Source organism: Schistocerca serialis, chromosome 1 (assembly GCF_023864345.2).
Source record: "Schistocerca serialis cubense isolate TAMUIC-IGC-003099 chromosome 1, iqSchSeri2.2, whole genome shotgun sequence".
NCBI lineage: Eukaryota > Metazoa > Arthropoda > Insecta > Orthoptera > Acrididae > Schistocerca > Schistocerca serialis.
Genome location: NC_064638.1, coordinates 71,410,666 through 71,987,381, shown reverse-complemented (window position 1 = coordinate 71,987,381; position 576,716 = coordinate 71,410,666). Strand labels below are relative to the sequence as shown.

At 44.0% G+C, this 576,716-nt stretch overlaps 1 protein-coding gene and 2 pseudogenes across 2 annotated transcripts; 2 read left to right on the top strand and 1 right to left on the bottom strand.

The window, feature by feature from the left end:
- Positions 1-135,797: 135,797 nt before the first annotated feature.
- LOC126461788 (uncharacterized) lies at positions 135,798-561,246 on the top strand. 2 transcript variants are annotated; one of them, XM_050096023.1, is made up of 5 exons: positions 135,798-136,062; positions 331,790-332,012; positions 343,245-343,411; positions 375,791-376,012; positions 556,275-561,246. In XM_050096023.1, the coding sequence occupies exons 1-5, from the start codon at positions 135,815-135,817 to the stop codon at positions 556,465-556,467; spliced, it is 1,053 nt and encodes a 350-aa protein (XP_049951980.1). In that variant the 5' UTR covers positions 135,798-135,814; the 3' UTR covers positions 556,468-561,246. The 2 variants fall into 2 exon arrangements, with proteins under 2 accessions (XP_049951980.1, XP_049951981.1); XM_050096024.1 differs by lacking the exon at positions 375,791-376,012.
- On the top strand, positions 357,527-357,644 carry LOC126425313 (5S ribosomal RNA; annotated as a pseudogene).
- LOC126424881 (5S ribosomal RNA) lies at positions 364,280-364,396 on the bottom strand (annotated as a pseudogene).
- Positions 561,247-576,716: the final 15,470 nt, after the last annotated feature.

Sequence of the window (576,716 nt, the reverse complement as noted above, 5' to 3'; positions counted from 1 at the left end):
GCGTATTGTGACGGGCCAGTTGCTCGCCCACCATTGACCAGACGTTTTCAGTTGGTGAGAGATCTGGAGAATATGCTGACCAGGGCAGCAGTTGAACATTTTCTGTATTCAGAAAGGCCCATACAGGACCTGCAACATGCGGTTGTGTATTATCCTGCTAAAATGTAGGGTTTCGCAGGGATCGAATGAAGGATAGAGCCACGGGTCGTAACACATCTGAAATGTAACGTCCACTGTTCAAAGTGCCGTCAATGCGAACAAGAGGTGACCGAGACACGTAACCAATGGCACCCCATACCATCACGCCGGGTGATACGCCAGTATGGTGATGACGAATACACGCTTCCAATGTGCGTTCACCGCGATGTCGCCAAACACGGATGCGACCATCGTGATGCTGTAAACAGAAGCTGGATTCGTCCGAAAAAATGACGTTTTGCCATTCGTGCACCCAGGTTCGTCAATGAGTACACCATCGCAGGCGCTCCTGTCTGTGATGCAGTGTCAAGGGGAACCGCAGCCATGGTCTCCGAGCTGATAGTCCCTGCTGCTTTAAACGTCGTCGAATTGTTCGTGCAGATGGTTGTTGTCTTGCAAACGTTCCCATCTGTTGAGTCAAGGATCGAGACGTGGCTGCACGATCCGTTACAGTCAAGCGGATAAGATGCCTGTCATCTCGACTGCTAGTGATATGAGGCCGTTGGGATCCAGCACGGCGTTCCTTATTACCCTCCTGAACCCACCGATTCCATATCCTGCTAACAGTCATTGGATCCCCACCAACGCGAGCAGCAATGTCGCGATACGATAAACCGCAATCGCGATAGGCTACAATCCGACCTTTATCAAAGTCGGAAACGTGATGGTACGCATTTCTCCTCCTTACACGAGGGATCACAACACCGTTTCACCAGCCAACGCCGATCAACTGCTGTTTGTGTATGAGAAATCGGTTGGAAACTTTCCTCACGTCACTACGTTGTAGGTGTCGCCACCGGCGCCAATCTTGCGTGAATGCTCTGAGAAGCTAATCATTTGCATATCGCAGCATCTTCTTCCTGTCGGTTAAATTTCGCGTCTGTATCACGTCATCTTCCATTTTCGTGGTGTAGCAATTTTAATGGTCAGTAGTGTATTTCAGACAATGACGATTTCGGCGTTATAGTCATTCTAAAGTGCAAATTGAAATGTGAGAAAACACCCGACCTGCCTAAATGACAGAAGCAAATTATATACCAAAATAACGGCTGGTCGGTTAGCAGAAAATATTGTTCTGTTTACACATACATTTACATAGATAAAACTTTTTCGAAGACTAATGTAAATTTACTTCCATATTTAATATCAATTCAGAGAATGTCTTACAATTAAACTGACATATAGACACTTTCGAGGCGTTGCCGAGTCTATAAGAAAAGCACCAGAAAACTTCAAATGAGGATGTTGTATACCCTCTAAATGATGATTATTTCTAAAATAAATTACCGAATTGAATGGTAAGCTACACAACTCGATGTTAGCTCGTAAAGGCAAGTTGTCACGACTAAATGAATACAGAAATAGCGCATTTTTTGCCAAAGGGATATAACAGTGACGTCCAGTTTCCGTTTCACATGGCACATATGTTTTCTCATGGTGGAGGTGGAACAAACCAGTCTACAACAATTTTATTTGCATTGGACGAAATTACTGAAAATAGTTCAAATGGCTCTGAGCACTATGGGACTCAACTGCTGTGGTCATAAGTCCCCTAGAACTTAGAACTACTTAAACCTAACTAACCTAAGGACATCACACACATCCAAGCCCGAGGCAGGATTCGAACCTGCGACCGTAGCGGTCGTGCGGTTCCAGACCGAAATTACTGAAGCGTGGTCTGTAGTATGAAACTTATTCCAGATATCTCTCCTCCTAAACTGGAACTCATTTACAATTGTGTCATCTGCTTCAATTAATTTACGTGTTACGCACTCCACAGTCTCACAGACACAGCTTCCTCAAAGGCTATCTGATCCCGACAATCGATCATTTTGCCTTGCCAGTGCTACTTCACAACAGCAAGATCGTGTATTCATCTTCCGTACTGGCAGTAAGTCACGAGTAGCATGTTTCACTAAGAGGGAGCGAGTGGACGAGTATGAAGCGACCGTAGCGCCACAGTTGTCGGACTCGTGATCCTCGTGGAACTACAGCGGGAGCGATCGAAGCCCATTAGCAATGTTGTAACAGCGGCGCCTTGATTTGTGAAATATGCAACCCGCAACATTACGCTCATACTCGCTCCGTTTCTGATCTCTAATCTGCACGATTGTTGAGAGTACGCTCACAGGACAAAACATTAGCCGCCCCTCCTGTAAGGAGGACACAGGCCGTTTTGGAGCGCTGTATACAGTGTAGAACTGGCACCATGTGGTCAGGTGATACTGCAGCATTCATGTAAGTCTTGGCAGAGAAATGTGTACATGTTGCAGTCGGTTGTATCGAATCAGTGCAGTAAGATGGTTCGGTCTGAAGACATGACAAAATGGCAGGAAGGAGCTGTCATGTTTGGATGTTACCATTACAGTATCGTCAAAGTTATCCAATTTCATGTTTCATCCACATCGTTTCTGGACAGGAACCACAGATTAGTCTCTTAACCTTGTCAGTGACAGATGGTTTCAAAACCGACAAGAGTTGCTGCTGTCAGTAAATGATACTCCATCTCAACAAGTTTCCCACCCATCACTGCAAAGGTAGCAACAAACAGTGGACACTGGGAGTCGGGTACCTCATAAAAGGCCATTGACCACAGTGGCATATAAAGCTGGACATTTCCAATCGGCCAAACAACACAAAAATAGAGTTGTGTAATGTAGCCTCATGAGTAGCAGTACGCCTCTTTTCATGTGATGCAAGCTGTCGAGTGATCTGACAGATCAATGAGGCGTTGAAGATGCTGTGTTTGGACGATGTAAATTAGGCCAAAGGTGGTTTATAATATTTTGGGGGCGTTTCTTGCATAACATTCAAGTTACCATGAAAAAGAACCAGCACATTTATTGAAACATGTGTGGGAGATTAAGTGGTACACTTTCTTCTACATCTTCACGATGAGTGTGCTGTGGTCGCTCCCATCTTCCAAGATAACAGCCATGTTCACAGGCCTGCACTCAAACGATCCTAGTTTGATCAACACTCGGCCAAGTTATCACTCTTCGACTGGTTCGCATAATGACGCGATTTGATCCCACAGACAATGTCTGGGACTATTAAAGGCAGCTGCTAAAAGTAGCGGTCAATATCCCTGCAATTCGGTAACACTGCGCGATATAATCATCACTGAATAGTTTAAGCAGGATACAGCATATCTGAAGAAACCTGTGGATAAAATTCCTCGCCGACTTAAGGCCATTATTAAAGTTAAGGGCAGTGGTACGTGGTAATACGTAATGTTTCCTGAGACTTAATTATTCTTTGTCTGGTGTGTTTTTCTTGTTATTACTTGATGTTTCACGTTTGAGGGATAAATGTATATTGGACTAACCCAGTAGCTGCGAAAATATACTTCCCTACAACTGGTTCATCTACAACTGATTCATCTGGTGTACAGGACAATAAGGAAGCGTTGCTAAGCAGCAACTGAGGAAAGAATTCCATTCTTATCAACTGCTATTAATACACCACATACCATCCCATGGGACCTTTGTGTGTATGAAATACACTCTAAGTAAAAAAGCAAAAGTCACGAAGGAACTATCCGAATGAGAGAAAAAATTGATGGATGTGATGTACATATACAGATAAACGAATTGTTATATACCGAAGCGCCAAAGAAACTGGTATAGGCATGTGTATTGAAATACAGACATATATAAACAGGCAGAATACGGCGCTGCGGTCAGCATTGCGTATATAAAACAAGTGTCTGGCGCAGCTGTTAGGTTGGTTACTGCTGCTACAATGGCAGGTTACCAAGATTAAAATGTTGGAACGTAGTGTTATAGTCGGCGCACAAGCGGTGAGGCACTGCTTCTCCGAGGTAGCGATGAAGTGGGGATTTTCCCGTACGACCATTTCACAAGTGTACCGTGAATATCAGGAATCCGGTAAAAAATCAAATCTCCGACATCGCTGCAGCCGGAAAAAGATTCTACACGAATGGAATCAACGGCGACTGAGGAGAATCGTTCAACGGGACAGAAGTGCAAACGTTTCGACAATTGCTGCGGATTTCAATGCTGGGCCATCAGCGTGCGAACCATTCAACGCATCCCGGCGGAGGCTGGAGTCCTCCCTAGGGCATGGGTGTATGTGTTTGCCCTTAGGATACTTTAGGTTCAGTAGTGTGTAAGCTTAGGGTTCAAAATGGCTCTGAGCACTATGGGACTTAACTACTGTGGTCATCAGTCCCCTAGAACTTAGAACTACTTAAACCTAACTAACCTAAGGACATCACACACATCCATGCCCGAGGCAGGATTCGAACCTGCGACCGTAGAAGTCGCGCGGTTCCTGACTGCGCGCCTAGAACCGCTCGACCACCGCGGCCGGCTAGGCTTAGGAACTGATGACCTTAGCAGTTAAGTCCCATAAGATTTCACACACACATTTATTTGAAGATTCAACGAAACACCATCAAAACGGGCTTTCGGAGCCGAAGTCCCACTAGTGTACCCTTGTTGACTGCACGATACAATGCTTTACGCCTCGTCTGGGCCCATCAACAGCAACATTAGTCTGTTGATGATTCGAAACATGTTGCCGGGTGGGAAGAGTCTCGTTTCAAATTGTATCTGCGAATGGACCTGTACGGGTAGAGAGACAACCTCATGAATGCATGGACCCTGCATGTTAGCAGAGGACGGTTCAAGCTGGTGGAAGCTCTGTAACGGTGAGGGGCGTGTGCAGTTGGAGTATATGAGACCCCTGATGCGTCTAGATACGACTCTGACAGGTAACACATACGTAAACATCCTGTCTGATCACCCGCATCTGTTCATATCCATTTTGCATTCCGACGGACTTGGGCAATTCCAGCAGGACAATGCGAAATCCCACGAGTTCAGAATTGCTACAGAGTGGCTCCGGAAACACTCTCCTGAGTTTGAATACATCCGCTGGCTTCCAAACTCCCCAGACATGAACATTATTGAACATATCTGAGATTCCTTGCAACGTGCTGTTCAGAAGAGACCTCCACCCCCTCGTACTCTTGCGGATTTATGGATACCCCTGCAGGAGTCATGGCATCAGTTCCCTCCAACACTACTTCAGATATTAGTCGAGTCCATACCACGTCGCGTTGCGGCACTTCTAAGTGCTCGCGGGGGCTGTACACGATATTGGGCAGGTGTAACAGCTTCCTTTTCTCTTCAGTGTAATTTCAGAAAAATTGGATGATTTATTCAAGTGAAAGAACTTCAAAAACTGAGCAAGCCAATGGTGCATTGGCCCACCTCTGGCCGTTACCCAAGTCGTTATTTGGCTTGACATTGTTGGACAGAGTTGCTGGATGGCCTCCTGAGGGATACTGTGACAAATTCTGTCAAGTGGGCGCATTAGATCGTCAAAATTCCGATATGACTGGGAGGCCTTGCCCATAATGTCCAAACGTTACCAACTGGGGAAAGATTGGGCGACCTTCTGACCAAGGTAGGGTTTGACATCTACATCTACATCTACATTTATACTCCGGAAGCCACCCAATGGTGTGTGGCGGCGGGCACTTTACGTGCCACTGTCTTTACTTCCCTTTCCTGCTCCAGTCGCGTATGGTTCGCGGGAAGAACGCCTGCCGGAAAACCTCGGTGCGCGCTCGAATCTCTCTAATTTTACATTCGTGATCCCCTCGGGAGGTATAAGTAGAGGGAAGCAATATATTCGAAACCTGATCCACTAAACATCTCCGTAACGCTATCACGCTTACCAAATAACCCTGTGACGAAACGCGCCGCTCTTCTTTGGATCTTCTCTATTTCCTCTGTCAACCCGACCTGGTACGGGTCCCACACTGATGAGCAATACTCAAGCATAGGTCGAACGAGTGTTTTGTAAGCCACCTGCTTTGTTGATGGACTACATTTTCTAAAGACTCTCCCAATGAATCTCAATCTGGCACCCGCCTTACCAACAATTAATTTTATATGATCATTCCTCTTCAAATCGTTCCGTAGCATACACCCTGATATTTTACAGAAGTAACTGCCACCAGTGTTTGTTCTGCTATCATACAATCATATAATAAAGGATCCTTCTTTCTATGTATTCGCAATACATTACATTTGTCTTTGTTAAGGGTCAGTTGCCACTCCCTGCACCAAGTGCCTATCCGCTGCAGATCTTCCTGCATTTCACTGCAATTTTCTAATGCTGCAACTTCTCTGTATACTACAGCACCATCCGCGAAAAGCCGCATGGAACTTCCGACACTATCTACTTGGTCATTTATATATATTGTGAAAATCAATGGTCCCATAACATTTCCCTGTGGCACGCCAGAGGTTACTTTATCGTCTGTAGACGTCTCTCCATGTGCGAAGACAAGCAGTAGAAACTCTCGCTCTGTGCGGGCGGGCGTTATATTGCTGAAATATAAGCCCAGAATGGCTTGCCATGAAGGGCAACAAAACGGGGCGTAGAATGTCAACGCCGTATCGCTGTGCTGTAAGTGTACCGTTGATGCCAACCAAAGGGGTCCTGCTATGAAAAGAAATTGTACCATAATCACTCCTGGCTGTTGTGTCGCATGGCGAGAGACAGTGAGGTTTGTAGGCCACTGCTGTCCAGGGCGTTTCCCGACAGTTTGCGGCCTGGAATCTCAACTGTCTTCACTGATGAGTCCCGCTTCGAACTGAGCCCCGATGGAGGCGCCCCAGATAGCTGCAGGACAGCAGCCTGACTGTCACCCATCAGATGGCCCGACAATCAGGAGTGATCTTCTGGAATGTCATTTCCTTTCTTAGGAGGCCCCCTTTGGTTGTCATCTGTTACATCCTTAAAGCACAAAGATACATCGATGATATTCTACTCCCAGTTTCATTGCCTCTCATGGCAATCGAGTCTGGGCTACGTTTCAGCAAGATAATGGCTGCCTGCACATGGCGAGAATTTCTACTGCATGTCTTCGGCTTACCAGTCACTACCTTGGCCAGCAAGGACGCTGGGTCTCTCCTCTACTGAGAACGTTTGTAGTGCTTTGAGCAGCGCCCTCAAACCATTTCGGGATTTTGCCGATCTAACATGCCAGCTGGACAGAATTTGGCACTATATCCCTCAGGAGGACATTCAACATCTCTATCCATGAATCCCACGCCTAATAACAAGGGCTAGAGGTAAACCAACGCATCATTGACTTGCTCGATTTTTGAAGTTCTTTCACTTGAATAAAAAATCCAGTTTCTCTGAAATTATAATAATTTCTTTGTCTGTACATGCGTGTCACATCCACCAATTCCCGTCACAGTCGGATAATTCCTTCGTGGTGCGTCGGTTATTTTAATACTATTATTATTAAGTGTATTTTTCTCGTAACTGCCTGTATACTGCATTTTCCTCGTAGATCTACTTATACAGAGGGGTCCAAAAAATGTTTCCACTGTTTAAAAGTCCATAACTAGCAAAGTAACTGACATAGTTGTCTCATCTTTGGTAGTGTAATTGTTTGTAGTTCCGGCAATCGCCACACAAGCGTTGTATTGCGTTGTTTTGTTTTGTCAGATGACAGTCGCCAGACAGTCAGTGTTTTGTTCTTAGTTGCACCTAGTTATTCGAGAAAACATGGCTGGCGCAAGGCTTATATTCGATGAAGGGAAGTCAGTTTTGAAGTGGTATTATAAGTACGAAAACATTAATGAGGTTCTACGGCAATGGCGAAATGAGTATAAAACAGAGCCACCGACACGCTTAACGATTCGTCGCATTCGAGACAAATTTGAAGCCGAAGGCTGTGTTAAAGATGTACTGTGGTGTCACAGCCAGACACCACACTTGCTAGGTGGTAGCTTAAATCGGCCGCGGTCCATTTAGTACATGTCGGACCCGCGTGTCGCCACTGTGTGATCGCAGACCGAGCGCCACCACAAGGCAGGTCTCGAGATACGGAATAGCACTCGCCCCAGTTGTACGACGACTTTGCTAGCGACTACACTGACGAAGCCTTTCTCTCATTTGCCGAGAGACAGTTAGAATAGCCTTCAGCTAAGTCCATGGCTACGACCTAGCAAGGCGCCATTAGCCTTACATAGTTTGATAGTTATCGTATGAACTGTCTCATCAAGAATGCTGTATTCACATGAAGGAATAAAAGTTAAGTATTCGAGGAGCTGCATACTTTTCTTATTAGCATTCACTACTTATCCTGTTCCAGAATTCACGCCCGTCTGCGTTAGATAGCGTGCATTTCGGCCTCCTCTATCTACAAGGTGTTGGCACATTTGCCAACACATCATGTACACAAACAACGATCTGGACGACCTGTAACAGTAACAAGTCCAGCTAACTCCCGTCGTGTGTTACAGCAATTCACTCGCTCACCACGGAAGTCTGTGAGACAGTGTGCCCGTGAGACTGGAGTGAGTCGCTCAAGTGTTCGGCGAATTTTTAAGACAGCAGAATGGAACTGCTACATCCCACGACTGCTACACGCAATGAACGAGGACGACCTAGATCGTAGAATGGAGTACTGCGTGTGGTTTACTAACATGGTGCGCAACGATGAAGAGTTTGCAGAGATGATTGTGTGGTCTGATGAGGCACAGTTGAAACTCAGTGGTAAAGTAAATCGCCAAAATTGCATCTACTGGCCAGCCGAAAATTCGAACGTCCATCTAGACAAAGCCGTGAATTTGCCAGGAGTAAATGTGTGCTGTGGGTTGTCTTACCGGGGCTTGATTGGGACATTCTTCTTTCACGGCACAGTTACCGGTGAGGTGTACCTTCAGAAGCTTCAGACATCCATTTTACCTGCCATCCGAGACATATGGAGACGAAAGAGTTTACCTTCAACAAGATGGTGCCCCAACCCACTACCAAAATCGTGTTAGGGCGTATCTCGACGAAAACGTACCAGGAAGATGGATAGGCCGTAGAGGTGCTGTGGAGTATCCACCACGTTCCCCAGACCTAACTCCTCTGGACTTTTACCTGTGGGGAACACTAAAGGACGTCGTTTATCGACAGAAGCCACGCATATTGGATGAACTTCGAGAATCCATCGTACATTCATGTGCAAATATCCAACTGAACACGTTGCAGTCAGTAGTTCGTGCTGCAGTTCGGCGACATCGTTTGTGTGTGGATGTTAATGGTGACCATTTCAAATACCTACGGTGATATCTTTAAGTTGGACTTTAAGCTACACTTTCACCAAAAATGAGACAACTCAGTTAATTATTCTGCAAGTTATGGACTTTTAAACAATGGATACATTTTTTGGACCCCTCTGTATTTGTAAAATGAAGAGCATGTTGCTAAACAGACCACTACTTTCTGGCTTCCTGTCTCCAGAACACATGACAGCTGATCGCCACAGGAATGTATCGCAAAAAGAATAATACTTGCTACCAACTTCGTTTGCGATGCACATGTGATGCCATTTAATGGTGCAAGATGAGGTCTCGGACAATCTAAGTGCCAGTACCAGCTTTAGGCGAGGCATTACCTTAGCACACACCACTGTGTAGCTCTTACGTAAATGAATTTAACTTTGCTAATGCAAGCATTATAGTCGAAGATGTTCGTCATTCGCATTTCGAAATAAGCAAGTCACGTTGTGAACTTTGGAAGTCCAGAAGTAACGGGCGACTGCCTTACAGGTCCAAGGCTGAAGTGTCCCTGGTTCACCATAGCAGTTATTGCGAAGAAACTGCGCCATCATCCTTCATATCCAATCTTCTCAGACAGCTCAGTCATGGTCCTTTGATAACTACCTCTCAGTAGATATAAGAGACTGTGCCTACAGTACTTTTTGTTATTGGTTTAATACCATTATTACATTCTACAAATACTTGTAGATGAGTCTTCATTAGATGTTGTAGTAGGATGAAAAAAGCCGTTCGACGTCATTGTCTTAATGTTGTAGGCAACAATAAAACACAAGCATAATGACACACTGGTTTCGTAAGTCATAAAGAACTTGGAAAACACAAAGCATCTATCTTATCATTCGTTGGTTCCCCATTACGTTTTTATCCCAGTCTAATATTTGGAAACTACATGAAATCTTTTCTTTTTCAGGTGTTACGGTAACAGGGACAATATATAAGGAGCGAAATGTAATCTCAAACTTTTCATAGACTGCAGACCGCTGGATGTGTGAAGGACTTGAAAGGGAAGTGCTAACTAAGCAACGTCGAGCAGTAAACGAAAGCAAGGAAAAAGTAGGTAAGGGAGTTAAAGATCACGGGAAAGAACTTCAAGGTTTGCCAATATCATTGTATTTCTGTCAGAGGCGACCTTTAAGATCAGTTCAACGAAATCGATAGTGTCCTGGAAAAAAGATTATAAGACGAACTTCAATCAAAGAAAACAAATGTTATGGAATGCAAACGAATTAAACCAAGTGATGCAATACTGACCCTACGACGTATCTTAGAAGATAAGAAAGGCAAACCTACGTTTCTAGCAAAAGCTTTTGACAATGTTGACTGGAATACTCTCTTTCAAATTCTGAAGGTGGCAGGGGTAAAATACAGGGAGGCTATTTATAATTTGTACAGAAACCAGATGGCAGTTATAAAAGTCGAGGGACATGAAAGGCAAGAAGTGGTTAGGAAGGGAGTGAGACAGAGTTGTAGCCTATCCCCGATGTTATTCAATCTGTATATTAAGCAAGCAGTAAAGGAAACAAAAGAAAAATTCATAGTAGGAATTAAAGTCCATGGAGAAGAAACAAAAACTTTGAGTTCGCCGATGACATTGTAATTCTGTCAGACCTGGAAGATTTAACACGATATAATAAGTTGTCTCTTCCTCTATGAATAGATGATGAATGCAGCTAGCCGCTAACTTTGTGTAATGTCTTGTCTGTATAGACGTGTATCTGTTGTCTTTAAGACCCTTTCACCTTCACACATAAATCTATACACTAATGTAAGGGCCTCCAGTGTCTTGGCTGATCCGTGATAAGACAGGCGAAAAGTTATACTAATGGAGGATTATTAATATTATCTCTATTTTCATTCGCTCTCTCTCTTTCTCTCCTTCATCTATGTACAGTTTTTATTATAATATTTCATTACGTGAAATCAGCCAAATAGGATCTTTGTTGGAGTCCTTCGTCTTGGTAATCAGCGGCTGGCTTGCTGTAAGAGATCTTTACATTTATTATTACTGTTAAACACTGTATTCAGTTGGGAGAATCAATCGTATGGACAATTTGTTCCTGTTACGAAAGATTGCGAATTCCAGATGTGTACGAAGCCTTTTTGGACGATTTAACACAGACTCAGTGGTTGCAGGCTCTCTTCGACACCGCTGAAACTTCCCCACTAATTACAGGGCCAACGTGATCATCAAATGGTTCAGAAAAACTCATTCGTTCATTCACTCCGGAACAGAAAGTCACAAACCTTATCTATGAAGGAAATTGTGTATTAAATCCATCTCCATTACATGTCCAGATCTACGGTTGATTCCACGTCTTAATTACTTTTCGTTTACACTCTCTTTCTGTTAAAACAAACCGCTAGTGGCACAAAAGTTAATTCGCTCGATTTAGCGAGAAGAAAATCAGAATACGTATCTCTCAGAAACACGTCAATCCCTCAATCCATACTCCAGAAGCTGTCCTAGTTACCACTCTAACAACCACGGAGAATGCATATATGCATCTCTGTTATTTCAAAGAATAAACGCGCTAGAAAATACTTTGGCATCGTCTAGCTGTCGCCGCATATGTTACCAGAAAATCAGATCAGATACTTTTCCAAAGTGAATGAATGTGGATGGTTTGATTGACAATGATTAATTGGTGCGTGGTAGAGGGTATTTTCTGTGGGGACATTACAATGCCCCTCGCAGCGAGCGAAGTTTGTACGCCTAATTTTGATTTACCGAACACACTTCGCGAGCTATCTATTATTGTGGGTAACCCGGAAGTGATAAGTGTCAGTCATCCGACTGAAAAAGGTTAATTATGTTTAAGACAGACGAAGAAAATAAACATTGGAAACAGAAGAAATGAAGAGAAAGGTACCGCGGCTGTATTGCTTTTACGTGCATCAAGGTGTTATGTTTGCTGTGCACAACCAAGGAAGATGATCTTTCATGAGACTGTTATCAGGGTCTACCCATCCTGGATCTTTCTTAAGTAGGGAAACCTTGGAAAACCTCTTAAGCCTAGACCCCCAGCCTACAGTACATAGAAGATAGGAAAGCCTACAGAAGAGAAAAAATAATTTTGAAATTGATCTCTAAAGGAAAGATAGGGATCGATTTATATAACGATTTGGAGAAGAGTGATTTGTGCCTCTAGCAAAAAAATTTACAATAAATAACTCGAGTTTCTTTTTTTACAATCTTGTTCCCAGGACAATAGCTTGCGATGCTGAAACTCCCCCGGATCTTGCATGTCTCCGACGTCCACATTTGTAGTCGGTCTTCTACGCGGCCCACAATGGGAAGAGTAGAAGGGACAGGGATACCAGATTTCACATGCAACATTCATTCCAAAAGAATTAGCAATGACCGAAAGGGAAACTCTTCCTGTAAAAGAACTGGTTAGCTTCCACCGTCCAAGATTCTCCTTTTTGAAAACAAAATCCCTATGGCTTCATGCATCCTTTTTCTTACGATGTACTGCAAGGAATTTAGCCATTGACTTAAAGCTTCCATTTATCCATTGACTAATGCTGTTGCCGAAAACATCATAATAATTACTCTAGTTCGAATTTTCTTTTGGCCTTTGCATCACCACTTGTGCTTGTAAGTCCAAAAATTCTGACACATTTTCTGTCAATAATTTATTGTTCGCAATTTAAAGGATTCATGCAACTTGCAGTAGATTTTGGATTCAAATCATCGAATAATGGAAAGTGTGGTTCAATTTATACAAAGACATAATCCATCATTTCCTTGAAAAGTCATATCATTTATCTCTACTCATAAAAATTTTATCCTAAATACACATATTTCTCCGCTTGATTGCTGTAATGTAAAAGTTATTAGTAGTGAGGAATGTGGATTCTCTTCTTTCATTTATTCTCTGATTCATCCGGCATTCATACATGCACATACATGGAAATGGATTTTCAAACAAAATTCCAAAGTGAACAAGACCCATTAAATAACTACTAATTCTATGAATCTTAGTTTCTTTTGACATTCAACAATAAATCAAGAACTCTTAACGTCTAATTATGACACTTTTTTTTTAAGTTCCCATCAATCAGTTTCCCCTCGCGTTTGATGCGAGTCTCTTACAAAGCATATCTGTGTCGTCTATATCGATTCTAACTCTCGCGCCGGCGTCAATTGTTTTGCGCGGGAAATTATCCTTGCGGCATTAACCGTCACTCATGATTCACTGCCTAAACGCATCAGTTCACACGTTTACACATCTAAGCGTGCACTTGAAATTATATATGAACATTCACTGGGAACCTCTTTTGATTATGCAGCGTCATTTTCGGAAAACATTTCTTTCTTCTTGAAGGTCATTCAGATCCTTTATAAATCTTGATGACATTAGCAATGCTAAAGTTCCATGTTTGCCCAAACACAGGTGAAGCCTATCTCGACTGTCTTCTTTGCAGCACTCGATAGTAATACTCAGTCACTATTTCTACAATCTGTATCACTGCTTAATTATTTCAGTTTAAAGTTTTCTAACACTAAACACACACAGTTTATTGTTATGTTTTTACGAGCGTCCATCTCTGTCACTCGCAACGGGGAGCAGTATGGGCTTGCAGAGGGTTCGATCAAACCCCATTTCAACATGCGATCTATTTCCTTTTGAACTTGAGCCTTTAACCTCCAGGGAACAGGATAGAAACTTCTACAATACGTTTCGTACGGCTTAATGTAGAGATGGCATATGTATCCCTTAATAACTCCTGGCCTTTCATCAAAAACGTTTTCATACGTGAATAATAATTCATTGAGCTGCTTCTTCTGATCTTCGATAATGCAGTCGGATTCATTTAACTTTTCAAACACTAATTGACCGAAATCTTCTTTGACTTGGAACTCATTAATTATGTGCTCTTTAGAATTTTGGGCCGTCCTGATTACTTGCACACTGATCCCACAATTATATTTTCTCGTAAGGCTTTTTTTTCTCAACAACTCCAACTCAATTTCTTGTTTATTAACATTCAACCAAATTTTTCCTGTTTTAAAATCTATTCTGCATCCGTATTGACGTAGGCTGTCGACTCCGATAATGCAATCTGTTGTGTCTAGACAAGACAGCCTAGACACAATGAGAGGAAGCCGAAAGGCACGCGCTTAAACTCACGCAGGCTGGCGTGAGGTCTGAAACAGGATACGTAATGAATGCTATAAAGAAAAGTACGTAGCTTCTGGAATACTTAACTTTAATCCACAATTGTAGAACATCGCTCTTGATGATACATGTTATAACCACAATATATATATATATAGCAAAGGATTATGGCGCCTTGCTAGGTCGTAGCAATTGTAGCTGAAGGCTATGCTAACTATCGTCTCGGCAAATGAGAGCGCAGTTGTCAGTGAACCGTTCCTTGCAAAGTCGGCTGTACAACTGGGGTGAGTGCCAGGACGTCTCTCTAGACCTGCCGTGTGGTCTGCTATCACTGACAGTGGCGACACGCGGGTCCGGCGTATACTAATGGACCGCGGCCGATTTAAAGGCTACCACCTCGCAAGTGTGGTGTCTGGCGGTGACACCACACAATCCACCACCAAATTTTTCACAACAAGGAATGTGCTTAATATTGCTACATTTCCGACTTCCACACCAAGTAGTGACTGCACCTTTACATTAGCCGATCGAGCCCCAACGGCGCCTATTATTCTGCAATTTTGAACTGGAAAAATTGGTACTCGTCTTATATTTCTGATCCTGTTGAATAGTGCCTCCGAAATAACATTTGTGGTTGCAGCTGTGTCTAAAACCGCCACTATAGGTACGGTCTCCATAATGACTTGCACTTCGGCTACTGCCACCTGTTCCTTATCCTCATCTTGTGGTTCTAAGTCCTCGGTCAGTTCATCTGCCAGTAATCGTCCATCATTATACGTTAGCATGGGTACACATATCCTGTTGCCCCTCAACCAATTGTTGACCGCTCCTCCGGGGCACGAGTGGGTCCTTACAAGTTTGTTGGATTTTGATTTGTCTGCTGGTTGACATCATCCGTCGCTTCGGTAATTACCGATTGATTCGTAGATGTCCGTCCCCACTGATGTTGGCTATTTGAATTCATTCCTCCCGGTTGATTCCACTTCCTATTATCGTTATTATTCCAGGCTTGGAGTCTGAAATTTCTTTCGTTCCCCCACACGGGGTTGTATCTTTTCCCGTTCCTGTTGTTCCTTGAATAGTCCCTCGCAAGACCATTGCCGGGATTACTATTGAGATTTTGAGGGGTTTCTCCGTTACTTAACGATCTCTGTTCATTCCTTCTAAGTGTCGATTGATCGCCATTGGTACAACCCATACTTCCACCTTGCCTACCGTTTGGCGGAGGTTCTATCTCCCTATATTGTAATCTGTTATTACGGGCTTTCTGGTTGTTCTCTTCGATAATATCTATATGGTCTAACGTCGTGAGGAACGACTCCAAGTCTTTGTCGTTGCCGTAAATCAATTGATTCCGGATGCTAGTTGGTAGTCTTGCCTTAAGTATGTTTATTATACCTGGCAAGGGCATAGGTCTGTCCCAGTATCTCGTTTTATTTATATATTTTTCGAAATACCTTCTAAGGCTTCCTTTCGAAAGGGAGAAAGGCTCTGGGTAGAGCACCTCCTGCCTTAGGCGTTCCTGTACCCCTTCTGACCAGAACTTTGCTAAAAACGCCTTCTCAAAATCGTGATATGTCGAGCAAACAGAAGTCATGTCCGAGGCCCAGATCGCCCCCGAACCTTGTATATATCCTGTAACAAAACTGATCTTCTGCCACTCCGACCAATTTCTGGGTAGCACTCCTCTGAAACTTCGAATAAAAACAATTGGATGGACCCCCCTTTTGTCAGGGTTAAAAATCTGGAATTGCCTATGCTTTATCATTTTTTCTTCGGCATGGCAAAGGCTTTCGTAATCTCCGGTAGATAAGAATTCACGCGAACAGCCCGCTTGTGGCAATTTAATGTTTGAATTACTTACACAAGTCGGTATTGTGTGCGAATAGGCGGTAACTGGCTCTATAGTCGCTGCCAACTTCTGCTGCTGCCCTGTATTCACTTGTTCTGAGCTTTGTTGTGAAGCGCGCATCGACTCTTCTATCATTTGTTTCAAATGCTCCAAATCAGCACCTAACTGCTGTCGCACCTCCTCAAGTCCTTTCGCAAACAAATTCTCTTCCTGTTTGCCAGATAAATTCTGGAATGCTGCCGTAACATTTTGCTCATTGTTTTCACACAGTAGCCTTTTGTTTTCTAATGTGATTTCGGATAATTTACCCGTTAATTTGGTGGTCTATAACGTCTTGACGCTCTGTCAGATGTTCAACGCTTTCCTTTAGGTTAGTCTGTGTACGTGCCAATTCAGGAAGTTGCACAATTGCACATGCCATGGCGTCTTGCTTTTGTACTAATTGCGAATTCATTTCCACTTGTTCCCGTACAGTATCTATCTTAATAGCCACATACTCCTTCATTTCGACACGTACGCGGTGAGTAGATTCCTCACATTGTGCTTTCACCAATTCTATTTGTGCAGTTGACTTTCGTTCCGTCCCTTCGGCCTGATCTTTGAGTTGCTTGGTCTTCGCCTCTATCCGCTGCTCTAATTCGGGAAAACTGTCTTGTAACTGCTGCCTAATCTCAATCTGGACTAATTTCATTTCTTCTTGAGTTTGAGTGACTGTCACTAACTCTGCTTTAATATCGGTTTTCAGAACTGAGGCCAATTTCGCGTTAATGTCGGTTTTCAGATTTTCTTGCCCTTCAGTAACTGAGGCTAATTTCGTATTCAAATCCTTTTGCTCTTCAGTAACTGAGGCTAATTTCGTATTCAAATCATTTTGCCCTTCAGTAACTGAGGCTAATTTCGCGTTAATATCGGTTTTCAAAGTATTCATGCTCTCGGTTATCATCTGCATCTGTCTCATGATAATTACCAATGGATCTAATCCCAGCTGTGTACTTGCTGTTACACCTCCAGCCGTGTCTACAGGGCATTCTATTGCGCTATCTGTAGCCATCGGTCCTACAACACTTCTTACTACGTCATTATTATCAGTGCTAACAGCTGAAGGCTGTTGCGTGCTGCTTTGCTCTGCTTGACTCATCCTAAACATTGCCCTAGTTAAAACCATATAAATGTTCTACTGTCACCATAGAACTCCCTTCTACTGTCACTATATGTAACTCCGTTCACTCAAAAGTACTTCTGTGTCTACCTTCTTAATGAACATATACAGATAATGCAACTGGGACAGGTCAATTAAAATACATCTAACATGAACACAGTTAATCAATCGTGCTGTCTTTCGGCTTTATTTGTAGATCCAATTATATCACCTGCGAGTCTTTCCTCTCTTTTCCAAGCGTCAGTTAGGTTAGCTCGTCGTAGTTGACATGAAACAGAGAACAAAATTATTTAAGCAAAGTCCAAAAACGTGTCCTGTCAAGGATTGGCCATTTTAACAAGATAATAATAAGTTGTCTCTTCCTCTATGAATAGATGATGAATGCAGCTAGCCGCTAACTTTGTGTAATGTCTTGTCTGTATAGACGTGTATCTGTTGTCTTTAAGACCCTTTCACCTTCACACATAAATCTATACACTAATGTAAGGGCCTCCCGTGTCTTGGCTGATCCGTGATAAGAGAGGCGAAAAGTTATACTAATGGAGGATTATTAATATTATCTCTATTTTCATTCGCTCTCTCTCTTTCTCTCCTTTATCTATGTACAGTTTTTATTATAATATTTCATTACGTGAAATCAGCCAAATAGGATCTTTGATGGAGTCCTTCGTCTTGGTAATCAGCGGCTGGCTTGCTGTAAGAGATCTTTACATTTATTATTACTGTTAAACACTGTATTCAGTCTGGAGAATCAATCGTGTGGACAATTTGTTCCTTTTACGAAAGATTGCGAATTCCAGATGTGTACGAAGCCTTTTTGGACGATTTAACACAGACTCAGTGATTGCAGGCTCTCTTCGACACAGCTGAAACTTCCCCACTAATTACAGGCCAACGTGATCATCAAATGGTTCAGAAAAACTCATTCGTTCATTCACTCCGGAACAGAAAGTCACAAACCTTATTTATGAAGGAAATTGTGTATTAAATCCATCTCCATTACATGTCCAGATCTCCGGTGATTCCACGTCTTAATTATTTTTCGTTTACACTCTCTTTCTATTCAAACAAACCGCTAGTGGCACAAAAGTTAATTCGCTCGATTTTGCGAGAAGAAAATCAGAATATGTATCTCTCAGACACACGTCAATCCCTCAATCCATACTCCAGAAGCTGTGCTAGTTACCACTCTAACAACCACGGAGAATGCATATATGCATCTCTGTTATTTCAAAGAATAAACGCGCTAGAAAATACTTTGGCGTCGTCTAGCTGTCGCCGCATATGTTACCAGAAAATCAGATCAGATACTTTTCCAAAGTGAATGAATGTGGATGGTTTGATTGACAATGATTAATTGGTGCGTGGTAGAGGGTATTTTCTGTGGGGACATTACAAAGAGCAGCTGAACGGAATGGACAGTGTCTTGAAATGAAGATATAAGATGAACATCAACAAAAGCAAAACGAAGATAATGGAATGTACTCGAATTAAAAATCTTGACGCTGCGGGAATTAGATTAGGAAATGAGACGCTTAAAGTAGTAAATGAGTTTTGCTGTTTGGGGAACAAAATAAGTGAAGATGGGCGAAGCAGAGAGGATATAAAATGTAGACTGGCGATGGTAAGGAAAGCGTTTCTGAAGAAAAATTTGTTGACAACGAATATAGGTTTACGTGTCAGGAAGTCGTTTCTGAAAGTATTTGAATGGAGTGCAGCCATGTATGGAAGTGAAACATGGACGATAAATAGTTTGGACAAGTAGAGAATAGAAGCTTTTGAAGTGTGGTCCTACAGAAGAATGCTGAAGATTAGATTGGTAGATCATATAACTAATGAGGAGGTATTGAGTAGAATTGGGGAGAAGAGAAATTTGTGGCACAACTTGGCTAGAAGAAGGGATCGGTTGGTAGGACATGTTCTGAGGCATCAAGGGATCACCAATTTAGCAATGGAGAGCAGCGTGGAGGGTAAAAATCATAGAGGGAGACCAAGAGATGAGTACACTAAGCAGATTCAGAAGGATGTGGGTTGCAGTAGGTACTGGGAGATGAAATGAAATGAAATGTCGTGTGGCTAGGGCCTCCCGGCGGGTAGACCGTCCGCCTGGTGCAGGTCTTTCAAGTTGACGCCACTTCGGCGACCTGCGCGTCAATGGTGATGAAATGATGATGATTAGGACAACACAACACCCAGTCCCTGAGCGAGGAAAATCTCCGACCCAGCCGGGAATCGAACTCGGGACCTGAGGACTGACATTCCGTCACGCTGACCACTCAGCTACCGGGGCCGGACACTGGGAGATGAAGAAGCTTGCACAGGATAGAGTAGCATGGAGAGCTGCATCAAACTAGTCTCTGGACTGAAGACCACAACATTTCTCTACCAGCGGAGAAACCCAGCGTTGCCGAGGTATTTGTTTATAGCTGTGCGTCCACGCCGGTGCTGCAGAGCGTCTGTCCTAGTGCTTAATGTTTATGAAGTATTACTCCTTAACTGGCCGTGCGGTTCTAGGCGCTTCAGTCTAGAACCGCGTGACCGCTACGGTCGCAGGTTCGAATCCTGCCTCGGGCATGGATGTGTGTGATGTCCTTTTAGGTTAGTTAGGTTTAAGTAGTTGTAAGTTCTAGGGGACTGATGACATTAGAAGTTAAGTCCCATAGTGCTCAGAGCCATTTCAACCATTTTACTCCTTAACTACGAGTCCTACAATGATAAAATTTTGCAGGTATGTTGAGATGTGCACGTGAGTACTGCCTGTTGCGGATGGAACTAGTGGCAACGAAGTAATAAATTTAAAAGTCATACACGACGAAGCAGTTTTTCACGGATCTCACGATTTATGACGTCATATCTCCTGAGCTGCGTGTCGTACAGTGACATAAATTTGCATTTACTTTCATTGATATATGTGCATACTGCCCCAAAATATGTCGCGAAAATAGCTAGTACTGCATGAACAGCGCAAATGCAGTAAACAGTTTTCCTTTCATCATTTTGTTGGGGTTAGCGAGAAAAAATTTCGTAAAGGTTTGAAACTATTTTATAGTTTTTTGCAAGTCGCTAAATGCTCTCGCCCTCAAATACTGGATAAAGAACGGCTGGGTATTAATACATCGCGGGCCACATTTCTTCACCTCCACTGCTTTGATAGGCTGGTGGTTCTTACCACCACAGCAACACTTGCCTGACGGTAGGTGTATGTGTGCCAAGTTTAGTTGAAAACGGTCCACTGGTTTAGGAGAAGTTGTGGAACACACACACACACACACACACACACACACACACACACACACACACACAATGACATCCATTTTTATAATATGTATGGTAACACTTCCCAGTGATAAAAAAAGAAAACGACCGGTGTTATGAAATGCAAGTAAGAGGTTCTCAAGAAGCACATCGCCCTGGAACTGTTCTTCTGTCCGCTAGCTTGAGAAGCGGTAACATCTTGGAATATGTTTGGCAACACTGTGAGAATCATTTTACTTCCTGCTATATTCAGTTGATATTTTCTCGTCATTTTGGTTAAATAATCTGATTTATTCTCAGTTAAGGGGCGACAGCCTGTTAGTAAATTTATGTTTCCGAGTCCCGAAAGCTCAATACAAGCAGAAACTATTAACTTATGTTGTCTCTTATATTGCGAATTATCCGTCTTAGAGATGACTAGGAAAATGAGGGAGTGCTGAGTGTCGCAGTTGTTCACTAGCCTAGTGGCAATGTTGTCTCGACTCAGAGTGAAGACTGTGTTAGGTGTCGGTTGTAATACGACTAGATACGAAATTTTTGCATCTGTGACAAAACTGTAGGTCTGAAGGCGAGCAACTTGCAGAATTGCGCAGCTGTTAATTTCTGTATCTGCCAAGATTGTTTGTTTATTAGGGATTATACAAATTTGTTAACTAAATCGTGACAATGAATAATTTGTTAGACGGGTTAATTTATAAATCTGCTCCAACTGTTACATTCCATTACATACATGGTAGTACTTTAATGTTACATCAGTACACCTGTGGGCCGCACGAGACCAAAAGTGCTTTAAATTCGATTCGTGACGGTTTAGGCATACTCGTATTGTGGAAGCTATGATAAAGAAATGAAACAACGAAAATTCCTTGACACAACCACATCTGCTAAACACACTAAGACCCGATGGAACGGCTGCATATCCAAAAGAACGACGATGTTCTTGAATGGCTGTGAGATCTGTACAGTGAAAGCTTGTGACAAATTCCGAACTAATGCCTTCGAGATTTGATGTTAATGGAAGATGTTACGTGTACTATGGACAAAAAGGAGAACCAATGCTTCCATTTAGAAGAACTTAGCCTTACAAGAATTTTATATTCCCATGCCATTCAAAGACAGTTACAGTTCATTGGGCACATTTTGAGAAGAGAAGAGGATGGTTTAGAAAATATCATTTTGCAAAGCAAAATCAAAGACCAAATGGAAGGAATATCAAGTAGATGGTGAGATCAAGTGAAGAAGAGTACATGCCTATCTCTTCACATTATATTGAGAAGAGATGAAGCTCGCTGTGGAAGGAGGCCTCTAAACGAAGATTCATTTACGTAAAAAATGAATGAAGAACTAAGATCATGACACTTAGCAATGAGCAAATCCACTAATGATGACGATGAACTCGTACTTCTGTTTGTTTGAACAGGCTAATGTCCAAAGCTCCTAGACGAATATTCATGGGGTTTTCACAGATAACTTGGACATAACTTGCGGCAATCTAAAGGCTTTATCTCATCAAAACTTTATCTAAAACCGTCGTGTCTGTCTCTTTATCCGTTTTGACGTAGTAATCTCATAAACAACTAGATGAATTTTTGTGGGGCTTTCACGGTAACTTATGTGCATCTTGAGGCAACATACAAGCTTTATTTAATCAAAATCGGATCATTCATCTAGTTTCATTTAAAGTTATACTGTATTTAAAATCGTCTGCTCAGCCTATTAGTTCAGATGTTTAACCATCAATGCGTAGTACACCAAAGAACCAACAGACAGCACTTTTAGTTTCCTAGTACACAGAAGAACCAATGGGTGGCGCCGTCAGTTCTTTTAACTCGGTGACAAATGTATTTTCGGAAGTTTACCCCAATGGTAGAATTAAGCGCCGAAATCTTATGTTTACGAATAAAAACTAACAGCGCATTTACTTGACCAGGATATGCGGATTTACTGGTTTCGCTCAGTGTAATAAAAACTTAATGAAATTGTTTTACTTCCTTCGATAGGTTTTATTTATATTTAACTTCTTGGCTAAGAAAAACGAATGTATTGAGTTTGCTTTGCGACTCGGGTCCCTGCTTTTTACATTCTGATTACGTTTATTTACACATAAAAATGCCTAGAGAACAGCTGAGTCTTTCACCACACACTAGAACGGCTAAACGACTGGCGATTGTGCGTTCTCACGAAACAAATGAAGATCATGAGGCGGGATTTGCTGCGACTCGAGAACATCAGGCCTTAACTCACTCTTTGGATACTACTTTAGAAAGAGAGACGCGAGGTAACTCTGATTGAGAATGTCATGCATTATCTCGCTCCTAAAATCCTTTCACGCACAAAGGCTTAAAGTTAGCTCTCTCCAGCGTAACATCATAGAAACGGGCATTTGGATCAGGAAGTGGAGCAGGCGAGCGTTTTTTTATACCACAAATCCCGCTTATTCCTAACAATTTACGATATCTCTTTAAACGTGTACAACTCCCAGTGAGCTTATGTTATGTCATGACAATAAACAAAGCACAAAGCCAGACGCTGCGTGTTGTGGGTATAAACCTCTGTGACAATTCCTTTTCGTATTGCCACCTCAGCGTCGATTTCTCCCTTGTTAGTGAGACAAACAAGTACTTCGTCCATGTCCCAACGGATACTGTTTTAAACTTCGCGTACAAAGAAGCTTTATAAGTTAAAAATAAATTCCACGCCTACTAAGTCCTGGGTGCAGCTATAGATACACTGAGATGACAAGAGTCATGAGATACCTCCTTTTTCCCGGCGTGGTGCAGCGTATGTTCGTATGTGTGTGAATTCCTAAGGGACCAAACTGCTCAGGTCATCGGTCCCTAGTCTTACACACTACTTAAACTAACTGAAACTAACTTATGCTAAGAACAACACACACACATCCATGCCCGAGGGAGGACTCTAACCTACGGTGGGAGGGGCCACGCAGTCCATGACATGGCCCCTAAAACCGCGCGTCCACTCCGCGCGGCATAGTGCAGTGGCTCGGTATGGTATGGACTTAACAAGTCGTTCGAAGTCTCCCGCACAAACCCTGAGCCGGCCATAAATGGAAAAGTATTGCCGATGCAGGGTTTTGTGCACCAGCTGATCTCTCGATTATGTCGCATAAACGTTCGATGGGAGTCTTATCGGGCGATCTCGGTGGAAAAATCATTCGCTCAAACTGTCCAGAATGTTTCTCAAACCAGTCGCCAAAAATTGTCGCCCCATGCCATGGTGAATTGTCATGCATTAAAATTCCATCGTTGTTTGAGAATATGAAGTCCATAAATGGCTGCAAGTGGTCTTCAAGTAGCCGAACATAACCATTTACAGTCAAAGATCGGTTCAGTTGGAGGAGGACTCGGTCTATCCCATGCAAACACATCCCACACTATTATGGAGCTACCACCACCTTGCACAATGCCTTGTTGACAACCTGGGACCATGACTTCGTGGGGTTTGTGCCACACTCGAACCCTAACATTCGCTATTACCAACTGGAATCGGGACTCATCTGACCAGCCCATAGTTTTAAAGTCGTCTAGAATCCAACCGATATGGTCACGTGCCTAGGAGAGGTGGTCCAAATGGTTCTGAGCACTATGGGACTTAACATCTGATGTCATCAGTCCCCTAGAACTTACAACTACTTGAACCTCACTAATCTAAAGACATCACACACATCCATGTCCGAAGAAGGATTCCAAACTGCGACCGTAGCGGTCGTGAGGTTCCAGACTGAAGCTACTAGAACCACTCGTCCACAGAGGCCGGTAGAGGTGGTCCAGGCGAAGTGGTGCTGTCAGCAATGGTACTCGCGTCGGTCGTCTGCTGCCATAGCCCATTAAAGCCAAATTTCGCCGCACTGTTCTAATGGATACGTTGGTCGTACGTTTCACACTGTTTTCTGCGGTTATTTCACGCAGTGTAACTTGTCTGTTAGCACTGACGACTCTACGCAATCGCCTCTGCTGTCATTCATGTAGCGAAGGCCGTCGGAAACTGCGTTTCCGTGATGAGAGGCAATGTCTGAAATTTGATATTCTCGGACAGGCTTGACACTGTGGATCTCGGGATATGGAAATGCGTAACGATCTTCGGAACGGAATGTCCCAGCCGTCTAGCTGCAGCTACCATTCTCCGTTGAAAGTCTGTAAATCCCCGTCATGAGGCCGTAAACACGTCGGACACCTTTTCACACGAATCACCAATATTCAAGAAACGAAATAGGAGTAACCCATTTAATTACAGACCCATATCACTGACCTCAATTTGCAGTAGGATTCTGGAGAAGATACTGTACTTGAACATCATGAATCATCTTGAAGAAAATGACTTATTGTTACATAACCAACACGGATTCAGAAAATATCGTTCTTGTGCAACACAGCTCTTTATTCCCATGTAAAGTGCGCGTCATTTATGTTGGCGGCCGAGTTTAGGTTCGTTCTGCGCATCTGACGTCAAAAAATACAGTCAGCCAATGAACAGAGAACGACGTTGCCAGATCTCGACTGCAGAGCAGAGTACGGACGAGTGTCTTCAGTTTTAGAAACGTTCAGTCATAAATAAAGTAATAGAACAAAAGCAATGTCTTGATAGCAGACTTCGTTTTTTGAAAGTTTGGAAAAACCATTCTTTATACCAATTGCTTAAATTTCTATTAATTAATTAAACCAAACAAACAATAAGACTCTTAATTCAGGCGATAGCAAGGAAAGGTGTTTGTATCAATTTCACGAACCGCTTTTTCGCAATAAAGAACAGCGGTAATTGTTTATTTCCTATCGTACTTCGACGAAGTGCGAGTAATTCATAGGCATACCAACAGCGTTTCTCAGAATTTTGCGTGACCTGTTAGATTCCTTATGGATAGGCATTGCACGACGAGCTGCCCTAGCGTAACGGTTAAGGTGTTGGTTTAGTAAGTGATAGGTAAAGAGTTCAAACCTTGTGCGATACCAAATATTTTCTTTATTTAAAAACAATATCGAAGTGTCTTACTTCACGAATTTTATTCGTTTGAATGCAATTTTTTGAAATTTCTAGTGCTTTGTCTCTTCATTAACCCTTTCGCTGCTGCAGTCACGCGCTCCCCGCATTCCGCGCTGTGCGCGATTTTGTCATCACTGCACTGCTCGCCTGTGCTGACACATGGTGTTCCCACTGCTTTGACACACTTATCATTCGATTTCACAAAAACTATTTGGCCCAAAAATTAGATTTTTACACATGTTCTTGACTGATACCTTCCCCCCATAAATGACTTAATTTTGTTTCGATGTTCAACCCAGTTATTGTGCAGCATTAAATGTAGTAAACCATTGCACGAAATTTTGAAGAGTTTGCAGAGGTAAAAGTCCATACCGTATACTTTCCGTATGGTCGATTTTAGTTGCCACAATGTTGAGAATGAAGTGTGGACAAGGTACCTAAATTTCATATAAAATTTACTGTATAACAAAATCTCATTTAATTTAAGTACCACATAGGTGTCGTATGTAATATTGAGAAATATTCCGTCTTTCGCGACTGTAATAAAAGTTTTATTTACACCGGCCGCGTTTGGCTTTATTTTAAAGCACTTCAATCAGTCAAAGGAAGTGGGGGGAAGGTATCAGTCAAGAAGATGTGTAAAAATCTAATTTTTGGGCCAAGTAGTTTTTGTGGAATCGAATGATAAGAGTGTCAAAGCAGTCGGAAACACCATGTGTCAGCAGTGCAGTGACAAAATCGCGCACAGCGCGGAATGCGGGGAGCACGTCTCTGTAGCAGCGAAAGGGTTAATGCGGCCGTGGTGGCTTTACTTCATAAACTGCGCGCTCCCCCCTAAGCGTAAGCTTGCGAACTATGCTATACTATGGCGCTGCTTCTTTTGGCGCGTGCGTCGTGTGCAACTGGCAACGCAGCAATCTCCCGCGTCTGGGCGGGCATGCGCGAGCAGCCAAGATAAAAGAATTCAACTTGTCACAGACCCTCTGCTGTTCCTGATTTACATAAATGATCTAGGTGATAATCTGAGCAGCCCCCCTAAGTTTTTTGCAGATGACGCTGTAAAATACCGTCTAGTAAAATCATCAGACGATCAATTCCAATTACAAAATGATCTAGTGAGAATTTCTGTATGGTAAGAAAAGTGGCAATTGGCACTAAATAAAGCGAACTGCGAGGTCATCCACATGGCTACTAAAAGAAATCTGATAAATTTTTGGTATACGATAAATCGCACAGATCTAAGGGCTGTCCATTCGAGTAAATACCTAGGAATTACAATTACGAGCGACTTAAATTGGAAAGACCACATAGATAATATCGTGGGGAAGGCGAAACAATGACTGCGCTTTGTTGGCAGAACACTTCGAAGATGCGACAAACCCACTAAAGAGACAGCCTACATTACACTTGCCCGTGCTCTGTTCGAATATTGCTGCGCGGTATGGGATCCTTACCAGGTAGGATTGACGGAGAACATCGAAAAAGTGCAAAGAAGGGCAGGTCGTTTCGTGTTATCGCGCAATAGGGGTGAGAGTGTCACTGATATGATACGCGATTTGGGGTGGCAGTCACGGAAACAAAGGCGGTTTTCTTTGCGGCGAGATCTATTTACGAAATTTGAATCACCAGCTTTCTCTTCCGAATGCGAAAATATTTTGTTGACACCCACCGACGTAGGGACAAATGGTTCAAATGGCTCTGAGCACTATGGAACTTAACATCTGAGGTCATCAGTCCCCTAGAACTTAGAACTACTTAAACCTAACTAACCTAGGACATCACACACTTCCATGCCCGAGGCAGGATTCGAACCTGCGACCGTAGCAGTCCTGCGGTTCCGGACTGCAGCGCCTAGAACCGCATGACCACCGCGGCCGGCTGTTCCTTTTTCCCACGCACCATTCGAGAGGGGAATGGTACAGAAGTAGTACGAATATGGTTCGATGAACCCTGTGCCAGGCACTTAAGTGTGAATTACAGAGCGATGTAGATCTGAGTGCAAATGACAACTCCGCCAATGCACTGCCCTTTTACACCTTGCGTCGGCGAAGCTACCGTAATCTAAATAGTACTACCGTAATGTGTATATGAGCATGTCTATGACTTTTACAGGTTGTTTCAAAAATGACCGGCATATTTGAAACGGCAATAAAAACTAAACGAGCAGCGATAGAAATACACCGGTTGTTGCAATATGCTTGGGACAACAGTACATTTTCAGGCAGACAAACTTTCGAAATTACAGTAGTTACAATTTTAAACAACAGATGGCGCTGCGGTCTGGGAAACTCTATAGTCCGATATTTTCCACATATCCACCATGCGTAGCAATAATATGGCGTAGTCTCTGAATGAAATTACCCGAAACCTTTGACAACGTGTCTGGCGGAATGGCTTCACATGCAGATGAGATGTACTGCTTCAGCTGTTCAACTGTTTCTGGATTCTGGCGGTACACCTGGTCTTTCAAGTGTCCCCACAGAAAGAAGTCACAGGGGTTCATGTCTAGCGAATAGGGAGGCCAATCCACGCCGCCTCCTGTATGTTTCGGATAGCCCAAAGCAATCACACGATCATCGAAATATTCATTCAGGAAATTAAAGACGTCGGCCGTGCGATGTGGCCGTGCACCATCTTGCATAAACCACGAGGTGTTCGCAGTGTCGTCTAAGGCAGTTTGTACCGCCACAAATTCACGAAGAATGTCCAGATAGCGTGATGCAGTAATCGTTTCGGATCTGAAAAATGGGCCAATGATTCCTTTGGAAGAAATGGCGGCCCAGACCAGTACTTTTTGAGGATGCAGGGACGATGGGACTGCAACATGGGGCTTTTCGGTTCCCCATATGCGCCAGTTCTGTTTATTGACGAAGCCGTCCAGGTAAAAATAAGCTTCATCAGTAAACCAAATGCTGCCCACATGCATATCGCCGTCATCAATCCTGTGCACTATATCGTTAGCGAACGTCTATCGTGCAGCAATGGTAGTGGCGCTGAGGGGTTGCCGCGTTTGAATTTTGTATGGATAGAGGTGTAAACTCTGGCGCATGAGACGATACGTGGACGTTGGCGTCATTTGGACCGCAGCTGCAACACGGCGAACGGAAACCCGAGGCCGCTGTCGGATCACCTGCTGCACTAGCTGCGCGTTGCCCTCTGTGGTTGCCGTACGCGGTCGCCCTACCTTTCCAGCACGTTCATCCGTCACGTTCCCAGTCCGTTGAAATTTTTCAAACAGATCCTTTATTGTATCGCTTGTCGGTCCTTTGGTTACATTAAACCTCCGTTGAAAACTTCGTCTTGTTGCAACAACACTGTGTTCTAGGCAGTGGAATTCCAACACCAGAAAAATCCTCTGTTCTAAGGAATAAACCATGTTGTCTACAGCACACTTGCACGTTGTGAACAGCACACGCTTACAGCAGAAAGACGACATACAGAATGGCGCACCCACAGACTGCGTTGTCTTCTATATCTTTCACATCACTTGCAGCGCCATCTGTTGTTGAAAATTGTAACTACTGTAATTTCGAAAGTTTGTCCGCCTGAAAATGTACTGTTGTCCCAAGCATATTGCAACAAACGGTGTATTTCTATCGCTGCTCGTTTATGTTTTATTGCCGTTTCAAATATACCGGTCATTTTTGAAACACCCTGTATCACCACAGTGTAAATGGCTGTGCTACGATGGGTTAGTTAATGGTACAAACGCTTACAGAATCTGATTTACTTGCCAGCTTCAGAAAGAGGCACGGCGTAGTTATTAAGGTACTGCGCCTCACAAATCTCGACGCGTCCCTTTTATTTCTGGGTTCCTCACGCGCGGAGACTCTGCGGAAGCCAGACGCGCGCCGCAGCGCGTGACCGCGGGCCGCACGTGCCGAGACGGCGTCGCGGCCGCGATACCTGACACACTGCGCGAGGCCGCAAAACGCCCACACCTCCCTCCACCTCACACCTTTCCGCAACTGCAAGCTCCTCTGTCTACCTGCGCTACTCCTCAACTTTTGATATCGTCAAGTCCAAAACATAAAGTTATCCTATGAATTTTATCCATACTGGATGCTGTCGAACTCCGTGACTGTTCCTTTATAGGGTGTAGAAAAACATCCGCTCCAGTCACAATCTTTATGTGAGTACAGATACACAGTACAGATATATTTTCGTCAAATGCTGCCCTCCCACTTACAATTGTCCCACTTGTATCTGTTTAGTCACCAGCAAATAATTTTCTTGTATTTATTCAGTGATCTCCAGCAGTGTAAACATGTACACGAATATACATACACTACTGGCAATTAAAATTGCTACACCAAGCAGAAATGCAGATGATAAACGGGTATTCATTGGACAAATATATTATACTAGAACTGACATGTGATTACATTTTTACGCAATTTGGGTCCATACATCCTGAGAAATCAGTACCCAGAACAACCACCTCTGGCCGGAATAACGGCCTTGATACGCCTGGGCAATGAATCAAACAGAGCTTGGATTGCGTGTACAGGTACAGCTGCCCATGCAGCTTCAACACGATACCACAGTCCATCAAGAGTAGTGACTGGCGTATTGTGACGAGCCAGTTGCTCCATTGACGAGACGTTTTCAATTGGTGAGAGATCTGGAGAATGTGCTGGCGAGGGCAGCAGTCGAATATTTTCTGTACCCAGAAAGGCCAGTACAGGACCCGCAACATGCGGTCGTGCATTATCCTGCTGAAATGTAGGGTTTCTCAGGGATCGAATGAACTTTAGAGCCACGGGTCGTAACACATCTGAAATGTAGCGTCCACTGTTCAAAGTGCCGTCAATGCGAACAAGAGGTGGCCGATACGTGTAACCAATGGCACCCCATACCATCACGCCGGGTGATACATCAGTATGGCGACGACGAATACACGCCTCCAATGTGCGTTCACCGCGATGTCGCCAAACACGGATGTGAACATCATGATGCTGTAAATAGAACCTAGATTCATCCGAAAAAATGACGTTTTGCCATTCGTGCACCCAGGTTCGTCGTTGAGTACACCAACGCAGGTGCTCCTGTCTGTGATGCAGCGTCAACGGTAACCGCAGCCATGATCTCCGAGCTGATAGTCCATGCTGCTGCAAACGTCGTCGAACTGTTCGTGTAGATGGTTGTTGTCTTGCAAACGTTCCCATCTGTCGACTTAGGGATCGAGACGTGGCTGCACGATCCGTTACAGCCATGCGGATAAGATGCCTGTCATCTCGACTGCTAGTGATACGAGGCCGTTGGGATCCAGCACGGCGTTCCGTATTACCCTCCTGAACCCACCGATTCCATATTCTCCAAACAATCATTGGATCTAGAGCAACGCGAGCAGCAATGTCGCGATACGATACACCGCAATCGCGATAGGCTACAATCCGACCTTTATCAAAGTCGGAAACGTGATGGTACGCATTTCTCCTCCTTACACGAGGCATCACAGCAACATTTCACCAGACAACGCCGGTCAACTGCTGTTTCTGAATGAGAAATCGGTTGGAAACTTTCCTCATGTCAGCACGTTGTAGGTGTCGCCACCGGCGCCAACCTTCTGTGAATGCTCTGAAAAGCTAATCATTTGCATATCACAGCATGTTCTTCCTGACGGTTACATTTCGCGTCTGTAGCACGTCATCATCGTGGTGTAGCATTTTTAATGGCCAGTAGTGTATAAAGTCCTGAGGATGGGCGCAAGCCCGAAACCGGTCGTGTGACGAATAAATAACCTTTTATTGTGACTGGTAGCGGGTATTTTTCTACACCCTATAAAGTTAACCAATTAAACCTCGCGCCACAGTACCATAGTACATCCGCTAGTGGGCCCATATAATTCTGCAGCTCATTGATGAAAACGAGTATCGCGCGACAATTCGTTTCCTGCATTTCAAGGGGAACAACTCCGCAACAGTCGTTCCTAAGCTGACTGAAATTTACGACAACAATGCGGCAACATATTTTACAGCAGTCATATAATAACAATAATAATGACTTCGTGCCGACCTCGCGGTCGATCAGTTTGTACTGCGGCGAAATGTAGGAACAAGTGAGGAAATAATGACTCCACGGCTTACCATAGAACTTAGGTTAAGGAAGGACAAACTTACGTTTATACACTACTGGCCATTAAAATTGCTACACCACGAAGATGACGTGCTACAGATGCGAAATTTAACCGACACGAAGAAGATGCTGTGACATGCAAATGATTAGCTTTTCAGAGCATTCACACAACGTTCTGATATGAGGAAAGTTTACGAACGATTTCTCATACACATACAGCAGTTGATCGGCGTTGCCTGGTGAAAAATTGTTGTGATGCCTCGTGTAAGGAGGAGAAACGCGTACTATTACGTTTCCGACTTTGATTTAGGTCGGATTGTAGCCTGTCGCGATTGCGGTTTCTCGTATCGCGACATCGCTGATCGCATTGGTCGAGATCCGATGACTGTTAGCACAATATGGAATCGGTGGGTTCATGAGGGTAATACGGAACGCCGTGCAGGATCCCAACGGCCTCGTATCACTAGCAGTCGAGATGGCAGGCATCTTATCCGCATGGCTGTAACGGTAACCAACAGGCACAGGCAGGGTGACGACTCCAGCGAGCGACTAAATGGTGTAAATTTCGCTAAAGATGACCCCATCGCGGGTTGAAACCGGTTGGCGGCAAAATAAATAATGAGACTGTGACTGTGATTTTGAATAATTGAGATCGTTTATATATCTCAATGAAAAGTAAGTCGGCAGTTTCTCCATGGGGACTTTTCCGAAGTGGTGTAGTGACTAACGTCCTGAATTCGAATTCGATAGGCCCAAGTTCAAGTCTCGGATCGGCCATCCACATATAGATCGTATGTGGTCACTCAGGTGACTCCATGCAAAAGCTGGGACGACTGCTTAGAGGGCCATGGTCGCTTTCTTCACTTCCAGTAGGTAGAATTCCGAGCAAAGCTCCATCTCTGGTAAGCTTAGCCCGGTACGATAGATAAAATTCCAGCCTTCCTTCCTTATTCGTGTACCATGGTATTAAATGAGCGAGAAATCAAGCGAGCCAATTTCATGAGTTTGAAAGGGGTAGATTGAAGCCTCCCAAGAGGCGGAATGGTCCTTTCGGAGAATTGTCAGACAAATTGGACGTGCTGCGTCAGATAAGCAGCGATGATGATATCACTGGTCACGTGAAATTTCTCAAACTCTTAGACGAGCTCCTGAACCACCACGCAACATAGACGCCCGCCAGAAACGTCTTATTGTATGGGCAGCAGAGGCCGTTCTTTCAGCTACTAAAACCCAGATAAGAGGGCTTGTGAAACCACACATGTCAACACGAACTGTTGCGAACCGGTTATTAGCAGTGGGACTACGGGAGCCCGTGTTCCACTCACATCACAAAAAAATGGTTCAAATGGCTCTGAGCACTATGGGACTCAACTGCTGAGGTCATTAGTCCCCTAGAACTTAGAACTAGTTAAACCTAACTAACCTAAGGACATCACAAACATCCATGCCCGAGGCAGGATGCGAACCTGCGACCGTAGCGGTCTTGCGGTTCCAGACTGCAGCGCCTTTAACCGCACGGCCACTTCGGCCGGCTACTCACATCACAGTAACGACGTGTACAGCTCGGCTGGTGCCGTCAGAGGATCATTGCCGACCGGTGTGGCCGAGCGGTTCTAGGCACTTCATTCTGGAACCGCGCGACCGCTATGGTCGCAGGTTCGAATCCTGCATCAGGCATGGATGTGTGTGATGTCCTTAGTTAGGTTTAAGTAGTTCTAAGTTCTAGGGGACTGATGACCTCAGAAGTTAATTCCCATAGTGCTCAGAGCCATTTGAATTTGAACCTGTGCAGTGTCGGAGCGCAGGTGGAGCTGTCCAATCGCTACGAGCTTCGTGGCTCACCGACCCAGAACGTCAGGGTTGAGTGGTGTCTTAAGTACCCAAGCCGCGCCCTTCATGTTGTGTGGTTCGTTTCGGTGGCTCGCTGTTGGGGAGGTTTCCCTGTGAGCAACACAGAGTTTTTGCATTCCTGAAATTTAGCCGCCGTGCGGTGGAATTAACTATATTGGTTCACTACAATTCAAGAGCACCAGCGGAATTTTCTGCCTTGTGGCCGTTAGTGTTCCGGTTACCTGCCCTGGCCACTAACGTAATTTCAGGCAGCGTCGTTTCCTCACCTGTTTTCGCTGTCCAAAACGGTGTGTAGTTTTGACAGTTTAATACATATACCTATTTGATTCTGGGTAATCACGCCCGTAACATTTTGTGTTTCAATTATCATGTACCGATTGGTTGCAAGCAAGTCGTTTGTCGGTCGGTCCGTGGCTTGGTTGGGTCCCGACGGATCAAGTGTAGTTGGACTCACCACCTGTCTCACTTAAGTGAACGAGGGCAGACCGACCCCCTGGAGCCTTCTAAGTCCTGTTACCTTTACTTTCTTTCTCACCGGTGTTTAATTGTCTGTTTATAATCTATCATAGCCAATGAAAAAATTTTTTTGCTTTTACTATGTTTTATGTAAGTAAGTTTGAATTCTGGCAAGTGGATATTTGCTGAAAGGTTATTGCCGTTGTGTTGTCTTTTCTTTTTCCGGTTTCAGCTACTTGATACTTGAGGCTAATGGTTATATTTTTCTTTAATTTTGGAAAATTAATTGTGGGCCTTCAGCCTTGGAACCTTATTCTTAAAATTACATTTTAAGCTTAAACATTGCAGCTTGGAACCTTATTCTTAAAATTACCTTTCACGCTTAAACATTGTGGCCTTCTGCCTTTGAAAGGTTATGGTAATTTATTTTAAAATCTTGAAAATTTTATTGTGGGCCTTCAGGTGTTTGTACTGCATCTTGTTTATGAGGCTTTCAGCCAAGCTGTGATGTATATATATTTTAATTATTTTGTTTGTAATTGTAACTGTGGGTTTTCAGTCACTTGAAATTTACCTTGTTGATTTTTAAGATTTCTTGTTTGGAGGCCTTCTGCCATGAAAGGTTTTGAGTTTGAAACTCGCAGTTGTAAAGGTTCGGCTATGTGCCGCTTTGGTTGTAAATGCGTCATTAAATTACAATAAAGTACAGTTTTAAGGTGAAGCTGACCCCAACCTTATTTGGCCCTTTCCACAATCTTAATCACCTGTTCTGCTCAGCGGGTTTAGCGGGCATCTCAATTATGTTACGCAAAATGTACACTTGACAGCAAAAAAAGTGGGTCACTGCTGAATACAACCAACATAATGTAGCTGTGTTGCAGGTCCTCTAAACAGCAAAACCCCGTGGGTTCAAATGGTTCAAATGGCTCTGAGCACTATGGGACTCAACTGCTGTGGTCATAAGTCCCCTAGAACTTAGAACTACTTAAACCTAACTAACCTAAGGACATCACACACATCCATGCCCGAGGCAGGATTCGAACCTGCGACCGTAGCGGTCGTGCGGTTCCAGACTGTAGCACCTTTAACCGCTCGGCCACTCCGGCCGGCAAACCCCGTGGGGTACAGTCGTTTGACTACACACAATGGGTACCGCAAGAGACTACTAGAGACCAAAGGTCTTTATGGCAGTTAGTCTAAGCGTCAACTAATATCTTCATACAAAACATATTAGAAAACACATTCTTAGCGATGAGACACTCCATAACACTCATAAAGTAACCTTAATTACAAGAAGTGACATTCCAAAAGTTTGGAGAAAACGGATTATTTTAATGCATCCTACAGTAATCCTTAGTCAAAGTCAAATACTTGAGGCTGGCCGCAGTGGTCTCGCGGTTAAGGCGCGACTGCTACGGTCGCAGGTTCGAATCCTGCCTCAGGCATGGATGTGTGTGATGTCCTTAGGTTAGTTAGGTTTAAGTAGTTCTAAGTTCTAGGGGACTGATGACCATAGATGTTAAGTCCCATAGTGCTCAGACCCATTTGAACCATTTGAAATACTTGAGACAATATACAGAGTTACAAAGCTGTACGGCAATTGGAAAAAATATTTCGCTCTCGAAAAGGTTTTCCATCCTCGTGCTGAACGTCGCTCAACGGCGAGTGGCTCTGGAAACTGAATATTGGACGAACCAGTAAAAAAAAAAAAAAAAAAAAAAAAAAAAAAAAAAAAAAAAAAAAAACCACGATTAACGGCAACAAACACTTTACGGAAATCTCAACATTAGCAGCGAATCACAAGTAATATCAATGTTCTCGTAACTCATCAACAGCTACTTGTACACAAATCTGAACTTTAAATGACATGACGAACGTTGTCGTTCTTGACCTGGATTAAAATCCAGCACCTATTGCCATTGCTAACTAAGTTAAGCTTTGTTTGCCCCTTATTGAGACCCGATCACTAGGTATAAAGAGACGTGAAGGATAGACGTTTGCACCAGTATCAGTTATCAATTCAGATCCTGAAAATAAATGACGAAAATGTTTGTACTGAACAGTTACCTTCCTGGGAACTACCCCCAACGACGTTTAACGTGGTGTCATTCACAAGGAACAAGGTATGCTCATGTTTAAAATTGAAATACCATCATGTAAAGCTTGTGACAGGGATGCGAACCCAGCACCTAATCGGATTGTTAACGAAGTACGTAAAATCTGAAATTAAATATCAAATGTTTTCACCAATAGCGAGACGTTGGAACCTTAAATGACGATAGAATTGTTTTTGCCTGACTGGGATTCGAACCCAGCATCTAGCGCCGTCGTTTTCTAGCCAGGAACAGACGATATATAGCTATTGTTGGCTCACCAGTAGCGAGATGTGCCCATGTTTAGCTAGACATCATGCGACGAAAAGTTCTGTGCTGAATGGAATTCAAACCCCGCACACGTGGTCATGAAGACACTTTGATTATAAAATTCTTTTCCTATAATAGCTAGGAGTTGCATGTTTGTACTTTCAATGATGTGATGGAAAATACTCTGCCCACTAGAAGTTGAATCCACAACATATCGTCGTTGGTGATCACAACGAACACAACGTCAAACCCAAATCCGTTTTCGCCAATAGGATGGAGAGAGAATGTTTGAACTTGAAAAGATGTAAGAAAACGTTTGATCTTGTAATGTTGTGATAAAAAGCTCATCATGTGGCTGTGAGTTGAAACGAACACGTTACAGCTGACAACGCACGAAGAGACGTTGAAAATGCAACTACACTCCTGGAAATGGAAAAAAGAACACATTGACACTGGTGTGTCAGACCCACCATACTTGCTCCGGACACTGCGAGAGGGCTGTACAAGCAATGATCACACGCACGGCACAGCGGACACACCAGGAACCGCGGTGTTGGCCGTCGAATGGCGCTAGCTGCGCAGCATTTGTGCACCGCCGCCGTCAGTGTCAGCCAGTTTGCCGTGGCATACGGAGCTCCATCGCAGTCTTTAACACTGGTAGCATGCCGCGACAGCGTGGACGTGAACCGTATGTGCAGTTGACGGACTTTGAGCGAGGGCATATAGTGCGCATGCGGGAGGCCGGGTGGACGTACCGCCGAATTGCTCAACACGTGGGGCGTGAGGTCTCCACAGTACATCGATGTTGTCGCAATTGGTCGGCGGTAGGTGCACGTGCCCGTCGACCTGGGACCGGACCGCAGCGACGCACGGATGCACGCCAAGACCGTAGGATCCTACGCAGTGCTGTAGGGGACCGCACCGCCACTTCCCAGCAAATTAGGGACACTGTTGCTCCTGGGGTATCGGCGAGGACCATTCGCAACCGTCTCCATGAAGCTGGGCTACGGTCCCGCACACCGTTAGGCCGTCTTCCGTTCACGCCCCAACATCGTGCAGCCCGCCTCCAGTGGTGTCGCGACAGGCGTGATTGGAGGGACGAATGGAGACGTGTCGTCTCCAGCGATGAGAGTCGCTTCTGCCTTGGTGCCAATGATGGTCGTATGCGTGTTTGGCGCCGTGCAGGTGAGCGCCACAATCAGGACTGCATACGACCGAGGCACACAGGGCCAACACCCGGCATCATGGTGTGGGGAGCGATCTCCTACACTGGCCGTACACCACTGGTGATCGTCGAGGGGACACTGAATAGTACACGGTACATCCAAACCGTCATCGAACCCATCGTTCTACCATTCCTAGACCGGCAAGGGAACTTGCTGTTCCAACAGGACAATGCACGTCCGCATGTATCCCGTGCCACCCAACGTGCTCTAGAAGGTGTAAGTCAACTACCCTGGCCAGCAAGATCTCCGGATCTGTCCCCCATTGAGCATGTTTGGGACTGGATGAAGCGTCGTCTCACGCGGTCTGCACGTCGAGCACGAACGCTGGCCCAACTGAGGCGCCAGGTGGAAATGGCATGGCAAGCCGTTCCACAGGACTACATCCAGCATCTCTACGATCGTCTCCATGGGAGAATAGCAGCCTGCATTGCTGCGAAAGGTGGATATACACTGTACTAGTGCCGACATTGTGCATGCTCTGTTGCCTGTGTCTATGTGCCTGTGGTTCTGTCAGTGTGATCATGTGATGTATCTGACCCCAGGAATGTGTCAATAAAGTTTCCCCTTCCTGGGACAATGAATTCACGGTGTTCTTATTTCAATTTCCAGGAGTGTATTTTTTACTAGTAGTTCGGAGTGCACGTGCTAGGGCTTGAAATAAGATAGTGAATATTTTGTGCTGATCAGGATTCGAAACCATTAGGTGCCTTTCGAAGAGGCCTAGAAGAGTTTGCAATCTTGGGGAACACAGTGAAATCGAATTCGAATCCCAGTCCAGCACCACAATTTTCAAGGTTTCAGTTTCAAATAAAGTAAAAGCCTTGTGAACTTACATGGCCATTGGTTCATTAAATGAAATACGTTTTCCATTTTACGACGGCTTGCTGGTGACAGAGTCTCTGCCTTCCGGGGTTTCTCCATCTGTCACAGCTCAAACGAATGCCGCTCTGCCCCAGTCGGCAGCGAAAGGATGTTATCTTTACTGCGGATATAGAACTACGGAGCTTACTGGCGTTCTGCAGGGGTGAGAGAGAGTTACTTGTGTGTGTTAAAAATCTACGCCTGACGTGAGATGTGAACCTACACGTTTTACACATCAGTACAAGATTGATCCACCAGACCACAGAACCCCCTGCCAAGCACATAATTATGAATTGCAGAGTATTCATTTAGATGTAGATGCAGATGTCAAGGGACGGGTAACAGGAGGGAGGGAGGGATCTGGGAATGGATAGAAGTGCAGAAGCGCAAAATATAAGCGTGGAATGCTTGCAGAGTATTGCTTACTTAGATGTGTGCCACAGTTCGTTTTATCTTAGGACCGAAAGATAAGAAAGGAATGTTTTCAGAACTAAGAATGAGTTATAGGGAAGGGGAGACCAAAGAATACGGATTCATGGGTGTTGAGAGGAATGATGGAGAGTAAAGACAGCAGCAATTAAAAGAGAAAATGTAGCGTCAATGGAAACCGCTAGATTTGCTTATCAAGTTTTGGGGGAATGCAATAAAAGGGCACTTGCGGCGATAGTGTCAGAGAGAGAGAGAGAGAGTGTGAGAGAGGATAGAGGAGATATTAACAACGAGTAAACATAATATCAAATCGTTTGCGTATTGTGTGGAGGACGGAGGGTGTATGCATGGATAGAGGGGAAGAGAGAGATGTATTTGACATAACAAAAACCACTGTGGCAGAGTCCATCTAAACTGATTAGTTTCTAATTATCTAGACAGGGTATAAATGAAATCAAAATAGAATATTTAACAAACTGTGTATTCAAATGAAACCCACTTGACTTAAAAAGGCAACTCAAAGGAAAATTAACCCATATTGTATCTTTTCTGTTGCCACGCGACCTTCCACTAGCTCCCAATGAGGAACAATGACGAAAAAGAAGACATAACAAAACATGTTAAGGACGCTAATATTTTATCCAGAATCCTTCATTATTTTGTACTTCTATCATGCGTCTTGGCATAGAATGTATAAGCCTGAAGAAGCAACTTCCTCCCAGGCTTCCAGGACGCAGTCCCAAAGAGCGTCCGCAGTAGTTGGTTGGTTTCGTGGCCAGTTGTCTGTTAATGTTCTGGCGACCTCAGCCCACATGTTTCCCATGGGGTTCATATCAGCCGCCCGTGGCGGCCAGTCTATGACGTTGACGCCAATCGTGGAGAGCCGCTGCTAAACAAATGCAAACTTGTGAATGGGAGAATGGTCCTCTTGCAATGTGACGTCTCCTTCTGCGTACAGCATTCGCACTGACGGAAGCATCACATTTTCCAATATGTGGGCATACTGCACGCTTTCCAGAGTTCCTTCTATCCTGTGAAGAATTTCCGCCCCTTCCGCAGAAATCCAACCCCAGCATGTAACAGATAGCCGGCCACTTCTTCTCGTCGTGGTTACATATTCGCGTCCATGTCGAGTTCCATGCGGCCTGTAAACGATTCGTGGACCGTCGTTACTGGTGGAAAACACCTTCTCATCAGTGAAAATGACGTTGTCCCACGACGCCCTCAGATGGAGCTCCGCAAATGCTAGCCGGTATAAAACGTTGTCTTCGCTGGGCTCTTGTTTCACGGCGGATCGTCGTGCATGCAGTCCAGCGTCCCTCAGCCTTCAGCGAATCGTGTCACTGGAGCCAGAGAAGTTGGTCTCCCGCCGCAGGTGCCAGAAAGGGATTTTCTCTGCTCCTAGACACTAGGTCCCTGTCTTTCTGCTGTGTGCTCACTCTCTTCCTGCCTGAGCCAGGAGCTCTGTTGGTGGTGCCTCTTTCAAGGCAGACCCTCCACCATCTCGTTGCAGTGGTATGGACGCCATACCGTCTGCCAGCTTCTCTGATGAAATATCCTCCTTCTTCAATGAGAGCGACGACTCTATCTGGAATAGACCTCTCCCAGTGAGCCATTACGGCAGACAGCCCGATGTGTATTTCTGCTTGCCGCTCTTATACTGATGTCAGGAGAGGAGGTAAACATACACTCCTGGAAATCGAAATAAGAACACCGTGAATTCATTGTCCCAGGAAGAGGAAACTTTATTGACACATTCCTGGTGTCAGATACATCACATGACCACGCTGACAGAACCACAGGCACATAGACACAGGCAACAGAGCATGCACAATGTCGGCACTAGTACAGTGTATATCCACCTTTCGCAGCAATGCAGGCTGCTATTCTCCCATGGAGACGGTCGTAGAGATACTGGATGTAGTCCTGTGGAACAGCTTGCCATGCCATTTGCACCTGGCGCCTCAGTTGGACCAGCGTTCGTGCTCGACGTGCAGACCGCGTGAGACGACGCTTCATCCAGTCCCAAACATGCTCAATGGGGGACAGATCCGGAGATCTTGCTGGCCAGGGTAGTTGACGTACACCTTCTAGAGCACTTTGGGTGGCACGGGATACATGCGGACGTGCATTGTCCTGTTGGAACAGCAAGTTCCCTTGCCAGTCTAGGAATGGTAGAACGATGGGTTCGATGACGGTTTGGATGTACCGTGCACTATTCAGTGTCCCCTCGACGATCACCAGTGGTGTACGTCCAGTGTAGGAGATCGTTCCCCACACCATGATGCCGGGTGTTGGCCCTGTGTGCCTCGGTCGTATGCAGTCCTGATTGTGGCGCTCACCTGCACGGCGCCAAACACGTATACGACCATCATTGGCACCAAGGCAGAAGCGACTCTCATCGCTGAAGACGACACGTCTCCATTCGTCCCTCCATTCACGCCTGTCGCGACACCACTGGAGGCGGGCTGCACGATGTTGGGGCGTGAGCGGAAGACGGCCTAACGGTGTGCGGGACCGTAGCCCAGCTTCATGGAGACGGTTGCGAATGGTCCTCGCCGATACCCCAGGAGCAACAGTGTCCCTAATTTGCTGGGAAGTGGCGGTGCGGTCCCCTACGGCACTGCGTAGGATCCTACGGTCTTGGCGTGCATCCGTGCGTCGCTGCGGTCCGGTCCCAGGTCGACGGGCACGTGCACCTTCCGCCGACCACTGGCGACAACATCGATGTACTGTGGAGACCTCACGCCCCACGTGTTGAGCAATTCGGCGGTACGTCCACCCGGCCTCCCGCATGCCCACTATACGCCCTCGCTCAAAGTCCGTCAACTGCACATACGGTTCACGTCCACGCTGTCGCGGCATGCTACCAGTGTTAAAGACTGCGATGGAGCTCCGTATGCCACGGCAAACTGGCTGACACTGACGGCGGCGGTGCACAAATGCTGCGCAGCTAGCGCCATTCGACGGCCAACACCGCGGTTCCTGGTGTGTCCGATGTGCCGTGCGTGTGATCATTGCTTGTACAGCCCTCTCGCAGTGTCCGGAGCAAGTATGGTGGGTCTGACACACCGGTGTCAATGTGTTCTTTTTTCCATTTCCAGGAGTGTATTTACGTCAAACGGAGCGGCAGAGGCAGAGGATGCGGCGCAGCCGTGCTGGCTCGTCCCGGGCTGTTGGCCCACCAACGCCACCGCCAGCTCGCTCACTTCCGTCTCGCCTCGGCCAGCCTGGCTGGCCCGTAGCTCGCGAGCCGCGGCTAGTACAGACCCGGGCCGCAAGGCCACAATCACCCCTTGAAGGATCAAAAGTTACACCTAACCTATCCAAGTCTGTAGTATAAAATAACGCAGCTACAGTTATTGTGCTATAAAATGTGCAGGCACACGTACAGTTGACGATTCATTCAAATATTTGACGAACAACACGTTCAAAAATACATTCGTTTTAAGCATAGCTACCACAAAATATTTCACCTAGCTAGCAATAGCATGACGCAGGAAACTATTCTTTCTTGTAAGCGCTCTGCATTAGATGTAGCCTTAAGAAAACGTGTATTCAACCACGAGAACTAAGCGGAATGTAAAAGTAAACAGGTTTGGCGGCAGCTTCTCCAAATAATAGTATATACTTATTATGTAATGCACGTTTTGTGCACTTATAACGTGTACTCAGTGTCTCTTAAACAATACGTGCTGCACGATGGAAATTACTTTCTGCTGAGGCACTTCATTTACATCTCAATAATACACGACTACTAGAGAACATTGCTCTTTACGGCAGTCAATCCACTTGTAAATTAACACCATGATATCGTAGATATTAGGTAACACGTTACTAGAGATGTGAAAGGCCTTAAGGTTTGCAACTAAACATGCTACTCCTAGCTACTACTTAATAAGAATTCGATTATTAACGTGTTTCATAACCATGTGTGCGGCGTTCGACTCTCAGTCAGCACAGACGTTTTCGTCGTCTTATTTCTAGTTAAACGTGCGCACATCTCGCTAATGGTGGACGAACATTGGACATTCATCGTCTGTTCCTCGTTAGACAACGACGGTGGTAGGTGCCGGGCTCGAATCCCGGTCAGGCAATACAACTTCAGTCGTCATTTAAGGTTCCAACCTTACTTCTGGTGATAAACTGCGATATCTACATTCTGATTTTACGTACTTATTCAACAATCCGATTAGGTGCTGGGTTCGCATCCTTGTCACCAGCATTGCATGATGACATTTCAATTTTAAACATGTGCATCCTTTGTTCCTTGACAATGCAACAATATACAACGCCTTTCGAAGTTAATTACCAAGAAGGTAACTGTCATGTTAGGGTTCCCGGTTTCGTACAAACATTATCGTCATTTACGTTCAAGTTGAGAATTGACAACTGATACTGGTGCAAACGTCAATATTTGACGTCTCTTTCTGCCTAGTGATCGAGTCCCGATAAGGTACAAAGCTTTGCTTGTTTAGCAATGGCTTTACGTTCTGGGTTTGCATCCGGATCCAGAACGAAGACGTTGGTCATCTCATTTAAAGTACAACTTTGTGTACAAGTAAATGTTGAGGAGTAATGTGAACAGTGATATCACTTGTGATTCGCTGTTAATGTTGGGATTTCCGTAGAGTGCTTGCCGCCGTTAATCACGTTTTCTTTTAACTGCTTAGTATTACGTAAAGTTGATACGAAACCACTCCCCATTGAACGTTGAACGACGTTCAGTATCTTTTGGGTAAATCTTTTAGACAGAAAAGAACTTCTTTCCAATTGCCATACAACGTTATAAATCCATGTACTGTCACAAATATTCAATTGTGCCTAAGGATTACTGAACGATTTATTTGACAAAATTAGTTGTCCCATAACGTTTGAAATGTCACTTATTGTAATTAAGTTTAGTTTAGAAACGTTAAGGACTGTCTGATCTCTTCTGTACTATCGTGGTGTTACTTTACATCTGGACGGACTATCATAAAGTCCGGTGTTCTCTAGTAGTTTCTAGTGGTACCCATTGTGTATCTTACAACTATTGTACTTTTGAGGGTTGCGACTATGTGCAACACAAATATGCTATGTTGGTTGCATACATTCAGGTGCAGCCTACACGTTGGAATTCAGGCGTGACCCACTTGTTTTGCTGTCGAGTGTACATGAGCGTTTCTCACAGGTACATCGGTTTCGGTTAGAAGTAAACAAACATTTTAATACCTCTCTTTGTGCAACGTCGGCACCCATGTTTTATTTTGTTTGTCCTCCATTACTGTCAAAATCATCATGTTAGTTAGAAATTTCTGCTGCCTGTCCGTAAAGTAAACGTGTTGTCTTAGTTAACACGTTGCTTTATTTGATTTTCTCAATGTTGTAAAGCACGTGGGGTCGACGTATGGCATTGCCATATAGCAATCAGAATGACAAACAGGCACAGAGCGGATACTGCAAATAATATGGCACACCGCAGAAGCTACCGGTTCACCTCGTTGGAGCGAGAAGTATGAATCGTTAGCCCAGCAACATGATCTCACTGAGAATGGATCATAAAGCCATTCTGACAGCGCTACACGATGCCAAAAGAACAAGTAGATGTTCCTTAAGAACATCTATCAGCCTGTTGACATGGCAGAAAAGCACCAAGCTGGCGCCCTGAAAGTTGCTGTTGTGACACTGAGTTGTGGCGAAGAACACCGAGGAGCCCAGAAAACGAGGACAAATGCGGTCATCCTAGCCCTGACATACAGCATTGCCTGAGGCAGATAGTAATAAATACCCAGGCTTCCGAGCCCATATGCTATCCAGCTGCAGTGAGCCAGCTACGGTGCCGACACTGTGACACGCTGTCTACCAGTCACCAGACGACTTCTGCCTTCGAGACTACTGCCTGCCTGGTCTACCGAACCTGGCCACTGTAATCTCCTAACAGTTCATCCACTGATGTCAAGTCCTCGGTACTTCTACCTCTGACTTGCTGAGAGCCGAACTGATGGTGTTTGGTGCACAGATAATCTGTCACTGTATCCGTGAAGTCGCTAAAGGCTGCTGCCTCGAGCCAGATATGTGATCGGAAAATTGGCGCCCACAGCTTATTATTGTTGAAAAGTCGTGGCGTAATTTTACACTACCACTAGGTGCAGTGCAGTGCAGTGCAGTGCTGCTAGAGTTTACACAGGCACACCACTTCGATGCCCATTAGAGTGCCAAGTAACAAACAGTCTACGATCTGGTGGTCGATGGCACTATACAAGCTACCGTACACAACATCGCTATATTAGGTGAGCCCTTCTGTGGAGACAGTGGCATACAGATTCTACTAATGTGCACAAGTCACTGCATTCTACTCCTCATGCTGTGTTCGCAGCCTTCCTTACTGCTGCCACGGAGAAGATGATTCAATTGTAACACTTAACTCGAATAAACAAATGTGCACTGCTTAGAGCGTCAATTGGCTTTCACCGCCGTACTCCACTCTTCGCTATTCTGCAACAATAACGGTCTCAGCACAGGCTAAAATGCAATGACCCCGAGATATAAGTGGCCGACAGAATGAAATGCTGGAATTACAACTTCATAATAAACACAGTTTGGAGGAGCATACCACAGATTTGATGAAACGCAGGTTCTGTCAGACGTAATAATAATTAGTTGTTTGGAATGAGATTTTCACTCTGCAGCGGAGTGTGCGCTGATGTGAAACTTCCTGGCAGATTAGACTCGAACTCGGGACCTTTGCTTTTCGCGGGCAAGTGCTCTACTGGTAGAGCAAAGGTCCTGAGTTCGAGTCTCTGTCCGGCACATGGTTTTAATCTGCCAGGAACTTTCCTAATTAGTTTTTTATTGCTGTATTTATTAAATATGTTGCCTTATTATCTAAAACAGGTTGCAGTCTACACAACATCTTTAAAACATTTACAGTACATAACATGATTAATTTTTAATCAATTTACAGTTAAAACACTAAAAACAGAAGGCGTATCATAATAAGGACTTAGAAATTGTAATCGGAAAACAAGACAAATCTGTTGTGGGGTCGGGGGATCGAACCCGGGACTTTAGATGGCAGAGCTGAAGCCAGAACCCACCGCGCCGTATTTTGCAGGAGGCTGAGCAAGTTCAAGAGCGTGAAGGGGCAGTGCAGAGTGATACAGCGGTATTTGGTAACATTTGTTTATTCCGATACATTTACAGCACTAGATGGGTGAAGCGCAGTGTCGGCGTGCTGTCTGCGCGCTGTCCCGCGAGTCCAGCTGGCTTAGCAGACTCCTGGTATGCTGACGCTGCTGTTGCCATCATCAAGGCCGCCCTGCTGGAAGTCGGCCGTGCTCTCCAGGTCGCCGCCCGCCAATGCGTTGCGACTTGGGCCACACTGCTGCCCAAGATTCCGGAGACTGCTTCAGTCCCTGGTCCTCACCGCCCTCTGCCCCGTTTGGCCCACTCTGTCCGACCATGGGACGAAAGTGGGTGTACTGGTCACCCGTGGCCTCGGGCCACTACTGTTTCCAGGACAGGACTGGACTAGAACCCGTGCCCTCCTGTATGCTGTGCTGCAACTTGCCGTTAGTGGTGTTTGCCGGATGGCAACACCCGCCGCTGCCTCTGGTGCTGATGCAGCGGTGCTGCACCTTCCGCAGTGTATGACTCACCTGGACCCCATTACAACAGGTGGGAAGCGAACGTGGCCCGTAGATGCAAGTGGAACCGAGCCCCTACTGGACCCGCTACAGACTGCTGTCATTGCCCTCTTTCAGGCAGAGCGTGCGATCTCCGAGTTCCAGGCTGCCATTCCGTCCCGCTCTTAAGCGAAGACCAGCACAGGTCCATCCTGATGCTCGACTCACCGTGCACACTCTGTCCCAAGCTAAAATTGCCAGTCTACTTATATTGGTTTCTCCCTTGATTCTGACGTAGTGTCAGAGAGAGACAGAAAGTATGGCAGGGATAAACTCCCACAAGTCAGCCACTTACAAATCGCCACTCTTGGCAGAGCCCTGCCTAGTGCCCCGCCTCATCCATCGCAATAACTTAAAGCAACGCTGCAGTTTCCTGCCCCGTTGTTGCTCCCCTCAAAACAAATTGTGCGTGCAGTACCGCCGTAGCAGCTCCGCACCCGCGGGTGCCATGTTTACCATGCCGGGCCTGCTGGCTATCGACTGTTACCACACTCTGCCAGTGGCCCCAGATTTCATCACCCAACCATGCCTTCATTGGATTTTGATAAAATTTCCCTTTCCTTCGACTAGGACTAATACTAGCGCAGCAAATCGGTGTAATACCCAGATGGTTTCTAAGGCAAGCTACGATTCTACACTCCTGGAAATTGAAATAAGAACACCGTGAATTCATTGTCCCAGGAAGGGGAAACTTTATTGACACATTCCTGGGGTCAGATACATCACATGATCGCACTGACAGAACCACAGGCACATAGACACAGGCAACAGAGCATGCACAATGTCGGCACTAGTACAGTGTATATCCACCTTTCGCAGCAATGCAGACTGCTATTCTCCCATGGAGACGATCGTAGAGATGCTGGATGTAGTCCTGTGGAACGGCTTGCCATGCCATTTCCACCTGGCGCCTCAGTTGGACCAGCGTTCGTGCTGGACGTGCAGACCGCGTGAGACGACGCTTCATCCAGTCCCAAACATGCTCAATGGGGGACAGATCCGGAGATCTTGCTGGCCAGGGTAGTTGACTTACACCTTCTAGAGCACGTTGGGTGGCACGGGATACATGGGGACGTGCATTGTCCTGTTGGAACAGCAAGTTCCCTTGCCGGTCTAGGAATGGTAGAACGATGGGTTCGATGACGGTTTGGATGTACCGTGCACTATTCAGTGTCCCCTCGACGATCACCAGTGGTGTACGGCCAGTGTAGGAGATCGCTCCCCACACCATGATGCCGGGTGTTGGCCCTGTGTGCCTCGGTCGTATGCAGTCCTGATTGTGGCGCTCACCTGCACGGCGCCAAACACGCATACGACCATCATTGGCACCAAGGCAGAAGCGACTCTCATCGCTGAAGACGACACGTCTCCATTCGTCCCTCCATTCACGCCTGTCGCGACACCACTGGAGGCGGGCTGCACGATGTTGGGGCGTGAGCGGAAGACGGCCTAACGGTGTGCGGGACCGTAGCCCAGCTTCATGGAGACGGTTGCGAATGGTCCTCGCCGATACCCCAGGAGCAACAGTGTCCCTAATTTGCTGGCAAGTGGCGGTGCGGTCCCCTACGGCGCTGCGTAGGATCCTACGGTCTTGGCGTGCATCCGTGCGTCGCTGCGGTCCGGTCCCAGGTCGACAAGCACGTGCACCTTCCGCCGACCACTGGCGACAACATCGATGTACTGTGGAGACCTCACGCCCCACGTGTTGAGCAATTCGGCGGTACGTCCACCCGGCCTCCCGCATGCCTACTATACGCCCTCGCTCAAAGTCCGTCAACTGCACATACGGTTCACGTCCACGCTGTCGCGGCATGCTACCAGTGTTAAAGACTGCGATGGAGCTCCGTATGGCACGGCAAACTGGCTGACACTGACGGCGGCGGTGCACAAATGCTGCGCAGCTAGCGCCATTCGACGGCCAACACCGCGGTTCCTGGTGTGTCCGCTGTGCCGTGCGTGTGATCATTGCTTGTAGAGCCCTCTCGCAGTGTCCGGAGCAAGTATGGTGGGTCTGACACACCGGTGTCAATGTGTTCTTTTTTCCATTTCCAGGAGTGTAAATACAACATCCTCTAAGCTGCTTACACACTGCTTTACAAAGAAGTGGAGCACCCGGAAGACATGGTTGGATGTCAGTATAACTTCATACACTTCCACTCCATGGGCGGGTATGTAAATGAATACTGTTGAAATCCTCTGTGAAAGAACGGTCACCAGGCAGCGTTACTGTTGTTCGTGGTTAGTGTCGTTACCAGGCTGGAAAGGGTACATTAGAGGTGTGAACAGCGTCGGATGTTGAATGATCACTGTGGAGGACAAGAATATGTCACGTACTCGTGTGAGACAGCGTTATCAGAATCTTACACAGTCTGAAAGGGGCCTCATTGTTGGTCTCAGGTTTGTCGGTTGGTCGAACTTGCAATGACCAGTTCTGTGGGGTATTCAGAAGGAGGATCGTCGTACTGTGCACCGACCGCAGCTTTCCCATCTGCGCCTGCCGTCCGAGAATCAGTGATGAACTCCCTGCGACGTTATGTGTCGTCCTGCCCCACTGGTCGGAGGCTAGCAGCAGCCGGACTGGAGACTTACCGTTCCATGCATAGCTGCTGTTAACACCACTACACATATGGCTGCGTTTGGAGTGCTACCGAGACCTAGGAGCATTACCTGCTGGTCAGTGGCGTCGCATTGTGTACAGCAATGAATGGTAGTTCTGCGCTTTTATTTTCTCAGATGACCATCGTTATCGAGAATGGCGGTTCCATTCTTCCAATGTTTTGGAGCGGCACAGCGACGTTACTCCTGGCGACAAGGGGTGGGGAGCGATTTGGTATGACACTTCTGGTAATGATTGAGGGAACCCCTACAGCAGACGGTGATCACAGAAATCCTGCATCCTCAAGTGTTACTTCTCATGCGACAGTATCATGGCGCCATTCTTCACCCTAAAAATCTCGTCTACTCATGGCATGCATCTCTATGAACATTTTACGTGATTCTGAGGTACTCTGGTGACCCACCAAATCCCCTGACCCGTCCCCGATAGAACACGTGTGGGACCAGCTAGTACGGTAACTTCATCTCATGGCTGGTACCCAGGATGTCAAGGACCAATTACAACAGTTGTGGGCCGTAATGGTTCGAGAGAGAATACAACTGAAACAGTGCATGCACCCAGGTCAGAGCGTGTGCAGCCTCTTACCGTGGGCTCATACTATCAAGATCTTTGTATATGCGAGTCACTTTAGTAATCACTAATGTGTAATGTGCTGCGAATACATAGAAAGACAAATCCTTTATCATTTAGCTACAATATAGCAGGTCAGCAACTGGAAGCAGTTAATTCCATAAATTATCTGGGAGTAGGCATTAGGAGTGATTTAAAATGGAATGACCATATAAAATTAATCGTCGGTAAAGCAGATGCCAGACTGAGATTCATTGGAAGATTCCTAAAGAAATGCAGTCCGAAAACAAAGGAAGTAGGTTACAGTACACTTGTCCGCCCACTGCTTGAATACTGCTCGCCGGTGTGGGATCCGTATCAGATAGGGTTGATAGAAGAATTAGAGAAGATCCAACGGAGAGCAGCGCGCTTAGTTACAGAATCATTTAGTAATCGCGAAAGCGTTACAGAGATGATACATAAACTCCAGTGGAAGACTCTGCAAGAGAGACGCTCAGTAGCTTAGTACGGGCTTTTGTTGAAGTTTCGAGAACATACCTTCGCTTTCCCTCCTACGTATATCTCGCGAAGAGACCATGAGGATAAAATCAGTGAGGTTAGAGCCCACACAGAGGCATACCGACAATCTTTCTTTCCACGAACAATACGAAACTGGAATAGAAGGGAGAACCGACAGAGGTACTCAAAGTACCCGTGAGGTGGCTTGCGGAGTATGGATGTAGATGTAGATGTAGATCGCACACCCTCTCAACCCGGGAAATTTCATTTGATTTCGTTTCCTCTTTCTGTACTTTTTTGTCAGGCAGTGACTTTTCTAAGTAAACGAAACCACTCTAATACATTACAAGCACTACTACATTAAAAACAGTACTGCTTAGCCACTGATCAGTACTTTGATAAATGTTCAGGTGCCATAAGCGTGTGGCTGTTCACATCAACAGTTCGCTTGGAGACAGTCATGACGTTGCGTGTGACACAGGTAAATGTGATTCGTTGAATGTACTCAACTGATTCCTTCGTCACTCACATCGCTTATTCTTACACTGACAGTTACACGGTGTGTGATATGTGCGCTAAGACTGTTTCCGGATTTCCCTGACGCTTATAGAAGTGTTCGTTTTCGATTGAAAAGAAATGACATCTCTTTCAAGGCTCTTGTTCGCAACATTTACGTTTACTCAGTTTTCCTGTATGATCACTGGTGTAATCAGTTTATACAGTGGTCACGGAAATACAATGTTTCCTGGGATACGAACTATTAAGCGCTTGCTTGAACCTTAGTATCGGCGTTATGTTCTGGATAAGTACTGTGCGTAAGGGTCGTGCTCAGTCAACAAGTGAAACACAGAGACAAAACGAAGCTTCATCAGACTTAGTCAAAGTTTACTACAAAGTAGGACATTTTACAGTGGTCTTCCAGGGTCAGAACTGTCATGGAGATGTCAGTTAAATAGCTTATCACAAGGAAGTGTTCTTTAACAAGTGACATTTAACATCTGTACGAATGGGCAGTTATTTCCGGGGAACACAAGGAGTTTCCTTTACGTTGATGGTCTGGCACCAGCCACTTAAGGGAAGTCTTTTGAAGATGTTAAAAAACACCTGACAGACACATTGAGGGAACTGAATTCATATTACTCTAACAATCAACATCGTGCAAACCCAGCTAAAACACAACTGTTTGCGCTTCATCTTAAGCACAATCAGGCACGTCGTAAACTTGACATCACATGGCAAGGGATACAGTTAATAAATACAACCCATCAAAAATGTCTGGGAACCTCTCTGGAAGACATTGCATTGCAAAAACACGAGAATCAAGGCAGAAACCAGAAATAATATCCTTCGAAAAATCACTGGTAGCACGTGGGTATCTCGACTATAAACAATGAGACGTACAGAACTAGCAAAATGTTACCATGCTGCACAATATACAGCTCGCAAACTTGGTGGACAAGGTGCTAAACGAAACTCACTGGTATAGCGGCACCAGATATTCGTCGTGAAATAGCTGCTAACGCGGAGAGAGCAAATCATCAGAAAAAGCATCCGTTACATGGACACGTCGCAGCAGCCCCAAGGTCGAGATCCAGAAGAGTTTCCTCAAGACCACTTCAGTCTTGCAAACAACAGCAGCTACAGCAAGAAAACTATAGTGGATAACTAGACTTGAGAAAAACTCTAACTGGCCTCTCACTTCGAAAACCCTCCCACCTGTTATGAACGGAACTGAATAGTGCGTAGGTCTGTCAGTCGTCTTTGTCCAGGAGTTGGAAGATCCAGCAGTAATCAGCAGGACTGGTATTTACCTGTAGATACCATGAACTGTGGCTGTGGATAACAACAGATCATGGAACACCTACCGGATTGTTAACTATACCTTGCATCATGCACAGAAGACCTTCTGCTTGCTACAACGTGTACTGTTGAAGTTTTAAGATCTCGACAAGGGTAGTGAAGCTTAATAATCCTTTCTTTCATTTGTCTGTAACAGTGCTTACCATGTATTGTATTTGTTTCTTACTCAAATAAATAACAAGCGAACGTGCTTCGACTGTATGAGAAATGGTGTAGCTATCGCCTAACCTGGGTGAGTGGAAAAATTTATAGATCTGTCGACTCTCATCTGACAAGTGTCAGTCACTTTTGCAGGTATCCACCCGCTAGCAACTTAGCTGGTCTTTCTTACAAACTGATGGTGAACATCTGGGCTTTATCTGGCCCTTACCTCTCGAGCCAGTATGAGGTAGCAAGACCACTGGCAGTAAATCTATTGGAATGCACTTATAATCGTAAGCAGTGACCCTTCTGGAATGATCCTAAATGCTCTGGTAAGCCTTATTAACGCACTGCTCCACGTCTTCCACAAGGTGTTCCTACATCGAGCGTAGCAGATCTATTACCCCGACACACTGGCCCCTAAGCAGTTACTGAGCGTAAATACAAGTGATACAAATATTTAAAAAAGCTGATATAATCGACTTTCTTCCATTCGATAATATCACACACGATTATTTTTGCAGTATCTAATCAAGACGAAGTATTCTGAGTCCAATTTATGTAATACAAGTTAACTATGCCACGCATGCTAGAACGTCCTGCTGGGGTCAGTTCAAGGAACTGGGATCACTGACCATAGGTTCCCAACACGTTTATTTCATAATGAAAATAATAGCTCAGATCATGGAATTAATACCAGAAATAAGAATAATCTTCATAAAGACAAAGTCACGTAAGCTGGCCTAGAAAGGCATCCATATGCAACAGCACATGTTTCCAATAACTTGCCAATAGCCTTTTGGGTCTGCTCCTGTAAAGTGAAAGGTTGGCCGAATGAAGGAAGCGAGTAGGAGCAGGTGAGGTAAAATACATCGGTACTGTGTTTCAGATGACAGATGTTTACTATAGGCTCTTGATGGAATGGGGAGGATCTGGAGCGGAGCTCGTAGAGCTCTCCCGCTCCGGCTAGAGTGCGCTGTCGTCGGTGTCTGTCGTAGTGCCAACTCTACAACTTGTATTTACGCCGTGGCATCGTAGCTATCGATACCACATAGCTGTAAAATTTTTAATTACTAATATAGCACAGTTTAAGGATTTAAGGAATTATTACTGACCAACTCTTACTTCACTGCCGAGTATCTTGGTACGACCAATTCATATACGTATTACTCATAATATCAAATAATGTTACTGTTGTATAAAATCTGACTTCTCCACGTCTTCAGTATAGCAAAGCGATCTGTGTCAGTAAATGTCGTAAGCTCTTTTTTTCTGTGATGATGAGTGGCTGTAGTAGCGTAAAAACCGTCTTATGCACTTCAGTGTATTATGAATGAAAACAAAGACTACAGTGGTGTAATACTCCACAGTGTTTATTATTTATTTCACAAACCGATTTTCGGCTGTTACACCATCATTAGGTACAGGGATAAGTACATGGTGCAGTGAATTTTTGTTGGATCAAAGATCTCAAACTAACGCTTCTACAGAGTATCTCCATTTCCAGAAATGAAAAATGTTGATCTCAGATTTAGGAATAAAACAAGAGGGATTATTTCAGTGTTAATGTGATGTAAGACTGTTTAACTGACATAAAATATATGACGGATTAACTAAAGAATTATGTACAAATTACAACAGTTGTTCATAGAAGAAAATAAATTGAACAATAAACTTTACTGCCATGTTGTAATTAATGGTGGTCCTCGAACACCTCTTCATGAAGTTGTTCGGGTGAATCCGCCATCGTTTAACCGCTGTCAGGAACCGTGACGAGATCTTAGGATCTCATGTGTGGTTGTTACGAGGTCCTGTGGGCCCAGATTTCGTGTTGATGAATGATAATTCTCGACCTCATAAAGGATGGGTGATCGACGATTTCTTCCCAGCGGAAGACAATGCTCGCTCCCCATTTGAATCCCACAGAAAATGTCTGGGATGCACTAGGGAGACGGGCTGCACCAAGTCAGCATCAACCAACCACTCTCTAAGACTTGCGGGGGGACCTGCAGGATGAATGGGCGTTATTCTCTCAACCTCGATGACATCATTGAGCATGCCTCATCGCCGTCAGGCCTGTTCTGCTGCCACAGGTGGCCACACTCCGTTCTGAGCACATTATCCGAATGTGTGAGCAAATCTGTTAAGTTCAAAAAACGAATAAGATTTTTGGTCTACCGTTATGTATGTTAAAGTTGTATACGTTCTGTATTCTTCACATTGTTTCTACTTTACTATCAAAAAGTTTTTTTAGGCATTCACAAATGTTCGATATGTGTCCCTTTAGTGATTTGGCAGACATCAAGCCGATAATCAAGTTCCTCCCACACTCAGCGCAGCATGTCCCCATCAATGAGTTCGAAAGCATCGTTGATGCGAGCTCGCAGTTCTGGCACGTTTCCTGGTAGAGGAGGTTTAAACACTGAATCTTTCACATAACCCCACAGAAAGAAATCGCATGGGGTTAAATTGGGAGAGCGTGGAGGCCATGACATGAATTGCTGATCATGATCTCCACCACGACCGATTCATCGGTTTTCCAATCTCCTGTTTAAGAAATGCCGAACATCATGATGGAAGTGCGGTGGAGCACCATCCTGTTGAAAGATGAAGTCGGCGCTGTCGGTCTCCAGTTGTGGCACAGATGCAGCAGGTCTTCGAGAATAAAGCCACTCTGCCGAAGCCTTCTGCATACCATTTGTCCCGATACGACACGTGCAGTGGATGCTGCCAGATCAGAAGCCAGTTGCCGTGCAGTGCTAAGGCGGTATCGTCGTGACCTTACAGACGAATAACAGTCCTCTCTTTCTGATGTCACACGTGGTGGGCCCAACTCTGGGCTTCCGGATGCAGTTTCGGTCTCTATAATCTGTCGCCACACCAGAGAAACAACAGAATGATTCACATTAAGCCACTGGGCCACTCGGTTTGTGACTGCCCAGCTTCCATTCCTCCTGTGGCCCACCGCAGAGCGTGTGGTGGGCGTCTCCTATGCGCCTTATCGCACCGTCTGTGACTGAGTATACAGCGATTGAGGATGCAGGACCACCCGAAAACACTTTCCCCTTTGATAGGTGATCTGACGTCACTGTTGACCGCATGCCATTTTCCGTACAAAACACGATTGTACCGGCATCTGTTGATAGTTTATATAATTGTATTGTGAATCAGACGCAGGACAGGGAAACAGCGGGCCGATGTTCTTGTTACATATGAGTCCCGATTTGGTCTGGTGAGTGATCATTGGCGGATCCGCATCTGGAAAGAACATGGAACACGATTTCGCGACCCGAACATTGTGGAAATAGACTGAGACCAATGAGGATCCCTAGTGGTGTGGGTAGGGATTATGTTGACAACTCGAATTAAAGCTGTGAGGACGGGGCGTGAGTCGTGCACGGGTAGCTCAGTTGGTAGAGCATTTGCCCGCGAAAGGCAAAGGACCCGAGTTCGAGTCTCAGTTTTAATCCGCCAGGAAGTTTCATATCAGCGCACCCTCCGCTGTAGAGTGAAAATTTAAGTCTATGAAAAGTAATCCTAATAGAACTCAGAAAGCTTAGCCAAATGCTTCGTCTGGATTGTACCACACTGGTGTCCAAAATTAGAGCAACAAACCGAAATTTTGCAGGGTTGCATTTATTTTGTCACGAAACAGTATGTACAGTTGTTTTTGTACGTGTGTGCAAAGCATTGTGAAAATATCTCAAATAATAAAGTTATTGTAGAGCTGTGAAAGGACACACTATAAAATCTTATAGCTATTTTGACACATCCGATCCATCGGTTTTCCAATCTCCTGTTTAAGAAATGCCGAACATCATGATGGAAGTGCGGTGGAGCACCATCCTGTTGAAAGATGAAGTCGGCGCTGTCGGTCTCCAGTTGTGGCATGAGCCAATTTTCCAGCACGTCCAGATGCACGTGTGCTGTAACGTTTTTTTCGCGGAAGAAAAAGGGGCCGTCAACTTCAAACCGTGAGATTGCAGAAAACACGTTAACTTTTGGTGAATTGCGAATTTGCTGCATGAATGCGTGAGGATTCTCTACCGCCCAGATTCGCACACTGTGTCTGTTCACTTCACCATTAAGAAAAAATGTTGCTGCATCACTGAAAACAAGTTTCGCACTGAACGCATCCTCTTCCATGAGCTGTTGCAACCGCGCCGAAAATTAAAAGCGTTTGACTTTGTCATCGGGTGTCAGGGCTTGTAGCAATTGTAAACGGTAAGGCTTCTGCTTTAGCCTTTTCCGTAAGATTTTCCAAACCGTCTGCTATGGTACGTTTAGCTCCCTGCTTGCTTTATTCGTCGACTTCCGCGGGCTACGCGTGAAACTTGCCCGCACGCGTTCAACCGTTTCTTCGCTCACTGCAGGCCGACCCGTTGATTTCCCCTTACAGAGGCATCCAGAAGCTTTAAACTGCGCATACCATCGCCGAATGGAGTTAGCAGTTGGTGGATCTTTGTTGAACTTCGTCCTGAAGTGTCGTTGCACTGTTATGACTGACTGATGTGAGTGCATTTCAAGCACGACATACGCTTTCTCGGCTCCTGTCGCCATTTTGTCTCACTGCGCTCTCGAGCGCTCTGGCGGCAGAAACCTGAAAGCAGCTTCAGCCGAACAAAACTTTATGAGTTTTTCTACGTATCTGTAGTGTGTCGTGACCATATGTCAATGAATGGAGCTACAGTGAATTTATGAAATCGCTTCAATCACTTGTAATAGCCCTGTATATACTGCGGGGCGGGAGGACAAAGAAAACGTTGCAGTCGTACTGTAATGCGGAAACGGACCGCTTTATCTGACGTTCAAAAGGATGGTCATTGGCTTTCGAGCCATAGGTGGAACCATTTATGAAACGGCCAAGTCTGTAAACTGTTCACGCGCTGCCGTGGTTAATGTATACCGTTCATGGCGAAACGGCCTATCAGAAATTGGCGCGAGCCAATTGTGGTGCACCACGGCCCATAGATGACAGCCGTGAACGTTGGCTGTGAAGATGTGTACGGGCGAACAGACGTGCAGCTGCTGAGCAACTGACCAGCCAGGTGAACCAAAGGGCCACCAACAGCGTCCCCTCAACGACTGCTCAGCGAACGTTGCTGCAGATGGACCTCCAAGTACGCGCCTGGATCAGGTACTCATACTGACTGTCACTCATCGGCGACGAAGGCTGGAATTTGCACACCAGTACCGCATCTGGACGTCCACTGAGTGGCGACATGTGACCTTTTCAAATGACACATGGCCATTGGCGTATACAGGGTGTTACAAAAAGGTACGGCCAAACTTTCAGGAAACATTCCTCACACACAAATAAAGAAAATATGTTATGTGGACATGTGTCCGGAAATGCTTAATTTCCATGTTAGAGCTCATTTTATTACTTCTCTTCAAATCACATTAATCATGGAATGGAAACACACAGCAACAGAACGTACCAGCGTGACTTCAAACTCTTTGTTACAGGAAATGTTCAAAATGTCCTCCGTTAGCGAGGATACATGCATCCATCCTCCGTCGCATGGAATCCCTGATGTGCTGATGCAGCCCTGGAGAATGGAGTATTGTATCACAGCCGTTCACAATACGAGGACGAAGAGTCTCTACATTTGGTACCGGGGTTGCGTAGACAAGAGCTTTCAAATGCCCCCATAAATGAAAGTCAAGAGGGTTGAGGTAAGGAGAGCGTGGAGGCCATGGAATTGGTCCGCCTCTACCAATCCGTCGGTCACCGAATCTGTTGCTGAGAAGCGTACGAACACTTCGACTGAAATGTGCAGGAGCTCCATCGCGCATGAACAACATGTTGTGTCGTAAAGGCACATGTTCTAGCAGCACAGGTAGAGTATCCCGTATGAAATCATGATAACGTGCTCCATTGAGCGTAGGTGGACCAAACTAAAATGAGCTCTAACATGGAAATTAAGCGTTTCCGGACACATGTCCACATAACATCTTTATTTGTGTGTGACGAATGTTTCCTGAAAGTTTGGCCGTACCTTTTTGTAACACCCCGTATAGAGTAAAATGTCTGGAAGCAAACACCCTGCAACAGTTGTCGGGAGGGCTCGGGCAGGAGGAGGGAACGTTATTATGCGGGAAATGTCTTCGTGGCGGTTGATATCGTCATTCTGGAAGCGACAATGGATCAACACAATTATAGATATCCTTGAGGACCATGTCCACACCTACATGCAGTTTGTTTTTCCTTGACACAATGACATCTACCAGCAGGGAAATGCAACATGTCACACAGCTCGAAGTGTACATGCATGGTTCAAAGAGCATCAGTATGAATTCCACTTGAGTTGTATGAAATCAGTCAGCCCACGCCACTCCACTGTATCATGGGCTATGCCATTTTACTTTATTTCCTCTCAGCAGCGTGCTACGGTACTGTTGCGCCCTGATTTCAATATGTACCAGGACTACAGATATGTACCTATAAACAAGCAGATAATCAGTTTCGCAGCTACATTTTTTCTAGATCAATTTTTGGTTTATGCAAACCGTATTTAGTGTACTGTGAGGATGCAGAGCTGTCAATACAAAAATGGAGCATAACAAGATCAGAACTGTAGATACCTGAGAACCTAGTTCACGAACTAAAAACGAAACTTGAAACGACACAATTTAATAGCTAACTATGGAGTGTTTGGCAGCCTCGACATCGTACCGTATACCCATCGCTACGGTCTTTACAAATATGATTGTGTGTATCTCGATGAAATACTGAGGGTACCAATATACTCTTCTCTTTTGAGTCATTGCATCATTAGTACGATGGATGTAAACCACCCATCGATATCCAATACACATAAAATACACGTCATAACAAGAATTATAGTCATTTTCATGATTTCACATACATTAACTATACCAACTACCTTCTGTCCTAATCTAGACTTCAGGCTATTCAAAAGGCTGTTATGTCACCCATGGGCATACTCAAGGGATAAAGGAGGAAGGAGGCAGCGCGGGGTGGCCGCGCGGTTAGAGGCGCCATGTCACTGACTGCGCGGCCTCTCCCGCCGGATGTTCGAGTCCTCCCTCAGGCATGGGTGTGTGTGTTGTTCTTAGCATAAGTTAGTTTAAGTAGCGTGTAAGCCCAGGGACCAATGACCTCAGCAGGTTGGTCCCTTAGAAATTCACACACATTTGAACATTTGAAAGGAGGGCAAAGAAGGGGTATCTGTCTTCTGGCTCTCCCTAGAAAGGAACGGTCTTCACAATTTTACTTCGAATCCTGCCCTGCCACACAGACAGACGTAATGTATCAGTTCAGTACAGATTTTTGAGAAAGGCTCACCATGCAGTGGATTCTGACAAGTAGCGAGTTGACCTAGAGCCATTTTCTGTTAAATCTTAAAACCACCATCGTGAAATAAATCTATGTTAGCCCCCGCGCCACATATGGTCAACGTAATTGGTTGTCCATTGACATACGACAATACGTTTACTAGTTGAGGTTTCAGGATCTTCTTGAAACAGTTTCTTTTTTATGTGAAAATTGAATTAATTTACATATTTTTCTTTACACAGACTCTTCTAAAATATTCTGACTTCGTATCCACTGTAAAATATGCTGTAGCCTGCTGTTGTAGTTAATCAGACCCACACCAAGCCGTACTGCAGAAGAAAATACAGGGCGTTTCGGCAAGAATTCACCAGCACAAGTGATCCCATTAATGAAAAAAGTGAAAAATAGAGGACAGAACCAGTAATCGAACAGGATACTATGAGAACTATTGTCCCATCCTCGCAGGTTTAGTACTGGTAATATAAGGACAATACATCACAAATTAGGAACTTTCAGACGAACGTGGGGTATCAGTTTCCCTCAGCTGACTCGAATTAATCAGAAAATGGGACGAATCACTTATTTATTTGAAAGTTAAATCACAGTATGATGTGGGTGCCCAAAATTACACATTTTTTCAGCGAAAGTAGGAAGGCATGAGTTTAATTTATGTTTTCCTAATACACAACTATTTCGCAATTCATTAATTTGAACAAACGCACACATATACCTATTCCAAATGTCCACTATGCAGTTTAAGATATTTTAAAGAAAACAAATCTCAAATTTTCATCAGCTTGTTGTCTATCAACACCTTTAACTCACTAAGGAATCCGTCTTACTTGTGACTGTGTAGTTCAAGGTTTCGTCTTACTTGTGGCTGTGTAGTTCAAGGTTTCTGTATACCTTCAGGTTCTGTTATCAATAGTGACCATTCTAGTTATGAATTCCACCGATCTGTGAAAATCTAGTGTTGAAAAGCTTCATAAGGGCGTAGTGTAAACGTAAAGTACGACTGTAACAGTATTCTGCAAGAGACTTAAGGACGTCAACAACATTTACTTGTTACAGAACATCGTTTTGCAGAACATATCTAATTTCTGCGTTTATCACACTATTTTGAGTAATTTTATTATCTCGCCAGCATGACTGGAAGTATGCAAAATGACACGACCTTTCAATATTTTTATGGCGAAAATCAGAAATAAGCAAAATTGATCTCAAATGCGGAAGATTTATATCTGTTTTACAATGCAGGTTCTCGTCAAGGACGTCAACAACATTTACTTGTTACAGAACATCGTTTTGCAGAACATATCTAATTTCTGCGTTTGTCACACTATTCTGAGTTATTTTATTATCTCGCCAGCATGACTGGAAGTATGCAAAATGACGCGACCTTTCAATATTTTTATGGCGAAAATCAGAAATAAGCAAAATTGATCTCAAATGCGGAAGATTTATATCTGTTTTACAATGCAGGTTCTCGTCAATGTGTTTTATTTATTTTTATTTTATTTATTGATTTATTTAACCTGGCAAGATTAGAGCCATCAGGCCCTCTCTTACATCTAACCAGGCATTCTACTTATTTTACATTCATTTGTTTCTGCGCAAGGTAAGGGGCAGTTTGTTCCAGAGGCGGACAGCGTCAACTGAGAAGGTGCTTGCAAAAGTTTTTGTTTTGTGAGTGGGTACAGTTAGGAAAAGAAATTACAGTGACCTCGTGTTTCGATTATGATGGCATGAAATGTGTTTAATCTCTGAAGCAAGGTATATGCGCACCCTAACGATAATAAAATGCTGTTTTACTTTATGGTCTATGTTCTATTGTTATTGCCTAAGTAGCGCTCTGGCTTTTAAGGAGTTGCGTTTTTTCTAATAATTTATTTTCGCAAAACTTCCGTTTATTTTCATCTCTGGTAGATTTAATTGTGACGCTTGTATCCTGAACAAAAGAAATTATTTCCAATTTATATGCTTATATTTAAATAAGAGGTCATCTGCTTATAACAATAGTAATAGTAGTTGACCAATATCGATTCCTGAGGCACGACGACACTCACTTGTGGCCTGTCACTTGACCCCAATGAGAAGATCTATTATTTACATGACTGGTTGCTGCTGTCAGTTAAACGTGATAATGTTAGTACACTCCATCAGTCGCACAGACGATTTTCCTTTTGGTCAAGTGTCCTAAGTTAACTTTAGGGATTTTCTTTTTCTTTATTGTTTTGTTGATACTAAGTACATTTCGGGTATCAAAACTGTGAAACAGAAGGAATCCTTCGATCGCTTTCACTTTAGTGCGGCGGCGCAAAAGAAAAGTGGGGTTTGTTAGCATTCAGACTGCGCTCTCGTGAGGGCTTTTGCTCCGTTTTTGCCGGCGGCGGTGAATTCTTGGAATTCACTGTGCGCCCCGGCAGCGCAGATAGCCATCTGCCTCCCTGGCCGCCGCGCCGCGCCGCGCCGCGCCGCTCGCGTGACCTGGGTCGGCTTTTGTCTGTAGAGCTCTGCTCATTGTCAGACAGTAATAACACACAGCCGGCGCTGCAGCAGCTACTGGTCTGACTTCGGAGTGAGATCCGGAGGCTACTCGAATCTTCTTCTGTCGTGCTGAGCCACACTGCGTTTTGTGTTTGGCTAGGTGACCAGAACAATACTCGAGTAAGAAAACGAGAAAATAATGGTAATGAGCATTCGAAGGCTGTTAAGCTTAAAGTGATCTCTCTCAGAGCGAAATGTATCATGCTTAGCCTACTAATTCGGTATCACTATAGTTTGGAAATGAAATTAAAGGAATAAGTACTGGGTACCAAAGCATCTAGGAGGTGAGGTCTATCCGGAAATTAACCCCTGTTTCCATGAAGTATGGTCAGAATATATATACAGGGTGGTCCATTAATCGTGAGTGGCCAAATATCTCACGAAATAAGCCTCAAACGAAAAAACTACTAAGAACGAAACTTGTCTAGCTTGAAGGGGGAAACCAGATGGCGCTGTGGTTGGTCCGCTAGATGGCGCTACCATAGGTCAAACGGATATCAACTGTGTTTTTTTTAAATAGGAACCCCCCATCTTTCATTACATATTCGTGTAGTACGTAAAGAAATATGAATGGTTTAGTTGGACCATTTTTTTCGCTTTGTGAAAGATGGTTCAAATGGCTCTGAGCACTATGGGACTCAACTGCTGTGGTCATAAGTCCCCTAGAACTTAGAACCACTTAAACCTAACTAACCTAAGGACAGCACACAACACCCAGCCATCACGAGGTAGAGAAAATCCCTGACCCCGCCGGGAATCGAACCCGGGATGTGAAAGATGGCACTGTAATAGTCATAAACATATGGCTTACAATTTTAGACGAACAGTTGGTAACAGGTAGGTTTCTTAAATTAAAATACAGAACGTATGTACGTTTGAACATTTTATTTCGGTTGTTCCAATGTGATACATGTACCTTTCTGAACTTCTGAGAACGCATGCTGTTACAGCGTGATTACCTGTAAATCCCACGTTAATGCAATAAGTGCTCAAAGTGATGTTCGTCAACCTCAATGCATTTGGTAATACGTGTAACGACATTCCTCTCAACAGCCAATAGTTCGCCTTCCGTAATGTTCGCACATGCAATGACAATGAGCTGACGCATGTTGTCAGGCGTTGTCGGTGGATCACGATAGCAAATATCCTTCAACTTTCCCCGCAGAAAGAAATCCGGGGACGTCAGATCCGGTGAACGTGCGGGCCATGGTATGGTGCTTCGACGACCAATCCACCTGTCATGAAATATACTGTTCAATACCGCTTGAACCGCACGCGAGCTATGTGCCGGACATCCATCATGTTCGAAGTACATCGCCATTCTGTCATACAGTGAAACATCTTGTAGTAACACCGGTAGAACATTACGTGGGAAATCAGCATACATTGCACCATTTAGATTGCCATCGATAAAATAGGGGGCCAAATATCCTTCCTCCCCTAATGCCGCACCATTCATTAACCCGCCAAGGTCGCTGATGTTCCACTTGTCGCAGCCATCGTGGATTTTCCGTTTCCTAATAGTGCATATTATGCCGATTTCCGTTACCGCTGTTGGTTAATGACGCTTCATCGCTAAATAGAATGCGTGCAAAAAATCTGTCATCGTCCCGTAATTTCTGTTGTGCCCAGTGGCAGAACCGTACACGACTTTCAAAGTCGTCGCCATGCAATTCCTGGTGCATAGAAATATGGTACGGGTGCAATCGATGTTGATGTAGCATTCTCAACACCGACGTGTGTGAATTTCCCGATTCTCGCGCAATTTGTCTGCTACTGATGTGCGGATTAGCCGCGACAACAGTTAAAACACCTACTTGGGCATCATCATTTGTTGCAGGTCGTGGTTGACGTTTCACATGTGGCTGAACACTTCCTGTTTCCTTAAATAACGTAACTATCGGGCGAACGGTCCGGACACTTGGATGATGTCGTCCAGGATACCGAGCTGCACACACAGCACACGCCCGTTGGGCATTTTGACCACAATAGCCATACATCAATACGATATCGACCTTTTCCGCAATTGGTAAACGGTCCATTTTAACACGGGTAAAGTATCACGAAACAAATACTGTGGGGCACCGCCAGACACCACACTTGCTAGGTGGTAGCCTTTAAATCGGTCGCGGTCCGTTAGTATACGTCGGACCCGCGTGTCGCCACTATCAGTGATTGCAGACCGAGCGCCGCCACACGGCAGGTCTAGAGACACTTCCTAGCACTCTCCCCAGTTGTACAGCCGACTTTGCTAGCGATGGTTCACTGTCTACATACGCTCTCATTTGCAGAGACCACAGTTTAGCATAGCCTTCAGCTACGTCATTTGCTACGACCTAGCAAGGCGCCATATTCAGTTACTATAATCACTTCAAGAACGTATTCTGAACAGATAATATTGTGAATCATGTACCGTCAAGAGCGACGTTCATCATTAATAGATTAAAGTTAAGTGTCAAACTAATTACGTCCGCTTTCTGAGTTCTCATTCCTTGTCATGTTCGAGACCTCACGTCAGTATAGTTCTTCCCTCCGCACGCCAGCCTGCGTGAGTTAAAACGCGTACATTTCGGCCCCCACTCGTAACGCGGTGTTGGCTCTTGTGCTAACACAAAAACACCGTCACACTGGCGAAATGTTACGTACATATTCGTAGTAACATCACAAAGCGAAAAAAGTGGTCCAACTAAAACATTCATATTTCTTTACGTACTACACGAATATGTAATAAAAATGGGGGTTCCTATTTAAAAAAGGCAGTTGATATCCGTTTGACCTATGGTAGCGCCATCTAGCGGGCCAACCATAGCGCCATCTGGTTTCCCCCTTCAAGCTAGATGAGTTTTTTTCTTCGTAGTTTTTTCATTTGATGCTTATTTCGTGAGATATTTGATCCGGTCACTATCAATGGACCACCCTGTATGTAGAAACACGCCTACCAACTTTCCTTTATGTCTCACAGCTGGTTCTTGGAGTCTGCGATTTTTTTCCGCCAGTGTTTGTATGACTACGCCGGCAGTCTGTGCGACGGAGCGCGCGGCTCCTGCCGCATGGCTGGACACACACGCACCCCGCTGCCGGAACAATAGGGAGACCGCGAGAGCTCCAGCCAGCTACTTTTTGCTCCCTCTTTTCTCCGCCGCCGGCGGCCGCGTGAATGCGGCGTATCGCGTAAATCAGGAGGAACTTCTTTAAAGAGCCATTCGTGAGTCATCTGCAAGAACGGACGACCGACGCGAGCAGCGGTGGCTGGGAGCGGGCCAAGTCCGCAGCCTGCTCGCGACGCGTGGCTCCGCACCCCAGCTCAGCGGGGAGCACTTACCGTCTCTCGCTAATACCGCCGCAGGGGCGAGCGCACCAGCGGGCGTCACAGTGCCCCAGCGATACCTCAGGGAAAGGCCTCATCAACAGCAGGTAATGGGCGAACAACAGCGAGGACTACCGGACAGTCAACTTAACAGCTTGTAACACTTCAAAACAGATCCTAATAAACTTTTCGCATAACTGGTGAAAGGGTCCTGGAGCCACCTTTCATTAGTACGGTAGCCCAATTTCAGTAGCATTTCTCTTTCTTTTCCTTGTTTGTCTTTTCTCATAACTCTCATAGTGGTGTGATTGAATGAATGTGGTTGTGTGTCACGCTGCTAGACGGTGGCGTAGTCTGCTGCAGAAAGTCTGCGATAGTGATACAGATTCAGCAGCAATTGTACAGAATAGCCAATTCTCGTAATGGTCAAGTAGGCAAAGAGGTTTGCGCTACTTCGTGGAGGAGGCTGGAGATGAAAAAGGGAGGCAGTCTGCCGCCGGTACGGGAAGCGTCCACAACTCTGTTCCAGCCGAAGAAGGGTGAGTTAGACTGACCGCGTGGCGCGTTGTTACTTGGCGAGGGGAGAACTGTTAGCTTTTGGTCTCGCTTTTCAGCTCTGAAAGATTGCTTTGCCTTGTCGCAGCAAGGAATGCAAAACTTTGGCAGATTTTTCTTTTAGTAAATTTCTATAGCAGACTTTGATCCACCGGAAGAGCACCACACAAAGGTGTCGATAAGACGTGAGCACTCGCTTCTGTATGAATGTCTGTTTGCCTTCAGCTGTGCCTGTATAAGCTTTCATCTTTCTAAATATTTATAGCTTTGCATTCTCGTAAATTTTCCTTGCTTTATGTATCTTTCGTCCGTGGGGCGCCGACCACGTGGTTGAACATTAGAGTTTGTTGGGCTACCGTCATCACTAACTGTCCGGTCTCATGTTTGTTTTAAAGAATGTTAACTGTTCATGATTGTGTGATGTGATATTGTTGCAACTTGGCCACGATATCTAGAAATTGCATCTCCACAAACCACGTGGGCACGCGGGTGTACTGCGAAACGTGTACCGTTTCACGAGTTATTGACATCAGTTATCAGGCAACAGCAGTTGTATGAATGATTCACACCAATGATTTTAGGTGTAGATTATAACGGTGTATGTATCGTTGCTTTTCTTTAATGTTTTAGGAATTAATGTTATCAGGAATTGTGTACATGCCTCACATCCATAACTTGGGAATAAATGATTTTATACACAATTTTCTCTTGCATTCCGAGGTTGCGTTTTTGCACCTAGGCCACTCACCTCGTTTAGAACATCCAACGCGTTTCCTTACGCACAGGTACAGTGATTAGTTTCCCCTTTTATTTTAAAACAAATGCATTAGATTAAGTCTTATTTTCAGGTGTGTTGCTGGGAGCTGATCTTCTGCACTGTGTTCATGCATGTACTATTTTATTTCAGATGGTTGATTCTCGTGGACAGTGCACGGGAAATACTATTAATTACATCGCATCCCCTATGAGCGATATCATGACGTACATATTTTTATGAGTTTTTGTTCTGTTAACAAATTAATTTATTTTCCGACTCGGCCAAACTTTTGATTAGTTGTATGGTTAGAGTCAGTGGCGACCCTAATCTTCTCACGTTAATTTCACAATCAATAAGCATTTCCATTCCCACCCTTAACGTAATAACCCATAGAAACAGGTTAGTTACATATTCTGCAACCATAATCCGTTTTCATATGGCCCGTCACGAATTCCTCTCCTGTGCAAACCACTTCATCTCAGATTAGAACTTGCAAACTATCTATCTATCACTTGCGCCTTTGTCCCACATTGTGCGTGGGTATGGCGTGGTTAAATCGGATTTGGCATGTGAATTTGAAGGGGTGGCCGGATGCCCTTCATGCCACCACCCCGTACCCTCCGGGACGGAATCAGAGTACCCCATCTGTCTGCATCTAGTTTAAATCATGGAAAAGTGTGGACGTGTTTCAAATGTCAGTGAGTCGTGTAACTGAGGCGGGACGTGGGGACCAGCCTGGTATTCACCTAGAGGGATGTGGAAAACCGCTTAAAAACCACATCCAGGCTGGGCGGCACACCGGCCCTCGTCGTTAATCCGGCAGGCAGATTCGATCCGGGGCGGGCGCGCCTACCTGAGTCCAGGAAGCAGCACATTAGCGCCCTCGGCTAACCTGGCGGGTCATTAGCACTTCCAACCTACTTCCTCAATTATTTGCTGGACGTAGCCCAATCTCTGTCTTCCTCTACAGTTTTTTACCCTCTACAGTTCCTTCTAGTACTATGGAAGTATTCTCTGATGTCTCAACAGACGTCCTATCATCCTGTCCCTTCATCTTATCATTGTTTTCCATGTATTCAATTCCTTTCCGATTCTGCGCAGAACCTTATCACTGCAACTAATTTTCAACATTCGTCTGTAGCACCACATCTCAAATACTTCGATTCTCTTCTGTTCAGGTTTTCCCACGGTCCATGTTTCACTACCACACAATGCTGTGATCCAAACGTACATGCTCAGAATTTCTTCCTCACATTAAGCTCAATGTTTGATATTAGTAGTCTTCTCTTGGCCTGTAAAGCCCTTTTTGCCAGTGCTAGTCTGCTTCTTATGTTCTCCTTGCTCCGTCGGTCCTGGGTAATTTTCCTTCCAAGGTAGCAGAATTACTTGACTTCCTTGACTTTGTAATCACCAATTCTCATGTTAAGTTTCTCATTGTTCTCACTTCTGCCACATCTCATTACTCTCTTCGATTTATTCTCAACCCGTGTTCTGTACTCATTCGATTGTTCACTCCATTCAACGCCTCCTGTAACTCTTCATCACTTTCACTGACGATAGCAATGTCATCAGCGAATCTTATCATTCATACTCTTTCACCCTGATTTTAATTCCACTGTTGAACTTTTACTCACGAACTGCTTCCTCGATGCGCAGTAGGAGCGAAACACTACATCCCTGTCTTACACCCTTCTTAATCCGAGCACTTCGTTCTTGATCTTCCACTCTTATTATTCCCTCTTGGCTCTTGTACATGCTGTACATTCCCCGTTTCTCCATATAATTGGCCCTATTTCGCTCAGAATTTCGAACATCTTCCACAATTTGAAATTGTAGAAAGCTTTTTCCAGGTCGACAAATCCTATGAACGTGTCTTAATTTTCCTTTTGTCTTGATTCCATTATCAACCGCAACGTCAGAACTGCCTCTCCGGGGCCCTTACCTTTTCTAAAGCCAAACTGATCGTCATGTAACACATCCATTCTTCTGAGTACTGTTTTTGTCAGCAACGTGGATGCATGAGCTGCTAAGATGATTGTGCGGTAATTCTCGCATCTGTCAGCTCCTGCAGTCTTCCGAATTGTGTGGGTGATATTCTTGCGAAAGTCACATGATATATCGCCAGACTCATACATTCTGCACACCAACGTCAATAGTCGTATTGTTGCCACACCTCCCAGTAATTTTAGAAATTCTGATATGAGGTCATAGGTACGTTTCACTTTTTCATTAATGTTGCCATACAACTAAATATAAAAAAAATAATTGAAACGAACAAATTAAAAAATTTTGTAATTATGATGTAATATAAACGCTGTCCTAGTTAGGGAAGTTTGCTTTTGCATAGAGCCAAAGAACATGTTTGAAGTAAGGAGCATTGTCGCTGGGCGCGTAAGCGCTGAGTCGTGCAGAAGAAGCCGGCGGAAAAAATGTTGCTAGTGACAAGTGATCGAGTGGAGAAGTGGTGCTCGGGAACGCAAGGAATGAACTGCAACAGAGTTAATATATGGCCGTGCATACAAGTATTATGTAGTTGCAAAGCGGCACAGTGCATTCTCATCAAGAGTAATTAATATTGCAGAAGAATACTATGGGCCCAAACTTATATGGAGCGGCGACAAAGATGAGTGTGTCACCATACGTTGTCGGCAAATAACGCCTCACAGCGCGCCAGCAGGAACTCAACAAAGATCCGACCAGCTAGCCAGCTTACTAGTTTTTATGAACTAGATAACATAGTTTTTAGTGCAGTGATTTTCATACAGTAAATGAACGTCATCTCAGTCATTTACCTAGCATAGCAGGGTCCTATTCTATCACAGTTATTGATTCCAAGCATCCCACCAGTGAACGAATAGGAAAAAATATTGAAAGTGATGAGCTTATTTAATTTCGGTGGAGTGTAGTTTATGAAAGTAAGAACTATCCGAAACTGTGATTAAACGGCTGTGAACTTTGTAGCTTGGCTACAAAGTAGTTAAAGAATAATACCAAACGGTAAAACAGTAAACCATTCCTTACATGAAAATTAATAAAATATTACTTCAAAATAATACATGTCACGTTTTTTGTTGCGTTGCACTCTCGCTCACATTTGCAAATTACGTAACAGTGCAGTGTAAAAATACTTATTCTTCGCTAAATTAAGCATTATGAACTTTCCAGAAATAACTTACTATAATAGAAAACAAGTATTTATGAACATATGCCTTTCTAAAATCAGTAACAGTTAGGACTACAATGAATAACAAGAGCTATTCATTATTAGACGAACTGCTTTGCAAACAAATAACTTTTACGAACGTATCTTCAGTGCAAATTATTCTGCTGGTTTCCTGATTAACTTTAACACATGGTGTTAACTGTATTTTTATATCTGAGCTCGATTCAGTGCCTTTGGTTCCGTTCTCGCCTGATTAAAAATCAAAGATTAGTTCGTAATTACAGTTTATGAACAATTAATAACCACACAGTAATTTTTGTTCAGATAGTGAGTTTGCGAACTTTCTTAAGTAATTTTCAATCAAAAATTATAACAGATTCAGTTTATTTATTCCAAATTTCACTAACTATTTCTTATTTTTACTTTTTTGTCAAAATTTCTTTCGATCGTTCTCGTGCATAAATTGTCGCGCGGTAACTATTCGGTTATAACTATATCTGCACTTATCCGGATTTTCATTGTTCTTCGGAATAGATGCCTTTTTCAGACAACAGGGAATATTAGATGTACGTGTCATCAAAGCTTCTGACGAGAACAAGAAACAGAAGAATGAAAAAGAAAATTGTATATCTGTTGCGAGGGACGCTCCGAAAATAAGCTTCGTAACTGCTTTTGAAAGAGAGGATGGTACACCAGGTGACACAGACAAACGCCATGTGAGTTCACACCCGTTGCTGGTTCAACGACCGAAGGGGCGTCAGCAGAACTGGAGTGACGCATGCGCACAGCGCCGGAGAAGAGAGAGTAGCACTAGGCTAGCGTGACCGAGGTTAGTGGAGAACACAGACGGAAGTGTGCTGATAACGTAGTCACCGATGGAAGTGCGTGCTTTCACCCGGTGTGAATGGGGACGCGGTACTAGTGTGCCCGCCATCCATGAACGCCTACAGTCCGCGTATGGTGTAGAGGTCGTGCCTCGACAGATGGTTCATCGCTGGTGTTGTATGTTCAGAGAAGGAAGGCAGAGTGTGGAGGATGAAGGTCGAAGTGGGCGTCCCTCCACATCCATGAATGAAAACAACATTGCTAGAGAACAGGACAAGGTGTTAGCAGACAGACGCATGGCGTTGTCAGGTGTGGCGTAGTCAGAACCATGACATTCTCCTTGCTATGTTGGGTTAACGAAAAGTGTCTCCAAGATGGGTGCCTAAACGAGAGTGTGATGAGCCTATTATTGGCATGGACTAATGGTGGTGGTGGTGGTGGTTAGTGTTTAACGTCCCGTCGACAACGAGGTCATTAGAGACGGAGCCCAAGCTCGGGTTAGGGAAGGATTGGGAAGGAAATCGGCCGTGCCCTTTCAAAGGAACCATCCCGGCATTTGCCTGAAACGATTTAGGGAAATCACGGAAAACCTAAATCAGGATGACCGGAGACCGGATTGAACCGTCGTCCTCCCGAATGGACTAATGAAAACTCGATTCTGTACCATGTGCCTTGAAACAATCCACCTCACTGAACGATGAATGTTAAGTCTGAACATAAATTATTGCACATTAAGTGTCTCAAAGTGCTGTAAACAATATTACTCCGAGCCAGGTTACAAAAACAACACTATAATACTTCATGTGTGCCGGCCGCGGTGGCCGTGCGGTTCTAGGCGCTGCAGTCCGGAACCGCGGGACTGCTACGGTCGCAGGTTCGAACCCTGCCTCGGGCATGGATGTGTGTGATGTCCTTAGGTTAGTTAGGTTTAAGTAGTTCTAAGTTCTAGGGGACTGATGACCTAAGATGTTAAGTCCCATAGTGCTCAGAGCCATTTCAACCATTTTGCCAATACTTTATGTGGTTCAAACGGCTTGCACACAGAGAAAGACGCTTCCTCGCTCACTTCCCACTAGCTACTGCCACCACTCGCCAAAGTGTCTTATTCCAGATGTACCTCCTTAGCTAATCAAAGTACGCGATAACATCCATAATAGATCGCTTGGTACAGAACATCTGCGGAGTCAGTTTGCACCCCAGAATACGCGGGAGCAAGTGTGACTGTGAAAGTCCTCATTGTGACAAGAGCTGTCAAGGCTGTTGAACCATGCAGAATTTCTGACGATTCAACAAGTGAAGCATTTATCCAAAGATATCGATAAGTTCCCAATCGGCCATTCTTAGGCGGAATGGCAATCTGCTACATGGTTACGAGGAGAATATCTCGTTGGATAATGCTTTCCGGCGAAAGAGGAGCATATCATGCCACGTCCCTGAGAAGTCGAAAGGTAGGCTTACCTACAGGCTCATGTGCCGGGGGGATACCAGGCACCGCGAGGTTGACCTGTTCACAGCAGTGTCTGCTAGAAGGCCTTCGCGACGCCTGCAATTCTTATGAAACCGTAGGGGTTCCGGAGAGTCTATAAAGACATTATTTTTGCTTCTAGTAATGTAGTTGTGTATTTTACAAAAAAATGGTTCCAATGGCTCTGAGCACTGTGGGACTTAACTTCTGAGGTCATCAGTCCCCTAGAACTTAGAACTACTTAAGACTAACTGACCTAAGGACATCTCACACACTCATGCCGGAGGCAGGATTCGAACCTGCGACCGTATCAGTCACGTGGTTCCAGACTGTAGCGCCTAGAACCGCTCGGCCACCCTGACCGGCTGTATTTTACAGTTCAAACTAAATTTATTGTTAATCACGAACACCATTAGGGAGAAAGACATTGACTTGTAAGTACAAGAATCTAAAGGTCCTTGAAAGGATTTTTGCGAGAGTTTTAGTTATCAAGTTTACATAATATTATTACTGCAGACTTGTGTAGAAGAAACGTTTATGACCATAGCTGCTTCCCCAGAACCTTAGGACAGTATTGGGTAAAAGCACGGTAGCAATTCCATCTCCATGTCAATAAAATGAAAGGAGCTTCTGAAAGCAAAGCAAGCAGAACTGAGCTTTTTTGTATATAGTTATCCAGATATAATTATCATAGTTATGAGTGTGACTAATTGTAATTCGTTGTTAGCATATACCTACCTGATTTACAGAAATAGCCTGACTTCTTCCAAATCCCTAAAGCCATCCCTTTATGGTCAGAGCTTCAGAATATGAATGGATGAACATAATATCTATTTGCAAAGTATAGTTATGGTCCCAATCTCAGCAAAATTACTGTATGTTCGTGTTGTATGTGCAGTGACACTAATCAAAAGTGTAATATTAGTTTTGGCGTTATCAATTAATATGTTTGCCAGTATCTACAGACGACAGATATTGTACAGGACATTTAAATATTTGTGGAACTGACCACGTACTGTAAGTATGGCCTTGTAATAAGGTACCGTAACATAATTGTTATGCTTTACTTTTACATTAATCTCACCCATCTTTCATAACAGCAAAAATTATCTGTGCTTGAGTAAAGTAACGAAAGGGTATACTTATTGCGCCTATAACTGTGGTCCAGAGTGGAATTGGAATGCTTTTAAGCTTACAGTGACACATCCAATAACGTTTATTCACCTTAAGGATGTATATTTCCGATTGGTAAACGTAATTCTGATTACGCCTAATTCTGCTGTTTACGAAGGAAATTTGCGTTACATTTTGTTGTGGCTGCTTTGTGCAAATGAGTCCTTAACACAAAATATTTTCGGCACATCGCTGCGCTTCTGAAGATATTTTAATGGTATCCAGACGGCAGTTACACTGGGGAACTCACCTGGGAGGAGCAGACAAGGCCATGAGTGGAAGGAAAACGAGTGGGCTGCACGAGCACATCTCTACGAGTATTTGTGAGACAACCAATCAATAGAAGTAAGAGGCCAAGAATGTGTATCGCGCTAAGGGAGGCCGGAAGAGAGGGGAATCAGTTGATACTGGGCTGGTGTGGGCCACACAAGGGCGGACTTGCGAATGTGTAGGCGGCGAGAGAGATCAATGCAGTGGTGCGTACGCTGCACGAAGGCAGAGGCTGGTAGTTCTACCTGGAGTGGAGCAGAAAGACGCCGTGTGCAGAACTCAGGGTACAGTGCTGAGAGGAACTCAGTTACATGTGGGATGAAGATACTCCGTTCGGTAAAGAGCTGAAGAACTCGTAGTTTTCTGTGGCTAGTTTCCAGGAGAACCTATCAGTTACTAAAGATGTGATTGAGATTTACCCACTGCCCGAGCTAAGATAAAATCCCCAAGAATTGTTAGGCATTAATGTAATATTATAAGTTTGAATTTAAACTTAGTAAAAGAGCTTCACTCTTAATTTATGCTGACGTGTGTTTACTAGTAGTTAGTATTGTCTTTCTTTAATGTGTTTCCGGGTATTTTCCGTTGCAGTATTACAATGTGATCTGTACTATTTGTGTGTGCCAGATGTAAATGAACATAACAACTGATTATTTATTTCGATCTACTAATGTTCATTTTCCGAGGTTCTCTGGGAAATAAACAGTAACAAGGGCCTGAGGAGACACATTTAGCGAATTATCCTTGGCTCCTGGGGGTGCTGGGAACCCAGTTAGCTATAGTTATAGGGTTTTGGGAGGGTTAGTATTTAAGATACCCGAAAGTGATCAACTTTATTTAGGAAGCTACATAAAGGAGAGGAACACAGATAGATGCCGCCTTTACAAAAGCTGAAGAGCCTTTTGGAGAAAAGAGAAGGAGGTGTATGAATACGAACGGCTTAGATGTCACGCGAGAACTAAGTAAAAAATGGAAAGCTGAAAACGTGGAACGAATATATGAAAGGGCTATACAAGGAAAATGAACTTGAAGACAATATTATAGAAAAGGAATAGGGAATAGATGAACATGAGATGTTAGATATGATACTGAGAGGTCAATTTGATAGAGCACTCAGAAACCTAGGTCAAAACATGGCCTCTGCAGTAGGTGACATTCCCTCAGATTTACTGAGATCCTTGAAACACACAACTATGAAAAAACTACACCATCTGGTGTGCAAGATATATAATACGGGCGGAATACCACGAGACCAAAAGAAGAATGTAATAATTTCAGTTCCAAAGAATGCAGGCACTGACAGATGTGAATATTTCCGAACCACCAGTTTAATACATCACGGTTGCAAAATACTGACACGAAACATTGACAGAAGAGCACAAAAACTGGTAGGAAGCGACCATCAGAAGAACATTTTGGGTTCCGGAGAAATTGGGGAACGTATTAACCCTACGATATGTTAAGGAAAGGCAAACTACATGTATAGCCTTGTAGATTCATAGAAAGCATTTGACAATGTTGACTGGAAAAATCTCTTTCAGGAAACAGAAGTTATTCACCAACTGTGCAGAAACCAAACAGCAGTTATAAGAGTCGAAGGATGTGAAACAGTACTAGTGGTTGAAAAGGGAATGAGACAGGTTTGTAGCCTATCCCCGATAATCATTCTGACGTTGAGCAAGCAATAAAGGAAAGCAAGAAGAAATTTAGAGCTGTAATTCAAGTTCACAGAGAAGAAACAAAAACTGTAAGGTTTATCTGTGGTATTGTAATTATCTCAGAGAAAACAAGAACTTGGAAGAGCAGTTGAACGAAATGTGTAGTACCTTAAAAAGAAAAGTTATAGAATGAACTTCATCAAAAGTAAGACACGGATAAAGGTGAGCTGTTGAAAGAAATCAGGCGACTCTGAGGGAATTAGATTAGGAATACAGGTGCTAAAAATAGTAGGCGAGTTTTGCTATTTGGACCCGAACATAACTAAGGGTGGTCGATGTGAAGGGACAGACTGGTTATAGCAAAAAAAGAATTTCTGAAAAAGGGAAGTTTGTTAACTTCTAAAATAAATCTGAATGCTAGAAAGTCTTTTCTGAAGGTATAGGTATTTATCTGGAGTGTAGCCTTACTGGAAATGAAAGATGGAGGATATGCAATTCAGATAAGAACCGAATAGAAGATTTTTAAATGTGGTGTTGCAGAAGCATGCTGAAGATTAGATGGGTAGATGGAGTGGCTATAGCAGTCACTGAATAGAACTGGGGAGAAGAGAAATTTGTGGTCCAACTTGAGTAAAAGAAAGGATAGGTTGATAGAACATTACCTGAGGCATCAAGATATAATGATACGGGCAGTGGAGGGAAGTGTGGGAGGTATAAAATATAGATGGAGACCGAAAGATGAGCCGGCCGGAGTGGCCGGGCGGTTCTAAGCGCTACGGTCGCAGGTTCGAATCCTGCCTCGGGCATGGATGTGTGTGATGTCCTTAGGTTAGTTAAGTTTAAGTAGTTCTAAGTTCTAGGGGACTGATGATCTCAGAAGTTAAGTCCCATAGTGCTCAGAGCCATTCTTGAACCGAAAGATGAAAACTGTAAGTAGTTTCAAATGGATACAAGTTGCAGCAGTTATTCGGAGATGGAGAGGCTTGCAAGGGGTACAGTAGCGTGCAGAGCTGAATCAAACCAGTCTTCGGACTGAAGACCACATTAACAGAAACTACTGCTATTCAGTGATGATTGAAATCTGAAGGTAGCGATCTGCAAGGCGTTACTGGAAGTCTCAAAACGTGTTTTCATTACTTGCAGCCTGTTTTTCAGATATACGTTGTCATTCTCTGTCTAAGGAAGGTAATTGTGGGTGAGTTGTTTATCCTCTTAATCCTATTACACTTGATTTGGCATCGCGGGTAGCACATTTCTACTGGTAATTCGCTGTCCGCCTTATGTCCAGTTTCAAGGTAACTGGTTATCACCATCAATTTGCAGGTTTACAAAGAAATAGGTCGGATTCTTTCAAATGGATTCAGTATTCATAGATAAGGTTGTTTCAGCTTCCGCCTTCCTAATAGATATCTTCCCCGCTAGCAATATGGCTAAATCAGTTGTATGATGTCACATCACTTCTGCGCCGCACAGGAAGTAAACACACTTCCAGTGAATCGCCTTATGTGTTTTGCTCTTCTTATCGCAGTTTGCTAAAGCTCGATTCTTCAAGGGCATTTACGTGTTCGCAGAAACTGTTGATAAAACCACTGATGCTGTAGGAATGTTCGTGGAAATACTCTTACGGCTTGTTGGATCTATGAGGTCAGACATCCAAACAGATGGCTTCCTAACAGGGCCGAAATCCCCGGGCTAGCAGGACAAAGTGGATGCGGTTATATCTGTGGAAAGGGGCCAAAATAAGTTACTGTCAGTTGCACTCAACGTATAAAATTTGTTTGTTAGAACACACAATCACACAAGCAAGAATCAAAACTCTCAACGTTTTAACGAAAGACCCCCCTTTGATTTAATTTACGAGTAGATCGACTGAAGGCCACATCGAAAAAAAAAATGGTTCAAATGGCTCTGAGCACTATGGGACTTAACTGCTGTGGTCTTCAGTCCCCTAGAACTTAGAACTACTTAAACCTAACTAACCTAAGGACATCACACACATCCATGCCCGAGGCAGGATTCGAACCTGCGACCGTAGCGGTCACGCGGTTCCAGACTGTAGAGCCTAGAACCGCACGGCCACTCCGGCCGGCCCCACATCAAAAATCCAAGGCCCAAGGCCTAAGCAAGGAATTGAGATACAGGAGTTCTTCTTGAGGTTTCACTTCTTTAGAAAAAAAAAAATTATCTTCAATATAAATAGCTTAAATTTTTCCCATAGAACTCGGCTGAAGGCCACACATTAATCAAGAACAGTGTTATGGCTTAAGGACGAGACAAAGATTTTCAATGTTTAATCTAAATAGGCTGAAAACTAGACTGAAGGCCACATACAAACTAGAAAATATTTCTTATGGCTTAAGGCTTAGAAAAAAAATTTTGAACTTTTGATTTGCAAGGGCTGAAAACTCGGCAAAGGCCACATACCAAATTGAAACAATTTTACAGCTTAAGACCTAGACACAAGGAATTTTCAATTTTAATTTTGAAAGGTCGAAACTCGGCTGATGGCCACATACCAAACAAGAAACAATTTTTTAATTTTTATGGCTTAAGGTCTAAGAAGAACAGCCTTGCAATTTCAATAAGCTAAGACCCGGCTGAAGGCCATACAGATTACTTAAGACTAAAAAGGAAATCACTATGTAAAACACAAGGGGCGGCGCTCAGAATGTTCCAAAGGTCGGCCTGGGGAGGTAACACTAACGCACGTTAAGGTGAGACAGGCAGCCAGACCGACAACCTCTTAATCGGAAGGCAACGCAACCGAAAGCCAGCCGACGAACCAACGAACAAGATCAGTTCTGCTCCATCCGACCAGCAAAACGGCAACAAGTTGTCAATAGCACAACATTCTGGATACTGGTGCCCAATCCAGCCAAGTCAGAATAAACGTCCAAATATGCCAACAACACTCCAGCTGTCGAACTACACACCGTGCTGAAGAGCATCAACACGACGAGGAAAATACACTGTGAAAAACTACGTCAACACCCTGGGCAGGTAACCGGAACGTCAACGGTCACAAGGCAAAAGATACCGTTGGTACACTTCATTAATGAAGGAATGAATTAAATTAAGTTAAACAACACACAGGAAGATGGCTGCAATTCTAGCTGACTTCAATGCACACATGTTGTTGCTTGCGGGAATCTCCCAGAAAGCGACAACCAGGATCGAACGAAGAGATGTGATAGCAGTTGAGGCTTGACAATAGGTTAAGTGAGCTCTCAACTTTAGTGTCCAGGATCGGTGGGCGACGAACTTCGTAACCGTCGCAAGAAGCGGCTCACAACTCCAACCGTGCGTGCACGCCGCCAGCGGCTCTGGCCTGACTACGCACCACGGAGACTTTCTCACTGCTCTGCCCCAACCGACCGACTGTCTCGGTCAAAAGACCAAATACACGTCGGCCTATGAGACGACCGACCGTACGACCAACCAACAGTCGTTCCCGCTCCAATCTCCTTCCGTCAGACAGTGCATGTGTGTCCCCAGCGGTCGGCAAGTACTGTCTGTCACCACCACACTGGCGCTCCGTCCCCGACGCTGCTCCGTGCCTGACTGGACTCCTGGTCCAACTGCACTGCTGGTCTGTCTCCAACTTACTTCCAGACACACGACGATCCGGAAAAATGGCTCTGAGCACTATGGGACTTAACATCTGTGGTCATCAGTCCCCTAGAACTTAGAACTACTTAAACCTAACTAACCTAAGGACATCACACACATCCATGCCCGAGGCAGGATTCGAACCTGCGACCGTAGCAGTCGCACGGTTCCGGACTGCGCGCCTAGAACCGCGAGACCACCGCGGCCGGCGACGATCCGGAAATACTATCGGTCGCTCCAGAGATGGTAACACGAACCTACTATCGATAACGCTGGTGCTGCCACTCATGGACAGCAAAGGTGAGCAAGGATAGTGGCACCAGAAGCCATCAACAGAAAATTTAAGAAAATATTATCGCCGTTTCAGAACTGCAGGAAGGGCAGGTCACAATCGTGAGCCACGCACGGCTCAAGGGCAATATTTGTCACTGGCGATTTCTGGTCACAGATGAAACACCGCCAGGTACCAAATCCTTGCGTAAAAGAATAACTGAGCTGTTCTCTATCGGCCAGTAAACAATTGCGAGTGTACGCACTTGCACATCACATACCAGTCATACGAATGTTCTGCAGTACAGCGGGCTATGTACTCCCTCCTCCTCTTCACGCTTTACATCGAAGAGACAAAAGTCATGGGATAGCAAAACACACACGTTTAGATGACGGTAGTATAGCGTACACAAAGTACAGAAGGGTAGTGCCATCACAGAACTGTCATCTGTACTTAGGTTATTCATGTGAAAAGATTTCCGACATGATTATGCCCGCACTACGGCAATTAACAGACTTTCAACGCGGAATGGTAGTTGGGCTAGAGCAGGGCCGGTCAGAAACTCTGCACGCGTGCGGTGCTCCTGCACATGTGCAACTTCCGGGTCACAGCGTGCACGCCGCAGCCGTCAGCGTTCATGTAGTGCATGTTTCTACCCACAGATGTCGCTTTATTCACTTGCTGCGATACTCTGTACCGGCGCATTCTAGTGCTCTTTCCACAGCTTGCAAGCCAACCATGGGAAGGTATTTCGCGTATCAAACATTTAAAATACTGTCACAGTCTACTCATTGAGACGTCTACTTTTATGTTAACAGTTTAACCCAGTAAGACAAGTGATACAGTTAACAACCGTGGGTTTTTATTAAGGCAGCTTGACTGACGGCACGTAAATACGAGTAATGTTTTTGATCTAGTATTTAAGAAAGAGAGCACTTAGCGACTTCCAACGAACCTTATTCATGATTTCAAATAACATTAAACTAATGCAAGGTTTCCTATAACTAATTCTCGGTGCCCTCAGTTACACCCACATAATTCCTGTCTCACTGACCTCTGAACAGAATGATAACCGCAGACCTCTCGATGATCACCTGTTATTTCAATACCATTATTGCTATATCTTTCATCAGTTACGTCTGAAATCTGCACAATAACCGACAATTCCATGAATGTTACGTTTTATCGACTTCAGCTGAGCGTAGCCCTTCACACATTAAAAAAAAAACTAAATGTAAGTATACATTGGAACAATCGGTTTAATGACCAACTTCCCTGATAATAATGTAACATGGAGCAGAATGCGGCAATAATGGGCAGTTAGTAAACAATAATTTTTAATTATGAAAGGAATAAATCCAAACACGTTTATGATTGGTCATGGGTAATGATAATCGAGTTGATGTGTCTCATCCATTTTCTTAAGGACATTTAATTTTGCTTGCCGTTCTTCACTGTTGAGTACACTACACTCGTCTTTGTGATACGTATTGTACTGTCTTTCAATTGAAGACTTACGGTGGCCACCTATTATTCGGCGGCACAGCAAACACTGTGAGTTTTCACCAACGGCTACAAAAAAGAATTGCAGTTCCCAGTCATTTTTAAACCACTGAGAACATAGATCTCCCGTCCTTTGCTTTTTCACAGTACCTGCCATTTCTCAGCACTTCTCTGTTAAGGTTACGGTTATCGGGGGTAAACGAGACTGGGTATGTTGCGCTCTTGCTTGTACCACATAAACAGGGAAGTGGAGCCGCTGCCGTTCATTTAGGACACATGTCTAATAACAGATGTCGCTGTCGCTCGCTGTCGCACACGTGCGCACGTGTGCAGCACTTCCGCACGTCCGCACACTGCGCAGCGTTTGGCCGGCCCTGGGCTAGAGGATGGGACATTCCATTTTGGAAATCGTTAGGTAATTCATTATTCCGAGATCGATGGTGTCAACAACGTGCCGACAATACCACATTTCAGGCATCACCTCTCACCACAGACAACGCAGTGGCTGACGGCCTTCACTTAACGAATGAGAGCAGCAGCGTTTGCATAGAGTTGTCAGTGCCTACAGACAAGCAACATTGCGTGAAATAACCATAGAGTGATCAGCGCGATGGAATGTCATACCTAACGGCCCGGGTTCGATTCCCGGCTGGGTCGGGGATTTTCTCCGCTTAGGGACTAGGTGTCGTGTTGTCCCCATCGACACGCAAGTCGCCGCAGTGGCGTCAAGTCAAAAGACTTACACCGGGCGAACGGTCTACCCGCCGGAAGGCCCTAGCCACACGGCATTTCCATTTACCATAGAAATCAACGTGGGACGTACGACTAATGTATCCTTTTGGACAGAACGGCGAAATGTTGCATTAATGGTTATAGCAGCTTTGCTAACTGCACGACGTCGCCTGCAGCGCCTCTGCTGGGCTCGTGACCATATCGGTTGGGCTCTAGACAGCTGGAGAACAGTGACCTGGTCAGATGAGTCCTGATTTCAATTGATAAGAGCTGATGTAGGGTTCGATTTGGTTTAGACCCCACGAAGCCATGGATCCAAGCTGTCATTAAGGCACTGTGCAAGGTGGTGGTGGCTCCATAATGGTGTGGGCTCTGTTTAAGTGGAATGGACTAGGTCCTCTGGTCCAAGTCAACCGATCATTGACTGGAACTGATTACGTTCGGCTACTTGGAGACTACCTGTAGCCATTCATGGACGTTATGTTCCCAAACAACGACGTCATGTCACCGGGTCGCAAGCGTTCAGGACTGGTTTGAAGAACATTCTGGACAGCTCGAGCGAATGATTTGGTCACCCAGATCGCCCGGCATGAATCCCATCTAACATTTATGCGACATAATCGAGAGGCCAGTTCGTGCACAAGATCCTGCGCCAGCAGCACGTTCGAAATTACGGACGGCAATAGAGGCAGCAAGGCCTGGTACTTATGCAGGTGAGTTCCAACGCCTTAAAAATGCTCTTAACAAAGTGAAGGAGTTGCCCGACAGAAACTTCTTTGATTCAGTCATAAGCTCCATAAGATTACTCGTAAGGTTTTTAATGTGTTCCGCCGGTTTTTGTATATGTATAAAGTCACTTGTCTGAGCCCTTTCTGTACTAATGTTAAGGCACGTGACTCTTTGTAGAGATTATATAGGGACCTAGTATTTTACTCACGCTTTGAAGTATTTTTGAGAAAATAGAAATATTGCTAATAGTAAGTGAGATTAATGGACACAAACCGCCTGACAAAAAAGGTGAAGCAGCCAAAGGGAGAGGAGGAAACGAAATAAAGCTTGACAGGTTGAGAGGGTATTTTGTGATGTTATTTCAATAATTACAATACCTAGTCAAATTTACATTCAGAGAACTTGGCTGCATGGATCCACTTATCGGTGTGACACTGCTCCATTTATGGCCTAGAGTCACGCACTGATTCCATTGGGCATGATCTCATAAAGCCGTTGTTTCCTCTTCTGACGCAAGCAGACCTGAAAAAGTTGTACCTGATCACTGAAAATGCTGTATACGAACAATGGGACGGAGCTGTCGTCCGACCTGGTCCTACATATTTTCTGTTGGGGACATCTGCTGATATAGACATTTTATAGAGTGAACTTCCGTGTTTCAACGAGCATTGTTCTATTGAAAAATTGTACGACTACGCTGTTGCTTTAGAGGCAACGCATGAGGACGCAGAATGTCCGTGACGTACCTTTATGCTGCCAGAATTCCATCGGTCACCACCGGCCGGGATCTGAAGCTGTACCCAATAGTTCTCCACTCAACGATGCCAGGAAAAACACCGCTGTGCCTTTCCAAAACATTGAAAGACTACGACCTCCTTCCAGGTCACCGCCATATTCGCCAACGATGGTCATCCAAAGCGACTCAGATCCTCGATTCGTCGCCGAACAACGTGTGACTCCATTCAAAACAGCACTCCATGCTCCTCAGTGACACCATCTCTCCAAACGCAACCATTTGTGTTGTGCTGTCAACGGCAGTCTACGCAAGGGACAGTAATTCTCTTGTTCGGATGCTGCTAGTCTCCGGCCAGTGGTGCAAAAATAACGTGAGTCCCTTACTTGCTCCCGGATGCCAGGCGCAAATGTGAAACGCTTACGATGTGATTAGTACAGATTAAGGAGATCCTGCCTTGTGGTGCTCAGAGACGGTCGACCAGAACTTTGATGAAAATGTTGTCCCCTTGCTGTCCAATATCGGGCCTCTGTCACATCCTAATGCCTGACAAATTTGGATATTGCACAGTTCGACCAGACAGCCAAATAGACTCCTACAATGAGGTTCTTTTCAAACGCTGTCAGGTGCTAATAACAGCTGTCCGTTGTGGCCGAGCAGTTCTAGGCGTCTCAGTCCGGAACCGTGCTGCTGCTTCGGTCGCAGGTTCGAATCCTGCCTCGGGTATGGATGTGTGTGATGTCCTTAGGTTAGTTAGGTTTAAGTAGTTCTAAGTCCAGGGGAATCGACCTCAGATGTTAAGTCCCATAGTGCTTAGAGCCATTTGAACCATTTTTTGCTAATAACACTACCTCTCATGGGTATGCGGAATATCTATGTCCTTCATAGCGGTTACTCAACATCGGAAGCGACCACCGTCCTTATAACCCCTACCAGTACTGGTAACAATACTAAACACGAATAAGAGTAATGGACTCTGTTGAGCGTTCTACCTGTCGGAGAGAACTGCATCTCTAATCATTTTCACACCCACCACTTGCGTATATGTGTACTAAGTTACGTTGAAATCTACCCATCTCTTCTAGGTGCCTCACTTTTTTTATCAGGCATTGCATACAACGTGAATGAGTTGTGAAAGCACCACATTTTATGAAAAGGTCTCTGATGCTCTAGAACTAACACAAGATGCAGTTCTCATAACATGCTTCTGTAAATACTCAGCACTATCACCTTCACTTCAAGCATTAGGCCTTTCTTGCTTTGCGTGTTATGGTACCCATCGCTTCCTCGGTCTTCCTTGGATTCTTCCGTTCTCTCTACCGGCTTAAATCTCATGTAGAGAGGTAATCTTTCTCTATTGGTTCTTTCGAGATGTTCATTCCAGTTTCTTCTATTTTCTTGTATGTCGATGAGAATGTTACATCTATTCAGCTCTTCCCTAATTTCCGAATTTCTAAATCTGCCGGCTCTAGTGCGTCCCTTCAATGCTGTCAGAAACCTCACCTCCATTGTTTGTATGCTATTTTCTTGACGTGATTCACTCCCGTAAACAAGCACTGGTACTACCATTGTCTTATAGATACCAAATACCTCTTAAAATACTAACAGTTTACACTGAATTTCCACAAATAGGGCAGACCCGTATATAGTGATCCTCCAGGGTACTGTATTACCCCTGTAATGTCTCGCCAGTCGGTGGTGCTATCTCACGATGGAATTTTATACTATGTCCTGCTTATGTTCCAAGCGTCATTTGAATGTCTGGTGAGGCGATATGTCGTGTTGTTTTGAAGCTAACGGAAGAAATCGATCTTTTGATGATTTGATAGCGACAACTATTATTTATAGTTAGTATTTTGGTTAGCTGCATCTTAAACTTAAGTCATCTCTATGTTTACAGAGTTTAAAACGTGTTAGACATTTTGTAGCCATTTTTGTCTAGCCTGAGATCGTCCGGGACAAGATGGTCCCGCTTTTCTTCAAGAAGACCGCTTTGCCCCAAATATATTCAAACGTACGCCTCGAGTTTTCTCTTATCGATAACTCTTAAATACCTAGAAATCGACATCGCAAGACTTCCCAACAATGCTAGAGCGCAACAGAAATACGGTAGGTTATTAAATCAGTGAGAAGTGGTGAAACGGGCTGCTAGAAAGTAAGTAAAATATTTAATACTTTCAGAATGACATTGATGAGACGAGTCAACAACTTAAATCAAGACTCAACCGAAGACAAAACGAGCTGTTTTCACCAGCGAACAGGAGAAGGATTAAAAAGACGCGATTTTGAAAATGGAAAGAGTGTTCTTTGGTTTTGCGGTTGGAGATGTCAGAAGTCTTGCTTTTCAAGTGGCTAAGAAAAACAAAATTAAACATCCTTTCAACAAAGAATCTGATTGATTCTAAAGATTCAAGGATCGTCACCCAGAACTGATACTAAAATCGTCCGAAGCGACATCTATCGCTAGAACTCAGGTCTTTAACAAGCCTAATATAGATAAATTTTTCACCATATTAAAAACCCTACTGGATAAAAAATAGTTTCGGCCCCAAAGAATCTTTAACGTCGATGAGACTGGTGTAACTACTACCCAAACAAAATTGGGTAATGTCCTCGCGATGCGAGGAAAGAAGCAAGTAGGAACCGTTACAGCTGCGGAAGATGGGGTTCTGTCCACAGCACTCATTTGTATGTCCGCTGGGATATATTTCATCCCACCGGTGATTATTTTCCCTCGCATCCGGATGAAAGCCGAGTTGGCTGGTGGTGTTCCACCAGGAACATTATTTCCTTGTAATTCTTCCGGTATGATGCAATTGAAAACTTTTTCTTCACGGTTTGACCATTTCCTGTGCCAATCTGATCCATCAGACAAGGACCCTGCTCTTCTCATATTGGATGTTCTCATGACACACACGAAGAATCTGGACGTCATCATGCGTGAAAAGGAAAGCAAAGTGACAACAGATACAATTCCGCCTCAGTGCAGCCATAAATTGCAGCCATTGGATGTGTCATTCATGTTTCCACTTAACACATTTTATGTGTTTACTATGAAGAAGTTTCTCCTCAACAATCCTAGACGAGCAGTGGGGCAATACTAAGTGAGAAGACTCTTTGGAGAAGCATATATAAGGCTGGAAATACCTGTAACAGCCGTTAATGGACTTAAAAGTGTGGCATTTGTCCTTTTAACCCTGAGTTTTTGAAGATACAGATTCTGCTGCCTCTTTGCCTACTGACAGACCTCTTATTTCTGAAGATGGATCTATATTTTACAATTCAGAAACACAGCAAAAGAATCGCAACCTAGTTCTTTTTTTTTTTTTTTTTTTTTTTTTTAGGCTACTCCAGAAGATATCAGCCCATCACCAATTTTGTTCGCAGAAGAGGAAAAGGGGCTCAGCTGCCATCCTAACAAGCAGTCCCTTTAAGCAACAGCTGACTGAAGAGAAGAATTTAAAATCAGAAAAACAACAGAAAAACTGAATGAAGAAGAATGTGCACAGCATGATTAATAGAGCGCGGAGGAAACTTGCTGCTTCAGATAAGCAAACGGAGACCAACACCAAGAGGAGGAAAAGCTTCTCTTCGGGAGAGAACCGCATGGCCACTCCGGCCGGCAGGCATAATCCTCTCGTTGTGAACCATCTGTTGATTTCAAATACTTTGTCAGTCGTATTTTCTGTAGGATGATGTGTTCTGTTCTTGACTCCCTCTCGTGCATCATCTGCCACAAAGTACCGTGTTATTCCTGAATAAGAGTCACTTTTGGAATATACAATCCATCCCTCATGCCTTTCCGCCCTTAGACTTTAATTTTATACTTCTTACTGTAAGTATGACAATTCTCACCACATCAGCATCGTTGAATGTGCAACGCCAGCTGCTAACAGAGCAAGCCATATAATCCATATCCATACATATTATAAAAGTGTATGTTTATGTATATATGCATGCTCCACATCTCTTCCTAAACCACGGCATCGATTTCAACCACAGTTGGTTTACATACCACTTACTGTCTGGAAAGAACCCCTGTGTGGTTTAGCAGCACCTATCAGTCAGAGAGCTGGGTGTGGAGTTGAGAAAAGAGAGTAGCTCACGACTCGCAAACAGCCAGACTATATTCTCCTAGAGAACATAGTACACATAATTTCAAAAATTTACGAGATTTTTTTCTTGCTGTTACCCGCACGAAACGTTGAGAGAAAAAGTTTACCGCTTGCTACATTTCTGATGTTTACGCAGTAGATCCGCCGCATCCGGAGATAAACACTGAGATGCGTAAAAAAATGTTGCAGCATGCATGACGTTTCAGTTATAATTCCTTTACTACTAACTGTATTCGCGACAGATTTTGTGGACAGTATTCACATGTATCACTGAATCTGCCTGCAATAATATATCATTGTACGACACGAATTCATGAGATACGACCTCGATCTCCTACACATTGAGCTGCGTGAACACGAAACTACAAAGTGAAATTCGCTAGAGACACAGGTGAAAAATGTATGAAAAGTTGTGTGAAATACGTTAAATATATGCGACTCGTTCGTACGTGGATAAACCTTTATGTGAATTGCTCCTCCTAAACTACAGGACGATTCCAACCAACCTTAGTGTAATCTGGTTTCGCAGGATAGAGCGGATTAGGTTATGGTTGTGGAGGGGCCCATAAACACTTACTGTTAGATGCACAAAACACACAAACTTTTCTTTTCCTAAGAATCACTTAATTACACATTCCCTTACAAGGATCAAATTAAAACAATACGGCTGAAGGCCTAGTTAAAAAAAACTTGCAATACCTTCTGGGCTAAAGGTCCAAAGCACACCAGAAACAAGAACGTCTGAAGGCCTCAACACAAGTTATAAAAATTACTTTAAAGAATACACGTGGCTGAAGGCCTTACTTAAAAAAATATTTCACGTAAATACTCGGCTGAAGGTCACACGCAAGACATTGAACAACTCAGGGCTTAAGGCCTGGATAACAAGAATTTCAGATAGAACAGACTTTCAAATTTTAGTATTTAAACAAATCAACCTTCGAATTTTAATTTAAGTCGGCTGAAGGCCTATTTTTAAAATTTGAACAAACCAAATTAATAGACAGCTGAAGGTTTTGCAGTACATGAGACTAAAATGAAAATCACAATCTGAAACCAACAGAACAGTGGTGCTCAGAAGTACTCCAAGGGTCGGCCTGAGGAGGTAGCTATAATATAAGATGAGGGGAGACAGTCAGCTAAGAGTAAGGTTAAATAATCGGATGGCAACCCGATCCAGGGATGGCTGAAGGACCGACCAACAACCTAATCAATTCCCTTCCGCCCGACCAACGGTATGACAACGGAAAATATTAGCCAAGGATGGAGATACCAGGAGCACTACGACTTCAAATTTGGCGTCTAAAAACAGCCAAAGCATAATAACCACACTTAAGAATAAAATGTGAACAAACAACTAAAAGGCTGCCGAACTACATGCCATACTGGACAGCATCAACACGGCGAGGAAAAACACACTGCCGGTAAACTACACTAACGTCCAGGACAGGTAACTGGGGCGTTAACGGCCACAAGGCAGGAAATACCGCTGGTCCACTTCACTGATAAGAAACAACCAATTTAATAGTTAAATACCATACAGCAAGATGGCTGCAAAATTTCGCCAACTCCAACACACCGTACATTGCTACTAGCCGGAATGGCCCAGGAAGCAACCACCAGCAAAGAACGGAGAGATGTCACAGCAGTTGAGGTTTCATAACAAGTTAACTGATCACTCAACTTCAATGTCCAGGATCAGTGGGCAACGAACTTTGTAGCTCTCGCAGCTAGCACCTCACAATCCATGAATGCCGCCAGCAATCCCGGCCTAACCTCGCGCCGCAGAGACTTCCTCGGTGCTCTGTCCCAACCGACAGACTGCCACACACACCACCACACGGAAAATAGCGGTCACATCGAAGATGGTACAGCAGTCCTAGTATCAAAAATGGCTCCGAGCACTATGGGACTCAACTGCTGTGGTCATAAGTCCCCTAGAACTTAGATCTACTCAAACCTAACTAACCTAAGGACATCACACACATCCATGCCCGAGGCAGGATTCGAACCTGCGACCGTAGCGGTCGTGCGGTTCCAGACTGTAGCGCCTTTAACCGCTCGGCCACTCCGGCCGGCGTCCTAGTATCGGTAAGCGCTGCTGCTGTCACTGATGGAGGCAAGTCAGCAACTCAATGTGGTAGTAACTCAGGGAGAAATAAGACGCTACTCAATTGAGACAAAACGCCAAAGAACAAACGGCATCAACGCGAGCCGTCCACGGCTCATTTGGTATACATATCATTTAAGTTTTGGAAAGAAATATTGTGGGGGTAAGATCCAGTAACCCCTATTGGGATGATAATGTGAAGAGAGAAGGGACGGGAACAAATGGACAGAGAGATGGGGAAGGGGAAATGGAAGAGGAGGAGATGGACAGAGAGAGGAGAGAAAAGGAGATTAAGAGAGAGAGGGGTAGGAGGAAATGAGCTTAAAGGGGGTGAGGAGAAGATAGAGAAGGAGGAGGGTATGGAGAGAGAGGAGAGGAGCAGATGGACAGAGGAGAGTAGCATGCCCTCTCGCACTGAGGCATGCCTGTGTTCGTCGTCTCATGCTATCCACAAGTTCATCAAGGCACTGTTGGTCCAAGTTGTTCCGCTCCTCAACGGCAGTTCGGCGTAGATCCTTCAGAGTGGTTGGCGGGTTCCGTCGTCCATAAACAGCCCTTTTCAATCTATCCCAGGCATGTTCAATAGGGTTCATGTCTGGAGAACATGCTGGCCACATTAGTCGAGCGACGTCGTTATCCTGAAGGAAGTCATTCACAATATGTCCACGATGGGGGTGCGAAGTGTCGTCTACGCAGACGAATACCTCGCCAATATGCTGCAGATATGGGTTGACTATCGGTCGGAGGATGGGATTAACGTGTCGTACAGCTGTTACGGCGCCTTCCATGACCATCAGTACGTCGGCCCCACATAATGCCACCCCAAAACAAACAGACAGAAAGGGCAGCAGCAGGTGGACAGAGACAGGGTCAAGAGGAGAGAGGAGAATACGAGATGGACAAAGAAAGGGGGAAGAGGAGATGGACTCCTGAGAGTGGGAGAAAGAGAAAACGGAGGGGGCGAAGAAGAGAATAGGAGATAATGGGGAGGAGGAGATGGACAGAGTGGAGGGACGTGGAGATGAATTAATAGAAGATTAGAGTAAATACTCACCTGTGCAACACTGGGTACTCAGCTAGTCAGGTAGTAAACGCTAGAAAAAGTAGCCACCAGCACATTATCGTGAGGTGACCAAGCTGCTACTTATCTGTATTTACGAAAGACTACTTCCAGGGTGATGGAAGCCATTTCCTGTTAAATAAATATCGTAGCAATTTCCGCACTAATATCTGTAACGAAGTGATATCTTCCAAGATCTGCAATGGATTGGTACTCTCTCTGTGGTTTTATGGATTCGAACGTAGCATAGTAATGTATCTACGCTGAAAGACTATATAAAGGGCGATGAAAAAGTTTCCGTTCCACGGCCATATAGTCCAGAATCGGTGAGCATTGAAGCAGAGATTCTACTGACGCTCCAAGCAGAAGACACCCATTTGGTAAAACACAATGTTCTGCTACATGGAGAAGTTCATCACTGTGTGCTGACTCCTCGTCCTACAGGAATCGTCGACCCTTCAAGTCCTTGATAGTCGCATGGGGAGAGATCAGTACTATAGGAAGTGTCTCCCACTCGAATTGGCTGGCATCCCAGGTCAACCGGTATCTTGTGTCGAATCGCGACCCGCACACAACTTGTCGCACCATACCACAAAGATGGCTTATGATAGACTGGCTGCCTTATATACATTCTTCATTTTCCGATGGAATTTTCCTAGTTTTTATCCTTCGGTGGCCAAGAAAAGAACGTTGGTCCTATTTGAACTTATTTGCTCATATCATCTCCATAGTTCATGTTTTCGCATGTACCGCACGTAAGTCGGAATGACACGAGTGCCACACTAATTCCTTGTCTATATGGCGGTGCTTATAAACCTGCATTGGAGCCACGCTACGTTCCATATACGCTCTAGCAATGCACTCAAACGGGAAGTCTTTGATCGCCCCTTATTGTTACTGTTGCCAACTTTTCCAGGGGTGGTATTTAAGACGGTTATTGCGGCTTTTGTCTGGCGGCACGGTGATACCTCCAGGCGCACAGTTTGGGACACCAGTCGTGGTGCTAGGAGAAATGATAACGGACGAAAACCGTCTACACATTCGACAGCCGTGTCTACAAATCTGACAGCGTATCCGCAGCCAAATCTATCTGGTTTAAGCTGTCTTGTGGCTATTTTAATTTAACTGATTGGCAGATATTAAAATTGATCCACCTCCACCAATTATGGTCCTTTACCTATGTAACTCAAATATGGGTCCAGATGTCTGATGAAATTTGATACTAATGATCGAATTTGCTGATAAGCTTATCGACTTGTCAGGTAACTAGGCAACAGGCCAGTGGTTACTGTCATTGGAATCGTAGTTACGTAACCTATCTTAATCCGTGATTAGGTACACGATTATTACGAAATTAAACAATCTTTCTTTGTATGGGACAGGACGGCGCAACTTTAGAGGCTTCTCCATGCGCGTTATATATTGCAGAAGTGTCTCACGTTTACAAGCTAATATTGATTTGCAGTTATTATGCAAAAACATCAGAGCTTCATTTGTAGAACTTTGATGCTTGTACCCCGATGAATAACTTTCATCTTTGTTCCACGAACCCCTTATCACTATTCTTTTAGGTGAAAAGAGATTACAAATATAGCTAATGGGACAAAATTAATTCAAGGTGAAAACAATAGGCCCCTCAGTCTGTTTATCGTGAACTGTACGGTACTACGACATAGCTTCAGGGTATCCCAAACGCTACTTTGGCATCTGACGATGCCTCCCCAACAAGAACTACATGTTTCCACTGGTCTGTAGTTCATTCCTTATGCAACTGAAATACTGAAACCTTCTTCAGCTATCTGTAAATTTAGATTGTCCTTCAGCATTACATTTTACAAATTATATTTGCCCATGGCCCCAGTATGCAGACGGTCCTTCGAATTGTTTGCTCTAGTAAAGGGCTTCCAACTGTGTCAGCACAACCGCCGCTGTCCTTCGTGATGAAGGCGTTGGACGCTCAGAACCCTAGGGCAACCTGGGTGGCGTCGTGCTGGACTGGAGTGTTACTGGATGCTCCGCCGCATACGTCGCTAGCAATTGAGTCCAGCCAGCCACGCAACGCGGAGGTGTCCTGTGTGCGTGCAACGTGTGGCCACACTGCATTTGCATACGCATCGTGAAACAAGCATGCGCGGAGTGGTGAGGACGGCTGAAAACATTCTACCCTGTTTTTCCTCTGTGCAAATCAGTATGTCGTCCTTAATGGAACGCTATTATCAAAAATAAAGGTAAAGCGATAAGGATGTATAATGTCTGTAGCTCTATGAGACTGCAGACAACGCATTTGTAAACAGCGATGCCACTGAGATAGAAACTTGTTACGAAATGCAGACAGATTTGCAATGCCAAAATTGGCAGCCAATTCTAACCACAAATAATAACAATAGTAATTAGGTGTGGTTTAACGGCCAGTTCCAATGAGAGGCACCCACATGCCTTGCTCATACTGTGGCATCAAGCAGTCAGGCCTGCAAGATGAGTGGTCTGCCAAGCGAGTGGATTCATTCTTATTTATATAGTAACATGAACTCTAGTACTCACACTTAAGTTACAAGTTATCCTCCTATATGATTAATACGCAACGGAAACACGCATCTGACTATCAATAATTTACAGAACTCTGACTGTACACTACGCACTGGCAATACCACATTTTCTTTTTGTCTTTTATTTAACGGCTTTTGTCAACACGTGGCCACCGCACTGAATATGAATGGCGCACACATTATAAATTCGGGACATTATGACAACACACAATTCGAAGGAATAGTCTACCAATCTTTTTCTTTTCACTATCTTATTTACTCCAATAAATTCTCTAACCTAAACACACAAATTCTACAACCTACAACAATAACACATGAGAAATTCCGCTCAGTGGGCATGGCTTTACAATGGTGAATCTCTATATTATGGTCTCGTAATTATTTTTAACGCTACAGTGCACTTTCTGGATAGGATGGTGGATCTTTTATTATACCTCACACTTCGACTCTCACAATCATCATCACTAAACTTTCCTCCAGACCGAGCGGTACTGAAGGAACAAGCATAACCCACTAATCTTTTGAAACTACCTCGCTACTCTCCCATGCAAACCACACATACCAAAATTACATGACATACACCACACTACAACATGAAATACTACACAAAGAATGGTTACAACATTTTCACTTTCAGCTTTCCCATTTCAATTAATATTTATCCCAGTTTCACACGACACTGCTCACTTTGTAATTCTACTTTCCTACTGTGAACTCTGAAGATATATGCACGTCTTCCTGTGCAATGCAAGCCAAGTGGCGTTGCTGGATAGACGGCCGACTCACCTTGATTCTCTCTCAGAGTTTAAATCTAGCGTCACACGGAATCATATCACACAATTTAACATTAAGAACATCACACACGCGAGTCCTCAACTGATACCATGGACGAGTACTTCTCTTTATCCTTTGTCTCATACACCGATTGAGACTCACACAGTACTCACCACGTGGAAGTACTCGTCTCTAATTTCAAGTCCTGCACACGCCATTTCTTAAATATTTCAACTTATGGTACACACGCTATTTCTTAAATATTTCAACTTATTGTACACACGCTAGTAATTCAGCTTAACTTAAGCACACGGAAGTATTTCAACTTATTGCTACACGTGGTTTCATTGTGACCGTTGGTCACTTCCGAAGATTCCTACAATCCCATTAATATTACCTGCCTGACATTTAATTCTCCCCACAAAAGTTCCTGAAATAGAGAAATTAATATTTCAAACTACTCTTAAATATTCCACATGCATACCATGTCTCCACTCTTTCGTCATTACGGAGCTCAACTAAAACAGGTCTTAACAGCACAAGATCCAGCGGCAGAGTGTTGAAATATGGCCGTTCTCTAGGTCCTCTCGCACCTGTGTCGAGGTGGGGGAAGCACCTTGCTATCGTATTGGTCAGCCACATTTCAGACGCTCAAAGCTCTGGTAAATTTCATCTCTTTGGTCCCACCAAAGGTGGCCAAAGGATCGACTCAAAGATGATCATATATTCACATTCACTATCTGCGGTTAGCAGACGACCATACATTCATTCATTTCACAGATCTCACCAAACTGGATGTAGGGATTTACTTTGTGGGAGTGCACATGTGATCAATTAAATAAATAAATTGTCATTCTTTCCCACACTGGTATCCGGCTTCGCTGTATTAATTGAAATTGAGTTATTTTACAAAAAAAAATGTGTTGTTCTGACAAAAAATAATGAAGTATGTTGTACCTATTTTCAATGTCGGGTGGTACTGTACCCTTTCACCAAGTCTTTCAAGTAGATAGCTCTTCTGTTACTTGGGTGTCCGTAACCTACCCCAGGATCGTACTGGAGAACGGCAACATACAGATGATTGTGAAGCCGGTTCTAGGCGCTTCAGTCCGGAACCGCGCTGCTGCTACGGTCGCACATTTGAATCCTGCCTCGGGCCTGGATGTGTGTGATGTCCTTAGGTTAGTTAGGTTTAGGTAGTTCCAAGTCTAGGAGACTGGTGACCTCAGAAGTTAAGTCCCATAGTGCCTATAGCCATTTGAACCATTTTTTGATGATTCTGAAAGCCAAACCATGTGTGACTCCTGGTGGATCATCACACCATTAAGAGGTGAAGGCTACATTGAAGGTGGAGAGTAATATTCTGTGGTCCGACCAAGCACGTACTTTGCCTCTAGATGATCAGCCCTATTCTAAACACTAATAAATGTAATGTACCAGTACTGCACTTAAACAGCCAGAGAAGCTCCGATATCATTTCGAGATGAACGGTCAGTAGCATCGGTAACAACTATCTAGAATCTATGCGGTTTCTGTCCGAAGTAGCTTAAGGTTCCCCAGTCCGTGGCACCGTTACCAAACTGCATTACCAGAAGTGGTAAAATAAATTCAAACAAGGAAATAAAATTGTTTTGACCTACAATCGTAATTTTACTTTGTCATTTCACAAAATAAAAATGCAACTTCAGAACAAATCTTTTTTTCTACATCTACGTCTACAAAGATACTCTGCAAATCACATTTAAGTGCCTGGCGACTGGTTCATCGAACCATCTTCACAATTCTCTATTATTCCAATCTCGTATAGCGCGCGGAAAGAATGAACGCCTATATCTTTCCGCACGAGCTCTGATGTCGCTTATTTTATCATGGTGATCGTTCTCCCGATGTAGGTCAGTGTCAACAAAATATTTTCGCATTCGGAGGAGAAAGTTGGTGACTGGAATTTCGTGAGAAGATTCCGTCGCAACGAAAACCGCCTTTCTTTTAACGATGTCCAGCCTAAATCCTGTATTATTTCAGTGATACTATCTCTCATATTTCGCGAAAATACATAACGTGCCACCTTTCTTTGAACTTTTTCGATGTACTCCATCAGTCCTATCTGGTAAGGATCCCATACCACGCAGCAATATTCTAAAACGGACGAGCGTACTGTAGCCATCCTCCTTAGTAGGTCTGTTACATTTTCTAAGTGTCCTGCCAATAAAACGCAGTCTTTGGTTAGCCTTCCCCACAACATTTTCTAGGTGTTCCTTCCAATTTAAGTTGTTCGTAATTGTAATTCCTAGGTATTTAGTTGAATTTACAGCCTTTAGATTTGACTCATTTATCGTGTAACTGAAATTTAACGAATTCCTTTTAGCGCTCATGTGGATGACCTCACATTTTTCGTTATTTAGGGTCAACTGCCACTTTTCGCGCCATTCAGATATCTTTTCTAAATCGTTTTGCAATTTATTTTGATCTTCTGATGACTTTATTACTCGATAAACGACAGCGTCATCTGCAAACAACCGAAGACGGTTGTTCATATTGTCTGCCAAATCGTTTATATAGATAAGGAACAGCAAAGGGCCTATAACACTACCTTGTGGAACGCAAGAAATCACTTCTGTTTTACTCGATCACTTTCCGTCAATTACTACGAACTATGACCTGTCTGACAGGAAATCACAGATTCAGTAACATAACTGAGACGATATTCCATAAGTACGCAATTTCACTCCGAGCCGCTTGTATGGTACCGTGTCAAAAGCCTTCGGGAAATCCAGAAATACGGAATCGAACATAAATCCCTTGTCAACAGCAGTCAACAATTCATGCGAATAAAGAGATAGTTGTGTTTCCTGAATCCGTGTTGACTGTGTGTCAATAGACCGTTTTCTTCGAGGTAATTCATAATGTTTGAACACAATAAATGGTCCAAAATCCTGTTGCATATCGACGTTAATGATATGGGAGTGCATAACTTCTACTACCTTTCTTCAATATTGGTGTGACCTGGGCGACTTTCCAGTCTTTGGGTACGGATCTTTCTCCGAGCGAACGGTAGTATATGATTGTTAAGTATGGAGCTAATGCACCAGCATACTCTGAAAGGAGCCTAATTGGTATACAGTCTGCACCGGAAGACTATCTTTTATTAAGTGATTTAAGTTGCTTCACTACTCCGAGGATATTTACTTCTACGTTACTCATGTTGGCAGCTGTTCTCGATTCGAGTTTTGGAATATTTACTGCTTTGGCAGTACTACCTTCGATAATACCTCTATTGCTATCGCGCAGAGAAGGCATTGACTGTGTCTTGCCACTGGTATACTACACATGCAACGAGAATCTCCTTGGATTTACTGCCAGGTTCTGTGACAAAGTTTCTTGGTGGAAACTGTTATAAGCATCTCGCATTGAGGTCCGCGCTAAATTTCGAGCTTCTGCAAAAGATCGCCAATCTTGGGAATTTTGCGTCTGTTTAAATTTGGCATGTTAGTTTCGTTGCTCCTGCAACATTGTTCTGACCCGTTTTGTGTTGGCCGCTGTTCGAACCGGGTGCATGTCGGGAATATGTAATTCAAAGAAGAGATGCCAGATTCGTCACTGCTTCGAGTAGCCAACATGCGGCTGTCACAGAAATGCTCAACAAAACTCCAGTAGGAGATCTTACAAGAGAGACAATATGGAGCACATATTTTTAATGTTATCGTGTGACTTCACCACTACAAACTATACACGCGAGCTGGTGATCGCTATCAATAACACCTAAACATTAAATGGGAAAAAATTTTTTTTGAAAATTTCTGAAGTTTCAAACCACTTTATGACTACCTGGCAGGATCGTCATATCCAAGATGCTACTAAGACGGGTGTAAAACTGAATGTGCACAACGGAAAATAATAAATGCTAGAATGATGATTTGGCGCTGTCTGACTAACCCCTGAAGCAAATCTTAGGATCTCTTAATTCTATAAATTGCAATCTAAACATAAATAAATTATTTAGGCAACTAATTCTACTAAATGTTCCTGCTCATAATTTTCTATTTCAGATTAAAAATCCTTTATATTACAAATTTTAAGTTTTCTAAGTAAAATTATTAATCAATTGCCCAACTCTGCCCCTTATTATGACTGCGCGGACTAATATCAATTACGCGAAATGACTGACATCATCTGCATACCAAACACTAGAAGACACTACTTTCAAAGATGATCTACGTTGGTGTGGAACCTCAGTGGAAATAAACTGACGTGATCACAGCTGTTTAGTTGTATAGCCCTAATAAACCGAAGCAGTTTGCGATATCACCGAATGTACTGCGTCCGGTGCGTCGGCGTGCTGGTTCTCGTACTCGTCTGCGTCGATGGAAGAACTCCAGCCACAAATAAACTCTTCCAAGCACAAGGACGGCAGAAGGTGGTTCTCTAAAAAATGGTTCAAATGGCTCTGGGCACTATGGGACTTAACATCTATGGTCATCAGTCCCCTACAACCTAGAACTGCTTAAACCTAACTAACCTAAGGACATCACAGAACACCCAGTCATCACGAGGCAGAGAAAAGGGCGGTCCTCTGACTAATATACTCTAATACTGTCTTCTCCTCTCTGTGTTCCACAGAAGAGAAACGCGAACTCCCAGCCACAAGGACGGAGTTCAGATAACGTCTCAACGTAAGTATAGGCAGAGGAAATGCTCTCAATTACTGAATGCTGCGTACTCAACGACGACTTCCAACCCGGAGGTGAAGTCCAGAAGCGTATATGTTCGCAACAGTACAGTGCTTAGCTGTTCTAACTGTAAACTCTCCTGAGAGCAAAGACAGCAAGTCCGTCTGTACCAGCAAAGCTCATATTGAGCTACGGTCACACACGGGCGCTCACAACGGAAGACCTCGTCTCTCCACCGCTGGCTTCCCAGCAAGGCTCGGCTCCCCACCATCTTAATTCCAAAAAATAATCATATTCCCAAAACCACGTAATATTCTCCCATTCTACACAGTCTTTTGTCTTTTGTCATCCAGCGCGGAAAGTTTGCGAGGAAAAATCTATACTCGTACAATGGTAGGCTTCTGAGTAAAATTCCTTGGAAATAACCCAGCCTGAGTGGTTTCCAAGGTGCCGCTTCTTCGTTCCTCTCGCCCCCGTTCAAAATTTGCAGAGCTCGGAAGTATTATCCAGTTATACTTCCGGCCCTACTACAATAACGGCCGGCCGTCACCCTACTGTAGGACCAATACCTGTGCGGGTATTCCACAAAGAGCTTGAGTTTTGTCTGCCGTTTCATCTCCACTTTCGTTCAAAATGGCTCTGAGCACTATGGGACTCAACTGCTGTGGTCATAAGTCCCCTAGAACTTAGAACTAATTAAACTTAACTAACCTAAGGACATCACACACATCCATGCCCGAGGCAGGATTCGAACCTGCGACCGTAGCGGTCGTGCGGTTCCAGACTGTAGTGCCTTTGACCGCTCGGCCACTCCGGCCCACCTCTACTTTCGTTCCAACCTTTATAGTATGATAATAAAGGCAGTCCCTCACCTTTCATGCAATAAGCATGGACAGTTATTTACAAGGCGGAAGTGACAATGTCAATCTCCTTTATATATTCATACACTACTGGCCATTAAAATTGCTACACCAAGAAGAAATGCAGATGATAAACGGGTATCCGTTGGACAAATACATTACACTAGAACTGACATGTGATTACATTTTCACGCAATTTGGGTGCATAGAACCTGAGAAATCAGTACCTAGAACAACCACCTCTGGCCGTAATAACGGTCTTGATACGCCTGGGCATTGAGTCAAACAGAGCTTGGATGGCGTGTACAGGTACAGCTGCCCTTGCAGCTTCAACATGGTACCACAGTTCATCAAGAGCAGTGACTGGCGTATTGTGACGAGCCAATTGTTCGGCCACCATTGACCAGACGTTTTCTATTGGTGAGAGATCTGGAGAATGTGCTGGCCAGGGCAGCAGTCGAACATTTTCTGTATCCAGAAAGGCCCGTACAGGACATGCAACATGCAATCGTGCATTATCCCGCTGAAATGTAGGGTTTCGCAGGGATCGAATGAAGGGTAGAGCCACGGGTCTTAACACATCTGAAATGTAACGTCCACTGTTCAAAGTGCCGTCAATGCGAACAAGAGGTGACCGCGACGTATAACCAATGGCACCCCATACCATCACGCCGAGTGATACGCCAGTATGGCGATGACGAATACACGCTTCCAATGTGCGTTCATCACGATGTCGCCAAACACGGATGCGACCATCGTGATGCTGTAAACAGAACCTGGATTCATCCGAAAAAATGACGTTTTCCCATTCGTGCACCCAGGTTCGTCGTTGAGTACACCATAGCAGGCGCTCCTGTCTGAAGGGTAAACGCAGCCATGGTCTCCGAGCTGATAGTCCATGCTGCTGGAAACGTCGTCGAACTGTTCGTGCAGATGGTTGTTGTCTTGCAAACGTCCCCATCTGTTGGCTCATGGATCGAGACGTGGCGCCGGCCGGGATGGCCAAGCGGTTAAAGGCGCTACAATCGGGAACCGCGCTGCCGCTACGGTCGCAGGTTCGAATCCTGCTTCGGGCATGGATGTGTGCGATGTCCTTAGGTTAGTTAGGTTTAAGTAGTTCTCAGTTCTAGGGGACTGATGACCTTAGAAGTTAAGTCCCATAGTGCTCAGAGCCATTTGAACCATTTCGAGACGTGGCTGCACGATCCGTTACAGCCAAGCGGATAAGATGCCTGTCATCTCGACTGCTAGTGATACGAGGCCGTTGGGATCCAGCACGGCGTTCCGTATTACCCTCCTGAACCCACCGATTCCATAAACAGCCTTTGGATCTCGACCACCGCGAGCAGCAATGTCGCGATACGGTAAACCGCAATCGCGATAGGCTACAATCCGACCTTTATCAAAGTCGGAAACGTGATGGTACGCATTTCTCCTCCTTACACGAGGCATCACAACAATGTTTCACCAGGCAACGCCGGTCAACTGCTGTTTGTGTATGAGAAATCGGTTGGAACCTTTCCTCATGTCAGCACGTTGCAGGTGTCGCCACCGGCGCCCACCTTGTGTGAATGCTCTGAAAAGCTAATCATTTGCATATCACAGCATCTTCTTCCTGTCGGTTAAATTTCACGTCTGTAGCACGTCATCTTCGTGGTGTAGCAATTTTAATGGCCAGTAGTGTATATACGATGTACAACCTAATTGTTTTTGTAGATCACGTCAAAGTATGTGGATGGTTTCTTGTAAGGTTCGAAATTAAAGCCACCTTTCAAGAGGTTTGCTGTCAACATTCCAAGATTCCGCACTCATAATCAGTCAGGAAGAATACTGCCTTCTCCAACACACATCTCGCATCATGACCACGACGCTAAAATTATAGAAATTTGTGGCGATATGGAGATGTCCGACTATTTTTCTTCTGCCATGTGTGAATGGAACAGGGGATTGGGAGGAAAGGAGTTACACGAAACATTATGTAGTCTCCGCTTTATTTTAAGGTTCATTCAGATGAAATGTCCAGTTTGTTGTGAGCTTAACAGCTTTTCAATCAAGTTACACCAGATGAGAATTGCTTAGCAGAAAAAATTACACTATATTTCTTCGTCTTTCGGTATATAATGTTTTTTTTTCCATTTTTCTTTCAGCCACAAGAAAAATTGTCGCTTTGCTGTAGTGCTGCTTATGTGTGTGTATGACATCTGCACCTCATCTATGTGCAAAACTGGTGCATCTGGGTGTGAGGCTGAGGCGTGCCAGGGAAGCGTCAGCTACCGTCCGACTGCCTCCGTCAACCTCTCCTCACGGTCTGGACCTGAAGCGTGCGTGTACACAAGGGGGCGTCTACCATAACGTGAAGGTAGACACAGGCGAGCTGATGTGTCGCTGGTCTGTCGCTACAGGCCCAAACGCTGCTTCTGCCGTTATCAAACTATACTTAACGGAATACAATACGAGTCCGAGGACGAGGGGGGCTTGTCACGTAAGCAAAGGGCGATGGTGCAGTGGCTGTCGTCTGAAGGAAAGCGAGATTGAACTGCGGAACACGTAGTCTAAAGACAGAGCAACCTAGGAGAGGGAACTGGAAAGATGTAGTAAGGCGCATCAACAGTAATCAGCATAACTGTATATGAGATCTCTTCTTATAACACTTTGTACTCAGCAAACCATCTTAAAGTGCATGGCAGAGAGTATTTCTGGTGCGACTGTCTTTTCCCCACTATTCTTTTCCATTCACGAAAGGCGCTTCGGAAGAATGATAGTTGCTAAGTTCAATATGATGCCTAATTTCTCTGACTTCCTCGTAGTGGTCATTAAGCGAAATGTATTTGGAGGAATTCATATGTTGCCTGACTCTTCTTGGACGACACGATTTCGAAGTTTCAATAATAAACCTCTCTGAGATGCATAACGCCCCTCTAGTAGCGTCTGTCACTGCAGTTTGTTCATCTTCTCCATGGGGCTCTCGCAATTACTACACGACCTCATCATAAAATGTGGCATTCTTCTTTGGATATTCCCTATATCTTCCGTTAATCCTACTTGGTAAGGGTCCCAGACGCCTGTACAGTACTCAACCACTGGACGAACGAGTGTTCTCTTGTTCAAATGTTTGTGAAATCTTATGGGACTTAAATGCTAAGGTCATCAGTCCCTAAACTTAGACACTATTTAACCTAAATTATCCTAAGGACAAACACACACACTCATGCCCGAGGGAGGACTCGAACCTCCGTCGGGACCAGCCGCACAGTCCATGACTGCAGCGCCTTAGACCGCTCGGCTAGTCCAGCGAATATTCTCTAAGCCACTTCTTTCGTATATGATAAACAAGATGCTACAAAACGATACCGACAAATTTCGAGGGGTTGTAGTGAGTGTCTTGCGGAAGGAACAAATTGAGGATAGGAACCAGTGTCCGGAAACATCATCCATTGACGCTACAGAATGTCGAAGTATGGGCGCTGTCGCCTGCGATTAGGCCGTTCCTTCGGCAGCGAACGTGACTTTGTACGCTGACAAACGGCAAGCGAAACGTCTCGCTATGTTGTTTGTTATTCGATGTTCGCGACTGACAGCCACGATCGCGAGTGGGGAAGATGCTGCTGCGTAGACAAAGCTCGTCTCCTATGAATGCAATGCTCTGGAGCTTTGGTGGATGACGGTTTTGGATGCAAGTTTCCGTCTAGAGTTTATTTTTCTCATACATAGCGAAAAACATTGGAGGTTTTACAGGGTTCCACGAGAAAAATAAACTGCCAATGGAAGCCATGTCCGAAATCGTCATCTACGAGCATTGCCTTCGTAGGAGACGTCTACGCAGCAAGTAGCTTCATCTTCTCCGCTGACGATTATAGCGTCAGTTACGAACACTGAATGGCAAACAACACTGCAAACGTTCCCCCTGCGGTTTGTCAGTGTGAAACGTCCCCTTTGAAAAATTATACATGACTGTGTTTAAACTGACACACAATATTTTTAGCGCAACACAATCTGACTTTCAGAAATCCCTACAAAAGAATGGCCCTGAGTAACATTAACCTATACCTTTCACAAATCACTTACCTTACAAAAATCTTCGTTACTCAAGCTACAGCAATATAGCGAGCGCCACTACTGCCAGCTAAATAAAAGATTCAAACTACCGAAGGCACTAACTACTGATATGCGTAGTTAGCAAATGAAAGATTTTGATTGAGAACAAACAATGTATTTACCTTACTAGTGTTCTAAAGTCATAATATATATAGCAGTTCATGACAACCAGTCTTACAAATTTCAAAACTCCGCCATCTCTCTCCCCACATCCACCACTGCTGGCGGCTCACCTCCAACTGCGCAACGCTACGCGCTGTTCACATCCAGCTGCCCAACACTACAATGGCAGACAACAATGCAAACTAGCCACAGACTGCACACAGCACAGCCAGTGATTTTCATACAGAGCGCTACGTAACGTTGCCAATAAGAAAACATAAACAGCCTACTTACATAGCCCCCATGCTCCCCACAAAAAATTTTACAAATTGTTTTGGGCAGTGGCCAATTACGATTTGATAAAATTTTTCATAATTCCAATAACAAAGATATCAAATGCACACACTTATTGATACAATGTTGGTCATAAGCTAAAATTTTCTCACAGTCCATAAAGACAGTCCTGATCATTCATCACAGTAAAATTGCAGTGTTTTTCTCAAAGTCTGAGCAGTAAAAGAAAATGCACATGGAAGTAGTGGATTTCCATGCAGTGTTGTCCTTCCAACGGAAAGACAGTGCTGACGTTCGACATGCAGACAGGTAATGGGCCACAACAGAGGAAACCCACAGCAGAGTCATTCGACGTTTTGAAGAATATTAGTAGGTAGGTCGTCGCAGAACAGACCCACTGTAGTCCTGGTAGAGATTACGGTATTGATGGGCCACCAGAGATGCAGACCCACTGCAATCCTTGTGGAAATGATGGTATTGGTGGGCCATCAAAGATGTAGACCCACTGTAGTCCTTGTAGAAATAAAGGTATTAGTGGGCCATCAAAGATGCAGACCAACCATAGACGTTGTAGAGATGGCCAACAGCCATCTGTTGCGACTGTGCAGGTGCACAATCACCATCGAAGAGTCTTGCGGAGAATATAGCAAGTCCATAAACCACCACTTGTGCACTCACAAAGTTTTTGGAATTGTCCTTAGAACCAGCAATGCTGTTATCCAGTCCCTTGCTGAATTATTAACACACGTGCAAACACTAACAGTCCCTACTTCTCACATATTGTCCATATACTATGACCAACAGAAACGTGTGCTGTGAAATGTAACTTACAAGTTACTGGTGTCAATTACAATTTTATAACATAAGAATACAATAACACGGTACAAAGTACATAATTAAAAACATAATAATACAGGTAACATTTGTAGTAATAGGGGCTTTACAAAAGAATAGAAATAAACATATACATCAGTGTTACAGGAATTATGACATGAGTGCATACATAATGGATCAGAATAACCTTCGAAACATCAACTTCACACATGAGCATTAAAACAAAACAGAATAAATGTCTAAACATCTTTACAAAGTAAATAACATATTATTAATGCAAATTATATTTGAGGATAACAGTATTCCTCATCATAGTTCATGTAGCTGAGTATTAGAAAAATTCTACAACATAAGTCTTATCAGATAAACATATAAAGACAGGAAGAACATAAATACACAAGGGTACACAAACACATAGTGGGATAAGACAAGGAAAGGACAGGGTTTGTTTTACTGCAGTATTTTGCAAACAAAACTTTCTTTACTTCTCAGAGATCTCCCTTTGTTCTACATTATTTCCAAAAAGTCCTATCTATACCTGCTTTCTGTACTTTTCTCGTATAGCCTCTCAGTGCATTTCTTCAAATTCATCGCAACTCATTCTCTTATAGGCTACCCCCTCTTAAGCTAACTTAAATCTACTGAGCTCAGATGCTAAACTAAGGGACGAGGCAATGCAGCAGCACAAAACAAAAAACACAAACATCAATGACAAAAAATTCAAATTGGCAAAGCAATTGCAATATTACAACTAATATAAGGCACTGTGCAGCAACAAGAAAAATAAATCCGTAGTAAAACTGGCTTAACAGCGTAATACAAAGTCAAATTCAGTAGCACTATGCCTGGCAAACAGCAGCAGCAAATGCAATAACTTATATCTAAACATGACATAGCTCAAGCAGAAAAAATATTACGCTCAAGACAACAATGCAGACAAGGGAAATGTATATTCACATCTTAATGTCTATGTAATTAAAGTGGTGCACCACAACTTATTCTACCATAAAAATTACCAAGTACTTGAAAAGTAAATTATGTATGCAGTTCCTGTGAAGGGAAATGTCTTTGTGCTCCCTCATTTTTTTGGGAAGTGTATTACAAAATTAGTATTTACTGGATCTGTAGACAGAAAATATTTATATTAGTACATCTATAAAATTCTATTTTAACCAATGCTGCAGTGCAGCTAGAAACTAGGTATTAAACAAAATGAGTAAATAAATACATAAAGCAAGCGATATGGCATTTCTCTCAACTAGCAAGACAATAGCCGTGACATGTTTCTCATCGTTTCATTAGGCATTTTATTAAATATCATAAATTAAGAGCTCCACAGTGTAATTATATGTTTTCAAGTTTGAGCGTGTCGTATTTGCGATGCTTTCGACAAAGAAATGTCAATAGCGAGGATAATGGCCTCTTTTTTTTTCTACCTGTGCCCCTGAAAGGCACACACTAATGGCTTTTTCTCAAGGCGGTTGGCACACCTGGCCACTCACAACGCGTTATGTCACGGTCACTTACCTTTCTTACCGAAATATTTACGACAGCAGTTTCTGCTACAGTGACAGTCTCATATAAAAATATTTCACAGATCAAGAACCTGCATTACAAATCTGTAGAAACAAAATCCTATTGATATAACAGAGTCCAAAAACTTTTCGTTGGCATTGTAATACATTCACGCATTTACATACATTTCATAACTCTTAAAGTACGATTCTACGTTTCCAACAACCTTTTTCACAAACCAGAGTCCCTAACCACTACTCATTATTCCTTAGCTTATTCGTCGACACTTCTTCAATATTTCATCATAACAGATACATAGCATACTCAAATAACTCATATAGCATCAGCTTATTTTGATCATAAACATACCGAAACAGCATAATACACATAGTCATCGTAATAATAACATCATAACACCTCAGTCAATTCTCAAAATCGTCGTAGCTTCCTCCAATGATTTCAAAACCTAAAAAAAATTCTCTGCTCATTTCAATAGTGTCATCTACCTCAAACGTACTTTAAAAATCATGATCCCATACCAAATACGTCATTCAAAGCTCTCGTAGTATCACAATGGTTCCGAAAAATATGAAGAGTTCACAAAGTACAGACAAAATACAATTTCATAAGTGTGAAGTTATCCAACTGTGTAATTGCGTAAACATGTGTCACTGATGTAGTAAAAAAATGTTTGTTTCTCTGTTAAATAATCAGATAGCTGTGTAATTCTGTGTTGGAGAAATATGATACCGATGTGTAAAGTTGTATAAGCAAATACCATATTAGCTAGGGCTCCTTGTGTTTGCCACACACATGGTACACAAAGTAAGCGTGTACCCCCCTGAAGATTAATGTAATTATACCCTCAGGTGTTACAGATTACAGTAATGGAATAAAATGTATCACGGAAAACTTTCTTTGTAATTCAAAAACCTTTAAAAATAAATGTTTTAAGTATAAAATTAATGAATCAAATACATGTACTGTAGCGCTAAACTGTGCATCTTGTTGTAAGATAATCTCTGTGGAAGTGTCGTAGTTGTCGTCCTCCGAAAGCTAAGTTCTGCAGAAGTCAATGTACTTACCTCATGATAAACAAAAGTGAAAAGTTTTGCGTATGGATATCTTAGTTATTACGCTTATTGCCATGATGAAGAAAGTACTGTGCTGTAACGTATTGTTGTGCTACGGAAAAGGCAGTCTCATTGTAGCTATACCACAAAAGTTACTACTAAAACATGTTTTACTATCCAGAATAATACAGAAAAACTGTGCAGATATAAAACAGAAACACTGCAAAAGCAACATTGTAAACTGTCACTCATTAGTAGCGTCGTGATAAAATCGTGTAGCTGTCACATAAACTAACCACTATGTCATCTGGTATCTCACTGAAAGTACTTTAAATCCAGAATGTATTTTCAAGTAAACCAAAATGTTGCATTAAAATCTCATTAGCAGTACTAGTATATGTTCTAAGTATGTAAGCCTTATAGTCGTTACATAATCGAGCAACTAACAAGCAACAATGTACAAATAACAACACTATGTCATCTGTTCACTATAGCAATGCATTCGTAATTTCTGTTTAAAAATGTTCCCTAAGTTCTAGACTGGATGGTTAACTTCAAAACATTGTTGCATGTTAACAGTTTCTCAGTGTGACAAATTGTACTAGTAGCGTGAAGTGAAAAATTTTATGACAAAGTCTAAGTTAAAAAGCAGACTATCTCTCAATAAACGGTTTTACATGTGAAATGTGGTGCAATCCTTTACTCTTCATAGTACTCAGAGTTTCAACTTGAACGCAGTTATCATGCGGTATATGTCGGTAAAGAATACTGGAATTTTTCTCAAGGTTAGCGTCTATGTTATTTTTCTCTGAGCCAGCCGGCGTACACGGCTGCCTGTGGTGCGAGTCATTGTCTGTTTCTTTGTTGGTGCACGTCGTTTATTGGGATTAGGAGACCGAACTTCTACAAATTCAACTTCTCGAGAGTGCCCAGCTCTGTTTGAATCCCACCAGTTCTGATGGAATTCAGGTCTGTCGTTTTGTCGGTAGTTTACATAGTTTCTTGTTTGTCGGTCACGTGGTGGAGAATTTCTCCCGGAATCGTAACTGCGCGCTGAACTGTTGCGTCTGAAGTTATTCTGTCTCCCTTGACAATAATTGTTTTTGTTCCCATATTGTCTGTTTCTATGGTAATCTCTGTCATATTCATTACTACGGAAATGCGATCTTTCTCTGTAACTATTACTCTGCCAGTGGTTGTCATATAGGTGGTGTCTGTTTTGTTCGTGATTTGCATTGTAAGAATAGACTTGTCGTGTCCAGTTATTTTTTCTGTCGTCACGGAATTGTGATGGATGCGACCTGTAGTGATTGTTATCCTGTTTTCGCATTCCGCGACTGTCTGTGTCAATTTCTAATTCTCGTAAGAGTCCCTGAAAAGTTTCAATGTCGTCTTTGCAACGTCCTTCCAAAATAATATTTCTTAAATGTTCAGGTAATTTGATTAAGCAAATGCGGATGAGTTCTGAGGGGCTATATGGGTTTGATAGGTACTGATTCTTGTGCAACATGTCTTCAAAATATTTCACAAGACTGGAGAATTCAGATTGTTCGAAATGTTTCATCATTATGATGCTATGTTTTACTCGGTCTTGTGAAGCTTGAGACCAATATGCTGAGAGGAAGGCATGATAAAATTCTCCTTCACTGTGACAATCATGAATGACCAATCACATTCTTTCAGCTGGTTCATTCTCTAAGCAGCCACACATAAATTCTAATCTGTGCTCTAATGACCAGTTGGGAGGAAAACAATGAGAGAATTGATGGAGCCACGCTTGTGGATGAAAGTCGTTGCCAGAATTCTTAAATGTTTTGAATTTACGTGTAGTAATAAACAGCTTATAGTCAAAATCATCATGTCGGCTAGTCGCATATCGGTCATTGTTACGTCGTGTCAGCGGTTCCATCTCAAAATTCGGTGCACCTTGCCAATTTCATTCATAATTTCCGAAATGCCCTGTGTTATTATTTTGTGATTTTTCCGTATTTCTAAGTTCCTCTTCCCGTGTTGGAGCGCGAGTGTCCTCTGAAATATGTAATTCTTGTGTTACTTGTGCCAACTGATCTTGTACTTGCCGGATTTCTCTTTTGTACTGTGCATTGATTTGATTTTGATTTTGTTTGAATTTCATGATTTGTTCACACTCTTCTGTGTCATTAAAGACTACCGGTTTTGTGTCATTCAGATTATCATCTACCTTCATAGATAAATTATTTAGCTGATCTGAAAGTTCAACTACTTTCTCTGATAATGAACTAATTTCCTCCATGTGTCTTTCTACTGTGTCCTTTAAGTTTTCCTGAGTTTTTGCAAGTTGCGTAACCGAATCGGTAGATGCAACTGAGTCAGTTTTAGCTTGCAAGGTCTCATGATTTTCATGAACAATAATTTGCAGTTCTTTTATGGCTGCTTCGTGATTCCATAATGCATTTTCATGTCGCGAAAAAATGGGTTGAAAATGCTCACAAATTTGTGTTTTTACGTCGTTACAGACTTTTTGACATTTCGATTCGATTTTATGTAACTCAGTAGTTAAATCTTCACGTGTTTGTTCAAGCGTGGTGTGAAGATTTTGTTCCATTGCGTCTAACTGTTGCTGTGTTTGTCTCTGGTGTTGTTCCATTGTGTCTAACTTTTGAAGATTTAGTTCCATTGTGTCTAACTTTTGAAGATCTTGTTCCATTATGTCTAACTTTTGAAGCTTTTGCTGTGTTTGTTTCTGATTTTGTTCCATTGTGTCTAACTTATGAAGCTTTTGTCCCATTTGTTGCATTAATTGTAATAACAATGCACTGGTGTCTGAAACATGTTCCTCAGTGCTTTTTGGCAGTGAATTTGCACCAGCAACATTAACATTTTGACAAGCAGAAAATGTGTCTTGACTCAGTTGAGAAAACGGTGAGAACCCAAAACCTGAGTCTACAGTATTTGCAATATTGTGTTCTGTCATTTCCGATTCCTGAGGCGAGCTGTTGCCGACCGATCCATCGATAATGCTTCCCTGTTCACTACCTGTTTCACTGTCTACACCATTATTTGACGCCCGCTCCATTTCCCTATGCACAATTACCAAATCACTACTTTGAATATCTGTTAATTCATTACACAGTGGTGCTGATAAGCTACGCTCGTCATCACTATTATTTCTCAGTTTAGTTTGGAGCCTAGTGTTACGTTTTTCACACGCCATTATTGTCACAATATTTCACACGATAACACAGAAAATAAGAGAACACATTAACATAGCGCTGAAAATAATATCAAGTTAATTGCAAGCTGCGAAATACTTGGTGCAAATTTACATGCATGCCACAACAAAAAGCAACTACAAAGGAGATTCTCTGTACAATTACGTGCTAGCAATAAACAATAGCTACACTAATTACACAAACTACAAGAAAAAAATCAGAAGATTCCAGTGAGGTATCCTGGCAGGGTCGCCATATGAAACATCCCCTTTGAAAAATTATACATGACTGTGTTTAAACTGACACACAATATTTTTAGCGCAACACAATCTGACTTTCAGAAATCCCTACAAAAGAATGGCCCTGAGTAACATTAACCTATACCTTTCACAAATCACTTACCTCACAAAAATCTTCGTTACTCAAGCTACAGCAATATAGCGAGCGCCACTACTGCCAGCTAAATAAAAGATTCAAACTACTGAAGGCACTAACTACTGATATGCGTAGTTAGCAAATGAAAGATTTTGATTGAGAACAAACAATGTATTTACCTTACTAGTGTTCAAAAGTCATAATATATATAGCAGTTCATGACAACCAGTCTTACAAATCTCAAAACTCCGCCATCTCTCTCCCCACATCCACCACTGCTGGCGGCTCACCTCCAACTGCGCAACGCTACGCGCTGTTCACATCCAGCTGCCCAACACTACAATGGCAGACAACAATGCAAACTAGCCACAGACTGCACACAGCACAGCCAGTGATTTTCATACAGAGCGCTACGTAACGTTGCCAATAAGAAAACATAAACAGCCTACTTTCGAAGCCACGTTTGCTGCCAAAGAGATAGCCTAGCGACAGGCGCTGGCACCTGTAACTTCAACGCTCTTTGACGTGGGTTCCTCACCTTGGTTTGTTCCTCAGGGCGCTCTCTACAATATTTGTCGGTATCGTTTTGTAACACCCTGTATACCGTTTTTTAAGATGCTCACAATGAACTCAGCTGGCATTTATATTTCCTACAATTTATTTTATGTGAGCATTCTAGAGAGGGGTAAACTCGTTCATTGTTGGGGACTAGTTCACTAGTGATCGCTCTTTTTTGGGAACCGTTCATTTTTACTCTTTCACCATTCATTTGTGCTTGGTATATGGTTCTTATGAAAAACTGAAAATTAGTAGCATAGAAGTGGCACTTGCCTCCCCCCTGGAGTACAGAGTTTTCATTCATAACAGAATTCTCACACACTTGTAATTTTCGTGAGTCTGCAAAACCGTTCGTTTAGACAACTGTAGCCTTATGTGACTGATCGCAGTCAAATAAAATAAGGTGGCGAACGAAAAACGGGCCCTGAGTACAACTACGCACCATTTGTTGACCGCTACGAGCAGAATAGATAAACACATAATAATTAGGCAGTGAAAAAATAAGAAATAAGTTAATGCAAACAACAACTTCGAAACAATAGATGACGATTGGTGGGCGACAATGAGCAGTCCAGTACTCTGGGCCGATTTTTCGTGCGCCACCCTGTACCACAGAAATAATACTGGAGAAGTTATCGTATTCTCTTTACAAAATGTGACACCACACACCCCATTGTGGAGCGCGGGCTTCATTCGGTGGTAAGTCGGTCTGCCTTCTATAACAATGAACATGCTCTTTTACCTTAGATCAAAAAAAGACGGAAAATGGCCACTGGAGTGTGCCGTGCCGACGTCCTTTGCATATGCAACAAAAAAATCTTGCCTTTTTACAAGTATTTCTTCTGCTATTTATCGAAATAGAGAATCAAGCAGATACACCGCTTTGTTACCTGAACATATGTATGTATTACATGCCACGTAATTTACGTAATTATAAAATACATTTTAATTACCAGTCGTGGACGCTGAATAGAATACGAAAAGAGCCCGAAGTTCAGAGTTCAAAAAAGGTTTGAAACAGATCTAGAATGGGCGTGCGCAGCGTACGAAACGAACAACTCGTTCCTGAACTATGAGCAGTCGGCAGTGGAACTGCGACGAGTGGCCACAAAAAAAAGGACGAGTCCGGCAGAGCGAGACCGAGACAGACGGGGACGGGACCGAGGCTGGAACGAGACCGGCAGACATGCCTTTGCGGGAACGAGACTGACCATTTTCCATTCCCAGGAACTATAAGAAGAAAGCCGCGACCGAAGTGAACCATGAAAGACCGTTCCTTAAAATTCGTTCTTCGCTCATTCCTTTCAACTTGGTGAACCGTTACTTTGGACCCGTTAGTTCACGAACGACCCGTCTCTAGAGCATTCCACTTTAGATCGCTCCGAATGGTTACGAACTCCTCGTCTAGGCTGTGAAGACCCAAGGGATGTCTACCGGCTGCCGTGTCATCGTTTGTCTTGCGCCGTCAGCAGATAAGGTTTAGCATGGTTTGTCGTTAGCTCGGTGCTCTCCCGGCCGTTTTGTAGACTTTACAGACCGTGGATCTACTACTGCTCGGTCAGATAGGTCCCAAATTGGCCTCACGAGTCTGAGTGTACCCTGTTCCAGTCCTTCCACCAATGAAATCTCCCTTCCCGTGTCGGGTATCGGACCTGGGTCATCCGCATAGCAGACATCTATGATGGCCACTCAACTACAAAGGTGGACCCGGATGGTTACGCTTAGATATTTTGCTGTTTCTAGCGATTTGTTCCCAAAAGCACGGTCGAACGGTAGTGCAGCTCATCGCCTATTTCTACAAAGTACGTTATATTTACTTAGGTTCAGAGCCAGATGCCAGTGCCAACACAAATCGTTGACTCACTGCACGCCTTTCTGTTCTTTGCCACAGTCTTCCGGCGTTCCTACCTCCCTATAGACAACAGCATCGTCCGGGAAAAGCCACACGGAACTTCCAACATTATCCACTACATCATTAATACATTAATACAAACTGTGAAAACTTGGGATTCTATAACATATCTGAAATCACCGTTACATCTGTCGATTGTGTTCCTTTATGAGCGACGTGTTGAGTTCCATCTGCAAGGAAATCCTGTATCCTATCACAAATCTGGTCCGATACTTAGTAATCTCGACAGTGCAGAATTGTACTGAACGCCTTTTGGAAGTGAAGCACATGGAGAGTTTGGATAAACAGATGTAAACTCCACAAATACAATACAACACATTGTCATGCGTATACTGGGTATACAAATCGTCGCATACAAACTCAACGGCATTCAAAACAGCTTCCACTTCTCTCAGAATCGATAAATGCTGCTGCTGTACTCTTTTCGAGACAATCTTACACCATTCTCCTTGCAAAATAGTGGCAAGTTCAGGTAACGACGGTGGAGATGAAAAGCAATCAAGGACTCGTGGTTTAGTTTTCAGCTGACGTTTCTTATTGTTTCTAGTGAAAAATTTCAGTAAAATTTTCATTCACTGTTTTAACATCGCTCAATGTTCCAGTGGCCGCTTGAAGTTTTGGTTTTAGCTAATAATTACGTGAAGTTTTGATGGTATTGTTATTAGTTGTGCTGTAGTAGTAGTAATAAAAGTAGTTGCTGTCTTAGTAGAGAGAGACAGTTTCGAGACTGCTATTGTTAGTTCTATAAATAGTTCTACTGGTCTGACTGAACTTTGATAACGTAGACGTATAGTTCTTTTTCAGCAACTGTAAAATTTTACCGTGAGTGAGAAGTGTGGGCTCTGTCGTAGTTTTGTGAGTAGTGGGTTATGGTGTGGGATTTGTTCAAAGTATATTCATTCAGGGGGATGCAGTGGGGAAGTCAGTGGGCATTCTAGCGATATCCTCTACTCGGAATGCAGAATCTGTAGCAGAAACGAGTTGATAGAGGAGCAGGAGCGTTAAGATCTGTGCCCTTCATGTGCAGTTACAACACGCAAAGGAGGAACTAGATAGGTTGAGGAGAGTGGAGGGTGCTGAGGAATTGGAACTGGTAGTTGCAAGAAAGCAGCTAGGAGGAGGAGGTATTCAGACAGTTATACTTTGCGTATATGCAATAGATTTAACCAACTGTCAGAGCTGAGTGGAGAGGAGCCTTTGGTAGCTGCAGGTGTAGGAAACATGCAGCAGTCCTCAGCAGCTGGGAGGCCTAGGTCAGTTGCAAAGTCGTTTCCATGAATTGTCTGAGCGGAGTAAAGTGGGAGGTGACCATCAATATGTGTCACCCAAGTGCATAACCTGACACGAGAAGTGTAACCTGATACACATCTAATCTTATCAGTGACCTTAAGATGAGAAGCTGGTTGTAACCGATCCTGGGCTAGTACTAGCATTGATTACATAGTGCTTATGATTTGTGGCATTATCATATCATTCAACATTTGGGATGCGTGTCCCTCTTCCCCTAGAGCTCGTATGAACCTTGCTGTCCTACTCAGATGCAGATAGGTACAAACGGACTTTGAGTGTATAAAAAGCAACGGACCTCTTGCAAGGTACGAAGAAAATAGTCGGAAAAGCGTAATAGAACACACATGAACCATTTTCGCTTTGCTGCTGGTATTATTTGACTCTGGCGCAGATAAATTTCAACATAGTACGGAGACACTTCATAGAGCACGTTTAAAAATAAATCTGACCATCAGTTGTAAAAAATCCACATTAGCATTTAAAACAGTTGAAGACAACGAGTTTTTGAACGCCAAAAGAAACATACAGGAGAGCAAATATTTTCCGAAACGTTTTCGATTTGATAATCTTCTTCTCAATATTCTTCTCAGCATAATGTCATCTGCCATCTTCTCCATATGTGCTAAACAGCGTATTCTCTGACATTAATAAATTTTGCTATATGTTTGTAATAAGTTTGAGATAATAAATACACTCCTGGAAATTGAAATAAGAACACCGTGAATTCATTGTCCCAGGAAGGGGAAACTTTATTGACACATTCCTGGGGTCAGATACATCACATGATCACACTGACAGAACCACAGGCACATAGACACAGGCAACAGAGCATGCACAATGTCGGCACTAGTACAGTGTATATCCACCTTTCGCAGCAATGCAGGCTGCTGTTCTCCCATGGAGACGATCGTAGAGATGCTGGATGTAGTCCTGTGGAACGGCTTGCCATGCCATTTCCACCTGGCGCCTCAGTTGGACCAGCGTTCGTGCTGGACGTGCAGACCGCGTGAGACGACGCTTCATCCAGTCCCAAACATGCTCAATGGAGGACAGATCCGGAGATCTTGCTGGCCAGGGTAGTTGACTTACACCTTCTAGAGCACGTTGGGTCGCACGGGATACATGCGGACGTGCATTGTCCTGTTGGAACAGCAAGTTCCCTTGCCGGTCTAGGAATGGTAGAACGATGGGTTCGATGACGGTTTGGATGTACCGTGCACTATTCAGTGTCCCCTCGACGATCACCAGTGGTGTACGGCCAGTGTAGGAGATCGCTCCCCACACCATGATGCCGGGTGTTGGCCCTGTGTGCCTCGGTCGTATGCAGTCCTGATTGTGGCGCTCACCTGCACGTCGCCAAACACGCATACGACCATCATTGGCACCAAGGCAGAAGCGACTCTCATCGCTGAAGACGACACGTCTCCATTCGTTCCTCCATTCACGCCTGTCGCGACACCACTGGAGCCAGGCTGCACGATGTTGGGGCGTGAGCGGAAGACGGCCTAACGGTGTGCGGGACCGTAGCCCAGCTTCATGGAGACGGTTGCGAATGGTCCTCGCCGATACCCCAGGAGCAACAGTGTCCCTAATTTGCTGGGAAGTGGCGGTGCGGTCCCCTACGGCACTGCATAGGATCCTGCGGTCTTGGCGTGCATCCGTGCGTCGCTGCGGTCTGGTCCCAGGTCAACGGGCACGTGCACCTTCCGCCGACCACTGGCGACAACATCGATGTACTGTGGAGACCTCACGCCCCACGTGTTGAGCAATTCGGCGGTACGTCCACCCGGCCTCCCGCATGCCCACTATACGCCCTCGCTCAAAGTCCGTCAACTGCACATACGGTTCACGTCCACGCTGTCGCGGCATGCTAGCAGTGTTAAAGACTGCGATGGAGCTCCGTATGCCACGGCAAACTGGCTGACACTGACGGCGGCGGTGCACAAATGCTGCGCAGCTAGCGCCATTCGACGGCCAACAACGCGGTTCCTGATGTGTCCGCTGTGCCGTGCGTGTGATCATTGCTTGTACAGCCCTCTCGCAGTGTCCGGAGCAAGTATGGTGGGTCTGATACACCGGTGTCAATGTGTTCTTTTTTCCATTTCCAGGAGTGTATATGCAACAGTTAGCTATAGCTTCCAGCAATTTCTCTACATAGTTGCCTCTCCGTCTGAGACAGTCGTCGTAGCGTGTATCACTTTACAATATCCTCGTCATAGAAGGCAACCGCCTGCACTTCTCGCCAATTCTCTACGCTGATCTGCAGTTAGTTGTCTGTGCCAAAACGTAGACTTCATAGCCAGCGGTTCATGTAAGCATAGATGAAAATCAGAGAGAGAGAAGTCCAAGCTCTATGGAGGGCGATCAAACACTTCCCCTCGAAAACACTGCAGGGACGTCCTCATGGCCCCTGCAGAGTGTGGCCCATAACTGTCAGGAAGGAGGAAATGCATGACAGTTGTGTTGTGTGGGCTGCATCAAATCAGGCGAAATCCCTCACAGGCACTCATACTTGGCGGGAGACACTGTTTTCTAGGCATCTTTATGTGCTCTCTGAGCGCTCATAACTGAAAAGACGGATGTGACGCGACCAACAGGCGTACTGTAGACACTGTCAAACACACCTATGCAGAGCTTTATCAGATTTTCACTGTGGTTTCCATTTCGCCACCGATCGGACCTTACTTTCGGAATACGCCTCGTAATTACAAAATTGGTCTATTAAGATGAAGTATGGAGCCATTATAATTTGAGAGATAACACCAGTATCGATACATCGGTACGTGTACTTCAGGAGGTTGCAAGCTGTGGAAAACACAAACGCAGATAGTGACAGTGAAAATAGGAGGAGAAAGTGCACGCCACAAGAGAACAGCCATTTCTGATGAACAGACTGAGTTTTTTTTTTTAGTAAACGCTCTCATAGAAGTGTTGTACATTTCTTTCTGGGGAGGCAGTGGGCAGTCTGCACCACACACCAAAACGATTTTTGTATATTAAGATACACACTATCTGATCAAAATCATCCAGATGCCAATTAGTGAGACTGATACAGGGTGTGTCCACCCTTCACCTATATAACATCCTGAACCCTGCAAGGAACATTTTCAGCGAGGTGTCTGAATGTCTGCGCTGTTGTGGCAACCCAGTCTTCCGCAAGACCCGAAACCAGAGACAGTAGGGACACTGGATGCTGGGGTCTGGAGAGAAGTTGACGTTTCAAATCACCCAATGGTGTTCTGTTGGGTTCAGACTGGGATTCTGGGCACACCAGTCCATTTCAAGAATGTTGTACGTTACTATCCACAAATCATTCCTCACACATGCTGCCTTATGGCAGGTTGCATTGGCATGCTGATAAGAAATTATCATCGTTCCCAAACTATTCCTCTATTTTACACAGTACACAACGTGAAATGTGTTCACATCCTTCCACATTTTGTCTTAAGCGCAATAAGGTGGCCACATAGTAATCACAAAAAACACCTTCATACTGTAACACCACTTTCTCCATACTTGACCGTTAGCATTACACATTATGACAGTACACATTCTTCAGGCATTAACCAAATCCAGACCAGTAGATAATAAATGTACGTTCTGGCGCACTAGCTCAATTTTATAAAAAATGGCTCATTAACACTCACATGTTTTATTTGCCATAAAATTTATCTAATAATTCAGAATCTTCATTTATCATCTACTATCCATTTTACCTAATAATAATATAATATAATATAATAATATAATAATAGATATAATAAGCTATAATAAAAAGATCATTCATTTTAGATACATTTCCCATAGGCAAGTGTAATGTAATTAAAGATATTAGAGAATTAAGTATTATTTTAATAAACAATTTTTAAAACAGCATTTTTCACAACTTTTTCTTAGTACAAAAAATTGTCCTATTTTTTACTTTTGTGAAAAATGTGTTTTTAAAATTATATTAAAGAATAAGTATATAAAATTATTTACTTTCTGCTTTAGCAGCCATAAGTTTATTATAAGTTGTTGTTTTACATTGTGAATGTAAGTAAATAAATAATGTATTAGTTAAAACGTACATTTTTTGAAAAAATATTTTTAATATAAAATACAAACTTATTTTTTTGTAAAACTAATAATTTTTTTTTCTATATAAATGGAAACTGTAATCAAGAAACTCAATAATATTAGTGTCTTGAAAGAGATTAAAAAAATAGATGAACTAGAGACAAATGTTTTATATAATGTTACTGACTGTGAATATTTAAATACTAGATATGGAGAAAAAAACTATATTGAGCTTAATAATGATTTTAAAGTTATTTTACCAAATAGATATTACAAATTAATTGATCCTTGGGAACTTCAAATAATTAGAAAAGGGCAAATGAAACTAAAATATAAAGGAATGAAGAAACTTAAAAATAGAAATAGTGAATTTCATAATATAGAATGCACTATGTGAAAATTTTTAAAAATATATATTTTTTAAATGGATAGCACTAAGCAACAGTTAAGACAGTGTAGTGAATGTATGATTAAAAAAGTATTGAAGAATTTTATAAAGGTAAATATCGAACTGTTATGTATGTAAAGAATGTAAGAAAATTAAATTTACTTGTAAATGTGGTAGAACTGTAAATTAGTCTTCCTTCAAAAAACATTTACAAACAACAACTCATAATAATCTTATGGCTGCTAAAGAAGAAAGTAAATAATTTTATATACTTATTCTTTAATATAATTTTAAAAAAAAACACGTTTTTTACAAAAGTCAAAAATAGGACAATTTTTTGCACTAATAAAAAGCTGTAAAAATGCTTTTTTAAAAATTGTTTTTTAAAATAATACTTAATTCTCTAATATATATAATTATGTAACATTTGCCTATGGGGAAAATGATTTTTTTATTGTAGCTATTATTATATTATTATTAGGTAAAATGGATAGTAGATAATAAATGTAGGTTCTGGATTATTAGACCAGTTTTATGGAAAATAAAAAATGTGTTAACGAGCAATTTTTTATTTTTTATAAAACTGAGCTACTGTACCAGAACCTACATTTATTATCTACTCAGACCCTTCCGTCGGATTTCCATAGAGTAAGGTGTGATTCATCACTCCAAATTACTCATTTCCAGTCAGCCACTGTTGATTCGTGTCTCTCTTTACATGACCTCAATCATCGCTTAGCAATGACTACAGAAATGTGTGGCTCAAGAGTACCTGCTCGACCATTGAACCAAATTATTTTAACTCCCTACGCACAGTCATTGTGCTAGCTAGATTACTGGTGGCACTTTAGAGCTCACTAGTGATTCCTTCCGTTAACTGCACGCGGTTTCTTACAGGCACTCTCCACAATACTCGATGGTCCCTGTCCGTCAGTACACGAGGACTGCCTGGACCTGGTTTAGCTATGGTTGCTCCTTCATAATTCTGCTTCACATCACATCATCAACAGGTCACGTGGTCAGATTTGGAAGGGTTGAAATCTCCATGATTGATGTGTTACTCTGGTGACATCCAATGACTAGTAAACGTTCGAAGTCACTGAATCTCCTTGCCGATCCATTCTCGTGTTACCGCTTCTCTATTGACAACGCAATACTCCCCACTTCCTTTCATAATGCCGGGTCTACCTTTCATGACCTCTAGCGGTCAGTTCTGAATTAAACAGAGGTTTCCGGATACTTTTGATCAATAGTGTACGTGTTAAATGTTTTGCATTACAGTTTTTGCCTGATGATGTAATATCTTAGAGTAAGTTAAGCAAATTAACAGAGAACTGTGGCCGGTAGCGATCTATAAAACCAATAATTATAGATTTTAAGATACAGACACAGTCGAATAAAAGCGAACGTGGTTTTAAACTGAGATATAATTTCACTTCTGCTTCGCTAAGGACAGTGCGATATGTGGTGGAGATAACATGTACGACAACTTTTCCTCCCTCCTGTTCTATCCGCAGAAGCTATGCTTGAAGAAAGACTGTCGGCGCCTCTATACATAAACTCGAATTTCTACATTTTTAACGTCCTAGTCGTTTCGGCAAATTTGTGTTATACAAGGAATACACTTTTTTTAAATTGCTATTGAAACTGTTAAGAGTAATGCTCGATACTTAGCGGTTGTGATTGATTCCCGTGACCGAACGCGATCGATAAATAAAATAATATCGCATCTTTCCGCTGTTTAAGCACATAACGTCAACTTCCGCTTCCAACCTCTGCACCAGCCGCCGATCGTCTGAAGGTCTACATCTGCGTCTTCATCTACATGATTATTTTGCAACTCACACGTAAGTGTTTAGAAGAGGGCTCACAAAACCATTTCCAGACTGCTTTCTACTGTTCCACTCTAGAAAAGCACGTGGAAGAAGAATCTTTCCGTGCGCGCTTTGATTTCTGTTATTTTATCACTACCGTCATTTCTCTCTGTGTGCGCGACAGAAAAGAATTTTTGGCATACGGGGAGACAACTGTTGATTTAAATTTCACGAAAAGATCTCGCCGCAAAGCAGAAAGCCTTTGTGTTAATAATTGTTACCACAGTTCGCTTATTATATCCGTAACGCTTTCTCCCTTATTTTGCGATAGCACATAACGAGCTGCCCTTCTTTGACTTTTTTCAGTGTCTTCCGTTAATCCCATTTGGTAAAACTCCGATAACTCGTTGCAGTACTCCAGAGAAGGGCGGACAATCCAAGTGCAGACAGTCTCTTTAGTACATTTGATGCACCTTCTAAGTCTTTTGCCAGTAAAATACATTCTTTAGTTCACCTTCCACACAACATTTTATTTGTGATGGATCCAATTTAACTGTTCACAATTCTAATTCGTAAATATTAAGCTAAATAGACAAGTTGTAAATTTCTGTGGTTTAGCATGTTGCCGAATTTTAGCGTCATTTTTAGTGCTCAAGTAGAGGACATCATACTTTTGCTATTTAGGGTCAATTTCCATTTTTCACACCATCCACATATCCTGTCTAAATCATTTTGTTATTCATTTCGATCTTCTGATGACTTCACTCGGCAGCACTGTTTGCAAAAATCTAAGAAGACTGTTCAAATTGTCTATTAAATCTTTTTTATACACTGAGAACAACGGAGAGCCTATAACACATACTTGGGGAACATGAAACATAACTTCAGTTTCACTTCATGACTTCCATTTATTAGCATGAACTGTAACCTCTCAGCATTTCGTAACAATTTGATAGCAACATTTTCTAGACACCTGTGTCGTCTGCTGACCGGCAGAAGTCCCGAACGTAAGCCGGTAACAATATCTTTAGTAATACACTCCTGGAAATGGAAAAAAGAACACATTGACAACGGTGTGTCAGACCCACCATACTTGCTCCGGACACTGCGAGAGGGCTGTACAAGCAATGATCACACGCACGGCACAGCGGACACACCAGGAACCGCGGTGTTGGCCGTCGAATGGCGCTAGCTGCGCAGCATTTGTGCACCGCCGCCGTCAGTGTCAGCCAGTTTGCCGTGGCATACGGAGCTCCATCGCAGTCTTTAACACTGGTAGCATGCCGTGACAGCGCGGACGTGAACCGTATGTGCAGTTGACGGACTTTGAGCGAGGGCGTATAGTGGGCATGCGGGAGGCCGGGTGGACGTACCGCCGAATTGCTCAACACGTGGGGCGTTAGGCCTCCACAGTACATCGATGTTGTCGCCAGTGGTCGGCGGAAGGTGCACGTGCCCGTCGACCTGGGACCGGACCGCAGCGACGCACGGATGCTCGCCAAGACCGTAGGATCCTACGCAGTGCCGTAGGGGACCGCACCGCCACTTCCCAGCAAATTAGGGACACTGTTGTTCCTGGGGTATCGGCGAGGACCATTCGCAACCGTCTCCATGTAGCTGGGCTACGGTCCCGCACACCGTTAGACAGTCTTCCGCTCACGCCCCAACATCGTGCAGCCCGCCTCCAGTGGTGTCGCGACAGGCGTGAATGGAGGGACGAATGGAGACGTGTCGTCTTCAGCGTCTTCTGCCTTGGTGCCAATGATGGTCGTATGCGTGTTTGGCGCCGTGCAGGTGAGCGCCACAATCAGGACTGCATACGACCGAGGCACACAGGGCCAACACCTGGCATCATGGTGTGGGGAGCGATCTCCTATACTGGCCGTACACCACTGGTGATCGTCGAGGGGACACTGAATAGTGCACGGTACATCCAAACCGTCATCGAACCCATCGTTCTACCATTCCTAGACCGGCAAGGGAACTTGCTGTTCCAACAGGACAATGCACGTCCGCATGTATCCCGTGCGACCCAACGTGCTCTAGAAGGTGTAAGTCAACTACCCTGGCCAGCAAGATCTCCGGATCTGTCCCCCATTGAGCATGTTTGGGACTGGATGAAGCGTCGTCTCACGCGGTCTGCACATCCAGCACGAACGCTGGTCCAACTGAGGCGCCAGGTGGAAATGACATGGCAAGCCGTTCCACAGGACTACATCCAGCATCTCTACGATCGTCTCCATGGGAGAATAGCAGCCTGCATTGCTGCGAAAGGTGGATATACACTGTACTAGTGCCGACATTGTGCATGCTCTGTTGCCTGTGTGTATGTGCCTGTGGTTCTGTCAGTGTGATCATGTGATGTATCTGACCCCAGGAATGTGTCAATAAAGTTTCCCCTTCCTGGGACAATGAATTCACGGTGTTCTTATTTCAATTTCCAGGAGTGTATTTATAAAAGCCTAAAGCTTGTCAGATCTGTTATGCTGCTAGATAAAGATCAGAAAACGTGATTGGGCTGGGAATTTCAAGTACTGAGAGCTGGCTCCCACCGCACACCCGATACACAGTCTGTATACGATTTTTCATTGTTTACCTACATCGATGTTGGGCTTGCCTCAGCGATCTGCTCTCTGAATTCCATTCACGAACATACGCCGCGATCCGCATCACAAGAAAGCGCATCCGACAGAAACAGGCGCTATCTCATCTTCCAGGACCTTTGTTCTCCAGGCGGTGGGCCCAGCAAAGACTGTGCAGCCTCTTCAAATAAAAGTGGCGTGATACAGCAGGGACGTGTTTGGTGGTTTGAAATGTATTTCTGCTACAGAGATCTCTGCAGTGTGCATGACCTTAAGTCAGATCAGGATGACATGCATATTGCTGTAAAATCTTCTCACAATGTTTATGATGGATGATACATCAACGTCCTTTCTTTTCCTGATTTCAATTATTTGTTTTGGGAGTTTAAATTTAGCAACTTTTATTCCCGTTTCACATCCCGACACACACACACACACAACCTGGTGAAAAACATAAACACACACACAGAGTAGTAACAGACGCTTTCATCATTTCCAAAACAGAGACGAACGCATCCCGTAAGAGCAAAACAAAACACACGAAATGGCGATATGATAGTAGTACTTCACAACACAAAAACATGAATGTGTTAAGTGTTAGTGAAAGTGCTGTGTACTAAAATGTAACACGTATATGTGGAAGATCAAGAAGAATGACAAAAAAAAAAACCGTGAGCAACGATAAGAATTAATGCTGATTGTAGTAGGATGAGAACTGTTCATGATCCTAGCAAACAAATAAAATAAAACGAAGCGGTTTCTTCTTAATACGACTTTCATAAGAGTTTCAAAATACGCTGTTAAACAACTTGTATACGGGCAACTGCGGAGAAAAGGACCGAAAAACAAAGAAGACAAGAAATGAAATACAATTTTTTAAACTGTTATTGAAACACAGGATCTATAACTATTCAGAGTAAAGCTCAACGCTAAATGGTTGCTTATTTGCTGTGGCCCAGCGGTTCTAGGCGCTTCAGTTCGGAACCGCGCTGCTGCTACTGTCGCAGGTTCGAATCTTGCCTCGGGCATGGATGTGTGTGATGTCCTTAGGTTAGTTAGGTTTAAGTAGTTCTAAGTACTAGGGGACTGATGACCTCCGATGTCAAGTCCCATAGTGCTTAGAGCCATTTGAACCATTTCGTTGCTTATTTTAACATTATTAGATATTCCTTTACACGCTACGGACATACTACTTCTGAAAGACGAGTGTCATTAAGATCATTAATTGCTCGAGTACACACATATTACCTAATACCAGAAATCCAGAGTGATTTTAGTTTTGCATTTGCGCAAGAAGTGGCGTAAGCTGTTCTTTAGAGTGTTAAAATATATTCTAGCACCCTTGCCAAATAATCAATGTTGATGTTGAAAGACTTGTGTTGTATAAAAAGTAATCACTGCTCCTATAAGCAGTAATAGCTGAGGCCTGAAACCTCCAAGCTACGCAAAAAGTAATGTTCTTATTTACATTTACATCATACTTCCCAAGCCACCTAATGGTGTGTGGCGGAGGATACTTTCGGTACCACTATCTGATCCCTCCAACCCAGTTCCACTCGCGAATAGTGCGTGGGAAGAATGATTGTCGGTAAGCCTCTGCGTTGGCTCTAATTTCTCGAATTTTCTCCTCGTGGTCAATACGCGACATATATGTCGGGGGAAGTAATAGGTTGCCCGACTCCTCCTGAAAAGTTCTGTCCCGAAATTTCAATAGTAAATCTCTCTGTGATGCACAACGGCTCTCTTGTAACGTCTGCCAGTGGAGTGTGTTTAGTATCTCCGTGATGCTCTCTCGCCAGCTAAACGATCCCGTGACGAAACGCGCCGCTCTTCGTTGGATCTTCTCTATCTCCTCTATCAGTCCCACCTGACAGGGATCCCAGATAGATGAACGATACTCACGAATCGGCCGAACAAGCGCCTTATAAGCCACTACTTTCGTGGATGAGTTACATTTCCTTTAGGTTCTTCCGATGAATCTGAGTCTGGTGTCTCCTTTTCCCACTATCTGTTTAATATGGTCAGTCCACTTCAGGTCGCTGTGGATAGTTGCGCCCAGATATTTTACGACAGATGCTGTCTCCAGCTGTTTGTCATCAATAGTGTAGCAGAACAGTAGTGGATTTCTTTTCCTATGCATGCGCAATATGTTACAATTATTTACGTTCAGAGTCAACTGCCAGATTCTGCACCATTCATCGATTCTATGCAGGTCTTTCCGCAAATTCTTACTATCTTCTGCCGTTCCTACTTTGGTACAGACAACTGCATCGTCTGCGAATATCCTTAAAAAGCATCCTACGCTTTCTACTAGATTATTTACATATATTGTGAACAGTAACGGTCCTATCACACTTCCCTGTGGTACTCCGGATATTACCTTTACATCTGTCGATTTAGTTCCGTTAAGAGCGACGTGTTGAGTTCTATCTGCAAGAAGGTCTTCAATCCAATCGCAGGTCTGCTCCGATACTCCGTAAGCTCGTATTTTTTTGATTAAACGGCAATACGGGACGGTGTCAAATGCCTTACTGAAATCAAGGAACACGGCATCAACCTAAGTGCCGTTGTCCAATGCGCTGTGGATCTCATGGAGGAACAGAAGAGTTGAATTTCGTAGGATCTCCGTTTGCGGAATCCATGTTGATTTTTATAGAGAATATGTTCATTTTCCAAGAACGTCATAATTCTTGAGCAAAAAACATGTTCTATAATTCTACACCAGCATGACGTCAACGATGTAGGCCTATAATTGTGTGGATCTGTCTTACGGCCTTTCTTAAAAACGGGAATGGCCTGCGCTTTTTTCCAGTCGTTAGGTACCTTTCGTTGCTCAATCGATCTACGATAAATTACTGCTAGAAGGGGAGCAAGTTCTTTATAGAATCTTACAGGTATCTCATCTGGTCCTGAAGCCTTTCCACTACTAAGCGATTGTAGTTACTTTTCAGTTCCGCGATCGATTATCCCGATATCTGCTATTTCGATGTTCGTACGACGATTGAAAGGAGGGACAGTGTTACAATCTGCCGCGGTAAAACAACTTCGGAAGACCGAATTCAGTATTTCGGCCTTCTCTCTGTTATCTTCCGTTTCGGTGCCGGTGTGGTCGCTGAGAGAATGAATAGATGAATTTCACACACTTACTGATTTTACAAACGACCATAATCTCTTAGGATTTTTACTCAGGTCGGTTGACAACGTCTTACTTTCACAATCATTGAACGCTTCTCTCATTGCTCTCCTTACGCTCATTATCGCTTCGTTCAGCTTTTGTTTGTCAGCTAGGTTTTTACTTCCTTTGAATCGGAGATGAAGTCCTCTTTGTTTACGTAGCGCTTTTCTAACACGACTATTAAACAATGATGGATCTTTCCCATCTCTTAAAACCTTACTTGGAACATATTGGTCTAGGGCATATTGAACGATGCCTTTGAATTTTTTCCATTTGTTCTCAACATCTTCGTCCTCATCACCGAATATTTGATACTGACTGCTGAGATATTGTGGAATTTGTATTCTGTCAACCTTGCCGAGCAAATATACTCCCTTCCTTTCTTAACATTCCTTGTAGGACCCGTCGTCATAGATGCTAAGTTAACTGATTCGATAATTTCAGGTTTGTTTGTTGCCAGGAGGTTGTAATGGTTCTTTATTTACGTGACCATTACGGCACTCCAACCCCAGTTCTCGATACTAGTAATATCGCACTACTTTTCTGCGAAGTAACAGACATATTATTGTGACAATATTCACATTTGGTTTTATTAATGTATAGGTACTCCGATCTATCAATATATTACAGTGATATGGTTCTTGTGTGTACTCATTTCTGTGAGACTGTCATAATCTTTGACTTACTTGTAACAGTTTTGGCGCGAATGCGCACAGAGCAGTCTTTGTTTCACTTTGCAGAAGTTAAGTTGTTATTTCGCTTTGTAAAAGAACATTCAAGACTTGTGTTTGGTTAAAGTGGAAATTAAATATATGAAGACTGATACAAAACTGTTTTCTTGATGATGTGACAATGTATATGTGAATTTACAAGAAGTTTAATAAAAATTTGGATCGTTAATACCAAGTCAAAAATTATTTCTACCATACCATTGTTCTCATCTGGGATTGTTTGATCATTAAGAATTTCCTGAAAACGCATTTGTTAGGTCTTCAAATATTGCTAAAATACAGATCTGGACCTTCTAGAAGTCAAAGCGGAATCACCCTAGAATCAACAATATGAGCCATAACAACTTGGACGAAATCTACGTGGGAATCCATTCAAGATAAGTGGCAAATTAATGACTTTTCTACAGCGGCTTCATTATTTCCGTTCTGACGATGCCATCCACAGTCAATAACTTTGTTGTTGCCCGATAAAGCGAACACATGCTGCGTGAGCAACATTATTAATCTGATTTCTAACCTACTTTGCAAGTGGTGGTATTGTTATAAGGTTACCTTCTCGAGTTGGTTCTCTATCTGCTCAAGGTAATTTTCTGACAAGACATCTGTCTCTGATACCAGTTTTCATGGCAGAACACTCCCAATCTATACCTGACAAGTTGAAGTCACCCCCTATTACAACGGCATGATCAGGAAAATTATTGATGATATTCTGCAAGTTCTGTCTGAAGCACTCTACAACTGCAGATACTGACCCAGGTGGTCTATAAAAGCATCCGATCACCATTTTTGACCGTTTCTTGATTCTCCATTTCACCCAGATTATTTCACATTCGGAATCCGTGGTAACATAGCTGGATTTTACTAAATATTTTTACTGCAATAAACACGCCGCCACCACTGGCTGCTAACCTATCCTTACTATAAAACTTCCAATCTGAACTTAGGACTTCGCTGTCACTGACGTCTGGTTTCAACCAGTTTTCTGTTCCCAATACTATTTGTGTATTATAAGCGATACTAACTATGGGACCTTTCCTTGGATGCTCCTGTAGTTTACTAAAATCATATTAATCTCTTCTATCTCTGATCTGAGAGGACCAAGATTCTCTGAGGTCGCTGTGGCTGATTTAACAGGCAGATAGTCTTTGCTCCCAAGGGAGGAGTTCTCTAACCACCCAGGAAATAATTTGGTAACACTGTATCGTAAAGTTTGATGAAAGTAGTCACACACACAAGTACTTCCTTAACACTGCGTCACTAAGAAGTGGGACTGGATAGCTAAAATTTAAATACTGGCTGAGAAACCTGGATTTACCCGAGCAGTATTTATTCCAGTCATCTATTAGTCCACGCCCTCCTCCCCCTCTCCGTGTCCACCCCCTCTCCCACCCTCTCTGCCTGTCCATCTCCTCATCCCCGCTCCACTCTCTGCCTGTTCACTCCCTGCTCCCCTTTTCTTTGCCCATCGCCCTATTATCATCAACACTCATCCCAGAGGCAGCCTGGTCGTTTTACCCACATAGCAGTAAGTAATGTGTCTACCAAGTTTGGCTGAAATCGATCCAAGGGCTTACGAGAAGACGTTAAACACGCGTGTATTACATATATCGTACACTTATATGTCGGATTCTCTGCTGATCTACACCACACCATTCCAGAGATGATGTTCAATTTATCTGTGCAGTTCAGCAGTGTGGTTTCAGCTTAGGTCCCGAAGCACATTGACAAAATTAAAGGCTCGCTGGAGCGCTCATTATGGCGACCTGGTTGACACATTCCACAAATAAGAGAAGAATTGTGTTTCATACTTTACTGTGGCCAATATAGACACTGTAAGATGGCAAGAACTATGCCCCTTACATGAAGTCATTAAAGATCACCTAACTCACGTTGAGTGAACAGTAGGGCTGAACAAAATGACTGACAAGGCACAATGCATCTTGTAGAGGGTATAGTATGGAAGTATTGGAATAATTAATGTCAGGTGATGGTTTTAAAATAATTCATACGACATGAAAACTTTGTGGAAACCAGTCGATTTACTGGATGCTAGTTTACCCCAGGGAAATATTTAGAGTTGACCGTGGCCAACTGGGGAGCGGCGAAGGGAAGTGACAAAAGGCAGCTTAGGGTGACTCAAGCTCTGAGAAAGCGGTAACGGGGCGCGGCCTCCAGCTGCCTTAAGATGAGTGACAGTGAGTCGGTGGTTGACCCCATGCTGGTGTACTGGGAAACAGATGGAGAACTTGTATGCCTGTTGATAAATGTTCGTCGTCCCGTTTTCAGGGAAACATGCGAGAAAGCCGCGCAAAGCTACAGTGGAGCGGTCAACAGAGGTCAAAATATGCGTGTTCATGACTATAGCAACTTCACACTGAATTCACGGTCCACAGAGTCTGCAGTAAATCAGGTGAAGAGCGACAGAATAAAATACGCTGGCCTCCGATGGGAACGTAGGACTGAGGAATTTGAAGTACTCTCCTGGGAGTCAGAATTCCGGAAAAATCGGTGTCTGTGCAGACGCTAACCTTGATGGGTGGCCTGGGAGGAGCTAAATAACAGAAGTTGAGAGGAAGGGAAATTTTGTGGGAATTTGTTCACGTCCCAGAGCAGGCATTGGTCGGTGCTGGGAAGCGACGCATAATTAACGCGACTTGTGCTGCAATTGGCGTAAATGATTTTGCTGGAGGGGAAACCGAGGCGAAGAGCGGACTGGGAGAAGTCCCCGTAGAAGTCTTCCATTCCCAGCTTGCCTAGAGTGTGGACGTGGCGTTCTTTACTCAGCTTGCCTGAGACAGAGTGAGCATCTCTGCAGTTTAGGACCTATCAAATGGAACGACTGAGCTTGGAGATAGGAAGTTTTGGTTCAGCTATATGCTTAGCAAGATAGCTAGGAGTGAATAGACGAGCGCAGCCTTGCAGCACCACAAGGTCGGCCAACGTCTGCACAGCGACGCCACTCCGCCACGCTGTATTCGGTGATATTGTGCCCTCTCCGCCCACTGATTAATTTTTTGGATCACGTCGGCAAAGTTTCCATCAGGGTTTCATGGGCCGACTGCCTTCCCTATCCATCCCTAATCGGAGCTTGTGCTCTGCATCTAATGCCCTCGATGTCGACGGAGCGTTCAACACTAATATCTTTCTCCTCCTGCAGCAAGATGTTACTGACTTGCTCAGTTTGTCAAACTCTTTCTCTTGAATAAACCATAGAAATTTTCTGAAACTGAAATGATTTATTTTTCTATACATGTACATCAAATCTAGCGATTTTCTTCCCATTTGGATTATTCCTTCGTGGTGTGTCATCCTTTTTTTTTTTCCTTACAGTGTTATTGTGTATATGGTGCTTATTTTCCCTGTGTAGCATCTTTAAATTACTTGGGCAAATTAGAGACAGACAGCCCCTGTTCACCTAAATGTGAGCACAAGGTAGATTTTGAACTGGTTTAATTTAAATGTTCTCTGAAACGTGTGTCGAGCCGTCTACCCTTCTGTCAATTGTACTGAATGCGGCAGTTATCAAAGATAATGCAATAAACCCACATAGCGGTGTAATTCATGCAAGTTGCGTGTTCCTTATGTCTCTATATTGTGACATTACTAGACATGCGCATTAGGGATGGCATTTATCGCTGAAACAATAGTGGTTTTTTTTCACACCAGTTTAACCTGACCGTTACAACTGCTCTAAATGACCGGTTTCTGAAATAATCGATTTTCTGTTTCTCGTTCCTATTATTTCCTGCAATAAACGTAGAAATGTAACAAATATTGAAAAAGTTTGACTTTCTCAGTTTCAAGATACATAGAATCAAAATGTTAAATGAAATGAATAGTCCGTCTACCGTTCGCCACTTTTCTCGAAAAGTGATAACTGGTTGAATAGTATTAATATCACCAGTACTCTCCTATTGATTCTAACTTTTTGAAACTCTGGTCAAAATAAATCATATTGTAGCTGGCCGCTGTGACCGAGCGGATCTAGGCGCTTCAGTCTGGTACCGCGCAACTGCTACGGTTGCAGGTTCGAATCCTGCCTCGGGCATGGATGTGTGTGGTGTCCTTAGGTTAGTTAGGTTTAAGTAGTTCTAAGTTCTAGGGAGGACTGATGACCTCAAATGTTAAGTCCTATAGTGCTCAGAGCCATTTGATTTGAACCAAAAATTATATTGTACTCGGAGATTATACCTGTATTTGGGCATTACGAACAATCAGTGCTAAAGGGTGAAAAATGAGGTTGAAGACCTCTGTTTTTCGTGTTAATTTTTCCGTTTTCGAGGACTGTTTAAGATTAAGGCGTAGTATGCGGACGCAGGTAGCAGATCAGCCACCTTCTGTGTTTATTGTATACCATGAAAGACTTGTTAAGTTTTTACTTTGTTATTGTTACCATAATTTCCTTCCTCTTTTGTATTTCATAGACATCGTAGACAAATCTATGTTTTAAAACAAATGAAGCACTGTATTTCATTATTGCGTCACTTCCTAAAAACACTTCCCGACTGGGGCTGGTACCATTCTGCAATACAACGGATGTCCGATGACGAAGCGTACCTTAAGCCACGACACACGGCAGCAGGGACACTACTGTGTGATCAGAGCTGTACCAATTCTTATGCCTTGTTTGTGTTGCTCGTTTCTGTCGGCATTATTATTAAAACAGCATTATTATTAAAACACACGTATTATTTCAAACCAATGCTAATATATTTCTTTTAAAAAAAAAGTTGATTGAAAAAAAAATTGGCATTCTGCTATGGTTAATTGATATTTTGATTTATTTACCCGGTTACTACAGGGTGACACACGGGAGACGGACGGTTTTGAACTGCGTAGTACTGAGGGCGCGGTGGTGGGAGGTGGTCGTGGTGGGGATAGTTCTGATCCACACAAGACGCCATTTCATTTACTCAGTCACTATGGAGCAGTGGGACTTGCAACGTCGAGTGCTTGTCTATAACAGTTTCGTGAAAAGTGGTGAGTCTGTTATTCCTATGCAGCGATTGTTTCGTGGTCGGTTTAATGTCGGTCGACATCGAGCTGTTCCGAGCCGTAACACAATCCTCAGATGGGTGGAAGACTTCAGACAAACTGGAAACATACTGGTGAAGAAGCATCCTGGCACGGAATGCAGAGTAACGACACCAGAAATGCTGAAAGCGTAAGGCAAGCGGCTGTCAGAAGCCCACGACGGTCAGCTAGACGTCATGCTAGTGAGTTACGAATCAATCGTGAATCGGTTAAACGAATTTTTCATAAAGAATTAAAAGTCCATCCCTACAAAATGCTCATTGTCCAACAACTTAAGGAAACTGATTTTGCTGTACGAGAAGATGGTTCAAATGGCTCTGAGCACTATGGCACTTAACATCAGAGGTCATCAGTCCCCTAGAACTTAGAACTACTTGAACCTAACTAACCTAAGGACATCACACACATCCATGCCCGAGGCAGGATTCGAACCTGCGACCGTAGCGGTCACGCGGTTCCAGACTGTAGCACCTAGAACCGCTCGGCCACCCCAGCTGGCTGTACGAGAAGACTTCGTTTACAGAATACAAGTGATTTTGGGATCGAATGAAAATGAAATGTTATTGATGAGCGATGAAGCCCATTTTCATTTATACAGGGCTGTGAATAAGCAAAACCTACGTTACTGGGCTCCAGAGTACCCACACCTTATCCACCAGCGTCTACACACAGAAAAAGTAACAGTCTGGTGTGCTGTTAGCTCTGTTGGCATTGGTTCAAATGGCTCTGAGCACTATGGGACTTAACTTCTGAGGTCATCAGTCCCCTAGAACTTAGAACTACTTAAACCCAACCAACCTAAGGACATCACACACATCCATGCCCGAGGCAGGATTCGAACCTGCGACCGTATATATATATATATATATATATATATATATATATATATATATATATATATATATATATAAAGAGAACGGGGCCACAGTTACTGTTTATTTGGTTCGTTACATTCGTATGCTTGAAAAATTCTTGAAACCAAAACTAAGAAGACGAATCCCTTTAAAACGCGTTTGGTTTCAGCAGGATGGGGCAACATCGGACACCGCAAACACTTCAGTGACAGTTCTTAGACACATGCTTCCTGGCCGCATTATCTCACGTTTTGGCAATGTTCCTAGGCTTCCCAGATCTCCCGACTTGTCAGTATGTGACTTTTTTATGTGGGGTTACCTTAAGAACTGTGTCTATAACCACAAACCACGAAATTTGGACGAGTTGAAGAACGCAATCATTCAAAAAATTGCTGTCATCCCTGCAGAGATTTTAGTCCGTGTGATGGAGGATTCTGAGAAGAGACTTGAGTCCTGCATTCGAAACGATGGACATCACCCTGACGACATTATTTTTCACAAATAACTTTGTTAGCTAAAATGGCAAATAATGAGCTTTGATTTTGTGTAAATAAACATGCATTAATTTTAAAGTTGGCTGAATATTATTTCATTAAAAACCGCCAATTACTTTGGAGAGCACTACTTATGGCAAACATAAACCTTTCCTTGATTAAAATAATACAATAGATGTATAAAGATAACATTTGCCAAGTGAAAGTTGGTAATAAACTTTCGCAGAAATTTAGAACAAGCAAAGGCCTTTTACAGGGCTGTCCCATGTCACCATCATTATTTAAAATCTATATAGATATTAGCCTTTGAACATGGTCTCGTAAATGTAATAGTATGGGATTATAAATATGAAATAGATTTTACCTACATCATTTATTGTTTGCTGATGATCAAGTAGTCGTAGATGGGGAGGATGCTAACTATATGTGCAATCAACTAGCAGTAGCATACAAAACTTGGGGTTTGAAGATTAATTACCAAAAAACAGAGTACTTGACTAGTGATTCAGATGAGCTATACATTGAAGGAAAGAAAATCAAAAAGATAAACACTTTCTGTTATTTGGGATCCATTTTAAAAATCGAGGGAAAATCAGAGTCAGAAATCAATAAAAGAATTAGTAGCGGACGGAGGGCCATTGGGATGCTTAACTCAGTCTTTTGGAGCAGGAATGTAATGAGCAGAACTAAAAAATTAATATACAAATCGATATTACAGAGTGTGGTTCTGTATGGAACGGAGAACTGGACAATTAACATGAAGCACATTAAAAAGTTACAAGCTCTAGAGATGGACTTCTGGAGAAGATCGGCAAGAAACTCCAGGAAAGAAAAGATAAGGAACACCGAAATAATAAGGAGAATGGAAATAAAAGAAAGAATATGTGTGTTGTGTACATAGTTCTGCGTAGTCAGCGTGTACACAACTTTCCCACTAGAGCGCGTCCCGCTAAGCACAAAAGCGCAGGCGCAGCGCTCGTCCGTCTCCTCACTACGAGATGGCGCTGTCTTAGAGGCGGACCAAATTCTGCTTCCGCCGACCCGCGTATTAATATGTAACGCAGCCAATTAAATTGCTGCTAATGTAGAACCTTTTCTCCTTGCGGATCACACTCGCGCAGTGATACCTGAACGCTCGAGGTATTATAACGAGTGTACAGACATCCGATTAGTCAGTCTGTACCAGTCTATAGTCAAGTTTCAGTCAGCGCCTAATAAGATTATCATATTCCTGTACATAGCCATGAAGATGAATGTATAGACACTTTTGTCAAGTATCAGAGATATGTGAGAATAAGATTAACATACCAAACCAAAGGAACTTCAGATTGTCAATTGTAACAGCATCCAGAATCAAGTTACGTAAGGTCTATGTTTTTTATTATTTTAATAAATGTGTGTGAAAATTGATCAAGTTCTGTTTAACGTTGGTCACCGTCAATCTGCTACTCTAAGCGTGCAAGTGGCATTTCTATCGTCTGACCTAACGGCAGAAGAGAAACACGCCACGATAAGACCACGAGACATATTGCTGACACTCGCCTACTTCGCTAGAGCGACAAGTCAAATAATCTGATGGTGTGTGTACTGAAGGTCTTACAGTACGCACACCACAATATGACTTAATGGATAGGAAGAAATTACAGTGGTACGAGCATGTACGACGAATGGAGAAAACGAGAATACCAAAATTGGTACTGGAGTGGGAACCAGAGGGGAGGAGAAGAAGAGGACGACCTATGACCACCTGGCTCCAGAATGTACAGCACACAATGAGGAGAATGGGCGCAGAGGAAGAGGACACACAAGATCGAAACACCTGGAGGAATATTTTGAAAATATAGTTTAAGAACGTGTATTGTTTGTATTGTAATTTCCAAGTAAATTATTATGTTGGATATAAGCCTCTGTAATGGGGAAAAGCTCAAAATAATAAAAAAAAATTAAAAAACCGCCCGTCTCCCGTGAGTCACCCTGTAGTAAAAAAAAAAAATACTGGTCGGTTTTCTCCTTCCTAATTCGCATAAAGCATATGTCAAATAATCGTAATAGTCGATTAAAAAAATTCTGTTTTTACAGTTTTCAAGGCACGAAAGTGTAGCTGTTAAGAGTTTCCTTGGAAGTCAATGTAAAATACGGGAAAGGTGACGGCTAGCAGCTGCAGGAAGTGCCCTCTGCCGTGCACTGCGGAGTGTGGCTGCAGATGTGGGAGAGCACGCTACTCCCGCGGCGTCCGACTCGGCCGGTGTCCGGCGGCCGACTGAATGGGCGCAGCGGCGGCGTCGGAGCGGCAGGTGGTAGCAGCAGCAGCAGCAGCGGGCAGCGGGCGGCGGCCGCTTATAAGCGCTGGCGGCGCGCGCGGCCGCCCAGTCCCGCCTCCGCCACCGCCGCTGCCGCCTCACGATGCCCGCACACGCGCTCCGCCAGCGACGCTCCGCCGCAGCGACGCTCGCCCTCTGGTTCCTTCCTCTGCTGGCGCTGCTGCCAGCCGGCGCGCGCTCCGCCGACGCCGACGCCAATGCGACGCTCGTCAGGAACTTCGTCGCTACCGACGCGCTCGTCGACGGCGAGCAGGAGCGACGCATCCACTACAACGGCCTCACCGCCAAGGAGACCAGCGTCGTCGGGGCTCCGGACGAAGACGGCACCAGGTGAGTGCCTGGCGAGTCCGCAGTGCCAGTGGAGTTCCAGAAGGTGCCGTACCCGAGTGCTCTGCAAACGAGCGAGTCCGAGGAATCTATTACTGAAGTGATCACTGTGATGCGACACGCCAAAATAAAGAGGAGTTTCCTAGATGGTGTGAGTTTCAGCTCCCAAATGGGTGTATTTTGGATCAGTTCACCCTAGTTGCTCTAGTGGATCTACAAACGCAACTGTTTCTTGAGCGCTACTTTCTACATTTGTGTGAGTACATACCACCTCGCGAAATTGTGACATAAAACGTGAATCTGTGCGTTTACTACCAAACTGATGTAATTTGGATCGATACATCCAAATTATACTACTCCATTTTCAAACAGAATTGCTTCTGAAGTATCACATATTAGGCCTGTGCGAGTATGTATGAACAGGCGAAATTATGTCGTTGAGCTTCCTGTACACTGTGTATTTCATCTCCCAAACGGGTGCATTTTGGATCAGTTCATCCAGGCTGCTGTATCGGATTAACAAACGCAGCTATTTCTTAAGCATTAGTGCCTAGGTTTGCGAGAGTATTTATGTACGCGCTAAATTGTGATATAAAGCGTGCAGTTTACTGGAATTTGTGTACTCAGTCTCCCAAGACGGTGGATTTCGAATCAATGCATTTGGTATACAAACACACTTGCTCCTGAAGTGTCACATATTAGGTCTTCGTGAATATGCATGAACATGTGAAATCATGGCATTAGACGATGAGCTTACTGTCAGTATATATTTCGTCTTTAAAAATGGTTTTTTTTTTTTCGTCAACACATCCACACTGTGGTATTCGATTCAAAAATATAGTTACTTATCAAGCAATGCTTACTAGCCTTTTGAGATTCAGTATGTGAACGTGTGACATGACGGTATTAGACACTCAGTATCACAGATAGCGTATATTTTAACTGTCAATTTCGTACACCATTTTGAACCAGTTCGTCCAGGTTGCGCTATTCGATTTAAAAACAGTTTCTCTTTAAATCTTGCGTATTAGGCTTGTGTGAGCATGTACTTATACGCAAAGTTATGACATTAGACATGACGGTTTCTGGAAAGTGTGCATTTCATCTCCCAACCCTGTGTATTTTGGATCAATACAATAGGCTCTGCTATTCGATTTACAAAGACAGTTGCTTCCGAACCATTACGTATTATGCTTGTGTGAGTACATAAAAAGACGTGAAATTGTAAGGTTAGATATAGAGCTTCTTAGAGGGTACATACCTCAGCTGTCAGTCGGTTTCATTTTGTTCAACCTGTCCTTACTAGGGTATTGTATACACAGAGCCTGCTAAGCATTAACTTGCAGACATGTGTGCTTCAGTCTGTGAATAAGCGAAATTTTGGGATCAAACGTGCCGCTTTCTCGGTAGTCTATATTTCATTTTCCAAAGCATTATATTCCATCCGGGGTGTGCTACAGAATTTACAAATGATTTTATTTTTTCATTACGTTCTTGAATTTGTATGTGAAAAATTCGTGACTATATGCTAATTAAAGAAAATATGTGCTACTAGTGTATAAGCTATAAACTATGCTCCAATCCCAATTACGTCTGTTGTAGTATGAAACCAACAGTGGCCTTCTCGGAGTGATCTCGCAACATTCTAAGTATACTACCGGGGTAAGACACAAGAAATTGCAACCGAGCGCACAACCAAGGATATGAATCAGCTCCTTTCAAATACGAACCCTTTAGCCATCTACCTCGGTGCTGTAGAGGTGTTGAACATGTATAAGGTAACTTATCTTTCATAGTCGATTTATGAGTTCATCAATTTTCCCTGTAGTCCACAATAGTGATCACCCAACCCTCCATCATTGCGATAAGATCAGTCTTCATGTTTACAACCGATATCAGCACGCCCACAATGACCAAAATAACGCTGCTTGACAATTATGTTGAAGTTCTTTGTGCGTTTCTTAGTGTTTACTGATAGTCTACCAATGGCACAGTCAAGAAAAAAAGTGTATACATTTCTGAAGAAAAAATGCTGAACGCATCTAGGAGATGTAGTGCCTCAAGTATCACAATGTACTATCGTCTCATACAGTGTTTCTAGAAGATTCCACCCCTAGGTTAAGACATTAATGACGTACTGCAATAAACCAGTAAGTAGTTGCCCACAGAAGATAGCACACAAATGCTAAAACAGGTCCCAGTGATCAGTGATCGAAAGAATAACGCAGAAGCATTGCAGTTTATTATATCGCGGCCATCGATAAAGACAGAACTCTAGTTCTCAGTGGAAGGAAGGAATCAGGGCTTTATTGAAAGAATCATCTTGCCATTTATCCCACCTCAAAGTGTTTTAGGGGATCATGGAATCTCAATTCAGCACGAGCGGACGGGGATTTGAACTCGCACCTCCTAAATACGAGGTCGGTGTCTCAAACACAGCGCAGATTTCTCGGTAGCTCCCTTCGATTACGAGCGAGCGTTCAGTGTCTCAAGTATTTAGGTACACAGCTCTGTACTTGTAAGCTATGGAATGTATCTGATCTACTGCCCCACCAATCTCCATATTCGAAAACAGGTCACTACATTCAGACAGCGTAAAAATTAAATTGACCCTTGGTACACAGATGGTTACTGCACGAAGTGACGTCCACCTATCACTAGGAAACGCTTTCGTACTTCCTTTTGTGACGCGGGCAGTTCGCTTTGCACTGTGATGTATACAGCTCATAAAGAAGCGAGGTGGCACACTGGTAAGACGATGGGTCATAAACTCTTCTGGCGACCCGTATGAGCGTTACTCTAAATCGCTTAGGGTAAATGTCGGAATGGTTTCTTTGATGGGGAGACGGCTGATGTTCTTCTACATCCTTCTCCAACCCAATTTTGTGTTCTCTGTGATGATCTCATCGTCGACTGGAGATAAAATCTTAAAATTTCTTCGCTCCCCTGACAGGTTGCGGCGTATACTCTCTGGCTAAATTTATTTGCTACTACTCTAGGAGTATTAAGTAGTCACGTGTCAGTAGAGGTGGTGTGAATTTTTACTTTATTTATTGCACACTATAAAAGTAAAGCATTACATATTGTCATCAGTTTACTACATTTTACTATATATAATTCGTAATTTCTGGCTATAGAAACAGTTCTTGGACACTCCTTTATTTACTTCTCACAATCTTTCGAATATATTACCTCGCATAGACGAGACTACACGTATTCTAAAGTATCGCTCTCAAAAAATGCCTAGTATATACGCGTTTAATGCTTTTACCAACAACTTAATATTGACAGAGTAGTGAAACTAAGATTGAACATGATTTTAGATTTCATTAGATACTAGGGTTGTAAGTATTTGGCTAGGTTGAATACATGACGAAAGTATGTCTTTTAATTTTTACTTATAACGTACTCATCAAACAAAACACGTACTAAACATCTGTATGTCACAAACAATGGTACTCTCGAAGCTAACATCGTGTTTTTACCATGTTAATGACACTTGCATAACATGTTATATGTCCTTGATGTTCTGTAGAAACTGAAATTTGTTCAATCTGAGTTTATCTGGTTATGTGTAAGAGAGGGCCTGAAGGCCCTAATCTTGCCAGGTAAAATAAATGCATAAATAAGTAAATAAAATATAGTTCATTTTACGTGACTGAGGTGAACCATACTTTCCAAACATGGACATGAAAGCCGCTTCTTTCTATCATAGATTCCAGTCTTCATTACAGTTCTCTAGCTCGGTGTTTATAGGATCTGTCTATAGGATTATCGTTAGTACAAAATTTTTGAGGCTTTCGTCACCACTTGGTCACCTGTTTCATTTTGGATTTCGTCTCTGGATTTTTCGCCGAAGTTTATTTGACGATATTTGTGCAGTTTCGTCAGTACGAGTGGCCGGCATTGTCGAAGATTCACTCTCTTCGACCACTAGCAATGGATGCTGAATCCTTGATAATGCCGGCCACTCGTATTGGAGAAACGTCACAAGCATAGTTAAACAAACACGCGCCGAAGATGACGAGACGAAAGCCAACAGGCAATATGATTATCGTTAGGTTTTAACTTGCTATCACCAGCGGCGTCATTATAATCGGAATACTAAATGTATTCGATGAGGTACGAACTGACAGTCCCCTTTTGAGCGGTCTATCAACTGATTCAGTAAAACAGTAGAAAAGCTAGCTGGAGATGGCTCACGGGATTCGAATCCCCGTCTTCAGGAATACGCACCGATTGTCTTAACCACGACGCAAGTTCTACAGACCTCGACTTACATGTATCTTTTCTCGTAGCCTAAAACAGCAACAAGGCATACTCTTTCATATCTGGGAACGTTATACCGCCTTATGGTACACAATTGCAACACACCTACTTACACCTACGGAACGAGTGTACCAACTAAAATTATGTGCTAAAGCTCCGTATACTGGCCCTGTCGGTCCATTCGGCACAGTGTCATCTTCTAGCAATGGCGTAATTCGGATGCGGTATGGAAGGGCACGGGTTTATCAGACCGCTCTCCCGGCCGTTATCAACTTCCAATTGCTTGGAGCCGCTACTTCTCGCTCAAGTAGCTTCTAAAATGGCATCGTGAGGGTAAGTGCACCCGTTCCATTCTAGCCTAGGAAAAATATCTGTCAGTAGCGGGAGTCGAAATTGGGTCCTCTGTATTGTAGTCACAAACGCTGACCACTTTTTCTTCCTGTTTCTTGGTCGTTGTTCTTCTAAGGGGAGATCGGTTCTGTGCTAACGTCGCATGACATCGTCTCGAAGCCTAACGTGGAAATTTCACTCAGGTTTCTCACTACAGAGGACGGCCAACAACTTACCGAACACACTGAGCTACCGCGTGAGGAACACCGAATTACGGAGGCGAGCACCAGACTTGCAGTAAAACTGCCTGTGGACTTTGCTTTTCGCATAGTATTCTGTGTTGCCCCATTCATATCACTCCTTATACACAGTTTAAGTGGCCAACCAGTGTCCCCATATCGCTACTTCTACACTCTAATGCAAAGACATGTGTCTCTCTCTCCCCAGATGCTAATAATATCTGAAACTGAGCATTCCACGCGCTGGCACAGGGCCATTATAAAGGACAGAAACGGTTTCACAAATTTGCTGTAGCTATATTATTTGACATATTATTAAAGGGCTTTGACATATCACAAGTAAGCGAAATGTCCCCCGTTACTGATATGAAGTCATTAATCAAGTTCTTTCCACGTTCGTGCAGCATGTTCCTATCAATGTGCTCAAAAGCGCTGCTGATACGAGCTCGCAGTTCTGGCAGGGGGAGCGTAAACACTGAATCTTTCACATAACTCCACACAAAAAAAAAACGGCATGGGGCTAGGTCACGAGAACGTGGAGGCCGTGGCATGAGTTGCTGATCTTCAACCACACAACGATCATCCATCGATTTCTCGATTTCCTGTTTAAGAATTCACGAACATCATGGTGGTAATCGGGCGGAGCACCGTTCTGTTCATAGCTGAAGTCCACACTATCGGTCTCCAGTTGTGGCATGAGCCAGTTTTCCAGCATGTCCAGATACACGTGTCCTGTAATGGTCTTTTCGCAGAGGAAAAAAGGACTTTAAACTGTGAGACTGCAAAAAAAAAAAAAAAAAAAAAAAAAAAAAAAATTGTTCAAATGGCTCTGAGCACTATGGGACTTAACATCTGAGGTCATCAGTCCCCTAGAACTTAGAACTACTTAAACCTACTAAGGACATCACACACATCCATGCCCGAGGCAGGATTCGAACCTGCGACCGTAGCAGTCGCGCGGTTCCGGACTGAAGCGCCTAGAACCGCTCGACCACACTGACCGGCTGTGAGACTGCACAAAACATATTAACTTTCGGTGAATCTCGAATCTGCTGCAAGGCACTTTGACTATTCTTTTTCCCCCAGATTCGCACATCGTGCCGGTTCACTTTGCCATTCACAAAAAAATATTGCTTCTTCACTGATGACGAGTTTCTCACAAAACGTACCCACTTCCATAAATCGCTGCATCTGTGCCGAAAATACGAAGCGTCTGGCTTTGATATCGGAAGTCGAGTCATACAGCAGTTGCAAGCGATAAGGCTCCATTTACAGTCGCTCCCTTAAGATCTTCCAAGTGGTTGGTTGTGGTATGTTCAGCTCTCTACTTGCTCTGTTTCTCGACTTACGTGGGCTATGTGCGAAATTCGCCTTCACCGTTTCTTCACTCACTACACGCCTAACCGTTTATTTCCCCTTGCAGAGACATCCTGAAGCTTTAAACTGCGCATAAGATCGCCCAATGTAGTTCGCCGCTGGTGAATCTCTCTTAACTTCGTTCTGAAGTGTTGTTGCTCTTCTTCAGCAGACTTACGTGAATGCACTTCAAGCGCAACATACGTTCTCGGCGCCTGTTGGCATCTTGCGTAACTGCACACTGCTGCGCTCTCGTGGCAGAAATCTGAAGTGCGGCTGCAACAATACAAAACTTTTTAGTTTTTCTGTATGAGTTTTAAGTTTTGTGACAGTATGTCAACTAATGTAGCTACAGTGCATTTATGAAATCGCTTCAGTTATTTATAATAACCTTATATGTTAATCGAGCATTGATAAGAGGGACGTGCAGTGATACATGACACGAATCTCAGTACTGTAAAAAATCACATGCATGTCAGTTTTGACGGAAGGTAAGTCTGTCATAAGCTACCGTAGAATCTATGATTTTTACAGCTTTCCTTACAACCGATATTAGTTGTTAACTGACATATTATTGATTGTGTTCGACATTGTGCTATAAATGGAGCAGTCGAGTCTTTGAGTTGATCCACGAGGAGTGCTCCGAAGACGCAGTTGTTAGCGCAACGCTCCGCAATGGCAGGGATGAGGTTTCGAGTGTCGTCACGGCTCACAGTTTTAACTCGTCACAATGAACACAGCGCATGCGCTTCACAGAGCGAGGGAATTCATTCTGATTCAGTATTGTCGCTCCCATGAACATGAAAAAAAAAAATGTATGAGATCACGCTATACAAAACAACCCAACTACAGGCGTAATCCCTGTTTTCTTGTACCGGGTGATCAAAAAGTCAGTATAAATTTGAAAACTGAATAAATCACGGAATAATGTAGATAGAGAGGTACAAATTGACACACATTTCTTGGAATGACATGGGGTTTTATTAGAACCAAAAAAGTACAAAAGTTCAAAAAATGTCCGACAGATGGCTTTTCATCTGATCAGAATAGCAATAAGTAGCATGACAAAGTAAAACAAAGCAAAGATGATGTTCTTTACAGGAAATTCTCAATATATCCACCATCATTCCTCAACAATAGCTGTAGTTGAGGAATAATGTTGTGAACAGCACTGTAAAGCATGTCCGGAGTTATGGTGAGGCATTGGCGTCGGATGTTGTCTTTCAGCATCCCTAGAGATGTCGGTCGATCACGATACACTTGCGACTTCAGGTAACCCCAAAGCCAATAATCGCACGGACTGAGGTCTGGGGACCTGGGAGGCCAAGCATGACGAAAGTGGCGGCTGAGCACACGATCATCACCAAACGACGCGCGCAAGAGATGTTTTACGCGTCTAACAATATGGGGTGTTTTTTTTTTGTTCTAATAAAACCCCACGTCATTCCAAGCATGTGTGTTAATTTTTACCTCTCTATCTACATTATTCCGTGATTTATTCAGTTTTCAAATTTATACTGACTTTTTGATCACCCGATATTTTCTGAACTTATTGCTAACATCTTTACTTACTAGCAGAGAAATATGGATGACTGACTGTTGCCATCCTTCAATGTTACATGACGGTGGGCTATCCGTACTACTTTGCGGGCGAGGGATCTGCGTTGAAGTTTTGTTGCCTTATAATTATGTTTCGCAAAAATTTATTTTGGTGACGCGTGTCGTTAAAAGACTGAACCACTATTTCATACTGAACGCGGTATTCACATTCGCCATTATTGCTCAAAATAAAGAAAGGCCCTACGTATTTCCCGACTGGTAACACGCAACAGAAAGACAAACGTTCCGAAATTATAGAAGCACTGCTCTGAGAAAGTGTAGCTCCCGCGTGCCATTCTCAAAAGTGGCTTTCATTTTTCTGGGTTTAAAAAAAAAGAAATATATACCGAAATCCGATGCGGTTTTTTAAAGACGTTCGGCAACACTTCTGTCAATTGCTGACATTCCATTAATCCAGTGTTTCAGAAACGTGTAACCTGTTCATTAAGTAAACTGTATTATAGTTGATGTCTATTTTGGATTATGGGCTGGGGGTGAAATTTCACTCGGTTACGAACGTAAAAATCATCTACAAACAACAGGCAGCCAGATTTGTGCTAGTCCTTCGGAAAGCCACTTAGCGTAATGAGTGTGAACCTCGTGAACTAAATTCAGTTGAACTGTACACATCTATGACTTTTTTTCTGAGAGCTAAGGCGAAGTCATTAAGATGGAGTAGGCTTATTACGTGACTCAGAGGTAAAGGAATAGTCTAGCACTTCTTACTCAGGTTTTTCGTAGTTTCTGTAAACTGATTGGAGCAAACTACACCTCCTCTGTCTTTTCCGCGTTCTCCTCCTACATAGCTAATACCCTGTGCCTAACGACCTCGCTATCCAAGAAACGGGAAAAAGTACTAAAAGATCGTAATTACACAGCTGCTCTCCCCCTCCCCCTCCCTTCCCACCACACACACACACACACACACGCACACACACGCAAAAGCATCTTCGTCTTGAGTTCTGCAGGAGGAACATTATTTTATTTCTTGGAAGGTGCCATGATTTCAGTTAAAGCTCCATCAAATAAGAGAGAATCTTTCTGAAGGATAATTGCTTTCGATAGTCTATAGAATGCGCCGTCCTTTAACGGTGAACACATAAATGACAGTCGTAACGAGTCACAGTAATATAACGTGGATGTGTAGTACAGTAATGAAATACTGGATTCCTATTTAAGACGAGTCAGGTACACTTTTCTACCTCGACCATTTATATTAATCTTTTCCTCCCTTTCCTTGAACCAGTTCATGCTGATCCACGAAGATTCATTCCCTAAATCCTGATCAGTTACGTCCTCAACAAGAAACTCTAATTCTATAACGTACCGTGTTACCCACAGACGTAAAAGCTTTTCACAAAATGGAACGAGCATATACGTGTCATCGTGTTTAACATTACCAGGCGATTAAAAATACAAAGCGCACGCGCAATTAATAGTGGAGGAGACCCGTAGAAGAGACATAATTGTTAGCGCAATTCTGGGAAACTACTGTCCGGCTGATAAGGAAACCGGGGAAATCTTGGAATAAAAGATAAAGGTGAAGTTTTATTTCTCTTGAATACCTCTGTGCTAAATTTAGAGAATCGATATTATTAGAATCGATATTAATGCTGACAGCCTTTGCACCAGTTCTAACGTCACCATCGAAATTCTCACTTAGAGAGCATAAGAATACAGCAACAGAAATCGTTTTCTTTCTCTCTCTCTCTCTTTTTTTTTTTTTTCATCAGACTAGTTTGGTGCGGCCCTCTTGTTTGTGCCACATACACTTCACCTAAGAGTAGCACTTGCACTCAGCGTCTTCAACTCCGATCGCTATTACTCTTACAAAAAATGGTTCAAATGGCTCTGAGCACTATGGGACTTAACATCTGAGGTCATCAGTCCCCTATAACTTAGAACTACGTAAACCTAACTAACCTAAGGACATCACACACATCCATGCCAGAGGCAGGATTCGAACTTGCGACCGCAGCGGTCGCGCGGCTCCAGACTGTAGCGCCTAGAACCGCTCGGCCACTCCGGCCGACTACTCTTACAGTATTTGCCGTCTATAGCTCTCTCTCGAACCATGGAAGTTATTCCCTAAGGTCTTAACCCATACCCCTGTCGCCTTATCCACTCTTCTAATTAGAATTTTGTATGTAGTCCCCTCCTGCAAAGACCCTATCCCTTTCTTAACAGATCACTTAATTTGCACCACCACATTTTTAGCGTTTCGATTGTCATCTTCTCTTATTTTTCCACAGTCCATGACTCACTTCCACGCAGTTCTGTTCTCTAGGTGTACATTCTCAGAAATTCTTTCCTCAAACTAAGCAACTGGAAGCAGCCGACTTCTTTTGGCTAGGAAGGCCCCCTTTTTCTGTGCTAGTCTACTTGTAATGTCTTCCTTGATTCGTCCGTCACGCCTGATTTTGGTTTCAAGGTAGCAGCGATCTTTCTCACTTTTGATACCAATTTTGTCGTTATTCTCACTGCTTTTCATCTTCAGTACTTTTGTCTTTCTTTGGTTTACAATCCGACCATAAACTGTCCATACTATTCAACTAAACTGTTGTACTGTCTGACTGTCATTGTTACTATTAAGGGAAGAGAGAAGTTACCTTCACCATTAACAGCGCATTTACAATATTTCTACAAATTAAAATTGTTTCTCTGTTGGTACATTTTATTGATACAATCATCGGTACTTAAAACAGTTTGCTACAGGGTAGACCTACTATGTCATGAGTATTTTCACGAATTAATAAATATTGGATTGGATATATTTGTTGAATACAGTATAAAGAATGCTGCATTGAGCAAAACAATATTTTCTCTCCCACCTTTACTCTGACATTTTTCGATGCTGTTATACTCGCATTAGAGTATCACTTTTTACTTTCTGTGAAAAATGAATTATACTGGGAAAAGCACAGGGTGGTTATAATTGAACTTTCGCAATTTAAGAAGGCCCCCATGAAAAGTGACTGATCGTAGGACAATGAAACTTTGTGAAAACATTTGTAAGGACATGCTGAACATAAATAACGAATAAACCATTGAAAGAAATGCACTTCAGTTTTCAACTGAGAGGGTTCAAATCTGTTGGTCTTGGTGGTTATGTAGTTTGGAACGCTAAGCCAGTGAACTTTTGCTCCTGGAAGAGGTTGACGGCTAGTTGTGCCACAAATTCTTGAAGAACGTACTACTTCCATGGCTTTATTTATTCGCGTGTCAGAAACATACATAGGTGCACAGTTAACATGTCATATAATCTTTGACCAAAATCTGGCCACTTCCAGTCGCTTGATGGAGATGTTCTGCAATACAGGAGGATGAACATGGTGACACTGAGGCATGTGTTGGACAGTCTGGACTTCTCTACAATCACGCTCGATAACCGCTGTTCTCCAACAGAAATGTTCTCAAAAATTACAGTTAATATTGTTTTCTGTACTGTAGCCCATCTTGCCAAATTAAATCTTGACCTACCCACTCCTGATCTCAGCCTATTCAAAGATTTCCAGGTCACCCATTCCTCGTCATGTCCTGGAGGCAGAGTTTCCGAAACTCTTTTCCAACCAGAGGGAATGAAAGTCTTATCCCTCCAAAGTTGCACCCTGGCATTTCCAGCATTGGTAGTAAGTACCTCTGATGTTCTAAGGAAACACTTCCTCCACTTTAACCGGTGCGAATGGGGTTTATGGTCATACAGGGGATAGGTTTGTTCTTGTTCCACTTACTTTCGTTCCTTATTCGACCGCAGTTTCTCTTGGAATGGGAGGTGGTGTATTCCTGCAAGGTGGTAAATCCATTCGACAGGAGTAGATTTCAAACAACCTGTCACAATTCTGCAGGTGTCGTTCAGAGCTAGGTCTACCAGTTTGGCACGTGATGAATTATTACCAAACAAGAGGAGTGCAATCTGCTGCAGAATAGCTAAGCAAGAGCAGAGGTTCGGATGGTTTCAGGTTTACTGTCCCACTATGATCCGGCCAGTTTTCTTACAGATTATTCCTGGTGAAAACTTCAGCTTGCAATATCTCTTGAGAGTAAGAGATTTTTAAGCAATGCACAAACTGTGCAAGACATCTGAACATTCCGTGGTCCAAAATTGGAAAAGTACTGCAAACAGCTGTGAAATGACATCCATACAAACTTCGCATTACTTCACCAACTTTTTGTCACGTGACTCATATACTCGAGGATACTTCGCCCTTACGCTTCTTGGAGGGTTGAATTTGACGACATGTGGCCTTCTGAAATCGGACCACAAGGACCAAGGACATTCAGCATGAAAGGCACACGTTACTGTGGTCTGCTACGCCAGCATATGATTCCACTCTATGGGAGACAGGTTCTCTGAGCTCAACTGTTTTGATGCACGATGGAGTTCCATTGCACATTACTCGTGAGGTCACTCTGTTACTCCATAACACATTTAGCGAAAACGGAATCGTTGGCCAATAGTTCCAAACTGTATAACTACCAAGATTACCAAATTTGAGCCTTCTGTCAATAGTCAATTCGTTATTTCTCTTCCACAAGTCCTTAAAAATGTTTGCGCAAAGTTTCATTGTCCGACGACCACTCGTTTTTCATGAGGCCCTGTCAGGTAGCGAATGTCCATACCAATTTCATTGCCAACAAAAAATCTTAAGTAAGTACCTTGATTTCCTTTTATCCATGATACTCTGTAGAAAATGTCTGTTAGCTAATCATATCACTGCTCGAAAGCACTTTACTTTCCAAATCGTTCCATTTTCTGTCAAGCCATTATATTCTTCTTCCGCACAGTCTTCCATGTGTCCATGTCACACATACGCTTCAAATTTTTGTTTTTCTTCTTCTTAGCCTTCTTATGAACTGAACTGATATATTCAAACTTCTCATCTCTTAAATAGCTACCTCACCGCAATAAATAACAAAATATCCATCCTAGTATTACATGTATTACTTCAGGACTATGTTTTACGTGTTAACTTCAGATAATTCCAACCAACACTGCTTGTTTATTCAGTTCTTCTGTAATTTCTGATACTTCTTTTACTGTTGTTTGCTCTACCCCTCTACTGAACGTGACTGATGTATAAATCCTATGTATTAAATTACACATTGTTTTCCGCACATAGGAATTTTTACTCTTGTTTCCATCCTGCTATAAGACAACAGTTGAGTCTTTCATCTCCCTCCTGAAATTTATGATGATTAAAATTCTCCGGATACTTATTTCTCAGATTTCATTTTTCTTTGGCAGAACTTTCACATTCGTGCTTGTCTTCTGAAATCTTCTCGTGATAAATTGCCATCAGAAAGCACGACGTTTAACCTTATGTTATGCCTGTCGTTGTAATCAATATTCACACATAGTTAAACATTCCTCTTGAGAAGGAACCCAGTTGCAACAAAAATGGCAGACGAAATAGCTGATACAATAAAACGAAGTAGCCAATAAATTTGCATGTAAAATACATTTTTTTTGTAATTACTCGTTTTTCATGGTAACGAGAGGGTACTGCAGGCCTCTGACACTAAAATATTATTTTTCGAAAGGTTCGAAATGAGAAAACTTTTTGTCGCGCACGCCAAGTAGTTTATCACAGACAGTAAATTCTTCTCCAGTAACTGCATCAGCTACACAAGGCAGACATACGCTAAAAGTTTGGTTGTGCACAACAGTGCTTCGTGTCATAGCGGTGGTTTGCCCACGCTCATCTTTGAAAGGATAATCATTTCCTATTTTCAGCATCTTAACTTTCCCTTTAAAAATTAAGGTAGGACTATATGACCATTTCTCCCCGTCAAACACTTTATTTTCCGCTTTTTTCGTCACTTATGTCCACTGTGCTCCTCTTTCTATCCCACCTCATTTCTTCTCTCGCGTCCATTGCTGCCAGTCCCTACTGTTTCAGCCAAGCTGCCTCTGTTTTATTTTTGTTATTCTACTTCCCAAACACGAATATAAACAGTGTTTTCTCGTTATCAAAAAAATGGCTCTGAGCTCTATGGGACTTAATATCTGAGGTCATCAGTCCCCTAGAACTTAGAACTACTTAAACCTAACTAACCTAAGGACATCACACACATCCATGCCCGAGGCAGGATTCGAGCCTGCGACCGTAGCGGTCGCGCAGTTCCAGACTGAAGCGCCTAGAACTGCTCGGCTACATCGCCCGGCTTTCTCGTTATCACCATTACTGTTTTCACTATTTATGCCACAGCTATTTCAAGTGTTGGATTCCATATTAGACATAGACTTCTTGCAATATTAGTGTCGCAATGAAGGTAATGTAAAATATGAAAAATGCTTTGTTACATGAAAGAGAGAGCCTAATGGCACTAAGCTTTCCGGAATTAATAAATAAACACCATCCAGTTACTAGGAAACCTAAAGTAAAGTAAAATCCATACCACGTTAGGACTGGGCATGTTCCAGATGCACACTCCGTTGCCACGTGTCTTATAACGAACTAGAGATTGAGCTGCAGAGCTTTCGACTACTATTCAGACACTTAAACAGCTACGCCCTTATGACTCGCCTTACATAAATACTAGACCCCACGGTGCAATAGGACATCGACTAACGCTTCACACTTCGCCTAAGGCATTTTTGAACGACAATACTGAAAGGTATTTGTTAGCATGCTGCTTTTCTGGCCGTTAATATGAGCAGTCGAAACCTGAGCCGGTATTTATCCTCCTAACAGATCGTCAGCTATTTTCACGAAGGTAGCTGGAGCTCCCAGCGTAGCCTTCCCACCAAAAATAAATTAGTAGGCCACCGCCACCGGCAATCGAACCGATGTGTTCCGCATGATAGTCTGACACGTCGATCACTACAGACCGAACGCAGAGCCCTTGCCACGCAGTCTCTGAAACTAAATATGGTTGGAAAAGCAAGTATAATAGATCTGTGGACTTTGTACTCGTATATAAATACAGGCTGAAAAGCAGTTTTGTAAAACCACGAATCGTGATTTAGGTATTTGAGCACACCTTCATGCTACAACGAGGCCGTGAGACTGTTACCAAACTCATCTGGCATAAATAAGTTCAAAAAAATTTAAACAGAGAGAAAGAACATATCACACACCGGAAAAAAGTGACACAACTAAAAAACGCACGACTCGAGAAAACGCGACTTAAAAAAATTATTATTATTATTCTGGGTTTACAATGTGAGTACATTTTTCCAGCACCTATTCTAGATTACAGTAAGTCACTAATTATTGTTCTCCACTCTTCTCTATTTGTCCATAAATCTTCAGGAATGTTGTTCTTCCTCATTGCTGACTGAACTCCCTGTATCCATGTATCAGGTGATCGTCCCCTTTTTCTTCTTCCAATTGTTACTCAGTCGATTATGCATTTTGGTAGCCTTTCCTGTTCCATTCGTCTGATGTGTCCATACCATTTAAGTTGTTTGTGCTCGATGAAATCAATAATCGAATTTTTACATTTCATCTTGTTTCTGATTACTTCATTTCTTATTCTTTCTCGTCTTGATATTCTTGCTGAACGTCTCCAGAAATCCATTTCTGTGGCTAATAATTTTGATTTCAGTTGCCATTTTGTTGTCCACACTTCTGAACCATATGTAATAATGCTCCTAACTATTGTTTTAAAAATCCTTATTTTGTTATCAGTTGTTATGAGTTTGTCCCAGAGAATTCCATTCAATAAAGAGATTGTCGTCTTTCCAGAATTTATTCTTGATCTAATTTCTTTGTCCTGTTTCCCATCATTTGTAATTTTTCACACCTAAATATTTATATTCCTCAGTAGCTGTTATTGTTCCCATCCCTTCTTCTAATATTAAGTCTCCATTCACTCCACCAATTACCATGTACTTTGTTTTATTCATGTTAACATTTAGACCTGATTTTTTATATTCTTGAATCAATTTTCTGGTCATATACTCTATGTCCTCATAGTCTTGGGCTGTAATCAGTTGGTCATCTGCAAATTGTAACGAGTATATTGTTCTATCATTTATTGGTATTCCCATAGCGTGACATTTTTTCTTCCAATTCTGTAAAGTTACTTCTGTATATATTTTATACAATGTAGGTGAGATGCTACATCCTTGACGTAATCCTTTTGTGACTTGGAATCCATGTGATAGATATTTACCAATTTTTATTTTTGAAATAGAATTTTTATAGAAATTTTGAATTGCTTTAATTATTCTTGGATTTATTCCTATTGATATTAAAGCTTTCCATAAACTGGATAAAGGCACACTATCATAGGCTTTTTCTATATCTATGAATACTAAATGTATAGGTTGTGCCCGAACCATTTTTTTTTTCAATAATTTGTTGTAGGCAAAAGATATGATCAATTGTTGATCTTCCAGCTCTAAAACCTGCTTGTTCTTCAGCCTCCTTTTCTTTGTATTCTTGTTCTAACAAATATTTAATAATTCTTCCATATAATCTACTGAAGGTATTGGTCACTGTTATTCCCCTATAATTTTTATACTCATCTTTCGCTCCTTTTTTATGTATCACTGAAATATATCCTACTTTCAAATCATTTGGGACATCTTCCCCATTTAAACATCTTTCGAAAAGATTTCTTAACAATTCCATTAATTTCTTTGTTCCTAATTTTAATAATTCTGCAGGAATACCTCCAATGCCTGTAGCCCTTCCATTCTTTAAAGATTTTATTGCAGTTTTTACTGTCTCTATTTCCAAACAGATGTAATTCTCTGCTTGTAGATCTATCATTTCATTATATTCAGGGTTTCCCAAGTATTCTTCCCTGTTTTCTGTTAATAAACTTTTAAAATATTTTTCCCAAGAGTCATGAGTAATATATTTAATATGTGTTGTTTCTTTGGAATTCCTTCTTAAATTTTTTATAGTTTTCCATGCTTCTGTGTTTCTTTTACCACCAATATAGGATTCATTTTTTTGACATGACTGTTCCCAAACTTTGTTTTTTGCTTCTGCAACCTTTTTCCGGATTTTCACTTGTTGTGCATTAAGCTCTATTTTATCTTGAAGATTTCTGGTATTTAACCATTTTAAATATTTTTCTTTCTTTAATTTCACTTCCTTTCTGATTTCTTCATTCCAGTAGTATAATGGATGGTTTGTACGTGTTTCTTCTGTTTCTCCTAAAGCTTCCTTGGTGGCTTCATGTAGTTTTTTTACAATATAATGATATTGATCTTCTGTATTATCAAACTCTGTTTCTACCAGTTTTTCATCTAATCTCTTTTGATATAAAAATATTGTGCTTTCATTCTCAAAACTATTCAAATTATATTTAGGAATTTTGATTTCTGTTTGTATATTTTCTATAGGACAATTTCGATTTTCTTCAGTGCTTTTTCCTCTGAAGGGGAATAAAAATTTGGAATTTACCAAATAATGATCGCTAAGAGTTACCCCTCTATATAGTCTTATGTCATGTATTTTTATCCTCGTTTGCTGTTTAATTATAATATAGTCTATTATTGATTTTTGGTTCAATGTATCTTTATGCCATGTGTATTTATGTATTTCTTTATGTTGATAAAAGCCATTTAATATTTTCAATGAATTTTGTTCACAGATATCAATAAGTCTATTATCATTATCATTTATAACATTTTCTCCAAATGGTCCTATAATTTTATTTCCAATTTTACTTCCAGTTCTACTGTTAAAATCCCCTGCAATAATAATTTCCCTTGTTTTCCCGATATCTTCTATGATTCCATTTAAATTATTATAGAAATCATCCTTTTTACAAATTGGTTCATCTTTGCTTATTCCATATACTCCTATAATAGTAATTTTGTAACCATGAATATCAATATTAATTTTAATCAGATTTTCATCAATAGGTTCCCAGTTTGTGACCATTCTTTTGAATTTGTTTTTCATCAGTATCGATATCCCCCGTTTTGCTCTTTGATTTTTTGGGACATCACTATAGAAATGTGTATATGATCCTATTCTTTCAATACCTCGTCCATTTTTTTTAGGTTCTGGGAGTATAATAATATCTTGATTTCTAGCCTCCATTTCTTTAATCACTTCTCCTACTTTATTTTGTAATCCTTGTATATTCCATACACCAATTAAGACAGTCCGTTTTCTTAACCTTTTTCGTCTCCTATTATATCCGCCCTGCTGTAATCTTATAGGCTTTTTAACCAGTGAGGTTTTTCCAATGAATGGGGAGTTGGCCCATCGCATTAACCCCCAACCTGGAGGACCAGGTAATTTTTGCTCAAGGTTTTCTTCCTTTAGCCTTTGGTAATCCAATACCTAAACTACAAGGCAGTAGTTGCTAGTTTTGGTCCACCCCGGGTATTTTATTTCCCCGGTACCCTCCATATCTGGTGGGCATTCCCCTATCCGCCACCTGGGGAGGCGCCCGATGGGAGACTAGCAACTCCACACGGGCTTAAATTAATCTGTAAAATTTACTTTCAAACAGTATAAGCTCGCTCTTAAATTTCAAGTAAGTGTTGTTGGCAGTAAAATCTATTATATTTCCCGTGCACGTTGAGGTACTTCAGACGTATTTTTCAGTGATATGAACTAAAGATGCCGTGTCTCATCTTGTGTCACTTTTCTTGCCAGTGTGCGATGTACACGTATGAATGATTAGACCATTTGGAGGAGTTTCACGTTCCAGTTAGCAATGTATAGTCATTTGTAACGGTACCAGACATTCAGTAATAAAAAAAAGTTAGCTTGAAAATTTTCCGCGGAGAATAAAGTGTTTCATGATTACGGATGTGCTGAAAGAGCTCCAGCCACATCATTTCGTTCCAGTGCAGCCGTTATTTAATAATTAAATGCTGTGGAAGACCAAATAAATAAATAAAAGAATACCAGAGAATCAGTAACATGTGTTGATTCGGACTAGGTTCTCCTCATGCAAGATGCCAAGTGCGTGCTACAAGGCGAAAACATTTGCGGTCGGCAGCCGTTGTACGGAGAGCGGAAATACCCCGCCTGGTACAACAGGGGGCCTGTTACATCACCTTTATCGCTGAGGCATACAAATGTCTCGACTATCGACACAAGGCACCGTGCTGTCTCTTCCGTATAACTGGAATGACGGAGCAGCTGTGCGCAGCAAGTGGTAAACATGGAAGCAGAGGAGTGCCTCTGGCCACTTTCTCCACAACGATCTTCACATTCCGCTAGGCGACCACATCCATTCGAGCAAAGCTATCGTTATTCTGTACAGTTTAGCTAATTTTTTTCGGGCACGCCTTCCGATCCCGCCTCACACGCAGATGCACACGTCTATAATGTGATAGCTCAGTAACCTGACTGTGAATTACATAATTTGAAACAGTATTACTGTATTTCTTCAAGGCATTTCATATATGTGAATTCCCTTCCTGCTGTTTAACTCTGTAATAATAATAAGAAAACCGGAATTTAGTCCTAATTGTTTTTCGTTGTTTGCACTTCTTCGAATGCCAGTATCCTATGAGATAGTAGTTTTTCGCGGCGATTTGATCGAATAAGATCTTCACAGAGTGCTTTTCCCGTTATATTTGTCAATCTCAATCTCTTGACGACTGGAAGGCAACAGAGAAATCATTTGAATCTTCGAACAAAATCAGCATCGGTACCAACGTTCTTCAATCATACATACTGACACAATCACTGATAGCATATGGAAGTTCCGTGACTGCATGACATCTCCATGGCATGGCATAATTCCGCCAACTAAAGTACCTAACGGCCTACTGAAATATCATCTACTGATGACGACGACAGAGGCAGTAGATTTTGACAAGTCTGACTGGGCAAGAACTCTGTGAAGAATTAATTCCAGTTTTACACTTTATTACTTCAAATGGTTCAAATGGCTCTGAGCACTATGGGACTTAACATCTGAGGTCATCAGTCCCCTAGAACTAAGAACTACTTAAACCTAACTAACCTAATGACATCACACACATCCATGCCCGAAGCAGGATTCGAACCTGCGACCGTAGCGGTCGCGCGGTTCCAGACTGTAGCGCCTAGAACCGCTCGGCCACTCTGGCCGGCCTTTATTACTCCTAAATCAAAATAATAGACGGGAATGGGTCCTTGTTATTGTTTATTCAATCGAACTTCATGTGAAGGTTGATTCCGACCCAGGTGAATTCATTCAACAAGAAGAACATAGTTCCTTAAAAAATCCTCCTTCTGCAGGTGTGGCCGTCTATTTGGAAGATGGAAAAGAACCCACTCGGAGCCGACTTTTATGCACGTGGAAAAGCAGACCTTCATAACACCTTCATTACATCCTTAAGCAAATCATGTTGATAAAACTGGGTGAAATTTGACTTATGAATTATTCACGTGTTATCAAACATAGCGGCAAGAAAAGTACTTAATATACGTTAAAGAGCACATGAATTTCGGAGCTTGTTGTGGTACCACAGTCAGACAAAAACTAAGTAATCATTTTATCCGTAGTCATCGAAATGCATTACGAACTTGAAATTCCTGTTAGCGTATGATTAAACATCAGATTAACATGCATCCTTTCCTATGTTAACTCCTCGTAGATTGTGCAAGTCGGCAGTGTTCGCGGAAGAGAATGATGACTGAAGGCTATCACACAGCTGATGCAGATATCGAGTGTGAACAAATATTTTCCCCATTTAGTAACTGACAAATATGAGTTAATATCTGTACCCTGCTGAAGATACAGTACGAGATCAAAAGTATCCGGACACCCCAAAAAATACGTTTTTCATATTAGCTACATTGTGCCAGGTACTCCATATCAGCGACCACAGTAGTCATTAGACATTGTGAGAGAGCAGAATGGGGCGCTCCGGGGAACTCGCGGATTTCCAACGTGGTCAGGTGATTGGGTGTCACTTGTGTCAGACGTCTGTAGCGAGATTTCCACACTTCTAAACATCCCTAGTTCCACTGTTTCCGATGTGACATTGAAGTGACAAAAGCGTGCAGAGCGACCTCGTCTGTTGACTGACAGAGACCGCCGGCAGTTCTCGAAAAGGTTCGTAATGTGTAATACGCAGACATCTATCCAGATCATCACACAGGAATTCCAAACTGCATCAGGATCCACTGTAAGTACTATGACAGTTAGGCGGGAGGTGATAAAACTTGGGTTTCATGGGGGAGCGGCTGCTCATAAACCACACATCACGCAGGTAAATGCCAAACGACAGCTCGCTTGGTGTAAGGGGTGTAAACATTGAACGATTGAACAATGGAAAAACTTTGTGTGGTGTCACGAATCACGGTACACAATGTGGCGATCCGATGGCAGAGCGTGGGTATGGCGAATGCCCGGTGAACGTCATCTGCCAGCGTGTATAGTACCAACAGTAAAATTCGGAGGTGGTAGTGTTATGGTGTAGTCGTGCTTTTAATGGAGAGGGCTTGCTACCCTTGTTGTTTTACGTGGCACAATCACAGCACAGGCCTACATTGATGTTTTAAGCACCTTCTTACTTCCCAATGTAGAAGAGCAATTCGGGGATGGCGATTGCATCTTTCAACACGATCGAGCACCTGTTCATAATGCACTGCCTGTGGCGCAGTGGTTACACGACAATAACATCCCTGTAATGGACTGGCCTGCACAGAGTCCTGACCTGAATCCTATAGAACACCTTTGGGATTTTATGGAACGTCAACTTCGTGCGAGGACTCAGCGACCGACATCGAGACCTCTACTCACTCAGCATTCCGTGAAGAACGGGCTGTCATTCCCCATAAAACCTTCCAGCACCTGATTGAACGTACGCCAGCGAGTGTGGAAGCTGTCATCAAGGCTACGGTTGGGCCAACAACATATTGAATTCCAGCATTACCGATGGAGGGCGCCACGAACTTTTAAGTCATTTTCAGCCAAGTGTCCGGATACTTTTGAGCACATAGTGTACGTTATGTTTTGTAGGACGATAACACTTTCTGATCTTGATGATGTGTCGCATCATTTCACACACATAACTGTTGTGTCAGATGTACAACGGGTGTCTTTCAGTCTAGGCACCAGAACAGCTCAGAAATTATTTCCCTGTTTTCGCAATCTTTCTTGAGTCGGCGCCGGAAGAAATTTAATTTTATCAAACAGAAGTGAACAAAAGCCACGTGATCTTGTTGCCAGTGTCTGGTTTGCTTCTGCTCTCCATTCTCCTTACTAGTCTGTCCTATGCTAGTGTTTACTCTAATGTAATCTACATTCACTTGAACCTGCTTACTGTATTAAAGGATGTAGTCGCCGTCAACAATTTTTACACCCATTCCAGTCTCCTGCCACACTTCCCTCCACTACCAAATTAATAACGGAAGCCTCATAATGTGTCCTATTAACTTATCTTTTCTTTTACACAAATTTTCCCACAACGCTCTTTTCGCGCAATTCATATCAGTACCTCTTCTTTGGTTTTACTTTACCTTCAACACTTTTATGTAGCCTCACATTTTTTCTTGTTCGTACTGTTTATCAAAAACGTTTTGTTTCCTTGTACGCAACACATCTAATACTAACGAAGAAAGAAGGCAGAGTAGGATTTAACTTCCCGTCGACATCGAGGTCTTCGGAGGCGAAGAACAACTTCGGATTGTGGTAGGGTGGGAAGGAAACTCGCCCATATCCTTCTCAAACAAACCATCCTAGCATTTGCTTTAAGCTATTTAGACTAAGCACGGAAAATCGCAGTCTGGATGCCCGGACAGGGATTAAACCAAGCGTCGTGTCGAATCGAGTCTGGTGTCTTAACATACCCCCACTTCACTCGATGCTGAACAATTAATTTCAGAAATTACTTCTTAACAATTAAATTTACGTTCGGTGTTTACACATCTCATTTTATCTTTACTTGATTTTTTGTTAACTCTACCATAGTGAATATCTGGAACTCGAGAACTGCTGTACTTGCAAGTAGTGTCGGATCCAAGAGTTGACTGCCTGTATGAAAGCAAATTTAAACTTTAAACATCGCAGGAAACAAGTGATCATTGTTCCAAATCAGGTACACAATATCTTTCCCTTCATTTTATTTTATTTGGGCCTGACACCAAACTAAATAAAATTTTGTGTAAGAGCATAACTTCGCAACAATGGCGCAAAATGTAGACAGTAGTGGTTATTAAAACCTAGCTTCACAACGCGACAAGGTACAGATGCATATACAAGCTCATGCTGAAAACTGTTTCCGAACTTTTAATGTGAAAACTCTAACAACTTTTTAAATAAAACAAACGTTACCAACGTTCTACATCTTTATTCGTCACTTGTCCATATTTACTTCTCAACGTAATAATTCTCCCAGCGGGAGATCAAGTTGTTGATATAGTCACTGTAGAATGTTGGACTTTGCTGAGAACCCGCAACACCCCTCCCCCCCCCCTCCCGCTTGAACCGCTGCATCACTGACAGCAAGTCATCGAAGGCGTTGTTTAAGTTCTGGAAAGATGTGAAAATTGCATGGGGCCAAGTCGGTACTGTATGGAGGACGACAGCCGATGACAGTGAACCCAAGACGTCGGATAGTCACAGATGTCCCAGCGGTCAGCGGTCGTGTGTGGTCTGGTATTGTCATGCTGAAGGAGAGGATGCTCCGTATGTGAACGAACTCTTCGAATTCGGAACTCGATTACAATACTCCGTTTCTCACGCACCGACATAGTTACGTTACACACTGTCATGTTAGACGGTACAGCTCGGAGCCTTCTAGCGGCAAATGGCTGCAAACATGTAGACACGAAGAATAAAGATGTAGAATGTTAAGGGAGTATTTACTATCTTTGGGCCGAAAAAAGCATGTTATTTGAGAATTTTTTTCTCGGGATGTATTGAAGATATCAATGTCAAATTTGGTCAAAATATTTATTGATATTTCCTCTACAAACTGGAATTTTTTCGACCGGAGATGTCGAAGAGCAAAGGCGGAAGTGCCGTCGGAACGAAACAAAATTTCGATGTAGACCTCCACGAGCAGTATGTCACAGGTCAGTTCGCTCGTCTGAAATCAAAATTGAGTTGACGTTAGCGAAGTATATAAGATTCTTTAGGAGTTGTACCTCGCTGAAGTTATTTGGACAATAGCAAACAAAATGGCGGCCATTTTAAAAAAATAGGTTTTTATAGATATAGCCAAGTAAAAATATTTATATTTGATGGATTGAAATTAAAGTGGCACAAATCCTAGACAATTTACGTCGGAAACTAAGAATTGTGCCAATCGGTTCAGTATTCGCGTTTGAAGTTTTGACTACATATAAATGAAATATTATGCAACTTACGTTCAATCTGCTATTCCGGGACCATAAACTAGTCCTTCCTTTTCCTCATAGAGGGCGTTCTGCTCGATCTGGGCCACCCTGCGCTGCTCCAGAGCCGCTCGTACGGCCGGTGACGAGAGGTTTTCGGCCGCTTGAATCCGGTGTTCGTCCTAATGCTTGGCGAGCTACGTCGAATAGAATCCCAGGGTGACGTCCATCGTTGTCATGGTCTTTAGAATTGCTGGATACCTTTCGTTGAAGCTGCTCACTGCCAGGAAAGTCGCAATCTCCACAGTCTTCGCACCAGAATGAAAATTTTCGGCGACTAACTTCCAAACACACGCGTTCAAACTTTGGTTTGAATTTTGTGTGTTTCGTCCCAACCACCGGTACAATAACTCGTCCTCCGAAAGAAAAAAAGACTGGTGCGTGAAAAAGGCCGATTTCAGACAGGTGCATTTTTTTGTTCGACCGCGAAAAACAAACATTTCCGTTCCGTGTTCGGAAAAACCGTTTCAGTGGTGGATTCTAAACACTTATGGATCCAAAAATACAATTAAAAAAAATTCGATTTTTTGAACCATAAGATAGTAAACCTCCCCTTAATAGCGTTTGTTTTATTTAAAAATCGTTAGGAGTTTTGGTATAAAAAATTCGGAGGTATTACTGTTCAGCAAGTCGTCATATAACCGCGGATCCAAGTTTGTTTGTTAACAATTGCGTCATCATTATTAAATACTAAATGATCGTCAGTTTACAAGAATCCTTTAACGTAAGCAGTGGATAAAAGACGGCGTTGTTATATAAAAGAACAAAAAAATCGTTTACCATTTTCTATAGTGCGTTCTATAATATTGCAGTTTACAGTATTACAACGTATAATATTACAAAACGTTTTTACAATGATTTCAGCTGCAACATGCATGAATACGTCATTCAAAGATTCAATTGATTCCATACTTCCAGATATCGAGTAGACTTGTCATACCGCTTCTCACAAGCGATTACTAATCAAATTGCGTAACTATGGAGTATCTTCTCAGTTGCGCGGCCGGATTCGTGATTTCCTGTCAGAAATGTCACAGTTAGTAGTAACTGACGGAGGGCGTGGCGTTCCACAAGGAAGTATTAGGGGCTTTTTGCTGTTGCTAATCGCTGATATTTAGCAGACAATCTGATCAGCTATCTTAGATTGTTTGTAGTAAAGTCATCGGAAGATCAAAATTACTAAGACAAAAAATCTTTATTGTAGGAGAAGTGACAACTGTGAGCCGAAATGATGAAAAGTGTGAGGTCATCCACACGTGTAATAAAATGAATCCGTTAAATTTCGGTTACACAATAAATTATACAAATCTGAAGGCTGTCGATTCAACTACATACCTGGGGATTACTAGTACGAACAACACATAGATCATGTTGGGGGGAAGGCGAATCAAAGGCTGCGTTTTATTGGCAGAACACTTAGAAGGCGCAACAAAACCACTAAACAGACTACCCCCACTATGCTTATTCTTGCTTCGCTAGATTATTGCTGTGCGGTATTAGATTATTACCAGACAGGAGTGACGAAGTACGTCTAAAAAGTTCAGGGAACAACTGCTCTTTTGTATTCTCACGAATAGGGGAACACAGTGTCACTGATATGATACCCGAGTTAGGGTGGCAATTACTGAAGTAAAGGCGTTGTTCGTTTCGGCGAGATCTTTCCACGAAATTTCAATCACCAACTTTCTTCCCCTAATGCGAAAAACTTTTGTTGACGCCGACGTACATAGGAAGAAATAGCCATCGTAATAAAACAAGTGAGCCGGCCGAAGTGGCCGTGCGGTTAAAGGCGCTGCAGTCTGGAACCGCAAGACCGCTACGGTCGCAGGTTCGAATCCTGCCTCGGGCATGGATGTTTGTGATGTCCTTAGGTTAGTTAGGTTTAACTAGTTCTAAGTTCTAGGGGACTAATGACCTCAGAAGTTGACTCCCATAGTGTTCAGAGCCATTTTTTTTTAAAACAAGTGAAATCAGAGATCGCACAGAGACATGTAATTGTATGTTTTTCCCGCGCGCCGTTCGAGAATGGAACGGTAGAGAAATAGTGTGGAAGTGGTTCGATGAACCCTCTGCTAGGCACTCAGCTGTGAATTTCGGAATAGCCATGGAGACGCCGTTATATATTACATTGTTTATGGCGTTACACGTTATATGTTAGCCTCACTTTGTATTACCGAGGTGGTAACAGCACCAAAATTAAACGTTTAAGTTTGTGCTGGCAACGGATATCAAATATGGATAAGTAACGAATTAGTTGTTGATTGGCTAAGGAAGTCTGATGTATTAGCTTGTTGGTATGGAATGGATCTCTTCTTAAATAGTTTTAATTTTTATCTAATTGTGGACAGTTTTGTTTCTAACGAACCACGGAGCATTTAATATTATTCGCAATGTCTTATTTTTGACAAACTCGAGTTTGTTCACATGCGTAGACGCACCGCGTCCCCCTATACGGCAGACATACAGAATTACTGGCTGTATTATCGACACGTAAAGTAGAAGACTATTTTCTTATTTAGAGACGACGTTCTGTTTTTTATAAGATATAGGGCAGTCCATGTTTTTTCCTCGTATTCTGAACCTGCACGGAACGGATGAAAACACATGTACTGTACCTCCGTCCGCGTGACAATTACCCGTGAAGTGTGTTACACAATTATGGGGTGCTCCGGAACGGCCTCTTGGGGACAAAAGCCAACACGTGCCAGTTTTATAACAAGCCGGCCAGCCGCGCGGCAGACAGAACGCCCGCACAGTAGCGGGAGCTCTGGCGGACAATCGCGGCCTAAGCGCGCGCCGACGAGTCGCGAAACATCCGCTTCAAAAGCAGCCCTGCCGCCGACGTGTAGTGGACACGGCCGGTGCTCCACGCCAGCAACCGCCGCCTCTGTCTATCTGTGTGTGAGTCTGAGTGTGGGTGTGTCTGTGGCCCCTCTGGGCACACGCCCACGCCTGTCACACGAGACCGCGGCGCGAGAAGGAAACGTCCGGAATCGTCGCAGCGTATAGTGCAGCCGCTAACCGACTATACATCCGACGCAGGCTACCGAACGGATCAGCGATAAGGGTCGGACTTGGGCTATATGAAATACACTACTACCCATTAAAATTGCTACACCACCAAGATGACGTGCTACAGACGCCAGATTTAACGGCAGGAAGAAGATGTTGTGATATGCAAATGATTAGCTTTTCAGAGCATTCACACAAGGTTGGCGCCGGTGGCGACACATACAACGTGCTGACACGAGGTAAGTTTCCAACCGATTTCTCATACACAAACACCAGTTGACCGGCGTTGCCTGGTGAAACGTTGTTCTGATGCCTCGTGAAAGGAGGAGAAATGCGTACCATCCGAATTTGATAAAGGTCGGATTGTAGCCTATCGCGACTGCGGTTTGTCGTATCGGGACATTGCTGCTCGCGTTGGTCGAGATCCAATGACTGTTGGCAGAATATGGAATCGGTGGGTTCAGGAGGGTAATACGGAACGCCGTGCTGGATCCCAACGGCCTCGTATCACTAGCAGTCCAGATGACAGACATCTCATCCGCATGGCTGTAACGAATCGTGCACCCACGTCTCGATCCCTGAGTTAACAGATGTGGACGTCTGCAAGACGACAACCATCTGCACGAACGGTTCGACGACGTTTGCACCAGCATGGACTATCAGCTCGGAGACCATGGCTGCGATTCCCCTTGACGCTGCATCACAGACAGGAGCGCCTGCGATGGTGTACTCAAGGACGAACCTGGGTGCACGAATGGCAAAACGTCATTTTTTCGGATGAATCCAGGTTCTGTTTACAGCATCCTGATGGTCGCATCCGTGTTTGGCGATATCGCGGTGAACGCACATTGGAAGCGTGTATTCGTCACCGCCACACTGGCGTATCACCCGGAGTGATGGTATGGGGTGCCATTGGTTACACGTCTTGGCCACCTCTTGTTCGCATTGACGGCACTTTGAACTGTGGACGTTACATTTCAGATGTGTTCTGACCAGCGGCTCTACCCCTCATTCGATTCCTGCGAAACCCTACATTGCAGCAGGATAATGCACGACCGCATGTTGCAGGTCCTGTACGGGCCTTTCTGGATACAGAAAATGTTCTACTGCTGCCCTGGCCAGCACATTCTCCAGATCTCTCACCAATTGAAAGCGTCTAGTCAATGGTGGCCGAGCAACTGGCTCGTCACAATACGCCAGTCACTACTCTTGATGAACTGTGGTATCGTGTTGAAGCTGCATGGGCAGCTGTACCTGTACACGCCATCCAAGCTCTGTTTGACTCAATGCCCAAGCGTATCAAGGCCGTTATTACGGCCAGAGGTGGTTGTTCTGGGTACTGATTTCTCAGAATCTTTCCACCCAAATTGCGTGAAAATGTAATCACATGTCAGTTCTAGTATAATATGTTTGTCCATTGAATACCCGTTTATCATCTGCATTTCTTCTTGGTGTAGCAATTTTAATGCCCAGTAGTGTAATTGGGCGTCACATCGTAATTAGGACTCACTGCTTTTTTCTATTGTGTGCGCATTTTTTTAGTGTTCATAACACAAGCGGACATTCCAGATGACGAGTCTGTTTTCACTGTGATTTCAAGCCATATTCTTTTACTTTACATTACTTTCTTTTTTACAAGTTGCGTCTGAAAAGCATGTGTGTATTATGAGATAAAAACCAATACAGCAGAAACTGGGTATATGATCGGCAAACGAAGGACACTGGTAAATATTAAGAAACAGCTCAGGTAATTATTAGAGAACTAAGAGCATTTAAATACCTTTCAAGAACGATCACTGAAGACGTGAGATGCCATCAGGAGGTGAGAGCTCGCATTGCTATAGCGAAGGAGCCATTTAGTAGAAAGGGGAGATTATTCCTCGTACGTGGCGAACTAGACAAAAGTCTGTGGAAAATGTTGGCAAGTGTTTTGTTCGGAATGGGTAGAAACGTGAATACTGAGACGAGTAGATAGCTGGGTGAAGGGAACAGAGTGAGTAACGAAACAGCTTTGGAAAGTGTTGGTGAGAAGAGAAGACTGCTGCATATTACACTAGAAAGGAAGAACGGGATGGGACATTCATCAAGATGCTTAGCTAACGGAGAGTTTGGAAGATCCAGCATGTGGGAGAAGATTGAGAGGAAGAAGGAGACACAAGTGAAATTACGCGGTCTAGAAGAGGATGGGACAAGACAGGAGAGCTTGGAGAGTTACCATCTGGAAATCTGCCTATGGGCAGAATCCTGATGCTGATGTCTGAAAAGTCAGTTAATGTTATCAGAAATTAAAAAACAAGAATTACAAACAAAATACCTTTAATGGCCTTCAAAGTATTCACCATTTGCTACATCACATTTATCAAATCAGTTGTAGACCTGCTGGAAACTGTCACCAAACTCATCTTGTGAGCCGGCAGGGGTGGCCGAGCGGCTCTAGGCGCTACAGTCTGGAACCGCTCGACCGCTATGGTCACAGGTTCGAATCCTGCCTCGGGCATGAATGTGTGTGATGTCCTTAGGTTAGTTAGGTTTAAGTAGTTCTGAGTTCTAGAGGACTAATGACCTCAGATGTTAAGTCCCGTAGTGATCAGAGCCATTTGAACCATTTTTTTTCTTCTTGTGAGTCGCTGTAAGCACCGCGTTCATGCGTTGTTCTACACGGAAGTACGAAAGAAACTGGTACACCTACCCAATATCGTGTCGGGCCCCCGCCAACACGGAGAAGTGCCGCAACACGACGTGGAATGGACTCGACTAACGTCTGCAGTAGTGCTGGAGGGAACTGACACCATGAATCCTACAGAGCTGCCCATAAATCCGTAAGAGTACGAGGGGGTGGAGATCTCTTCTGAACAGCACGTTGAGAGACATCCCTGATATGCTCAATAATGTTCATGTCTGGGGAGTGGCCAGCGGAAGTTTTTAAACTCTGAACAGTGTTCCTGGAGCCGCTCTGTAGCAATTCTGGACGTGTGAGATGTCGCATTGTCCTGCGGAAATTGCCCAAGTCCGTCGGAATGCGCAGTGGACATGAATGGGTGCAGTTGATCAGACAGGACGTTTACGTACGTATTACCTATCAGACTCGTATGTGTACGTATCAGCGATCCCATTTCACTGCAACTGCACACGTCCCACGCCATTACAGGGCCTCCACCAGCTTGAACAGACACTGCTGACATCGATGGTTGAACAGTTCATGAGGTTGTGTCCATATCCGTTCACGTCCATCCGCTCTATACAATTTGAAACGAGACTCGTCCGACCCATGAACATGTTTTCAGTCATCAACAGGCTATGGTCAGTGTTGACGGTCCCAGGCGAGTTGTCATCAAGGGAATACGAATGGGCCTTCGGCTCCGAAAGCCCATATCCATGATCTTACGCACGCTGACACTTGTTGATGGCCCAGCATTGAAGTCTACTGCAATTTGCGGAGAGGTTGCACTTCTGTCACTCTGAACGATTCTCTGCAGTCGCCGTTGGTCTCGTTCTTACAGGATCTTTCTCCAGCCGCAGCGATGTCGGAGATTTGATTTTTTACCGGATTCCTGATGTTCACGGTACAGTCATGAAATGGTCGTGCGGGAAAATCCCCGTTTCTTCACTACCCAGGGGACACTGTGTCCCATTGCTCGTGCGTCGACTATAACATCACGTTCAAACTCACTTAAATCTTGATAACCTGCCATTGTAGCAGCAGTAACCGATCTAACAACTGCATCAGACACTTGTTACCTTATGTAGGCGTTGCCGACCGCAGCGCCGTATTCTGCCTGTTTACACATCTCTGTATTTGAATACGCATTCCTATACCAGTTTGTTTGGCGATGGTGATGGTGATGAAACCTGGTGCTACCAACACGTCAGGAGACTATGCGACAGTCAATGGCACGGTGTTCATCGTCTTTCCCGTCTCGCTCTGGTAGAAATTCATGTTTGATGTAGCTCTTGCTGTCTAGAAAGGCGATCAACATAGTCTTAATCTTGAAGCTTGTCAACCAACTATTTTCGGGGGACGGGGAAGTGACAGCACCACGTCCTATCTCCTGTAGTGCTGCAGATTTCCAGCGACGCGCGTCCACGGTGCTTCGAGCGATTCACAGGAAACGTTTGCTGACAGTTTCCAACGACTTTACAACCGATATCAGAACTATAAGGTGTTACAGAAAGCTGTTTCTCGCACACTTAGACAGGTTGGTTGGTTTGTTGGGGGAAGGAGACCAGACAGCGAGGTCATCGGTCTCATCAGATTAGGGAAGGATGGGGAAGGAAGTCGGCCGTGCCCTCTGAAAGGAACCATCCCGGCATTTGCCTGGAGCGATTTAGGGAAATCACGGAAAACCTAAATCAGGATGGCCGGACGCGGGATTGAACCGTCGTCCTCCCGAATGCGAGTCCAGTGTCTAACCACTTCGCCACCTCACTCGGTACTTAGATAGTGTATAAAGCTGTTGATAATATTGCTAGTAGTACGAAGAATTTTGCATGGCCCTTCAGTGTTTTGTGGATGTGTACTGAATTTTACGCTTACTAACGCAGATGCTAGTGGCCATGGTAATGGTTGGGTTACTGTGGCTGTAGTACGTGGTGGTAAAGTAGAGACTGTAGCAGGCCTGGAGGCTTAACAGTCGAGAAATTATCGCTTATCGGACATTTCAGATTTGTGAGGTGTACAACAAAGATAGGAGTACATCTTAGTCCATAATGCCTTTAGTTCTTAGGACTAGGAATCATCGCAAAATAAATAACTCTGTGTCTGTATGATTTACGTTACACACCGCCATCTTACACGCTACGATTGGGAGTCCTCTAGCGGTAGAGGGCTGTAAATATGTAGACATGAAGAATAGTCATGTAGCATGTTAATCAAGTTTGTTTCATTTAAAAAGCGTTAAGAGTTTTCATACAAAATACTCAGACACATTACCATTTAGCAAGACCTGGTAAATATGGTTCAAATGGCTCTGAGCACTATGGGATTTAACATCTGAGGTCATCACTCCCATAGAACTTGGAACTACTTAAACCTAACTAGCCCAAGGACATCAAACACATCCATGCCTGAGGCAGGATCCGAACCTGCGACCTTAGCGGTCCGCGGCTCCAGACTGAAGCACCTAGAACCGCTCGGCCACACCGGCCGGCTCCTGGTAAATACTCAGGCCGATTGCCAAAGTTCCAATATCAAAGTGCAGTAGCGTCACTTATTTCACAACTACGCCGCCACATTTACAGCCCGTGATGTATACTACCTTGTTCATTAGCATTTATCTGCAAACTGCGAAAAATGAAACTGCAGACTTTTTATTTGTTTGTGGAGTATATACCAGGGATAAATATGTAAAAAGAGTTTAAAATCGTTTAAGAGGTGCGGGGAAACAAACCCCAGACTTCGTTTATTCCGAATTCATTCGTGTATTACGCAAACACATATCTTCAAAGGTAACTAACCGACACTTGAACTAGTTCTACTTTTTCTCTGTCAACTTATCAGCTGAGATTCCTTGACTCCTAGCGAAGGACACGGTCAAGGAGTCCATTCTGATTGTAGTGTTAGGCATTGCGAGTTGTTATTCGTTTTATCTCTCAACAATGCACACGTTGTGGAATTTTGTCTTATCAACGGTTATCTCGTATCCGTGCGAAGCGACGACGCTGGCGCCGACTGCATTTCGCTTATCACATTAAACTGCCTGACTCGGTCATGCAGTGGACTTACACAGTTGCGCCACGTAACAACTATTCACCTTTGACTGATAGCCGCCCATCGTGCAACGAAATAAGTGTGCTTCAAACGGCAAAACAAATCTCATGCTGACACGTTTCGGAACTGTTTTTGTAACGAAAACAACCATACACTACTTTCCCTGTTGTTCAGCCTCCCACTGATAAGTCCACGTTATTCCCCGGTCTCGTAACTAGCCTCGAATGTTAATCAAGTTCGGAAAAGCCATAGCAACTCACGAGAGCTACTTCGTCTCCACAGCAATTCTCTTGTTGTATTAAAGTAGTCTTGCTCAAATGACTGGATAGCGTCTGTAGCTTCTACAGGGTTATTACAAATGATTGAAGCGATTTCACAGCTCTACAATAACTTTATTATTTGAGATATTTTCACAATGCTTTGCACACACGTACAAAAACTCAAAAAGTTTTTTTAGGCATTCACAAATGTTCGATATGTGCCCCTTTAGTGATTCGGCAGACATCAAGCCGATAATCAAGTTCCACACTCAGCGCAGCATGTCCCCATCAATGAGTTCGAAAGCATCGTTGATGCGAGCTCGCAGTTCTGGCACGTTTCTTGGTAGAGGAGGTTTAAACACTGAATCTTTCACATAACCCTACAGAAAGAAATCGCACGTGGTTAAGTCGGGAGAGCGTGGAGGCTATGACATGAATTGCTGATCATGATCTCCATCACGACCGATCCATCGGTTTTCCAATCTCCTGTTTAAGAAATGCCGAACATCATGATGGAAGTGCGGTGGAGCACCATCCTGTTGAAATATGAAGTCGGCGCTTTCGGTCTCCAGTTGTGGCATGAGCCAATTTTCCAGCATGTCCGGATACACGTGTCCTGTAACGTTTTTTTCGCAGAAGAAAAAAAGAGGCCGTGAACTTTAAACCGCGAGATTGCACAAAACACGTTAACTTTTGGTGAATTGCAAATTTGCTGCACGAATGCGTGAGGATTCTCTACCGCCCAGATTCGCACATTGTGTCTGTTCACTTCACCATTAAGAAAAAATGTTGCTTCATCACTGAAAACAAGTTTCGCACTGAACGCATCATCTTCCATGAGCTGTTGCAACCGCGCCGAAAATTCAAAGCGTTTGACTTTGTCATCAGGTTTCAGGGCTTGTAGCAATTGTACACGGTAAGGCTTCTGCTTTAGCCTTTTCCGTAAGATTTTCCAAACCGTCGGCTGCGGTACGTTTAGCTCCCTGCTTGCTTCATTTGTCGACTTCCGCGGGCTACGCGTGAAACTTGCCTGCATGCGTTCAACCGTTTCTTCGCTCACTGCAGGCCGACCCGTTGATTTCCTCTTACAGAGGCATCCAGAAGCTTTAAACTGCGCATACCATCGCCGAATGGAGTTAGTAGTTGGTGGATCTTTGTTGAACTTCGTCCTGAAGTGTCGTTGCACTGTTATGACTGACTGATGTGAGTGCATTTCAAGCACGACATACGCTTTCTCGGCTCCTGTCGCCATTTTGTCTCACTGCGCTCTCGAGCGCTCTGGCGGCAGAAACCTGAAGTGCGGCTTCAGCCGAACAAAACTTTATGAGTTTTTCTATGTATCTGTAGTGTGTCGTGACCATATGTCAATGAATGGAGCTACAGTGAATTTATGAAATCGCTTCAATCATTTGTAATAGCCCTGTATAAGGGCTTACACGTCACAGACATAGTATTGTTAACAGAATATTACATCTGAAAACATCGTTCCGTTTAAAGGTAACACAAATACAACATAGTCTGTGCGCATCTGTCAAGAAAAGAGGAGTGTGCAGATCGAAGTGAGAGTAGACTGGACTGATTTCAGTATAATGATGATGGTGATGATGATGATGATAATGATGATGATGGTGACGGTGGCAATGGGCACATTGAATTCCGTATTACAGCAGCACTAATGACAAACGAGATTCCTTTTATAATCTGCTAACTTGGGCTTTGTTAAATGCGTACAACATGAAAAACGGATTTTGATGGCATCAAAAATAAATATGCCTCCCGTTTAATACTAGGAATAGGTAAGAAGAGGTGAGTCCTTTCTTTTGGAGACTCGATAGATTACGAGCAGATGGCCAAGACTTCTTAAAGTAATCAGTTACTAATGTTTTTCCGTCTTGAGCTTACTTCAGCTTAATGAATGAAAATTACATGAGACGCGTTTCTGTTTTATTTATAAAGCATCTTGCGTAGTTTACCGAGCGAGGTGGCGCAGTGGTTAGCACACTGGACTCTCATTCGGGAGGACGACGGTTCAATCCCGTCTCCGGCCATCCTGATTTAGGTTTTCCGTGATTTCCCTAAATCGTTTCAGGCAAATGCCGGGATGGTTCCTTTGAAAGGGCACGGCCGATTTCCATCCCAATCCTTCCCTAACCCGAGCTTGCGCTCCGTCTCTAATGACCCCGTTGTCGACGGAACGTTAAACACTAACCACCACCAGCAGCTTGCGTAGTCATTCTGCAAATTGGATATATGTGTTTGTACATTTTGGTTGTTTTAGATTGAAAACAGCGTTTTGTTTATAAAGTTGGAGGGCAAGTTACTTACGGCATTTCTTTAAATATTCTCCAAACCACTGCTTCTTCCCGCCTTGTTGGCAACGGCTGATGTTGAAAGACTTCACTTCACATATGCCCTTGGCAGTTTTTGCCATTCTGCAACATTTCTTCTGCTGCATCTTGGTAATTACAAAAGTGAAGTGTAAATAACCCAAATGCAGTGCAAGAAATACTACGGAATGGCAAAAACTCCCAAGTGCATATGTGAAAGGAAGTTTTTCATCAGCCGTTGCCAACAAGGAGGGAAGAAGCAGTGGTTCCGAGAATACGCAAAGAAACACCGTAAGTAATTTGCCCTCCAACTTTATAAACAAAACGCTGTTTTTAATCTAAAACAACGAAAATGTACGAATATACGTATCCAGTTTGCAGAATAACAACGGAAGATGCTTTATACATAAAAGCGAAACGCATCTGGTGTAACTCTCTTTAACTAAATTGCACTAAGCTCAAGACGGGAAACCATTAATAATTGATTTATACAGCTGATGCGGAAGATGGCCACGCAAACGGACGTATCTTAAAGTAATGCTTCGGATATACAGTAGAGGATATTTGATCGTTCACAATTAACACCGTAAGACTTCCCAGTAACTTTGATGATACAGCTGGGTAGAGTAAACAAGAACGGATTAAAAAAAAACGTAAAGAAGTTCATAAAACCTATCTTCTATAAAACGAATCGGAACAGCACTTTCTGCAGTCTGGAACCGCAAGACCGCTACGGTCGCAGGTTCGAATCCTGCCTCGGGCATGGATGTTTGTGATGTCCTTAGGTTAGTTAGGTTTAACTAGTTCTAAGTTCTAGGGGACTAATGACCTCAGCAGTTGAGTCCCATAGTGCTCAGAGCCATTTCAACCATTTTGAACAGCACTTTCCTCGTAGTCACATGTCAGGACTCATATTTTGGAGCCAGTATTTTGAAATTCGCTTACTGATTAAGTGTTAATTCTGACGTATAGTAATCTATTAAACGTAATGAGCATTTTCGGTGAAGAATTACTGGCGGAATACCAAAATTTCGTACGGTAAATTGCATAAAGTAAATGCATATAGTACGTGTACCCTCGTTCTCATGGTAAGCACGAAGTTATCAGTCAGCCACAGAGTACATACACGGTCCAGTCACATTGGAGTGATTGCCGCCTATTTTCAACGTCAATATGCAGTAACCACTCACAGACGGCTGGTAGCTACACTAGCGCTGCAGGATATATAAAGCATGTCGGAGGTCGATGCAGAAACAGTGCAGTCGTTGAAACTTTCTGGCAGATTAAAACTGTGTGTCGGACCGAGAATCGAACTCGGGACCTTTGCCTTTCGCGGTCAAGCGCTCTGCTGAGTTTTTTGTTTGGGGCGGACGTCCGATAACACCCGTTCAGGTTCTTCGTTGATTCGTTCACTCAGTTTTTTTTACTACAGGGGGTAGCTAACCCTCTGATCGAACACGCTGAGCTACTATGCCGGCAACCGTGCAACCCAAGCAGGACTCACGACCCATCCTCACAGCTTCAATTCTGTCAGTACCTCGTCTCCTATCTTCCATACGTCACAGAAGTTCTCCTGCGAACGTTGCAGAACTAACACTCCTGGAAGAAAGGATACTAAGGAGACATAGATTAGCCACAGCCTGGGGGATGTTTCCAGAATGAGATTTTCACTCTGCAGCGGAGTGTGCGCTGATATGAAACTTCCTGGCCCATTAAAACTGTATGCCGGACCGAGACTCGAACTCAGGACTCTGCCTTTCACGGGCAATCACTCACCGACTGAGCTACCCAAGCACGACTCACGATCCATCTTCACAGCTTCAATTCTGCCAGTACCTCGTCTCCTACCTTCCAAACTTCACAGGAGCGCTTTTGCGAACCTTGCAGAACTGGCTGTGGCTAAGCCGTGCCTCCGCAATATCCTTTCTTCTAGGAGTGCTGTTTCTGTAAGGTTCGCAGAAGAACTCCTATGATGTTCGGACGGTAGGAGAGGAGGTACTGACAGAACTGAAGCTGTGAAGATGGATCGTGAGTGGTGCTTGGGTAGTTCAATCGGTGAGCGCTTGCCCGCGAAAGGTAGAGGTCCCGAGTTCGAGTCTCTTTACAGCACACTGTTTTCATGTGCCAGGTAGTTTCATACCAGCGCACACTCCACTGCAAAGTGAAAAATCTCATTCTGGAAGTACAGTAGTTGTCGTAATGCCGAAACGAAGTGATTTATCTAACGTCCAAACGGGCGTGATCAGCGGATTTCGGCCAAGGTTGGAAGTATTTCCGAAAGGGCTAAGTTTGTGAACTGTTTGCATACCCCCATGGTTAAAGTATACCGTCCATGACAAAATGGCGCCATCCAAAACCGGCGCCGAGGAACTGTGGCGCACCACGGGCCATAGACGTCAGGGGCGAACAGACGTATAAGTGTTGAGCAAGTGACCGCCCAGAAGAACCAAAGAGCTGCTAACAATGTCTCCTTAACGACCATTCAGTGAACTTTGCTGCGTATGGGCGTCCGCTGCTAGCGCTTGGTTCATGGACCCACGCTGATATTGGTTCAAATGGCTCTGAGCACTATGGGACTTAACTTCTGAGGTCATCAGTCTCCTAGAACTTAGAACTACTTAAACCTACCTAAGGACATCACACACACCCATGCCCGAGGCAGGATTCGAACCTGCGACCGTAGCGGTCGAGCGGTTCCACACTGAAGCGCCTCGAACCGCTCGACCACTCTGGCCGGCTGGACCCACGCTGACTGCTTTTCATCCACGACTAATACTGGAATTTGTAAACCGCCATTGGACGTCCACTGAGTGACGACAGGTGGCCTTTTCAGGCGAATCACGTTTGATGCTCCATCGGCCAGATGGCCGTTGACGTGTACGGAGTGAAACGTCTGGAACCAAGCACTCTGCAACAGTCGTCGGAACGTTCCAGGCAAAAGGAACGAGCGTTATGGTCTGGGGAATGTTTTCGTGGCATTTCCTGGGTGATCTCGTCATACCGAAAGGCACAATTTATCAACACAAGTATGCACCTATCCTTGGGGACCATATGCTGCTTATTTTTCCTCAGCACAGTGGCATCCGCCATTGTGATAATGAAATGTGCCACACAGCTTGCAGCGTCCGTGCGTGGTTCACAAAGTACGTGTATGAGTTTACCGTGCTATGTGCCACCAGAGCACCTGGATTTAGACGCAATCGACAATCTGAGATACCACCTCGATAGGACAGTTCGCATTATAGATACTCAAACGAGGTACCTAACACAGATGGCTGCGGCACTGAAATCAGCATGGCTCCACATCCCTGTCGGTACCTTCCGGACTTCTCTGACTCTCAAAATGGTTCAAATGGCTCTAAGCTCTATGGGACTTAACATCTGAGGTCATCAGTCCCCTAGACTTAGAACTACTTAAACCTAACGACATCACACAAATCCATGCCCGAGGCAGGATTCGAACCTGCGAGCGTAGCAGCAGAGCGGTTCCGGACTGAAGCGCCTAGAACCGCTCGGCCACAGCGGCCGGCTCTCTGACTCTCTTCCTGCACGTCTCACATCGGCGCACGCTGCAAAAGGTGGTTATTCTGGCTTCTGACAGGTTGTCATATTGAAGTGACTGGACAGTGTAATATCTACAACTGATAGTTGGCAATTTGCAGGTATTCTATTGGCAAGTTTGTTTGTCATGACTATTTTCCCTGGGGTTACAAGTACTGTAACAATTCTTCATTATTATTTAATGGTCGCCAATGTAGTGGATGGCCTGACATCCTGTTAATGGACTGGTATGAAAAACTTAAGAACCAAAGAAACTTTCGCATGATGCCAAGTAACATAGCGCTATGACACTTGGGCAAATGTTCTGGTGGAGAATGTCGGAGGCTCCGTAAGATCTTTTGGCGGACGACGCTGTTGTGTATCTGCGAGTCTCATTCAAGAAATAAGACCTCAATATGAAAATGTCCTTTTTAGTTACTTCAAATCCGACTTTTCTTCTGGACGTATGTGAAGTTCCGAACAATTCCGACCTGTGGGGGAGCCGTATTGAACCATCAAAATGGCGTCTACACTATGTACTCGTTACAAGGAACGTGCTGTAATTGAATTCTTATCTGCGAAAAAATAAACCGTGATGAATATACATAAAACGTATGTGTTCATTATATAGTAGTGATATTGGGCGATAAGCATAGAGCGTTAGTGCATCTGGAACTGCAAAAACCAATCGCCCACTTTCGAGACGTCCTGCCACAGACACTGCTTACGATATGGAGAATGGTGCGGATGCGGATGCCAATGGAGAGACGTTTCTGTCACGGATTGTCACAGGTGACGAAACCTGGGTGCATCACTTTAAGCCAAAAACCGAAAGTTAGTCACTTTCAGACACCATCCTCTGCTGGCAAAGATGACGGTCTTTTAGTTTAATTATAGTATCGTTTTCGTATCACAACTCAACAGTCGGCTCGACAGCTTTCGGTGAATACTGGAAGAGCATGTACAATGGCTGATACTATTATATATAAAGGTTGCGCTCAAGATGGGTTCCACGAATCCTCAAGACAGACCACAAGATTCAAAGAGAAGCTACTTCATCCGATATGGCGGAGCAGCTTGAGGCCAATGGAGAGACGTTTCTGTCACGGATTGCCACAGGTGACGAAACTTGGGTGCATCACTTTGAGCTAGAAACCAAAAATTACTCACTTTCAGACACCGTCCTCTGCTGGCAAAGATGACTGTCTTTTAGGTTAATTATGGTATCGTTCTAGTGCATGTTATGCCAAAACCATTAATTCATAGGCATATGTTGAATCCCAATTAAAGAACCTTTTCCAACGAGTTACATCTGACGAAAGTCCAAGAGACATCTCGCACCAATACAACAATGCACCCCCGCAATCAAGTCTCAGAACCGGTGAATACATCGCCAAATTGGAATGGATGTCATTGTTTCATCCATCCTATAACCCGGACATTGCGCCCTCGGATTCTAGCTGTTTGAGCCAGTTAAGGATTCTCTACATGGAACGCACTTCGAAAAAAATGAGAGAGTAATTCATGCAGTAAAAGCATGGATTTTAGCACAGGACAAGAGCTTTCATCATATTATACAATTCTGTTGAAACACCGTAGAACATGTTGGAGATTTTGTAGAAAAAATTCTATCTCTTAACATGTTCTAACTCCTAAAATATTGTGAGAAAAAATGAGGGCTATTATTTATTGAGTGACTCTCGTAAAGCGTGTGTGCAGAGGACTGACAGTTCGCTCAGGGACCTGCAGAAAAACGCGAGACGTAAACAGATGTAAGGTAATTCACATAAATAGACGAAAAGACGCATTACTGTTCGATTCAACTATTGGGGACAGATAATTAGAGACGGAAACAGCTGTAAAAAATCTCATAGTATTTCGTCGGAAGGAATCTGAAATGGAACGACCACATAAAACAAGTTATTAGGAAAAGTAGACCTCAGACTGAGATCGGGTGGAAAAATCCTAATGAAATGTATTCCAGGTTGTTTTAACCGTATTTCAAAAGATGTGATAGACTGTAGAAGTTTACCATAGTGCTGTACTCTGGCACCGTGAGGGACGTACCTCTAGCTAAGTCGTCTAGGAATAGGGAACGAACCAGTATGGCACTTTTTGAGGAGCTGTTCGTGAAGCAGACCGAACTTATTTGGTGAAATCAAGGAGAACGTATACCTGGCTGACAGAATGAAATCTACAGTCTGATAGAAACGAATGTAGATGCTCATTGGACGTTTAATAAATCGTTTTTGATCGGCTGAAAAAGTTGATTCATTGTAGTACACTATTCGGCCACTGTTAATTGGAGGAGTGATTTTACCTGCCTTATGGTTGTTAGAGAGTCAATTTATCTTCATTTGAATACTGTTGCGAATGAAATTAGTGGCAGATCTCTGGCGAAATTCTGCTTGATTTATAACGCGTCAGCAAAGAGACAAGCGATATTGCTATTATCGACGTTCATTAGTATTTTGGAAGAGTTTCCACTAATCCGAGATTAGTTTAGCGCACGGGCAAGATATCAGGTGCCCAAAGAATACTCTTATCAGAAAACGAAAGTAGCTAAATCACAAACAGTTCTCCATGAAGTCAGTGGAAAAATTATGAATACTAAAACGACAATAACAGTTACTAGGGATCTAGTTGAGCTTTAACACAATACAGAGCATTGCGTTAGCGAGAAAGTGACAGAGTAAGAGTATTGGCCTGTTTTGCATATTTTAGCTTCCCAAACGCCTTCGCCGGCCGAAGTGGCCGTGCGGTTAAAGGCGCTGCAGTCTGGAACCGCAAGACCGCTACGGTCGCAGGTTCGAATCCTGCCTCGGGCATGGATGTTTGTGATGTCCTTAGGTTAGTTAGGTTTAACTAGTTCTAAGTTCTAGGGGACTAATGACCTCAGCAGTGGCCAGAGAGGCAGCTTCCTATACCAACATGACAACGGACGGCCAGGACCGTACAAAGAATAGAAACCTCTTTGCTTTTAGAAAGCGTAGCTACCTGTTCTAGTATGCAACTAGAAATACATTTGCTCATTCATCCTCTCACACAGAAGGGAAGGGGGATGACAGTATCTTATCATATACAGTATATAAAAGAAAGCGGATGTAGGTTCTGTATGAGACTGTGTGACATGAATTACATATAAACTGTGTTTTAAAGTGTAGTAGTGTGACAGATCGTTTTTGTGTAGGCGTACAAGTAACACGTTTCACTGCTCAGTCTCCTCCCAGATAGTCAGAAACACCACAGTAAATTTAGAAGAGGAATTTATGCCGTAAATGACAACAGACTTAAGAAATTAACGTGAAAGAAATCCAACAGAGACCTTTCAGGTTCAAATGGCTCTGAGCACTATGGGACTTAAATGCTCAGGTCATCAGTCCTCTAAAACTTAGAACTACTTAAACCTAACTAACCTAAGGACATCACACACATCCATGCCCGAGGCAGGATTCGAACCTGTGCTGTGTGCAGCCTGTGGCTGGTTTGCATTGTTGATATATTCGCTGTTGTAGTGTTGGGCAGCTGGATGTGAACAGCGCGTAGCGTTGCGCAGTTGGAGGTGAGCCGCCAGCAGAGATGCATGTCGCAGAGAGATGGCAGAGTTTTGAGAGCAGATGACCTGGACGTGTCTCCGACAGAAAAATGAAATTTGTAAGACTGGATGTCATGAACTGATATATGTGTTGTGACTTTTGAACTCTATTAAGGCAAATACATTGTCCGTTCTCCATCAAAATCTTTTATTTGCTAACTATGCCTATCAGTAGTGCCTTCAGTAGTTAGAATCTTTTATAGCTGGCAGTATTGGCGCTCGCTGTATTGCAGTAGTTGGAGTAATAAAGATTTTTGTGAGGTAAGTGATTCATGAAACGTGTAGCTTATTGTTATTCACGGCCATTCTTTTGTAGGGATTATTGAAAGTCAGATTGCGTTGCGCTAAAAATATTGTGTGTCAGTTTAGTGATGATCAGAATAAGTAAAGAGAGAAATGTCTGAGTACGTTCAGTTTTGCTCAGCTGTTTGAAAATCAAATAACGTAAGAGGTTTCCCAGCACAGTAATTCATAAATTTTGCTAAGGGCATGTTTCAAGATTAATTGTCAAACTACAACTGGGATTCCGATAGCTGTCTTACTTTTATTACATGATATACACTGAAGCGATAAAGAAACTGGTATAGGCACGCGTATTCAAATACGTAGGTATGTAAACAGACAGAACACGTTCATGCGGTCGGCAACGCATACATAGGACAACAAGTGTCTGGGGCAGTTGTTAGACCGATTACCACTGCTACAATGGCACGTTATCAAGATTTAAGTGAGTTTGAACGCGGTTTTACTGTCGATGCACGGGCGATGGGACACAGCGCCTCCGAGGTAGCGATGAAGTGCGGTTTTCCCGTAGGATCGTTTCACGAGTGTACCGTGAATATCAGGAATCCGGTAAAACATCAATCTCCGACATCGCTGCGGCCGGGAAAAGATCCTGCAAGAACGGCACCAACGGCGACTGAAGAGAATCGTTCAACGTGACAGAAGTGCAACCATCCCGCAAGTTCCTGCAGATTTCAGTGCTGGTGTACGAACCATTCAACGAAACATCATCGATATGGGCTTTCGGAGTCGAAGACCCACTCGTGTACCCTTGAAGACTGCACGACACAAAGTTTTGCCTTGTCTGGGCCCTTCAACACTGATATAGGACTGTTGATGACCAGAAACATGCCTGGTCGGACGGGTCTTGTTTCAAATTGTATCGAGCGGATAAACGTGTACAGGTATGAAGCCAGTCTCATGAATACATGGATCCTGCATGTCTACAGGGGATTTCGAAGCTGTTGGAGGCTCTGTAATGGTGTGGGGCGTGTGCAGTTGCAGTGATATGGAACCACTGATACGTTTAGATATGACTTTGACAGGTGAGACTGCGTAAGCATCATGTCTAAAACCTGCATTCATTAATGTGCATTGTGCATTCCGACGGACTTGGCCAATTCCAGCAGGACAATGCGACACCCCACACATCCAGAATTGCTACAGAGTGGTTCTAAGAGCACTCTTCTGAGTTTAACTCCCCAAATATGAACATTATTGAGCATATCTGAGATGCCTTGCAACGTGCTGTTCAGAAGATACCTCCACGCCCTCATACTCTTACGGATTTACGGACAGCCCTGCAGGATTCATGGTGTCAGTCCCCTCCAGCACCACAGACATTAGTCGAGTCCATGCTTCGTCGTATTGCGGCACTTGTGCGTGTTCGCGTGGGCACGATATCAGGCAGGTGTACTTTTCTTTGGCTCTTCAGCGTTTGTGCGTATGGTATTTTCAGGGGTTACAATCTTTTTAAATTATCATATTCTTATATTTCATTCTTCATTCTTGTATTTTATGCTTAAATTTACTCTTCAGGAAGATTTGCTACATCCCTTAGATGATACCGATCGCAGAAACATTCTAAATATAGAAATTCCGAACAACGTGAGCATCGCCGAAGGCACGTTTGCTACAAGACAGTTCTTCGTAAGAATCTCGCTCGGGAAAGAAAAGTAGTTAACATTGCTGAAGATTTCACGCGTTGGTAATTTAATTGCAGCTCATCCATCACGCAATGTCCGCCCACAGTGGAAGCACCACCAGTCTATTTCCATTCTCCCTCTCACTCTTCTTCTATTTCATTCGCGGATGCTATTCGGGAAGGCGTTTGGCTAAAATGGTTCAAATGGCTCTGAGCACTATGGGACTGAGAAAATGTGAGATTGTAATCTTACGGAACACATAAAATATGGAGCCAAGATTGGGAGACTGCATACAACACTGCATTCATAAAATAATACACGAAGAACGTTGAAACATAAGCAAGAGGAAATTAACCACAACCAACAGATTCAGTTTTCATCCAAAGAAATTACGTTCGTAGCACAATCCTGTCCGTCATGTAATTACCACACACTGGTATACTAAATTCATACCAACTCTCTGTGAAATCTTCCCAAAAAGAATAGCTGAGGCCTACTTTGATGATTACACCACATGCTTCACGTGGTCAACTTGGTTTACACAAAGCGTATAACTCCACAATAATTTTGATAATTAAAACAAATTAGATCGAAAAGCAATTTACAAAAGAAAAACCTCGAACTGGTTACTAACGTCTTACTATTAACCTGATGGGTCAAACAGTTACTGATCAACACGTGGTTCCACTTTACTCACAAAGTAGTGACAAAGCAACTACCGGAAAATAATCTGAACTTCACACGAGAATTACACTGCGCTGCAATTTAAGATAACATTAGATATTTTAGAGCTAAACCTGAAATAAAGGTGATTAAATTTTCAGTTATGCTGAACTTAAGAAATCCATAGTCCTACGGACTTAGCAGACATGCACTTAGCCGGAGATCTTACCACGTCAGACGCTCGCCGCGGACAGACTGCCGTGGTCCCTTCCTGAGGGTGCCTCACAAATACAAACGGAAGTGGCCAGAGGGGCAGCTTCCTATACCAACATGACAACGGACGGCCAGCACCATACTAAGAATAGAAACCTCTTTGCTTTTAGAAAGCGTAGTACCTGTTCCGACGTTGGTCCTACTGTTCTCTAGCAGACAGGCTTGTCTGCTACCCTCAAGTATGCAACTAGAAATACATTTGCTCATTCATCCTCTCACACAGAAGGGAAGGGGGATGACAGTATCTTATCATATACAGTATATAAAAGAAAGCGGATGTAGGTTCTGTATGAGACTGTGTGACATGAATTACATATAAACTGTGTTTTAAAGTGTAGTAGTGTGACAGATCGTTTTTGTTTAGGCGTACAAGTAACACGTTTCACTGCTCAGTCTCCTCCCAGATAGTCAGAAACACCACAGTAAATTTAGAAGAGGAATTTATGCCGTAAATGACAACAGACTTAAGAAATTAACATGAAAGGAATCCAACAGAGACCTTTCAAACCATTTTTTGTACCCCCTCCCCTCCCTCTACCCCCCTTTTGATGAGAAGCAATAGTGCCGTGAACTTCTACGGACATGAGTACTTAAATGCAAGAAATAAGATAAAGTAAAAACAATAATGGGGTTTAGAATACATGACGTTACAGTGAAAGGCCGCAACGCTTGTCCCATCGGTTGGGATGACCCTAGCGCGCGCTAAAAGACGCATAAATTACGTCGAAAAATTTGACGGTCTCTTTCTGAGGACCTGCCCAGTGCCCACGGATAAACCGAAACACGTGTTCCCTTATTTTGTCTCCTTTCGCACTGAGCGGAGTTTTTGGGAAATCGGGTTTTGGCGCTTGCCATGTTCTCCTCGCGAAAACTAGAGTGTGTTCCCTCGCAGGGGTCAAGTTACATGGTGCAAGTTGCAGGCTATGTACCCCGCGTCACACACCGCGCTGTGGCTCGTGCAGCAGAGGTGCGGACGTGAATGGCCGCGGCGGCCGCGCTGCCCCTCAGAGAGGCCGCGGTGTGGGGGCGAGCGCCCCCGCGTGTGTCCCGGCCGCTGTTGCGGTAGGTCCCGCCCCCGGCGCTGCGCCGTGCTGGGCCCGTGTCGCGCGGGTGGCGTGCGTGACGGCGGCCCGTCTCGCCGGCTGCGCCGCACTGCCCGGCCAGCCGGCTCGATGCTAATGCGAGCGCGCCGTTTCGGCAACGCCCCTGCCGCAGCACAAAGAAAACACAACACGGCACACACCGAAGCGCAAGCTTCTGCCCGTCTGACCTGCCGAAATATCGACGGGATAAGAGACCCTGGCGCTTCGCCTCGGCCCTAGCCGCTTCTGTGCACTGCTATCCATAACTCGTTCGCTGCTACACATACACGGGAAGAGGAGCAAATGAGCTTGCATTTGACACGGTGCTCCATTGCAGAGCGTATGGAATACACTACTGGCCATTAAAATTGCTACACCAAGAAGAAACGCAAATGATAAACGGGTATTCATTCGACAAATATATTATACTACAACTGACATGTGATTACATTTTCACGCAATTTGGGTGCACAGATCCTGAGAAATCAGTACCCAGAACAACCACCTCTGGGGGTAATAACGGCCTTGATACGCCTGGGCAGTAAGTCAAACAGAGCTTGGATGGCGTGTACAGGTACAACTGCCCATGCAGCTTCAACACGATACCACAGTTCATCAAGAGTAGTGACTGGCGTATTGTGACGAGCCAGTTCCTCGGCCACATTGACCAGACGTTTTCAATTGGTGAGAGATCTGGAGAATGTGCTGGCCAGGGCAGCAGTCGAACATTTTCTGTCTCCAGAAAGGCCCGTACAGGACCTGCAACATGTGGTCGTGCATTATCCTGCTGAAATGTAGAGTTTCGCAGGGATCGAATGAAGGGTAGAGCCACGGGTCGTAACACATCTGAAATGTAACGTCCACTGTTCAAAGTGCCGTCAATGCGAACAAGAGGTGACCGAGATGAGTAACCAATGGCACCCTCTACCATCACGCCGGGTGCCATGCCAGTATGGCGAAGGCGGATACACGCTTCAAATGTGCGTTCACCGTGATGTCGCCAAACACGGATGCGACCATCATGATGCTGTAAACAGAACCAGGATTCATCCGAAAAAATGACGTTTTGCCATTCGTGCTCCCAGGTTCGTCGTTGAGTACACCATCGCAGCCGCTCCTGTCTGTGATGCAGCGTCAAGGGTAACCGCAGCCATGGTCTCCGAGCTGACAGTCGATGCTGCTGCAAACGTCATCGAACTGTTCGTGTAGATGGTTGTTGTATTTCGAATGTCCCCATCTCTTGACTCAGAGATCGAGACGCGGCTGCACAATCCGTTACAGCCATGCGGATAAGATGTCTGTCATCTCAACTGCTAATGATACGAGGCCGTTGGGATCCAGCACGGCGTTCCGTATTACCCTCCTGAGCCCACCGATTCCATATTCTGCTAACAGTCATTGGATCTCGACCAACGCGTGCAGCAGTGTCGCGATACGATAAACCGCAGTCGCAATAGGCTACAATCCGACCTTTATCAAACTCGGAAACGTGATGGTACGCATTTCTCCTCCTTACACGAGGCATCGCAACAACGTTTCACCAGGCAACGCCGGTCAACTGCTGTTTGTGTATGAGAAATCGGTTGGAAACTTTCCTCATGTCAGCACGTTGTAGGTGTCGCCACCGGCGATAATCTTGTATGAATGCTCTGAAAAGCTAATCATTTGCATATCACAGCATCTTCTGTCTGTCGGTTAAGTTTCGTGCCTGTAGCACATCTTCGTGGTGTAGGAATTTTAATGGCAAGTAGTGTACCATTTGTGGCTTGGGTCTGTTGGGGCTTGAGCCATTTATGTTATCGTGAATTCCAGGCAACGGTTAGTGCAGTGCAATGAGTACAGAACGGCAAGCCGAGGGCCGTGTTCTTGAGTCGCTATGCGGAAAGATTTTTTTATAATTTTTTACGTAACTTACTCTGCAAATAAACCGAAATAATCCTCAATATATTGTATTTCTCAATGTTTTCATAAAATGTGGAAAAGGAAAATTTGACACAGCAGTTTGTCTCTAGGGGGTTGGGTTGGGTTGTTTGGGGGGAAGAGACCAAACAGCGAGGTCATCGGTCTCATCGGATCTGGGAAGGAATTCGGCATTTCCCTAGAGCGATTTTAGGGAAATCAAGGAAAACCTAAATCAGGATGGCCGGACGCGGGATTGAACCGTCGTCCTCCCGAATGCGAGTCCAGTGTGTTAACCACTGCGCCGCCTCGCTCGGTTTGACACAGCAAATAAATTTCTAAGAAACGATTGTAGTTACAGCATCCACGAGGAGTTAGTGAAAGGAAAGGACTGTAAGGGGTACACGGCAAGTTCGAGTAAAAAATTAGATCCTTTTATTATTCTACACCTCATAATTTACACGGTCTGATGTTACAGTCATAGTAAAACAGGGTGTGCAGTAATTTCAAATGGCTCCAAGCACTATGCGACTTAACATCTGAGGTCATCAGTCCCCTAGACTTAGAACTACTTCAACCTAAGTAACCTAAGGACATCACACACATCCATGCCCGAGGCAGGATTCGATCCTGCGACCGTAGCAGCAGCGCGGTTCCGGACTGAAGCGCCTAGAACCGCTCGGCCACACGGGTCGGCAAAGCAGTAATTTACTCGCCATCTTGCACACGTTATAAACGCTGTACTTTTACAATTACTTGGTTCTTTTAAAGTTTATGTAGAAAAACAAACTTCGTTTACATTCATGAAAGGTGCTCTGTCATTGACCATTTCGCAGAAAACCACGCGTAACACTGTTTGAAGGTCAAAATGAAACTAACGGCATACGAAGTGCTGTAGGCTTTAATTCCAGTCCTTTCTTGGAAAGTTATTTCTAGAGTTCTCGTGGGCGTTGTAAGTACAGTCACTTCTTGGAAATTTGTTTGCTGTCTCAAGTTTCCACTCTCATTTCCTTTTCAAGTATTTTATAAAAAATATGAAGAAATACAATATACTCAGCATTTCGGTTTAGTTGCAGTGCAAGTAGCGTAAAAACTGAGACTATAAATTTTTTCCTCGTAGGAACTCGACCCCACGACCCTCGTGTTTACGTTCTGTTCTCTTTCCGCTGCGGAAGGAGGTAGGACAATGAAACTACCATTAGGTAGAACGTAGATTCAAAATGGTTCAAATAGCTCAGAGCACTATGGGACTTAAACATCTGAGAACGTCAGTCCCCTAGACTTAGAACTACTTAAATCTAACCAACCTAAGGACGTCACACACATCCATGCCCGAGGCAGGATTCAAACCTGCGACGGTAGCAGCAGTACGGTTCCGGACTGAAGCGCCTAGAACTGCTCGGTCACAGCGGCCGGCCAGAACGTAGAGTTCAATGGCTTCTCTGCTCTGTAAAGTAGGATACATGGTGATCTGTGGCATATCTGCCGAACGAGCGCAATGCTGGTACACGCACAAGTGTATCGCAGCACATCGTTCATACCGAGCGAGGTGGCGCAGTGGTTAGCACACTGGACTCGCATTCGGGAGGACGACGGTTCAATCCCGTCTCCGGCCACCCTGATTTAGGTTTTCCGTGATTTCCCTAAATCGTTTCAGGCAAATGCCGGGATGGTTCCTTTGAAAGGGCACGGCCGATTTCCTTCCCAATCCTTCCCTAACCCGAGCTTGCGCTCCGTCTCTAATGACCTCGTTGTCGACGGGACGTTAATCACTAACCACCACCACCACACCGTTCACCGTACACTGTTGACCATAGAGCTCCGCAGCAGACCACCCCTACGTGTTCACATGTTGAACCAACGACATCGGTAATTACGACTGCAGTTGGCACGTGACCATCGGAATTCGGCCGTCGAACAATGGAAACGTGTTGGCTCTTTGGGTGAATCACATTTTTGCTACACTAGGTGAATTGTCGTCTCCACAAACGCCGTCATCTGTGTGAACGGAGGCTTGATGCGTGCAGTGCGCGACGGACGCAGTCTGGTGACAGCCGTACTATCGCGGCAAATATCGAAGACACGCTGACATCTGCGAACCATCTGCATTCCTTCTTGCCTGATGTCTTCCCCGACGGCGATGTCATCTTTCTGCAGTATAACTGTCCATGTCTCGGAGCAAGAACCGCGCTATAATGGTTTGAGAGACACTATAGTGAATTCACGTGGATATCTTGGCGGTCAAATTCGTTTGATGTTGTCGTGTCCTGACATAGGTGGGAGAGGGAGAGAAGGGGTTACTGGTTAGTCTTCGCTCCCGAGCGGTACAGAGCAGAAGGCAGAAGGACAATTCACAGGGAAGGCATTTGATTGTTTTCTTCTATCTGAGTCGACACTGGTACAGGCATTTACTAGAAATGCAGGTGGTTAGACTTGGTAGGGAACTCGTTGTGGAGACTCTTGGGACAAACAGGGTTTTGAAATCGTTGTTTATTCCAAACAGGACTAACTAATACAATGGAGACTAGTTCTAGGGTTAGAAAAAGCATGAATAACACTGTTACAACAGAAGCCAGTGCAGAAGTCCCAGGAGTGGATGCTAATCACAATAGCAAACACTAGCAGCATCTTAAGGCAACAACTCAGTTGCAAAACAAAACATACTGAACGTGACACTGTTCACTGAGGCACTCCAAGTGGTAGAGCAGACTTACTCGGAGCTGGACCGAGCCCAGATCGTCTGACTGAGAACTCCGCCAAAATGCGGAATCTAGGGGTTTTAAAGTGTCGCGTGGGAACACTGTTTTTCCCACTTAAAGCCACCCAGACAATCCCGCAGGCCTCTTGCAGGCGCCTGCCAACCACAGTTTAGTTGGGTCCCCTCTACTGCTGCTAAGGCGGGGATGTTAATGGAGTTGCACTAAGTCCGTATGTGGTATCAACATTGTTCACCTGAAAGCTAATGTAACTTCTCTGCCAAATAAGGTTTGCAATATTATTGCTATACGTCATTTAGCCCCGCCCCTCGGGGTCCCCGGAGTAGGGGCTGCTAGGTCAACAGTTTTTTGGCGTTTTTTCCCTCTTTATAACCCTTGTGAGCCTTCTGACGTTGCTGTTCTCAGGGCTGGTATCAAGCTGGATTTACACGCTAATACGTGCCTGTTGGTTACTACGGTGGCAACCTACCGTACCATCTAGGCGACATATCAAGTTACATGTTAATTCCGTGAAGAGTAACTACCGCCCTGGGACCGCATCTGGGGGCGTCTGCATTTTCGCAAGGCTCTCAGCTTTTTACTTCATGTAACAATATCTCTCCTAGTTTCGTCTGCCCTCAGCATCGTCTCTGCTTCCGTACCTCCGACCGCCTGTCCTCCTTTCTCACAGCTTCAAGATAACACTACAGTAGCAAGGAATAATCAATACATTACAATGTAAATCCTGTGGAACCCATGGGTCGCTATCGGGCGCCATCACCACTGAAACCTCCCCTTAGAAAAATTTATGAATTACTCTGCTGATAAACCTCTTACTTTATTTGATTTTCAAACAGCTGAGCAAAACTGAACGTACTCAGACATTTCGCTCTTTACTTATTCTGATCATCACTAAACCGACACAAAATATTTTTAGCGCAACGCAATCTGACTTTCAATAATCCCTACAAAAGAATGGCCCTGACTAACAATAACCAATACCTTTCATCAATCACTTACCTAACAAAAATCTTCGTTACTCGAACTACTGCAATACAGCGAGCGCCAGTACTGCCAGCTAAATAAAGGATTCTAACTACTGAAGGCTCTAACTACTGATAGGCATGGTTAGCAAATGAAAGATTTTGATAGAGAACAAACAATGTATTTACCTTAATAGTGTTCAAAAGTCATAATATATATATCAGTTCATGTCATCCAGTCTTACAAATTTCGTTTTTCTAACGGACACACGTCCAGATCGTCCGCTCTCAAAACTCTGCCATCTCTCTTCCCACATCCACCACTGCTGGCGGCTCACCTCCAACTGCGCAACGCTACGCGCTGTTCACATCTAACTGCCCAACACTACAATAGTAAATTTCCAACAACGCCAACCAGTCACAGACTGCACACAGCACAGCCACTGATTTTCATACAGAGCGCTACATGACGTTACCAACATAAAAACCTAAACATCCTACTTACACCACGTACGCAAATCTAATGGCACGTACCTCTACAAACCTACTAACAAACTGACACATCCTTGATACGCAGAATGAGTCATATATTTCGTTCCAAAGATCGACAAATAAGGTATTAAGCAGGCGAGAATCATATTTGGCCCATCAATGTAGTTCAGAAGATATGACGTCAATATCAGGTGTTTGATCATGAATGGAGGATACAAGATGACTTGGACAGGATTTGTGATTGGTGTAAAGAATGGCAGCTAACTCTAAATATAGATAAATGTAAATTAATGCAGACGAATAGGAAAAAGAATCCCGTAATGGTTGAATACTCCATTAGTATAGCGCTTGACACAGTCACGTCGATTAAATATTTGGGCGTAACATTGTAGAGCGATATGAAGTGGGACAAGCATGTAATGGTAGTTGTGGGGAATGCGAATAGTCGTCTTCAGTTCATTGGTAGAATTTTGGGAAGATCTGGCTCATCTGTAAAGGAGAATGCTTATAAAACACAAATACGACCTATTCTTGAGTGCTGCTCGAGCGTTTCGGTTCCCTACCAGGCTGGATTGAGGGAGGACATAGAAGCAATTCAGAGGCGGGCTGCTAGATTTGTTACTGGTAGGTTTGATCATCAGTGTTACGGAAATGCTTCCGGAACTCGAGTGGGAGTCTCTAGAGGAAAGGAGGCGTTCTTTTCGTGAATCGCTACTGATGAAATTTAGAGGACCAGCATTTGAGGCTGACTGCAGTGCAATTTTACTGCCGCAAACTTATATTTCGCGGAAAGACCACAAACATAAGAGAGATTAGGGCTCGTGCAGAGGCATATAGGCAGTCATTTCTCCCTCGTTCTGTTTGGGAGTGGAACAGGGAGAGAAGATGCTAGTTGTGGTACGAGGTGCCCTCCGCCACGCACCGTATGGTGGATTGCGTAGTATGTATGCAGATGGAGATGTAGAAAGCACCTGGCAGCTTCCAATAAACCTTAAACGTAACTTAAAGGTGTTTTATACATGAGTGGTTCGATTCTTTAAAGAAATTGGGGTTGATGGGGACAGCTCGTAGTCACGTTACGTAGCTGCGAGAAGCGTAACTTAGCGCCGCCTGTGTAGAGTAAGCGCCTTCTTTGAGCGCCGCTGGCAGACACCTGTTTCCCCAGAAGCGGCCGCTGTGTGTCGGCATGAAGCCCGCGCAGCGCGCACGTTGCGCTCGGTTTGCCCACGTGCAGCCGGACTCGCGGTCAGCTTACGTAATGCCCCGAGTCTTCCTACACACAGCCTGGCCCCCTACTACGCTCGCTCACTTCTCTTTCGATGTCGACCAGTGGACAGCTTGCAGACAATGTTCTCCAACTGTATAGATTGTGAATACGTACGTGCATGTGTGCGTTCCAGCATAGGGATGTCAGTTGTCGCTGAAACAATCAGTTTTCGGCCACATTACTTTAACCTGACCATTAAAATTGCTCAAAACAACCAGTTTCTGATATAACCGATCATCAGTTTTTTATTCCTATTATTAATTGTACGCTAATGGCCATTAAAATTGCTACACCAAGAAGAAATGACGATGATAAACGGGTATTCATTGGACAAATATATTACACTAGAACTGACTTCTGATTACATTTTCACGCAATTTGGGTGCATAGATCCTGAGAAATCAGTACCCAGAACAACCACCTCCGGCCGTAATAACGGCCTTGATACGCCTGGCCATTGAGTCAAACAGAGCTTGGATGGCGTGTGCAGGTTCAGCTGTCCCTGCAGCTGCAACACGATACCACAGTTGATCAAAAGTAGAGACTGGCGTATTGTGACGAGCCAGTTGCTCGGCCACCACTGACCAGACGTTTTCAATTGGTGAGAGATCTGGAGAATGTGCTGGCCACGGCAGCAATCGAACATTTTCTGTATCCAGAAAGGCCAGTATAGGACCTGCAACATGCGGTCGTGCATTATCCTGCTGAAACGTAAGGTTTCGCAAGGATCGAATGACGGGTAGAGCCACGGGTCGTAACACACCTGAAACGTAACGTCCACTGTTCAAAGTGCCGTCAATGCGAACAAGAGGTGACCGAGACGTGTAACCAGTGGCACCCAATACCATCACGCCAGGTGATACGCCAGTATGGCGATGACGAATACACGCTTCCAATGTGAGTTCACCGCGATGTCGCCAAACACGGATGCGACCATCATGATGCTGTACACAGAACCTGGATTCATCCGAGAAAATAACGTTTTGCCATTCGTGCACCCAGGTTCGCCGTTGAGTACACCATCGCAGGCACTCCTGTCTGTGATGCAGCGTCAAGGGTAGCCGCAGCCATGGTCTCCAAGATGGTAGTCCATGCTGCTGCAAACGTCGTCGAACTGTTCGTGCAGATGGTTGTTGTCTTGCAAACGTCCCCATCTGTTGACTCAGGGATCGAGACGTGACTGCACGATCCGTTACAGCCATGCGGATAAGATGCCTGTCATCTCGACTGCTAGTGATACGAGATCGTTGGGATCCAGCACGGCGTTCCGTATTACCCTCCTGAACCCAGCGATTCCATATTCTGCTAACAGTCATTGGATCTCGACCAACACGAGCAGCAATGTCGAGATACGATAAACCGCAATCGCGATAGGCTACAATCCGACCTTTATCAAAGTCGGAAACATGATGGTACGCATTTCTCCTCCTTCCACGAGGTATCACAACAACGTTTCACCAGGCAACGCCCGTCAACTGCTGTTTGTGTATAAGAAATCGTTTGGAAACTTTCCTGGTGTCAGCACGTTGTAGGTGTCGACACCGGCGCCAACCTTGTGTGAATGCTCTAGAAAGCTGATCATTTGCATATTATAGCTTCTTCTTCCTGTCGGTTGAATTTCGCGTCTGTAGCATTTCTTCTTCGCGGTGTAGCAATTTTAATGGCCAGTAGTGTAATAAACGTAGATATCGAATAAAGACTGAAAAATTTTTACTCTCTCCGCCTCAAGACACATAGGAACAAAATATTACATTAAATAGGCAAATAAGAGGAAACTTTGTTCGTCCACCTTTCTCTGCTTTTCTCAATAATTAGTAAGTGGTTGAATACTACTAAGAACTCCAGCATTCTCCTGTTGATTCCAATTTTTGGAAACTCTGCTGAAAAATCAGCGATCATATCACTATTTGGGCATTACGAATAGTGACTGGTAAAGGGTGAACACTGAATTTGAAGAACACTGTTTTTCGTGTTAATTTTTTCATTTTTCAAGGGCTACAATCAAATAATGGCTGTTTTTATTGTATACTATGAATAAATTTTGTGGTAACACCGGTTCACGTCAGATCACCGAAGTTAAGCGCTGTGTGACACACTTTGACTAGAAGAAGGGATCGGGTGGTAGGACATGTTCTGAGGCATCAAGGGATCACCAATTTAGTATTGGAGGGCAGCGTGGAGGGTAAAAATCGTAGAGGGAGACCAACAGATGAATATACTAAATAGATTCAGAAAGAAAGTACTGGGAGATGAAGAAGCTTGCACAGGATAGAGTAGCATGGAGAGCTGCATCAAACCAGTCTCTGGACTGAAGACCACAACAACAACATAGAAAGGCAACGAGAAAGTGAAGCGCTACCTCGATGTGGATGTTGTTCGTGACCAATGATAATCAGCGCTGTATAGTTCACTCATGGCAAGTCAGTGATCGCCAGCTGTAAACAGAAACTGTGTCGGCTACTTAATGAAACAGAAGATCTGTTACCTGATGACTGCAGTATGTACAGAAACATAACGTACATAGTAAATGGACGTGTTGCAGGACTAAACGTTGAACAAGGACAAAGGAATCACTTATGGTGTGTGACAACATCACCAGTGAATGTGTTAAAAGAACAATAGGAATCAGCGATTAAGGGATTACTGTCACATTTTTGCCTATTTTCAACCAGAAATACAAATTAAGATCACTTCATGCTACCAAACCCTAAAATCACAGCCGACGCCTTATAATGGGATAGTTACAATTTTAACATTACCCCTACTTCTCATGTGCTACAAAACACACGAAAGGGTCTACCCTTCTAGCGAGCTCGCTATCGGTTACGCCTGCGTCTGCTGTCCAACTGGATCCGTCACATTGTCCCTCGCAGGAAAACGATACAGCGGCCATCTGCAACAGCGTTTGTTCCCCTTTGTTGGTCTACAGCAGCCCACCAGAAATCTACACGTCAGTTCCCCAGAGTGCTTAGATACAGAGAGCTGAGATAAACAGCTGAGAACACTTGCTGGCGTCGCGAGATCACGTGACCCCAGACGTACTGGTCGCTAGCGAGGGGAATGTGCTCGTCCTTGGACTCTGCGCCGACGAGTCTCAATTAGTTACTCTCGGCTTTTGAGTACTGCCTGATCGGCGTAGCTCTCAGTATCGCCACTTCATACTGGAAACAGGAAGATTTTAATCTGGCGTCGTTGCTCGAATTCTGCAAAAATGAGTGAAACCAGCCCTGTGTATAAATAGGTGGAAAGACTAGTTACTGTCTGATTAACGACTGCCGAACGATCACTAGAAGCAGCGATATGTGTTAAATATCCGTATTTAAAGTGGATCCGCCACGTAGAACTAATCGCAAGATAGACACATTCTAGGCTGAAGTTCATTGGAAGAATCGACAGGAAATATCTATCCACGAAACAGATAAATTATAAAACTCTCATTTGGCCAATACTTGAATATTACTCTTTTGTGCCAGAAAGGACTGATAAAGGAAAAGGAGAAGACGCAAACATGAGCAGCGCGTTTCGTCACGTGTTCGTTTAGTCAGTGTGAAAACATCACATGCTCATCCAATTACAGTGGCAGGCGCTACAAAGGACGCGCCGTGAATTACGCTGTAGTTTGCTGTTGAACTCTCGAGCGAAGAGTCGAGTGACACGTTGTTAACTTCTATGTATATCTCGTGAAAAGACCGCGAAGGTATAAAATCAGATAGATTCGAGTTCTCACACAGGCTTGCTACCAGTCGCTCTTCCCGCGTGCCAACTGGAACGGGAGATTGTGGTGGGGAGTGACGGCGATATACAAATTATATTCCACCACACACCATAATGTCATGATGTTTGGTACGTGGGGAGCTTAACTGCACGGGTATCAATGCCCATACAAAGTCACAATTTTTACACAGTCCAAGTTGTACACAGTCTAATCTAGCCAGTGACACGAATGATGATGGTGATGATGAAACTGTGATTACAACAAAAACACCCAGTCTCCGGGCATAGAAAATCCCCAACCCGGCCGGGAATCGAACCCAGGACCCTGTGATCCAGAGGCAGCAACGCTAGCATTTATTTTTTTCATTTTGTACGGTATTGTTCGTTGCGTTCGGTCTGGGCGGACGTCACAAGACATCCGTTCAAGTTGATCGTTGATTCCTTTACTCAGTTTTTTTATTACGGGGGGCGAGCAGCCTTCTGACCGAACACGCTGAGCTACAGTGCCGGCCCCATTAGACCACGAGCTACGGACACAACATAAGGTGCCGTGCGCAGTATGTAGGCTTCTGGAGGGCCAAGACATTATGACCATCTGCTTAACAGCTTGCTTGTCCGTCTTCGGAGCGAAATACATGAGTGACTCTGATTATCAGGGATACGACAGTTTCTTGGTAGGTTTGTGGAGGTATGTGGCATCAGATATCTAGACAAAGGTAATGTAACTTTCTTAAATAATGGGTCGCTGATTTGATAACACGTTGATGGCACCTGAGAGCGACCCATATAGGTTGCATAGGATTTACATCAAGCGAATTTGGTCCCCGAGACATCAACGTGAATTCACTGTAACGCTTCTCAAACCACTTAAGCGCAGTTCTTGCTCGGAGATACGGGCAGTTATACTGCAGACAGCAAGCATGAAGGGATGCAGATGGTTCGCAGCTGTTAGCGTGTCTTCGATTACTACCACAGGTGCGTTGCAAGCGCAGGAGAATGTCTCCTGTATCATAATACTGCTCCCACCAGCCTGTGTCCGTCGCGCGCTGCGTGTTTCCAGCCGCCGTTCACCTCGATGACGGCGTTTATGGGGACTACCATTGCCCTAGCGTAGCAAAAATGTGATTCATCAAAGATCCGGCGTGTTTCCATTGTTCGGCGGTCGAATCCCGACGGTCCCGTGTCCACTCAATCGTAATTGATGATGTCCTTGGGTCAACATGTGAATAGGTAGGGGTGGTCAGCTGTGGATCCATGTTTAACAGTGTACGATGAACGGTGTGCTGCGAAACACTTATGCATGCACCAGCATTGTACTCTTTCAGTAAAGATGTCACAGATCACCATCTATCCTACTTTACAGAGAAGATACGCTTCCGGACCCCACCATCTGTGTAGAACCATTTAGCGCCCTGTGGTAGGTTCACTGTCGTAAATCCAATACAATCATCTTCAATCCATCTGCTTGTTTCTTTCAGTCGTATAACTCCATAAACTAGTCAACTGTTTTTACAACGTCGTCAACTATCTTTACTATTTTCCTTTCAGCATAGTGAATATACATTATTTTTGTTTAATCGTAGTTAATCTTCACTCCTATTGACATAATTTTCCAGATCCTCTATCGCTTCGTAGAGCTCGACTGCATCCAAAGCAAACAAAACAATTTCATCGGCAAATTGAACGTGGTCCAGATAAAAAAAAAGTGTATGTATTCCTGCTTCTTTCCAATTTAATGGTTTATCAAGATATTTTGCGGAAAACAGTTTTGGTGAAGTGGGGTCCCCTTTCCGTACTCCTATCTCACTTCCGAACGTTTTACGTTCTTGATGTACTCGAATGGTAACTGTTGTTGCACACATTCTTCAATAAACTAATGCAGTTAGATTCTGCTCCTCGATTCTCCAGCGCTCCCAGTTTTAATTGTGATAGAATAAAACGATTTCTCTCCTACTATAAAAACCATATAGAGTAGCTGATAATCGTTTCTGTAACTTCGGTCTCAAGGTTTCGGTGGTCCACTGTGACACACCCACTTCTAAAGCCGACTTCTCATTTACTCTGATTAACATCTACAGATTTTTTATGGAGGATTAGTTACAATTTTTGTAAATATCTTGTACATTCCTGACAAAAGACTGGTACGCCTGTAGTTCTTACCACCCTGATCCCTTTCGCAAGGATTACAACGATTACAGTATTGTCCCAATTACCTGATACATCCTCTCCAGCAAAGACTCTGTGAATAACTGTAGAAGATTTGTTTTCACCACCTCTTCCCCTGATTTTATAATCTTCATCTTATCCCATGATTCCCAAGGGTTTTTTGTGCTTTCTCTTGGGCGAATTGCGTTCCCTACTTCTTCTGTTAGGACTTCCGGAACGCATTCCTTCTAAGAGTCTATTATGTGTTTTTTTTTCGCAGGAGAAATACAGAGATTTCTGAAGAAATATTGAAACATTCTTAATATGGTCTCAAGGGTTGTGGTTACAGTGCCATCTGTCATCTTACCAACTATCTATTCTGTTTGGTTTCCTTCATATTTCGGTTCTTCTCGATTATCTCGCTGATAATCGTCGCATTACTTTTGACAAATTCTCATCAATAGTTTAGTTCAGTTAATTCAGTCTGATTTCTGTTATCATTTACCTTTAATTCGGTTCCCTTCTTCATCAACTGATTTTGCTTCGTTTGTTCCTCTTCGCTCATGCAACATCTCTAGCTTTTCTCAGCATTATATATGTTTGGCCAGTGTGAATGAGGATATTAGGCAGTTCTGAGGATGAGATTAGGGATCATCATGGCATTTGTCTAAACGAGAATGAAAAATCGCCACAAACCGATACACAGACTTGTTTGCACAATTCATTGACAGCGCACGCTGTTTTCCCACCAAACATTAACCGCCGACAGTGAAACAGGAATAACGTCCGGACACAAATTTAAAAATAAATAATAATTGCCAAATCAAGAAATACTAGCGAACTCGTGTCCGAGGGACAATCGGTGAGACGAACAAACTCGGGTAGTACACACACTGAATTTTCCTAGGAGTACTAGATGTCCACAGAAGTAGGAAGTGGAATTTTCTGAAATATGGTGCTATCGAAACTGCTATAAATTAAGTGAAATGAGTCAGTACTAACGGGGATATGCTAGGAAGATCTTTAGCAGTAGGAGGAACAAGTTAGCTGGATGTAAACTACGGCATCCATGAAAAATTAACCTGGCACTGGATGGTGCACTGAAGGCAGAGTCTGACAAAGAATAGAATATATTTTTAAAAAAACGTAATCTAGATTATGTTGGGTACGATACTTACACAGAGATGAAAAATCTTATACAGGATAGGAAAGATGGAGGACACCATCACAAAAGAATGATGACTTCAAAAAGTTTTTGTATCAGAAACGTATGCTGAAAGGCGAGTGTGTATGTACCCTTGTTTCGAAAGTCAAAGACCAAGCGAGGTGGCGCATTGATTGGTACGCTGGCCACGCATTCGGGAGGAAGACTGTTCAAACCCGCTTTCGGCATCCAGATTTAGGCTTTCCGTGGTTTCCCTAAATCTCTCCAGGCAAATGTCGTAATTGTTACTTTGAAAGGGCACGTCCGATTTCCTTCCTCATCGCTGACACAATAAGAGCTTGTGCTTCGTCTCTAATGACTTCGCTGTCGACGACAAGTTAAACGCAACATTCCTTTCCTCCTTCCAGTCCTAAAATGAGGGAATAGCTAGGCAACTGTACACTACTGGCCATTAAAATTGCTACACCAAGAAGGAACGCACATGATAAACGGTTATTCATTGGACAAATATATTATACTACAACTGGCATGTGATTACACTTTTACGCAGTTAGGGTGCATAGATCCTGAGAAATCAGTACCCAGAACAACCACCCCTCGCCGTAATAACGGCCTTGATATTCCTGTCCATTGAGTCAAACGGAGCTTGGATGGCGTGTACACGTACAGCTGCCCATGCAGCTTCAACACGATACCACAGTTCATCAAGAGTACTGACTGGCGTATTGTGATGAGCCAGTTGCTCGGCCACCATTGACCAGACGTTTTCAATTTGTGAGAGATCTGGAGAATGTGCTGGCCAGGTCAGCAGTCGAACATTTTCTGTATCCAAAAAGGTCCTGCAACAGGCGGTCGTGCATTATCCTGCTCAGATGTAGAGTTTCGCAGGGATCGAATGAAGGGTAGAGCCACGGGTCGTAACACTTCTTAAATGTAACGTCCACTGTTCAAAGTGCCGTCAATGCGAACATGAGGTGACTGAGACGTGTAACCAGTGGCACCCCATACCATCACGCCGGGTGATACGCCAGTACAGCGATGACGAATACACGCTTCCAATGTGCATTCACCGCGATGTCGCCAAACACGGATGCGACCATCATGATGCTGTACACAGAACCTGGATTCATCCGAAAAAATGACGTTTTGCCATTCGTGCACCGAGCTTCGTCGTTGAGTACTCCATCGGAGGTGCTCCTGTCTGTGATGCAGCGTCAAGGGTAACCGGAACCATGGTCTCCGAGCTGATACTCCATCCTGCTGCAAACGTCGTCGAACTGTTCGTGCAGATGGTTGTTGTCTTGCAAACGTCCCCATCTGTTAACTCAGGGATCGAGACGTGGCTGCACGATCCATTACAGCCATGCGGATAAGATGCCTGTCATCTCGACTGCTAGTGATACGAGGCCGTTGAGATCTAGCACGGCGTTCCGTATTACCCTCCTGAACCCACCGATTCCAGTCGTTGGATCTCCACCAACGCGAGCAGTAATGTCGCGATACTATAAACCGCAATCGCGATAGGCTAAAATCCGACGTTTATCAAAGACGGAAACGTGATGGTACGCCTTTCTCCTCCTTAGACGGGGCATCACAACAACGTTTCACCAGGCAACGCCGGTCAACTGCTGTTTGTGTATGAGAAATCGGTTGGAAACTTTCCTCGTGTCAGCACGTTGTAGGTGTCACTGCCGGCGCCAACCTTGTGTGAATGCTCTGAAAAACTAATCATTTGCATATCACAGCATCTTCTTCCTGCCGGCCGGTGTGGCCGTGCGGTTCTAGACCGCTACGGTCGCAGGTTCGAATACTGCCTCGGGCATGAATGTGTGTGATGTCCTTAGGTTACTTAGGTTTAAGTAGTCCCATAGTGCTGAGAGCCATTTCAACCATCTTCTTCCTGTCGGTTAAATTTCGCGTCTGTAGCACGTCATCTTCGTGGTGTAGCAATTTTAATGGCCAGTAGTGTATACAGAGTGAACCAGATTTCCACTGACACATTTTCAGATGTGGTAGTATTGACCAAAAAAAGGAACAGACTGTCCAGTAAACTTGAGCTGTAAAATACCGTAAGACATACGAGCACTCCCACATCTTCGATACTGTGAAACACATCTCTTATACTGCAAGTTCTTTGCTTTCCATATTTTGGGAAGTGGTACGAGTACTATGGACCAAGACAAGTGAAACGTGTCCAGTAAGCATGGGCTCTAGAATGCATACTGAGGGAAGAGCTATGAGCATTTGTTCAGTAGAAGAGATGTGTTTCACAAAGAGTACTCATACCTCTTAATGGTATCCACTTTAGAGGGCATGTTCACTAGATTTCTTGTTTTGGTACTCGTATGTACTGCCATCTCTTAAAGTTCGCCGGTGGAGTTCCGGTATAGGCTATAGTGTTACAAAAAAAAATGGTCAAATGTGTGTGAAATCTTATGGGACTTAACTGCTAAGGTCATCACTCCCTAACCTTACGCACTACTTGACCTAAATTTCCTAAGGAGAAACACACAAACCCATGACCGAGGGAGGACTCGAACCTCCGCCGGGACCAGCCGGACAGTCCATGACTGCAGCGCCTTAGACCGCTTCTTCTTCTTCTACTTCTTCTTTCTTTGTTTTTTCGATACAGTTCGTTGCGTTTGTTCTGGGCGGACGTCACAAGACATCCGTTCAAGTTGATCTTCGATTCCTTGACTCCGTTTTTTTTATTACACCCGCTCGGCTAATCCCGCACGGCTTATAGTGTTCATTTCCGAGGGTAGGCGGGAGGTGGTTCGCAGCTGCGTGATCGCCACCGTCAGATGAAACGGGAGTCTGGGCCGCAAATAGCGAGCAGTTATGTCACCGAGCGGGCGCGCGTCTATTCCGACCGCCGTGGCCCCACGTAACACCACATCACGCCACGGCGTGGCGCGGCTGACCTTGGTAGCTGCAGGCGGCTGAATATTGCGTCACAGAGGATGCTCACCTGAGGCTGCACCGGGCCAATCGGCGCGCCGCATCAGCTGTTCCGTGGCTGTCCCGCGCCTTCGCGAGGGGCTGGAGTGCAGTCAGTGACGTCGGCGAAACCCCAGACGCCAGACGCCACTCGACAGTTATCTGCAAGCGTATCAGCTTTCGCACTCACCTGACGGAGGCACGCCACGTGTCAAATGCTATCCATTTTCATTCAGCTAATCGTGTAAGTCTTGATTTCTTTCTTTACCGCTCATTAGCCGTAGTATCACGAAGAAACACAAACGCAAGTTTTAGACGAAGGATAAATGGAAAGCACTCTGTCTGGTCGATGAACACATCTGCAGTAATATACAAGACGAGCGAGTGCAGCGCTGATTTCTTTCTCTGAATTTCTAAGTAACTGATCGTTGAGTCAGCCGGCACGGTAGCTCAGCGTGTTCGGTCAGAGGGTTGGCTCCCTCTGTAATAAAAAAACTGAGTTAATCGATCAACAACGAACTTAAACGGATGTCTTACGACCTCCGCCCCGACCAGATGCAACGAAAAAAAAAAAAAAAAAGTCGGGTTACTGTGCACAACGAAAACGTCATATTGAGATCAACAGCTTAGGATTCGCTACGTTACGTTACAATTTGTGGGTCACATTACCATGGAATATTTGCAGTACTAAAAGGGATCTCGAAATTCAATTCAAGACTCAAAGTACAGATATTTATCTGTTCTTCAAAATGGTTCAAATGGCTCTGAGCACTATGCGACTTAACTGCTGAGGTCATCAGTCCCCTAGAACTTAGAACCAATTAAACCTAACTAACCTAAGGACATCACACACATCCATGCCCAAGGCAGGATTCGAACCTGCGACCGTAGCGGTCACTCGGTTCCAGACTGTAGCGCCTAGAACCGCACGGCCACACCAGCCGGCTATCTCTTCTTAATGACTTACCTAATTCACGGCAAAATAACAGAGAATTAAGTTCTCTAAAAGCCCAAATGAAGTTAAGAAGTGACTGTAACCATGTGGGGAGCTACCAAATGGTTCAAATGGCTCTAAGCACTATGGGACTTAACATCTGAGGTCATCAGTCTCCTAGACTTACAACTACCAGGTGATCAAAAAGTCAGTATAAATTTGAAAACTGAATAAATCACGGAATAATGTAGATAGAGAGGTACAAATTGACACACATGCTTGGAATGACATGGGGTTTTATAGAACCAAAAAAATACAAAAGTTCAAAAAATGTCCGACAGATGGCGCTTCATCTGATCAGAATAGCAATAATTAGCATAACAAACTAAAACAAAGCAAAGATGATGTTCTTTACAGGAAATGATCAATATATCCACCATCATTCCTCAACAATAGCTGTTGTTGAGGAATAATGTTGTGAACAGCACTGTAAAGCATGTCCGGAGTTATGGTGAGGCATTGGCGTCGGATGTTGTCATTCAGCATCCCTAGAGATGTCGGTCGTTCACGATACACTTGCGACTTCATGTAACCCCAAAGCCAATAATCACACGGACTGAGGTCTGGGGACCTGGGAGGCCAAGCATGACGAAACTGGCGGCTGAGCACACGATCATCACCAAACGACGCGCGCAAGAGATCTTTCACGCGTCTAGCAATATGGGGTGGTTTTTTTGGGGGAGGGGGGCTTCTAATAAAACCCCATGTCATTCCAAGCATGGGTGTCAATTTTTACCTCTCTATCTACATTATTTATGCTGACTTTTTGATCACCCGGCACTTAAACCCAACTAACCTAAGGACATCACACACATCCATGCCCGAGGCAGGATTCGAACCTACTACCGTAGCAGTAGTGCGAGTCAGGACTGAAGCGCCTAGAACCGCTCGGCCACAGTGGCCGGCGGTACCAAATTATATGGAATCCTGTACGGAGAAAACACAAGATATCATCATCGGGGTAGCTCGGGAATTAAATGTTAACGAGAGCAAACGAGGCTATAAATTATAAACAATTAAGCCAAAAAGTTACGTGACAAAGTAAGTAAGTAGCGAGCTGCTCAGAATATGGATCACACAACGCAACTGAGACATTTTTTCCCCAGAAATCAGCTAGTGTGACCCACCGAGCGGCCAGTAGAGTCATCGCCCAGAATCTTAATTCATAGCCCTCAGGGGATGGCTCAGTTTTGTTGCCAATGTGACGAACGAGAATATCAGATAATTTAGGAATAATCAGAAGAACACAGCAGAAACGTCCGGCTCATGTCATACAAAACGTACGAGAGGCTGGTTCCCTCTCCCCTTGATTGGCCAGCCTTCTCGAACCAAGCGTGGTGGCTGGGACGACTCGTTTGATTAGATACACCGAAATCATGCGGTAAAAGCAACAGACTTTCCCTCACAGCTCCATGGCATTTAGTGCTTTGATGTACTTATAGAAAAGGCAAAAATTTTGTGTTGTATTATTCTTTGCGGACGGCTAAGCTAGCTCAGTATCCTCTGCCCTGAGTGAAGGTAGGCCCCCGATCTGCCAACAATGGAGCAGACTCCAGCCCAACTTTCCAGGGACGCTATTCCTAGCGAGACTCACTGACTGCCTCTTGACGACAAACAGGAACCGAGACTACATTGGGTGCGTGCCTTTCTAGGGAGAAAGAACGCAAACCTTTCCTCCCAGGGTTTGGTTGATTTGGTGGAAAGACCAAACAGAGACGTAATCGGTCTCATCGGATTATGGAAGGATGGGGAAGGAAGTCGGCCGTGCCCTTTCAAAGGAACCATTCCGGCATTTGCTTGAAGCGATTTAGGGAAATCCTGTACGCGGGATTGAACCGTCGTCCTCCCATATGCCAGTCCAGTGTGCTAACCACTGCGCCATCTCGCTGTGTTTTCCTCCCAGGTACTCATGTTCAGTACACTCAACAAAACATTCTCGAAATTGAAACAATATCACATAGCGGTGTGTGACAGTCATGTTTCAATGGACATGAGTGACTTTAAAATTACCAAATATGCAGAAACCAGTCGCAAAATCATGTTTTATTTATTCACTTTTGCAAATCGATTTCAATTGATTAACAGCCATCATCGGTGCTTTCAACCAATATGTGCCCTGAGTAGTAATACTCAGCAGAGTTTAAAAGTGAATAAATAAAACATGATTTTGCGATTGGTTGCTGCATATTTGGTAATTTTATGGTTTACGGTCGCTGCACGACTTGGGACCACATGGAGCCCACCATTCATGAGTGACTTTGTTACACTCTATTACTTCTATACAGTTGCAAATGAGAATTTAAGTCTAAGGTGTCCCCAAACCTTGTGTTCAGTAGATCTTTGAACTGCGTGCTCTGTCAGTTACATGGTGCCCTAAAATTTAATGTGTACTGCAAACAACGCTCCAGTTCTTTATTTTTCACGTCAGCATACCATTGCCACAGTGAAAGAGTACAGGTAAGGGACAGACTATGACTGACTGGGGAACGAGCCTGGAAGCAATGAATTTGGGGCAAAAATAGTCGTGCGATGCTGACCGGCCACTGTGTTATCGTATGCAGTATGGCGTCATGTGACCGCGGTATGGACGTAATGGGGCCATCACCACTCGCCCAGCAATTGTCAGCTTTTCAGATCTCGACCGTACTACTTCTCACTCAAATTGTTACTGAATTGGCCTTACGAGGCAGAACGTCTCTACAAGGAAATGTTCCTGGCAGTATCAGGAATTAATCGTAGGTTCTCAGCTATGGGGCCGGACTATCTGTACATTTACTTCTGATGATATATTACGCCGATAGTGAACAACAACTGAGTCCTTTGATCAATGAAATGCAGCGATTGCTGAATAAAGGCTGTAATATCCACCGTGGAACTGTCCTAGTCCGTCGGAATGCACAATGGACATGAATGGATGCAGGTGATCGGACAGGATGCTTACGTACGTGTCACCTCTCAGAGTCATATCTAGACGTATCAGGGGTCCCACATCACTCCAACTACACATGTCCCACACCATTACAGAGCCTCCATCAGCTTGAACAGTTCTCTGCTGACATGAGGGGTCCATGGATTCATGAGGTTGTCTCCATACCCGTACACGTCCATCCGCTCGGTACAATTTGAAAAGAGACTTATCCGACGAGGCAACCTATTTCCAGTGATCAACAGTCCAATGTCGGTGCTGACGGGCCCAGACGAGGCGTTATGCTTTGTGTCGTGTAGCCACAAGGGTATACGGGTGGTCCTTCGGCTCCGAAAGCCCATATCGATTATGTTTCGTTGAATGGTTCGCACGCTGACAGTTGATAGCCTAGCATTCAAATATGCAGCAATTTGCGGAAGGGTTGCACTTTTATCACGTCGAACGGTTCTCTTCAGTCGTCCTTGGTCCCGTTCTTGCAGGATCTTTTTCCGACCGCAACGATGTCAGAGATTTGATGTTTTACCAGATTTCTAATATTCACGGTACACTCCAGAAATGGTCGTACGGATAAATCACCACTTCATCGCTACCTCGGAGATGCTGTGTCCCATCGCTCGTGAGCCAACTACGTATAACACCACGTTCAAACGTTAAATCTTGATAACCTGCCTTTGTAGCAGCAGTAATCGATCTAACAACTGCGCCAGACATTTGTTTTCTTATATAGGCGTTGCCGATCTCAGCGCTGTATACTGCCAGTTTACATATATCTATATTTCAATATGCTTGCCTATACCAGTTTCTTTGGCACTTCAGTATATATATATGATTTGGTCAGTTTCAAGACATGTCATGCCACAAGAAACAACGCTTTCTGACAAAAAATAGTACATCTGCCAAAGAGAAAGAGGAAACGAAATGAAACTTCAGAAGCTAGGAGCGTATGCAACGTTACTTCATTGATTACACAGCATCGAGTCAAATTTACAAATGACATGGCAGTATGAGTCCAACTGTCAGTAGCGAGTTGCAGCAGCTACGGCCTGGATGCATGCGCTGATTGTGTTGAGAAGTATTTTATAAAGCTGTTGTGTAATTTCATCAGGCAAACTGGTCCTGTTCGTGGTTCTTGCTATCTTTGGTACCGACGCTGAGACGGAGTTGACGCCGGAGCTGTTTCCACAAATGTTCTTTAGGGGACCGGGCACGGGAATGCGACAACATCGCACAGATAGTTCATAAAGACATGGGCCATTTGTAGACGACCATTCTCCTGAGGCAGCATATGAGGGTACAAGGTGTCCGCGACATACCATTATGCCGTCACAGTTCCCCTAATCACTACCACTGATCGTGATGGCGCAACAGTTCAAAAAATGGTTCAAATGGCTCTAAGTACTATGGGACTTAACACCTGAAGTCATCAATCCGCTAGACTTAGAACTACTTAAACCTAACTAACCTAAGGATATCACACACACACACACGCCCGAGGCAGTATTCGAACCTGCGACCGTAGCAGCCGCACGGTACCGGACTGACTTGCCTAGAACCGCTCGGTCACAGCGGCCGGCGCGCAACAGTTACCACACTACTCGCATTCGGAAGGACGACGTCTCAAATCCCACTCCGGCTGTCCACATTTACGTTCTCTGCGATTTCGCTAAATCGCTAAAACAAAATGCCGAGATGTTTCCTCTGAAAGGGCACGGCTGACTTCCTTCCCCACCCTGCCTTAATCCGAGCTTGTGCTTCGTGTCTAATGACCTCGTCGTAGAAAGGACGTTAAACACAAATCTCCGTTTCTTCTAGTCACTACCTAATGTGAACTGAAATCATCCTGATCATCCCCCGCACCACGACGCCAGCGTGAAACTACTCTGCCTCTGCAAAACACTGGAAGAGTCTGGCCCCTCTCCCGGGTCACCGCTATACTCGTCGCTAGTATATGTCCTTGTCTAGAATTAGGTTAAAGTTATCCTGACGGATGTCATAAGGTTAGACAATACAAATGCTACTGTGTGAAAATAGACAACAAAGGTAACTATTATAATTAGACTTGAGATGTGATAGGTTGCTATCTTTGGAATCAATTGCATACTGGAAGAAAGGCTTACACCAGAAACGCAGGTTTTACAAAAATAATAAACTTTTGTGAAACAAGGTAAATAAGAACTTCGTTTAGTTAATAATGAAAGACTAAGCTTCAAATCCCTCCCTGGTCATCCTGTTTTTAATCTTCCCTTGGTATCTCTAGATGGCTAAACTCTAATATTTTACTTGGATGACTTCTTCAGAAAATAAATCTTTCGATTCCTTTATAATCTGCAATTGTAATGGATTCACATTGAAAAGGTGGGGAGGGAGGAGGTATCCATTTTATTTTTTGTGTTGTTTCCTTTAATCTTTCAATGCAGATATCAGGAGAGTTCTTTTGACATGAAGACGGGCGGTTTTCTTCCCCATGTTTGATCAAATCGAGCTCGTACCCAGTGTCCAATAATTTCGTCGTCGACGGAACATTAAAGTTTAATCTGCCTTCCTTTTATACCCACACAGAAATCGCAATGAGTGTACTTCGTTTGACCGAGCGAGGTGGCGCAGTGGTTAGCAAACTGATCTCGCATTCGGGAGGACGACGGTTCATATCCACGTCCTGCCATCCTGATTTAGGTTTACCGTGATTTCTCTAAAATCGCTTCAGGCATATGCCGGGAAGGTTCCTTTGAAAGGACACAACCTACTTCCTTCCCCATCCTTCCCTAATCGGATGGGACCGGTAACCTCGCTGTTTGGTCCCCCCCCCCCCCTCCTCTCCCGCCAATCAATTAACCAGCCAACCTGTACTTCAGTTCGTTTAACTGATTACTGTCCCAGTGGGTAACGTGACACATGCTACAATTTCGTATGCGGCGTAATCACGCACGTTTCCGCGTAGTCACTGTAATACACTGCATACCATCAGTTAGGGAAAAATCAAGAACTTGGAAACACAACGTACAAAACATAGAAACGGAATTCTTTATTGCTTCACCAATATACCACAAAACTACCACACGGTCACCAAGTTCGTTGCAACTCATTTGAATCATCTGTGCCGGCCGCTGTGACCGAGCGGTTCTAGGTGCTTCAGTCCAGAACCGCGGTGCTGCTGCGGTTACAGGTTCGCACCCTGCCTCGGGCATGGATGTGTGTGATGTCCTTAGGTTGGCTGGGTTTAAGTGGTTCTAAGTCTAGGGGACTGATGACCTCAGATGTTAAGTCCCATAGCGCTTAGAACCATTTGAACCATTTGAATCATCTGTTTTAAAGCGGAAGCTTGTCCACTTTGGCTACGTTTTATCACATTTGTTATTTAACTGCCTGATTTATCATTGCGTACATGTTTTGTGGGATTTCTGTAAACCAAAGTGATTACCTCGACAATGGGATAAACAGTGCGGAGAAATACTGTATTCTTATAAAAAGACTGAGATGAGCAAACGGGAGGAGGAGATGGAAGACGGTATAAAACTATTTGATGGTAAAAAATAGTATTTTACGATTGTACCCTGGCGTCAGTGCGTACACATCTACTCTCTTATCGGCATTAGAATGCGTTCCGTCGTGTCTTCCTTTTGATGACGCCTCCTCTAAACATTGCAGTGCCACTGTTACGTCACAGGCACAGATCACAAACAATAGTGTTGGGGTCACACCACCTTCTGCGTTACGTAAAATCTTGTCTGATAACTTAACGCCAATCTCGCTGTAAAACACATATGGTTCGAAAATCAGATACACACAGTCATTTTACTACCCAGATTCTTGCATTTTTGACATCGCAAAACAGTAATAAATGACGGAACTCCACGTTTTTTTGCACAAGATTTGCGATAATGACGAACAGATTACTATGTGCTCATAAATGTAGTCTCTGGTAATCGTGAATCTTGTTTCCCCGTAGTTTTGACAGTCAGAGGCTTTCCTGACGATGACTGTGTTGGGTGCTGTCGAAAGCTCTGACCTTCATCGAAAAGTGAGAGCGCCGAGAATGTTTGGTGCAACGAATCGGCCGAGAAAGACTGCCTGGTTCTTCTGTTACCCTGTCGATTAAGACATCATTCACTATCTCCTCAGTAATTTTTTTCCTTAAACCGACATGTTCCTTTGCTGTTAATATTTGGTGATATTAAAAAGCATACCGATTTATTACACATTGTGTTACTGCAGATCGTACCTCTGCTCTTGCTTGCTTCTGACTGAAGAACCGGCTGACACAGTTGGCTGTAGTGGAACCTACAGCCTAACGCGAAATGCGAGCCACGTTGCAACTGCCCATGTTTCACATACACAAAGCACCGCAAGAGGTGAAACCCGTACCAAGTAGCAAAAAGCGTTTATTTAAACCACTATTGGCAAATTACGATTGAAGAGCCATTTCCAAGAGGACTTGACTGTACAAGACCATAACGTAAGGCACATGAAATCCAAACATGTCACGCAAACAACCGGGTTATCTAATCGTGCTATTTGTCAGTCATGGAACACGTTAGCATGAATATGTGCTTAATGGCCTTCTCGCCGCGTTTGTTTATCACTCTCGAGCTTTCGACGACCTTCTTCGTCGTTATTATCAGGAGATTTTTCGGTAGGCTGTTATGTAGCTACATTTGCTGAATTATGCCAGGGAGACGTTAAGGAGTCATGGAACTTCCATGTGCCACGAGACATTACATAGATGTCTGTGACTGAAGAACGTTGGTAGCGATGCATATTTCAATGGTGGATGACTCACTAATTCCTCTGTTCCACCAGATGCAACATAGTCGCGTATACGAACAGTGATACAATACTATCAAATGTTGCAATAATGACTGTGTGGACGATATGGCCTATTCTGCACCTTATTTTAGATCTATGTGACGATGCTGTGCTGATTATATTTATATGTTTTGACGATGCCATTATGGCTTTATCACTTTAGGACATGGTGTAGAAAATATCTGAGGATGGTCATTACGGACTGAAACCGGTCATCGTCAAAAGAATTGATATTGTGATCAAAGACTGGAATAAAAAACATTTGAATTCCTCTGTTGCCTTTCAGCATCAAGCGCCCGTTTCCCTGCACCGTTAAGGATGTTGCCACTGTCACGGTTAAGGTTGTCGTTCCACATTGTGATTTCAGGGGCTTGTTTGATGGCAGAATCCTTGTAGAGGCACGGGTTAATATTTCAGGTTCGTCAAACATAGCATTATATACAGGGCGAGTCACCTAACATTACCGCTGGATATATTTCGCAAACCACATCAAATACTGACGAACCGATTCCACAGACCGAACGTGAGGAGAGAGGCTAGTGTAATTGGTTAATACAAACCATAAAAAAAATGCACGGAAGTATGTTTTTTAACACAAACCTACGTTTTTTAAATGGAACCCCGTTAGTTTTGTTATCACATCTGAACATATAAACAAATACGTAATCAGTGCCGTTTGTTGCATTGTAAGATGTTAATTACATCCGGAGATATTGCAACCTAAAGTTGACGCTTGAGTACCACTCCTCCGTTGTTCGATCGTGTGTATCAGAGAGCACCGAATTACGTAGGGATCCGAAGGGAACGGCGATGGACCTTAGGTACAGAAGACACTGGAACAGCACATTACGTCCACATGCTAACACCTTTTTATTGGTCTTTTTCACTGACGCAGATGTACATTATCATGAGGGGTGAGGTACACGTACACACGTGGTTTCCGTTTTCAATTACGGAGTGGAATAAAGTATGTCCCGACATGTCAGGCCAATAGATGTTCAATGTGGTGGCCATCATTTGCTGCACACAATTGCAATCTCTGGCGTAATGAATGTCGTACACGCCGCAGTACATCTGCTGTAATGTCGCCGCAGGCTGCCACAATACGTTGTTTCATATCCTCTGGGGTTGTAGGCACATCACGGTACACATTATCCTTTAACGTACCCCACAGAAAGAAGTCCAGAGGTGTAAGATCAGGAGAACGGGCTGGCCAATTTATGCGTCCTCCACGTCCTATGAAACGCCCGACGAACATCCTGTCAAGGGTCAGCCTAGTGTTAATTGCGGAATGTGCAGGTACACTATCATGCTGATACCACATACATCGACGCGTTTCCAGTGGGACATTTTCGAGCAACGTTGGCAGATCATTCTGTAGAAACGCGATGTATGTTGCAGCTGTTTGTTACAACACGCAACTGAACGTCGGAGGTTTCAAGCGTCAACTTTAGGTTGCAATATCTCCGGATGTAATTAACATTTTACAATGCAACAAACGGCACTGATTACGTATTTGTTTATATGTTCAGATGTGCTAACAAAACTAACGTGGTTCCATTTTAAAAAAACTTCCGTACATTTTTGTATGGTTTGTATTAAACAATTACACTAGCCCCTCTCCTCACGTTCGGTCTGTGGAATCGGTTCGTCAGTATTTGATATGGTTTACGAAATGTATCCAGCGGTAACGTTAGGTGGCTCACCCTGTATATAAAGCTGTGTTCGACAACAGCAAATTTGTATGAATCGCAAAAATCGCAATATTTATTGTGTTGTCGAAGGGAGTCGTCGAAAGCTCGAGTCTGATAAATCTGACGCGGCAAGAACTCTACGAAGCAGTTATTCTAGATTGCCGCCACGAGGAACGGCATTCGCAAGTTAGCATGAACCCAACGGAGCCAAGTACAGTTCTTATTCTCAGCCGTCATGGTGAAAGCACGAATGAGTGCATATTCGTGGAATTTATCGACTGTGTGATACAAAAAATGGCTCTGAGTACTATGGGACTTAACATCTGAGGTCATCAGTCCCCTAGAACTTAGAACTACTTAAACCTAACCAACCTAAGGACATCACACACATCCACGCCCGAGGCAGGATTCGAACCTGCGACCGTAGCAGTCGCGCGGTTCCCGAGTGAAGCGCCTAGAACCGCTTGGCCACCGCGGCCGGCTGTGTGATACATTTCGCTATTAGATGCCCTGGTTGTTTACTTATGGTGGTAATGGTTGGTGGTCATATCACATATGGCTTATATTCATGTTCTTGTACAGTGAAGTCCACTTGAAAATGGTTCTACAGTCAAAATAGTGGTTTAAATAACCATCTCTCAGAAAACATAGTATTGGAGGAAATAATGTCATCCTTGAACTAATCTTGAACATTTTTATTTTTTAATGTTTCCATTACCTAACGAAATACTCATAAAGATCTTCTTTGTTGTGCAGGTAAGCGATGGCGCTGAAGCAGGAGGTGTCACTGCAGTTTATTTTTCTGGTGGAGACCTGCAATTACTAGAGAGAGGACAATCAAGCCAGTAGATTACACCTGGATAGCAGACGAATCTCTCAGTTGTGTCGGTAAGCTGATGATCAAATTTTAAAAAAATTGACATGAACGCGACAGATCTCTTACCGTATCACAAAACGTCAGTAGTTATGTGTTGGCTAAATCCGTTCTCAATTCTAAGCAATGGCAGCCTATTGCAAAAGTGAATGTGTCATCTTTTTTAAAACTCTGTAGCATGCAGACACGTTTCTCTCTAATATTCTGTTCGGTGCTGAGGTCAACAGCTATGTTTCTGGAAACTCGATACACGTCATACGAAAACGCTTACTTCAGAACATCAAGTAAGTCCTGTCGTCATGGTGTGATGCAGGATGTAGAAGCGGAGATTTATTGATCTTTTTTTTGCAAGAGAAATTATTTCCAGGATTATTGACCGCAAAAACATACTTCCCAAAATAGGGATGGGTCACCGTACCATAGTAGGTTAAACATTCTGGGTTATTGGTTTGTATATCGTGCACTGTCTTTCTAGAGCCTTGAACTAAATACACATGAGATTTATTTATGGGGCAAACTGGAAGCCAAGCATACAAAATCCAAAAAGGGCTTGGCGTACAGATATTGTACCACTTCTTATTTTCATGCTTACTAAGAAAAAAAGTGGAAACGAATACCGCCTTATGCAAGACATCGTTTTATGTTTTTGTTATTTCTCGGAGATGTTTCAATACTTCATGTGCTGTCTTCGGTGGGAGTGTTGTTTATCTTCTTTGTGAAAAATTATTGTTACGAGTTAGTTTCTTGTGCAACCTAGACACGTAAGCCGCATAATATCCTACACAAAAAGTTAACATGTGCCAATAATTTTTCAGAAATAAAATGAACAAAATCCCACGAAAGATAGTACATAAAATGCCGAAAAAAGTCTGGGTAATAACAAAACTATCAGGCGGTGTCTTGCATGAGGCGACATTCTTCTCCAGTCTTAAGCTACAAATGACGTGTGAAAATCAACAGGACAAACTTTCGGATGGGTCTCTCAAATGAAAACAAAGAAAAACATAATATTAAAATACATCTTGTCTTCGGACTGAAGATCATAACGGCAACTACTATTCAAAAAGGAAGCATTTAAGGACATATGTGAACGTGACTTTTTCACTTGTTTGACTATGATGAAGCCTCCTTCGACGTTTGTCAAAGTATTTGTCATAGACGCTCTATACAGAACATAATAGCGTACGCATTGCACAGATTAAATAACTAAGAACCATGCAAGAAACTTAGTTTCGCTGCGGGAAGCAGTGGGATAAGTCCATTGTTGTTTTGTCTCTCTCCTTTCTTCAAAGTACCTTTTTTTCGAATCAATTGTTCCTCATCTGACGCATCAAATACATTGTACCTCCACCAAAATGACCCATCAGTGCTATCGTTAATCCGTAGCATTAATTCAAATGTTATTCAGAATAGTTTACACTTTCACGAAAAGTTTCTTCCCACTTCCTTTGTCCTCTAAATTATGTTGAAGAGTCTATAATTTCCGCTAGTTCCTAGCGACGTAGGCACTTATATCTGCTTCTACACCGAAATTATTACTCCTCAAGCTACCGTACCGTATGTGGAGGAATGTGCGTCTGAAACTTCTATCATTTCTCCACTTTCTGCTCCATTATGCAATGGTTGCGCGATAGGGACAACTGCTGGCAGTTCTGCACAAGGGCTGTTGATAAGATGTCGATATATCAATGTCCTTTACAAGCAATATCGATATATATCGGCGATGCCTACAATATATCTATTGACTCGTATATCGATATATATTGGCATTATCTAGTGCCGATACTTTTAGTCTATATTATAATTTATTCGAAATTTTAGGTAAATATTTGAAATTGTTCTTCTGAAGTTGTAGTAAAACATAATTTTACTTTCGCTATGTAAAGGAGTCTTACTATTTTTTGAGCTTTCATCACGTCCAGTCTTTCTCCTTGACTTTGGGAAGCAAGTATACATAGCACATGAAAAGTCCGATTGCACAGGAGGATGGCCGGTGTAAATGGAGTAACAAGGTATCCGATGTGCAGAAATAGTGCACCAGCCGCGTTAAAAAAAACCATTTTAACGCAAGTAGTGTGCTATTTTTTCACATTGGCATTCTTCAAAAACAATTGCTGAAATTGATGAACAAAAATTCAAATGAGAAGATTGGTCTTTGCGGTGGGAAGATATGAGTGAGGGAAATGCTGACATAATCGGCACTCGGCGCTGCAACGTTTTAACTTCACCATACAATTTTAACACAATTGAGAGTTCCCTAGCATTTGTAGAAATGAAAAAACAGGGAAGTTGAGATGAAGTGTTCCACACAAATCGGATATGTGACGAAACCGAATGACGAACTCATCGCACATCTTTTATTATGCCACTTACATGCTGTTACCATTGATAGCAAAGTGGTTATCGCCAATCGTGAACGTTCATCGTTTTCGTTTCAATTCTTGCTCTCAGGGGATAAGCAGGCTGCTAGCTTGTTGAGGTACAGAATATCTAATAATAAGTCAATACTTAAATACACAACTGGCCATTAAAATTGCTACACCACGAAGAAATGCAGATGATAAACGGGTATTCATTGGACAAATATATTATACTGGGACTGACATGTGATTACATTTTCACGCAATTTGGGTGCATAGATCCTGAGAAATCAGTACCCAGAACAACCACCTCTGGCCGTAATAACGGCCTTGATACGCCTGGGAATTGAGTCAAACAGAGCTTGGATGGCGTGTACAGGTACAGCTGCCCATGCAGCTTCAACACGATACCACAGTTCATCAGGAGTAGTGACTGGCGTATTGTGACGAGCCAGTTGCTCGGCCACCATTGACCAGACGTTTTCAGTTGGTGAGAGATCTCGAGAATGTGCTGGCCAGGACAGCACTCGAACAATTTCTGTATCCAGAAAGGCCCGTACAGGACCTGCAACATGTGGTCGTGCATTATCCTGCTGAAATGTAGGGTTTCGCAGGGATCGAATGAAGGGTAGAGCCACGGTTCGTAACACATCTGAAACGTAACGTCCACTGTTCAAAGTGCCGTCAATGCGAACAAGAGGTGACCGAGACGTGTAACCAATGGCACTCCATACCATCACGCCGGGTGATACGCCAGTATAGCGATGACGAATACACGCTTCCAATGTGCGTTCACTGCGATGTCGCCAAACACGGATGCGACCATCGTAATGCTGTACACAGAACCTGGATTCATCCGAAAAAATGACGTTTTGCCATTCGTGCACCCAGGTTCGTCGTTGAGTATACCATCGCAGGCGCTCTTGTCTGTGATGCAGCGTCAAGGGTAACCGCAGCTGTGGTCTCCGAGCTGATAGTCCATGCTGCTGCAAACATCGTCGAACTGTTCGTGCAGATAGTTGTTGTCTTGCAAACGTCCCCGTCTGTTGACTCAGGGAACGAGACGTGGATGCACGATCTGTTACAGCCATGCGGGTAAGATGCCTGTCATCTCGATTGCTAGTGATACGAGGCCGTTCGGATCCAGCACGGCGTTCCGAATAAACCGCAATCGCGATAGGCTACAATCCGACCTTTATCAAAGTCGGAAACGTGATGGTACGCATTCTTCCTCCTTACACGAGGCATCACAACTAGGTTTCACCAGGCAACGCCGGTCAACTGCTGTTTGTGTATGAGAAATCGGTTGGAAATTTTCCTCATGTCAGTACGTTGTAGGTGTCGCCACCGGCACCAACCTTGTGTGAATGCTCTGAAAAGCGAATCATTTGCATATCACAGCATCTTCTTCCTGTCTGTTAAATTTTGCGTCTGTAGCACGTCATCTTCGTGGTGTAGCAATTTTAATGGCCAGTAGTGTATACAGCGCTAAAACTGGCAGTATATTTACATTCTGCAACTGACTTTTTTGTCGAAACGTCGATATATTTTAGGCGTTACAATGACAACTTTTTCCGAGATATCGAGGATTGATAAGGATATTTTTCAAATATCGATATATCGGATATATGCGCACAACGCCTTTCTTGGGGACTCCGCTATTACATTACGAAGAACATTTCTCTGACGCTTTCGTAGCTTATTAAACGAGCCCGTGACGCTATGTACTCTCTCGTTTGTATTTTCTCTGTATTTCCTGTATTAATTCCACCTACTGACGTTCCCACGTTGACGATCAACACTGAAAGGTCTGCCGAACGAGATTTTGTTGACTACCTCCTTCGTGGGTGAATTATTTTCCTTTCGATTCTTACAATAAGCCTCAACTTAGCCTTTGTGTCTCTTGCAACTAGTTAAGTGGTCGTTTGCCGGCCGGTGTGGCCGAGCGGTTCTAGGCGCTACAGTCTGGAACCGCGCGACTGCTACGGTCGCGGGTTCGAATCCTGCCTCGGGCATGGGTGTGTCTGATGTCCTTAGGTTAGTTAGGCTTAAGTAGTTCAAAGCTCTAGGGGACTGATGACCTCATAAGTTAAGTCCCATAGTGCTCAGACCCATTTGAACCATTTAAGTGGTCGTTTCACTTCATTCGTTCTAGACGCTCAGCTACTCGTTGGTTGTTACTTCTTCCGATGACTGGTTTCCAATAGGTAATCGAATAATAATGAGTATTTCCTCCTATTTGCGTGCAGTATGTTAAAGCTGTGTATGATGAGAGTAGTTACCAGTCTCTAGAACGAGCGTCGATCAAATCGACCGATAACGCTCTCTATTTTACATCTGTCGATTTCACCCCATTAAAAATTGTATATTGGCTTCTACCTGTTAAGAAGTCAAAGCCGGCCCAATATTTCGCTACGCCACTGCGGAGTTATATCGAATGCCTTTGGAGAAGAAATAAGCTCACAACTAATGGGCAGCTATTCAGTAGAATAACAGGCGAGTCGAAAGAGCATCGCAGCCCCGATGTGTAATAGATACAAAGATAGATAAGATTTGCCGGCCGCAGTGGCCGTGCGGTTAAAGGCGCTACAGTCTGGAACCGCAAGACCGCTACGGGCGCAGGTTCGAATCCTGCCTCGGGCATGGATGTTTGTGGTGTCCTTAGGTTAGTTAGGTTTAACTAGTTCTAAGTTCTAGGGGACTAATAACCTCAGCAGTTGAGTCCCATAGTGCTCAGAACCATTTGAACCATAGATAAGATTTGCCGCAAATATAAAGCAACGGAACAGCGCTAAGCGGACGATTCTAAGCTGAGCATCTTGGCATTAGTGTGTCGCAAGCGTTGTTCTCGAACCACGAGCTTGTCATTCAGCATACAGTCCCCTGCAGACGTCAAGCGATCAGCACAATACGACACGATGGGAAACGGTGACTCCGCGGTTACTAGGCCGCGAGACAATGAACGCAGACGCAGCGGTTTTTCCGTGCACGGCATTTGACTGGGAGATTTGTAGGTGAACAAGAGGACGGGTGTACTTACGAAATGAGACCTGCATTGCGGTTCGTCAAACCTACTGATGAAATGCACCTACCTAATTCATTCACTCAACTTACGCCTAAACGAATTTCGTGAACTATTATTCCTATATGTATCGTAAATTGATTGAACACTGCGTGACGCGCAAGCTATAAGAATAAGGACGCTAAAGCAGCGTTAGTTTTTAGAAGTGGATGTAGACGTAATGTAACGACTTATATTTTTTTTAAATGTTTACATTTTAGTTGAGTTTCCCTGTTATTCCAAATGCTGTAAACTACATTCTAATAGAATGAGATTTTCACTCTGCAGCGGAGTGTGCGCTGATATGAAACTTGCTGGCAGATTAAAACTGTGTGCCGGATCGAGACTCGAACTCGGGAGCTTTGCCTTTCGCGGGCAAGTGCTCTACCAACTGAGCTACCCAAGCACGACTCACGCCCCGTCTTCACAGCTTTACTTCTGCCAGTACCTCGTCTCCTACCTTCCAAACTTAACAGAAGCTCTCCTACGAACCTTGCAGAACTAGTAATCCTGAAAGAAAGGATATTGCGGAGACATGGTTTAGCCACAGCCTGGGGGATGTTTCCCGAATGAGATTTTCACTCTGCAGCGGAATGTGCACTGATATGAAACTTCCTGGCAGATTAAAACTGTGTGCCGGACCGAGACTCGAACTCGGGACCTTTGCCTTTCGCGGGCTCTGAGCACTATGGGACTTAACATCTGAGGTCATCAGTCCCCTATACTTAGAACTATTTAAACCGAACTAACGTAAGAACATCATACACATCCATGCCCGAGGCAGGATTCGAACCTGCGGCCGTAGCAGCAGCGTGGTTCCGGACTGAAGGGCCTAGAACCGCTCGGCCACAACGGCCGGCCCCGATGGTTTGCTTGCTGCTATTCAAGAGGCAGAGACTATAACACGTCTTGCTGGGATGTAAAAATCCCGGCCTGTGAAGCTCTGGAGAAAATTGTATCACTGATTAATTAAATCATTTGCTTGTGTACGATTGACCGCAAACGTAACTGGAACTTTGTTTCTCCTTCCTGCAGTTTTACAGATAAATTAGGGCTTACATGAAAACTGCCTGTCTCCTTGACTGTTTAGCATCTGAACTAGCAACCTATAGGAGGTTTTTCACTAGTGGCGTGTTTGAATTATTTAGGGGTAGAGGGAACTGGGAAGGGTTACATACGAGTTTCTGCAATTGAATTAAAATCAGTATTAAGATATACAGGGAAAAGAACAGGCAGCCGTCAAAACGTGGATAAAGCTATGAATCCACAGATCTGGAATAGTACCGGCAGAGGCAACCTACTGACGAAAAGAACGCATAAATTGTGGCAGTTTCCCTTACCCGCTCTTATGTTCTTCGGGTACAGGTATTCGATGAACTGACTGTTCCGAGGACATATGAGTACTTCGAGATGCAGTCATTGATTCACGGAGAAGCCACACGAAACGGGACTTGAACGTAACTCCACTAACGGCTATGATTTTGCTAACTGTTACTAAACCTTGACTTGTCTCACTGAAAACTGTCTAATCACAAGAAGTCGATGGGCAAAATTCTTAACTATGACAGTATACGAAAAACTCACGGAAGTCGAAGAGCAATCCCACTGCCATTGAGTGAGTAAACTGTCACTCGAGTAGACAGCTCTCAATATTCTATATCAACGATGTTCCTAGTTAAACTTGAGTTCAAATAACGACAGTAAAACCTACTACACTACTGGCCATTAAAATTGCTACACCAAGAAGGGTATTCATTGGACAAATATATTATACTACAACTGACGTGTGATTACATTTTCGCGCAATTTGGGTGCACAGATCCTGAGAAATCAGTACCCAGAACAACGACCTCTGGCCGTAATAACGGCCCTGATACGCCTGGGCGTTGAGTCAAACAGAGCTTCGAAAGCGTGTGCAGGTACAGCTGCCCATGCAGCTTCAACACGATACCACAGTTCATCAAGAGTAGTGACTGGCGTATTGTGACGAGCCAGTTGCTCGGCCACCATTGACCAGACGTTTTCAATTGGTGAGAGATATGGAGAAAGTGCTGGCCAGGGCAGCAGTCGAACATTTTCTGTGTCCAGAAAGGCCCGTACAGGACCAGCAACATGCGGTCGTCATTATCCTGCTGAAAAGTAGGGATCGAGTGAAGGGTACAGCCACGGGTCGTAACACATGTGAAATGTAACGTCCACTGTTCCAAGTGCCGTCAATGCGAACATGAGGTGACCGAGACGTGTAACCAATGGCAACTCATACCATCACGCCGTGTGATACGCCAACATGGCGATGACGAATACACGCTTCCAATGCGCGTTCACCGCGATGTCGACAAACACGGATGCGGCCATTATGATGCTGTAAACAGAACCTGGATTCATTCGAAAAAATGACGTTTTGCCATTCGTGCACCCAGGTTTGTCGTTGAGTACACCATCGCAGGCGCTCCTGTCCGTGATGCAGCGTCAAGGGTAACCGCAGCCATGGTCTCCGAGCTGACAGTCCATGCTGCTGCAAACGTCGTCGAACTGTTCGTGCAGGTGGTTGTTGTCTTGCATACGCCCCCATCTGTTGACTCAGGGATCGAAACGTGGCTGCACCATCCGTTACAGCCATGCGGATACGATGCCTGTCATCTCGACTGCTAGTGATACGAGGCCGCTGGGATCCAGCACGGCGTTCCGTATTACCCTCCTGAACCCACCGATTCCATATTCTGCTAACAGTCATTGGATCTCGACCAACGCGAGCAACAATGTCGCGATTCGATAAATCGCATTCGTGATAGGCTACAATCCAACCTTTATCAAAGTCGGCAACATGATGGTACGCACTTCTCCTCCTTACACGAGGCGTCACAACAATGTTTCACCAGGCAACGCCGGTCAACTGCTGTTTGTGAATGAGAAATCGGTTGGAATCTTTTCTCATGTCAGCACGTTGTAGATGTCGCCACCGGCTCCAATCTTGCGTGAATGCTCTGAAAAGCTAATCATTTGCATATCACTGCATCTTACTCCTGTCGGTTAAATTTCGCGTCTGTAGCACGTCATCTTCGTGGTGTAGCAATTTTAATGGCCAGTAGTGTATTCACTTCCAGTAGAATTCAAAATATTTTCTGGTAAAGAATATCAACACACAACGTAAAATCCTTAACCAGATCTCAGTTTTAATATAGTATTATTTACGTGAATTACATGACCTGTGAGTAGATATCTAATGCCACATACCTCCGCAAACCTACCAACGAACTTTCGGTTCCCTGATAAGCAGAATCAGTGATGTATTTCGCTCCAAAGACGGACAAACAACCTACTTAGCAGGTGAGAATATGTTTTCATTGTACACACATCCATCAAAGATACCCAAACTTAATAGATAATCTGAAGCCTCAACAACTACACATCGCGTGGAGGAACATAGCTCTTCCACATTAGGCGGCTGAACCCACCACCTGAGGTATCTCAGCAACGTACAGCGCCATACGACTTTTTCTTTAGGACACGCAGTGGTGACGAGAGGGGATATTTTCAAGCCAATTTAATTTTTTTTAAATATTATCACAATAACACTTTGTGTGAACATTACAGATGTGTTGTGCAAACACGACAGGTAATAGAATTTCATGCGGCAACGTCCATCAGCTCAAAAATGTGTGTGAAATCTTATGGGACTTACCTGCTAAGTTCATCAGTCCCTAAGTTTACACACTACTTAACCTAAATTATCCTAAGTAGAAACACACACACCCATGCCCGAGGGAGGACTCGAACCTCTGCCGCTTCCAACAGCCACGAAAAATCAAGACACTGCAAGAGTAAGTTGACGCTACCGAAGTACTCTGCATTACGCTCTACAAGAATTAATGAGCAAATAACATACCAGCAGTTGAACGAAAAACTATAGAAGCAACTCATTTTTCATTGTAGTGTTCCATGAGATCATATTTTCTCCTCTTGCTTTTCAGTTTATACTGCGAAACAGTTGCACGATAAGCTCTAGATGACGTGAACCAAGGAATGTGCTGTGTCATGACGTCCTCACTTGTGAAACGTATGAAATGCTTTGAAATGAAATGTCTGGATCTGTGGGGGTGAAATCGAGAAATCAGTAAAGTTGCAACAACATGAAATAAAAACTATGGCATCAGAACCATTTCTCTGTACAACCCAAAATGTCTCCGTATGCCAAACCCACTTTTCAGAGAATGACTATTCTGCCCCGTTATGTCTCACTCGCATCCTAATGTTGCACCACCTGGCATCGATGGAACACTCTAGGACCTTCTTTCACATCTCTGTCTGGTCTGACAACAACTTACGCTTCACTCGTAGGCTTGGTCATTTATTGTAGCTACAGATTTCTACGCATCCTCTGATCTCGCATTTATTTCGGTCATTTCTTGTGGGCGTCGGAGTTAACACAAGCATTACTGTACTGCCAGAGCGGATGGTAATAAATCTCTGATCGTGGAAGCACTTGACAGTATGAGACGAGGATGGAGGATAGTTACTTCATATTCAGAGCGATATTTCCACTATGGGTTGATACATAGCCACCAAACTACAAGAAAAGAGACTTGTTTTATTTGTCGTTTTGATGCCCCCTAATGTATAAGTAGGCGGTGGTCATTCTACCGCTCTTCACTCTTGGCTAAAAGGACTCTAAAACAAACATCACTATTATCAAGTTAAATAAATGATTTAATGTTGTTGACGAGGGGTCTCCTGTTGTCTGAAGACGGTGATGTCGGAGAGTCCTGATGATATTAGATGATACTGAGTTAGATAAAGAAAGACGTTATGATGATAGTCAAAATAATAGTCAAATTTTGGAAGAAATGAGAAGGGCTTCAACAGTTAATGGTAAAAATGTAAGTAATGTTGGTAGTAGCTATGAACTGATACAACCCTGTAATATTCAAGGAACAACCTGTAAGTGACCACTTGTTCGGAAAAGTTAAAACAGAACTAAATGGTGGTAATAGCATGGCAAAAGTAACAGCTATGGTTGGTAATTTAAATACACATATGAATGAACTAATAGGAGAAATGAATTCAAACATAGGTGAAATAAAAGGGAATATTGGCAATATGAAGAAAAAGTTGGGATTGGAAATGAAAATTTAAAAACAAATTACCAAATTGCTGAAATAGAAAGTAATTATAAGAGGTGCTTGAGTGAGGATCATACAGAAACAGATTTCAAATTGGAGGAAGTACCCAATTATTGTAAAGCCAGCAAGGCTAATGTTTTAAATGTAACGATGCGATGGAAGCAGTAAATGCTAATAGCCAGGAAGTTCATGAGGATAGCAAGACGGATAACAATGTGCGATGGAAGAAAATGTTATAGGAAAAGGAAGCAGATAAGTTTAGGGCCTAACTTCACTTCGACAACGATTGAGTGGAAGCTAAGACTGCGACAGAAAATCGACCGTTTGCTTTACAAAGGGAAACATCGCGCCATTTACTTTCAGGGATTTAGGGAATCTACGCAGAATCTTAGGTAGGATGACCGGATGGGGATAAGAGCTATTATCTTCCCTAATGCGAGCCCAGTGTGTTAACCACTGCGCCACCTCGCTCGGTTATGGGAAAGATGCTGGGTGTGTATGAGGGGAAGAACTGAGGGATGGGATGTGATTGTCGGCAGGCGGGTGGCATTGCAGCTGGAAAGTAAACATTGGATTGCAGTCTTCATTTGGTACGATCTAAGGTAGTTAAGCCTGACGTGTTTATTTCGCGGATGATATCGTGGTCTGAGAGGGAGAGGTGATTAAGTTTACGTTGAGAAAAGGTATGGAGTGTATGGAAATGAAGGGAAGGTGGGATTTGTTCATATAGCACACAAGGCTCTTCAAGAATGCGAGGTACAATATAGTGTCTCGACTAGAGTTTAGCCGGCCGCTGTGGCCGACCAGTTCTAGGCACTTCGGTCCGGAACAACGCGGCTGCTACGGTCGCAGATTCGAATCCTGCCCCAGGCGTGGATGTGTGTGATGTCCTTAGGTTAGTTAGGTTTACGTAGTTCTAAGTCTAGGGGACTGATGACCTCAGATGTTAAGTCCCATAATGCTTAGAGCCATTTGAACCATTTTTGAACTCGAGTTTACGAGAAATGTAGGACATCCGAAGGTGTTTTAGGTGCTTGAGGAGGCGGGAGAACTCCGTGAGTTGACACAGGATGTAGACAGAAGAAATTATGGGACACAAGGAATCCTTTACTCAGAAGTAGTTTGGCAAAAACACGGAGACAGATGGCGGAATAAGCGGATTGCTAGCATGTCCTGAGAACGCAAACATGTCTAGAAAAAAGAGCCGCCCAATGAAAACTGTGTACTGCAGAGGCCGGCCGTGTAGGTCGCGGCTCGTAAACGAGTCGGCTGGAGATAATCTGGGAGGCCATCGCTTCCTGGAGAGACAGCGCCTCCGCAGTGCCGCTGGAGCGGTCAACAGCCAGCTGGCGCCAGTAAACACCGCGGCGCTGTTTTGCACGTGCACTCTGCCGTTACAGGCTCCTTCTGATATGTGCGGGTCGCTGGAAAGTTCGGCCGCAGTCCGCGCAGCTCTAGAAACTGTGACCGTGACTGCAACGGCGCCCTAGCGCTTTGATGTTCTACACTGGTTCCGACCCTGACAACCCTGGTATACTGCCGCGTCTCAACCATCCTACTAATACTACGCTTATACACACTCCGTATCCTCTTCCAAGAAGACTTCAACTGACTTCCTACTACAGACAATAAAATCCGTCCCAATATTTCTCCCTCCGTCCTAACTCATCCCTCCCTATCTTATCCCACATCAAGTCTCAGCCCCGCCCCCGAAAAACCGTCTATCTGGAATTTTCCCTATTTCTTTCCTGTTTATACATGGCCGAGCTCACTTCCTACTATCTTTCGGTTTCCTACCATCCAGCCATCCATACTTCCCATTTTCCATCTATTACCTCCCCAGCTGAAGCCCACGGTACCACTTTCTCCGTACCTACACCCTACAATCATACAGCTAACTTACCCTCCACTAACCATCTTCTCCCAGTGTAGATTCTCCAACTTTCATATCATCGTCATTCAGCGGCCTATTTTTATTACTTTATTTTGTAACTAACGGAGCAAGCAGACGTTGGCCAGGTGTTTATTTATAACCGTGCGTCCACGCCAATACAATGCAGCGTCTGCCATTCTGCTTAATGTTTATGACGTCATATATCCTGAACTATGTGTTGTACAATGATATTTTGTAGGTGCATTCTTTGGCGTGTGTGGATACTGTCTGTAAAATGTGTTGCGAATGGAGGTAGTCGCAAAAGAAGTAGTAAATGTAGAAATCATGCATAATGCGACTCTTTTTCTTTTATCTCATTCCTTATTACATTATATCTCCTGAACTGTGTGTCGTACAATGATAAACATTTTTCCTTTCATTAATTTGTAGCAGCTGTCAGCGAGAAAAAATTCATAAAGGTTTCAAATTATGTATAAAGTTTGCAGAAAGTCCCTAAGCGCTCTCATTCTCAAATACTGGATGAATGAAGTCTTGGAATTCGTATATCACAACTACGCTGCTTTTTCACCCCCACCCCCATCTCTTTGATGGGTGGGTGGTTGTTACCCCCACAGCTATTGTCGCCCAGGTAGTTATGTATATGTGATCCCCCATCTTTGGTTGAAATCGGTGCATTTGTTTAGGAGATGTGGAACACACACACACACAACACACATCGGCTTTTTATAATATGTGTGGATTCATTAACGTGTAAACGAAAAAATCAACACTTCAATTTTAATGCCGTCTGTGGAGATTATATTTTTAAATATATTTAGAAACATTCTAAGTATCTCATCATTTAAATAAAACTGTTTCGATTTTATGAATTTTAAACCCACGTGGCTGAATTGCGGGAGTGTTGCATTGCTGAGAGACTCCCATAGACGGCCGCGGTGGCCATGCGGTTCTAGGCGCCGCAGTCCGGAACCGCGGGACTGCTACCGGTCGCAGGTTCGAATCCTGCCTCGGGCATGGATGTGTGTGATGTCTTTAGGTAGGTTGGGTTCAAGTAGTTCTAAGTTCTAGGGGACTGATGACCTAAGATGCTAAGTCCCATAGTGCTCAGAGCCATTTGAACCATTTGAAGACTCCCATACGAAGCGAAAGAAATGAAAGAACACTGAAGAATAAGTGACAACTCTCATGTTGCAAGTAATGTCCATCACATTAGTTTCATTAGAGAAGGTAAGAGCGAGAGTGATCCCGATCACCAGACATCGCTCCAACGCCTTGGGTTAAATCGTCAATTTTCCTACAGGTTATTGCAGACTTAGAACATAAGACGCCGCTGAAGGCGATCTGTCCATAAGATTGGAGCATGAAGCTGAGACACTCGGTGTAATTCGAGAAGAGTATGCTGTGTACCAGCACTGGGTTCATTGTACACCTTCTGTCTCATAATTAACAAGACTGCTTGGATATAACTCTCCACCCGGTCTACCGCGTGCAAGATTTTCGTATCTACATAACTACTGTAGCCACTTGATTCTGTTTATTTTAATCCAGTGTTGGAATCCCCCTACAATTTTTAATCCCCCACATTTCTCTTCGATAGTACACACATCAAAAAAAGTTTTGCATCACCTCGGTTCCAACAGTTCCGGAACCTATACAGAAAATTGCAATAGAGATCAACATAAACATCATTTCTGCCCTTTTTATTGCTCATCAAAACCACACACTGCATGTTGTGCCACCATACAGCGAGACCTTCAGAGGCGGTAGTCCAGATTGCTGTAAACACCGATACCTATGATACCCAGTAGCACGTCCACTTGCATTGGTGCATGCCTGTATTCATCGTGGCACACTATCCAAAAGTTCATCATGGCACGGTTGGTCCAGGTTGTCCCACTCCTCAACGGCGTTTCGGCGTAGATTCCTCAGAGTGGTTGGTGGGTCACGTCGTCCATAGACAGCCCTTTTCAATCTATCCCAGGCACGTTTGACAGGGTTCATGTCTAGCGTACATGTTGGCCACTCTAGTCCAGCAACGTAGTTACCTTGACGGAAGTCATTCACAAGATGTGCGCGATGCGGGCGCAAATTGTCGTCCACGAAGACGAATGCCTCGCCTATATGGTTGCATTATCGGTCGGAGGATGGTGTTCACGTATCATACAGCCGTTACAGCGCCTTCCATGACCACCAGCGGCGTACGTCGGCCGCACATAATGCCACCCCAAAACACCAGGGAGCCTCCATGTTGCTGCACTCTCTGGACAGCGTGTCTAAGGCCTCCAAACACGTCTCCGACGATTGTCTAGTTGCAGGTATACGCGACACTCATCGATGAAGAGAATGTGATGCCAAACCCGAGCGGTCCGCTGGCCAGAGTGGCCGAGCGGTTCTAGGCGCTGCAGTCTGGAACCGCGGGACCGCTACGGTCGCAGGTTCGAATCCTGCCTCGGGCATGGGTGTGTGTGATGTCCTTAGGTTACTTAGGTTTAACTAGCGCTAAGTTCTAGGGGACTAATGACCTCAGAAGTTGAGTCCCATAGTGCTCATAGCCATTTAAACCATTTTTTTGCTCTGAGCCGAGCGGTCCATTCAGCATGTTGTTGGGCCCCTCTCTACCGCGCTGCGTGGTGTCGTGGTTGCAGAAATGGACCTCGCGATGGACGTCGGGAGTGAAGTTGCGCATCATGCAGCCTACTGCGCACAGATTGAGTCGTAACACGACGTCTTGTGGCTGCACGAAAAGCATTATTCAACATGGTGGGGTTTGCTGTCAGGTTTCCTCCGAGCCATAATCCGTAGGTAGCGGTCATCCACTGCAGTAGTAGCCCATGGGTCGGCTGAGCGAGGAATGTCATTGACAGTTCCTGTCTCTCTGTATCTCCTCCATGTCCGAACAACATCGCTTTGGTTCACTCCGAGACACCTGGGCACTTCCCTTGTTGAGAGCCCTGACACAAAATAACAATGCGGACGCGATCGAACCGCGGCATTGAACGTCTAGGGATGGTCGAACTACAGGCAACACGAGCCGTGTACCACCTTCCTGGTGGAATGACTGGAATTGATGGAATTGATCGACTGTAAGACCCACTCCATGTAATAGGCGCTGGTCATACATGTCTGTTTACATCTTTGGGCGGATTTAGTGACATCTCTGAACAGTCAAAGGGACTGTGTTTGTGCAATATCCACAGTCAACGTCTGTCTTCAGGAGTTCTGGGAAGCGGGGTGATGCAAAACTTTTTTTGATGGGTGTATATTAACCATTCCTTGGTGCGTCAGGAAGTGACCTGTCGACCAACTCCTTCTCTTAGTCAAGTTATGCTCTAGTGATCTTCCCCACCCCCCTACCCACCGACACATCTATTCGATTCACGTGGTCTTCATCAGTTACTTGTATTGTCTGTGCTGTTTACCGCTACTCTCCAAACAAAGACATTCAAAACAGAACTACTAGTAACTAAATTTATATTCAGTGTTAACATATTCCTCATTCTGAGGAAGACGTGTCTTGCTGTTACCAACTATTTACTTCTTCCAGCCGCGCGGTCTGAGTCGCCGCCCTCGTCGGCGGTTCGAGTCCTCCCTCGGGCTTGCGTGTGTGTGTTGTCCTTAGCCTAAGTTAGTTTAAGTTAGATTAAGCAGTGAATAAGCTTAGGGACCGATGATCTCAGCAGTTTGGTACCATGAGACCTTACCATAAATTTTACTTCTTCCATAGCCAGTTATTTTCTCAAAAGTTGTATACATCTCGCACTGTCACATTTCCAAATATAATCGCCTCAGCATCATCGGATATAATGCGATTATTCTTGATTACCTTGTTTTAAGTTTATTTATCACCATCTTATAACGTCTTTTCAATAAACTAATCGTATCGCGCAACTGCAAGATAAGCGAAGATAAGCGACTAAATGTTCGGTGTGCCATGTCCAAAATTATCCATCGTGGAACGGAAGACAGTTTTAGTTTCCGATCTACATCTAAGTCAACAGAGATAGGATATTAACTCAGTTGTTCAAGCTTGAGGAAGGAAGTACTAGTCCCTCGTTTGAAATAATTTAAGGATACCGCAAATAATTTAACAAAAGGATCTGACGAGATTTTGAACACCAGTCCTTCAGACTATGGATCCACGCCAGGGAGGACTGCCACGCATCCAGTGGGCAGTTCCCACTGCTGTCCGGCGGAGACTTCTCGACCGCACATACAACGGCGCGCCTTTGGTCTCTCAGATTATCTGTGCGCCATAAAAACCTCTTATCGGGCGTCTAGCTAGCGAATACGACCACTGTGGGGTCAACATAGTTCGCCACTGCGGCCTGCTTGGACCTCGAGTAAAGCTCTGGCGAAGGCGTAAAGACTTCATACATTCTAGATAATTTTCATTCAAAGGCCTAGTTTACTAGTGTGAAGTATCAGTATTATTAGGAAACTGTCAAAGAATCCTGTTACTGTAGTCAAGTGCAAACAAACGAAATGCATATACTTTTTTTCGCATTAGGATATCTCTCTATAAAACTGTTTCCTTTTTTTCTGTTCCTGTAATAAGAAACCTGAACATTTTTGAAGGTGATTTCCAACAGCTCTTATGTACTTTTTAAAATGCGTGACAGACTGCAATTTTACAAATTTTATTATAACCAACTGTTTACGTCATCATTACAGTATAAAAGATCGAATATAATCACTTGTCACAGCTCATCAATACGCCAGTCCATATGATTTTTGCGCCATCTGAACTGCTACAGATCTACAGAACCAAACAGATATCCCTGTACAAGAGCTGGTGTCTTGAATCTGCAGTTTTTATCTTTCTGATTGCTACTGTAATTTCAAAGTGTACACATCATATCCTGTGCAAGGACATCTGTTTGCTTCTGCAGATATTTAGCAGTGCAGATGGGTCAGTAACTACCGATATGGACTACCACATTCACAAGCTAGAACATTATACAGGGTGTTACAAAAAGGTACGGCGAAACTTTCAGGAAACATTCCTCACACACAAATAAAGAAAAGATGTTATGTGGACATGTGTGCGGAAACGCTTAATTTCCATGTTAGAGCTCATTTTAGTTTCTTCGACCTACGCTCAATGGAGCACGTTATCATGATTTCACACGGGATACTCTACCTGTGCTGCTAGAACATGTGCCTTTACAAGTACGACACAACATGTGGTTCATGCACGATGGAGCTCCTGCACATTTCAGTAGAAGTGTTCGTACGCTTCTCAACAACAGATTCGGTGACCGATGGATTGGTACAGGCGGACCAATTCCATAGCGTCCACGTTCTCCTGACCTCAACCCTCTTGACTTTCACTTATGGGGGCATTTGAAAGCTCGTGTCTACGCAAACCCGGTACCAAATCTAAAGACTGTTCGTGCCCTGTATTGTGGACGGCTGTGATACAATACGCCACTCTCCAGGGCTGCATCAGCGCATCAGGGATTCCATGCGACGGAGGGTGGATGTATGTATGCTCGCTAACGGAGGACATTTTGAACATTTTCTGTAATAAAGTGGTTGGAGTCACGCTGGTACGTTCTGTTGCTGCGTGTTTCCATTCCATGATTAATGTGATTTGAAGAGAAGTAATAAAATGAGCTCTAACATGGAAAGTAAGCGTTTCTGGACACATGTCCACATAACATATTTTCTTTCTTTGTGTGTGAGGAATGTTTCCTGAAAGTTTTGCCGTACCTTTTTGTAACACCCTGTATACGGACGGGTCAAAGAATGACGACATGCCGGCCGCGGTGGTCTCGCGGTTCTAGGCGCGCAGTCCGGAACCGCGCGACTGCTACGGTCGCAGGTTCGAATCCTGCCTCAGGCATGGATGTGTGTGATGTCCGTAGGTTAGTTAGGTTTAAGTAGTTCTGAGTTCTAGGGGACTGATGACCACAGCTGTTAAGTCCCGTAGTGCTCAGAGCCATTTGAACCAATGACGACATGTATTCAGGGAGCGAAAGTGACACTAGGAAGTCAAATACAGATTGAATCATGACACGACCATTATGACTGCAGAAATTAGTACCATCTTGGAAGTTAACGACGTATGTCCACGTATTAATGATGTAACTCCCTCTGAACGCACGACAATTAGGTGACTTTGTAATTTTCTTCAATTAAAATAAAAAGTAGTGCTAAATCTGATGATGTAGTTTTATTCCTTACACTTCTGTCTTCCAGTAACCGGTGCACTAGGAGGAACGACGCCTTGCAACCGGAACATTGGTCATAGGCGGGAATTCCTCCTACTGGACCTGTAAAAAAACTAATTTTTTATAAGTATTTTCCAATATATTTTTAATCGGCATACATAGAATAATTGAAAAATGTTAAGTTCCAACAAAATGCTGACGCGTTGAAACAAACGTCATTATCGTTGCCCACAAAATTGAGAGAGAAGCGTGCACGGAAAATAGACTTCTGAAGTTACTGCAAAACTGCTACGTATGTTAATATAGAATTCAGTTTAGAATGCCAGCATCAACTTCCGATCTGAATCGTACATGCCATTCTCAAGTCATATATCCTGCACATTTGAAAAATACGGTTCCGAGGGAAACGCGTTTAAAGATTTCGTCATATTTTTTGTAGTTGAAGGAGCGGTTGTGCTGGAAAAACAGTCTCGTAACGTTCGAATAATACAGTGTTTGTAGGGTGCAGCTTCACACAATCTCGTAACGTTGCACAGCGATATGATATAGAATGAGCACGTCAGGTTGGTAGCAGTAGTTGGTTTTGTTGTGAGAATTTTGGGAAAGTTAGCTGATCAGTAAAGGAGACGCCGTACAGAAAGCTAGTGCGAGACGCTCTTGAGTACTGTTGGAGTGTTTTGGATCCCCACCAGGTCGGATTAAAAGAACACATCGAAGTAATTCAGAAGCGTACTGCTAGGTACGTTCGATCATCACGCAAGTGGTACGGAGATGCTTCGTGAACTCAAATCGGAATCCATGGAGATTCCGTAGCATAGTGTCTCCACAGCAGTGTTGCCACTATTTAAATTCCAACCTAAGTACGTAGATGTAAGTACGGTAATTCAAGAGGAGGTCTTCCTCAATCTTCTTCATGGCCGTGGTGGCAGCTTCTGTCATCCACTGCTCTGCTCACTAGTCAGTCTTTTGGTCATTTTTGTCCAGAATTTGTAACAGGTCGGTTCGACCATAAATTCGAGCACGTCCATAATTTCCATAACGCCTGTTGAGTCGTCATGGAACTTACATACTGCCACACTGGCCGCGATGTCACTATTTTTTCCCGCTCTGAACTATTTCGGGGACACTTTTGAGAAATCGCTTTGTAGCTCGATAACCGACTTTCTGACAAACTTGCAATCAACACTACAATGAAGGAGACGCCTTAGGGAACATCTTAGGCAAAACAAAAAACATGTTTTGAATTTTTCACAGAGGACTACACGCTTAACAGACAAACATGTAATGTTTCTCTCTTCCACTTGCAATTTGGTTGCTTAAAAACACAAGGGTGGAACACTCATATCCTCAAAAAGCCTACCTGACAGGGATCTGTAGGTGTCGGCTGATCAGACAGACAATTCGCAATTTTTTGAGTAAAATATCACGTCACCATACCAGGCAGTTAAATAAGCGATGATCTTGCGCAGAATGCCCGGATACGATAATACAAACTTTTACCGATGGGAGATTTTATCCACAAAATAACGCATCTCGTCACAAAGGAGTGGGATACAGATGGAGAGCCTCACAAACGAGAAGGAGACGACGGTATGACATGGCGACACCAACATCACAGTACCTTGGTACCGTAGTATCTACGTCACACGGGGATTTTTAATTATCATGTCTCGCATTCGGTTTATTTCTCGTTGACAGTACAAACATTGGGTTGAACTGTTGTAAATACAAAATCTCATCAATTAGTTCCCCGACTTCGTCGTTTATTTGCACTAATTTCCTTTATATATGTCTGTGACACACACAAATTGTCTGTTTTTCGTCGGAACAAAGATTAATTAAACGCAGCTCTTTTTAAAAGGATTATTATTGAATTTTTCGATGATTTTTCATCTTGCATAGCGACAGGGCCTGCTTTTCCGCCACCAGTCGTCATTTTCTTGCGACTTGATTTACCTCAGTGTTCATATTCCATGCTTGCACTGCCTCCTCTACATCTTTATGTCAGTTGCGTTTTGTGTGACCCCTTTTCTCCCGCTGTATGATGCGTATCGTATTTGGTACCTATCTTCATTCATCCTATTCACATGAACAAACCACATCAGTTGTTTCGCAGGATATCGCCACAGATATCCCTATCCATCGTGACCCCATTTCGCCTCATCCTCCGGATACTTCGCGCCAGAACGATGTGGCTTTCCTGGCAGGGGCAGAAGGAATGACTTGTGGTAAACAACGGGCGGATCGAGTTGCGAATTCTGCAGCGAAATAGCCAAGGCCGTGCGGGTGAACGCCAGATAGCAGATATCTGGGGCCACAGTGCACGACACGACCTGCCGAAATCAAGAGCACGCCTGCCGCGCGTGGAGGATCGCAGACGTAGTCAGTACGGAGTCTGCGGGAGGGAGAGGGGAGCGGGGGGGGGGGGGGGAGGGGGAAGGAGGTCGACGTGTGCTCTTTCTGGAAGCCCCTGTAATACGCGAGGAAACCTTGAACTACTGCGAAGCAAAAAGGAGTGCACAAGTTTGTCCGGGGGACATCACGCTGATTCCATATATTTAGATTTCCAGAGGTCTTTTGACAGCGTTCCTAACAAGCGACTTCTAATTAAATTGTGTGTCTATGGAGTATCGTCTCAACCGTGTGACTGGATTCGTGATTTCCTGTCCAAATTCTCACAGTTCGTAGTAACTGACGGGAAGTCATCGAGTAAAACGGAAGTAATATCTGGCGTTCCCCAAGGCAATTTCATAGGCCCTCTGTTGTTCTTGGTGTACATAAATCGTTCAGGAGATATCTGAGCAGCCCTAGATTGTTTACAGATGATGCTGTCATTTAGTGTCATGTCAAGTCATCAGATTATCAAAACAAATTGCGAAGTGATTTATACAAGATCTCTATGGTGCGAAAAGTGTCAATTGACTCTAAACAAAGAAAAGTGCGAAGCCATCCACATGAACACTAAAAATAATCTTCTAAATTTCAGTTACACGGTAAATCACACAAACGTAAAGGCTGTAAACTCAAATAAATACTTAGGAATTACAGTTTCGAATAACTTAAACTAGAGCGATCACATAGATAATGCTGTAGGGAAAGCAAACCAGGGACTGCGATTTATAGGCAGAACACTTTGAAAATGTAACAGGGATTGATTACACTACGCTTGTCCACTCTCTTCTGGAGTATTTCTGTGCAGTGTCGGATTCGCATCAGGCAGGATTGGCGGAAGACATCGAAAAAGTTCAAAGAAGGGCAGCTCGTCATACACGAATTGGGGTGACTATTATAAAAACAAAGGCGTTTTTCGCTGCGGCAGGACCTTCTCATGAAATTCCAGTCAGCAACTTCTCCTCAGGGTGCGAAAATATTTTATTGACGCCCACCTACATTGGGAGAAATTATCATCATAATGAAATAAGAGAAATCAAAGGTCGCACAGAAAGGTGTTCGTTCTTCCCGCGCACATCGAGAACGTAACGGTAGAGAAGTAGCATAAAGGTGATTTAATGAACCCTTTACCGGGCACTTAATTGTGCATTCCAGAATAATCATATAGATGTAGAGGTAAATGAGGCCACTCTTTGATCGTTAGATCCAGTAGGGGCCAAATTGTGTGTATATTGCCCACCGGCCGCTGTGACCGAGCGGTTCTAGTCGCTTCAGTCCGGAACCGTGCTATTGCTACAGTCGCAGGTTCGAATCCTGCCTCTGGCTTGGATGTTTGTGATGTCCTTAGGGTAGTTAGGTTTAAGTAGTTTTAAGTCTAGGGGACTGATGACCTCAGATGTTAAGTCCCAAGATGCTTAGATCCATTTGAACCATTTGGATATTGGCTGCTACGTTTCACCCGCTGTTCCAAATAGTTCCCTCGTTCATAGTATGAAGGCTTTCACGACCGGATGACATATCTTCTGGTAAACCTTCCGGGATGTAAGGTCGTGGTCCATGAAACTCTTCAGCTCCTAACGTTTCGTCCAGAGCTGCGCTGGACATCTTCAGAGGGGTGTTTCCAGTGTCATTTTATCTCTGACAAAGGTTATCTCTGCATATCACGTGTAACTCTGGTCACGCCCACTTTCTACGATACATAAGTCGCTCTCAGACGTCCGACCCGTCAGTCGGCAAGACTCACTGGAGGAGAAACACCCCTCTGAAGATGTCCAGCGCAGCTCTGGACGAAACGTTAGGAGCTGAAGAGTTTCATGGACCACGACCTTACATCCCGGAAGGTTAACCAGAAGACAGTTCCCTCATTCTTCTATGGAATTAAGATCCGATGATTTACCGGCAGTGGTTGTGCGATGGGGTGGCTGACCAATGTACGAGTGTAGCCCACTGGACAAGGTTGTCGTCAGGACGGAAATGTGCACAGAATACTCAGTGTGAGAATGTAGAAGAAAGAGCAACACTTTGTCATCCACACTGTTGAAAGGAACATCCTAGCTCATGTTCACGGAAACGTAAACAAGATGGCCCAAGTGATGGCACGCAAAACACCCCCAAAATGTCATAGGAAAACATGCGGCCTGAACCACACAGTGCGGTCTACATGGTTCGCTGGGTCTTCAGTACTCTCGACGTTTTGCATCATTTGAGAAGAGGCAGTGTCGGGACTCGAAACACGCCTGCCTATTGTCTAGCCTCTCTGCCGTTTGGGTCACTGAAGATACACACTTTACCTGCCGCCGTGAGCAATGTCCTTTCACGGGGTACCCGACTCTAGACGCACACTTCACGCTGTTCCCTTGCCGGCCGCTGTGGTCAAGCGGTTCTAGGCGCTTCAGTGCGGAACCACGCGGCTGCTACGGTCGCAGGTTCGAATCCTGCCTCAGGCATGGATGTGTGTGATGTCCTTAGGTTACTTAGGTTTAAGTAGTTCTAAGTCTAGGATGACCTCAGATGTTAAGTCACATAGTGCATAGAGACATTTGAACCATTTTTGAGCAGTTCCCTTCGCAGTGTTAGCGCGGAAGCTGGTTGAGACGTGCTTACATTCACTGATGGTTCAAATGGCTCTGATCACAATGAGACTTAACTGCTGAGGTCATCAGTCCCCTAGAACTTAGAACCACTTAAACCTAACTAACCCAAGTACATCGCACACATCCATGCCCGAGGCAAGATTCGAACCTGCGACCGTAGCAGTCGCGCGGTTCCACACTGTAGCGCCTAGAACCGCTCGGCCACTCCGGCCGGCTACATTCGCTGATTGCAGAAACTCGTGCCGGATTTGAAAGCGAGTGTAACTGAGAAGGTGTGTCACTCGTCTTCGATACCTGTCGTTGGGGGTTACACTTACGACCATTGTTCTTAAGCCATGTTAGACGACTGCTCGTGGTATACCATGCCTTGTACAGACATTGAACGGTCCGCTTTAATACAGCAACAAATCGGGCACTTCATTTGCAATGTCGTCATAAGGCCCGCATCTCGTGGTCGTGCGGTAGCGTTCTCGCTTCCCACGCCCGGGTTCCCGGGTTCGATTCCCGGCGGGGTCAGGGATTTTCTCTGCCTCGTGATGGCTGGGTGTTGTGTGCTGTCTTAGGTTAGTTAGGTTTAAGTAGTTCTTACTTCTAGGGGACTGATGACCATAGCTGTTAAGTCCCATAGTGCTCAGAGCCATTTGAACCTTTGTCGTCATAAGTACGTCTATAAAGGCTAGCTCCTTTCTGTCATCCTATCTCGTCCCCATGGCGACGCAACTCTTCGCTGATTCCGCACAGCCGGCTGGTACATGCACACCACTTCACTATCATGATTACGCCATCAGTTGATGGTCACGTGACGCGTTACCGTCTGCAGCGCTGTAAAGCGATCAGTGTGCTCTAGCAAAGAGTTGACAAATATGGCGTCCGGTGAGTTTATTTCATAATGGTTTTCACCGTGCTGTGCACTGACCAGTTAGTCTTATACAGATCTGCATCACGTGGCGTTCTTGATCAGATCTGATACGCTTGTATCCGCATGTCGGAATATATCTGGCAAATGTCACGAACGCAGGAATGTCCCACCTGTACAGTAGATGACAACACCTATCTTGTGATCGAAGGTCCAGAATTGAAAATCCACATCTACGTCGTTTTAGAATTACTTGCTTGTTGTTAGCTCATTAATTTCTAGAAACACTGTGTAGTTCTTATTTGGTTCTTTCGCAAGCAAGCAAACGATTTCGTAGGCTTCCACAGCCAGTGTCATTTTCAATAGAATAATTTAGGGGAATAGGCTGCGTAATTATAAATTATTAAAGCAGCTACATTTCTGACGTTTCGACCGAATTTCAATTTAGTTACTTAAATGTTTTTAAAGGCGTGACCTAATACCCGAAATTATCTTATTCAACAACAAACAAGCGTTACTCTTGCAGTAACTGAAAATTAGTATGAAACATACCTCGCTAATGGAGGTAGAAGAAAGACGGCAGTTTAGTACGAATCATCAGCAACAACTGCCATTTTTGTCAAAAAAAGAAACTTATGTCGTCATTCATCAGTTAATATTCACTTTGAATAAAATTACTGTTGGCTGAAGACCAGGTTCAAACACAAAAATACGTTAACAGAATACTCATTTAAATTGTGCCTCTTCGAGAATGCAGATTCTTTCGAGTTGGAATCACTCTACTTATCTGTCTGAACTCTGTTTAACAAGATAAAGACATTTAAAAATGAAAATGGCTACTTTCATCATAATACACATAATTTCAAACATAATTTGCGGATGCTTTTCGTGACTTGCATTTTGTGCGTAAAGATTGTTTCTGCTACTAAAGTCTGTTTTGACAAATATTCATTAGGGAGTTAATGATATAATACATATATTAACTAATTCATCATTAACTGAAGGATAATCTTTTACTTGCAATAAGTCGCCTGTAATGAATGATAAATTGAACATCACTAATCAAAATACCAGTTTCTCTCTCGCAAACAAACAACACAATCATTTAAACAAAGTTCTCACTCTAAATTAAACGATATGTAACACTGTAAAAGACCTTTAAAAACTGTTACTGCCCTTTGATGGAATCTGCCCCATTAGTCTACTTCGTATAAAAGAAACAGCTTCAGTACGGTAGAAGTTCTAACTAGAGAGTAGTTTCTACAAATTGACGGTAGTTCCCCTTAATCTTTAGTGACGATCTCTGTTCAGTAACTATCAAAAGCATTATTTTTTTCAGCTCAGCACAGAGAAATGACCTGAGTCATAGGAATGGAGTTATGGTTACAAAATGTACGGCGATGAATAATTTCCGAGATAAAATAAAGTGATCCACTAAACGCTGATGATAAATGATGCGCTACTAGAGAACCAAATTGACTTATTAATTGAGCATCAGCCCTGGGTCCTTGAGTCCCACAATAATGCATTATTCACTCATAGAATGAGACAAAAACAACTGGTGCAGTAGAGGAAGTCGAGTTGCCTCGAGATTAAATTTCCTCTGCCATCTTTCAAGTTGTAAGTATTAACATAAAATCCTGCCGAACTTTCAGTCGAGGAAAAACACGGTTTATGCATATCCCTAAGTTTTAACCTTGTCTGGTCTATAAGAGGATTGCAGAATCCTCTGATAATGTTAATGAATGGTAAGCCAAAGACTCTGCATGCAGTCTGCTCTTATTTTAAACTTTGGAGAGGAGGGGAAACGGAGACAACTCTCTCCGACGTTTTACATTTGCTTGTTCGAGCGAGTCCCTAGATTATCCGCTAGCTGTTTAGCAGTTGTCACCTAGGCGGCGATGATGCAGATGGAAAGCAGAATTTTTGTGAAATATCAGCAAGTCTTAAAAATGTCTGTAACTCTTCATGGGCTGGTGTCTTCAGAGAAGCTCTAGTTATCATGTAAGCTGCAGGTTAGCTTTTCCTGTGAGCAATGAATTTGCACAAGTCTCAGAAGCGCTTTCCTAAATTTAGCTGCAGATCACCATTCTCTAAAGTGCATCCTTAAACTTGTTGTTTCATATATTAAACAATATAGCAGTCAAAAAGCTTTTGAAGTTCTATTTAGCTATAATAATAGATATAAATAAAGCTTTCTTTTTAAGCAGTGTCGTTTTGAAATTCAGCTAGCTGCGGGTTCCAAGCCTCATCTCATCTATAGGCGACCGTTCAGAGTAAATAAGCTCGTTGTTGTTGTTGTTGTTGTTGTTGTGGTCTTAAGTCCAAAGACGCAAGTTTGAGGCACCTCTGTGCAAGCCGCTTCATCTCCGAGTAACTACTGCAGCTTGCGTTCTCTCGAATCTGGTTAGTGTATTCATCTCTTGGTCTCCGCCTACGATTTTTACCCTCCACGCTTCCCTCCAATACTAAATTGGTGATCCCTTGATGCCTCAGAACATGTCCTACCAACCGATCTCTTCTTCTAGTCAAGTTGTGCCACAAATTCCCCTGGTCGGTGCCTTCTTGGAAAATGTTTGCGATTGAGTGCGGAACAATGATTGCACCCAGGCGCTCACCTCTTCGTCCGATGCAAATCGACAAACACGAATGTCTTTCTTCGTCTCCCCAAAAATATTGATATCACTTGGGGAGAGACAATGACTCTTTAGAGGATGTGTAAGAGCTACCCATCGAAATTTCTCCAGCATAGTGAAGACAAATTGAAATTACAAAGCCTGTGTATAAGGAACTGACGAGTGCAAAAATCACATGATGCTGCCGAAGGTGAGAATTTTGAATATAATATTTTCATGATGTTTGATATACACAGGGGAGACAGAAGTCTTGGGATACCTGCTAATATCGTGTCGGACCTCCTTTTTTCCCGATATAGCGCAGCAACTCGACGTGGCGTGGACTCAACAAGCCGTTGGAAATCCACTGCAAAAATATTGAGCCATGTTGCCTCTATACCGTCCATAATTGCGAAAGTGTCCCCGGTGGGGGATTTTGTGTACGAATTGATCCCTTGATTATGGCCCACAGATGTTGGATGGGATTCATGTCGGGCGATCAGGGTGGCCAGACTACTCGCTCGAATTGTCCGGAATGTTCTTCTAACCAATCGCGAACAACTGTGGCCCGTGACATGGCGCATTCTCATCCGTAAAAAAGGCCGCCCCGGTAGATGAGTGGTGCCGCGGCACGCTAGCTCTTCGGTCAGAGGGTTTAGCTATCCACTGTAATAAAAAAAAGTGAGTGAACGGATCAACGAACAACCTGAACGAGTGTCATCGGACGTCCGCTACGAACAAATTCAACGAACAATATAGAACAAAATAAGATCAACAACAACAAAAAAGTGGTCAGCGGGACGACATGTCATGCCAAAGAGCCTTGGTTCGATTCCCGGCTGGGTCGGAGATTTTCTCCGCTCATGGACTGAGTGTTGTGTTGTCCTAATCACCATCATCATTTCATCCTCATCGACACGCAAGTCGCCGAAGTGGCGTCAACTCAAAAGATTTGCACCAGGCGAACGGTCTACCCGACGGGAGGGCCTAGCCACATGACATTTTATATCCATAAAAATCCATCGTTGAATGGCTACAAATGGTTTTCAATAATCCGAATACAACTATTTCCCATCAATGGGACCAGAGGACCCAGTCCATTCCGATTAATCACAGGCCGTTACAGAACCACCATCAGCTTGTACAGTGCCTTGTTGACAATTGGATCTACAGCTTCGTGAGGTCTGCGCCACACTTCAATCCTACAATCAGCTCTTACCGACTGAAATCGGGACTCATCTGACCAGGCTTCGGTTTAGGGTCCAACCGATTTGTTCAGGAGCCTAGGGGGGGGGGGGGGGGGGTGCTGAAGGCGATGTCGTGGTGTTAGCAAAGGGACTCGCGCCGATCGTCTGCTGCCATAGCACATCAACGCGACATTTCGCCGAAATATTCTAACGGATACGCTCGTCGCGCGTCCCACATTGATTTCTTCGGCTATTTCACGCAGGACTGACAACTCAACGCCGCTGCTCTTGGTCGTTATGTGAAGGCCGTCGACCGCTTGCGTTGTCCATGGGGAGTGGTAATGTCTGAAATTTGGTACTCTCGCAATACTCTCGACACTGTCGATCTCGAAATATTGCATTCCCTAACGATTTCTGAATGGAATGTCCCATGCGTCTAGCTGCAACTACCATTCCGCGTTAAAAAAAAAAAAAAAAAAAAAAAAAAAAAAAAAAAAAAAAAAAAAAGAAAGTTCAAATGGCTCTGAGCACTATGGGACTTAACATCTTAGGTCATCAGTCCCTAGAACTTAGAACTACTTAAACCTAACTAACCTGAGGACATCACACACATCCATGCCCGAGGCAGGATTCGAACCTACGCGGTTCCAGACTGAAGCGCCTAGAACCGCTCGGCCACACCGACCGGGCCGCGTTCAAAGTCTGTTAATTCCGGTCGCGCGGCCATAATCACGTCGGAAATCTTTTCACGTGAATCACCTGAGTACACATGACGGCTCAGCCAATGCACTGCCCTTTTACACCTTGTGTACGCGATATCTGTGTATGTGCGTATCGCTGTCCCACCAGTTCTGTGTAATCGTACGTATTATTATTTAGTTGATGACAGTTTGTTCGTGTGTGGGGGGGGGGGGGGGGGTTGGGTGGGTGGATGTCTTTTAGATTCGTCATCCACACACTGCAGCGGCCACATTTAGGGGGATACGTTTACTATTCACAATTGTCTTGATCCAATTAGCTGAAACTTACGACAGTTAAACGTTTTCGATTCTTATGATTCACCATGAGGACTAAAAATCCAGCAGATAGTAATATGGAAAACTACTTTAACTTAAAAAAGGATAAAAATGTTAAAATGTCCAAGATAAGCATAAAGAGACACGCAGTCTCTTATCTCGAAAGTAATACGTCAAATAGTCGTCCATACATATAAGAAAATGCAACGTGGTGCCACGATGGGCTATAGACGACTATTTGACATCTTACTTTTGTAGGAAGGTACTGGGTATTGTTTTCTATATCTTGAACTTTTTAATATTTTTGTGATCTTTTGTATTTTGAAACGTCCCTTTAGAAAAATTATAAATTACTGTGCTGGTAAACCTCTTACGTCATTTGTTTTTCAAACAGCTGAGTAAAACTGAACGTACTCAGACATTTCTCTCTTTACTTATTCTGATCATCACTGGCGCAACGCAATCTGAGTTTCAATAATCCCTACAAAAGAATGGCCCTGACTAACAATAACCTTTACCTTTCACGAATCACTTACCTCACACAAATCTTCGTTACTCGAACTACTGCAATACAGCGTGCGCCAATACTGCCAGCTAAATGAAAGATTCTAACTATTGAAGGCACTAACTACTGATAGGCATAGTTAGCAAATGAAGGATTCTGATAAAGAACGAACAATGTATTTACATTAATAGTGTTGAAAAGTCATAATATGTACATATCAGTTCGTGATATCCAGTCTTACAAATTTCCTCTTTCTGACGGACACACGTCCAGGTCGTCCCCTCTCAAAACTCTGCCATCTCTCCCCACATCCACCACTGCTGGCGGCTCACCTCCAAGTGCACAACGCTAAGCGCTGTTCACATCCAACTGCCCAACACTACAATAGTGAATATTCCAACAATTCCAACGAGAGACAGACTGCACACAGCGCAGTCTGAGGTTTTCGTACAGATCACTACGTGGCGTTACCAACATAAAAATCTAAACAGCCTACTTAATAGTAATTTTGAATTGTTTTCTGTACTGTGACTCGTACGAGCCGTACACGCAAACTGTCGTAAATCTGAGCAAAAGCAACTGTGGATGAAGATCATTTTTTAAATACACTACTGGCCATTAAAATTACTACACCACCAAGATGACGTGCTACAGACGCGAAATTTAACCGACAGGAAGGCGATGCTGCGATATGCAAATGATTAGCTTTTCAGAACATTCACACAAGGTTGGCGCCGTTGGCGACACCTACAACGTGTTGACATGAGGAAAGTTTACAACCGATTTATCATACACAAACAGCAATTGACCGGCGTTGGCTGGTGAAACGTTGTTGTGATGTCTCGTGTAAGGAGGAGAAATGCGTACCATCACGTTTCCGACTTTGATAAAGATCGGATTGTAACCTATCGCGATTGCGGTTTATCGTATCGCGATATTACTGCTCGCGTTGGTCGAGATCCAATGACTGTTAGCAGAATATGGAATCGGTGGGTTCAGGAGGGTAATACGGAACGCCGTGCTGGATCCCAACGGCCTCGTATCACTATCAGTCGAGATGACAGGCATCTTATTCGCATGGCTGTAACGGATCGTGCAGCCACGTCTCGATCTCTGAGTCAACAGATGGGGACGTTTCCAAGACAACAACAATCTGCACTAACAGTTCGACGACTTTTGCAGCAGCATGGACTATCAGCTCGGAGACCATGGCTGCGGTTACCCTTGACGCTGCATCACAGACAGGAGCGCCTGCGATGGTGTACTAAACGCGAACCTGAGTGCACGAATGGCAAAACGTCATTGTTTCGGATGAATCCAGGTTCTGTTTACAACACCATGATGGTCGCATCCGTGTTTGGTGACATCGCGGTGAACGCTCATTGGAAGTTTGATTCGTCATCGCCATACCCGTACTGGCGTATCACCGGGCGTGATGGTATGGGGTGCCATTGGTTACACGTCTCGGTCACCTCTTGTTCGCATTGACGGCACTTTGAACAGTGGACGTTGCATTTCAGATGTGTTACGACCCGTGGCTCTACCCCTCATTCGATCCCTGCGAAGCCCTACATTTCAGTAGGATAATGCACGACCGCATGTTGCAGGTCCTTACGGGCCTTTCTGGATACAGAAAATGTTCGACTGCTGCCTTGGCCAGCACATTCTCCAGATCTATCACCCATTGAAAACGTCTGGTCAAAGGTGGCCGAGCAACTGGCTCGTCACAATGCGCCAGTCACTACTGTTGATGAACTGTGGTATCGTGTTGAAGCTGCATGGGCAGCTGTACCTGTACACGCCATCCAAGCTCTGTTTGACTCAATGCCCAGGCTTATCAAGGCCGTTATTACGGCCAGAGGTGGTTGTTCTGGGTACTGATTTCTCAGAATCTATGCACCCAAATTGCGTGAAAATGTAATCACATATCAGTTCCAGTATAATATATTTTGTCCAATGAATACCCGTTTATCATCTGCACTTCTTCTTGGTGTAGCAATTTTAATGGCCAGTAGTGAATTAAAACTGAACCAGTAGTTAGCTAGAAGGAAACGTTAGCTGTGACTTCAGTGCGAGAACTGGTAGAGGGAATGGTGCCGACTACGCGTATGGGGAGCGAGCAGTGAGACAGGGAGTGGCTGGCTGTTTTGACGCGGCCGCCGCAGCTCCCAGGCGAGCGAAAATATTTTCGTTAGCGGCGGCTGCCGCAGTGTCGCCCGAGTGGGAGAGAGAGAGAGAAGTACAAGTGATTCAGAGCGGGCCACTTGATCTTCCATTAGGGGCGTTAGGCGGGTGTAACGAAGGGTTTCGGCGGCCATCAAACATTGAGCGCGCGCCGCCAATCTGCAATGTAAATGAAGGCGGCAGCGGCTGGCGCAGCGCGGCGGTGATCGGCTTAGAGCCGGGACAGATGAATCATGGCGAGTCCCCGGGTCCCAGCCCGGCCCGTCCTCCAAGGTACCGTCACATGCAAAAACACCGCGCACCGACACTCCGACGCCGAGTTCCGGCGCTCGGTGTCCGCCCGGCAGCCGAGCGCCCGTGCGAGCTGGTTCTGCCAACAGTGGCCGCGGCTTACTACCTAGGAATGTGGGACGGTAAAAAAGACTCAACACGCAACTACCGAATGTTAACACTGAAAACCAGATTCAGCGTAGTAAAGCTCTATTTTCAGTGAGACGAAAGAATATCGTTGTTTCGTCCAAACACAGCCCCTTCAGTTGTGAGCTCAGATCTTATGAATGAAAAGTTAAAAAAATTGTTCAGATGGCTCTGAGCTCTATGGGACTTAACATCTGAGGTCATCAATCGCCTAGTCTTAGAACTACTTAAACCTGACTAACCTAAGGACATCACACACATCCATGCCCGAGGCAGGATTCGAACCTGCGACCGTTGCAGTCGCGCGGTTCCGGACTGAAACGCCTAGAACCGCTCGGCCACCGCGGCCGGCCAATGAAAAATTAATATTAGTAGTCTACACGTTGTTCTCGTACAAAATATGACTAAAGCATTAAATTTAAAAAAAAGAACTCAAAAAATTTTAACGTTTTCAAAGTGAACACTATTTATGTTACAAAATGACCGAAATATGTGCAATACTCAGAAAACTCAGTACTAAACATCTAAAAATTTTGAAAACAGTGCCACTGGAATGCGAAAGTAAAGGTCGTTGCCAAATGTAGATCCAGCGCTACATTGAAAAGAATATATCACTATACTCTGTATGTACATTTTTTCTGAGATGGCTGTTCAGTGGAGAATGTCAAATCAAACACCTTTCAGCCGTCCAATTTCCAGACTGCTCTTTTCTTGGGCTATCAGTTTCGTCGATATATTACGCCAGGCGCCTGTGTAGACACAACAATGGTAACAGTATGAAACACATGACAAAAGGGGGTGATGCAAGTATTACATACTGTGGTAATATGTAAAATCACAGCATTACCAAACTGTACAGGAAGTTACATCAAAGTTACAGATAAATTAAGGATTAAAATGAGAGAAGACTTGCACACTGTATTATCATAAACTAGGGAGCAAAATGAATGTTATATAATTGTAAAGAAGATCCTTCTAAACGGTGTTTAATATTGCATGTTATGCATGAACCATGGACCTTGCCGTTGGTGGGGAGGCTTGCGTGCCTCAGCGATACAGATAGCCGTAACGTAGGTGCAACCACAACGGAGGGGTATCTGTTGAGAGACAAGACAAACGTGTGGTTCCTGAAAAGGGGCAGCAGCCTTTTCAGTAGTTGCAGGGACATTGACTGATCTGGCCTTGTAACAGTAACCAAAACGGCCTTGCTGTGCTGGTACTGCAAACGGTTGAAAGCAAGGGGAAACTACAGCCGTAATTATTCCCGAGGGTATGCAGCTTTACTGTATACTTAAATGATGATGGCGTCCTTTTGGGTAAAATATTCCGGAGGTAAAATAGTTCCCCATTCGGATCTCCGGGCGGGGACTACTCAAGAGGACGTCGTTATCAGGAGAAAGAAAACTGGCGTTCTACGGATCGGAGCGTGGAATGTCAGATCCCTTAATCTGGCAGGTAAGTTAGACAATTTAAAAAGGGAAATGGATAGGTTGAAGTTACATATAGTGGGAATTAGAGAAGTTCGGTGGCAGGAGGAACAAGACATTTGGTCAGGTGAATACAGGGTTATAAATACAAAATCAAATAGGGGTAATGCAGGAGTAGGTTTAATAATAAACAAAAAAATAGCAGTACGGGTAAGCTACTACAAACAGCATAGTGAACGCATTACTGTGGCCAAGATAGACACTAAGCCCACGCCTACTACAGTAGTACAAGTTTATAAGCCAACTAGCTCTTCAGATGACGAAGAAATTTATGAAATGCATGATGAGATAAAAGAAATTATTCAGATAGTGAAGGGAGACGAAAATTTAATAGTCATGGGTGACTGGAATTCGATAGTAGAAAAAGGGAGAGAAGGAAACGTAGTAGGTGAATATGGATTGGGGGTAAGAAACGAAAGTGGAAACCGCCTGGTAGAATTTTGCACAAAGCATAACTTAATCATAGCTAACACTTGGTTCAAGAATCATGAAAGAAGGTTGTATACATGGAAGAAGCCTGGAGATACTGGAAGGTATCAGATAGATTATATAATGGTAAGACAGAGATTTAGGAACCAGGTTTTAGATTGTAAGACATTTCCAGGGCCAGATGTGGACTCTGACGACAATCTATTGGTTATCAACTGTAGATTAAAACTCAAGAAACGGCAAAAAGGAGGCAACTTAAGGAGATGAGACCTGGATAAACTGACTAAACCAGAGATTGTACAGAGTTTCAGGGAGATCATAAGGGAACAATTGACAGTAATGGGGGAAAGAAATACAGTAGAAGAAGAATGGGTAGCTTTGAGGCATGAAATAGTGAAGGCAGCAGAGGATCAATTAGGTAAAAAGACGACAGCTAGTAGAAATCTTTGGATAACAGAAGAAATATCGAATTTAGTTTATGAAAGGAGAAAATATAAAAATGCGGTAAATGAAGCGGGCGAAAAGGTATACAAACGCCTCAAAAATGAGATTGACAGGAAGTGCAAAATGGCTAAGCAGGGATGGCTAGAGGACAAATGTAAGGATGTAGAGGCTTATCTCAATACGGGCAAATAGATACTGCCTACAGGAAAATTAAAGAGATCTTTGGAGAAAAGAGACCCACTTGTATGAATGTCAAGAACTCAGATGGAAACCCAGTTCTAAGCAAAGAAGGGAAAGCAGAAAGATGGAAGGAGTATATAGAGGGTCTATACAAGGGCGGTGTACTTGAGGACAATATTATGGAAATGGAAGAGGACGTAGACGAAGATGAAATGGCAGATACGATACTGCGTGAAGAGTTTGACAGAGCACTGAAAGTCCTGAGTCGAAACAAGGCCCCGGGAGTAGACAACATTCCATTGGAACTACTGACGGCCTTGAGAGAGCCAGTCCTGACAAACCTCTACCATCTGGTGAGTAAGATGTATGAGGCAGGCGAAATACCCTCAGACTTCAAGAAGAATATAATAATTCCAATCCCAAAGAAAGCAGGTGTTGATGTACATGAAAATTACCGAACTATCAGCTTAATAAGTCACGGCTGCAGAGTAACGACGCGAATTCTTTACAGACGAATGGAAAAACTTGTAGAAGCTGACCTCGGGGAAGATCAGATTGGATTCCGTAGAAATATTGGAGCACGTGAGGCAATACTGACCCTACGACTTATCTTAGAAAATAGATTAAGGAAAGGCAAACCTACGTTTCTAGCATTTGTAGACTTAGAGAAAGCTTTTGACAATGTTGACTGAAATACTCTCTTTCAAATTCTGAAGGTGGCAGGGGTAAAATACAGGAAGTGAAAGGCTATTTATAAAATGGTTCAAATGGCTCTGAGCACTATGGGACTCAACTGCTGTGGTCATAAGTCCCCTAGAACTTAGAACTACTTAAACCTAACTAACCTAAGGACATCACACACATCCATGCCCGAGGCAGGATTCGAACCTGCGACCGTAGCAGTCGCACGGTTCCGCATTGCGCGCCTAGAACAGCGAGACCACCGCGGCCGGCGGCTATTTACAATTTGTACAGAAACCAGATGGCAGTTATAAGAGTCCAGAGACATGAAAGAGAAGCAGTGGTTGGGAAGGGAGTAAGACAAGGTTGTAGCCTGTCCCCGATGTTATTCAATCTGTATATTGAGCATGCAGTAAAGGAAACAAAAGAAAAATTCGGAGTCGGTATTAAAATCCATGGAGAGGAATAAAAATTTTGAGGTTTGCCGATGACAGTGTAATCCTGTCAGAGACAGCAAAGGACTTGGAAGAGCAGTTGAAAGGAATCGACAGTATCTTGAAAGGATGATATAAGATGAACACCAACAAAAGCAAAACGAGGATAATGGAATGTAGTCGAATTAAATCTGGTGATGCTGAGGGTATTAGATTAGGAAATGAGACGCTTAAAGTAGTAAAGGAGTTTTGCTATTTGGGGAGCAAAATAACTGATATTGGTCGAAGTAGAGAGAATATAAAATGTAGACTGGCAGTGGCAAGAAAGCCTTTCTGAAGAAGAGAAATTTGTTAACATCGAGTACAGGTTTAAGTGTAAGGTAGTCGTTTCTGAAAGTATTTGTATGGAGTGTAGCCGTGTATGGAAGTGAAACATGGACGATAAATAGTTTGGACAAGAGGAGAATAGATGCTTTCGAAATGTGGTGAAACTGAAGAAAGCTGAAGATTAGATGGGTAGATCACATAACTAATGAGGAGGTACTGAATAGAATTGGGGAGGAGTTCGTAGCACAACTTGATTAGAAGAAGGGATCGGTTGGTAGGACATGTTCTGAGGCATCAAGGGATCACCAATTTAGTATTGGAGGGCAGCGTGGAGGGTAAAAATCGTAGAGGGAGACCAAGAGATCAATACACTAAGCAGATTCAGAAAGATGTATGTTGCAGTAGGTACTGGGAGACGAAGAAGCTTGCACAGGATAGAGTAGCATGGAGAGCTGCATCAAACCAGTCTCAGGACTGAAGACCACAACAACTACAACAACATGCATAGATAATCACGGTGTAATGCTAGTGGAGTACCCGTGAAACAACTGGAGTGGAAAATGGAAATGCCGCGTGGCCAGGGCCTCCCGTCGGGTAGACCCTTCGCCTGGTGCAAGTCTTTCGAGTTGACGCCACTTCGGCGACTTGCGTGTCGATGTGGACGAAACGACGATGATAAAGACAACACAACACTCAGTCACTGAGTGGAGAAAATCTCCAACCCATCCGGGAATCGAACCCGGCCCGTTAGGTATGGCATTACCCGTCGCGCTGATCACTCAGCTACCAGGGGCGAACACAACTGGAGTGAAACAATATAGTCATGCACTGATGAGTACAGACTGGAGGTAATTATTTGATTACATATTATCATATACTAGTAAAACATAAACTGACTTTTTCGTACTGTTACCAGTGTTGCCTGTACACAGGGGCCTGAAGATGGCGTAGTATATCGCCAAACTCCGTAGTATATCGCCAAACTGGTAGCCCGATAAAAAAACAGTTTCGAAATTAGACGGCCGAAAGGTGTTTGATTTGACATTCTATATCACTGTACTGTCTGTTCGAATTTGTCGATTAAAATTTTATGTGGTTCACTCGATAATGTGTGTGACACTTTAAAAATTGATATCATGATTTCACTGAAGCTAAATATTGAGATTCAAGACGGATTAATTGAGCTCAAATATCTCACACAAAAGTGTCAAAGGCTGGTAAAATATACGCAGCAGAACTACCCGTAGAGATCGTTTTCAGCTAACGGTTCACAATATTTGGTCCCAGTAAAAATAATTCAATCTTTCTTCAAGTAAGTAGTAGAGTTTATGTTCCGGTGTAAAGTGACCGCCACTCCGGTCAGGAACGTTAGAGCAGAGAGGGCTATGAAGAAGAGGTCAGCCAATAGCACACTGACCGACCCCTCTCTAGGGCGACAACGAGACAGCAGCGGCCTCTAGGCAAAGGCAACATAAGCGCTGCGCCGCATGGCCGCAGCTCAGTTGAAGACTAGCAGTTCGTCGACACCACAGCGGCATCGAGAATAGGCACTTGTATAGCAGCGACTTAGGAATTGTATTCCTTAACTTGCATTGGAATTGTATATACTGAAGAGATTCCTTATTTGTCTGTCGTCCTTTGCTTGCGACACATCATTGTAAATTTCTCAAACTTAAGTATTGTCACTTACTGTAAATAAAATTCATTAATAAGATTTGCGCTTCAGTCTGGAACCGCGCGACCGCTACGGTCGCAGGTTCGAATCCTTCCTCGGGCATAGATGTGTGTGATGTTCTTACGTTAGTTAGGTTTAAGTAGGTCTAAGTTCTAGGGGACTGATGACCTCAGCTGTTAAGTGCCATAGTGCTCAGAGCCATTTGAACTCTTTGAACCAATAAGATTTGCTTGAATTGTTGTTTAGCGATCCAAGAAAGCAGGCTTCCTTAGGCACCCCATATTTGACGAGTAGGCAGGAAACAACAGTTTAGAACGTGATTCGAAGTTGCAGGCGGAGTTACGCCAGACTACAAGCTGACGCCGATTCCATTCCATATTCATTCACAAATGCTTGAAGGAAAAACGTAGATGAAGAGCAATCAGGGAATTTCTAACTAAAAAATCAATACGTACGACACTCGTCATTTATCACCAGAAAGACTGTCTCTATAGTTTTACAATATTTTTGATACAGAATAATTACAATCTGTTCGTCACAAAACTGTTGGCTTAGGACCCTGAAATTTCGTTTTCACTAGACGGATGACAAAGAACAGACACAATATAATGGCATTTTTTTAACATGAAGCTAATGAAATAATTGTATGACACAGGGCTTATCTTGTGCGCGGTAGCATGTAACATTTTAATAACTGCTTAAACATATTCTACGAGCCGCACACAGAGAATTACGAGTTATAAGTATTGTACAGCCGAACAGGACAAATTATTGTGAAGGTATATTGTAAATATTGTCATGAAATAAACAAGTATTACGGCACATTACAAACACGCTCTAGTAGACATACGATACAGTGTTAAGCAACTTTGTTAAAGCCGATGCTGCCACCTACTGGCAACGTGTAGAAGCGAAAACTAGTAATGCAGAGCAAGCACATTGTGGAACGCATACGCTACAATCAGGCACAGTGAGTTTAGTTTATCCCCTGGGCTAGAAAAAAATATAAGTCGGATGTACGAGGTGCATAACGATAGAGGAGAATATGGAATGTATGATTATCAAGTAATGAGACAAACTTCTGGTGCTGATTCATGAAAAGAAAAGGAACAAAACAGTTCGTACCAACATATGAGTTTGTAATAAAGTAGTCAGTACTTGTGCATTACATTACACTTTACATATTATTAATTTACAAGATGGTCAATGGTCAAAGTGGCACTCATGGAATGCAATGATAGCAGTCGCTCGTCACATTATGCATTGCCTTACTCTTTACAATATGCCAGACAGAGGTTGAGTAGCGTAACAGAGCACACGAACACGTTGTTTGCGGTTCTCCACATCAGCAACTGGTTCAGCATACACGTTTCAGATGCCCCCACAAGCGAAAATCTAGTGCTTTTAAGTCCGATGATAGAGATGGCCAGGTACAAGAGCCATCACGTCATATTTATCTCCTGAGAAGATATTGTTGATGTGTTGACGAACAGTGATACAGAAGTGGGCTGGTGCTTCATCATGCGTCAGTCCCATTACCTGCCGCATTACCAGTGGCACATTCTCCAGCAAAAGAGGGCTCTCGACCGTTATCGTGTCCTTGAATGTAGACGGAACTACTTCAGCTTGCTCCGGGAATGAATAACAGGCCACTGTTCTTAGAGTTAGCTGAAACCCGCACCACACACAGTTCTGTTGTTCATCACTGCCATCGACGTTCGCACACAATGAATTAATACCAGTATTAAATGGGTTGCTGCAGACTCACCATCCACTGCCGAGCATATGTAGGAAGGAACTTTTATGTTGCTTCTGCTGCCAGGAACGGCTTTCACAAATTTGTCCATTGAATTAATATTCACCGTGATTCGGTGACTTTCTGAAGTGTACGGAAAACTGACCTACGTAAAGCTAATATTGAAAGGAATCTAAAAGTGTTGTTCTTGCGGCCTTCAGCACGAAGATTGATTTGATGCATCTCTCCATGTTACTCTATCTTATGCGAGCCTCTTTATCTCTGAATAACTATTGAAACTTACATCTTTCTGAATCTGCTTACAGTATTCATCTCTTGGTCTCCTACTACGATTTTTACCACCCACACTTCCCTGCTATACTAAATTGGTAATCCCTTGATGTCTCAGAACATGTCCTATCAACCGATCCCTTCTTTTGGTCAAACTATGCTACAAATTCCTTGTCACGCCAATTCTGCTCAGCATTTCCTCACTAGTTACGTGCTCGGCGCATCTAATCTGCAGAATTTTTCTGTAGCACAACGCATCGAAAGTTTCTATTCCCTTTGAAGCTAAACTGTTTATTATCCACGTTGCAATTACATACGTGGCTACTCTCCAGACAAACACCTTCAGAAAAGACTTCCTAACACTTGAATCTATATTCATGTAAACGAATTTCTCTTCTTCAGAAACGCTTTTCTTGCCACTGCCAGTCAACATATTATATCCTCCCTGCTTCGGCCATCATCAGTTATTTTGCTGCCTATATAGAAAAATTCATCTACTACTTTAAGTGTCTTGTTTCCCAATCTAATTCAATTAGAAACACGTAATTTAATTCGTCTAGATACCATTATACTTTTCTTGCTTTTGTTGATGTTCATCTTATGTCCTCGTTTCAGGACACTGTCCATTTCGTTCAATTGCGCTATCTCTGAGACAATTAGAATATAAGCAAACCTCAAAGCTTTTATTTCTTGCCGGCCGGGGTGGCCGAACGGTTCTGGGCGCTACAGTCTGGAACCGCGCGACCGCTACGGTCAGAAGTTAAGTCCTATAGTGCTCGAAGCTATTTGAACCATTTTTTTATTTTTATTTCTTCTTCCTAAACTATAATTCCTACTTAAAAATTTTCTATGATTTCCTCTGCTGCTTGTTCACAGTACATATTGAATAACATCGGCGATACGTTACAATCTTCTCTCAATCACTGTAAAACTTTCAAACATGTAGAATGAAACATGGATTTTTTTAAAAAATAGTGTGCATTTCTTTTGCAGTGACCCTCGTACTACGAGCCCGTCTGTAAATGGAAATAATAATTAGGTTATTATTAAACTTACGTAATTCTAAATACCTTTTAGTTGCAGGTGACAAGTTTATTTCTATCTTTTCTGTAGATCAATGCAATTAGGAGCGAGCAAAGCTGGGAAACAGAGCTCAGCTGAAAATCTGTTGCTTATCTTTGAGTCACATGTAAGGAAACAAACACAGTAGGGAAAACAAGGCTGACATACGCAGCGGGTAGCGGCGCGGCGTTCCCACAGTACAATTTGAGGTACGGCGTGGTTTATTTGGGAAGCGGGTGATCACCATCAGGAGGGAGCCGGCGACTGCCCGGCCGCGCCCAAATCGCGCCAGTCACGCGACACGAGGCATTACCGCCGTAATAGCGCCGGCGCCAGCGCCGGCCAAAGACTGATGGCCCGGCCGCGGCTCGTCCCGCGCTCTAATGTCACGCCGAGGCGTAAAAAGCCCGCAGCCGCCGCACTGGGCGCCGCCACTGCAGACAACCCCCAACACGAAAGCAGCGCGTCGGAAAAGCTGGGGTCAAATCAGTCCCAACTACTGTACTGGCCACTGAAACTGAACACCAGGAAGGATAGCAAAATAATGAAATTTTACCTGTTGTGCGTGTATTGTATGATATGAGCAGACGAAACAACTTTCGTTCTGCCATATTTGTGGTTTCTTTGATTCCTCTCGGAGAAGGCTCATCAAACTCGAACACACAAATATTACATCATTTTAGTACATAAATGAATAAGAGATTTACTTAACTTCGACACAACTCTTTACAACAGGACTGCTTGATAATTTTCTACGGTCGTTGACTATGAAAGCATCATCTGTTCCCTCGTAGTACAAAATGCAACATTTACGAAACTACGCTACTGGCCATTAAAATCGCTACACCGAGAAGAAATGCATGTGATAAACGGGTATTCATTGGACAAATATATTATACTAGAACTGACATGTGATTACATTTTCAAGCAATTTTCGTGCATAGATCGTGAGAAATCTGTACCCAGAACAACCACGTCTGGCCGTAATAATGGCCTTGATACGCCTGGGCATTGACTCATACAGAGCTTGGATGGTGTGTACAGGTACAGCTGCCCGTGCAGCTTCAACACGATACCACAGTTCATCAAGAGTAGTGACTGGCGTATTGTCACGAGCCAGTTGTTCGGCAACCATTGACCAGACGTTTTCAATTGGTGAGAGATCTGGAGAATGTGCTGGCCAGGGCAGCAGTCGAACACTTTCTGTATCCAGAAAGGCCCGTACAGGACCAGCACCATGCTTTCGTGCATTATATCCTGCTGAAAAGTTGGGTTTCAGCGGGGATCGAATGAAGGGTAGAGCCACGGGTCGTAACACATCTGAAATGTAATGTCCACTGTTCAAAGTGCCGTCAATGCGAACAAGAGGTGAACGAGAGAGCGAGACGTGTAACCAATGGCACCCCATACCATCACGCCGGGTAATACGCCAGTATGTCGATAACGAATACACGCTTCCAATGAGCGTTCACCGCGATATCGCCAAACACGGATGCGACCATCATGATGCTGTAAACAGAACCTGGATTCATCCGAAAAAATGACGTTTTGTCATTCGTGCACCCAGGTTCGTCGAGTACACCATCGCAGGCGCTCCTGTCTTGATACAGCGTCGAGGGTAACCGCAGCCATGGTCTCCGAGCTGATAGTCCGTGCTGCTGTAAACGTCGTCGAACGGTTCGTGCAGATGGTTGTTGTCTTGCAAACGACCCCATCTGTTGACTCAGGGATCGAGACATGGCTGCACGATCCGTTACAGCCATGTGGATAAGATGTCTGTCATCTCGACTGCTTGTGATACGAGGCCGTTGGGATCCAGCACGGCGTTCCGTATTACCCTCGTGAACCCACCGATTCCATATTCTGCTAACAGTCATTGGATCTCGACCAACGCGAGCAGCAATGTCGCGATACGATAAACCGCAATCGCGATCGGCTACAATCCGACCTTTAGCGTGAATTTACGCATTTCTCCTCCTTACACGAAGCATCACAACAATGTTTCACCAGGCGACGCCGGTCAACTGGTGTTTGTGTATGAGAAATCGGCTGGAAACTTACTTCATGTCAGCACGTTGTATGTGCCGCCACCGGCGCCAACCTTGTGTGAATGCTCTGAAAAGCTAATCATTTGCATATCACAGCATCTTCTTCCTGTCGGTTAAATTTTGCGTCTGTAGCACGTCATCTTCGTGGTGTAGCAATTTTAATGGCCAGTAGTGTACGTAAATTCAGTGGCAGCTGTTGTGTAAGAGGAAAAGATCACGTGAACACCCTATTTTTTGACACCATCCAAATTTATTGGTTATTTTTCTTTGAATGCTATTGAATGTAATGTAGGTGCAGTAATCTGAAATACACGGCACTAAATCTGCCGCGGTGTGCTACATACTTCTCTAGACTCCGTGAAGCTTGGCATCAGTGTTGCGAGCACACCTTACTAATGTAACGTAACTGCCTTATGGACCAAATACATGCGGATTTGATAAACATGTGGATTTGATAAACAACGTGCACGGTTCACGACTTGCACAGCTAGCCCTTACCACTCAACTACAAGTTTACGTCAGTGCCACTAGATGGCAGCACAATGGGTCCGGTTTATCTGTGCTGTAGGCCCACATTGTAAACACACCACAAAAAGTTTTGCATCACCACGGTTCCGAGAGTTCCGGAACCTGTACAGAAAATTGAAAAAGAGATCAATATAAGCATCACTTCCGCCCTTTGCATTGCTCATGAGAACCACACATTACACGTTGTACCACCATACAGCGAGACCTTCAGAGATGGTGGTCCAGATTGCTGTACACACCGGTACCTGTAATATCCAATAGCATGACCTCTTGCATTGATGCATGCCTATGTTCGTCGTGGCATACTATTCACAAGTTCATCAAGGCACTGTTGGTCCAGATTGTCCTGCTCCTCAATGGCGATTCGGCGTAGATCCTTCAGAGTGGTTGGTGGGTCACGTCGTCCACAAACAGCCCTTTTCAATATATCCCAGGCATGTTCGATAGGATTCGTATCTATAGAACATGCTGGTCACTCTAGTCAAGCAATGTCGTTATCCTGAAGGTAGTCATTCACAAGATATGCACAATGGGGGCGCGAATTGTCGTCTATGAAGACGAATGCCCCACCAATATGCTGCCGATACGGTTGAACTATCGGTCGGAGGATGGCATTCACGTATCGTACAGCCATTACGACGCCTTCCATGACCACCAGTGGCGAACGTCGGTCCCCAAAACAGCAGGGAACCTCCACCTTGCTGCACTCGCTGGACAGTGTGTCTAAGGCGTTCAGCCTGACCGGGTCGTCTCCAAACACGTCTCCGACGATTGTCTGGTTGAAGGCATATGCAACACTTATCGATGAACAGAACTTGATTCCAATCCTGAGTGGTCCATTCGGCATGTTGTTGGTCCCATCTGTAACGCTCTGCATGGTGTCTTGGTTGCAAAGATGGATCTCGCCATGGACGTCGGGAGTGAAGTTGCTCATCATGCAGCCTATTGCGCACAGTTTGAGTCGTAACACGATGTCCTGTGGCTGCTCGAAAAGCATTATTCAACATGGTGGCGTTGCTGTCAGGGTTCCTCCGAGCCATAATCCGTAGGTAGCGATCATCCACTGCAGTAGTAGTCCTTGGGCGGCCTGAGCGAGGCATGTCATCGACAGTTCCTGTCTCTCTGTATCTCCTCCATGTCCGAACAACATCGCTTTGGTTCACTCCGAGACACCTCGACGATTCCCTTGTTGAGAGCCCTTCCTGGCACAAAGTAACAAAGAGGACGCGATCGAACCGCGGTATTGCCCGTCTAGGCATGGTTGAACTACAGACAATTCGAACCGTGTTCCTCTTTTCTGGTGGAATGACTAGAATTGACCGGCAGTCTGACACCCTCCGTCTAATTGGCGCTGCTCATTCATGGTTGTTTACATCTTTGGGCGGGTTTAGTGACATCCCTGAGCAATCAAAGGGACTGTGTCTGTGATACAGTATCCACAGTCAACGTCTATCTACGGGAGCTCCAGTAACCGGGGTAATGCAAAACTTTTTTTGATATGTGTGTGTATACGAACCTTCACGAAAAGCAGTCTCACTGGTCTCTCTGATATTCACTTAAATGTCCGGTCGAAGGCGACGTGTTTTTAGCCCTTATGCCTCTCAGGGCCTTATTTGTATTCTACTCGTTGGTAGGTAGAACTACTTGAAATTAATCATTACCGCAAACGGCAGTTTGTATTTGGAATTGGTTGTTTACTGTGCAGCAAACGACATTCCCGTGCAGTATCAACCAGAATTCTGTTGCATCCGTTTTAAGTGCTTGGAGATTACCAGGAAAAGTTAGCCGCAAAGGAATTAGGTCCACTCAGACCAGATCGCTCGTCTGAGAAAGCGATCAAATACGCGTGACTACAATCGAACATTTAACAAAGAAGTATATAATAAGCGTAATTTGCTGTGTGAGTGCAACGTAAGAATGTCTGATTTTCACCCCGAAAGTTAATTCGTTAACTGGTTCAAAAATTGTTCAAATGGCTCTGAGCACTATGGGACTTAACATCTATGGTCATCAGTCCCCTAGAACTTAGAACTAATTAAACCTAACTAACCTAAGGACAGCACACAACACCCAGCCATCACGAGGCAGAAAAAATCCCTGACCCCGCGGGGAATCGAACCCGGGAACCCGGGCGTGGGAAGCAAGAACGCTACCGCACGACCACGAGATGCGGGCCGTTAACTAATACATGTATTAGGGATCTTGCACATTTGTCCAACAAAATGAGAACCACTGTGAACGTAAGATGATTGGTATGGTTCACATTCGAACTCAGCTCCTCCAGAATACAAGTTGAATGCGATTTGTTGTGCTTACGTCATTGTTGAAGGAAGAAAAATTAGGGTTTATCGTTCCACTGACGATGATATCAGCAGGGACGGAGAATAACCTCTGCTTAGGGAAAGAGTAAGAAGGAAATAGGTCGTGTCTTTTTCAAAGGATAGAGGATTTGCCTTGAGTTATGTAAGGAAGCCACGGAAATTGTAAATCTGAATTACCAGAAAAGATTTTAAGCGTAGTACTCCAGATTGAGACTTAATGCTGAAGGAGAATAGATTGGGTCCCCAGTGCTGGCACTTAGATGACGAACTGAGTGTTCCCGTTCGATGGATAGATCACCATCAGCAGTGTCGTCGTCTTGACATTACAGACAGAGAAGATGCTTAGAACTTACATTATATATACAATTCTCTTATACCATTACTTAACCATTATTATTATTATACTGAGACACAACATTTTTATCAATTAAAATGTGAACGACTTCAAAGTATGTGAAACAATCTGAAAAATGTGTAAGGATGTTGCAGGATAGGCTGTGCTGAGAAATAACTGTTAATAAAAAACGTTCGATACGTTGCGCCCTTTAAGAGTTAATTAGCACTGAAGTTATTCAATCAGGTCGGCGCGCGCGCAAATTCAATTGATTAGCAAGAAACGGTGTCGCCAAACGTGTTCTTCGTTTGGTTTCCTAAATCCGAACAACAGAGCGATACAAAAATTGGTCGTGGCTCGGTAGTAAGTATCAAATACGAGCCAAAGGCTGAGCAGCCTCGGGCGCTATCGTCTACGCCATGAGACCAACTGACGCTAATTGTGTCTGACGGGCCGCTTGAATTTGCACGCACAACGTCCTGATTGACTAACGTATCGGTTTTTTTCTTAACAGTTATTTCTTAGCTTAGCCTACGTGCAACACCCTTGTAAGCTTTTTTCATAACGTGGGGCAACAGTCATAATATATTTCTTTAAAGTCAGTCACAGAGTATCATGTGATAAAACAAAGCAGTAGGCTTTACCAGAAATATCGACCCTTAGACAATGTGTCTAATAGTGTATTTTAAATACGACAGTATGCCATCTTAGGCACTGTATAACACTTAAAACACTTGGTAATGGCATTCTGAAGCCGAAATCATGATCTTGTAAATGTAACACTGCAAGTAAAAAAGTCTAATGGCGGTACTGACTTTAAAGAAACCCTTGTAAGCTTTTCAGACTCCTTCTGACATCTCTGTATAAATAGAGAATCTGGGTCCAAAGCAAGCAATAAAATGAATAAGAATCTAATTCAGGACACTGGCACACAATATGGTGTTCGTCGACTGTAGTCCACCATTCCTTACCGCGTTGCTGACCGGGCAGCGGCGACAACTATGTTCTTCAGAAACGGAGATTTGAACCAGCTACTTCCATTAGAGCACACCACACTACCGTGCGTTACCGATCTCTGCTACTCCGGTGGTGCCTCTGTTGCCCTTACTGGAGTCGCATTTCTCATTGGTCGTTTTGTTACATGCAGTGGTTGCCGTCAACTGTCAACTGGTTCAAATGGCTCTGAGCACTATGCGACTTAACTTCTAAGGTCATCAGTCCCCTAGAACTTAGAACTACTTAAACCTAAGGACATCACACACATCCAAGCCCGAGGCAGAATTCGAACCTGCGACCGTAGCGGTCGCAACCGATCGGCCACCCGGCCGGCCGCCGTCAATTGGCTGTCGTCCTTTCGGACCATTTGCCAGTAAATTTACCTCCGAGACAAATGTGTAAGATGGTCTTACACGAACCGTGACACACATGTATCCCAGCAAAGCCACAATCAAATGGCATGCAGTGCTTTCCGCCGGCTCCATGCGATGATACAGCAATACCAGTCAACGCAGCCTTCTCGTTTGTATGACACTTTCGGCTACGTAATATTCAACTGCTCATGCAATCTGATATGATTGTCTGGCTATATAGGTATCAGACCCCAGAACCAAAGGTACTGGGTTCAATCGTGCTACTGTCCTAGGATTTTATCTGACACTCGTTTCTTCTTTCACCTCTGGCAATGACTTACATATTGTGTATAGGAATTAATGTTAAACTGTTGAAGACAACTTTACCTTCTACATAGTTTTTCTTAATGTTTTCGCCCCTATCACAATGCATTCATTTGTTCAGTCGGTATATTTGCTGACTCAGGTAGAAGATTCCAATGTTGTGCATAAAACACCGACTCGTATAGTCGTTGGTAGTTGCTGCAATGATTAGTCTCAAACAGAGAACATACATACATGGTCAAAACAACAAGTGAACTCCTTAAATTATTTTTAATAATAATGAAATCGCCAGGATACCGAAATCATACCTTCATTTATGACGAAGAAACCTGATGACTCTTAACCTAGTGACATTTAACCATCTCAATAGCCGACGTTCCCCGGGTATGCATTGGTTTCAATCCTCTATTAAGTCATTTCTACCTCCCCCATTTCTATCCATCACCGCCCTCCCCTCTCTCAGTCAAACACCTCCTCCTCCATATATCTGTCAATGTCCTCCACCCCTCTCTCTCTGTGTTTCACCTCTACCCCCTCTCTCTGTCCATATCCTACATATCCCGTTTTTCATCTCATTCACCCTCCTCTTCTTTGGCCAGCACCTGCTCTTCCCTTTCTGTCCATTTCTCGCTCCCTACCTCTGTTTTGATCTCCTAATCATTCTCCACCCTCTGCCTCTCCCTCCGTTTCTAACCCTTTCCCAACAGTATGTATGTAGATGTAGATGTAGTATGTGTACAAATTCTGGTTGAAATCAGTCAACCCATAGGTTTAGAGGGAGCTTTTTACCCGTACCTTTGCTCGCATACGCACTTGTCACAAATATTTCACACAGATTTAACATATTTCACCCTGCAGTATCGTTTACAGGCAGATCAATCATGACTTCATATATCCTGAACTATGTCTCGTGCAATCATATAATTTTGTAGGTACATTCACCGGCATACGTGAATACTGCCTGCGATATATGTTGCGAGTACAGTTAGTAATAACTTATAACGTCATGCGGCAGTTTTACTGCATGAACAGCGAAAATGTAGCTAAAACTGAATCAAACTCCTCTCGAACCGGCCATGAAGACTCAACGGTGTCGACCGGCCGCCGTGTCATCCTCAGACCACAGGCATCACTGGGTGCGGATATGGAGGGGCATGTGCTCAGCACACCGCTCTCCCGGCAGTATTTCAGTTTACGAGACCGGAGCCGCTACTTCTCAGTCAAGTAGCTCCCCAGTTGGTCTCACAAGGGCTGAGTGCGCCCCGTTGGCCAACAGCGCTCGGCAGACCGGATAGTTGCCGAAAATGCAGATAGGGATCAATTTATTGCCTTGCATTATTTTGTGGGGGTCCTCACCGAGAACAAGTTGCGTAAGGTTTGAAATTTGGTGCAGAGTTTTTCGCCCTGTTTACCTAAGGGAGTATGCTGCAGAAAAATGAGTATCTCGACATTAGAGTATGAGCACAACAGCAAATTGCAGAAGCGTGTGTAATATGTGGCCACATACAATGGTACTCGACTACAAAACAGTAAGACGCAGAGGAGGTAGCAACCATGAAGTAAAGTTAACTGAACAAGTGTCGTGCTGAGAGGCCTGCATTGTTCGCGAGTTTCATGCAGAAGAAAGAAAAACAATTAGTAGTTCTCGGGCGGCATTCTTGAGTTCTGAGCGTGAAGGCGATGTTTCGTGCGCGGGAGCGATTCAGGACAGCGCCCTGGTTTCTTCCGACATAATCACAGCACTCAACGGAATATACAGCAGTGCAAACAGACGATGGATGGAGTGAAAAAGTGTCGAGAAACCTGGCAATACCATTAGACGTCACAGAAGATGTTTGTCACTTCCGCATCACCCCATCACCCATAAAGCGTTGCGGTTGCTTTTGCACTTCACAACTCTGTTAGCATTATATTTGATCTGCCATTTCATTTTGTTATTTTTTTCGTTCCTATGAGCACACAATGCGTTAGTTTTCTTGTTTTACATGCAGTAAAAAAATGAAGTAAAATCGTATGGCATGATTTGCTGAAGGAGTCTGAAGTTTGGACGTTCTTTCAATCGGACGCCCTGCCCAGCAATCGTATCGGGTAAAAAAGTCGAATCTGAACAACGTGTTGTGTCTGGCACATCTTGACAAAACTGAGATGTGAAAGCCAGTATAAAGGCAGACCAAAAACTTCCGGCGTTTGGCCAGGATTCGATCGCCCGACCTCACCGTTTCCATACCCGCACCTTATCATTTTCTGTTAGTTTTTTGTCTTCTTTCTATCAATCTGTTCCTTGGGCGTTTTTTTCGTCAGCGGTTCTGTGCAGATGCCGTATAACATCTTTCAAATTTCATCGATCAGTGGCGCACTCAGTTTATTTCTATTTGTCAGAGGCCTTGCCGAACATGCTCATCTGCCTCGTCAGCAGAGGCATCCCAGTTACTCCAGAAGACGGAAATACTGAGGTTGAATTGCAGGACGCGTTGGGATGAACAACGGGTGCAATGTACAATAAGAAAACTGGTGTCTGTAGCACAGAGTAGCAGAAACGTAAGGCAGGATAGTTTGAGAACGCAGGCTATGTATCTAGCCATACTGTACGTCCCCTGTCGCATTCTTCTGTCCGTATGCTCGGACTAAACTCAAGAACTACTGTAGCGAACGTGACACGGTTTTCACTAATAGACAGACTGATTCACAAGCGAGGTTTGTGTATATAATATATTGCCACCATGCCTAACAGGTATTCTGTCCGTAGGTATTTAAGTCATCGGCACACAGGACGAGGTAGCTGACGTTGACGAGCACGCAGAATGGATATTCAGCGTCACGAGAGACAGCGCCGTCGGCATGCGGCGCGAGCCGGTTGACGTGATTTGCACTCAGCGCTCTCCAGAGGCAGTTTTCGGCTTTACTTGGTTCGCGAACCATACAGTCTTTTCACGAAAATGAATGCACGTAGATGTTCAAAATGTGTGTGAATTCCTAAAGGACTAAACTGCTGTGCTCATCGATCCCTGAACGCACTTAGAATTCATACGTTAGCTCTATTAAAACTCACATTTTCCTTCCTGATCAAATAATAGTCATGTGGTTCTGATATACATGAATATCCTGAATGTGTAATAGAATAAAAATGAAAGATACATGTCCACTCAGTAAGGACGTCAGCTTATACAGCCTGTCGTTGGGTCACCTTAGAGGATGCTGCCCGAAGTTGGCAACGAAACGACAGGAGGAAGAATTTCTACTGTTCGATCATGGCCTCTTACTCAGGAAGTTTTGATTAATGAAGACGCCGACCGTAAAAGCCTATGCGTTATGATGAGCTTATAAAAGTTGATCAAACCGAACAAGTTCACTCCTGACAGAGCGCACTTATATTTACATAATATCAAATATTACAGAAATTATATTTACTTATCTACAACATGCGGAAGTGAAAAAAATTTGTGCAGAACAGGACGTGAGCCTCCCACCGATTTATCCTGGTTCCGTATACCCAGATATACTATGCTCAGACGCTGCTCCTAACGTCCTTGAATTATCTTACTGTCTTCTAAAACCTTTAGTTCAAAATGGCTCTGAGCACTATGGGACTCAACATCTTAGGTCATAAGTCCCCTAGAACTTAGAACTACTTAAACCTAAGTTACCTAAGGACATCACACACACCCATGCCCGAGGCAGGATTCGAACCTGCGACCGTAGCAGTCCCGCGGTTCCGGACTGCAGCGCCAGAACCGCTAGACCACCGCGGCCGGCAACCTTTAGTCGACGAAATGTTATTGACATTTAGTTATAAGAAATCCTAACATTAACGACACTCTATCATGAATCTTCTATAGGTCGTTATCTAAAAACGGCTTACTCTCGTAATACGCGAGTTAAGAACGCGAAAATGACTAAATACGAAAATTCTTTAACCGGAAATATGACGTTTCCCGTCATTGTTTGCGACAACTCGTACCAATAACGATTACTTCTCGAGACATTCCGTGTGCTGTTGCTTAGAAATAGCATGTATTCATAGCGCGTAACGTATAACATAAAAACGACCGAGTATGGGCTTCTATTGAACACGTCAAATACAGAATGGCGTCTTGCTTTCTGCTTGTGAAAATTGGAATTTGTGGTAAGGTCTTATGAGACCAAACTGCTGAGGTCACCGGTCCTTAAGCTTACACACTACTTAATCTAACTTAAACTAACTTACGCTAAGGACGTCACACACACCCATGGCCGAGGGAGGACTCGAACCTCCGACGGGGGAAGGCCCGCAGACCGTGACAAGACGCCAGAGACCACGCGGCTACCCCGCGAGGCCTCTGCTCGTGACGTAGGGATTATTGTTCCTTTCTATAGGTACTACTTTACGTAACACGTTGCCAAAACATCGCATAACTTATTTTTTGTTTCACGTGACGGTATGGCTCCTCAACGTGAAATAGCAGGAAATGACGTCGCAAAACTCGTCGAGCGCCACGTCAACGTTATCTGTCTCGTCCCGTGTGCCGCCGGCTTTAGTGCGACCCGTGAGAAGCAGGAGTGAGTCGGTGGTAGAAACTAAAGGAGCAGTGGCAGGAGGGAATGTCTAGGAGGGAGGAGCGGAAGAGGTTTAGTCTTACATTTGCAGGAGTAGGGATTCCTTGCAACTGTGACACCGAGAAGCGTCCACAGTTCCCCGGCATTTCCATCTGGGCCAACAGATCTCCACGCGGACTCTCCCTCGCAAAGGTGGTCGCCGAGCTGCTGTGGAACGGCGTGCGGCGCGAGATGCAGTGTTTACTGATTGGCCCACATCGCAGACCGTGGCGCCTGCCGGATGAGTACCCCCAGCAGCAGGGGGCCGTCCCAGACACGTGGCAGCCCATAACGGCTGCCGGCCGGACTGCCCGCGCGGTTCTAGGCGCTACAGTCTGGCACCGCGCGACCGCTACGGTCGCAGGTTCGAATCCTGCCTCGGGCATGGATGTGTGTGATGTCCTTACGTTAGTTAGGATTAAGTAGTTCTAAGTTCTAGGGGACTGATCACCACAGATGTTAAGTCCCATAGTGCTCAGAGCCATTTCAACCATTTGATATGTGGAAAATCTATGTCTGGCACAGAGATGCTCTAGACATCAGTCACATTTATTTTTGTTATGTCAGGACAAGTTTCAAAATTACTTACGTCTATTGTCAAACTGAGCTGTTGAGTAGTTATAGTTCTTAGGAATCACATACAACCGTTCAGTTGACGATAGGTCTGTTCCTAAAGACTGGAAAGTAGTACAGGTCACACCAATATTCAAGAAAGGAAATAAGAGTAACCCATTGAATTACAGACCCAGATCACTCACCTCAATATGCGGTAGGATTTGGAGCATATACTGTACTCGAACATTATGAATCACCTTGAAGAAAATGACTTATTGATCATAACCAACACGGATTCAGAAAATATTCCAATGAAGTAATGAGTGCTGTCGACAAGGGATCTCAGATCGATTCCATATTCCAAGATTTCCAGAAGGCTTTTGACACCGTTCCTCACAAGTTACTATTAATCAAATTGCGTTCATATGGAGTATCGTCTCAGTTGTGTGACTGGATTGGTTATTTCCTCTCAGAGAGGTCACAGTTCTTAGTGATAGACGGTAAATCATCGAGTAGAACAGAAGTGATATCTGGCGTTCCGCAATGTAGTATCATAGGCCGTCTGCTGTTCCTGATTTACGTAAATGATCTAGGTGATAATCTGAGCAACCCGCTTAGATTTTTTGCAAAAAAAATGCTTCAAATGGCTCTGAGAACTATGGGACTTAACATCTGAGGTCATCAGTCCTCTAGACTTAGAACTACTTAAACCTAACTAACCTAAGGACATCACACACATCCATGCCCGAGGCAGGATTCGAACCTGCGACCGAAGCAGCAGCGCGGTTCCAGACTGAAGCGCCTAGAACCGCTCGCCCACACCGGCCGGCATTTTTTGCAGATGACGCTGTAATTTACCGTCTAGTAAAGTTATCAAACGATTAATTGCAATTACAAAATGATCTAGAGAGAATTTCTCTATGGTGCGAAACGTGGCAATTGGCACTAAACAAAGAAAAGTGCGAGGTCATACACAAGGGTACTAAAACAAATCCGATAAATTTAGGATATACGATAAATTGCACAAATCTAAGGGCTGTCAATTCGACTAAATACCTAGGAATTACAATTACGAGCAACTTAAATTGGAAGGACCACATAGATAATATTGTGGGGAAGGCGATACAGAGACCGCGCTTAGTTAGCAGAACACTTAGAAGGTGCGACAAACCCACTAAAGACACAGCCTACGTTACACTTCTCCGTCCTCTGCTGGAATATTGCTGCGCGTTGTGGGTTCCTTACCAGGTAGGATTGACGGAGGACATCGAAAAAGTGCAAAGACAGGCAGCTAGTTTCGTGTTATCGCGCAATTGAGGTGAGAGTGTCACTGATATAATACGTGAGTTGGGGTGGCAGTCACTGAAACAAAGGAGGTTTTCTTTGCGGCGAGATCTATTTACAAAATTTCAATCACCAGCTTTCTCTTCCGAATGCGAAAATATCTTGTTGACACGAACCTACGTAGGGGAAAATGATTACCATAATAAAATAAGAGAAATCGGAGCTCTAACGGAAAGATTTAAGTGTTCCTTTTTCCCTCGCGCCATTCGAGAGTGGAATGGTAGAGAAGTCGTATGAAAATGGTTCAATGAACCCTATTCCAGGCACTTAAGTGTGAACTGCACAGTAACCATGTAGTTGTAGACGTATACACGGCCCAGTCACATTAATGCGACCAGCGCCCATGTTCGTCGTCAACGTGTAATAACCATTCACAGATGGCAGATGGCAGCACTAGCAGTGGAGGGTATATAAAAGGTGTCGGGGGCACGCGAAAAACAGTGCATTAGTTGTCGTAATGCGGAAACGGAGTGATCTATCCGACGCCCAAATGGGCATGATTATTGGCTTTCGGGCCAGGTGTGAAGCGTTTCCGAAACGTATAAGTTTTTAAACTTTTCGCGTGCTACTAGGTTAAAGTACACCTCGTATGGCACAATGGTACTACCCAAAACCGGCACCGAGGCAGCGGTGGTGCACCACAGGCCATAGATAACAGGGCTGCGGAGATAGTTATGGGCGAATAGATGTGCAACCTTTGAGCAACTGACCGTTCACATGAGCCAAGGGGCTAAAGTACTGTCTCCACAACAACCGTTCAGCGAATGTTTCTGTGTATGGCCCTCTGCAATAGGGGCCTGGTTCGTGCTCCCACGCTGACTGCTGTTCTTCTGTGACGAAAGATGGATTTGCACGCCAACACCGCAAGTGGACATCCACTGAGTGGCGACAGGTGGACTTTTCAGGTCAATCACGTTTTATGCTCCTTTAGACGAATGGCCGTTGGCGCGTACGGCGTGAAACGTCTGAAGACAAACACCCTCCGACAATCGAGGGATGGCTCTGAGCACTATGGGACTTAACATCTGTGGTCATGAGTCCCCGTGAACTTAGAACTACTTAAACCTAACTAACCTAAGGACATCACACACATCCATGCCCGAGGCGGGATTCGAACCTGCGACCGCAGCAGTCGCACGGTTCCGGACTGAAGAGCCTAGAACCGCTCGGCCACCGCGGCCAGCGCAATCGAAGGATAGTCAAGGTCTGTGGAATGTTTTCGCGACATTCCCTGGGCGAACTCGTCATTCTGAAAGGCACGATGGACCAACAAAATATACATCTATCCCTGGTGGCCGCGTTCACCCCTAAATGCATTTCCTCTTCCCCCTCGGTACGAAGGTATCTACCAGCAGACAGTGCAGAGTGTCACATAGCTCACAGTGTATCTGAGTGGTTCGAAGAGCATCAGGATGAGTTTACCGTCCTATCTGGCCATCAAACTCTCCAGAGTTAAATCCAACCGAGAACCTATGGACCCACCTCGCCCGGGCTGTTCGCGTCATGAATTATCAACCGAGAAACGTTCCGCAGCTGGCCACGGCACTGAACTCGTCAGAGCTCAACGTCCCTGTCGATGCCTTACAGAACCTGACTGACTCTCTTACTGCAAGACGTTCAAATGTGTGTGAAATCTTATGGGACTTAACTGCTAAGGTCGTCAGTCCCTAAGCTTACACCCTACTTAACGTAAATTATCCTAAGGACAGACACACACACCCATGCCCGAGGGAGGACTCGAACCTCCGCCGGGACCAGCCGCACAGTCTCTCTTACTGCACGTGTCGCAGCTGCCCCCGATGCAAAAATTTGTTATCCAGGCTTCTGACAGGTGGCCACATTAATGTGACTAGACAGCATTTTTATTGGCTTTAACAGTAACTGTGTTTTGTACATAACATTCCTTGTTTTGGACGACTTATTTCCAGCGGAAATTCACACTTATTTAAGATTTAAGAAGGCTAGTCCTTCACTTTCAATGACTGGAAAAGGGCGACTGAATCCAAATATGGCAGTCCTTTTTAAGATGGCTCCTGTGACATTCCAAAATTGAAAACAAAAAGATAATGCACAGTAAGGTAGAGAACAGCCCCCCCCCCCCCCCCGATTGGCCGTGCGGTCTAACGCACGGCTTTCCGCGCTGGAAGGAGCGCCTGGTCCGCGGCACGAATCCGCCCGGCAGATTTGTGTCAAGGTCCGGCGAACCGGCCACTCTGTGGATGGTTTTTAGGCGGTTTTCCATCTGCCTCGGCGAATGCGGGCTGGTTCCCCTTATTCCGTCTCAGTTACACGATGTCGGCGACTGCTGCGCAAACAATTTCTCCACGTTCGCGTACACCACCATAACTCTACCACGCAAGCATAGGGGTTACACTTGTCTTGTGTGAGACGTTCCCTGGGGGGGGGGGGGGGGGTCCACCGGGGGCCGAACCGCACTATAACGCTGGGTTCGGTGTGGGGCGGCGGAGGGGTGGACTGCGGTAGTCGTCGTGGGGTTGTGGACCACCGCGGCTGCGGCGGGGACGGAGCCTCTCCGTCGTTTCTAGGTCCCCGGTTAACACACAATACAATACAAGACAAAGGTAGAGAACATCCGGCGATCAAAGGCGAATGAAACAGCTAGTGCTGCGTATACAGGGTGTAAATTTTAAGTTGACAAACCAGAATAACTCGAAAAATAAGCTTCAGACGAAAAAATGTGTGGAATCCAAAGTTGATTATTTTCGAGGGGGACATCTGCTGGTGCTAAAATTAGCCCGCCACCACAACCCTCTGGGGGTGGGGCGGGAGGCAGCTTTAAAATTTCAAATGGGGACCCCCGTTTTTTATCGCAGAATCAGATCCTACATAAAAACTACGTACATCTTGTCTTGAACATTTGTTTTGATCCTTGGTAGTCGGCGCTGTAATTCAAGAAAATCCATGTTCTCAGTTTTGCGTGGAAAATAGAGATAAATAAAAAATACTTATTTACTTTGTAAATTTTGATTCTCTAAAACTAAAACTCTTCCTCTCTCCCCATAGGGTGGGGTTTGAGAGAGAGGAATTAGAGTTTTACAAATGTTGACCCAAATATTAATTTTTTCCGCAGTTTCGGATAACTTTTCTTTGTTTCGTGATCATGAGGCCACACAACTTTTAATTATCAATCATCTGAGTAGCAAACTAACTAACCAAACATCCTACTTACTAACGAGTGAACTCATTAACTAAAAAACTAACTGACTCACGAATCTAATGAGAACATGGATTTTCTTGAATTACAGTGCCAACTATCAAGAATGAAAACAAATGTTTAACACAAAATCTACGTAGCTTTTTATATAGAGTCTGTTTCTTCAATAAACAAATCGGGGTTCTCATTTGAAATTTTAAAGCTGCCTCCCGCCCCATGGCCTGGGGGCTAGGGTGGAGGGCTAATTTTAGCGCTAGCAGATGTCCTCCTCGAAAATAATCAACTTTGGATTCTACACATTTTTTCGTGTGGAGCTTATTTTTCGAGTTATTCTGGTTTCTCAACTTAAAATTTACACCGAGTGATGGTCTAGAACCGTATGGAAGGCCTTTTGGATGTTCATAAACACAGCGTCAAACTAAGCTCTGCTGTCCACTGTGTTCCGATCCCCATGAACGAACAGTACGTGTTGAGTTCCACAGGCTCGGTGCTTGCGGAAACGATAGTGGTTGCTACATGCCACGCAGTCGACAGTAACCATTGGCAAACAGCTTTTCGTTGTATCTGTTGCATCGATCGTATCTAGTACACTCCTTTCCGTTTGATAAGCCGGCCTCTGAGGCCGAGCGGTTCTAGGCGCTTCAGTCCGGAAACCGCGCTGCTGCTACGGTCGCAGTTTCGAATCCTGCCTCGGGAATGGATGTGTGTGGTGTTCTTAGGTTATTTAGGTTTAAGTAGTTCTAAGTCTAGGGTACTGATGACCTCAGATGAGTCCCATAGGGCATAGAGCTATTTGATTTGAACCACCCGGTTGATAAGTAAAACACTTTTTTTCTTGTCTTGTATCTTTTAGGGTCGACAGATAATCTTTATCTGTGTCGTAACCGGCCACCAATACATGTTCCTTGTAGTCCAGATAGTTTGGTCCTTTACACCAAAAAATAGAACGTGAGGCGAGGCGACGACGGCGGCGGGCGGCAAAGCGTCCCGGCAGCACGCAGCGCGGCGCAGCGAGTGACCGCACCGGAAGCGCAGCGCAGCGCCTCTGATCGAGTTATCGACTCGCGAGTCGAGGGCCCTGCAGGCGCCTCGCTGCCCCTCCTCCAGCCCGGCGTGCACGTGCGCTGCACCGCGCGCCCACGTACGCCCACGCCCCAGGCGCCGCGCCGCGCCGCGCCGCGTTGCACCGACATTAATGCGTCTTTACAGTTAGGCGCGCCAGCGTGGACTTCACATTTCTCAAGCACGTGTGGACTCCCTTGAATATTAGCCTGCATCCGACTCGAGTCCTAGCCTGACGTTCGCATCTAAGACAATTAGATGGAATTGATCGTATGGTACTGGAAGACTCCATCTAGACCTGTCCGGTCGCCTGATGCAAGTCTTTCTACTTGAAGCCACTCCGGCGACTTGGGCATCTCTGTGATCAAGATGAGACGAAATGATTAGGACAATGCGAACACGCGTCCCCGAGCGAAGAAAAACCTACTCGGCCTGGTATCGAACGCGGCACCCACCACGCTAGGCAATTGGATATATACATATATAGTGTGGTCAGAAAATGTCTGAAACGCTTGTAGGGATATTGCAGGGCTGGTTGTACAAGGATATGAATGTTACGAAAAAAATTCGATACTTAGCACCGTTTCCGAGTTATTTAGCATTGTAGTTAGCCAATCAGATCGTCGCCGCGCGTAAATTCAAGATTCAGTTACCGAGACAAAGCACTCGGTGGGCAACACCGCCCCTGGCAGGCCCCTTGAATACGAGCGCGCGACGCCCCGATTGGCTAAATTCTACGCTAAATATCTCGGAAACGGAGCAACGTATCGATTTTTTTTCGTAACATTCATATCTCAGTACAACTTGCCCTGCAACATCCCTACAAGCATTTCACACATTTTCTGACCACCCTATATATATATATATATATATATATATATATATATATATATATATATATATATATATGGTGAGTCACCTAACGTTACCGCTGGATATATTTCGTAAACCCCATCAAATACTGACGAATCGATTCCACAGACCGAACGTGCGGAAAGGGGCTAGTGTAATTGGTTAATACAAACCATAAAAAAATGCACGGAAGTATGTTTTTTAACACAAATCTACGTTTTTTTAAATGGAACCCCGTTAGTTTTGTTAGCACATCTTAACATATAAACAAATACGTAATCAGTGCCGTTTGTTGCACTGTAAAATGTTTATTACATCCGGAGATATTGTAACCTGAAGTTGACGCTTGAGTACCACTCCTCCGCTGTTCGATCGTGTGTATCGGAGAGCACCGAATTACGTAGGGATCCAAAGGGAACGGTGATGGACCTTAGGTACAGAAGAGACTGGAACAGCACATTACGTCCACATGCTAACACCTTTTTATTGGTCTTTTTCGCTGACGCACATGTACATTACCATGAGGGGTGAGGTACACGTACACACGTGGTTTCCGTTTTTAATTACGGAGTGGAATAGAGTGTGTCCCGACATGTCAGGCCAATAGATGTTCAATGTGGTAACCATCATTTGCTGCACACTATTCCAATCTCTGGCGTAATGAATGTCGTACATGCCGCAGTACATCTGCTGTAATGTCGCCGCTGGCTGCCACAATACGTTGTTTCATATCCTCTGGGGTTGTAGGCACATCACGGTACACATTCTCCTTTAACATACCCCACAGAAAGAAGTCCAGAGGTGTAAGATCAGTAGAACGGGCTGGCCAATTTATGCGTCCTCCATGTCCTATGAAACGCCCGTCGAACGTGTACCTCAACCCTGCGCTGTCCACAGGGAGTGCTGATGCCCCAAACTTGGTATTCTCGGCACACTGTTGACACTGTGGATCTCGAAATATTGAATTCCCAAACGATTTTCGAAATGGAATGTCCCATGCGTCCAAAATCTGTTAATTCCCGTCACACGGCCATAATCACGTTGGAAATCTATTCTCATGAATCACCTAGCTACAAATGACAGCTCCACCAATGGACTGTCCTTTTATATCTTGTGTACGCAATAATATCAGCGTGTGCATATCGATATCCCGTGAGTTTTTTTCGTCTCAGTGTAAAGTCTCATCGTACGACCCCGCCGCCGCCTAGCGGGACGCCGGGAAAGGAGTTACCAAGGGACGTGGCACCAATGTCTTCGAATATCGACAGTGGACGGGCTCATACATTATCAAAGATTAAACGCCCCAAACGTTCCACTGAGTGTCAAACTACTCACAATGGCAATGAGTGATGGAGTTCATGCATTCATTAATGTAACAATATCGCTAAGTGAAACCAGCTCAGCATTCATCTAAATTAGTGCGGAAAACCACGTAAAAGCCGTGCATGAGGCTATATATCAAAAGTAGGCCATCAGGGCGCCCGACTGTGAGAGCAGGACTCTGCGATCTCACGCCGTGGAGGAGGGCAGTGCGTGCCGCCCCCTGCGTTACAAGTCGGCGCTCCCCCGTACTCGACAGGGCGGCCAGCACAAAGGGCTGCCTAACACCCCTCCCAGCACCACAGCTCAGGCGGCTGTACCCGCGAGATCACAGCGACTCACGGCTGCAGCTGTCCTCCCACACCTCTGGAATTTTTCCTCCGCTCCTCCCATGGCTCATTTCCACACTTCAGACACCTGTTGTGAGTTCATTTCAATTTCTACGCTGTACATTGCACTGCAGGCGCTACATTCTTTTACTGAGAAGTTGCTATTTTCTGTTCCACTGTTAAACGGAGGAGAAAAAAATCTGATTTTTCCTGAATGCTTCTAGGGTTATTTATTTTTTTAGCGGTTTTCACTCTGGTTTCAAGCGGGAGGACGCTTCCTCTTCTGTAAAAACTTCTTCGTCTTACATTCGGATTTTCGTATATACGAGGGCCGTTCAGAAAGTAACCTCCGGTTGATTTAAAAAAATACACCAAGTTAAATAAAAATATTTTAATATATACATCTTACAACTACATCTTTGCACTATTTTTCTACATAGTCTCCATAGCGATTGAGGCACTTATCGTATCTCTTCACAAGCTTTGAAATTCCTTCTGCATAAAAATCACCCGCTTGTGCCTGGAGCCAGCCTGTGACCGCATCTTTGAGCTCTTCGTCGTCATCAAACCGCTGTGACCCGAGCCATTTCTTCAAATGCATGAAGAGGTGATAATCACTTGGCGCAAGGTCTGGGTTGTAAGGTGGATGGTTGATAACGTCCCACTTGAAGGACTCAAGAAGGGCCGTTGTTCTGCGAGCAGAGTGAGGACGGGCGTTATCGTGCAAAAACACGATACCGGAAGTCAGCATACCACGGCGTTTGTTCTGTATAGCCCGTCGTAACTTTTTTATTGTTTCACAGTACACGTCTTGATTAATGGTCGTACCACGTTCCATGAATTCAACCAACAACACCCCTTTGGCATCCCAAAACACCGTTGCCATCAGTTTTCTGGCAGAAAAATCTTGCGAGGCTTTTCTTGGTTTGGTAGGCGAATTTGAATGTGCCCACATCTTTGATTGTTCTTTTGTCTCAGGGTTCACGTACTTAATCCAGGTTTCGTCACCGGTCACGATTCTGTTTAACAATGGTTCTCCTTCGTCCTCATAACGTGACAGAAAGTCTAATGCAGAGGCCATTCTTTGAGTTTTGTGGTGGTCGGTAAGAATTTTGGGCACCCATCGTGCACAGAACTTATGGTAACCCAATCTTGCTGTCACTATCTCGTACAAGAGAGTCTTAGAAATCTGTGGAAAACCAGTAGACAACTCCGACATTGAGAAACGTCGATTTTCACGAACTTTTGCATCAACTGTCTGAACGAGTTCGTCAGTCACCAATGATGGTCTACCACTCCTCTCTTCATCATGAACGTTTTCTCGTCCACTTTTAAATAAACGTACCCATTCACGGACAACTCCTTCACTCATAACTCTTGGTCCGTACACGGCACAAAGCTCACGATGAATAGCTGCTGCAGAATATCCTTTGGCTGTAAAAAACCTTATGACAGCACGCACTTCACATTTGGCGGGGTTTTCTATTGCAGCACACATTTCAAACTGCCACAAAAACTAAACTAGCGCAGGTACGACGTTCACTCGACCACGGCTTGATGCCGACTGACCTGTTGAGTGCGTGAACGCACAGATGGCGTCGCTACTCCCCCCACAACCCGTACTGTGACCAATCGGAGGTTACTTTCTGAACCGCCCTCGTATATATCGTAGGTGAAGTTCAGAATTTATATATCAATCCCCTCAAAGTAGTTCGATGCAACTCTCAAAAACTCTCTATAAAACAGACTTCGAAGTTTTCCTAGCGTGAATATTAACGTAAATCGAGGTTGTTCTCTCCAAGGCCTGCGTGGTTCTGTGGTAGAATGCTTGCCTACAACGAGGGGGAGGGGGGGCAGGTTCGATTTCTGGCCGTGGCAATTTTTTCAACAAAGGAGTATGTTCTACTAGCATTTCCGTGAGGTGTGTGGCCAGGCCACCAAGAGCTGTTGGAGGACGATTTGATTCACGGATCTGGCGGAGGTTCGAGTCCTCCCTCGGGCATGGTTGTGTGTGTGTTTGTCCTTAGGATAATTTAGGTTAAGTAGTGTGTAAGCTTAGGGACTGATGACCTTAACAGTTAAGTCCCATAATATTTCTCACACATTTGAACATTTTTTTTTTAATTCACGGATCCAGTTATATGGCTCCTTCCGTGTATAGCGATTTTACGACTACGACAAGTGGGGCCTGAAGATGGCATCAATGTAATGCCGAAACTGGTAGCACATAGAAGTTCATAAAATAAAATAAATTTTTACAGTACATAGGCTCTTGGTAAATTATTGCATCAAGAAGTTTCAGCGTCTGGTTAGAAGCTACGTTTGACGTCCAGGCAAAACGACGTGGTTGTAGTAGTAGTTTTCTGTTCCCATACGGATGCTTCATTTTAGTGAGTCCCCTTGCCTCTCACCATTGGTGCTTGATTTCGGTGAATCCCCCTGCTTCTGGCGATCGGGGTGCTCGATTCCAGTGAGTCCCCTTGCCTTTCAAGATTGGGGTGCTCTATTTCGGTAAGTATCCATGGCGGGTGGACCTGTCACAGTTACTTCTTGGACATTTTACTTCATTACAACGGTTGTGTCAGCAGCCAGCGTGGTAGTTACGGCGGTTGGATGGAAACGCACACCACATCAGCCACACTGGTTGCGGGGTCAGAGGGCGGCCACCGAACTCAAGCATTTCGATGGTTTGGAAATTCACCACTAACAATTCCGTAGGGAAGTGAAAAATACATTTCCATGTAACTAGCTTACTTGCCAGAAACTACAATGTATATTGTAACCTCCCCACAAAAATTTTAAAAGAAAAAAGAAGACAATACTTAATAGAAATGGGAGCCGAGTGTAACCTCCCCACAAAAATTTACATGAATGACAATATTATTTAAGAATGCTAATGGTCATTGCTCTTTGCGTAACCTGCCCACAATGAAATGTACTGACAATGGGAACAAAAATGTGAAATTCGCATTCTGACTCAAATATAAATTCTTCACCAAAAAATTAAAGTCCATTCAGTGATAAGAAAATTCAATTAAACCGAAACATCGGTCTTTGGCCCTGTGTAAAACAATCAGAATTAAAGTCTTACCTCAGAATAACTGGATGTCAAATTTCTGCTCTTATTTCTGCGCACGGCTTGGAGGAACTGCATTGCAAATAATAATATTCCTTTTTTCTGTGAATTTACTGAAATTTTTCTTCAAAAGAAGTGGAATGAAATGGGAAGTGCAACGAAATCTTTAGTTCAATAAAAAAATTAAATTTTTGAAAAAATGCTTTTGAAATCAAAATTATTATTGGGGGACTTGTTAGAGATTGATTACAATAAATAAGTTTTACATTGTCTAATGATTATATTAATTAACAGTGTACCTCATTCAGCATCTTGACCAGTGTTGCCGACCGCCTACATCACACAACCGCACTGGGCTGCTACTACTGACCGACCGCTCTGCATGACGACTACTAGCATACTGCTCTGCACGACTACACAGAGCTACAGACTCGCAACGACTGCCGACAGAGAACTGCTCGCAACACTCGCGCGGTCAAGCGCAAACTCTCTGGTCACAGATGCTACAATGCCTCGCCATCGCTGCTATGTTACATACGTGTTTCATAACCCTCCACTGGGGGGGCAAAAATTTGGCAGCGATGGTGAGTCATTTGGACTTGCCAAGCGCGGCAAAATTTTTCTTTAATTAACAAAATTCTACAACTTACTGAATATTTAAATGTTGTGCACACGCACTAAGTACAAAATATATCAGACAAAGACAAAATGTGAATACAAAACATAGTAGCAAATCAGAAAAAATGCATATACAAATTATTTGACAGATAACAAAGTGCACAGGCACTGAAAAAATTCTTTAGCATATTCAGAACAAATAAACAGACTGGTAAGAAAAAATATCATGATGACAAGTGACATAAGTGTACTCGCACTGGAGTTCAGCGAATCGAAAAATGTATAACCTATGAACATAAATGATGTTACCAAAAAATTTTTTTCTTTACGTGACAAGAATCAGGATAGGAAAGGGAAGGATTGCATCATGGTTGTAGCACTTTAGATTGCACACAGCTGTTCTGAAAGTCCATATCTTTCCACAGAAGTACAACACCAAGTGACACAACTTGAAGTTCTTTTCCCATCAGAATTTATCAGTGTAGCCAAGACACTGAACTGTCGTAGTAATGTTCCATGTTTTCATTTTGGCAGTACCTTACGTACACCAAACAGTGGGACCATAATAATGTCTTCATCGCTCACGGTGGTGGACAGCATGTCGTGTCAACACCACGCTCTTACAAGGCACACCAACGTAGAATTAGTGCAAAACCAAAGATAGTGCTCCATGATCACTAGGATAAACAGGACAAATGGACATTGCAATACTTCAGGGTAGTTAGCTCATGAGGTGAAGGACATTATGTCACATACCATTGACAATTACAGTCTTCATTAGTAGTTTGCGGCATTCATAGCCCAGTTATTGAACATTTCTGTACTAAGTATGCAGTATTACAGAAAAATGTTCATTAATTGTTTTACATAGAATCAGTAGCCTTCTTTTCCTGGTTACAAAGTATTATGAAATAATCGCATTCTTTTCAGTTACAGAGTATAATTAAGAATCATTAACCTTCTCCTAATTACAGTTAATTAATCATTTGTCATTCCAATAATAATCATTAGTCTTCTCCTAATTACAAAGCATTATTAAACAGTCACATTCCTTTCTGGTTACAAAGTATCAACATTGGAAACAAGAGCTAATCAATGGCATAATTAATAACAATTCGTGGAGTGACATTAATTATTGGCACTCAGTGGCCAGCAAGTATTGAATAGAATCATCATTCAGTATTATTCAGATTATTACGAAGTCATTATTAAAAATCAGTTAATTACAGTCATAGCATTAATAATCATGGGCATTACAAGTACTCATTACAATAAACAGTGTTCCTCATTCAGTAGTATTCAGATCATTACAAAGTCATTATTAAAATCAGTTAATTACAATCAAAGCATTAATAATCACAGGCACTATAAGTAGTCTCATTACAATAAACAGTGGCAGTTATTAGCTAGTGACAAAGCATTATCTTAAATATATACCTTTTTTTTTTGTCTCATTAAGAAGTCATTACTCAAGTGACGTACTATTCAGAGCTAATCAGTATTATTCAGAATTGTCTCAAACTGGTGTCACTATTTGGGACTGGTAATACCCTTTTTTTTTTTTTTTTTTTTTTTTTGTTAGCAATGCATTGCGTTGGGATCGATAATTAAGTGCTGAGGCATAACACTATTTGCTTTTGACCTATTGCTGGAAACGAGGATAGGTAACGTCATTCGTCATGAGTCAGCTGTAGCAAGGTTATGTAACAAGGCAGTATATGTGATCACATTTATAAATGATAAACACAAATGGGTAAAAATACAAAAAAAATGCAAGTACTAGAACAGGTATAGTAACTAACAGGTTTAGCAAGTATCATGAAAAACTTCTCCTGGAAAAAAAATACAAAATGGATTATTGACCTGAAAGAAGAAACGCATACTATGCTGAAAAGTAGTGAACGTCGAATTAACAGGTAGTGAAATGTGTATAAAAATGTGTTCCATAGCTGTCCTTTCCAAAACTTTCCGTCATCCTACTATGCAATATAACACCTGCTGTCAAAACAAACTGCAACAAATACTTAAATAACTACATAGCATAAATATAAAACTTCAACATTATCCTCATCTGTAAAGAAAAAACTTCATTATCAATCACTTCATTATCCACATTATCATAACTTCATTATTATCATCACCTGTAAAGAAAAACTTCATTATTCATAATACCATATCCTTCATCATTATTCATCAGTATTCATTATCATCTGCAAAAAATCACTTCATTACTCATTATACAACTATTCCTTATCTCTAGCATATTTCATCACTAAAACTAAGATGTGTAGTTCAGTCTGACAGCCTGCATTAATCACCTTGTATTCTGAAAGAAAAATTAGTTAAGACTGCTATTCTATGATGAGTATAGTATATTCTTGTTAATGTTTGTTAATCCTGATCCATTTACTCTTCCTCATAAAGTTATTGCATCTCCTTTCGTTTATTCCGTAGGTGAAATTCCCATTTCTGTTGGATTTATTTCTTACATACATCATTTCTTTCTGAAATTGATGAACAGAGATTAATGTCTTGCATTTAAATCATATACCCACTAAATACTGACTGGTTTATGGTAACATACTTAAGCATACAGCATAACATGACAGAAAACGTAATATGTCAAAGACATTGACAGTGTTCAGATGCAAAATATACACAGAATAATACAATGCAGCAGCAAAAAAAAAAAAAAATGTGAAACACTCACGATGTTGAGATATCATAGGGCAAAAAATGTCAAAGTCGACTGGTGTGTGTTATATCTTAACTATTTCACAGTGCATATAAACAAAACTGGAGTACAATCATATACACAAAAAAGTGGAAAATGTGCACGGTCTGATGTGTAACGACAAGAAAAGCGACCTGCTAACCTTACCTTGCCGGGCACTTGCCAAGAAAAAATACGATAATCATCAGTAATTAGTCACGTGAAATAATTGCATTAGTAAATGGCATCATAGTGTGTTGAATAATACAGTGGTTTCACTCAATAAACGGTTTAATGTTTGAGATATGGTGATTGCCTTTCGATTTTCTGGTTCTCAAAGTTTCGACGTGTACAACATTGGGGTGAGGGACGCTGCGAATCCGATACGGACCTGCGTATAGAAGTTCAAATTTACTGCACTTACCTTTTAATTTGCTGGATAAATAGTGTGTACGTACTAGTATCTTCTGTCCAACGTGAAAGTCTCGGCGTGTACAAACCTGTTTTTGCTGTCTTCTCCGGCGCTCTGCGGCACGTTTGATGTTCTTCAGCGCAATGTCAATTATTTCGTGGTGTCGTAATCGACGAGATGTAGGAAATGTTATTAATTCTTTAATTTTGTTAGGTGGTTCAGCATTTTTCAGTATAACAGACGGAGATAGCATAGTGGATTCATTTGGAATGGAATTAATTACATCTTGGAATGAGAATATGTGTGTGTCCCAATCAATATGTCTTTTGTGGCAGTATATTCGGCACAGTTTACCAATTTCTTTCATTAATCTTTCACAAGGGTTCGAAGAAGCGTGGTACTTGGATATATAGATCGGAGAAATGTTTCTGGCTCGTAACATGCGTGTCCATACGCTACAACGAAATTGTGATCCATTATCAGAAATTACTTTCATTACATGCCCTACATGAGATAGAAAATGTTTTACAAATGCATTTGAAACAGTTTTAGCAGTAGCTTTGCGTAATGGAGTGAAAGTAACAAATTTTGAAGTGAGCTCAACAGCGACAAAAATGTAGCAAAAACCTCTGTTAGTTCTCGGAATCGGACCAAAAATGTCTACTGCAGCCATATGTCTTAATTTAACAGGTATAATGGGATGTAATGGAGGAATATGTGAAGTGGTGTCTGATTTAGCTTTCTGGCAAATTTTACAAGACGCTAAAACTCGTCGTATACGTTTCTCCATGTTAGTAAAATAAGAGTTCTGTCTCAGTATAAGAAAACATTTTCGTGCTCCGTAATGTGCGTAGCTTAAATGAGTGTACCAAATTAATTTGTTGACCAGTTCGTCAGGAATGCATAATAACCAATTGTTGCTGTCAGGATGAGAGCGGCGAAACAGAATGTCATTGCGTACAGTGTAGTGGTTCCTAATCGTAACATTATTCTTATCTTGCCAAAGGTGTTTAATTTCTTTCCACACATTGTCTTTATTTTGCTCCTTTGCTATGTCCTGTAATGACGATGAAATAAAGTTTTCAAATGCAACTTGCTGAATGTACATGACACTGAAATTTGTTTTGCAGAAGTTGGTTGCTACGTCTTGCTGATTGTTGCCGAGAGAACGCGATAGCGCGTCTGCTATAACATTTTGTGTGCCAGGAATGTGGACAATCGTAAAATTAAATTCTTGTAAATAAAGTTTCCATCTGCTTAACCTGTCGTGAGTGAGTTTAGCCGAAAGTAAAAATTGTATCGCTCTGTGGTCTGTGTAAACGGTGGTATGTCTGCCATAAAGAAAGTGCCGAAATCTCGTAAAAGCCCATACAACACATAATGTTTCCAATTCTGTAACGGAATAATTTCGTTCAGCAGGTGACAGAATGCGGCTTGCAAATGCGATGTTTTTAATAACTGTTGAACCATCTTCTTCAATTTCCTGGAAAATATGTACGCCTAAAGCGGTGTTAGAACTGTCGGTGGCAATGGAAAAATTTCTAGTAAGATCTGGGTGCGATAATAGTGGTGCATTCAACAAAGCATGTTTCAGGTTCATGAATTCAGAGTGTGCTTGCTTATCCCAAGACCAAATACTGTTTTTACCTGTTAATTGGCATAGTCTAGGCGTGTCTAAAGCAGAATGGTGAATAAATTTACGAAAAAAGTTAATTAAGCCCAAAAAACTGCGTAATTGCTTCTTCGTCGTAGGAACGGTAATGTCACGTAGAGCTTGAAGTTTTTCCGGATCAGGTGCAATGCCTTCTGCTGAAATTACGTGTCCAAGAAATTTTATGGAAGTTTTGCCAAAGTGCGATTTATTAAGATTAATTGTAAGTCCTTGTGCATGAAAAGTTTGTAACAGTTGTTCAAGAATCAGATTGTGTTCGGACCAGTTAGCTTCTGCGATAAGAATGTCGTCTACATACGTCGTAATTCTGTCTTTAAGTTCTGTCGGAAGTATAGTGTTCAAACCGCGAATAAAAGCTGCAGAAGAAATAGTTAAGCCGAACGGTAGTTTGCAAAATTGATAACAGTCGCCGAAACAGAGAAAAGCTGTATATTTTCTGCAGTTCGGATGAAGTTGAATTTGCCAAAATCCCGATTTCAAATCTAGTGTAGAATAAATAGCTGTACCATGAAATTTCTGTAAAAGTTCCTCTAGTGTCTGTGGTCGATCTGTTTCGTTAATAATAATGTCATTAATGTGACGTGAATCAAGTACAAGGCGAAGTGAGCCATCTTTTTTCTTAACAATATGTAGCGGGTTTATGTACGGACTAACTGCTGGTTCAATAATTCCTTGATCAAGCATATCCTGCAATTCTTTTTTAACCTGTTCTCTGTGAATGTATGGAATAGGATAATGCTTTGCTTTAAATGTGTCGTGCGGTTTGACTTTAAATTCATACATAAAGCCGGACATAGTACCAGGAATGTTGTCAAAAACTGGAGCTTGCTGTAAAAGAATTTTGTGTAATTGCGTTCGTTCGTCGTCTGTAGTTGCACTGCTTTGTCTAACTTTATCGGAAATCATTTGTATTACTTCGTAGTCCATTTCGTCTGGAGTATTATAGTTGTGTACGTACGTATCCGTTAACAATGTGGGATTACAGTCTATGTCACGTGTTGCGGAAATGACCTCTGTGCGGTTGATTGTTTGTTCTTCCGCAGATAATGAGTGCTGAAATTCTAAAGCAAGTTGTACATTTTCATCCTTTAACATTAAATAAGAATTCTGAAAATCGATAACTGCGTCGTGTTGTACCAGAAAATTCGTACCTAAAATAACGTCTGTTGTCAATAAAGGAACAATCCAAAAATTAGAGTGAAAAGTATGACCTCCAATACAAAATGATAAATGCGTCTGTAATTTAACGTCAACACCTTTACTCGATACTGCTCCTTTCACTTTTGTTTTGCCTAAAGGTAACGTCGGATAGGTATTCTCTTTGTTGCACTCGTTGAAAGTCTCCTCATTTATTACTGATATTGGTGATCCGGAATCAATTACTGCTGAGAATTTCGATGAACCAATTTTAATCTCGATAACAGGATGTGAAATGGTTTTCTGAATAACTGGTCTTTCCTGTAAAAGAGTGTCTCTGATGTCGTCAAAAGTAATTACATTTTCGTGAACAACATTTTGCGTGTCTAAAGTAGTGCTTGTATTATTGGAAGATGCGATCTGTGCAGTATCTAGTCAGATTCTATCTGACGCGTTATTATTATTAGGAGGATGTTGTGGCATTTCGACTATTTGAACTGTCCTATTACTTCTTCCAGACGTATTACGTTCTGGATGGTACCTACTGTCGGGTTCATTCATGAGAATAGGTCCTTGTTGATTATTTTGTTGCTGGTGAGACCGACTGTTATTATATGTACGCTGATAATTCTGCTCATCGTTTTTACGTCTGTCGTGATAGTCATTCCTATACGGTGCATTACGATAGGCATTGAAATACTGTCTTCTCTGTAGGTAATTGTTTCCTTGTTGCCGCGCGTTACTATTTGTTGGATCTTGGGCTATATGCGCACGCGGCGGAACATTAAAGCCTAGTTGACCTTGTGCATTACATTGTTGGTTATGTATTCCAACCGGCTGACTTTCATACTGTTGTGGTGGAAAACGTCTATTGTTACAAAAATGTGTTTCCTGTTGCTGAAAATTTTGACGATATTGATAATCTGAATTCTGTCTGTTATTAAAGTTTTGGTAGTTGTCGTTCCTAAAACGTCTGTTATCTTTCCGATTGGAATTACGTCCCTGATCATAATTGCAGTACGGTTGTTGACCTTGGTTGTTACTTAAAAAGTTTTTGTTTACAAAAGAATAATCAGATTGCTGTACTTCCAAGAGCTGTAAAAGATCTCTGAATGCTGAAATGTTTTCTTTTTGCTGACTCGTTAGAAGTGACACTCGTAATGACCGTGGTAATTTGGAAATGCATAATTGTATAAGTGCGGATTCACTGTACGGTTCACTCAGGTATTGGTTTTGTTGTACCATGTGCTCAAAAAATTGCGTTACACTGGGAAAATTTGAGTTTTCATAGTTTGGCAAACTAATTAGTTGATCTTTAATTCCGCGCTGTGTCGTCTTCGACCAGTACGCTGACAGAAAAGCATTCTGAAATTCCTCTACCGAGTAACACTGTCTCGCGATTGGTCTCATACGAGTTGCCGGTTCGCCTTCCAAAAAACTGCAAATAAATTCAAGTTTATGTGTTACAGGCCAAGTCGGTGGAAGAGCAAAGCTAAACTGTTGAATCCAATCCAGTGGGTGAATCTGCGTTCTATCGTTTTTGAAAACCTTAAACTTTCTCACTGACAGAAAATGTTTGTAGTCGAAATTATCATCTCTGTGTGATGGAACAGGTTCAGGATCGTAAGAGAATCTATTGAACTGTGGTTGATCGGAATCTAAGTCCCGTACTCTCTGTAGATTACCCAAATTATACGCGCTGCGTGAGTCTGACACATGTTCATAAAGTGGCGTCTGTTGCGGTATGTTATTAACTGAAATGTTTTTGATCTCTGTTACTTCTTGTTGTAAATTTGACAACTTCCTACGTAACGTATTGTTAGATGAATCGATCTCATTAATTGTCTGCTGTAAATTTTGAAATTCAGGTGTTTGGTTAAATGAAACCGGTGCAGTATCGTCTGATTTATTGTCATTAGTATTTTCGATGACATCAATACGACTGGCCAATTCATCACATTTTTCAGACAGTATCTTAACCTGATCATCGGTTTTAGAATCAGACGCATTAATCTGTTTTTGTAACTTACGCGTAGTTTCGCTCAGTTTTTTAACATCAGCTTTGATGACATCGCAATCCTGTGTTAGATCTAATTGTTCGAATCTGTCTGTCACTGTTTGAATATTTACTGTGTGTGTATCTGTTTTTGATTTAAGATCAGAAATTTCATCCCGTAATTCCGCGTTCAACTGTTCTATGGTGTTAATTTTGTCGGACACTGTAGTAATATTATTGTCTACATACGTCTTCGCTTTCGCGAATATTTTACGTTTGTCCTCTTGTCTTTGTGCAGTGATTGTTTCCATGACTTGTCGTTTTACTTTGTTTTGATCCTGAATAAATCTGCGGAAACGCGTATCACTGTTCTGAATGTGCTGATTAAAGCGCTCGTTAATCTGAGTGTTCTGCTGTTCGAATTTCGCGTCTATCTTTGCGTCCATAGTGCGCGAAAGTTCTACCGTCATTGTTCTAAACTCGTCCCGTAATTGTGCAGCTTTTTCAGAGCATTGTTTAGCGACTCCGCTAATTTCGTCTCTGAGTGTATCTGTCGCGGCTGTTTGCATTTCCCTTAATTCTTGCGCAACAGACTTTATTTCTTCGCTATTTTTTCGTGAACAAGCCTCAATTTCCACGCGCAACTGTTCCTTAGTGTCATGGCACTGCGCGGCAACGGCTCTAATTTGTTCACTAAGCTGTCTGGAATTGTCGTCTAATTTTTCATTTAAGTGTTGTTTGAGATTTTCATTATCTTGTTTGTTCTGTTCCCTAAGTTGTTTAAGATCTTCGGCATTATTGTCAAGTTTTTCGTTCTGTTGTTTGAAATTTTCATCAATTTTATTAAATTTTTTGTCCTGTTCACTAAATTGTTGTTTGAGCAATCTTGCCATAATTTGTTCAAAGCCAAAGTTAGCGTTTATACTCTCTGTGCTGTTTAGTGGTGGATCTGGAACTCTCTCGCTTACTGTAACCATTTGGTTATTCTGAGATTTACAAAAAGGTTTGTCAGTCGGATGTACACTGTCAGACATTATTTCGGAATTAAATAGCTCCGTCGTACTTTGAGTATCCTGTTCATTCTCATTAGACAAATTTGTCTGTGCGTTACTTGAGTTTTCCAAATCGGGTGTGTTAAGCTGGGCAGCGCTCATTACAATAGAGCGTTCTGCGTCATCAATTGTCGTCAAATTAACAGACGAGACAATTGAGTTCGTTTGTTCATTATCAGGGTAAAAGTCATCATTAGTGGTTGGAATGCACTGATTGTTAGTGAACGCAGGATTGTCATCATTACACTGCGTGTCACATGTCCTATCGGTAAAGTCATTTGAGCCAGTAATTTCGTTCGTAATACCTCGCGATACACTATTCACAGTCTTTCGCGGCATTTTTACAATAGTCAAAATTTTTCACAAAACAAATAAACACAATGCAAAAGCAACACACAAATACAACAAAGCAACAAATTGCCGTTGACCTGTAGAAGGAAAGTCACAAGATTAATAAAAGCGTTGCGCCAAATCCTAATTATATCTAAGCAAATAAGAGCAGATATCTGACTGTTGCTCAAAAGACTCTCAACGAAATTCGATCCTGGACTGGGTGTCGCCAAGTGTAACCTCCCCACAAAAATTTTAAAAGAAAAAAGAAGACAATACTTAATAGAAATGGGAGCCGAGTGTAACCTCCCCACAAAAATTTACATGAATGACAATATTATTTAAGAATGCTAATGGTCATTGCTCTATGCGTAACCTGCCCACAATGAAATGTACTGACAATGGGAACAAAAATGTGAAATTCGCATTCTGACTCAAATATAAATTCTTCACCAAAAAATTAAAGTCCATTCAGTGATAAGAAAATTCAATTAAACCGAAACATCGGTCTTTGGCCCTGTGTAAAACAATCAGGATTAAAGTCTTACCTCAGAATAACTGGATGTCAAATTTCTGCTCTTATTTCTGCGCACGGCTTGGAGGAACTGCATTGCAAATAATAATATTCCTTTTTTCTGTGAATTTACTGAAATTTTTCTTCAAAAGAAGTGGAATGAAATGGGAAGTGCAACGAAATCTTTAGTTCAATAAAAAAATTAAATTTTTGAAAAAATGCTTTTGAAATCAAAATTATTATTGGGGGACTTGTTAGAGATTGATTACAATAAATAAGTTTTACATTGTCTAATGATTATATTAATTAACAGTGTACCTCATTCAGCATCTTGACCAGTGTTGCCGACCGCCTACATCACACAACCGCACTGGGCTGCTACTACTGACCGACCGCTCTGCATGACGACTACTAGCGTACTGCTCTGCACGACTACACAGAGCTACAGACTCGCAACGACTGCCGACAGAGAACTGCTCGCAACACTCGCGCGGTCAAGCGCAAACTCTCTGGTCACAGATGCTACAATGCCTCGCCATCGCTGCTATGTTACATACGTGTTTCAATATCCATATTATTTGTACTGTACAATCACATTTACAGCTCTCAGGTAACGTTTGAACATCAATATCCACCATCACAACACAAAGGCGTACATTTACATCGTAAATAAAATGTAGAATAAAATGGGCCGTTTCTTAATTGCAATAAAAGGCACAATTACTGTTTGAGCGCCATTTATCACGAATGGGAAGCAATGGTTTGAGTAAACCGTGCGTACTTTTTGGCGTACAGCCCGAATTTGCAATATCAAGCGAGGTGGGGGATGTGTCCATTTCAAAATAGAAAGTTGAACCCGCGCAAGCGGATGGGGTGGTTTGAGGTCGACAGTTGTAGCGCAGACAGATGTCTTCTTTACTAATATTAACATTTCACCCAGAACATTTTTTCGTACAATACTTCCTCTTCGAGATACTTGGTTGTCTCAGGATAAAGTGAACACCCCTGTAAATAAAAACATTACGTGCAAAAATTCGGAGGTTACTGTTGTTGTTGTTGTGGCATTCAGTCCCAGGACTGGTTTGCTGCAGTATCAAGCGAGGTGGGGGATGTGTCCATTTCAAAATAGAAAGTTGAACCCGCGCAAGCGGATGGGGTGGTTTGAGGTCGACAGTTGTAGCGCAGACAGATGTCTTCTTTACTAATATTAACATTTCACCCAGAACATTTTTTCGTACAATACTTCCTCTTCGAGATACTTGGTTGTCTCAGGATAAAATGAACACCCCTGTAAATAAAAACATTACGTGCAAAAATTCGGAGGTTACAGTTGTTGTTGTTGTGGCATTCAGTCCCAGGACTGGTTTGCTGCAGCCTACGCACGCAGACAACTATTAAAGCACCACGTCTTCAGGCCACAAGCGGCCCATCGGGACCATTCGATCGCCGTGTCACCCTCAGTTGAGGATGCGGATAGGTCGTTGTGATAGTTTTCTTTGACCGGAGCCGCTACTATTCGGTCGAGTAGCTCCTCAATTGGCATCACGAGGCTGATTGCACCCCGGAAAATGGCAACAGCGCATGGCGGCTGGATAGTCACCCATCCAAGTGCCGGCCACGCCCGACAGCGCTTAACTTCGGTGATCTCACGGGAACCGGTGTTTCCACTGCGGCAAGGCCGTTGACCAGACAACTATTAACAGATCATTAATATCCAACATTAACAGCAAGGGTCCCATGCTCTCTCCTGGAGCACGCCTGATGTTATTTCTACAACTGTCCATGATTTGCCACCCATTGTGATATAGTTTATCCCTCCTACCAAGAAATCATCATTCAGTCACAAATCTCATTTCATAGTACACAATGTGGTATTGTCATTAACCATTGTTGTCGTCGTACCGAGTAAAATGCTTTTCGGAAACCTGAAAATACTGCATCTGCCACTTGCCTTCAGGGTGTCTTGTGGTGGTTGGCTTAGAGAAGGTCACTGTGTCAGGCACTTAAGTGTGATTTGTAGAGTACCCACGTATATGTACATTACATTTTTGATGAGAATATGTTCTAATATTGTGCAGCGAAGGAAAGTCAAGAACATTTTGCAGTAGTTTTGTATATCAGTCCTCCTACAGCTATTGAAGACGCTTGTAAACTATGCTGCCTTTCAAATACTGAGCACAGGGTTATTTTCGAGAAATCAGTAGTATAAGAGACGTAAGAGAGCTATGTATTACTGATTAATTTATGTAAAGTAGCTCATTTATCAAAATCAAACAGCTGACTTGGAACCAGAAACAGAAAGGTAATTATCGTAAAGACGTGCGTAACATTTTTATTAACGGTTTATCGCAGGTTCCTCCTCTCGGCTGACAGAGTGCTCCTGGGGATACACAATTGCCTCTACGCGTTGAGCGGAGCCTAGGCAGCACCCCTGACCACTGTTACAAGTCGTGTTCGGAGAGTGCCATAAATTACTGACGCCCTTTAAATAAAGTCTTCGCATCCGCGTGGCCCTTGCCCTCGAGGCTGGCCGGGAAACATTTATCAGACCACTTATAATTAAATGAGCTTCTCGGGGCTATTCAATTTATGTCGGTGTGGTCCGGTGAATGCAGTCTAATTAAGAGTAATGACCGCAGCGAGGGATGCGATGTGCTCGCGCCGCCCCCACGCTCAGGGGTCCTTAAGGCTGAAAACTAACAATCGAAGAAAATAATTACTATTAATGTAATTTCGTGTGAGCCTTTGTTCGGCGCAAATGAGACGCGAGATGGGGAGGGCCCCGAGGGAGGGTCGTGACACAATGGGAGACGGTGGCCAGTGTCTGGGGCCCGCGGTCGTCCACACCTGTACTCCTCGCCTCGTGCAGCACCTCACCTGTACCCACGGCACGGAACGAGATGGCGCAGTAGAAAGGCATCGGGCAGGACGGCGCTTCGAATACCCTGTGACTATCCAGGTTTAAGCTTCCCGCCGTTCCCTTAAGGCCGTGACGCAGTGCCTCCGAAAGAACGCAGAGAATTTCCTTCCCGATCCGGAATTTGTGCTCCGTCTCTGATGACTCAACCGTCGACGGCCCTTTGAGAGTTAAAATTCCTTCTCACTTCCTTCTACGCGCTCCGACACAAGTAACACTGCGAGTGACTGGGTTACGGACAGTTCACAGCTACACTCTCTACTCGATTACCACATACAGTCAGAACCGATTCAGAAAATATCGTTCTTGTGAAACACAACTAGCTCTTTATACTCATGAAGTAATAAGTGCTATCGACAGGCGATTTCAAATTGATTCCATATTTTTAGATTTCCAGAAGGCTTTCGACACCGTTCCTCACAAGTGTCTTCTAATCAAACTGCGTGCCTACGGAGTATCGCCTCAGCTGTGCGACTGGATTCGTGATTTCCTGTCAGAAAGGTCACAATTCGTAATAATAGACGGAAAGTCATCGAGTAAAACAGAAGTAATATCCGGCGTTCCCCAATGAAGTGTTATAGGCCCTCTATTGTTCCTGATCTATATTAACGACATAGGAGACAATCTGAGTAGCCGTCTTAGATTGTTTGCAGATGATGCTGTCATTTACCGTCTTGTAAAGTCATCAGATGATCAAAACGACTTGCAAAATGATTTAGATAAGATATCTGTATGGTGCGAAAAGTGTCAGTTGACCCTGAATAAGGAAAAACATGGAGTTATCCACATGAGTACTAAAAGAAATCAGCTAAATTTCGATTACGCGATAAGACACATAAATCTGAGGGCTGTAAATTCAACTAAATACTTAGAGATTACAATTACAAATAACCTAAATTGGAACGATCACATAGATAATATTGTGGGTAGAGCAAACCAAAGACTGCGATTCATTGGCAGAACACTTAGAACGTGCAACAGGTCTACCAAAGAGACCGCTTGCACCACGCTTGTCCGCCCTATTCTGGAGTTCTGCTGTGCGGTGTGGGATCCGCATCAGGTGGGACTGACGGATGACATCGAAAAAGTTCAAAGAAGAGCGGTTCGTTTTGTATTATCGCGAAATAGGGGAGATAGTGCCATGGACATGATATGTGAATTGGAGTGGCAGTCACTAAAACAAAGGCGTTTTTCGTTGCGACAGGATCTTCTCATGAAATTTCAATCACCAGTTTTCTCCTCCGATTGCGAAAACGTTCTTTTGGCAACCACCTACATAGGCAGAAATGATCATCACGATAAAATAAGAGAAATCAGGGCTCGCACGGAAAAAGTTAAGTGCTCGTTTTTCCCCCGTGCCGTTCGAGAGTGGAACGGTAGAGACAGCATGAAGGTGGTTCATCGGTTGAAATCCTCATATTACGTAGCAATTCCTGATTTGTATTCCGTGGTAGCTACCGAGATTGTTCTCTGGGATGTGGAAAGAAGTCAACGATGAGCATCATACATTGAAGCGCCAAAGAAACTGGTATAGGCATGTTTATTCAAATACAGTGATGTGTAAAGAGGTAGAATACGGCGCAGCGGTCGGCACCGCCTATATAAGACAACAAGTGTCTGGCGCAGTTGTTAGATCGGTTAATGCTGCTACAGTGGCGGGTTATCAAGATTTACATGAGTTTGAACGCGGTGTTATAGTCAGGGCAAGAGCGATGGAACACGGCATCTCCGAAGTAGAGATGAAATGGGGATTTTCCCGTACGACCATTTCGCTTGTGCACCATGAATATCAGGAATCCGGTAAAACATCAAATCTCCGACGTCGCTGCGACCGGAAAAAGATCCTGCAATAACGGGACCAACGACGATTGAAGAGAATCGTTCAACGCGACAGAAGTGCAACCGTTCCGCAGATTGGTGCAGATTTCAATTCTGGACAATCATGAAGTGTCAGCGTGCGAACCACTCAACGAAACATCACCGATATGGGCTTTCGCAGCCGTAGGGCGACTCGTGTATCCTTGATGACTGCACGACACAAAGCTTTACGCCTTGCCAGGGCCCGTGGGCACCAACATTGTACTGTTGACGACTAGAAACAGGTTGCCTGGTCGGACGAGTCTCGTTTCAAATTGTAGTGAGCGAATGTACGTGTACAGGAATGGAGACAACCTCAAGAATCCATGGATCCTGCATGTCACCAGGAGACTGTTCAAGATGGTGCTGTCTCTGTAATGGTGTGGGACGTGAGCAGTTGGAGTAATGTGGGACCCCTGATACGTCTAGATAGGACTCTGACAGGTGACACGTACGTAAGCATCCTGTCTGATCACCTACATCCATTCATGTCCGTTGTGAATTCCGACGAACTTGGGCAATTCCAGCAGGACAATTCGACACCCCACAGGTTCAGAATTGCTCCAGGTACACTCCTCCGAGTTTAAACACTTCCGCTGGCCACTAAACTCCCCAGACATGAACATTACTGAGCATATCTGGGATGCCTCGCAATGTGCTGTACAGAAGAGATCTCCGCCCCGTCGTACTCTAACGGATTTATGGACAGCCCTGCAGGATTCAAGATGTCATTTCTTTACAGCACTACTTTACACATTATTCGAGTCCATGCCACGTCGTGTTGCGGCACTTCTGCGTGCTCGCGTGGGCCCTACACGATATTAGGCAGGTGTACATGTTTCTTTAGCTCTTCAGTATATTTAAGTCAAAAGTAATGAAAAAACTTCATGAAATACATTGCGTGGCAGAAAAAGTGAAGCACGCAGAATACACTGTCGGATGACAACGTAACACCATACGCGTACATACCATTCGCAGGGCCGGTCGGAGTGGCCGTGCGGTTCTAGGCGCTACAGTCTGTAACCGCGAGACCGCTACGGTCGCAGGTTCGAATCCTGCCTCGGGCATGGATGTGTGTGATGTCCTTAGGTTAGTTAGGTTTATGTAGTTCTAAGTTCTAGGGGACTGATGATCTCAGAAGTTAAGTCCCATAGTGCTCAGAGCCATTTGAACCATTTTTTTTAACCATTCGCAGGTGTGTAAGTGATTAGTTGCAGTTCTCTGTGATAGGCAGGAGGGCCCTTAGAATTCATCAGTGTTGCTTGTGATTAGCGTTGTTTGAAGTGGTGATAGGGTGTATAAGGGTCGTGAACAGCGTCAGATGTGGCATGATCGCGGCGAAGGGCACCCTGATACCGAGTATTCGTGTGAAAAAGCATTACTAACGGGATACAGAGTTACCAGCACCTCACAAAGTTTGAAAAAGGTCTCATTGTGGGTCTCCATTTGGCCGACTCGTCGAATCGTGCAATATCTAGGTTGCTAGGGCCTTTGGATGCGACAGTAGCCCGATGTTGTACTCCATGCGAACGTGAGTGCAAAGTATACGCGACATCAGGGTTCAATTGGCTCTGAGCACTATGGGACTTAACATCTGAAGGTCATCAGTCCCCCAGAACTTAGAACTACTTAAAACTAACTAACCTAAGGACATCACACACATCCATGCCCGAGGCAGGATTCGAACCTGCGACCTTAGCGGTCGCGCGGTTCCAGACTGAAGCGCCTAGAACCGCTCGGCCACATCGGCCGGCTATCAGGGTTCAGCTCGACCAAGTCTGACCACTATAAGAGACGATCACCGTATGGTGCACCAAGCACATCGTAATCCTTTTACAAGTGCATTTGCCACTCGAGTTCTAGTAATGGCCTCCTGGAACATTCTGTGTCATCCATCAACATTGGTCGGAGACTACCAACCGCCGCACAAGGAAGTTAACGTCCAGTGCACGGGTTGCCGTTAACACCATAACACAAACGACTGCACTTTGAGTGGTTCAAAGACAGGGAAGGGCTACTGATGAATGGCGTCGTTTTATGTTTGGCATCGAATCGCGGTTCTGCGCTACCCCACTTGACCAATGTCGGCGGGTATGGCGGCGACCTTGGCATAGGCCCCATTCTTCCAGTGTTTTGGAGAGGCACAGTAGTCTTACTCTCGGCATCATTGTATGCTCAGCCATCGCGTCTGATTTCAGGTCACGGCTGGTAGTGATAGAGTGATCTCTGATAGCACAACGGTACGTCACTAACATCCAGCCCCCTCATGTGGTACCTCTCATGTGACAGTACTGTGGCACTGTTTTTCAGCAGAGCAGTACTTGTCCACACATGAACTGTCTCCATGAACTGTCTGTATGAAGCTGAGGTACTCCCGTAGCCAGCAATATCCCCAGATCTGTTCCGTCCGTGGCAGAGCATGTTTGGCAGTGCAGCTGCCAAGATTTCCAGAACCAGTTGGAATTGTTGTGGGCCAACTTGCCTTAGGAGAGGATACAACGACTTTAAGACACCCTTCCCAGTGGGACATTATATCTTAATATAGGATAATAAGGGTACCTTGAACGTGGATAGGGTTTCATCACTGATATTTACGCTACGTTCCAGTCCTACTGGGCTTGTGAGAAATTAATATTAACTGTACGCACAACCGACAACTTTAAGATACGCACACAAGTTCACTCGAGCGTAGTAACGCATGGAAAAACAACCTGCATACAACAAATTTGACTTCATTTCCCATCTAAAACATGCATCACGACCATGGAACAGATTAAACATGAGAGAAAGGATCAATTCTGGACTCAAACGTGATACAAATAAAAACAGGGTCGGTAGTTACAGAGAACGGCAATTTATTTATACTTAAGACACATAGTTGCCATGAACACTCGTGAAGGAAAGATAGTCACGCCCCAACATATAAACACACTGTTAACAAGGGTAATAATGCAATCGTAATTAAGTAATCCCTGAAATCATTTAATAAAACACTGTTACGAACGTGGGGTGCCATTACACAAATGGTCAGCCTCATGTAAGTGGTGGACCTAGAGGATTGTATGGGAACAAAGACTATAGGAATAATTCACACAAACCTTGATAAACAGACAAGGTGGGATACTATAGGTGCTAAACTGTCGTAAATAATTCCACTGGAGGATAAACAGGGAGCACACAGGCATGTTACCAGACAGTTACCTTACTGGAAAAAAAAAATCTTTTAAAGTCTATAAATGAAAAATGAGAAAGAATGTTTTACCCGTGCTGGTCCTCGTACTGCCCATAATTTCACGTCTAAAAATCTGGAACATAGCGGTATTCACCGGGTACGAGATAACGGAGACTTGGTTTTGCCTTCTCAGCACGGCTATATTCAGTATTGAAAGAAAATTACTTATTTCATATACAACAGTCAATAGAGAAGGGTTGTGAAATAACTGAACTCGATCAGTGAAGGCGCTAATCTTATTCCTTCATTAGGACAGAATGAACTTGGACTGTGGTGGCACGTGCCATGACCACGGAAAAACGACCAAAATCAAAATACTACTGAATATATTAAAATCACACGAATTCCGAAAGAAAATCTCAAGCCGTGAATGAACACGCGTTAAAAATTGCAATGCAGCAACTCAAGAGTCACAGATCTACAGGCATAAGTGATCATATCTCATCACGGACAAACTTTCCACACTAAACCGCACTCTACATTCAAAATTCGAATGAAAACAACCAAGAAATAAAGCCGTAAGACAATCTACAGTATGGCACTTCTGACAGAAACAGATTGAAACACGTTACATGTTAAAGCGAACAAAACCGTTATCTAACGCCAAGCCATACAAGTAGACTCGGAAGTGTCCTTCTTATACTCATGTATCTCAGAAGCAAAGTGTCTGCTCGCCAATTTCGGCTGTCGCGCTATCCCGGAAGAATGGCGGGATGCAAAGTACCCTTAGGCCAACCACAGCTCAGGGACTCTTAAAGGGAGACGGTGTGTCCCTGGTTTGCCCAGCCCTGCGTTCACTGTCATCCGCAAATGCCTGAAAACTGTTAGGTTTATGAAGCTCAGGCGTACAGTGGTTCGCTCTCTGATTCACTGCGGAACTGTTAAAATAGCTTTATCTATTGAGTCAATCACTCAAAAGAATAAACAAGAAGGGATGTGGATCAAATATTTACCATTACGTAAGAAATAAACACTTTCTCTCACACAACTTTCCTCTGGAGGCTCGGAACTGTAATAGAAGAGTGAGATTCAATGTGACTCATGTGTTAAAACACGCTCGGAAATTGTAAATGAGACAACCTCTGAAAAGAGATTGACAGCACCATTTCAATTTGTAAAAATTTAATGACAGTCCATTTCGCTTGAACTACATGCTGAACTTCTCAATTATTTCATGTGCTTCCTTTCTGGTCACAGTACTGCTACTACTATTTTCACACTTCTCCATCAACAAAGACGATAAAATTTGCACGATCTTAGAATGAAAGGTAAACAACAGGCGGTGGGGAAGCTGCGATACTCCCGGCTGATAGCTCCAAGTGCCTGCTACTATCTCACGGACGTGGAACTAATATACAGGATGGTCCACTGATAGTGACCGGGCCAAATATCTCACGAAATAAGCATCAAACGAAAAAACTACAAAGAACGAAACTCGTCTAGCTTGAAAGGGGAAACCAGATGGCGCTATGGTTGGCCCGCTAGATGGCGCTGCCATAGGTCAAACGGATATCAACTGCGTTTTTTTTTTAATAGGAACCCCCATTTTTATTACATATCCGTGTAGTAAGTAAAGAAATACGAATGTTTTAGTTGGACCACATTTTTCGCTTTGTGATAGATGGCGCTGTAATAGTCACAAACGTATAAGTACGTGGTATCACGTAACATTCCGCCAGTGCGGACGGTATTTGCTTCGTGATACATTACCCGTGTTAAAATGGACCGTTTACCAATTGCGGAAAAGGTCGATATCGTGTTCATGTATGGCTATTGCGCTCAAAATGCCCAACGGGTGTGTGCTATGTATGCTGCTAGGTATCCTGGACGACATAATCCAAGTGTCCGGACCGTTCGTCGGATATTTACGTTATTTAAGGAAACAGGAAGTGTTCAGCCACATGTGAAACGTCAACCACGACCTGCAACAAATGATGATGCCCAAGTAGGTGTTTTAACTGATGTCGCGGATAATCCGCACATCAGTAGCACACAAATTGCGCGAGAATCGAGAATCTCAAAAACGTCGGTGTTGAGGATGCTACATCAACATCGATTGCACCCGTACCATATTTCTATGCACCAGGAATTGCAGGGCGACGACTTTTAACGTCGTGTACAGTTCTGCCACTGGGCACAAGAGAAATTACGGGACGATGACAGATTTTCTGCACGCGTTCTATTTAGTGACGAAGCGTCATTCACCAACAGCGGTAAAGTAAACCGGCATAATATGCACTATGGGGCAACGGAAAATCCACGATGGCTGCGACAAGTGGAATATCAGCGACCTTGGCGGGTTAATGTATGGTGCGGCATTATGGGAGGAAGGATAATTGGCCCCTATTTTATCGATGGCAATCGAAATGGTGCCATGTATGCTGGTTTCCTACGTAATGTTCTACCAATGTTACTACAAGATGTTTCACTGCATGACAGAATGGCGAAGTACTTCCAACATGATGGATGTCCCGCACATAGCTCGCGTGCGGTTGAAGCGGTATTGAATAGCATATTTCATGACAGGTGGATTAGTCGTCAAAGCACCATGGCCCGCACGTTCACCGGATCTGACGTCCCCAGATTTCTTTGTGTGGGGATTGTTGAAGCATATTTGCTATCGTGATCCACCGACAACGCCAGACAACATGCGTCAGCGCATTGTCAATGCATATGCGAACATTACGGAAAGCGAACTACCCGCTGTTGAGAGGAATGTCGTTACACGTATTGCCAATTGCACTGAGGTTGACGGACATCATTTTGAGCATTTATTGCATTAATGTGGATTCACAGGTAATCACGCTGTAACAGCATGCGTTCTCAGAAATGATAAGTTCACAAAGGTACATGTATCACATTGGAACAACCGAAATAAAATGTTCAAACGTACCTACGTTCAGTATTTTAATTTTAAAAAACCTACCTGTTACCAACTAAAATTGTGAGCCATATGATTATAACTATTTCAGCCCCATCTATCACAAAACGAAAAAAGTGGTCCAACTAAAACATTCATATTTCTTTACGTACTACACGAATATGTAATAAAAAATGGGGGTTCCTATTTGAAAAAACGCAGTTGATATCCGTTTGACTTATGGCAGTGCCATCTAGCGGGCCAACCATAGCGCTATCTGGTTTTCCCCTTCAAGCTAGACGAGTTTCGTTCTTATAGTTTTTTCGTTTGACGCTTATTTCGTGAGATATTTGGCCCGGTCACGATCAATGGATCACCCTGTACAGTGCAGTCCGTCATGGAGATAAAATCTACTGTGTATACTATTACTTTATACTTAATATTTTAACTTTTGCGTGAGAGCATCATGATTCACAGAATCTAAACTTTATCGAAGCACAAGTTATTCTTAATTGTAAAAATTCTGAGTTAAAGATTGTAGTATATCATCCATCAAAGACAGTACTGTCAGCTGGACAGGTTGTATTTATAGACATTCGAACAGTTTACTACTGAGAAAGCTTTCCTGTACGAAGTATTTATAAATGCTATTGTCATGAACTGAGTATTTTGATCCAAATACTGCAGATCCGCCCAAAAACATCAGACTTAGGTAATAGAACGGCTGCTGGGACACAACAAACTACTGTCAGCTACGAGTAAAGCAAATGTAGAAACTTCTAATGCCATTGTCAGTTTTCCTCGAGATCCAGCAGGGGCCTGACAGTGCAAGATTAAGTGCGCCCTTACAGGAAAATGTGTGCGATAACCGCCTACACTGCCACTACGCGGAAAAGTGCGATTTCAATACGCCACATCTAGGAAAACGTTGTCTTTATAATTTTTTTAATATTGTGCAAAGTTCGTGTGTCACCCATGCGTAATCCTTTTTCCTGTAATTGCCGTTGACGTCCCGCGTAATTTAACAGTCTCGCTGACACATACTCGTATGTCCTTATGCTGTGTCAGCGCAGCAGAAAGAACATTTTACACACCAGATTCGTTCGCCTGAACGAGATCCAGAAAGTAACAAGAAAACACAGTATTACCGAAGCAACAGAGTTTGGAAAGACAATTTAATAAAAGATAGTAGGAAATGCGGTACGTCATACAACGAATGAAACGAACGAACGAAACGAACGAACAAACGAAAAATTACGTACAGCAATTCTCTTTTATGATCCAATAGCGAGAATAAAGTTGAGAGCTCTCTAATCTGCAGAAGAGTAATAATGAAGTATTTCCAATCTTGCCGAAGCATTTCATTCTACAGATAAGCATAAAATTCCGAGTGGTAAGTACTGAAGTCCCCCACAAGCTACGAAGTACTTACTTCATTAAATTAGTGTGACCGTCCACAGCTGACGTAAGTCATGGCAGTGAAGTGGTGTGTTTGTGCCAGTCGAATGCGTCGAATCAGAGTACTGAGCTGAGCCGACATGAAAACGTGGCACAATGGCAGAAATGAGCGTGCTCACGACCACACGAAGTTGCACGATTTGTATGTGTGTCAAAGCGGACTGTCCAATGTGTCAGCATGGAATGATCTACCACTTGCGGACATGTAGCACATCGTAAGAGCAGTTTCAGTAAAAAGAAAGGAACCGATAGGGGCCGGAAACAGCACCGCACACTCTCAATAACAATTGATTTCAAACCCGTCAAAGGAACTTCTGCTATCAGTCAACATAGGCTCATCTCAACCAGTTTTCTAGCGACTATTCTAGGTACAGACGAAAGGGGTGAACGGAAGACGATGAACCAAGCAAAAACCCAATAAACATGGCTTCCTCGATTTGTCGTATTACTATGGATTGCATGAACACCTTAGTCTGTATTGGTTCTTACCTTTTCCCATGTTGTTGTTGTGGTCTTCAGTCCTGAGACTGGTTTGATGCAGCTCTCCATGCTACTCTATCCTGTGCAAGCTTCTTCATTTCCCAGTACCTACTGCAACCTACATCCTTCTGAATCTGTTTAGAGTATTCATCTCTTGGTCTCCCTCTACGATTTTTACCCTGCACGTTGCCCTCCAATACTAAATTGGTGATCCCTTGATGCCTCAGAACATGTCCTACAAACCGATCCCTTCTTCTAGGCAAAGTGTGCCACAAACTCCTCTTCTCCCCAATTCTATTCAATACCTCCGCATTAGTTAGCATTCTTCTGTAGCACCACTTTTCTAAAGCTCATGTTCTCTTATTGTCCAAACTATTTATCGTCCATGTTTCACTTCCATACATGGCTACACTCCGTACAAATACTTCCAGAAACGACTTCCTGACACTTAAATCTATACTCGATATTAACAAATTTGTCTTCTTCAGAAACGCTTTCCTTGCCATTGCCAGTCTACATTTTATATCCTCTCTACTTCGACCATCATCAGTTACTTTGCTCCCCAAATAGCAAAACTCCTTTACTACTGTAAGTGTCTCATTTCCTAATCTAATTCCCTCAGCATCGCCCGACTTCATTCGACTACAATCCATTATCCTAGTTTTGCTTTTGTTGATCTTCATATTATATCCTCCTTTCAAGACACTGTCCATTCCGTTCAACTGCTCTTCCAAGTTCTTTGCTGTCTTTGACAGAATTACAATGTCATCGGCGAACCTCAAAGTTTTTATTTCTTCTCCATGAATTTTAATACCTACTCCGAATTTTTCTTTTGTTTCCGTTACTGCTTGTTCAATATACAGATTGAATAACATCGGGGAGAGGCCACAACCCTGTCTCACTCCCTTCCCAACCACTGCTTCCCTTTCATGTCCCTCGACTTTTACCGTAAGTTAAATAAACGCTGTAGATATACATAGAGGAGACTTTACTCATCAGTAACGTTCTCCTTCACTATCTACAACAGTCTTCCAATGCCGTGGTAATTTTTCCATTTCATAACTGTAGCAATCAAGTGGTTTTGAGGCGAAGAACTCATCGAGCGATGTTCTGAGAGCATTTTCATCAGAAAGGAAATTCCTTGAAGGTTCCTCGATAGAGAGGGGTTAGGTGAAAGTCTGAGGTCGGTGTTGTTCACGAGCCAATTGATAACAAGCAAACTGAGATGCACACATGGCCACCCACTGGATTCTTGCGATTTTGCCTTACAGCAAGAGGCACCCATACATCCCATCTCGAACATTCCCCATTGCATACAAATGTCGCGCGATGGTGGAGTGATCTCAGTCCATCACATTTGCCAGTTCGCGAGTATGCTGGCGTGGATCGTTATGGGTTTAGGCGTTTAAACGATCTTCATCAAATCCTGAAGATCTTCTTGAACGTGGAGAGTCACTAATGTCAAAATTATCCTCATTAGAAAGTGATGAAAACCATTTCCTTGCTGTACTCTGTTCAGTGGCGCTATCCCCATATACGGCGTGAGTATTTCTGGCTGCCTCGGCTACTGTCATCCCTCTAATGAACTCAAACAGTAGAATATGTCGGAAATGTTCCGATTATACCATTTGACACTTATTTTATAGCGGCCACATCTCCAATCCCTATCTTCAAATGATAAAATGACAATGTGTGAACTCAAATAGCAAATGTTCAAATGCGTGTGAATTCCTAAGGGACCAAACTGCTGAGGTAATCGGTCCCTAGATTTACACACTACTTAAACTAACTTATGCTAAGGACAACACACACACACTCATGCCCGAGGGAGGACTGGAACCTCTGGCGGCGAGGTGGGGGGGGGGTGGGGGGGGGGGGGGGGCGCCGCAATCCATGACACGGCGCCTCAAACCGCACGGCCACTCCACGCAGTACTCAAATAGCAACAGTGAACTACAAATAAAACGTGACTGTCGATGAATAAACCCATAGCTAGCGAAATAACAACAGGCAAAACAAAAACGCTAGGAACTTACGCACCAACCTAACAACAGGATCCCTGAGGAGTCAAACTGAAGACAGGCAAATGAGGACAAAAACATAACGACAAATGTTCCACATGGCCACCGTTCATGTGAAGGCAGCCTTCAGCACGTTTGCTCACCAATGTCCGGATCCGTTCAAAAATCCCAGGCGTGATCTGAATGCATTGATAACTATCCACAATGCGTTCCTGGAGTTCGTAGACGCTATCAAATGTGTGTGAAATCTTATGGGACTTAACTGGTAAGGTCATCAGTCCCTAAGCTTACACACTACTTAACCTAAATTATCCTAAGGACAAACACACACACCCATGCCCGAGGGAGGACTCGAACCTCCGCCGGGACCAGCCGCACAGCCCATGACACCATCAACAGGGCTTTTAAATATCTCTACACAAAAAAATGTATCGGCTTCACGTCGGCCTAGGATACCATAGTACTGGCGAACCACGACCGGAACCACTGTCGAAAATTCGTCATATGAATCCTCGAAAACAGCCTTATGAAAATGTGCCGTTTCATCATCATGCACGTATAACATACACACCTCTTCACCGTAATAAACAGCATCCAAAACTTAGCGTTAGACGTTAAAAGTGTTGTAACATCGACATGACTGTGCTTGTGCGTACGTCATACAGGGAAAACCGTTCGTTTATGGAGCTGTATTTATTACGATTATTTTTTATTTAATTGTCCTCTACTCATCCCTTTCCTTTGTATCTCAGACGTCCTGTGTATTGCGGAAAGTATGACACTTGCTTGGGGTGCCGCTGTAGTTCCTGTTACGTTGAAGATTTATCTCCATCTAAAATAGCATGCAGTGTTCTGTGTATTTTGATCATTACGTGGCAGTCTTGAACTGCTTCGACCGCCTTCTGAAAATCAAGGTCGCAGGTATCAGCCGGAAGGCCGGTATTTACTGCCTCCTGCGTCTCATCCCTTCTGTCTTTTGTCAGATGACAACCTTACACGTTTCCTGATCGCCTCGTAAAAGTATATAACTACTGAATTAGTGACCAGTTAACTCCGTTAGCTGACCAGCTACATTCCGCTCACACGACCGGTCCTTCCATTTCCTCCGGCCAGCGTTTAAGGGGGCTACACCCTGCCTATCTAACCCATGTTAATTTAGGCAAGTATTTGACCCATTTCTGAAAAAACCATCTGATGCACGACCTTAATATTTTTACTGTGTGTTACATGATGATAATAGAGTCAACTGTACTAAAATCTCACTTTATCCATTTTATCGTTTTTAATAAATACTTTTTAAAAATTTATTAACAAAAAATATTAAGTTTTTTCTGCAGGGAATATTTTTTGTGAACTTCCTAATGGGGGAATATTAATAGATGTAGTATCAGAGGTGGCTTTTTATGTTATGCTGAGTCTCTAAAAAATTTCATTGATTTATCTATGACAGTTTCTAATATACTGTGGCATATGTACTGAAAATTTTAGTTTGCGGGAAATTGACTTTAAAGAAAAAACTTTTGAAATTTGTTACTTTTAATTAAAACTGTCCTGCTGCATATGATGGATCTTCTTTGACCTCTAGCAAGTCTTCCAGCTTCTTTTTCACCTTCCTGGACGTTTGTATTGCTTTCTTTGCCATATTAGATGCAGACCTCTCTGCATCGGCTATCATTTTATCGCAGTGTTGCAGCCCAGTGATCATATTTTCACCAGGATTAATTCTCAGCCGGCCGTTGTGGGCGAGCGGTTCTAAGCGCTTCAGTCTGGAACCGCGCGGCCGCTACGGTCGCAGGTTCGAATCGTGCCTCGGGCATGGATGTGTGTGATGTCCTTAGGTTAGTTAGGTTTAAGTAGTTGTAAGTTCTAGGGGACTGATGACCTCAGATGTTAAGTCCCATAGTACTCAGAGCCATTTGATTAATTTTCAGCTATTCAGTACCCAACACTTTCCAATATTACCACAACTGAATGTAATAACAGCATCATGAACTCCTAGTTTCATTGTATGCATGCCTACAAATACAATTTTAGGAAGGCGGTTCCAAATTATGCTGTTGAAACCTTCATTTGGGTTCTGTGTCTGCCATGCATACATTTCCTTAGAAGGGCAGGATGAGCCAAGTCTCTGAAAATAGGTTTAATTGCTGTAATAACAGCACCAGGAAGAGAATGCTGGTGAGAATAAGATTCTCCAGTTGCCGGAGCCCTATTGTATTTGCACAACGAATTTTCTCCTGATGGACGTAATCCATGACATGGCTTATCATCAGTCGAGGACATTAGGTGTAGCCTTAACTTGCAGGAGCTTCTTTATAAATAAGTGAAAGAGGTGAGTACATTTGTAAACAAGCACTGCAAACGTAAGTATAACAATTACTCGCAATCACACTTGAAAAAGACTAACCGTGTGTTTGAAAGCGTGTTGTTTACAAATAGCAGAAACTAAAGAATACGGACCGTTGCATTCCAAGGATAGCCAACACACTCGGGGGTAAAAAAAAATCCCTAACGTGCAATGTAGGGGATATAAAGATCTAAAATACATGCAGAACAGTGGGTGACAGGAAAGTGGGCGTGGCACATAAACACACGTGGTAGGAAAATGCTCTTTAAATGCTCGAAAAAAAAATTTTCAGAAAAATCCTTTTCAGGGTACTTAAATAAAACCTTAATCTATCGAAACATCTTGAAAACCGAAAATCGATTTTTTTCGACCTGAACGACGGTGTGGTCCCCGTAACATGCTTGTCGCCTCCTAATACAGTGCCGAATATAACGTAAGGGACTGCATCCCGACTTATTCGCCAGTTTACAGAACCCGCTAACCAGCCCTACAAAAACCCTTGCGTTCTGCATTAGGCCTAGATGCTCATCCTCGTTTTGTTCGCGGCCTGCCAGCGATCCCCTTGGGGCAGACACGGTTCCAGATTGATGGTTCACCGCGGGCCAGTTTTACGAGATGGTGGGAGGCAGTAGCATGTCCTGTGGTCGTGACGGGCAGTCTCCTCCATCAGTGTCCACCTCTCGCAGCGCAACAACACAGGCCGGCTCCACAAAACTGTCCCTCTGGAAGCAGGGTGTCGCCGGGTACGACTGGCGAAGCCCTGGGAACCAGAAACCCGACTCTGGGGCGACTACACCTCCTCACGCTGTCGGCTGCCAGAAGACAAGAGGCCGGCGATACACAGACCCAGGGCTCTGGGAAGACGAGAAGGAGCTTTACCGAAAGTTACCTCGAATCTGCTTCAGCCCAGGAGATCTCACAGATAACGATTTCTACTTCTTTGGGGTGATAATTAGCGAAAGAGCCATCAAGTATGGAGAACCTACTGAAATGGAATAAGTTCAAATAGGGGCTTTTTTGGTCTCACAGTTTCTGTTTTGTTCTTCAGCAATTGCCCCGCCTGTTGAGTTAAGTTAAAATTCATAAAGTGCAGCGTCACCACCACTAGATCCAGCAAAACCCATCATGACGATCAATTCTATGGGAAAAGCCTTCCAACAGTTAGCAGATTGCAGTATCTAGCATAAGTAACAGCACATGGTGGTGCTAATTATTTGTAGTTATTACCACATCTTGGGACAAGTGGCGTATGTTCTCTGGAGTTCTTTGTGACAGAAAAAAGCCTACTCGAAATCATGACAAATCATACTAAATAGCCACTAGACCAACAATGATCTTTGTTGGAGCGATATCGGTTGCAAAGAAAACTAAGAACGAAAACAGAGTTCAGTGGAGAAGTGGATATGGCGATGATCATGTGGAGTCACCCTCAACAATACGGTCCATTGTGAAAATACACTAATGGGCCAAAACGGTGACCACTGCTGACCGCGAGGCTGGCGTTGCGGGCACTTAACGTGGTGGCGGGAAAGTATATAAGTGGATCAGAGAAGAACGGGGAATCTTTCCAGCGACGAAAAGGGCTGCAAAAACGGAAGTCCAATAACATAAGCGATTTTGACACAGGGTAGATTTTTATCGCGAGGTCATCAGTCCCCTAGACTTAGAACTACTTAAACCTAACTAACCTAAGGACATCACACACATCCCTGCCCGAGGGAGGATTCGAATCTGCGACCGTAGCACCAGCGCGGTTCCGGACTGAAGCGCCTAGAACCGCTCGGCCACAACGGCCGGCGTGTACATTTTTATCAATGATGTTTGAGGCTCTCAATTTTGCTGCTGCTTTTTGTTTAGCTAGCATTTATCATCTGTTATTTTACAGGAAAGGGAAGTTCACTTTCTAGTCTTTTAAATTATGAGGTAAAATGACAATACATGATTCGTTTGTAAGCCCAATTTACAGCTAGTTCTCTTCTGCACCGCCCGCATAGACAAATACGGTGTTGCGATTTCTGTTCCTCCTTACATCTGTGAAGTGCTTCACCAAAGAGGAATAAGCGTTCCAGATAATATTCGTTTCAAAAACTGTTGTTAAAAATATACAGCATAACTAATCAGCTTATGCACACATTGGAATATAATGGAACATTATAACATTAACTACGATTGGTTTTTGTAGTCAGAGGGTTGGTATGCTGTCGAATGGAAGGCGAAACGATGGTGTAGGCTAGCACTTTTATTTTTTTATTTATTTGTTTTTATGGAGCCCTCAATTGTCAACAGCTGCATTTTGCATTCACAGTCAAACATGCTGGGTAGGTGATCAAGGAAGAGCAGTGGTCCTGACGATGAACACGGGCAGCATTCCGACTTCCGTGAAGAGAGAGAGAGAGAGAGAGAGAGAGAGAGAGGTAGACGGTCGCCCTTCAGGCTGGGCAGAGCGGAATGCAGCCCATTAACAGCCGAGGCGCGTGTGCGCTCACACACACACACACACACACACACACACACACACACTTAGACACAGCACGGTTCCAGCCTGCAGCGATGGCCGTATTTATAGCCTCCTCCGGCAGCAAAATAAACCGGCGCTAGCCACCAGCCATTGTCTACTAGACTCCCCGGCCGCCGCTCCTCCTGGTATGTCTCTGCCTGTGACACGTGCGTGCGCCCCTCCCGGAAGACACGGCCAGTCTCGATCACAATGCACCACCATCGCACTGGTAGCTGGTTTTGAAGCCGTTTTCTCTAATGTCCACGAGAAAATCCTTCCTCCAAGAGCCCGCCTGCGGACCTAGAATTATGCTCCCTATGGCTTTTCTAGGACAATGCACGAGATTATATGGTTTGCTTAACACACGAGAATAGAGGCATTGCATCTTTCGTAAGGCCGCAGCCAATGCCTTCCATTCTACGCTACCATTAAAATTGCTACACGACGAAGATGACGTGATGTAGACGCGAAATTTAACCGACAGGAAGAAGATGCTGTGATATGCAAATGATTCGCTTTTCAAAGCATTCACACAAGGTTGGCGACACCTACAACGTGCTGACCGGAGGACAGTTTCCAACCGATTTCTCATACACAAACAGCAGTTGACCGGCGTTGCCTGGTGAAACGTTGTTCTGATTCCTCGTGTAAGGAGGAGAAATGCGTACCATCACGTTTCCGACTTTGATAAAGGTCGGATTGTAGCCTACTGCTATTGCGGTTTATCGTAACGCGACATTGCTGCTCGCGTTGGTCGAGATCCAATGACTGTTAGCAGAATATGGAATCCGTGGGTTCAGGAGGGTAATACGGAACGCCGTGCTGGATCCCAACGGCCTCGTATCACTAGCAGTCGAGATGACAGCCAACTTATCCGCATGCCTGTAAGGGATCGTGCAGCCACGTCTCGATCCCTGAGTCAAAAGGGGGACGTTTGCAAGACAACAACCATCTGCACGAACAGTTCGACGACGTTTGCAGCAGCATGGACTGTCAGCTCGGAGACCATGGCTGCGGTTACCCTTGACGCTACATCACAGACAGGAGCACCTGCGATGGTGCACTCAACGAGGAACCTGGGTGCACGAATGGTAAAACGTCATTTTTCCAATGAATCCTGGTTCTGTTTACAGCATCATGATGGTCGCATCCGTGTTTAGCAACATCGCGGTGAACCCACATTGTAAGTGTGTATTCGTCATCGCCATACTGGCACCGAGCGGGGTGGCGCAGTGGTTAGACACTGGACTCGCATTCGGGAGGACGACGGTTCAATCCCGCGTCCGGCCATCCTGATTTAGGTTTTCCGTGATTTCCCTAAATCACTCCAGGCAAATGCCGGGATGGTTCCTCTGAAAGGGCACGGCCGACTTCCTTCCCAATTCTTCCCTAATCTGATGAGACCGATGACCACACTGTCTGGTCTCCTTCCCCAAAACAACCAACCAACCAACCAACCATACTGGCGTATCACCAGGCGTCATGGTATGGGGTGCCATTGGTTACACGTCTCGGTCATCTCTTGTTCCCATTGACGGCACTTTGACACTGGACGTTACATTTCAGATGTGTTACGATCCGTGGCTCTACTCCTCATTCGGTCCCTGCGAAACCCTACGTTTCAGTAGGATAATGCACGAACGCATGTTACAGGTGCTGTACGGGCCTTTCTGGATACGGAAAATGTTCGACTGCTGCCCTGGCCAACACATTCTCCAGATTGCTAACCAACTGAAAACGTGTGGTCAATGGTGGCCGAGCAACTGGCTCGTCACAATACGCCAGTTATCACTCTTTATGAACTGTGGTATCGTGTTGAAGCTCCATGGGCAGCTGTACCTGTACACGCCATCCAAGCTCTGATTGACTTAATGCCCAGGCGTATCAAGGCCGTTATTACGGCCAGAGGTCGTTATTCTGGGTACTGATTTCTCAGGATCTATGCACCCAAATTGCGTGAAAATGTAATCACATGTCAGTTCTAGTATAATATATTTGTCCAATGAATACCTGTTCATCATCTGCATTTCTTCTTGGTGTAGCAATTTTAAAGGCCAGTAGTGTACTTTTCCAACTGAGCCATTCGACGCTTAACTCTGTAGAGTTAAGTTCCTTTACTGAAATAATACAATGGTGACGGGACTCACAGCAGAAAAGAAATACCTGAACTTCGTCATTAAGCACACTCCCCTTAACCCTCCGAGTCCAACAATATGAGAACAAATACATTTTTAAAATTTTCACATAATGAAACATCTTTTTTTTTAGCAAGCAAAGAATTTAGGAATCACTTGTTTTAAGGAGGCTCTTCATGAGTCATTCAATTTTCAACCACCCCTGATCTCATGTGATATATTGGAAAGCAAATTCGCATTTTTCCTAGAGAAAAACCCACATCTCGAGACTTCTATGAAGTAATAACGCTTGAAACAAAATTAGAGTCCTAAATAACGAACAAAACGGGCCTAAAATTTAGCAAATTTTATATCAAAACCACATATTCTTCCAGAGGTTTCATTTCGATAAAACTCATAAAACAAACACAAATAGATATCCTAAATGATAAGGTCGAGAAATATGGAATGAAATTTAGTGTGAAGAAAAGCAAGACCGTGGTGGTAACCAGAAGGGATAGAGAGGGAAGGGACAAATTCATGTTAAGGGACGGGATATTGAAATAGTGGACAACTTTAAATATTTGGGAAGTGTATTAATGGGGAATGCTCGTTTGGAGACAGAAATTAGCAAAATAATACAACAGAGTAGTACCAGTATGTGAGAGGCTTGGTGTGGGGAAGGGAAGTGCCAATGAGGTGCAAGCTGGTGCTATACAAGACGTACTTCCCAGCCATACTACTTTACGGCTCAGAGACTTGGACTATGACTAGAAGAGAGGAGAGCAGGACACATTCCGGTGAAATGAAGTTTCTTAGAAGTATGCTAGGGACGACGAGGAGAGACAGTGAAAAATGAAGATGTCTGGAAGGAAATTAGAGTGGAGAAGCTGGCTAGAAAATTGAAAATAATAGATTAAAATGGTTTGGGCATGGGAAGAGGATGGGAGAGGGAAGAATACCAAGAAGAATGATGAAGTTCGAGATTGAGGGCAGGAGGCCAAAAGGAAGACCGAGAACAAGATGGATTGATACAATAAAGATGAGTTTAAGGCGGAGAAAAGCTGCTATGGCACCAAATTGTGGAAGAAGAATGGTGGAAAGACCGAGTAAAGTGGCGGAGTACCATTGATACCCCAACGCGACCAGATGTTGGATAGAGGGGAAACGCAAATGATGATGATAAAAACTCATAAAAACAGTGGTGCAAACTCAGGTTTACGTTACAGTAACTCAGATATACTTACTTTCACACTGTCTATGATCTCCTCTATTGGGAAAATCACGTGTCAGAATCTCCTACAGTCACATAGCGCAACCTCCGCACCGACTGTTGCTTTGAACTATAAAAGTGACTGCTACAACGCAGTACATCCGTAGAAGTACCTCATTGCACTACAAGAAGTCTCCGTCTTGTAAGAGCAGCGGTGGTACTTCCAAAAAAAATCAATAGAATGTTGGTTTCGGACAGAAAGCAAGACTACTCAAAGGGTTAAACATCAAATTGCTGGTACTATTCCTCGCATAACGAAAGGGATTCATTACAAAGAAACGAGCTGTAAGGATAATATCTGGTGTCCATACCCATACTTCATGGAAGCAATTTTTAAAAAAATTAGACACACCAACAAAGCCTTCCAGTACATGTAGTCCCTTACGAAATTTATTGTGAAGACTTGGGTACAGTTTGAAAATAATAGCAGTCTTCCACAAATGTAACACTAGAAACAAAAATAGCCTCCACTACCCATAAGTAGACTCTGTCGATAAGACAGTAAATTCTAGTCCTTCTCCCTTTTCTAAAATAACAAAGCAGCATTAGGAATAACTATAACGAAAAAATAGGCTCTGAACTTCGCCTCTCGTTACACTCATGGTAAACATAAGTCGACATGGTTTTCACTGTTAGCATTCAACCGCGATTCTTATACATATATTTTAACAAAACGTTTCAAGAGACAATGCTCTCATCATCAGGTTGTAAAGTCTATGTCATGAAATTAAACGGACCAAAAAGACAAAATACCATCACAAATAGTTGGGAAGTCCATAGAGTAAAACAGAATTAAAAGTATATTGGACTGTGGGTCCTCGTCTTACATTGAAGTTGTTGACACAAGTCGATGGCCGTCCCATAGCTACCAAGTATGCAGTCGCACTGTGCCGGCTCGGGAGCTGTTGTGGACTGACGTGCCTAGGTGTTGTGGCGTGGTTACAGCCGTGTGCTTGACGGTAACGCTATGCTATTGGGCGCCTTATTTCCTTATCGCATTGGTCTGCCATCGTTAGCCTCTCGCAACTCCGTCAGTGACATGCTACCAACTTAAAGTCGCATACCTACCCTAAAATAATTCTAAAAACCCGATAAAAAATCTCATTTCCTTAAAATTATCTAGTGCATTTAGAATATTGCTTTGTTTCTTTTCATGGATAGCTATCTCGAATTCCTCTAGTAAATCAAGTTTCCTCCCTTTCTTTTCTACATGCAATATTTCTACGTTGTCTTCTATGCTATTAAGGGGATGGCCTCTTTCGTATATATGATTCGCAATAGCTGATTTGTCATAATTTCCTGACCTGAACGCATCTTTATGTTCTTTATACCGGATCGCGAATGATCTTCCTGTCTGCCCTATATATTTTGCATCACAAGTTTTGCACTGAATCTATCTCACTAGTGAGGTATAGCCTTAAGCACGATATTGGCGAGAAGAGAAATAAGTTTGAAAGATCGGGAGTTTATAAGATTCAGTGCAGAACTTGTGGTTCAAAATATATAGGGCAGCCAGGAAGATCATTCGCGATCCGGTATAAAGAACATAAAGATGCGTTCAGGTCGGGAAATTATGACAAATCAGCTGTTGCGAACCATATATATGAAACAGGCCATCCGCTTAATAGCACAGAAGATGACGTAGAAATATTGCATGTAGAAAAGAAAGGGAGGAAACTTGATTTACTAGAGGAATGGAAAGAAACAAAGCAATATTCTAAATGCACTAGATAATTTAAAAGAAATGAGATTTTTAGCGGGTTTTTAGAATTATTTTAGGGTAGGTATGGGACTTTAAACTTGTAACATGTCACTGACGGAGTTGCGAGAGGCTAACGATGGCAGACCAATGCAATAAGGAAATAAGGCGCCCAACAGCATAGCGTTACCGTCAAGCACACGGCCGTAACCACGCCACAACACCTAGGCACGTCAGTCCACAACAGCTCCCGAGCCGGCACAGTGCGACTGCATACTTGGTAGCTATGGGACGGCCATCGACTTGTGTCAACAACTTCAATGTAAGACGAGGACCCACAGTCCAATATACTTTTAATTCTGTTTTACTCTATGGACTTCCCAACTATTTGTGATGGTATTTTGTCTTTTTAGTCCGTTTAATTTCATGACATAGACTTTACAACCTGATGATAAGAGCATTGTCTCTCGAAACGCGTTATTAAAAAAAAATATGTATAAGAATCGCGGTTGAATGCTAACAGTGATAACCAGTATAACGAAAACTGCTACCTCGACTCCATAATGGATTATGTTAAAAAAATAAGTCGACATGTCGTATGAACAAGGAATTCTGTGTAAGATCCAACCAAACTGCAGCCAGAAATTAGAAGACGCTGGTCAGCAGACTGTGCAAACATTTGCTTAGCCACTGTGTCGAAGATCGAGCGCTCCTGTCGCATCAGGAGTCGTTAATTGTTCTGCGAGTCTCGCCGAACGAGGCAGCGCAGTGCATAGCACACTGTAATCGCGTTCGGGAGGACGACGGTGCAAATACCCGCCTGGCCATCCAGATCTAGGTTTCTCAGATTTCCCTAAATCACTAAAGGCAAATGCTCGGCCGGTTCCTTCGAAAAGCGCACAGTCGATTTCCATCCCCGTTCTTCTACAACCCGAGCTCGTGTTCCGTCTCTAATGACCTCGTCGTCGACGGCACGGTAAATCTTTCTTTCTCCCTCCATAAAAATTAAATTGAAAAGCGCGGGAGTCAAGTGATATCACTGGTGTGAGAACAGACCACTCCCGAAAACAAAGCATTCGCACAGTATCATTGAGATTGTTTCGTTGCGCCTTGTTACCGCATCTTGATAGAAATGTGTGTGGTCCTACATTGGAAAAGGGGAAATTTGTGGTGTGAGGAAGCTATGTATTGCTCATTTTCTCCATTAGCGGCCTCATTCTCGAAAAAAAGAGAAGCAGACTTATAGTTACCATGTTTCCAAATGAAAAAACCGTGGGATATTACAAACGATCTTTATGCTTACGTTTTTGCGGAAGCATACTTCTCACTTCCTCGAGCCTTCGTAAATAACTCTTGCTTGGATCTGGTGTTCTCGTAGTATTGAGAACAAGTGAGATCTTTATAGTTATCACCGACAGCCAACAAATTGTTTACACATTGTAGGAATTGGAAATTTGTGGTAAGGTGTTATGGGACCAGTCTGCTGAGGTCATCGGTCCCTAAGTTTACGCACTACTTAATCTAACTTAAACTAACTTACGCTAAGGACAACACACATACCCATGCCCGAGGGAGGACTCGAACCTCCGACGGGGGGAGCCGCGTGGGCCGTGACCGCGCGGCTACACATTGTAGAGAAAATTTGTTTCTCTCATAAGTCCAATGTATATTTAATAAGAGAAATATCCTTTCCACAGCTGCATTGTGGGCAGTAATTGCAAAAAAGTGCTGCACAATTTTCAGAAAGTCTGAATATTCATCTCACGAACGGTTGCTCATGAAATCACACCATCTATCGGATACAATTTTCTCTAAAAATGTTGATCTGGTTTCCGATTCGAGCTGTTCACTTAGAAACATTTGTAGACGATTTACTTCACCAAACGATATATTACCATCCTCTAGAACATTTCTGTTTCTCAAATAGGATACAGCATTTTCCACACTTTCCCAATCAAGTTCTATAGCTAAAAGTTAACCCATCAAACACAGTTAATTCATGGTACTGCCTCATCTATTTGCTAGTGTAATCACTACCAAAAAGCATTTGTATCTTCTTTGAACACATTAACAAACTGGTCATTGTCGTATTTAGAGATGACATCTACAGAGCTGCAGGTTCTGTGCGCATTACGTTATTGCACATAAATATATTTGTATTTGAGACGTATCTGCACATCAAACATTCTGCCTCATATACAGTGTTTCCTTTTTGTAGAAACGAAAATTCATTCATATAGTTTTCCCTACATTTATATTTACAATTATCTTTAGGCATAACTGAAACGTTCTCTATAATCACAACAGCTAATGTCAATGACACTGCCACGACCAAGTCCGACTCATTGCGCCGTACGCTACGCAAGAGGATCAAAGCTGAAGATCTAATCGCCGTGTCATGTCAGTTGACGAACGCACGAAGTGTTGGCAACCTACTTATATCTCTCCATATTAAGTCCAGCTTTAATTTGAGCCCCCCAGATGAGACACTTGATACCACAGAACAACAACTAGACACGTAAGTTTAAAAATTGGCTTCTATACTGTTTCATAAATTTTCAACCAGGTGTTGAAATAGGGCATTAAAAACCGGGTGGAATCCGGAAAAAAGGTTGATTTGACTAAATAGATCGACCATGCCATTCGCCAAAACTGCGATCCCCAGAATGACATTCTGAGCATGAAGAAGGAAGGAAGGAGTATTAGCACTTCGGCTAGGTCATTAGAGAAGTACCACAACCTCGTGTTAGGGAAGGACGGGGAAGGAAATCGGTCTTACCTTTTATCAGGAACCACACCGTTATTTGCCTTAAGCGGTTTATGGAAATGACAGAAAACATAGATATGGATGGTCGAATGGGGATTTGAACCTTCGTCCTCTCGAATGCGAATCCAGTGTACCAACCACTGCCCACCGTCCCCTGTCAGAGCATAAAGAGGCTTCTCGTAATGAGTAAGAGTTTTCTTCCACCCTATACCTGAAGCTTTGTTTACTGGCATAGCCAGAGAAGTGAGAATGCGCCTAGTCACCCATGCACACGTTGTTCAGTTGGGCGTCATTCTCTTCAAGAATCATGACCGTATACTCACAGAATCGAGTTCAATGCTGGAAGTCGCTTGGATTAAGAGACTGTACGATCTAAAGTTTGCAGAGGTGAAAAATAAGATTTTCACGGTGAATCTTTCCCATCGATGTGTCACTTAATCCAAGGCGTAGGGCATATTGTCTGGCTGATTGCTATGAGTTTCTAACCATCCCTTGTTGAACAGCTCCGACGTTTTCAGTCGTTCAAAGAGTTTCCGTCTTGTTTTTAGACGTCGATCTGGTACGCTCAAGGTTCTTTATTCGAGGCTGAACTGACGGAATAGGCCGGTTACACAATATGTTAAAATGATGTGGAAAAGCACGTCGCGTTTTTACCAAACTGTCGCCAGTTTGAAAAAATGTTTTCATCGCGTAGCGCCGTTGTTCACCCGACCAGCGTCCCATTGCAACTAAACTGTGATCCAGGCAGATTGTGGTGGTGGAGGGGAGGGGGGGGGGGGGGGGCAGTCACTTCCACCACTCTCACCATCACCTAAAATCGTCTCCTTTCACTGTCGTAACCTGTGATCCAGTATTTCAGCTTGCCCACGACATAGTACACAAAGACTAACTTCGGTGCAGGAACATGGCCGCTGTACGCACCAAGCATAGAAGACCGTCGCCTAGGATGATAAAGACTCGTACATTTCGCCGAGGACAGTTAAGGGGTACGTCAAAAACGCAAAACGATGCGTGCTCTTTGTCAACAAAGCATCGTTGAATCAGCTGGTGGAGGCATTCTCGTGTGAGAGATGTTTACATGAGAAGAAATAAGAAATCAATACGTATGTCAGTGTCACTCACCTGCTAACATCTATGGAACGGCAACAACTTGCCTAGTGGCTGTTAGTTGGATTAAAATATCTTTTTATTTTAGATTCTCCGCTACTGCACTTTTCTCGGCTGTGAAGCCTTTATCAAATGAGTATATTATCACCTTTCAAATGGTATATTTTGCATCTAGTCAACACGTATGTGTAGCCCCGCATTGTTATAATGTAACAGACTGTCCGGACTTTAAAATTAACAATTGGCATCAAATGAAACTTCTTGGCAGATTAAAATTGTGGGCTGGACGGGGATTCGAACCCGGGACCTATGCCTCTCACGGGCAAGTACTCTAATGAGTTAGCTACCAGAGCACGCATCACAACCCGTCCTCACAGCTGTTCTTCCGCCAGTAGCTCATCTCCAGTAAAATCTCCAAAAAAATTTATATTATAGTAGAGATGAGGCACTGGCGGAAGGAAAGCTGTGATGCGTGCTCTGCTAGCCAAGAAAAAGGTCCCAGGTTCGACTCCCGGTCCAGAATACAGTTTTAATCAGCCAAGAAGTTTCATATTAGTCCCCACTCCGCTGCACAGAGAAAATTTCGTTCTGATATCAATTGTTTTCTCAACAGCAATGGCAAATTTGCTGTTTTCGTGAACTTCACTGCTTGGAGTTAACTCTACTACGACTTTGGTTTTAACGCGTTAGGTTACAGTGTCAGGGTCATAGATAAGATTAGAGACAAAACAGTCATGTTTAGTTCCATCCATATTGTGCAAGAATGCTGAGACTCATGTTGACACGTATCATAGCTGGTGACGTGACAAATGACGTGCTGTAATATTTTAAAAATAAGTTACTCCTTGTTTCTCTCTTATAAACTGAATGTGTACTTTTTCACGCGTTCTGCAGTATGCAACGAAATTAATACCACGAAATAAAAACTGGAGTATTGCTTCAAATCGGTTGATCTCGAAATAGAAACCATCGGGAAAACTTTCAACTCCATTTCAAATTTAAATTTAAATTTTATATTAAATTCAAATTGTTTTAACAAGAAAGGAAAGTGATCCTACAACAACAATTTTTGATGTGATCCCACGCGAATGTTATAGCTTCGTCGTAGCTGGCAGGACCCAATATTTTGAGTTGCACAATTTAAAGCAGAATCAGACAGTGTGAAATGAATACCGATGGCGCTCATCTACCTACGTTCTTCTGTTAGAGTGTGTCGCTTTCTTGTTGGATGTGTACCTGAAATATCACGAGTATATGCAGGATGAAACATGGCAGGATTCACAACTAAAACAGTTTTCATTATGTCAATGGATTTATTGGCCCTATAGTGACCTGACGTGTAGCACTCATCACATGAAAAATAATGCAGCAATAAAAGGCGAGGGGGGCGACAATGCTGTTAAACATAACTCATTTCTGAAGTTTATAACGTCTGAGGATACCTTATACCATTCTGCTTGCAATAGTTAACCCTTTCGTGGTCTATGGGATGCATATGTCCCATTAAGTAAATACACAGTTTCGAGCGTTGGGATGTCTGTATCTCGTATCTGTCTAGAAGCAGGATGTAGCGAAATGCTTTCGGAAATCAGAGAAAAACACTACGTACTATGGGATGGATACATATAAGGCGTGTGTTTATAGTGTGTCTGTTTCACGAAAATCAGATCAAATCACCATCTTTTCCATTCCAAGAATGTCTGAAGTAACTGACCGAGTTTATACATAATTTGTACGTGGTGGGATCTATATCGATGAGCCAAAAATTTGTGACCACCTACTTAATAACTTCTTTGTCCGTCTTTGGAACAAAATACACTCCTGGAAATTGAAATAAGAACACCGTGAATTCATTGTCCCAGGAAGGGGAAACTTTATTGACACATTCCTGGGGTCAGATACATCACATGATCACACTGACAGAACCACAGGCACATAGACACAGGCAACAGAGCATGCACAATGTCGGCACTAGTACAGTGTATATCCACCTTTCGCAGCAATGCAGGCTGCTATTCTCCCATGGAGACGAGCGTAGAGATGCTGGATGTAGTCCCGTGGAACGGCTTGCCATGCCATTTCCACCTTGCGCCTCAGTTGGACCAGCGTTCGTGCTGGACGGGCAGACCGCGTGAGACGACGCTTCATCCAGTCCCAAACATGCTCAATGGGGGACAGATCCGGAGATCTTGCTGGCCAGGGTAGTTGACTTACACCTTCTAGAGCACGTTGAGTGGCACGGGATACATGCGGACGTGCATTATCCTATTGGAACAGCAAGTTCCCTTGCCGGTCTAGGAATGGTAGAACGATGGGTTCGATGACGGTTTGGATGTACCGTGCACTATTCAGTGTCCCCTCGACGATCACCAGTGGTGTACGGCCAGTGTAGGAGATCGCTCCCCACACCATGATGCCGGGTGTTGGCCCTGTGTGCCTCGGTCGTATGCAGTCCTGATTGTGGCGCTCACCTGCACGGCGCCAAACACGCATACGACCATCATTGGCACCAAGGCAGAAGCGACTCTCATCGCTGAAGACGACACGTCTCCATTCGTCCCTCCATTCATCCATTCACGCCTGTCGCGACACCACTGGAGGCGGGCTGCACGATGTTGGGGCGTGAGCGGAAGACGGCCTAACGGTGTGCGGGGCCGTAGCCCAGCTTCATGGAGACGGTTGCGAATGGTCCTCGCCGATACCCCAGGAGCAACAGTGTCCCTAATTTGCTGGGAAGTGGCGGTGCGGTCCCCTACGGCACTGCGTAGGATCCTACGGTCTTGGCGTGCATCCGTGCGTCGCTGCGGCCCAGTCCACAGGTCGACGGGCACGTGCACCTTCCGCCGACCACTGGCGACAACATCGATGTACTGTGGAGACCTCACGCCCCACGTGTTGAGCAATTCGGCGGTACGTCCACCCGGCCTCCCGCATGCCCACTATACGCCCTCGCTCAAAGTCCGTCAACTGCACATACGGTTCACGTCCACGCTGTCGCGGCATGCTACCAGTGTTAAAGACTGCGATGGAGCTCCGTATGCCACGGCAAACTGGCTGACACTGACGGCGGCGGTGCACAAATGCTGCGCAGCTAGCGCCATTCGACGGCCAACACCGCGGTTCCTGGTGTGTCCGCTGTGCCGTGCGTGTGATCATTGCTTGTACAGCCCTCTCGCAGTGTCCGGAGCAAGTATGGTGGGTCTGACACACCGGTGTCAATGTGTTCTTTTTTCCATTTCCAGGAGTGTACATCACTGATTGCCGCGCGGGATTAACCGAGCGGTCTAGGCCGCTGCAGTCATGGAATGTGCGGCTGGTCCCGCGGAGATTCGATTCCTCCCTCGGACATGGATGTGTGTGTGTTTGTCCTTTGGATAATTTAGGTTAAGTAGTATGTAAGCTTAGGGACTGTTGACCTTAGCAGTTAAGTCCCATAAGATTTCACACACGTTTGAACATCACTGATTCTGCTTATCAGAGATCAGATAGTTCGTTGGTAGGTTGTGGGGGTATGTCGAATTAAATGTCTACACACAGGTCATGTAATTCGCGCAAATAACGGGCAGCTGAACTGCGTACGATGGCGCCTGATAGCGACCCAGATGGGTTCCACAGGATTTACATCAGGCGAATTTGGTCGCTGAAACATCTTGAATTCACTATAATGCTCCTCAAGCAAGGTTCTGGCTCAGACAGACAATTATACTGCTGAAAGATGGCATCACCATCGGGTAAGACATCAAGCATGAAGGGATACAGGTGTATTATAAATAATTTGCTAATTTTAAACTGATATTGGTCATTTTCTTGTATGACACGACATCTTTGCATAGAGCACTTTGATTTCATCATTCAGCCAGCACTGCTCACTTTTTTCTTTCGCTGCTTGGCGATTACCAAGTTCTATAGCCACTCTAGAGTAATCATCTCTGCACATAATGTTAATCGATGTTTTGTTTGTGTGCTCAGTGTGCCGGAAGAGGAACATACACTCGTACAACACATGTCCTATTTTTTATATAAATTTTGGTAATAATAATGTCTGGACACCCTGAAAATTGTAACATGATAGCGAAACGCGTCGAGCAAACTGGTTTTTTAAAATAATTATAAAGGCAGTGACTGAAGCATGGACGTGTGAAACTTCTCAAGCGTCACTCTCGTAGATTTCAGTTTCATTGCAGTATGGATAAATTTAATTTCACAGTAGTGTTCAAATACTTCCATTGCAGTATGGATAAATTCAGCTTCACGAAAGTGTTAAAGTATCGCTGCTGCAAATCAGCTCTGTTATTTGAAATTCTTTGATTATATTTTAGTTCTGACCACCACTGTGCTTAAACATCACGGCTGTTTGTGTTTTGTGTAAACATTGCTTCGTTTTCCTACTGAAGCTGATCAGTGGGAACCACAGAATGAATTTTTGCTAAGTTTCTTCATGATCTACGAGTCAACACGCATATTTGCCATTACTGCATTGTCTTTTCCACAGTTAGCCACACTGTCGAAATGACGCTACGTAGCAACGTGTGATAGGCGTCGCAAAGTTAACCAGTCGTCACTGTGATAACTTGTAAGACCTTTCCTTGAGCTTGCGTTGATACGACACATATATAATGATGATAACACGAACACTGGTGGCCTTGTCAACGTTTTTGGTAGTGCATTAGTACTAGAGAACTTGGGATACAAATCACAGCAATGATGATGCCAACATGATGATGGTATACGTTTAGTGCGATTGACACACGAATAAGGTTACACAAGTAGCAGAGCGGATGTTGTTTCAGACGTTGACATGTGACACACGTTAGCATTTCCACGGCCAGCCTGGTATCTGACATCTGTTTGTAGTTGTCCTCCATCGTAAACAATACTATGAAACACGTAACGATCTGTGACAAGCATCAACTTTGAGCTCACTAACTTTTCCCGGACTATCTTCCGTATACAGGGCGTGGACTTTCAACAAACAAATTTATCTGTAGACGCTGAGCAGAGCGTCGGTATGCATCTAGTAACAGTATCCATATGGCATTCTGACAACAGAAAGGCTGCATCCTTCTACACACGATAGCTGTGGTGTCCGCTGCGGCACGTTGCTGTTTGAACAGCCCCAGTAATCTCAAGTTTTGATTGTCCGAGTTTCTCAACAGGTTCTCAACCTATAAACAGTAACGTGATACAGTTGATGCCAGAGAGTAATAAGGCCTGGTTTACCCCGCAGCGAACGAGCACCTGCCAACAAGCGTTTCCTGTGCTGTAGGCAGTAGGTGGACGCGAGGTAACAGCATTCGGTCGTGTTCGAATCGCATTCACAAGTGGTTGCTCAACTTCGGCTTGTTGTCGGTTTTTCAGTGAATCGTCATAGGAAGTTCACGCGCTCCTCTTTGTGGCGCTCGCCTGTTCGTATACAGCATGACAGAAGATTCGCTGTCTTCTGTGCGTGGTCTATCTTTATCTGAGGTCAAGTCAATTTTTTCTGTTCCATAGCTTGAAAACTGAAGAAACTGCAAGAAGGTGGGAATTTAAGGAGATGGGACCTGGATAAACTGAAAGAACCAGAGGTTGTATAGAGTTTCAGGGAGAGCATAAGGGAACAATTGACAAGAACGGGGGAAAGAAATACAGCAGAAGAAGAACGGATAGTTTTGAGAGATGAAATAGTGAAGGTAGCAAACGATCAAGTAGGTAAAAAGACGAGGGCTAATAGAAATCCTTGGTTAACAGAACAGATATTGAATGTAATTGACGAAAGGAGAAATTATAAAAATGCAGTGAATGAAGCAGGCAAAAAGGAATACAAGCATCTCAAAATTGAGATCGACAGGAAGTGCAAAATGGCTAAGCAGGGATGGCTAGAGGACAAATGTAAGGATGTAGAGTCATATATCATTAGGGGTAAGATAGATACTGCCTACAGGAAAATTAAAGGGACCTTTGGAGAAAAGAGAACCACTTGCATTGTAAGGTGTCAGGCAAATCCAACACCTTCCATGAAAACCCTGACATGAAAAGCAAATCCAGTAGTATGTCACATAGCTCCGAATAAATCGTGACATTAAATTAACCAAAGTAATACGAGTAACGAGTGAACAAATGGAATACCACAGACTAACACAAGAATGCCTAAATGCAAGTCATACCTTCCCACTGTGAGACAGACGCAGTTCCGAGGGGAGAAACGAGAACAGAAGCCGAGAGCAGAACCGTGTTAAGCTGTAAGGCCCTACAATAAGGGACAGACACCCAAGTCGCCAGCTAACCGCTAATGTTAAAAGCTAGAGCCCTCCAGAAGAACAGTATACATCTTATGATAACGCTATAAGGCCACCCCAGCCGCAAGTTTTAGCGTGAGACTTTTTCGCGTCTCTGTTACGTTCCAAACTTTAAAAACATTGCCCCACCATGAAAAGTATAACGTTTCTCATTGGATAGACAGAATTTTTGAAGGGGGAGCTTAAGGTTAACATTGAGACCCTGATTGGTCAGATGAAAACACAGCCAGATAGTTTTTTTAAACCAACTCGGTAAATTGTAGTAAGGAGAAGTTGGGAGAAAGTTGCTTCCGAGACGGCGAGGTGAGCGGAGCTGTGCTGTCCTCCGCCCCCTGACGAACACCGACAAGGTAATGAACGCACGCGATGCTGCATAACAGCGCATAAAGCTTCACTCAGAACTGCAGAAGTCTCATCTGTTACGTCCCCTTTTTTCGTAATACTAGTGTCGATCGTCAATTAAAGCTCATGGTTTTCACATTTGCCACTTGAAGTAAAAATCTGAAACGCTATGATTTTTCAGTTATATAGTTATTGAGAAGTCACATCAGCCACTGTAATTTACGACAAGTTAGATAAGTAATTAAAGATAATTGAGGGTCACTGTAGACCATTTTGATAGTTTTCGATTTTGTGAAACTTAATTTAAACCTAGATTATAGATGTGATATGGCATAGGCCATCCTTCGATCCATTGTAGAACTTGGAAACCCATTCAGGGAATATTCGTTCACATTTTTGTTGAACGCAGTTGGTTTTTACCATCCTGTATTAAAACATTTCCTTTTATCAATAGTGCAATTTATAAATAATGTTTTGTGAGTAGAATAAAATTTCCAATCGTAAACTTAACTGCTTTTTCGACGTTATTTTACCAGCTAACTAAAAATAGGAAAGCCTTGAACCCCTTCCACTAAATTTAGTTAGTATTAAGATTCTTTTACAGGGAGTGCAGTGGAGCTGACGCTGAAATCATTAAGTATTTGATTATATCATCGCTAGTCTCACTGAACTCTACATGTCATGTGTGGTCTGACGTCTCCTTACCAGCAACAGGTCCCAGGTTCAAACTAGTCAATTCCCTAAAAAACACGCTCAGAGCGTCGTTGCGCGAAAGTAGTAGGGAGGCACGATATAGAACAACAGACACCACGCAGAATGTTAGAGCATGAATTTCTAGAGCTCAAATAGAAAACCAGATCTAAGCAAAGAAGGGAAAGTAGAAAGGTGGAAGGAGTATATAAAGGGTCCAACCAGCGCTATGTACTTTAGGGAAGTATTATGGAAATGGAAAAGGACGTACATGAATATGAAATAGGAGATATGATACTGCGTGAAGAGTTTGACAGAGCACTGAAAGACCTAAGTCGAAAGAAGATCACAGGAGTAGACAACATTCTATTAGAACTCCCGATAGCCGTGGGAGAGCCAGCTCTGACAAAACTCTACCATCTGGTGAGCAAGATGTATGAGACAGGCGAAATACCCTCAGACTTCAAGAAGAATATAATAATTCCAGTGCCTAAAAAAGTAGGTGTTGACAGATGTGAAAATTACCGAACTATCAGTTTAATAAGTCATAGCTGCAAAATACTAACACGAATTCTTTACAGACGAATGGAAAAACTGGTAGAAGCCGACCTCGGGGAAGATCAGTTTGGATTCCGTAGAAATATTGGAACAGGTGAGGCAATACTGACCGTACGACTTATCTTCAATGATAGATTAAGGAAAGGCATACCTACGTTTCTAGCATTCGTAGACGTAGAGAAAGCTTTTGACAATGTTGACTGGAATACTCTCTTTCAAATTCTGAAGGTGTCAGGGGTCAAATACAGAGAGCGAAAGGCTATTTACAATTTGTGCAGAAACCAGACGGCAGTTATAAGAGTCGAGGGGCATGAAAGGGAAGCAGTGGTTGGGAAAGGAGTGAGACAGGATTAGCCTATCCCCAATGTTATTCAATCTGTATATTGAGCAAGCAGTAAAGGAAAAAAAAAGAAAAAATTGCAGTAGGAATTAAAATCCATGGAGAAGTAATAAAAACTTTAACGTTTGCCGATGACATTGTAATTCTGTCAAAGACAGCAAAGCGCCTGGAAGAGCAGCTGAAGGGAATGGAAAGTGTCTTGAAAGGAAGATATAAGATGAACATCAACAAAAGCAAAACGAGGATAATGGAATGTAGTCGAAATAAATCAGGTCATGCTGAGGGAATTAGATTAGGAAATGAGACACTTAAAGTAGTAAAGGAGTTTTGCCACTTGGGGAGGAAAATAAGTGATGATGGTCGAAGTAGGGAGGATATAAAATGTAGACTGGCAATGGCAAGGAAAGCGTTTCTGAAGAAGAGAAATTTGTTAACATCGAGTATAGATTTAGGTGGCAGGAAGTCTTTTCTGAAAGTATTTATATGGGGTGTAGCCATGTATGGAAGTGAAACATGGACAGTAAATAGTTTAGACAAGAGAATATAAGCTTTCGAAATGTGGTGCTATCGAAGAATGCTGAAGATTAGGTCACGTAACTAATGAGGAGGTACTGAATAGAATCGGGGAGAAGAGGAATTTGTGGCACAACTTGATTAGAAGAAGAAGGGATTGGTTGGTAGGACATGGTCTGAGGCATCAAGGGATCATCAATTTAGTATTGGAGGGCAGCGTGGAGGGTAAAACTCGTAGAGGGAGACCAAGTGATGAATACGCTGATTCAGAAGGATGTAAGGTTGCAGTAGTAGGTACTTGGAGATGATGAAGCTTGCACAGGATAGAGTAGCTTGGAGGGGTGCATCAAACCGCTCTCTGGACTGAAAACCACAACAAAAACAGATGTGCAGCACTGACTATGTAATGACCTGCTTCAGCCCCACTGTGTTTCTCGTCCATCAGTCAGCGGCATTATTCGCAGTGATTTCAAAGTTCTTTTTATTATAACTATATCACCAATGAAGAAATGAAGGGAGTAATTGGTTTCTGTTATAACCAGGAATAACACAATAACCTCGTCAGTCTAGTTTATTAAATCGCAAATCACTTTTTAATAATTATGTTAGCCAAGCGTCTACCCAGGCTCACACTCAGAAGTAATGCATAATTAAAGTTTGGTTATACCAATGTCCAAATGTGCATAGTGGGGTGCAAATCCCGTAATTATTCCCAAGTCCAGTGAAGTTCAGTCTCTCCAAGTGAAGTCGCTAGATTTCCGCCGAGCAGCCAGGTAACCTCGAGTGGTGCGGCGAGTCATCCACAAGCAGCTGGAACACGGCGTACTGCACTTCCCGATGAGAACTGTCGTTTGCGGCGGCGGCCGGGTTTATATAAGGCTTGCTAGTTAATGGAGCCGTAGGCTGGGGTCGCTGTTTTCCGGGGAAAACCAATCTCAATGTTTCCTGGCGTAGCCAATTGCTGTGTGCTGACAAACGCGCGCGCGCGAAAGGCGGCCAGCGATGTTAGCCGCGAGCCGCCCGGAGAAGTGCGGCCAGCGATGTATTTCTCGGCCACGTAAGGGAGCGTGCGTGTGAAGACGGCCAGCCAAGGAAGCAGCGGGCCGCCCAGAGAAGTGCGGCCAGCGAGGTATTTGGCGGCCGCGTACTGGAGCGCGTTGTTCGGTGTTTGTTAGATGTGGTGTATACCACAGTTTCTTACCCCGGAGGGACTAAATTTGTGGAGACTATTAGCAGCATTTAGCTGCACATTGCTGATAGCCGTCTTAATGAACGAAAAATTTACAACTGTATAAATCACTTTAAATGTTGAAGTTTATCTGTCTGCTATGAGAAGCGTTGGAGTACGCCATCCATTTCAATAACGTTCAGAAATATTGGAACTGCTGAACAAAAGATTCGTGTTGATAGTCGTGTCAGGACTGATAATGATATAAATTATTTGAAAATTACCCATGTTTCTGCATTTGTACTCGTCCATTTATCTCTAAACTAACGCAAAGTTTGTTCTCTTTGGATACTACGTCAACTGAGAAAGACAAACAGGAAACTTTAGAAATATCGAAAACACGTTGAAGAGGAGGGAGTGGACTGTCTCAGTCACGCAGTAACGCTCATTGAGAAGTGGATCCATCAGTAGGAATCACAGAGCAAGTGACAGAGCATGGCGTTGAAACGTCCATCTCCAACTGCAGTAACAGAGTTGAAAGGCGCTCTGTCAGTTGATGATGACAGCGTTTTGGGATATGAAAGCTGATTGTGCACCTAAAGGTCAGAATGATGCCAGTCCCTATAAAGACGGGTAACAATTCGCTGCATGGGTTCCAGCTGCTAGAGCACCCCCCGTGCAGTGCTGACCTAGCTCCATGTGATTTGCTCCGTTTTGTTCCGATGAAGGTGCGCCTGCTGGAATTAAAGTTTTCGTCGGAAGAGAGTGTGGTGGAGCAAGAGTGGCTGTGCGCAATGTCGCCCTCTTCCATAACGCAATTAGTAATATAATTGGAAAGAGATGGACCAAATTCATAGTGGTTGACAGTAATTATATAGAGAAAGTTGCATTATCAAAAAAAGTATATTGAAAACGTGAGTTGTGTGAGCAATCGAGTGGCCAGAAGAGAATGTAATGTTGCTACAAGGAAAATATAGATGTCCAGATGATAATCAGGTATTCATTGGACAAATATATTATACTACAACTGACATGTGATTACATTTTCACTCAATTAGGGTGCATAAATAATGAGAAATCAGTACCCAGAACAAACCACCTCAGGCCGTAATAACGGCCTTGAAGCGCCTGGGCATTGAGTCAGGCAGAGCTTGGATGGCGTGTACAGATACAGCTGACCATGCAGCTTCAACACGATACCGCAGTTCATCAAGAATAGTGACTGGCGTATTGTGACGAGCCAGTCAATTGGTGAGAGATCTGGAGAATGTGCTAGCCAGGGCAGCAGACGAACATTTTCTGTATCCAGAAAGGCCCATACAGGCCCTGCAACATGCGGTCGTGCATTATGCTGCTGAAATGTAAAGTTTCGCAGGGATCTAACGAAGGGTAGAGCCACGGGTCATAACACATCTGAAATGTAACCTCCACTGTTCAAAGTGCCGTCAATGCGACCAAGACGTGACCGAGACGTGTAACCAATGGCACCCCATACGATCATGCCGGGTGATACGCCAGTATGGCGATGACGAATACACGCTTCCAATGTGCGTTCACCGCGATGTCCCCAAACACGGATGCGACCATCATGATGCTGTAAACAGAACCTGGATTCATCCGAAAAAAATGACGTTTTGCCATTCGTGCACCCAGGTTCGTCGTTGAGTACACCATCGCAGGCTCTCCTGTCTGTGATGCACCGTCAAGGGTAACCGCAGCCACGGTCTCCGAGCTGATAGCCCATGCTGCTGCAAACGTCGTCGAACTGTTCGTGTAGATGGTTGTTGTCTTGCAAACGTCCCCATCTGTTGACTCAGGGATCGAGACTTGGCTGCACGATCCGTAACAGCCATGCGGATAAGATGCCTGTCATCTCGACTGCTAGAGATACGAGGCCGTTGGGATCCAGCACGACGTTCCGTATTACCCTCCTGAACAAACCGATTCCATATTCTGCTAACAGTCATTCGATCTCAACCAACGCGAGCAGTAAAGTCGCGATACGATAAACCGCAATCGCGATAGGCTACAATCCGATCTTTATCTAAGTCGGAAACATTATGGCACGCATTTCTCCTCCTTACACGAGGCATCACAACAACCTTTCACCAGGTAACGTCGGTCAACTGCTGTTTGTGTATGAGAAATCGGTAGGAAACTTTCCTCGTGTCATCACGTTGTAGGTGTCGCCACCGGCGCCAACCTTGTGTGAATGCTCAGAAAAGCTAATCATTTGCATATCATAGCATCTTCTCCCTGTCGATTAAATTTCTCGTCTGCAGCACGTCATCTTCGTGGTGTAGCAATTTTAATGGCCAGTAGTGTACATGCAAAGTTGCTTTATCAAAAGTATATTTAAAAAATTTGCTATTTGGCTTCTGTCGAAAACGTGAGTTGAGTGAGCGATCGAGTGGCCAGAAGAGAATGTAGTGTTGCCACAAGGAAATAAAGATGTGAGAGATACCTGTGAGAACCACAGCTAAAAAGAAGGAACAGATTTCAAACATTCATTGCTTGCTAACTATAGAAGATAGAAACACAATTACAACGTTCCTGGAAAGCTTCAACAATGTGATATCGCAGGCGACCAGTGATGGAGTCCACTTCTGCTACTCCTCTTCCGATCCAACGTCCTGGAATAGTCTCATTCAACAAAAGAACACCGCGTGCCAATTTTCTGCGCGTTTTTTTTCTTTTTCTCTTCTCTCAAGCGTCGCAGGAGGATGCAATAGTATGATGCATTGATAATTACTCCCTTTTGTAAGTAACCCACCATATTTACCTGTTCTGCATCGCAGAAGACCGATGCCATCACCTTACGGCAGATTTTTTCACCCGGATTTTTTTTCTTTCTTTGTCACATAACGGATGAAGGATGTTTCCATTGTTGTAACTGTTATTTTGTCTCAGGATCGAAGTGGTGAACCCATCGCCCATTGTCACACTCCTTGCAAGAAATCTGTCTTCATCAGCTTTAAATTAGCGGACGATTTCTTCACAATACTGAACATGCTCCCGTCTTTGATCTGCATTCAAGTCCTTCTGGAATCACCGAGCTGAAACTTTCCACATTCCCAAATATCCACAACAATGTCACGAGCACGCCCATGGGAGATTCCAAATGAAGTTTCAATGTGCTGCAGCGTTGTCCAGCGAACCCGCAAAATCGCATCGTGAATTGCAGTCACTGCTTCATCACGGTGTCAAACCTTGCGCTCCTTGGCGCATCTTCCACACTTGTTCTTCCACGTTTGAAGTCGGAACCCAATTTTTCACTGATGCATAAGACGGAGCACTGTCAAGTGTATTCCGCATATCCTCCGCAATTTCCTTGGGCGTCATTCCCTTGAAATGAAGATATTCAATCACAGCACGGTTCTTGATGCTCTCGATATTCACCATTTTGCTTACACTACGGTATACAACGCATTCAAGCGGAAAAATTAACGCAGCTGGAGCCGCGAAATTTGACTTGTATACGCAAAAAGGGTCACCATAAAAGTAGGTTGTGTTGTTTGTGCGAGACATTGTGGTAACTATCTCGGGATAGGAACTTTTCGACCTCCGCTCGTACACATAAAACCATAAGTCTCAGTAATAAGTGTTCGTGTGTTACGGTCTTCAGTCCCAAGACTGGTTTGATGCAGCTCTGCACGCTGGTCTGTGCTGTGAAAGTCTCTTCAACTCTCTGCATAATTATTGCAAGCGACACCAATTTGAACCTGCTTACTGTAGTCAAGTCTTGGTTTCCCTCCACAATTATTATGGCCCCCTCCTCCTCCTCCCACTCACACACACAGTGTCCTCCATTAACAACCTGAAGTTTCCTTAACGCGTTATTGACACTGCCTTCTTTTACTCAAGTTGTGCCATAAGCTTATATTGTCACCAACCAGTTCCATTTAACGTATCCTCAATAACCTGTCTAAAGCTTAAGTATTCATCTACAGCACCAAATTTCAAAAGCGTCCATTCTGTTCTTATCTAAACTCTTTGTCGTCTACAACCTACTTCTGTAGAATGATGCAGTCTATACAAATCGATTTAAATAATGCATTCAAACACTTAAACTTGCGTTCGATGTTAATAATCTTCTGTTTTTCCCAAAACGCTTTTTTTGTTATTGTCAGTCGGCATTTACGTTCTCCCCACTTCGGCCACCGTCAATTACTAATTCTCTCTGCGGGTTAAATTCGACTGCTTTCCATTACCGTTGTTTTACTTTTGTTTATTTTCATTTTTATATCTTTCCAAGATACTATCCATTCCGTTCAACTGATCTTAAAACTCATTTTTAGTGTTTGAGAGAATTTCCTTAATTCCGTTCATCATATCAGACGATTCAGGATAGCCTGCAACCGTGTCACTCGTGATTTAAAAGATGAGATATGAACTAGGTACTTATTCTTTGATTCTTACCACAACGCGTGTCGAGAACTTATTCTCATTTTCAAGTGCATTTGTGCATATACTGAAATGAATATGTTTAGTGACGTTTGCATGTGTCATTTTCTGCCTCTCTTGGTGTCTTTTTGAAGTCAGACTGCGATCGGAAAGTCGGACAAAATGAATCTTTGAGTGTTTTTAGACGATAGTGTTAGAAATGGTATTTTTTGTTTGACTACTTACAGGTACTGTGCCTCCTCCGTTATACAGAATATCACACGCTTGCAAATCATCACTTTCACTGTTTGTTTACAAAATATGGTAACAGGATATTACGACACCATGGCTTCACAAAGAGTTTGTACACAGTCAAAGTTGTTCCAATGTTACTGGATTACATTATGTCCATACATAATTATGTAAATTATAAAACTTAGTTTTACCAGTTCGTAAACAAATAGTGAAAATGATGATTTGCATGTGTATGTAATATTACGCGTAATGGAGAAAGTACAAAACCTTTTCTACATTAGAATTTAAAAACACTCACAGATTCATTTAGTCCGGTTTTCCGATTGCAGTCTAGCTGCCAAGGAGAAAAAAAAGAGGGGCAGAAAATCACACACGCAACATCGACAAACATATTCATGTAAACAAAAGCACAAAAAATGGTACAAATTACTCTGGGCACTATAGGACTTAACATCTGAGGTCATCAGTCCCCTAGAACTTAGAACTACTTAAACCTAACTAACCTAAGGACATCACACACAACCATGCCCAAGGCAGGATTCGAACCTACGACCGTAGCGGTCGCGCGGTTCCAGACTGAAAGCGCCTCGAACCGCTCGGTCACCGCGGCCGGCAAACAAAAGCACAAATCCCTCGACGAGACAACTACTCCCCACGTTCAGGTGCTTACTGACGTCTTGCTACAATGGTTCGCGAATACATACGCTCACTCGCTAGACAAGCGCAGCCGCTGAGGATTGCGTCTATAGCGTGCTCGAAGACGAATCATAAAGCACGGCGTCTACGATAACGTTATAGCCACAACCCTTTTGGCGCCTAATAAGTCAGCGTATATATTGGCGAGCCACTACAGTAACACGTCAGTAAACACCTGGAGATGACGAGCAGCTGTCTCGTCGAAATATTGTGCAGCTTCCACAACATTATCCAACGTGACGCCAGTGAACCAATGAAGCAGTTACCACCTCGGGAACATATCAAACAGCACAAAAGCACAAATGCACTTGAAAGTGAGAATGAATTCTCGAGCGCGTTATGCTAAACATAAAAAAATAACTGGTGCAGTTTTCATTATTTAAACTGAGAATTGCCTTGTCATTGGAAAAGTCTCAAAGTTTGCATTTCTTGATCCCGAATTTTAATTCTCTTTGCTTTCTTTTCCTGTATGCTCAATACACAGATTAAGTAACATCGAGTAAAGGCTGCACCTTGTCTCCCTCCGTTTTCTGCACAAGCTACAGATACACTACTGGCCATTAAAATTGCTACACCAAGAAGAAATGCAAATGATAAACGGGTATTCATTGGACAAATATATTACACTACAACTGACATGTGATTATATTTTCACGCAATTTGGGTGCATAGATCCTGAGAAATCAGTACCCAGAGCAACCACCACTGACCAGAATAACGGCCTTGGTACGCCTGGGCATTGCGTCAAACAGAGCTTGGATGGCGTGTGCAGGTACAGCTGTCCATGCAGCCTCAACACGATACCACAGTTTATCAAAAGTAGTGACTGGCGTATTGTGACGAGCCAGATGCTCGGCCTCCATTGACCAGACGTTTTCAGTTGGTGAGAGGTGTGAAGAATGTGCTCGCCAGGGCAGCAGTCGAACATTTTTTGTATCCAGAAACGCCCGTACAGGACCCGCAACATGCGGTCGTACATTATTCTGCTGAAATGTAGCGTTTCGCAGGGCTCGAATGAAGGGTAGAGCCACGGGTCGTAACACATCTGAAACGTAACGTCCACTGTTCAAAGTTCCGTCAGTGCGAACAAGGGGGAACCGAGACGTGTAACCAATGTCACCCCATACCATCATGCCAGGTGATACGCCAGTATGGCGATGACGAATACACGCTTCCAGTGTGCGTTCACCGCGATATCGCCAAACACGGATGCGACCATCATGATGCTGTAAACAGAACCTGGATTCATCCGAAAAACTGACGTTTTGCGATTCGTGCACCCAGCCAGGTTCGTCGTCGAGTACACCATCGCAGGCGCTCCTGTCTGTGATGCAGCATCAAGGGTAACTGCAGCCATGGTCTCCGAGCTGATAGTCCATGCTGCTGCAAACGTCATCGAACTGTTCGTGCAGATAGTTGTAGTCTCGCAAACGTCCCCATCTGTTGACTCAGGGATCGAGACGTGGCTACACGATCCGTTACAGCCATGCATGTCATCTCGATTGCTAGTGATACGAGGCCGTTGGGATCCAACACGGCGCTCCATATTACCCTCCTGAACCCACCGATTCCATATTCAGCTAACAGTCATTGGATCTCGACCAACGCGAGCAGCACTGTCGCGATACGATAAATGGCAATCGCGATAGGCTACAATCCGACCTTTATCAAAGTCGGGAACGTGATGGTACGCATTTCTCCTCCTTACACGAGGCATCACAACAACCTTTCACCAGGCATCGCCGGTCAATTGCTGTTTGTGTATGAGAAATCTGTTGGAAACTTTCCTCATGTCAGCACGTTGCAGGTATCGCCACCGGTGCCAACCTTGTGTGAATGCTCCGAAAATCATTTGGATATCACAGCATCTTCTTCCTGTGGATTAAATTTCGCGTCTGTAACACGTCATCTTCGTGGTGTAGCAATTTTAATGGCCAGTAGTGTAATATTTAGCTGTCTGAGTTTTAACCCTCCCAGCTTCAATATTTCAAGAAGTGTAGTCCAGTCAATAATGTAAATCAAGTCGGAAGCGTGCTGTGTGTATGTGGCCTGTGGCCTGTGGCAGCGGCGCGCTGAGACGGGCGTGGTTGCAGGGCCGGCGTGACGCTGCGGCAGGTCACGGACGGTTCGGGCTTCCTGCAGCTCATCTACGGCGCCGAGGGCGAGCTGCACGACTGCGAGTTCGTGGCCGGGCGGCCCGCCGCCGACGCCTTCCTGCGCTCCTTCCACTCCGACGTGCAGCGCGCCGCCGGCGGGGGCCGGCGCGAACACCGCCACGAGGCGGCCGATGCCGCGCTCGCCAACGTCACCTTCCAGGTCAGCCTCCACTTCTTCTTACAGTAGTACACTGAAGCGCCTACGGCTTTGGTGGCCGAGCGGTTCTAGGCGCTACAGCAAGGGTCTGCAAACTACGGCCCGCGGGCCGAAACCGGCCCGCGATAGCTGACCGGACATCCCCGGTATCCGGCCCGCCAAATATTTGAGGTGGTACCTATACTGCCGACAATTGAGCACTTGCTCAGGCACGAAAATACATTCAACGTCCTGAACCACTTAACAAACAAAATATCGAGCAAAGTCCTCAGAGAATATCTTGGTAACAATCGATAAATAAATACACACCGGAATTGTCGCGTACGCCCCCCTGTTCCGCCGGGATGTGGACTTGGCCAGCCGCCTCACGGCTGGAATCCGCCAGGTTTTCGGAATAGGTTGGGGGGTAGTACATCAAAATCGGACTTGACTATGCACCGATCATGACATTAGACATAAGGTTAGTTATAAGATCAAACTAGGATAATAGAAATAGTATAGAACTGCAGCGAATACGTCACCGGCCAGCCCTGTGCCAGGGGCACCCCCACTGGGATTAGCTCAGTGGGAACGGCCAAAAAGTAGGTTTGTATCTATTCTGGCACACTTGTAACGCTGCAGGTAAAGTAGTCATAATAATAACAACTATTAGCAAGTAGTATCATAACAAAACAAGCTAAAATTAAGTAAGTAGTATCATAACAAAACAAGCTAAAATTAAGGAATATTAGACAAACAGTAACATAGAATAGTGAATATGGTAGATTAACCCCCATAGTGGTGATGGAGTGTAGTAAGAAAAACCTGTAGTGTTAAACATCATAATAGCTGCAGATAGAACTTAGAAATAGTAGAATATAGGACCTACTAATGTATTTAGGTAGTAGGTTACATTGTAACATGATAATGAGGAAATAAAGATTTAAAAAAAAAAAATTGAGTTTCGAGGCCTATCGCGACCAATACACCGCGATCAGGTACGTCCACCAATCAAAATTATGTAATTGAATAAAAATCGTAGTTCGTTTCCCACAACCTCAGATTTTTGCGATTTCATCTTTCCTTTAGCCTTACATTACGGTGATCTTGAAGTGGTAGGGTGCTTTAATCCCACTAGGTAGATCTTAGCCCTTATGACTTCGTGGAGGAGTCAATGTGGCCCGCGGACTAAAATGTTTGGAGACCCCTGCGCTACAGTCTGGAAACGCGCGACCGCTACGGTCGCAGGTTCGAATCCTGCCTCGGGCACGGATGTGTGCGATGTCCTTAGCTTAGCTAGGTTTAAGTAGTGCTAACTTCTAGGGGACTGATGACCTCAGAAGTTAAATCCTATAGTGCTCAGAGCCATTTTTGAACTGAAGCACCAAAGAAACTGGTATAGGCATGTGCATTCAAATACAGAGGTATGTAAACAGCCAGAATACGGCTCTGCGGTCGGCAACGCCTATATAAGACAACTGTCTGTCGCTGTAGTTAGACCGGTTACTGCTGCTACAATGGCAGGTTATCAACATTTAAGTGAGTTTGATTGGCTCTGAGCAGTATGGGACTTAACATCTGAGGTCATGAGTCCCCTAGAACTTAGAACTACTTAAACCTAACTAACCTAAGGACATCACACAACACCCAGCCATCACGAGGCACAGAAAATCCCTGACCCCGCCGCGAATCGAACCCGGGAACCCGGGCGTGGGAAGCGATAACGCTACCGCACGACCACGAGAGGCGGGCAAGTGAGTTTGAAGCGGGTGTTATAGTCGGGGCAAGAGCGATGAGACAACGCATCTCCGAGTTAGCGATGAAGTGGGGGATTCTCGCGAACGACCATTTCACGAGGTCATCCACATGAGTGCTAAGAGGAACTCGTCAAACTTCGGTTACACGATAAATCAGTGTAATCTAAAAGCCGTAAATTCAACTACATACCTACGTATTGCAATTACGAAAAACTTAAATTGGAAGGAACACATAGAAAATGTTGTGGGGATGGCTAACCAAAGAGTGCGTTTTATTGGCAGGACACTTAGAAAGCCGGCCGCAGTGGCCGTTCGGTTCTAGGCACTTCAGACCGGAACCGCGTGACTGCTACAGTGGCAGGTTCGAATCCTGCCTCGGGCATGGATGTGTGTGATGTCCTTAGGTTAGTTAGGTTTAAGTAGTTCTAAGTTCTAGGGGACTGATGATCTCAGATGTTAAGTCCCATAGTGCTCAGAGCCATTTGAACCATTTTTTGAACACATAGAAAATGTAACAGGTCTACTAAGGAGACTGCCTACACTACGCTTGTCCGTCCTCTTTTAGTATACTGCTGCGCGGTGTGGGATCCTTACCAGATAGGACTGATTGAGTACATCGAAAAAGTTCAAAGAAAGGCAGCCCGTTTTGTATTATCGCGAAATATGGGAGAGAGTGTCACAGAAATTATACAGGTTTTGGGCTGGAAATCATTAAAAGAAAGGCGTTTTTCGGTGCGACGGAATCTCCTCACGAAATTCCAATCACCAACTTTCTCCTCCGAATGCGAAAATGTTTTGTTGACACCGACCTACATAGGGAGGAACGATCACTAAGAAAAAATAACGGAAATCAGAGCTCGTACGGAAAGATACAGGCGTTCATTCTTTCCGCGCGCTATACGAGACTGGAATAATAGAGAATTGTGAAGGTGGTTCGATGAAACCTCTGCCAGGCACTTAACTGTGATTTGCAGAGTATCCATGTAGATGTAGATGTACCGCGAATATCAACAATCCAGCATCACTGCGGCCGGAAAAAGATCCTGCAAGAAAGGGACCGACGACGACAGAAGAGAATCGTTCAACGTGACAGAAGAGAATCGTTCAACGTGACAGAGGTGCAACGGTTCCGAAGACTGCTGCAGATTTCAGTGCTGGGCCATCAGCAAGTGTCAGCGTGCGAACCATTCAACGAAACATCATCGATATGGTCTTTTGGAGGCGAAGGCCCACTCGTGTAACCTTGATAACTGCACGACACAAAGCTTTGCGCCCCACCTGGGCGGGCCCGTCAACACCGACATTGGATTGTTGAAGACTGGAAAGATGTCCCTTTGTCGGAGGAGTCTCGTTTGAAATTGTATCGAGCGGATGGACGTGTACGAGTATGGAGACAACCTCTTTAATCCATGGACCCTGCATGGCACAAGGGACTGTGCAAGCTGGTGGAGGCTCTATAATGGTATGGAGCGTGTGCACCAAACTCCCCAGACATGAATGTTGCCTTGCAACGTACTCTTACAGATTTATGCATAGCCCTGCAGGATTCGTGGTGACAGTTCGCTCCAGCACTACTTCAGACATTATTCTGGTACATGCCATGTCGTGTTGCGGTACTTCTGCTTGCTCGCGGGGGCCCTACGCGATATTAGGCAGGTGTACCAGTTTCTCTAGCTCTTCATTGTAGCAGCCATCAGTCTCAAGACTGGTTAGATGTTGCTATCAGCGCTACTGCAGTCACGTAAATGGACAACGTTACACCAGTTCAAAAAATGGTTCAAATGGCTCTGAGCACTATGGGACTCAACGGCTGTGGTCATTAGTCCCCTAAAACTTAGAACTACTTAAACCTAACTAACCTAAGGACATCACACACATCCATGCCCGAGGCAGGATTCGAACCTGCGACCGTAGCAGTCGCACGGCTCCGGACTGCGCGCCTAGAACCGCGAGACCACCGCGGCCGGCTCGTTACACCCGTTGACAGTTATCAAACGCAACGGAGATGTCCATCTCATAATGCTCATTAAATGATTAAACTTTCACTCCATTCCGAACGGATGACCTTCATCAATGTCATTATGTATTGTGAGCCCCACGAGCACGAACACATTCTTGTTTTCGTCGTGGCATAGAAGCAAACTGTCCGCAAACATCATCTTAAACAGCATATTGCTGTGATTCAAACACATGGCTTTATCACATCATGAGGATTGATTGCTTGAGGCTGGAACGAAAGTATCGTTCTCTCCATGAAACAGAGGACACATTTTATGGGTCACAAATAAGGGGACCCAGCACGCCAGTAAAACAGCTATACATTTCTCAAATCGTTTGTGGTCTGAACTGCATTGTGAGGTTTTCGGTTATCTTGTTGGAATATGCCATTTGGAGATGAAGAGTGTGAGAACTAGTTTCGGTCAAGCTACCATCTTAAGGTCACCCACATTTTAAGCAAAATGGTTAATCTGTGGTAAATATCAAAATACACTCCTGGAAATTGAAATAAGAACACCGTGAATTCATTGTCCCAGGAAGGGGAAACTTTATTGACACATTCCTGGGGTCAGATACATCACATGATCACACTGACAGAACCACAGGCACATAGACACAGGCAACAGAGCATGCACAATGTCGGCACTAGTACAGTGTATATCCACCTTTTGCAGCAATGCAGGCTGCTATTCTCCCATGGAGACGATCGTAGAGATGCTGGATGTAGTCCTGTGGAACGGCTTGCCATGCCATTTCCACCTGGCGCCTCAGTTGGACCAGCGTTCGTGCTGGACGTGCAGACCGCGTGAGACGACGCTTCATCCAGTCCCAAACATGCTCAATGGGGGACAGATCCGGAGATCTTGCTGGCCAGGGTAGTTGACTTACACCTTCTAGAGCACGTTGGGTGGCACGGGATACATGCGAACGTTCATTGTCCTGTTGGAACAGCAAGTTCCCTTGCCGGTCTAGGAATGGTAGAACGATGGGTTCGATGACGGTTTGGATGTACCGTGCAGTATTCAGTGTCCCCTCGACGATCACCAGTGGTGTACGGCCAGTGTAGGAGATCGCTCCCCACACCATGATGCCGGGTGTTGGCCCTGTGTGCCTCGGTCGTATGCAGTCCTGATTGTGGCGCTCACCTGCACGGCGCCAAACACGCATACGACCATCATTGGCACCAAGGCAGAAGCGACTCTCATCGCTGAAGACGACACGTCTCCATTCGTCCCTCCATTCACGCCTGTCGCGACACCACTGGACGCGGGCTGCACGATGTTGGGGCGTGAGCGGAAGACGGCCTAACGGTGTGCGGGACCGTAGCCCAGCTTCATGGAGACGGTTGCGAATGGTCCTCGCCGATACCCCAGGAGCAACAGTGTCCCTAATTTGCTGGGAAGTGGCGGTGCGGTCCCCTACGGCACTGCGTAGGATCCTACGGTCTTGGCGTGCATCCGTGCGTCGCTGCGGTCCGGTCCCAGGTCGACGGGCACGTGCACCTTCCGCCGACCACTGGCGACAACATCGATGTACTGTGGAGACCTCACGCCCCACGTGTTGAGCAATTCGGCGGTACGTCCACCCGGCCTCCCGCATGCCCACTATACGCCCTCGCTCAAAGTCCGTCAACTGCACATACGGTTCACGTCCACGCTGTCGCGGCATGCTACCAGTGTTAAAGACTGCGATGGAGCTCCGTATGCCACGGCAAACTGGCCGACACTGACGGCGGCGGTGCACAAATGCTGCGCAGCTAGCGCCATTCGACGGCCTACACCGCGGTTCCTGGTGTGTCCGCTGTGCCGTGCGTGTGATCATTGCTTGTACAGCCCTCTCGCAGTGTCCGGAGCAAGTATGGTGGGTCTGACACACCGGTGTCAATGTGTTATTTTTTCCATTTCCAGGAGTGTAATTAAGATAGACCATTACATATACCAGATAATCACGAGACGTTTACGTCAAATCAGAAGGTCCCTTGCCGTCAAACACATACTAGTTATCAGTCGAGCCCTTAAATTAAATAGTCCAAAACACAATATGGAAATTTTGGAAATTTGTGCCAAGATCCTATGGGACCAAACTGCGGAGGTCATCGGTCCCTAAGCTTACACACTACTTAATCTAACTTAAACTAACCTACCCTAAGGACGACACACACATCAATGCCCGAGGGAGGATTCGAACCTCCGACGGGGGGAGCAGCGCGGACCGTGACAAGGCGCCTAAGACAATGCGGCACACAATATTGGTAAAGACATAAAAGCATAGAATACATACATTATCTGATCCAAAGTGTCCAGACATTATAATGAAAACTGGACGTATAAAAAGACTACATACCAAGCAGCAGCAGGAGAACACACACACAAAAAGGTTTTACGTATGTGTTGAATCCTGCCTAGCCGTTGAACATGGGGTTATGTAGGAAACCTGCTTTCTCGGATCGCTAGACAAACGACTCAAGCAAATCGTATTAATGAGTTTTATTACAAAATTAACAATGACAATACTTAACTTTGACTATAACACGGAAGTGTCACAAGCAAAGGGCAACCTATGATATAAACAAGCTTCATCAGTAGACAATGCTATATAGTACTAGTGAAACGAAACATCTTGAAGCTGCAGTAGTACTGGGGCGCGGCTGGTAGGGCGTGGCGTTTATGTTCTCATAAGGCCGCTACCGTCACGTTGTCGTCCTGGAGAGGGGTCAGTCAGCGTGTAATTGGCTGACGTTTTCTTCCCAGCCCCATCTGCTCTCTCGTTCCCGAATGGCTTGCCGGCGCTTGACTTTACGCCATAACAGTTTGCAAGGTTTCGGAACTAGTGGAATATTCTTCTGGCGGAAGAGTTGAAGGGGAAGGAAGTGGGGTGAAGGAAAAGAACTGGAGAGGTTTAGGAAAAGTGGTAGAGTTCGGAAAAGTCGCCCAGAACCTCGGGTCAGAGGAGACTTACCGGACGGGATGAGAATGAAAGACTACCCACTTCTGTTCGTGGACATTAGTATGGGATATGTCCAGAGTTCGCCTTAATGACGGCTTCACCTCTGCTGCAGAGACTTTTCGTGAGGTGCCTGAACGTCTGAGGAGGAACGGCCCCACTTCTTCCTCAAGAGCCGAAACCAGAATAGGTAGTCATATTGGAGCTGGGATTTGTAGCGAAGTCGACGTTGTGACTCATTCCAAACGCGTTCCATCGGGTTCAGCTCTGGAGTTAGGGGATGCCAATCCACTTCAGTAATGTTGTTCTCCACAAACCATTGCCTCACAGATACTACTTTATAACAGGGACCATTGTCAGTCATCGCCTCCAAATTGTTCCTCTACTGGATCCAATAGACAGTGCTGTGAAGTACGTTCATATCCATCCGTATTTAGCACTTTCTTAAGCGTGATAAGGAGATCACACCCTAACCACGAAGAACACCACCTTACCATACCACCACGTCCTCTGTTCTTCACTGTAGGCACTACACATTCTTCGTCTTTCGCTAAACACAAACCATTCCATCGGTGCCTCAAGCTCCATCGTGACTCATCACACCAAATCACTAATTTCCAGTGGTCTATTGCCCACTGGCGACGCACTTTACACCACCACAGGCCTCAGTTCGCATTGATTGCAATAATTTGTTGGTTATAAGAAACTGTTCCATCGTCGTAGCCTCTTCTTCTTAACTCCGTATGCCCAGTGACTGTCTAGCTGGACTGCTGGTAGCTCTTTGGAAGTCACGACTGATTCCTTCCGCTGATTTCATGCAACTTCTCACAACCACCTTCCGCGAACCTCTGTCACTACATGAGGTCTGCCGGCTCTTGGTATGGCTGTGTTTTGCACTTCACCATCTCATCACCAACTGTCGACCCACACGTCTTTAAAAGAGTTGAAATTTTCCTGATAGAACTGTTATGTGGGTGACACACAATGACTAGTCCATGTTCGAGGTCACTGACCTCTCTTGTCTGACCCATTCTGTTGTTATAATTTCTCTAGTGATAACGCAGTATTCCCCGCCTCCTGTTAGACTGGCTGGTCAACCTCTTGTGATTTCTAGTGATCAATTCTGCATTAAGTGGGGGGGTGGGGGGGATTTAGCTGGGTTTTGGTCAGATAGTGTACATCTTTGCTGCACAGTTTTGCGAGGCCTGTAAAACGTTTGTATCACTGAATTTACCACCGGAGGAGGGACGGTGGCAGGCCATCGGGACAACATGGCAACCTTTAGTAAAATAAGTTACAGCTGTGAAATCTGGCTTCGCAGGATAGAGCGGATCAGGTTATGATAGTGTAGGGGGCCGTAACCAGTTACTTTCAGTTGCACAAAACACGCAAACTTTTATTTTCCTAAGAACCACTTACTTACACATTGCCTTAAAAGGATCAAATAAAACAATATGGCTGAAAGCCTAGCTAAGAAAACTTGCGATACCTCCTGGGCTAAAGGCGCAAAGCCGCATCAAAAACAAGAACGGCTAAAGGCCTGAACACACGTTATAAAAAATTGCTTTAAAGAATACACGTGGCTGAAGACCTTACTTAAAAAAATATTTCACGTAAATACTCGGCTGAAGGCCACACACAGGACGTTGAACAACTCAGGGCTTAGGGCCTGGATAACAAGACTTTCAGGTAGAGCAAATTTTTAAAAAAATTAGTTTTAAACAAATGATCTTCAAATTTTAATTTAAGATGGCAGAAGGCCTTATCTTAAAAATATTTCACGTAAAAGCTCGGCTTAAGGTCACACACTGGACATTGAACAGCACAAGGCTTAAGGCCTGGATAACAAGAATTTCAGATAGAACATACTTTCAAAATTTAGTTTCTAAACAAATCCATCTTCAAATTTTAATTTAAGTCGGCTGAAGGCCTTATTTTAAAATTAAAACAAACTAAATTAATAGACGGCTGGAGGCCTCCCACAGTACTTCAGATTAAAATGGAAATCACTATCCAAAAGCAACAGAACAATAGTGCTCAGAAGTGTTCCAACGGTCGGCCTGAGGAGATAGCTCTAACGTAAGGTGAGGCGAGACAGGCAGCCAAGCGTAAGGCAACCCGACCTAGGGCTGGCTGAAGGACTGACCAACAACTTAATCAATTCCGCCCGATCAGTGGCATGACAACAGGAAGTATCAGCCGAGTACAAAGTTGCCAGCAGCACTACGTATTCAAAATTGGTGACTAAAAACAGCCGCCGGCCGGGGTGGCCGAGCGGTTCTAGGCGCTACAAACTGGAACCGCGCGGCCGCTACGGTCATAGATTCGAATCCTGCCTCGGGCATGGATGTGTGTGATATCCTTAGGTTAGTTAGGTTTAAGTAGTTCTAAGTTCAAGGGGACTGATGACCTTAGAAGTTAAGTCCCAGAGTGCTCAGAGCCAGTTTTTTAAAAACAGCCTAGGCACAATAACCACTCAAAGAAAAAAATATGAACAAGAACTAAAAGGCTGCCGAACTACACGCCGTGCCAGACAGCATCAACACGGCGAGAAAAAACACACTGCCAGAAAACTACGCTAACGACCAGCGCAGGTAACTGGGGCGTTAACGGCCACAAGGCAGAAAATACTGCAGGTGCACTTCACCGATAAGTAACAACCAATTTAATAGTTAAAGACAATACAGGAAGACGGCTGCAAAATTTTGCCAACTCCAATATACCACACGTTGCTGCTAGCAGGAACAGCCCAGGAAGCAACAACCGGCAATGAACGGAGAGATGTCACAGCAGTTGAGGTTTCATAACAGGTTAACTGATCACTCAACTTCAGTGTACAGGTTCGGTGGGCAACGAACTTTGTAGCTCTCGCAGCTAGCGCCTCACAATCTGACAGCTTGTGCATGCCGCCAGCAGTCCTGGCCTGACTGCGCGCCATGGAGACTTCCTCGCTGCTGTGTCCCACCCGACTGACTGTCACACACACCACCACACGGAAATATGGCGGTCACACCAAAGATGGTACAGCAGTACCAGTATCGATAAGCGCAGCCCGCCCGATTGGCCATGCGGTCTAGCGCACGGCTTTCCGGGCGGGAAGGAGCACCTGGTCCTGGCACGAATCTGCCTGGCGGATTTGTGTCGAGGTCCGGTGAACCGGCCAGTCTGTGGATGGTTTTTAGGCGGTTCTCATTCTGCCTCAGCGAATGCGGGCTGATTCCCCTTATTCCGCCTCAGTTACACAACGTCGACGATTGCTGTGCAAACAAGTTCTCCACGTACGTGTACATAGGGGTTACAGTCGTTTCGTGTGAGACGTTCCCTGGGGGTCTACCGGGGGCTGAACCGCACAATAACCCTGGGTTTGGTGTGGGGCGCCGGAGGGGTGAAGTGGACTGCGGTAGTCGTCGTGGGGTTGTGGACCACTGCGGCTGCGGCGGGGACGGAGCCTCTCCATCGTTTGTAGGTCCTCGGTTAATATACAATACAATACAATCTGAGCAGTTCTCTTAGGTTGTTCGCAGTTGATGCTGTAATTTACCGTCTAGTAAGGTTATCCGAAGACCAGTATCAGTTGCAAAGCGATTTAGAAAAGATTGCTGTATGGTGTGGCAGGTGGCAGTTGACGCTAAGTAACGAAAAGTGTGAGGTGATCCAGATGAGTTCCAAAAGAAACCCGTTGGAATTCGATTACTCGATAAATAGTATAATTCTCAAGGCTGTCAATTCAACTAAGTACCTGGGTGTTAAAATTACGTACATCTTCAGTTGGAAAGACCACACAGATAATATTGTGGGGAAGGCGAGACAAAGGTTGCGTTTCATTGGCAGGACACTTACAAGATGCAACAAGTCCACTAACGAGACAGCTTACACTACACTCGTTCGTCCTCTGTTAGAATATTGCTGCGCGGTGTGGGATCCTTACCAGGTGGGACTGACGGAGGACACCGAAAGGGTGCAAAAAAGGGCAGCTCGTTTTGTATTATCACGTAATAAGGGAGAGAGTGTGGCAGATATGATACGCGAGTTGGGATGGAAGTCATTAAAGCAAAGACGTTTTTCGTCGCGGCGAGATCTATTTACGAAATTTCAGTCACCAACTTTCTCTTCCGAATGCGAAAATATTTTGTTGAGCCAACCTACATAGGAAGGAATGATCATCAAAATAAAATAAGAGAAATCAGAGCTCGAACAGAAAGGTTTAGGTGTTCGTTTTTCCCGCGCTCTGTTCGGGAGTGGAATGGTAGAGAGATAGTATGAGTGTGGTTCGATGAACCCTCTGCCAAGCACTTAAATGTGAATTGCAGAGTAATCATGTAGATGTAGACATACAATCGATAAGCGCTGCTGCTGCCACTGACGGAGGCATGTCAGCAACTCGTTATAGTAGTAACTCAGGGAGAAATAAGACGCCACTCGATTGTGACAAAATGCCAAAGAACAAACGGCATCAACGCGAGCCGGCCTCGGCTCAAGCTGTTTAAACAGACGGTTACTCTCGTTTCTTCCAGTGGCACTTTGTATGTGACATGTTTATGTGTGTGGCGTGTTGCAGGTTTTGCCGGAGGGCTCGCCGCTGCCGGCTGAGGTGTCCTCGTGGCTGGACATGCGGCGGCTGCGCGCACAGTGCCGGGACAAACACCGCGAGCTGCGACGCCTCGCCAGATGGCACCGCCGAGGCGGGCCGCGGCAGAGGGCGCGCGCCGACCTGCAGCTCAACAGGTAGCTCAGCACACACACACCCTCCCCACTAGAGGCGCCACTAAGCGATCTGCTTCTGGTCACTTCTCACGAGGCTATTTCAAGTACAAAGACGTGGACTGGATTTGAATATGTGAAAGATAGTTCCTTGTATCTTAGAGTCTGTCTACAAGTCCCCAATACCATGTCTCACTGTCAGTGCCATAGATTTGGGCACACGGTTGCAGCTTGCAAAGGGAAGCCAACCTGTGGAAGATGTGGTTTAGATGTTTAGGATCCAGGCTCGCCGTGCACCTGACAACCTATTGTGGTAACTGCTCCAGTGCACATCCACTCTGGTTAAAGGCATGTGGTCTGTGTGTACAGCAGCGGGGGATTCAGGAGCTTTGTGTCATACATGGAAAAGAGGGAGAGAGATTTTGAAGGCTCTGCAACCTGCAGTTTTCACAATGTTGTTCTCTATCATCGTGGAGCAATCAGTTGCCAAGTCTGATGCCTCAGCACAGACAGCAACAAATACATTAGCCAAGTCACATGCCTCATTGCGAACTCACCACGTAGGTTCTAGAACATCCGCGTGAGCTTTTAGCTGTGTCTGCCAAGGCACTGCTGCAGTTGTTAACTTGCCAGACCCGCCAGTGCTGAGTACCAAAGAAAAGCAGGTGGGCACTGATAACCTTGATGTCGAGCACTCCTAACTAACAAACACACAAAAACCAGGTGACTCCAATAAGAAGTCTAGTCACAAAACATCTACATTTGCTTCTTTACCACGCTCCCCACAGAAAGCGAAACCACTGAATGGGAAGACCAAACCTACACACATCCTGTCAAGCCCTCTAACCATAGTGGTTTAGTAACTTCTGATGGAGAGGACTGTTTGGTGGACCTAGACATATGTTTGGACAATCTACTAAGCCAATCTACCCATCCTCCAACCTTTTGAATAAATACAGTGTGTTAGGAGTATAAGAGGAGGTATTTCTAATGATGACTGAGGACGTTATACTGAGCAATATTACATCAGTATTTACTTCATTTGCGGATTAGTAAATACAGCCTTATGTTTTTAGGAATTCCAATCCCAAAGAAAGCAGGTGTTGACACATGTGAAAACAACCGAACAATCAGATTAATAAGTCACAGCTGCAAAATACTAACGCGAATTCTTTACAGACGAATGGAAAAACTGGTAGAAGCCGACCTCGGGGAAGATCAATATGGATTCGGTAGAAATATTGGAACACGTGAGGCAATACTGACCTTACGACTTACAAGAAAGATTAAGGAAAGGCAAACCTACGTTTCTAGCATTTGTAAACTTAGAGAAAGCTTTCGACAGTGTTGACTGGAATACTCTCTTTCAAAAGCTGAATGTGGCAGGGCTAAAATACAGGGAGCGAAAGGCTATTTACAATTAGTACAGAAAACAGATGGCAGTTATAAGAGTCGAAGGGGACTGATAGGAAAGCACTGCAAAGGTAGTGAGACAGGGTTGTAGCCTCTCCCCGATGTTATTCAATCAGTATATTGAGCAAGCAATAAAGGAAACAAAACAAAAATTCGGAGTAGGAATTAAAATCCATGGAGGAGAAATAAAAACTTTGAGGTTCACCGATGACATTGTAATTCTGTCAGAGACAGCAAAGGACTTGGAAGAGCAGTTGAACGGAATGAACAGTGTCTTGAAAGGAGGGTACAAGATGAACATCAACAAAAGCAAAACGAGGATAATGGAATGTAGTCGAATTAAGTCGGGTGATGCTGAGGGAATTAGATTAGGAAATGAGACACTTAAAGTAGTAAGAGAGTTTTGCTGCTTGGGGAGCAAAATAACTGTTGATGGTCGAAGTAGATAGGATATAAAATGTAGACTGGCAATGGCAAGGAAAGCGTTTCTGAAGAAGAGAAATTTGTTAACATCGAGTATAGATTCAAGTGTCAGGAAGTCGTTTCTGAAAGCATTTATGTGGAGTGTAGCCATGTATGGAAGTGAAACGTGGACGATAAATAGGTTGGACAAGAAGAGAATAGAAGCTTTCGAAATGTGGTGCTACAGAAGAATGCTGAAGATTAGATGGGTAGATCACATAACTAATGAGGAGGTATTGAATAGAATTGGGGAGAAGAGGAGTTTGTGGCACTACTTGACAAGAAGAAGGGACCGGTTGGTAAAACATGTCCTGAGGAATCAGGGGATCACAAATTTAGCATTGGAGGGCAGCGTGGAGGGTAAAAATCGTAGAGGGAGACCAAGAGATGAATACACTAAGCAGATTCAGAAGGTTGTAGGCTGCAGTAGGTACTGGGAGATGAAGAGGCTTGCACAGGATAGAATAGCATGGAGAGCTCCATCAAACCAGTCTCAGGACTGAAGACCACAACAACAACAACAAATAGTATCTCCAAGTAAAACTAAACTCTGCCCGAACAGGCCATGAAGGTCCAATGGTAACGACCGGCCGTGGTGCCATACTCGGCCCACAAGCGTCGCTGGAAGCGGAGTACCTCCAAGTACGCATGCAATATGTAAGCTATTAATGTGTATCTTCTCCAGGGCAGTAAGTCAGATAGACGCAAAATAGATAGTCTATACTGACAGCCGTAGTCCACTTCGTGGAGTAATTACGGTCGTACATAAAACTTCAGATGGTAAATTATGTGATGTGTTTCCGGGAAAACAGTTAAACACAGAGAAAAAAACAACCGACAAACTGAAGTGGATACATGTTAAGTAAGCTATGATCGCAGTATCTGTACCTATACTCCTACCGCCATGTTTAATTCGACTCATATTAGACGTAACGTAACAGAGCGGAAGGGAACGTCGTTTTCAAATGGAAGTGTGTTGGCGCTAGACGGAACCTCAACGTGAGCTCACTCTCCCCAACTCAGCACAGAACGGCGAACGTGAGGTTACCATTCGTCATTCCAAATCCTAAATACAGCATAAGAATTAAGGAATTAGCGATGGTAGTAGAGTTTATTAACGACCAAAGTGAAATTCATAACGGACGCTCTTAACAGAGTTCTAATGACGAAAAAGAAACGGCTGCGTGCGGCGACGAATATAACCCTAAAGACCAGGAAAAGATGCGTGTTTGGAGCGAAATTTGGTTACATGTAAAAAATGAAATGAAAAGTCGCAAGGAATGGATATATGTTGTACTGTCAACGAGAAAAGTACCAAATAAAGAACGCAATGGAACGAAGAGCGAGAGTAGCTGCATGTATGTTTGATCGTATGTCGTTGTTGGAAAATGTAGTTGAAGCGATGGAAGATGGAAAAACTACAGGAGGGCTAGATATGCGTTATAGGAGACAGATCGTTGGTGATTTCGGACGCAGTAGTTGTCCTGAAGTGAAAGTCATTCCCGTCAAGCGACAGAAATGAAAGACTGCGTCAAACCATGACCATAACAAAAAAGCGAAGGTGGAGTCAGCCTAAAAAAAAGACTGCGCATCGAGTGTTACTTGCGAAGCCCAGAATCTTCAGAAAGCACAATCTTGGTTCTCACTGAAAGCAATATTTTGTTTTAATTATACGAGTAATTGAATGTGTCCAATCAGATCAGACTGGTTTGAAATTCAGTTCGCCGATGTTTATTTATGGTGACAGCGAAATGATGCATCCTGTAGCACCTTTCTCTCCTTGCTTTGCTGAAAATGGCAGTTTTTTCGGATATGTGTGGAAGCTGCATCTTAAGTGTAACTGTGTCGTGCAGGCAACTGTAATGGGTGTGTGTAGTGTAGTGTCTAGCTTGCGTCACTGGTGGTGATAGACGAGCGAAACGAGAAAACGAAAGCCGGTGCCGGCACATATTCTATATATACCGAACAGCGCCAAGACGGCAGCTGACACAAACCTCACCGCCGACAGTGTGACGCCCTCGCTCCGTAAGACACTACTTAAAGATGAAACTTGCCCTTCCAAAATTAAAAAATGACAGTGCTGGAAAAACTCTTACGTTATTTGATTTTCAAACAGCTGAGCAAAACTGAACGTACTCAGACAGTTCTCTCTTTACTTATTCTGATCATAACTAAACTGACACACAATATTTTTAGCGCAACGCAATCCGACTTTCAATAACGCCTACAAAAGAATGGCCCTAACTAACAATAACCTATACCTTTCATGAATCACTTACCTCACGAAAATCTACGTTACTCGAACTACTGCAATACAGCGAACGCCAATACTGCCAGCTAAACAAAAGATATACATGTTGTTGTTGTGGTCTTCAGTCCCGAGACTGGTTTGATGGAGCTCTCCATGCTACTCTATCCTGTGCAAGCTTCTTCATCTCCCAGTACCTACTGCAACCTACACCCTTCTGAATCTGCTTAGTGTATTCATCTCTTGGTCTCCCTCTACGATTTTTACCCTCCACGCTGCCCTCCAATGCTACATTTGTGATCCCTTGATGCCTCAAAACATGTCCTACCAACCGATCCCTTCTTCTAGTCAACTTGTGCCACAAACTCCTCTTCTCCCCAATCCTATTCAATACCTCCTCATTAGTTACGTGATCTACCCACCTTATCTTCAGCATTCTTCTGTAGCACCACATTTCGAAAGCTTCTATTCTCTTCTTGTCCAAACTGGTTATCGTCCATGTTTCATTTCCATACATGGCTACACTCCATACAAATACTTTCAGAAACGACTTCCTGACACTTAAATCTATACTCGATGTTAACAAATTTCTCTTCTTCAGAAACGATTTCCTTGCCATTGCCAGTCTACATTTTATATCCTCTCTACTTCGACCATCATCAGTTATTTTGCTCCCTAAATAGCAAAACTCCTTTACTACTTTAAGTGTCTCATTTCCTAATCTAATCCCCTCAGCATCACCCGATTTAATTTGACTACATTCCATTATCCTCGTTTTGCTTTTGTTGATGTTCATCTTATATCCTCCTTTCAAGACACTGTCCATTACGTTCAACTGCTCTTCCAAGTCCTTTGCTGTCTCTGACAGAATTACAATGTCATCGGCGAACCTCAAAGTTTTTACTCCATGAATTTTAATACCTACTCCGAATTTTTCTTTTGTTTCCTTTACTGCTTGCTCAATATACAGATTGAATAACATCGGGGAGAGGCTACAACCCTGTCTCACTTTTTTCCCAACCACTGCTTCCCTTTCATGCCCCTCGACTCTTATAACTGCCATCTGGTTTCTGTACAAATTGTAAATAGCCTTTCGCTCCCTGTATTTTACCCCTGCCACCTTTAGAATTTGAAAGAGAATATTCCAGTCAACATTGTCAAAAGCTTAAGATATACATATATATATATATATATATATATATATATATATATATATATATGTATATATCAGTTCGTGACATCCAGTTTTATAAATTTCCTTTTTCTGACAGACACACGTCCAGATCGTCCGCTCATAGAAACCTCTCCTTTCCTTGCTGACCAACTACTGGTCGTTAAAATTACTTCCAGTACCAGAATTCAGACCAGCTACCTCCGAGCCGAGCGTCAACACACAGTCGTGCGTTAGCGATCTCAGCTACCTAAGCGGTTTGCGGTTTATATACGCTCTATGATAAAAAAAAAATACGCATTACGAAGGAATTATTCGAATGGTAAGGAAATAAGCAGATGTGACATACATGCACAAAAAAAAACAAATGAATGCAATTTCAGAAACATTGGATAATTTATTCAAGAGAAAGAGCTCCAAAAATTGAACAAGTCAATAACCGTTGGTCCACCTCTGGCCTTTATGCAAGCAGTTATTCGGCTTGGCATTGATTAATACATTGTTAGATATGTTTCTGAAGGCTATCGCGCCAGATTCTGTCCATTTGGTGCGTTAGATCGTCAAATTGCCGAGCTGGTTGGCACTGCCCAAAATACTGAAAACGTGGGAGACAGTTAGATCGAAATCCCATCTCTGTCTGAGGAGTCTCCGGACACGTCTTAGGTCTGGAATATCATTGACTGGACTAGAATTGTCGAATTGTCTTCAGTGATGAGGCCCGCTTCGAAATGAGCCCCGATGACCAGTGAAGATGTGTCTGGCGACACCCGGACAGTGACAGGACATCGACCTGACTGTCTTTCATCATACTGCCCGACAGTCCAGACTGATGGTCTGGTGTGACATTTCATTTCATAGCAGGACCCCTACGGCACAACAATATTACACGTCCCATTTCGTTGCCCTCCATGACAAGCCCTCCTGGGCTTACATTTCAGCAAGACAATACTCGTGCGCACAAGGCGAGAGTTTCTACTGCTTGCTTTCTTGCTTGCCAAACCCTATCTTGGCCACAAAGGTCGCCGACCTGTCCCAAACTGAGAACGTTTGGAGCACTATGACCAGAGTCCTCCATCCAGCTCGGAATTTTGATATAACTCGGCAGTTGGACAGAATTCGGCACGATATCTGTCAGCAGGGCATCCAACAATTCTATCAATCAGTGCCAAACCCAATAACTGCTTGCAAAAGGATCAGTTTTTTTTTAGGAAATAATACTGGGATGGAGTGACAACCATAACATATCCCTGTCGTGCTAAGAGGCCTACTCTCTGCTAACTGCTACCGAAAGATATGAGGACAGCGGCTAAGACACTCAACTCGCATTCTGGAGGTCGGCGGTTCAAATCTCATTTCGAACACCCGAATTTAGTTTTGTCGTGGTTTTCCTAAATCGGTTAAGGCAATTATAGAATTTCTTTGTTATTAGGGACGACGCGTTTATAATCTCTGGCTTTGTTTTTCATGATATCTTTACATCACCTGAAGTCAATACTGAGATCCTGCTATCGTCTATGAATACAGAGCCATAGTTCAACAACTTCATTTTTTTATAATTCAGATCACGACAACGTTCTTCTTTCTCATTGTCAATCGTACGAAAACCTTCATGCGCAGTCTTTACTTAGGTCGCCTCCCATTACACGTTCCAAAAAATAAAATTATCACCCTGAAGACTTCTGACGAGTCTTATGAGATACATGAATGTGATAATAACACCAAGAGGTACCTGGATTCTCGTTCAAATAAGTTAGTATGATGGTGCAAGTTAATAACGGGAAGGCAAAAATGACTCTGTAGTTGTCAATGAACTGGAGGACAGGTTGAAATACAGTGCAGTGACTGAATTCGACTGTACAAAGGTCACTGGGAAGGATGAAGCAGAAACTGAGGACATGTAACTGTGTTGCAGTTAATGTAGATAGTGTGGCATGGAACTGACATGGAGACGCTTTACTAGTTTCGCGGTTTAGGCGCTGATCTGTAGCTTGACGAAATGCAGCGCAGTGCTGGATATCCCACAGCGGATTACAATAACAATCATCTCAGGAACATATAATAAAGAGCCTGTACTGATAGAAGAAGCAAGTGTCCGAAATATTTCTCAAGAGATGTGTACATACGGCATATTGCCGGTATCATTTGCATTAGTAACACCAAACGCAGAAGTGCAAAATATGGAACAAGAAGATGGTATGTGACGACGGGCGGAGTTCCCTTTGTTTAACCACACCCTGAAGGCTCCTCAATGGACAGAAGTGAAGGAAAATACGTACCAGTACTCTCAATTAACTTTTAGGAGGCTGCATGGATGAAGACGCAACTAAAATCGAAATAAGTGCCACTGGATTTTTCGCTTCAGTTGCAGTCAGTCTTGTGCTCCTTCCTCTAATGAAGATTTGAACTGCTATCTGAAATTTTACGCGGAGGACAGCACAATTGTGGAAAAACGGTTTCTTAACTTTCAGCATGTTTCCATCGTGTAAACTTAACTTTTAGTCTGTCGTCTTTGCTTTAATTAATCTGAAACCAAAACGAAGTCTCTTAGCGGTTTGAAAATAGTGATGTCGACGTTAAAGTTATTTTTTTGAATGACAAAGTACTGAAAGAGTGGAACTAGTGATTTCATACATTAATCTGCGGTAGTTGTTAGAAAAGTGAGTTTCGAAGAAACTGCTTGGCTGACCAAACAAAAAAGAGTGCTCTAATAACTAAAGAAGAGAGGGAAAATTTTAAAGCTATCCGAAAGAGGTAAATTGGCGACCCACGACGTTGCAAGTGAAAAATTATTAACAAAACACTGTAAAGCAGAAGTGTTGAAAAATGCTTCAGCTCAGAGCCTCTGAAGGGATATCCACGAAACAACATTACAGGGAAATATGTTCATGAAAAAGTAACTAGAACGGAGGTGTCAGAGCAGACGCTTAGGAAATGCGTCTTAGTATAGGAATAAGCAGAATGTTTTGGGATTATAGCATGTAAGTTTCTCTATGTAAAGGACATAAAATACAGCTATACATTGTTTGATGATTTTGTTTTTGTTCTCTGTTGCATGGTGTCTTATCTTTTGATTGCACTCCTGTTTATTCTTATTTTCAAATTTATCTTTCACTTTCCTATTGTGAAATGAGAAATGCATGAGTTTGTCCAAGCGGAGTAGTTTTAATCTGTGTATTTAACAATCTCACCAAACTGAATTTTCTGTTTAAATAAATCTAAATTTGTACATAAATAAGAGCTGCAGTAGAGATTGTAAAAAATAGAAAGCTTGTGTAGTGAATTGCTGTATCAGTAGAAATTGGGTATCTTCTTTACCCAACACTTTATGAACACAGTTGCACCCTCCTTTATCTGAAATTTCGATGCACGTAACCTTAAGGTCGCCATTTGACCATTATTATGAAGAAGATGGATGCGCGTCGGAATGATGTACAAAGGTGATGCCGTGATGGTGATACAAACTTTCTGGTATGATGGAGAAGGGTAAATGTATCGATCTGAGGCAAGGCACCCTGGTCCCGAAACGACCTAGTCCAAGGTTGTAACAAAAAATCTTTTTGCTATTTCTGACTGAGGACGTCTTCTGTTTCAAGCTCTTTACTTTTCCATATTTTGGGAGGAGGCAGTACCGGAACAAGGGAAAAACTGTCTATTATAGCCCCTAAAATGCATATTTTAAGTGCTATGAGCGCTTGCTCAGTACAAGAGACGTGTTTCACAGGAGCAGTGATGAAAAAGTGCTCTTAGCCTTTAAGGTATGCATTTTCGAACCCATGTGCGCTAGACCATCTATTCTTGTTGTGGGCCATACTACTTCCTCCCAAAATATAGAAAGCAAATAGCTTGTAGTAGAAGAGATCCGCTGTCAGAGGTAGAAGAAAGACTTTTTATTACAACATTACACTCCTTCGACTCCAGACCACGGTCCCTTATCTCAAATAGATACCCTTCTTATGCATTAATGGTGTGTAACTGAAATCCGTTCAGCGCTCTGTGATTGACGTAGGCGGAAAGCGAAGATGTTAGCTAGACTTGCATGTAAGGGGATAAAAAATATTTATCCAGGAAACGCTGGCATCGTTTTCCGATGTGCCGAAAAGTGAACAAAAGTGAAATTTTGTCAGCGATGTTTCACTTATGGGAAGCTCTGCGAAACAGGGTGCTACAAAGGCCTTTACTTATTAAATCACGCAACTCTTGAAAATTTAATATAACATCTAAGATACCTGAAGATAACACAAACTAAGTAATGAGAAACATTTACTAAAAGCTGTCCTGTGCAAGATTAACCAAATGAGCAAGTAATCGTACCTGGCATCGGCGTTTTGTGTGTGTGTGTGTGTGTGTGTGTGTGTGTGTGTGTGTGTGTGTGTGTGTTAAAAACGAAACCACTGTTTGTATCCGCAGTTTTTCCACGAACATTTGGTAACTGACAAAATAAAATTTAAATTGCAGTAGACAAAGGGAGTCTTTAAACGACCACCGCATATTAGCATTTTCGTATGGTTTCACAGCCATTTGAACTTTATTAAAATAAGACATTATTTCCGCCACCTTGTTGTTTGGATGCATGACATGTGCATGGTTTTGTCTACTTGAAAGTTAATACTAGCCATAATTGGTCAGTAGTGGTTAGCATTATCATTGTTGTATGCAAATATACAGGGTCGTTGGAAATAATGTCGGTTTTCAACAAACTTCAAATGACTGTAATCAAACATGATTGATCTGTTGCGTAACCAGGCACTTGCTAAGGTGCTACATAGTCAACACGTCAGTCCCCTCGACCGCAAAAAACTTCTTCAAAGCCTGGAATGTATTTTATCTATTAAGTACTCTCTAAAAAGTAATGTGATCGCGAAATACCTTAATGTGAAAATTAAATCAGATTGACCTGATTGTTATGTGGATGTCATGTGGCTTATATTCATTACCCATCCGCTTCAGGTGGCTACTAACTGAAATGAGCAAATAGTGGATTAAATACACGCTGTTCTAATGAGACAGACAATTTTGGAGGCAGTAACGTCGCCATTCTTGCAAACTGGAAAATTAGATGGGGAGCAATGGCGGAACTGAACCCAGGACAAAGTCTCTCAGGTACAGTTCTTACAATTAGAGTGCTGATCAGAAGGTGAAAATAAACGGATTTCAGTTACCTGTATAACTTACGCTCTGTGAATGTATTAGTTTCGATGGTCGAAATAAAGAAATAGCTGTCGTGTCCATGCAAATTGGCCAAGCATAAGAGTCATATGCAAAGTCGCGAACAAGCCAGTGTTACAGCTGCAATTCCAAAAACGTAATGGAAAGCTCTTCATTATCGTAATCTACAGGCTTTATGTGTATAAATTGTGATGTCAGAAACTCTGTCATTTTATCAGAAGCCGTACCCACGAATGTAACGTTTTGTTTCAGAGGCGTGCTCTCACTAAATTCCTTGTTAAAGGAAAAAAGTTCTTCTCAAATTCGTCTCCGATTTCTGCGTCCAGATGTAAATTTCGTGTGACTAGGGCCTCCCGTCGGGTAGACCGTTCGCCGGGTGCAACTCTTTCGATTTGACGCCACTTCGGCGACTTGCGCGTCGATGGGGATGGGATGATGATGCTTATTAGGACAACACAACACCCAGTCCCAAGCGGAGAAAATCTCCGACCCCGGCCCTTAGGACTGACTCAGCTACCGGGGGTGGACTTGCGTCCAGATGTAGATGTGTCCACAGGCGCCAGCAGTTTCTGAATATGGAGGAAACACTTTACATATGAGAACACGAGCGTGCGACATGACGCTTTGCATTTATCGCCCTGGAAGTGCCTCCAACAAGGAAAGGGCAGACGGGTTCATTAGATAAGACAGACATGTTACTGTGGATTAAATCGCACAAAACTTCGAACAGGACGTAGTGCAGCGTAGGAAATGATTCGAAGACTGGGTTATCCAAAAGATTTTACCTTCTGAGTCCCACATTTATTGACCAAAGACCACAACATTCATGGACGAACCGTCACCCAAAGAGATTTCGAAATGTGGGAGCGATTGTATGATGAGTATTTGAGTTGTTGATGTAAGTTGGAACAGTCATCATCAGCCTGAAACAAAACATCAGAGTATGGAATAATACAATCTGGATTCATCATAAAAATTAGAAACCAAGGAAAGTTGTGGACAACGTCTTCTGGGATGCAGAGTATTGCATTCTGGCCAATTTTGTTGAGCCAGGGAGGACCACAAATGCTATCCTCCACATGCGGACGCTTCTGAATCTCCATCGTGCGTGATTAAAGCGCTCGGGAGAGAATCTTCCTGCAGAATGAGAATGGGCTATTTCAGCCTGCTCATTGCCACTGTAGTCGAAATTAGGACGGTTAAGTCTTCCACATTCTTGCCAACCATCCTAACACTATAACCTACTGGCCACTAAAATTGCTACACCAGGAAGAAAGGCAGATGATAAACGGGTATTCATTGGACAAATATATTATACTAGAACTGACATGTAATTCAATTTTCACGCGATTTGGGTCCATAGATCCTGACAAATCAATACCCAGAACAACCACCCCTGGACGTAATAACGACCTTCATACGCCTGGGCATCGAGTCAAACAGAGCTTTGATGGCGTGCACAGGTACAGCTGCCCATGCAGCTTCAACACGATACCACAGTTCTTCAAGAGTAATGACTGGCGTATTGTGACAAGCCAGTTGCTCGGCCACCATTGACCAAACGTTTTCAATTGGTGAGAGATCTGGAGAATGTCCTGGCCAGGGCAGCAGTCGAACATTTTCTGTATCCGGAAAGGACCTGCAACATGCCATCGTGCATTATCCTGCTGAAATGTAGCATAGAGCAGGGATCGAATGAAGGGTAGAGCCATGGGTCGTAACACATCTGAAATGTAACGTCCACTGATCAAAGTGCATCAATGCGAACAAGAGGGGACCGAGACGTGTAACCAATGGCACCCCATACCATCACGCCGGGTGATACGCCAGTATGGCAATGACGAATATACGCTTCCAATGTGTGTTCACCGCGATGTCGCCAAACACGGATGTGACCATCATCATGCTGTAAACAGAACCTGGATTAATCAGAACAATGACTTTTTGGCATTTGTGCACCCAGGTTCGTCGTTGAGTACACCATCACAGGCGCTCCTGTCTGCGATGCAGCGTCAAGGGTAACCGCTGCCACAGTCTCCGAGCTGATAGTTCGTACTGCTGGAAACGTCGTCGAACTGTTCGTGCAGATGGTTGTTGTCTTGCAAACGTCCCCATCTGCTGACTCAGGGATCGAGACGTGGCTGCACGATCAGTTGCAGCCATGCGGATAAGATGCCTGTCATCTTGACTGCTAGTGATTCGAGGCCGTTGGGATCCAGCACGGCGTTCCGTATTACCCTCGTGAACCCACCGATTCCATATTCTGCTAACAGTCATTGGATCTCGACCAACGCGAGCAGCAATGTCGCGATACGATAAACCGCAATCGCGATAGGCTACAATCCGACCTTTAGCGTGAATTTACGCATTTCTCCTCCTTACACGAGGCATCACAACAATGTTTCACCAGGCAACGCCGGTCTACTGTTGTTTGTGTATGAGAAATCGGTTGGAAACTTTCCTGATGTCAGCACGTTGTAGGTGTCGCCACCGGCGGCAACCTTGTGTGAAAGCTCTGAAAAGCTAATCATTTGCATATTACAGCATCTTCTTCGTGTCGGTTAAATTTCGCGTCTGCAGCACATTTTCGTGGTGTAGCAATTTTATTAGCCAGTAGTGTACTTTCTATTCTATGCAAGAATACCTGTCAGACCAGTGTTACAAGACGCTGAAGGGGCGGGGGGAGGGGGGGGGGAGGCATCCAGTAAGTGGTGCATCGCTGTGTTTCGCTAGCTGGAAAGAGCTTCCAGCGCAAGGGAATTGTCAGAATTGTAGAATGATGGGGAAAATGTGTACGAAGAAATGGACACTGTACTGAAAAGTAACATAATGTTTATACTGTAGATTATGATGATGTACATGGTTTACCTGCATAAAAATTAATATTGACAACAACAATGGCTTGCTCGTGGCTTTCCGTATGGCGCTCGTAGCAAGTAGCAGCATGTTGCTTTGGTGTGTGATAATTGCATTGCTTTGTTCTTAGTGATTTGTCAAAGTGTGTAGACATTGTGTGTGTGTGTGTGTGTGTGACGCATGCAGCTCTGCTGGCACGACCGCCTCAGGAATGGACGCCGAGGACAGCCGCTGTGGTCCGCTGTGTTCGCCCTGTTGCCTTCACCTGGGATAAGGAAGGGATCTCCACACCACGTCCGCTATGTTTAACGGCTCGCCAGCGCCCGCTTCCCATTCACTGGCTCTGGTTCTGGTCCTTCCTCCCAGCCCCCTGCCCCTTGGTTTTTGGTCATTCTTGTTTTACCTTAGACTAAAAATAACACTAACGATTCTTCTTAACCTGTCGGCTAGTACCCTGTTTTGGAACTCTGCAAGAGAGCTTATAGAGTTCTTGGGTGTCCGCCACTGGGTCACGTTGTATGTTCTCCGCTGTATTTCGACAAAGAGACTCGTTGCCATCTTCAGGTGGTTCCTGACCAGCGCTGCCCTGCTCTTGTGGCGCCCTCTATACGTTGGCCATTGCCCGCAGCATCAGTCCCCTTCCGTCACTCCCCGCACAACTAGCACAGTGGTTGGTGGCAGTGGTGAGGGTCGCGACGCCCAGCTGCGAACTGTGATGCCTAGTTTCCGAGTTATCATCGTGGGGTGTGGACGCCATTGCATGGAAACCCTTCTCTTTTACTTAGTTCACTGACTGAATTGCAGGCCGCTATCGTCTTAATGTGGCAACGGCCTTGCCGCAGTGGTTACACCGGTTCCCGTGAGATCACCGAAGTTAAGCGCTGTCGGGCGTGGTCGGCACTTGGATCGGTGACCATCTAGGCCGCCATGCGCTGTTGCCATTTTTCGGGGTGCACTCAGTGTCGTGATGCCAATTGAGAAGCTACTCGACCGAATAGTAGCAGCTTCGGTCAATAATACCACCTTACAACCGAGAGCGGTGTGTTGACCCCACGCCCCTCCTATCCACATCCTCCACTGAGGATGACACGGCGGTCGGATGATCCCGGTAGGCCACATGTGGCCTGAAGACAGAGTGCTTTATCGTCTTAATGTGATCGTCTTGGACTCCGATTGCAATGGCCTCTTTAATCACGCAATCCAGGATGGAGGGGTACTGCCTAAGTATCTTAGTTTTGCTGTAATGTATAGTATGGTCAGTTTTAATGCTATTGTCCACCATTGCTGGTTTGATGGCCTGGCATCATTCAGTGTGGCGTCAGTGTTCACAGTACCTCTCTTCTAACGCGCATACAGTTTCCCCAATGTATGCTTTGCCGATATGGTACACCTCTGGTTTGTGAAGGCCTAGATCATTCTTTCCTGAAGCTAGTACGGTCAAGGTCTTGTGTGTGTGTGTGTGTGTGTGTGTGTGTGTGTGTGTGTGTGTGTGTGTGTGTGGGAGGGGGGGGGGAGGAGGTTATATACACATTAAACACTGTGTTGCTCCATGATTCCCTTGCAATGAGGTTCTCACCCGACAGGAGCCGAGTGATGGAGCAAATAATGGCCGACGTACATAGGACGCTGACAAGTGCGGAGCAGCACTCACCAGGAACCATCTGAAGATGGCAACAAATCTGTTTGCCAGGCATCGTGGAGAACTTATGACGTGACGCCAGCGGATAGCCAAGAATTCTACAAGTTAGAAATGCACCGTGAAAACATTAGATTGCTTTGTAAGGCATTGCTTACATTTCTTGTCGCCTAACGTTGGGGAGTACACGTGTGAAGTCACCACGTTGCACTCCACATTTCTGTGCGACGAACACTGCTTTGGTGCCTGGTGTCAGGTGGCTTTGTCTTGAACTGTAAATACCTCAACGACGCTCTAACGTCGCTGCGTTTGTACATCGTGACTGTGATGAATAATGCTTCCATTGGTCGTGATGCTGTTAGAGTGTAAATAAATTGAATTAACTATACTATGTATACTGATCAGCCAGAACATTATGACCACCGAGCTACTATCGATATGGACCCGTCCAGGCGATAGCAGCGTCACCTGAGGAGGAGAGGTTGCTAGTCTGGCACATGCGCGGTGCATGTAGTATCAGTAAGCGTGCTGTCCTTGTGTAGAATGGCGAAGCGCGCGATCCATCTGAGTTTGGTAGAGATCAGATTGTGACAGCCTGAAGTCTCGGCACATGCATTTCGGAAACAGCACCGCTCGTCGGGTGTTCGTGGAGTGCCGTGGTAAATGTCTTCAACACGTGGCGAAACCAAGGTGAAAGCCCATCCACCCGTCGAGGAGTTGGGCGGTCACCCCTGAACATAGTTGTCAGACGTCGTAGGCTGGGCAGACTAGTAAAGCAGGACCTGGGACGAACTGTGGCGGAAGTAACATCAGACTTTAATACTGAGAAGCGTACAAATGTGACTGAACACACAGTGCACCGAACACTCCTAACGATGGGCTTCCGCGGCCGACGACCCATGAATGTGCCAATTAACAACATGCCATCAGCAACTACTACTGAAATGGGCACGTGAAAATCGGCACTGGACGTTGGTGCAGTGGCAGAGTGTTGCATGGTCTGATGAATCGTGACACCTTCTTCAACAAGCCGATGGGAGAGAGCGAATCCCTCGTCTTCCAGGGGACCAGTTCCTTGACACCTGTACTATAGAATGGAGACAACCTGGCGGCGGCTCCATTATGCTCTGGGAAACATACAAGTGGGCATCCATGGGTCTAGTGGGGCTCATACAAGGCAACATGATGGTCAAGAACACCCCTTTATGACGATCATGTTTCCTGAAGACAGTGGCATTTTTCAACAAGATAATGCGACATGTCACAAGACCAGGAGTATAATGGAGTGGTTCAAGGAACGTAATGGCGAATTCAAATTGATGAGCTGCTCCCCCCCTCCCCACCACCACCACCAACTCGCCAGATCTGAACCCGATCGAACACATCCGGGATGTGACCGAATGTGTCGTCAGAGCTCATCGTCCCCCTCCTCGGAATTTACGGTAACTACGTGACTTGTGGGTGCAGTTGTGGTGCCAACTCCCTCCAGCGACCTACTAAGGCTTCATTGCTTCCATGTCATTACGCGTCGCCGCTGTTATCCGTGCCAAAGGCGGACATACCGGCTATTAGGTATGTGGTCATAATGTCCTAGCTGACCAGTGTAAGGCGTTGACTTTGACGGATGATGAAATTAACATGGCGAGTTGGTCGTAACATTTTCCCTGAGCGTAGCATCCATCTTCCCTCGAGTTTCTAGTGGAATTTCTAGAAACTGTCGACAGTGCTGCTCCCTTTGAACATCCTCGCGAATCCCCTGCACATTGATACATCTAGCAGCAGGATCAGTTGCGATTCGTGAGTAAAGAACATCTGAAATAACAGTAACGCTGTCTTCAACTTGGAGGTTGGTTTGAGCACTACGGTGTTTGACCAGGTATGGTTCTTTTGGTGGAGGTGGTTACGCCCTCGCCTTCTTTACAATTTCGAACTCATCTACCCAGTCGGTTGTAGGGGAATAAAGACTTTCACGCTGGTGTGAACCACACAACAATTTGGAATTTTTCACATTCAAAACCTCATTGCTAGAGGTGACAGAAGCGGTAAGAGACAGAAAAAAGTTTCAGAAATGACTGGGGATCGAATCGCACTAGCAGATATTCATTGAGTTACACGTACATCTACGGACTTTGAAATGTTGTAGCCACATATTTCAGACAATAGTCAACTCCACGTTTTTCATATTAATACGTAACTATTGCAGTAAACATCATATTCTCCATTTTTATCTTGCTTCTTCATACTGGCGGTGTGAATTTATGTGGACCTGAAAACAAACATTTTTCCTTTCCATCGTGGCAGGCTGTTACAGCAACCGGTTTAAAACTTTTTCAGAACAAAAACAGTCTCGGCTGCGAAACCGAGACTGGTTTTTTCTTTCGGGAAAAGGTCTAGAAAAAATTTATCTGTTTCTCAACAACATACCAGATATAGAAGTGTGAAACTGGAATTTGGTTGCAATAATTACAAATCTGTTGTTTGAAACTGACAAACAATATTTTGTTCAAAACAATCCCCATTGCTGTTTATACATTTCTCCTATCTCTCTGGCAGGCTATAAATGCCATGCTGTGACATGTACATATAGTTTTAATTTTCCATGTAATGTTTCACACTTTTGTACTAAAATTGAAATTTGTCGTGAATAGTCGCATTTGCGTGTGATCAGTGATATTTTTATTAAAAATGATTCAATATTTTAATTTGTTGATAAATATGGAATTGAAATAAAAGTTTTAAAAACGTTGGTTCTAGTGAGATTCGAACCAACGTATTCGCAAATACAAGAGTCTTACACTATGCATTCAGCTACTGTGGGCTCTGATACATTTTAAAAATGTTTTGTAGTCAGCAGCACTCCAGAATCTACAGAGTCAATTTTTAGTATTTTAAGAATTTCGTTCTTCTGATTTAGAAAACTAGTCCCAGTCATTGATTTTCAAATACTATTAGTCGCCATGTAAGTAGAAAGTACTGTGAGATACAAAGTCACGCAAGTAGAAAATCTCTGTTGCTGAATTTTTATGGTGAAATTAGCGTATCTTATCGCGCAGCACTAAACAGTCACTCGAACGCAGTGGTATAAATTATTGCCGATAATGATGTTGGTTGGTGGGGCGCTCAAAATCGAGGTCATCAGCGCCCGTACCAGCTCCAATGCCGCCACTTATCGAAGGATGATGAGATCATGGGGACAACACAAAGACTGAGTCCCCGGGCGAAGCAAATCCCAGACCCGGCCGGGAATCGAACCCGGGGCCCCGTGATCCCGAGGTAGCAACACTAGCTACTAGGTCACAACCTGCGGACTAAGTTACTAAGAGTCAAACGATAAGCAAATTAAGAAACTTACTTTTCAACGGAAACATTTTAATGTTAACTGTAGTTGCTGTGAATATCAGCTAGAAAGTGCAAATAACTGTAACCAGACGTAGTTATTCTGCTTCCCACCATGAATCACAGAGGACTATGCCAATATATTTACACTGCTTGATCGAAAACACAGACTGAGGAGCAGAGATGTCAGCCGATGACAAAATATGTCACAGGCGAAGTCTAAAGCAATCACAGTGTGGCAATGTACACTACTGGCCATTAAAATTGCTACACCACGAAGATGGCGTGCTACAAACGCGAAATTTAACCGACACGAAGAAGATGCTGTGATATCCAAATGATTAGCTTTTCGGAGCATTCACACAAGGTTGGCGACGGAGGCGATACCTACAACGTGCTGACATGAGGAAAGTTTCCAACCGATTTCTCACGCACAAACAGCAGTTGACCGGCGTTGCCTGGTGAAACGTTGTTGTGATGCCTCGTGTAAGGAAGAGAAATGCGTACCATTAGGTTTACGACTTTGATAAAGGTCGGATTCTAGCCTATCTCGATTGCGGTTTATCGTATCGCGACACTGCTGCTCCGGTTGGTCGAGACCCAATGACTGTTAGCAGAATATGGAATCGGTGGGTTCAGGAGGCTAATACGGTACGCCGTGCTGGATCCCAACGACCTCGTATCACTAGCAGTCGAGATGACAGGCATCTTATCCGCAGGGCTGTAACGGATCGTGCAGCCACGTCTCGATCCCTGAGTCAACAGATGGGGACGTTTGCAAGACAACAACCATCTGCACTAACAATTCGACGACGTTTGCAGCAGCATGGACTATCAGCTCGGAGACCATGGCTGCGGTTTCCCTTGACGCTGCATCACAGACAGGGGCGCCTGCGATGGTGTACTCAACGACGAACCTGGCTGCACGAATGGCAAAACGTCATTTTTTTCTGATGAATACAGGTTCTGTTTACAGCATCATGATGGTCGCATCCGTGTTTGGCGACATCGCGGTGAACGCACATTGGGAGCGTATCTTCGTCATCGCTATACTGGCGTATCACCCGGCGTGATGGTATGGGGCGCCACTGGTTACACGTCTCGATCACCTCTTGTTCGCATTGACGGCACTTTGAACAGTGGACGTTACTTTTCAGATGTGTTACGACCCGTGGCTCTACCATTCATTCGATCCCTGCGAAACCCTACATTTCAGCAGGATAATGCACGACGGCATGTTGCAGGTCTTGTATGGGCCTTACTGGATGCAGAAAATGTTCGACTGCTGCCTGGCCAGCACATTCTCCAGATCTCTCACCAATTGAAAACGTCTGGTCAATGGTGGCCGAGCAACTGGCTCGTCACAATACCTCAGTTACTACTCCTGTGGTATCGTGTTGAAGCTGCATGGGCAGCTGTACCTGTACACGCCATCCAAGCTCTGTTTGACTCAATGCCCAGGCGTATCAAGGCCGTTATTACGGCCAGAGGTGGTTGTTCAGGGTACTGATTTCTCAGGATGTATGCAACAAATTGCGTGAAAATGTAATCACATGTCAGTTCTAATATAATATATTTGTCCAATGAATACCCGTTTATCATCTGCATTTCTTCTTGGTGTAGCAATTTTAATGGCCGGTAGTGTACAAGAGAGCTGGATAAATTCAGGCTCAACCGAAACTGCCAGTCGAAGGCTTTCGTAGCGCAGGTTGCTGGCGGCTGATTACCATTGAGAGACATGGTGGCGCTTCTAACACCCACTCCTGACGTTGCACAGAGCATACAGTGTCATTTTACATAGCGGACTATCGATATTCCATGCAAAATGTACGCTTTTTATCCTACTCGGCAGGACAGATCACAGCTTATAATCACTCGCTCTCGTGTTGACGCAGAAACTGGTGGAAGAAACAGGCAGTTGCTTTGATCGATAACGGCAGGGTTCACCGAAGTGAACGGCTAGCCAGAAGCAAAGATAAGAGCATAGTGAAAGTCACCGTAAGCAAGCACAAACAGTTCAGGGAGAGCCTCGAAAAATGTAGCCACAGGCAAGATCGTTCACTTTAATTTCTATGGTGCTTATCGATGGTTTCATACAATAGCGAGAACTGCTGTATTTATAGGTACTCATCCGACAGTGGACGGACCCGCGCAAAATGACTGCGGTAGTGGCGGCGGCCAGCACCCTCTATGGGAGCAAGCTACGACCGTGAAAGAAAGCTCGAGTGTCCCTGACCTTCCCTCCATATCAATACCCGCGCTAGGCTGGGCATTCGATTCGCTGTCGGATACTAAAGTATGTGGTGTAAATAAGACTATAGAAGGAATCTGTGACCATTGACCTGCGTTGCCTCAGTTACATATAAAAAGCCCCAAATCAAAGCGGTCTGTTCTTCAGACATAGCACTCCGTCTTCAGGCCACAAGTGGCCCATCGGGACCATCCGACCGCCGTGTCACCCTCATTGAGGATGCGGATAGGAGGGGCGTGTGGTCAGCACACCGCTCTCCCGGTCGTTATAATGGTTTTCTTTGACCGGAGCCGCTACTATTCGGTCGAGTAGCTCCTCAATTGCCATCATGAGGCTGAGTGCACCCCGAGAAATGGCAACAGCGCATGGCGGGTAGATGGTCACCCATCCAAGTGCCTGCCACGCCCGACAGCGCTTAACTTCGGTGATCTCACGGGAACCGGTGTATCCACTGCGGCAAGGCCGTTGCCTCTTCAGACATAGTATACACCTTAAATTACGTGTGTGACTTAAATTACTTTTTATATTTGAAGGTAGTATCTGTTCCCGAAAGAACAGATACCATTGATGAACGTGCAGCTTCTCTAGAATGAAATGATAATTAAATCGACACCTTAGCTACAAACAGGCGTTGATATACATCATTGGGGACATGTTGAAAATGTGTGCCCCGACCGGAGCTCGAACCAGGGATCTCCTCCTTACATGGCAGACGCTCTATCCATCTGAGCCACCGAGGGCACAGATGATAGTGAGCCTGCAGGGACTTATCCCTTGCACGCTCCCCGTGAGATCCACATTCCCAACATGTCCACACCACTGCATTCGTAGTGCGCCCAATAGCTGTTTGCCCAACGCACTCATTACTCGTAGCAGATTAATCTACCAAGTCCCGTACGAGTTGGGGCATAGTGTGTGCGTTCGCGCAAGAAGGTCAATGGCCGGGTAGCCATATTTTAACTATATATGAAGGTAGTATCTGTTCCCAAAAGAACAGATACCACTAATGACCGTGCAGCTTCTCTAGAATGAAATGATAAATCGACACCCTAACTGCAAACAGGCGTTGATATACATCATTGGGGACATGTTGAAAATGTGTGCCCTGACCGGGACTCTAACCCGGGATGTCCTGCTTACATGGCAGAGCTCTATCCATCTGAGCCACCGAGGGTACAGATACTACCCTCATATATAGTTAAAATATGGCTACCCGGCCATGGACCTTCTTGTGCGAACGCACACACTATGCCCCAACTCGTACGGGACTTGGTAGATTAATCCGCCACGAGTAATGAGTGTGATGGGCAAACATCTATTACGCGCACTAAGATTGTAGTGGTGTGGACATGTTGGGAATGTGGGTGTCAAGGGGAGCGTGCAGGGGATAAGTTCTGCAGGTGCACTATCCTCTGCGACCCCGGTGGCTCAGATGGATAGAGCGTCTGCCATATAGACAGGAGATCCCGGTTTCGAGTCCCGGTCGGGGCACACATTTTCAATATGTCCCCAACGATGTATATCAACGCCTGTTTGCAGCTAGGGTGTCAATTAAATTACTTCTTGTTGTATTGCACTCTACACTTCAAGTACACAGCTCGAATGAAGCTGACGATCGATCGTCGTGTCTTGCGTTTCATATATGGAGTAGCTGTCATCTCTTTCTGATCGCTCTTATTTTTCATATGTCCTGCATACAAAGGCTGTTGCTAGGCTGTGTCATGGTAGCTGAGGTTTTATTAATTTTGAAACTGTCGTATTCTGCTCTTGGACTGGGTGGCAATTAAATGGCGATTCAGTTTTTTGTTTTGTATGTATGTTCTCTCTTATTGATTTCGTTTGCATTATACTGTACACAAGTTTCCGACAAGTCTACTAGACACTGCACTTCTGCTAGATCGCAAGAACATGTTGACACCGAGTTTTGCGTACTTCTACTATTTATTTCACAATAATCACGGAGATGCCCATCTCGCTCCAAACTCCTCGTTTCCTACGGGTGCACAATCGCTGTACAACGTTTATGTAGGCGTCCTTTGTAGATGAAGCGATTTCCTGATGCTCAGACCTATTTTTAAACCTCAGGTGAACGATCACTTCGGTAATAAGGTAGCCATGTTCATCGCGTCATCTGTCAAAGCCGACATTTTGCATCCCAAGGAGAAGTTCCCTGTGTGTCTGGTCTTACTGCGTCGTGCTTGATCCATCTGTCCGTAAGAAAACTGCTTTTATGTTTTGTGTTGGTAAAGTGTAAATACCTGATTTGCAGATGAACACATCCCCATAATAGTTCTTCCGAAATCTGTCCTAACACAACATTCTTTAATATTAACTGAATGTAGAGTGCAGGGTGTCACGTGTGCTTTACTTGGTGTGCTCCATTAACCGCATTCAGAGAAGATTAAGATGGATCTCTTAAAAGAGCCAAGTGTTAATTAATTATAATCAAATTACTTAAGGAGGCAACCATGCTGACACAAGTCAACCATGTCGACATGTTACAATAGAACTGATTTATTTTATGTTCTGCATATTATTTCAGTCTGTAAAATTACTTTTGTGCTATACCGTTTTAGTCTACTTAAGACTTCCTCATTATCCACTCTTTCGTCTCACGTTCATCAAAATCAAATGGAAAACTGAAATTTATTAGAAGAATGTGAAGATGATGTGAAATGAATCAATCCTGCGACGAAAACGTGCAGTGATTTTTAGAACATACATAAATCCTATGAAACAGAATGCAGCACAACGCAACGGAAGGTTTTAAACAGCGTATAGCTGGTTGCTGAGATAACTGAGCAACTAAGTGCATTTTCTACAACTACAAATAGTCTCGAAAGAACGATTGTTTTCAGGCGACATATATTTTACGGAAATACCTAGAAAAAAATTGCGATAGGCACCTAAACGTCTTGGCGTAGTAAGGATACGCTGCATTAAGGTTCTCTACATTGCCACTAAAACTACTTAATGAAATGATTTTGATACATTTCATGCGTTGGCCTACTTTCTGAGGCCTTATTGCAGCCAAGCGTGCAGTGACAAATCGTTCAATAAATTGAAAGTAAATTGTTGTGGCGGTACAAATTATAGGTAGGAATTCAAAATCCTAGAATAACGACGTGCGATGGACGCCGATCACGTACAGTGGCTTATTACTTTATTGCCCAACAGTGAAGTGAAGCTGATGGCAATATTGCTGTGATCGGCTTCCTCCAGCTCTATGGCGTTTATTTCCGCCCGACGAAATAGTAGAGTTCAGTATAGTTCCACTATTATCTGTGATGGTGGAGCTTCAGATGAAGGTGATGATGTCGAAACACTGATCGCAAAACACCTTCAGAAGTGTCTGAAGATGAAAAAGGAAGGTCCCCACAAACTACTGGAGCGCAGAAACGAAAGGCGGGCATTACACGTGCCTCTTCTGGTAGGGACTTAACGTTATGCAGAACTATGTCCTTTTTCTTCTTCATTATGTATCGATAATGGAATGAACCTGAGGGATGGCGTCCTGTATCAAAGAGGAACAGAAAATCTAAACTGACATAAAGCACAAAACCCGTTTACCAAGATAATGAATCTTTCAACAGTTGTGACCTCTCGCTGGTAAAAGTGTCATAAAACGTGTGGGCCATGAAATGAATTGCATTAGGGAACTAGCTGGTTATCCGCCATTTCCCGTTTACCATACACTAAAACAGAAAAAGAATGAAACGAAATGAAGCCTTTTTACAGTCTAAGTACAAAATTCATTTTTACTTGGTGTTGAATATATAAAAGTGGTACACAAATTACAAATTGAAATCTACTACATATTCATTGTAGTATTAGTTTATTACAAAAATTGACTGCATACAATATTGCTAATTAGCGCAACAAGAAATAAATTCTTCAGTGGATCCACTGAATCCAGGGATGTGATGTCCTAGACCCACGGTATTATTTTTGAAAATCGTATGCGTACAAATTTTGGCTTAAAGTGCTCCTGATGTTTCTCTTGGTTTTCATAAATAGCTTAAGCAGAATGTCGGCATGATAAGTTTTAAAGGACTCGGCAGATTTCCATCATCATCCTTTCGCTGTTTGCGCCTGTACTCCATCTCTAAAAACTTCATCGTCGACGGGGCGTTAAATCATGACCATCCTTAGGATTTGCTCAAGAAAGAAGAAAATCTGATTTCGGGTCGCGTCATGGCACAAATATTCAGTTGACACAACGTACTCGTTGCGAAGTAGGTTGAACATTTCTGAACCGTTTTCGCTGTTACCATTTCCTGTCAGTGTATCTTCATTGGTATCATACTTATTGACTACATTCAATTCATCGTAGTGAGTTTCATTCATACAAACTTTTTACCGTGACATAGAAATGGTGAGCTTGAAAGGAACTTTAACTTAGAGATTTTGAAATAGTTTATAAATACATCTCCTCTGCTCTTCTTGGTTGCAAGAAGATTTGTACATGTTTATTGAACACTTAGTATGGGTATTGCTCCGAATACGATGTAGTGATCAATTCAGAAATGTCGGAATTGCAGATCATTGGAACGTTGCCCCTCCTAGTACCAGATTTCGTCATCAGTCTGACACTGCTGTCTTAAACTCATCCATACTGAATGGAACTGGTTGAGGTCCACGACTGTATTATAAATATGTGAAATACTTTTTAATGTTTCAGTCATTTTTTACTAACATTTATTAGCGCGACTCGTTTAGACACCGTGCTGCCCCCATCAGGTGCAATGCAGTAATAAATGTCCATGCTAACAAAAAGATGTAATCTCTGATGGCGAGGGGAAAGCAAAAGCTGAATTGTGACCTCCTGAGCTATATACAGGGTGAGTCACTAACTAATGCCACCTAGAATAACTCCGAAAGTATGATAGTAGCTGAAAAGTTTGTGGGACAAATGTTGAATGGGACAAAGTGGGCCATAATATGACGTTGGTTTTCTGTTGCTAGGTGGGGCCGCATCAGAGATTTGGAGGTCAACTTTGTTTCTTTTTTTTAATTGAGATGCTATAGTTTGGTGCTTATTTTCTGTTAGCTGCTGTCGAGACGAATCCAATGATGTGTAACAGTAAGGTCTTTGAAGGTCAACGAAGGTCAAAAAGGTAGCATGAACCTCCATTTACAGAAGGCGTTCGAAGTGATGACCATTGGTATCAATGCAGTGCTGCAATCATCATGGACTGAGTGATATTGCTTATCACATCCATACTTATCGAAGCACATGCTCTGACAATTCTGTCTCGTATATCGTGCAAATATAAATATTCGCCGAATACGGCGTATCCATCTAACGTGCCATTGACATGTAAATCAAGCGAATGTGAATGATGTATTCCTTCGAAGAACAAGTCGATATGCTTCTCATTTACGGAGAATGCCAAAGAAATTCAGTGAGAGCTAGAGACTCATACGCTGAAAGACATCCTCAATGTAGTCATCCTACACGTCGTACATTTAAATATGTGTACGATAAATTGAGAACAACTGGATCTTTAACGCAACGGAAACATATCCAGCAAAGGAACGTTACTAACGACGAAATGGAAATTGGTACTCTTGCCACTGTGGTTCGAGATCCTTGGGTTAGTTCGCGTTAAATCGCAAGGGAATCTGGTATGAGCCAGAGTATTGTTGTTCGTGTTTTGCACCGCTATTAATATCATCCTTGCCATATCAGTCTCCACCAAGAATTAACTGGTAGGGATTGTATGCGTATCATTGAATTCTGCCGATGGACTCCAGATTCAGAGGGATAACACATCTGTTAATCTGATTTTATTTAATGACAAGGCTACATTCACGAAACATGGAAATGTTACTTTGCATAAGATGCATTACTTGGCAACTGAAAAGCCATGTTGGCTGCGGCAAGTTGCGGTCGGTGAATGTATGGTACGGGATTCTGGAGGACAGAATTACAGGCCCCTATTTCATCGAAGGAAATATTGATGGTTGGAAGTACACCACATTATTGCAAGAAACATTAGGTCTCTTACTAGAAGAAACATCTTTAGGAACAAACAACAGAATGTGGTGTCAACACGATAAGTATTCGGCACATTTTCGCAGATGGCCAGAAAGGAGTTCCAGAGACAATTCCCAAATCGTTGGATTGGACGCGGAGGAGATGCGTCGTCCGCATCGTTCGCCAGACTTGACGCCTCTGGATTGTTTCTTGTGGGGATTCGTAAAAGACAGTGTTTGTAAAGATGCTCCAAATATACCTGAAGATATGCGAGAGAGAATTGTCAGAGCATGTGCTTCGATAAGTATGGGTGTGATAAGGAATACCACTCAACCCATGATAAGAAGATTGCAGCACTGCATTGATACCAATAGTCATCACTTCGAACACCTTCTGTAAATGGTCGTTCACACCACCTTTGTAACCTTCGTTGACCTATTACACATCATTGGATTCGTCTCGATAGACGCTATCAGAAAATAAGTACCAAACTATAGCATCATATTTAAAAAAAAAAAGTTGACCTTCATATCACTGAAGCGACCCCGCCTAGCAACAAGAAACCAACGTCACATTATGGCCCACGTTGTCCCATTCAACTTTTGTCCCACACTTTTCAGCTCCTATCATATTTTCGTAGTGACAATAGTTAGTGACTCACCCTGTATATAGTTCCTGTACTACGTATACATGAGGGAGGCAATGTAAAGCTATCCTCATTTGACCCTCGCGAAATTTCTCGTAAAGTCCAACAGAAAATTTTATCTCAGTCGAATCATGTAACAGAAAAATCAAAACACGACGTCGGCCTTTATCCATGAAAATCCATCTTATTACTTTATTAACACATTAAGAATTGGATAGGATAATAGCACAAAAGGCCTGGTTCTCTTTTAAATATTCCCATCAAAATTTTTTGTCGAAGTATGGCTGTACAAAGAAATTACGCGGCAACACAATGTAAATGAACGGTCCCCACTCTAAAAATAAATAAATAAATAAATAAAATCAATTTATCTTGTATCACATAGAGTGGTTAGCCTTCTACGAGCAATGTGGCTGGGGAAGACATGGATGAACAAACAAAAGAAACATAGGGTTTAGGACAGAAGATAACTCAATCACACGCCCGTCCATTTGTCAAAGAAACAGCAATGACCGTGATGCTCCACTGTAAACAACCGCTACCAAGTGCAATACTCATCAGAAAAGCCATGGTTCAACTATGAATATGCAGCAAGCCGCAAATAATGTGTTTAACTACACATTGCAAAAACCAAGGAAAATAATGCACACTTGTAGGTATTTCTTCTGTTACACAAGATTAGATCTGTTCAGTCATAAACAGTAATGAATTTCGATGGACTCTGAAGAATACTTGGCTGATCATACCACTTATACACATAAAGAAAGAACTGAGTTATTCCAAAGAAAATCAACTTTCATTTGGAAAACTCTGTAGGTAATACATAAGTATTGAAGGTGCGTGTCATTGCTGCAGATTAATGAAAAAATGGACTCAGTTCCTAAAATCATTCATGAACAACACCACCAAACTTCAGCTTCCCATAATTTTCCTCAACCTTTCTTCCTAATTTACTTTACACATTGAAATGAGTCCACTTTAGGAGCTGTACACGAGAACAAATTCCTTTGTGCTGTACTCTTAGTAGCTTCAAATCAACTCCCACACAGAATACTTACTTCCAAAATACAACTAATGTTCAAAACGCCCATAAAGCTACAGTAGCTTACATGAATTTATGATAATATAGAAAACGCTGAATAAGATTATTAAGAACAAATATCAGTGTCACTAAGTATATTTAAATATCTCAGCCCAAGAGTGTCCGAAGGACACAACAGTTTTTCCCAAGTCTCAACAAAAGAATGTCCTAGACCAGACGTATCGTAATAGCTGTCACTTTTCAAGCGTGGACAGGCACGAAAAAGAACCACGGTATTCGCCTTGCACACTTAACTGAGTTTACCTGACCACCCGCCTACCCTGACGGTATAGTTAGGGCTGTCTCCGTTTCCACCTACGCTACTACTGCTTGCAAAACTGCGGTAGCGGACTACAACTACTGCCTGCCTTCACGAAACTCACATTCGCTTATCTCAGTTGCACATACTCGATTAAATTATGGGGAAAATACACAGGAAAGGCAGAGGAACAGATGCGTCAGTGGAAAAATTGAGAATAAAACGACGCACTTCCTTCCTTTGCATACAGGTAGCGTGTGGCGACATAACACGGGAATGACGTAAAGTAGCATCAAATATATAGGGTGATTCAGCGGCTCTTACTTATGGGTTTTATGCAACCTACAACGCCTTGAAAAACTACGTGCGACATTTTCATTTTCTCTCGCTCGCTACATGAATACTGTTAGTCCTGCAGAAAAAAATGAACAGGACCTTGTAAGGGGTTCACTACCCTGCTGGAGCAAATGTAATTTCGATGTATGCTCACGCGCTGCCTGCGACAGAAAATATATTTGCTGCAATAGAGTCGCAGGTCAGAGCAGTCTCGGCATCTGTTGCAGTCGCTCACTGTATAAATTTTGACGTAAGCAGGGTTACGCTATGGCCAGTGAAATCAATCTGAATAAACTGAAAAATTCTTACCTCGTGATGGTGTCGCCGGATAACGCTGTCTATATATCTGCTTGTGAATGGCACAGCTTAGTGCAATGCTGGCCTATCTACTACTACTGGACATTTGTCTGAGATCTAAATTATTAGAATAACTGACTTTGCTTATTGACACAGCTGCACAGCTAGTCGTCTGATTACTAAACAATACATGACTATGAACTGAGAAGATTTCTGAAAAAACGGCTCTGAGCACTATGGGACTCAACTGCTGTGGTCATAAGTCCCCTAGAACTTAGAACTACTTAAACCTAACTAACCTAAGGACATCACACACATCCATGCCCGAGGCAGGATTCGAACCTGCGACCGTAGCGGTCGTGCGGTTCCAGACTGTAGCGGCTTTAACCGCTCGGCCACTCTGGCCGGCTAGATTTCTGAAATACTTAAATTTAAAATGAATGACTGGATCGGGACTGGCAATGACTTAAGGCAAAATTATTCCTTCTTTTTTTTTTGAGTGGCAAAAATTATATTCTGAAAATCTTTTACATTATTAATAAAGACCTCCAATCCATTGTTTGAAAAATTAAATATTTCAAATGTGGGTCAACTGGTGCTGACGAATCACAAAAAAGATTGAAACAAATTCATATTAACATCTCAGACAAGTGACTTAATTACACGCATGCCAACAAAAATAATAAAATTTACCCTACACTACATGGCTGTGAACTGCGCTGTACCAGCAGCAGACTACAACTGCCCTGTAGCAGAGAGCGACTGCAACTAGTGCCGAGACAGCTCCGACCCGCGACTCTATTGCAACAAAGATATTTTCCGTCGCAGTCAGCGTGTGAGCAACACATCGAAATTACATTTGCTCCAGTTGGGTAGTGAACCCCTTACAACCCTTTTGTAGGAAAATTAATGTAATTAAATTTTGTACTGAGTAACGTTTTCGCTAGAGGACACGGTTTTCGAGTTATTCAAGAAAAACGCGTTCGAAGGTCACTTTTGTGCGTTTCTCTAAAATAATTCGAAAGCTGCGGCCTTCAGTGAAACCGTACCACAGTACAAAATTTAACTACATTAAATTTCCTACAGAAAGGTTCTGTTCATTTTTTTTTCTTTAGGACTAATAGTTTGCACGTATCGAGGGCAAGAATATGAAAATGTTGCACTTAGTATTTGAAAGCGTTACGGATCCACCTCGACAGATTCCCTGCGATAAATCTATTATGTAATTGTAATACCCCTGTTAATAGCAGCATGTTCCTGTGTCGTAATGATACATATTACATTACTGGCCATTAAAACTGCTACACCACGAAGATGATGTGCTACAGACGCGAAATTTAACCGACACGAAGAAGATGCTGTTATATGCAAATGACTAGCTTTTCAGAGCATTCACACAAGATTGGCGCCGGTGGCGACACCTACAACGTGCTGACATGAGGAAAGTTTCCAACCGATTTCTCATACACGAACAGCGGTTGACCGGCGTGAAACGTTGTTGTGATACCTCGTGTACGGAGGAGAAATGCGTACCATCGCGTTTCCGACTTTGATAGAGGTATGATTGTAGCCTATCGTGATTGCGGTTTATCGTACCGCGACATTTCTGCTCGCGTTGGTCGAGATCCAATGACTGTTAGCAGAATATGGAATCGGTGGGTTCAGGAGGGTAATACGGAACGCCGTGCTGGATCCCAACGGCCTCGTATCACTAGCAGTAGAGATGACAGGCATCATATCCGCATGACTGTAACGGATCGTGCAGCCACGTCTCGATCCCCCAGTCAACAGATGGGGACGTTTGCAAGACAACAACCATCTGCACCAACAGTTTGCAGCAGCATGGACTATCAGCACGGAGACCATGGCTGCGGTTTCCCTTGACGTTGCATTACAGACAGAAGCACCTGCGACGGTGTACTCAGCGACGAACCTGGGTGCACGAATGTCAAAACGTCATTTTTTCGGATGAATCCAGGTTCTGTTTACAGCATCACGATGGTCGCATCCGTGTTTGGCGACATCGCGGAGAACGCACATTGGAAGCGTGTTTTCGTCATCGCCATACTGGCGTATCACCCGGCGTGATGGTATGGGGTGCCATTAATTACATGTCTCGGTCACCTCTTGTTCGCATTGACGGCACTTTGAACAATGGACGTTACATTTCAGATGTGCTACGACCCGTGGCTCTACCCTTCATTCGATCCCTGCGAAACCCTACATTTCAGCTGGATAATGCAGGTCCTGTACGGGCCTTTCTGGATACAGAAAATGTTCGACTGCTGCCCTGGCCAGCACATTCTCCAGATCTCTCACCAATTGAAAACGTCTAGTCAATGGTGCCCGAGCAACTGGCTCGTTACAATATGCCAGTCACTACTCTTGATGAACTGCGGTATCGTGTTGAAGCTGTATGGGCAGCTGTACCTGTACGCGCCAGTCAAGCGCTGTTTGACTCAATGCCCAGGCGTATCAAGGCCGTTATTACGGCCAGAGGTGGTTGTTCTGGGTACTGATTTCTCAGGATCTATACACCCAAATTGCGAGAAAATGTAATCGCATGAGCCGGCCGGTGTGGCCGTGCTGTTCTAGGCGCTTCAGTCTGGAACCGCATGACCGCTACGGTCGCAGGTTCGAATCCTGCCTCGGGCATGTATGTGTGTGATGTCTTTAGGTTAGTTAGGTTTAAGTAGTTCTAAGTTCTAGGGGACTGATGACCACAGATGTTAAGTCCCATAGTGCTCAGAGCCATTTTGTAATCACATGTCAGTTCTAGTATAATATATTTGTCCAATGAATACCCGTTTATCATCTGCATTTCTTCTTGGTGTAGCAATTTTAATGGCCAATAGTGTAGTAAAAGATGACTGAAGCAGGGAAAATTATTTCGTAAACAGTGTTCTCTCGTGTATCACTTTAATATCTTCATAGATTTTTGTGAGCAAATTTGGTGCAACGATATTACAGACTGCCGTGGAGCGGCAATACTTAAGAGATAGGATGATTTTACAGATTTTGTCCTGTTTCGTTTTACGGTCGTTGTATGAAACACAAAATCAGAGAGGGGACGTGCGAAAAATTTATACTGGGATGCTCCGCTCTAAGGACAGCCGTTATTGAAACCAGTGTGCGATCATGTAACCAAGCAACACTGGAAGTATGCACTCAGGAGAGGTGGTATTACTTTGAGAGGTGGTGGCCAGTGAATGACAGGCGGTGGTGCAGGTAGGGCGGTGAGTGACGAGCGGTGGTGTGTGGGCAGGACGAAGCGCTCGCTACGCTCGATGCTGATGGCGCCGGGGACGCTGTGGTGCGGGCCAAATGGGGACGTGGCGACGTACGGCCGTCTGGGGCCGCTCAGCCAAGAAGACCGCTGCTGCAGACAGCACGACCGCTGCCGCGCCAACATCAACGCCTTCGCCACCAAGTACCACTTCTTCAACTACCGGCCCTTCACCATCAGCCACTGCCTCTGCGACCATAGGTAAACATCACACAGCGCTTCACACGGACCGTGTTCTGCTTGCACTATTCGACGTCCTTGCTCGGGCCTCCGGTTCTCTCCTGTTGGCCGTGCCAACACTTTTACTGCAGGTAAAGTAGGGAGAACTCATTCCTTCTGAGCTTGTATCAGAAAAGACCAGTGAACGGAAACCAGTTGAGTGTCACGGTGCTCGCAGGACGTCTGACCACTACAGCTGGGTAATGTTGACCTTCTTCACCGGTGTTCACTTAGACATAATTGAAGCTCACCTGCGTCGTTTCTACAGCGTTTTTTGTCCAACTTTGAGGGGTGGCCTTCGATGGAGAGTTTATACTTCCAATCTGTGGCAGTCTAGTGACACAGTCCTTCCTTCAACATCTTCATCCACAGTCCGCAATCCAACGTGTTTTATAGAGTGGAGATACCTTTATACCAATTTCCTTTCCCGTCCCACTCATAAACCGAGCAAGAGAAATAGAATGAAATTTTCACTCTGCAGCGGAGTGTGCGCTGATATGAAACTTCCTGGCCGATTAAAACTGTGTCCCGGACCGAGACTCGAACTCGGGACCTTTGCCTTTCGCGGGCAAGTGCTCTAACGACTGAGCTACCCAAGCACGACTCACGCCCCGTCCTCACAGCTTTAATTCCGCCAGTACCTCGTGTCCTACCTTCCCAACTTCACAGAAGCTCTCCTGCGAACCTCGCAGAACTAGCACTCCTGGAAGAAAGGTCCCGAGTTTGAGTCTCGGTCCGGCACACAGTTTTAATCTGCCAGGAAGTTTCGAGCAAAAGAAAGATTATTACCTGTATGTGTGAGACCTTATCTCGCTTGAGTGTTCCAAAACTCATAGCAAGGGTTGTAACATTCGAAAATGAGCCGTGTGTAACACCCGATTGCAGCAACACATGTCACGAGTATAGACTCCATATCCAAGGAGTCCGTTAAAAACTGGTGTATAGTGAAAATGGCAGCACATCGCCAGTTAATCGCCTTCGAATGTGGGTTGATAATCGGTGAAAGACTCGTGGATGACAGCACGTCAGAGTTTCAGTAACAATTCGAGTTTCCAAGGTAAACAGCATCTATAGTGGACCTTCAGTATAACGGAGACAATGTTTCCACACCCATAAACCGCCACACAACGATCGGGCGTCACGTCATCTCAGCAGAACCATCGACAAAGTAGTGAATGCAAGATTGACTCCGACTTGAATGTGGGATGTCGTGACCCGACTTCTGTCTGGACTATATGCAGACGCACCACATGCTCTTCAGCAGGCGACGGCCGGAAACACATCCGGAGGCTTTTCATTACTTTTGGCCACTCAATGTACCGGGTGATCAAAAACTCAGTATAAATCTGAAAACTGAGTAAATCACGGAATAATGTAGATACAGAGGTACAAATTGAGACACATGCTTGGAATGACATGGGGTTTTATTAGAACTAAAAAAATACAAAAATTCAAAAAATGTCCGGTAGATGGCGCTTCATCTGATCAGAATAGCAATAATTAGCATAACAAAGCAAAGATGATGTTCTTTACAGGAAATGCTCAATATGTCCACCATCATTCCTCAACAATAGCTGTAGTCGAGGAATAATGTTGTGAACAGCACTGTAAAGCATGTCCGGAGTTATGGTGGGCACTGGCGTCGGATGTTGTCTTTCAGCATCCCTAGAGATGTCGGTCGATCACGATACACTTGCGACCTCAGGTAACCCCAAAGCCAATAATCGCACGGACTGAGGTCTGGGGACCTCGGAGGCCAAGCTCCTTTTATACACGTTTGTCATGCGCAGTCACTGACGTTTAGCTGTCCAGCGCCATCTGTCAAACATTTTGTGAACTTTGTTTTTTTTTTAGGTTCTAGTAAAACCCCATGTCATTCCAAGCATGTGTGTCAATTTTTACCTCTCTATCTAAATTATTCCGTGGTTTATTAAGTTTTCAAATTTATACTGACTTTTTGATCACCCGGTATTTTCTCGTTACTAGCGAGGTAAACATTGGACGCGATAGAATCGTTCTGCAGCCTACTTCTCCAAACTTCCTCGCTTGCGTTCTCAAATAGATCGTTTCTTCCCATCAAGGATGAAGCTCAGTGAACATTTTCACAAAACTCTCGTACTGATGCAACCGAGCGGTAGCAAATCTAAAGCTCGCCTCTGAACTACTTCCATGTCTCCTTAAAATACGATCTGGTGGGTATCCCAAACACTGTAGCAGTACTCAAGAATGGGTCGCACAAGTATCCTGTACGCTGTATCCAGAATACATTCGCAGCACTTTCCCCCTCTTATATTCTTCTTAAGTCTCTTCTTTCTCTCATCATTCTCAGTTTTCTCTTGTGCTAGAGTAGCCTTGGGACACCTTCATACAGCCGAATGAACGCCTGTAGAGGGAATACTATGTATAGGGTATTGGGCACTGATCAAATCCAGAAATAAACTGAATAATAATGACGATAGTTTGAATAAATTTTGTTTGTGCATTACGTCCTATCATTCTCTAAATGTGAGAAAGAAATCATGAAGAAACCTCTAAAGTATAGCAACTCGTCGAGAAAGCGCAGTGTTAAGATACTGGACTTCCATTCGTTGGACGCAGTTGAAAGACCCGTCCAGTCATCCAGACTGATTATCCCTTGTGCTCCGTCTCTGGAAACCTCGTCATCACAGGACGGTAGACCGTACGCTTCTTTTACGATCCCGAGGTATAGTACCGAGCGAGTCCAACCTTCTGGTGTCCTTTGCGATTTTTTCATTTCTAAAGACCCTAATATTTACCTTTTTCTTCACTGTTGTTTGATAAGTACGATGCAGGCTACCATCATTTTACGCAAGTAGTATATCCGATGATTTAAAGAAATGTATAAGAATAACGCAAAATACAGAAGTTCTCCGTAACAGTAAACTCACATGTATATGAAGCTAACAATTTCTCAAGAATTTCATGATAATTTTGTAAGTTGTGTTTTCTGATGTGAGGATGATAGTGATATTCGAGGAAAATTGATGTTTCAACTCTTTTGCCTCATGCGTATAGAAACTTTCAGATCGAGACACTCTTTAGGGGAAAAACAGGTACTTTAAACAATCTGTTGATGCCCAGTCTCACCAACAATTTGTGAAGTTCTTTGAGAAATTGAAAGAGAAAGATTACGTCTATGAAGAAACGTAAATGACATGCATTACATATTTCTTTTGCATGTAATCACAGAAGCTGTTTACAATAATTATCAGTTATATTAAGTGGTGAACCGAAATACGTCCCGATATTACAATAAACAAGAAAGAAGTAATAATATTAGGCTAAATTTTTCAGGTTCTGTTGGTGTTTCTTCTTTGTAATGGTGACCAAGCAAAATGGATTCGTGTCTCTTTGCTATCATCTCGACACAAAACTTAGTGACTGTCATTGGCGCCCATCAATGTACGACAGAACAGCGGTGACCCGGCCTGGGTTATATTCCAGGTACTGCCAGAGATTGTTCCTCGGTGGGAGGGCTGGAACTTGGACATCTCAATCTCGCGGTGGCAAATGAAGAACACGTTGAATGAGAATTAACAGCTCCAAGGTTTGGAAGGCAGGCAACGGCCGGGGCAGCGGTGTGCTGCGCCCGGACTCCTAGAATACCGCATCCGCAATTTGCCACATGACAAAGGATGACACGGCGGTCGGTCAGCATCACGCGGTCCTCCAGAGCTATCGCAAACTTTACCCTCTTGTTTTCTTTTTATTAGCTTACAAGGGGAGGCCGCCAATTGTGAAATTCAGATTCGATTCATACTGCGCATAATAAAGCTCATGGCCAGAGGTGTAATGTGGCAAAGCACCAAGATGCACTTCTCAGCCGTTGTCGAGAAAATCGACAGTTAAAAGAAACCGTTGCGGTGAAATACTCTCTACGGTTTATAACTTTCTACAGCGTCGTGGCGCAGCGGTAAGCGCTCGGGTTAGTAATCCGAAGTTCGCCGGTTCGAATCCCGCGGCATGCAACTTTTTTTTATTATTAGTTTTTTGTAATTCAAATATACACATATATATATATATATATATATATATATATATATATATATATATTATAATAATCATAAAAAGTTGCATGCCGCGAATTAATGAATTGCTTATGCAGGTTCGTGAAGGCGGATGCTCTCCAATTGTACCGCCTCCATTTTTCCGTTTGTTTAACAGGGTGTACCAAAGCTCTCACGCCCGCACTGATTTTCGACGATGTTTTAAGTTGCGCTTGGGACCGCATCTACCTTCTTTCGAAGTTAGCAGGCAACTACGCTGTTATGCGGCGGCTCGTTTCGGCCCATTCAACATCTGTCCATCAAGTGTAACGAGCGAGTAACGGAGTTTATATTTCATACCTGCCACAGCAAATTTGTGTTCGTGGGGTCTCTATTCTAATTCGAACGTTTGACTTACGCTATACGTATTCGTTTCGGAATATCGTTTCTACGTCTTCCGTTAACTATACGTGGTAAACATTATGAAGACAATTAATAACATTTGTGAAATACAACTTTGTTTGCGGAAAACATAATGATGTTCGAAGTCGCCAGTTTTTCCACGACGAACGACTTTCAACAACATATTATATGCATAATTGTTGCAACTGATTGCCGGGAATTATATACATGTGCATGTGTGTATATATATATATATACACATTTAAATTACAAAAAACAAATACTAAAAAAAAAAGTTGCATGGCGCGAGATTCGATCCGGCGACTTTCGGATTACAAACCCGAGCGTTTACCGCTGCGCCACAACGCTGTGGAAAATTGTAAATCGTAGAGAGTATTTCACCGCAACGGTTTCTTTTTAACTGTCGGTTTTCTCGACAACGGCTGAGAAGTGCATCTTAGTGCTTTGCCACATTGCACCTCTGGCCATGAGCTTTTATTATGCGCAGTATGAATCGAATCTGAATTTCACAATTGGCGGCCTCCCCTTGTTAGTAAAAATCGGTTGATGCGTGCCAATGAAGTCATGGTAGTGAATTAACATGAATTTCGTCAAGCCACATGCGGTCAAATGTCGCGTATTCCTGTTCAAATACCACAAAGGGAAGCAGGTTGTCTCCAAAAATGTTCACATAACGTACATCTGTCATTGGTCCCTGTGTAATACGCCCGGGAGTACGAATGGGCGGGGTCTTTCAAACTGAAGCGACCGTGCGCCCTGTCCAGCCCACGCATCTGATAATACCGCGGCGGTCCTACTGTCCTGCTCCACACTGCCTGAAATTATCTATCGAAATATGCAGGCGGGTTTAGGGGAGCCACTCAACGTTAAAACACAACACTGTCCTGTCTGGTATGAACATCTATATTCTGAGACGATATGGAAACCACAGGTTGCACTGTTTACACTCTAAATCGTAAATGTTTATCCCAATTAACAATCTTGATGATTAACAGTCCAAAATATCATTCGTACGAGCGTACGCGTAACAGACACGATGCTGGTGATTGTTGATGATGCGGAAGCCGAATGATCGAACGAAAGTTCTTACGCTGGTCACACATACATAATACTCCTCCTTGTCACTAGTAATGATATAACACTGTTCGTAAAGTTAATTTTTCAGTTCTCAGTTCCAACATGTACGAGCGTGCGCGTAACCGTCGCGGCGCGCCTGATTGTTGATAATGCGGAAACGCGATGACCGAACGCACGTCCTCACGCTCGCTACAAGACACTCTTTTATGGTAACTAATTTCTACTGATACACATCAGTTCATTCTGGGAGACCGAAAACGGCGCGGATGATTGGTACTGTGCGACGCGAAACGAGAGGATACACAAAATAAGTTATCGGTGGCACTACTCATTTTTAATTACATCTTGACGCACTTTCCTCTGAATTACTTCCATATTTAATCACTTTACTGTAATAGCACTTGTAACAACACTGCAACCTGAATACTAACAATGCTTCTCACATGCAGAGCTATACACTACACAACATAACAGTTCCGTGTCCCGTGCTCGACTCTCTAGACGCGGCTGCCCGCAAAGATACTCCAAAACCAAACCAGAGATATGACAGTACACTTACGCCTGTAGGCAGACAGAGGGCCTAGCTTTCTCACCATTACAGACAAGGAAGAAGCACTGACAGAATAGGATACAATGGACAAAATTAAGCTTAATTAAGCGTACTTCTTTCTTGTTCCTGGGTATTCTGTAACACAGTAGTAATATAATTATGATTCATTGGGATTGTTATCTAAATGAGACGTGAGAGTCACGCTCGATGGTGTTTGCACCCCATTAATCAATTCCGGTCGCCTTACCTTTCGATTTCAGCTCTTTTCTCGGTTAATTTTGCAAAAACTTTCATAGAAAACACTAACAAGTGTTTTATCAGTGTGTTCATCTTTTCAAGAGCTTTGAGTGCCATTACATTCAAAAGAAACGTGTTACCTTGAGTATCTCGATTGATGCAAGAGTCAAAAGCTTTAAACATGATGACCTTTCTAGACTCTGAGAAGCTCATCTGCAGAAACCAGCACTGTTATAGGAAACAGCAGTCATGCGAGACACAGCTGGCCCTCTTTGAGCATGATATACAACAGGCTCTAGATACCGGCTCCCAGATTGATGCCATATTTCTCGACTTTCGAAAGGCGTTCGACTCAGTTCCGCACTGTCGCTTGCTACAAAAAGTGCGCGCTTACGGTCTACCCGATGACATATGCGGTTGGAGAGAAAGTTTTCTGACAGGGAGCAGTATGTCGTCCTGAACGGGGTGACTTCAACAGAAACAAACGTAACTTCAGGTGTGCCCCAGGGCAGCGTAATAGGTCCACTGCTTTTTACGATTTACATAAACCATCTGGTTGATGGTATTGACAGCGGCCTTAGACTGTTTGCCGATGATGCTGTAGTCTACAGGAAAGTAGTATCACACGAAAGTTGTGAACAAGTCAATCAAATTTACAGAAAATAAATGCGTGGTGTAATGACTGGCAGTTATATCTCAATATTAGTAAGTGTAACCTACTGCGTATAACAAGGCGAAAATCCCCATTAATGTACGAGTACAAAATAAAAGCCCAGTCTTTGGAAGCGGTAACGTCCGTCAAGTATCTGGGTGTGACTATTCGAAATGATCTCAAATGGAATGATCAGATTACACAAGTAACGGGTAAGGCGAACTCTAGATTGCAGTTTATTGGTAGAATCCTGAAGCGATCCAGTCCTTTAACAAGGGAAATAGCTTACAATACGTTAGTTCGTCCAGTCTTAGAGTACTGTTCGTCTGTGTGAGACCCTTACCAGTCGAGTCTGATTCAAGAGATTGAGAAGTTCCAAAGAAGAGCGGCAAGATTTGTGACTGGTACAATTAGCTATCGCGAGAGCGTTACAAATCTCATTGAAAGTTTGAAGTGGGACACACTTGCAGATAGACGGCGCGCTAAACAGAAGGGGCTGCTCACTAAATTCCGAAATCCGATCTTCACCGAGGATGTAGAGCATATATTATTACCACCAACTTTCTAATCGCGCAATGATCACCATTCAAAGATAAGGGAAATTAGAGCTCGTACTGAGGCGTTTAGACAGTCGTTCTTCCCTCGCGCGATCTGCGAGTGGAACAGAGGGGGGTAAATATGACTTTGGCGCGAATTGTGCCCTCCGCCACACACCGCTTGGTGGCTAGCGGAGTATACATGGAGATGTAGAAACTTACCGCAGAATTACGCGCCTCTGCCCACTATCATTTGCCGAAAACGTTGTTTGGTATCTTGAACCGTTCACGAAAGAAAAAAGGTATATCGTCTTACGCGATTCGTCCTATAGAAGAATGTATAGATCTTGCGAGACGCCGTTGGGCTGCCGCGCCGTAGCTCGGTCGCCTCCTAGCAACCGCGCGGCCTGTGGACGCTGGCAGTAAAAGAGCCGGAATTTCGTTCCAGCCGGCCAGAGTGGTATCGTGTATAAATTATCCCCAAATGCCCTGCCCAGGCTCCTTATTACGGACGGGCAGACTCAATTAACGTCGGCGGGCCCGGCGGCGGGGCGCGGTGAGCGCGATAAGTTTCGCCAAGTCATTACCCCGGCGGGCCCCTCCCCGGCGTTATGGCGTCCATCTTTTGACTGGCGTTAATCTCTTTTACGGCGATCGTTCCGGGAGGAACAGATCTGTACGGGGACCGGTCCGGGATAAGGCGGGATGCGCCGCTCCGCCTCAGACGGCGATAAGTCGGCCTCTGATTTAGCGCCTGGGCGTAGGCCGGCGTGTCCGAGACGCAGGGAATTAATTGTGGCCGATAAGCGCGCAAGTGTTTCCTCTCACCTCGCTGCGGCTGACCTGACAGTTCTCGCTCGTGATACCCGGAAGGGCTCCACTAACACGCCTCTCGTCGACTGACGATCCTCGACGATGTGCCACGGTGAGGATTCTGGACCCCATTTAAAAGACAAGGGATCCAAATCCAAATCCAGCTTCCACAATCCTCTCTATTATTTCCTTATCTGAAAAAATACGAGGGAGGATCGGAAAGTAATGAACAGTAATTTTGTTCTCCCCTGGTATTACACTTGGAATGCTGAATGCTGAATTTATAGTTTGAATTTCGCGCTACAGAGGGTATTTTATTTTTACGTGCAGCTCTAGCGAGAGAAGTATGTACTACGAAACAAACATGGAGCGCATGTTGCTGTAGTCAACTTGTGAAGAGCAGTGAAGCATAATTCGATTTTTGTGGACCAATGTGCATATACCGGAAATTCTGGGACATGCGTAACATGTGTGGAGACGACTGTGTGGACCGTAGCAGTGTCTCCAGGTGGTGTGTATTCTTCCAAGATGGTCGAGTGAATCTAAGTGATTCGACGCGCTACACCCTCGCAGAATGTTGGGTCCATTGAGGCAGCAATTTTAAACGACCGGAGTGTGCAACTGCGAACCTTATCGCAGCAGATCAGCATATCCTATGGGCGGTGTACGATATTGTTCATGACATACTGAAATTTATTGTGTTACGGACATACACAGCGTACACCACTTAACAGCAATGTAGCTCATAGTAACTGTTCAAAGCAGCGACTGCCGGTCTCAGTGCATGTATTTTAACGGCACACGCAGTTCTGCCGCATTCTCGTAAAGATCCCGACTGCTGAACACTGGAATTGGAAGCGGACGATAAACAGCGTACACCACGATCACCAAACGGGCATACTGTACACAACTCGGCTCGTAGCACAAGTGTCGTATGACGACCCCATACATCGCACCGGCACATCAATCTGTGACACATGCACACCACTATCCCTGATGTCAGCTGCCCGCTGCATCAGACAGCTTGTGATGTGTCCATGGTGAGGTGTGTTAGTGTGTACAGTGTATGGCTCGTAGTCAGAGATGGAACGTTACTGACCCCGCCACACAGCAGGACGTACTGCCCGTAAAGCAGAACGAATTTACAGAGAGCACTTTCCCAAAGTCGTCACCTTAAACAGAAGAAGCTTGTCTCCGTGTATAGCAGCTTACGAAAGACGGGGTCGTTGACGCCGCGAAGAGGCGGCCAAGGATGCCGCCAAAGACATGTCTGAACATCAGACTTTGAGGAGATGTTGTTGTATCATGTGGCTGACCACCCAGCAGTAACTGCTGGTCAGCTTGTTCTTGAAAAGCACACTTCGAATGGTACAGTGTGGAGAGTGCTGGTGGAACAGGTATTACGCTGCCACAGTTTTTGGAGTTTGTGTCCTTTGTTGTCTACGGACGGATGTAGGTTCGAGACGTTGGTGCACCAGTCCACTCCGATGTTAACGTCCGCGAGCACCTGAACAATACATGCCCTCATCGTTGGATTGGCAGTGGAGGTCCCGTACCATGGCCAGCACGATCGCTGGATCTCACACCTCTCGAATTTTTCCTCTGGGGTTTCGTCAACATTTGGTGTATGAAACCCCCGTAGAAGCGGATGAAGACTTGCTTGCTGCCGGCCGCAGTGGTCTCGCGGTTAAGGCGCTCAGTCCGGAACCGCGCGACTGCTGCGGTGGCAGGTTCGAATCCTGCCTCGGGCATGGCTGTGTGTGATGTCCTTAGGTTAGTTAGGTTTAAGTAGTTCTAAGTTCTAGGGGACTGATGACCACAGAAGTTAAGTCCCATAGTGTTCAGAGCCATTTGAACCATTTTTGAACTTGCTTGCTGCTCCTGGTACAATAGACACCAGGGAGCTTTGACAAAGTTCGGTAGAACTTCATGCGCCATCGCCACTCATGCACTGAGACTGGCGGTTGTCACTTTGAACAATTACTATGAGCAACGCTGTTGTTATGCTATGTACGCTGTGCATGTCAATAACACAATGAATATTCATTTCCGAACATTGGTTCCCTACCTCAATGTGAAGGGCTTATTTCAATAGTGCTACAAGTCCATTATTGTTCATTGTGAGATACAGAGTCCTAAAGTTAAATGAGCGCTGAAAAATCTGCAGTTGAGATACCGGAAATATTCAAGCATATGGCTTCTGTTTGTTTGGATCATTAATATCAGAAGCATTATAGGCAGAAAATTGGAGGTAATGGACTTTTACCACTATTGAGATAAGCCCTTCATATAATCGGTTGTGGACGCACTAGCACCTGTTTCAATTTTAACCAAAAAGATCGAGACACCCTGTATACCCTAACAAGCGACGATAAGATGGCCACAACACGTCAATGCTAATGCATTCTGATGTCAATTTTGGGCTCTCACTGGAACTTTAATTATTTACGTAACGGCTATTGGTATATAGACCGCTTCCGTGGCTGAATGGTCAATGTAGATGGCTGCCGTATGGAGAACCCAAGATTTTTCTATGGTGGGAGGATTGACATGGGATGCACTCACCCTAGTGATGCCAATTGAGGAGTTATTTGACAGAGTAGTAGCGCCTCCACGGTCTGGAAATTCTGCAAAACGTACGGGAGAGCGATGAACTGACCACATGTCCTCCATACGGCATCCGCGTGACGCTGTAAGGCAGAGGATGGCACGACAGCCGAAAGACATCCCCTTAGCCTTCACGTCCTCGACAAGGAGCTCCTTAATGATATGTAATCTACAGATCGTGTTTACATCGAACCATTCCTTCCAATTTTTTAACTTTTTTAGTTTTCAGTGTATATGACGTGACACGATAGTACTGTTCAACAGAGTATAGGACCTAATACATTGAGAGGCCAAAAGTCGTCGGAAGGCAAAGGGACAGAAGTCGCTCGTCGGTTATAGAAGCCTTTGTGGTCCATTTGTCTTCTTACAGTCCCATATAAATGGTTTCCTGACGTCCTACATTCAAATTGCTGCCTATCTGACTCACAGCCTGACTATGCATCGCACCTTACGTCTTTTTGGAGGCGACGTGACGTTCGTTCCTCGACCACTTGTGGTCGTCCTGTGCGACAGTTTAAATGGTTCAAATGGCTCTGGGTACTATGGGACTTAACAGCTATGGTCATCAGTCCCCTAGAACTTAGAACTACTTAAACCTAACTAACCTAAGGACATCACACAACACCCAGTCATCACGAGGCAGAGAAAATCCCTGACCCCGCTGGGAATCGAAGCCGGGAACCCGGGCGTGGGAAGCGAGAACGCTACCGCACGACCACGAGCTGCGGACTGCGACAGTTTACGCGAGTGGAAACACTCTCTATACGATTGTATTGTATTGTATGTTAACCGGGGACCTAGAAACGACGGAGAGGTTCCGTCCCTGCCGCAACCGCAGTGGTCCACAACCCCACGACGACTACGGCAGTCCACTTCACCCCTCCGCTGCCCCGCTCCGAACCCAGGGTTACTGTGCGGTTCGGCCCCCTGTGGACCCCCCAGGGAACGCCTCACACCAGACGAGTGTGACCCCTATGTTTGCGCGGTTGAGTAATGCTGATGTACGCGTACGTGGAGAACTTGTTTGCGTAGCAATCGTCGACATAGTGTAACTGGGGCGGAATAAGGGGAATCAGCCCGCATTCGCCGAGACAGATGGAAAACCGCCTAAAAACCATCCACAGACTGGCCGGTTCACCGGACCTCGACACAAATCCTCCGGGCGGATTCGTGCCGGGCACCAGGCGCTCCTTCCAGCCCGGAAAGCCGTGCGTTAGACCGCACGGCCAACCGGGCGGGCGTCTATACATACTGAACATCCACCCTAGACACTGCTAACCTCAGAAAACCAAATTCTTGCGTTGTAATATGTGTTTTCCGCACCATATATCATTCCGTCGCTTAAAGTAGACAGCCAGTACGTTCCCTACAAACCCGTTTGAAAACATGGTGCTTCAAATATCGCGCCACAGGGTGTATCTATCCCCAGCGTTCGGGAATTGTACACGGCGCATCTTCAAATGGGACAACCGTCTGACCACTCAGTTTGGTTCCTTCCTGACTGACTGCCAGTGGGTCAGATTTGTCTCGTAGGGGCAGGAATCAAAGTACTGAGATGAAAGGACAGAGATGCGGTATTAGCAGCGTCGTTCCAGCGAGGGTTGAGAGTCGCGGGTGCAGGGAAGGCAAAATGGCGTCCACCCTGGGGCGGTCGGTGGCAGCGGCAGCGGCAGCGGCAGCAGCCGTGCGCTGGAGGTAAGCGTTTGAGCGTGCCGCAGGCGCAAGCGGGAGCTGGTGGACGCGCTGCGCGTGCCCGGCACAAAGTGGTGCGGCAAGGGCCGCTCCGCCGAGCGCTACACGCAGCTGGGCGGCTTCAACGGCGCCGACCGCTGCTGCCGCCTGCACGACACCACCTGCCCCTTCTACATCGCCGCCTTCCAGACCAAGTACGGCCTCTTCAACTGGCGCATCAACACGCTCATGCACTGCACCTGCGACGAGAGGTAAGTCACCGCCACATACATTCTCTCTTCTCAGCTGACATCTCCGTCGTCGTCGAGGAACGGAGCACAACCATGGGCTTCGTGACGTTTGAGCCATCCGACATGTCAGCATGCTTGCACGACAGGGTACTCTATAAGTTAAAAAGTTTAGAGACCGTATTAATAAAAAATAGAGAAAAGTTAAGTTGGTGGTTCCAGTGCTTCAGGTGGTCTACATGAGTGCTGCCCAACTTTCTTAAATGCTCAGGCACATTTAACTCATGCCTAAGGTGGGAGAGGGGTCGTCACCATCACAATCGCCATTTTGATATTACTGCTGCTACTACTACTACAGGGTGTCCGAAAAGTCTTTCCCTGATAAATTGATAACTCAGGCTAGAAGTAATATACAAATATGAAACTGGTGTCTAATTGTTTACAAACTATCAAAGTTTTTTTCACACATCAGTAAACTTCCACATGAGCACCCTTGGTAAGACGTAGCACATCTAGGTGATATTCAATTTCCGTCCACACATTAGCCAACATCACTGGAGGCATCGATTCAACGACTGTGGTTATCCGTTGCCGCAGGGTTTCAAGATCTGGCACACGTGTTCGGTAGACCTCGTCCTTGACATAACCCCATAAAAAGAAGTCTAATGAGGTTATGTCAGGAGAGCGTGGAGGCCAAACCGTTGGCCCATCACTACCACTCCATCGCCTAGGAAAGGTCATATCGAGATACGCACGGACGTCCAAACCCCAATGAAGCGGTGCACCGTCTTGCTGAAACAAGACGTCGGGGTGATACTGAAGCAGCTAAGGAACATCATACAGTTGCAACATGTCCAGATACACTGCAGATGTGATGGTACCCTCAGCGAAGAAGAATGGCCCGATAATACGATCGTGCTATAGCGCGCACAAAACATTCACCTTTGGACTGCCTCTGGTGCACTCCATGACCTCGCCAGGGGGTTGTGAACCCCAAATGCGCACATTATGGCGATTCACTACTCCACTGACAAAAAGGTCGCTTTCTCGGAAAAGGCAATTCGTCTGAGACAACCTCAATACGTGATAGCATTTCGACCGCAAAGTGATATCGGCGTTTACTGTCATTGGGCAACAAGGCCTGAACGATTTGCACTTTGTATGCACGAAACAATAAACTTTTAGGTAAAATGTCATGGAGAGACCTTTTTGCCATCTGTAACTCACGTGAGGCCCTGCGCACCGATTTCTTCGGACTTCGCAGAAAAGACTGCCTTATAGCTTCCACCCTGTCTGCTGAGGTTCTTGGTCGACAAGACCTCGGAAGGTCAGCAACCGATCCTGTGTTCTCGAACCTCTCATACCAGGCTTTAATGCTCTTGACATCAGGTGGATTTCTTCCAAATGTTGTCTGGAAGTGTCTCTGCACTGTGGTTGATGATCGTGTCTCATGGTACCACAGGACACACTGTGCCTTCTCCTGATTGGTTAACATCGCTTCTTGGGCACTGCACCTCATTCACTACTTACGTACTGCGAACCTAAAACAGAAAAAAACTTTGATAGTTGTAAACAATTCGACACAAGTTTCATATTTGTATCTTACTTCTAGCCTGAGTTATCAATTTATGTAATCAGGGAAAGACTTTTCGGACACCCTGTACTACTATTGCTATAAGGGGTGATCGAGAAATTCGTTCAACCAGACAAAACTGCTTTGAATATTGATGCAATCATCCAACCGATGGACCAGGCTGAAGATACCCATTTGGTAAAATACCTTGTTCTCCTTGTAAGGTACCCCTTATTTGCAGATAAGAACGCGTTTTCTTTTTTTTCCAGTTTTGCTATTTCACATATCTGAAGTGAATGTACAAGGGCTATTCGGAAAGTAAGGAATGCTAGGTCGCGAAATGGAAACCACAGTGAAAACCAAAACTGTTTTATTTGCAACGGTTAGCTACACCTTCCAGCTACTTCTTTACACAGTCGCCGCTCAGACTTAGACATCTGTCTTATCGTTGTACCAGCTTTTCCATTCCGTCCTTATAGCAGACAGCCGCCAGTGCTTTTCCACAATTTTCTACTATGGACTGCAGCTCGTTGTCTGTGTCAAAATATTGTCTTCGTACCCAGCGGTTCATTTGAGATGAGTTGATCCTCAGGGGTAGCCAATTATGGGCTATATTGTGGGTGATCAAACACTTCCCATCGGAAACGCTGCAGGAGCATCTCCGTTTCCCTTGCAAAGTGCGGCCGAGAACTGTCGTGTATAACGAACTGCTTGACAATTGTGCTATGTGGATTGCAGAGCTTCAGGCGAAATCTTTCGCCAGGCCCTCATACTCGGCGGGAGACGTTAATTTTCAAGTCATCTTTATGTTATCACTGTGAGCTCAGAACTGAAAAGAGCGACATCATGCGATCGACGGGCGTACTAGACACAGTTCCCAAAGCATCTGTGCAAAACTTCATCAGATTTTCACTGTATTTTCCATTTCGTGACTGATCGGTCCTTACTTTCCGAATAACCCTCGTATCAGCGGTGCAGTACATACAGAGTAAGGAACGAGCGGTGGGTTCCCACGCTGGCTAGCAGAGCCATTTGGGCATCTGGCTCTTTCAGGGTTAGTGGGATGAGGTGTCGATGCAGAAATCGCTCGTGACGTCAGCAAAGAGATACGTACGGAAAGTACATTTATTCTAGCGCGAATCACGTAATTGTTATTAATAAATATTTACTAACAAATATTGCCTTTTGCCACTCAGACATTGGGAGGAGTCTATCGGTCACAAATCTATCTTTCAGCAATTTTACAATGCCAAAAACAGCAATATTAATAAATAAGTGAGTAACTTTGGCATAACCGAAGATGCACGATCTTATACGAACTATCCCCATTGCATGCTGAAGTTACAGACCGTGCGTCACAGCTGGCAATCGTAGACAGGGTGCTTTTCGATCTCTTCATGCGGTAGACCATGCTCTCGTACTGTTAACAGTTATCTTGGCGTTGAAGCTCTTTTTTCCGTGTTTGCTTTAACAATACGTGTGTTTTTGGATAGGTTACGCCTTTAGCAAAACACAATTTTGTTTTTCAGTCCAAACATGTTTCACTGCAGTTGCAGCATCTTCAGTGCGCTTTTATTTTATGCCTGTTAAAGATAAAGAATGTTCTTAACTGTTTGTATACATGTAAATATAATTTTTTAAATCGTAATTTTTCAAATATCTGTAATTACGATTTAAAAACTAATAGTTACATACATACAAACAGTAAAGAACATTCTTTATTTTGAGCAGCCATAAAATAAAAGCCCACTGAAGATGCTGCAACTGCAGTGAAACTTGTTTGGGTTAAAAAAACATAATTGTGTTTTAGTAAAGGCGGAACCTATCCAGAAACATACGTATTGTTAATAGCTAGCTTATAATCAATGTGAACAAGTTCATTTTATGGTGTTTCTTAGTAAATTCGCCATAATGGCTTCCAGGGTAAAAATTATTTGCAAAAAAAACTTCTTCCCAATTCATTATTTAAAACGTGCACACTAGTATTGCACTTCCAGAACTCGACGGCGCTGCTGCGGTTCTGCAAGAGTACATAAAACCACAAGAGCATCTCCACGTGAAAGGTAGGAAGAACTCCTGCGCGGCGGCTCACTACGTCAGTTCAAGAACGGACTGGCTGAATTATCGCAAAATTCGGAGTGGAAAGCGTGGCCAGTTATACTGTACGCCCCTTATACCACAATATAAGGACAAACCAGTTAAAGTGAGACGTTTCTGGAGGTTTAGTAATAGTGGGAGGTTATTGCAGGGAGAGTTCTGTAACTGCGTGCTACACGTCCTCGTCCTCGACCGACAGGAATCATGGACCCTTCAAGGCTTTTTTAAGGGCCAAAGGCTTCGTAATCGTATGGGGAGAGATCAGCACTATAAGGCAGGTGCTCGCTTGTCTCCTAATTGAGTTGGCGCAACTTCTGCGTTACGATATTTGAGATATGGGAACGTGCCTCATCATGACGCAGCAGCAACCAACACGGAACTTGGCACACCATTCCACATTGGTGGTACTCGACAGACAGGCTACCCCATACACAGTCTTCACTCTCCGATGGATATCTACCACAGCTTGTCCAATGAGAATTTACTTATTATTTTATGGAAGCAATGAACGTTGCACTCGCTCGTCCGGTATCACTTTTTCTTCTTGTTCTGTGATAGCAGCCAGCTCCTATTAGTTTTATTACCTAGAGAACTTCAGTCCAATTCTCCTAGAAGTATAAGTGGGTCGTATAATGGCATAAATTCCCAGTTTAACCACCGGACTAGGAATTTTTAATACCTTATTGAATCGAATAAGTTTGTTTCCAAACACGACACACAGAACATACCGTCGATATTGGCACTTTCTTGCACATATTCTCATTGCAATACGGGTACAAAGAAAAATGAGCGTAGGAAATCAAAGAAAAAGTTGTGTAACGAGGCACCAGAAGCAACAGATTCCTAACAGCAACACTCTTACAGCCTAATAATCCCTGCTGATGCCTAGGAAAAACACAAAACTGAAATTGACACCTCGCACTGTTCCGCTACGGAATCAAACGCCTCCGTAATGGGGCCCTTCGTGAAAATAGAAATTTCCGAAGCGGATCGTTCCCTCTCCTTTGTGTGGCCGCCCCACAATAGCGGTACTCGTGGTATGTGTATCAATGCGTAGTGTGGAGTCATCCCGAGGGTTGAGAGGGGTGTTATGTGGGTCGGGACGGCAGCCACCAATTAGGCGGAACAAAGATAGACATCCTCAGCAGGTGACCGGCAGAAGAGGGCGGTAGCCGGGGGGGGGGGGGGGCGGGGGGGAAGGGGGAGGGGTGAGAGGACCGAAGGGAGGACTGGCGGCGACGAGAAAGGGCCTGTGATCAGGGCAGGCTAATGACGGCAACAGGCAGGGGAGGGTTCTCACCTGCCGACGGGTTCTGGTCGCCCACAAACCTACACGCTTCTGCTGCCTTATAATATTACTTCTGAAATACGTAAGACGAAACAAAGACGTGGTGTAGATGACATTCCCTCAGAATTAATGAGATCCTTCAGGAAACAAAATCATTCCGTCTAAAACGCATAATATATGAGACTAGCGAAATACCTTGACACATAGAAATGAATGTAATAATTCCAGAAAATGCATGTTATTTACAACAATCCTTCAAAAAGAAATACTTTTACATCTACTATATCATGCTACAGACGAATACGTAAGACGAAACAGGACGTGGTGTAGATGACATTCCCTCAGAATTAATAAGATCCTTCAGAAAACAAATTGATTCTGTCTGAAATGCATAATATATGAGACAAGCGATACACCCTGACACTTAAAGATGAGTGTAATAATTCCAGAAAATACATGTTATTTACAACAATCCTTCAAAAAGAAATACTTTTACATCTCATATATCATGGTACAGACGAATTCAGGGCATATATTATGATACACATCAACATTTATCAAAAATGGTTCAAATGACTCTGAGCACTATAGGACTTAGCTTCTGAGGTCATCAGTCCCCTAGAACTTAGAACTACTTAAACCTAACTAACCTAAGGACATCACACACATCCATGCCCGAGGCTGGATTCGAACCTGCGACCGTAGCGGTCGCGCCGCTCCGGACTGTAGTGCCTAGAATCGCTCGGCCACCCCGGCCGGCCAACATTTATCAGTGTAATATTGTCACACACCGATAACTGTTGATGTGTATCATAGTATTCCCTGTAGAACAGCATTCTCCTGTAGCATTATATATGTAATGTAAAAGTCGTATTATTTTCCCTGGATGATGATTGAGCACCGAAACCGGTCGGAATAAATGCATAAAATTCAATACAGCAAAGTTGACAAGCGTTTTCTAAACTATGCTCAGGCTATTGACTGTAGCCTAAGAAAATGGTTGTAATAATTCAATTTCATAAGAAGGCAGATGCTGGCAGATTTAAGTATTCCCCCGTCGGAGATCCGAGTCCTCCCCCCGGGCATGGGTGTGCGTGTTGTCCTTAGCGTAAGTTAGGTTACGTTAGATTACGTAGTGTGTAAGCTTAGGGAGCGATGACCTCAGCTGTTTGGTCACGTAGAACTTACCACAAATTTCCAAAATTTGAGTTTTACAGAAGCATTAGTTTAGTAAGTCATGATTGCAAAATACCTACAAGCGTTATTTACCAAAGACTGGGACGACTTTTGACAATGGCTGGAATACACTCTCTGAAATTTTGAACGTAGTAGGGATAAAAAGAAAGGGAGCGAAATGTTATCTACAACTTGCGCAGAAACCACACAGTAGTTACAAGAATCGAAGGGCATGCGAAGCAGGCAGTAGTTAAGGAGAGAGTGAGATAGTGTTATAGCTTGTCTCCGATGTTATTCAACCTGTACACTGAGTAAACATAAGAAATTAGGAAAGGGAATTAAAGTTCACCGAGAAGATAAAACTTTGTAGATTGCCGATAATATTGTAAGTCTATGAGAGAAGCGATCGATGGATTTGCAAGAGTTGTTGAACGGAATTGATGTCATGAAAATATGTTATAAGATAAATATCAGTAAAACATGAAACATGGGTAAGAGAGCATAGTCGATTCAAATCAGACGATGCTAAGGGAACTGGATTAGAAAATGAGACACTGAAAATAGCAGATAAGGTTTCTATTTGGGCAGCAAAATAGCTGACCACAACCGAAGTAAAGAGAAGAGGAAATAACGACAAAAACGTTTCGAAACAAGACAAAACATTTAACATCTCATAAATTAAAATATTTGGAAGTCTTTTCTGAAAGTAATATGTAATTCACTTTATGATGTTATACAGGATGTTACAAAAAGGTACTGCCAAACTTTCAGGAAACATTGCTCACACACAAAGAAAGAAAATATGTTATGTGGACATGTGTCCGGAAACGCTTACTTTCCATGTTGGAGCTCATTTTAATACTTTTCTTCAAATCACATTATTCATGGAATGGAAACACACAGCAACAGAACGTACCAGCGTGACTTCAAACACTTTGTTACAGGCAATGTTCAAAATGTCCTCCGTTAGCGAGGATACATGCATCCATCCTCCGTCGCAAGGAATCCCTGATGCGCTGATGCAGCCCTGGAGAATGGCGTATTGTATCACAGCCGTCCACAATACGAGCACGAAGAGTCTCTAAATTTGGTACCGGTGTTGCGTAGACAAGAGCTTTCAAATGCCCCCATAAATGGAAGTCAAGAGGGTTGAGGTCAGGAGAGCGTGGAGGCCATGGAATTGGTCCGCCTCTATCAATCCATCGGTCACCGAATCTGTTGTTGAGAAGCATACGAACACTTCGACTGAAATGTGCAGGAGCTCCATCGTGCATGAACCACATGTTGTGTCGTACATGTTCTAGCAGCACAGGTAGAGTATCCCGCATGAAATCACGATAACGTGCTCCATTGAGCGTAGGTGGAAGAACATGGGGCCCAATCAAGACATCATCAACAATGCCTGCCCAAACGTTGACAGAAAATCTGTATTGATGATGTGATTGCACAACTGCGTGCGGATTCTCGTCAGCCCACACATGTTGATTGTGAAAATTTACAATTTGATCACGTTGGAATGAAGCCTCATCCGTAAAGAGAACATTTGCACTGAAATGAGGATTGACACATTGTTGGATGAACCATTCGCACAAGTGTACCCGTGGAGGCCAATCAGCTGCTGATAGTGCGTGCACACGCTGTACATGGTACGGAAACAACTGGTTCTCCCGTAGCACTCTCGATACAGTGACGTGGTCAACGTTACCTTGTACAGCAGCAACTTCTCTGACGCTGACATTAGGGTTATCGTCAACTGCACGAAGAATTGCCTCTTCCATTGGAGGTGTCCTCGTCGTTCTAAGTCTTCCCCAGTCGCGAGTCATAGGCTGGAATGTTCCGTGCCCCCTAAGACGCCGATCAATTGCCTCGAACGTCTTACTGTCGGGACACCTTCGTTCTGGAAATCTGTCTCGATACAAACGTACCGCGCCACGGTTATTGCCCTGTGGTAATCCATACATCAAATGAGCATCTGCTAACTCCGCATTTGTAAACATTGCACTGACTGCAAAACCACGTTCGTGATGAACACTAACCTGTTGATGCTACGTACTGATGTGCTTGATGCTAGTACTGTAGAGCAATGAGTCGCATGTCAACACAAGCACCGAAGTCAACATTACCTTCCTCCAATTGGGCCACCTGGCGGTGAATCGAGGAAGTACAGTACATACTGACGAAACTAAAATGAGCTCTAACACGGAAATTAAGCGTTTCCGGACACATGTCCACATAAAATCTTTTCTTTATTTGTGTGTGAGGAATGTTTCCTGAAAGTTTGGCCGTACCTTTTTGTAACACCCTGTATAATTGTGTGTGAGGTTAATTTGACTTCCGTTTTCATCATGGATTAATTTGTCTAGACCATGTACGAATATTATAGGTAAGGAAAACAAATTATCCATACCTTGTCCAAACAACGCAAACAACTTGTGGTTGTAGTTGTGCTCTTAATTCGGAAGCTCTCAACGCTAGCGTTTCGCGACGCAAACAACTTCATCCAAACCAGTTCAGTTTTTTAATTCTCTAACCTACGTAGCCGGTTAAGGAATGAAACATTCCACACTGAAACCCGTAGGATGCCAGTTTTGTTTTCTCTGAAGACAACACCCTTCTGAGCAGTCTCCGCCAGGAATCCGAATGGAGGACTACTTTCCCTCAGGATTGTTCTACTCGTGAGGATGCCATAATCGTCAAGGTGGACGGTAGAGCCGCATGTCCTCGAGCAATATATGGTTTGTAGTTTCCCATCGCTTACAGCTCTTCGCAAATCAAGGCCATGTTGGTCAATCTTACCTGTCAATCATGTACACCAGAGGTCGTCAAACACAGCGGCCGGAATCAGTTATTCATGCGGCCCGCGGTTCTCAGCCATATTTTATATTGACATTCATCCGGCACTTAACAAGTGAATCCGAAAACGTCAGTAAGCGTCTTAAGAGTGTCATTTCCCTCTCAGTAACAAACAAAAGTACTTAGAGGGACAGTAATATTTTAAAATGTGCTTACTGAAGTTAGTGACTTCGGCCTTGAGCTAAGTAAAGCCGGCAGCTTATCTCAGAGGTGGAGCAATAAGCAGCGCGGTCACTGTGGGGTCAGGAGATGTGAGACGGGGGCGTGTTATTGTTTGTCTTCCAGTGTTGACAACTTATGGGCGTGTATATGTCGTACATATCAGCTGCTTCGGCGTAAAATGTTCAAATGTGCGTGAATTCCTATGGGACCAAACTGCTAAGGTCATCGGTCCCTAGACTTACACAGTACTTAACTTACGCTAAAGACAACACACACACACCCATTCCCGACGGAGATCGGTGTAAATTTAGACATGGGAGTAACATGGATTCATGAATGCATATTACAGACACTGTCATATCCTGATGGGGCACATATTTGTAATATGCAATGTGAAATTAAATGTAGACTTTCGTAATACAGTGCAGTGAGTAGAAGAAAAATTACATAGAGAATATTTAGCAGCCGGCCGCTGTGGCCGAGTGTTTCTATGCGGTTCAATCCGGAACCGCGCTGCTGCTACGATCGCAGGTTCGAATTCTGCCTCGGGCATGGATTTGTGTGATGCCCTTAGGTTGGTTAGGTGTAGGTAGTTCTAAGTCCAGGGGACTGATGACCTCAGATGTTAAGTCCCATAGTGCTTAGAGCCAATATTTAGCAACATTTTAAAATTTTATTTTTGTGGGGATCAACAGCCTGAACTCGTTTCGAGAACGAAAACATAGTCCAAGCAGAATGTACTCTTTTGATTGTCCGTGCAATTGGCCGATTTCAACCGTGGATGATTGGACTGTATTGGATTGTTTGGAGGAGGAGACCAGACAGCGAGGTCATCGGTCTCATCGGGTTAGAGAAGGACGGGGAAGGAAGTCGGCCCTGTCCTTTCAAAGGAACCATCCCAGCATTTTCCTGGAGCGATTTAGGGAAATCACGGAAAACCTAAATCAGGATGGCCGGACGCGGGATTGAACCGTACTCCTCCCCAATACGAGTCCAATGTCTAACCAGTGCGCCATCTCGCTCGGTAACCGTGGGTAAGAAGAAGCTGGAAGCTTAAGATATGTACCTGAAGATGAACCACGGTTGGAGTTGGTCAGTTGCACGGATAATAAAAAAAATACAGCCCACTTGGATCATTGTCAAATTTAGGGCCCCACAGTGCATTTTGCATTTAAATCTCAATCATTCTCTCACACATGTAACACAACAACACTTCGCGAGGCAATTGCAGTGTTACAACTGTGGGGTCGTTGAGCGTGATAGCAAACTGAAACAGCTAACAGTCGACACGAAGTGTTCCGAATGATGCCGATATTTAACGATCAGTTCTCGGGAGCCGGGGGCCAGCTTATCGCCCTCGTATACAGGTAGCGCAGAACATACTAGTTTGTGTGGCTTACCAAATAATAATAAGATCAGTGCTTATGCGGTCCGAGGTGGCTTCGCACCCTTTCAGTACTGGGTCTTGAGCAAAAAAGTTTGACGACCACTGATCTACACCGTTGCGCAGTATTTTCTGAAAATGCCGCTGCCCCTCTTCACGAACCTGCTTTCTGACCTTTCATGGACATCACTCCCTGTTGCGCCTACATAACGAGGTATCTGCAGCGTTGAGGCGTTCAAGCCACTGTAGCTAGGTCCACCAAGTTGGTTGGTTCATAGGTTGATTTGGGAGGGGGGGGGGGGGGGGGCCGGGGACCAAACAGCGAGGTAATCGGTCCCGTTGGATTAGGGTAGAGTGGGGAAGGAAGTCAGCCGTGCACTTTCAAAGGAACTGTACCGGCATTTGCCTGAAGCGATTTAGATTGGTTGGCTGGATGGTTTGAGGGATAAAGGAATCAAACTAGAAGGTCATCAGTCCCTTGTTCCTGACGCAAACAAGGCTCAGGGTAAAACAAGTCACAAGGTATGGTTGGGAAGGTAAAAGGGGGAAAAGGAATATGGAATCAGACTTAAAAGGAAAACGAATGGCATGAACAAAAACCGGGGAACACATACACCATAACGTAAAGTAGAAGAGGCATTAAGACCATATTGCAGATGGTCTGGGCTGGTTGGTCACAAAATAAAAAGAAGACGAGCCAGCCACTCTGCAATACTTTAAAATGTTCACCACAAAAGGCAATGCAAGATGGACACATGTAGGGGAAAGACGAACACAAAGACGAACGAATGCAAACAAAGGGTGACAGACTTAAAAGTGTGGGAGGATGGAGGCCCCAGAAAGAAGGCAACGATAGGGTGCTGGGAAGATTAAAAGTCCGCCGTGGAGCAGCTAGAAGTGGGCAGTCAAGCAAGATGTCAGAAGGGAGCCACAGCGACACCGAGGTGGGTCCAGTGACTTACAGAATTCACGGAGAACCTAAATCAGGAAGGCCGGACGTGGGCTTGAACCGTCGTCCTCCCGAATGCGAGTCCAGTGTGGTAACAACTGCGCCACCTCGCTCGCTCCCATCAAGTTGTGAGCGGCAGAGAGGGTGGGGGGAGGGGGCGGGGGACTGGGAGGCACGCAACTTGAGTTAAAAACACATGTGTTATTCACAAATATGAACGCACCTACTAACGAAAAATACACTGTAAGAAAAATTTTCAGACTGACAGAAGCACACCCATTTAGTGTCACACAATACCCTCATCTCGACAACGTTGAGTTTACTACTCGATACTTGTCCCTGTATTACAACTTAAGGAGCTGTTAGATACAAATATTTCCTGGCCTTATACGTAGATCACTTTAGCAGTTCTTCTTCAGCCCACAGCAAATACTATCCCTCTGTACCTTCTACACTACTGGCCATTAAAATTGCTACACCAAGAAGAAATGCAGATGATAAACGGGTCTTCATTGGAGAAATATATTATACTAGAACTGACATGTGATTACATTTTCACGCAATTTGGGTGCATACGTCCTGAGAAATCGGTACCCAGAACAACCACCTCTGGTCGTAATAACGGCCTTGATACGCCTGGGCATTCAGTTAAACTTAGCTTGGATGGCGTGTACAGGTACAGCTGCCCATGCAGCTTCAACACGATACCACAGTTCATCAACAGTAGTGACTGGCGTATTGTGACGAGCCACTTGCTCGGCCACCGTTGACCAGACGTTTTCAGTTGGTGAGAGATCTGGCCAGGAAAGCAGTCGAATATTTTCTGTATCCAGAAAGGCCCGTACAGGACCTGCAACATGCGGTCGTGCATCATCCTGCTGAAATGTAGGGTTTCGCAGGGATCGAATGAAGGGTAGAGCCACGGGTCATAACACATCTGAAATGTAACGTCCACTGTTCAAAGTGCCGTCAATGCGAACAAGAAGTGACCGAGACGTGTAACCAATGGCACCCCATACCACCACGGGTGATACGCCAGTATGGCGATGACAAATACACGCTTCCAATGTGCGTTCACCGCGATGTCGCCAAACATGGATGCGAGCATCGTGGTGTTGTAAACAGAACCTGGATTTATCCGAAAAAATGACGTTTTGCCATTCGTGCACCCAGGTTCGTCGTTGAGTACACCATCGCAGGCGCTCCTGTCTGTGATGCAGCGTGAAGGGTAACCGCAGCCATGGTCTCCGAGCTGATAGTCCATGCTGATGCAAACGTCGTCGAACTGTTTGTGCAGATGGTTGTTGTCTTGCAAACGTCCCCATCTGTTGACTCAGGGATCGAGACGTGGCTGCACGATCCGTTACAGCCATGCGGATAAGATGCCTGTCATCTCGACTGCTAGTGATACGAGGCCGTTGGGGTCCAGCACAGCGTTCCTTTTACCCTCCTGAACCCACCGATTCCATATTCTGCTAACAGTCATTGGATCTCGACCATCGCTAGCATCAATGTCGCGATACGATAAACGGCAATCGCGATAGTCTACAATCCGACCTTTATCAAAGTCGGAAACGGGATGGTACGCATTTCTCCTCCTTACATGAGGCATCACAGCAACGTTTCACCAGGCAACGCCGGTCAACTGCTGTTTGTGTGTGAGAAATCGGTTGGAAACTTTCCTCATGTCAGCGCGCGGTAGGTGTCGCCACCGGCGGCAACCTTGTGTGAATGCTCTGAAGAGCTAATCATTTGTATATCACAGCATGTTCTTCCTGACGGTTAAATTTCATGTCTGTAGCACGTTATCTTCGTGGTGTAGCAATTTTAATGGCCAGTAGTGTATGAACGGACCTACTAACGAAAAATATACTGTGGCAAAAATTTATTAGACTGACAGTAGCATACGCAGTTAGTGTCTTTCACGATACCCTCATCTCGACAACGTTGAGTTTGCTACTGGATACTTGTTCCTGTATTACAACTTAAGGAGCCGTTAGATACAAATATTTCCTGGCCTTATACGTAGATCACTCTAGCGGTTCTTCTGCAGCCCACAGCAAATACTATCCCTCTGTACCTACTAGAAACGGTTCCCGTTTCTAATAACCAGGTGGCCCCCCGGCATGTTGAACTCGCTACCTCCTTCCCTTTCCATCTTGTGGAAGGAGACGCTCAAGCGAAGGAATCGGCCAGGAGAAGCGGCGCTATCGGATCGGCTTGTTACCTGAGGGAGATACCGCGGCTCAAAGAGGTTACGAGGTCAGCGAGGGCTAGGAGCCACTTGTCGCGGCGGGGCAGCTCAAACAACGCGCCATGTCACCGATAGCGCGCCGGCAGAAGCACACGAGCGCGGCTGCGTGGGGTCCCCGCCACAATGGCGCTACTGTGCCTCCAGCCGGGCTGTTGACTCTAGCGCACGCTTCGCCACCGCCACCGCCCACGCAGAGACATTCTACTGGATCTGTGTCAAACGCTACGCCTCCTGCCGCTTCCTACCCGCTCTACGCCTCGCTGCTACAATCACCGCGTGCTTTCTAGAGGATCGACAGGAAAATTAATCCAATAAAATCTGAAGTTACAGGCTTCATTTCGGGAAGGATGTGTTTAAAGTCTATCTCCTGCACGATTGTTGAGCCGTTTGTTACCGGTAGGATCGGACAACACGCTATTACACGGTGTCCACAATGACACTCCAACATTTGAACTCATAAAATCTGAGAGGAAACACGATTTATTGACGAACAAATACAGGGAAATCAAACAGCAGCTCATAAAGTTTTCATGCACACGTGGACGGTTCAGTACACTTGAACATTTGCGCCACGGGTAGCGCGAAGATTATCATGTCTATAATCGATTTCGTGCCATGTGTTGCGGAGCATCTGTTCTGTGACAGAGTCGATGACAATTCTTACGCGCTGTTTCAAGTCTTGCAGGTCCTCTACTGGTGTAGCGTATAACCGGTCTTTCACATAACCCCACAAGAAAAAATCGTGGGGGGTTATGTCGGGTGAACGTGGCGGCCAAGGAATTGGACCTCCACGGCCAATCCATCGTTACGGTACAAGACTTACATTATCACCCATACAAGCCACAGATCGTCCAGGAACTTGAACTTAACGATCATCTAACGCGGCGACAATTCTGTAAACGAATACTAGAAAATAACAACAATGAGATTGTTAACAAACTGAGTTGTCGAATGAAGCCAGTTTCCGTTTTAACAGATACGTTAATAAACGGAATTTTTGTAATTAGGCACAAGAAAATCCTACTCAGCAGTGGCATAATAGGTCATTTCCTGAGGTCGAGAAGTACATTTTCGAGGTTACCGGCAAGCACGCCCTCTTAATCGCCAGCACTATGGCTGGCGTAGAAGCGACCAAAGGTGACCAGCCGCAAAACCTGAGAAAAACAAGAAAGATAACTACCCTGAGTATATCACTGCTCGTTACAGAACGCCTTTGCAAAGTATTAGGAAAGACCGGCTAGCGAATTATTGGAAATAAAGTATTGAATATTGAAAGTGTCACTAACCAGGCAACTTTCAAGCTACATAAGAATTACACAATATAAGCCATATTAGCGAACTATCAGTTTGCAAATTACTAACGAACTATTTACAGAAGAATGCAAAAATGGTATAATGCCACCTCTGGAAAGATCAGTTTGGATTCTGGAGAAAGGTACGAATACCCGAAGTCATACTGTCAATATGACTTATCTTAGAAGACAAGTTAAGGTAAGCCAAACCTAAATTTGTAGCCTTTGTAGTTTTAGAAGAAGTTTTTGTCAATGTAAACTGGAATACACTCTTTGAAATTCAGAAGGTAACAGGAGTAAAATGCAGGAAGTGGAAGGTTATTTACAACTTGGACGCACCAGGTAGCCGCGCGGTCTTAGACGCCTTGTCACGGTCCGTGCGGCTCCCTCCGTCCTAGGTTCGAGTCGTCCCTCGTGCATGGGTGTGTGTGTCGTCCATAGCGTAAGTTAGTTTCAGTTAGATTAAGTAGTGTGTAGGCTTAGGGACCGATGACCTCAGCAGTTTTGTCCATTAAACCTTACCCCAAATTTCCTACTCGTACATAAATCGGATGGCAGTTGTGAGTGTCAAGAGGCATGAAAGACAAACAGCGGTTGAGAAGAGAATGAAACAGTTTGAAGCCTATACCGGATGTTATTCAGTCTTTACACTGAGCAAGCTGTGAAGGAAACCAAGAAGAAATTTGGGAAGAGAACCAAAGTTCAGGGAGAAGAAAAACAATCTTGAGGTTTGCCGATGGAACTCTAATTCTGTCGGAGACAGCAAAAACTTGGAAGTGTTTTTAAAGGAGGATACAAGATGAACATCATCAAAAGCAAAGGAGGAGGGACTAAATAGAAGTGAGAAGAAAAGAAATTTGTTTCTTAGCTTGACTAAAAGTAGGTATCGGTTGAAAGGACGCATTATGAGAGAACAGCGAATCACCACTTTAGTAATGGAGAGAAGTGTGGGAGGTAAATATGATAAAAAGTGACCAAGAGATGAAACAGTAAGCAAGTTCAAAACGATGTTGGTTGCAGTAGTTATTCAGAGGTGGATAGGCTTGCACAGAATAGACCAACGTGAAGAGCTGCCTGAAAGCAGTCTTCGGCCTAAAGACAATAACAAGTCATATTACAAAAAATTGATACAAAACGCAAAATCAATGGGCGACGGAAGGAAATCCTTTGCCGTCCAAAAACACTGGAACTGTGAGCTGGTAGATGTGACATGACGGCAATCAGAAACCAATTAACGGAAGAAAAATATCAAGACATTCTGTTCTCCAAATACTTCCTCGTCACAAAATGATAGTGAGTGGAAAGACGACAGATGTACCGAATAAGAGTAAAAAACAAAATATATAAATATTGAAATTGCATAATACAAAAATATGGCCGTAGACTAAGAAAAGAGATACAGTGCTTCAAATGGCTCCAAGCACTGTGGGACTTAACATCTGAGGTCATCAGTCCCCTAGACTTAGAACTACTTAAACCTAACTAACCTAAGGACATCACACATATCCATGCCCGAGGCAGGATTCGAATCTGCGACCGAGCAGCAGCGCGGTTCCGGACTGAAGCGCCTAGAACCGCTCGGCCACGCCGGACGGCCTTGATGTCATACCCGATGGTGATGCCATTTTTCAGCAGTATAATTGTCTGTCTGAGCCAGAACCTTGCTTGAGGAGCATTATAGTGATTCAAGTTGATGTTTCAGCGGCAAAATTCGCCTGATGTAGATCCTGTGGAACCCATCTGGGTCGCTATCAGGCGCCATCATCGCGTACGCGATTCAGCGGCCCGTTATTTGCGCGAATTACATGACCCGTGCGTAGACATCTAATGCCACATACCCCCACAACATACAAACCAACTGTCGGATCCCTGAGAAGCAGAATCAGTGATGTATTTGTTCCAAAGACGGACAAACAAGTTATTAAGTAGGTGGTCACAAATTTTTGGCTCATCGATATACATCCCACCACGTACAAATTATGTACAAACCAGCAGAGTTTCTGAGGTGTGTAGTAATCTTTTAAAACAATGTATTTGTCTTCTTATTGAAATGGTACAGTACCGCCCGACATTACAAATAGGTACAACATACTTCATTATTCTTGTCAGAACAACATATTTTTTGAAAAAATAACTCAATTTCAATTAATACAGCGAAGCTGGATACTAGTGTGGGAAAGAATGACAATTTATTTATTTAATTGATCACATGTGCACTCCCATAAAATAAATCCCTACATCCAGTTTGGTGAGATCTGTGAAATGAATGAATGTATGGTCGTCTGCTAACCGCAGATAGTGAATGTGAATATATGATCATCTTTGAGTCGGTACTTGGGTCACCTTTGGTGGGACCAAAGAGATGAAGTTTACATGAGCTTTGAGCACCTGAAATGTGGCTGACCAATACGGTAGAAAGGTGCTCCCCCACTTCGGCAGAGGTGCGAGAGGACCTAAAGAACGGCCATGTTTCAGCACTCTGCCGCTGGATCTTGTGTTGGTAAGACCTGTCTTAGGTGTGCTCCGTAAAGATAAAAGAGTGGATAGAATGGTATGCATGTGAAATACTTAAGAGTAGTTTGGAATAATAATTTCTCTATTTCAGAACTTTTGTGGGGAGAATTAAGTGTCAGGCAGGTAACATTAATGGGGTCGTAGTAATCTTCGGAAGTGACCAACGGTCACAATGAAACCACGTGTAGCAATAAGTTGAAATACTTCTGTGTGCTTAAGTTAAGCTGAATTACTGGCGTGTGTAGTATAAGTTGGAAATATTTGAGAAATGGCGTGTGCAGGACTTGAAATTATAGACGACTACTTCCACGTGGTGAGTACTGTGTGAGTCTCAATCTGTGTATGAGACAAAGGATAAAGAGAAGTACTCGTCCATGGTATCAGTTGAGGACTCGCGTGTGTGATAAATATGTTCTTAATATTACTTTGCGTGTTGTGTTTCCGTGTGACGCTAGATTCAAACTCTGAGAGAGAAGCATGGTGAGCTGCCGTCTATCCAGGAACGCCACTTGGCTTGCATTGCACAGGAAGAGGTGCATATAACGTCCAGAGTTCGTAATAGGAAAGAAAAGTTACGAAGTGGGGCAGTGTCGTGTGGAACTGGGATGAATACTAATTGAAGTGAGAAAGCTGAAAGTGATGTGATTATAACGTTGTGACTATTCTTTGTATTGTATGTTGCCAGTGTGATGTATTTCATGAAATTTAAGTATGTGTGGTTGGCATGGGAGAGTAACAAGATAGTTTCAGAGGCAGTGGGTTATGCATGTTCCTTTTTGTACCGCTCGGTGTGGAGGAAATTTTTGTAATGATGGGTGAGAGAGTCGAAGTGTGAGATATAGAAAAAGATCCACCATCCTATCCAGAAAGTGCACTGTAGCGTTAAATAATTACGAGACCATAAGATAGAGAATCACCAATGTAAAGCCATGCCCACTGGGCGGAATTTCTCATGTGTTATTGTTGTAGGTTATAGAATTTGTGTGTTTAGGTTATAGAATTTATCGGAATAAATAAGATAGTGAAAAGAAAAAGATTGGCGGCCTTTTCCTTCGAATAGTATGTTGTCACGATACCCAGAATTTATAATGTGTGCGCCATTCATATTCAGTGCGATGGCCACGTGTTGATCAAAGCCGTTAAATAAGAAAGAAAATGTGGTATTGCCAGTGCGTAGTGAACAGTCAGAGTTGTGTAAATTACTAATAGTCAGATGTGCATTTCCGTACCCGTTGCGTAATATTCAAACAGGAGAATAACTTGTAACTTAATTGTGAGTACTAGAGTTCATGTTACTCGATAAATAAGAATGAGTGCACTCGCTTGGCAGACCACTGATCTTGCAGGCCTGACTGCTTGATGCCACAGTATGAGCAAGGCATGTGGGTGCCTCTCATTATAAACTCGGTTAGTTACTTCAGACATTCTTGGAATGGAAAAGATGGTGATTTGATCTGATTTTCGTGAAACAGACACACTATAAACACACGCCTTATATGTATCCATCCCATGATCCGTAGTGTTTTTCTCTGATTTCCGAAAGCATTTCGCTACATCCTGCTTCTAGAAAGATACGAGATACAGACATCCCAACGCTCGAAACTGTGTATTTACTTAGTGGGACATATGTTCAAATGTTCAAATGTGAGTGAAATCTTATGGGATTTAACTGCTAAGGTCATCAGTCCCTAAGGTTACACATTACTTAACCTAAATTATCCTAAGGACAAACACACACACCGATGCCGGCCAGATATAGTGCAGCCTAAATAATATTAAAATGGCTATAGTCAAAATACAAAGTCAGTCATGAAGTTGTGGGCGAAAATATCTTCGACAAAACCTTCACGATCGAAACTTCTTCTGTTACAACCGCAACAACGAAATCGCATATATGTGACACATAATCTATGAGAAATTAACGCTGAATTTACATATTTTAGCCTGCCATGGTCCGATGTGATTCATAGGCACTCCAAGCAGAGACGCAGCCTCTATTTGAGGACGCAGCCGCAGCGCGAAGCGGCGGGCGCCGGCGGCAGTACATCAAAGTGGCGCAGGGCCTGAGAGACGCCTTCCGTTCGCAACCCACCACCGTTACGTATCAGGGCGAGACGCGGCCAGCCAGCTATCTGGCGCCGGCGGCGTAAGCAACGAGGCGACGCGACAGACAGCTTACATGCGGCCTCGAGGGCTCCACCCAAACAGTTTACGCCCCGTACTGGTTCCGCAAACACACACACACACACACACACACACACACACACACACACACACACACACTGACACCACCACACACGCACCCGCTCACACACGTGGTATGGCTGACACAGTAGAGGAGGCAAGCAGACCAAAGAGGAATCATAACATGTTTTAGTTCCGCTGTGGGAGAGCCCCCGTCGGGTGCTCGACTGTTGACAGCCGTCGTTTGGCGTTTGAGACAGAGCGTTGGAAGGATGTTGAGAAATACTCTATGAAGGCTGGTATTAAGGTCGTTTTCAGAAGATGTCCACGACTTTATGTTTGACGAAACAGTTGTCGAGGGATGGGTGAAATGACACACTTGCTGCAGAAGCGAGAGGAATAACCGCCGACTACCATGGAACAAGCCGGCCAGTGTGGCCGAGCGGTTCTAGACGCTTCAGTCTGGAACCGCGAGACCGCTACGGTCGCAGGTTCGAATCCTGCCTCGGGCATAGATGTGTGTGATGTACTTAGGTTAGTTAGGTTTAAGTAGTTCTAAGTTCTAGGGGACAGATGACCTCAGATGTTAAGTCCCATAGTGCTCAGAGCCATTTGAACCATTTGAACAAATGCCACCAACATAACAGTGCTCATGTCTAGTAAATTGCGCCTACATCGGATCATTCCTTCCACGTACTTAACATTTTTTTGTTCCTCGGAATAATTTTTTTTCTCAATTGTGTCGCTTGTCGCTGGAAGCAGGGCTCTCAGTACGAGGGAGACGAGCGCTGGAGAATGTCGGTCGGGGGAAACGCTGCCTTACCGCGGAGGTTCCCGGTGAAACCCGAGCCGCGAGCCCCGCGCGGCAGTCCTAAGTAAACGCGAAATGATTGACTGGCGGGCGGCGGGCGGCGCGTTAACTTCCCAATTAGCGGACAAGGGCTGTCTTGTGCGGCCGGCGTGTTTGCGCTGCCCCGGGGCCGGGGGCCGGCGTCGGCATACCTGCTCGACTGCGCTCCGGCCGGCTTTGTCCCTCACAAAGCGAGGCGCTACTGCGGCAAGGCGGCCGCTCCAACTCTGCCCCACATCCCTCCTGTCGCAGCTCTCGTTCCGACCGCAAAGCAAATGTCACGCACTCCACATCTGACACCCATTTAAGTACCCAGTGTGCCCGCTCGTCCCGACACCCATTTCCATCGTTCCCCGTAACGGGCCACGGAAACTAGGCCACAAGGTGAGGCAGTTGCGTGTCTAACAAGGAGACGGCACGAGCGTGGGGTCCGGGATTTGTCCGAAATTTTGTGTGTTGAAGGAGGACCCCTAACACCTCACGTGGTTAAAATATTAGGACGCACTACCCGAAAAATCCCGGGAAAAATCGATCCAAAGTTTCTTAGGTGCCTTATGAGTATAAAATTTTAGTCCGTTGCCGAGCCGCCGTCTGGCCTAGATGTTTGGTCAGAGGGCTGCGTGCTCTCTGTAGTAAAATAAACTGAGTCAAGGAACCAACGATCAATCTGAACGGATGTCTTGTGACGTCCGCCCCGACCAAACGCAACGAACTATATCGAATTAAAAAAAAAAAAAAAAAAAAAGATGTTTAGGGCTCGGACTCTTACACCAGTGCTCTCGGGCTCTATTCCTCCTCTGGCACTTTTTTTTCGTCTGTTTCATTTTCTATTGTTATTCCACCAATTACTCAGAAAGTTTCCCAAACCTACATTATCTCTAACAAATTAGTTACATTATTGAATAAAAATTATTTTCTTTTTGTACAACAACACAATTCATGGCGGTGGGTTTTCCATTTTTCATTGTAAAGTATATAAGGATAATCATTGGGTTTTTAATCAGAATAACAAATTCGATTGGGAAACATTCAATTTTTATACATATAATAATTATAAACAAGAACCGCAGTGCTAATTATCGTAAAAACAAACAAAGCAATAATTTTTGCGACATCTTGCGCAACATATAAAAGCGAATTTTTTACGATCACAGGGCGTTTGCAATAAGTCTGTACAAAAATATGCCCCATTAACATTTACGAAAATGTTTTTGAGTTTCTGATAATTTTGAGGCAAACCAGGCATATTGAATCACGTCTCGGAATGTTGGTGACGACAATTGATGGTGAATTATAGAATGAATTTTTATACAGTCTTCCCGGAATTAATTTCACGATTCACCTGTAACAATGCACTGCAATTTTGCAAGTAACAGAAGAAAAAAAAAAGTGCCGGAAGAGGAATCGAACCCGAGACCTCTGGCGTAAGGGTCCTACCGCTAACCATGTAAGCCAGACGGCAGCTCGGAAGTGGGCTAAAATTTTATACTCATAAGGCACCTAAGACACTTTCGATCGATTTTTCTCGGGATGAGTAGTGCGTCCTAACATTTTAACCACGTGAGGTGTTAGGGGTCCTTTTTCACCACACAAAATTTCGGACAAATCCTGGACCCTTCGGTCGTGCCGTCTCCTTGTATGCCCGAAATACACCACCAGTGGATGATTGGCGGAGCCATCACACCTCAACACTACATACTATACAGGGTGAATTACCTAAAACTTGAACAGCAAATGTAGAGGAAATCTAAAATGCTACTCATGTGGAGTTTTCACAGAATGGACTGGTAGTCTGTAATCCGGCAGGTGTGGCCGTGCGGTTCTAGGCGCTACAGTCTGGAATCGCGTGACCGCTACGGTCGCAGGTTTGAATCCTGCCTCGAGCATGGATGTGTGTGGTGTCTTTAGGTTAGTTAGGTTTAAGTAGTTCTAAGTTCTAGGGAACTGATGACCTCAGAAGTTAAGTCCCATAGTGCTCAGAGCCATTTGAACACCAAGTAGTTTAAATATTTGCTGTTCATATACGTTGACACAAGCTGTAGAGGATCCTTTCGCGACCAGTATAGTCAAGATGTGGCGCTAAACGTTCTCATGTCAGTTAACCTTTGACCCTTTAAAGACGTTTGCAAGCTGTTTCTATCTTCATGAAATATGACCAAGGGCTCGCCAAATCAACATATTTTCGTAATTGTACTAACCACTGAGGTACAGGACCCTGTTTTCTGAAACGATACTGTAATGTTTTTAGCCTCAAGGAGATCTTGATTACATAAATTCAGCCACATAACTCCTTATATGTCTAACAAGCAAATATAAGTAAAAAATTTGGCCGTGTGCTAGTGGGATTCGCACTGTGAGAACTCCGTACAAACTTGACTATGGGTCCAAGTTCTGCCGTTCACGGGGTACTAATGGTGTCATTTTCACAGAGGTGGTTAACCTATTCTTCATACAAACTTGTAGCATGCTGGAATAATTGTAGGTCAGCAACTTCTGTTAATCAGTACAACAAAAATACGGCCAAAGTTGCAAATTTCACTTTTTTATTCACTGGATGACTAGTTTCGGGCTGGGGCCTATTTTCAAAACGTAACAGAGTCAAAAGTGGTATTTTCGAAAATGCAAAAACCATGATTATGTTACGATGATCTGAAAATAGATCCCCGCCCGAAACTAGTTTCAACATGGTTTCTGCATTTTCGGAAATACCATTTTTCATTATGTTATGATGACATGAAATTGGATCCCGGCCACAAACTAGCTATAACACGTTTTTCGGTAGTACGATTTTTTATTGTGTAACCACGATCTGAAATTGGCCGGAATAACTGAGTTTTTGCAGTTTAGAAAATACCGTTTTTATGTTACAATGATTTGAAATTGGATTCCGGCCCGAAACTAATAATAACATAGCTTTTACATTTTCGGAAATACCATTTTTAATATCTTACGATGGTTTGAAAATTCATTCAGGCCCCAAACCAGTGGTCGTGTGAATAAAAAAAAGTGAAATTTGCAACTTTGGCCGGCCGGGGTGGCCGAGCGGTTCTTGGCGCTTTAGTCTGGAACCGCGCGACGGCTACGTCGCAGGTTCGAATCCTGCCTCGGGCATGGATGTGTGAGATGTCCTTAGGTTAGTTAGGTTTAAGTAGTTCTACGTTCTAGGAGACCGATGACCTCAGATGTTAAGTCCCATAGTGCTCAGAGCCATATATATATATTTTTTTTTTTTTCAACTTTGGCTGGTTTTTCGTTGTACTAATACTTCATAGTTCAGCAAATTTGTCACGAAATATTTACAAAAAATTCGCAAATTTTCCTCGTAGGTCAGTATATTATTAAGAAGAACCGTATCAAAATTTGTACAGTAGTTTGTGAGACTTAATAAAATATATTTTATTGACTTACTAAAACATTACTACAAATTACATTTTATGTTTGCATTCTCTTAACAGATGATTAAAGCAATGTCAGCTCTAATGGCCAAAAGATATTTTTTGTGTGTTAGAATTACAATTCAACAATTTTCGGACTTCTTCCTTTACTTGTACTGTAAAAATTTGCTTCATGCCAAATTCCATTATTTTACTCCAACGGGACGTGAGCGGTACCAGAATCTGTTGCATAAATGAAAGTATCTTTTGGATGCAGAGACTTGGAAGCCTAAAAGTTTTACACCGCCAAGGAACTAAAGGTGACGTCTACCTGTTCCTCACAGGAAGAGCTCTCGATAGAGAGACAGACAGACGGACAACAAAGTGTCCTATAAGGATCCCGTTTTTACCTATTGGGATACGAAATCCTAAAAATATTATTCTTTGTGTTGTTCTTGCCGCTCCTCGGAAGGCGCACCAAAACTAATTTAAGCTTACTGTCTAATTTCTTATTAGATGGAAAAATTTAATATTACGGAAGTTGTCTCGATGAGAACCGCTTTTCTGGCGCCAAAGATAGGATTGCATCCTTGCATTTAAAGGCTGTTTCTCGTCGACCAGCAAATCAATAAGCTAAATGGTAACGATAAAGTCTGTGACCCACAGCCTTTGATCGGGTACTGGCCAGACTGTAAGTTAAGTACAGCCTTTCTTCGCCGCGCCTCTAAGGGGAAAGGGAGGGGGGGGGGGGGGAGGGTAGCGATATCAGTGCTCCAGCCGCCTTTTACCGCCGGTACTCATTTGATAGCAGACTCAGTGGAGACTCGGGCCGTCCTGGAGCGACTGGAACGAGGAAAAATCCACGCCCTCTATCTGGAACTGAACCTGTGACCTCAGTTGCCAGAGTCTAAGGCTCTACCAGCAGGACCACCACAACCACAGGAAGTCAATACATTTTCCTTCCCCGTGATACCTGAAAGTTTGTCTCATCATAACGTAAACATACCATATATTCGTGAATGTATGCTTTCGCGGCGTATACAGCTGGCGAAGAGTTCTCGGGCTTCCAGCCGGGTGGCGGTGTCTTCAAACTGCGGCGTTTCGACGAGTGACATACTCATCATCTTCTGGCGAAGACTTCGCCAGAAGATGATGAGTATGTCACTCGTCGAAACGTCGCAGTTTGAAGACACCGCCACCCGGCTGGAAGCCCGAGAACTCTTCGCCAGACCATATATTCGTTTCTATCCGTACCGATTCTGCCCCCTTATCGACACATAATAAGGACATAAGTAAAGCTCACACCTATTCGTATTACACAGCGAGGTGACACAGTGGTTACTATAGTAGACCAGAATCCAAATCCGCGTTCCGCCTTTCAGGTTTTTGGAGTTTTCCTGAATCTCTTCAGAGAAATGTCGATTTCCAACTCCATCCTTCCCAAATCCGAGCTTGTATTTCGCCTCTGGGTTAAATATTAATCTTCCTTTCCAATGACGCACGTGCTTACCTTCCTTCCATCCTCGAAGGACTTCTACTCTTCCTTAAAGAATCTAACGAAAGCCACACTCTGATGAACACTCATTATAATATGGCTGCGATATAAGTTCACCAAACAAAAATTAGGCATCCTTAGATAAATCATGGCAAGCGTCATGTAATACTGAGTAATTCCGCCCCTGGACTTGATAACCGCCTGCAGTTGGTTAGGAACAGGGTCCTCGAGGTTGTGCAGGTACGTCATATCCAGGAATTTGATAGCGCAATTACACCAAATCGCGGAGGTGCTGATGTTGGCGTTTTACTCACTGTTCTAACATGCCGCACAGATTTTCAATGGGTTTGAAGTCAGGTGATTTTGCAGGCCAGTCGAGAAGAAGTGGGGTGGGGAAATGTTCAGAAAATCAGACACACATTCTTCCCGCCTGATGAACTTCGCTGTAATCGTTTCTTGTGTGAGATATGACCTGCTGACAGGTGACCGACTCCACATGTTCGTTTTCTGCAGTCCGCGTGGCAGTGTTCTCTCGCTAACAGGTGGAGATGGACCTTCATTCATTCCATACAGTAATTCCTGTCGGGTTTGGAAGCGATTTTCATTCACAAGCCGTGAAACGCATCTCCGGCCCATCTCAGTTAGACCGACCACAATTCTGATGTCATGTTTCGTGGCCACATATGTTACGCACGCCACTGCTTGTAGACACGTTGAACGGAGCGCCGCGGCACACCAAGAAATCCAGCAGTTTCTCACATTGTAGGCAGGGCACGGCCAGACACGATTTCTCCTTTTTGACACTCTGCCGCATCCTTACGTTTAACCATGTTTCCGTATAATTTCCACTTGAAACATAAATGTTTCGCTGATCACTACTGCCTTATGCTCACGTGAAGGTAGTTCGCGCACGGTTGAGCACGTGAGTCGACCGCTGCGCCCACTGTTAAGGAGTTAACAGTTCCTCTGTGCGTGAGCACTGGGATGACTAATTATTTTCACGGTGAGCTTACCTCTAATCAGTGTTAACTGCATTGACATTTTGTCTTGCATTTCTTGTACGGGGTGTTCAAAAAGTCTCTCCGCAGTGCCGTATAATTGGTAGCCGCGCGTGCCGTATGCCGCAGTGAATATACCGAAATGAAACTCAGTGAAATACAAGTTATTAATTTTTACTTACAAATTTTCATATTAAAAGTTGAAAGTGTCCCCCCTGTTGTTGAATATACAATTCAATTCGTCTAACCATGTTTCCAAACACAAGCTGTAACATTTTTGCTGTAACAGAAGCAGTGATAGTGGATGTTGCAGTTTTCAATTCATCGATGAATTTTGGTCGGTTTTTATACACAGTTGCTTTCGCTGGACCCCAGAAGAAAAAGTCAGGTGGTGTTAGCTCAGGCGATCGTGGAGGCAAAGTCTCTGTGAAATTATGGCATCACCAAAAACATCAGCAAGCAGTGACATTGAAACTCGAGCTGTATGCGCGGTTGCACCATCTTGTTGAAAAATAACCGTTCGGTATTTCACTTAACACATGTCCTCCTATGAATGGCTACAGAATGTCACTGCAGTATCGTTGTGCGTTTATTGTTTCGTTGAAAAATATGAGACCCACAATCCGACGTCTAGGAATTGCAATCCAAACTCCGATTTTCACAGAATGAAGTGGTTCCTCATGAATACACGATGGATTTGCAGTACTCCACATACGAGAATTTAGCGAGTTCATGTACCCGAATAAATGAAACCACGCCTCATCAGCGAAACAAGTTCCATTACAAATATCCCTTCCATTTTGTTGAACAAAACTTTTGAACCATTGACAATAATGCAGTCTCTTGCCATGATTAGTATTTTTCAGTTCTTGCACGACTGTCGCTTTGTATGAGAAAAGTTCTAATTTTTTCCTTACAGCTGTGTGGGCCATTCTCACACTAACATCGACTTCCTGGGCGAGTTTTCTTACTGACTTGTTCGGACTCATGGACATTTTATCGGAAATATCGAGTAGTTTATCCTCTGACAAAACGCTAGGAGGACCACTTCTCGGTGCATCGGTCACTGAACCCGTACTTCGAAATTTGTTAATCAAATCTCCCACAGTATCGCGATGTGGCAGTGTTGTCTCCGGGAAAACAGAATTAAATGTCTGACGAACTGAAACTGTGTATTTGCCGCCAGCTTTGAACGCTTGTTCGACTAAAAACACACGTTCTCCAGTGGTTAGTATTTTATCACTGACAAAAACGTAAGAAACGATCAAAGGAACTAAATTTAAACGTTCGCGTCAACACGTAGCGACACACACCAACGATACGACTGACGCTGGCTGAGATAAACGAAACAGTGGAATGTTGGGAGAGTCCACTTGAAGGGAAGTAACCCAGGCAGGCGAACGATCATTCGGCACTGCAGAGAGACTTTTTTGAACACCCCGTACAACTTCACTCTTATTCCTATAGTGTTATGGCGTCACTAGCAAACTACGAACTTACTGAAGTTGAGTTGCCTACATGTTCAGCGAACTCATTGGCAAATTTATGCATATAGTCAGAAGCAAGCAGTTTCCTCGCTTCTTTGTTAAGCCCAATAGCTAGAGTTGTTCTTTCAGTTTCCCATGAACAACGCATCAAATATGACACAGGTAAGTAAGCGAGATCACTCTTTCCCCTTTCATCCCATGGGATCTACTCCAGTAGCGATAAACCCATCTATTTCACTAAGGCGACCTATTAATCCCTGGACGTACTCCTGTAAGTGTTCCGTCGTCGTTAAACACCGCAAGCATACAGTACGTGACTAATCAGAGTTTCTTAAGTCACGTGTCGCATATCGCTCAGTGCCTCAACGTGTGTTATGTGAGGAATTCAGCAGCAAAGCGGCTTGACTGCCTTTCTGTCCCCACCCCTTTCTCACGATATTGATTCCACGTTAGGGAACGAACGCAAACAGTCATTTTCAAGAGGAAGGAAGAACCTTTCTCGGACACTTGTTTCTGAAACATAACTGTGCGCTGTTTAACAAAAATTAGCGGTCGCAGTCTTTCTCTAGCTAAAATATTAAATGTTGTATGGCATGGTTGGCTGGCTGGAATGTCGGAAAGGGTTTTCTTCCTCGGCACATATTGGCCCAGTTCCTTGCTGATATATTATGAGATGTGTCGCACGTCTATTTGTGGAGTGTAAGTAAGCGAAGTGAATGCATTTATAGTGTAATGTTTGTATTGTATGATGATGAATAGCCTTACGTCCCCGCCGGCCGCTGTGGCCGAGCGGTTCTAGGCGTTTCAGTCCGGAACCGCGCTGCTGCGAAGGTCGCATGTTCGAATCCTGCCTCGGGCATGGATGTGTGTGATGTCCTTGGGTTAGTTAGGTTTAAGTAGTTGTAAGTTTTAGGGGACTGATGACCTCAGATGTTAAGTCCCATAGTGCTTAGAGCCATCTGAACCTTACGTACCGGCTGGCCGCTGTGGCCGGGCGGTTCTAGGCGCTCCAGTCCGGAACCGCGCTGCTGCTACGGTCGCAGGTTCGAATCCTGCCTCGGGCATGGATGTGTGTGATGTCCTTAGGTTTAAGTAGTTCTAAGTCTAGGGGACTGATGACCTGAGATGTTGAGTCCCATAGTGCTCAGAGCCATTTGAACCATTTTTGAACCTTACGTCCCCGTACGTACGACGGGTCGCCGTCGACAATGGCACATGTCCTCGTTTCATGAGACACTATGGAGAGGTTTGGAATGTAATCCGGGACTTTGGCGCAAAGACTAGTTATCAGGATCGTTACGCCACCACCTCCCCTCCAAATCAAAATGGCTCTGAGCACTATGGGACTTAACTTCTGAGGTCATCAGTCCCCTAACTAGCCTAAGGACATCACACACATCCATGCCCGAGGCAGGATTCGAACCTGCGACCGTAGCGGCCGCGCGGTTCCAGACTGTAGCGCCTAGAACCGCTCGGCCACAGCGGCCGGTCCACCTACCCTCTCCTTGTCCGCCACCACCAGGATCGACAGGCATGCCTTAGCAACATTTGCTTCCGAGTCAGGGGTTTTAGTAATTGAAGCGACAAACGTAATAACTCTTTCAAAAATTTGGAAAATTTGAATTTTTAGTATGTTGTATAATTTAGTTGTTCATAATAACCACACATTTTAATTGCAGTGACATTTGATGAGGACAGTACGGTCCTAAACGGCAGCATGCTTTGTGACGGAGTGGTGAAGAATTCGCTGAGGAATCGCGCTTTGATGCGGAGCTCAACAACTGTCGTCGTTACAGCTGGGGAGAGAGTTACCATTAATCAGCCCCTCATTTATCGGCAGTTTATGTCAATAATGTGGTGAAAAACTGATGGAGTGACGATCTTACGGACCTAAAACTAATTTCAAAAGTTTCTTTTATATGTCGAAGGTACTGGGAAGAACTCGAACCAGCTTCTGTTGTTTTTACGTTGATGCCACTGGCATTGCTTTCCTCTTCTGTAGGCGTTGTCACAGCGGGAATCAGTTCATGGTGTAACACATGAATGTCACTCGGATAGCATAGTCTTCTAGCTCCCCAGACATGAATCGTATTGAACACGAGTGGGATTCATCTTGAAACTACGTCAACACCAGTCATGACCGCCGGCCGCTGTGACCGAGCGGTTCTAGGTGCTTCAGTCCGGAACCGCGCTGCAGCTACGGTCGCAGGTTCGAATCCTGCCTCAGGCATGGGTGTGTGTGATGTCCTTAGGTTAGTTAGGTTTAAGTAGTTCCAAGTGTAGGGGACTGATGACCTCAGATGTTAAGTCCCATAGTGCTTAGAGTCAGTTGAACCATTTTTGAACCAGTCATGACTATTTCTAGAGATTACTCTTTTGGAGAAATGGTGATTTTTCTTTGAAGTGATTAGTTTTCGACTGGTTTGGTTTCCATCATTCACTGTATTGCTCTTATCTCCTTGTCTCTACGTAACCGTTACACCCAAATCTTCTATAACCTCGTCTTTCCTGCCCCCTTACTACTCATTTAAGCAACAAGTTCACCATTCTAGGCTGCCGTAGTACATATTTCACTAACTTGTCACTCCTTCTGGGAAGGCTCTTCCTCGCCTATTCTATTTAGCACTTCTTCATTTCGTGCTTTACATGTCCACTGAAGTATTCCTCAGTAGCAGCTTCACACATGTCGCAAGGTGACCACGACAGGAAAAATTTGAAATTACAGCTATTACAGAGACGTACCAATAGTACTTCATACACGGAATTCGTGACTGGCACAGGAAAAGGACGAATCCATAGTTGACAGCAGAAGCACAGCCCAGCTCAGTCCGTAAAATAGCTTTCGGAGCATAAACGTAGATATATGAGGAGTGTGAGAAAAGTAATGAAACTGGGAACACTGTGAGCGATCTGGCAACGCTGTGTTGTTCTGCTTGGGTAGACCAGAGTTTTCATCCCTTCCAGATGCTCAGTCCGAATTTCAACTCTGAACAGCCATCTTTTGATTTTTGAGAGCTCCATCAGTGAAGTTGTGTTTTTGTTGTGTGTTACGAAAATGGAATAGCGAAATTTAGAGCAACGTTATGGCACACAGTTTAGTGTTAAAGTTGGGGAACCCTTGAGAGTGACCTTTGCAAAGTTGAAACAGGCCTATGGGGAACACTCCTTATCAACAGCACCAGTTTTACCCTGGCACAAATCATTTTCGGGAGGTCGAGAACACATTGAAGATGAACCTCTCTCGTGGAGACCTACAACTTCCAAAAACCAACATAACATCGTCCCTTGAAAGGGACAATACTATTGTTTGAAAAAAATAAAAACTTTGGTAGATTAAAAATCAGTCTCATTACTTTTCTCACACACGTCTTAGTTCCTCATTAGCGTGAAGAAATGTCGATTCATTTAATTCCCCCTCTGTATGACGTAAATGATAGTTCTTTTCCTTTTTCCTGGCCTTTATCCACGTATCGTCATGAGGTCGGTATGTCAGTTATTGGACGTGACAATGTTAGCGGTAGAGGGAGGCTGGATTCTCTTTCTGTCACCACCTTTCCCCGACTTTACTGAGTCTAGTGTTTCCCAAGTGGAAGTGTGCGAACGTTTTCTGAAGCTTGGAATCAAGTAACTGAAGCGAGACGTGGGTACCAACACCGGTATTCATGTGCTCGATTGTGGGAAAACGTCCAAACTGCCTCTCCGAATCCCGGAAGCTCTGTGGTAAGGCGCACGTCTATCTGGGCGGATATACGATCTTCACTCCAAAAGAAATGCACATTATTTTTTTTAAATCAATCTTTTATTCTACATGTTTGAAACTTTTACAGTGTGTAAATACATCCTCTAGGAACAATATTTTCATTTCTCCACATAATTTCCATCCCTCTCAACTGCCTTACGCCATCTTGGAACCATTCCACGAAGAGATTTTTTCAGTTTCCCAAAGAGATAATAGTGACATGGAGCCAGGTCAGGACTGTAAGGCGGGTGTTTCAGTGTTGTCCATCCGAGTTTTGTGATCGCTTCCACGGTTTTTTGACTGACATGTGGCCGTGCATTGTCGTGCAACAGCAAAACATCATGCTTTTGCCGCACGACTCAGTCGAGCTTGAAGTTTCTTCAGTGTCGTCACGTATGCATCAGAATTTATGGTGGTTCCACTTGGCATGATGTCCACAAGCAAGAGTCCTTTGGAATCGAAAAACACCGTAGCCATAACTTTTCAAGCAGAAGGTGTGGTTCTGAATTTTTTTTTTCTTGGGTGAATTTGCATGATGCCACACCATTAATTGCCTCTTCGTCTCTGGTGAAAAATGATGGAGCCATGTTTCATCACCTGTCACAATTCTTCCAAGAAATTCATCTCCACCATTCTCGTACTGTTCGAAAAGTTCGCTGCATACCATTTTTCTTGTTTCTTTGTGAACCACTGTCAACATCTTGGGAACCCACCTGGCGCAAACCATTTTTAACGCCAACACTTTCAGTGTTCTGCAAACACTTCCTTCTCGTACCCCAACGTAACGTGACAATTCGTTCACTGTGATGCGTCTGTCAGCAGTCACCAATTCGTTAACTCTCTGTACACTATATGGCGTGTGTGCAGTACGATGCCTGCCGCTGCGAGGACAATCCTCAATATTGCCGTGCCCGCTTTCATCACGTAACCTGCTTGCCCACCGACTAACTGTACTGCGATCGACAGCAGCATCTCCATACACATTTTTCAACCACTTGTGGATATTTCCCACAGTCTCGTTTTCACAGCACAGGAATTCTACGACAGCATTCCTTCTGACGAACGTCAAGTGTAGCAGCCATCTTGAAGATATGTTGTGACGGCGCTACTCACGGGAACAGGTTGAACTAAGTTTGAAAACAAGCGGGAAGGATGTATCTACACACTGTAAAACTTTCACACATGCAGAATGAAAACTGTACTTGTACAAAAATAGTGTGCATTTCTTTTGGAGTGACCCCCGTATCAGTGAGAACTAATAGCTTTTAACTACGGAACGTGATCTCTTAATTATTTTTACCGTGCTACAAAGTTTGAGTTACGTACCTCTCTCCCAGGAGACACCCTGTGGTTAATGGGAAGCTGACATACGTAGAAAGAGGCGTGCCAAGTTAAGGTTAGTGAGGTTTTGTGAAGTCGCTACTCTGTCATTAAGTCGTCTCGGTTGATGGACAGCGACGAACGTCTCCATCGCCGCCGCTACGTGCGCAGACTGAGGCGCTACGTAATTATAAGGGCGCGAGTCGTGTGCGGCGCCATTTGCTTGTGTCCCATCAGACGTTCAATGCGCTGAAGGCCACGTCAGTAATTGCCGCTGCTTCTCTTCCTCGTCGCGCGCTGCTGGCGGAACGGTTCTGAAGCTTCAATTGCCCAGACAGACTCGTTCCGTCATCCACGCTCACCAAATACTGGCGGTTCGAATAGCGGCTCTTGCAAGCAGTAACTGATCGTTGCGTAGGATCGAACGTAAACTCTGCAAATAAACCCCGTACCATCCTGGTACTATTTCAATTTGTGATTGTTGTTAGAATCCATCACACTCGTAACAGAGCAATGTCTCATTCTGAATAAGATGGCAGAATCGACATGATGCTGTCTTCGCTGAGACAATCAGCCGACTTTCACGTGGAGCTGTTTAAGGAAATGAACGGGTGAGAACAGAAGCCTACGGTAAAGGTTCAAAATAAGGCAGGGAGTACGTGATGGAACAGCTACTACGGCATGCCGTGTACTTAAATTGGTGTTGGAACGAGCGGTAAAGAGATAAGATTGTATGGGCAGCCAAACGTTACAAAATTCAAAATAGGCAATAGAAGAATCAAGTGCCGCCGATGAACCGAGAAGGCTCATGACAGGAGTATGTAACAGATGGGATCAAACAAGTCCAAAAATCTTTCATCCTCCGTACCGATGCCATCTCATAACTCTGGGAATAAAATACTGTTGTACACCGTAAATGTACACTACTAGCCATTAAAATTGCTCTACAAGACAGCAAGGTGGTCCGGTGGTCCAGGGGTAGCGTCTTTGATTCACAATCAAAACGTCTTCGGTCTCGGGTTCAATCCCCGCCAGTGCCTAAATTTTGATAAATAATCAGCATTGGCGGCCGAAGACTTCCGGCATAAAAAGTCAGCCTCTTTCTGCCAACGGCCTTGTCAAAGAGGGCGGAGGAGCGGATAGAGGTTCAGGGCACTCTCTTGTCTTAGGGGTGGGAAATTGCCCCTAAAGGCGGAAGAATCAGCAATGAACAACATGAGGATGCAGAAGGCAATGGAAACCACTGCATTAAAGACACGTAACGTGTATCCACAGGACATGTGGCCTCTAATTGAAGAAGTGTCATGATGATCTCTCCATTGGCAAAAGATTCCGGGAGGGGACTGCCATGGGGGAGGTTACCATGAGAAAAAGATTGAATAATCAACGAAAGGATAACGTTCTACGAGTCGGGGCGTGGAATGTCAGAAGCTTGAACGTGGTAGGGAAACTAGAAAATCTGAAAAGGGAAATGCAAAGGCTCAATCTAGATATAGTAGTGGTCAGTGAAGTGAAGTGGAAGGAAGACAAGAATTTCTGGTCAGATGAGTATTGGGTAATATCAACAGCAGCAGAAAATGGTATAACAGGTGTAGGATTCGTTATGAATAGGAAGGTAGGGCAGAGGGTGTGTTACTGTGAACAGTTCAGTGACCGGCTGGTTCTAAACAGAATCGACAGCAGACCAACATCGACAACGATAGTCCAGGTATACATGCCGACGTCGCAAGCTGAAGATGAGCAGATAGATATAGTGTATGAGGATATTGAAAGGGTAATGCAGTATGTAAAGGGGGACGAAAATCTAATAGTCATGGAGCGACTGGAATGCAGTTGTAGGGGAAGGAGTAAAAGAAAAGGTTACAGGAGAATATGGGCTTGGGACAAGGAATGAAAGAGGAGAAAGACTAATTGAGTTCTGTAACAAGTTTCAGCTAGTAATAGCGAATACCCTGTTCAAGAATCACAAGAGGAGGAGGTATACTTGGAAAAGGCCGGGAGATACGGGAAGATTTCAATTAGATTACATCATGGTCTGACAGAGATTCCGAAATCAGATACTGGATTGTAAGGCGTACCCAGCAGCAGATATAGACTCAGATCACAATATAGTAGTGATGAAGAGTAGGCTGAAGTTCAAGACATTAGTCAGGAAGAATCAATACGCAAAGAACTGGGATACGGAAGTACTAAGGAATGACGAGATACGTTTGAAGTTCTCTAACGCTATAGATACAGCAATAAGGAATAGCGCAGTAGGCAGTACAGTTGAAGAGGAATGGACATCTCTAAAAAGGGCCATCACAGAAGTTGGGAAGGAAAACATAGGTACAAAGAAGGTAGCTGCGAAGAAACCATGGGTAACAGAAGAAATACTTCAGTTGATTGATGAAAGGAAGAAGTACAAACATGTTCCGGGAAAATCAGGAATACAGAAATACAAGTCGCTGAGGAATGAAATAAATAGGAAGTGCAGGGAAACTAAGACGAAATAGCTGCAGGAAAAATGTGAAGACATCGAAAAAGATATGATTGTCGGAAGGACAGACTCAGCATACAGGAAAGTCAAAACAACCTTTTGTGACATAAAAGCAACGGTGGTAACATTAAGAGTGCAACGGGAATTCCACTGTTAAATGCAGAGGAGAGAGCAGATAGGTGGAATGAATACATTGAAAGCCTCTATGAGGGTGAAGATTTGTCTGATGTGATAGAAGAAGAAACAGGAGTCGATTTAGAAAAGATGGGGGATCCAGTATTAGAATCGGAATTTAAAAGAGCTTTGGAGGCCTTACGGTCAAATAAGGCAGAAGGGATAGATAACATTCCATCAGAATTTCTAAAATAATTGGGGGAAGTGGCAACAAAACGACTATTCATGTTGCTGTGTTGAGTCTGGCGATATACCATCTGACTTTCGGAAAAGCATCATCCACACAATTCCGAAGACGGCAAGAGCTGACAAGTGCGAGAATTATGGCACAATCAGCTTAATAGCTCAAGCATCGAAGCTGCTTACGAGAATAATATACAGAAGAATGAAAAAGAAAGTTGAGAATGCGCTAGGTGACGATCAGTTTGGCTTTAGGAAAAGTAAAGGGACGAGAGAGGCGATTCTGACGTTACGGCTAATAATGGAAGCAAGGCTAAAGAAAAATCAAGACACTTTCATAGGATTTGTCGACCTGGAAAAAGCGTTCGACAATATAAAATGGTGCAAGCTGTTCGAGATTCTGAAAAAGTAGGGGTAAGCTATAGGGAGAGACGGGTCACATACAATATGTACAACAACCAAGAGAGAATAATAAGAGTGGACGATCAAGAACGAAGTGCTCGTATTAAGAAGGGTGTAAGACAAGGCTCTAGCCTTTCGCCCCTACTCTTCAATCTGTACATCGAGGAAGCAATGATGGAAATAGAAGAAAGGTTCAGGAGTGGAATTAAAATACAAGGTGAAAGGATATCAATGACACGATTCGCTGATGACATTGCTATCCTGAGTGAAAGTGAAGAAGAATTAAATGATCTGCTGAACGGAATGAACAGTCTAATGAGTACACAGTATGGTTTGAGAGTAAATCGGAGAAAGACGAAGGTAATGAGAAGTAGTAGAAATGAGAACAGCGAGAAACTTAAAATCAGGATTGATGGTCACGAAGTCAATGAAGTTAAGGAATTCTGCTACCTAGGCAGTAAAATAACCAATGACGGACGGAGCAAGAAGGACATCAAATGCAGACTCGCTATGGCAAAAAAGGCATTTCTGGCCAAGAGAAGTCTACTAATATCAAATACCGGCCTCAGTTTGAGGAAGAAATTTCTGAGGATGTACGTCTGGAGTACAGCATTGTATGGTAGTGAAACATGGACTGTGGAAAACCGGAACAGAAGAGAATCGAAGCATTTGAGATGTGGTGCTATAGACGAATGTTGAAAATTAGGTGGACTGATAAGGTAAGGAATGAGGAGGTTCTACGCAGAATCGGAGAGGAAAGGAATATGTGGAAAACACTGATAAGGAGAAGGGACAGGATGATGGGACATCTGCTAAGACATGAGGGAATGACTTCCATGGTACTAGAGGGAGCTGTAGAGTGCAAAAACTGTAGAGGAAGACAGAGATTGGAATACGTCAAGCAAATAATTGAGGAAGTAGGTTGCAAGTGCTACTCTGAGATGAAGCGGCTAGCACAGGAAAGGAATTCGTGGCGGGCCGCATCAAACCAGTCAGTAGACTGATGACCAAAAAAAAAAAATACCAAGAAGAAATGCAGATGATAAACGGGTATTCATTGGACAAATATAATATACAAGAACTGACATGTGATTACATTTTCACGCAATTTCATTGCATAGGTCCTAAGAAATCAGTACCCAGAACAACCACCTCTGGCCGTAATAACGGCCTTGATACGCCTGGGCATTGAGTCAAACAGAGCTTGAATGGCTTGTACAGGTATAGCTGCCCATGCAGCTTCAACACGATACCACAGTTCATCAAGAGAAGTGACTGGCGTATTGTGACGAGCCAGTTGCTCGGCCACCATTGACCAGTCGTTTTCAATTGGTAAGAGATCTGGAGAATGTGCTGGCCAGGGCAGCAGTCGAACATTTTCTGTATCCAGAAAGGCCCGTACAGGACCTGCAACATGTGGTCGTTCATTATCCTGCTGAAATGTAGGGTTTCGCAGGGATCGAATGAAGGGTAGAGCCACGGGACGTGACATATCTGAAATGTAACGTCCACTGTTCAAAGTGCCGTCAGTGCGAACAAGAGGTGACCGAGACGTGTATCCAATGGCACCCCATACCACCACACCGGATGATACGCCAATATGGCGATGACGAATACCGGCTTCCAATGTGCGTTCACCGCGATGTCGCCAAACATGGATGCGATCATCATGATGCTGTAAACACAAACTGGATTCATCCGAAAAAATGATGTTTTGCCCTTCGTGCACCCAGGTTCGTCGTTTAGTTCACCATCGCAGGCGCTCCTGTCTGTGATGCAGCGTCAAGGGTAACCGCAACCGTGGTCTCCGAGCTGATAGTCCATGCTGCTGCAAACGTCGTCGAACTGTTCGTACAGGTGGTTGTTGTCTTGCGAACGTCCCCATCTTTTGACTCGGGGATCGAAACGTGGCTGCACGATCCGTTACAGCCATGCGGATAAGATGCCTGTCATCTTGACTGCTAGTGATACGAGGCCGTTGGGATCCAGCACGGCGTTCCGTATCACCCTCCTGAACCCACCGATTCCATATTCTGCTAACAGTCATTGGATCTCGACCAACGCGAGCAGCAATGTCGCGATACGATAAACCGCAATCGCGATAGGCTACAATCCTTCCTTTATCAAAGTCGGAAACGTGATGGTACACATTTCTCCTCCTTACACGAGACATCACAACAACGTTTCACCAGGCAACGCCGGTCAACTGGTGTTTGTGTATGAGAAATCGGTTGGAAACTTTCCTCATGTCAGCACGTTGTAGGTGTCGCCACCGGCGCCAACATTGTGTGAATGCTCTGAAAGGCTAATCACTTGCGTATCAAAGCATCTTCTTCCTGTCGGTTAAATTTCGCGTTTGTAGCACGTCACCTTCGTGGTGTAGCAGTTTTAATGGCCAGCAGTGTATTTTATAGTTACAGTGGAATGAATGAAACTAGCACCCAGATTTGATAATCACTTGTTTTCTCATATATTTCTTATAATCCATATAGTAAAGATAATAAGTTATTATCAGTGATTGAAACATGAAGAGAAATTCGCATACCACACACACACACACACACACACACACACACACACACACACACACACACACACACACACACACACACGGACGCATGCACACACACAAACCATATTTAGTATATCACATCATGGGGAATAACTTTATTTAGAGACAAAATGTTCGCCAACGCTACACGTCTTTTAAGACTGATTATGCCCCTGAGAGGGCGCAGAGCATAGGCACCTGGTGTTCGTAGCAGATGAAATCCGTCCATAATGTGTCTTTACAGCCAATGAATGGTATAAAGATAAATGATTTCTAAGGCGTTCGCTAATGGACGGCTTTCACTTGCAGCTTCCGGCGTCAGTGATACATTAACACCAAAATGGATTATACACCTTTTACACTTCTGATACAATTCTTATCAATTTTTCTGATACTGTATATCTTAAGAACAGGAGGCAGCTGTTATAAATTACTCGTTATAAATAGTTTAGCACAGAACCGCTAGTATTGGGAACATAATCGGCAGCAACGCGTTTCGGTAATTAAGCTTCCATCTTCCGGTTGTCTAAGTTAATCCTACATAAAATGTACTTCAGCAGACCTTCCTTTCCAACACCTTTCGAATGTCAAGAAACGATGATAGCTCACTTCAGTCTGTTATACCCGTACACATGTTTTTGAGCGAATGGTGCACGGAGAGACAATTGATGCGACTGGTGTTTACCGCTTTACGGAAGCGTGGTGGATGTGTGGTAACATGGGTAAGGGGAGCAGGGAATCTGGTCATGCCATTTTACATTTTTTTTTAATTTTAACCTCGAGGACTTTTGAAGTGTATTTCTTGTGTAAGGCAGTCCGATGATGGGATCTTGACTCCCGAAAGGTGTCGCTACGGATTATGTTCCTAATATTAGTGTTCCTAATATTAGTGTGGTTGAAGCTCTTTTTTCCCGTGTTTGCTTTAACAATACATATGTTTTTGAATAGGGTCCGCCTTCAGCAAAACACAATTTTGTTTTTTAACCCAAACACGTTTCACTGCAGTTGCAGCATCTTCAGTGGGCTTTTATTTTTACGGCTGTTAAAGAATATTCTTTACTGTTTGTATACATGTAAATATTAGTTTTTAAATCGTAATTACAGGTATTTGAAAAAAACACATAAAATTATGAATTCATACTTTTTTACATGGTGTGGTTGTCTAATAATTCTTTGAGGGCAGAGAACAGAGGTTCCATTGCAGTGAGCTGTGTATTCATTTGTCACTTGTGATAAACTTGTGGAAATGAATACACAACTCCAGCAATAGAAGTTTTCTGCCCTGAAAGAATTATTAGAGAAGCCCAACCTATAGAGCTCTTACCCCCCCTTACCCCCATCCCCATCCCACACACACACACATAAATAAAATCCTCAAACCTACTGTCACACTCTCTCTCTCTCTCTCTCTCTCTCCCTTTTCACACACACACGCAAAAAGTAATAACAATAATAATGAAAAATCCTCAAACGTACTCTCTCTCTCTCTCTCTCTCTCTCTCTCTCTCTCTCTCTCTCTCTCTCCCACACAAACACACACACACACACACACAAATGCGCAGACACCTCAGAAACATTCAGAACAACCGCCAGGAACACGTTCAATTGTTCCACCGTCAGTCATTTTGTTTTTACACCTCCAAACTGCTCCACTGTCCGCCACGTTTGTCTTTACAGCTGGTAAACAGTGAAACAGTGGCAGTGATAGCTCAATATGTAGTGTTTGACAGCGATGAACATGAGGAAAAAGAAAACGTAAGCGAAACATAATGTAAATACACACACACACACACACACACACACACACACACACACATACACACACACACAGAGAGAGAGAGAGAGAGAGAGAGAGAGAGAGAGAGAGAGAGAGAGAGAGAGAATTAATGAATTTCAGGCACAGCCATAACAATTTTCAAATCGTAAATTTGGCTTAAATAATTTGTCTACTTTAAGGTGTAAGTGGTAGCAGATGACAAACTGTGAAACAAAACAGTCACTGTAGAAACATAATACATCAGGAAAAACACACCATGTGAAAAAAGGTATGAATTCATAATTTTACGTGTTTCTTCAAATATCTGTAATTACGATTTAAAAACTAATATTTACATGTACACAAACAGTAAAGAACATTCTTTATCTTTAACAGTCATAAAAATAAAAGCCCACTGAAGATGCTGCAAATGCAGTGAAACACGTTTGGGTTAAAAAACGATATTATGTTTTGCTAAAGGCAGACCCTATCCAAAAACATATGTATTGGTATTATATTTGTAGCGAATTCTTATAATAATTAACATGAAAGAGTGCTGTCTGTGCGAGGCGCCTGATTTGCGAGAGACAATGTTAACAAAGAGCAGTCCAGCAAAAAACAGCACCGTTGGATTGAACTTGTAGTGACCAGTGTAGCTGAAGTTTCAAAACAGCCGGCGACGACCCGTGTGGCAGCCAACGGTGTTCCAGATGTGTTGGGGCCCAGATGGCGATTTGCAATTAGCAGTGTTGCATTAGAAACTTACCGTCATCGATTCTCTGACGGTTTGATGTTCAGCAAGTCCATGGAGCCAATTGTGCTGCTTTCGGACTTGCAGTAAGAGAACGGTGGACGCATGGCTAGCAGCTGGCGGTTGTTCATCATCCTGCGCATACCGTAGGTTAGTTCTGTCTTAAACACTCCCAGAGGGCTTAACGGATCTGACGGATTTCCCTGTCTCCTCCGTGAGGAGCCCCCCTCAAGATTCTCTCCTGTCTCCTTCTACAGATTAACGGCGTCTCGTTTCCGGTTCTGGCAGCTGGCTGTCCTTGCGGAATTTTTCCAAGCACATTCGCTACCACAGCGAGGAGACGTCTCTTTATCACAAACCAACCAGAGCAAATTAAATCAGTCACGTAGACACTGTGCTGGCTTTTCTTTTTGTCCTCAACCGCAAAGTTCTTGAGCTCGCTCTTACTTCTTTCTTGGTGCGAGTCTTTCGATGCTCTCATATATCTTATAAGCTTTAATTTCATCCATGAACTCGTGTCGTGGCCTTTCTCTCTTCTTCCTTCCACCAAACTCTCGACTGGAATGAAGGCTGTGTGATAACCACACAGATCTGAGATTAAAGTCACTTAAACGCAGTGGTGGTTCCATCGTCGATTTTGAGTGCTGAAAAACTATCGCACGGAACATCTAGCGCAACACACACATAGATTTTACTTCCGAATATGGCATGCAAGGAACAGTTGAATTAACTTCATTGACGACTCTCAAAGCTGCGTGGGGAAAATCCCTAAAAACAACCAGATGCGTCAATCGATTTACGCGTGCTTAACACATTGAAAACAGAGCTTGAAAAATGTAATTTACTCCTAAACAAGCCGGCCGGAGTGGCCGAGCTGTTCTAGGTGCTACAGTCTGGAACCGCGCGACCGCTACGGTCGCAGGTTCGAATCCTGCCTCGGGCATGGATGTGTGTAATGTCCTTAGGTTAGTTAGGTTTAAGTAGTTCTAAGTTCTAGGGGACTGATGGCCTCAGAAGGTAAGGCCCACAGTACTCAGAGCCATTTGAACCAACCTCCTAAACGAAAACATTTAATAAAATGTTCGAATAATGCGTATACCACGAGAAAAGCTTTAAGTTTACAAATGATGACGTATCTGATATGATATGACCTGAAATGCAACGATCGCATAGGCACATTCGTAGCTAAACTAGGTGTCAGACTTTGATTTACTGGTAGAATACTGCGGAAACGCAATCAGTCTGCAAAGGAGATTGGTTAGCTATCGCTCGTGCGACACATTCTGGATTACTGCTCAAGTTTGTGCGTCACGTACCAAATAGGACTGACAGGGTATATTGAAAGTACACAGAGAAGGGCACACGAAAAGTCAAACGAAATGTTTGACCCTTGGAAGAATGTCACAGATATGATGAAAAAACTGAACTGGCAGACACCTGAAAGCCTACTTGCAAAGTTTCAAGACCCACCTTTAATGGTGAATGTAGGAATATACAGCAAAGACAAGATTAGATTAATTACAACGCACACGCAGGCATTTAAACATATGTCCGCACCCCATACGTGAGTAGAACAGGAAGAAGCCCTCATGACTGCATACTTAAAGTAGTATACTTTTGCGGAAACTGAATACAGACTACCAAATTATAAAAGCAGTATGCTGGCAAATACGCCACGTAGCTCATAATCCTTGTATCACCGCCGGCCGCTGTGGTCGAGCGGTTCTAGGCGCTTCAGTCCGGAACCGCGCTGCTGCTACGGTAGCCGGTTCGAATCCTGCCTTGGGCACGGATGTGTGTGATGTCCTTAGGTTTAAGTAGTTCTAAGTGTCATTGCAATTGCACGGATTCTCAGCTTATCCACATACTACAAATGTAATGCCCCTTACCCATCATCCTCATTACCCGCGGTACTTTCTTAACCGAGTCATCACTGGAGACGAGTCCTGGTTTTACGAATTCGATGTGGAGCTCAAATCTCAAAGCAGGATAACCGAGAACAAAAATGTCGCGAAAATCAAGGTCCAATGTGAAGACAATGTTGATTGTTTTCTTTTATTCTAGGGGCATTGTTCACAAGGAATTTGTCCCTCCCGGCCAGAGAGTGAACGGAAATTTTTACGTTGAAGTTCTGACACGTCTCAGAGCTCGTGTGGCCCGAGTTCGACCGGAGTTGGCAAAAGGGGGCTCGTGGATCCTTCATCACGACAATGCGCCCGCTGACACGTCGCTTGTTGTGCGCGAGTTTTTGGCCCGAAGCTCAATCACCGTGACAGACCACCCGCCTCATTCACCCGATTTAGCACCGTGTGACTTCTTCATGTTCCCGAAATGCAAAATGGTGCTTCGGGGGGCGGCACTTGGGAGGTGTGGAAGCCATCAAGGCGGAAACGACACGGCAACTGAACAACATCACAACTGAAGACTTTCAGCAATGTTATCAACAGTGAATACGGCGTTGGCAGAAGTGTATCGCGTCTCAGGGCGAGTACTTTGAAGGAGACCATATTGTAATACCTGAATAATTGTAAAATAAAGTTATTATTCAACTTTTATACGTATTTTCCGGACAAACCTCGTATTTCGCCGATTCCCGTAAGATTTCGAGCCTAGCGCGCATCTGCACTGAAAAGATCATGGCCGTCTCGGGAACCGCACGTGGGACGTAAATAAATGTACAATGCAGCAAGAAAAAAGTGTTTCAACTTATAAAGCGAATAAATACGTACGATTTTGGGCAGTTCTATCCTGGTGGTTCATGATCGGCTACCAGCGAAGAAGAGAAGTCGGGAGTTTTGTCGCGTCTTTTACAAAGCCACTGTCGAGGAGTCCACTCGGCGGGATTAGGCGGCGTCCTCTCCAGGGGCACACAATGACCGCGGTCCTCTGGCAGGTGTGCGGCGCACAATGGGAAGGCCGGCCGTACGGGGGTGCCTTGTAAACAGCCGCGCACATGCCCGCCGGCGTGTGTCCTGTGGCGGCCGACACGCGACAATGTCGGCAGTCGAGTGCGGAATCACGGCTGCGGCGGCTGGGGCGTGCTGTCCGCCGGGCCAACTCCTGCGGCGCAGCCAAGAGCGCGTGCCTGCCTGTTTACACTGCCTCAGGTAAGGACAGCCCGGCCATCCGCACTGTTCACGAGCCACGCTCCAGTGTTGAAGGCACTGGCGCAATAAATAACCAGAGTCGTCACGTTTACATACCGAGTGAAACACAAAAAATGACCAGAAATTGGAAAACTTTATTAATCAAGCCTGTCTTTTCCCAAACCTTATTGAGGCCACCAATACAACGCAACAGGTTATTAGCAGTGCTTTTTTTCTAAAAAAAAACGTTTGACGGTACTCCGACATTGGATATAATGCAGCGAAAATTACTTATAACTGAAGCATGGGATACCACCCGTCTTCTTTTAGCCATGACGTCAACATGTCCAACTGAAAAAAAAAAAAAAAAAAAAAAAAAAAATTGGCCGCAGCTTCGAAATGCTTGAACAGTCAATGGCATCGCTTTCCCCACCAAAAACTGCACTGGTATCCAGAATGAGATTTTCACTCTGCAGCGGAGTGTGCGCTGATATGAAACTTCGTGGCAGATTAAAACTGTGTGCCCGACCGAGACTCGAACTCGGGACCTTTGCCTTTCGCGGGCAAGTGCACTACCAACTGAGCTACCGAAGCACGACTCACGCCCGTACAGAAGCTCTCCTGCGAACCTTGCAGAACTAGCACTCCATTGAGCTACCGAAGCACGACTCACGCCCGGTACTCACAGCTTTACTTCTGCCAGTACCTCGTCTCCTACCTTCCAAACTTTGTTGGTAGAGCACTTGCCCGCGAAAGGCAAAGGTCTCGAGTTCGAGTCTCGGTCGGACACACAGTTTTAATCTGCCAGGAAGTTACACTGGTATCGTTCACATTGCAATTACCAACACGAAAAAATGAAATAAAAAATTTACGTCCGTGAAATAAATCTTTGGCACTCTTCCGAAGTTCTCAACACCGTAAAAAAATTACTATGTCGACGAAAAAGTTTAAGGATACGCATCACCCAGCGTTCCCCCAGAAAAACAGCACTGGTTATTAGTTATTATTGGGTTGGCGCACAAGTTCATATCGTTTTTCCATAAGTTTAATAAACACAACTGCTACACACAACAGAGACTTTAGTCGTCAACAATATATTCTCGTTCACTATTTACAACAGTCTGTCAACCCTGGAGTAACTTTTCCATTCCGCTACTATAGAAACCACGTAGCTTTGAGTCGAAGAACTCATTGGGCCATGCTCGGAGCGCATTTTCATAGTTTTTTCAATAAAAATAACATGTTTCTATTTTAGTACTATTCATATGAAAATGTGTGCATTCAAAATAAATTTAAAAAACTGATTTAAAAATACGAGACATCAAATACAAATAAAATACATTTTTATTACTAGAGATTGAACAGTGTTATTGATGCATGGATTTTTTTTCATTTATTTTTATTCGACCAGTACTAAAAAATAAAATTATATCATTACCGCCGGCTGGGGTGGCCGAGCGGCTCTAGGCGCTTCAGTCTGGAACCGCGCGACCGATACGGTCGCAGGTTCGAATCCTGCCTCGGGCGTGGATGTGTGTGATGTCCTTAGGTTAGTTAGGTTTAAGTAGTTCTAAGTTCTAGGGGACTGATGTCCTCAGATGTTAACTCCCATAGTGCTCAGAGCCATTTGAACCATATCATTACCAAATAATAGCCCTTTACTGGCTAGGTCGAGAGATTTTCTCCTTTCCCTCTAAGACTAAGTAATATTCTCTTATTGAATGACAATGAGCGTTCAAGAATACTCCTCACCATTATACACCATGACATGAAATTTAGATATGTGTGGCGTTCGTTACGTACGTCTCGTTTCACGTTCTCGTACCCTCGAGTGATCCTCTATTGTGGCTCACTTCCCTGTTTTCTCTAAGTTCTTTGCATTGACACTTGAAGATGGCTTCATGAAGATCGCTACATAAATACATTCTGGTGGAGCCTACACAAATAGAGCTGGAAGATTCTGTGAAATGTGCAACCAGGAGTTACATGTGTTTCTATAAATTTTCTCGAAATATGCCAGCTATGAAGTCCGTCCATTGCTTTAGCAATAAGAAATTTGTGTTCGCTGTTCTCATTGACACTGAATATAAACATTTACTGTTTAGCAGGCAATATACAGGGTGTTTCAAAAATGACCGGTATATTTGAAACGGCAATAAAAACTAAACGAGCAGCGATAGAAATACACCGTTTGTTGCAATATGCTTGGGACAACAGTACATTTTCAGGCAGACAAACTTTCGAAATTACAGTAGTTACAATTTTGATAGTTTTGCAATAATTACATTTGCCGTTTTCCATCTCCTTGGGAATTTTCCCTGTCTGAGGCAATCGTTATATAAGTGTGTTAGTGGCGCAGTCAGCTGAGGCGCCAGAAACTGCACAATGCCGTCCGGCCCTGGTGCTTTTCCTTTTTTCAATGAACTTAGAACTAGTTAAACCTAACTAACCTAAGGACATCACACACATCCATGCCCGAGGCAGGATTCGAACCTGCGACCGTAGCGGTCTCGCGGTTCCAGACTGCAGCACCTAGAACCGCTCGGCCACCTCGGCCGGCGCGGACAACACGAACACCCAGTCTCGAGCGGAGAAAATCCTCGACCCGGCCGGGAATCGAACCCAGGATCCAGAGGCAGTAACGCAAGTACATCGTTGATCCGTTCAGTCAGTTATTTATTACAGAGGGCAGCTAACCCTCTGACCGAACACGCTGAGCTACCATGGCGACATTAGACTACGAGCTGCGAACATGTTTCGAACAGGGGAAGCACCGGTAGCACAAATGAATTAGTTGTAATGGAGAGTATTTTGAGAGTATTTTCAAGGAGTTCAGGTTGTTTTTAAAACATTTCGAAACTATTATAGCTTTAGAAAAAAAATTCCGGTTTTTTTTGAGCACCCCATCGTAAGTTTTCTCTACAGCTGAAATAATATATATATAGAGGGTGCCCCAAAAAGGACCCGATTTTAACTCGTAATAATATTAAGACAAATGCCACTAGGTAACTGAAACAGCGCTAGATGTAATCGGCATGGTCTAGAGTTTAAGAAAAAATCCGCTAGATGTCGCTACGAGCTCTGACTTGGAGCGTGCAACCAGTCTCGTGCGATATGGCGTCAGCGCAACAGAAGGCGTGTATTGTGTTATTGAATTTAGTCGTACTCAATCAGTGATCGCAGTTGAGCGAGCGTTTCATATTAGATTTCGTGCTAAACCACCATCACCAAAGAGCATTCGACGGTATAAACAGTTTCGCAAAGCAAGGTTTATGGACCCTACTTTTTTTTTAGGAATAAACCGTAACAGGACAATCATATCTTGCACTGCTACAGAACTGGTTATTCCCACAACTTGACTCTGACAATTTCATCTATAAGCAAGATGGAGCACCACCGCACTGGCACAACAACGTGCGCAGTTTCCTCAATGCCAACGTGCCTCAAACTTGGACAGGGCGTACAGGACCGCAAGACCAGGCTTTACACTCCTTGCCTCCTAGGTCCCCTGACTTAACACCATGTAATTTCCTCCTGTGGGGATATGTTGAACAATGTGTTTACGTTCCCCCATTACCTCGTGACATTGATGAACTAAAAACCAGAATATCAGTTGCTGTAGCTGCAGAAGACACCTTACGCTCAGTTTGGGATGAATTCGGCTATCGGCTAGATGTGGTCCGTGCAGCCAATGGAGGACATATTAAACATTTATGATGGATTTTTATAAACTTCTGTCTTTTCTGAGTAATTTAGTATGCAATTTGTTGGTGTTAAGCCCTTCTTCCTAATAAATAATTCTATTTGAAACCGGGTCATTCTTTTTGGGACATCCTACATATACGACAAAATTTACGCTCGAGAATTAGAAACGTTCGTAAACATCCACAGTATTGCATTACGTACTAACCGAAAACAAGACCAAATATGACCAGAATTTAGACGATATCGCATGCTTCACTAGCTGGGAAACGGCTACATCTGATCGTATGTGGTACTAATTTGACACAAAGGACAAAACCTCAAATTAAGTAACGCGATATGTGGGAATGACAGTACGAAGGCCAAATGGCATACCAGTCCTAAATGTGAAAGCAGGAAAAACCTAAACGGTGACTGGTAACAGTGAAATTGTTGTTTCATTTAATGTCAGTAACAGTCACGGTAAAGCCTAACCTAAAAATGTTCGCATTTAAAGGAAAAACCTGTCAGGTATTGGAGGTTGACGTACTATTACTCCGAAATCGTTTGCTCCGCGATGTCTAAATAAGGAGAAGTGGGTGACCTTGGGCGGCTTCCGCAGCTGACGCCCAGCATGTGCTGCTAAAGGAGGCTAACACGCCGCCACCGGTACGACTCTTGTTTAGGAATGCGAGGCGGTAGGGGTCGTGGCTTGCAGATGCAAGTAGCATTAACGGCCAGTCACGAAATGCTCCGCGCCGCGAAATTCTGCCTCTATAACTACACAGCGGGTGGCGAAAAGAAGTGACAATAAGAAAAACTGCCTGCTCGTGAGAGCGCAGAGATAGTTAATGGGACTTAGAGTCAGTCAGGTAACGGCAACCTAACAGATCTGGACAGTTCTCCCAGAACTCGCTGGTAAGATAAATATATCTTTTTACAGGAACAGTGGTTAAGAGTGACAACAGAAAACAGTGTTTCCTTTCTGGGACTGATTATTTAAATAGGACCCAGCAGGATACTTACTTTTGTCCTGCAGCATTCAATATGTAGCAACCTGGTCCCTCACAGATAGCCTCGTTGACAACAGCCGAACGCCGTCGGCATTATATACCGCAGTGAGTCGAATTTGACCTCTTCCCGTTGTCATGATTCTGGTATTGTCCTTCCTATTCACCTGTGTCTCCAAGATTCGGTTTCACCAATGATGTTCAGAGAGAGTGCGTGATTCACGCCTATAAATTTATCGAGTCAAATGCTCTCAAGGGCACACAGTATGCATAAGTTTCATTCGATTCCACTTGTCAGCGAAAGCGGTGTGTAGGCGGGTGTAACACCACGACTGCATACTTCAGCTGCTCATATAGTCCTCTCATAGCCTTCCAAACCATACAGAGGCTCACTTCAAAGCATAATGTTTTAGTGGAGATTTCGACCTTCAACAACGCTTTTTAGCTGGTATAAAGACTACCCAGATCCGAACTATAGCCTCAGCATTGTCTAAAATGTTTTCATAACTACTTAAATTAATTGTGGTACCTACCAAAACTAGAAACATCAGCCTCAGACCACCAAAGTAAACACAGTTGTCCAAATCACTGTCGGGTCCACACGCTTCCATCTGAATGCTACATAATGTACCGTTTCTCATCACTCATTAAAATCTCGTTTCACTGCTTTTGTTACTTGTACTATTTCATTGTGCATTCGGTCTTGTAATCAACGGCTTCTTAGTACACAATGGCCATTAAAATTGCTACACCACGAGGATAACGTGCTACAGGCGCCAGATTTAACCGACAGGAATACGATGCTGTGATATGCAAATGATTAGCTTTTCAGAGCATTCACACAAGGTTGGCGCCGGTGGCGACACCTACAGCGTGCTGACATGAGGAAGTTTCCAACTCATACACAAACAGCAGTTGACCTGCGTTACCTGGTGAAACATTGTTGTGATGCCTCGTATAAGGAGAAATGCGTACCATCACGTTTCCGACTTTGATAGAGGTCGGATTGTAGCCTATCGCGATTGCCGTTCAGCGTATCGCGACATTGCTGCTCGCGTTGGTCGATATCCAATGACTGTTAGCAGAATATGGAATCGGTGGGTTCAGGAGGGTAATACGGAACGCCGTGCTGGATCCCAACGGCCTCGTATCACTAGCAGTCGAGATGACATGCATCTTATCCGCATGGCAGTAACGGATCGTGCAGCGACGTCTTAATCCCTGAGTCAACAGATGGGGAGGGGGGGGGGATTAGTGTTTAACGTCCCGTCGACAACGAGGTCATTAGAGACGGAGCGCAAGCTCGGGTGAGGGAAGGATGGGGAAGGAAATCGGCCGTGCCCTTTCAAAGGAACCATCCCGGCATTTGCCTGAAGTGATTTAGGGAAATCACGGAAAACCTAAATCAGGATGGCCGGAGACGGGATTGAACCGTCGTCCTCCCGAATGCGAGTCCAGTGTGCTAACCACTGCGCCACCTCGCTCGGTAACACAGATGGGGACGTTTGCAGGACAACAACCATCTGCACGAACAGTTTAACGACGTTTGCAGCAGCATGGACTATCAGTTCGGAGACCACGGCTGCGGTTACCATTGGCGCTGCATCACAGACAGGAGCGCCTGCGATGGTGTACTCAACGACGAATCTGGGTGCACGAATGGCAAAACGTAATTTTTTCGGATGAATCCAGGTTCTGTTTACAGCAACATAATGGTCCCATCCGTGTTCGGCGACATCGAGGTGAACGCACATTGGAAGCGTGTATTCGTCATCGCCATACTGGCGTATCACCCGGCGTGATGGTATGGGGTGCCATTGGTTACACGTCTCGGTCCCCTCTTGTTCGCACTGACGGCACTTTGAACAGTGGACGTTACATTTCAGATGTGTTACGACCCGTGGCTCTACCCTTCATTCGATCCCTGCGAAACCCTACATTTCAGCAGGATAATGCACGACCGCATGTTGCAGGTCCTGTACGGGCCTTTCTGGTTACAGAAAATGTTCGACTGCTGCCCTGGCCAGCACATTCTCCAGATCTCTCACCAACTGAAAACGTCTGGTCAATGGTGGCCGAGCAACTGGCTCATCACAATACGCCAGTCAGTACTCTTGATGAACTGTGGTATCGTGTTGAAGCTGCATGGGCAGCTGTACCTCTACACGCCATCCAAGATCTGTTTGACTCAATCCCCAGGCGTATCAAGGCCGTTATTACGGCCAGAGGTGGTTGTTCTGGGTACTGATTTCGCAGGATCTATGCACACAAATTGCGTGGAAATGTAATCACATGTCAGTTCTAGTATAATATATTTGTCCAATGAATACCCGTTTATCATCTGCATTTCTTCTTGGTGTAGCAATTTTAATGACCTGTAGTGTAGGTGCTGTAAATATGGAAATGTGTTCTTTGAAGCAGATAGTAACCAGTGCCTTTCGACGACCTCGAAGTCTGGTGGTAAATAGTAAAGTCCGTCCACAGGCTATGGGTGGCCCATCGGCACCGACAGACCGCCGTATCATCCTCTAATCCTCCACACTTAATCCTCATTGTCGTCAGCCTTTGACGGTTTGCCATTTCTTGACCGAATGCCCTATTTTTAAGCACTTGCGTTCTCATATATGTTTGCCGTCTGAGTTATTGACTGTTTTAGCAAACGGGGCGCGGCGTGTGTGTTTTACTTTTTATCCGCCGTAGGACATTGAATCTTTCGTTTGGGACCTCCGCTGTCTTTACAGCGTATGTTGTGGATCTTTCTTCACGAGGAAGTCCTTGTTCATAACCCACTTTCCATGTAGTGTGTTTGTCTTCAAGTGTATGTCTGCAGTTTGCATCGTCGGCGATTCTGTTATGAGGTTTTGGTATGCTTGCTGTCAGTAGCAGTACGTCGTATCTGGGTAACCACTGGTTTCCGGACGCATGCTTATAGGGATTATTTGCTTGTTTCATTGTCCTCCACTCACCCCTTCGCCGGCCGCTGTGTTCTAGCGGTTCTAGGCGCGCAGTCTGGAACCGCGCGACTGCTACGGTCGCAGGTTCGAATCCTGCCTCGGGCATGGATGTGTGTGATGTCCTTAGGTTAGTTAGGTTTAAGTAGTTCTAAGTTCTAGGGGACTGATGACCACAGTAGTTAAGTTCCATAGTGCTCAGAGCCATTTTTTTAACTCACCCCTTCCGTTTGTAGCTGTAATAGTCAAACCCCAGTATTCAACTATTCATAGAAATGTGTATTTTGACAATCAGTTCTTAGAGTACACCACCTGTCGCGTTGGTTCAATTGGGAAAAAAATTCGTACGTAAAAATGGGAGAACTTACAATTCGATACAGGTAGATTCCAAGTAGTCTCAGGCTTCAGTTCAATCGGTCAAAAAAAGATAACTGACGAGCTGTCACAAGAATGGAAGGCCAAAAGGAAATTTCATAACACTCTCAAGGAACAATGGCGCTGTCTGATTGGCTATTACACCGATTGCACGATCTGTGAAAGTTGTGCCACACGCTGATGCGTTCTGGCGTGCTGTGCACGAGTTTGTGAGGAGCGGGGATTGGAGGGGAGAGAGAGAGAGAGAGAGAGAGAGAGAGAGAGAGAAAGAGAGAGAGAAAGAGAGGCTTCCAGAGTGGAGAGCATTCCTTCTCGCCAGAGCCGACCCCGGGCAGACAGCCGTGTAAACACTGGGTCGTTAGAGGCCAGGTAAAATAGGTCGCACGCCCGTTGCATACGTTAGCCGTGCGGGTGCCAGCCGGAAGAACCAGATCATTTCAGCGGTATGCGGCAGGATGGGACAGAGAGGAAAGGAGAGGAGAGACGAAGGAGGAAAGAAAAAGGTAGAAGGCCACGTAAATGGCAGGCACGGACGCGAGCAGAAACCAATCTTCCCAGTCGTCTCTCCTCTTGTCTCCGCCTTCATTTTTTACATTCACTTGCCACCGCAGCAGAGACTGCCCGGTCGGCTACTGTTGGCCTGTCAGAGCGCACAGAGTGATTACGCTCAGCAATTACTCAGCAGGGGCGTCTGCTTAACGGCCAGGAAGAAACGTCTTTATTAGTTTAATTACTACATGGAGATGAGACGCAAGCCAGTTATCTTACAACCTCGACTGCTAAAGCATTTAACTAACTCGAGGTAAATGGAAGAGGAACGCCTCAACGTATTTGCTTTCTCTTGTAAAGCGTTTGTAATTACCCTCAGTTACTGTCAATAAGATTACATGCGTGGGAACCATAATCTCTCAAGGAGGAAATTTGTAATCAATGAAGGCCAGTAGCAGCTATACCGAAAAAATTTGTACAGGACGGATCACAGAAGTTTCCGGTTCTTCGTCGAGTGCTACCACCGTTGTTCTCTTTGTCCACAGTACGTTAATGCAGAAGTAGCCAGTCTGGGGACAAGTATATGGATAAACAAATTAGACAGACATTCAACAAAAGTGGCGATCACACGCAATTGGGCGCCAAGATAGGAACAACATCCTCCGTCCGTTAATGCCTTCTTTGCGAATCCAAACGACTTGTTACAACACGACTGTCTTTAAACATGCATTTATGGTAAGACACCGGGTTCATATTCGGAGAGACTGATTCATATCCCTGTTCTGTCAACCGGGTTTAGGTCTTCCATCGTTTCCCTAAATCAGTTAAGGCAAACTGCTGGGCGGTTCCTTTGAAAAGAACACGAACTATTTCTTTCTCCAATTCAAGCTTCACTACCGCCATCTGTATATATGATTATCGCTATAACATGACTAGTGTCACCTCCGTGAGTTTTCGTCTTGAAATTGCTCTACACAGATGTAACAGCAGCGGTCACTGGCAACGACTGTGTTAGTTAGGCATTCCATATCAACGCCGGTGTTGACCAAGGATGTGTGATTACCCCAACGTTATTCTGCTTGTATTCGTATGTGGCCGCTGTCATGTAACTAGTCAGATATGATCTTTCTCCAGGAATACAGTTAACTGATTTGAGCCTTCTGGAAGCAAGTTGTATCTCAGTGCGAAGAAGAACTATGGTTAGTCGCAAATGCTCTCTCCGTACCATACAAAAATTAACCAATAGTAAAACACAGATCTTTCGCCAACCAGCACATCGGGAAGGACAGGGAAATATTAGTGTCATCATCGAGCATTAAAGCTTAGCACCACTTTTATTTAATATCTTATTGGGGAAAAATGGTCAGAGGATGTGAAAAGCACGTCAAAAGTAGCCAAATTGGAAAAGATAAAGAAAAACGACTCACTGTGAAATGCTTAGCATTTTCAGATGACCTGGTCGTATTAACCAACAATAAAGATGAAGCGAAGTAGTACTACGTAAACTGCGTGAAATCTCCTGTAAAACTGGACTCCAAATTTCCTATGAATAAACTCAGAACATGGACATCAAATCAACACGGAAACTCCCAATGTATGCACAGTACGGAAAAATCCCACAGGTGACTCACTTCAAGTGCTTAGTACAAACCTTATTGGGGGAAAATGGTCAGAGGATGTGAAAAGCACGTCAAAAGTAGCCAAATTGGAAAAGATAAAGAAAAACGACTCACTGTGAAATGCTTAGCATTTTCAGATGACCTGGTAGTATTAACCAACAATAAAGATGAAGCGAAGTAGTACTACGTTAACTGCGTGAAATCTCCTGTAAAACTGGACTCCAAATTTCCTATGAATAAACTCAGAACATGGACATCAAATCAACACGGGAACTCCCAATGTATGCACAGTACGGAAAAATCCCACAGGTGACTCACTTCAAGTGCTTAGTACAAACTGTCCAACCCACAGGACCGAACACAAGTTCCATCACAAAAAGAATATTAAAACTGCAAAAGACGTACAGACTGGCATGGAATCACTACAAAAAAAGGCAGAGAACATCAGCCCAAAACTACGACTCTACATCACGGTTGTTTTACCAGAAGTCTTGCATACGACACAAACCACAGTAATTAGGGAGAAGACAAAAATTAGTGACCAACAAGTAGAAAAAATTCATATAAAAATCTACGGCTCCGTTCTCCGAGACGGCCTACAAAGGAACTCTAAGAACACCACAACAACACTACAGATAATGAAACTTCCTGGCAGATTAAAACTGTGTGCCGGACCGAGACTCGAACTCGGGACCTTTGCCTTTCGCGAGCAAGTGCTGTATCAACTAAGCTACCCAAGCACGACTCACAGCGCGCTCTCACAGCTTTACTTCTGCCAGTACCTCGCATCCTACCTTCCAAACTTTACAGAAGCTCTCCTGCGAAACTTGCAGAACTAGCACTCCTGAAAGAAAGGATTTTGCGGAGACATGGCTTAGCCACCGCCTGGGGGATGTGCTTAGGTACCTCAGTTGATAGAGCACTTGCCCGCGAAAGGCAAAGGTCCCGATTTCGAGTCTCGGTCCGGCACACAGATTTAATCTGCCAGGAAGTTTCATATCAGCGCACACTCCGCTGCAGAGTGAAAATCTCATTCTGGACTACAGATAATCTTAGGAAAAGACGTCTACAGCTCTACAGAGGAGGATGAAAACAGACTCACTAAGGACAATTTTTATGACATTAACGCAGGCAAATTAAGAAGCAGTTGCGTGAAAGGAACCTGAACGAGTTGGAACGAAGGGAACAACAGGGACACAATGAGGATCCGAAAGGAAGGGGAAAAAAAAAACACAGTGAAGTAATGAAGAAGTTTTGGGAAAAGATGAAAGAAAGAGGATGTGAAGCTATGACTGACGGAAGTTCACACTCTCTCCTAAACGGATATCACCAAGGAAATGTATATAACGGGATGATACACCAGATTTAGTAGACAGAATTTCCTAGTAGAAAAATTGCATGATCTGTGAAAAACTTTGACTGATTTTGATAAGTATTTTAGCCAGAGAAACTGTACGCAACTGTTTTGCTTAATGTACTGATAAATTAGTTCTTGTTTATTAGAAAAATAGTAATTCGTTTGTTGACAATTTGTGAGAGGCCATATGGTAACAGTGAGTTGCGCAATGCCTACATTCCCCGAATCCGCGGTCCAAGACCGCCGGGTCAGACGCCACCTTTTTTCAGCCGGCAGTCAGGTAGCACAGAGAAAGCAGTAAGGGAACATCGGCTCCCCGCGCTGGTCGTTCGCTCGCCTCCTTTCTAAATATAAACGGGCGACAGAACCGCAGCTGTGAAGCGCTCAGCTGACCTCGGAGGACGGTCGCATAAAAACAAAGAAAGAAAAGAAAAAGGAGCGAGTCTAGACGCTCTGCCCTCAGCTAATTCTTCCCCCCCTACTCCTCCACCGCCTGTCATCACGCTTCCATCTGCATTAACGCTCCACCGCAGATATTACTTTAGCATCCAGAGATACGTTTTTCACTGTCTGTAAATGAATCTGCCTCTCTTGCATATGAAGGGCAGATAGCTCACTGCTACGTGTCTGTCAGTGTAATGAAGGAGCAAGGCGAGGTCATTACAGACGACTGAAGATTATCATTTGCACGTAAACAACGTCCCTCCCACCTCCACCCTTCTCGAGTCTTCAATAAACCAAACTCTCATGTATAAAACAGCTTCAAACGTTTAATTAGTTTATAAGTGATTTTATGTGCTAAATAATTCACGTTAACTATGTGAAACCGCTATGGTTGAACGCACAAAACCCTAATTATATTTAATTAGTCCCCTATTATTCAACCTTAGACTAATAAAAAAGATTAGGAAAAGTTTGAATTATGTTTAAGCTTTGTTGGAAGTCGCCAAGTACTCTCATTACGAAACACTGCTTTAGTGTAGTCTGGTTACTTTGCGAAAGCTAGTTTTTTGTGCATCTAAATGTTTATGAGGTCATATCACTTGAACTATGTGTTGTATAATTAAACAATGGAAAATCCAGGATGGAATGTAACAATACCAGAGAAGAAAAGTTGCTACTCACCATATAGCGGAGATGCTGAGTCGCGATGTTGTTGTTGTTGTGGTCTTCAGTCCTGAGACTGGTTTGATGCAGCTCTCCATGCTACTCTATCCTGTGCAAGCTTCTTCATCTCCCAGTACCTACTGCAACCTACATCCTTCTGAATCTGCTTAGTGTATTCATCTCTTGGTCTCCCTCTACGATTTTTACCCTCCACGCTGCCCTCCAATGCTAAATTTGTGATCCCTTGATGCCTCAAAACATGTCCTACCAACCGATCCCTTCTTCTAGTCAAGTTGTGCCCCAAACTTCTCTTCTCCCCAATCCTATTTAATACGTCCTCATTAGTTACGTGATCTACCCACCTTATCTTCAGCATTCTTCTGTAGCACCACATTTCGAAAGATTCTATTCTCTTCTTGTCTATACTAGTTATCGTCCATGTTTCACTTCCATACATGGTTACACTCCATACAAATACTTTCAGAAACGACTTCCTGACACTTAAATCTATACTCGATGTTAACAAATTTCTCTTCTTCAGAAACGATTTCCTTGCCATTGCCAGTCTACATTTTATATCCTCTCTACTTCGACCATCATCAGTTATTTTACTCCCTAAATAGCAAAACTCCTTTACTACTTTAAGTGTCTCATTTCCTAATCTAATTCCCTCAGCATCACCCGATTTAATTTGACTACATTCCATTATCCTCGTTTTGCTTTTGTTGATGTTCATCTTATATCCTCTTTTCAAGACACTGTCCATTCCATTCAACTGCTCTTCCAAGTCCTTTGCTGTCACTGACAGAATTACAATGTCATCGGCGAACCTCAAAGTTATTACTTCTTCTCCATGAATTTTAATACCTACTCCGAATTTTTCTTTTGTTTCCTTTACTGCTTGCTCAATATACAGATTGAATAACATCGGGGAGAGGCTACAACCCCGTCTCACTCCTTTCCCAACCACTGCTTCCCTTTCATGCCCCTCGACTCTTATATCTGCCATCTGGTTTCTGTACAAATTGTAAATAGCCTTTCGCTCTCTGTATTTTACCCCTGCCACCTTTAGAATGTGAAAGAGAGTATTCCAGTCAACAGTCAAAAGCTTTCTCTAAGTCTACAAATGCTAGAAACATAGGTTTGCCTTTTCTTAATCTTTCTTCTAAGATAAGTCGTAAGGTTAGTATTGCCTCACGTGTTCCAACCCTTCTACGGAATCCAAACTGATCTTCCCCGAGGTCCGCTTCTACCAGTTTTTGCATTCGTCTGTAAAGAATTCGCGTTAGTATTTTGCAGCTGTGACTTATTAAACTGATTGTTCGGTAATTTTCACATCTGTCAACACCTGCTTTCTTTGGGATTGGAATTATTATATTCTTCTTGAAGTCTGAGGGTATTTCACCTGTCTCATACATCTTGCTCACCAGATGGTAGAGTTTTGTCAGGACTGGCTCTCCCAAGGCCGTCAGTAGTTCTAATGGAATGTTGTCTACTCCCGGGGCCTTGTTTCGACTCAGGTCTTTCAGTGCTCTGTCAAACTCTTGACGCAGTATCGTATCTCCCATTTCATCTTCATCTACATCCTCTTCCATTTCCATAATATTGTCCTCAAGTACATCGTCCTTGTATTAACCCTCTATATACTCCTTCCACCTTTCTGCCTTCCCTTCTTTGCTTAGAACTGGGTTGCCATCTGAGCTCTTGATATTCACGCAAGTGGTTCTCTTCTCTCCAAAGGTCTCTTTAATTTACCTGTAGGCAGTATCTATCTTACCCCTAGTGAGACAAGCCTCTACATCCTTACATTTGTCCTCTAGCCATCCCTGCTTAGCCATTTTGCACTTCCTGTCGATCTCATTTTTGAGACGTTTGTATTCCTTTTTGCCTGCTTCATTTACTGCATTTTTATATTTTCTCCTTTCATCAATTAAATTCAATATTTCTTCTGTTACCCAAGGATTTCTATTAGCCCTCGTCTTTTTACCTACTTGATCGTCTGCTGCTTTCACTACTTCATCCCTCAAAGCTACCCATTCTTCTTCTACTGTATTTCTTTCCCCCATTCCTGTCAATTGTTCCCTTATGCTCTCCCCGAAACTCTCTACAACCTCTCGTTCTTTCAGTTTATCCAGGTTCCATCTCCTTAAATTCCCACCTCTTTGCAGTTTCTTCAGTTTCAATCTGCAGTTCATAACCAAGAGATTGTGGTCAGAGTCCACATCTGCCCCTGGAAATGTCTTACAATTTAAAATCTGGTTCCTAAATGTCTGTCTTACCATTATATAATCTATCTGGTACCTTATAGTATCTCCAGGATTCTTCCAGGTATACAACCTTCTTTTTTGATTCTTGAACCAAGTGTTAGCTATGATTAAGTTATGCTCTGTACAAAAATTCTACCAGGCGGCTTCCTCTTTCATTTCTTCCCCTCAATCCATATTCACCTACTATGTTTTCTTCTCTCCCTTTTCCTACTGACGAATTCCAGTCACCCATGACTATTAAATTTTCGTCTCCCTTCACTACCTGAATAATTTCTTTTATCTCGTCATACATTTCATCAATTTCTTCATCATCTGCAGAGCTAGTTGGCATATAAACTTTTACTACTGTAGTAGGCATGGGCTTTGTGTCTATCTTGGCCACAATAATGCGTTCACTATGCTGTTTGTAGTAGCTAACCCGCACTCCTATTTTTTTATTCACGCGCGCACACACACACACACACACACACATTCAGGCAAACGCAACTTGCACACACGTCTGCAGTGTGTGTGCGTGTGTGTATGTGTGTCTACTGCTGACAAAGGCCTTAATGGCCGAAAGGTATGATTGTGTGAATCTTATTATTGTGCCTATCGCGACTGAGCGTCCCCGTATATGGTGAGTAGCAACTTTCTTTCTCTGGTATTGTCGTATAATTATATATTTTTGCAGGTACAGTCAGTGGTATATTTTGATATTGTCTCCAAAATGTCTTGCGGATAGAGTTAGTAGAAAAGAAGCAATAAATTAAAACGTCGTGCTTGTAGCTGTAGTTTTACTGCTTCAACAGAGGAAATGTAGTAATTGATAATCATTTTTTCCTTTCCTTATTGTGGCGAAGGGCTTTCCGAAAATGTTTGAAGTTTGTTGGAAGTGCTGTCATTCACCAGTAATGGATGAATACAGTTTTGGTAAATTTCGCGCCAGGAGTTAAGCTGCCGTAAGACTTATCAGTTACTATTGATTTTAACGTTAATACTTGGCTTGCTGAACATTTAACGTGAGATCATAACTCTTAGCGAGTACATTATTACAGCATTTTTGTTGCCCCCGAAATCCGTCATATAGGCAATCTGCAACTGGGATCTCGTCGTTAATATCAGTATTCTTTGTTCATGGCTACATTTTAATATGATTATTTATTTATAGATATTACCTATGGAACTTTAATTTCCATGGAAGTAAATAAGAATAAGCGACAATGACAGCGTTCAAATATTTTTTCTACATAAAACTGCTTCTGGTCCTCTAATATTACATGGATGAGCCATTTTTGGGGGGGGGGGGGGGTTGCATTCTAATGTGGAGTAGATCCAAATGGTTTGTTTGTACACATATGTCTTTGTGACTAAATGTGCAAGCCTCGTACATAAATTTAAATGTTTGTGGTTTTATACCAGCCAGGGACTTTTTAAAGCACTGTGTTATTCAAATTAATCTTGGGGGCTGACGATTGCTTTACATTTTTATTACTTTATAGTTTCTGTAGTATGTGATACAGCAAAAAACAGGACGCTTTGAAATGTTATAAGCAATATTGACTTATAGCCCCTTCTTACAGAAAAACATTACTTTTCACGCTTATGTTTTCGACTCTTTTGAACATTAACTTCCGCTAAGTAAGATGAGAAGAACTTATTCTATATTCTAAATAACAACAGTTTCCAAATTCACACAATCAATATAGATACAATGACATTTGAACTGCAGAGTGTAAAACCATTTCTTCCTCCTCCTGGGCTGCTTTGTTCTTGAGTGAATCACGAACATTTAGCTTTGGCCTATAGTGGCCATTTTAGGCGATTCCCACAAAACATACAACCTGCTTATGATATAAGAACATTGTTACAGTAACATAGCACACTAATACATCGCGAGGAAAAATAAAAGTTTTGGGAGCACTTGCATAAACAAACATTCCGTATTATGCACAATACGTAACAAATACTGGACTGTATTAAACAAGCAAGTTCATTACACAGGTGAACGGAACGAGGACGGGTAAAGTGGACATGCAGCTTACGCATGTTAAACAAACAAAACAAGAATGTCATTTATTGTTCACTTGCTCTACTTATCAGCGAAACATGTAATGTTGTCAACGGTGTAACAAAGTTGAATTATTGCTCGTTTTTCCAGGAAATTCTTATTGCTCATGTTTATGTTTTCGATTCTGCTTCTTTTAAATATTAATTTTCGCTAAGTAAGTAACAGCATAGAAGACTAATAATATCTAGGGAGTAAGTATTCAGATGTATAGAACAGAGTTTTCAGCGTCAACATACATCACCTTCAAAGCTCAGCGACAATGTGGTGTTTACCTATGAAAAGTAACGACTAAACCCTAGAAGAACAATAAATACGCGATTTTATGTCTCCGGAAATGTCATACTATACGAACATAAAACATCTTGTAAACCCTACAAGAGAACGACACCAGAAATACAGGCGCACCGTTTCTGAGAATCAAGACTGTGGTTGAACCATTTACACGTTGGCATACATTTACAGTTGGCACAAGGCGCTTGAAGCAGCCGGGATGGAACGTTTTGGACACGCCAGCACCACAACTCCACTGGTGCACTTTCACGCTGCAATTGATCTGGATAACTTTGCAGGCGAGCGCTGGAAAGTTTCACTTTGAGTTCGACTTAGCAGCCGTTAATTTCTCTCTTCAGAAGGGCATCGGATACACTTCGTGCTCCGAGTCTTGTGTGAGTGTACAAGCGATCACATATTTGTTCTACACGTGCTGTTTCAAAACGTTACAGAATCGTAGAAAGTAAGTAGGTAGGCGGGGAACAGATGGAGACAAAATTGTTGTTATGTAGAGAGTATCGTGTACTACGACGGTACCATCGGCACTGATCTTTCTGCTAGTCAAACGCATCTTGAAACACATCGTCGCCCTAGTAATATTACTACGTGCACAGAAGCGAATATGGACGACGTATTGAAATTTGACAGTATTACAGAACGCATTAGACGAATTAACCGTCATCAGGTACTGTGACAATGCTCTACGCTCTAGCACGTCCATTCTGTTTCATTCTGAGAGTGTATAATGCATACCTTCCATATCAAATCCAGTTCCGTTTTCTCATTCTAATGACTGGATTTGATGTGGAAGCTATGCATTATACACCGGATTGGACATTGTTTGAGGAGGGACTGTTTATTGAAGAAAGGAATAAATGGAGGGAAAATGGGGAAGGGGAAAAAGAAGGTATCAAATGCTGGGCAATATCCAAGGAGACAAATATTCCTAAATGAAAAGACTGGCTATGTACAGACAAAAGTGGAAAAGATATGACTACGGGTCAGTCAGTCAGTTTTACCCCTGACGAAGATGACGGAGGTAGTCATCGAAAGCTTGGGATTTTATCCAAATTTGACGCGGCAAGTAAACCGAGAACTTTTTACGCAAAAGTGGAAGAGGCTTAACCCATGACAAGACCTGCGTAAGGCAGAATACCTACTACTACTGCTCCATGTCAACTGAAAGCCCTTCGAACACTAATCTTCCTTTTCCTTTATAGCTCTAGCTAGTTTCTGTGTTTTATCCATTCATGTAACATACAGGGTGTTTCAAAAATGACCGGTATATTTGAAACGGCAATAAAAACTAAACGAGCAGCGATAGAAATACACCGTTTGTTGCAATGTGCTTGGGACAACAGTAAATTTTCAGGCAGACAAACTTTCGAAATTACAGTAGTTACAATTTTCAACAACAGATGGCGCTGCGGTCTGGGAAACTCTATAGTACGATATTTTCCACATATCCACCATGCGTAGCAATAATATGGCGTAGTCTCTGAATGAAATTACCCGAAACCTTTGACAACGTGTCTGGCGGAATGGCTTCACATGCAGATGAGATGTACTGCTTCAGCTGTTCAATTGTTTCTGGATTCTGGCGGTACACCTGGTCTTTCAAGTGTCCCCACAGAAAGAAGTCACAGGGGTTCATGTCTGGCGAATAGGGAGGCCAATCCACGCCGCCTCCTGTATGTTTCGGGTAGCCCACATGCGCCAGTTCTGTTTATTGACGAAGCCGTCCAGGTAAAAATAAGCTTCGTCAGTGAACCAAATGCTGCCCACATGCATATCGCCGTCATCAATCCTGTGCACTATATCGTTAGCGAGTGTCTCTCGTGCAGCAATGGTAGCGGCGCTGAGGGGTTGCCGCGTTTGAATTTTGTATGGATAGAGGTGTAAACTCTGGCGCATGAGACGATACGTAGACGTTGGCGTCATTTGGACCGCAGCTGCAACACGGCGAATGGAAACCCGAGGCCGCTGTTGGATCACCTGCTGCACTAGCTGCGCTTTGCCCTCTGTGGTTGCCGTACGCGGTCGCCCTACCTTTCCAGCACGTTCATCCGTCACGTTCCCAGTCCGTTGAAATTTTTCAAACAAATCCTTTATTGTATCGCTTTTCGGTCCTTTGGTTACATTAAACCTCCGTTGAAAACTTCGTCTTGTTGCAATAACACTGTGTTCTAGGCGGTGGAATTCCAACACCAGAAAAATCCTCTGTTCTAAGGAATAAACCATGTTGTCCACAGCACACTTGCACGTCGTGAACAGCACACGCTTACAGCAGAAAGACGACGTACAGAATGGCGCACCCACAGACTGCGTTGTCTTCTATATCTTTCACATCATTTGCAGCGCCATCTGTTGTTGAAAATTGTAACTACTGTAATTTCGAAAGTTTGTCCACCTGAAAATGTACTGTTGTCCCAAGCATATTGCAACAAACGGTGTATTTCTATCGCTGCTCGTTTAGTTTTTATTGCCGTTTCAAATATACCGGTCATTTTTGAAACACCCTGTAAGTTACCTGTATCAATTTTTTTGGTGGGGGCCTGGGATCGTCAAATCTTATACGACCTGAATTTATCTTAAAAACTTCACTTATTGTGCTGTAGATGGTTCTAGAACTTGCGATGAATTAAGAAGTAGAAAAATAGCAATGTTCAACCCAGTAATTTGACAACAATTGAAAAAATGCATAGCAGAGTTTTATTTCCTGTTCATCCAAAAATGTTTCGCCACTACCGTGGCACGTCAATGATCTTTTTATTAATTGTTCTACAACTGATATTTGTTACAGCTATTTCTCCGTTTGTTTTTACGCTTTTTTTGTAATTGTCCTGACCTATTACACTGTTTCTCTGACGAGCACGTTACAGATTTGCACATTACATGTGTATGACTGCAGCATGTGTAGATGAACAAGGAACAGATCTGTCTTTTGAAATGACTGAAACAATTTTCTACGCTATTCGAAAGCAGATATGGAGAAAACTCTGAATAAAACGACAGGTATTCAACTTCATGATTTTAAAATTTTAGTTTTAATTCGAAACTAAGAAAACAAACGAACAGCAAGAAAGAGATGAAAAGTGTATTCGAATTCGGCAGTCATTATTGGTTCCAGAGGTATCATGAATGTCTTCGTTTCCTCTTTTATCAAGCGTGAGGCTGGGTTTGAGAATTTATGGTACCTTACAATTCCCACAATCTTTCTACCTTTCTTTTTCTACAAATGTTTTGTTCCAGTCCAGATTCCTTCTTAAACTGGTTTTGATTGCTCGGGTCTTCCTCTTATCCTGAAACTTGGCCTCAATCATCCGTTTTGGAATTCTTCCATCTTCAGCCCTCTTTACACCAAACCATTTTAATCTGCTCTTTTCAATTTGTATCATTCAACTTTTCTAGGCAGTCATCTAGGCGAAATGCTTATAAGGACGCTTACACCTACTTTGTTACAATGGACGCAAGGTGGCCCTTTAGATTCAAGTAGGAATACACAGTGCCTAATCATAACTGACTTCACCAGCTGCTCATATGGCTGCAACTCTATTTAATGAAAACGTATATGAATTTGGTGCAAGATGAATAACGTATTTTTAAGTTTTTTCTGTAAGTATGTAATTTACCTGTCAACAAAAATGTAAAGTAATTTTTCAATGGTGGTTTTCGAGTGTCACAGTTGGTTGTAAAATGCACAGCTCCACGAACTGTTCTAAATAATTGTAAAACTTGAAGCGAAATCGTGTAACAGATATAAAAGCAAATCCTTTTCTTATTATTATCATCGTGTTGCGTATAGAGAATGTCTGCACAGTTTCACGGTCACAACAATGTGTATGTCGTAGCCTGGTCTCGAACAGTTGACCGTCTGCTGTGGCGAGGTCAGGGGCGGGCAGCCTTGGTGGGCGTGGCGCGCTTGCGCCGGGGGTGTGCGCAGGCGGCCTCCCGCCATTGGCCGGCAGCCGTGGCGTGACAGCGACGTCACCGCGAATCCAGGCCGGCTGGCGTACGCAGACTACTGTGCGAGGAGCCCCTTAGCCCCAGCCGTAGCCCGAGCGAAACGCGACGGCGCGGCGTAGTTAACTTGTCCTCCGCTCGAGGTCGCGCGTTTCCATTCATACACAGCGCATGCGCTGTACTGCCGGCAGTTTTTTATTTCACCGCCGCGCTTCACTTGAATTACAATCTCCACAACGCCGGCTACTGTTGTCTGTGACGCTGCGGTCAAGCAGCGTTCTTCAGTCGGGCGGCCGCGAACTGATGTGGTCCGACAAGGAGAAAGTTGACCTTGTCCTGCAATAAATAAAACCAGCCTCTTTCTTCGCCGGTTCTGGTCAAGGAACAAGATTGCAACCTTGGCAGCGAATATCGGCTTCTTTGCCAGAACTTGTGACACAAACCTACTCCTCGCCTTCGCACGCATTATTCTTTTCTTCTGGTTCATTAACTGCTGTTTGTTCCGCGTCGTTCTCAGTGACCGCATAAATTTACTTACTGCTCTTCGCTTAAACTGCAACGGCTTTCAATGGCTGAACAATTCTTGACATTCTGATCATTAAATTTGCACGGTTTTTTGATAGTTTTGCAATATATTTGACATTATCGTTATTTATTGTTCTATATGAAGCGTCAAATAAAAGTATTATAATTTTCCAGCCTTCTCCTTATAAATGTCGACACGTCTTATTTTCCACGTATACGCGTCACAAGTATTCGATGCAGTTTTACTGCATTTATCTTTTGTTTTATTGGCTTTCATTCTGCCACTTGGTTAATTCGCCTCCTGCGAGGTCGTTTCAACGCAGTGGATTCGTTACGGAGGTTGCTGGTTCAAACCCACATTGTGAAAGGATCTTTCGCTTCCACAATTTCGCCAGCATGGAGATAATTTCCGAACGTACAGCCCCTGATCGCTAAATTTCAACTAATGCCCTAAATTAAATTTAAAATCGCTCTTGGTACGAGGGCATTTGATACTGTTGCTGGTGATTCTTGGAAAGCAAATAGCAAACTTCGATTTGTTGATAGGGTACTGGAAAATTACTGTGTATACACGAAACAGATAATTCATACTGCCGGTACTGCAATATCACCGAAGTCTGATTAATGTCATATTTAGCTTGAAAGTTGTGTCTGGTGTGTCCCAGATCCGAGCCGAGGAGCGTGAAATAATCGTTTTAAAACACTTCTTCGATCATACAAGACGAGCTAGTGCAAAGCTCGTTCTACCCATAAATTCCTAATATAACTGATCTTGTGTTTGGCCATTGTTCACAATGAGAACAATATATTGAGTGTACAGCAGGTTATATTTGTTACTAGTGAAACTTCCTCTTCAAAAAAACTTCTACTTTATTTGATTTTCAAACAGCTGAGCAAAACTGAACGTACTCAGTTTTCTCTTTTCTTATTCTGATCATCACTAAACTGACACAAAATATTTTAGCGCAACGCAATCTGACTTTGAATAATCCCTACAAAAGAATAGCCCTGACTAACAACAACTTATATCTAATCATGAATCACTCACCTCACAAAAATCTTTGTTACTCTAACTACTGCACTACAGCGAGTGCCAATACTGCCGTCTAAATAAAAGATTCTAATTACTGAAGGCACTAACTACTGACAGGCATAGTTAGCAAATCAAAGATTTTGATATAGAACAAACAATATATTTACCTTAATAGTGTTCAAAAGTTTATCAGTTCGTGACATCCAGTTTTACAAATTTCCTTTTTCTGACGGACGCACGTTCAGATCGTTCACTCATACGTAGTAACCTCTCAAAACTGTGGCACATCTCTCCCCACATCCACCACTGCTGGCGGCTCACCTCCAACTGCGCAACGCTACGCGCTGTTCACATCCAACTGCCCAACACTACACCAGCAAATATTCCAACAATGAGTCCAACCAGCCACAGACTGCACACAGCACAGTCAGTGATTTTCATACAGAGCTTTCGTTACATGGCGTTACCAACATAAAAACCTAAACAGCCTACTTACACTAGCCATACGCCCGTGTTTCGTTACGGAAGTTGAAGAAGGGCCTTTGCATACAGTCGATTTTTAGGATTCCGTACTTCAATCAGAAAAAAACGGTACCCTCGTAGCATCACCTGGTCATTAAATTTGTTCCTCTTAGCCAAGAAGTCAAATATAAAAGAAAGCTATCGAAAGCAGTAAAACAATTCTGTTTAGTTTTTAATGCACAAAGCAAAGTCCCTAAATTCGTATATCGTAGCGAAGTAAATTCAGTGTTATGTTATATTGGTAAAGATAAGATTGCGGCACTGACGTAAGCTTCCAAAAATACTTGAGTGACTGATGTAAAGAAACTAACAGCGTCGTCTGTTGTTCTTTGGTGTACTACGAAACTAACAGCGCCATCTATTGGTTCTTTCGTGTACTATGCCGTCACTAACGTAAACATTAGAAGTACTAACCTAAGCGGATTTCTAAAACTTTAAATTACGAACTTTTTTGTGAACCAATTTTGATTTTGAACCCAAGCAGCACGTAAGTTACCTGTGAAAACGCAATGAAAATTGGTCCCGTAGTTTTGGAGATCAACACGTTCCACCAGACAGACAAGCACGACGGTTTTACGGTTTTATTATTAGCACAGGTTAGTGGATCGCCTAACCGTGGACAAATCAGAGGACGTTGAAGGACCATGAAATCTAATTGAGATTAACAGTTATTTATGACCATGAAATCTAATTCACCACTGAGATTAACAGTTATTTATTTGCTATTTGGTATAAATCACAGCAAAATTAACAGAGAACAAAGTTGTCTAAAACTCAACTCACATTACAAAATGGGAAGTACCAGAAAAAGTGGAAGACTTTGTGGGGAAATCGCAACAAGATCTAATCTCTGCAGCTTGCAAAATGAAAGTTAATGATGCAAGAGCATGCCACAAATTATAACTAATTGAAATAACACAAATTTTGTGTCAGAGTAAGACAACTGTTCGGTATGTGTTTCGCGCTACTGCAGTTTGCGACGCTTAATTTCGCCAAATCAACTAGAAAGTACGAATCAACACCAGACGGCAGCCACAGGTGCCTCCCTCTCGATGAAGGCGAACGCTCAGAATCGTAAGTTCACAGTTTTCCACCTGTTTATTACCGAAAACAACTCCTCGTGGAGGGGACGACTCAGTGCTGTTGCCAACGTGACGGACGAGAATATCGCTTATTTCATGAGATATCAGGGAAACGCAACAGAAACTTCCCACTCTTAGTAAGCATGTTAAACGTACGCAAGGTTGTTACCAGCCTGGAGTAACATTTGGCGGCCGATGTGGTCGAGCGGTTCTAGGCGCTTCAGTCTGGAACCGCGCGACCGCTACGGTCGCAGGTTCGAATCCTGCCTCGGGCATGGCTGTGTGTGATGTCCTTAGGTTAGTTAGGTTTAAGAAGTTCTAAGTTTCAGGGGACTGAGACCTCAGATATTAAGTCCCATAGTGCTCAGAGCCATCTGAACCATTTTTTGAGTAACATTTCCTCGGTTGATCGACCCTTCGCGCAAAGCGTGGTTCGGCTGAATAACTAGAATTATTTTGGAGTGAAATCGTCGTTCTTACGCTAGCCGGGTGGTCCTGCGGTGTCCCTGCTTTTGATGTCCGTGCAGGAAAGGCAACGATTTGGAGCCCAGTTATTCTTTAGGGCAATTGTGGCGGAAAGGCGCATCCTTTCCACTGCTACGCTAGGGAACCCTCTCTGTCCACAAAAGCAAGAAGAAGACAGCAGCCTCACTTACGCAAAAACAGCGAATCTCCTTGGGGAGTTGCGTCTCCTCTTATGAGTTTCATTGACTGCTTTCTGCCGACAACAGAATCCTGAGAGCACACCGTAAGTGCACCGACCTAGTGTGAGAGCACAGATCCAGTTCTCTTTTCGTAATCAACATGAAATAGTGACGGGGAGTGAAACAATATCGCATAGTAATGTGTGACAGTAATGTCACAGACTAAATAAAAAGTAGGGCAGTATGAATGGTTGCAGGCTTCTTTCAGCCCCGTCAAAATTCAGTGTAAGAAAATCTGAACGGAGAGGCACTCGCAGTAATGTGCCGGATATCTCGTGAAAAACTAAGCAGGAAATTACGGGAATCATTTTTAGCGGTAGGATCTATGAATGTTCTCTAACCTCCTAAATATTCCTCCCGTGTGGGCCGTGAAGACAGAATTGGACAAATAATATCTTTTGTTATGGGGAGAAGTAACAGAATTCTGCCTTTGAGGAACTAAGCTAATGGAGGATATCCAAAGCAAGGAAGATATCAGAGTCAGATGAACACCAGCCAGGAAAGCTTCCTTCAATAAATGAGCTCTACTGGAATCAGGTATTAATACGGAACTGAGTTTCGTAGCATTAGCATTTTTTATTCACGTTTTTGTTAAGTACTAGGGATAAATAATTAATATACATATCTGTTATTATCCACGAATACGTAGATTATATGGCCCATTTTATCTACTCAGATAACAGGCTACAATTGTGAAGAAAAAATAAATAACTGTATATGACGGTAGTATCTGTTCCCGAAAGAACAGTTACCGTTGATGGCCTTGCAGCTTTGCTAGAAATGAAATGATAATTAAATGGACACCCTAGCTGCAAACAGGCGTTGATATACTTCATTGGGGACACATTGAAAATGTGTGCGCCCACCGAGACTCGAACCCGGGATCTCCTGCTTACATGGCAGACGCTCTATCCATTTTTTTTTTTTTTTAGTTCATTTTGTTCGATATTGTTCGTGGCGTTTGGTCTGGGTAGACGTCACAAGACATCCGTCCAAGTTTATCGTTGACGCCTTGACTCAATTGTTTTACTACAGAGAGCACGCAGCGCTCTGACCGAACACGCTGAGCTACCGTGCCGGCACCCATCTGAGCCACCGAGGGCACAGGGGATAGTTCGCCTGCACGGACGGATCCCTTACACGCTCCCCGTGAGACCCACATTCCCAACATGTCCACACCACTACATTCGGGTTCGAGTCCCGGTCGGGGCACACATTTTCAACATGTCCCCAACGAAGTATATCAACGCCTGTTTGCAGCTAGGGTGTCCATTTAATTATCATTTCATTTCTAGCAAAGCTGCATGGTCATCATCGGTAACTGTTCTTTCGGGAACAGATACTACCGTCATACATAGTTAAAATGTGGCTTCCCAGCCATTGACCTTGTGCGAACGCACACGCTATGCCCGAACTCGTACGCGACTTGGTAGATTAATCTGCCACGAGTAATGAGTATGATGGGCAAACATCCATTAGGCGCACTACATATGTAGTGATGTGGGTCTCAGGGGGGAGCGTGCAAGGGACAAGTCCCTGCAGGCGCACTATCCTCTGTGCCCTCGGTGGCTCAGGTGGATAAAGTCTCTGCCATGTAAGCAGGAGATCCCGGGTTCGAGTCCCGGTCGGGGCACACATTTTCAACGTGTCCTCAATGAAGTATATCAACGGCTGTTTGCAGCTAGTGTGTCCATTTAATTATCATTTCAAAAATAAATAAGCAAATAAATATGGAACTGAGGAGGAAGTACCGGGAAGTGTCCGCCTGCTGCACCGTATTGTACAAAAGTGAAACGTGGATCATCAAAAACACGGAGAAGGCGACAATGGAAACGTTTACAATGATACTAGAGACACGCCCCAGCATCGCACAGCTAGTACAGAGGAGTAGCCCGTCTACGGCCGGACAACTCAGGTGTAGCGGTAACTTTGTCTATTTGAAAGCAGCGATTACTTTCACCTTAGTTTCGTTTACTCTCAATCTATGTTCTGTGTTCAGAGGACTGTTCATTCCATCCGACAAGCCTTGTAATTCTTCTTCGCTATCACAAGGGATCTCAGTAACATCAGCGAGTCTTATCATTGATCATTGCTACTTCGAAACACAGGACGAACATCAGAAGAAGAAAGACTGCACCCTTGCCTTACGCCTTTGTCTTCTATTCCTGTTGTTGTCTTTTCCTATAGCTTAAACTCATTTTTCTGAGCATTTTTTAAACATCGTACATCACTCTTCAGATTGTCGAACTCTCTTTCTAAATCGATAAATTTTACGGAAGCGTCTCAATCGTTTGAAGTTCGTCATTAGCTACAATTCATTTAATAAAAAGCAAGTTCTGAGAATGATTGTAGCCGTGGATATTATACTGTTCAGCCAGCATTCTTGGCTCTCCCATCCGCCTTGAACTTATGTCACCGTATTGATCATATATTGAGAGAAAATTAAAAACCAACACTTGCTAGTGTATAAAGAGATGAAACGTATTCGCAATCTGCGAGTAATAAAGAGGTGAAACGTATTCAGAATCTGCGAATACAGTTGACCGCCAGCCGGACAATTTGTTAGCGACACATGAAAATTCGTGCTGGACTGGGATCCGAACCCAGATATCCCACTTAACGCGAATGGTCGCCTTAACCACTTTTTTATCGTTATTGTTCACGGCATTTAGTCTGGGAGGATGTCACGTGACAGCTTTTCAAGTTAATGGTTGAATACTTCGCTCAGGTTTTTTAAATTACAGAGTGCAGCAAGCGCTCTGACCGAACACGCTGAACTACCAGGCAGGTTTTCACTTCGGTTATCCGTGCGCGCCTCCCGTACCTACACAAACCTCCACACGTCCTCTAGTGCTCGCACACATCATGTGATTCCCGCACATGGAGAGACAATGTTATTATCCTCATTTTAGCTTGTCCTAGCTTGTATTACAAACTCAGCATAGAGCCATCTGGATGCGAGCAGTACACCTGAAACCGGTTACGGCTTCAAAAAACAACTAAACCTTTATTAAATAGTGCGTACTGGCTAAATGCCTCACAATATTATTTTAAAATGTGTTAGTTCAATATCGGTCAACTGCGAGCTGATTAGAGATAGTTGGTGCTGGGGATGAAGTGTCTTTTTTTCTTTTTTTTTTTTAAATCGCCTGAGAATCATTCCGATATTTCCTTGAAGTGTTTTCGGAAAAACCATGGAAAAGTAGGTCGTACAGAGATTTTAACGCGGCTGCTCCGCGCTAGGTGTCCAGTGTTTAAAAAGCACCAGTCACACAGACAGGCATCTAACGTGACGTCACAGCTCGTGACCTACTGCGGTCGCGTCGACAGCTCCCGCTCACACAGCACACCACAAGTTATACGTAGTGGCTCAGTTTTCGAAATGGTATCGGCTTACGTATTTGGGGGGATATTAATGTTAAAATGCAGATTGTGTCTTTAGAGCTGAGTCGAGTTTTATATACTAGGAGAGGAAAATTAACCTATTGGATCCGAAAATAGATTTAGTGCAGGAACAAAGTGGGAGTAACATACGTACCTGTAACAGAAATAACACTCGAAGCTTGTATGGCAAACCAATCATCTGTAGACGTTTCGTTCTTCTGAGATTTTTAGAGTTTTATTATACTTGTTTATTTATGGAGTTAGAATAGTTAGAATACTTCCAATTTTTACTTTCGTGACTGTCACGACACTCTTGAGCCATTTCCCGCATACATTGCGCAGTTTCTAAAAGTGTTTGTTGATCTCTTGCACGGTTCGATTTCTTGGTTACATATCTATTTTATTAATTCATTCATCCAAAATTATCTCCAGGTTGCGGGATACATCATTTACTTGTGAGTCCTGTGGGTGATAAGCGCGCAGAGAGAGAGAGAGAGAGAGAGAGAGAGAAAGGGGGGGGGGGAGAGAGCCCTCCCTCCTGCTCCCCCCCCCCCCCCCCATCCACACACACAAGAATAGAAAATTTAACACAACAGGGTCACTCTTTTTATAGTCCCAGAAACTACAAAATTGTAGCTGCGGATGCTTTTTGACCATTTTTACAATAAGTTTCAATAAGGGAGTGAAGACAAATTGATATCGAACGGACCACAGCAGCAGTTATTTCATTAAAACTATTGTCAAACGACACTACACAAAATACAACGAAATTCTGGTCGTACGTAAAGGCTGTTAGTTGCACCAAATTTAGTGTCCAGTTCCTAGCGAATGAGACAGAAACTCATATTGAGGGTATCAAAGCAAAAGCCAAAATGCTTCACTCCAGTTTCAAATGTTCCTTTACAAAGAAAACCCAGGAGAATTGCCCCGATACCTCGTACCGCTGAAAAGATGAACGAAGTAAGTGTTAGTATCGATGGTGCTGAGAAACAGCTGAAATCGATAAAATTGAACAAAGCTTCATGGCCCGATGGAATCTCTGTCAGATTCTGTACTGAGTCTGCGTCTGCATTAGCCCCTCTTCTAAATATAATCCCTCGTACAAAACACTGTGCCCAGTTCTTGGAAAAAGGCACAGGTCACACCTGTCTAAAAAAGGGTAGTAGAAGGGATCCGCAAAACTACCGTCAAGTATCTCTGACATAGATTTGTTATGGAATCTTAGAACATATTCTCATCTCAAACATAACGAGGTATCTTGAACAGAATGACCTTCTCACTGCCGACCAGCACTGATTTCGAAAACATCGATCATGTGAAACCCAACTCGCACTTTTCTCACATGACATACTGAAAGCTTTGGATCGAGGCAACCAGATAGATGCGGTATGTTTCGATTTCCGAAAAGCATTTGACTCAGAATCGCACCTAAGCCTATTGTCAAAAGTACGACCACATGGGGTATCAAGTGAAATTCGTGATTGGATTGTGGACTTTTTGGTATGGAGGACACAGCATGATATCATGGATGTAGAGTCATCACCAGATGCAGAAGTAGCTTCGGGTGTGTCCCAGGAAAGCGTGTTGGGACTCTTGCTGTTCATGTTGTATAGTACTGACCCTGCAGACAATATTAGTGGTAAAATCAGGCTTTTTGCAGATGATACAATTATCTATAATGAAATACTATCTGAGAGAAGCTGCGTAAATATGTAGACAGATCTTGATAAGATTTCAGCGTGGTGCAGAGATTGGCAACTTGCTCTGAATGTTCAGAAATGTAATATTTTGCACTTCACAAAACGAAAAAACGTAAAATCCTAAGACTATAATATCAATGAGTTTTTGTAGGAATCGGCCAACTCATACAAATACCTACTTTTAGGTGTAACACTTCGTAGGGATAGGAAATGAAATGGTCACATAGGTACAGCAAAGTTTTTAGAACCGGCTTTAAATGATTACTCCAGGGATACATTACAACCCCCTACGTAACGCTCACATAGCGGTCGGAGGATAAGATTAGAATAATTACTGCATGCACAGAGGCAATCAAACAATTATTCTTCCCGCGCTCCATACGTGAATGGAACAGGAAGAAACTCTAATAATTGGTAAAATGGGACGTACCCTCATCCATGCACCACACGGTGTTTTGCAGAGTATAGATGTAGGTGTAGATTGCAGGCTACTGGTGCTTCCAGATAAAAGAAGTCAAGAGATGTTACTCAATGCCGGGGAAAGGCTAGTGCGTCATTACGTACAATAAAATTAGTTTTTAATGTCACGGCTAAAAGTGGTACCACTGCAGTGACGCCACAGGAAACGAAGTAAATATGGTAAATATGGTGCCACCGCTTTATGGCATGAACAGTGGCGTCACTTCTGTCGTGTGTGTGAACGAGGCCTTAATCACTGCGCTAGGTTAGCGTTTCAGTCACATGACGAAGCTTTGTTTATTTGGAGTACTTCGGGCAAAGCAACAACAGCCGGGGAATAACTGACGTAGCGGGACTACGCTTGACGGCTGTAGCGTCACAGCGTTCCGAGCAGCCAGCCGGCTGTGCATTTTTCACGAGGCAGCTCAGACTACTAACCTAATAACGCCACAATGGCCAGCCCATCAAAGTTGCAGGCCCCAGCGCCGTTTTTTTAATTGAGGCAGAAGCGCCGCCAAAGCGCGAGTAAGGCACTAGGGTGGGGAGGCGAGGCACAGTAGGGGGTTCCCCAGCGCGCGGGCAGCCGCTACCTCAGGGGCAGTCGCGTTAGCATCCGCGCCGCTATCGACAAATAATCGAATCAACAAGCGAGGCGAGCAGGCGGTTCTTCCCCTGGGGCAGGGCGGGCGCTGTCAGTGCGGTGCCTAGCCCAGTTACCGCACGCGCCTGCCCTGTCTGTGACGTCACGGAGACCAGACGGCGCTGCCTTCACAGGCGAGTCACATTCCTGCCTTTTGTCACTGTCCCAGTCGAGTGTTCGTACAGACGTAATTCAGAGAAAGATTTGAAACAGACATTGATTTTGTTTAACCCTCCGTCGGGCGCAATCGGCCTGACAGGCACAGCTGGCGTGTTTTTCTCCCTCTCTCGCCAAGTAGGCGGCGTGGGATTTCCCCGCCACTAGTAGCTTCCTATCTTCAGGTGCTGTTTACAACTCACTCCGTTAGTGTTCGGTGACCCTTGTGGAGAGAAGGTGTGACGTTCGTGGCCTCTCAAGCTCATTGTGCCTGATCACGTCTCACTTACGAAGGTGCGTATTTTTTGTTCTTTTTCATCAAAGTGCTGATTTTGTTCATTTGATGGATGAGTAACGTGAATTTTGTGAATTATTTACGCAAATATATACTATTTTGAGCTCGGCCTTTCAGGCACATTGCGCCTGAACAAGTAATTATCCTGGTGTTTTCTCTTTTACGCCCCAGATTTTCCACAAATATGGCTCGGAATTCCTATGATCTGTCTAACCCACGTCATCTTGAGGAAATACAGGATTTGCTGATGTGCGCTGAAGAGGAAGACCCCATGCTGATTGAGGATCTTGGGGATGAGAGTGACATTGATTCTGAAGACGAGGTGGAAGAACGTGAAGGCGATTCTGTAACAGAGCAAGATGGTGAGGAGACTGATGAAGATGAAGAAAGAAGGGACAACAAAACAAATAGCTTCTGTTTAGGAAGAGATAATAAGACCATGTGGGCCAAAAAGCCACCTGGGAAAAGAAAGTGCAAGGAGTCTGACAACGTCGTCACTCACCTTCCTGGAGTCATAGGAAATGCTAACAATGCTGAAACTGCAGTTGAATATTGGAATAATACACTCCTGGAAATTGAAATAAGAACACCGTGAATTCATTGTCCCAGGAAGGGGAAACATTATTGACACATTCCTGGGGTCAGATACATCACATGATCACACTGACAGAACCACAGGCACATAGACACAGGCAACAGAGCATGCACAATGTCGGCCATAGTACAGTGTATATCCACCTTTCGCAGCAATGCAGGCTGCTATTCTCCCATGGAGACGATCGTAGAGATGCTGGATGTAGTCCTGTGGAACGGCTTGCCATGCCATTTCCACCTGGCGCCTCAGTTGGACCAGCGTTCGTGCTGGACGTGCAGACCGCGTGAGACGACGCTTCATCCAGTCCCAAACATGCTCAATGGGGGACAGATCCGGAGATCTTGCTGGCCAGGGTAGTTGACTTACACCTTCTAGAGCACGTTGGGTGGCACGGGATACATGCGGACGTGCATTGTCCTGTTGGAACAGCAAGTTCCCTTGCCGGTCTAGGAATGGTAGAACGATGGGTTCGATGACGGTTTGGATGTACCGTGCACTATTCAGTGTCCCCTCGACGATCACCAGTGGTGTACGGCCAGTGTAGGAGATCGCTCCCCACACCATGATGCCGGGTGTTGGCCCTGTGTGCCTCGGTCGTATGCAGTCCTGATTGTGGCGCTCACCTGCACGGCGCCAAACACGCATACGACCATCATTGGCACCAAGGCAGAAGCGACTCTCATCGCTGAAGACGACACGTCTCCATTCGTCCCTCCATTCACGCCTGTCGCGACACCACTGGAGGCGGGCTGCACGATGTTGGGGCGTGAGCGGAAGACGGCCTAACGGTGTGCGGGACCGTAGCCCAGCTTCATGGGAAGTGGCGGTGCGGTCCCCTGCGGCACTGCGTAGGATCCCACGGTCTTGGCGTGCATCCGTGCGTCGCTGCGGTCCGGTCCCAGGTCGACGGGCACGTGCACCTTCCGCCGACCACTGGCGACAACATCGATGTACTGTGGAGACCTCACGCCCCACGTGTTGAGCAATTCGGCGGTACGTCCACCCGGCCTCCCGCATGCCCACTATACGCCCTCGCTCAAAGTCCGTCAACTGCACATACGGTTCACGTCCACGCTGTCGCGGCATGCTACCAGTGTTAAAGACGGCGATGGAGCTCCGTATGCCACGGCAAACTGGCTGACACTGAGGGCGGCGGTGCACAAATGCTGCGCAGCTAGCGCCATTCGACGGCCAACACCGCGGTTCCTGGTGTGTCCGCTGTGCCGTGCGTGTGATCATTGCTTGTACAGCCCTCTCGCAGTGTCCGGAGCAAGTATGGTGGGTCTGACACACCGGTGTCAATGTGTTCTTTTTTCCATTTCCAGGAGTGTATATTCACTGATGACACCCTTGATATGATCGTTAGATACGCAAGCCAATACATGGACTCTATCAAGAATCGTCTCTCCAGAGAGAGAGACACATCAGTTCCACACATGTAATCGAACTAAGGGCATTTATTGGCTTGTTGTACCATCAAAGTCTGGAGAAACTTTGGTGGACTGAAGGCGATGGCGTTGAAAAATTCAGCCTCGTGATGAATCTCAAACGGTTTAAGAGTCTGATACAATGCCTTCGTTTTGATGATCGAATGACCAGAACCCAACGGAAAAAATTTGACCGGCTAGCACCGATTCGTGAAGTTTTCGAAAAGTTTGTGGAAAATTGTCAAAAGAGCTATTCCCCTGGTGAAAACGTCACAATAGACGAAATGCTTCCAGGTTTTCGTGGAAGATGTGTTTTTCGGCAGTACAGACCATCAAAACCAAACAAATATGGAATAAAACATTTTGCTTTTGTTAATGCTAAAGTGATGTATGCAGTCAACACGGAGATCTACGTTGGATTACAGCCATTGGGTCCCTTCTGTATCAGCAAAAAGCCAAGTGAAGTTGTCAAGAGAATGGCTAAGCCTTTATTTGGATCTGGTCGCAATATTACGGCAGATAACTGGTTTTCTGATTTTGAACTCATCGACTATTTGAAAACCAAAAGGCTGTCATTTGTTGGAACTGTCAGACAAAATAAAAGGCAGTTGCCATCAGAATTTGTTGAAGTAAAAGGGAAGGAACGATATAGCAGCATGTGTTTGGCTTTAATGATGGGAAGGTTTTTGTTTCCTACATACCATGCCAGAACAAAAATGTGATTCTTGTATCTTCGTTGCACAATCAATAACGCTGCTATTGATACCTAATGTGGAGAGAAAAATAAACCACAGATTGTTACTTTCTACAATTCCATAAAAGGTGGTGTTGATTCTGTAGATCAGATGTGTGCTACTTACAGTGTCAACCGAAACACAAAGCGCTGACCAATGATAATTTTTTTCACAATGCTGAATATGGGTGGTATCAACTCACAGATAATTTATCTTGGAAATCAACTGGAGAACATGCGTAGAAGAGTGTACCTAAAATCACTGGCACCTCAAATTGCTCTTGGAGAGCTACACAGAAGAAGTATGAAAAAGGTTGGAATCCCCTCCAGCCTGCAAAGTCGGCTCAAAAGATTTATCTCCACTGAAGATAGAGAGGCATCACCACGTTTCCCACGCCCAAAAAGACATAGATGCACCACCTGCACTACAGAAACGGGTTGCAGAAGGATGGCAAACTATGAATGTAAAAACTGCCATAATGCAATCTGCCTATCCCACGCAAATGTGGTCTGCCAGCTTTGCTTTTCTGTGCGCCAGTGTGTTCCTTCTGGTAATTCTGAGTGAGTGTGAAAGACACCAGCATCAAAAAAGTGGCTTACAATTGGAGTTTTTTTCTTAAATTTACTGTTTAGTAAAATTTATGTACTAAAAGCTGTAACTGTTTGGTGGTGGTTTCAAAATTTCAGTCCTTTCAATTTTGTTACTTTTGTGGTTAATAAAATTTTTTTTTCATCCACTTTCGTATTTTCTGTCTCTACACATTCCCATGAAAGTAACAGATTACGTTTAGCGTACTAAAGTTGAGAATATGAGATAGTAGGTGATTTCAAAATCTGGGCCTGTCAGGCTCATTGCGCCGGAACTCAGGAGTCCCAGAATTGCGCCTGACCGAGGGTAAACGCAAAAGGACGAATCAATTGAAAGACTACCTAGGTACTGATGCTGCACATTCTTGTCAACGAATGAAAAAAAAATAAACTGTGAATGTTCTTCAGTAACATTCTTTCTCTTGTTAACCGATTTTCATCTCAGAAGGTAAACATCACGCAAAGATATTTTTCGTAGTCTCTTGATTCTGGGGATTCCCTGCTAGGGCCGACAGATTTTTTTTGGATTATCGATACATCAGCTCTTCCATCGATTAACCGACATTTAACTCAAAATATATCGACGTTTTTGATAGACAGGTTTTTCGAAACATCAAAGGCAACGATTTCATTAACAAAGAAGTTATTATCAGCGTGACAACAGCAAAACTTACTTAAATTTCTTCTAAGAGGGGTCTATCACTGCTACTTTATAACATTTTGTCAAAAAAAATTGTTTAATTTTCATTAAAAACGTTGTAAGTTTGTTCTTATATCAAGGATATTTATACAGCTAATTAAATACCCTAAAGCTATTATAATACGGGTGTCAGAGTAAAAATAGTTTGCGATACTGAACAGTAAAAGGGGTAGATTAGTAGGAGACATCCTAGCGCACCAGAAAATACCTATTATGTAATAGAGGCATGTGAGAGGGTAAGACTATTAGAGAAAAAGATCAACGCCTCAGGTTCCAATGGTTGTAGTTTTCATTAGTTATGCAGAGATGAATAGATCTTCACATGACAGAAAAGCCTGTACATCTTCAACAAATCATTCAGAATTGAGACCATAAAAACATTTGCCAAGACGCATGAAAAATATCGATGGGACTATCATTCGAAACAAAGAGGTCTAGTAAACTTGGGCTCTAAAATTTTTCAAGAGCTATGAGCACTTGTTCAGGAGAAGAGATGCATAGCGAAAATGAACAAGTGCTCATACACTATGCGATCAAAAGTATCCGGACACCTGGCTGAAAATGACTTACAAGATCATGACGCCCACCGTTGGTAATGCTGGAATTCAATATGGTGTTGGCCCACCCTTAGTCGTGATGACAGCTTTCACTCTCGCAGGCATACGTTCAATCAGGTGCTGGAAGGTTTCTTGAGCAATGGCAGCCCATTCTTCACTCAGTGCTGCACTGAGGAGAGGTATCGATGTCGGTCGGTGAGGTCTCGCACGAAGTCGGCGTTCCGAAACATCCCAAAGATGTTCTATAGGATTCAGGTCAGGAATCTGTGCAGGCCAGTCCATCACAGGGATGTTATTGTGGTGTAACCACTGCGCCACAGGCCGTGCATTATGAACAGGTGCTCGATCGTGTTGAAAGATGCAATCGCCATCCCCGAATTGCTCTTCATCAGTGGGAAGCAAGAGGTGCTTAAAACATCAATGTAGGCCTGTGCTGTGATAGTGCCATGCAAAACAACAAGGGGTGCGAGCCCCCTCCACGAAAAGCACGATCACACGATAGCACCACCGCCTCCGAATTTTCCTGTTGGCACTCCACACGCTGGTAGATGACTTTCACCGAGCATTCGCCATACCCACACACTGACATCGGATCGCTACATTGTGTACCGTGATTCATCACTCCACACAACGTTTTTTCACTGTTCAATCGAATCCTTGCAGCTAGCGAGGCGTCGTTTGGCATTTACCGGCGTGATGTGTGGCTTATGAGCAGTCGCTCGACCTTGAAATCCAAGTATTCTCACCTCCCGCCTAACTGTCATAGTACTGGCAGTGGATCCTTATGCGGTTTGGAATTCCTGTGTGATGGTCTGGATAGATGTCTGCCTGTTACACATTGCGACCATCTTCAACTGTCACCAGTCTCTGTCAACCAACAGACGAGGTCAGCCTGTACGCTTTTGTGCTGTACGTGTCCCTTCACGTTTCCACTTCACTATCACATCGGGAAGAGTGGACTTACGGATGTTTAGGAGTGTGGAAATCTCGCGTACAGACATGTGACACAAGTGACACCCAATCACATGACCACGTTCGAAGTCTGTGAGTTCCGTGGAGCGCCCCATTCTGCTCTCTCACGATGTCTAATGACTACTGAGGTCGCTACTATGAAGTACCTGTTAGCAGGTAGCAGCACAATGCACCTAATATGAAAAAGTATGTTTTTAGGGGTGTTCGGATACTTTTGGTCACATAGGGTATGCATTTTAGAGCCCACGTTTACTAGTCTTTTTTGCTTCAAATGATTGTTCCTGTCATGTCCCTGAATGCTGACCAGTCCTGCGACAGCAAATATGCAGAATTCGGTTTGAAAGCAGCTCAGTATATGAGGTAAATATTGTCGATGATCATTATCATTTCTGTAAAGTATCTATTTTTTGGTGTATTGATATAGCGTCGTCATCTCCTTTGCCAGCTGACACGAAACGAATAGTGATCAAGGATTTGGAAATAGTGGTTAAAACAATAGACTTGCATTCGGAAGGAGTGAGATTGAAATCACCATTGAGCCTTCCAGAATCAGATTAGATTAGATTAGATTTACTTTCATTCCAATTGATCCGTAGTGAGGAGGTCCTCCAGGATGTGGAACATGTCAGAAAAACAACAATACATGACAAATATTTACAACTAAAACAAATAAGCTAATGTACCATTCCACAGGTCCCAAGTGGAATGATCGTCATTTTTTAATGAACACTAAGAGTCATTTTACAAATACTAATGCACTGAATTTAAAATAAAAAAGTTTTTTATTTATTTATAAGGTAATAAACAGGTAATACAACTACTGTAATACTTATTTACAATGAACGCATTACTGCACTGAAATGGTGCAGAAGTTAGATTACTCTTACACACACACACACACACACACACACACACACACACACACACACACACACACACACACAAATTTTCAATGAACACATTACTGCACTGAAATTGTGCAGAAGTTATGTTGTACTTATATACAAATCAGTTGGTTTTACTAAGAAATTCATCAATGGAGTAGAAGGAGTTGGCCACCAATAAATCCTTTAGGCTTCTCTTAAACTGAATTTCATTGGTTGTTAAGCTTTTTATGGCTGCTGGCAAGTTATTAAAAATGTGTGTTTCTGAATAATGCACACCTTTTTGTACAAGACTAAGTGACTTTAAATCCTTGTGAAGATTATTCTTATTTCTAGTATTGATTCCATGAATTGCGCTGTTGGTTTGAAAAAGTGATATATTTTTAATGACAAATTTCATTAAGGAATAAATATATTGGGAAGCAGTAGTTAGTATCCCTAGTTCCCTAAACAGGCTTCCGCAGGATGTTCTTGAGTTCACACCACATATAACTCTTACTGCACGTTTTTGTGCCCGGAAAACTTTAGCTTGGCTTGATGAATTACCCCAAAAAATAATCCCATATGACATTATGGAATGAAAGTAAGCACAGTATGCCAGCTTTTTCATTTTTATATCCCCTATGTCTGACAAAATTCGCATTGCAAACAGAGATTTGTTAAGACGCTTCAGCAGTTCTGTGGTGTGCTCCTCCCAGTTGAATTTATTATCAAGCTGTAATCCCAAGAATTTAACACTGTCCACTTCTTCTATCTTCTTGTCATCGTATGTTAGACATATACTCTTGGGACACCCCTTACAAGTTCTGAACTGCATGTAGTGTGTTTTTTCAAAGTTTAGTGACAAAGAATTGGCTAGGAACCAGTGATTAATGTCCACAAATATTTTATTGGATGATCTTTCTAAGACTATACTTGATTTGCTATTTATTGCAATGTTTGTATCATCGGCAAACAAAACAAAATTGGCATCTGGTAATGTTACTGATGAAAGGTCATTGATATACACAAGAAACAGTAAGGGCCCCAAAATGGAACCTTGTGGGACCCCACATGTAATTAGTTCCCAGTTGGATGATGCCTGATAGCTTGATACATGTCTCTTTCCTAATAACACCCTTTGTTTCCTGCCAGAGATATAAGATTTGAACCATTTTGCAGCATTTCCTGTTACACTATAATATTCTAGTTTACTTGAAAGGATATTGTGATTTACACAGTCAAATGCCTTTGACAGATCACAAAATATACCAGTTGCCTGCAATTTTTTGTCTAATGAATTAAGCACATTTTCACTGTAAGTGTAGATAGCCTTCTCAATATCAGAACCTTTTAGAAATCCAAACTGTGACTTTGACAGTATGTTATTTGAGATAAGATGGCTATAAAGACGACTGTACATTACTTTTTCGAAAATTTTTGAGAATGCTGGCAACAGTGAAATTGGACGGAAATTTGATGCTATTTCTTTATCTCCCTTCTTAAACAGTGGCTTAACTTCAGCATATTTCAGCCATTCAGGAAATATTCCACTGATAAACGACTGGTTACACAGATAGCTTAATATGTTACTTAGCTCAGAATCACATTCTTTAATTAACTTTGTTGATATTTCATCATACCCACTAGATGTTTTTGATTTTAAAGATTTTATGATGGACGTTATTTCTGTTGGGGTAGAGAGGATCAAATTCATATTATGGAAGTTACTTGAAATGTCTGGTCTAAAGTAATCCATAGCAGCATCTACCGAACCTGACAACCCCATCTTTTCAGTAACAGTTATAAAATGTTTGTTAAAAAGTTCTGCAGCACTATACACATCTGTCACCAATGTATCATTTACTCTTAATGCTATTTGTTCCTCTTCAGGTCTGGTTCTACCGGTCTCCTCCTTCAACATATCCCATATTGTCTTTATTTTGTTAACTGATATGACTATCTTTTCCTTGTAATATATTTGCTTTGACATCCGTATTACAGTCTTTAATATTTTGCAGTATTTCTTATAATGTGCTATAGCATCAACTTTGGAAATGTTTCGGATTGACAGATACAGTTTTCTTTTTGTTTTACAAGATATTACAGTTCCGTTGTTCCATATATGACTTCAAAGATAGGATGATGGCTTTAATACTGCTCCGTTTCTAATGACTTCGACGCAACCAAGGCATGAATGTTATTTTTTTATGGCTGCCAAGTGAATGATGCATCTATTGTTTTCGTCTTCTTACGTATCAGTTGTGTGGCTCGGTGGTACAGAGGTTAAGTGAAAGGTTACAACTCTAAAATTCCGTAATTCATTCACTGACTGTTTCTTTCCCCTATTACCATATTTTATTGAGGCCTAAAACTGCCAAGCTGAAGAGTGAGTCGAGGTACACGTTAAACTGTACGTTTCCCTACAAGGAGAATAAGTCTATTCAGAGGTTGCAAGAAGACAACGCCATATCACCTTCCAGAGGACACTGCGGTACATCGCTAGAAGGCAGTTTTACATGTATCCTATTCATTATGCTAAAAGCTACATTAAATCGGAACAATCTGACCTAAATGGAAAGAAATAAGAAGACGCTCTGCTTCAAGACTGCTTGTGTCGCAGTCATGTGTTATTCGACACTTCCTTTGAGTTGTCAAGGCTGTACGCCTGGTTGGTTAAGAAGGAGTTGAAGTTTGTGATGTCTGAAGATGGGTGTAATCGCGAAACGCGTAACATGTTCTAGTAAAAAAGTCAATTGAACATCTCATGACTTTATTGCGATTGTACAGCAGTGGTTGCCAATTATTAACATAAAAATGATCGCTGACCTCAGACGGGATTTTATGTCCTGTATATCAGACACTACGGGCAGGAAACATTATTTTCAATCTAGAATGCATTTCCAGATCGGTGTGACCGGAGAGTCTCCACTTGAGTGCTTTCCGATCATGACTGCTCGCCCATCCTGTAGGCAGGTAACTAGAGAAAGTACGCGAGAGCAACAGATCGCAGTGCTTGGAAATATCTAGAGGAAGCTTCTATCCAGCAATGGATGTCAAATGGCTGCTGACGATCTATTATATAGTAGTCTACAGCGACACTGATAATAGTGATTTTTTACAAAATTTGAAATACATAGTCATTAAATCATAATTGAAACAATTTTGTTTTTGCCTCTCAGAAACCACTGTACTAGAGAGAGCCGTAGAGGGCAAAAATTATAGAGGAAGACGGAGACTGCAATGTATCTAACAAATAACTGAGAACGTTCGGTGAAGGTGCTATTCTGACGTGAGGAAATTAGCAGATGGTGTGAAATTACACAGGCAACGGCCTTGCCGCAGTGGACACACCAGTTCCCGTGGGATCACCGAAGTTCAGCGCTGTCGGGCGTGGCCGGCACTTGGATGGGTGACCATCCAGCCGCCATGCGCTGTTGCCATTTTTCGGGGTGCACTCAGCCTCGTGATGCCAATTGAGGAGCTCCGGTCAAAGAAAACCATCATAACGACAGGGAGAGCGGTGTGCTGACCACGGCGGTTGGATGGTCCCGATGGTCCACTTGTGGCCTGAAGACGAAGTGCATGAAATCACCCCGGGCCATACCAAACTAGGAAGAAGTATGACAAAAAAAGGGGGAAAAAGGTGCCATTAGAGAAACTAGCCACACAAAAATAAGCTGGGTGACACGTGTCATCATGGGAGTACAGACGTTAGTAACAGAGCGTACAGCACTTGCTCGTATTCGGAAATTTCAGCAGTGACAGTCGCCAAATAACTCTCGGCGTGTAAATCGGCCTGACAATGTTGTCGGTCGGCACCCCTTGTATAAATATTTGAGAGACGGAGGGCTGCAACCCTTCATTCACGCAGCCCACCCGCCTGTTTGCACGATTTGAGGCCGAGGGACACGTGATGGGCGGATGTAACGACCGGCGAGGGGATGCAAAGTGGCAAAGGCATATTTAGGCTGAGTGCCTACGCAAACTCGGATTATATGACTCTTCAAACAAATGTCAAGGGACACCCGGCAGCAGCGCTGTTACACGAATCGAGGGAAAAAGCCCTCCTCCCTTCACTGAAGGCGCCAGTCTCAAGTGGTCGTTGCCGCTGAGGCTGTGGGGTGGCAGACCACTCAACACAGTGAAAATCGAATTTGACGTTGTCACACCACACCCAACAAAACAGATCTTGGATTGGACTTGCTATCGGCACACCACTAACATTCGACTGTACGATGCTACGTACAATTATAGACTATAGGAGAGATTGTTGTGGATCTGAAGCTGACAGTTACCTCAACAGGATTAATAAATTCCACTATAAAAGGCTGAGAGATTGTTTGGGAGCAATGCGATCCACTTCCTACCAATGCATTCTTAGTTGAAGCAGATGAACCATGCACGCCGGTAGTATTTCTGCGCCTAGGGTGACCAGATGCAATTGTTTAAAAAGGAGGACAAAGGAGGAAAAAAGAGGACACATCAAACGGGTCAACTGCCGATGATGATACCATCCGTCAGCTTTGGACAAGTCACGTGACTGCCGGGAATTACCGGTAAAACTAGCAGTTAACTGTTACTGATGGTCAGGTTGTGGTTAACTGAGCAATATGAAAAAAATTAAAAACATTGATTGTGGTGACAGTGTGGCGTCAATTGTTTTGTTATGTCAACAACACGGAATTGTTTACAAAGCGAAAAACGTAAGACCATTCACCTCCCTTCGTTCGACGCACCGCTACCAACATCTACAATTCAAGCAGCAGCAGACGACATGTAAACTGCACTTTAACCTTCCGAATACAAATAAATTGAATGACTATGAAACAATGAAATAAAACCATGACAGTTAATATGTCGAGTTATTTCAAACCTTTATTGGCCACTGAGCCGTACGTTCCAGCTCAACATATCTTACATTCCGCTTCAGATTCATTTCTCCCATTCTTGAAAGCCTGATATTTGCAGGAAAGGACATTAGAAAATGTTAACTTCCGTTTAGGGACAGCCAAATTTTTACGTAACTCACTCGGTTAAAAATTACACTCACAAATCACTCGTGCACTACAGGAAGCCAAGACAATACCAAGCGAAGATACGAAACAAAAATTTTAAATAATCGATAATTGCATTCGCTTATAGGTCGATCAACGATAACATCGACGATCCTGGTGCTACCTACTAACACCGCCTTCGTGCGTATCACGAAGGCTGTGCCAATAGTTAAAGTATTTAAGAAAAGACCAATAGAACGGGACGAATAGTAAATTTAACTGTATTATGCTCAACTTTGCGAAAAAGCCGGACACTGTAAAAATCCGCCCGGACCCCGGACAAAGAGCTAAAAAGGAGGACATGTCCGGATTAATTCGGACGTTTGGTCACCCTATCTGCGCCCCATATTATGTTAAAAGTAATCAGTAAGAGGGCCGTTTGAAAAGTCCGTGCAAATTCCAAGAGATGGCACCACCGGCACGTATTGAGGTCATGTTTAGTCAGTAGCATCTTTGGAAAGAACGCACAGCAAGTTTCGGCCGTATTGTTCTATATCCTTGTGTTTGGCATTCGTATGACTCAAGAAAGTCTAGTGATTGTCAAAACATGGACGAAAAAGAATTGCGTGTGATAATTAAACATTACTTTATGAAAGCCAAAACGCCTCAGCAGACTAAAGAGAAGCTTGATAAACATTACGGTGACTCTGCACCTTCAAGTAGAACAGTTTATAAGTGGTTTCAAAATTTTCGGAGTGGCCATATGGGCACAAGTGATGCTGAACATTTTGGACGCCCTGTGGAGGGTACGACTCCAGAAATCATTGATAAAATCCATGACATGGTTCAGGTGCGTGAGATTGCTAGTGCTGTGGGCATCTCGAATGAACAGGTACATAATATTTTGCATAAACATTTGGACATGAGAAATTATCCGCAAGATGGTTCCGCGATGGTTCACGCTTGACCAAAAACGGAATCGTGTGAAGTGTTGCAGGGATGGTTTGCAGCTGTTCAGGAAGAATTCGCAGGACTTTAAGCGTCGTTTCATCACTGTGGATGAAACATGGATACAGTACTATACTCCTGAGACCAAACAACAATCTAAACAATGAGTTTCCAGGGGAGAATTTGCACCAAAAAAGGCGAAGACGAATCCTTCGGTTGGAAAGATTATGGCGACTGTCTTTTGGGATTCGCAAGGGATAATCGTCATCGACTATCTGGAAAAGGGTAAAACTATTACAGGTGAATATCATTCATCGTTATTGGGCCGTCTGTAAACCGAGCTGCAAGAGAAACGCCCGCGATTGGACCGCAAAAAGTCCTTTTCCATCACGACAATGCACCAGCACACACCTCAGCAGTTGTGGTCGCAAAATTAATGTAAATGGGATTCCAACTCGTTTCACATCCCCCCCCCCCCCTATTCTCCAGACATGGCTCCCTCGCACTATTATTTGTTCCCCAGTTTGAAGAAATGGCTGGCGGGACAAAGATTTTACTCAAACGAGAAAGTGATTGCAGCAACTAATAGCTATTTTGCAGTCTTGGACAATTCCTATTATTTGGAAGGGATCAACAAATTAGAACAGCGTTGGACGAAGTGTATAAGTCTAAAGGGAGACTATGTCGAAAAATAAAAAAGGTAGCTTTTATTTTTGCACGGATTTTTCAAACGCCCCTCGTATACCAACGTGAATCCAATAGTACGAAATTGGTCACCTCAGATGTAATCACACAATGCTTAATTGGACCTCCTGGATCTCCAGCACGCAGTCTGGAACTGCGCGACCGCTACGGTCGCAGGTTCGAATCCTGCCTCGGGCATGGATGTGTGTGATGTCCTTAGGTTAGTTAGGTTTAAGTAGTTCTAAGTTCTAGGGGACTGATGATCTAAGCAGTTAAGTCCCATAGTGCTCAGAACCAACCATCTCCAGCACGCGTTCTCCCCTAAACCGAGCGTATTTAGGTACTCAGTAGACTTCAAGGAAAATCACTGGATGACTAAATAGTGTTAGTGTTCCTTTCCTAATGAAATCGTCGAAGGTGAACGTAGTAACTGTCATTACCTTTAACAATGACGCTTACATTAACAATAAAACGTGTAGTTTTTAAGACGGCTCCAAAACCAGTGTCTGTTAGAAGCGCGTACTGCACACCATGTTTATAGAATGGCTATTCAAATCACCAGCAGAAGCAAGTATCCTTGTGCGGAACTTGTTACCATACTGGAACCATTGCGTTTCTGCTCGTGGATGACAACATTTCTATATTTCCAACTCAGCGATTCTTTATCTACTCTAAAAGTACTAAAAAATTTTAGCATCTGTTTGAAAACCCTGTTATGTGCAGGATTATCGAAGTGCTGAAATCGATGCTTGAAGAGGGCGCAGATGTTTAATGCTGCGACGTAAGCGCTCTGCAAAAAAAGGTGGAAACTGGCGTTTACAATCCCGTTAACTGTAGTTAGTGTGTACCTCGGATAATAAAGATAATCGGGCATGACTATGCAAACAGGATGTTACCCATTGCACCTTCCACTCATTATTTTTTTCGATACTGTAAGGTACAAAAGAAGTTGCCCAAAATCATCGTTGCTTCTCGTTCGGAACGAGGATTAAGCGTACCAGTGTGACACCTCAACAGTGAATCTGAACAGGTGCTTTGTAGCACAATCCGTCTCCCTTATTCGGTTTCGTTGCATTTAAGAGACAAGTAGTCTTAATTTTATATGCACGCCATCACTGAACAAGTCGCCCTACTGTGGGTGGCAGGGGTTAGTTCTGTTATAACAGTGTCGTTAAGCCTCCGACGAGGACTAATTTCTCTGATTTTTCCTGTCACGATCATGTCGCGAGGATAATTCTTTTTCATAATGCGGGGCCACAGTCGTAATATACACTACTGGTCATTAAAATTGCTACACCACGAAGATGATGTGCTACAGACAAGAAAATTAACCGACAGGAAGAAGATGCTGTGATATGCAAATGATTAGCTTCTCAGAGCATTCACGGTTGGCGCCGGTGGCGACACCTACAACGTGCTGACACGAGGAACGTTTCCAACCGATTTCTCATACACAAACAGCAGTTCACCGGCATTGCCTAGTAAAACGTTGTTGTGATACCTCAAGTAAGGAGGAGAAATGCGTACCATCACGTTTCCGACTTTGATAAAGGTCGGATTGTAGCCTATCGCGATTGCGGTTTATCATATCGCGACATTGCTGCTCGAGTTGGTAGAGATTTAATGACTGTCAGCAGAATATAGAATCGGTGGATTCAGGAAGGTAATACGGATCCCAACTGCACCATATCACTAGCAGTTGAGATGACAGGCATCTTATCCGCATGGTTGTAACGGATCGTGCAGCCACGTCTCGATCCCTGAATCAACAGATGGGGACATATAACAGATGGGGACGTTTCCAAGGCAACAACTATTTGCACCAACAGTTCGACGATGTTTGCAGCAGCATGGACTATCAGCTCGGAGACCATGGCTGCGGTTACCCTTGACTCTGCATCACAGACAGGAGCGCCTGCGATGGTGTACTCAACGACGAACCTGGGTGCACGAATGGCAAAGCGTCATTCTTTCGGTTGAATCCAGGTTCTGTTTACAGCATCATGATGGTCGGATCCGTGTTTGGCGACATCGCGGTGAACGCACATTGGAAGCGTGTATTCGTCATCGCCATACTGGCGTATCACTCGGCGTGATCGTTTGGGGTGCCATTGGTTACACGTCTCGGTCACCTCTTGTTCGCATTGACGGCACTTTGAACAGTGGACGTTACATTTCAGATGTGTTACGACCCGTCGCTCTACCCTTCATTCGATCCCTGCGAAACCCTACATTTCAGCAGGATAATGCACGACCGCGTGTTGCAGGTCCTGTTCAGGCCTTTTTGGGTATAGAAAATGTTCGACTGCTGCCCTGGCCAGCACATTCTCGAGATCTCTCACCAATTGAAAATGTATGGTAAATGGTGGCCGAGCAACTGGCTCGTCACAATGCGCCAGTCACTACTGTTGATGAACTGTGGTATCGTGTTGAAGCTACATGGGCAGCTGTACCTGTACACGCCATCCAAGCTCTGTTTGACTCAATGGCCAGGCGTATCAAGGCCGTTATTACGTCCAGAGGTGGTTGTTCTGGATACCGATTTCTCAGGATCTATGATCTAAAATTGCGTGAAAATGTGATCACATGTCAGTTCTAGTATAATATATTTGTCCAATGAATACCCGTTTATCATCTGCGTTTCTTCTTGGTGTAGCAGTTTTAATGGCCAGTAGTGTATTTTTTAAAGCCAGTACCGCCATTAGACTGTTGTTTATTTACAGTGTTACATTTACACTTACAGAATCATGTTTTCGGTTTCAAAGTGTCATTATCAAGTGTTTTAAGTGTTATAAATTGCCTTAGATGGCATACTATCGTATTAAAATACACTATTAGACACATTGTTTAAGAGTTGATATTCCTTACACTTAAAACACTCGATAATGGCACTTTGAAGCCGAATTCATGGTTGTGTAAGTGTAAATGTCACACTGTAAATAATCAACAGTCTAATGGCGGTACTGACATTAAAGAAATTTCTCGAGAAGTTTGCTGGAGGAAGTTATAACTTACCTGACTCTTCTTTGACTGTTCGCTTTCGCAATTTCACAAACAAATCTTAACATGGCAGGCAACGAGTCTCTCGTAGACTCTGCCACCGCAGTTCCTCGAGATCTCCGTAATGCTCATGCGCCTAGGATCGAACTCGTGACAAAGCGTGCCGCTCTTCTTTGTATTATCTCCATCTCCGCTATTAATCCTACTTGGTGACGATCCCAAATGAACGAGTACTTCACAAGAACCGATGAAACGAGTGTTTCGCAACTATTGTGTGTACACACACAGCTCACGCAGCCCTCTGCTCCTGCACTGGTACATTTAAGATTAGAGCGAATAGTGTGAGAGGACTCACTGCCCCCAATGATAAGACGGAATAAAGTTTTTTTATATAGAAATACTTTTGTTTTGTAATATTTTACGAAGTGTACCCAAGATGCAGAGTCTCGAAGCTACCCCACGCAGCCGCTCATCGCCGTGTTACATGGCTGAGACACATCTGTTCGCTGCAGATTCTCCCACGTAGCTGCCGCGTCCGCTCACTTCAGACCCGCAGCAATACCTGCCTGTTCTGAACACTGGAACAAGTAGGCGCTCATAAGTGTATAAGCAAAGTTCGCAACAGGGAACAGGTCATACTGGAAAAGCTTACCTTCTAGTTTAAACATGCTACTAGATTAGGGTGTCCATTCGTCCCGTTTTTCCCGGGACAGTCCCGTTTTTTATCAAAATGTCCCAGTGTCCCGAAAGTTTTTTTGGGGACGCCCAAATGTCCCGTTTTTTTATAAATCCGCTTGGCTAGAGTATTTTACGCCACTGCTTGTTTGACTTGCTATTAACTGCGCAATTATTTATGCTAGGAAGCGTGTGATGACTTTCAGCATACCCCAAACATGTACCGAACTGTCAAAAATCGCAAGTAATTTTAAACGCACTATAGGTTACGAATAACAACGAAGATTCTTCTCTTCTAAATTGATCCACTAAATCCGTCCTTTCGGTCCAGAGATACTCTACACCACTGATACTTGTTCTCTGGCTTTCGTCACCACACTGTTAATGTTTTGCACTGTCCAATCACTGTTTCATTATGCCAAAACGAAAGTGTAATTTTAACAGCAACATAAAAAGCGAGTTTCCTTTTATCACTGGTAGTGGAGAAACTGTAGAATGTACGTTGTGCAGATCAAAATTTGCTATTGGTCATGGTGGAAGGTCTGACATTGTGAATCACATTAAGACGAAGAATCATCGCATGAGTGATCAAACGAAAAGAGCAAATAAATGCGTGAGTGACTACTATGTAAACTTAAAATCAGTAACAGAAATGGATAGGCAGTTGGCAGCACAAGAAGCTACGTTTGCATACCACAGTGCAATGCATAACCATAGCTTTAAGTCAGTTTACTGAATATACTTTTCAATCCTATTCAAATGTGGACACACAAAATGTAATGCAATCATTTCAAATGTTATTGCATCGTATGCAGCTCAGCAGGTTTTAAATGAACTGAAAAGTGCTCGATTCATTTCTGTAATGATTGATACATCGAATCATCTGGATTTGAAGTTGGTTCCTCTCCTTATCAGGTATTTTCACCCTGAAAATGGCATCACGGTGAAAGTGCTCGAATTGGTTAATTTAGCTGGAGAAACTTCATATTTACTTCGGAATTATGTGCTGGAGGTTTTAAAGAAATATGATCTTGAGGGAAAGGTGATTGCAGTTTCTGCAGACAACACTAACACCAATTTTGGTGGTAAGCAGAGGAAAGGAAAAAACAATTTGTTCTATAAACTGCAACAGAACACAGTGAATAATATAGTAGGTGTTGGCTGTCCAGCACATGTGGTGCACAATTCCTTACAAATTGGCTCAGATTGCGTACCCATCGACTGCCAATTAATTGTAAATAAAATCTACCAGCGTTTCCATACATATACAGTAAGGGTTGAATCTCTGAAGTCATTCTGTACGTTTACTGAAACTGAATACAAAACTGTACTTGGGCACACAAGACAAAGTGGCTATCTCTGCTACCAGCATTGGAAACAATTGTGAAGATATTTCCTGCTTTGAAATCATATTTCATTTCCCTTAATAAGTGTCCTGTTATCCTTAAACAATTCTTTGATAACCCTGTGTCTATTTTTCTTCTACATTTTCCTGTTAGCCAGCTAAAACCTTTCTCCACAACAGTTAAATGTGTTGAGAAACAAGAAATCACAATAGTGAAAGTTTATCAAGAAATAAACAAATTATTGGGCAAATTACAATGTAGAAAATCTGAAAGATTTCTCACGTCCTCTGTACATGAGACTCTAAAAAAAGATGGAAGAAGAGGGTGAAATTACTGTAGAACAATTTCATATTTATGCTGACATCTTCTATGACTCTATTGAGTATATTAAAGAATGGTGTTTACCATTTTCCACACCTTTTAAAGCATTTGACTGGGTTAATACTGAAAAGGAGCAGCTACAGTGGAAGCATATTCAGGACTGTTGTGTTTTTATTAAAAGTATTGTACCAAATTTTCCTATTGATGAATGCGAACTGTTCGATGAATTGTCATGTACACGGAACTTCATAAAAAGTGAAGACGGAGACAAAGAAAGTGTTAGTGCAACGTGGTGTAAAATATTTGCTTATTTCAAAAGTAAAAACATTAACGTGAAAAACATAATTCATTTGGTGGAGTTTTGTCTGGCAATTCCTGGGTCAAATGCTGCTGTGGAACGTGTGTTTTCGTTAGTGAACTCTTTGTGGTCAGATGAAGAAAACAGAATTAAAGTTGAAACAGTGAGGGCCTCGCTCATTGTCAAAACACACGTAAATGGTGTATCGTGTACTGACTCTTATGATACAATTTCAAACGAAAATGCACTTCTTGATAAAGAACATAAAAGTGAAAAGTACGGTGATACTGTGGCAGAATAAGTGTAAAAAGTGATTTGGGATCATCTGAGCGCACTTTGTAAAGGTAAACTTGTATGTGTATTAAATTTAGTCAATACAATATTTATGTCCCGTTTTTTTTCTTCATTGTCCCAGGTTTTTCTCTAATTTATTTTAAATGTCCCCTTTTTCAATGAAAATGAAATGGACACCCTATACTAGATGGCACTTGGAGTGGCAAAGTGAGTTACGAAATTCAACATTGTACTTCTTTCATGGATTTTTTTACATTTCTGTAGGATTCTTCTAATGAATCCCATCCTAGCACCTGCTTTCCCAACTAGTTTCATGCGATCATTCCATTTCAGATTAGTCTGAACTGTTACTCCTTTTTATTTTAGAGTTGTTACTGTTCCCAGTGATTGGACTCCAGCAGTATAGTCGAACAAGAATGGTTTTATACAGCCATTTATTTACAATATGTCATATTTATATAGGTTCAGGGTCGACTACAGGTCCTTCCAACAAGTGTCTATCTCTGAATCGGTCTTTGTGTATTTGAGTGGAACAGCATCATAGGTGAACAGCCTCGCACAACTTACGACGTTGTCCACCAGACCACTATAGAGCGTGTCACATATTCCTGCAGGAGGCAGCATTGGTCAAAAATAAATTCTTTTAGTGATACGCGCGGAAATCTCTGCCTGTTGAGGAATTTGCCAGTCTCTCCTCTCATTTCCATGTGTCTGTTACGTAGAAGTAGACACCATAGGCAGTGCAGGGTGCTGTTACCACGCACACCGTTTAGTCCTTTTCTGCAGTGAATTATAGACAATTTTAAACATACCTGGCTCCATCCGGATGACGTCACATGCGTTGGTCACACCTGCTACAACGTCTGCGCATTGGCGGTGGGTTCGGCACACATTAGTGCCTTCAAATGTCCCCATAGAGAGGTTCAGGTCTGGTGAGCTATCGGAGCTCCTCGACCACTACATCGTCGCCACAAACCCTGTGAAAACATCGACTTTATAGCTACTTTTAGTGTTCCTTAATGACACGGCCTGAAGTCCAAAAGCATTTTATTGGAAAAAGTAATTTAGTAACTTCATATTTTCGGGGTGATAATTAAAACTTTATGACCAATCCTGCTAGTAGTTATGCGCTCTTTCAAACTGTTTAGCCTTGTTGGAACCGTCGTACTAACTCGGCTGCCGCGTCTCCATTCTTCTTCAGCCTCAGGGGCTGGGCAGTGGATAGGACCCGAGGCGGAGCTGGCGGCGGTAAATCCAATTGTTGACGGCCGCGGGGCCCGTCCAGCCCGGCCAGGACGAGGCAGCCAATTAGCTAAGGACGGGCTCTATTGTTTCGCGGCGGCTCCATTAGTGATGGGGCGGCCCGGCCGAGCCGCTGCCGCTGCCAGTGCCGGCGCATCAATAATTCGCCGGGGGTTCCCCCTCCTCGCGCCGGCAGGTGTGGGAGGGCGATTGGCTACGCGGGCCGCGCCGAAGCAGCCCGTAAATCTTGGCGCAGTCACAATAAGCCCGAGGCGTCGTCTGCCGCGTCCTCGCCGCTCCTTTGAGTAAGTGCCGCGGGCCGGGGGCCGGCGCGCCACGAAAACATCCGTGGACCATCCCGATGGAAGGAGTGGCAGCTGAGGGAAAGGATTTCGAGAAACTGGGACGCAGCTCTACTCATTGCTAACACACCGTTTCGAGGTTCAGAGTGCAGCATCTATACTACTGGCCATTAAAATTGCTACACCAAGAGGAAATGCAGATGATAAACGGGTATTCATTGGATAAATATATTATACTACAACTGACATGTGATTACATTTTCATGTAATTTGGGTGCATAGTGTGGTGTCACCGCCAGACACCACACTTGCTAGGTGGTAGCTTTTAAATCGGCCGCGGTCCGCTAGTATACGACGGACCCGCGTGTCGCCACTGTCAGTAATTTCAGACTGAGCGCCACCACACGGCAGGTCTAGAGAGACGTCCTGGCACTCGCCCCAGTTGTACAGCCGACTTTGCTAGGAAAGATTCACTGAGAATTACGCTCTCATTTGCCGAGACGATAGTTAGCATAGCCTTCAGCTAAGTCAATTGCTACGACCTAGCAAGGCGCCATTTATCCTTTGCTATGTATCTAATGAAGCATGTACAGTAACAAGACCAATGTTCACCAATTGTGGATTAAAGTTAAGTATTTCAGCAGCTACGTATTTTTCTTTATAGCATTCATTACGTATCCTGTTTCAGACCTCACGCCAGCCTGCGTGAGTTTAAGCGCGTCCCTTTCGGTTACCCGTCACTGTGGACTGGCTGTCTTGTCAGTCCACAACACATAGATTCTGAGAAATCAGTAACCAGAACAACCACCTCTGGCCGTAATAACGGCCTTGATACGCCCCGGCATTGAGTCAAACAGAGCTTGGATGGCTTGTACAGGTACAGCTGCCCATGCAGCTTCAACACGATACCACAGTTCATCAAGAGAAGTGACTGGCGTACTGTGACGAGCCAGTTGCTCGGCCACCGTTGACCAGACGTTTTCAATTGGAGAGAGATCTGGAGAATGTGCTCGCCAGGGCAGCAATCGAACATTTTCTGTATCCAGAAAGGCCCGTACAGGACTTGCAACATGCAGTCGTGCATTATCCTGTTGAAATGTAGGGTTCCGCAGGGATCGAATGAAGGGTAGAGTCACGGGTCGTAACACATCTGAAATGTAACGTCCACTGTTCAAAGTGCCGTCAATACGAACAAGAAGTGACCGAGACGTGTAACCAATAGCACCCCATACCATCCCGCAGGGTGATACGCCAGTATGGCGATGACGAATACAAGCTTCCAATGTGCGTTCACCGCGATGTCGCCAAACACAGATGCGACCGTCATAATGCTGTAAACAGAACCTGCATTCATCCGAAAAAATGACGTTTTGCCATTCGCGTACCCAGGTTCGTCGTTGAGTACACCATCGCAGGCGCTCCTGTCTGTGATGCAGAGTCAAGGGTAACCGCAGCCATGGTCTCCGAGCTGATAGTCCACGCTGCTGCAAACGTCGTCGAACTGTTCGTGCAGACGGTTTTTGTCATGCAAACGTCCCCATCTGTTGACTCGGGGATCGAGACGTGGCTGCACGATCCCTTACAGGCATGCGGATAAGATGCCTGTCATCTCGACTGCTAGTGATACGAGGCCGTTGGGATCCAGCACAGCATTCCGTATTACCCTCCTGAACCCACCGATTCCATATTCTGCTAACAGTCATTGGATCTCGACCAACGCGAGCAGCAACATCGCGATACGATAAACCGCAATCGCGATGGGGTATAATCCGACCTTTATCAAAGTCGGAAATGTCATGGTACGCATTTCTCCTCCTTACACGACGCATCACAACGTTTCACCAGGTAACGCCAGTCAACTGCTGTTTGTGTATGAAAAATCGGTTGGAAACTTTCCTCATGCCAGCACGTTGTAGGTGTCGCCACCGGCGCCAACCTTGTGTGAATGCTCTGAAAAGCTAATCATTTGCATATGACAGCACCTTCTTCCTGTCGGTTAAAATTCGCGTTTGTAGCTCGTCATCTTCGAGGTGTAGCAATGTTAATGGCCAGTAGTGTATGTAGGGCAGTACGAGACTATGTTGAGCTGATAAACTCATGAGACAGCGATATGTACTTATACAGATAGCGTTAGGATTGCGTACACATGGTATAGATGGACAGTGCAATGGCGTAGCTATCGTTTGCTCCCAGGTGATTCATGTGAAAAAGTCTTCAACGTCATTATGGCCACACAGTGGTAATTAACAGATTTGAACAGGAAATGGTATTTGGAGCAAGACGCATGGGACATTCAGTTAGCGAATTCAATATTCCGAGGTCCACAGTGTCAAGAGTGTAAAGACATACCATATTTCAGGCATTACCTCTCACTACGTACGACGCCTAACTTAATACCGAGAGCAGCAGCGTTTGCATAGAGTTGCCACTGCTAAGAGACAAGCAACACTGCGTAAAATAACTGCAGAAATCAATGTGCAACGTACGACGAACGTATCTCTTAGCAAATCGCGGCGAACTCGTGTTAATGAGCTACAGTAGCACACGATCGATGAAAGTGCTTTTGCCATGCTTCTGCTAAAAGTACGACATCGCCTGTTGCGCCGCTCCTGGGCCCGTGACCATATCAGTTGGACCCTAGATGACTGGACAACCGTGGCCTGGTCAGATGAGTCCCATTTCAAATGGTAAGAGCGGATTTTTGGGGGTTCGAGTGTGGTGCAGATCCCACGAAGCCATGGACCAAAGCAGTTAACAAGGCACCATGTAAGGTGGTTGTTGTTCCATAATGGTAAAGGCTGTGTTTACACGGAATGGGATGGGTCCTCAGATCCAACTGAACCGATCAGTTGTTGGAAATGATTATGTTCAGCTACTTGGAGACCATTTGCAGCCATTCATGAACTTCGTGTTCCCAAACATTTTACGGGGCCGCATTTGTCCGCGACTGGATTGAAGAACATTCCGGACATTTCGAGCGAATGATTTATCCACCCAGATCGCCCGATATTGAACCCCATCCAACGTTTATGGGACATAATCGAGAGGTAGTGTGTGCACAAAAACCTGCACCGGAAACCGTTTCGCAGCTATTGTCGGCTATAGAAGCAGCATTGCTCAATATTTCTGCAGAGGACTTCCAACGGCTTGTTGAGTCCAGCCGCGCGGGATTAGCCGAGCGGTCTCAGGCGCTGCAGTCATGGACTGTGCGGCTCGTCCCTGCGGAGGTTCGAGTCCTCCCTCGGGCATGAGTGTGTGTGTGTTTGTCCTTAGGATAATTTAGATTAAGTAGTGTTTAAGCTTAGGGAGTGATGACCTTAGCAGTTATGTCCCGTAAGATTTCACACACATTTGAACATTTTTTTTTTTTTTTTTTTTTGAGTCCATGCCACGTCGAGTTACTGCACCACTTTGGGCTACAGGAGGCCCGACACGATATTGGGAGGGGGTCTCCCATGACTTTCGTCAACTCAGTGTACAGTGACCGTCATGAAAAATAGACGGGTCGAGCAGATAACCACTGCTGTGATTTGTTCACTTCAGAGCTTTGTAGCCACATACAGACTGCAGCTGCGATGGAGGTCAGCGCCAGCTGTATGTTGAGTGTTCCCATGCGCTATCGCGTGTTCACGTGTCGTTCCAGTCCCGTAGGAAGGTCATGCACTTGTGCTTTGTAGCGATTGTAATGCAGGACCAACCGTCTACACCGGTCGGTGTTAGTAAAAGGCGACAGGACAGGCGAAAGGAATCTAAAACTGTCGTATCGAATATACGCAAGTCTACTTAGGGTTCTGTACCTCAATCAATAAAAAAGGAACCTTTATAGGATCAATTTGATGTCTGGCTGTTTGTTCGACTGTTAAAAACCAATTTGTCGGGAACGAGTAGACGTATCAAGTTGAAATTTATGTCTCATATTAAGGTCATTGTCCCTTGGAGATATAAAAAAGTGAAACTTCTGAGTCAATGCAATCAAAAAGATACGACCATTTACGTCATAAAATTTTGAACGTCGCAAATTCACTCATTGAAACCTACAGGATACTTCCCGTTGACCTAGAAACATGAAATATGTCAAAAAGCAAGGCTTCACATTACAACCAAAGGAAAAAATTCGAAAATTGTTAATGTAGTTATATCGTACGAAAAAAATGGTTCAAATGGATCTGAGCACTATGGGACTTAACATCTGTGGTCATCAGTCCCCTAGAACTTAGAACTACTTAAACCTAACTAACCTAAGGACATCACACACATCCATGCTCGAGGCAGGATTCGAACCTGCGACCGTAGCAGTTGCGCGGCTCCGGACTGAGCGCCTAGAACCGCGAGACCACCACGGCCGGCTATAGTACGAAAAAAATATTTCTTTTGGCATTTGTTATTCGCCTTCAAACGTGAACTTAGAACATTCTCGAAAATCTTGGAATTCCCGTATCAAAGCCGATAAGAGGCAAAAATCGTCGAGATCCTCGTTCCCGGTAATGGATGACCTGTCTACATGCATTATTAGGTTTATACGGGATACTCAGTGCTCCCAACAGTGAAGAATCCCGGAATAATAAAAATTTTGCGGAAATTCGTCACTGTCAGCGAGACTTACAAAAGCTTGCAGTATTTCCAAATCGACTGTATTTGTATTAATAGTGCAGTAACATCGACACAATCTCAAAGTGTGAGAACATGTTTGTATTCGCCAAGAAAGGCATGTAGACGAAAACGGAAAGCTACAGAATTTGACGATTTTAACAAAAAGTTACTGCTTAGAGCAATACTTGGTTACTACGACAGAGGAAAGCGCTCCCCTGTTAGAAAAATACAGGCTGGTCTCCGTGAAAAAATTAATTATTCTGGCTCAGAGACATCCGCTCTTCCTCTTTTCCTCTCACTTGGTTTGTGATCTAGAACGAGTAATGATGAATGCAGAGGCATTGTAGCAGCAAGAGTGAAGTTTTTGTGTGTAATGCACGTATTGCTTGCCGAGGACAATAGTCTTGTAGTACACTTCGATAAACTTGGGTTTCAAAAAGCTTCATTTGCTTCGGCTATCCGAGCACGCATCCCTTTCAACTCAAATTCTCCACTTGTCGCTCAATACACATCCACTATCCTTTATCCACTTTGCCTGATTTCCGCAAGAGTTCTAACATAGTGTGAGTCGGCACTGAAGTTATCATTATTGTCCAGGAGCATATATTACTATTTATTATTATATGTGTGGTACCTGTTCTGTCGGACACGTCGCGGAAGGCTGGAAACCCGGAGTTCAGTCCCGGTGGGGCACAAATTTTCTGTTGGGGCCACTGAATTCAATTCATTGTCCAGTTGCGGTAGAGTTATGTATTTCTTTTGAATGATATGTATGTATACGGCCGATGTACCAAACATGACGTACTGTCCGGCAGAACAAAAAATGTTTCAAATGGCTCTGAGCACTGTGGGACTTAACATCTGAGGTCATCAGCCCCCTAGAACTTAAAACTACTTAAATCTAACTAACCTAAGGACATCAGACACATCCATGCCCGAGGCAGGATTCGAACCTGCGACCGTTGCGGTCGCGCGGTTCCAGACTGAAGCGCCTAGAACCGATCGGCCACAACGGCCGGCCCGGCAGAACCATTGAAGAACGTGTGTTTTTAGCCGAACAAGTGCTCACAGCTGGCAGTAAATACATACTTTCAGTTCGTCAAACATTTAATTCAGTTTTCCCGGAGACAACACTTCCATATCGCGATACTGTGCGGCATTTAATTAACAAATTTCGAAGTAAGGGTTCAGTGACAGGTGCACCGAGAAGTGGTAGTCCTAGCATTTGTCTGAGGATAAACTGCTCCATATTTCCGATAAAATGTGCGGAGTCTGAACAAGTCAGTAAGAAAACTCGCCCAGGAAATCGATGTTAGTATCGGAACGGCCCACACAGCTGTAAGAAAAAAATTAGAACTTTTCCATACAAAGTGACAGTCGTGCAAGAACTGAAAATACTGATCATGGCAAGAGACTGCATTATTGTCAATGGTTCAAACATTTCGTTCAACAAAATGGAAGGGATATTCTCAATGAAACGTTTTTCACTGATGAGGCGTGGTTTCATTTATCCGAATACATGAACTCACAAAATTCTCATACGTGGAGTACTGCAAATCCATTGTGTATTCATGAGGAACCACTTCATTCTGTGAAAATAGGAGTTTGCATTGCAGTTTCTAGACGTCGGATTGTGGGTCTCATATTTTTCAACGAAACAATAAACGCACAATGATAAAAAATGTTCAAATGTGTGTGAAATATTATGGGACTTAACTGCTAAGGTCATTAGTCCCTAAGCTTACACACTACTTAACCTAAATTATCCTAAGGACAAACATACACACCCGTGCCCGAGGGAGCACTCGAACCTCCGCCGGGATCAGACCGCTCGACTAATCCCGCGCGGCGCACAACGATACCGCAGTGATATTCTGTGCCCATTCATAGACGAACTTGTGTTAAGTGAAATACTGAACGGTTATTTTCAACAAGATGGTGCAGCCGCGCATATAGCTCGGATTTCAATGTCACTGCTTGCTGATGTTTTTGGTGATCGCATAATTTCACAGGGACTTTGGCCTCCACGATCGCCTGACCTAACGCCACCCAGGGTGCAGCGAAAGCAAGTGTCTATAAAAAGCGTCCAAAATCCATCGATGAATTGAAAACTGCAATATCCACTTTCACTGCTTCTGTTGCAGAAGAAATGTTACAGCTTATGTTTGGAAACATGATTAGACTAATTGAATTGTGTATTCACCAATTGGGAGGGGGGGGGGACACTTCCAACATCTAATGTAAAATTTGTAAGTAAAAATGAGTATTCAATAAATTAATAACTTGTATTTCACTGAGTTTCATTTCGGTATATTCACTGCGACATAGGGCACGCGCGGCTAACAATCATACAGCAATGCGGAGAGCCTTTTTGAACACCCCGTATGTGGTACTGGCCCAGCAGTAAATACTCTCCCTGATGAACGCTACTTACAACGCTGACCAAAACATTGGCCTATTAAACAGCATCACGTAGCTGGAACAGTTGTATCGAAGTTCAAAGAAACCCCTTGGAGAGCGCAAACCTGCCGTGAGGTCAGCATCCAGATGAGTTTCCTGGCGCGCTTGGTGTAGCACGGTTTGACCGCCTGCTGAGGGTCGCCCTACGCTACGCTTGTTATATACGAGCCAGATCGAGATTACGTTCGGCACGCCCCTTGCCATGGCTTCGCCTTTGACGCTTCCTACATGACTTCCCTCTTCTTTTCGTTCCGATCACAGAACGTGTGAAACACTTCGTGGGACTTCATGACCACTTCAGTTCTTTCGAAGTTCGAGTGTTATGTGATTTCTGAAGCTACGCAAACAATCATTGACCCTGTAGATAGTATCGAGATAACATAGGAATAATTCTGAAGACAGTCAGTTAATAAGAAAACGTAATTTGCCCATTCATTGTTACAGATTTATATTTTCCAAAATAGAACTTGCTGTGTTTTAGTACGTTTTCTTACTCGGCATATGAGTATAACTGTTTGATTGAAGTGAGTAAAACATAGTGGAGCGGTATGGAATAGCATGCTTACTTGCCAAAGACATCTTCGATGCATCCTCACTGCACTAGTATAGCTTCAAAAGCCATAGTTTTCACATTATCCATATATTTGCCACGAGCTGTTTCATTCCACTGAGTTTTAATCACTTTATTGTAAGTCGACATCCGACCTTCGATGACTTATAAGAGAAGAACATACAACACATTAACTATAATTTTGAGACATATGACTTATTTAAGTACTATGTCTGTTAACATACTGCGGCCGTTGTGGCTGAGCGGTTCTAGGCGTTTCAGTCGGGAACCGCGCTGCTGCTACGGTCGCAGGTTCGAATCCTGTCTCGAGTATGGATGTGTGTGATGTCCTTAGGTTAGTTAGTTGTAAGTTGTGCTAAGTCTAGGGGACTGATGACCTCAGATGTTAAGTCCCATTCTGCTCAGAGCCATTTGAACCATTTTTTGTTAACATACTACGTCAGTCAAAAATTTTCGAGACTGGAGTAATAAAAGCTAGATAAAACTTAAGACGGCGGTTTTAATGCTTCAGGTGTTCCATGTAGTCTTCACCACTTGAGTATAACCCACCGAACGTTCGTACAACCGTGTGGAACTGTCAGAAAAGACCGACAATGAATAATGCAAAAAATGGTTTAAATGGCTCTGAGCACTATGGGACTTAACATCTGAGGTCATCAGTCCCCTAGACTTAGAACTACTTAAGTCTGAACAACCCAGGACATCACACACATCCACGACCGAGGCAGGATTCGAACCTGCGACCGTAGCAGCAGCGCGGTTCCGGGCTAAAGCGCCTAGAACCGCTCGGCCACAGCGGCCGGATGGAAAATCCAAGAAGGAATGACGACAGCATACTGTTGCTCAGCATACAGAAGAGACGTTGAGTCGCAGACAGGCACAACAAAAATACTGCTAGACATTTGAGCTTTCCGTCAAATGCCTTCTTATAAAGTGGAAAAGACGCACATATTCAGACAATCACAACTCTCACACGTAGGACCACTATGTCTGGCTTCTGAGTCCGGTCTCCATCCTTTCATAACATTATCAGAAAAGTCCTTCTTTGGGATGTTGTTCAACTCGCAAATGACGTTGGCTTGACTTTCCGGTGTATTGTCAAAGCGTTGTCCCATAGGGTTTGTCGTTTTGTTGGAGGTCCATATTGATAACACCTCGTCTCGTCAACTGTTTTTTTTTTTTTCAATCATCTATCGGAAGGCGCCTGATCCTCATTGTTTTTGTTCGTGAGTCAAGGTGTGTGGGGCAAACTTTTGTCGGCTTCATAACATTCTGGAGAATCTCTCGAACACTTGGTTTAGAGATGTTCCTCCATTGGGATTTGTGACACAAGAACGTTGACACATTGCGGTCACACATACACTATTTAACGCCCTCACAACTTACTGGTGAAATACTCACCTTTCGTTTACGGTTGTTTGTTCAGGCTGCCACCGTATTTACTGCTCGGACGTCGTTTACACGCAGTCACAGAGCTTTTTCAGAGACGGTGTATACTGTTTTAAGAAAATGCTTAGCTTTTTGCAAATAATTATTTATGACTCTTGTGGCCGGCCGGTGTGGCCGAGCGGTTCTAGGCGCTTCGGGCTGGAACCGCGCGACCGCTACGGTCGCAGGTTCGAATCCTGCCTCGGGCATGGATGTGTGTGATGTCCTTAGGTTCAAATGGTTCAAATGGCTCTGAGCACTATGGGACTTAACTTCTGAGGTCGTCAGTCCCCTAGACCTTAGAACTACTTAAACCTAACTAACCTAAGGACATCACACACATCCATGCCCGAGACAGGATTCGAACCTGCGACCGTAGCGGTCGCGCGGTTCCAGACTGTAGCGCCTAGAACCGCTCGGCCACCCCGGCCGGCTGTCCTTAGGTTAGTTAGGTTTAAGTAGTTCTAAGTTCTAGGGGACTGATGACCTCAGATGTTAAGTCCCATAGTGCTCAGAGCCATTTGACCCATTTTGACTCTTGTGAAACAGCAAATCTTAATATTATGGTATACGGCAACTTGTGCTCCTGTTTACTTTCAAACGTCGATTGTACACAGCTAAAGCTTTTAATTCATTTGTACAGGGCGTTTTAAAAATACTTTTACAGGCTTTGGAGGCAGGTTCCTTACACCAAAACAAGCAAGAAGTTTGTATAAACGTATGCTCAAAAATAATTCGTCTTCGAGTTTTTAATGAAAATTGACGTTCAACGGCGTTCCAGGTATAACCCAAACAACTTCCCTTATGAACGCGTCCGTTTGATTCATTGTACCCTAGATGGCGTAGTGTTGTTAGGGCCTTGTTTACATTCGTCATTCGTCTGTCTTCTACATGCACTACAAGTAGTGATTTATCTGTAAGTGCCCTGTTCAAACTTGGAAGGATATTCATTTCGAGAAAAGGCAGACATATTTTTTTTTTTTTTTTTTTACGTACGACCGCACGAATGGTAAAGAACACGAGGCAGCACGGCTGTATCAGATGGCATTTCCAGACCGAAGACAGGCGAATCATCCATGCTTTGGTGGTGTGTATCGTCACGTTGCCGAGACTGGATTCGCAGCACCACGTACTGGTGATCGAAGAAGACCACGCCGGCCGGTGTGGCCGTGCGGTTCTAGGCGCTTCAGTCTGGAACCGCGTGACCGCTACGGTCGCAGGTTCGAATCCTGCCTCGGGCATGGATGTGTGTGATGTCCTTAGGTTAGTTAGGTTTAAGTAGTTCTAAGTTCTAGGGGACTCATGACCACAGATGTTAAGTCCCATAGTGCTCAGAGCCATTTGAACCATTTGAAGAAGACCACGTGTTGCTCGTACGCCTGACCAGGAAAAACACGTTCTAGGCCTGTCGAAGAAGAGCTTAGGTATCAGTGCAAGACAAGTGGCCCTGGCATGCATTACATCTCCAAGTTCAGCAACTCATGTGTCTACCAGCTGAAGCACGTGCAGGGTCTTACGCCTGCTGATCATCCACCACGAAAACTTTTTACACATCTACACAGGGCGTTTCAAAAATACTTTTACAGGATTTGGGGTCAGGTTCCTCACACAGGTTTGTTTGCAAAAATTGCCAACCCATTGTTTGTCTCTTAAGTTTTGTTTACAGACGAGGCAACGTTTCAAAGAGATATGTAACAAAACTGGCCCTGAGCACTATGGGACTTAACTTCTGAGGTCATCAGTCCCCTAGAACTTAGAACTACTTAAACCTAACTAACCTAAGGACATCATACACATCCATGCCCGATGCAGGATTCGAATCTGCGACCGTAGCGGCCGCGCGGTTCCAGATTGTAGCGCCTAGAACCGCTCGCCCACACCGGCCGGCCTTATATATAAGTAACAAATTTCCGCAACCGACACATATGAATCGACCGCAATCTTCATGCTATAGTACAGGTTAGACATCAGCATCAGTTTAAGATTAATGTGTGGGTTGAAACCGTAGGTGACTGTCTGATAGGGCCATACGTACTTCCAGCACGACTTACGGACACTGCCTACAGGGAATTTATTCAGCACACTCTCTAAGACCTACTGCAAGATGTGCCACTGCAAATATGAAGAAACATATGGTTAATGCACGACAGAGCTCCAGGGCATTTTCGTCTCAGTGTTCGAGATACACTGGCTGGTACTATAATGGCAGATGGATAGGAAGAAGACGACCAGTTCCTCTGCTTTGGATTATTATCTCTGGCGGCGCCTTAAACAATTGGTCTATGCGTCATGCCACCCGGATACAGAAACTCTTCATCGACGTGTCAGTGGCAGTCAGCGAAACCATTTGAAACCATCAGGGAATATTTGAAAGTGTGCGAGGATCCATGATTCCTCGAGTGCATGCGTGTTTAGATGCAAAAAGGGGAGATTTAGAGCATCTATTATAAGTTTATGTGTTGATCAGCTCCGGTCACCCAACTTGTGTCGTTAATAACTGGCAAACGAAGTACTTTCGGACATTTGTTTATATGAGTCTTTCTTCGTGTTTTGGTGTAAGGAACATGTCCCAAATGTTTACAAAAATATTTTTGAAACACCCGGTATATTAAAACCACGGTCATCAGTCCCCTAGACTCAGAACTACTTAAACCTAACTAACCTAAGGACATCACACACATCATTGCACAAGGCAGGATTCGAACCTGCGACCGTAGCAGCAGCGCGGTTCCGCACTGAAGCGCCTAGAAACGCTCGGCCATAGCGGTCGGCTTGTCGAATTAGTCGTTACGTTCTTAGTGGAAATTACATTTTTTTATGTTGTTTCTTTTTCCTCGCCAGCAAAAGAAAACTGAGCGCTGTGCCTTCCCGTAGCTGTTTTTGATTTTTAACGGGTTCACAAAAAACCAGTGGCCGTATTATGAGGTCCAGAGCAAGAAGGAGTGAAAGAGAGCAATCCAGAAACTGTCTGGAGGGGCGTTTTATCTCCGTGGCTGTGAACACCTGCCGCTATTCCGGGGTTGATGTGAGAATAGGAGACTCTTAAAAGAGGTTACGAGGCACTGCTCTGATTGCGGTTTATGGGATCCCGCCACTGCAGCAGCCTGGTACTTGGACGACGGCACCGGACAATGGCGGGGATCTAGAAAACCCTGCTAACCGTGGCACAACATTCCACGAGGTCACGTCTCCGAAATTGTAGCTGCTTTGAGGTGCACCCTCCAGCAACTCTTCATCTACGCTAGTTGCACTTTGAACTGAAGACACAATTTCTGCTTGCCGAAAAGAGTGACCGTAATATCCTGCATTGGTACACTTTTCAATGGGATATGTAATTGCCTGTCACTGACATGTAAGCGCCACAAGCAGAAGAGACAAAGATCGGCGGCTAAGAGTATGCATAAGCTGACTCTGTGGCTTCGTGGTCGATCTATGCTGGAATATCGATGTCTCATTATTAACTGCACTGTAGCGACGTCTTTGCAAGTTTGTCAAAGAAAGCACCGGATTACACGATTTGTATATGTTAAAACCGCCGCATTCGTTAATTAAATTCTTCACTGTACGAATTTCAACTCCTTTTCCTTCACTACTGAGTCCTTAAAAGATGAAATCGACGCTTATATTTCCACATTTTCGTACGGCATTGTGTGACCGGTATTGATGTAGTGCTCTGTCCTAGTGCAGATAATAATGACACATCGATATCTCAGTATGGGTCTACCGCATAGCCACAGATTCAATTTATTTATACTCTCTGCCGCTGTGTCTGGCTCTTGCTTCTTCTGTGGTTTATAACGACGGGACGAATACTGTAGCGAACTGCAGATTCAGTCGGCTGACTCTATGGTTGGAAGAGATACAACCGAAATATTACAAAGGTAAGAAATAAATTTTATGTGGCGGCATTCTCTAACTTTAAATCATAAATTATTAAGCCGCGAAAACATCGAGTTGAACAGTAAAGATCGGGGTATGTTCTGATGGTCAAACCCGTTTTGTCGACCATCAGCTGTTTATTGGAGCAAGTTGAACTTTTACTTCAATACTGGTGTAGAGTTACCGGTCCGTTTTGCTCCGTGGTCATTTTGAAATGACTTTTTGTATGTCCATCCTTCTGATTGGAGGACTGAGGGATTTCGCCGGGGCACCGGACCTCGACACTAATCCGCCGGGCGGATTCGTGCCGGGGACCGGCAGTGCTTTAGACTGCGCTGCTAGCCAGGCGGGCTAATGTACACTAATATGTGTCCAGATACTTTTGATCAGGTAGTAGACATGTTATCGATGTACATCTACGTTTGAAAATGGTATTAGGTAGAAATTGGCTAGTAATTCTAAATAAGAATGTGCTTCCATTCCACAAGAAACCTTCCAGCACCTGATTGAACGTATGGCTGCGAGAGTGGAAGCTGTCGTCAAGGCTAAGGGTGGGCCAACACCATATTGAATTCCAGCGTTACCAATGGTGGGCGCCACGAACTTGTAAGTCATTTTCAGCCAGGTATCCGGATACTTTTGATCACATAGTGTACTTCTCTATACACACGTCGCTCCTACTTAGACACTGAAGCAGCTGACTGTGCTTTGTGCCACTTTTCTACACTGGCTTAGTTCTTTGTCTGCGCAAAATGTTGTCTTCCTAGCCAGCGCATCATGTGAGCAGCAGCTGATCTCAGAGGGGGCCAAGTCCGAGCGGTACAGTGCGTGATCAAACAGTGCATGGGGGCTTAATTAAATATGATTGAAAATACTTTTTAAATTTTTCATAGCTGTATGTCCGATTACGCTGTTTCGTAATCGGTTGGGCCTGACTAGTATTATTACGCTATCTGACTGCAAAGAACAACAACAAGAATGAAATGAAATTTTTCGTTAACACAATTAATTAATTAAGTCCCCAGCAACTATAAAACCTACGAAACCAAAGCATAAGTATAACTGTTCTGTATGTGGAAGTATGACTCAACGGACATCTGGCACGGTTCTTCTTCAACAAGACAAGAATTTTTAAATACCAATTTTACTGACGTGATAAAAGAAAATTAGAAATACGATAATTGCGTAAGGAAAGCAGAATTACACTCTAATACAAGAACACACGCCAGATGCTTTGTTGACTGAACCTGTAATGACGCATTATTTAGGATACTGAAATTAAAAACAAACGGAGTTAGTTACCTCATTTATATTGATGAAAATCACTCTAATCCTTACATTATATCTCAACCAGAACTCTCCAATATCACATCTCAGCAAGCACTGCCTAATAGCACATCTCAACAAACACTCTCTGCTACAACATCTCAGCACAGACTACCACGAGACCTCGACAGGCACTCACTACTACGAGCTCTCTCCAAGCACTGACTTCTACGAGTTCTTAACAGGCACTGACTTCTACGAGTTCTTAACAAGCACTGTGGAGGCGGCTTAATAATACTCTTTGGCGCAATCTCTGGCGCAGTGGCTCAGTGTAGCCACCTTTCAACAGTTCCCATCGAACGCTGCAGAGTCATCCTCATTGCGCCTGCAGTATGCGGCCGAGGATTGTTTTGATGAAGCAAGTGCACGACAGGTACTTTATGTGGGGTTGCATTAAATCAGGCGACACCTAGCAGCGGTCGCATACTCGGCATTCTAGGCATCTTTACATGCTCGCTGTGTGCTCAGAATTGAAAAGAGCGACGAGATGCGATCGATAAGCGTACTAGTGACACGGTCCAACACATCTGTGCAAAGCTTCATTGGATTATCACTGTCGTTTCCATTTCATTAGCCATCAGACTTCACTTTCTGAATAGCCCTCCTAGATGTAGATCACATCGTGGCCGAGCGGTTCTAGGCGCCTCAGTCTGAAACCGCGCGACCGTTACGGTCGGAGGTTCGAATACTGCCTCGGGCATGGATGTGTGTGATGTCCTTTGGTTTAAGTAGTTCCAAGTTGTAGGGGACTGATGACCTCAGAAGTTAAGTCCCATAGTGCTCAGAGCCATTTGTAGATCACATCCTGACTCATCGATGAATTGTCATTCTGGTAACGGAGGGAATTTTGGAAAGGAGGGATGGTGATACGTAACCAACCCCGATTCAGAAACTATCGTTCTCGTGCAACACAGTTAGCTCTTTATTCCCACGAAGTAATGAGTGCTGTCAACAAGGGATCTCAGATCGATTCCATATTCCTAGATTTCCAGAAGACTTTTGATACCGTTCCTCACAAGCGACTATTAATGAAATTGCGTGCATATGGAGTATCGTCTCAGTTGTGTGACTAGATTCGTGATTTCCTCTCAGAGAGGTCACAGTTCGTAGTGATAGATGGTAAATCATCGAGTAGAACAGAAGTGATATCTGGCGTTCCGCAAGGTAGTGTCATAGGCCCTCTGCTGTTCCTGATTTACATAAATGATCTAGGTGATAATCTGAGCAGCCCCCTTAGATTGTTTGCAGATCACACTGTAATTTACCGTCTAGTAAAATCATCAGACGATCAATTCCAACTACAAAATGATCTAGGGAGAATTCCCGTATGGTGCGAAAAGTGGCAATTGGCACTAAACAAAGAAAAGTGCGAAGTCATTCATATGGGTACTGAAAGAAATCCGATAAATTTTGGGTATACGATAAATCGCACAAATCTAAGGGCTGTGAATTCGACTAAATACCTAGGAATTACAATTACGAGAAACTTAAATTGGAAAGACCACATAAATAATATTGTGCGGAAGGCGAAACAAAGACTGCACTTTGTTGACAGATGCGACAAACCCACTAAAGAGACAGCCTACATTACACTTGTCCGTCCTTTGCTGGAATATTGCTGCGCGGTGTGGGATCCTTACCAGGTAGGATTGACGGAGGACATCGAAAAAGTGCAAAGAAGGGCAGCTCGATTCGTGTTACCGCGCAATGGGTGTGAGAGTGTCACTGATATGATACACGAGTTGTGGTGGCAGTCACTGAAACAAAGGCCGTTATCTTTACGGCGATATCTATATAGATATTAGCCTTAGAACATGGTCTCATAAATGTAACAGTATGGGATTGGAAATAAGAGATGGAGTTTACCTACATCATTTATTGTTTGCTGATGTTCAAGTAGTCGTAGCACAACATGGGGAGGATGCTAATTATATGTGCAATCAACTAGCAGTAGCATACAAAACTTGGGGTTTGGAGATTAATTACCAAAAAACAGAATACTTGACTGATGATTCAGATGAGCTATACATTGAAGGAAAGAAAATAAAAAAGATAAACACTTTCTGTTATTTGGGATCCATTTTAGAAATCGAGGGAAAATCAGAGTCAGAAATCAATAAAAGAATTATTAGCGCATGGAGGGTCATTGGGATGCTTAACTGAGTCTTATGGAGCAGGAATGTAATGAGCAGAACTAAAAAATTAATATACGAATCCATATTAGAGAGTGTGGACCTGGACAATTAACATGAAGCACATTAAAAAATTACAACCTCTAGAGATGGACTTCTGGAGAAGATCGGCAAGAATCTCCAGGAAAGAAAAGATAAGGAACACCGAAATAATAAGGAGAATGGAAACAAAAGAAAGAATATATGACGTAATGGATAGGAAGAAATTACAGTGGTACGGGCATGTACGACGAATGGAGAAAACCAGAATACCAAAATTGATACTGGAGTGGAAACCAGAGGGGAGAAGAAGAGGAGGACGACCTATGACCACCTGGCTCCAGAATGTACAGCACACAATGAGGAGAATGGGCGCAGATGAAGAGGACACACAAGATCGAAACTCCTGGAGGAATGTTTTGAGAATATAGTCTAAGAACGTTTATTGTTTGTATTGTAATTTCCAAGTAAATTATTATGTTGCAGATAAGCCTCTGTAACGAGGAAAAGGTCAAAATAATAATAATAATAATAATAATCTATCAACGAAATTTGAATCACCAACTTTCTCTTCCGAATGCGAAAATATTTTGTTGGCACCCACGTACGTAGAGAGAAATGATCATAATAAAATAAGAGAAATCAGAGCTCGAACGGAAAGATTTAGGTGTTCCTTTTTCCCATGCGCCATTCGAGAGTGGAATGGTAGAGAAGTAGTATGAAAATGGGTCGATCAACCCTCTGCCAGGCACTTAAGTGTGAATTGCACAGTAACCATGCAGATGTAGATGTATACACCGCCCAGTCTCATTAATGCGACCAGAGCCCATGTTCGTCGTCAACATGCAGTAACCACTCACAGACGGCAGACGGCAGCACTAGCAGTGGAGGGTATATAAAGGGTGTCGGGGGCACTCGTAAAACAGTGCATTAGATGTCGTAATGCGGAAACGGAGAGATTTATCCGACGTCCAACTGGGCATGATCATTGGCTTTCGACGGCAGGAGTGGCCGAGCGGTTCTAGGCGCTACAGTCTGGAACCGCGCGACCGCTACTGTCGGAGGTTCGAATCCTTCCTCGGGCATGGATGTGTGTGATGTCCTTAGGTTAGTTAGTAACCATATAGATGTAGATGTAAATGTAAATATTGTTGAGGGGGATGATTACTTGATTGCAGTAAGCAGTTTTAAATAAATGTACGTTGCAGCAGTTATGCAGACATGAAGAGACTAGTGTGGAGAGCTGCATCAAATCAATCGTCGGACTGAAGGCCACAAAAAAATAAGAACAAGGAAAAAAAATTGGGAGATCCCCCAGATTCCGTTTAATAGGCATGCATCCAAGCTGGCGGCGTCGTCGCCGTGAGTCCGCCCTCTGCAGAAGTCGGAGACAATACGGTGCGCTCCGCGGCAGATTCACTCGCTCATTTTCTTTTTTGCTCGGTCGCCGACGCCGGCGCGTTACGGGGGGGTGCAGAGACAAGCGGGACTTTATCACATCCGCTTCCAGGCGGCCGCCCGCGCCCGCGGCCGCGAGGCACAAAACCTGGCGATTGCCGCCCTATCCGCGGCCCTATCTCTCCGCGCCGGCGCGCACATTCTTGGCGCCCGCCGCGTCCGCCGTGATGAATAGGGCGGCTGATTGCCGCGCCGGCGTCTCTGGACTGGCCCCGCAGCAACACCAGCGCTCTCGGCCGGTACAAGGGTGCTCAGGCGCCGGCCGCTGTCAAAACATCGCTAAGTAAGAGGCTGAGCCGTAACGTTTCAATTACCACCCCGAAAAGAAAAAAAGCTCAAGCTGCGACCGCGAAACCTGATGAAGGTGTTAGACGTTCTCTAAGTGTTCACCAATCAATGTGAGATATTTTTCCCAACGATTGGTGCAGAAGTCTGAATTTTGGTTGTTCCGGATGTAAGGTGGGACTATTTTGCCCCTATGGATGTACTATTATACCACTTCGTTTACATATACACTACTGGCCATTAAAATTGCTACACCACGAAGGTGACGTGCTACAGACGCGAAATTTAACCGATAGGAAGAAGATGCTGTGGTATGCAAATGATTAGCTTTTCAAAGCATTCACACAAGGTTGGCGCCGGTGCGACACCTACAACGTGCTGACATGAGGAAAGTTTCCAACCGATTTCTCATACACAAACAGCAGTTGACGGGCGTTGCCTGGTGAAACGTTGTTGTGATGCCTCGTGTAAGGAGGAGAAATGCGTACCATCACGTTTACGACTTTGATAAAGGTCGGATTGTAGCCTATCGCGATTGCGGTTTATCGTATCGCGACATTGATGCGTTGGTCGAGATCCAATAACTGTTAGCAGAATATGGAATCGGTGGGTTCAGGAGGGTAATACGGAACGCCGTGCTGGATCCCAACGGCCTCGTATCGCTAGCAGTCGAGATGACAGGAATCTTATCTGCATGGCTGTAACGGATCGTGCAGCCACGTATCGATCCCTGAGCCAACACATGGGGACGTTTGCAAAACAACAACCATCTGCACCAACAGTTCGACGCCGTTTGCAGCAGCATGGACTATCAACTCGGAGACCGTGGCTGCGGTTACCCTTGACGCTGCATTACAGACGGGAGCGTCTGCGATGGCGTTCTCAACGACGAACCTGGGTGCACGAATGGCACAACGTCCTTTTTTCTGATGAATCTAGGTTCTGTGTACAGCATCAAGATGTTCGCATCCGTGTTTGGCGACATTGCGGTGAACGCACATTGGAAGCGTGTATTCGTCATTGTCATACTGGCGTATCACTTGGCGTGATGGTATGGCGTGCCATTGGTTACGCGTCTCTGTCACCTCTTGCTCGCATTGACGGCACTTTGAGTAGTGGACGTTACATTTCAGATGTGTTACGACCCGTGGCTCTACCCTTCACTCGATCCCTGCGAAACCCTACATTTCAGCAGGATAATGCACGACCGCATGTTGCAGGTCCTGTACGGGCCTTTCTGGATACAGAAAATGTTCGAGTGCTGCCCTGGCAGCACATTCTCCCGGTCTCTCACCAATGGAAAACGTCTGGTCAATGGTGGCCGAGCAACTGGCTCGTCACAATACGGCAGTCACTACTCTTGATGAACTGTGGTATCGTGTTGAAGCTGCATGGGCAGCTGTACCTGTACACGCCATCCAATCTCTGACTCAATGCCCAGGCGTATCAAGGCCGTTATTACGGCCAGAGGTGGTTGTTCTGGGTACTGATTTCTCAGGATTTATGCACGGGAATTGCGTGAAAATGTAATCACATGTAGTTCTAGTATAATATATTTGTCCAATGAATACCCGTTTATCATCCGCATTTGTTCTTAGTGTAGCAATTTTAATGGCCAGTAGTGTATTATACGATATGAGATCGCGATTTACGGTAGGTGATCGGATAACTGACCCTTTCTTTGTTCATAGTGGATTGCACCACGCACCAACACTTTCTGTAATGTTTCGTACCTGAGAATTAATTTGAGGTTGACGCTGATAGGAGGTAGCGCATTCCTGTGAAAGCGGCGATTGTGGAAGTACAGGTAAGATGCCGCGTCGTTTTCGACCGAGAGGGATGTTTTACTCCTCTAAAGAGAACAGAGAGGAGGCATTGACTTTACAACCCTACTGGCAGCGTCTCCGTGCGAGGCCGGTGAGCCGATGCGAGATACCCTCCTACCACCAAAACATGGGTGGAAACAGACAGGAGCTAGATGCCGGGGGTGGAGAGCGACAGCATCCTTTTAGTAAGAAGGAATGTACGGGGTCACGAAAGGCGGACGCGAGTTCACGCTTCGCAGATCTCCTCGCGGGAGACAGTGAGTCACGTTTCACAGCAAAAAGGAAAGAATGCAATTTGATTGGCGGAATCCTTAGTCATGAGTAGAGTTTCAGAATCTTCTGGAACAGTGTACAGAGTGTGAACTCCAGAGGATTGGTTGGCAAATCAAATGGTTCAAATGGCTGTGAGTACTATGGGACTTAACATCTGAGGTCATCAGTCCCCTAGAACTTAGAACTACTTAAACCTAAGCTACCTAAGGACATCACACACATCCACGCCCGAGGCAGGATTCGAACCTGCGACCGTAGCAGCAGCGCGGTTCCAGACTGAAGCGCCTAGAACCGCTTCGCCACACTGGCCAGCGATTGGCTGGCAGCTTCATGGCCGGCTCAGTGGGAGGCACTGCTTTTGTAATGGGCTCAGGGATTCGTTGCAGGGAGCGCACACCCAGACGCCGCGAGCTGTGTTGGAAACTGGTGTACGGGTGAAAAACGACAACGCCCGGCGAGTGTCGACAGAGGACATGTAGTGCGCGTAGCTTTCTTGACAAGAGCGTCGGTGAAGGCTCTCACTGTTACGATGTGCAAAGTGTCGATTTCGCCACTAGGAGTGAATTGAGTAGACAGAGGACGATTCTTTGCTCCTCTGTGGAGTCTGAGGCACATTGAAGTGCTTTTTTACGAGCGAATACTTGGGTTTATGTTCCTGCCTTATGAGCAATCAAAAATCTCGACTCGTGTTCTGTTTAGTACTGAAGAAGTTTCAGCTCTAGGAGTTTGCTGCCATGCCAGGAGAATCTGGGGGGTAGGGCAAAATCAGATGAGAAAACAATGCGTTCCGATAGATGCTTTAGAGGGGGCAGTGAAAGGAAAAAGTAAGAGGAAAAGATATCTGTTGATAAGGTGAAAGCGCAGAACAGGTATGAAATCACAAAAAGAATGGCAGAAGACGAAGAAAAATGGAGAGCCAATTTTACGTAAAGACCTACGTAACGGGCAGCAAAAAATATTATACGATATCTGATATAAAGCATTCGGACACATATTAATGGACAATAATATCAAATGTGTTCAGCCTCAGCCTTTACAAAGTTTAAACTCTGCTGGGGACCCTCTCAGTGACATGTCTAAATGTCTGTCGAGGAATGGCAGCCCATTCTTCCTCGAGAGCCGAAACGAGAGAAGGTGATGTCAGATGCTGGGGTGCGAAGTGAAGTGGACGTTCTGACTCACCCCAAAGGTACTCCATTAGGTACAGGTCGAGACTCTTGACAGGTCAGTCCATTTGAGGGATGTTATTGTCCACAGAACATTGTCTCATAGCATTGTCATGCAGATACAATCAACCATCGCTTCCGGACAGTCCCTATACTGTACGCAGCACAAAATGCCGTAAAACGTGCTCATATCGTTCTGCAGTTAGCATTTCCTTAAGCGCAACATGGGGATCACACTCCAACCACGAGGAACAACTTCATACCGTAAGATCACCTCCTCCATAATTCACTGTTGCACTGCACATGTTGGCATTTACCAAACCCATACCTTCCCGTCCTATTGTCACAAGGTTAAGCGCGTTTCATCACTTCAGACCACTCATTTCCAGTCCATTGACGTCACTTTTTACAACACCTTAAGTGGTACTGGGCAATGACTGCAGATTTTTGTGTCTTTTGAGTAGCTGTTCAACCTTTCTACCCCTTTTTTTTAAACTGTGCAGTCATTGTGCTGGTTGCACTACTGATTGCTCTTTGCAACTGACGAGTGATTCCTTTCGCTGATTTAACGCGTTTTGTTGCAACCGACCTGCACAGTGCTCGGGCGTCCCTGTCCGTCACTACGTGAAGTCCGCTTCATCTTGGCTTAGTTCAGATCGTTCTTTCGCGTTTTCACTCAGTCAGATCATCAACCGTCGACTTGGGTGGCTTTAGAAGGGTTGAAATGTCCCTGACAGTTTTGTTACTCGGGTAACATCCAATGCCTAGTACAAGCTCTAAGTCACTGAGCTCTCCAGAGCTTCTCTGCTTCGCCACCTTCTTTCGTACTGGCGGATCCGCATCTGATACAGCTAGTGACCAATTCTGCACTGTATAACGGTGTCCCGAGACTTTTGATCAAATAGAGTATATACCTGTTAGAATTAAGCCATTTTCCGAGTGCTGTAGTGCGGGCTGTATAGATCGCAGGACGCTGAACCATCTTAACTGTGTTCATTGACCGGCGCGCTAGCGGAATATGCTGAAAAAATAATAGTTCCACTTTCTGCCACTTTGTGAAAATATGGCACTGCAAGCAGCCACAATGTGAAATTTTTCCTGTTCTGGCATCAGTCAGATGTTTGCCAGATGTCCGCCTGCTTAGCTGGGTGGTAATGAGCTCGCCTCCCATGCAAGTGGGCCCGGGTTCAAAAATGGTTCAAATGGCTCTGAGCACTATGGGACTCAACTGCTGAGGTCATTAGTCCCCTAGAACTTAGAACTAGTTAAACCTAACTAACCTAAGGACATCACAAACATCCATGCCCGAGGCAGGATTCGAACCTGCGACCGTAGCGGTCTTGCGGTTCCAGACTGCAGCGCCTTTAACCGCACGGCCACTTCGGCCGGCGGCCCGGGTTCGATCCCCGGCTATGTTGGAGATTTTCTCCACTTGGGGACGGAGTGTTGTGTTCCTCTCATCATCATTTCATCCTCATACTAGCGCGCAAGTCGCCCAATGTGGCGTAGACTGAAATAAGGCTTGGACTTGGTGGTCGAACTTCCCCAGTTGGGGCCTCCCGGCTAACGATGCCCTACGCCCATTCCCATTTTTTTTGTTGTTGTTGTTGTTTGTGACATGAATCATGTTGATTTCTTTTGTGAAGCGATTCTTGGTGTAAATGATTAAAAATGGTTCAAATTGCTCTGAGCACTATGGGACTTAACATCTGAGGTCATCAGTCCCCTAGAACTTAGAACTCCTTAAACCTAACTACCCTAAGGACATAACACACGTCCATGCCCGAGGCAGGATTCGAACCTGCGACCGTAGCGGTCGCACGGTTCCAGACTAAAGCGCCTAGAACCGCTTGGCCACTGCAGCCGGCTGTAAATGATTAAGAAGCTTGAAATTTTACATACGAAAATGCAATGACTATTGAGAAGTAAGACCCCACACTGGTGCTAAAATTGTTTTATGAGAACCGCATCAATTGCAGGGCTGCACTGCAGGAATATCGCCGACAGAACCAGGTGCGAAGAGGCCCCGCGTCAATAAATGGTCTTAAGTAAATGATCATGAAACTTGAAGAAACACGTGAATTAGGTGATGCAGCAAGGCATTTGTCGTGGCAATTGTTTATGAAGTTGCTGTAGATATAGCTGAATGTGCAGCACACGCCTCAAAGTCAGTAGTCGGTGCTCGAGCTATGTGACGGAGTTGTCTCTCCCCTCGTCGACATTCAAAAGATTTTGCAGCGCATCTTATACTCGAATCCCTACAATATTCAGAAAGTGCACCAAATGAAGTCCCAAGATAGGCTATGACACCGTGACTTTGTTCTCCGTTTTTTGGTACACATGTAAATGGATGACATGTGGTTGGAGAATATTCTTTGGACGGAGACGCACATTTTTTTGTGCTTGGTGCCGTGAATGCATAGAGCTGTCGCCAATGGGTTTATACTCCGCCACCTGTTGCGCAACAATATCCACTTCACTCGGCTTATGTCACCGTGTGGGGTGGTTTCACAAGTTCCTTCAATCTCGGTCTGTTTTTCCTCGAGGAAATGACACCTCGCGCGTCTGTTAGGGGTGAACAGTGACATCTGTACCTTTTAAGGACTACTTGTGTAACAGCTTTGCAAGAACGCAGCTGTATCCACACCACTATTTTCATGCAAGATCTGACGACACCACATGTCACTTGTCAGGTGAAAGATTTGCTTCAAGAAAGCTTCGGCAACGACTGCCTCATCTCTAGGCATTTTCAAGAACTGTAGACTTCCAGATTCCCTGACCTAAACCCATGTGACTTCTGGCTGTGGAGATATCTGAACGATTGTGTCTATCAAGGATGTATCCGAACTCTTCCTGATTTGAAGGATAGCATACGCCAACACGTCGCTCTGATTACACTAAATAGGCTGTGAATAACTGTCGACCATGTTATGTTATGGATGCAGCATGTTGCTGAGTCAGGAGACCATAATGAACACGTGTAAGGTTTCCTACCCTTATTACGTACCCTAAGCTCACAAAATTTTATTATAATTCAGATGGTCAGGATAAATATAGTGCTGAAATAAAATATTGCCCTTTTCAGACTTATTACAAAACCAACACGTGAATTCCCAGAATTAGCATAGAGATTAAATTACAAAAACGAAAAAAAAACACAATATATGGCGATAGATGATGTTGATGGCTGGTGAAGCTGTTAAAGAGGTAATATCAACAACGCTTTCTGACTATATGAGAGGTACTGACGGAGATTCTGAACCGCTAGTTGAACATCAATACGACATGGTTTGTTTGAAATGCAGGGCTGCATGTTATACGAACTCACTGCAGTGAAGCCTAACTCCTCAAAGAAAGATTGTTCATGCGCTCGAGCTCGCAATACGCTCACCATTGAACTGCTCAATGGATGGCGTGGAGCCGGCCGTGTTGGCCGAACGGTTCTAGGCGCTACAGTGTGGAACTGCGCGACCGCTACGGTCGCAGGTTGGAATCCTGCCTCGGGCATGGACGTGTGTGATGTCCTTAGGTTAGTTCGGTTCAAGTATTTCTAAGTTCTAGGGGACTGATGACCTCAGATGTTAAGTCCGGTAGTGCTCAGAGCCATTTGAACGATTTTGCTGGCGTGGAGACTGGGCGTAGGCGTGCAACTGCAAAGGCTGCAGCCGGCGTACCCTCGCGCCGATATGTGCGGAGTATAAAGGGTGGCGTACTGAAATAAACTAAGACTGTCCTCTGTGGTGGCTCTCAGCATTTTGCCGAGCATACAGCGTTCCTTGGCCAAACTGGCCAGACTGTCCTATCGTCTCTCCTCGACACCAATCCGCATAGAGTCGCCAAAAATTTTCGCTTCCAATGGACAAGCTGCCCGTGAAAAGTGCGTCAATTGCGTATTTATAACACCGTGTCAGAAATCCCACCCAGACACGGCATAGCAGTATTCCTCCAATGAGAAAGTTTGCCACCAAAATCTATGCTCTCCTCGCTAAACTTGGTGCCCGAGAAACGCATATGTACTCCACACCTGCGGTGGACAATGGTCTCCTTCCCAGAGCAAATCGCAAAGTTCGACATCGTCAGTCAGTCGCACACCCGAGGCGGACAATATGACTCCAGATTGCAAGGCAGTGGCCGTTGTCCTGCTGAAGGCCGGGCCGCCCTCGTCGGCCGACTTTATGGCGAGGTGCCACCGCCTGCACTAACAGGCACAGCGGTCACGGTTTTGTAGGTGCACCGACGCTTTTCTGGAAGAGCCTACGGCTGTTTGTTTGACTTCTGCTGTCCTGGCTACGTCTTGCTGCCATCCTTGCCGATACAGGAAAAAGATCTAGTTCCACAAGTATTACTGCCAGCAGCAAACAGACTCTGTCATTCCCTCATACCTACCATTACACGTCGTGATGGCTTGCTAAATAGCTCAGATGGACTACAGAATTAAGAAGGGGTGAAAGATGGTGTGCCCAAAGGGTCGCCACCTTTCACACGCTCTTAACTCGTGAAAGATCATATCCTAATAAACGTACCTTAACCAGCGTTATCATGTGTTTCATGCTTCCGCCCGTTCTCTTGCACCACAGAACATTCTGCCTACTTAGAGCGCCATATTTTTTCCTTGAGGCAATGTTTTCAGCATACTCCATGAGCGCACCGATTAATCTAGATACCTACGATGTTTCAGCGCCCTACGGTCTATACAGCCCGCACTGCAGCACTCGGAACATCGTCAGTTTAATTATAACCATCCGGTACTTATCGTTTGGAACGAATGGGCCAGAGGCGGAAGATTCTCGCAGGCTTTCCACCAGCAGCAGGAAAATACTGTCAGCTCTTTTGATACCAGTGTGCGGAGCAGGAGAGCATGCACACCTATCAGCCGCCCGCCTCCCACGCCTCCGCCGGCAGGGCCGTGAGGGAGGGAGAGAGATGGTCCGGAGCCGCCACCCCAAATCATCGGCCGCGGCGACAGCGGCCGCCAAATCGTCGCCAGGCGCCACTCGGGTGCCGCCGTGATTGCGAGTGGGGCCACTCGGCCACCCTAGGCCGTTGTCTGCAGGTCTCCCGTAAAGCTCGGCGAGTCGCTCTGGCGCGCACAGCCCGCGACCCGCGGCGACATCTCCGCCAGATCACTTCACTTACTTCTGCTCTTAGCACGTCACATTCTTACGTACGGCTTCGAACGTTACTACTTATTCCCTATTTCTCCTACACAAGCGCAACTTACGAAATATTGTCACCCTCAGAAAAGCACACTTTTTGCTTTAGAGTGCTTTAGAACGAGAACAACTGGCCATGCTGTCGTGTACAGCAATGCGGTCATGTGACCGTACCGCCGACGTAAGTTATGAGAGTGAGGAGATGTGTATGTGACAGTAGGCATCTACATCTACATTCTGGAAACCACTGTTATTAGGTTTTGTGTCGTCGTCGACAGTGTAGAGCCTTGTACCAGGGGAAGCAACGGAGAGGATGTTGTTTGGTGGCCGGTGTCCTCTTCCTGCAACACAACTGTGCACATGTACGAGGCCTGTTCAGAAAGTAAGCTCCGATTGATTGCCAAATTGAAACCACAGTGAACATAAGAAATGTTTTACTTGTAACAATTAACTACACCTTTCAGCTACTTCTCTACGCAGTCGCCGTTCTGACTTAGACTTTTGTCATAGCGTTGTACCAACTTTTCAATAGCCTCATCATAGAAGGCAGCCGCCAGTGCTTTCCGCCAATTCTCCACGCTGGCCTACACCTCGTTGTCTGCGTCAAAATGTTGTCTTCAAAGACAGCGGTTCATGTGACCAGAGATGAAACTCAGGGGGAGACAATTGCTGACTGTATTGTGGGTAATCTAACATTTCCATTTGAAAACGATGCAGGAGCATCTTCATTGCCCCTGCAGAATGCGGCTGAGAATTGTCGTGAAGACGAAACAGCACGACAGTTATGTAATGTTAGCTGCATAGCTTCAGGCGAAATTTCTCACCAGGCCCTCGTACTTGGCGGCAGACACTATTTTCTAGACATCTTTACGCACTCACTGCGAGCTCAGAAATGAGAAGAGCGACGTGATGCTAACTGGGGTTATACTAGAGACACTACCCAACACATCTGTGCAGAGCTTTATCGGATTTTCATAGTCGTTTCCATTTCGCGACCGATCGGAGCTTACTTTCTGAACGCCCCTCGTATTAACAGAGTCCGGCATAATTGTAAGATCACCTATGGTACAGGAATTCCCCATTACGTCGAACGCTGGGATGCTATTCCAGTGCCAGAGAGCCCTGGCCGTAGCACAATGTAACGGAAAATAAGCTGAAGACATGAATTGGTGTTGGGAATGGCGTTCAACTTGGGTAGCTCGTGCATTAATGTTGACTGTAGTGCTGTGGTGGTGTGATGACTAGCATTTCTACCAAGCAGGGAAGAACATCCGGGTTCGAGTCCCACCTGTAGCACAACTTTTAATTCATTTCTTCTGCTTCAATCATTATCGTAGAAGGACTATCTGTGCGGAATTTCTTGAGGGTTACGAGGCTGGTCGTTACAAATTTGTATCGAACATCGTCACAAGCGATGAAATACGGATTCATCATTTGTAACCGGAAACAAAACGGCAGTCCATCGAGTGGCGCCAAACCACCTCTCCTCCAACGAAAAAGTCCTGAGCCGCACCGTCAGCCGGTCAAGTCATGGCGACGGTCTTCTAGAGCAAAGAAGGCTTTATTCTGTTCCATGTCCCCCCTTGTGGTGTAACTTCAAACTCCGGAATGTCTTTTGCTACCCTCAGGAAATTGAAGAAATGACTTCAGCGTGTTCGTCGCCACAAAAATGCGAACGATCTTCTCCCTCTCCATAACAATGGAAGGCTTCCCACAAGTCTATCCACCCGAGAGGAGCTCACAGTATTTAACTGGACTGTTCTTCCTCATATTCCCTACAGCCCGGATCTCTCATCTTTCAACTTCCGTTTGGCGCAATAAAGGATGCATTCCACGGGAAGGATACTGATCCTGCAACACGTTGGCTTCGACATCGACCAATAGAGAGGTACCATGAGGGCATATCGGCCCTCCCAGTAAGGTGGCGTGAGGGCGTTGCACTGAACTGAGATTATGCGGAATTTGTAGCCAAAAGAATGGGGAATAATACGCTGTACTGGAATCCTGAACAAAACCAGTCTGCCGGCCGGAGTGGCCGAGCGGTTATAGGCGCTGCAGTCTGGAACCGCGTGACCGCTACGGTCGCAGCTCCGAATCCTGCCTCTGGCATGGATGTGTGTGATGTCCTTCGGTTAGTTAGGTTTAAGTAGTTCTAAGTTCTGGGGGACTGATGACCCCAGATGTTAAGTCCCATAGTGCTCAGAGCCATTTGAACCATTTTGAGCCAAAACCAGTCTGCTTTCGGTAAAAGATGTGTTGCACTACTTATTGAACGCCCCCCTTAATATAGATGCAAAGAGATAGGTGGTTCAATACTGTAGAGTCGGTGAGACGTAAAGGGAACTAACTTTAATGTAAAACACAGGCTACATATAGTTGTTTAGTTCAAGTTTTACTGACTGACCTCACTTACTTTTTAATATTGTGAGGGTCTCTGCTTGTTAACCTGATAATGAGAAGTAAGTACCACAAAAAAGTGGTTCTGAGCACTATGGGACTTCTGAGGCCATCAGTCCCCTACAACTTAGAACTACTTAAACCTAACTAACCTAAAGACATCACACACATCCACGCCCGAGGCAGGATTCGAACCTGCGACCGTAGCGGTCGCGCGGTTCCAGACTGTAGCGCCTAGAACCGCTCGGCCAGCCTGGCCGGCAGTAAGTTCCACAAATGCGTCGTTTAACACAATTATATATGGCTGTGTCGATATTTAATATTCCAGTACTTAGGTCTAGAAGGACTGGTGTAGAATTCGCAGCCATGTGTGTATTAACTACGTTTTCTTTTCCAGTTATAGTGGAATAAATTTAAAAAGTGCATCCGGTGCGTGGCAGCCCCGGTTTAGGGCCATTGAGAGAGTCAGAGGGCTGTTCCCCGCTTTTCCCAGCATCCCTCCCCCCCTCCCCTCCCGGCTCGCCCACCCTCTTACAAGTGGCAGCAGAGGTACACACGACGCCGACTGTGTTTTTTGCCCCGCGTCCCAGCGGCCCGCGCCCGTATCGGATGCCGCGCTCTCCCCGCGCGTTAATTCCTGCGGGATCACCTCGGTATCCCTCCGCTAAGGGCGCCGACAAATAATTCCACACTCGCCGCTAGGGGCGCTGCGGGTAGAGAGGCGCGACGAATCACTCCTCGCGGCAGCACGCGACTCCACCTTTCACTTCCCCACACCAGTCGCTCTTCAAAGCATCCCCTGCATTCTTCCACGCTCCTGTGTCGTTATCTCCACTCTTCTACCTTGCTAACCTCCGCATCTCTTAGCGTCACGTACGGAAGTCGTAAAATCATCATGAAAAGGAACTTCGTAACTGAAGACAATGAATGACACCATCGATGGCCATTGTTTTCGGTCGTGGGAAACGACCTTGGGCCAAGAGATGTCTGAAGACAGACGTCTTTTGTTATCTGTCAGTCCATTAAGGCCAGCCGGCCGGAGTGGCCGAGCGGTTCTAGGCACTTCAGTCTGGAAGCGCGCGATCGCTACGTCGCAGGTTCGAATCCTGCCTCGGGCATGGATGTGTGTGTCGTCCTTAGTTAGGTTTAAGTAGTTCTAAGTTCTAGGGGACTGATGACCTCAGATGTTAAGTCCCATAGTGCTCAGAGCCATTTGAACCATTATGGCCAGGGGACATCGGCTGGTACGTACTTTTCAAATCAATAAACTTTACCAACAGCCGCATGCTTTGAATTCGAAATAAAATAAAATAACCTGAAGTATACGGCTGTTGGTAAAGCTTATTGAATTGAAAGGTACTTCCCAGCCGATGTCCCCTGGCCATAATGGACCGACAGAGTGAAGCGTCCCCTTAAAAAAATTATAAATGACTGTGCTTAAACTGACACACAATATTTTTTTAGCGCAACGCAATCTGATTTTCAAAAATCCCTACAAAACAATGGCCCTGACTAACAATAACCTATACCTTTCATGAATCACTTACCTCACAATAATCTTCGTTACTTAAACTATTGCAATACAGGGTGCGCCAATGCTGCCAGCTGAATAAAAGATTCTAACTACTGAAGGCACCAACTACTGATAGGGATAGTTAGCAAATGAAAGATTTTGATAGAGAACAAACAATGTCATTACCTTAATAGTGTTCAAAAGTCATAATATATATATATAGCAGTTCATGACATCCAGTCTTACAAATTTACTGTCTCTGATGGACACACGTCCAGATCATCCGCTCTCAAAACTCCGCTATCTCTCTCCCCACAGCCACCACTGCTGGCGGCTCACCTCCAACTGCGCAACGCTATGCGCTGTTAACAGCCAACTGCCCAACACTACAATAGCAAATTCCAACAAAGCAAACCAGCCACAGACTGCACACAGCACAGTCAGTGATTTTCATATAGAGCGCTACATGGCGTTACCAACATAAAAACCTAAACAGCCTACTTACAAGAGAACCAACGAGGTCTGTCTTCAGACATCTCTTGGCTAAAGGTTGTTTCCCACGACCGAAAACAATGGTCATCGATGGTGTCATTCATTGTTTTCAGTTACGAAATTCCTTTTCATGATGATTTAATGACTCCCATACCTGAAGCTACGAGATGCGGAGGTTGGCAAGGTAGAAGAGTGGAGACAACATCAACTTTACCATTAGAGGTATACTTTGCGTTCGAAATAAATAACCTAAAGTATACGGCTGGTGGTAAAGTTTATTGAATTGGAAAGACGTCGATGATGTCACTAGAGTTCCATAGTGGACTACCATCTGTCAGACGATGCTAAAATCAAACTGACTCTCACTGATGGATTGCTTTGGACTTGGTACCCATGTACGTAAGTTTTTTTTGCGAATAATACCTTTTACATCGCTTTAGGTATTTTTTTATTTATTACTTTAGTGCCATGCTTTGGCTACAGCCATGATTAGACCCTCCACTTCAGATCAACTTAACTGTTACATATGCATTATCAAACAAAAGCAACAGTTCATTCACCAAAGTTTAGACCCTGAAAAACAAACAAGTGCCAGTTGCACATGTCAAAGCAGGACTTCAACTGGCGCCTCGGGAGAATACATGTCAAAACACACTCTAATACAAAAAGAGAAAGAGGAAAACAACACACCATGAAGGAATTATAAGAATGGGACGTAAATCGGAAGATGTGACGTACATGCACAGACAAACAAATGATTACAATTTCAGAGAAACTGGAAGCTTTATTCAAAAGAAAGACTTCCACAAACTGAGCAAATCAATAACCCGTTCGTCGACCTCTTCTCTTATGCAAGCATTTACTCGGATTGACACTGACTGATAGAGTTGTTGCACGTTCTTCTGAATCGCCAAAATCCTGCAATGTTTCGAGGGCGCTGCAAATAATGCTGCAAACGTTCTCAATTGGAGAGAGATCCGCCGACCTTGCTGGCAAAGGAAAGTTTGGCAAACACGAAGCAGAATCTCGGTGTGTGCGGGCGGCCATTATCTGAGGCTGGCTTGCCATGAAGAGTAATAAAACGGGGCGTAGAATGTGATCGATATTATCGACGTACCATTGTGGTGCCGCGGATGAAAATCGGTCCTTCTATGAAAAGAAACGGCGCCCCGATCCATCATGTTTTCGGGCCAATGGCGGGGGACAGTGAGGTTGATATCCCAGTGTTGTCCGGGGAGTCCCCCGACGTGTTTTGGCCTGGAACCTCGTTGACAGCAGTAGAATTGTCTTCAGTGATGACTCCTGCTTCGAACGTAGCCCCAACGACCCGCGAAGACCTGTTTGGAGATACCCCCGGACAGCAGTGCGATATCAACCCTACCGTCGCCCGCCATACGACCCGACAACCAGGAAGTCTGCGGTGGCGTTTCTTTCCATAGGACAGGGGCGGGCAAACGCTGCACGCGGCTCATGAGCGCACAGCGCTGCACGTGTGCTGCTCGCGTGCAGGCGTCGACCGGGGCTGTGGCGACAGCCGGCAAGTTGCGGCAGTGTAGTGCCAGGCTAAGCTGCGGACGTTGATGCGAAGCGACCACTATGTAGTGAACGTTGCATTTCAAGAAACGGACAAGTGGAGATTTGCTATATTTTAAAAAGTAATGGGAGAATCATTTTTTCTTTGTGCAAAAACGTGAAAATTCGAAATGTTTAATATGTGGCAGTATTCTCGCTGGTCAACGGAAGTTTAGTATTGAAGGCCATTATAATAGATTTCACAAGGACGAGTACAATTTATTGTCGGATTCTGAGCGGATGGGGAATTGATTGAGCTTAAGAAGAGCGATCTGACGATACCAGATGAATCTGTCGTAGTTGGCCGGCCGGAGTGGCCGAGCGGTTCTAGGCACTACAGTCTGGAACCGCGCGACCGCTATGGTCGCAGGTTCGAATCCTGCCTCGGGCATGGATGTGTGTGATGTCCTTAGGTTAGTTAGGTTTAAGTAGTTCTAAGTTCTAGGGGACTGATGACCACAGCAGTTAAGTCCCATAGTGCTCAGAGCCATTTGAACTTGTCGTAGTTGCTGTTCTCACGAGAGATCTGCGACTTTCTCTCGTCATGTCTCTCATCTAACGGATTTAAAATTTTATGGAGCACTGTTTTCAAGTTTTCAATAGCCCAGCGGTATGTGCAAGTTATAAGACTGCGCTTAATATAGCGAGAGCTGGAAAACCATTTGCTGAATTAATAAGTCTCGGTTAAGGGCAAACATTAGTGATGAAAATCTACGTAACTGTTTGTGTTTGTATGTAGAAATTTTGTTCCAGATATTAAAGTATTGTAAACTCCACCTGTGATAATTAGATAAAACGTATCGTAAGTAATAGGTACTCTTTCAAACCATGATTTCTTTCAAGCACTCCTACTAACATTATTCATTCACTCAATACAGCACGCTAGGAAACAAAACGCATTACAGAGGAAGGAGCGGACAGAAGGTATGGTGGGGATGGGAGATAAGCGGGTGGCCAGCTTGCCCCTGTGTGCACGCAGAACACCTGTTAACTGCACGCGTGCAAGTGCACCGCACACGTGCAGGATTCCTGCCCGCCCCTGCCATAGGAGGAGCCCTTTGGTTGCCATCCACGGCGCCCTTACATCACAGCTCTTTTTGTTGCCCTTCATGGCAAGCCATCCTGAGTTTACATTTTAGCAAGATAATTCCCGCCCGCACACGGGCAAGAGTTTCTACGACTAGCCTTCGTGCTTGCCGAACCCTACCTTGGCCAGCAAGAACATTTGGAGCATTACGGGCAAGGCTCTCCACCCATATCGGGATTTTGGCGCTCTAACGCGCCGATTGGACAGAATTTGGCACGACATCCCTCAGTAGGACACACAACAACTCTAGCAAAAAATGTTAAACCGTTTAACTGCTTGCATAAGGACCAGAGGTGGACCAACGCATTACTGACTTTCTCAATTTGTGAAGCTCTTTCACTTGAATAAATAATCCAATTTTTTTCTGAAGTTGTAATCATTTGTTTGTTTATTCGTGTGCATCACATATTGCCTATTTCCGTCCCACTCGGATAATTTCTTGGTGGTGTGTTGTTTCTTTTCATTGTCTTTGACGTAACTTTTTGGGACATGTGGAGGATACTTAGCTTATAAAATTGACCTCTTACTTTCTAACAAGGCTACGTGTGAGAATGAGTCGTTTATATGTCGATTCCGGTAACATCTGAATAGATTCTGCGATCCCATACTGCTAAACAAAAACTCGTGGTTGCCGGTATCCTTTCGACTTAAAAAACGACCAACTTAAGTAAAGCTATGATAAAGTGTCGATAGCATTTATTAGCTGCCCTTCCGTTGGGTGTGTACCTATCATGTGAGTGATAATAAACAATGCTCCTCGGGGAGTATAGATGTAGACCCAGATGAGGACATTAGACCTTACAGAGAGGAGACTGTGGGTTCGCTTTTATCCCTTTCAACTCTCACAAAACAGCCAGTAAAAGAGGTGAGAGGGATATACCCATGAACAGAGCATCTGATCGCTTCCAGCTTTTTTTAAATAGAAAATAAGAGAAAAGTATAAGGTATTAGATTCATTATATATACATATATTGACTGACGGGTTCCGTTGAGGATGTGGCAGATTTTCTTGGTCAAGCGAAAGTCGTCCATTCGTGCTGTTTGATTGCAGAATTTCATACATTTTTACGAGAAAATGAGGTGAATCGCTCAGTCTGCAAATAGTTCTTCTGAGCTTTTGAGAATCCTATTCCATTCAGAGATGGTACGCGAGAAGAAATGCTGTCGCTATCCTTCCATATGGACCGCAAGTTCTAGTGTGATTGTCGTAACGCGAGATGTCTGTAGAGGGAAGAAGTACCTTACTTGTCGCTTTTTAGAACGTGGGTTCTCGTAATTTTCCGAATAACGTCCTCAAAGATTCACACACGGGTGTCCGCAGAAATTTATCGCAGAGAGGACAAGATTCTAAAACTGCCATTTTTATTTAACTGACTAGGTGAATTTGAGAACTCATGTTTCCAAAATGGTTCAAATGGCTCTGAGGACTATGCAACTTAACATCTCTGGTCATCAGTCCCCTAGAACTTAGAACTACTTAAACCTAACTAACCTAAGGACATCACACAACACCCAGTCATCACGAGGCAGAGAAAATCCCAGACCCTGCCGGGAATCGAACCCGGGAACCCGGGCGCGGGAAGCGAGAACGCTACCGCACGACCACGAGCTGCCGTGTTTCCACAGGAACTGAATTTTATAGTCACTGCACAAAGCTTTTTCCTACCATAAATGATTTATTATTATTCACTCAATACTTTTGAAATAGGTTACTTTGATACCGAAACAGTTAACTTGTTAGTTTATACAAAGGGGTATCTTTTATATTATTGACATGCCTCTTTTTTTAATTCAGTAACCTGAAATGACATTCTAAAATGCTGAAATCCAGGATATCCAACGAGTCACGAAATAAAGCTGGAAAACATTCAGAAGAAGTCAATAATGGTGATGATGATGATGTTTGCTTTGTGGGGTGCTCAACTGCGCGGTCATTAGCGCGTGTTCAAAGTCCCAATTTTTTATCACTTTTGATGATGATGATGTGGACGACACAAACACACAGTCCCAGGGCAGAGAAAATCCCCATCTCGGCCAGGAATCGGACCCGAGACCCCGTGATCCAGAGGAAGAAACGCTATCCACTAGACCACGAACTGCGGACTATGACAATAATGACGACCCTTTAAGTTCAAAATCTGAAGCAGAAAAACTGGACAACTAAGAAAACCCGGTTTGACATCAATTTAAATAAATAGAACGGTTGTACACGGAAGGGAGAGGAAATAGATTAGGGATTGTATTTCAGCAATATCCTGTAAAGCTTCATATCCGCCTTGACCGCAGCACAGCGCTGAAATCGCCGCAACGCCAAGAAACCGCATACAATACATGGGCGTCCTGAAAAGTAATGGCCGCCCGAGGTGCCCGAGCGGTTCTCGGCGCTACAGTCTGGACCCGCGCGACCGCTACAGTCGCAGGTTCCAATCCTGCCTCGGGCATGCATGTGTGTGCTGTCCTTAGGTTAGTTAGGTTTAAGTAGTTCTAAGTTCTAGGTGACAGATGACCACAGAAGTTAAGTCCCATAGTGTTCAGAGCCATTTTTTGAAAAAAAAAATGCCTCTGAATTTTTTCATGTGAAAACCCTTAAAGATTTTTGAGTGAAACAAACTTTACTAACATTGGAGATATTTATGCTTCATGTCTTCACATTTATTTCTCAATATAGTCATCCTGGCGACGAATATATTTTTCCCAACGAGAGACCATTTTGTTGATAGCGTCACTGCAGAATGTTTGATTTTGTTGATGGAGTCACAGCTCCGCTGGCGTCTCTTCACCACTGTCAAAGTAAAGTCCTCGCACATGTTCTTTAAGTTTTGGAGTTTGCAAGACAACAACCATCTCCACGAACAGTTCAACGACGTTTGCAGCAGCATGGACTATCAGCTCGGAGACCATGGCTGCGGTTACCCTTGACGCTGCATCACAGACAGGAGCGCCTGCGATGGTGTACTCAACAACGAACCTGGGTGCACGAATGGCATCGCCATACTGGCGTATCACCCGGCGTGATGGTATGGGGTGCCGTTGGTTACACGTCTCGGTCACCTCTTGTTCGCATTGACGGCACTTTGAACAGTGGATGCTACTTTTCAGACGTGTATTGACCCGTGGCTCTACCGTTCATTCGATCCCTGCGAAACCCTAAATTTCAACAGGATAATGCACGCCCGCGTATTGCAGGTCCTCTACGGGCCTTTCTGGATACAGGAAATGTTCGAGTGCTGCCCTGGCCAGCACATTCTCCAGATCTCTCACCAACTGAAAACGTCTGGTCAATGGTGGCCGAGCAACTGGCTCGTCACAATACGCCAGTCACTACTCTTGATGAACTGTGGTATCGTGTTGAAGCTGCATGGGCAGCTGTACCTGTACACGACATCCAAGCTCTGACTCAATGCCCAGACGTATCAAGGCCGTTATTACGGCCACAGGTGTTTCTTCTGGGTACTGATTCCTCAGGATCTATGCACCGAAATTGTGTGAAAATGTTATCACATGTCAGTTCTGGTATAATATATTTGTGCCATGAATACCCGTTTATCATCTGCATTTCTTCTTGGTGTAGCAATTTTAATAGCCAGTAGTGTATTCATTTTCGGTACGTCCTCGTAATATCCCATGGACAGCGTGGCTAACAAACATATCCAAGTTCTGCAGCGATTGCTAAATCTATTGTTATTTCCTTATCACGCTTTGCAATCTTAAATCTGCAGTTTGATAGAATCACAGTTAACTATTGGTAGAGTTCTGTAATAAATAAGAAACATGTTCTCAGATTCCTGGAGGGACCATGTACCTGATTTCTGAGCAATGTAAACACACCGACAAAAAAAACATTATTCATCCCGTGGAGACATCACACAGTATGATGCAGCTGAAGTTAGCCACTGACGATCAGATCCCGTGCAGCTAGCGGAGATACTGACTGCTACGTTCCAAAGAGGTCGCCATTTTCAGCTATATTAAGGTCGGGTGATGTAGTAGGCCAGTCGAGTTGCTATAGAACGCCTCGGTGTTCGTAAAACCAGGAACTTACGCATGCAGTCCGGTGAATACGGCTGCTGTCATCTTGGAAGGCGACATACTCACCATGAAAATATAGAAGAAAGGACAGCACTTGGTCACCAGGAAATTTGAAATAAACACCCTGGTTCAAATTCACAGTAACCTGAAGGAGTGATTCCAAGTTATGGTACGAGAAACAGCTCCAGAATATCACATAAAATTCTACCGGTCTCAACTACACCCTACACCTGCGCTTCAAACATCCCACGTTAAAGTTCAGTAAGTCATTGTTGTGAAAATTATCAGACGAGGGGTAATGTGCAGAGGGCCGTAGGATGCAAGTACACTAGGTAGGCTGTTGTCCACTTTCTGTTCAACAGTAAATATAATACTCCGCCTATAAAACAGAGTGGCATTTTTAGGATTTTCGGCAGTCTGTGTGGGAAGCTATATGTAGGTCAAGCAGGTAGGCATTTAACCACTAGACTGACCGCATGAAAAGAGTTGGAGGATGACAAAAAAAAAAAAAAAAAAAAAAAAAACATTACACCTTTTTTCTCAACCTGTTTAGAATTTATGTCTTTCTTACGATATGAAATGCGATGTTCTCCATAGAGAAAACTAATATTATTCGGAACTCTGACCACTAATAAACGTTAATCAAAGAATCCTGACATGGTCCTTATTAAGCAAACACAGTTCTTTTACTTACCCTTATTAAAGTAGCAGCAACCAGTTAATACTTCTCTTACCATTGAAACGTCCCCTTAGAAAAATTATAAATGACTGTGCTTAAACTGACACACAATATTTTTAGCGCAACGCAATCTGACTTTCAATAATCCCTACAAAACAATGGCCCTGACTAACAATAACCTATACCTTTCATGAATCACTTACCTCACAAAAATCTTCATTACTCGAACTACTGCAATACGGCTAGCGCCAATACTGCCAGCCAAATAAAAGATTCTAACTACTGACGTCACTAACTACTGATAGGCATAGTTAGCAAATGAAAGATTTTGATAGAGAACAAACAATGTATTTACCTTAATAGTGCTCAAAAGTCATAATATATATATTAGTTCATGACATCCAGTCTTACAAGTTTACTGTCTCTGATGGACACACGTCCAATCATCCGCTCTCAAAACTCCGCCATCTCAGTCCCCACATCCACCACTGCTGGCGGCTCACCTCCAACTGCGCAACGCTATGCGCTGTTAACAGCCAATTGCCCAACACTACAATAGCAAATATTCCAGCAATGCCACCCAGCCACAGACTGCACACAGCACAGTCAGTGATTTTCATACAGAGCGCTACATGGCGTTACCAATGTAAAAACCTAAACAGCCTACTTCCACCATTATCATTAATAAACACCAATCAGAGAATACTGTCCTGGTGCTTATTGATCAAACACAATCCGTTACTCACACTTATTAAAGTAGCAGCAGCCAGTTAATATTTCTCTTACCGTTAGATAAAATCTTGTTATAAATGTTCCACTCCCACATTCCACAGATTCCTTTCTCCCCTCTGCCTCCCTCCTCGTTTTTCTGCCTGTTCAGCGCGTTCACCAGTTTGTCCATATAACGTGGCAGTCTGTGTCATTACTCACTTGTGCAATATCTTTGGCTTATGCTCGCACATTCCTATACTTTTAATCTTTGAATATACTATAATATAAGATTTATAAGAAGGGATTTTCTTTTGGTACTACATTATGCTTGTGTCTTTGTATCAGTATAGTCGTAAAATGTTACATATCTTTGAAAAACAATTTTCGTACAGCTATGAACTTTCGCTGATACTGTGTGGCCTATCTGTTTATTATTGAGTTTTCTGACGATGATCTAGGAAGTCGAAAGCTGGTTATGACGAACTATTAAACAAATTTTACTGTGGAACATTAATTCTATATATTCAAATTTTTAATACAAGTATCCTCTCCCCAATGAAAATGAGGCAGACTGCACACAATAAACATGCCAGCGAAGATAAGGATAAAAGTGTTCTTAGCAGTCTGCGGTATTGTGAACAATACAATGCCACATCAACTTTGCGAAAATTTCACAGCTTTTATTGCATAGACGTGAACTTCAAGATCGGCAAAAAAACTGTTTTGTCTATGGGATTTAGTTTTAAAAGCGGCCAAAATAAAGTAGTGTCATAAAGAGCGAACGAGATAATATAGCCTCAAAAGAGCTTATCAGCTACATTAGATTTTCACGAGAAAAATGAAGCGTCGGTAATAAAGGGGCCAATGCTTAATTCAGCCGAACTGCAGATTCAAGAACATTACACTGTGAATAAATGTAGTCACAGTGACAAGATGCGAGGAGTTTTGTCAATATATGGTGAGGGCAGATAGTCCTTCCACCCTTATAGCCGGCCGGAGTGGCCGAGCGGTTCTAGGCGCTACAGTCTGGGACCGCGCGACCGCTACGGTCGTAGGTTCGAATCTTGCCTCGGGCATGGATGTGTGTGATGTCCTTAGGTTTAAGTAGTTATATGTTCTAGGGGACTAATGACCAAAGAAGTTAAGTCCGATAGTGCTCAGAGCCATTTGAATCATTTTGAACCACTCTCATATAGAACACAATAGCATCGAGGAAATGGAGTCGAAGAAAGCAAAGTAAAGAAGGCTTCACGTTTCAGTTTAAGAGGCAGTGAGCTCATTTTTGTAGGGAAGATAGCAGCTGTCATATTTTGCACAAGATCATGAACGAGATACTTCCAAAAAAAGATCGGTCGATCTTGAGTCCTAAGAGTTTAAAATGGTCGTTTCTTCTGACTGTTCGAACACCTTGGGACAGTAAAATATCTCTCTCAGTAGAGTTCCGTGTCAGTAAATACACGCAGTGCGCTTCGTTGCAGTTAAGCATGTGCAGATGTTACTTGCAACACTGTTAGCTACATCATTTATGTTAGGTTGCACGCGTTTCACAATAATGCTTTTGTCATCATCAAATATAAAAGGCATTGAGTCATCTGTCATGTATGCTGTCATATCTATGCATGTAAAAGGTAACGACTTGACTGATTCATCATTGTCCAGCCCTGACGGGATAAATAGGAGATGAAATGTGTTAAGAAAATATTTCATTATGAAAGCATTTTTAAAACTAAATATGTAAAAATTTCTATTTGACTTCCTGTTTGGAAATAAAAAAATACGTATTTCATTGTTTTTGAAAATTCAACACCTAATAAGGTGAAACAGGGCCACACTGATTATCTAACTTATCATCGCCCACCCCAAACTGCTAAACAGAAACTTGAAATTTGGAGGGGGGTGTGGATCTTATACTGTAGCCGTCGTTTAAAAGGGAATTGTTCGAAATTTCATTCGTAAGGGGGCTCAAAAATGTAGTTATTAAGGCAATTTTGAAGCTGGAACTACGACAACTTGGTTTCCCTGTCAGAAATCAAGAATATACGTGTTTGAGTTTTGGAAATTGAAGAATTAAAGCTTCAAAATAGCGGACGGAAGTTTTTTTGAAAATGAATCATTATTTAATTACGGATAAAGCATTTTTGAAGCTGTATTTGACTTCTCCGTTAAAAATTAAAAAAGATTTAATTGTTTTTGGAAGTTCAACTCCCTAAGAGAGTGAAATAGGAAACGGAAAGTTTTAGGAACATTTTTCGCCGTGAAAGCATTTCCAAAGCTGAATCCTAAAAAATTTGTGTTTTACTTCACTACTCTGTTAGAAATTAAAAAAAGAATATGTGTTTGACTCTTTTTGGAAATTCAACCCCTAAAGGGATGAAATAGGGGATGAAAAATTTTAAGAAAATATTTGGTTATACTAAAAGATTTTTAATGCTAAATCTATGAAAACTGGTGTTTCACTTCTGGGTTAGATATAAAGAAATATATGTTAGAGGATGAAAGTTTCTGTGAAAATATCACCACAAGAACGCAAAAGGCATGATTAACAGAAACCTTGGACTTCATCTACCAGAATAGCTTTTTGGTCAGAAGTACATTCGGAAAAAAAGATACTTCCAAGGCCTTAATTAGTGTGAACAGTTTAAAATTAGTGAATAACATAAAAATACGATTAAGGAAAAACAAAAAACATGTGTGCTGGTCGTTGATATATATATATATATCAAGTAAAGCGGAGGTCCTAGAACAGAGCCTCGTGTTACTCCCTCTCTTCTCACGATCCCAGATCAAATACTTTACTGTTTGCGGTGGAGATAAGGGCAGGCAGGCTGTAAGGAGAATCTGTACACCTCCGCATTTACATTCCCCAACCATGGACCATGAGTGAAATTTGAGTCCAGTTAGATTGGGCTTGATAGAAAATGGTTCAAATGGCTCTGAGCATTATGGGACTTAACTGCTGAGGTGATCAGTCCCCTAGAACTTAGAACTACTTAAACCTAACTAACCTAAGGACATCACACACATCCATGCCCGAGGTAGGATTCGAACCTTCGACCCTGATAGAAAAGTTTATATAGGTAACTAAGACATTATTTCATACTGAAGTCAGAGGAAGTCCGCAAATACGCATTCTTAATTACCTCGAAAAAGGATTATTTTTGGGTCCATGTCAACAAGAACGTTCTTGCTTCAATTACCGTAAATTTTTCACCCATGTATTTGCTATTAATGATGATAAACCCCATAAACTTCACTTACTTGCGTACAACACAGTGTTCGCCAACATATGACTTTATCTAAGCCCTGACGAAGTATATTCTGTTTATACGACACGTGCTAACAGCGTTAACATTTAACATCCAACCTGTTTCAACATGAAGTGGAAACCAACCGCCTGCTCTCGGCGATTATTCGCGCGTGCTTCTGACTTTGCCTCGGTGACAGGAATTTGCGCTAAATTCTGCTGGTTGCGTTCTATGTACCGGGTGATCAAAAAGTCAGTGTAAATTTGAAAACTGAATAAATCTCGGAATAATGTAGATAGAGAGGTAAAAATTGACACACATGCGGCGCTTCATCTGATCAGAATAGCAATAATTAGCATAACAAAGAAAGACAAAGCAAAGATGATGTTCTTTACAGGAAATGCTCAATATGTCCACCAGCATTCCTCAACAATAGTTGTAGTGGAGGAATAATGTTGTGTTATGGTGAGGCACTGGCGTCGGATGTTGTCTTTCAGCGTCCCTAGAGATGTCGGTCGATCACGATACACTTGCGACTTCAGGTAACCCCAAAGCCAATAATCGCACGGACTGAGGTCTGGGGACCTGGGAAGCCAAGCATGACGAAAGTGGCGGCTGAGCACACGATCTTCACTGAACGACGTGCGCAAGAGATCTTTCACGCGTCTAGCAATATGGGGTGGAGCGCCATCCTGCATAAACATCGTACGTTCCAGCAGGAGTTTATCAGCCAGGCTGGGGATGATGCGACTCTGTAACATATCGGCGTACCTCTCACCCGTCACGGTTGCAGTTACAAAACCGTAATCACGCATTTCCTCGAAGAAAAAAGGCCCGACAACGGTAGATGTGGTAAATCCAACCCATACCGTGACTTTCTCGTCGCGCAATGGAGTTTCCAAGACAGTTCTAGGATTTTCGATAGCCCAAATTCTGCAGTTGTGGGCGTTGACAGACCCTTGGAGCGTGAAATGAGCTTCGTCGGCCCACAACACGTTACTCAACCAATCGTCATCTTCCGCCATCTTTTGAAACGCCCACACCGCAAATGCCCTGCGCTTCACTAAATCGCCAGGTAACAGTTCATGATGCCGATGGGTTTTGTGACGGATGGCATCGGAGGGTACGCCTAAGTGCCAACCAAACAGTAGTGTATGGAATGCCTGTGCGACGTGCGACTGCACGAGCGCTGACTTCCCCGTTCATAGACGAACCCGCTACTGTCTCCATTTCTTCCTGAACTGTCTCAGCAGCATTACACCTTGTGATCGGTCGGCCACTACAGGGTCTATCGTCTAAACAACCCGTGGCTTCGAACTTCGAGATCATTCTCGCCACAGCTGCATTTGTCAACGGACCTTTACCCGTTCGAATACCATTCCTATGGCGATAGGATCGTAACGCTGAACTAGCACATTCCCCATTCTGATAATACAGCTTCACTAAAAGCGCCTTTTCAGGTAACATGCTGCGACTGCTGGCGCATCTGATTCTCTCTCTCATTACAGCTCCTTTAATACACGATTGTCATGCGCAGTCACCGACGTTTTGCTGCCCAGCGCCATCTGTCGGACATTTTGTGAACTTTGTTTTTTTTTGGTTCTAATAAAACGCAATGCCATTCCAAGCATGTGTGTCAATTTTTAAACCTCTCTATCTACATTATTCCGTGGTTTATTAAGTTTTCAAATTTATACTGACTTTTTGATCACCCGGTACATTTAACATAAATAATAGGAGAGGATGCAACCATTGACGAGGCTGTGCAGCGGCAAGTGGCGGGACTGCCAGCGATACTACGAGCGTAGGCGACGCGGCGGTAGTGGCCGCGTGTGCTTCCCCCGCGGCCGGGCAGGGGGGCGCGACCCGGCTGAGTGCCCTACATCCCCCGCGGGAAGGCCGCCGCGCACTAATTAGTGTTTAAACGCGGTGCAGCTTCAAGTTGACGCCACGCACGTGCGCGGCGAGCCAGACACGCGGGCACGCAGCCGCCTGCCGACCTTTGTTTTGCGACGCGTCGGTTTCGTCTTGCGAGCGGTACCGCGGCGCCGCATTTCCAAAATGGTTCAAATGGCTCTGAGCACTATGGGACTCAACTGCTGAGGTCATTAGTCCCCTAGAACTTAGAACTAGTTAAACCTAACTAACCTAAGGACATCACAAACATCCATGCCCGAGGCAGGATTCGAACCTGCGACCGTAGCGGTCTCGCGGTTCCAGACTGCAGCGCCTTTAACCGCACGACCACTTCGGCCGGCCCGCATTTCCACACGTGGATTGAAATAGTATAGTGATACACAACTGAACGTGTGAGGGGGCAGTGTTGACAGTTATTCATAGGCCACATTTCTACACGTGGATCGAAATGGTATACTGATTCACAACTGAGCGTGCGAGGGGGCAATGTTGACAGTTGCTCATAGGGGGCAATGTTGACCGTTGTTCATAGGTCGCATTTCTACACGTGGATTGAAATAGTATAGTGATTCACAACTGAGCATGCGAGGGGGCAATGTTCACAGTTATTCACAGACCGCATTTCTACACGTGGATCGTAATAGTATAGTCATTCACAACTGAGCGTGCGAGGGGGCAATGTTGACAGTTATTCATAGGCCGCATTTCTACACTTGGATCGAAATAGTACAGTGATTCACAACTGAGCGTGCGAGGGGGCAATGTTGACAGTTATTGGTTCAAATGGCTCTGAGCACTATGGGACTTAACATCTATGGTCATCAGTCCCCTAGAACTTAGAACTACTTAAACCTAACTAACCTAAGGACAGCACACAACACCCAGTCATCAAGAGGCAGAGAAAATCCCTGACCCCGCCGGGAATCGAACCTGGGAACCCGGGCGTGGGAAGCGAGAAAGCTACCGCACGACCACGAGCTGCGGACGACAGTTATTCAGACGCCGCATTTCCGCACGTGGGTCGAAATAGTGTAGTGATTCACAACTCAGCATGTGAGGGGGCAGTGTTGACAGTTATTCATAGACCGTGCACGTGCTATGGCTACAGCAGCAACAGCCATGCGTTTTCCTCTGGAAACATTCACGCGCAAACTATTTAACTCAATGTCTCCCAACCTGGGAGCGATCAACCCCTGAGGGGCATAAATGAAATTTTGTGACGGATAAAATCGAAAGATTTTGATTTTGATTCGGTCACGAACCTAAATTGTTTCTAAAATATCATTATTATTATAGCTATTTCATGTCACTGTAATGCTAATTACATGAGGTACCAATAACCACATTTTTTCAAGTATTAGCATTAATGCACGACACATTATGGAGGAGGTTGTTGTTGTTGTTGTTGTTGTGGTCTTCAGTCCAGGGACTGGTTTGATGCAGCTCTCCATGCTACTCTATCCTGTGCAGGCTTCTTCATCTCCCAGTACCTACTGCAACCTACATCCTTCTGAATCTATTTAGGTTAGAAATCGCGCACTTTGACACAATGTGCAAAGGATGTTACCAGCGTCAACATAGTATTTCACAGAGCTACAGAGCTGGTACTCAGCCCGTTCTACAGTACGTCGTCCTCGAGTATTAGGTAGCTGCAGTGGGGCGGAGCGGGTTAGAAACAAATGGTGCGCGCGAAAGCTTAAAAGCTGCCCTTTCAGAAGGTCGTACCTGCGTGCTATGAAAATTATGGCACAAATTTTCAGGCGGAATTGTTTTACGCGACTGATATCTTCCAAGTGTGCTTTTTCCTCCTTAAAATATGAAGTCGAGCTGGTGATGTTCCTTTGTGAGTCCTGTTGGTCAAGTATTCTTGAAGCCAATCGCGTATCAGCGAAGATACCCGTGCGATTGTGTCTTGGTTATTAGTCGATTTACAGAGAGACTTGGCCTAATCGAGCAGCACTGCGCCTGCAGAGAAGTCGAGAGCGCTCAGGAATGAGCACAAAACACGCAGCCCATTCGTAGCTGTTTGCATATTGGCACTGGCGCTTGTTTAGATACTACTGCCATTAGCGTCGGTACACCGCCGCACGAATATGTGTAGCTCTGTCTCTCTCTTCCCCCCCCCCCCCCCCCCTCGTGAGTGTCTGTGTGTGTGTGTGTGTGTGTGTGTGTGTGTGTGTGTGTGTCGGAAAAAGGAAGGGGACTAAACAGGAAAAATAAGAGAGGGGAGAGGAAGACAAAAGAAAAAACAGCAAGTGATGGCCGTAAACCAGGCGGTGACACTTGCTAGGCGCGGATGATTACGTCTGGAGATGTAGCGTCGCTTTTTAATTGGACTCTGTGGTTACGATCGGGACCATTGCGTGGAAACACTGCCTAGGCGTTCTGGGAACGTCGGCTTCTTCCAGCGAAATTACCTTGTCTTCAGAAGCGGTAAGAGTATAATCTGTCGTCCATAGTACAGTAACAAGACTGAATGAGTCACAATTCCGATTCTAATCAGACGGGAGTATCCAGAATGAAATTTTCACTCTGCAACGATGTGTGTGCTGATATGAAACTTCCTGGCAGATTAAAACTGTGTGCCGGACCGAGACTCGAACTCGGGACCTTTGCTTTTCGCTGGCAAGTGCTCTACCAACTGAGCTACCCAAGCACGACTCACAACCCCTCCTCACAGCTTTGATTCCACCAGTACCTTGTGTCCTACCTTCCGAACTTCACAGGAGGAGGAGGAGATTAGTGTTTAACGTCCCCTCGACAACGAGGTTATTAGAGACGGAGCACAAGGTCGGATTAGGGAAGGATTGGGAAGGAAATTAGCCGCGCCTATTCAGAGGAACCATCCCGGTATTTGCCCGAAACGATTTAGGGAAATCACGGAAAACCTAAATCAGGATGGCCGGAGACGGGTTTGAACCGTCGTCCTCCTGAATGCGAGTCCAGTGTGCTAACGACTGCGCCACCTCGCTCGGTCCAAACTTCACAGAAGCTCTCCTGCAAACCTTGCAGAATTAGCACGCCTGGAAGAAAGGTTCGCAGGAGAGCTTCTGTGAAATTTGAACGGTAGGAGACGAGCTACTGATGGAATTAAAGCTGTGAGGACGGGTCGTGAGTCATGCTTGGGTAGCTCAGATGGTAGAGCTCTTGCCCGCGGAAGGCAAAGGTCCTGAGTTCAAGTCACGGTCCGGCACACAGTTTTAATCTGCCAGGAAGCTTCAGTCGGGAGTAATTTGGACAACGTAACAGCCAGCGAAGACAGTTTAAAAACAATGACGTAGCTGCCATCCCCTAGATTGTACTCAGCTTCACTTATGGTATTGCCACAGTAATGCTGTGTCACTAGTGCACTGAAAGGAAATCGCGTTTTCAGCTGAGATTGTGGAAAATGCTGCTGTAACATTTCAGATACATTAACTTCTTTCCCAGTTCGTCAGTGGAATACAATCTAAAAGAAGTAAATCCTGATAGATGGCAAAGAACCATTAGCAGCTTGATAGGTTGGTTATATACACGAATAAGCACTTAAGACTGGAACTGCGAACCAGAAAGTAGTGGCCAAAGAAAATGAAAAATGTAAAATAATTAGAAATAAATTATAGTTGTGAAGCTTCTGTTTCCAAAACAGTTTGCTAGACTGGGCGTAACTGTCTGGAGTTCAGTCAACATCGACAGAGTTATGAGGGCTTGTTGTGATATAATGCTTCCGAATTCATTATTTTTAAATAAAGCAAACGTTATTGACATATTACATCTCTACTCTTCAGGTCGATGTATTTATTTTTCAACGTAGTACCCTGGTGACGCACAAATTTCTCCCAACAAGATGCCAGTTTGTTGATTGAATGCAGAATGTTTGACTTTGTTGATAGAATCACAACCTCACCTTTGCTTGCATCCCTGCATTATTGTCAAAGTGAAGCCCTCGAAGGCTTTAAGTTCTGGAAACAGATGAAAATCAGATGGGGCCAAGTCAAGACTGTATTGAGGATGGAGTTTGCGGATCCCCACCATGTCGGATTAAAGGAAGACATCGAAGCAATTCAGTGACGGGCTGCTAGATTTGTTGGCGATAGGTTCGATGAGCACGCAGGTATGTCGGAAATGCTTCGCTAACCCAATCGGAACCCCGGAGTTAAGACGAAGTACTTTTCGCGAGTCGCCATTGCGGAAATTTAGAAAACCGGCATTTGAAATTGACTGCAGAGCGATTCTACTGTTGCGAACGTACATTTCGCGTAAGGATCATGAAGATGAGAGAAATGAGGGCTCATACGGAGACTTATAAACAGTCTTTCCGTTGCTCAGTTGCCCAGTGGAACAGGAAAGGAAATGACTATTAGTTGTACGTCGTACCCTACGTCATGCGCAGTGCGGTGGCTTGCAGAGTATGTATGTAGATGTAGGTGTAGATGATCGATGATAGTTGTCAGATTGTTGCACATGTCGCAGTGCTCCTGTGTGGTCTGGCATTGTTATGCTGAAGAAGAGCGTATTCCATGTATATATAGAGGGGAAACGTTGTCACGAAATGTCTCCAGTTCTTCAAAGTTCCTGGCCGATTTGCTTCAAATTTTAACATTCAGATGAAACAATGGAGAAAATTAATGACAAATTATGTGGCTGAAAAACGAAATATATCGTGGTAAACTGACTGAGTTCCTATAGCGGAATAAATAACAGTGGCAATACCCTCTTGGAGATAGTACCATCTGACGTCTTTGTTACAAAATGGTTCAAATGGCTCCGAGCACTATGGGACTCAACTGCTGAGGTCATTAGTCCCCTAGAACTTAGAACTAGTTAAACCTAACTAACCTAAGGACATCACACACATCCATGCCCGAGGCAGGATTCGAACCTGCGACCGTAGGGGTCTCGCGGTTCCAGACTGCAGCGCCAGAACCGCGCGGCCACTTCGGCCGGCCTTTGTTACATATTACATATACCCTAGAAGATATTTTAGTCCGTGTTCCACCGTTATTTTTAGTATTAAAAACCACAGTGCCACGCAAACATTAAGGCAGGTCGTCGACATGGCCGATCAAAAGATCGAACAGAGTCCGAGAGTTCCCGAACTGTGACATAGACTATTCGAACAGTTCGAGTCGTACTAAAACACAGCCCTACTTGAAACGGTGAAAACTGGGCAGAAACAATAGAAGACGAAGTCACGTAAAACGCAATGAAATGCTTACAGCATTGTAGCAAAAACTAACAGCAGATGGCGCAACTAATCATATTTTCATACAGGTCAAGACGTATTCGTTCGTTGCATTCCGATGACACCCAGTGATTCAAATGTCCCCTTCGATTTAAAGCGACTACAGTTTCCCATGCGGCTTGAATTCGCTCCGATTATCAGTAAAGCACAGTACCAGTCACTAAGTGTGGCGGGTATCAAACATCCTGGGCAGCACCGGGCGCTGTAGCTAGTACTTTGTACAAGAAAAATGGAAAAAAAATATTACTTTTTTTTAATACAGGGTGAGTTACTAACTATTGACGCTATGAATAACTCAGAAAGTATGATAAGAGCTGAAAATTTTGTGGGACAAAAGCTGCATCGGACAACAGGGGGCCATAATATGACGTTAGTTTTTTGTTGCTAGGACGGGTCGCGTCAGAGATATGAAGGTTAACTTTTTTTTAATGGGATGCTATAGTTTGGTACTTATTTTCTGATAGTGGCTATCGAGACGCATCGAATGATGTGTGACACTAAGGTCTTTGAAGGTCAACGAAGGCCACAAAGGTGGCATAAACGTCCATTTACAGAAGGTGTTCGAAGTGATGACCATTGGTATCAATACAGTGCTGCAGTCTTCTTATCATGGATTCAGTGGTATTCCTTATCACATCGGCACTAATCACAGCTCATGCTCTGACAATTCTCTCTCGCATATCTTCAGGTGTAGTTGGAACTTCTTTATAAACAATGACTTTTACGAATCCCCACAAGAAAAAATCCAGAGGCGTCAAGTCTGGCGAACGAGCCGACCGCGACACATCTCCTCCGCGTCCAATCCAACGATTTGGGAATTGTCTCAGCAACTCATTTCTAGCCATCAGCGAAAAACGTGCCGGACACTCATGGTGTTGATACCACATTCTGTTCCTTGTTCCTAAAGGTATTTCTTCCAATAACAGACCTAATGTTTCTTGCAGGAATGTGGTGTACTTCCTACCATTAAAATTTCCTTCGATGAAATAAGGGACCTGTAATTCTGTCCTCCAGAATCCCATACCGTACATTCACTGACCACGGTTTTTGGTGTGCAACTTGCCACAACCAACATGGATTTTCAGTTGCCAAATAATGCATGTTATGCAAAGTAACATTTCCATGTTTTGTGAATGTAGCCTCGTCAGTAAAGAAAATCAAATTAATAAATGTGTCATCCCTTTGAATCTGAAGTTGCGCCCATCGGCAGAATTCAATGCGATGCGTACAATCCCTACCAGTTAATTCTTGGTGGAGACTGATATGGCAAGGATGATATTTCTGGCGATGCAGAACAGGAACAACACTACTCTGGCTCATGCCACATTCCCTTGCGATTTGACGCGAACTAACACAAGGATCTCGAACCACAGTGGCAAGAGTACCAATTTCCACTTCCTCGTTAGTAAATTTCCTTTGCCGGATATGTTATCGACGAATTAAAGATCCAGTTGTTCCTAGTTTATCATACACGTATTTAAATGTACGACGTGTAGGCCGAGCACGTTGAGAATATCTTTCAGCGTATAAGTCTCTAGCTCTCACTGAATTTCGTTCGCATTCTCCGTAAATGAAAAGCATATCGACTTGTTCTTCGAAGGAATACATCATTCACATTCGCTTGATTCGACGATACTAGTCTTACCGTTCCTATTAGTGTTGTATTGCTTAACCGTCGAACGGTGTCTACATGTCAATGGCACGTTAGATGGATACGCCGTATTCGGCAAATATTTACTATTTACACGATATACGAGCGAGAATTGTCAGAGCATGTGATCCGATTAGTGCCAAAGTGATAAGGAATACCACTCAGTCCATGATAAGAAGATTGCAGCAGTGCATTGATACCAATTGTCATCACTTCGAACACGTTGTGTAAATGGACGTTCATGCCACCTTTTTGATCTTCATTGATCTTCAAAGATCTTACTGTTACACATCGTGGAGTCGTCTCGATGGCCTCAATCAGAAAATAAGTACCAAACTATGGCATCCCATTTAAAAAAGAAAATAAGTTGACCTTCATATCTCTGACGCCACCCCACCTAGCAACAAAATACCAACGTCATACTATGGCCCCCGTTGTCCCATGCATCATTTGTCCCACAAATGTTTCAGCTGCTATCATACTTTCATAGTTATTCTAGGTGGCATTAGTTAGTGACTCACCCTATATACCATATTCTCTTGCGTGGGGCACATGTTTTACATCTTGTAGACTAAATCAAAGGCTTTATTTAAAAAATGTGATTGTGAATTCGTAAGGGACCAAATTGCTGAGGTCATCGGTCCCTAGACTTACACACTACTTGAACTAACTTACGCTAAGGACAACACACACACACACACACACACACACACACACACACACACACACTCATTTCCGAGGGAGGACTCGAGCCGCCCGCGGTGTCCGAGCGGTTCCAGGGGCTTTAGTCCAGAACTGCGCGACTGCAACGGTCGCAGGGTCGAATCCTGCCTCGCGCATGGATGTGTGTGATGTCCTTAGGTTAGTCAGGTTTAAGTAGTTCTAAGTTATAGGTGACTGATGACCTCAGATGTTAAGTCCCGTAGTGCTCAGAGCTATTTGAACCATCTGGAGGACTCGAACCTCCGGCTGAAGGGGCCGCACAATTCGTGACATGGCGCCTCTAACCAAGCGGCCACTCCGAGCGGCGCTTTATTTCAACTACCAGATTGTGTAGCTACTTTGTATGTAATGTGGCCCATGTATTTATACACCGTGCTTCCCTCTTCTTTGTTTATAATCTGGGCGAGAGGGTTGAATTGTTCGTCGGGTTAAATATACTTGAAGTATGCGGTGCTATCGGGAGGAAGTTTGACCTATCTGGTCATATGATAACAGGATGCGTCTGTGTACAGCCAAGTCACTAGATACGTATTCAGGAGGACAGCGGTTTATATCCCCGTCGGGCAATCCAAATTTGGGTTTTCATAATGCTAGGACGGCTTCTGTGAAAGGGCACGGCCCATTTCCTTCAAAAGGCTCTGAGCACTATGGGACTTAACATCTGAGGTCATCAGTCCCCTAGAACTTAGAACTACTTAAACCCAACCAACCTAAGGACATCACACACATCCATGCCCGAGGCAGGATTCGGACCTGCGACCGTAGCGGTCGCGCGGTTCCAGACTGAAGCGCCTAGAACCGCTCGGCCACTCCGGCCGGCCCATTTCCTTCCCCAGTTTCCCTTTCTAACGATCTCGCTGCCGACGGGACGTTAAACCACCGCTTTCCTTGCTTCCACCGTTCTGCTCTGTACGCGCTTCCCGTACGCTGGACATATTGGGGCTTGCAGGATCTCGTTAGCCGCCCGTGGAGCCTGCTGCCCGGCCGGACTGGACCGCGCGGCGCCGCGGCCGTTAACGGCTGCCGAGACAGGGTGCCGATAGCACGCGGGCCTAATGGCGCGTGTCATCCGATTTATGGCCTCCCCGTGCCGTGCCGCTCTCTTCTCTTCTCGCCCGAGACGGCGATGACGGAAGCACCGCCACCCCACATCCACTCCCACCTCCATCCCTCCACACGATACAGCCACACAGCGGCGCGCCCAGGCTCCGCAAGGAACTTCAGCAAAGCAAATTTTTACAGTTGTGGTGCACATTTTGTTCAATCCTCTTTGAGTAAAACGTGCATAAGATGAGGGCGTCTTAGTTAAACTGCAGTCTGAAATTAATCACACACGTTGCTGCTGCAACCGCTGACTTCGAGGAAAATAAATAAAAAAGTTCAAAGTATCTTTAGGAGTGGAAGTAGGCTCTTGAAACAAATAGCCTGCGCATCAGTATAACAAGAACGGAGATCGTGATATGCAACTTCAGATCGCTTGCCACGAAATAAATATGCAGACATGAAGAATAATGATGTACACTACTGGCCATTAAAATTGCTACACCACGAAGATGACGTGCTACAGATGCGAAATTTAACCGACAGGAAGAAGATGCTGTGATATGGAAATGATTAGCTTTTCAGAGCATTCACACAAGGTTGGCGCCGGTGGCGACACCTACGATGTGCTGACATAAGGAAAGTTTCCAACCGATTTCTCATACACAAAGAGCAGTTGACCGCCGCTGCCATGTGAAACGTTGTTGTGATGCCTCGTGTAAGGAGGAGAAATGCGTACCATTACGTTTCAGACTTTGATAAAGGTCGGATTGTAGCCTATCGCGATTGCGGTCTATCGTATCGCGACATTGCTGCTCGCGTTGGTCGAGATCCAATGACTGTTAGCAGAATACGGAATCGGTGGGTTCAGGAGGGTAACACGGAAGCCGGCCGGAGTGGCCGAGCGGTTCTAGGCGCTACAGTCTGGAACCGCGCGACCGCTACGGTCGCAGGTTCGAATCCTGCCTCCGGCATGGATGTATGTGATGCCCTTAGGTTAGTTAGGTTTAAGTAGTTCTAAGTTCTAGGGGACTGATGACCTCAGAAGTTAAGTCCCATAGTGCTCAGAGCCATTTGAACCACTTGTTAACACGGAACGCCGTGCTGGATCCCAACGGCCTCGTATCACTAGCAGTCGAGATGACAGGCATCTTATCCGCATGGCTGTCACGGATCGCGCAGCCACGTCTCGATCCCTCAGTCAACAGATGGGGACGTTTGCAAGACAACAACCATCTGCACGAACAGTTCGACGACGTTTGCAGCATTATGTACTATCAGCTCTGAGACCATGGCTGAGGTTACCTTGACGCTGCATTACAGACAGGAGCGCCTGCGATGGTGTAATCAATGACGAACCTGGGTGCACGAATGGCAAAACGTCATTTTTTCAGGATGAATGCAGGTTCTGTTTACAGCTTCATTATGGTCGCATCGCCGGACGGTCTGGCCGAGCGGTTCTAGGCGCAGGTTCGAATCCTGCCTCGGGCATGGATGTTTGTAATGTCCTTAGGTTAGTTAGGTTTAAGTAGTTCTAAGTTCTATGGGACGTATGACCTCAGATGTTAATTCCCATAGTGCTCAGAGCCATTTGAACCATTTGATGGTCGCATCCGTGTTTGGCGACATCGCAGTGAACGCACATTGGAAGCATGTATTCGTCATCGCCACACTGGCGTATCACCCGGCGTGATGGTGTGGGGTGCCATTGGTTACACGTCTCGGTCACATCTTGTTCCCATTGACGGCACTTTGAACAGTGGACGTTACATTTCAGATGTGTTACGACCCGTGGCTCTACCCTTCATTCGATCCCTGCGAAACCCTAAATTTCAGCAAGATAATGCACGACCGCATGTTGCAGGAGCTGTAAGGACCTTTCTGGATACAGACATTGTTCGACTGCTGCCCTGGCTAGTACATTCTCCAGATCTCTCACCAACTGAAAACGTCTGGTCAATGCTGGCCGTGCAACTGGCTCGTCACAATACGCCAGTCGCTACTCTTGATGAACTGTGGTATCGTGTTGAAGCTGCATGGGCAGCTGTACCTGTACACGATATCCAAGGTCTGTTAGACTCAATGCCCGGGCGTATCAAGGCCGTTATTACGGCCACAGGTGTTTCTTCTGGGCACCGATACCTCAGGATCTATGCACCGAAATTGCGTGAAAATGTAATCACATGCCAGTTCTAGTATAATACATTTGTCCAATGAATACCCGTTTATCATCTGCACTTTTGCTTGGTGTAGCAATTTTAATGGCCAGCAGTGTATTAACCATAGTGCTAAAATTAGTTCTCGAATCCCCCTTCTTCTCCTAAATCCAAACTGGCACTCTTCTAATCTACGTTCAAACAAAGTTACTCTTCTGTTCTTCAACCCAGTACTCCTGTGTGTGTTTTTAGTCTGTGACACTAGACTGTATGGTAATTTTCACATCTATTCCCTCTTCATTTTTTCGTAGTGGCAATAATTGTAATCTTTTCAAAAATTGAATAACACTTTCCCAATTACAAAAATGTTTTTCATGAGCTTGTACAGTTCTTGTTTCGGTCTATGGGCTGACTTTCTTTTCAAAAATTGAATAACACTTTCCCAATTACAAAAATTTCTTTCGTGAGCTTGTACAGTTCTTGTTTCGATCTATAGATTGACGTTCGAATGAGCTCCACTGCATTTCTTTCTTTCTTTTTTTTTTTTTTTTTTTTGTTCCAAGTGTATAAAAGCCTAAAGCCTTTTCCGAAAGACAGAAAGAGTTTTGCATCTTCCCTATTACATACTTGCGCCCTCCTTCGCATCTGAGTTATCAGCATAGATGACTACCATGTGGTGGACCGAAGTTCGATTCCCAATAATGCCAGAGATTTTTCCCTAGTGAGAGGACTGTTACGGGGTTCACCCAGCCTCGTGATGCAACTGAGGTATTGCTTAACCGAACAGTAGTGGCTCCACGGTTTGGAATGGTTCAAATGGTTGAAATGGCTCTAAGCACTATGGGACTTAACATCTGAGGTCATCAGTCCCCTAGACTTAGAACTGCTTAAAACGCACTATCCTAAGGACATCACACACATCCATGCCCGAGGCGTCGTTCGAACTTGCGCCCGCAGCAGCAGCGCGGTTCTGAAGCGCCTATAACCGCTCGACCACAGCGGCCGGCTGGTCTGGAATGTCTGCAAAACGCCAAGAGAACGGTGGGCCGAGCACACGTCCCTCCATAACGCATCCGCACGACGCCGTATGCCAGAGGATGACACGGTGGCCCGTCGATGTCCCTAGGGCTTTCACCGCTGGGACGAGGAGCTCATTATTATTTTCTTGCACCGTGTCCTCGTTTTCAATTGCTCTAATTTCTCGTGGGCCACTATGAAGTTTCTCAAAGTGCTTTTTACATCTTCTAGTCTTTTCGTCTTATTTTCTGCTTCCATGACCCAATTACTTTTTCTATCTCTAATCACTATGTTTTTTGTTCTGTACTTCTTTCGTTACCGCATTTCAATTTTGCATTTGCCTCATGCGTTTATTCCTACATACGTCCGTCTTTAACTATTCTACATTTCCGTTTAATTTCATTTCATTTATGATATGTAGTGTTGCTGTTCATCTACATCTACATCTACTTCTACGGCTGCATAAATATTCTCCAAGCATCTGTGAAGTGTGTGGCAGAGGACACTTCCCTGTGTACCACGTAGGAGGATGTGTTCCGTTCGATTCGCGTATGGAGTGCGGGAAGAATGGCTTCTTTAATACCCCTGTGCACCATGCAGTTAGTCTAATCTTATCTTTGTGGTCTCTGGGGAAGCGGCACCAAGGGACGTTAGTATGTTTTTAGATTCCCCCCCCCCCACCCCCCACCCCCCCAAAAAATGGTTCAAATGACTCTGAGCACTATGGGACTTAGCAGCTGAGGTCATCAGTCCCCTAGAACTTAGAACTACTTAAACCCAACTAACCTAAAGACATCACACACATCCATTCCCGAGGCAGGATTCGAACCTACGACAGTAGCAGTCGCGCGGTTCCGGACTGAAGTGTGTAGAACCGCTCGGCCACCGCGGCTGGCAGGTTCCCCACTTAGTACTGTTCCTTGAAACTTTGTAACTAGGATTTTGCGAAATAGCTGGCGTCCATTGTTAAACATCTGCCAGTTGAGGTTCCAGCGTTTCCATGACGCTCTTACGTGGCTCAAAAACATGTCACCGTTCGTGATGCCCTTGTTTGTATATTTTCAACATCCCTTCTTAGTTGTACATGGTATGGTTCTCACACATTTGAGCAATATTTTAGGATGAGTCGTGAGAGTTTTTTGTGAGTAATCACATTTTAGACTGACTTCAGTTCCTCAGAATGAAGTACATGAAACAAACTATGATACTTGATTTACTTACGACTGAGCCTGTTTGATCTTTCCGTTTGATATCCCCACATGTATTTGCAGGAGATGCCTGATTCCAATAGCGACTGATATTACAGTCATAGTATTTTTTTTTCGTTTCGTGGAGCGCACGATTTTATGTTTCTAAGTATTTAGCGGAAGCCTCCAATCTCTGTACCACTTTGAAACGTCATCAAGATCTGGCAGAATAAAAAATAATGGTTCAAATGGCTCTGAGCACAATGGGACTTAACATCTGAGGTCATCAGTCCCCTAGAACTTAGAACTACTTAAACCTAACTAACCTAAAGACATCATACACATCCATGCCCGAGGCAGGATTCGAACCTACGATCGTAGCGGTCGCGCGGTTCCAGACTGAAGCACCTAGAACCGCTTGGTCACACCGGCCGGATCTGGCAGAATACTTATTCATCTCTTTTCAGATAGAATTTCATTATAGACCACCTGTGAAAGGTCAGAGATTATTATTAACATTGTCTGCTAGGCCATTAATATACAGCGTGAACAGCAAGAAAATGGTTCAAATGGCTCTGAGCACTATGGGACTTAACTTCTGAGGTCATCAATCACCTAGAACTTCAATCCCCTAGAACTTAGAACTACTTAAACCTAACTAACCTAAGGACATCACACACATCCATGCCCGTGGCAGGATTCGAACCTGCGACCGTAGCGGTCCCGCGGTTCCAGACTGTAGCGCCTAGAACCGCTCGGCCACTTAGGCCGGACGAACAGCAAGAGTCCCAGCACAATTTCCTGGGAATATCTCATGTTACTTTTACATCTGTCACTGACTCCCTATCAAAAATTCACAATTCATTCTGCCTTCCAAGAAACCGTCAGTCCAGTTGCGTACTTCGTTTGATATCCTATACGGTCGTATTTTTGTTAACAAACGGTGGTGTCATACTGAATCAAATACGTTTCGGAGGTCAAGAAATACTGAATCTACCTAACTGTCTTCATCGATGGCTTTCATGTTGTCACGTAAGAAAAGAGCAAGTCTGATTCCCATCTAAGTTGGTAGGCATGGAGAAGGCCACTCTGTTCGACCTAATATTCTACAACAGACGGATGTCAATGGTGCTGCACGATAGTTCTGCGGATCACCTCTACTATCATTCTTGAAGACGGTTGTCACTTGGGCTTTCTTCCAACTGCAGGACACAATGTTTTTGTTGGAGGAATAAACAGTATGTTGTGATTAAAAGAGGGATTCAATTGCAAATGTTTTACATTGTCATCAGCTGTTCATTATCCGACCATAAAAAACTGCCATCTAAGTTGGACACGCCCTGTATATGCCCGTGGAGCCGCATTTTCACTGGATATAAATGACTGAAGAGTACAGAGGAAGCGAGAATGTTAGTGACTGCTGGTACACATGATGTTCATACGGGACTATGAGGCAGAGACCGCCAGCGTGACGCGTGCAGTTGTTAGTGTCACAGTGCTGGTGTAACACCCGAATTCCTGCGGCGCCGCGTGTATAATTTACAGCGAGGCAGCTTGGCGGCCGGAACGGAACTGGCGCAGGTGAGGTCGCTGCTCTGCCATTATGCCAAGTGCTTGCTTGGCCACCCGCGCCGTAATCCACTTACGCTCTGCTTACCGCCGTTTACCCAGCTACATATTTCGCAACGTTTTTCCGGTGTGCGGCAGTTTACCACCTCATGGTACTTATTATCCTCTACTTCACAGCCCCCCTGCCTCTCTTTCTCCGCTTCTCTTCCTTCTGTGGCAAAGCGGTTCTAGGCGCTTCAGTCTGGAAACGCGCAACCGCTACGGTCGCAGGTTCGAATGCTGCCTCGGGCATGGACGTGTGTGAAGTCCTTCGGTTAGTTAGATTTAAGTAGTTCTAAGTTCTAGGGGACTGATGACCTCAGATGTTAAGTCCCATAGTGCTCAGAGCCATTTTTTTTCTCTTCCTTCCCATATATTCGTATATCTTCCTGCAAGCTACCGTACATTGTTTGGAGGCGAACCCATAGTTGCTAGTATTATTAACTCCCTTCCATTTACAGTGAAGGGAAGTCAACGTGAAGAGTAACTGTCGGTATGCCTCCATAATGCATGGCATTTACATAATTTTGTAGTCAAGATGTGCGTTGTCTGATCAAAAGTGTTCGAAAACTTTATAGGGTAGGGGTGGGAGGTGCCCAATGTGGCGAGTGTGTGTGTTGGCTCTGGGCACTATGCGACTTAACATCTGAGGTTATCAGTTCCCCAGAACTGAGAACTACTTAAACGTAAAGCCATCGGCACACGGGCCGTGCTGTCGACCATCAACGTTGAGCGTGCTGAATTCAACGTGTTGCTGAACGCTCAGAAATGACGCGACTTGGGCATACGGTACGTGGACCCCAACGTGGTATACGCGAACACAACGCACTCCAGCGGCAGTTGCGGGATGTTTCTAGTTCGTAAATCACACTGTTTACGAGAACGGCGCGCATAATATTCCCACGTAGCTCTATTGAAACGCACAATTCCTCCATCGTCCACGAGAAGGAAAGTACCATGTCCAATCCATAAGGACACAGGCTTATAAAAGTTCCATTACAAACAGTGCGATACAAATTTGCGATACTTCTCCACATAAGTAAACATTATTTCATCAGTGCCACATTTTAGTAAAACCCTAAGGTCAGCCTGACTTGATCATCGTTCTAACCCAGTAGCAGCCGGCCGGAGTGGCCGTGCGGTTCTGGGCGCTACAGTCTGGAGCCGAGCGACCGCTACGGTCGCAGGTTCGAATCCTGCCTCGGGCATGGATGTGCGTGATGTCCTTAGGTTAGTTAGGTTTAATTAGTTCTAAGTTCTAGGCGACTGATGACCTCCGAAGTTAAGTCGCATAGTGCTCAGAGCCATTTGAACCCAGTAGCAGAATCTTCGTAACATGTGAATTACGAAGCGTAAAAGACAAAGGAGCAAAATATCTTTATACAAGTAGCGTCAGCTGTCCTATAGATTAATCCAATCGAACAAAGTCACCCTTTAAGAAAAGGTCAACTATTTACATAACATCAAATATTATAGTATATTCTTATATTAAACTAATAATAAAGTATCAGAACCTAATAAAAACGCAAATGTTGGGAAAAAATTTGGAAGTGTCGAGTCGCGAACCACTGTTCAAACTTGATCTTTCAAAGGGATCAATGACGATACTCACTCCACTAAACCAACCGCAGTTTTATTACACAATCATAGCATCTTATATCTTGCTGAAAATATTAATCGTAGATATGTTACTAATTCAAATTTAATTATAACAAATTGTACCAAGAACAATGCGTTTTTGGTGGCTCTTCAGTGTGTCGCTGCCTTCAAAGAACATACTCTCATAATACGTGAGTTACAATAATTATTTTGCCACGAATATGATGTTTCTCATTATTTTATTGGAACGAATTACACAGTTAAAAACGGGTTTTCCAGTGATTCTCAATTTGCTGGTGCCCAGAAACGGCATATCTACGTATAGGCTTGAAATGAATGGCAATTTGCCGCCTCACAACTCTGTACTGAAGGAAGACGGCGTGCATGTGACGTAGGTGGCGTTGTGCCATCTCATTGGTCAATGTTGAGACGCACGCTCAGGATATCTGACATGCTAGATACTCCTCTGCACGTTCGGAAAGACTCCCGAACGTGCTATTCCACGCTATGACGTCAGAAACTCGGCACGCTCAACGCTCAACGTTCGGTTGCACGGTCCGTGTGCCGACGGCTTAACTAACCTAAGGACATCACACACATCCATGCCCGAGGCAGGATTCGAACCTGCGACCGTAGCGGTCGCGCGGTTCCAGTGTGAAGCGTCAAGAACCGCTCGGCCACATCGGCCGGCTAATGTGTGTGTGTCGGCTCGATGTAAATGGATGTTCAAGTCTGGTTGACACAGGTCAGAGTCCGTCGATCGCGCCAACTCCGATCTATAACTGTTAAAACAAACTCTTCGCTTTGTTTCGTTAGTTTCAGACACTATCTTCCCTTAACAGATACCCGCGTATCGATGGAGCAGCACGCCGAAATGTATAAGCGGCCCTCGTTTTATAATTGAAGCAATGTTGTTCGAAGGATGTCTGTCTTCTTTACTGCTTCACACAGCGACTGCACCACTGGGTACCGCAACAACTTCCTTTATCTGAAACAATAAACCAAATATCCTTCGGGGGTTCGTGACGGGCTTATAAGCCTACGCGAAACGATAACAGTAGTTTTTATGCCCGGTTTGCAAATGAATGTTCAAACGTAGATAATATGATATCTCGAATTATAAGTTCCATCATTCAAGCCGATGCCACATTATAGTCTTACGAGGATGTTGATTTGTGAAGTATTGTACCGTCGTTAATGCGTCGCTACGGTGCTAACTGAACAACTCCTACGTCGTAAATCCAGAGATAATGTATTCTCTAAATAAAGCATATAAAGCGTCGTAATACATTGTTCAGTTGCAGTTCCCTGTTAATAATGGCCGGCCGTTGTAGCCGAGCGGTCTAGGCGCGTCAGTCCGGAACCGCGTTGCTGATACGGTCGCAGGTTAGAATCATGCCTCGGGCATGGATGTGTGTGCTGTGCTTAGATTAGTTAGGTTTAATTAGTTCTAAGTTCTAGGCGACTGATGACCTCAGAAGTTAAGTCGCATAGTGCTCAGAGCCATTTGAACCACTTTGAATTATCTAACCACTGCACTGGAAAGCACACCGATCTATCATTTAGGGAATTGAAGCGACGATTTACATCAGCAGTTCTGACATTGACTACAGCTTCCGACAACACGGCGTACCTGTGAATTCTTCATGATTGCGTGTATATGTTTCCTACTCAAGTCTATTTGTAGAGTACATTGCTGTGTCCTTCAATGTTCGTGACAATCACAGATCGCGACGACTAACAAGGGGAGGCCGCCAATTGTGAAATTCAGATTCAATTCATACTGCGCATGATAAAAGCTCATGGCCAGAGGTGTAATGTGGCAAAGAACCAAGATGCACTTCTCAGCCGTTGTCGAGAGAATCGATAGTTAAAATAAACCGTTGCGGTGAAATACTCTCAACGGTTAATAATTATCGACAGCGTCGTAGCGCAGTGGTAAGCGCTTGAGTTCGTAATCCGAAGTTCGCCGGATCGAATCTCGCGCCATGCAATTTTTTTTTAGTATTTGTTTTTTGTTATTCAAATGTGTCTACACACACACACACACACACACACACACACACACACACACACACACACACACACACACATATATACATATATATATATATATATATATATATATAATTCCCGGCAATCAGTTGCAACAATTATGCATATAATAAGTTGTTGAAGGTCGTTTGTCGTGGAAAAACTGGCGACTTCGAACATCATTATGTTTTCCGCAAACAAAGTTGTATTTCACAAATGTTATTAATTGTCTTCATAATGTTAACCACGTATAGTTAACGGAAGACGTAGAAACGATATTCCGAAACGAATACGTATAGCGTAAGTCAAACGTTCGAATTAGAATAGAGACCCCACGAACACAAATTTGCTGTGGCAGGTATGAAATATAAGCTCCGTTACTCGCCCGTTACACTTGAAGGACAGATGTTGAATGCGCCGAAACGAGCCGCCGCATAAAAGCGTAGTTGCCTGCTAACTTCGAAAGAAGGTAGATGCGGTCCCTAGCGCAACTTATAACATCGTCGAAAATCAGTGCGGACGTGAGAGCTTTGGTACACCCCGTTAAACAAACGGAAAAATGGAGGCGGTACAATTGGAGAGCGATCCGCCTTCACCAAAATGCATAAGCAATTCATTAATAGTTTATATATATATATATATATATATATATATATATATATATATTTGAATTACAAAAACCTAATAATAAAAAAAAAATGTTGCATGGCACGAGATTCGATCCGGCGACCTTCCCATTATAAACCCGAGCGCTTACCGCTGCGCCACGACGCTGTGTAAAACTGTTAACCGTAGAGGGCATTTCACCGTAACGGTTTATTTTAACTGTCGATTTTCTCGACAACGGCTGAGAAGTGCATCTTGGTGCTTTGCCACATTACACCTCTGGCCATGAGCTTTTATTATGCGCAGTATGAATCGAATCTGAATTTCACAATTGGCGGCCTCCCCTTGTAAGTCCCAGAATTAAGTATCACACGAGTTACTTTCCCCTCGCGTATAATATCTGTTCCATTGTCTGGCTATACAGTAAATGTTCTATCACCTCTCTTCAGAACTTTGGCTAATACGTCAAAACGATACTTGAAAAACTTTAAAATTCCAGATCGGTCTGAAACAATCTAATATCAGTCAATCAGCGTGCTTCTATCGCTACGTCTACAAGAGAGCGAATTAACTTCTCCATTGAAGTTTTTCATTGTAGTCGCAGCGAACGTACAGCTCGATGCCGCTACAGATCTTTTCATGGATGAATGTTATCTCTGGTCACTTTATCTCGTCCGGGTTTTAACCTTCGTAAAGCATATATTTTGAGTTCTTTTTTTAGAGTTTCATGCTTCGTAGATTTAATGATCATCTGATAGTCTTTCATTTAGTTCTTTACGTGTTGTTAGTTCCATAGTATTTCTGTTGGACAAACTTCCAATAGTGTTAATATTTTGTTGCCATTAGCTACCATCAAGGTCAGGATAACTAATTTTTTTATCTTTTGCTGTCAAAAGGGATGTCATTAGGGGCTCTATATTTGGGGTTTTATACCAATCTTCGCCTTTAGGACGGCTTGAACTCTGCTGGGGACACGTTACATAATGTGCTTAAATGTCTGTGAAGGAATGGCAGCCCATCCTTCCTCAAGAACCGAATCCACAGAGCGCAGTGACGTTGGGACGCTGGAGCGAAGTTGATGTTTGAACTCATCCCAAATACGCTCCACTGGGCTCAGGTCGGAAATCTGGCCAGGGTAGACCGTTTATGGAATACTGTTGCCCGCAAACCAGTACTTTACAGATGCTGCTTAATGATACCAACAATCTATGTTTCCGAACTGCTGCTCTAGTGTATGTAGTTCACTATGTTGTAAAATGCGTTTATGTCCTTCCGCACTTAGTGTTTTCTTGACCGCAATAAGGGAAATACATCCTAACCACGGAAAACGCCTCCATACTGTAACGCCACCTCCTCCGTGTTTCACTGATGGCACTACACATGATAGCAGGTAACGTTCTCCAGGCACCCACCAAACCCAAATCCTTCCCCAGATTGCCACGGTGTACTGCGCCGTTCATCACACCAGATCATTTGTTTACAGACAGCCAATCCGCAGTGGCGTCCCTTTTTACACCATGTCAAGCTTCGCTTAGTATTGTCTACAGAAATGTGTGCCTTATGAGAAGCTGTTCGACCACTATACCCCATTGTTCTTATCTCTATACACACTGTCATTATCCTAGATGGGCCGGCCGGGGTGGCCGAGCGGTTCTAGGCGCTACAGTCTGGAACCGCGCGACCGCTACCGTCGCAGATTCGAATCTTGCCTCGGGCATGGATGTGTGTGATGTCCTTAGGTTAGTTAGGTTTAAGTAGTTCTAAGTTCTAGGGGACTGATGACCTCAGAAGTTAAGTCCCATAGTACTCAGAGCCATTTGAACCATTTTATCCTAGATGGACTGCTGGCGGCAATTCGGGACTCACGAGAGATTTCTTCCGCAAAGTCATGCGATATTTTACTTCCCGTGTCCGTCAACAAAGTGCATGTGCAGAGTTTCAATGAAGCGATTGAAACACAGTGAAATTGTCGAAGTTTGCACACTTGACAGGGGCAACATCTGGATACGTTACACTATTTTCAGTGTATCTTCGATGTAATAAAACTCCGCCCGAACAGGCCGTAAAGACTCAACGGTACCGACCGGTCGCCGGGTCATCCTCAGCCCACAGGCGTCACTGGATGTGGATATGGAGGGGTGTGTGGTCGGCACACCGCTCTTCCAGCCGTAGGCCAATTTACGAGACCGGAGCCGCTAGTTCTCAGTCGAGTAGCTCCTCAGTTTGCCTCACAAGGGCTGAGTGCACCCCGCTTGCCAACAGCGCTCAGCAGACCGGATGGTCACCCATCCAATTGCTAGCCCAGCCCGACAGCCCTTAACTTCAGTGATTTCACGGAAACCGGCGTTACCACTGCGGCAAGGCCTTTGGCTATCTCCAATATAATAGTCAAATATAAAAAACCCAGTGGTCACATTATTAAGCCCTTGCCACGAGCTGTTGTATTTCTCCGTGTTTCAGTCACTTAATTGAAACTCCACATTTGCACCTCGATGTCGAATATGGAAAATACATACGACAATACGACAACTGTCGAAAAAACTTACCGGAATGTAGCTGGGTGACGACATCGATAGCCGCCGATTTTTCGACAGGGGCACAGCCTGTTATTTTACTGAGAGTGCAGGGAGCGCGGTGTGCAAATCTCAAGCCCCTCCATTCGGCATTCAGTGTCGCCGTTGGTCAGAAGGACGCGGTAATGGGTCGGTACCGATGGGCCCACCAGAACCTGTGGGCAGAATCTTTCCTACTACCCTATTGGTAGTATCATCTTGAGAAGAGGTGTTTCGTCAAATATGAAAGTTTTTCTCGTGCCAATTATTAATATAAAGGTGGCCATAGACATTGTTCGTCGCGACTTCTCAAATGCTGTTCCTACACATTTTCCGGTAGAGGATTTTGAGAAAATAGGGCTTAATAATCCAAGGCAGAATGGTAGGCCGCATAGTTCTACATAATAATGAAATGAACTTAAGTGTAACATACCAACAATTGTATTTTACATTATTACTATAAAGTGCAACTGTAGGTTGTCTGTTCACAAGTAAACCGTACAATGTTTGCAAATCAGACACCAAATACGTTAATGAAGAGGTAAAATAATTGTAAATGTGGTGTGGCTACGGCCTCCCGTCGGGTAGACCGTTCGCCGGGCGCAAGTCTTTCGATGTGACGCCACTTCGGCGACGTGCGCGTCGATGGGGGTGAAATGATGATGATTGGGACAACACAACACCCAGTCCCTGAGCGGAGAAAATCTCCGACCCAGCCGGGAATCGAACCCGGACCCTTAGGATTGACATTCTGTCGTGCTGACAACTCATGCTACTGGGGGCGGACAATGAAGATGTGAACTGTTTCTGACAGGAGATGTTAGAAGTGGCCACTGTTGACGTCGACATATGACCTGTTTGTATTTAGACTTTATTATGAAATGATGAAATCATTTATTGGGTCAGTTTCATTTTAGCCTCACTGTATACTTAAACAGCTGTTCCAAGTCACCCGATGATTTATTGTCACGGGCTGCATTTACTTTTAATATCGTCTGGTACTTCGGAAACAGCTTTTCTAGAGGGGTACTAACGCTGCAGACACACAGCACAAGTAGAATATTGCATCGGATACCTAATAGTGACTGGTCACAAGCAGTAAACGAATTTGGCAATAAATCATCTTTGAATTACAGCTGCTGTCTAATTGTTGACGAGAGTGTAAGAGCCTCCCGTAAAAGGGAAGTATGATGGCGGACACCTTACGGTCTCATCTAAAGAGAATAAGCCAAACATTTGCAGATAACAGTCTACCATAGGTCCTTGTCGATGCGATGCATTAATATTGTGTGTGTGTGTGTGTGTGTGTGTGTGTGTGTGTGTGTGTGTGTGTGTGTGTCAAGTACATGGGCAAATATAAGCGTAAGTATTCCGTAGTTTTCTCTGCAATCATTCTAACATTAGCATACTTTAGGGATAATTCCTAAAACCTGGGCAGGACACACCATTTGAGGCAACAAGAGATGTGAGGTAAGTAAGAATATTCAAATTTCACTCAACAAAGAACGAAATTTTGTGCGCAATTACTTATTACATTCTTCAATAACTGGGAAGTTGTACGTTTTTGAGCCAGGAAGTGGTGAAAGTTCTCACTGGAAAAGAATATTAACCAACGTTTCCCGGAAATATTATTAGGTACACACTTATTATTACACTTCTGTTTCCGTACGATTTACGTATAGAATTGTATTGCGTTTTATAGCAACACAAAACTTTATTTCTGGAATCAATTTCTGATACTGAACTCGCAGTTAACATTGGTTTGTACTGGGTGAATATTTGCCTCAAGGTAAGACTGATGCTTGGTATGTCGTGAAACTCACAGCTGTAATAGTTTTGTCGAATATAGTAATCAGTACAACGTTCAGTTAAACTGACTGCAACAACTGCAGCTGATATCTTTAGATTTGATACAGTGTAGCAGTAAAGATTTTAATTAAGTAATATTTAAAACAAATATGATAGTAGCATCCTCCAGAGGATGGTCGTAATTGAAGGTTTTACCACTTGGAGCTGTTGCCTTTAGCTGCTACATTACCACCGTTATCATCACATTTTTGTGTATACGGGGTGCTCTCCGCAGTGCCGTATGATTGCTAGCAGCGCGTGCCGAATGATCGTTCGCCTGCCTAGGTTACTTCCCTTCAAGTGGACTCCCCCCACATTCCACTGTTTCTTTTATCTCAGCCAGCGTCAGTAGTATCGTTGGTGTGTGTCGTTACGTGTTGACGAGAACGTTTACGTTTAGTTCCTTTGTTCGTTTGTTTCGTTTATATCACTGTTAAAATGCTAACCATGGAAGAGAGTGTGTTTGAAGTCGAGCAAATGTGTAAAGCTGGCGGTAAATACACAGTTTCAGTTCTTTAAACATTTAATTCAATTTTGCCAGAGACAACACTCCCACATCGCGATACTGTGCGAGATTTGAGCAACAAATTTCGAAATACGGGTTCAGTACAGATGCACCGAGAAATGGTCGTCCTAGCGTTTTATCTGAATATAAACTACTCGATATTTGCGATAAAATGTCCATGCGTCCGTTCAGTGCAATAAGAAAACTCGCCCAGAAAATCGATGTTAGTGTCGGAACGGCCCACACAGCTGTAAGGAAAAAATTAGAACTTTTCCCATACAAAGTGAGAGTCGAGCAAGAACTGAAAAATACTGATCATGGCAAGAGACTGCATTATTGTCACTGGTTCAAAAATTTCGTTCAACAAATTGGAATGGATATTCTTAACGAAACGTTTTTCACTGATGAGGCGTGGTTTCATTTATCCGGGTACATGAACTCGCTAAATTCTCGTATGTGGAGTACTGCAAATCCATTGTGTATTCATGAGGAACCACTTCATTCTGTGAAAATAGGAGTTGGGATTGCAATTTCTAGACGTCGGATTGTGGGTCCCATATTTTTTAACGGAACAATAAACGCACAACGATACTGCAGTGATATTCTGTACCCATTCATAGGAGGACTTGTGTTTAGTGAAATACTGAACGGTTATTTTCAACAAGATGGTGCAACCGCGCATATAGCTCACCTTTCAATGTCACTGCTTGCTGATGTTTTTGGTGATTGCATACTTTTCACAGGGACTTTGGCCTCCACGATCGCCTGACCTAACACCACCCAGGGTGCAGCGAAAGCAAGTGTCTATAAGAACCGTCCAAAATCCATCGATGAGTTGAAAATTGCAATATCCACTTTCACTGCTTCTGTTACAGAAGAAATGTTACAGCTTGTGTTTGGAAACATGATTAGACGAATTGAATTGTGTATTCAACAATAGGGGGGACACTTTCAACATTTAATATGAAAATTTGTAAGTAAAAATGAATATTTCACTGAGTTTCATTTCGGTACATTCACTGCTGCATACGGCACGCGCGGCTAACAATCATACGTCACTGCGGAGAGACTTTTTGAGCACCCCGTATATTATCCTATACCGATTGATAAAAATATAGTTCATCTAAAGTACACCACATGATTTCTGGAGACGTAAAAATAAAACGGGCTTGTACACAATTTCGTCCTTTGAGGCGCTAGGCAGACTACTGGCAAACTGCTGTAAATTTATTGGAATATTTTTCTTAATTGTATTTCGAATAAAATTGTTGTTATTCGTTTTCAGAATCTTACAGACTATTCGTTAACAAAATACGGTTCTCTCTGAGTGCCAGTGGTTCATCAAAATTCGCAACTGAGGTCCTGAAAGAAATGCACAATAATTTTATATAAAAAATACGTTAACTTTTTTCAATTGGTTCAAGGAACCATATGGCAAGCCCCAGCCGAAGTAATTTCTGATTAACTTTTACATACACTGTCCAGTCACATTAATGATCAAAAGGCTGAATAACCACCTTTTGCAGCGCGAACCGCTGCGGGACATGCAGGAAAAGAGTCAATGAGGTTCTGGAAGGTACAGACAGAGACGTGGGGCCATGCCAACTACAGGGCCGTGGCCAGCTGCTCTAGGTTTCTCGGTTGAGAATCCATGGCGCGAACAACCCAATCGAGGTGCTCTCACAGGTCCTCGATTGGATAATACCTAGGGAGCTCGGTGGCCAGGAAGTACGGCAAACTCATCCTGGTGCTATTCGAAGCACATCTATACTGAGTGCTGTATGACGCATTGGACTGTTCAGCTGGTATATGCCCTCAAACTGCGTGTAGGGGTGGACATGGTCCCAAGGATAGACACATGCTGGTGTTCATCCACTCTGCCTTTCAGATTTATGAGATCACGTAGGGAATGCCACATAAACATTCTCAAGACCTTAACGTTCCATCCTAGTTTCAGGGTGTTTGCTTTGAGATGTTTCACACCGTACACGCCAACGGCCATCTGTCCAATGGAGCATAAAATGTGATTCATCTGACAATGCCATCTGCAGTCACTCAGTGGACGTCAAGTTGCAGTCGAGGAGACGATGTTGGTAGCTCCTTGGTTCATCTGGACGGTCGGTTGCGCTTGCACATATATTCGCCCTTAAAACATCGCAGCTGTCGTTCACCCCTGTAATCTATGGCCCATGTTGCATCGTTGTTGCCTTGACGCCGGTTTTGGATAGCGCTATTGCGCCATGGATAGTATACTTTATCGTGTCCTACTGGTGGCACGCCACCGCCCTCTGCACGACAACATTCCTAGCTGCTTGCGCCGGCAGCCGCTCTAGAAGGCGGTGGACGTCGACTGCCGCCGCGCCGATTACTCCCCAGACGACTGCGTGCGAGGTGTGCAACTGAAAAGTCACAGATGTTGGACTATACACCCACAGCAACTGCCGCATTGGATTTACGCCACTCAAGACGATGCGAACAGTTTACAAACGTAGCTATTTTGGAAATGCTTCCACCCTTGGACTGAAAGCCAATTATCATGCCCCTTTGAACGTCAGATAAATCGCTCCATTTTCGCATTACGACAACGACTGCACTGTTTTGCATGTACCCCTATCACACTTTTTGCCGAGTAGCATTGCACGTTGGTATCGGACACATTAATATGACTGGATCGTATATTACTGAAACTAATAAAAAAAATTATTATCTCATTTCGCCTTTTTACCCGTGACTGAGGGCTTGCTGTAGGTTTCCTATCTTTTCGAATACACATTAATGAAGCTGACATTGCTTACGAATCCGCTACAGGCGTACCCTAGCATAAAGATTTGGGAGGCAATGATTTTGGGTGACGTGTTGAAAGATGGTACCTGACAGCGTTCTCTTGTGTTGCAGGTTCCGCACTTGCCTCAAGATGGCTGGTACGGGCGCTGCCAATCTCGTGGGTAAGCTGTTCTTCAACATCGTGCAGACCAAGTGCTTCGTGCTGAAGCCGAAGAAGGTGTGCACGCGCTTCTCGTGGTGGGGCAAGTGCGAGAAGTACGCGTACCGCAAGCAGGCGCACCTGCGCAACAACGTCTCCTACTGAGGGCGCGCCACCGCCCTCCGCACGACAACGTTCCTAGCCGCTTGCGCCGGCGGCCGCTCTAGAAGGCGGTGGACGTCGACTGCCGCCGCGCCGCGCCGACCACTCCCCGGACGACTGCGCGCGAGGCGTGCGACTGAAAAGCCACCGACGTTGGACTGTCCACCCGTGGCAACTGCCGCATTGGATTTACGCCACTCAAGACGGATATCTAAGTAGGGCTGCGCGACCAGCCCTACTTCGTGGGCGGCACACTAAAGACAGAATAAGTACTGTTGCCGTCCATGGATCGTTTCGTGACTAAAGATAGCTGCGGATAATTATATTCATCACCGTAACTTCAGCTATGCCTGTAGTGAGAACGACAAAAAAGGAGTTGGTATTCTCTGTTTGTGCATATAGCAGTCAATTCTCCTAATAGAGTTATTGTAAAGTGTGTTACCACCAGAAGTAGTTCTATATCGAAAACTGTATGTAACTAATTGAGATATTCCCGAAGCTACCTCCTGCGTTTCCAGATGTGTTTGTTGCAGTAGAAGTTCAGCGGTCCGAAGATGTCTGCTGATCTTAAACCTTTATTAAGCACACGTACAAGGAGAAACTGCTCAGAAAATTTCAGTTATAATGTCTCTGAGCTCTGATAGATCATAAAATTCTCGCATTTCTTCTGGCATAGAAAATCAGTGATTATAAACTACAGCCTGAATCCCAAATGCATATACATAAGCCTCTAATGAATGTAGTTAACAATACAATATTTTTATTATTAATGATGCCAGGTTATCAAAAGCAATTTCTGTAAGCACGTGTGCTGGAAATCTCATGCTGGGAACTTGGCAACAGAGCCGATTGCGACACACGAGAAAGACAAATGTCTGGTAGTTTAGCATCTGCTTGTGAATTTAGTTAGTTGGACAATAATTAAGTGTCCCTATGGAGCTGTAGAGACCAGCATCTGTTTAAATATTCATGTCATGCACACAGGAATACATTTCTGAGCTGTCCGGTGTTGACATCTCTCAGATTTAAATGACTGTTATTTACGACCAGGCAGTGTTTTCTGTATGCGTAATCGCTGAGGAAACAGAATTCTTTTATTTTGGTGCTGTATGAAACTAACAAGTTTCTATTTATTTCTTTATTGGTACTTAGCATTTATTCGCCTTGTTATAAGTCGCACAATGGTTCCGCCAGTGGTGGAATCTCGTCCATAGGTCTTCTGCGTTGTGAAATTACAATCAAAGCTGACGTTTTTGCATGTGAATCGTTTGTTATATGTATTATAAAAACTGCATTTTTGTACTTTTGTAATGTTCGTCGGTATTATATTACTTAAGCGACAACTAAATCATTCCTTCATTACTTCTGTTCATCGCCTGATCTTTTATCTTTTCTTTTTTTGTGAATACGAATTGATAGTGGAAACCCTTTGATGTGGCTTACTTTTAGGCTGTATACAGTTGAGAAGTTCGCTAGTTTTCCCGATTTCCATACACCATACTGTAAATACCCATAGTTTCGCTGTTGAGAGTTATACAACAATGTGTTATTGTTGTTCTATAGAGCTAGACTGCCGTGGGTACCTTGCCACGCATAACCCAGCTAAGACTCGTAATCATTTTGTAACCAAAGATTTCTCCTCCTGAATACGTGGATTTACCATAAAGTCTGTGACTGAATGTAATGTCAGAGGAATAATGTTCGACAGACTGCTAAAAAGGAGGGATGTTGACGGCGTAATATTTGGTGTCTCAGTAATTGCGTTTGAAAGTTATTTACGAATCAAACAATCAGGCAGTGCGCTTTTTTATTTTACTAATCAATTAGTGATAGTAGCGACATGTGGCATGTTTTTAACAGCTATGAGGAACATGCTTATGTTAGGGAATAAATCCGATTAAATCAAATACTGTCTTGTTCCAATATCTACCTTTCTATTTCTCTGCAAAAAAAGCTAAATTGCCTCCTACAATGCAGAATTTCAAGCAAAGTGTTTGAAATGAGATTTATGATCGTTATAAGCAGTTAAGTGCTACAGTTCGTACTTTTAGTGTGCTGGTGGACATTAGAGTAAATTTCTGTTCAGTTCAACGAAACATTGCGACACATTTCTGTGGCCTACCTTTGCTGTTACACTAGCCTATCCTCTTGATCTCCACCTTCTTGTGAAAATAGCTCGTTTCATATGATGGTATCACACTATGCATACTGTAAGATGATAGTTCCAAAAACATGAAGACAATGCTGAATTCCTTTTTTATAACACATCGAGAATATGAAAGTTGTAGGACACTGAGTAGTACTCGAAAGATTTCTATTAATTCAATGCAATTATTGTACTTTTGAGAAACCGAAAATATTCCTTCCATGAAAATGCTTTGGAAATGCTATTTCTCATCCTTATTTCTGCACTACTTGCAGCCATATACGGATCTTCACACACATTTTGCAGTCGGTATGAATATCTGAATCTCAAACACATTAGAAGAAATTCAGTGTTGCCGCGCTCTAAAAACGCTATACCGTTTGATCCACTTTCCTACAATACTTACTGTGACATCTATTTTGCACAAAAGACAACGCCAGGTGTTGAACCTATTGCCAACAGATGAACTCCCTTATCGAGAAAATTCATCAGCAGTCATATAATTACGACCTGAGAGGAAAATAGTGTTCACCAGTTTCGGTACAAAATTTCTAATTTGTTGACCTCAAACGAGTAAATTCATAACACACAAAACAGCAGAATGCTGTCAAGCTTATGAACGCACAGTATTCTGATAGCTCTGCTCATGTTATTGCAGTACTGACAAATCACCTATGCATGTCGATTCCTCCCATATAACTTTCATCAAATTTCTGTGTCTCCTCACCTTTGTATATACCACAGTATTTCGACTCCAACAATCCTGTTATTCCTACACCTCTATAACCCACCAACCCTACACCGACACACGCACTCCATATTCTCTCCCAGCAATACTTCAACGAGCTCTTTCTCACAGACAACGTAAACTGCCATGATATTTATGCGTTGTGGACTGAAACTCTTCCCTCTCTACCGCAACTCACACTGGATTTTCCTCTCCCTCCCCACTTGTTCCCTATTTTTTTTCTATTCATACCGTCGACTGCCCCACAGCCCACTCCCCTATTCTGCTTCTGTTTCCCATTATCCGCTTCTACACCTTCTCCCATCTGCATGTTGCAACATATCACACGCCCCACGATCTTAAAGAGCTTCTGATTTTGCTTCTCCTAGTTCTACCCCTTACCAGTGCAGGTCTTTACTATTTCGGTGAACGTGCGTTGCTGCATTGCTTCTTGTTTAGGAGCTTGAACCTATCTGAGCCTACTTTCCATTTTACTTTTTTGTCTTTCGTTTAAAAGCAAACAAAACAACAGATGTAATCAGTGAATTTCACCTTAAATGTTTATTTGACACTACAATAGTGAAGCCATCGTCACAGTGCATAAAAATTTTTTAGTCACACTCCTTTACGACAATTATGTCGGAATATAGAAAGAAAAATCACCTTTTTAATTTGTTTAGAAATTTATATAAATGTTTCACCCTTTTAATTATATTGCATCGAATGTATGAATTTTAAAAATCATATGCTGCAGAGGGGCAGAAACAACAATAGAGGGAAAAATTCTATGTAAACATTGCTCTTTGAAAAAGTGGAAGTGTTGTGTATCTCTTCTCGTAGCCCAAATAAGATCAGCAGCATCATCAGTTCTCTTGTTTTGTTGATCAGTGTGTGTTTCTCACTGAACATATGGGCCGGTTAGCCGTCTCAGATAACAACCACCGTATCTGGACGACTCTTACTACAAAACACCCTTGCTTCTGCACAAATCTGTAGATACATCTACATCATAAGGGCTTGATTTGCGAATAACTTTCAGGAATGAGAATATTTACTGTGAAACCAATGTGTACGCTGTCATGACATTGGACACCAATGCCGATATCCGCAGGTGCCTGCTAGAAGCTCGGCACGACAGGCATCTAGGCATGTCTTGTGAAACAGCAATGTGCGTGCCCAGGCATGCTCTCGTTTCCGATGATTGTGATACCTCTTTTCACGGCCAGGCTGCGTCAGCAAGAAGCATCGCTTGGCGCACTACCTTGACTCCTGCCGGTACTTAAATGGCTCTGATTGCTAGCAGCCCATTCGAGGGTCTTGATTAGTTTTTATTAGGAATTTGGCCGTTTCAGAAATAGACAGCTTCGGTCAGACATGTGTACTTCTCCGTAATGTTTTCAGTTTGCTATTAGTAAATAAATTAGAAAAGTAGTTTCTGTTAAGGCTAGTTTTATTCAAAAAATAAATTTCCGATAATTTACTCCCAGCAAGAAATGCTCTTTCACGCCAATAAACAGTACCACACTTAGTATACTGTATGATGCAGCTAGAGAGTGCCACAATAGCACGAATACCTCAGCAACTAAAAGTTGCACGTTGTTTTCATACTTTCTTCCCTCTCTGTCTGTGACTGTAAGCTTCCATGTGTTTTTAATTTCTTATAATCTATCATAGTTTTATACAACCACAGAGCGATTATTTAAGTGAGTTAAGAGTCTTCAGTATGTGTTGAAAATAGTTGTAAGGCTATCGTGTTGCATTGTATCACTTTTCATGTATTTAAATTGACATCTTTCATCTCGTCATTTCGTTACATTACATCTCTGTAAATGGCGTTTGTAATAAATATTTCATGATGTTTGTATTCAAGAAAGTAAGATGCAATAATAAATTTGTTATTATAATTGAACACTGTGTAAGTGAAATGGCCATGTCACTACAACAAAGTATTTTCCTCGATATCTATCACTTTTCAATACTGCCTTAAGTTTTTGACCTTAATAAGTAAAAGTGGAGTATTTCCGTAATTCTACCTCACATCCTCTGCAGTCGATAACTTTTCACTGCAGGTATCTCCGAGCAGCATGTACTAAATTGCCAAGAAATATACAGACATATGTTAATAACAATACCGCAGTACTGTAGGTCAAATTAACAAACTAAATCAACAAGACAATGCTACCTATACTAATATTAACAGCTGTGAATCACGAAGTTAATTACATAATTACAGCATTCCTTAACATCTGCTTGATGAAAAAGTGCTCTGTCAACAGTGTTTAATATCAAACTAAAGTTACTGCTCACTGACAATATTATTGATACTACAAACAAGCTCTCGGAGTGAGAAAGCTGTTAACGACACATGCAATACGAAAATGTATCGAATGATTCAAATAGTACATTCAATATACATATGATGTATGCCAAATCAAACTGAGCAAGCAATATCATAAACTGTCCTAAACACATAATATACCACAAATTCCCTAGCTCAAAGAGGTATGCACCCACCAGACAATCACCCAAATGCTTATCAAGTGCCGACTGAATCTTTCAGTCTGCAATAGAATAAACAGGGAAAGCAGGAGACAAGTATTGGCATAGCAGAAGTGGTGAAGATGAGTGATGAAGCGTGCTCAGAGAGTTCAGACAATAAGAACATTGGCAGCAGAGGGCAAGGTCTGTTTACAACTGCTGGTCTGGAACATAATTTCAGTCTGTCAGGGAGAGTCAGCTACCAATGATGCATCCACTCACTCTATCGAACTCCCAAACACTTTCCCAACCACACACGAATTCAACCATTCTGAAACCTTGTGACACATCCACCAATCCAACCACACATTTGTCCACCCAACCACCAAGATTGTCTACTCGCCAAAAAAAACCTATACACACAACCATACACCAAAAGAAGTGAACATGTCTCACACCTTGCCACAAACTCATAAGACATTCATAAGTCCACACCTCTGAGAACAGATCCAAAAACACGTGTGTACTCATTGACCCATCCTGCAATCTAACACTGAACTGCACAGCCAATGATAAATTCACACACAATTCCACCAGTCCACTAATCTGCACACCCTACTACACAACTGCCATCTAGCCACAAACATACAATCCCACACAGATCATCACTGAACCACCCGCACACTGAGTACCACCTGCGAAGATGTATGGTCGCATATTGAACCACAGACTCAACGATACAAACCAGCTACTCAATCTCTCTCACATTGTTTAAGACTCCTACGCACACTCTCACACTCATCCTCGCACTCACTCACTCTCCCTTTCTCGCACACATACTCCCCCCCCCCCCCCCCCCCCCGTCTCCCCCAATGACTCTCTCTCTCTCTCTCTCTCTCTCTCTCTCTTTCTCTCTCTTTCTCTCTCTCTCTCTCTCTCTCTCACACACACACACACACACACACATAGAGCAAAGTATTTACCTCCATATCTATCACTTTTCAATACTTTCTTAAGTTTTTGACCTTAATAAGTAAAAAGAATATTTCTGCAATTCTCATAAGCCACTCATCACGCCGGTCAATGCCAAATGACGCCTTGCTTGGTGTAAGAAGCGTAAACATTGGACAATTGAAAAGTGTAAAAACTTTGTATGGAGTGACGAATCACGGTACGCAGTGTGGCGATCCGATGGCAGGGTGTGGATATAGCGAATGCCCGGCATGTGTAGTGCCAACAGTAAAATGCGGAGGCGGTGATGTTATGGTGTGGTCGTGTTTTTTGTGGCACTATCAAAGCATAGGCCTACATTGATGTTTTAAACACCCTCTTGCTTCTCACTGTTGAAGAGCAATTCGGGGATGGCGATTGCATCTTTCAACACGATCGAGAATCTGTTCATAATGCACGGCCTGTGGCTCAGTGGTTACACGACAACAACATCCCTGTAATGGACTGGCCTGCACAGAGCTCTGACCTGATCCTGTAGAACACCTTTGGGGTGTTTTGGAACGCCGACTTCGTTCCAGGCCTCACCGACCGACATCGATACCTCTCCTCACTGCAGCTCTCCGTGAAGATTGCGCTGCCATTCCCCAAGAAACCTTCCAGAATCTGATTGAACGTATGCCTGCGAGAGTGGAAGCTATCATCAAGGCTAAGGGTGGGACAACACCATACCCAATTCCAGCATTACCGATGGAGGACGCCACGAACTTGTAAGTGATTTTCAGCCATGTGTCCGGATAGAAATGTGGTTTCGCAGGACAGAGTGGATCAGGTTGTGGAAGGGGCCAAGGTCAATTACTGTTAGTTATACAAGAACACATACAACTTTATTCCTCAAACCATTGCACAGTTTTCTCTTTAAAACAACAAGATCAATTCATGGCTGAGGGCCCAAGTAACTTCTCCAGAATAATTTTAAATGACTGCTTTTAAAACACCAGGATTTAGAGTAACGGCTGCAGCCTTACTTAAGTAAAATTACAATATCTTCTCGGCTAAAGGCCGAAATAATATTTCAGATCAGGTAAGGAAATTCTTTAAACTCCAAGCATTTACAAATTCCGGCTAAAGGACGTATTAAGGAAAATTCAATTTAATTCCTCCGCTGAAAGCCTAATTAAAAAAAGTTTTCTTTACATAATAAAAGAGAGACTTTAAAGATAAGCTTTTACACGGTACAACAGAAAAACATCTTAAGAAAACTTGAAGTATCTTGTCGGCTTGAGGCCCAAACAATTACTCAAGTATAATTAAAGACAACCTTAAGATAAACATTTACAGAACACAGCTGATGGCCGTTCAAAGAATTCAAGATAGTTAAAGAGAAAGCTTACAGACAAGGATTTACATACTAAAGCTGCACTACGTCTTGATAATTGGTATCTAAACACAGTCAAGGCACACTCTCTCTCTTTATTGTATAATTATATGATAGCGGAACAAACACTGGTAGCAGTTACTTCTGTAAAATATCTGGGAGTATGCGTACGGAATGATTTGAAGTGGAATGATCATATAAAATTAATTGTTGGTAAGGCGGGTGCCAGGTTGAGATTCATTGCGTGAGGCCTTAGAAAATGTAGTCCATCAAAAAAGGAGGTGGCTTACAAAACACTCGTTCGACCTATACTTGAGTATTGCTCATCAGTGTGGGATCCGTACCAGGTCCGGTTGACAGAGGAGATAGAGAAGATCCAAAGAAGAGCTGCGCGTTTCGTCACAGGGTTATTTGGTAAGCGTGATAGCGTCACGGAGATGTTTAGCAAACTCAAATGGCAGACTCTGCAAGAGAGGCGCTCTGCATCGCGGTGTAGCTTGCTGTCCAGGTTTCGAGAGGGTGCGTTTCTGGATGAGGTATCGAATATATTGCTTCCCCTACTTGTACCTCCCGAGGAGAACGTGAATGTAAAATTAGAGAGATTCGAGCGCGAACGGAGGCTTTCTGGCAGTCGTTCTTCCCGCGAACCATACGCGAGTGGAACAGGAAAGGGAGGTAATGACAGTACCCTCCGCCACACACCGTTGGGTGGCTTGCGGAGTATAAATGTAGATGTTGATGTAGATGAACCGACCGACTGGTTACTCCAGTACGCAGACAGCATTCATCTGCTCAGCGGAAATCACAGAAACTACACACAGTTCCACGTAAACACTTTCACCGAGGCCTACAACAATCCTAAAACCAATCACTGTGGAACATCAAGGAGAAATGACAAGTCACACACACAGAGAGTTTACGTAAGCGGTCGGCGACCAAATACACGACGTCCGATGAATTGACCGACCGAACGACCAACCAAGGTCGTCCGCACTCAAATTATGTGTATCGGCAACGGTCGGGCGAGTCTTCGCTGTCCGGAGCTCACTACAGCTCCAACCCGACCGAAACTCGATGTCCGTTCGGAACTCGGAGACACGGCGACCCGGGCACACTGGCTCGGACCCAACCATGCAGAGGGAACACTTGCCCATTGGGCACCCGACATCTCTGCACAAGGAAGGAACCGACCCACGTCTGGCAAGATGAGCAACTGACGAAGCCCAGAAACCATGGAGGTAAGAATAAGGGGAGATGGCGCTACGTATCCCAGCCGTACTACGTTTTGAAGCCATGGGGGCGTGGCTCGCTGCCATGACACTCTGACCAAAACATTGCCAGTGTGCTACAGCGCTGCGTGTATTACAGTCGCTAATTGCACCATATACGCATGTAACGTCATCAGATTGGTTGTTTCAAAGTTTTTGTTTAAAATAAAATCTCGTAAAGGCGAATTTCCGCGTTTCTTCTGATTACAAATAGTTTTTAATGTAATATTACGAATAGCTAGCCTTCAATGTAAACGATACAATTTTGTTAATTCAGTAATAAACGTGTATCACAAACTAAATAATAGAAACTGAAAACTAAGTTAGCTATACCCTCCCTCCAAAGCCCCATAAATACATCTTGTTTGTAATACGTACTGGGACATTTTAGTTACGTTACACTACTGGGAAACACTGTTCATTACCACCAATATTTACTGAAATACGGTACACAGAATGGCAAATCTACACAGTGTCCTGTTTAGGCCTATACTTTACGCCAGTTAATGTAGTGTTAGCTTTTAATTTGGTACATGATGAAGATGGTGGTGGTTAGTGTTTAACGTCCCGTCGACAACGAGGTCATTAGAGACGGAGCGCAAGCTCGGGTTAGGGAAGGATTGGGAAGGAAATCGGCCGTGCCCTTTCAAAGGAACCATCCCGGCATTTGCCTGAAACGATTTAGGGAAATCACGGAAAACCTAAATCAGGATGGCAGGAGACGAGATTGAACCGTCGTCCTCCCGAATGCGAGTCCAGTGTGCTAACCACTGCGCCACCTCGCTCGGTTGTACATGATGAAGACAAAGCGAGTTACTCAACACTTCGATTATCGACGATACGTACGTATTATACTGAAACGTGAACTTGAAAACTAAGAATTTAATTCTTTGAATTAACATACCTTTTGCAAATGTTTTGGGTGTGTAGGGAAAACTGACGGTACAGCATTTTCTCGGAACCTTACTGTTGAAAGGGAAGTTCGGTCTATGTCCTCTTATCGGAAATGCTGAGAACATATAGTGCTCCATTTAGACGCACGCCAATTCTTCCTCCTCACGGCATTCTCCCACAGAGCTTTCCGACTTTCATTTTTAGGAAATCTAAAATCATACAGAAGAAAAACACGCTATAGTACAAGTACCGATGTAGCACACGTTCATTCACAATGAAGTTGTAAAATCACACTTAACGAGACAACTTACACATGAAATGTTATTCCCTTCGATTTAGCATCACAATCAGAACGATTCGTACATCCGAACACCACACAAGTCACCATAATAGCGCAAAATCCTTCCAAAAGCGAGCGACAAGCGTATGCACACAAGCTTACAGCAGCAATGTTTTGGTCGGATTGATACGGCTACCCTCGGCTTCACATAGCTTCGCAGCTGTGACGTCACGGCGTCTCCCTCTATTCTTACCTCCATGCCAGAAACGGTCAGAAGACCAAATACAAGTCGCCAGATGAGACGACCGACGGAACGACCGACCAACGGTCGTCCCGCTCCGATCTCCTTCCGTCGGACAGTTTGTGTGTGTCGCCAGCGGTCGGCGAGCACTGGCTGTTCGCACCCCACCGGCGCTACGTCCCGACTGCTGTCCCGTCCCCCTGCTGAACTCCAGACACACGACGACCCCGAAATGCTATCAGTCGCACCAGAAATAGTACGTCAGTGCACTTATCGATAAGCGCTGCTGCTGCCACTCACGGGCAGGTAAGGCAGGAAGTTAGTGATGCCAGTAAATGGAATAAGAATACGAGGCGGCAGTACCGTAATAGAAGATGACAAACAATAAACGGCATGAACACGAACCGCACACGGCTTACGGATACTTTTGATCACATAGTTTAACTCAAGAAAGGAATATGGATTGCTTTTGTAATAGAGCACATATTCTTTTGTAAATGTTTTTCATGGAAAAACAGATCGTTATGCAACAGCAATGAAACAGTTTAACGAATGATTCGACTGGCAGGTCGAAGAATTCTACATCTACATCTACATACATACTCCACAATCCACCATACGGTGCGTGGCGGAGGGTACCTCGTACCACAACTAGCATCTTCTCTCCCTGTTCCACTCCCAAACAGAACGAGGGAAAAATGACTGCCTATATGCCTCTGTATGAGCCCTAATCTCTCTTATCTTATCTTTGTGGTCTTTCCGCGAAATATAAGTTGGTCGCAGTAAAACTGTACTGCAGTTAGCCTCAAATGCTGGTTTTCTAAATTTCACGAAAAGAACGCCTCCTTTCCTCTAGAGACTCCCACCCGAGTTTCTGAAGCATTTCCGTAACACTCGCGTGATGACCAAACCTACCAGTAACAAATCTAGCAGCCCGCCTCTGAATTGCTTCTATGTCCTCCCTCAATCCGACCTGATATGGATCCCAGAAGCTCGAGCGGTACTCAAGAATAGGTCGTATTAGTGTTTTATAAGCGATCTCCTTTACACATGAACCACATCTTCCCAAAATTCTACCAACGAACCGAAGACGACTATCCGCCTTCCCCACAACTGCCATTACGTGCTTGTCCCACTTCATATCGCTCTGCAATGTTACGCCCAAATATTTAATCGACGTGACTGTGTCAAGCGCTACACCACTCATGGAGTATTCAAACATTACGGGATTCTTTTTGCTATTCAAGCTGGTTAATCAAACATAAGGAAAAATTCAGGGCGAATTGTTCCAGAGGACCGTGAGACAGAGAGAAACTGCGGTTGTTCAACAATTTCCTACTAGACTTGGTGTGAGGCAGTCCACATCTGCTGAAAGGTCAGTCAAGAGTGTACTCTGAGTAATGACTGTCATTCGAGGTCATTGATTATAGACAGCTATCCCACTTTTGCCAGACTTCAACGCCACACACACAACCACCATTATGCATGCACATTCCATCATAATGCATCTTACATTAGCTTACGAACGGTCACAGATGTAATCCAAGTACGTTACCTTTCCCACAGTTGTTGCAAGTGTCTATTCACAGGTGCCATGCACTAGTAACTTCACTCTCAGACGGCAATGTGATTCACTGATACATTATTAACTTGCTTGCTAACCTGCTGGTAATCACATACACTTAAGCATTTTCACTAAAATTCGTTTTACCCTGTTCCATTTGTCTCAAAACGGTGACCAACGAAAGAAAAACTTACTTTAAGTTTATTATCAGTTTATCGATTTACATACAGTATCTTTAAAGAAATGTAACACCCTCAAGGGCAAGGTCATTTTATTGACAAGTCAAAAAAATGATTCATATGGCTATGAGCACTATGGGACTCAACTGCTGAGGTCATAAGTCCCCTAGAACTTGGAACTACTTAAACCTAACTAACCTAATGACATCACACACATCCATGCCAGAGGCAGGATTCGAACCTGCGACCGTAGCGTTCGCGCGGTTCCAGACTGAAGCGCCTAGAACCGCTCGGCCACTCCGACGGCCTTGACAAGTCAGTGACAGGTAGTTCATCATTGCAGGTGTACATGATGATAAATTCAGACCGAACGAGACACACATGTCACCTTAAAGCGTGCCCAAATGGTCGCATCAAAGCACAGTCTAGCTTCCTTCGGCGGCAACACGGGTGTGTATTCTCACACGAAAACGACCAAGAAGGTGCGAAATGGCATCCTCCGATACATTGTCCCAAACACCTTGCGCCTTTTGTGGCAATTCGACAATAGATCTCGCTGGCCCTGGAGAACGAGTTAGTTTCCACTTCATCATGTCCCATACGTGTTCAGTTGGCAAGAGATATGGTGGTCTTCCTTGGCAGGACAGTCGTACACCAGAAACAGCATCTTGCGTCGCGTCAGATGTAAGTGGACGTGCGTTGTCCTGGTGAGAAACGACATCATCTTCCTGTTGAAGAAATGGCACTAGCACAGGGTTGGTTGGAGGGGGGGGGGGGGGGGGGGGAGCGACCAAACTGCTAGGTCATCGGTCCCTCTAGCACACGGATAACAGCCTGTGCAGTGTAGCGGGTACTGGCTACTTTACCCTGCAGAAAAATCAAATCTGATCATGAGTTGTAACCGATGGCCCGCTATACTATGAACCCTGGGATGGTACCTGTGCCGCGCGCGATTAGCCGAGCGGTCTGAGGCGCTGCAGTCATGGACTGTGCGGCTGGTTCCTGCGGAGGTTTGAGTCCTCCCTCGGGCATGGGTGTGTGTGTTTGTCCTTAGGATAATTTAGGTTAAGTAGTGTGTAAGCTTAGGGACTGATGACGTTAGCAGTTAAGTCCCATAAGATTTCGCACACATTTGAACATATTTTGATGGTACCTGTTGCCATAGCCTGGAATAGGTAGCTGACCTGGTCCACGCTGTTCTCAGATTTATCCATCACATACATACAGACAAAATCTACTGTTATCACTGAAGACAATGGAGTTCCATTCCACGCTCCAGTTTAATTCTTTCATAGTACCAGAGAATGCATGTTTGACGCCGTCGTGCTGTTAGTGGTAGCCTGTCTCGCTACATGTGTGATCTTAATCCTGCTGCAAGCGTACAGTACGCGCAACATATGTCCAGATTTTGTTCCTGGATGATGTTTGGGCGGCCATCGCAGCTTACACAATACATCGATCTTGACGTGCATCTGTTCTGCACGGGCATCCAGAATCTGGTCTACAAGTGTGACCACTGTTGAAAGCAGCAACACAGCATCAATACATTGTGGCCGACATGAACAGCAATCCATCAGAACATACATCCAGATTTCTGCAGGTCTAGAATGCGACCCCATTCAAATCGCTGAAGTTGTTCAGCAGCAGTGTTTACTCGTTAGTGAGGGACTGTCGTACCTTAGAATGAAAGGTGCAAACACTAGTCACCTCTATACTCATGACACTTACTGCCTGCAGAGCCAAAACAGAGGGTGAACTATTGAGTTTCGTCCCGGATTCGATTCCGGCCGGGTTGAGGATTTTCTCCGCCCGGGGACTGGGTGTTTGTGTTGTCCTTCTCATTTCATCATCATTCATGAAAGTGGCGAGATTGGACTGAGTAAAGATTGGGGATTTGTACGGGCGCTGATAACCGCTCAGTTGAACGCCCCACAAACCGAACATCATCATCATCATTATCATCAACTGAATTTCCAGCAGCACCTTAAACTTTTACACAGTTGAAACCTGTGAACATACTGACAAGCAAAAGTTTGAACACAAGATATGTGGATTCTTTTGTCGACTGAATGGTTTCAGAAGAATAAAACAGGGAAAGAGGGCAACAGCTGGTCTCCACGACATGAAACATCTGATAATAGGTTTCCTGGTCGGATGGTATGTATCCAACTGCAAAGACTTCAATGACTATTCACCCAAACAGCAGACCTACTCAGATGAACATGCAGCTAGCAGATACTGTAGGGTATACGAGTGCTGTGAGTGAGGTAGACCTATCAGGTAAGTCAATTTCAACTAAAACGAAAAATACTGAAGAACATATTTCACATTTTAGATTGAATGTCTACAAAGTGTTTAGATAGCAAAGCAACTGTCTCAAACGTCCGTGTCCAATAATAACATGGACAAAAACACCTGACAAGACAGTAAAATGACTTCTAAAAGAAGATGTTACAAGAAATATTTCATGACAGTGTACAGACAGTTCTTGCACAGAATACCCATAAAGCAAGCGAACAACGGTGATAGAAGGGCTATAGCGGCTCTGGAACAAATTTATTCTTAAATATGATAGTGATTATTACGGTACCACTGCCGTCACAATCCAAAAGTTGTACAGTTTGCACTGAAACAACCATGAATGCATGATGTCAAAAGCCATGTTCCTCTTATCTGTAAGTAAGAAGCCACGTCACCCTTCATCTGTGATGCCACAAAACAAGATGGTGGTAAACCACACCCCTCTGCTCCAGTCACATCCCACCACTTTACTGGCCAACAAAACGAACACGCAATCACAATGGAGGCTCATAAACACCATCTTTCCCATATTCAAACGTATTTGAATGTTTTGCAACAAGTTCAAGAGTATTTCTCAAAAAAATTACAATATTACACAGAAGTGTAGCTTGCAGTATTTCCACATTTTGTCATCAGCAATACGCCCACACACAAATGTTGTTGCAAGAACTTAGATGATAAGCAGCACTTGTGAACATCTACAGTTCGATCTTTGTACCGCACCTCGTGTACCTTTAAATTAAAATTTCCCATGTCTAATTTGTCTATGAAACACATGATGCCTGTCAAGTGTCACAGTGCTATTTTCATATGCAAAATGTCTGCAAAAAATACGTCACAAATACAAAAATTCAATGTTCATGTCAAGAGTTACATTGCTATTCTACACACGGGATATCTGTCAAATGTGCCGGCCGAAGTGGCCGTGCGGTTAAAGGCGCTGCAGTCTGGAACCGCAAGACCGCTACGGTCGCAGGTTCGAATCCTGCCTCGGGCATGGATGTTTGTGATGTCCTTAGGTTAGCTAGGTTTAACTAGTTCTAAGTTGTAGGGGACTGATGACCTCAGCAGTTGAGTCCCATAGTGCTCAGAGCCATTTGAACCATTTTTTTCTGTCAAATGTAATGACTAAAACACGACTTCAGACTCTCAAATTAAGTGCCCCCACTCTATTTTCATTTATAAATTATTAAACAGCACATGTGGCTTAAAAGTAACATTATAAACTAGCAATTAGCTTAATTTTTAGGCCTAAATAGGGTGATATACAAAAACGAGCTGGCCAAGCAAACTGCACCAAACATATTTGGCAAAAATACTAGGACAAGCAGGCAAATACACAAACAAATTCTCTGTCAGAATTACTCACAGCCACAGGAACAATGTAATCGATGTGTGATGCCCCAGCATGTCCGTGAACTTTCTAATTGCCACAAAGGTGAGTGTCTATCTAAAGTGTTCTATAGCGATACAAAACGCGTGTAGCATGCTAAGAAAGCTATTGGTATTTCGTCCTAGGCCTAAACGAGTCAAAACTATGCTTTAAATAACTTCAATAACTTTTCAAAGCCACCCAAACACTGTAGTGACGACTTGCTAGGGTGTTAACTTTATCTTGTAGTACAAAACGTTTGTTATCTTCTGCTATCGCACAATGGAGACAAGATAACACTTCACTACACACACCATCATTTTACGGCAAAGTTGTAACCAGTATCCCATTAGATCTGATTAAATTTAACTAGGAAGACAAAACAGCAGGGAACTTAGCCCCCCTACGGCCAACACCGAAATTTAGTTTATTGTATGGCAAAGCTAGCAACAACCCTTAAACAGTAGTAGGAGACCCTTTACTAGGTCTTTGTTAGAAACAATCTCTTCAGGAGTTAATGACAGAAATATTTTGTTTCTTTTGGCCTCCAGTGCTTCACATTTGAAGATTAAATGTGGTGCGTCTTAATTTCCCATACTACGTATTCTGGACTTACATGTTTCCACTTCTATACACACCATATGCAGGTGTTTATAATGTTGCTGTGGCTCGTCATTAGACCTACCATGAGTTTAAGCTGCCTCCTGTTCAAGTCTAAGATTGCAGAACTTATCTTAAAACGTGGTTTCGTCATAATTGGCTGGTCATGTCTTTGTTTTCTAAATTTTAATCCAATATTACGCATGTTTCATTCTTATACAGCTATGTAGTTTATATTTTACCATCGCCTTAGTGATGGTTAACACAGGTTCCAGTTCAATAAATGAAGACTTCCAATGGTTCCAATGGCTCTGAGCACTATGGGACTTAACATCTGTGGTCATCAATCCCCTAGAACTTAGAACTACTGAAACCTAACTAACCTAAGGACATCACATACATCCATGCCCGATGCAGGATTCGAACCTGCGACCGTAGCGGTCAGGTGGTTCCAGACTGAAGCGCCTAGAACCGCACGGCCACACCGACCGGCTAATGAAGACTTCATCGATGACCTCGCCAACCTATCTCCTTGTCCATTAGCACTAATTCCCTAGTGACCAGGGACCCACAGCAGGTTTGCCTCATTGCTTTGCCCTAGCCTCACCAGAAATTCAAGTCATTCTGCAACGACCTGAGCTCGTTGCAGCAGCTGATAAAAATTTCACAGCCGCTTTCGCTGTCTAAATGAATGTAGGTGCTATGAACGTTGTAGCACCTGCGAAAATTCTCCTCGACACACGCTCTTATAGCGAATATCTTTGCCTAGAATACTGCTGGCAGCTTCCCTAGAGAGACTTCACTCTCTAGTCTAGGATGTGCCCCATACACTCCAGCCCCAGTACCTTTGTCTGAGCCGTCCGCTGTGGCCGAGCGGTTCTAGGCGCTTCAGTCCGGAACCACGCGGCTGCTACGGTCGCAGGTTCGAATCCTGCCTCTGGCATGTATGTGTGTGATGTCCTAAGATTAGCTAGGTTTAAGTAGTTCTAAGTCTAGTGGACTGATGACCTCAGATGTTAAGTCCCATAGTGCTTGGAGCCATTTGAACCATCTGAACCTTCGTCTGACTTTGACACGTCAGTAAATCAGACTATGTTTCCTGAACAGTACCGTGGTTCGTTTTCCTACTGCTCCCTGTTTCGAATTGTTACGTTGAAAGGTATATTGAAGCAGCTGGAAGTTAGTATTACCGGCATTACCCCGTGCATTCCTGTATTTACTACTTTCACATTAGTGTTGGATTCTGGATCATATAGATTTCCTGTTATTTCCAGTTTTTAGCTTGTAGGCACGGACAGTTGTACCTCTCACACCTATACTGAGTACATACCAGGATGATTGTTTCGTTTGATTAACAGGAAGATTTTATTTGGCAAGGGCCTCCCTATACTTTACACATTGTCCTTTCCTTCTTCTAAAGTTGAACACTCTTCTTGCATGCTTCCTTTACGGTTCAGTATTATTCTTGCGGGAAAGTATATTCCTGTTCGTGCACTTCTTGGTGATTGGACAGTTTCGTAAGTACAAGATCATGATGGCGTAGGGCACTTCGTCTACCATTTCTTCTAAACTTCTGATAATAGAGGGTTTAGGTCTTTCCTACGTGAGACCGAATCTGTTATCCTACAATTCCCATATGCCATTGTTTAACGCCCATTTCAACCCCAAACGCAATACACATGTGGTCAGATAAGGATGGCTCCATTGCTATTTACCACTGTGTGCTGTGACTACCCATTAAGACGGACTCAAAAGCTATGTCAATTAGTCCTTCTCTTCCTCTGTTCCTAAAGGTAAGCCCCTTATGCCTGATCAAGATCTCTACATCGCTCTCCAACAGGTATTAAAGTAGATACTAACCTCTGCTGTTGGCTTCGAGGCATCCCCAAACCAGGTTGCGGGCATTGGCGTCACAACCAACCAGCAGTGGTTCATTCAGCTGCAAACTGCTGTCTACCAGTGCTCACTTCCTGGAAAGGAGGAGCACTGTTCTGGTAAGGAAAGTAAGCTGACGCAAATATAAATTCTCTTGCGCTTGAAGTCCCTAGAACGGAAATTCGCCATCAGCATGAATGAAGCTCCAGTCTTCACATAAATGCATGTTCTGGGTTTGGTTTCTAGATATCCAGCGTAAATTGGCTTACCTCCAATTCTTCTGAGGTCTGAGATGCCCCCTTTATTTAAACAGGGTTCCTCGATCAGGGCCACATTCGCCTCCTGTCTTACCAGATGGCGGCAGTTGCCACTTATAGCGCGTGTAAATTAAAGAGCAGATCACACCGCGGTATTTTACTGACCATTAAAACGAACGCCACTGTGACGTCACGGATTCTACCATCTTGGATTGTGACATTATGTAGTCAGAACCTCTGACCTGACAGCGGTTATTAATACCCAAGATAATTACTCACAGCTGTGGTTGCCACCATACAACCTTGTATCCTTACAAAAACAAGGGCTGACGAAATCTCAAATTAAAAACCAAGACTCCAGACCAGATGATAGCAGTCTGAAGAAACAAGAACCAGCAAAACAAAACGTAGCTTTTGCAAAATAGCAATAGGAGAGTACTTAAACACACGTCACGTAGATGCCCATGGATTTCACCCTCTCTCTATCATTGTGCCTGAATATTCGAATTAGTAAATTTTAGAAAACTCTAATGAATAAATATTGAGCGAAGAATGAAAATATGATGTGAGAATAAGAGATGAAAGTCTGGTTTTACTCCTGCAGCTTTGTCATATCTCTATGGTGCGAAAAGTGGCAGTTATCTCTGAATAAGGAAAAGTGTGAAGCCATCCACACGAATACGATAGTAAACCTTTTAAATTTCCGTTACCCGATAAATCACACAAATTTAAAGGCTGCAGATTAAACTACGTGCCTAGGAATTAGAGTCACGAACAGCTTAATTTGGAATGATCACATAGCTTATGTTGCGGGGGAGGTAAGCCAAAGACTACGTTTTATTGGCAGAACTTTTAGAAGAAGTAACAGCTGTAATAAAGAGACTGCCTGCACTACGCTTGCTCGCCCTCTGCTAGAGTACTGCTGCGCAGTATGGGATCCTTACCAGATACGTGAAATGTATGCTCAATTGCGAATACGGACAACCATCAACTGTATAATGAAATGACGACAGTGAAAATTAGTGCCTGACCGCAACTCTAACATGGATTTCCCGCTCATCGCGAGCGGCTGTCTCACCATTAGGCTGTCCCAGCAAGATTCATAGGCAGACGCAAACTTCCGTATGTTGTCAGAAATTCCGAAGTGTGGCAGCTCATTTTGTGTTATCGGAAATAGGGGAAACACTGTCACGGATATTATAAGCGAGTTGGGGTGACAATCATTTAAAACAAAGGCGTTATTCGTCGCGGAGAGATCTTATCACGAAATTTCAATCACCAACTTTTTCCTGTGAAAATATTCACCGTCGGCATCCTACATAAGAAGACATGAGCATCGTAATAAGCGCCGCGCGGGATTAGCCGAGCGGTCTTGGCGCTGCAGTCAGGGACTGTGAGGCTGGTCTCGGCGGAGGTTCGAGTCCTCCCTCGGGCATGGGTGTGTGTGTTTGTCCTTAGGATAAGTTAGGTTAAGTAATGTGTAAGCTTAGGGACTGATAACCTTAGCAGTTAAGTCCCATAAGATATCACACACATCTGAACATTTTCATCGTAATAAAGTAAGAAAACTCAGAGCTCGTACAGAAAGATTTAAGTATTCATTTTTCCCGCGCACTGTTAGTGGAACGGTAGAGAAATAGTTTGAAGGTGGTTCGAAGAACACTCTGCCAGTGTGAATCGCAGAGTAGTGATGTAGATGTGGACATACAGGATGTTACAAAAACGTCCGGCCAAACTTTCAGGA

What these genes read in the sequence shown, in the direction of transcription:
- LOC126461788 (XM_050096023.1), top strand. Translation starts at nt 135,815, where the DNA reads ATGCCCGCACACGCGCTCCGCCAGCGACGCTCCGCCGCAGCGACGCTC. An exon ending in CCGGACGAAGACGGCACCAG is followed by an intron (nt 136,063 to 331,789) that starts GTGAGTGCCTGG and finishes GCGTGGTTGCAG; the next exon opens with GGCCGGCGTGACGCTGCGGC. An exon ending in CACTGCCTCTGCGACCATAG is followed by an intron (nt 376,013 to 556,274) that starts GTAAACATCACA and finishes CTTGTGTTGCAG; the next exon opens with GTTCCGCACTTGCCTCAAGA.